Source organism: Prinia subflava, chromosome 10 (assembly GCF_021018805.1).
Source record: "Prinia subflava isolate CZ2003 ecotype Zambia chromosome 10, Cam_Psub_1.2, whole genome shotgun sequence".
Lineage (NCBI taxonomy): Eukaryota > Metazoa > Chordata > Aves > Passeriformes > Cisticolidae > Prinia > Prinia subflava.
This window is the reverse complement of record NC_086256.1, coordinates 9,266,764-9,748,968: the sequence shown is the minus strand read 5'-3', so window position 1 is coordinate 9,748,968 and position 482,205 is coordinate 9,266,764. Positions and strand designations below refer to the sequence as shown.

General features: G+C 47.7%; 20 protein-coding genes, 1 long non-coding RNA gene and 10 other non-coding genes across 53 annotated transcripts; 16 read left to right on the top strand and 15 right to left on the bottom strand.

The window, feature by feature from the left end:
• Nucleotides 1-4,535: 4,535 nt before the first annotated feature.
• Nucleotides 4,536-8,342, bottom strand: TMEM53 (transmembrane protein 53). The gene is made up of 3 exons (XM_063407236.1): nt 8,233-8,342; nt 7,652-7,764; nt 4,536-5,837 (listed from the first exon to the last, which is right to left on the bottom strand). The coding sequence occupies exons 1-3, from the start codon at nt 8,288-8,290 to the stop codon at nt 5,178-5,180; spliced, it is 831 nt and encodes a 276-aa protein (XP_063263306.1). The 5' UTR covers nt 8,291-8,342; the 3' UTR covers nt 4,536-5,177.
• A 5,797-nt stretch (nt 8,343-14,139) lies between these two features.
• Nucleotides 14,140-14,254, top strand: LOC134555821 (U5 spliceosomal RNA). The gene has a single exon (XR_010081513.1). It is a non-coding gene; the product is annotated as a U5 spliceosomal RNA (small nuclear RNA).
• An 878-nt stretch (nt 14,255-15,132) lies between these two features.
• LOC134555822 (U5 spliceosomal RNA) lies at nt 15,133-15,241 on the top strand. The gene has a single exon (XR_010081514.1). It is a non-coding gene; the product is annotated as a U5 spliceosomal RNA (small nuclear RNA).
• A 448-nt stretch (nt 15,242-15,689) lies between these two features.
• Nucleotides 15,690-15,804, top strand: LOC134555814 (U5 spliceosomal RNA). Its single transcript, XR_010081506.1, has one exon. It is a non-coding gene; the product is annotated as a U5 spliceosomal RNA (small nuclear RNA).
• Nucleotides 15,805-18,242: 2,438 nt separating this feature from the next.
• Nucleotides 18,243-38,146, bottom strand: KIF2C (kinesin family member 2C). Of its 7 annotated transcripts, none has more exons than XM_063407225.1 (22): nt 37,751-38,146; nt 35,172-35,266; nt 33,291-33,392; nt 33,029-33,077; nt 31,225-31,266; nt 30,258-30,377; nt 29,399-29,515; nt 28,895-28,995; nt 28,545-28,640; nt 27,569-27,623; nt 27,319-27,481; nt 26,946-27,036; nt 25,243-25,306; nt 24,229-24,320; nt 23,848-23,990; nt 22,248-22,452; nt 21,689-21,799; nt 21,112-21,179; nt 19,794-19,896; nt 19,600-19,716; nt 19,115-19,241; nt 18,243-18,942 (listed from the first exon to the last, which is right to left on the bottom strand). In XM_063407225.1, exons 1-22 carry the CDS (start codon nt 37,752-37,754, stop codon nt 18,866-18,868), a joined length of 2,142 nt encoding a protein of 713 aa, XP_063263295.1. In that variant the 5' UTR covers nt 37,755-38,146; the 3' UTR covers nt 18,243-18,865. The 7 variants fall into 7 exon arrangements, with proteins under 7 accessions (XP_063263295.1, XP_063263293.1, XP_063263294.1 ...); XM_063407223.1 differs by lacking the exon at nt 37,751-38,146 and adding an exon at nt 35,380-37,703; XM_063407224.1 differs by lacking the exons at nt 31,225-31,266; nt 37,751-38,146 and adding an exon at nt 35,380-37,702.
• LOC134555803 (U5 spliceosomal RNA) lies at nt 35,927-36,041 on the bottom strand. Its single transcript, XR_010081495.1, has one exon. It is a non-coding gene; the product is annotated as a U5 spliceosomal RNA (small nuclear RNA).
• LOC134555820 (U5 spliceosomal RNA) lies at nt 37,610-37,724 on the bottom strand. Its single transcript, XR_010081512.1, has one exon. It is a non-coding gene; the product is annotated as a U5 spliceosomal RNA (small nuclear RNA).
• On the top strand, nt 38,146-43,125 carry RPS8 (ribosomal protein S8). The gene is made up of 6 exons (XM_063407230.1): nt 38,146-38,395; nt 39,236-39,342; nt 39,716-39,815; nt 41,185-41,360; nt 42,316-42,445; nt 42,963-43,125. The coding sequence occupies exons 1-6, from the start codon at nt 38,392-38,394 to the stop codon at nt 43,070-43,072; spliced, it is 627 nt and encodes a 208-aa protein (XP_063263300.1). The 5' UTR covers nt 38,146-38,391; the 3' UTR covers nt 43,073-43,125.
• LOC134555807 (small nucleolar RNA SNORD55/SNORD39) lies at nt 39,083-39,167 on the top strand. Its single transcript, XR_010081499.1, has one exon. It is a non-coding gene; the product is annotated as a small nucleolar RNA SNORD55/SNORD39 (small nucleolar RNA).
• Nucleotides 39,524-39,627, top strand: LOC134555810 (small nucleolar RNA SNORD46). The gene has a single exon (XR_010081502.1). It is a non-coding gene; the product is annotated as a small nucleolar RNA SNORD46 (small nucleolar RNA).
• LOC134555808 (small nucleolar RNA SNORD38) lies at nt 41,613-41,685 on the top strand. The gene has a single exon (XR_010081500.1). It is a non-coding gene; the product is annotated as a small nucleolar RNA SNORD38 (small nucleolar RNA).
• Nucleotides 42,689-42,759, top strand: LOC134555809 (small nucleolar RNA SNORD38). Its single transcript, XR_010081501.1, has one exon. It is a non-coding gene; the product is annotated as a small nucleolar RNA SNORD38 (small nucleolar RNA).
• A 577-nt stretch (nt 43,126-43,702) lies between the features above and the next one.
• Nucleotides 43,703-43,832, top strand: LOC134555818 (small nucleolar RNA SNORA35). The gene has a single exon (XR_010081510.1). It is a non-coding gene; the product is annotated as a small nucleolar RNA SNORA35 (small nucleolar RNA).
• Nucleotides 43,833-46,743: 2,911 nt separating this feature from the next.
• On the bottom strand, nt 46,744-49,009 carry LOC134555553 (uncharacterized). Its single transcript, XM_063407222.1, has 2 exons — nt 48,917-49,009; nt 46,744-48,635 (listed from the first exon to the last, which is right to left on the bottom strand). The coding sequence occupies exons 1-2, from the start codon at nt 48,933-48,935 to the stop codon at nt 47,428-47,430; spliced, it is 1,227 nt and encodes a 408-aa protein (XP_063263292.1). The 5' UTR covers nt 48,936-49,009; the 3' UTR covers nt 46,744-47,427.
• A 3,274-nt stretch (nt 49,010-52,283) lies between these two features.
• On the top strand, nt 52,284-59,646 carry PLK3 (polo like kinase 3). Its single transcript, XM_063407221.1, has 15 exons — nt 52,284-52,585; nt 53,382-53,489; nt 53,565-53,681; nt 54,097-54,226; nt 54,314-54,401; nt 54,949-55,044; nt 55,732-55,927; nt 56,283-56,409; nt 56,794-56,903; nt 56,982-57,099; nt 57,204-57,287; nt 57,489-57,651; nt 57,760-57,889; nt 58,109-58,219; nt 58,604-59,646. The coding sequence occupies exons 1-15, from the start codon at nt 52,427-52,429 to the stop codon at nt 58,796-58,798; spliced, it is 1,932 nt and encodes a 643-aa protein (XP_063263291.1). The 5' UTR covers nt 52,284-52,426; the 3' UTR covers nt 58,799-59,646.
• Nucleotides 59,647-60,222: 576 nt separating this feature from the next.
• BTBD19 (BTB domain containing 19) lies at nt 60,223-70,576 on the top strand. 6 transcript variants are annotated; one of them, XM_063407215.1, is made up of 10 exons: nt 60,223-60,300; nt 61,226-61,331; nt 61,409-61,556; nt 65,206-65,443; nt 65,856-65,909; nt 67,376-67,435; nt 68,681-68,749; nt 69,068-69,199; nt 69,388-69,513; nt 69,640-70,576. In XM_063407215.1, exons 2-10 carry the CDS (start codon nt 61,280-61,282, stop codon nt 69,772-69,774), a joined length of 1,014 nt encoding a protein of 337 aa, XP_063263285.1. In that variant the 5' UTR covers nt 60,223-60,300; nt 61,226-61,279; the 3' UTR covers nt 69,775-70,576. The 6 variants fall into 6 exon arrangements, 5 of the variants coding, with proteins under 5 accessions (XP_063263285.1, XP_063263284.1, XP_063263289.1 ...); XR_010081448.1 differs by lacking the exon at nt 60,223-60,300 and having other exon boundaries at nt 61,076-61,331; nt 69,042-69,199; nt 69,640-69,778; XM_063407214.1 differs by lacking the exon at nt 60,223-60,300 and having other exon boundaries at nt 61,092-61,331.
• On the bottom strand, nt 60,315-61,518 carry DYNLT4 (dynein light chain Tctex-type 4). Its single transcript, XM_063407220.1, has 2 exons — nt 61,383-61,518; nt 60,315-61,043 (listed from the first exon to the last, which is right to left on the bottom strand). Exon 2 carries the CDS (start codon nt 61,032-61,034, stop codon nt 60,387-60,389), a length of 648 nt encoding a protein of 215 aa, XP_063263290.1. The 5' UTR covers nt 61,035-61,043; nt 61,383-61,518; the 3' UTR covers nt 60,315-60,386.
• A 144-nt stretch (nt 70,577-70,720) lies between the features above and the next one.
• PTCH2 (patched 2) lies at nt 70,721-91,836 on the bottom strand. Its single transcript, XM_063407213.1, is given in 26 exon segments — nt 70,721-71,865; nt 71,968-72,366; nt 72,516-72,761; nt 73,154-73,253; nt 73,525-73,667; nt 73,793-73,930; nt 74,458-74,741; nt 75,184-75,364; nt 75,453-75,595; nt 75,842-76,154; nt 76,239-76,644; nt 76,756-76,874; nt 76,954-77,079; nt 77,166-77,258; nt 77,375-77,530; nt 77,611-77,742; nt 77,973-78,120; nt 78,376-78,497; nt 78,590-78,785; nt 80,733-80,824; nt 81,057-81,126; nt 81,244-81,433; nt 91,076-91,268; nt 91,537-91,635; nt 91,637-91,764; nt 91,767-91,836. Coding segments are annotated over 25 exon segments (4,287 nt in total). The 3' UTR covers nt 70,721-71,865.
• Nucleotides 91,837-104,637: 12,801 nt separating this feature from the next.
• Nucleotides 104,638-203,644, bottom strand: EIF2B3 (eukaryotic translation initiation factor 2B subunit gamma). Its single transcript, XM_063407211.1, has 11 exons — nt 203,313-203,644; nt 199,738-199,877; nt 182,945-183,104; nt 177,391-177,502; nt 153,212-153,301; nt 134,738-134,868; nt 133,884-134,077; nt 129,868-129,945; nt 129,017-129,165; nt 115,232-115,335; nt 104,638-104,854 (listed from the first exon to the last, which is right to left on the bottom strand). Exons 1-11 carry the CDS (start codon nt 203,458-203,460, stop codon nt 104,802-104,804), a joined length of 1,359 nt encoding a protein of 452 aa, XP_063263281.1. The 5' UTR covers nt 203,461-203,644; the 3' UTR covers nt 104,638-104,801.
• A 414-nt stretch (nt 203,645-204,058) lies between these two features.
• On the bottom strand, nt 204,059-212,571 carry LOC134555545 (E3 ubiquitin-protein ligase HECTD3-like). Its single transcript, XM_063407207.1, has 21 exons — nt 212,005-212,571; nt 211,766-211,926; nt 211,109-211,201; nt 210,552-210,687; nt 210,085-210,200; nt 209,707-209,820; nt 208,534-208,616; nt 208,160-208,325; nt 207,730-207,811; nt 207,297-207,479; nt 207,156-207,205; nt 206,973-207,037; nt 206,633-206,736; nt 206,264-206,383; nt 206,046-206,135; nt 205,747-205,953; nt 205,369-205,498; nt 204,901-204,975; nt 204,559-204,640; nt 204,397-204,468; nt 204,059-204,228 (listed from the first exon to the last, which is right to left on the bottom strand). The coding sequence occupies exons 1-21, from the start codon at nt 212,554-212,556 to the stop codon at nt 204,144-204,146; spliced, it is 2,766 nt and encodes a 921-aa protein (XP_063263277.1). The 5' UTR covers nt 212,557-212,571; the 3' UTR covers nt 204,059-204,143.
• A 4,792-nt stretch (nt 212,572-217,363) lies between these two features.
• Nucleotides 217,364-227,191, bottom strand: HECTD3 (HECT domain E3 ubiquitin protein ligase 3). Its single transcript, XM_063407209.1, has 21 exons — nt 226,763-227,191; nt 226,534-226,694; nt 226,054-226,146; nt 225,664-225,799; nt 225,122-225,237; nt 224,787-224,900; nt 224,337-224,419; nt 223,806-223,971; nt 223,267-223,348; nt 222,186-222,368; nt 221,614-221,666; nt 221,232-221,296; nt 220,694-220,797; nt 220,245-220,364; nt 219,819-219,908; nt 219,273-219,479; nt 218,755-218,884; nt 218,289-218,363; nt 218,005-218,086; nt 217,807-217,878; nt 217,364-217,558 (listed from the first exon to the last, which is right to left on the bottom strand). The coding sequence occupies exons 1-21, from the start codon at nt 227,087-227,089 to the stop codon at nt 217,474-217,476; spliced, it is 2,544 nt and encodes an 847-aa protein (XP_063263279.1). The 5' UTR covers nt 227,090-227,191; the 3' UTR covers nt 217,364-217,473.
• UROD (uroporphyrinogen decarboxylase) lies at nt 227,173-230,836 on the top strand. The gene is given in 11 exon segments (XM_063407210.1): nt 227,173-227,302; nt 227,305-227,431; nt 228,199-228,311; nt 228,389-228,468; nt 228,667-228,729; nt 228,827-229,024; nt 229,266-229,427; nt 229,713-229,850; nt 229,989-230,089; nt 230,324-230,390; nt 230,580-230,836. Coding segments are annotated over 11 exon segments (1,329 nt in total). The 5' UTR covers nt 227,173-227,187; the 3' UTR covers nt 230,745-230,836.
• Nucleotides 230,837-231,864: 1,028 nt separating this feature from the next.
• On the bottom strand, nt 231,865-329,149 carry ZSWIM5 (zinc finger SWIM-type containing 5). Its single transcript, XM_063407206.1, has 14 exons — nt 328,456-329,149; nt 262,309-262,665; nt 254,386-254,534; nt 253,586-253,736; nt 248,073-248,252; nt 245,624-245,800; nt 243,433-243,579; nt 240,437-240,574; nt 239,733-239,993; nt 239,213-239,348; nt 237,323-237,480; nt 235,033-235,196; nt 234,645-234,726; nt 231,865-234,222 (listed from the first exon to the last, which is right to left on the bottom strand). The coding sequence occupies exons 1-14, from the start codon at nt 329,132-329,134 to the stop codon at nt 233,360-233,362; spliced, it is 3,642 nt and encodes a 1,213-aa protein (XP_063263276.1). The 5' UTR covers nt 329,135-329,149; the 3' UTR covers nt 231,865-233,359.
• An 8,237-nt stretch (nt 329,150-337,386) lies between these two features.
• LOC134555310 (selenoprotein Pb-like) lies at nt 337,387-340,678 on the bottom strand. Of its 2 annotated transcripts, none has more exons than XM_063406805.1 (5): nt 340,585-340,678; nt 339,656-339,872; nt 339,291-339,503; nt 339,021-339,153; nt 337,387-338,391 (listed from the first exon to the last, which is right to left on the bottom strand). In XM_063406805.1, exons 2-5 carry the CDS (start codon nt 339,856-339,858, stop codon nt 338,146-338,148), a joined length of 795 nt encoding a protein of 264 aa, XP_063262875.1. In that variant the 5' UTR covers nt 339,859-339,872; nt 340,585-340,678; the 3' UTR covers nt 337,387-338,145. The 2 variants fall into 2 exon arrangements, with proteins under 2 accessions (XP_063262875.1, XP_063262876.1); XM_063406806.1 differs by having other exon boundaries at nt 340,580-340,646.
• A 1,274-nt stretch (nt 340,679-341,952) lies between these two features.
• On the top strand, nt 341,953-344,342 carry HPDL (4-hydroxyphenylpyruvate dioxygenase like). Of its 3 annotated transcripts, none has more exons than XM_063407204.1 (2): nt 341,953-342,057; nt 343,075-344,342. In XM_063407204.1, exon 2 carries the CDS (start codon nt 343,164-343,166, stop codon nt 344,340-344,342), a length of 1,179 nt encoding a protein of 392 aa, XP_063263274.1. In that variant the 5' UTR covers nt 341,953-342,057; nt 343,075-343,163. The 3 variants fall into 3 exon arrangements, with proteins under 3 accessions (XP_063263274.1, XP_063263275.1, XP_063263273.1); XM_063407205.1 differs by having other exon boundaries at nt 341,993-342,057; nt 343,153-344,342; XM_063407203.1 differs by lacking the exon at nt 341,953-342,057 and adding an exon at nt 342,129-342,989.
• Nucleotides 344,343-344,374: 32 nt separating this feature from the next.
• MUTYH (mutY DNA glycosylase) lies at nt 344,375-350,441 on the bottom strand. Of its 5 annotated transcripts, none has more exons than XM_063407200.1 (15): nt 350,269-350,441; nt 349,975-350,108; nt 349,195-349,234; nt 348,833-348,906; nt 348,658-348,699; nt 348,511-348,582; nt 348,200-348,313; nt 347,827-347,924; nt 347,413-347,557; nt 347,238-347,313; nt 346,978-347,163; nt 346,649-346,794; nt 346,294-346,446; nt 346,103-346,153; nt 345,339-345,894 (listed from the first exon to the last, which is right to left on the bottom strand). In XM_063407200.1, the coding sequence occupies exons 1-15, from the start codon at nt 350,387-350,389 to the stop codon at nt 345,790-345,792; spliced, it is 1,557 nt and encodes a 518-aa protein (XP_063263270.1). In that variant the 5' UTR covers nt 350,390-350,441; the 3' UTR covers nt 345,339-345,789. The 5 variants fall into 5 exon arrangements, with proteins under 5 accessions (XP_063263271.1, XP_063263270.1, XP_063263272.1 ...); XM_063407202.1 differs by having other exon boundaries at nt 350,262-350,280; XM_063407201.1 differs by lacking the exons at nt 345,339-345,894; nt 350,269-350,441 and adding an exon at nt 344,375-344,903 and having other exon boundaries at nt 349,975-350,253.
• A 314-nt stretch (nt 350,442-350,755) lies between these two features.
• TOE1 (target of EGR1, exonuclease) lies at nt 350,756-355,498 on the top strand. The gene is made up of 7 exons (XM_063407196.1): nt 350,756-350,989; nt 351,063-351,103; nt 351,213-351,309; nt 351,468-351,626; nt 351,795-352,054; nt 353,354-353,525; nt 354,569-355,498. The coding sequence occupies exons 1-7, from the start codon at nt 350,876-350,878 to the stop codon at nt 355,346-355,348; spliced, it is 1,623 nt and encodes a 540-aa protein (XP_063263266.1). The 5' UTR covers nt 350,756-350,875; the 3' UTR covers nt 355,349-355,498.
• Nucleotides 355,499-356,119: 621 nt separating this feature from the next.
• On the bottom strand, nt 356,120-435,574 carry TESK2 (testis associated actin remodelling kinase 2). Of its 3 annotated transcripts, XM_063407194.1 has the most exons (12): nt 435,350-435,574; nt 433,781-433,839; nt 427,411-427,711; nt 409,171-409,292; nt 399,858-399,906; nt 381,328-381,474; nt 371,110-371,192; nt 369,193-369,268; nt 367,478-367,561; nt 366,297-366,383; nt 362,735-362,870; nt 356,120-360,930 (listed from the first exon to the last, which is right to left on the bottom strand). In XM_063407194.1, the coding sequence occupies exons 3-12, from the start codon at nt 427,627-427,629 to the stop codon at nt 359,918-359,920; spliced, it is 2,016 nt and encodes a 671-aa protein (XP_063263264.1). In that variant the 5' UTR covers nt 427,630-427,711; nt 433,781-433,839; nt 435,350-435,574; the 3' UTR covers nt 356,120-359,917. The 3 variants fall into 3 exon arrangements, with proteins under 3 accessions (XP_063263264.1, XP_063263263.1, XP_063263265.1); XM_063407193.1 differs by lacking the exon at nt 433,781-433,839; XM_063407195.1 differs by lacking the exons at nt 433,781-433,839; nt 435,350-435,574 and adding an exon at nt 435,230-435,249.
• Nucleotides 435,575-436,469: 895 nt separating this feature from the next.
• Nucleotides 436,470-443,745, bottom strand: LOC134555539 (uncharacterized). Its single transcript, XR_010081447.1, has 3 exons — nt 443,610-443,745; nt 441,014-441,139; nt 436,470-438,139 (listed from the first exon to the last, which is right to left on the bottom strand). It is a non-coding gene; the product is annotated as an uncharacterized LOC134555539 (long non-coding RNA).
• On the top strand, nt 443,649-458,828 carry LOC134555538 (mucin-2-like). 2 transcript variants are annotated; one of them, XM_063407192.1, is made up of 5 exons: nt 443,649-444,066; nt 453,532-454,002; nt 455,054-455,383; nt 455,716-455,876; nt 456,015-458,828. In XM_063407192.1, the coding sequence occupies exons 1-5, from the start codon at nt 443,760-443,762 to the stop codon at nt 456,039-456,041; spliced, it is 1,296 nt and encodes a 431-aa protein (XP_063263262.1). In that variant the 5' UTR covers nt 443,649-443,759; the 3' UTR covers nt 456,042-458,828. The 2 variants fall into 2 exon arrangements, with proteins under 2 accessions (XP_063263262.1, XP_063263261.1); XM_063407191.1 differs by having other exon boundaries at nt 443,651-444,066; nt 456,677-458,828.
• Nucleotides 458,829-469,559: 10,731 nt separating this feature from the next.
• Nucleotides 469,560-475,032, top strand: MMACHC (metabolism of cobalamin associated C). Of its 2 annotated transcripts, none has more exons than XM_063407188.1 (4): nt 469,560-469,712; nt 471,601-471,795; nt 472,164-472,316; nt 472,917-475,032. In XM_063407188.1, exons 1-4 carry the CDS (start codon nt 469,575-469,577, stop codon nt 473,226-473,228), a joined length of 798 nt encoding a protein of 265 aa, XP_063263258.1. In that variant the 5' UTR covers nt 469,560-469,574; the 3' UTR covers nt 473,229-475,032. The 2 variants fall into 2 exon arrangements, with proteins under 2 accessions (XP_063263258.1, XP_063263259.1); XM_063407189.1 differs by having other exon boundaries at nt 469,564-469,712; nt 472,920-475,032.
• The last annotated feature ends 7,173 nt before the right edge of the window (nt 475,033-482,205 follow it).

Below are 482,205 nucleotides of genomic sequence, written 5' to 3'. Positions count from 1 at the left end.
AGCATCTCAGCCACTCTTGCATCCAATTCCAGCCCAAAGGAGGCCTGAGGCTATGGTGAGGGGCACAAACTATCCCTCCCTACCTACCCCACAGCAGGCTGCTAATATTTTATTTAAAATATCTTTAGGAAGCGGAGGACCATGATGTATCGGATATATTGAGAAAATGCTAATGTGTAATAGCGTGTGTCAGGGGCCTCGTTCATCACCCCGCGCCGCCTTCTGGGGGATCCATATCTAATTAACAGTAATGAATGAGGGAGCCCACCTAATGACAGCCCGCCAGTTTGTTATGGAAATGAGGCAATCCCATTAGGCAAAACACTTAATTAAACAAACTGCTCGGAGTGTAGGCCAGTGCAGGATGGGCAGAGGCCCTTTAGGAAACAAGGGGGGCCCTGGTACCCAGCCCTCCACGTGCCAGGTTGGGGGCATAGAGGTTGCTGCAGTCTCTAGAGCTGGGTGCCCACGGTCAACTCCAGCAGCAGGGGGCTGGGGAAGCTGAGAGGGATCCCCTTGGGGGGGGTCCTTGCTGGGGAGGGGGCAGCAGGGCAGTTTGCATCCCCCTCTCATTTCTCCTTCGATGGGCTCACAAGCAGCAGAGGCCAAACACAGATTTCCAATCAAACGTGTGTACTTGGCTCCTGCTCTATTGACACTGAAGCAAGAAAGGGCTCAAGGTTAATTCCTTATCAATACCCTATTGTCAGCTCATCCATCACTCCACGGGGGCAGGGGCTGCCCGAGCTCTCCCTGTCCCAGCCCCCACAGCTTTGGGAGGGTAACCGAAGGATGCTGTGCCCAGCTCTGCCCATCCCAACCGTGCCCACATAGCCTGTCTCTGATGGTGCTGGGTACAGGTGCAGCCATGTGAGGATGCAGAAATGAGAGGATGGGGAGGTCAAGTCCAAAGGGAAAGGGATGGAAGGATGCCCATGCCCCAGGCTGGGGGAAGGAGCTGTGCGGGTGTGCTGGACAAGAGGGCATTAGAAGACAAGATCAGGTGGTGACTGTGGGCCCCCATTTCCTAATTGTGTCCTGTTTCCTAATTGTGTCCCAAGCACCCAGCCTTTTCAGAAGAGCAGCACTAACTCAGCTCCTTTCCCAGGGCTTGGGGACTACAGGGAACACAAGGGAGCTGCAGAGTCCTGATGCACGGAGCTCCCAGCAGTTGGGCCATGGTCTGCTTGATCACTCTATTACACCGATTCACTTTCAAAACAGATAGCCTTCCCTGGGTGATGGAGAGGGAAGTGCTGTGACCTGGTCTGCCGAGGTAAGAAGGGCAGGAAAGCTATTCTTGCTGTTAGACTTTTGGTTTTAACAATCAGTTAAAGCTGAGGAACGGGATCTAATACAAATTCCAGAGGCAGGCAGCCCTAGAGAGAGATGCTGTTCTGTATTAACTCACAGTCTCTAGTTCTTGTCATCGGAGTTAGCTCTTGCTGGTTTTTTCCTTGCCCCAAGAGGAGACCTTTTGCAGGAGATGCTCTCAAGCACTCAGAAGCGCTGGGCTGAGCCGTGCTGTTGGGGTCTTCGCCAGGATCTGCTCAGCTGTCTGCTAGACAAGAAATGTCTCCATGCGGGAAAGAGGGCTCCTGCTGCCACCTCGTGGAGCTGCTCCCGCCCTGCACGACGCTCAGTCTGCACAGCAGCCCACACACCTTTAAAACACCTTCATGAGGTGTGGGCACATGCCAGTCTCTACCCAGGAGCCTAATTTGAATTACTTGTTCTACAAGATGTTCCCCCAGCTCCAAAACCTGAACCCTGGCTGGCTGGATCCTGCCCCTGGCCTGCCCAGTTCCCCACCACAGCCTCCCCCAGTGCCACAGGGAGCTCTGGCTGCACAGAAACCCTCCCAGCCCTGCCAGGAGCAGCTGAGCACCCTCCAGCCCAGCCATACGGGCCATCCTGACCACTAAATGGCTTCTTTTGTTTTTCAAAACCATCCTGTAACATCACCACTGCCTGGGGAGAGAAGGCAGCACAGGAGAGCAAGCCAGGAATCAGTTTCCTCACAGGAAACACTCAAATGGATTTTATTACTGAGGGAAAGTTAATTTTGCTTTACCACAACTGTGGCAGCCAGCTTGTGAGCATCCTCCTCTCCCACCACTGTTGCTGTTCCGCTCACACTATCCCTACCCTCGAGGCAAGCCCAGGGATGCTGCATTTTTTGCTCCCAATGAACAGATCTGCAGTGCCCCTCCTCCCCATAGCTCATCTCAGAGATTTACCTGGATTTGCTAAGATATCACAACCTTTGGGCTTTCAGTGTTCAGGCTGAAGCTCTTTAGGAACACCGGCTGCACCAAACCGTGACAGTTTAGCAAGGATTAAGGGTCTGAGGCTGGGTTTTTGTAAATCCAGTAGTGCTTGGATCAGTTCTCAGCCATGTGCCTTCGGGCTCCAAGTTATTAACCTTCTGTTCCAAATAAGCCACAGGAATACAGAGGGCAGGAAGGTGGGGGGCACACGCAGTACAGGAAAGCAGAGGCCAGCATATCACACAGTGCTCACAATCAGAATTAAAACTTGCTGGGACTCAGAAAACAGAACCCACTCAGAAGACTGGTGCTGTAAATCACTGGCTTGCCTGAGATCATCCTGCTCTCTGAGAGCTGTGCACACAAATCACCTCCGAATTTCAAGTTACTTTTGCAGCAGTGGAAATGCTTGTGAGCACACTCCTGTTTGCCAAGCTCGGGACACCTTTGACACCTTTGACTGCAGAGCTCCAGCAGGCAGCACCTGCTGCCTGCCTGCTGCCCTGGAAAGCGGGGAAGTAGAGCTGAGCTGGAGAAGTGGCAACACCGTGGTGGAGGGGTGAAGGTGGGGAAGAGAGGTGCAGCTGACATGTAAGGTTCTTCCCAGAGGAAGCCTCACCATCCTGTCAGGCAGGAGCAGAGGGTTTAGCTCCAGCCCCTGCCAGCCATATTCTGCAACAGCCCGAGTCCTTAAACAGGAGAAGTTCAACACCCACAGCAATAAACAGGAACGGCAGATTCCCAGGAACAACTGGATTAATTCAGAGGCGTACATTATGGAGTGCTTAACTGATCTGTAAATACTGAACCTGTAGAAACCAGCATGAGGGCAAGTGCTGGTTAAATAGCCTTTATCACCTCTGTTCCCCAAGAGTGTTCACAGTGCCACAAACAGGCTGGATGCTGAGAAGGCCCAGCCCAGATCTCTGAAAAGGCAGAATGAACACATCACAGCTCAGGAGTTACTGCACTGACAGCACAAACCAGGGCCCTGTTTTAAAAAGCTGGAGATCTCTGATGGGCTTTCTGGAGACAGGGGACCATGCCTGGATTTTGCAGTTCCAAATCCTAGAAACAAGAATTTCTCCATGAGAAGGGGAAGGCTGAAAGTTCTTACCACAGGGTAGCCCTCAACACGCCATTCTACAGAAGACTGGATCCCGAGCAACAAGGGTTCCTGTGCCTGGAGACAGTTTTCACTTTTAAAAAATCAAATACAAACCGGGTAATCAGGCCCTTTTCAGTTAATTCTCACTTATCCCATATACAGCCCAACCCTGTCTCTAAAACCATGCCCAGCAGGGGGTTATTCTGCTGTAAATGAGCATTGTCACAATAGTCTGATACAAACAGCTGTGTGGTCACCACTGCCATTTTACTCTGTGCTTTCACCTCTGTGAGGTGTTAACACTTCTTGTTTAAAACTTACAGACTATTTTAGTGCTTCCCAAGGACCTCCCCCTCTGCGTTTCAATCCAGAACAGCAAGAGTTTTGTAATTGTGGATGACAACACTCCAAGGGTGGGTAAGACCAGCACAGCCACCCACTGGCAGAACCTCTTGCAAAACTCCTCCTGCTTTTTAAGTGCCTACCTCTCTAGGGCAGCTCCTTGTACAAGCAGGCCCATGTCACAGGAGCTCTCCAGAGCTCCTTCCTGGCAGTTCAAAGCTGGCTAAACCTGTTCACCATGTTATTGATTAGCTTGCTGTGCTGTGACATAGCATAAACATATCAGCAGGCTCTCCTCTGTCTTTATCCCCACTTCTCCCCCAAATAAACAATAGAACCTAAACCAAAACATGGATGAAGTACAGTGCAATGAGCTACTTCCTCACTAGGTGGAAGAAATTAATTTCCTGTACACGTTGCATAGACTGCAAAGACTGATTATCTGAAGAGAACATTATGGACAAAAACGTATCTCATGGTCATTTGTAGGCTGGAGGTGATTTAAGAAACACCCAGTATAAAGCATAGCTCCAAGAGACAGTTCCATTTCTTCTGCAATTCCACCTTTCTGTTTCTGGGGTCTGGCACAGCTCTAATCCAAAAGTTTCCCTGAATATCCAGATGCAAAATATAAGCTGCTCAAAGACATACAATAACAAATAAGTAGCTCTCCAAGAAAGCAAACTACTCAGTAGAACACACAAAAGACCAGAAGGAAGAGAAACAAAACACTAGACACATTCAAAAATGTTCGCTTAAACCTCTGGGTTGAAGAACACAAAAGTTATCACAAACATTGGAGCTCCCACCAAAGATCAGAGAGCTTTGACTGTTTTATCTCAGCTATTTAATGCAACCAAATACAGTCTGGCATATGGCCCTACACACACCTTTTCCCAGTCTTATACTTGGTTTCAGGGCCTGATCTCCAACAAGGAGAGTACAACAAGAGCTGGAATGCACTGAGAAAAGCAAAAAGCCCTGCAGACTTGGCTCTGTTTGTTCACTGCAAGATAAAAGAAATGGCAGAGAGGAAAAAAAACAAACAACAAAGACATGGAAGAGTTGTATTGTAAAATTAGTACAAGCAACAGCACATGCACACTGGACATTGGGGACACAGAGACAACACGGAAAGCAGAGAACAAGAAGAGACAGAAGAAACAAATAATACTCAGTGTGGGACTCTGGTCTGTGACACCTTGTTGAAGCACATCAACATGAACCACGACAGGATTTCACCTTCAGGACTTTAAATTAATCCATATCTACTTTCTGCTCTAACGTGGCTGGTCCAAAGGCCAGGCTGGAGGCTTTCACACTTGTAGATAGTAGGGGAAAAAACAAAACAAACAAGAAACCTCTACTTCCCTCACTTCAAAGACACAAAAGCAAAGGGGTGACATTTCCCATAGGAGCTGAGCAAGCAGAGGCAAACACTGAAGGTCGTTACAACACTAAGGAGCGGAGCCCTCGACACAGTCAGACAGGAAAGTTGTGCAGAGGCTGCAGTAGTAGGTGGGGTACACCCGCATGTGGCTGACGTGAGCCGAGTCGGAGAAGTCCACAGCTTTGACAGGAACGCCGAGCTGCTGCCGGGCGTTGGCCATGAGCTGAACCTCGCCGGCCTTGATGATGAGATCGGCCTGGGAATAGAGGTAGAGCTCGGGCCAGCGCGAGGGAGCTCTCAGCAGGACATCGTAATGGCTCTGGTGGATGTAGCGGGTCAGCGGGTACAGCAGGATCCGCAGCACGACGGCCGTGCTGGCAAAAGTGAACAGCAGCAAATACTTGAGCAGCACGTTCATGGAGGCCAGGACAGTTGCCAGGGCACGAAGGGCTCCTTGCAAGTTTCTTCTGCCAGGGGCGCTATCGAAAATGGTTCCAGCTACCCTGAGGTTCTTAAACTTGTGGGTGTGGAGCGCCTCGACGATGTAACGGTACAGCATGGCACCACCATTGCTGAACACATGGAACAGAACCGGCCTGTTTTCAACACGGTAGTCAAAGAGCAGCTCCAGGAGTTGTCTGGCTGGGGTCTGCAGGGATCTGATGCCAAAGGTCTCAGAGAAGAATACCATCCTCCATGGAGCCGTGTAACGGATGACCGTGCACCCCTAAGAACAACAGAAAGAGATCCCACACACATTTAAGCTGTGCTGCAAATTACAGAGTAGGCAAGCAGCAGTACAAAAAAACATGAAAATCTGGGAGAGGTTTTCAACAGAAACCACAGGGCCAGAAGAAAGCCTTTAGTGTCAGCAGCAAGGCACTGACACGAATACAGATTACATTAATCATAATAGCACACAGTACTATGAAAAGGCCTGGCTTTGTTCATGTCTAGATGCTTTCAAATCTTGTGCTAACTGACGTAACCCCTGAGGACACTGCCACCCATTTTTATGGGTGTTAATCCTCATCCAGGAGAAGAAAACCATCTCCTGATTCACAGACCTTCAGTATCAGCCGTTTTGGTCAGAGCAGCCTGCTCTGGTACACATCCAGCTCATCACACCAAAGCAAATTTAAGAAGAAAGAGGAACTTCCTCCTCTCCTTGGGTGAATTTGTTCACAGCTGTCTCTAAGACTCACCACTAATCAACACTGACTTGATTTTTGTAGACCTTCCTGAAACACTCCAGCTGCAGAAAGAGCGAGCTCTGGCTGAAGGACTCAGAACTCCTGAGCAATTGCCTTCACGCTTAAGTCTTTACATTTAGATATAGATTTGGAAACAGGATCTTGGAAGAGTTTCAAAATAGAGCAGATGGAACTACATTTATCAATGGTTTAGACCTGTCTTATCACCTGTGCTCACTGACATTACACACTGACAAACATAAAGCAAAGTCACCAAAACAACCCCCCAGAGCTCCCTAAACAGTGAACAAGAAAGAAGAGGATATCAAATTCTCAAATCAAAGCCTACTCCATCATCTTGCCATGGTTACAGCCACTTCATCTTAGTGAGCTAAGAAAACCCATCCTCTCCTTCCCCATTTCTATGATCTTTCTGAGAGAAAGGTATTTTCCAAGAAGCTGTCATGCTAGCCTGTAACGTGCTCCTCATCCGCTCAGCAGCATCCTAAAGCCACTTAACAACTAATTCTTCACTAGATGAAGCCAATTAATGACTCCTGCACTGGATTACACATTAACAATAGACGTGTTAATGTACAAACTTTACCACCTATAGTTGGAACAGATTTGGATAAATACAAGATTCCTCATATGCTGACCAAGAAAAAAAAATCTAATGTTTCACCCCATGCTACAAGCTGGGGTCATTCCAGTAAAATACAGTATCAGAAAGGAAAACATCATAACTTAGGGAACATAACTTAGGGCAGTAGGACAGATCTCTCTAGTTCAAACACAAGGAATTCCTACTGGGCAGCTATGACTATCACAGGATGTCTGTTTCACAGACAGGATAAAATTAATTTGGCTTACAAAATTTAGATGAATCATTTTCCCAGAAAGGAAGAGCCAAAGGCACGACAGATGCCGATGTGTTCTGTCAGTTCCCACCCCAGCCTCACCACGTCTGTGCTGTGGCCTAACAGAAAGCAGTAAACACAGAATCTTTCCCTGCATGTTTACCTTTTTGGAAAACTAACACTGTTCATGTCATTCCTGAATAATCTCACAACTTTAAAAGCGTTAAGATACTTCAGTGAGTCACAGAGCAGCTGAAAATTTCTCCAAGGAAGTATTTCTGTCTTAGCTGCACACACCAAGGTGACATCAGCAGCTGTTAGATAACACTGCCCACGCTGTGGGAGACAAGGAGCTTTCAATGACAGGAGAACTCTCACTCACGCCCCATGAGTGAGACTGAGAGGCTTCAGAGAGACTTTACCAACATGCAAAAATAAGGCAGTTTGACAGTATGACAGTGTCATGAAAATACAGTTGGGGTACTCACCTTCTGGCGGTAGATTGCGCTGTATTTGGCCAGGTATTTGTCCTGGCAGCCGGCCCAGCCTAGGAGGATCACCACAGGCTGGCCCTCGGCAGGCTCCCTCCCTGGACCGCCATCTGAAACGAATCACGAGGGTTACAGAACTGCCCTCCACAACTTACACCCGCTTGCCTGGTTAGTAAAGTTTAAAGGCAATGGTGAAGCAAGTATAGGCTTGACTTCTCGGTCAGTCAGGAGCATTGCCTCACGCCGGTTTCAGTACGAGGGCGTGCTCTGCAGCACAGCCCAGCTTCAGCCCCTGCAGTTCCCATCGCTCCAGTGACGCAGAGCCAGCACCGAACGGATCCCTGCGGGGGCCGAGGCCGCTCCTCCCGCCTCCCGGCGACACAGCAGCAGCTGCCGCCACTTCCAGGGGGAAAAGGGAGGCAGCCCGCCCTGTCCTCCAGGGACTGCCAGACACCTGCTGGAGCAGCAGTGCCCCACGGCTCTTGCTCCCATAGCCCAGCCCGCTCCCCCCTTCTCGGCCCGCAGAGGCGCCCCAGTCCCTGCTGTCACTCGTGTCCCGGTCCCGCTCGCCTCCGCACCGTGGGCCTGCCCCGGCTCCAGCTCCACCACGGCCGCGCTCAGCCCGCGGGTGCCCATGGCCGCGCACCGTCTGCCGCTTCCGTTCCTCCGGAAGCTCCGCCCAACTCCCTCCCCGCAGCCAATGGGAAGGGAAAGCGCCCAACCCTCCTCATCATCCGCCCCGCCTCCCACTTCCTTAGCAACGCGGCCTTAGCACCTGCCCAGCGCCCCGCCCACTGGCCACCCATTGGGCAGGGGGCGAAAGTCGGGCAGCGATTGGTTCAGCCACTTGTCAGTCACTGCGCGGGGTAACCGCCCCCTCGGGGAGCGGTGCGGGAGTGGGGGCTGAGGCGGGCGGGGCGCAGGGCCGGGATGAGGGAACTGCAGGGCCCGGAGTGGGGATCGCCGTCGGGGCACCGGGGGATACAGGGGGGTTGAGAGGGGTTGTTGGCCCTGATTTGGGTGTTTGGGTCAGGAGGGGCTCGGCACGCGGGTCACGGAGTGTAGACACTGGAGTGGGATTTGGATTGTGAGGGAGCATAGGGTCTGTGGGATGGTGCTCTGGGGCAGGGAATGCTGAGTGGATCAGAGGGTCAGGGCTGGAGGCAGGGCGCAGTGCAGGGCCTGGCGGGGGTGAGGCAGTGCAGGGGTGGGTTTGGGGCTGTGGCTGGCTTAGCAGTGGGGCTGGGAGTCGGGACATGCGGGTGAGAGAGGGCCCGGCGGGACTGTGGGTTGAGGGGCTGGGGATGTTGGGGTACGCTAAGGAAGGTGCACTGTGCATGGGAGGACTTGAAGTGTGCCAGGAAAGAGTGAAACCTGCCAGGGAAACAAGCCCTACCTTCTGCCTGAGGCTGGGCACAAGACTGATATTGCAAGATGCAAAGGTAACAGCAAATCACTGCCACTCGGTCCTTCCACGAGTCCAAGGCTATCACTCCCTGGCACCTCACACTCGGTCTGAGGCTGAAGCAGCACCAGTCTGCCTTTTGATCTCAATCTGATGATTTAGCATCACTCTGGATGTAAAGAACTGCTGGATTGCCAGACCCAGTTCCTAAATCACCAGGGTTTTTTTTTCTTGGCAGGAATAAAGCCCTGCCCTGACCCAGCCCGGTTTTGATTTTTAGGTCCAGTGGACTGGGTGGTAGCCCAGCACTGTTGACAGCAGAGTTTGAAGCCAACAGCCAGGGGTTACATGCTGATGTACAGTGCTGAGTACATGCTGATTACACTGACAAACGATTCAGGCAAGTCTTAACTTCCCTGTGTCTGTATGTTCCCATGTGTTAAATGGTCATAATAAAAACATTAATGTGCATTTTCAGGGTTCTTTGCAATCTTGGCTTAAAGACTCCTATGTCAGCAAATGCTGTTATTACAGCAGCAAAAGATAGACACCACTGTATCCTCTGAAGCCATGTCATCGTTTCAAAGTGTTTTTTCTTTTTTTTTTTTTTTCTTTTTTTTTTTTCCATTGATTTATAGGCAAGCCCTCTGTATCATTAAAATCCTCACGTGCAGAGGCTGGTGCTGGTATTTCTGAGTAGCAGGGGGTGGTTACTGCAGCTTTATAATAAAAAAGGGAGAGCATTACACCACCAGCATCTTAAACATAAATATGGAAACGTTAATTTAGAATCAATTTTGGGATGTTTCAGACTGTAAAGTTCTTTTAACTAGATCTCTGTTGAGGACAGAGGAGCACTTTATGGGACTGTAAATTTCATGCAAACAGTCTCTGTGAAATACAGATTCCCCCTACACACGAGCTGTTCTCTCAATATCAATCATATGCCTTGTAAGTAATGTTTCACAAATATTCTGTAAATCACAGGAAAATGCTTGCAATAATGTGAAATATGACTTTCACTTGACTGTTTCAGCAGAGGCCCCTAACAGGCCATTCTCCTGTCAGCACTAACATTTGTTATGGCTAATAACATTTTCAATCACAACTATTTTGGGAAAATGGATTTATTTTAAACCTGCTTCCCTGCAAAGGAGGTCCTGAAAACGCCCTGCCAAGGACACAGATGCCTTACAGAACACAGACCGTTAATTCCCAAATGAAATTTCATCTCATCTTAATTCTCAAGCACTGCTCCTTAGCTAGCTTTTTGAAGACTTTACTTGTTTGTTTCTAGGCACTGAGATACATATTCACATCTTAGTTGTTGTTTTCAGTCTGGTTCAGATAATAGGAGTAAAAAGTTACTTTGGAAGTTACTTTTGAACAGATTATCTTGGGGATTTGAAATTTTGCTCCAGATGCTAGGAGAAAGGGCTTAAGAACTTTGTAGACAGAAAATTGGTAATCTTGATGATTTGTATTACATTGAAAAAAACTTCTTACTGAAACACAAAGATTTTATGTCATTTTAGCTTTTTTTCTCAATAAACCACACTTATATAAAACCTAAAATGGTGCTTTTGTTAGGTAGGATGTCCAAGAAGTGTATTAAGCAAGGTGTGAATTCCTCTCTTATCCTTAGGCATGCTGATACAGCTTGGTGGAGGAAAAGGCACCTGTGTTAATGCCATTGTTTGTGACCTCATCCTTTTTTCTGCATCTGTGTGTGGGCACAGATCCTGGTGTTTAACAGCAAAGCTCCTTGAGACTGGTCAGTGTCCTCCAGCCAAAGGTGTGCACAGCTGTGGGACTGACACACAAATGGAGAGCTTGGTCCCTGACATTCCATCTCCCTTTCTAAGTGCACCTTCACATTTGTCAAACTGCAAGAAGGAATATCATACTGAGGCAAAAGTGTGAAAAAGACATTTAGAAAAATGTAGATTTCTCCATTTAACACCTGTGTGAAGAAAAAGAAAGAATTGCACACAAGAGCAATTCTGTCTTCTTGCTTACAGCTCTTATAATTTTAGTTTCCCTTAGATTGTTTAAAAACATGCCAGGAAAATTAGACAGTGAAAAGATGGAGCAAATGTCTGTCATGCTAAAGGGTGCCAAAGCACTTTCTCACTGCCAAGGCCAGACATGTTCCTGGTGTGGATGTGGGCCCAGGCCAAGTGCCTGTTGTTCCAGCATGTGAGTGAGGGCTGTGCTGCTGTGCTAACAGGCATTTATAGCCCCCTTGACCCTGTCACTCCCCATAAATCCATACCTATTTCTGCTCTCATTTCACTCTATTTATTCCCTGGCAGGTCAGATATGAGATGCAGTGTTCATATCATGAGGCTAGTGAGAAACCAGGCTGGGGTAATGGGTAACATCAAAATGACTTTATTAGCAGAGAAGAGAGCTCCTGACCAGGAAAATAATCTCAAGTCTGTCAGAGATTCATTGTGCAGCCTCAGATACATCAGGAGCTCTCTTTTTATCCATGAAATGAGTATAAGAAAGATTAGATTAAATGGTTACTAATGCTTTAATATTATTTGCCAGAGCTTTAAAATGTGATTCTAGTGGTAATTCATTAGCACAGTCCTTTTTCACAGATCTTTTTAAACTTCTTTCTCATTTTTCTCTAGGCAGAAGAGATCATGACATCTGCCAAAGAGCAGGAAGCCATTAGCCATCATGGTTTTCTTGAAGGAATGGGATAGTGCCCACAAAGTTGCTCAAAGTTGTGTCCTGAACAGCTTCATTAAAAAACAAGGCAGAACCAGAGATGGAGTTGGACTTCCAGGGAGCCAGCTTGTTTCTGGCTCACCTAAAAGTGCGGCTCAGGATGATGCATCTGTTTCCTTGGACAGCTGGAGGTGTTGTGTGGTACTAAGATGGAGAGGATGGACAAGTTCTCTACTGAAAATTTGTTTGAAGAATAAGCTTTTGTACAGAGACATCCACATCCAGCCACATTTCCAGGTTTAAAAAACAACTTGGCTATCGAAAGATGGAACTGAAGGAAAAGCCAGGTAACCCATCTCTCAAGAACCTAGAATTAGTGGCTTTTCTCACATTTGGATGAGTGTGCTACCTCTGCCTGCATGTAAGAGGACCGTCCATGCTCTTCTGCAGGGACAGTATCCAGGCAGTGAGATGTGAGGTGATGGCTCCCAGGACATGGCATGCTGGCAGAGGAAGAGGGGCTCCAAGGCAAGTGATATTTCAGGCCTTGTTCCCCTTATTCTTGCAGCCTTGCAGCCACAGATACCTTATTGAATTTCTGGAGATTGGAGGTATCTTGATTCTTCTGGAAATACTAGGGCTGAACCACCTGAAAGAAGAGGACAAAGGAGAGTCTGTACAGCTGCTGTTGGCTCACTGGAGATACTGGCAGGGAGTATAAGGAGCTCATTTGTGAAAGCTGTGGTACACAGCATGTCCATTTGTGCTTTGTCCTGATTCAGGCGAGGATGTTCTCTCTGACCTCTGGCCCCTGGGGCTGCTTGCTGCAGTGAGCCATTCCCTTCCCCTCTGCCTGCTTGATGGCAGATCCAGCAGTGCTGCTCTGGATGGAAGGAGTTCAGAGTCTCAGCTATTGTTGAGCAGTTGCATTTCATCCCCTCTCGTTTTTTAACAAGCTCACTTTCTTCACAGTCATTTTGGTGCGATATTGCTGCCTTGCTGGTTGCAATTTCTCTTGTTAAAAACACAAAACAGTTTCCATCCTTACCTGCAGCATTCACCTACTGCAAACTATCCCAGAGTTCCTCTCTCGGGTGGGAGAATTTTGCATCTTGTATATTTTAAAAGCATTACAACATTTTTTTCCTGTTTTCCCTCCTGGGTAGAAGAAGCCAAACACTGTTAGTTCTGTAGTTCAGAGGACATTCTTAGAGGCTGTGGGGTGATACATGCTGTCACAGCTTCCCCCAAAAGAGACAAAGCAGCAGGCTCAGTAGTGGGATCAGTAGCAGCTCTGCAGGCATGCCAGTGCCAGACTCTGTTTCTGTAAATGCTTGCAGAACAGCCTTCCTTGGCCACTTATTCCAGCTGACAATTTTGCTAACTAGTTTTCTAGTTGTGGCTCCTGACAAGTACAGACAAATGTTGTCCTAGCTGTTTGAGCCACACTTCAAGTGGAAGGCAGTACTGGGTTCTCTCAGAGTGACACTGAAACAGCTGAGACGGCTGATCCAGGCTCATCCAGGCACACAAGCTGGCAGCTCTTTCTCTGCACAAGGGTGCAAGCCCTGACCAAGTTCTTACTCCAGCTCAGCAGAAGGCCAAAAATATGCACAGATCCTGCTGGACTCTTCGGGCCACAGCAATCCCAAGTACTAGAGCCAAGATTTCCAAGACCTGGAAGCTGAGCTGTTGTGTACATCTGCCAGGCCCGGGATTCTGCAGACACTCGGGGTCATGCAGGTGAGCAGTGGGGCTTGCTGGGGACAGCGGGCAGTGTTATTGTGTCCTTCCCTACTCAGGCAGGAGCTGTGCCCGTCTCCTTGGCATTGTGGCTGTACTGGGTAGCCCTACTGCCTGGAAGAGAAGAGCCTGGAGAACTGTGTGGAGACTGTCCCTGTCACTCTGCCCTTTTTCCCCAGGATATGATGGGAGATGTCCCCTGTGTGCTCATGGAGCCCATGCCGGGTGTGCTGTGCTTAGTACACCTGAAGGTCCCGTACAAAGGTAGGATCTCTCTACCCACACTGCGCGGTGTGGGGCTGGCCTGGGCAAGCGTGCCGGGGGCGGAGGGCAGGCACAGGAGGTCTCGGCCGAGCTTCCCCGGGGCCCCGACCCTGCCTGGCTGCGGCCGGGGCGGGGCGGGGCGGGGACGGGCGCCCTGCTCGTATTGAGGGTAATTTGCATACCCAGGGTGCACCGCGCGGCGGTGCCACAGAACCGCTGCAGTTCGGGCCGGCACCGCCCGGGACCGCAGGTCCGGAGCACGGCCGGGCTCTGCGCGGGGCCGCGGCAGCAGGACGGGGCAGCGGAGGGCCGGAGCTGCGGGCACCCGGCCTCGCTGTGTCCTCGAGAGGGACAGCCATTGATGGGTACGTGCCGAGGGCGGCAGTGAAGCATACTCTGGTTTCTCTTCAGATCGTATAAATCTTTCGCCTTTTACTAAAGATTTCCGTGGAGAGGAACAGGCACGAGTGTCGAGAAATTTTTTGAGGCTCCACTTCGGTGGAGCTATCCCTCTTGTGGTCAAAAATAGATTAAAATTTTCTTTATTCTAAAGATAATTCAGCTGCAGTCTCATAGATAATTTAGATATATACGCGGTGGTCTATAAACGAAATTGCAGTCTGCTGCAGCCCGGCTCCCGGCAGGACTGCCGCGGTATTTACGAGTCCATCCCACCGCCCACAGCCCCGCCGGGGCGGACACTTCACTCCCCCTGTGTGATCACAAGTTACGCGATGACGGGCCGGGCTCGGACGAGCCCTCCTCCCGGCCGGGCGAGGCAGCGGAGGCGCTGCATGCCGGCGGTTCGGGCTCCGGGAGAAGCGGCAGCCGGGGCCCTGCCCGGCAGTCCCGGCAGTCCAGTCCCGCCCAGATAGGGGTGGTGTTGGCGGCCGCCCGGAGCTCAGCACCGTGCGTGGGCCCCTACCGCAAGCCCCCTTGCTGTCGAATTCCGGTCTGTGGCGGGGGCGTATGGTGCCCTTTCTCGGAGCCGACTTTTTGCCTCTGCGCGGTGCTGCCCGTGGCGACGATGCCACCAGACCCGAGCGCTGCGGGGACCTTGTCCACTCCCGCTCGCTTTATTCCCAGGTGCCGCGCTCCGCTCCCCCTGCCCCGGCAGGAGGGCAGGAAGCTCCGGGCTTGGCCGGGGCGGGCCGCCCCCTCGGCTTGGTGTCATCAGCATACCCGGGATGCAGGGCAGGCAGCGCCGAGACCGCCCCGCCGAGCGCCGCCGCTCCGAGCTGGGCTGTGGTACCGGCGGGGCTGGTGCCGAACCGGGTGAGGCGCCGGAAGGAGTGGGAAGTAAGGAAAAGAATTGAGTGAGGGTTGCCGTGTCCTGTGGGGCAGCAGCGGGGAGTGGGCATATGTGCGAGGCTAAGTACGGCCATAACTCTGGCTTCTCTTCAGATCGTATAAATATTTCGCCTTTTACTAAAGATTTCCGTGGAAAGGACCAAGTCATAAGAAATTTTTCGTGGCGTCATTACGGTGGAGCTAACCATTTATGGTTCAAGAAAGAGCGAATGCTGAGCGTCCTTCGGGATGGGTTGTTGGTAGTGAATTGCGGCAGTGGTGAACACAAGCGATCCCCCGCGGTTAAGGACCGTGGGGATAATGGATCCGCTGCGGCACCCAGGTCAGCAAACCAGCTTGCCCCGCCCGTGCGCGCCGCCGGCTCCGCCTGCTCATTCCGGGCGGCGCGTCACCCGGCTCATTTGCATGCCCGCATGCCCAGGATGCTCCGCGGTCCCGCCGGTGCCCGGCAGTGCTGCAGGTGCCCCTGCCCGGGGGGCTCGGGGGGCTCGGGGAGCTGCCCGGTGCGTGCATCCCGTGGGGCCGGGCCGGCCGGCGGTGCGGGGCCGGGAGCGCCGGGCGGGCCGACGTCGCCCTCACCTATGGGGGGTAGAGCAGAGGCTGCCTATGTCGGCGAGGAACATGGCCGGCATACTCTGGTTTCTCTTCAGATCGTATAAATCTTTCGCCTTTTACTAAAGATTTCCGTGGAGAGGAACAGGCACGAGTGTCGAGAAATTTTTTGAGGCTCCATATCAATGGAGCTACAATTTTCTGGGTTAAAAACAGAATTTTAAAAGCCATCACTTGGATTGAACTAGCCGTAAAGGTGCGAGTGCTTCCGTCATCACTTACAGGGCTCAGCCTCACCTTGACAGGTAAGGTAGGGGAGGTGCAGGATGCTGTTCCCTGATGCTAGGGGTGCAGCAGCAAGGGCTGCCCCGGTCCAGGCTGTGCTTGCCTACAGCACTAATGCCTCTCTGCAGGCCTCCAGAGGTGTGCTGAGGGCTGCTAGGTGAGGGTGGTGAACACTTCCAGCACTGAGTGTTTTCTATCGCAGCTCAGCAGTGCAGGCCACAGTAGCCCGGGCTGCCTGAGCTGTGGCGTGTACATAGATCATTAAATATCACCACAGTGTTTCCCGAAAAACTACATCCATCCTCCTTTCATGCTAGTAGCCTAACTCCAACTCTAACATCTTAGGAGTGTTCCAAAGTATCATTCTCTCCTTCCTAATGGTCCACATACACACAGAGCCACACTGGGTGAGAGAGTATGTTTAACAGGCAGCTGCCACAAAAGCCATTGGGTGAGAAACTGGAACAGAATCTACAGGACCATGAAAAGAACCTTAGACCAGCAGCATCTTTCAGTAGGAAATGACTGGGACATGCTCCTCCCAGGAAAGATTCACCCATTCACCTCTGGCACTCCTCTCTGCTGGGTATCCCAGCTCTCTCACATCCCCAGCCCTAAGCTGGTTGGAGATGGGTGTGTTTGGGAATGAGGCAGAGTCAGAGCCTGCAGGTCGAAGTGCTCAGACCCTCCCTCCTACTGCCACTGGAGCTGGCTTCAAGTTTTATTTATAGGAAGATGTGAAATTTGCACTGGTCTTGTGTATATCACCCTAGATGTCTGGGTCTGGAAACACCATATATCCTGCACAGGGCTGAAGGGTGCTGCATTGCTCATGGGCACTGTATTCTCCACACAGCTGAGAGCCACAGCCAGCAGTGAAACCCTCTTTTATAACATCAGCCACTCACTGGAAAACCTAGCATCTACGATCTACTTCAGAATCCTTAATGAAATTCAGCCATTTGCACTAAAATGGGTTTATTCAGTATGAATTTCCTGCAGTGTCCACAAGATAGTGCTGTCAGAACACCTTTTCTGCAAAGGCATGACAGAAAATGCTTGGTGGCTAGGGAGGCAAAGCTGAGGGGGTTTCAGTGACATCCTGCCAGATATAAGAGTGGTGATGTTTGAATCCTGGGGTTTTTATGGTCACAGAAGAAACTTGCCAGACTTTAATATACACCAGGAAGCTCCTGCTGATCATTAAACAGTTAGCTCTGAGCAAGCCCCAGTCTTAAATGATTGTTAATCCAGGCACAGCTGAAGATTTCTTGTTTATTTTGGGACTCTTGTGTCTGTTGGTGCTACTAGGGCAGGACAGGACCACAACACTTGCCCTCAGGATTGCACCAAGAGGCACAGCCTCACATCACTGTGTGGTTCTTCCCCCATCGAGGGTAGGAGCTGATGGCCTGCAGATCAGTCTCTAACTCCTACGGCAGATACAGGAAAATAGGCAATGTTAGATCCACAGAGGGAAAGTAGTGGGCAATACTTTGTTCCTTGCATGGGGAAAGGCTGGATTATCCAAGAACACTAACACCTGAAGTGGAACAGGATTATCTTGCTTTTGTCCAGACTCAGTAGAGCATAAAAGCCCTTTTACTCTGGCTGGCCATCTTAGTGTGATGCAGGCAGAGCCCAGGTCCAAGTCAGCCTTCACAGTTCAGAAACCCTCAGAGTGCTCAGCCCCACTCTGATCCCAGAACCTAAACTGTTGAGCACAAAGTGCCCCAGCTGGGGAGTAAGACCATGCTTGGGTTGAAGTATCCCTTCTTTAGGTGCTTGTGACTAATGTTTGCTCACATCCCTCAAAGATCCCTAACTCTTTTGCTGTCTTTTCCAGGCCAGCCCTGAAACATAGCACACAGTTGGTCCAGTCCAGGGTGAATAACTGGCCTCCAATATCGTTGGCATCTCCAGACACACAGCAAGGATGCAGCCCAAGTTGGCAGGTGCAGAGCTGGGAGGGCCTGGTCACCTAAATTACACCCTTGACTTTCAGAGGGACAAGGTAGGTGGGAGAAAAGAGGGAGTAAGGGTAGAAGGGTCCCTTTGTGATCTGATGTTTGCATAGCTGCATCCGATGTTGCTGAACCTAGAGCTCACACAACTATTTTGTGCTTTTGAAGACAAATGCTGAACTGAATAAATAAGAAAGAGCAGATACCAGCACATGCCTTACAGCTGTTCCTCCCCTAACCTCCTTTTTCCCAGAGAAAGGGTCTTGCAGGGCAGTCTGGACCCAGGCTGCACACAAGGGCGTGAGAGCAGATAGCTACACCCAAGCCAGCTTCCCCCCTGTTAAGGGATCCCAGCAGCATCTCAAAATTAAGAGACAAAATGTATTTTGAGTGATTTTTATGTAAACATTACAAGTATAAACATTTTGAAAAGAAACTTAATCCAAGAAATCAGCCTCCCTGCCAACAACAAGCCAGTCTTTAGGAGCTGTTAAACTTTACCAAAATCTGCAAGAAATATTTTTTTTGTAGGACAGATAAGATAATGAGATTCAAGAACATTTATTTATTCAACTTCTTAAAATACTAGTTTTTACAATCACATAGTCCATTTTCTTTCTAGAAAAGCAAAACTTGCAACAGTTTTGCAATGTTTCAAGCACATCTGGAAAAGGTTATGTGTATACATAAACCTATACATGTGTATTCAGTTATCTTAGGGGAGACCATTGTCACTAGCAAAGGGCTAAATGCCAGATATCTCAGGCAGAGACTGCAGGGTCTCAGGCCACCTACCCAAGCCTTGCAGTGGATGCATTTTAGCACTTTGCTGAGTACCCTGATACAGGTCATGAAAAAAAAGACTGCTGTGTTCACTGCCCTCGGGCATGTGACCTGCAGACACCCTACCACATTTAAAACAGGAGTCATACAAACCACTGACGAACATGCAAGACAAGACAAGTGCATGCAAGATTGCTTGTGAACCAGGCTTTGCTGTAATGACTAAGGCCTCTGCCAGCGTATCTGCTTGCTGGCTTGCTCCTCCAGTTGCATGGCAGTCCCCAGGGCATCCAGTGTTTCTGTAAAGAAAGGTAAGAGCAACAGGGTGACTGATCTGGAAGCTGAACCCTCCAGCCCAGCTGTCACTCTCAGCAGACCTCAGAGCTATGGAGGACAGGTATGCTGGTGTAACTTTCAGGTCTTTGGAAAAGCATTAGTGACAGTGCTGGTCAGATACAGGCTCTAACATACCTCTGACACTGAGGAAATTTCTTGAGCTGTCCTCTATGAAGTACTTAGCCCTGCTCACAAAGGTCTCAAGATCATAGTCTGGTTTCTCTGTGATTCCCAGGAGGTAGTCAAGTTCAGTAGCCATTCTCTGTATTTACAAGGATAACAATGAAGATAAATGGACTTTCTGAAAATTCAATTCCGTTCTTCAAATCTGGCAATCTAATCAACATAGCTGAGCTTCTACAGACCAGGAGAGGCAGTGCTCATCAGCAAGCAGAGGTTGCTATTTGGAGGGGAAAGGGAACTGGCAAAAGCACTGGAATGCCCCAATTTAACCAGCTGGGACAGAAAAAACAGGAAAAAGTTGGCAGTGAGGAAAAAGTAACACCACTGGTACAGCATCTTAGCAGTGCTTGCTGCCTCCCCAGTAGCACTTGGCTACAAAGCAGGCTGCTACCAACACATAGAAGGTGCCCTGGGCTGGGTTTGCTGCATCCCCATACCTGTCTCAGTTCTCTGAGCTGTTCTACAACCTTCTCCTCCCGTTCACTAATTTGAGTCATAACTTCTCGATAGCTGAACATGTGGGGAGAGAGTTCTTCCTCCTCATCCTTGGAGAGCTGCAAGAAACATTCCAGGTAAGAACAGGAAATTGTTCCCAGCTTTGAGTTCTGTTTAGCGCACTGCACACACATACATTGAGTTGAAGACCTGAGCCTTCTGTACTGGTCTCAGTCTCCTCAGTCTCCATCTGATTCTGAGTTTCACCACCTCCATCATGAGGGCTGAGCTCTTTCACTCTGCAAGAAGAAGATTTGTCACTCAAATTCACCTTCCATCAGTTTCTTGGCTACAGCATCACAAAGTAGATACTGCAATCAGTGCTCAGCAAGAATCCATCAGTTTAACTTTAAAATTTGCAGTTACCATCCCCAGAACAGGCTTATGTGGGCAGAAACCCCCGAAGACTGTGGTAAGGAAAGCCAGGAGATGCTTGTGTTAAGGAAGCTTTCCTGTCTGTGCATCCAGGAGCCACTCTGGCAGTTACACTCACATCAGTTGAGCTGGAACTGAAATCCCTTCACAGCAGGTAGTACATACACCTTGTGCATAGTCCCTTAGGTCTCTGTGTGTGTGTGCATTTGTGTGGCTGTGCTACAGCAAATATACTATGAAGGTTGCTGTCCTAAATTCTTAAGTATGTTAAGTATTTGTAACTAAGTTAGGCCTGTAAGTGAACTACTGTCGTGCTTATAGTAAATTCAATAGACTCTTATGTTAAATTATTCAAATTAGACTATGGATTAAGTGCAGTTAAAATCTTTAGGCCTAAACCGTTGGTCAAGTCTGGGCTATGTTTGACAAGGGGTTCACAAACCCTTTGGGGCTCAAGGGGAAGGTCTCCCTTAGTTCTTTCCATCCTTACCCCTTTTTCCATTCCCCAGGCTTCCAGGTAGATAATTTTAAGTTGAGTTTAGTTTTAGATTGATTTTGGTCAGTTTTCTTCTCTGTGTGCTTTAACACCTAGTAAGTAGTAGAGCAAACTTTGCCAACAAACTTTGTCTTTCATTTAATTTTAAACCTGTTTTTGCTGCCACCTTTGCCAATGGTTCTTTGAGTGAGCTAAAACACTCATTTGTGACACATATTCTTAGCACACCCTTACAGATGGGTCACAAAGTACTACAAAAGGTAAATGGCATAGAGGTAACCATTCAGGACAGGGTAAACTCCCTACAAGAACCAGGGCAGTCTAAAGTCTACCATGAGACGAGATTCCTTTGAGGAAAGGAGACATTACTCATGGTTTTACATCATCTCTCTTATGTCTCACACAGAACACCCAGGTGATTTTATATGACAGCTCTAAGATACTTTGCTCCTTCCTAACAACCATCCTCCAGGTTGCCAATACAAACAATACAAAAGAACCTGAGATTCCAAAGGTCAAAGTAAAAACAGCTAAAACACCTTTTACAATAAGATTAGAATCCCCAGGTCTGAAAGGCCATTACCTGTCAGCGTATCTCAGTGTGTTTAAGGTGTACTCACACGAACTCATGCCTGGAGAAATCATTGCTATCTGCAAACACAAAAGAAACCTTAGTGACTCCTATCTGACTTTTGCTCATTAATGCTCCACAGATCTCACCACACAGCTGGGACATTTGAGGACCAAGGGCTGGAGCTGACACAGCCAAGTCCCTTTTTTTTTTATGGATTCTGTGGGACATGCCAGCATCCCTGTATCCAACTTTGCACTGTCTTTGTGTGCACCTGCTGTGCTTCACCATCCACAGAAAGCAAAGCCCTTTGAGAGCACACCAAGCTCTCTTGCAGATTCACTGTATTAAAAAGACTTCCACAGCCCTGTTTCTACTGGAGCTGGGCATAACTCACCAGTTTGTTATCTCGCTCACCATGGGCAAATTTCCATGAGAAAATGTTGGGGTTTGGGGGGTTTGTTTGTTTGTTTTCTTTTAACAAGATCTAAAGCTTTCCTCCTTAGAAACCCCCCTTGCTCTAGAGGAACGTGCAGCTATTTGGCTCAGTTATAGAACCTAAGCATTGTGTTTCAATGTGCATACTCACCATGCAGGTCCTTGAGTTTGCTCCTATGAAAGAGTCTCTCAGCACCTGCGTCAGCTTGCTCTCCCGAAAAGGGGTATGAGACTTGTTCTGCCCTAAAGCTCGGATGCACTCCTACAAAAGACAAGTCCCATGAATGCAGTATTGGCATCTCTCTTCAAACAGCTCTGCAAGCTATCAACCACAACTGCTGGTAAACCTAGCAGGCTAAAGAATGGTCACATGTGTTGCTTTAAGTTCTTCATAGTCTTTAAAATATACCCCAGGTATCTGTCACAGGACAGCAGGTGTAGCCATCATATGTAACAAAACCCCCTCCAAAAAAAGGTCAACTTGAATGAAGCTTGAAATAGCTATACCAGTGTCTGGCCTGACAAGACTGCACTACTTTCCTGGAAACATTCTAAATGGAAGTATACTCCATTTTTAGGTTGCTCATACACTAAACTAGTACTTCTTTGGTTGTTTTCTCCTTATACTGGAAAGAAACAGAACAGAAAACCCCAGAGTTGAACAGAATCCACATGTGGATTATCACTCTGCTCCAGGAGCTGTAGCTCACCTTCAAAGCCAGCAAGCTCTTATTGATTTCAGCACCTTCCATCCGTGTCTGCCGATCAGCACTAGATGTGTCTGCACCTCTTTCATTTCCTGCCAGATCCACCAAGGAAAATTTGCCAATCATTTGTCCTCTTCGGCGCAGTATGATTTGGAAGCAGGCATGTGACCGTGAAGAGCTGGCATTTGCAAAAGTATGCCCAGATGTCCTACAGCAAAGATGCAAACAAGCCTTAGAAATGTGTCACAGAAGACAACAGGTCCTCACAGCACTAGATAACACCTGCAGCCATTCAATTAACCTCCTAGGGTTTATCCCACACATTAATACTTTACGTTTGTGTGAATTATGGAATTTCTTCTGATATAAAAGCACAAAACCACTTGCGAAAAATATGAACCTGCATCCTGGATATAGAAATTTAAGGCTATTTAAGCTGCCTGGCTCAACTCAGCCAGCCTACATTGGAATGCCTTTCTGAGTGCTAAAGCCTCATGTGCACTTGAGCTCCAGCTCACCTTCAGCACACCACATGTCATTTTCCTAATGCATCTGCCATTATACAGTAAGCTCAGTCAAGCTCCCCACTAAACAGCATTAGCTGTGCTAGCACATTACGATCATGGTAAATCCCCTTCTCCAGCCAAGCTGGCTTGGCACTTCACCTCTGCTGTGCAGCTGCACCTGCCCTATCACTACAAGGCATAGAGTCACATCTTTTAATTTAAATCTCCCTGTGACCTTCACTATCATTTATTCTCTGGAATGCTGGCAGATTCCACTCTTATCCCTACTACTGAGGAAAAAGGAGGGAGTAGCCTGAAATGTAAAAACAGTTTAAGATTAAATTGCCAGCCAAAAAAGGATGCACAGGATGCTGAATAAGCTTTTAGGATGTGCATATTTACCCACACAGAGCAGTACAGAAGCCAAGGAGCTCTCATTTGCCTACAAACATTTCCACAGCAGCCACAACTTGACAGAAGCAGATAACACGTGGTAATACAGATTTTGGCTCCCAGTTAAAGATACCAGTATGATGGCAGAGCTGCCCCTACCACAGCTTTTCCTGCCAGGATGATGTGCCAAGCCTACAGCTGTCCCTTGGCACCTGCTTTCAAGGATTCTTTAGACAAGATTCCATAACAACATGCAGTATTTTTGTTGCCATTGGAATAGCTCATCTGGCCTGCAGTTAAGCCAAACCATTTTTGCAACTATGGTGCATACCAGCTGCTGTTCCTTGATCTTAGCAAGCCCACAGGGATTACTTGTATTCCTGTAAACTAGCTGATACTTCTAGAAAGCACCAGGGCAACTATCTCCTCATGTGAATGTTTTCTCTTATTGGAATTCCATGAGGATATATGAATGAGGAGCTCTGGACATTTCCTATGGAAGGCAGGCTGACCCCATCCCTTCTAGTCCTTTGTTGTGTAACCACTTCCTGGTATTCATGCAGAGGTGCTGCTCAGTGCCATTACTGACAACAACAACCTTCTGTTTAAATCTCAAAGCACCAGCTACAGGCATTATATATGGTTTTCTAAACATAGATATACAAGAGAACACGACTCCTCTTACAGGTTTTAAGTCACCAAACCTGCAGGCACTGCCAGTTGTGATCATTTTGATGACATCCTCAGCACAGTTAACTGGTCTTTCTTGGAGACCAACAACCTGGACCTGTTGCTTGCCATCCTCCAGGACTCGAAGCTTGGCCTTCTTATTCAAGAGGTCAAACACCTATATTTAGGCAAAAAGATTGAGGCAAATCTGAACAAGGACTCCTTTTAAGTATTTTTCCTGCCTTTATACAAAGCTATATAGAAACAGCATCTTTAACATAGACTTCAAATTCAATTCCAAACACACCAATAAAACAGAATACATAGAATATAGAAAGTATTAAGTTCAACACAGCTACTTATGAAATATTCAACCAAAGAAATCAGGTCAAGATATAAAAATAAAAAGGTCTTACTTTTCCATTGTATATTTCAAAGAAAGTCACATAGACTTCCAGATTCTGATTCCTGTACCTGGGCTGGTTTAGGAGGAGGAAGACATCTTGTGCTAGTAAGGAAAGACAGAAGTTTAGTTAACTGGTTTAAAATGTATTCTAGTTGCTACTTGATCTGCTTTCAAACACTGCACAGCTGTAAGGCAGTGTCTAGCACTGAGTGACATTCATCCAAACAAATGCTAACAATCAGTGCTGTGCTACCATCTGGAGAAGAGATTCAGCAGCATCCTTACCCAGGGACTGAAAACAGGGAAATACAGAAGTTTCAACTGCTAATGCCACCCACAGACAACAATCCTTACTCCTCTGAGAGCACACTGGAATCCTCTATTGTTTTGGATAGGCCTGAAAATGTCATGTGTCTGTGCTTCAAGTGGATCTTGCAGAAAGTCTAGAAAACATACATCCCTGAACATCTGCACTGCTGAGGTTTGGAGACAATATACTAGATTAGTTGACCCTATGGCTGGATCCAGTGCAGCTTTTCATTAGGCTCCAGACTTTGAAGCTGAGCTGAAAAGCAAAGACTCCTTCAGAGCCAGTCATAACTATTTTTCAGAGATCAGCCAATAGTTGTTCCTGGATCAGCTGCCTTGCTGCTGACTAGGCTCACACTGTGTCTTTCTAAAGGGAAGTTAAAAGTCAGGTTTCATGGTACTTTCCAGGCATTAAGCAAGGAGGGGCTTCTAAGAATCCATTTTCTGAAATCATTTTGGACATGCTAGGTTTTTTTTTTTATTTAAGGCTTATAAGACAAAACAGAATACATGCATCCTTTTGCATAATAAGTTTTATATCACAAATGGGTAGAGCTGTGTTGTGCTCAGATATGTCTGAGACAAAACCAAAGCAGAAGACAAATACTTTATGTATCTCCTACTGGACATGTTTAAAATAACCATACAGAACCAGATCTAGTTAAGAAAAACAAGCATTAATTTAATTTTTGTATCTCTAGAAGAATCAACTTACAGGCAAAAGCATAGATGCCCTTTGAGGCATTCTGGGTTCTCCCGGAAAAGTCTCCGCCCATCGTCTGTGAAGAGAAAAGGCCAGAGGTGCGGCATGGCACCAACACGTCAGCCTATCTGCTCCTAGTCCCACAAACAGGCTAGGAAGTTACCATGGAAAATCCCCAATGCCAGCAAGACTACTGGAACACAGTGCCAAATTAGTTTGCAGCTGCCTTGTTAGTCCAGAAAGAAGATCTGCCCTACACAAAGCAGTGCACCTGTCAGGCTCTGGGGTGCAGCGTCAAAGCAGTTGCTCCTCCAAGGAAACTGCTTTGACAGTGCAACCAAACAGCCTCTAGTCAGAAGAGACAAAGCTTCGTTTGTTAGGATCTAGCTTGAATAACATTTTTGCAGCTACTTGTAAACATTAACATGATATGAAAATAAAAATTTAGAGCAGACAATACCTTTAACTCCTTTGACCAAAGTATCTTTGATCATAACAAAATTTTCAGTTAGTGCTATCCTAGTGACTTGCTCTACCACTGTTATTTAAAACACAGCTCAACCTCATGACACATTCTCAATCTACCAGAGTTTAATGTGCAGTACTCCAGCCCCAAGGTACAGCTGTTGTCCCTGCACTAGTTCTGCCCTAGGACTGGGAAGGGAAAGTAACTTCACCTGTGATTTTAGTGCATCACAGCTGTATTCCTGTAATGATGCTCAGGTAAGCAGGTTTCTGTGCCCTTTCCAGTGCAAGGAAGGCAGTCTGTGCTCAAACTTCTATAAATCTCCAGCTTCTTGTCTGGATTACCAGAAAAGATCTACAGCTCACTACATAACACTAAAGACAGGAGGTGCTTGCCTCTAACACTGAACGACAGTAATGAGTGTCTGATTACTCAAAGCAGTGGGTTAGCCCAGTCCAGTGCAGATCACTGTGGACTGAAGTAAACGCTTCTTGTGGAACAGGACAGCACATCTGACTCCACTATCGTGCTGTGAGGATTCTTCCCCATAGTTCCCAGAAGAAGAAAGTTAAAGGCAACACAGCTGTTGAAAATTTAGAGCAAGCTTTCTCTTTTGAGACAAAACAATTTGCACAACTCCTGAAGCTGCTACTGTTAGACTGGAAGGAGTGGTTAGAAAGCAAACACGCCAACTCACCCACTTCACAATACCAGATCACCTAAATATTTATGTGCATCAAGAGGCTTATTCTTATATAATTGCTGAATTCTTTGAAATGCCTCCAAGCTCAAAGCACAGGACAGACAGTAGGCTTTGTCTCAGATGTAGGCTAATAGCCCCACTTTACAGACAGGAGTTAAACAGCAACAGGCATTTGAGGCAAGAAATAGCCATGACTAAAACTGATATATCAGGACATCCTAAATCTTTGAAAAGTCAACTTTTCTTTTTTGTCAAAGACAAAAACCTTTTTCTATTTCTTATTTCTATTTCTTTCTCTTTTTTTCTAAAAAAGATTTTTCCTAAATCTTTTGAAAATCCAGTACTATTTTCCTCATAACTCCCAAGGAAACCCACTAGTACATAAAGCTACAGAAAATGAGTTAACATCTTACAAAGTATTAGCTTTAAGACAATAAAACCAAGACCCAAACTTCTTACATGATCCTACTCATGCTCAAACATCAGGGAGCTTTGAAATACTTTATATCAAAGCTAGAAAATTTGAGACCTTGGAGAAAAACTTACATGTGTCTTGCCACTGCCTGTCTGGCCATATGCAAAGCATGTTGCCTTCCCACCCTCAAAGATGGTCTCTACAAGAGGTCTAGCAGTGAATCTGAATATTCAAAAGATAAAAAATAGTTAAGGCAAATATTTCATACACTGCTTCACCATCATCAGTTTTAACAATAAAAGAAACTGAAAAAACCTAAATCCTTAGGCAATCAGCAAGTCTATGCTAAAAATAAGCCCTAGACTTTTCAGTCCTTCAGCTTCCTCCAAAAAGGATTCTAATACTTAATTCAAGTAACAGTTTCTTTAAGCTTAGATGCCATCTAGCCATAGCTCCATGCTTTTATCTGAAAGTAATTTCCAGTGAGCAGCAAGCATTCATTACCTGTATACCATTTCATTTGAAGAAGCTTCATCAAATGAAAAGTCAAATCTAAATGTTTGGGTTTCAAGGTATTTTGTTAGGTCCACTTTCTGCTTTGGCTCATGCACCATCAGGACACACTTGCTTGGAACAGTAACCACATCACATTCCTTTTTTAGAAGTTCTGTTGGCAGAGAAGAGACCCTCAGTTTTAATGAAAATGAACAAAGTCAAACTGTTCAAGACAGAGCTGTTTGGTCAATACACTCACCCTGCCTATTGAGAGGGCGCTTTCTCACACAGACACAAATCCTGTGCTCTTCTATCTAAAAGAAAAGTAAGAAAACAAGTAATTATTTCTCAGTTACACTCACTCTTTACTACAGAGAGATCCGATGCTCCCTCACATCCATTTTTCTCTACGCTGATCAGCTGCTTCTGAGCCGACCCATTCATGCAGGGATGTCAGTCTTAAAGTGCATTCAGTGCAAAACCAACACTACAACTAACTTACCTTTGTGCAGCATTCACCAGCATGTAAGGTGGAAATGCTGTCCAGCAAAATTTATGATATCAATACTGCAGCTATGGTCAAATAATTAATGAGAAATTAATATTTTCATTTACCCCAGAGGTTTTTGGTGACCTAGAGTTCTTTACTATTGTAGCAGGCTGAGCTATTTGTGCAGCACAGCTACACATCAGATGAGTTTGGCAGTGCATATGCCATTTTGTGAGACAGAATGCAAAGGTAACAAGCTCTGCTCCTGTCACACAGTGATATGCACACCAGGCTTTTTAATGGCTGAGGGTACTGACCAAGCCAGGGTTCTCTCATTTTTAACCTCTACTTTTGCTCCTCCACTTTTTGACCTATTGAAAACTGTTTAACATATTACTTACTTATACTAACATGTTCTGTAATAGGTCAACAGACCATTTTTAATTATACCCAGTCCTACAACAATGGCTGTGCCACTTAAAATCTGATGGTCACACATCATTACATGATAATTGTTGAACCACAGGCTCTTCATAGTGACACACACAAAGTAAAACAAGACAGCTTAGCCTTAAATAGGGAAGGCAAGTGACCTCACAGATAGCACCAACTGCCTCAAGTTCACAATATGCTCAGAGAATTTCCAAGGTGCAATGATGCACCAACAGCTTGACACCAACATTTTCAGTAAAAAATAGAGAAATCTGTCTACAGACTGCAGTTAGTAGCCTCGGTATTTACTTACTGGATCACTTATAGATATTGGCTGGCAGTTTAAAGTTGCTCTGAATTCCTTGATCATACGTGCAAACTCCCAGTTTGGACAGGTGCTGTCAAACTCCTGCATGGAGAAACCATGGATGTGAATGTAATTGATCTGGTACAGCAAAAAAGGCCCCAGAGCCTATTAAACAAGCAGCTGTATGCAATTCAAAGCATTTTACAAGATTCACAACTTTCTGAAACCAGAATCAATCCACCCTTATGTAAAGCTTTCTAAGAACAAGGCCTGTCTAAAATATGTTTTGATATCAACTACTGTACTGCAGTGTCCTATAGCATTTCCCCTTACAAGTGTATTGTAGAGTACTCCACCTGTGCTCGTTTTAGCCTGATTTCACTCATTTGAGCTTTCTTTTCTTCTCTCTTGTTTCTCATTTTCTCCATCTCTTTCACAATGTTAGATCTTCTTCGAACTAGATAAAATGAAAACAGTTCCTTGGATTAAAATTTCATACTAGATTAAGCATAGGACAAATACTTCCACTTTTCCAGGTTGCTGACAGACTAGCTCATAGAGGAAACAATCATCTTCAGAAGGATGGCCGTGAATTTTGCAGCACTTCCTTCCCAAACCAGATCTAACTATCACAGAAATTGCCTCAAAAGTCACACTATCACCCTAAAGCAAAGGCAGCATTTCTGAGGCAATACCACTATAACAGAATTATATATCTGTAATAAAAAATGATCAAGATATTGTATCTTGCTGCCAAAGTCACCTTTCCAAAGCTTTAGTCTGTGAGTACACAAAGCAGCAATCACATAGTGATTCCCTGCTGACTGATGAGTCAGTGTTTATCCACTGCTCCTTGGTACCTGGGCTCTCTGAAGAGCTCGTTCTAGCAGCAGGCAGATGATTTTCTGTATTTCCATTTACACTTGACAGTGAGGCTTCTGGAACACAACCCAGCCTGCTAGCCCTGGTTTGGCCAGCTGCAAAAAGAAGCCAGACCAAAACCAATAATTAGATTGCAAAGATCAAGAATAATTTTGTAATTTGTAAAGCCTCAGACTACAGGCATTTCTCAACTCTTACAGGAGGAGAGACAACCATCTAAAACCTGTGGTAAATATGCAAGTAAACTTTTAAATCCTTTGCCAATCACCAACTTTGATGCAATGCTGCAAATCAAGGCCATATCAGCTAGACAAGAATTTAGCATCAAGCCTCTTATTTCAGTGTTTTTGTAGAACTTAGTATGTGAGACATGCCCTCAGCTATTCATAGGGTAGCCTAGTAGAATAAATAACTACAATTTTGTAGTGCAAGGAGGCTCAAGTTCTTGTTTTACACAACCAGTATAGATAAAACTACTACCGGTATAGTTACAGGGTGTGTTGTCAGCAGTGTTAAGGCACTTCTCTTCCCACTCTAGGCCCATAAAAACCATTTTATGCCATTAAGCAGATACCACATCCACTCAACTTGTCCAGCCACAGCTCTCTGGCTAAGAAAGTACATCATTATGCACAACATTGTTTCCAAAGTCCTTTGGAAAATACTTCAGGTAGGAGCCCTGGATATTTGCATAGGGGCAGACCTCTAGGTCACTCATTTTATCTATGAAAGAGTTCAGGTTACTCTCCCACTGGGATTTGCAGTTTGAATAACTAAATGCACACAAAGTGAAAATTGTTGCACATTAAGAACTCACTGGGATGTTTCTCCACTCACCAGGAAGTGAGGAATATTTTGCGGTTTGCAAAGAAGCGCAGGGATCCACTGTCATCTCATCTTCCTGGAGGCTGCACTGGGATTCTGCGATAGCAGAGATCCTGGAACGGCCACGCACAGCTTCGGAAACAGGAACCCAGGGACACTTGTCATTAATCAATTGCTCATAAAGTACAGAGCAGTGGAGAACAAGGTGTGGTTAAAAGGATCTTTCCCATTAGCAGACTGCAGGACAAAGCAGTGCATGTGGGTGAAAAGTGATCAATAAACCCACCACTACAGAAAAGCAAACAGTTCATTCCAGATTTGCAATTCCAGTGAATTTCTTTCAGATTCCACTAAGGATTCACATAAGGATACGACAGTTTCAGCACCTTAACACTTAATACCTAGGAAGGAGGATGTTTCAAGTCAGAGAACCACTAAATCCTCTGAAGCTTCACACTTGCAGGGCTGTATGAATTAACTCTTTGATGGTGGCAAGGGTACCTACGGCAGCCTGGCAGCCAGCCACGGGCAGCACTGTGCCCACCCACACACAGGCTGTGTGTGGTGCACAGTAGGCTGGAAGCTCCATGGCACTACATTCAGCTAAAAGACCCTGTATAACCACAACAGCAAATCTTTGAAAAAGGTCCCTTTGTAGGCAGTCTCCATTTTCACATGCCAAGCTATTTCTTTCACTGAGATCAATTCCTTTACAAAGCTTCCTAGGGGAAGGATTGGAATGTTTACCTCAATAGATTTGTTTTAAAAAAAGCAAATCTGATATGAAAAAGAAAGTGTGACATACTTGCTAAAACTCCCTTCACCTCTCATCACCAGCAATTATTAGAATTTATCCAGAATGAATCACTATTATTTCAAAGGACACCAGATCTGTTGCAGACCAAGGATTCATTCCAATGCTGAATCAAATTCCTTAGAACCATACCCAAAAAATTCATTGCTCCTGTTAACTCTTTACCTTGAATCTTCTGCTCATGTGCAGAGACATTAGATGTGACTGCTGCAATTTTAGAAACAAAAAGCATCAGTTTCATGATACTCAGAAAGGGCATTTTATTCCACTTTCTCTTATCCCACATGCCCAGAACTGATCTCATCTCACACTCAGCAGCATTGTTTCTATAAATGCTGGTGCCTCTGGACAGGCAGATTAACTGGAGGATTCACTCCATGTAAATGGGTTTGATTCAAGTGATTCTCATATGAGAATATTCAGCATCCTCAAAAATTCCTATTGATTTGTGGGGCTGAGGCAATATCCATTTCTTCATAATCTATTTCTTAATTCTGAAAGCACTGCTTCTGCTTCACTCCTTTAGTGAATAAGATGGAGACAGACACCAGCTGATCTTCTTTAATTTGTTTAGTCTAAGAACAAGTCTGAAGCCAGTGTTAGCTTTCTAATTGGTGCAGTGCAGAGTTTGCAACAGGACAGATACTCTGACACTCTTGGGCTTTATAACAACAGAATTTATTTAATTAATATTGAAAACACTGCTGCTCTTAAGCTCTGAGCAGGTCTTTAGGGACAAGACTGTGCCAGTAGGACAGGCAACAGACATTTTAAATATGCAATTAGATTCCATACTTCAGGAGAGCTGTGACCTCTGCAAGGACATCTTTCCATCAACCAGTGACTGGATTAACCCACCTTGTGTTTTCCAGCTGGCTATCCAGTTCTATTAATGGAATATATATATTGTCTATATATAGACAGTCATGACTTTACCACATTATTTTGCTTGTCAGTTCACAAAATTTATGGAGTTCTCTGAATCTGAGAAAGATCAGGATACTCTAGTACAGAACAAATTCTTATACATTAGGATTCTTGGACAACTCCTGCCTCTCTAATGCCAGAGAATTTGTGCTGTTGCCTTCAGGGACCAGCCTCCCTGCCTTGCACTGCGTGCAACAGAAGAGGCCAGACAAGCCCAAGTGTTTTGTTTACAGCTCAGCTGAATGGAGAAGCACAAGTTTTGGCTAACTATGCACTTTAAAAGAATCATTAAATTAATAATCATTCAACCTCAGCATCATACAGTGTATTACAAATGGACCAGTAATGCTGCCACTTGCAATTCAAAAAAGCCTAAAGAGTCAGCTAAAAAAAGGCTAAGAGAAGATAGAAAATAGGCATTTTCTAACTCCTGACACCTCAGGAAGAACAATTTCTTAGCAATTCCACACTGACATCTCTATCTACTACTTCTGGCTTTACTCAACACATTGTACTGACATGCAATCAGGGAGCTGGGCACATCAGCTGGAACTCTGCCTGCCTGCTCTGAAACATCTCCAAATATAAAGCTCTACTTATTATCTAGGGAGGCTGCTTGATGAGGAGACACATTTGTCACCACTATTTCTTTCTTGTCCTTTCCACTTTCATTCTGACACTTTTAATCTTAATGATTGTCACTTAACATCTGTTGTTTGTGGCATTTGCAAAGCCCCATACAGAACTTTAAAAGTCACTACAACAGCAACTGCCTAGTGACATTTAAAGCAGGGAGTAACTACAGCAATACTGCAGAAGAGGAGAACACGTCAAGAAACCCCAGCTCACAGGAACAGGACAGCAGCCAGCTAGGAGAGTTCCTGCCCTCAGGAGTCCAAAACATTGGTATGAGACAGTATCCTCTTTGTTAGCACTGCCTGAATGAGCAGCCTTATCATGCACTAAAGTACAATATTAAACAATGGAAGACCAGCACAGTTCCACAGAAGTATAGCAGAAGAAAAAAAAAACGTTTTCTCACCTTCCCGTGGAGCAGGAATTTTTGAAAGGGTTGTTCTACGCTTCTGTTTCTGAGAAAGACAAGGAATGCTGTAAGCAATCAGAGTAAGCAGCAAACACCTAATCAAGATAACATTGATACAACAAGAATTTCTGACCAAAGCCTAACTATGAGACAGACTAGACAAGTTAGAGATCTCAAACTTTAAGACTGAGAGTATTATCTATAATAAGACCTATGCGTCAGTACCTTAGAAGAAAATAAACTACTTTAAGGCACTTACCTGTAAAGTTACATTGTCTTGCAAAGGAACATTCTCTTTCACATCAGCAGGAGGTAGTTCTAATAATTCAGGATTTATTGCAACCACATCATTAATATCAACCTGCAAGAACAAAGGCAGGACTTTACATAGTAGAATACACTGCTGCTACCACTTAGGGATTGGTTTTTTTTCTAATCTGGACTTTCAGGGAAGGCAAACAAACTTGACCCACTGCCTGCCAAATGTTATGTTAAAATTGCTTGGAAGAGCTAAACAGTAGTTCCTATTCCATTTGAACAATCTGGTACATCTAAATACATCAGACAAAATGTGCCAGTTAAGCCATTTACCCTCATCTGCCAAACACCACACAGCTCTGCAGGTGCCATAGAGCACTTCTGAAGAGAAGGGCAAAGCCCATTTGGCATTCCCTGCTCTAATCTCCCACTGCTAATCTTAGTAAATCTCAGCAGCTCAGTGACTTCTGTGCTAGGAGAGCATTAAGTGTTTACTGTGTGATTGTGCTTACCGAAGTACACGTCAAAGAGCTGCTTAGACTCTGGGAAATGAAGGATTCAGCATTTAATCCATAACGTGATTCACCTGCCTCTTCACTTGCTACTGCAAATGATTCCCCCCAGGGCTAGCTATCACTTCTGACTGATGCCCATGTGAAATCATAATCCTGCCTTCACCTCATCATGGGGTACCCTGGCAAAGGCAGGGGGAGGGCAGGCTTGAGAACAAATACCACAACTCAGTCTCTGTTCTCTTTTTCAAAACTATCCCTGCTAAAGAGATTAAAAGCACCTGTACACAAAATTCCAGCATCTTACAATTGGAATTCACCTACCAAGGCAACACAAGCACCACCAGGAAGTTCTTGAGTTCTCAATTAACTTTGGAATTACTTAAATCAGAGTCCATGAAAACAGAAGGCAAGTACATTAACCTCTCTAAAATGTGAAAATATTACTTTCTAGCGTAAGAGAAGTAATCTATGAAGTATAATTCATATGGAATTGGTTAGCAGCTAACTGGAAAGTGAATTAGCTCAGAAACAAGTATGTGGACAATACAAGTGTATGTAAGCACATGCATAGCATATATACAGAAGCACATAAGAAAACTGCTGGATTTTGAAGTACCTTTCTAAAGATTTAGCATCTTAACACATAGATTCACTTTAGCCAAGAATTATATTTGAGTCTGTCTAATTTTTATATTTGAATGCAGCAGGCACATGCACAGAGTAAGATTTGGTTTCAAACAACCAGCCAATGTCAATTTTTAGGATTTTCACTAAAATCCCGAGTCTGCACATTTCTAGACACCAGAAGGACAAGTACATTTGCTGAGTGTCAGCTTTAAGTGTCAGGATTTCAGCCACATCACCTTCAAAGGCCTTCAAATCTCCCATCTCAAACTCTATTTATTTCATATTGGTGCGGAGATTCAGGAAATCAACTCCAGTCCTGTTAACATGGCACCTTATTAGTAACAGATTTTAAGGAAAGCCTGAAGGCCATCGTATAAGATATGGAAAGCCAACAAACAGCCCACAGAGCTAGAAAACTGGAATCTTGGAACATTCAGCATCAGTCAACAGTGCGAGAGGCCCAACACCTCCTTGATCCCTCTGAAAGGCGAAGGGCACAGCTTTGGCGCTGCAACTCTCACACCTTACTTTAGAGCATCTAGAGCATCACTTTCGTTACGTATAAAGCTAGGAGAGCACAGAGCGAGCTCCAGCAGCGCAGACAAGCGCTGCCCACCCAGCGGGGCAGAAGAGCTGGGCCACTCCCGACGGGCCTCGGGCTTCCCAGGGCTCACCCCGCCGGGGCCCGAGGGCGGTGGAGCCCCCGGGGAAGGAAGGGGCCGCCAGCAGCCGCCACTCACCTCCTTGCCTTTGGTGGTACCACCCTCAGACCACTCCACGGTCACGCAGGAGTGCTCCAAGTTCACTACCTTCACCGTTGCCTTATGGATGAGGCCTGGAAAAAGCCGGCGTTGAGCCCAAACCTGGCCGCCGCACGCCGCCCGGACTCCCGCGGGCGGCGGCGGCGGCGGCCTGGACCCTGCAGACTCCCCATTCCCCACTCCTCACCATTGCTCCTCTGGATGTTAATAACGGCACCGGGATGGACGTTGCGGTAGAGGCGGGAGTCCATGGCGCGGACACAGGGACAGGAACCGCGTCCCGCCCCAGCAGCGAAACACCCCCCCGGCAACCGCCGCCGGTTTAAACCCCGCGCGCCGGCGTGCCGCGGGGGCTGCCGGGAGCCCCGCGGGACTACATCTCCCGGCAGGCCAGGCGGCGGGACCTGCGCAGTCTGTCGGGAGGTACGGTCCTAGGGGCGGGCAGGGCTGCGGCTCCCGGGGAGGAGAGGCCGGGGCAATCGGCCCTGCTGTGTGGGTGCGGCTTGGGGCGGGCGGAGGGCCTGCTCCTGGGTAGGGCCGCGGGATGCTCCAGCCGCGGTCAGGTGGGACACTTTTGGGGCCGATAGCATGCGGAGGTGTGACTGTACAGCCCGCAGGCGTTAGACCGAGGGAATTACCGTCGTCATTCTCGGACGATGTTAGGTATACTTAGACCTGACTTGGTTTCTAGTAAGATAATTAAGTTTTGTCTGTTTTTCAACCACTTTAGGGATAGCTCTACCGAAGTAGAGCCTCAAAAAATTTCTCGACACTCGTACTTGTTCCTCTCCACGGAAATCTTTAGTAAAAGGCGAAAGATTTATGCGATCTGAAGAGAAACCAGAGTATACCTTTACTGCTCCTACCCAACGTACCCGCTGTCTGCTGCCCCCCGCACAAGTCAGGGCGACACTCGCCCCGCCGCTCCCAGCCCCGTGTTCCCGGCCAGCCCCGGGAGCGCACACCGCGGACAGCCCCGCAGCCCGGGCGGGGCAGCAGCCGCGGCGCTGGACAGAGCGGGAACGGACACCGGCAGCGCCGGACACCGGCGGCGCCGCGGGGCACTGTGGGTATGCAAATCAGGCGGCGGGGCGGGGCGGACTCAGCCTGAGCAGGGCTCGCGGTGCGCGCCGTGCTTTAACCGCCCCCGCGGGATGGGGACAAGCGAGAAACTCGTGGCTTGAGATTAAGGAGTTCAACAATTAAAGCAAAACAGTGTTAAATTAAAAGTTGTAAGGAAAATAAAATAGCATCACAGAGTGGTCTGGGCTGGAAGGGACCTTAAAGATCATCTCGTTCTCATCCCTGTGCCCTGAATAGACACACCTCCTACTAGACCAGATTGCTCAAAGCCCTATCCAACCTGGTCTGAATCACTTGCAGGGTTAGGCCAGCCACAACTTCCCTGGGCAACCTGTTCTAGTGCCTCGCTACCTTCACAGTAAAGAATTCCTTTCTAAAGCTCTCCTCTTTTAATTTTAAAACGTTCTCTCTTGCCCTGTCACTATATGCTTTTGTAAGAAGTCACTCTCTGTTTTTTTCATAGGCTGCCTGGAAGTATTGGAAGGCCTCAATAAGATCTCTCCGAAGCCTGTTCTTTTCCTTTTCTCAACAACCCCAGCTGTCTTAGCCTGTCTTCACAGGAGAGAGGCTCCAGCCCTCTGATCATCTTCATAGCCTCCTCTGGACTTGCTCCAACATATCCACATTTTTCCCATATTAAGGACCAGAGAGCTGGATTCAGCAGAAAAAGGGCAGAACTGCCTCATCTGACCTGCTGCCCAGGATGCATTTGGCTTTCTGGGCTGCAACTGCTCACTTTTGGTTCATGTCCAGCTTTTCACCCATAAGAACCCCCACTGCCTTCTCAGCAGGGCTGCTCTAAGTGAGTTTTCCAGTCTGTGTTCTCCAGTTCTTCTCGTGTCTGGGACTGTCCACACCCAAAGGCATCATAGGGCACTTGGATTTGTTGAATTTCATGAGGTTCTTGTGGGCCCAAGTTTGTTCATGTCCCCCTACATGGTACCCTGTCCTTCAGGTGTGTCACACACACCACTCACCTTGCAAACTGGCTGCGGGTGCACTCCCTCCCACTGTCTGTGTCACTGATAAAGATTTTAAAAGCTCCAGCCCGTCTCAAGACACAGCCCTGAGGCACAGCGTGGCGTTTGTCACTTGTCTCTACTTCGACACACGTCAATATCCACAGCGCCCTGGCCGCACCCACCCAGCTAATTCCTATAACCCGCCCGTGAAATCTGGACACGAATGATCGTGAAGGACCCACTTACCACTTACACCACGGTCTACATGACCTCACCGATTACATTAGAGTCACTATTGTCACTATATGTGCACATGGCTGATTGTTTCCTAAAGTACTTATTATTGTTTCTGTTTTTGACCATAAGAGGGATAGCTCCACCGAAGTGGAGCCTCAAAAAATTTCTCGACACTCGTGCCTGTTCCTCTCCACGGAAATCTTTAGTAAAAGGCGAAAGATTTATACGATCTGAAGAGAAACCAGAGTATGCTTCACTGCCGCCCTCGGCACGTACCCATCAATGGCTGTCCCTCTCGAGGACACAGCGAGACCGGGTGCCCGCAGCTCCGGCCCTCCGGTGCCCCGTCCCGCTGCCGCGGCCCCGCGCAGAGCCCGGCCGTGCTCCGGACCTGCGGTCTCGGGCGGTGCCGGCCCGAACTGCAGCGGTTCTGCGGCACCGCCGCGCGGTGCACCCTGGGTATGCAAGTAATCTGAATACTAATGAGGGTATGCAAATTAACCCAGCGCTACACACCGGGCATGCAAATGACTCAGAATACTAATGTACATATGCTAATGACGCTATCACAAGCCGCGGCCTGTGAGCGCGAGGGTGTTGCGCTCGCTCAGCCCCGCCGCGGGACGCCGGGCCCTGGGCCCTGCCTGGAGGCGTTCGCGCGGTGACCCGCGGGACAGAACGGACGGGCCTACGGCAGACAGATCCCTGGCAATGCCCGCTCCGCGCCGGGCCCGCGGGCAGAGCCGGTCCCGCACGCCGCCGCCATTGTCCGCCGGCTCCCCCCGCCGCCGCCGCGTCTCCAGGCAACGGCGTGCGCCTGGCTCTGGCGGCGCGGTGACGTCACCGCATCGCGAGAGCTCACCCCGCCAAGCCGCCCCGCGAGCTTCCGCCCCGCCTCTTTGCGCCGGTGCCGCGCCATGGGTGAGTGGAGGAGCCCCGGGCCTGCCGACATCCGCCGCCATCCGCCCGCGGCGCCACCGCATCCCCCCCGGTGTCCCACCGGGTGGCAAGCGGGGGATGCCCCCGGCCTTCTGCGTCCGCCATCGGGGGCGGCTGCGGTATTGCCGAGCCGCTAGCGGAGGGAGGGTGAGCGGGCCCAACATGGCGGCTGCTGGATGATGGGGGTCGGCGGCCTCGTCTCGCCGTGCTTTGATTTCCTGCAGATCCCTAGCGCCGGGATCGCTCCCGGTGTCTGCTGCAGATGAGCAGATGAGGGTGAGGTGGAACAGCGTTCAGTGGACCCAGCAGGAGGGGTGCAGGGGGGCGTTGTGGAACACTGAGTTAATTGGCAGCTTGTGCCCGTGCGGGAGCTGGCGCGTTCTGCAGAGATGGTCCCCGCGGGGGGGCCAGCAGGCTGAGTTGATTTGGGGTGTCTCTCGTAGGGGCTCAGCGGACAGGTGGGATGGGGGTCCCTTCCTCTGCCACATCCTGCCAGTAGCGTAGGATGATTGCTGTAGCGTGCCTGTCAGACCGGCATCGGGCGCTTCCCAGAGAGTGCCCAGCACGCCAGGTACGTTGGGAGGCAGCTTCCCAAAGAGGACACGGAAGGCGGGGGAGGTCTGTCTGCTTTGTACAGCTCCGATGGAAGGGACGCGTTCGGGGCAGATCTGAGTATCAATGATGAAGCTTCTCTAACTGCTGCATTCGGCTGAGTGCACTGTGCGGATACCAACCTTGGAGAGCTGAGGACTCAGAACCGCGCCCTGCTGCTGCAGCCGGGTGGGCTCGTGGCACCCTCTGACCACACTGCTCTCCATTCAGGTATCTCCAGGGACAACTGGCACAAGCGTCGCAAGACTGGGGGCAAGAGGAAGCCCTACCATAAGAAGAGGAAGTATGAGTTGGGACGACCTCCCGCCAACACTAAGGTGAGTGATTGGTGAGGTTGGTCAGAATTGTGTTTGCAAACTCGAGTTGCTGCTCTTGTGCTATTAGAGATTAAAATACTTGCTGGTTTTGTGGGGTTGAGTAGCTAACGCTGCCTCTCTAAAAGGTGGTATTTGCCCCTCTGCCGATGGAAAGCAGCGATACACTTCTGCAGTAAAAGGCAATTGGAGTGATGAAGCTTTCACCTTAGGTAGATGCAACAGACCGTTCTGGTCATTCAGTGTATCTGCCGATGCTGGGGTTTGTCATAGTTACACTGACCACATTGCCTTCGAGGTGGGGACTGTGCTGGGCTCCTGTTAGGGCCATGCAGCATTCCAGCACCAACAGCCTGGTGTTTGTTTCTGACTGCAGATTGGCGCACGCCGGATTCATACTGTGAGGGTTCGGGGCGGAAATAAGAAGTACCGAGCCCTTCGGTTGGACGTTGGCAACTTCTCCTGGGGGTCAGAATGTGAGTATGTGGTGAGCCTTGGCATGGAAGGGAGAACTGCGCTGGTCTGTGGTACTGCTCCAGAGTAGAAGGATGCAAGCATGGATTTGTGGGCTTGGATTGAACTTCCTGGAGCTGACAGCTGAAGCAGCATGCATGGTGATGATGAACTTTGACCTTATGTGGCCTTAGGGGACTGGGATTTCCACTAAGTTCACAGTGATAGGAGTGTCATAGTTACACTGAGTGACATGCTTGCCTTAACTTTTTGTGAGGGAAGGGGGGCTAAAGAGAGGCTGAAATCTTACATATGGGTAGTTCTTCATAAATGCAAGTTTTGTTCATCAGTGAATATGGTTACTAAAAGTTAAGTGATGGTGTGCAGCAGAGAAAGGTACTGAGGATGCTTGTGAGAAAGCCTGACCCTAAGACAGTGTTACATTAGCATGTGCAATTTCATATTTCTGCTTTGCCAGGCAGACAGAAGTGGGCAGTCCAGAAGTAAGAGGGGGATTCTGTCATGTTTCCCCTGAGCAAAGTGGATTTTCTTTGCTTTACAAACTGACAGCAATATCACTTGAGCCTGGGCTCAGTGAGTGTTGCTGAGTAGGATGGTAAAGCAGCAGTAAGGAAGGTGGTGAGTTAGTGGCCTGCAGAGTGTGAGGGGACAAGACATGCCTTCAGTTATCTCAGAGCATTGTCTGTGCAGTGGAAACTGCCATTACAGTCGGTATTGCACACGTGAAGAGGCTGAGTGTACCTTGCAACAAGGACGAGGCACAAGAGTGAAGGGAGAAAACCCACCTTGTGCATGATCTTTGTGTATGTGGAGGGCTGTTTCAGGGCAGGTTGCTAAACAGTCAAATCTTGTAGCTAAGACTGCATGCTTCAGGTGGGTTTTGGAGGGGTGAAAGCACCAGCTTCCCTTCTCAATTTATTCATAAACCCTCATTCTACAGAAGTGGTTTCTGGAATGTGTTGCAGGGCAGTCCTGCTCACTATGGCTTAATTCAGTAATTCTACCAAGTGCATACAGTACTGAGCCCTGTGCACAGTCTTAGTTGGCATCTGCTGAGCATGCAGCCTGGAAATTCATTTTTTAGGATTAATTAGATACTTTGGAGATGAGTTCCTGCAAGGCCACTGATCTTGGTTTTTCATGTAGGAGGGATTTAATTTCCATGTGTAGATTTCTGTCCTAACAACAGAAAGTTTGACTGATGAACAATAGATGCATCTTTTAGTTAAATTTAATTCAGTTCCAAGCAGGCTGGAGGGTATGGATGGGGTGTTGAGTGCAGTTATTTAAAGAGTATGTGTGAGATGCTATGAGCTGTATACTCAGCTGTCTGATCCCTGTGGGTCTGAACTCCTGCTCTTCTTTTGAAAGGCTGCACTCGCAAGACCAGAATTATTGATGTTGTGTACAACGCTTCCAACAACGAGCTGGTGCGGACAAAGACCCTGGTGAAGAACTGCATCGTGCTCATCGACAGCACCCCGTACCGGCAGTGGTACGAGGCCCACTACGCCCTGCCCCTGGGACGCAAGAAGGGCGCCAAGCTGGTACGCCTGGGCCTGTCCCTTGGCTCCTGGAGAGCAGAGTCTGCCCTGCCAGAGGCAGTTCCCATCCTGAACACACAGCGCCTGCCAGAATAGGGTTGGGTACCCAGCAGTGCTGGCATTGCTTATCCGAGTTGTGTTCCCATAGGTTCCCAGGATAAGTCTGGCTCTCCTAATGGAGTGCTCAGTAGCAGGAGCTCTCCCGGAAGCATTACAGCCATTTATGCACAAGGACCTGCCTGTCAAGATCTTTGTCTTCTAATGATGATACCTTTGTCCAGTTCTGCTACTGAAGGGAGAGCGATGACAATTTAGGATGCTGAGGAAGACTCTGTAGGTCAGGTTCTTGTGCTGGGCAGTGATTGCTTTAGTGAGAAGCTTGGGGATTGCTAATTAAACTTCAGCGTGTTTTTAAGTGTCTTGAAACTACACTGAGCCATTAATCTAAGAATCAAACCCCAGAGTGCTAGAAGGTATTTAAAACCCCACATGTAGCATTCAGATTAATTCTTGCATTTAAAGCAAAGCAGTTCTCGTTCAGCTGCTGTGTAGTGTAGTGCAGAAGCAGGGGGAGAGCTAATCTGCTTGGACTTGCACCACACCCAAATGCTTTCATTATTTCTGCAGAGGGAGAGAGTATTCACTGCTTTTTGTAGGAGGATTGATTCACCAGGGAAACCTTTGCAGTTTCACTGGCTTGAGAACAGCCTTCCCTAGGGCACTGTGCTCAGTTGTCAGCAGTGACTCTGGTTAGCAGTGCTGCATTTCTTGGTCTCAAAAGTGAAATGCAGCACCTGGTTCTGTGAGATCAAAGTATTTGTACCTCGGCCAGGTATAACTTTGAAAACAGTACAGTGCTGAGAATACAAGGGTCTCCTTCATGGTAGTGGAAAACACTTGTGTTAGTGGAAGGTGGCCATTTGTTAAACAGTTTTTTTGCTTTTTGTCTTGGGTTTAGACTCCTGAGGAGGAGGAAATACTGAACAAGAAGCGTTCAAAGAAGATCCAGAAAAAATACGATGAGCGAAAGAAGAATGCCAAGATTGCAAGTATTCTTGAGGAGCAGTTCCAGCAAGGAAAGCTACTTGGTGAGTCCTTGGCACTGTTAATGTAACTTGCTCTTTTATGTTCTCCAGAGATACCCTACTTGTGGCAGGATGGGGAAATCTGGCTAGCCAGGCTCCTGCAGTTTATTATTCCTATTGGGGCTTTGAGAAAGAAGTGGGGCTCAAGACTTGCAAAGTGAGCATGTGTGTGTCAGAAAAATGTGCTGCAGGCATCTGAGAGCTTTGATGCTTCAAGCTCTGGCAAACAGTTGAGCCTTCTGAAGTCTTCTAGTGATGAGACCTTTGTCCAGTTCTGCTGCTGAACCCGAGCGATGACAGGTTTGACTCTGAGGAGGACTTCGTTAGGGGCTGCAGCAGTGCTGCCTCAGCAGAGCACCTCAGGCAGGGGTGCTGCTGCAGGCACATGAACTGGGAACTCGGTTACTGCAGAGCTGCTCCTCCGTGCTGCTGCAGAGAGCCTGCGTGCAGTGTTTGTTCTGCGGTGTGTGCACTGGGGTGGGGAATTGCCAAACTTTAACTTGATGATTTCTCCTTGCAGCCTGCATTGCCTCCAGACCTGGACAGTGTGGCCGAGCCGATGGCTACGTGTTGGAAGGCAAGGAGTTGGAGTTCTACTTGAGGAAGATCAAGGCCAGAAAAGGCAAATGAATAAAAACTATTGTGCTAAGAGAACTAATAAACCCAAGAGTCTACTACCGTAACAGGTGGTGTGCTCATTTGTGTGTGCAGAATGGAGGGGGCTTCTGTAGCTCCACCTGCCTTGTAAAATGTGAAGGAAGATTGAATTCTAGGAATCCCTGAGCCCTTTAATGTCTTCACATGCAGCAACTTGATCCTGTATGTGCTCAAGCAAAACATCTCTGTGGGTTATAAGTGACTTACAGGGCCAAGTGTGAAAAAGAGTTGTCAGATTTGGCAGAACTGGAGAATGTCCAATATTAGAAACCTGTGAGCAGGAGGAAGATGCAAGTGTCTACCTTTATTAAGAGTTCAGGGTTCCTGGGAGCTCCTGATGTCTGTATTCCCACCCTGTTCCTGTGCTGTGTTAGGTCTGCATGTGCTGCAGTTGGGGTGTTGGAGAGATCAGTGGGCAAATGGGCTAAGTCTGGCTGAAAACTTGGCTATTACACCTTCAGCCTATGCAGCTGGTAACTCATGCCTCTGCCTTCCACATTACATGAGCTCCCATCCCCTGGTTCAGGCCAGCAGCCCCTTCTGGTGTTTCCTGCCCAGTTGTACAATTCCCTGCAGGATCCAGTATCTTGTAAGCAAACTAGGTGGCACTGTTCAGTGACCAGCTGGTCTTACCCTGACCTCCTTGGTCCAATTCCAGTGCAAGATCAATTCCTTCTAGCAGAAGGGCCAGGCTCACGTCATGGTCTGTCCCTTTCGAAAGCTGGACACAAACTCCAGCTTTCTGCCCTGTCACGGTGGGATTGGAAAGCTGTGGTGATCAAAACCTTTCTGCATGTTTTGGTGATACCATTTCTAGAGGCTCCTGTCCTTAAGGAAAGTAAATCTCTACAAATTTCTCTTTGTGGAGGAATTGGGGGAAATCAGGAGCCCGTCTGAGGGCTGGTCCTGTGCCATGGGGCAGGCCGGGCTCGCACACCTTGTGCCTGTCAGGTGAACACACTACAGGCTTCATCCCGTTGTGTATTTTCACAGAGGCCTTGTTTATCCATTGAATCTGGTGCAGGTCAGGTTTCCTGCAGCCCCAGCATCACAATTAGCTCTGAACTGCAGGAGGTATCCTGTGATCATTTTGCCCCAAGCAGAGTTGTGGTGAGACACCAAAGTCTCATGCTTTAAAAATGCAACTCTGCACTCCCAAATAGCTTGGTTTTGGGAGGAGTGATTTAAGTTTTTTTCCTGTGATGCTGTGCCATGTTTGCCAGGTGTAACAGCAGGAGTGCCCTGGGGAGTGCGGGTTCATCCTGTGTTGCTGGTGAGCATGAGTCAGTGTCAGAGCTGCACATGAGAATGGTACCAGTTCCCCATGACCATGGCAGCAGGTTGTGGTGTGGGTGTGCACTGGCCCATGGCACAGATTGGGTCTGTGCTCACGGGCACTGAGCACAGCCCAGCCCAGCCCAGCCGGGTGCCTCTGCACTTCAGGAGCCCTGGCAGTGCAGCCCGGGCTGGGATGTTTGCACAAGCACATTCCTTCTCCATAGTGATCTGGTGTAAACTTTCCCTGCTTTCCAGAGAGGTGGGGTGGAGGCGATAAGGGCACTTGGCAGGGATGTGTCACGGCTGCTTCCTCTGAGTGTTTCTTCTCTCCCGTCATCCTCCATAGAGTGCAAACAGCATTCAGGGTGTTTCTGGGGAACTTTGTACAGATGGAGAAACTCGGGCTTTATGGAGCAAATGCCATCTTGGTGTCAGCAGAATTATAAACCTGTCCCCTGGTGAAGAGGATTATGGCTCATCAATGTGTGCTGTTTACAGTTACTGCTCTGGGAAACACGGCTGCCAAGGGAACTGCCCATGGGAATGAAAGTGGCACCGGGAGCTGCACTGGAGGTGTGACATGGGACAGTGGCAGCCGGCCAGGGGTGTGTGGTGTTTCACTCCCAAGGGAGTGCAGGCTGTGGGCTGCACAGGGATTTACCTGCCTGGGAGTGGGCAAACCTGCTATGCACTGAGCCGGGATGGGCAGGGGTTAAGCACAGCTTTAGCCTGGCTAGACTTGGGAAGTGCAAAAGTCTGGGCTAAGGACCTTACCCACTTCTGATTGGTGGTGTGAATTTAAAAAATTGCTTTCACATGATGATCAGCTCCACCATAACCCAGGTGAAGTCACTTGTTTTGTGTCCTGCTCCTTGCTGTTTGAGTGGCTCTCTCAGCTCAACACAGTGTTAACTTTGGGGTATTTTCACAGGACATGATCCAGCCCAGGAAATGACCTTGTGGACTTCTATAGGTCCAGCAGGGATCTGGAAGGCAGTGGAGGAGAAGCAGGGCTGGCATGTTGAGGGGATTGGGGAGCTTTAAAGGAAGGGGTACTTGCAGGAAAGGGGACTTTTAAACTAATATTGTTAGGGAAGACACATGTCTGAGTGTGCCAGGGCTGTCACAAAGAACAGGGAACACTCGGTCACACCTCCCACCTGTCAGAGGTGCCAGAGCAGGGGCTGGACAAGACCCCGTGGGTTGATTTGGGTCATTCCCCTTTGCATCAGCCTTGGCATCTGCATTTATACTTCATGAGAAGAAGGGAAAGGACAGGACATGACATTGTTCCCAGCAGCCCTGGGAATGGGACTCCAGGGTACACAAGCAGAGGGGGCACCCATGGAAGGGCTGTGGGCATTTCTGGAGCACAGGTGAAAAATGCAGTTATTGTTAGCCCTAGTTAAAGTCTGCAGGCTTGGGCTGGGCTGCAGCCCCTGGAGACGGCTGCTAACCCTGCCTGTTCTGCCTTTGCCCTGTGGCAGCTTCTGGTCCCTCTGTGTCCATGTGGGGATGTGGGGGTGGCATGAGCCAGGGTACACTAAGATGCCCTGGATTTAATACTTCCAGGGGGTATTAAAAGCTGGGATACTTTTCCAGGGCCTGGGAGGGAGCAGGGAAGGAAAAAGTCCAGCTGGATATAAAACAGTGGGAAATACCCACGAGTGACAGGAGACCTGAAGGGAGTCCGTCGTTGTCCCCAGGCCAGCTGGGGCTGGAACTGAGCAGTGCTAGGACTGAGCAGTCCCACCATGGGCTGCTGGAAGCCCCACTGCACTCTGCAGGAAACGCCACTTCCTCTGCCGGCCGGAGCACCGCGTCCTGCCCTGCCCAGCTCCCTCCCTTCCTGCCTGGGCACCAGGCCCAGCACGACTACAAGAGCAGACAGGGTGGCCGATGCAGCTTCCAGCCTGGAGACTGTCCCCCTGGGCAGGAGGAGCAGGACTCAATGGTGCCCCCCCATCCACAGAGAAGGGCTGGAGCACCATGGGTGAGACTTGCTGGGGGTGCCTGTATTGAGCAGTGATTTAAAGCACCCCCAGCCTTTGCCCTGCTCCCAGGAGCCCCACAAATTCTTCCTTTGTTCAGGATCTGTGGCATTTACAGCAGGCTGACACCTTCCCCACCCCTGTTGTAAATCCTGGTATAAAGCAAAGGCTCTGCTGGCCTTTAGCCAGTGCCCAGCTCTGCTCTGCCAGGGCGACAAAGAGGCTCCAGGGATGCTGGGCAAGACCCTCGCTGGGCCATCACCCAGGGCATGGGAGAGTAGATGGAGTGAAGTCCACCATCCCTGCACTCCCCACATCGCATTGGTTGGCTCCCCACTACCCCAAACCACAAAAGGATGGAGCCACACTGCCAGGAGTAAAATTATATATTTCTTACTGAGAGCTGGATTCTATAGGGCTGGCTGCAAGGGCCGCCCCCCCCCGATGCCACCCTCTGTGTGTGTGTGCACACACCATGAAGCAGCACATGTGTATTGACTGTTTCCAGTCCTTGTGCTACTGTGGGATCTGGAGCAGGCAGCAGGCAGAGCCACCACAGGCTTCCCCTGATAAGTCCAGGGTGCCCTGTCCAAATGTGACACTGTGCAGACCACTCGGGCAGGGCCAACCCTGTTTCATGTCTCCAGACCGTGTTCTCTGCAGGTTGGAGAGCAGGAGGTCTGTGCCAGACACCATCTGGCTCCAACAAGAGAAGAAGCTCTGGTTGGTGGGTCTGGCACACAAACACAGCATTGTCACCTGATCCCCAAAACCAGCCCCCACCTTCCCTCCATGCCCTTCCTCAGGCACCACCATCCTGTGGCAGGGTCCCCAGAGCCTGAAGCATCCTTGCACCCTTGCCCAGCTACAGCACATGGCAAGCAAGGGATTCACATGGTAGCACAGGGGAAGGGATGGGTATTTGGGGGTGCAGCTTTGCAAACAGCCACTGTAAGCCATGGCAGGACAATGCATGTCTCTCCTGCTCTGGTGGCTTTCACTCCTGCCTGGCCCCTGCCATCCTGCTGGTGTGTCCCAGACACAACCCAAGTCCTGGCATCAGTGTAGGTCAATGGTCTCATACTCTAGGTTGTCTGAGTCCTCCAGCTCGATACCAGGTACCAGGTTGTAATATCTGGTTGACTGACTCATGTAGATCTTCTCCCGGTCAGCAGAGTCCTTCAGGACTTCGCTCACACTGACAGTGTCCACCTCTGGCTCACTGCCCAGCTCCTCTGCCCTTGGTGCTGGGATGCCCAGCTGCCCTTCATGGGGTGGCGCCTGGGAACTGCTGGGGGATCCCACCTGTATCTCCACCTCTTCGTAGAGGTCTCTGCCACTCTCCAGTGGATCCACAAAGGGCTGGAGCACGACCTGTTTCCCCAGCAGCACTTTCTTCTCAGCCCTGGAGGGAGCAGCGGGCAGCTCATAGGGGACATAGTGGTGGGGCTCTGCAGACACTGGCACAGTGCTCCTCTCTGCCATGGCCCGGTGGCTCTGGGACCTGCTCTGAAGGCTGTAGTTGGTCTTTTTCTTCTGCCGGCAGAAGCACCAAGTGATGCCGGTGAGGATGAGGAGAGGGGGCACGCAGATGAAGAGGGCGGTGAGGCCGTGCGAGCGGCACAGCTCATCCCGGGGGATGCTCCAGAGGCCCACGCCATGGTAGTGCTCTGGTGTGTGGCAGATAACCTCGGCAGCCTGGCTGGACCAACCCTCCAGGTTGGTTAGCAAAGCACAGCTGCAGTCCCAGCTGTTATTGGAAAGCTGAAGTTGGAGCAGAGATGGCTTCAGGAGGCTGGCAGGAAGGAAGGTGAGGGCATTGAAGCCCAGGTAGACCTCCTGGACCTGGGAAGATGCTTTCAGGAAGGACCTGGGTAGCTCCTGAAGCTGGTTGCTGTCCAGATAAAGAACCCTCAAATTAGGGGCATTTTCTAGAAAGTTTCCAGGGAGACTTTCCAGCAGGTTGTGACTTAAGTGTAAGATTTCCAAGGCAGGAGGGACTCCCTGTGCGTTGCTGATGGCTGTGATGCTGCAGTGAGAGAGGTAGAGCTCCCGCAGCCCCTGCACCCCCACCAGTGCACCCCAGTCCAGGTGGGTGATGTTGGAGCTGGTGAAGTTGAGGCAGCAGCTCTCAGGGAGCGGAGCCTCCCGGAAAGCCTGGTAGTCCATGGGCTCCGAGCAGTTGCAGATTGGCGGTGCTGGGTCGAGGGCAAGGCCGGCAGCGAGCAGGAGGCTGCCCCAGAGGGACACAGTGCCCAGCCCGGCGCCTGCGGGGAGAGCAGAGGGGACGGTGACTCCCTGTGCTTCCTGCCCTCCCGCTCACTTTCTCCAGCCTTGCCGACGGGGGAAAGTGAACCCCGCTTCTCCTCCCCACCACGAAAGGACTCGCTCCCCGCAGGTCCTCCCGGAGCCGTCCTCCAGTGCCACCGTCCCCCGCCAGCCCGGGGCTGCCTCTCCCGCGACGTCCCGCTGCTCCGGCCGGGTGCCCGCGGGCAGCGAGCGACCCCCGGAGCTACGGCCGTACCCCCCGTGCCCCGCCCGGCCTCACCTGCCGCCGCTCGCCCCATCCTCCGGGGCTGCCCCGCGTCCCGCCGCGCTCCCGCCGGGCGCGGCCGCCGGCCCCGCCTCGCCGCGGGGCGGCCCCGCCACATCCCGCCCCAGCCCCGATCCCGGCCCCGCCGCCTCCCGCCCCGGCCCGGCCCATGGTCGCCCTTCAGCCCCCCGTGCCCTGTCCCCTCGCAGGGGTCCCGCCAGCCATGGACCCACCAGCCTCACTGTGCAGCGCTACCCCCAAATTACGCTTGACCCAGCTCCCCTGCAGTCAATAACCCGGGGTCCCCCCTTATTCTGCCCCTCCTCCATCAGCCATAGTACCCATCCCTTCATCATCCTCCCCTTCTCCATCCCCAGAAAGAATGTCCCTTCCCAGCTTCTCCCTCTCCACCCCCTCTGCCCTGCCAGAAGCCATGTGTCCCTCCAGTCCCCTCCGTACGCCATCACCAGTGCCCTCTGTACACCATCACCAGTCCCCCAAGCTCCTGCAGAAGGGCTGGGCTGGGCTCTGCTGAGTTCATCTCTGTGCTGGGAGGGAGAGGGCTCTGCCCAGCTGGGTGTAAGAGCCAGCTTCACTGGGGAAAGGATGCAGAGTGGACATTCTTGCCAGATGGGGACCAAAAGGGCCAGCATCACGCTCCATTACTGGACCCTTTATGAATTCCCTCCATCCCACATGAGTGCCAGGCCAGTAGGGAGGAGCAGAGTCAGACATGAGGACCACATCCCACAGAAAAGCAGTGCTGGAGAGGGGAGTTCTGTTTACACACCCTGAAAGGTGTGTGCTCACTACAGGGTGAATTCGGTAAATTCACCTCACCTCATGAGGCACATGGAGTGTACCAGCAGCTCTTTGCTTGGGTACTGGTGGAGACAGGTAAGATGGGACCTGGACCGAGCATGTGCATTTCTGTGGTGCCTTGTGGAACCTGCCAGTTCCTGGGTGGTTAGAGCTGCTGGTTCTTCCTTCCCCAGCTCACCCAAGGGACCAACCACCCTCTCCCTCCTCCTCCTTGGTGGCTGCAGCCCCATGCTTTGGTGAGCTGTGCTGAGGGATGGTAAAACCCCACTCCTGAGGGGGTCAAGGCTATCACCCCAGTCTTGGGGAGCTTGTCTGCACCCCGAGGCATGGCTGGTGTTGCTCTTGCAGCCCAGGCACTGCAGGCAGGGCAGACAGCAGGGCACACAGCAGTGTCCTGCAGCTGCCCTGGGAAGGCAGCCCTGGTGCAGTCGTGAGCTGGCAGCTGGGTTCAGCTCCACTGCTCCTGATGTTGCTGAGCACCACTGAATGCCACGAGGGTGGGGGGACCAGGCCAGGGCTGAGTATCTGACAGGATGTATGGAGGACAGAGATCTCACAGCCTCTCTGGGCTCCTGTGATATTTTACCACATGCACAAGGGGAAAAAGGTTTCCTAGTATCTAGATGGAATTTCCCTTGATGCAGCTTGCATTGGGTGCCTGTCATGGTTTTACTGTACACCTCCCCGAAGAGCCTGGCTCCCTTTTCCTGTAACTCCACCTAAATAGCTGCAGGCAGTCGGGAATTCACCCCAGAGCCTCCCCTTCCCCAGGCCTGACAGGCTGGTGATCTTAAACCACAGTTCCTCCCACTGCTCCAGATCAGTGATGGGAAAACCCGTGACTGAGATGCTCTGCATCACAGGGGATCCCAGCTGCAGGTGGCAGGGGGCTGCTCCCAGGCTCCGTCCCTCTTGGAGAGGAGGTGCCTCAGCCCTGGCAGCACATGGGCTGTAGGGTCCATCCATGCCCCTTGCCCAAGAATTCACCCAGAGGCAGAGGGAGCAGGATGGCAGCTCTCAGTGCTCAAAGGTCCCCACCGACCCTCTGTGGGGAATCCCGAGATGGGCCCTGTCTGTCACATCATCCCCAGACAGGTCCCCCGGGGCCTCCCTGCACCCCTGGTGCCTCCACCCACACAGTGCCTTTAGAGCTGACTCAGCTCCGGCAGCCCAGAGCTGGGGCCTCCGTCGGAAAACCTGTGATGCCACCAGTGCCCCGGAGAGCCCCGGGGCCGTGATGGAAACAGGCAGCTTCCCTCAAGAGCAGCAGCAGCCCAGCCTGCTCCTGGGCCGTGTTTGCTATGGGCAGTGGGTTTGTGTGTGCTTCCCCTACAAAAGCTGGAAACACAAGAAAAACACCAGACAGATCTCTGTTGTTTCCTCTTTTTTTCAGGCAGGTTTTCTTGGTTTTTCTGCAGAAAAGAATATGGAGTTAATTCACTCCCAGTACCCTAGGGTAAAAGGCGATATGCTGGGAAGAATGGGGCTGTTTGCCAGAGGTGCTCATGCAAAACCCTCAGCATATTCAGGAGAACAGTGAGCACCAGTGGCAAGAGCCCTGAGCAGCAGTGGGGAGAAACTGAGGCACAGAGCACAGGATGGTCACACAGTCACCCCATGCGTGGTGTGAGCAAGGGAAGGACAGCGAGAAGATTGAAGGGGTCTTGCAGTATTGCTGCTCCAGACTCGTGGGAGCTGTGGGTTTGCAGCCACCTCTGCCAGCTCGCACGCCCGTGGGGAGGGAGAGATGCCGAACATCCCTTCATGACCCTTTGCGGGGGCCAGAAACGCGTTCTCATCACGGCCATTAGAGAGCAGCACCGCTATGGCGCCTTGCCTGGGCACCACCGCACACCCGGGCCCCCCGCAGCACCAGAGATCCCCGAATGGGGTGCCTGGGCACTGAGGGCCAAGGATGCTGGATCCCATCATCCCTGCATATTCCGATGTTCCCTGTCTGCCCGTGCCCCACGGGCAGTGGGCTGTGACCCCCCCTTGCCAGGGGCACAGAGTCAAAGGCTCTCGGGGAGTGTCTGCATCCAAGTGTGTCACAAGGGAGGGCAGGTCAGGGTCAGGGTCCACAGGGGCCTGAAAACCCTCCCTGGGCCATGGGAAGGAGGTGTGAGGACCCCACAGTGACACGCACTGCTGACACCTCTGAGGGGAAACACCCTGTGAATAGGGGCTGCGTGTGTGTGAATTTACAGATGTGCATGGGAGGGGGCTCCTGGCAGACAGCGGCGGGAGCTGAGGAGGGAACTCTGCGTGTCTGTGGGGTCTCGCTGTGACTGAAGGAAAATCCTGAGTCAAAGGGATGTTGTCACCGTCTCTGTCTGTAGGAGGGGGGTGCAGCTGTTGTAGGACCCTGTGCTGGGGGGTGTCACTGTGTGTGCAGGGCTGGGCCCCTGTGCGGAGGAGGCTGCGAGAAGCTGGCGGGGTTTCACCCCCAGTGAGGGATGCCAGGGCACCCCTGGAACCCTGAAACCCCGCCCCTTCCCGGTGCTGCGGCCCCTTTAAGGGCGGCGCGGGGCCGCCCGGGGGCGGAGCTCCGCGGGTGACGTCATCGCGGCCCCCGATAAAGGCGGCGGGATTCCCGGGGCGGCAGCGGCGGCGCGCGCCGGCGGGGCCACGTGCGCGGGGCGCGGCGGAGCCCCGGCCCGGAGCTCCATCCTCCCCGCGGAGTTCCATCCTCCCGCACCCGCCATGGAGTCCGCCGGCCTCTTCCCCCCGTTCCCCGCCGCCTCCCTCCCCGCGCGGCCCGCGCCCGCCCCGGCGCCCCCGCCCCGCGCGGCCGAGACCACCCGCATCATCACCGACCCGATCTCCGGCCGCTCCTACTGCAAGGGCCGCCTGCTGGGAAAGGTACCGGCCATGGGGAGAGGGGGCTGGGCCGCCGCGGAGGGCACCGGCCGCGCCGGGGTGAGCCGGTGCTGGCGAGGGGAGGGGCGGGGGTGGTGCTGCGCCCTGCTCGACCCCCCCACCTCGGGCGGCCCGGGGGTGCCTGCAGCCCCTCGGCTGCCGCCCGCCGCCCCCACCCTCCCCGCGTCTCTCGGCGAGCCCGCAGCAGTGCTGGAAGCAGTGAATCACCCGGGCTGGCTGCGTGCCTCGGCGGCTATCGGAGCCGCATCGGTTTCGGGGCGCCCCGCGGGCTGTGCGTGGGCCGGTGGGTGCCCCGGTTCCCAGGAGTGCCGGCCCGCGCCGCTCCGCCGCACGCAACTTTTCCTCCGGCTGTCAGCAGCGTGTGTAGGAGGAGGATGCCGGTTCCCAGCCCGGCCCGAGCGGGCTCAGAGGCTGAGTGTGCAGGTTGGAGGGTGACATCACGGCAGGAAAAACCTGTCTCCATGGGGCTGCCTTTCGATGGCCTCCGGTCCTCGGGCTTCCTGCCCTGCGCAGGACTTTCCAGGTTGATCTATCATGTGGAAGGATGCCAAGTCCGGCCATAGTGGGAGGGAAAATGCCCGGAGGTTTTACAAGAAATGGGTGAAGAAAATGCCTGGTTGAGAGCATCACAGTTCAGATCTTAGTAGGCGACGCAGCAGGAGGGAGCGTGTGACGCTCGCTGGGCTGTGCTGCCAGGGAAGGGAGGAGGAGAGGCTTGTAAGCAGGCAGGGGTAAGGAGCTGTCTCTCACCCATCCGTAACCACCTCTTCCCTTGCAGGGCGGGTTTGCACGATGCTATGAAATGACAGACCTCTCCAGCAACAAAACCTATGCCGTGAAGGTCATTCCTCACAGCCGGGTGGCTAAACCTCACCAGCGGGAGAAGGTGGGTGCCGTGGGGCTGGGCTGGTGGGGGGCAGCAGGGGCCCTGTGCTTACCTGACACTGCTGCTCTCGTTCAGATCACCAATGAGATCGAGCTGCATCGGGACTTGCACCATAAGCACATTGTCAAGTTCTCCCACTACTTTGAGGACTCGGAGAGCATCTACATATTTCTGGAGCACTGCAGTAGGAAGGTCAGTGCTACTGTGGCCTCCTTGTCAAAGGGTCTCCTGAACAGCCATCGCTGGTTGGAACAGGCATTGCCAGGGTGTTTTGTTAGCACTCCCCTTCTCCTGAGCTGTCACACCCTCTGAGCTCACCGTGAGCCCAGTGGTTTTGCACGGTGCTGGGCACTCCATCAGCTGTCCTTCTTTCTCGGACTGCCTGCTCATGGTGTGGCCACCATAAACCCAGGAGTTCCCACGGCTCTGATGAGCAGCCTCAGCCTCGTGTGGGGAGTCTGCTGAGGTCATGGCTGTGAAACAAGGATTATTTGTGAATGTGCAACTTCTGGAAGAACTGGCTTTGACCCTGCCTACCCTATGCCTAGTCAGCAGGGCTGCCTGTTCTCCCTGCCTGCATCACAAGCTCTCTTCTCTCCCTTTGCAGTCCCTGGCCCACATCTGGAAGGCCCGCCATACCCTGCTGGAGCCCGAAGTGCGTTATTACCTCAAACAGATCATCTCAGGCTTGAAATACCTTCACCTCAAGGGCATCTTGCACAGAGACCTCAAGCTTGGTGAGTGCTGTGGTCGACACGTGGTATTGTGTGGGGAACAAGTTGTCCCCAAGGGACTTGCGGTGACACATCACTCTTGACTTGCAGGCAACTTCTTCATCAATGAAAACATGGAGCTGAAAGTGGGGGACTTTGGGCTGGCTGCTTGCCAGGATGTCTCTGACCAAAAGAAGAAGTAAGTTTGAGATTTTCCTTTTCCAGAATCCTCTAGGGTTTCACTCTTCCTCCTGTGGCTTCCCAGGAGAGTGGAGGGGCAAGGGGTCCCTCCTGGTCTTGGGAGAGGAAGCCTTAGGGCCCCTTCCTGGGGTGAGGGAGCAATTTCTGCTCCAGCTGCAGGCAAGGCGAGGGGGCTGGGGGCTTTGTGGCTCCTCCAGGAGTGAGCTTGCAGCCGTCAGGGAGAACAATGTGTTGACTATTGCTATTGTGCCTGCCCGGCTGCCGTGCCGGCTGCACAGGCTGGGACACAAAGGCTCTGTTCCTCCTCAGCTCTGGGACAGGCTCTTCCCAACAGCTCCCCAAGAGCAGCTGCTACTGACCCCCCTGAGCTGCAGAGGAGGGAGGCTGTGTGGGACTCCTTGTACATGGAGGGGGGCTTTGGGCCACAAAGAGCAAAATGGAGTGGGGAGGACAAGGCTGTAAGCTAAATCCCAGGGCTTGGAGCAGGGGAAGGCTGGCTGTGAGGGGATGCAGAGCATGCACTGATCTGGTGCTCTGCCCCACAGGACAATATGTGGGACCCCCAACTACCTGGCCCCAGAAGTGCTGCTGAGACAGGGCCACGGGCCGGAGTCGGACGTGTGGTCTCTGGGCTGTGTCATGTAAGTCTGCTGCTGGTTTGGGAGGGGTCCAGGCACTGTGCCTGGGGTGGGGGCAGCTGCTCTGTGGGTAACCTGATGAGGAAGTTTTGTTGTGCTGTACCTTGTGGCTCTGCAGTGGTTGCTGAAAGGCAGGGGGAGGGGAGCGACTGCCTGGATCCTGTCCAGCCTTACTTTGGGGCAGGTGCTGCCTGTAGCCATCCTGGGATGCCGTGTGGGGACTGTGCAAGCAGGACCTGCATGGGGCAGGTGTTCTCCTGCTGCACTCAGCTGTGGTTCAAAGCAGGCTTGACCGCACCGTGAACCTGATAAACAACGGAAAATCTCCGTGGCTGCCGCGCTGTTTGCTCAGGGAGCGATCGCTGTTTCGGCACATCCAGCCCCTTGCGCGGCCGCTGCCTGCAAGTTTCCAGCTCTATTTTCCACCCTGATGGCCACAGGGGTGGGAGCAGGGGTAGCAGTGGGTGGCCTTTGCCTGCCAGCTCTTTGTCCTTCCTCAAGGCTCCTTGCCTATTGCTCTAAACAGTTGCTAGGAGGAAGCATGGCCGGATGTGAAGGTGGCTGTCAGGGCTGGAAGTGGTGCTCTCAGCCAGGTGTGGCCGGCCAAATGCCAATAACTTCCTTGCTTTAAGTGCTGCTGAGTCACAAGCCTGGTGGGGATCTGACGGTGGCATGCATATTCCCTCCCAGGTACACCCTGCTGTGTGGGAACCCTCCCTTTGAGACCTCTGACCTCAAGGAGACCTACAGGTGTATCAAGCAGGTGGAATACACCCTCCCTGTCTTCCTCTCCCTGCCCGCCAAGCACCTCATCACTGGCATCCTCAGACGTAACCCCCAGGACCGCCTCACCCTTGAGGAGATTTTGGACCATGAGTTCTTCAAGGTGAGTGGGTGGGGGCCTTGGTCAAGGGCCTCCTTCTGCAAGTGGGATGAGGCTTTTTAGGCTGTGCAGGCTGCTGTCCTTGTCCTGTCCTAAGTGTTAGCCCTTCAAAGGAAGCAGCCGCTGTCCTGCCCAAATGCCAGCCAGAGGAACTGAGGGATCTGGTGTGCTTCTGCTGCCTTGTTGCTATAGCAAGGGGTTGTTTCCTGTGCTGATGCCAGTCATGGTTCTGAGGCTTGACGGAAACACAAGCTGGCTGTCAGGAGGGATGTGAATGACTGTGGTCAGCCTCGGGCAGCTGCTCTGCCTGGAGCATGTGGCCCATGGAAATCAAACCTCTCCCTTGACCTCTGTGCAGGGCTACACGCCTGAGAAGCTCCCTCCCAGCAGCTGTGTGATGGCTCCAGAGCTGAGTCCCCCAAATCCTGCAAAGACTCTGTTTGCTAAAGTCACCAAGACGCTCTTTGGGAAGAAGAAACCCAAGGGTAAGTTTGTGCCTTGCAAAGGAGCCTCTGGCTGACTTTTCCTTCAGGAAGAAGTGGATCTGTTTTCTGTAGAGACCTCCTGATGCATCTCTCTGGATCCCCTGCCTGGGGACAGCACAAGCTGGGTGTGCCCCTGCCCTTGAATTGGTGGCCTGGCATGGGTGTGTGCCTGGAGAGCGGATACTGTGCCACAATGCATGGGGCAGTTCCTCCTGGAAGCCCTGTGTTGCATGAGAACTAGGAAGTGAAAGTGGCAGGCAGCTGTCTGACACCCTCCATGGGTATGGGAATAGATAAGAGAGAACTGAGCTACTGGGAGGGGTGGCCTGGATGTCCCCAGCCTCTGTGCTCAAGCAGTGTGCTCATCTCTTGCTCTCTCCTCAGCCAAGAAGGGCTCTTCGGAGGACAGGGATGATATCTCCAAGCTGGTCACTGGGCTGATGAAGACCTCAATCTGTCGGCAGATGAGCCACAAAACTGTGGAAGGGAATGAGGTGAGAATATCTCCAAGGCCAAGCATGCCTTTCTTTGGGGGAGCAGGCAGACCGTGATAAAACCAGGTCTCTCCGCAGGCCACTCCTGTGTCGTGCCGCAGTGCCAGCTCCAGCCCTGTGGAGACAGTGGTGGAGGAGACATCTCACAAGTCTGCGTCCCCCTCCATCCGGGGAACGATGGCCAGCAGCTGTGAAGGTGAGCAATACCTGTCCCAGCCACCCCAGCCTGCCCCAAGCTTCCTGTCATGCCTGGGCTGATAGCAGGGCCGGCTGACTCAGCCTGTCATCTTCTCCCCGCAGCCTTTGAAGATTGTGTCACCGCCTCTGCCATCATCGAGTCAGCTGTCCGGCTCCTGCGAGCCTGCCTCTCCTCCATGCCTCCAGGTAAACTGGTTGGACTGCTCTGGGATGAGATAGGGTGCTGTGCATCCCCTTTCCCATGGGATGAAGGCACGGCTGCTGCTTGGGGTACAAATAGCACTCTGAACGGTGCCAGAGCCTGCTGCAGGGATCTGTTCCCCCTGGGGAGGTGAGATGGACAGAGACTGGCTTGCTGCACTGCTCACCTCCTCTCTTCTTCAACAGCGGAGAAAAACCCAGCTTCCCTGGCCCGCCATGAGCACTTTGTCTGGGTGAGCAAGTGGGTGGATTATTCCAACAAGTATGGCTTTGGCTACCAGCTCTCCAACCGCAGCATTGGGGTCCTCTTCAACAATGGCACGCACATGACACTTTCCCCTAACCACAGGTGAGCGGTGGCAATGGGGCTGATCCATCTCTGGGGAAGCCCCTTGGCTGGGAAGGGGAGTCCATACCGGGGTAGACAGTTCCAAAACTCATTCTTTGCTCCCTCCAGGACTGTACATTACAACCCGACCAACAGCAAACACCTGGTGTTCTCTGTGTCTGCCATCCCCGAGCAGCTGCAGGGACAGATGAGTGTCTTGCGTTACTTTGCATCCTACATGGAGCAGCATCTCATGAAGGTGAGTGCTGGGGCCCAGGGCTGGACATTGATCATGGCTTGACCACAGCACTTGGGCTGGTTGGACTCGCTGCTTGCAGCTGTGGCCAGGTGGACACACAGGGTTGTGCCCTGGGAGTGGGGACTCCACTGAGGGGATACCCAGCTTTGATGTTGTGTGTGCTGGTGGAAGTGCTCCCATGTGTGGGAGCAGTGGCTTATGCAGATTCTTCTCTCAAAGGGAGGTGACCTGCCCAGCATAGATGACCTCGGGCAGCCAGCGCTGCTCCTTCTGCAGTGGGTGAAGACTGACCAAGCCTTGCTCATGCTCTTCAGCAGTGGCACCCTCCAGGTATGTGTGGGGCACAGTGGAGATGCTCAGACCCCTGTGAAGAGGAGGCCAGATGGTGGTCTTCTGGTCTGTGTTGGATCTTGTCTGCTACAGCCCAGATGGAAAATCCAGCTGTGAAAACAGCTGTGGGTGCAGGATGCTGCTCCTGTACCTGGAGCTGCTGGTTGCACCTTCCCCAGCCCATGGGGAGACATAGCACAGGCTGGATGCTTCTGTCTGCCCCTGTGCCTGGGCTGGCTCATTCCTGCCACGGGGCATGGGCTGGGATATGCTCCCGGGCAGGTTGGGGAGGAGGAACGGGTTGAGGCAGGAAATGTGGTTCCATCCTAGCTCCTGACATGCTGTGGGAAGCACGGGTTAAACCAAGCCCAACCTGTCTCCTAGGTGAATTTCTACAACGACCACACCAAGGTGATCATTAGCAAACCTGACCACTCCTGCCTTGTCACCTACATCAACCGGGAGCGCAACTCTTACACTTACAAGCTGCGCAGCATCCAGGAGCTGGGCTGCTCTCCTGAGCTCCACCACCGCCTCAGATACATCCTCAAGCTTCTCCAAGAATGGGCCGAGGCCTAGCCTGGGACCTTGGGGGGCCCTGTCTGGACACAGAGGTTTCCCCCTGCCCTCCCATGGGATGGGAGGTATGATGTGGTGCTGGCTACCCCCCAGGGCACTGTGTATCCTGGTGCTCAGCTGGACTCTGGACTACGACATGTGGATGTGGTTACAGCAGCATGTCTGGATATCCTTGCTGCTCCCTGGCTCTGGGCAATCGCTGTCTTCCCACTGGCAGCTCCTGCTCTAGTGGTGCTGGTCTTGATGGAATGGACTGGGGTGTTACAGGGAGGTGGTGGTGGGTGAGTGTCCTGCAGCTGGGTTTGGGGCTGGCTGGGCTTTGTTTGGGGCTGGCAACTACCTGTGGTGGAGGCTCAGGCTCCCCTGCCCTAGTTGATGCATCAGTTGCACAGACCCTCTGCATGGCCTGGAGATGGCTGGCACCGCCTTGATCTAAAACTTTGGGTGCTGTGGGATAGGAAAACCCTTTCCCAGGAGTGGGCAGGGGGGAAGGGTGCTGCCTGCCCTGCCAGGGCCTCTGTGGGCTGGTGTGTGCTACTCCACAAGTGTTACACTAAAGAGGGAGCTGTGCTGGGCCCAGCTGTGCCCTGTCTCTTCCCAAATTGTGAATTGTCTGGTACAACCTGACCTTTGATAAAGGGTGGGGGATGGGATCTGAGGACTTGCCTGGAGAAGCCCTCATTTTGTTGGGACCCAGGGTTGTTTCTTATTTCAAGGCAGTCTCTGCCATGTGGGATTATTTATGTATCTTATTTATATGGAATTATTTATTTTCCTGTTGGTCTGTCCATGTGCAGTTCCCCTCTCCTTGACTTGCCTCAATAAAAACTTATTTGTGTAAGGGCAAACTGTCTGCCTTATTTGAAGCTGGAGTCACAAAAGGGCTTCAGCATCATTCTTACTCCAGAGCTGCTTCTGCTTGTTCGGGATGACCCTTCTTGCCAGTGCCTGGTGCTGGGGGATAAGGTCGGGGAGGCAGGATGGCTGTGAGGACTGCTTTTATGGGCCTGGCACAAAGGGCAGTTAGCTCTTGCTTATGCTGGTGGAGCCCTGGAACTGCCTCAGCTTCTTCTTGCTGCTGCCAAACTCATTCCCAGTCCTTTCTGTACTTGGACCCAACCCAGCTGATTCTCCTGATTCTGCAGAAGGCAGGAGCTGTGACCCAAGTGGTGGAGGGGTTGCCTGGGCCCTTGCACTGACATCTTGTGTGATGGGATATGAGCTGGGCATGAAGCCAGGAAAGAGCTCTGTGAGCTTGCTTTGAAGGTGATCTGTGTAATCAATCTGCCTGGGAGCAGCTTGTGCTGTGGGAAGCAGCCTGGGCTGCTCCAACAGCCTTGGGCAGTTGCATGTTCCAGGGAAATCCAGCCTTTTGTTGTGTTAGCTGTTGCTTGGGTCTTTTTGCAAACCGTAGTACTGGGAACTGCAGTGTGGGTGTGAGCTGAGGCTGGAGTCAGCACCCAGATCTTGCTCCCTGCACACACCCTGGCCCAAGACTCCAGGTATGACACACAGGTGGATAAAACCTCTTTATTTCAGCTGCTCTCTCCTTACAGCTCTGCAAGACTCATGGATGGAGGGGCATGTGCTACTCGAAGTAGACCCCATACACTGTAGCCACAGCAAAGAGGGAGGCGTTGGAGAAGGTGGCAGAGGCAAAGCTGTCAGTCTCAGGGTCCCAAAGTCCCCGGCTGGCCACCAACAGGCTCTGCTGGCCCTGCTGGCCCAGCACCACGTGGCAGACCAGCTTGTAGCGGGGTGGCACCACCTCCTTGGCCTTGTTGTGCACCAGCTCAGTCAGGCTCTGGGCTAGTGCGGCACTGCCCTGGCTACTGTATGCAGTGGTCCCCAAGGCACAGGTCAGGGTCCCCTCCAGCACCTGCTGCACCCGCTCTGCATCAAACTTGCAGCCTTTGTCTGGCCCCATCCTGTAAGTGTTTTCAAGGCGGGTCTTGAGGATGGGTTGGAAAATCGGGAGCCCAGAGAAGCTAACACGTCTGTGGAGCATCCAGGGGCCAATGGAGGGCCGCCTGCTCGCCGGGACCATCCCGAACGAGCTGCGGCGGCTGAGGATGGAGTTGCGGCGGGAGGGCAGGGGGTGGGGTTTGCCATCCTCCGTGCCCCGGGCGGGGGGCTGGGACCCACGGCGGGTAGTGCGGAGTGGAGGGGCTTCAGTGCTGTCTGCAGCCAGCACCTGGGCTAGCAGGGATGTCTCTGGGCCGGGCTGCTCAGCCATAGGTGTGGCCTGAAAGGAGATGGACCCGAGTGTTAGGTGAGGCAAACGTCCTGTAGCCTCTCCATTCATCTGCCTCTCTACCTTCCTTTTCCCTGCCCTCTGCAAATTCCACGCCTCCTGGTATGTGAGCTTCTGGGAGGGAAGATGCAGAGGGGCTGGGAGATCCATGGCAGCTGTCTTTGCTTCTTCAGCGCCTCCGTGCCCATCAGACTTGGCCAGCTGGGGCTGATCCAGTGCAGCAACGCATGGTCCACACAGGCCTCTGTTGTCCTCTCCTCAGCCTTTCCCCTGGCACAGGTGAGTGGCTCTTTCCCCAGTGTTCCTGTCTGCATCTGATCCCACACTTACCTTTAGTCCCACTCCTGTCCTTCCAGAGAAAACTCAGGGGACTTCTCTGTGGTGGATGTCACTGCCCAGGACCAATCTTTGCCTTGCAAGTTGCTGTGAGCAGGGCCAAACCTGTTGTGCTCCTGGAACAAACCTATTATTCTCCTGGAAGGTGAAGTGTTGCTATGTGACACTGTAAGTCGCCAGGGCTGTTCTGGGGCTCGGGTTCTGTAACTCCTTGTTTCCTGGTCCCTGGACAGCATTGTTTCCCCTTCACTCCTGCCCTCTCTGCATTTTCAGCTGTGCCAGCACAGGGATGTGGTTACTCCAGGCATGTGCCCTCCAACCTCAGCTCCTTGCCAGCCCTGAAAAATGTAGGCTGGTGTCAGATGTGCAAGAGAAGAGCAGGGGTGGAGAGCAGCCACTGTGATTGCTGCTTTGTGACTAAGGGATGCACTGGGGCTGGGCGCTCCAACAGCTTGATTTTGCTCAGACATTTGCATCCTTAGGGTACTTGTGCCTCACTGCACCAAGGGAGAGTGTGGGTGCGTGGGTGAGCACCCATTGAATCATATAAGCGTATATGGGGTTGTGTTGGAAAGGACCTTAGAGATCATTTAGTTCCAAATCACCTGCAATGAGCAGCAATGCCACCTTTAGACCAGATTGCTCAGAGCCCTGTCCAACCCGGCCTTGAACACTTCCAGGGACTGGATGGAGCACAGCCCTGGCACGTGCCAGGGGCCGTGCTGCTGTAATGCCTGGGGGTGAGCAGGTCCCTGGGGGCTCCCGACCCTGCCCGGGGTTCTCTCTGCCAGTGGAGCGCAGCCCAGCTGGTACGACGCGGCTGCTCCATCAATGTGCCTTTGTCTGGCCCGGCTGCCAAGCTATTTGAGGAAAGTGGAGACGGCTTTTGTGTTTCTATCTCCCGTCGGAGGTATTTATAGCCTGCCTCTGACTAGCGCTGCCAAGCGCACTGCCAGCTGGACCCCATTCCCTTGGGGTGCTGCCGCAGCTCCGAGCCCCATTCCTGCCTCTCCCTCACACCACCCACTGACAAGCAAGGGTGGATCCCTCCATGGGCAATCCCCTCCGTGGGCTGCTTGAGGCCAGCCAAGGGTTAGAGAATGGGGACGATGGCATTCCCTGGCACGGCACTTGGTTTGGGCTTAGGTGAGCAACCTGATCTAGTGTGTGGTATCCCTACCCATGGCAGGGGTTTGAACTTAATTGTCCCTTCCCACTCAAGCATTGCAGGAGAGAGAAGGCTTTCCCCCATTTCAGGGGACAAATCTCCCCGCTGGGTTTCAGTCTGCTGCGGTGCTGCTGCTTGGGGACTCAGCCGTGCCCAGCGGCTTTCCATGGGGCTGTGCAGGCGGAGCTGAGGGTGATCTCCGAGCATGTGCTGCCTTTTCCAAAGTCTCAGCTGCCTCCCTCTCTTCTCCCCTATCCCTTCGCTCTGCAGCAAAGCCACCAGCTTGGGCCGCACGTCCCCGTGCCAGGGGTGCCAGAGCCACGCCGTGAAACACGGCAAGGAATTCCACCCGCCGCGACACGCGGGCCCGCTTCCCGCTCCGCTGAGTGCGGCACGGAGCCGCCTCTCACGCCTCACTGTCCCATCGCTCCCGCCCCCTGCTCCCCCGGCAGCCCGGCCTCCAGCCCCGGCGCTGCCTGCCAGGTTTCCCTGGCAATGGGCCGTGCCGTACGGCGCAGCGGGCTGCCTTCCCCCCGCGGCCTCCCCGGGCCGGCCGCCCTCCCGACAGCCTCCGGATTCCCTGCCGCCATCCTCCAGCCCGCTGCCGCCGGCCTGCGCCTCCTCCCGCCGCCGCGCTCGCTGAGCAGCCCATGGCCGGACCCTGCTCGGCGCGGCTGCAGGGCGACGCGGCCGCCTTCAGCGCTGCCCTGCGCACCCTGGTCAACAACCCCCAGTTCAGGTGAGGGTCCGGGCCGTGCCGCCTCCCCCAGGCACGCCGAAGCTGCCGGCGGCTGCTCCGTGCTGTTTTCCGCAGCCCCGATCCCTCCCCGCTGAGGCGATTTGGGCCCGCAGGCAGTTCGGGGAGCCCCGGGCAGCTGGCGGGGCCGGCGTGGCTTGTGCAGCGCTCCCCACACACCGCATGAAAACAGGAGCCTGGGGCTGCCCACGTGTAGCCCACCCTGGACAGCCGTCATCTCTCAGGAGGAGGGAGAGTTCCTGGGTGTGCCCAGACCCTCTCTGTCCCCAGGCATTGTGCCAACAGGGTAAGGCAGTATCCCAGGATAAATCCTGTGCTGGGGCTCTTACCCTTGCCAGGAATGGGGGTACACTGAGCTCCCCAGGGGCAGCTTTCTCCCTGCTCAGTTCCTCTCCCACCTGGCTTTACTGGTGTTTTACTGCAGCCTCCCCGGAGGGCATGCAACAGCCTGGCATTCCTGCCACCTCTTGCCAGACGTGGGAGCAGAGGTGGAGATGCTGCCTTGGCTTCCCTCACCCAGCTGCTATGTCCTGCCTGGCTGTGGTCCTCCTCACTCACTTCCTGCTGAGGCCTGGCCCACCAATCTAAGGATCACCAGAGCTGTCTGAGGAAATCCCCATTCCTGCTGAAATTTTTGGCCACCTAGAAGAAAAATCCCAGTGAAAACTCCCCAGCCACAGCACCAGGGCCCGGTCATTCTCAGCCTACATCTTTCTGCTTACATCTTTCAACCCACACCCCTTATCCAGCATCCTGCAATCTGCATCCTGCAACTTGAAATCTGTGCTCTGCATCCATCTACTTCACCCCACATCCTGCATCCTTTCTCCTGTAGCCTTTACCTCAGCACCTGCATTCTGTAGCCTTTGTTCTGCATCCCACATCCTGCAGCCTTCATTTTGCACCCATCTTGCAGCCTGTGTCCTGTATCCCAGACCTTGCATGCTATAATCACAGCTGGAATCCCACATCTCACAGGCTGCATTCTGCTTGCCCCTCTTGGCCCGTGGATCTCAATCACAGAACAATTTATCATAATCCTCCTTGCAGGAGCAGTCATGGAGGACCTGTTGGGCTCTGCTCACACCATCCTGCCCCAGCTGTGTGTCTCCTGATAGACACTTGGAATGACCCAGGTGTCCTTCCTTCTGCTGGGCACATACAGCTCCCTGTGGGACACTCTGAGGACATGGATTTGTGCGTGTCCTCATGGCAGTCAGAGTTTGGGTGGCATGTCTTCTGCTCATTGGCCTGCTGGCATGGAGGGACAAGGGGACAGATGGGCCATAGCCATAGGTGTGCACAGGCTGGAGACTCTCTGTCCTTTGCCTGCTTCCTTTCCCCAGCTCTTGCCCCCCTTTTTTGGGGCCATAGAGCTGGGGAAACATTTTGGGGAGGGGGGGTTATAGGGGATCAGGGCAACAGGATGGTCCGTGTGCTCCAGTGCATGCAACAAGCTGCCCTGTTGGGCCAGTGCCAGCCCTGCTGGCAGCTATGCCAGAGGCTTCACATCGCTGAGACATGAGTCAGTTCCCATGAGTCAAGGAGGGTGATCCTGGTGACAGCAACCTTTTCCTTGGCTTTGCTATGCCGAAAGAGAAAGTCACTTTCTCCAGCTGTCCTTAGCCTTTCTCTGCCCTGCTCAGTGCCAGCACACAGGGCTCTCTGTGCTTTCCAGATGACCTGTCGTGCTCACCTCGCCTGGAGAGAGCCACCAACAAGGTCCTGTCTGTTCCCCTGTTGGACAAACTCCTGGGTTAAAATTAAAGGGTACTGCCCTGCTGTGCCAGGCACTCAGCAGGTCCCTTCCTGTGTGCCCTGTCCCAGCCCAGGGAAGGCTGTGCCCTTTCTTTCCAGGCACTGTGTCCCTCACGGTCCCCTCTCCCCCACAGCGATGTGATGTTTGTGGTAGGCCAGGAGCAGCAGAAGGTGTTTGCACATCGCTGTGTGCTGGCGTGCCGCTGTCAGGCGTTCCGTGGGATGCTCAGCCAGGCACCAGTGGGCAGCCAGGACTCCTCCAGCAGCGTCCCACCCCAGGGGCCCTTCATCCTGGGCAACGTGCAGCCTGAGGTCTTCTTGGCCGTCATTGAGTTCCTCTACACCAACAGCGTCACCCTGAACAGCCACATAGTGAGTGGGGATGGGACTGGTGGGGACCGTGGACATGGGAGGGACAAGAAGGGGATGCAGGGAAAGGGAATGCTTTGCAACTCTTGGTGTGACAAAGTTGGAGGCGATGGTCTGTGTGATGCTCTCTGGCTGGTTAACAGTGTAATGAATGTGTGGGGCCTCAACCCAGCACAGTGGGGTGTCCAGAGCACCTTGTCCTATCCTTGGCACCTCTGGCTGTGCACACCCAGGATGGTGATAATAGGGACACCACAGCAGGAGATGTAAATTTTTCTCCATGCTGCAGCCTTATCTCCCATGTCTCCCTCAGGAGCTCCCACAGAGGCAGGAGCATACCTGCCCTTTACCCTGGGCTGCTGTGCCCATCCGTGGCCCCACACTCTGATGATCACAAGGTCCCTCTTGCCTGCAGGCACTGGAGGTGCTGACCTCATCGGTGGAGTACGGCTTGCAGGACCTATGCAAGGTACGGCGCTGTTTAGCCTGGGGGCAGCAGTCCCTGAGTGTTCCTGGGCTGGGCAGCACCCCAAGGTGGTCCCTGCATGGCTGTAGCTGGAGGTGTCTCTGAGGAAAGCACCGTGGTGCATCACGCAGGCTTGGCCTCACTTCTCATTCCTGGAAGGTCTCTCCAGTGGGATCCCCCTTGAGGGGGTGCAGCAGCAGCTGGGAATCCCACAGGGGAATCCCTAGAAACCATGGGGAAAGACACGGAGTTTCACATCTCCTGCACAGCAAAGGTCAGAAGGAAAGCCCCTGTGCCTTCGCCCACACGTGCTCTCTGGTCATCTGACAGGATGATGCAGTTAAAGAGAGCTCTCATCCTTGGGAGCAGGCAGCACCCCAGCTGTGGTGCTGCCAAGGCAATGCTGCTTTGGCTGGGAAGGTTTTGGGAAGGCAGCAGGGAGCAAAGAGGAAGGGTGGGAGCTGAACGAGGAGGGGCCAGGGAGCTGAAGCAGCTCGGTGTTGGGGAGGGGAGCCAGGCCACGTCATCAGCCTGATTCCTGAATTACAGCCTGGCTGAACGCGTGACCTGACACCTCACACCCAGACTTCCCCTCCCTCCCCTTCATGCTGGGAAAGTACCTCAGGAACTGAGGAATTGTGGGCTCCTGTCTGCCAGGGTGGTGGGATGGGTCCTGTGGGAACAAGCTTAGCCAAAGCCCAGATGTGGCACAGAGCTGTCTGGGCAGAGAGGGGATTTAAGGGGTGTAGCAGAAAAGGGGGACCTGGTGCTCCTATCACGAGTCACACTCCACCACCCAGCAAATGCATCCTGAGGGGGATGACCTGAATAGAGGAAGGATGGGAGGGAAAGGGGCTGACCAAAGACAGCTGCTGAAACTGCAGGGTGACCTCATATCCCTTCTGCCCCAGCTGACAGCTCCTCCCTGCATGTCACATCCCCTTGGGTTTCCCAGGGACTCTGTTAGGCAGCTGAGATAGGCAGGAGAGAGGTCCCACTCACAGATAAACGTGCTGCTGTGGCTGCATCCCACCTGCATCATCCTCGTGTAGGATGCAGCTGGGGATGCTGGTCCACCAGCAGTCACAGCCAGAGCACAGCTGGCAGGCAGGGCTGGGGCAAAGCTGAGGTCACCCAGTGCACTGCACCTGGCACCAAGATTGTGCCCAGTGGCAGAACATGGATGGCATCTGTAGATAGGATTAGGGGACCCACCTTGGGCTATCAGATTGGTTGGGTTTGGTCACATCAGTCTTGGTCCCTGGCTCCATCAGTGGCCAAGCTGGCTGCCCATATCCACACTGCAAGACCTCATCCCACAGGCCATTGCTTATGAAATCCTGGAGGGCTGGAGGTGCCTCTGCCCCACATTCCATGTGCTGGGGGCTTAGGGGATGCTGAGAGTTGTGTGGGGGGATGGCAGGGTTGTGTCCCTCCCTCTGCCCACCCTCTCCCTGTCTATGTTCCAGCTCTGTGTCAAGTTCATCAAGGACACGCTGAGTGTGGAGCAAGTCTGCGAGGCTCTGCAGGTAAGCTACAAAGTGTTAAAAATAACCTGCACAATTTTGGGGCAGGACCAGACTTGGCCCTTCTGTTCTCTGCTGGACATGGGGCAGGATTTCCCACTCACCCCTGGCCCGGCATCTGCCCTGCCAGCTCCCAGACCACTGGGATTGTACCAGGGCTGCAAGGGACAATGGGGCCAGCACAGCCTGGCAGAGAAGTGTCTTCACACTCTCCTGAGCAGGGCTGGCCAGAGCTACACAGTGCCAGGGCTTTGTCATCATCTGCATGAAACTGGGAGGCACTGGGTTTTGGGGAGCCAGTCCCAAAATCCCTGCTGAGAGCCGAGGCATCTAAAAATAGCCTTGGGAAGGTCCTAATGGCCCTGGCCATGCTACTTGGTGGGACCAAGGCTGCTCCCCAGAGAAGGGGGATTTGTTTCATGTCCCACACGCTGAAACAAGCTAGGGGTGAGGTGCCTGCCCTAGAACACAGAGCCCCAGCCAGATGTGATGCCAGACCACTGCAGCATAAACAGAGCTAAAACTGGCCCAGAGGAAACAAAACAAGAAACCCCAAAACCCCAGAACAAAACAAACCTGAAGAAAAGAGCTCATCTGCCCTCCCCACTTACGTCAGCACTGATCCCCTGCTGTGGTGGAGGGGGAGGTGATGGTCACCCTGCCTGTGCTGGTCCTGAGTACCCCACCCACAGGGGCTGCTGGGGGGGAGTGGGGTTGTGCCCTCCTGGTAACCAGATGGGCAGTGCCAGCCCTGGGACAAGGGCTGGGAGAAAATGAGAGCAACCCCAAATTCCTGATGCAGTGGAGGATGGCAGCTATGGGTCAGGCTAGGGCTGGCACCAGGGGTATGGGGTGCTTGTGGAAGGCTTTAAGTTGATCCGGTGCCCACACAAGGAGCACTGGTGGTTTCATGTGGCTGCAGTGTGACCTTGTGAGAACAGCATCAGGGCCTCGCCCCCACTGTGGGCTCTGTGACCTGCCTGAGTAGAGGTGGAAAATCACATTTTGCTAAGGGTGGGGCTGGGTGACCACTGTGGGCATTAAAACCACCAAAACATTTGCTGTTGGGCAGGCCAGAAAAGGGGGGGACCATGGTGTCCCTTCCTCCCCACATTCTCATGGTGGTACCCAACCCAGAGGGATGTCTGCTTCACCTGTGTCCCTGAGAGCGCCCATGTTTCTGTAGGGCTTTGGTGGGGAGTCCCTCCTGCCCTGGACCCCCTTGCAGGTGTCTGTGTTGTCTCACAGGCTGCAGTGACCTATGGGCAGGTGGACCTCCAGCAGCACTGCCTGGCCTTCATCGAGGGCTGCACCGCGGTACGATGGCAGGTGATGGGGGAGCATGGTGTGGGGTACCCTGGGGTACGGGGGGCACCTGGCATGGAGAACATTGCATGAGGCAAGGGAGCAGGGGCCCTAGGGACAGGATGCTTGGAGGCTGGGAGAGGAGCAAATGGTATTTGGAGAGAAGATGCTGAATGACTGGCAGAGGCAGGCTGGGGGGTACTGGAGTGCCAGGGGATTGGAGTTTGGGTTGGGGGACTCTGGAGTGCCAGGCAGGGATGGCACCAGGATGTATCTGATGGATGGGGGTGGTGTCTGGCTCCAGCCCCCGGTGTTGTGGTGTGCTGGCAGGCAGTGGTGCGGACACAGGGCTTCCGTGAGCTCTCTGATGTGGTGCTGGCACGGGTGCTGCGCAGTGACCGCCTGGCCGTGGATGAGCTGGACCTGGTGCAGGCTGTGCGGGAGTGGGCACACGTCAGCTCGGTGAGTGTCACACAGCAACGACCACCCAGGGGTGCCTGGGCTCCCACCAACCCAGGCTGTAGGCATCCTATCCTTGAGCTCAGGGCTCTGTGATGCACCCAGAAGCTGTGTCACTCCCCACAGGCCCCCGCCTTCCCTGGTGCCCAGGAGATCACCAGCCTCATCTCACACATCCTGGTGTCTGACAGGCTGTCCTGGAGCGCCCAGTGCCAGAGGTGGCTGCGCTGCCCGTGAGGGAGCTGCGTCTGCCCTTGCTGGCACCCAGCGAACTGGTGACGCTGGAGAGCTACAACCAGCAGGACCTCCTCATCCCGGTGAGCTGCTGCCTGTTCTTAGTGTCTCCTGACTGAGCTCCAGGGCTGGAGGATGCTGCAGGATGGGCTGAGAAGGACCACAGTGTGGCAATGCTGATGCCCCCATCCCTCTCCCCGTGCCCACAGGTGGAGAACATCGCGGCAGCTTGGCGTGCCCACGCACTGAGGAAGGGCAGTGGGGTGCCCTCCCGCCTCTGCCGTCCCCGCCGGGGCACGCGGCCCCGCGACCATCACCGTCACCTCGAGCCACATGCCAAGTAGGGGTTGGGCAGTGAGTTTTGTCCAGCCCAGCCAGGGATTCTGCAGTGGGGCAGGGCGTGGGGCTTGGCACTGATGCTGCTGTGGCCAAGGGCATTGATAAGGCAAAGCATCGCTTCATCCCATGTCACAGCGTCGGGGCCAGAGCAGGATGCCTGGGTCAGCCCCAGAAGCGATGCAGGGGCTGGGGGTAGGGTAGAGCTGGGCTATGCGATGTGTGCAAGGACACTGCAGGTTGCCCAGGCAGTGACCCAAGGGTGGTGGGGCTGCAGAGATCCCTGCGGGATAGGGACCCAAGATGAGCTCTCCCTTCCCCGGGGCCGTGCTGCCCTCCCCCGGCAGCAGGGCCGTGCTGCAGCGGGAGAGCGCCAGCACCTGCCCAGGCAGGGGCACGGAACCCTCCACGGCAGCGGCACGGGGACTCCGGGGCTTGGAGCGGGTGCAGGTAGGAGGGGACACATGGGCATCTTTGCACGCACCGCTGCACCGACAGGCTCCCACCCCCCAACCCCCGCCAAGCCCTGCCAGCAGGCCACACACACGCAGGACAGGCTGCCAGCCCCCCGTGTGCCACACACACTGTGTGCAGCCCTCCTCGCACCCCCCCCCGCGTGTGTGCACACAGCTGGGTCTGTCTCAAGCACACATCCCCCCCTTCCAGCTGTGTTCCCCAGGAGAAAGGGCCGGACACAGCAGGTAATTTATATATAATATATATATTTACTCTTTAAAAATAAACCTTCGGTCCCCACTACCGCCTGTACAAACTACAAAAATAAACCTTTGCTCTCTTTGATATAAATAACTTAGATGGCGTGTTGATGGGGGGGGGGGCTGCCCACCGTGCCCACGCCTGGCACGGGAACAGGGTCCCCAAGGCCACCCCTGCGCAGTGGCAGTGTCGGGGGCCGGGGGCCGCAGGCACGGCAAACACCGCTGGAGTTAAAGTGCTGGGTAACGGCGCGGACGGTGCCCGGGATGGGGACAGGGACAGGGGCTGGCTGCAGGGACAGCCCCGTTGCACGGGGACATGGTAGGAAATACGGTTTCCCAGCAAGACGTGCCTGGTGGCACCATGGGAGCCCACATCAGCGTGCACTGTCCTGTGCGTGCTCAAACCTGTGCCATCCCCTGGGCAGAGCACAAGTGTGACACAGGGGGCTGTGATCGTGGGACAGCGCAGGAGCTTGGCACAGCAAGGACCACTCCAAGGCTCTCCCCCTTCCAAAACCCCACCTGTGCGCTGGGGAGCAACAGGCTCCCTTTCTCCACTGTGGCACATCCATGATCTCCAGCCTTCCCATCCTTGCCACTGGGGAAACTGAGGCACGGACTAGCATGTTGGAAGGGGTGAGCTGCCCATGGAGTTGGGGCATGAACCAGGTCTGTGCCCCAGGCTCCTGCTGCCTCCAGTGGGCAGCCCTGCGCTGGGCAAAGGGTCTGCCCGCTCCCTGCCTGTACCCTGGGCAGCCAGGCGAGGCTGTAGGCTGAGAAATAAATCTTTTAAAATAAGCTTAAAAATATATATCTCTCTATAGATAGTTTCCCTTTGCAATAAATAAAGGTGGGGGTGCCCACCCTAGGCCTTGCCCATGGCACACCAGGGCATAGCTGGCTCTGGGGCTGCCCCCTTATCAGGACAGGGGGCATCAGGGCACCCTGTTGGGGTACCCCAGCTCATGGCCTGGGATGGGTGGTCCCAGGAGGAGGTGATGGGGAGCAGGCAGTGACCCCACAGAGGGGGAGCTGGCATGGCACCGAGTCCACCTTGCCAGCAGCTCCAGAAACAGAGGGGGGAGTTAGTGCTTCCATTTCTGGGGGGCAACAAGCCCAGGGCAGGATAACCCCAAGCCCTGGATGATGGGACACGGCACCAACGGTACAGCCTCAGGTGAGGGACACGCAGGCATGGCGTGGCCTGCACACAGCTTGCATAGAAGTGCCAGCCTGCCCTACCAAGCCCCCGTGCAGGGGGGCTGGTCCTCCTCGGCCAAGACCGCTCCGGCGATTAGCAGCATGACACGGGTGACCCCGCTCTGCACCCTCCTGTGCCCACCGGGTGCTGGGGAGATGCTCTGCCCAGGAACCAGCAATCTGCAGGAAGAGATTCAGGGGAGTCAGTTGGGTCCCTCCACACCCACCTAGCACCCCCACGCTGCCATGCACCAGCCCTGGGTAGGGTGTCCCCAAGCTCACCTAGCGCCGGGCACCTGCCCCGTGGTGTCCCATGTTCTGCATCTCAAAGGTGTCGGGCACAGCGGTGCAGCTGGTGCTGGGCTCGTCCAGGCAGTCCCGCTCACTGCTGGTGAAGCCCTCAGGGCTGAAGCTGGGGTAGGAGCCAGGCAGTGTGGGGTGCAGGGCCACTGTCACTGACGCGGTGGCCGTGACGGTGGTGTAGCTGCCGGCAGGACCCTGCAGGTGGGTGCTGTAGGTGGGCAGGGCTGCGGGGGGAGCTGGCCGGGTGCCTGGTGGGCCGGGCTGCTCTCGGGGCAGTGTGGTGCATGGCTCCCCAAAGGGCAGGGGGGCTGCAGGCTGAGGGCCAGAAGCCTCTTTCTTCCCCTGAACCTCCAGGCTGTCCTTGTAGGGCTTCAGCACCTGGAGGAGGAACATGAAGTATGAGGGTCCCCAGCCATATTGAGCATTCCCAGGCAACAGCACCAGCCCCCATCCCCCAGCTCTATCCCTGACCCTCTCCTTGGGGATGCAGGGGAGTTGGCAATGCCACAATGGGCAGAGACACTTACAGTGATGCGGGGGAAGCTGGGGTCCTTGCCAGCCTCCAGTAGGATGTGTGCTGAGGCAGGGGGCACAATGAAGGGTCCCCGTGGGCTGCCTGGCCCCACGCTCTCCGTGTAGTGCTCCGTGTCAGAGGGCTCAGGGAAGGTGGCGGGCCAGGCTGGGGCACGTCGGATGTACAGTCCCCCAGGGCCCAGACATGGGGGTACCGACTCTGGTGGGGGTAGGCAGGGGCCGTTATCCACCAGGGATGCCTGGGGAGAGAAGACAGGTCAGAGGGGCAAGGGACAAAGGATATGGAGAAGTAGGGAGCACGGGTTGATGCGAGGATGGGGACACGGGTGAAGCAAGGATGGGATCAAATGGGTCAGGGAGGGATGGGGGAAGTTGAGTGTGGAATGAAACAGGAATGAGGTCAGGTAAGTATGGGGCAAGTAGGATATGGATCAGAGAAAGGATAAGGTAAAAGAGGGATGGTACAGAACAAGAGATGGACTGAGGTGGGTTCGAGATGAGGTTGGTATTGCACAAGGCAAAGATGGATAAAGGGTGAAAGGTGGGCAGGGAGAGGGGCAATGGGGGATGGAGAGATGTAGGTACAGGGTTGGGGAGGATGAGGGAGAGGTGGGATAGAGGGGTCTTGTACCTCAGGGGGTGGCCCGATGACAGAAAGCAGGACGGGCAGCAGAACCAGCCCATTGAGCAGCCCCAGCAGCGTCAGGATGGTCAGCACCGCAAAGAAATACCTGAGGGGGGCACAGGCACATGGGGTAAGCAGGCACAGCCATCATGAACCTGTCCCATCCCAAACATGGCTTCCCATGCCACACCCCCTGGCCCTGCCATGTCTCCCCAGCCTCCAAGATGGAATGGCAAGATGGAATGGTAGTCCATGGTAGTCCCCAGCAAGATGTCCTCACCAGCTGCCCCACATCCCCGCTGCCAATCCCACCAGTCTCCACTGCCAAAGCTCTTATAGGGTAGCAAGTTGCTGGTTTATTTTTCTTCAGTGCTCACCTCATGATGAAATCAAACTCAGAGCCAGCCAGCATGAGGACACCCAGGAGGGTGGAGACAGCACCATCCATCACAGGGGCGAAAGTGTGCTCCAGTGCTGCAGCTGAGCGCACATTCCTGCTCCCTGCAGCTGTCAGGAAGCCCTGAGTAGGATGGAAATGTCATGCGGGGCTGTCCCTGTGTGCCACCCATGACTGGCCACTCATCAGCACGTGGCCAAGGGGGTGAGGGTGCCAGAGTGTGGGAACTGGGATCAGCCTGTACTCACCAGGGCCACATGGACGGTAAACTCCACACCAATGCCCACCGAGGCAATGAGGATGACCACTGGGATGGCGCTCAGCTTGATGCCCATCAGCCCCATGATGCCAAACAATTCCACAGCCATCATGGCCAGGATGGAGACCTGGAAGGTGGTGAGGTCAGTGAGGGACGGCTTTGACTGGCTGTCCCCTCTCCCTGGCAAGCCTGATCCTAACTCCATACAGGGCAGCCTCACCTCACCAACCCTTTTCCCTCTATTTGGGGTGTCCCTCTGACCCATCTTCTGGAGGCAGCCCTCACCCTACTCTGCATGGATGTCATCAAACCCCTGCCCACTACACACATTCATAACAGGTTCCCTGATCCTTCCATGTAGGTCCCCCACCAACTGCCACATCCATATGGGTGTTTCCACTACAAACTTCTGCATGAGTGTATCCAGGGCCCCCTGTTCTCTTCACCAATGATATAACTGATCCCTCCATACAGGAATCCCCCATCCACTGCCACCTCATACGGGCATCCCTTCCCCCAGGGTGCCCCTGCCCACTCCATCACCCAATTCCTACGAAGCAGGCACCCAGGGCCAGCCAGCAAGACGGGAGAAAGGCTGGATGCCCCCGACCCCACCCATCAGGACCATCCCCATGCGTCAGGGTGCGTACTCACGATGATGCCGGCGGTCCAGGGGTTGAGCAGCAGCAAGGCGCAGACGAGGAAGGTGCAGGCCAGCAGGATGCTGATGGCCAGCAGGAACCAGTGCCGCAGGCCGATGTACTGCTCCCAGAAGAGGAAGGGGTAGCCACTGGGGTAGCTCAGCACGCCGTGGCGCTGGGCGGCCTCCTGGCAGATGGCCCGCACGCTCTCAATCGCCTCCACGAAGTCGGACGTACGACGCAGCCCGCTCAGGTAGAAAGGGAACTGGGCGAACTCCAGTGGCTGGGCTGCTGGGACTGGTGAGGAGATCACGGGCAGTATGAGGGTATGGGCAGTATGGGTGTACAGGCAGCACAAGAGCACCACATTCACACCAGCCTGAGGAGCCTGATGCCTGGCTGGGTACCACAGGTCTGGGGAGTGTGTAGGGAACAGACTGGGGTCAAGGAGGAGGGCAAGGCATTTCTCTGCATAAAGGACATTTTTGTGCACTAGTGAGATGCTCATGGGCTGGAGCAGGTGTGTGTTGCTAAGAGCACAGGGAATGCACAGTGGGATCCTCAGGGTGTGTGGTGCAGGAGGATGAGGGTTAAGCATAGGGAAGCAAGGCAGTTTACCAGATGGGGTAAGGCATGTGGGGGGTTTCCCTTCAGGGCAAAAAGGTGTGGGGAGTAGGGTACTGTGCAGGAGGATGCCGGGAGCGGAGGGCGCCCTGGCGGGCCCACCATGCTCACTCACTTCGCAAGTTTTCGCCCGTGGTGTCGTACTTGTCATGAATCCACTCGGGGGGTGGGGGGTAGAAGTTGGCCTGGGAGGCAGCAAAGCCCAGGGGGTCGTTGCTGGCCCACACTGTCAGGCAGATGTAGAAGGTGTCGGGGGGGATGATGCCATTCTCGTCCACCAATCGCCGCGTGGTCAGCTACAGGAGAGACCAGGAGTGGACATGAGCTGGGCAGCTGCAGCAGAGACATCCCTGGCCCAGTTAGCCCAGCCCTGTCACCACTCACCTGATTGAAGTTGAAGGGCTCCTTCTTGTTGCCAGTCTGGATGAGGAGCTTGTATGCCAGTGCCCCATCCTCGGAGCCATTGCGGTAGCTGTCATGGGTGATGCGCCCGGCCTGCCAGTCCCTGTCAAAGGTGGCCTGGAGCCCTGGGGATACAGAATGGGGAGTAAGAATCCCTGGGGACACACCACCCTGCACAGCAGCCCGTGTGACCAGGGAATGTGATGCCACAGGGCTGGGCACACAAAAACCCCAAGCAAGGCTCAGCTTGGGACCACACTCCACAGGGTATTGCACACAAGGGAAGGCATTCCCAGGCCAGTGGCAGGCATGCAGGCTGGGGAGAGGACTGTCAGGCAGGGGAGGTCATGGAGAAGAGGCATGTCCCTCACCTCGCAGCCAGTCCTGGAAGTAATGGAGCCACATTTTAGGCAGGTCGCGGTTCCCCTCCCGCACCACGTACTTGACGGTGCTGAAGGCCTGGTGCAGGCTCAGCAGGGCAGCCTGGGCACCCGGGTAGTGGAAGCCACCCTTCGTGACAATGAACATGTTGTAGAAGGAGAAGTACTTGAACTGGGCCGAGATGAAGGCGTGTGCCTTGGTGTCCCGTGGCACGATGTCCGTCAGGTAGAGGCCATCGTGTACCATGGTGGTGCCATAGAGGCTCAGCCCCAGCAGTGCCAGGAACAGCACCACCACTACCACCTGTGGGGACAACAGGGGGGTCAGGAAGAGTCCTGTGCCACCCACCCACCTTGATTGGCACCACCAGGGCTGTCCCCTCCTCACCTTGGTCCTGGTGCGCAGAAGGAGAGGGGCGTACTTCTCCCGGGCGAAATCCGCGAGGCTCCAGCGGCAGAAGGGCAGGGGGACACACTCCCGCCCACCCTTGGCCTCATCCAGCTGGGACAGCAGATCCCGGGTGGAGCTGGACGGGGCGAAGACCTGCGAGCCCAAGGGGTCAGTGTGGGGCAGGAGGACGGCAGGTGAGGTGCACACCTGGGAGGTGGGTGGCAGGACGGTGACAATGTGGTGGCCCGAGGGGTCACACCGGGTGAAGGCTTGCACAGTGGTGGTGATCTGGGTGCTGGTGGCCACACCAGGGTGCCCATAAGGAGATGGGTGGCAGGCATGGTTGTCATTGGCGTCAGCAAGCTCTTGGGGCTGGATTTGGATGACCCGTGAGGAGCAAGGGCTGTGTGGAGGGAATGAAGGACAACAGAGAGAAGGATGAGATATTTAGTCACCCCATCTTCTTTAGGGAACTGTGGGGTCAGACCCATCCCAGCCAGGCCAGTGCCAGCACCTGTAGAAGCAGCAGAGGATGTCGAGCCGGTGCTTCTCCCGGCGGTGCAGGTCCAGGCTCAGGATAGCAGGGAAAACCAAGAGCACCATGGCGAAGTTGAACACAACAACCACTGCAGCCTGTGTGTATAGGGGGATACACGTCAGAGCAGGGTCTGGCTATCCCTTCCCATCCCCTGGAAAGGGACCATGGCCCTACCTGGAGGGAGAAGGCACGCAGGGCAGGGATGGGCACCAGGGCTGCCATGAAGAAGGCGATCATGTTGCTGACAGAGGTGAGAGCCACGCTGGTCCCTGTGCGCTTCAGACACTCACCCGTCCGCTCCTGCAGGGACAGAGAAGGGGTGATGAGAGGGACCATGGGGAGGCAGGAGGAGACCGAGAAGCCCCTGGGAAGTGCTCAGTGCTCACCTTGAAGGGGATGTGCTGGCTCGTCTCGGTGAAGGCGTGAGCCAAGAGGAACATGTCATCCACCCCAATGCCAAGGGCCAGGAAGGGCAGGACCTGCCACAGAGCAGCTGGCATCAGCAGAGGGACTGGCCACCACTTAAGAGGGGCCACCCCTGGGCCCTTAGGGCCGTGCCCATCTCACATTACCCAGCTCCTCCCCCAGCACGTACCTGGGTGGTGGCCGCATTGAAGGAGATGCCCAGCAGTGAGCAAAGCCCCAGGCCAGAGGCGACGGAGAGAGCCACAAGCAGGACCCCAGCCAGGCCCACAGCCCCCTGGGATTTGGAGCAGTCCCACCTCAGCATGGTGACACAGGCGTAGGCCAGCTGGAAGAGCACAGTGGGTTAGCAGGGACCAGGGAAGAGACAGAGGGATGGCAGAGGACAGAGAGAAGGGGCACACGTACCATGAGGAGGTAGCCCCCAGCCACCCGGATGACGCTGACGTCAGAGAAGGACTTCATGATGTCGTTGAGCGTGGTGGTGGAGAAAGCATGGACACTCTGTGTGGCGTTGGGAGGGATGGAGTCCTGTGCCAGCTGCCAGAGGTGCATCCCATTAGAGGAGTCAGGACTCCCCTGCTCTACAGTACACCCACCCCAGAGCCATTCAGGGTGTCAGCATCAGCACTGACAGTCCCTAGGGACCCACTGGACCAAAAGAGAGTAGTGCCAGGACCCGTGGGCACATGAAAACCTGGGCACAGAGGGATGCCATGCACAGGCTCATCCCTACCCAGCACCATGTGGGGGCTGTTCCCGGTGCTCACCTCCACAAATTTCCTCTGCCAGGCTTCCAGGATGGCTCCTGCCTTCTCCTCGCTCCAGCTGATATCATGGATCTCGTAGTCATCCTTGAAGTGCTCATAGAGCTGCCGGGGGCTCATGAGGAGGAACATGGTCTGCAGGGCCTCGGCGCTGAGGGACAGGCACGCACCTCGCTGGGACCGGCTGCAGCGCCCCAGGATGCAGGAATGGGTCCATCCCCCACCCCACAGCACCCATCCCCACCACAGACACCCAGGAGAGGACCCAGGCATCCTGCCTCCTTGCTCTGCCTTGCTCACTGGCCCCACACACTCGGCAGTGTCAGACAGCCACAAAGCCCCTCCTGCAGCCGGGACAGGTATCCTGCCCTGTGCCGGGGGATGCCCACACCACAGTCACTCTTACCGTAGCAGCTTGCCCTGGGAGTCTTTGGTCGTGCCGCCTAAAATCAGCTCCTGCTGCCAGCGCATGAACTTCCTGGAGAAGCCGTGGCAGCCCCCCGAGAGCTCGGCCGGGATGTCGGGACTCTGTGGGTGGAGGGTGGTGTCAGGATTGTGGGGTGGGCAGGAGAGCAGTAAGCCCCAACACCCAATCCTGGTCCTCATGGGCTGTGACTCACCTGCTGGCTCTGCTTGTTGGGGGCACTGGGGGGACACTGGGGGTCCCGGGGGTCCAGGCAGGGCCGCTCCATGTAAGCCTGTCCCACCTCTGCCTTGTCTAGCAGCTCTTTGAAGCCTTCCAGGGATGTGAACTGCCCCAGCTCCTCCATCAGCTGCAGAGGGTCCAGGTTGCTCCACTGGATGTCCGGGCGGCCCCTGAGGAGAGAGCAGCACTGGGGTCATGGGGGATGCCAAAACCCACATGCAGTACCACCAGCAGCACTGCCAACCCATCCCAGGGGTGCTGCAGATGCCCTCAAAGGCAGGATGGGAGGATGCAGACAAGCAGCATCAGTCCCCAGCACAGCCCTTACCCCCTCCCGGGGCCGCCCGCGGAATCCCCCGTGCCCTGTGCGCCACAGCGGGCCATGCCCCGAGTCAAGTAGCGTGCCTGATCCTGTTAGTCCGGGACAAAGCGGGGGGAGCTGGCCCTGCTGCCTGGCCCCGCTTTGTGTGAGCAGTCAGGCCGATTACTGCCCGTGGGCTAACATCTTGATAGAGGGGAGCAGGCAGGCAATGGCTCCCTGCATCCCTTATAGCCCTTCCTGCCATTTTCCCCCAAGCTGGAGACTGTAGGGCTCAGCAGAGGTCCTGGGGGCTCAGCACAATACTGGGAGCTGGGCGCAGAGAAGGTTCTTGGAGGTCCAGCAGGACCGCATGGGACTTGGGTACCCAGGAAAAGGGTTTTTCCCACTGCCTGCAGATGCTCTGCTCCCTCCACCCCAGCCTGGGGAGCTGGGGGCCAGCTTCCAGCCTCACTCAGCTTCTTTTTTAAGACAGAAAGGACACACAAAAAAGCCAATAACCCAGCCCAGCACTCCAAAGAGGGGAAGAAAAAGCCCCGAGCAAGTGTGAGCTCTGGAGAGAAACACAGCCTAATAATTCATGAAGGCTGGCTGGGCCAGAGCCGGCCGCTCGAGATTCCCACATACCAACCGGAGCTGCTGCTGCTTCCAAAGAGAGCCCCTTTTATCTGCTTTCGCTTGCTTCACTGAGCCAGGGCAAATCCTTTTGTCTTTCCATAGATTGCTGCTCTTTGTTCTCCCAGCTCCCGCCCCGCTCACCCCTCGGCGTTAAAAAGGGGGACGAGTCCCCATGGGCTGGCCGGCGCTCAGCCGGGGTGCCCGCCCGTGCACCCGCTCGCTCGGCTGCGAGGAGAGATGAGACTGCTCCGGTGCCACCCTGCCTGCCACATACCTCAGTCCCAGAACGCTGCCCGACCCGGCAGGCAGTGCCACCAGCATCCCACTTGGCACATCCACCCCAGCCCCTCTTGCTCCTGCTCTCGGCAGCTCCCCAGCCTGGGATGGGGAGAACCTGAGGTCTTGAGGGGGCAAAACCAGCCCCCTAGTCCTGGCTGGGGATGCTGCGGCCCCTTCCCCCTCCTCTGTCCGCAGCAGCCTGAATAAGGCCACTATTTCATCTATTTGGCAAGGGGCAGCTTTCAGAGCAGCATTAGCATGAGAAAGCACGGGGCTGCGTTTGCTGACAATGCACAAGCCGCCCCAGCTCTCCCGGACAAACACACGCGTAAACAGAAGGAATGTGGGGGAGGCTCCCCCGGCCCAGCCCCGGGTCCCCAGCCCCACCACCGCGGGGCGAGGCACCCACCCAGCCCAGGGACTCTGTGCCCCCCGCACCCCTGGGCGCAGCTCAGGAATATGGGTGCCCCCTCACAATTGTGGCACCCATGAAGCGCTGCCGGGGGCAGGGGTAGCAGCCTCAAGGACCTGCCTGCAGCACAGCCACTGTCCCCAGTTCCCATCCCTGGCTGGTTGGAGAGCGTGGCATGGCAGGGATGGGATGGGCAGTTCCTGGCTGCGGGCTGCAGCCCCCCTGCAGCGGTGCAGCCCCACCTGTGCCACCGAGGCCAGGCAGGGGAGGACAGGCACCTGTCCCGAGGGTGTTGGCCCAGCGGGACAGCAATGGTGGTGGGACCAACCTAGGACTGAGCAGGACAAGCTGCAGCAGCACTGAGGAACCTTGGTGCAGGCAGAGCCAAGCTGCAAAGGGAGGTCAAGCACAGCCCCTCGGCAGCACCCCCAGCTCCTGCTCCCACCCATGGTCCCCCACAGCCCAGGACAGTTCCCCATACACACTCACGGGAGATAGGCTGAGCCTCCCTGCAGCTTGGAGCCTTCCCAGAAGCAGTCCAGCGGTGTCAGGATCACACAAGGGAACAGCTTCTCTATCATCTGTGGGAGGAGATGCGAGGGGTCAGCAGGGATGGATCAGACCTCCCTGGCCTCCCCCCGCCTTGCTGTGCTTCCCAAACCTGCACTTTCCCACATCCAGCCAGCAGTGCCTTCCCAGCACCGGGGGCTGAGGAGCCCTGTCCCCACCACTGCCGTTCCTTGATGGACTGATCCCGTGGGTCGACAGCCACCCCCCGGCGGCTCCGGAGGGCCACCCACAACCAGCACTTACCCTCTCGATCATGCCGTTCTCAATGATGGGGACACCCGACTTGTAGCAGATCTTGTTCAAATCCCACGATCTGGAAAGGCAGAGGGGAAGCTGAGGATAGGCATATCCCACAGGGGACTTGGCAAGGGGTGGAGGGATGTGCAGGGCACGGCGGGGGTCCCCGTCCCCCATCTGGAGCCGGACTCACTTTCCGTACAGTGAGACTTGAACCTTGCTGGCGGCCAAGGCCGCCTCGAGGTGGAGCTGCAGGGCCTCCTGCGTCAGGATGTTATCACCATCCTTCTTCGGGGTCTGGATCAACATCTGGGACGTGTAGACGGACTCCTCGCCCAACTTCTCCTTGGTGTAGCGCAGCTCCTGGCTCACCCGGCTGCCCGCTGAGGAGAGGACCGTGATGTGCCCTGTCAGTGCCCGGGCAGGCAGAGCCCCCATCCCACCAACCTGCCCTGCCCATCAGGATGCCCAGGGAATGGGATGGCAGAACCAAGGCCGCACAGCATCAGATGGTGCCATATTAACTCACAGGGGCTTCTTGGTGTGGGGTTCCCCAACTGCTGCATCCTCTGGGTGCTCATACCCAAGGGATACAAACAAGGGACCACCTCAGGACACACTGGACCATCCCCCCTCCCACCAACACTCTACCCAGCCCCAAAGCTTGTTGGCATTGCTTTACCCAGAAAAACCCCACAGACAGATGGTTGGTGAAGCAGTGTAGACCCAACCTGTCCACTTCCACCCATGACTGTGGTGGGTGCAGTAGATGCCCAAAACCAGCCCACAAAATAGGAAGTGAAACTGAGGGCACCCCAGCCCAGCTCCTCCAAGGCACCGCAAGGCAGGCAGGGAATGAGTGTAGGGACCCCAAAGTCCCTGCAGGTGTAGGCTGCCCCAGGAGAGGTTTGGGGACAGGGGAGGGAAGTGGAGCTGGGGACATCACTCTTCCCCACCAAGGCTTGGGCTCTGTCCCCCTTTGGCAGCAGGAGAGCTCCAAGCACAGCAGGGCCAAGGTTTCCGGCTGAAGCCACCGACTTCATTTGCAGCTGCCTCAGCATGGAAGAGGAATCCCCTCCCAGCCAACGTGGCTGGGGCTGGGACCAAAGCCTGCATGGTCTTTTGCATGGCTGAGCACCATCCCAGGGACAGTTGTCCCCATTCCCTTCGAATGTGGGGGTCCCATCCCTCCTGGCACAGTAAAGGGGAGGCAACACAGCCCGGGGGGGAGGGTGGGAAGTGGATCCTGAGATCCCTCCCAAGTGCACCACTGGGCTGCCCTGCTCCCAGCCCCCTGCCCAGAGTGGGAGGGATGCTGCCCTGGCACATCTGGGGTGTAGCCCCCATCCAAGTGCCACCCATTGGGGTACCCCAGGATGCCCAGCGTGGGATGCTTCCAAAGGCAGTGCTGCTGGCAGGGGTGAGGCCAGCTCCTGCCCAGCCCAAGGAAAGCGAGGGGGAGGTCACGATTCATCTGCACCAGGACGCTCCCTCAGCAAGGGGCGGGGGCCCCGGCGGGCCTGGCCCTCCGCCAGCACCGAGGAGGCCGGAGCGAGACCACAAATAAGGAGCAGAATCTTCCCTTTTAATGACTTATTATATGGGTTGGTGTTTTGTTGGTTTGGTTTTGGTTTTTTTTTTTTCCCCCCTGCTTTTTGGGAACGGGGAGGGCAAAGCATCTTTATTGTTCCTGGCTGGGCCAGGGAGCAGCTGGTGTCCATCAGATGCCAGTTGGGATAGAGGTTGTGCCAGGGACAGGGAGGGGGGGACACGGCCGCGGCTTTTGTGTGTGTGTCAGAGGGGATAGCAGCACCCAGGGCGAGGGGACGAGGACACAGAGAGGGTGGGTGTCGGGGCTAGGGAAGAGGGACGCCCATCCCGTTCCCAGCAGGCTGGGAGGTCGGGCAGGAGGTGCGCCAAGCTGCTCTGATCTCAGCCATGCCACCCACGCCGAGCCCGGGCGGGAGGTGGGACACAGCGACGAGGGGGTGCCCGACAGCGCTGCTGCTCCCGGGGGATGCATCCTGCTACGCCCTGCCCTGCCGGCATCCCCGCCCAGCACGGCTGCGGGAGGAGCCACACATCTGCAAGCACGGGGTGGGGGCAAGCCCCCCGAAATATTAAGGAGAGGGAAAGAAAAAAAAAAAAGAGAGAGAGAGAAAATAAAAAGCCGTCCCTTGTAATTAGTGTTAATTTGGAACAGGGCACTGCGAGCCGTCAGCAAGCTTCAAAGGCCGTGAGGAAGCCTCAAATTCCAACACCCTAATTAACCAAAGAGCAACATGAAAAGACAAGGCAGCGCACACAGGGCTGCCAAGGACACTTCAAACGGGAGCGCGCCCGCCGGCCCGGGAGCGCGGCGGGACGGCCCAGGCAGCCCTCGGGCCGGAGGGGGCTGGGGGGGCACCCCGATACCAACAATGAGCACGTTAATGAGGAACTGTATGTAAATTCTTCCTTTTTGTTGTTGTTGTTGTTGTTGTGTTGGGTTTTTTTTAATTCCAATTAACAAAGGGAGCCCTTGGCTTTTTCATGCAAAGGGCTCTCTGGTTCCAATCAGGCGTCCGGTCCTGCTTACTAACAGCCTGCTCTGCTCCCTGGCAGGGTTTGGCTTCACTGCCCCCCCAGCTCCCTTCAAAATCCCACAGCAGGGCTTGGGGGCAGGACAGTCCCCCAAAGCAGGAGCATCCCCTCTGGGACTGGGCATTGCTCCTTGGTACCGCTGCCTGCGGGGTTGTGGGGTGCAGGCTCAGAGCAGTTTGGGCTGCATGGTGGATTGGGACCCCATGCACTCCAAACACCTGGGGTGCAGAGCAGGCTCCTGCAGTGCCCAAGCAGGGAGGGTGGATGCCAAGGACGGGACAGGGTCCCTGGCACTGAGGGTGGCTGCGTGTGCGGCTGCCTCCCATCCACGGGCCATGCTGCGGGAGCCCTCCCAGTAATTACAGCATCCACCACAAAATTACAGAGCAGGGCCGGAGCCTCCCTGCCCCCTTCCCGGCCACCCTGCCTGAGCCATTCCCCTGCCACTGCTCCCCAAACCCTCCTGGCACATCCACAGCCGCGGCACTGCAGCCACTTCGCCTTCACATAGCGGGAACAACTTGTGCCCTCAGCTGCTCCTGCCAAGACAGAGCCTCAGCCCTTGTGTTGTCCTCCTGCCCTGGAAGGGGTCTAACCCCAGCTCATTCCACATCTCCCCAGGGCTAGCCAGAACCCCCAAGCTCATCTCAGAGAGTTTGGGGTCCGATGAGCCCATGGCAGGCCCTGCTGCCCACAGAGCAAAGCCCCCCAACCCGGGGCTGCCCCCCAGCAGCCACCCCCCCGGTTATGACAGCACAGGGACCTCCCACCATGCTGCCCCAGGGCAGGAGGTGAACAAACCCCGGGGTGCCCCAAGCACCCAAGGGTGGGGGGCAGCAGGCTGGGTGTGCCAGGGCAGCGCGTCTGGGTGGCACGGGGAGGGCAGTGGGTCGGGGCAGGCTGCCAGCCCCACACTGAGCCCTCCCTGCTGGCAAGGGCGAAGGCAAGGGAGGGATGTGGGAGGTACTGGGGACCTCAGAGAGGTACCGGTGTCTCCCCAGGAAACACGTGCTGCAAAAACCACTCTGTCCCGTCAGGGTGGGTACAGGCCATGGTCAACAGCCTTGCCAGCACAGTACAGATTGGGACCAGGCACCGCCGGTGTTGTCACCGCTTGGGTGACTTGGGTGGGACAGGATGGCGGGGAGGGAGCACCCCCAGGTACACATTCTCACTTGGCCCCCATTTTAAAATCAGCCCTTGTCCTCTGGGTGTAATGGGGCTACTGGATGTGGCAACAAATGTTGCTGAGTCCCAGATTCGGCTGGTGCACAGGGGATGCTGCAGCCCTGACCCCAGCTCCAGCTGGGCCCACTAGCAGGGGACTTGATGAGCAGCCCCCTTTCTACAGCAAAACATCCCAGTGCTAGGGTTGGAAACCACCACAAAGGCACAGTTGGGAGTGGAGCAAGGTCAGAGTGAGATCTCCTGGGAAAAGCCATCCCCACGGGGAACCCCCTTTGCAGCACCCCCTGCTACAGGAGGCACCCACGGGGGCAAACACAGACCGAGTGCATCCCCCTGGCAGAGATGCCTGCCCTGGGTGATTCGAGCCCCAGGGGCTCTAGAGAAGAACCAGAACCGTCCTGCAACTCAAGCACTATCCCGCATCCCGGTGGGAGGGGGTCCCGAGGCACCGCCCCAAGCATCCCCCGGCTGCAGCTTCCCCGTGCTGAGCGGCGTGCAAGCCGGAGGCCACCTTCAAAGTGTTGTGGGGCGGATTAGCTGGATTAGGGAGGCAGTGAAAGGACCCATGCTGCTCCGGAGGAAGTCTCGCCCAGGGCACACTGAAAGAGCCATTTTTACCTGTCCCGGCCGCTACCGCCAGCCTCGCCAAAAGCCCGGCGGCCCCATCCTGTCAAAACACGTCCTCCCGGCCCCATTCACCCCGCGGCTGCTCCGGCAAGGGGGGCAGCTGCCTGGCAGATGGGTGCCCCCAGCAGCACCACGGCACGGACGCTGTCCCAGCACCTCCAGCTAAACCCGGCCCCACCGAAGGGGCTCCCAACTAAGTCAAGAGGGGCGGCAGAAGACGGGGATGCCTTCAAAAAGCCAGCGGCGGAGGGGCTGAAAGGGCCCGTTTGGGGCCAGCTCCCCAGCCGCCGGCCCCGGCCGAACTCTTTTGTTTAACAGCAAAGCTAAATTAATGTCTTTATTACCCCAAATCGGGGGGCGGCGGTTCCCAGCACGGGGAGGGGGCGGCCGGGAGCTCGCACCGCCCCGGCCAGCGCCGAGGGGACAGCGCGACCCCCGAAAAAGAGAGAGGGGGAAAAAAAAGGGAGGGGGGGGGAGAGAGGGGATTCAGTTGGGAACTATTCACCGCTAAGACTCCTGTCAGCATTGACATAAATTTCCACTGGTGTTGGCATTTAGGCATTTGCCATTTCCATATGTATAGGGCTGCCTGTACTAATTATGCTAATCACCCCCTCTGTTGGCTGCTGTGAAAAATGGCCACATTAGGCACTCCACTGCTTGCTAATGTCACTTAATGTGTGGTTGAAACATACATTCATCCCCCTCTGAATGGTGAAATTTTTCCACATTGCTGGCTTCATTCAGGCAAGAAATGAATTTTTTGAACTCAGACCACTTTTCCAGGCCCGAGGGAGAGGCAGATAATAAAACCCTCTTCTTGGGCCCTGGCGCTGCCCCCTCCCAGCCGCCAAATAACATTTAAAACACACACAAAAAAAAGAGCCCCTTCCCTAAGTCCGTAGATATGTCCAAGTTGAAAAAAAAATTTAAAAACCCAACAACAACAAAACCCCACCACTTTCTAGGAAATAAAATATATATATATAAGTTGAAAAGCAAAGCAAAATGGATAGGGGCAGATAAGCCACAGCCATCTGTAAAGTCTTCCAGTCTCTTTGGGTTAATTAGCAAAATTTTCCAGCCCAAAAAAGCTGACCAAGCTGTCAAGGAAGGGAGAAGGAAGAGCAAGAGGTTTTGCGCTCACCTCCCAAAGATAAATAAATAAAGGTGAACTGCCCGGACCCCATCTTCTGGTGGGTGGGGGGCTACTGGGTGAGCCTCCTTCCCCTCCCTCCCTTCTCAAGAAGAAAGGTTCTTTCAGAGCCAGAGAGGACTTTGGAGCAGAGGGGAGAGCCAGGCAGGTTTTTGGGATAACAGGGACCTCAGCACTTCATGGCAGCAACACCCCAGCTACTCCTCACTCCTCCAAGCCCTCGAGGATGGGGGCACAGTGTCCCCACAGATACCCAGACCATGCAAACAGAGAGGACAGCAGGGTCCCAAAGGAAAAAATCTCACCAGACCAGGCAAGACAGTCCCCAGGCACCTTGGGCTGTCCTTTTCCTTCCTGCAGAGTAATACCTGTGCCACCACAGCCCAAGAGAAATATGGACCCTCTTCCCCAGGACACCCATCTGAGACAGAGCAGGGACATGGCAGTCCAGGAGCCACCCCATAGGAGCGAAGCCAGCTCTGGCCAGATCCCAGCAGGCATCTTGCCCCAGACATGGGGACAAACTGCCATTAGAACCCCCTAACCTGTCAGCACCAGCCACACACAGCCCCCCTAGATTCAGCCAGCCTTTCTCAGCCCCTGCACAAACATCCTACTCCACAAACCCACCCACCCAGCAATGAGACCACCCACCTCTCTGTGTGCCCACCCAGGAACGGCTGTGGGCTGTGGTATCCCACTCTCCCCCACTGCTGCTGCCCCACGCCCCTCCATGGGACCCACCCAGCACAGTGGGGACAGGGATGGGGAAGAGGGCCCACACAGACAGTGGTGAGGGCGTTCAGCCCCGTCCTTGGCTTCCTGTTGGGGCTTTCCCATTCCCTATGCCCCTCTCTCTGCAAACACAGTCAGCCAGCACCTCCCCTCCGTCTTGCCCTGCTGTGGGGGGAGCTCCAGGCTGCATCCCAGCCCTGTCCTGGGTGCCGAGGAAGTGCTGCCCTGTGCCAAGAACTGTTGCAGAGGTCAACGAAGGACAGAAGCCACTGCCAAGAGGGTTGGGGGTGTCTCAACTTTGTGCCCCAAGATGAGAACAAGGCAGCAAATTCCCCCCACCCCCATAAGACGCATCCTATTTCATCCCACCAGCACATTGGGGGTGTCCATGACCCCTCCAGGAAAGGGACAGGGTCTTCTCCAGGGAGACTCAGCAGCTCTTTGAGAGCGCGACGGCTGCGCGGGGCGCTTGGCTGTTCCGGTTAGGAATTAACCCGGCCTTCCTTTGAACCAGCCCTCGGCACTATAAATCAGGCAGACCCATTCACCACCCAGGGCTCTGCCTGCCCAGAGCTCGCCTCCCCGGCCCCTTGGCCCTAAAGACGCCCTGGGAGAGCCAGGAACAGCTGCCAGGTGTCTAGAGGTAACTCAACACTCGCCGCTAGCCGGGATTTCAAAGCCTCCGAGTGGCTAATTGCTTCGGAGGAGCCTAATTGAACATTTCCACAGTCCAGTCCAATTTATGGGGTGACACAGCCTCCTTCCATCTCCCAAAGAGGGATACAGGTCAGGCATAACCCCAGAACACCACAAGAACCCCTCAGCCAGCCCCCTGGTGTAAGGACATTCCCAGAATTGGGACAGGGGACCTTCTGCTTTCCCACAGTGGCTGGGGTCACAGCCGAGGCTGAGGAGGACATACCATCAGCATGGCCTGAATGCTGACCCCAGTGATGGGGCCAAAGCAGGGCTGCCCACCCTATTCCTCTGTTTGGGGAGGAGGGGGATGGGACATCAGCACCACGCTCCCTTCCCTCCCCTGCTCATCAGGATCCCAGCTCCCAGAGAGCTGAGCTCAGCCTGCAGTGGGGACTGCCTGGCACAGGGTCACACTCTGCTCCTGCAGCACTGGGACCTCACCTGGATGGGGGGGTTTGTGGGTCTGAGCATCACCACCCACATCCCTCACCCTGCCTAGGCAGAGGCAGGTGATTGGGTGCAGCCACCAGAGGCTTCCTGGAACTTTAAACCACCCTGCGCCTGAGCTGGGACCCACTGGGGTAGGACGATGGCCTTGGGATTCCCTGCACACATACCGTGCCCCTCAGACATCCTACAGCACTGCCTCAGGGCTGGGATGAACCACACTCCCACAAACATCTCCTCTCACACCCAGAGCAGGCAGGAGTTCAGGTCCCTAGCACCCTGGGGATCCCAAACTCTTGGAACCAAGCTGATGGGATACCAACTTTGCCAGCCAAGGAACAAGAACTACGCTGCTTCAGCCTGGCACAGTGGTACCAGGCTCACTGCAGAGAACACACACTCCAACCCTGCCACACACCTGGGAATGTGAGAAAGTAGAGGCTGAGAAAAATTCCAAAGCAGATCCAAGTGCTCTGGATCCAACCACAGAGCCTGGGAAATTGTGTCCCACTGTCTAGCGGCATCCCAGGCCCTCCTGTGCCCTGCTAAAGCCCATCCCCAGCAGGATGGGGTGCAGGGATCAGGACTAGGCATACATGGGAGATGCTTCGATCTGGCCAGAAAATGCAGAAGCTGAGCCTGGCGGTGAGGCAAGGACCTACAGATGGTTATGGGGAAGGCAAGCAGCCCCACAGCTGATACATGAGACTGAAAGTGTCACCGCAAACCTTCCTTCCACATCCTGACCCCTGCCTGCTTGCCAGGGACCCCATGGGACTAAAGCCATCTCAGACACATCGCCATTGGTGGTCGCAGGTTGTGCCAGCGCCTGAGGACGCTGGGGCTGTGCCACCCAGGAGGAGGGCACGGAGGGGTCTGCCCCAAGTGCACACTCCCGGGGAAGAGCCCTCCCAGGAAGGACAAGGAGGGGCTCTGAGCAGCACCCTTGGCATCACACCCCATCCTGAGCCAGGCACACAGACGCAGAGCAGGGGCTGTGCGCAGACCCCAGGGCACCCACTGCCCAGGAAGGGGCAGGACGCCCCCGGTGAGCGGTGTGCCACCACGGAGTAAAAAAAAAACCAAATTAAATCCAACTCCTGACACTGGGGAAGATGGGAAGCCATGAGAAAGAGAAGGTTCCTGAGAGAGGCCCCCGGCACCCACACTACAGCCAGACCGCAGTGTGGGGGAAATCCCCCAAGAGCAGCCGCAGTTGCTGCTGGCCATGCCCGTGTGAGCAGGGAAGCACAGCGGGGCACAGGAAAAGCTGGGTTTCTGGGCTCTTCCAGCCGTCCCCAGGCTTGGCCCCTTCCCCATCCCACTCTCCACCCTGATGTGCCACAAGTCCCATTCCCCTTAACAGGAACAACCACAGCCGCTTTCCTGGCCACAGTTCTACAAAACGCTGACTCCTTGCTACCCCAAAAGCACAATAAAAATTCAATGGAGCCGGAGCCACGACCCAGAGTGAGGGAACCACGGAGGGAGCACGTCCCTCCTTCAGCAGCCACAGCTCAGGCGCTGGCTGGACCGGGAGGTATCACTGGATTTCTCTGCTACGTGTTGCAGTGGAAGGGGGTGATGGAGACGAGATCTGGGGAAAGGGGACAAACATCCCTGGGGAGTGGGAGCAGGTGGGAGAGCAGGGCATTCCTGGGCAGGGGTCCGTGTGTGCATCTGTGTGCAAGCAGCCAGCGAGCGCAGAGCTCTTTTTTTTTAAATTAGAAAAAAAAAAAAAAAAGGGGGTGGGAGAGCAAAGTTGCTTCTATTGTTGAACCAAATCCAAGAGTAGCTGAGGACCACACAGGGAGCGGGGCGTGGGGGAGGAGGCAGCGCTCCCGCACAAAGATGGCTGACACCCCTCCGCTGAGCAACATCTGCCCCTGCACAGCACCCCGCGGGGACCCCCGCCCGGGGGATCCCCCCGCCGCGCCCGGCCGCACGGACCGGGCTGCGATTCGGGGTGCTGCCCCCCCGGGGGGCCCCCAAAGCAGAAGGAAGGCGCAGAAAAAGCAAATCCCAGACCCGTGAAGCCGGGCTGCAGGGATCGGGGAGAGAAAATCCACGCTGGAGTTATTAATAACAAAGGAGGGGGATCAGCCGCTTCCACTCGGAAACGGGGATTTGCTCCCGCCTGACCCTGCCCGCGCTCCCGTTCCCCGCGGGCCGGGGTCCCGGGCCGGGACTGGCGGCTCCGGCTCTGCCCCGGTGCGAGCCTACGGCCGCCCCCGGGGCTTCTTCCCACCGGGAAGGGGGTGTCGAGCACCAGCCCTGTCGCACGTGTCCGCACCTTCGCGCGGGGATCCCGTCGGGACACGCGTGGGGGTCCCTCCGCAGCCCAGCACCGCGACCCGCGCAAGGCGCAGCCCGAGCGGCCGCGCACTCGGGACCCCGGCTCGTGGGCACCCGCGGCCCCGGTGCCGGGACGCCCGTCAGCGGCATCCTCCTCCTCCCGCCCCGCTCCCGCGCTGTCACCTGCCTCCCGGCCGGCCCCGTACTCCGCGCCGCGCGTGGGGGACAAAGCCGCGGCCGGGAGCGGGAGCGGGACCGTTCCCACGGGCGGCAGAGCCCGCAGGGCCGCGCTTACCTTCCACCCAGAGGTGCTCGATGTCGGTCTCGATGGAGGCCACTCGTAGTCCCACGGCCAGCGCCCCGAACACCAGCAGCCCCACGAAGAGCACCTTCCCGCAGTGCCGCTGGATCCGGCAACCCAGGGCGAAGAGCAGCGCCTGAAAGCGGGCCCGCAGCCACAGCGGGGTCCTCTGGCCCACGGCCCTGCCCTGCGGAGGGGGCGAGGATCGGGTCAGCCCGGGAGAGGAGAGAGACGAGCCCCTGCCCGGGGGAGGGGACCCGCAGCAGGGCGGGATGCCCGCGGCCGCCGCACTCGGCAGCGGAGCGGGACCGCGAGTGCCGGAGGTTCCCCGAGCCGGGGGACGCGGGGGTTCCCGCACCCGCCCGGCCCTCCCCGGGCTCCTCCGCGCTCTCCCAACTCCCCTCCCCGGCCCGCAGCCCCCGCGAGAGAGCGGGCGATGCTCGCCCCTCACTCACCTCGGGCAGCGGCTTGCGGCGGGCGGCGCGGAGCGGCGGCGGCGCGGCGCGGGGGGGCTCGGCCGGCATGGCGGGGCGGCTGGCGGGGCTGCGCACCCCCCGTTATGTGGGGCCGAGCGCGGCGGCGGCCCCCATGCGCGCGGCGGGGCCGTGCCGGTGCCGGTGCCGGTGCGGATGGAGGGCTGTGTGTGCGCCGCCGGCCGCCCGCCGCGCCTCTAAAGGGGAGGCGGGGGCGGGGGGCGCCGGGGCCGCGCCGCCGCCGCCGCTCCCATTGGCCGCCGCCGCCGCGGCAGCGCCCATCGCCGCTGCTAAGCAACGGCGCGCCCGCCGCCGGCGGCCACACACCGCGCTCCCCCCCGCGCCGCCCCGCACGGCACCGCACCGGCCCCGCCGCGGGGGGGAGCGCGGCCGCGGCGGCACCGGGCACCGGCACGGACCGCGCCCCGGGCCGCCCCACACCGCCGGCCCCGGCAGCCCCCCGCAGACAGCCCCGGGGATGGGCATCCGCCCCGTAAGAGTCCCCAAGGGTGGGTACGCAGCCCCTTCACCCCTTCCGGCGTAGCTGTTCCCTCTGGGATGGGCACACGACAAAGTAAAGCATTTCCTACTTCCTTCTTCCACAGCTACCCCGCAAAGGGTAGGCAGCCCCCTGGAGATGCCCCAAGGAATCGGCATCGCCCCTAAGGGTGTCCCAAGGGCAGGGTGTTGTGCACATAGTCTCTTCTCGAGGACGCCCTCCCCTCCCCAAAGCCACCCCTCTTGTCCCAGACATTTCCCCATATGCTCCCTCTCCCCAGTGCTGGGCAGACACCACCCCATCCACCCCACCCTGAGCCACCCCAAGGGCCAGGTATCCCTCCAGGGCCAGGCATCTTCCCACAGCTACTCCCAAGAGATAGGCAGCCCTCCTAAAGGCTGATATCCCACTGTGGCCACCCCTCAAGGGATTGGCAGCCTGCTTATAGCCATATCAAGGGGTAGACAGTGCTCTTTCAGAGTCTGTGCATCTCTCTAACAGCCATCCCAAAGGATGGGCATCTCTTCTTCATGGGCCAGGTGTCCTCCCCCAAAGGACTGGGCATCCCAATTAATACCTTTTCCCAAGAAAACTGACTAACCCCCTCACCCCAAAAGCAGAGTGTCCACCCACCCCCAGTATCAGCTGCTCTCCCCAAAGACCAGATATTCCTCCAGGCCATAGTGGGGGACAGGAAGATCCTCCACTCCTTGGGTGTTCCCACAAGTGCTGCCCCATCCCCTGCCATGGGGAGCCAAGCCCAGCATCCCAGAGCTGGAGTCAGGGGGCACAAAAACCCCATCTGTGGGGCACAGGAAGTGCAAAAGGGCCAGAGATAAATGGCACCCATAATTTGTGGGGTGGTCAGGATTGTTTCTCTGCTCATTCCACTTCCTGACCTGTTCTTTAATGGATAGACCTGGTGCTGCTCCCTCTGTGAAAGTGGCCCCAAGGAGATGCTGAGGGGACCCAGGGAGGTTGGTTTACCAACCAACAGAGCAGCACCCAACCCACTTGCAATCCTCCCATCGCTCCTTGGAGCAATGCCGGAGATGCTCAACCTGGTGTTTTCCTGGCCAAAACTGGGGGACACTCCAGTAAATAAACTGAGTTCCTGGGGCAGTTTCTCTGTGCCTCCCCAGTCACGGCCCCCACCAGCCCAGTCCGCTGCTGCCGAGCTCTCCTGGGCCTCAGCAGCACGTAAAGGGTTTCTCCCTCGTCCAGCGATAGGCCTGTAGCATCTGGCGTGTCCCCAAATACAGAAGGGAAACGGCTATTCAGCACTTCTGCTGCCTGATTGCTATTAACAGCTCCACCATTCCCTTTCCCGGTGGACCCACACTACTGCTGGGCAGCTGCAGCTTTTTATCAACTTAATATTTAAAAAGTAACTTGTCGCCCTCCTTTGCAGCACTGCTGGATGCCCCGCCCCGTGTTCTCCATCGGCTCCCTATCTGTCATCGTTGGTTTCCACCTGGGGCTGTCCCACCCCTGCCCTGCACCCTGGGAAATGCCATCAGTGTCCCCTGGAAAGTTATGGAAAGGCCCACGGAGACCCACTCAGTGTGTGCCAGGACCTGGGGATGAGCTGGCCCTGCCCATCCCGGGGTATCCAGGGTTTCCCTAGGACATGGGCACCCAGTGCTACAGGACCAGCCTCCATGACCCCATCCTGGCTTACACACACAGGCACCAGGGTGCTGTGCCACAGGAGCACCACACAGGACAGCACCACCCCTGGCACCCCTGCCTGCTCCATGCACCCCTTGGTGTTCCACTGCCCACCCACTGCCACTGTGGTCCCCAGGGACTGGCTGTCCCCCAGGATCTGTGTGCCCAGCACGGTGACTTGCACCTCAAGCAAGATGCCACAGGGCTTGGCAGAAGGGCGGCGTGTTGGGGATCCTAAAATTTGCAGCGGGAGTGACAATACCAGTGCCAGGGCCAGATCCTGCCACGCCGATGAGGATTGAAAATCCAACTGGAAATCGCCTGTGGGCAGAAGGGGGCTCAGTCTGCCATGCCCTGACGCCACAGAGATGAGCTTTGAGTCTCTCTGCAGGGCACTTATTTCTCCCGGAGCCACCCGAAAGGGGACTGGGAGCCCTGCAGGCCACCGGCCTTGGGGGAACGGGATGGGGAGCAGGGGCTCGGCTCGCACGCAGGGAGACTTCTCCTGCCGCTTCTTGCTGACCGGCTGTTTTATATCAAGGCGGGAGGGGGGATTTGCTGTTCTAGATGGTATTTTAATGGGCAGGCAGGCAGCTGGAGCCTGGGAGAAGCCTGCTTTACATTGTTTGGGGTTGTAACAAATAAATTCAATTAAAGGCAAATGGCTCCGCGCAGCCCCCACCCTGCGCAGTGTCTCTGTGGCACTGGTGGCTGCGGGAGCCCCGCACGGGGACCACCCGGGGCTCTGCCCGCCCTCGCCCCCGGCCCCGCCGCAGGGAGATGCCGGGGTGAGCTGGCAGGATGCGGTGGGAACTGGAAAGGGCACCGCACCCACAGAGCACCCACAGAGAGGATGGAGTGCCCCGGGAGTCCACCCTGTCCCCACACTGTGTGTCCCACCCCGTTGAGCAAAGGAGATGTGAAAATCCCCGTGGCAGGAGCCCCGCCACAGCGAGCGCTCCTCAGGAAGGGCAGCCCAGGACAACAGCCTCGGCGGGCAGCAGCATCCTCCGGGCAGGCAGAGACTGGGCAGAGGCTGGGGCGTGGAACCAAGCTTTGCACGGCCACCATGCAGCCTCAGAGCCCCATGGCCGGGGGGAGAAGCAGAGGGGACTTGGCAGGGACATGCCAGAGCCTCAGCACGCTGTAAACAGCCGCCGCCGCAGCAGCAACTCCTCTGCCGGGAGCCAGCGCCGGGCGTTAGCTGGAAACCAGATGGTGCTCTCCCAACCACCGACACAGCCCGCTGGCCACGGCCCGAGCCAGGCGCAGGCTCCCAGGGACCCCAGGGCTGCACAGCACCCAGCACTGGGACCCCTTCGAGGTGGATGGAGAGCTGGGGGTGCAGGGAAGGCCCCACAGATGGACAGGGGCTGTCAGTGTGTCCCCGGCCCCATTGCCTCCTCAGCCAGTACCGTGTGTGTCCCAAGGGATGATGTGTCACAAGGGATGGAGAGGGGAGGCAGAATCCACCAGAGGGGATTGGACATAGGGTGTTAACATCCCTTAAAACCCCCATGCATCTCTGTGTGCCACACTGTTCCTCAGTTTCCCTGTGCCTCCCAAACAGTAGGGAACAACCAACAGCTGGTTCACAGGTCAGAGTCCACCTCATCCCCCCAGACGGGGATAAGATAGCAGGGAAGGGATAAAGCCCCATCTCCTAAGCCAGGGAAAACCGGAGCAGTCCCTGGCACACCACACCTGGAGTAACCTTCCACGGGAAATACAACACAGGATGCAGACAGCAAGTCCCCATCCCAGCACCACCAGCAGGACCTGGGGCTCTGAGCTCTTCCCCACTCCCCAGCGGTCTTGGGAGCAGGTGCACCAAGGGGGCATAGTGGACCCATCCCAGCCCTGGGATTTTGGGGAGGTCTGCAGCAAGAAGACAAACAGCCGGGGCTGGGGAGGGGCCGGGGGGAAGGACGGCATCCCTGGTAGCCGTGGCGGGGGTCCTGTGGTGTTTACAGAGCTTAAAACCCGCCTAAGCCCCGCAAGGCCACGGCGCACAATAGTGTGTGGACGTGGTGACACCGGCCGTCCCCACACCACCTTGGAAGACAGAGAGCCCTGCCACCCACCGCCAGCACCGGGATTAATTATGATAATGTAGTTCTTTCCCCCTTTGTCACCCTAATGAATGGGCCCCTTTAGGATTTTAAGGCCTTTGTTTGGTGCCTCTTTACTGCGGTATTGTAGGATGGGGACTAGCAGGTGGCAGGTCCCCAAACAGCCCCTTTTGTCTCCTTTGGGGGCTGTTTTGTGGTGGGGTTGGGGAGGGGGATGCGAGGATGCGGGAGTGGGGGTGTGCTGCAAGGGAGCTCCTGGATGGAACCGTGGCACCCAAGCCATTGCTGTGGGGCCGTGGCACCCCACATTGTGCCTGGTGGCACTGGGGACCGTGCCCCGAGCCACTCGTGTCCCGGCCTGCTCAGTGGGCAGATGCCGGGAGCCACCGTCTGAGCCCCTGCCTTGATCTTTTACTGCCTGGGCAAATCAATTACCCAGCAGAAAAGTCCCTAAATCCCACCATAAAACCCGTTTAGCAGCCGCGGTGGTGCTCGCCAGGCCCTGGGCAAAGCTCGCCCTATGCCGGCACGGAGCTGGAGCGATTTTCCGCGGGGACAGTGGGTAACTCCTGCCGGGGAAGGTCGGGCTGCAGGCACAGCTGCACAGCATCTCCCCACTCCCAGGAGGCAGATGAGGGCTCCCCAGCAGTTCTGGCTGTGCTCAGACCATTCTGAGACCCCCACAACTCCGTGCCCTTCTGCACCAGTCTGTCCCCCTCCACATCCCCTGAGCGCGGGAGCAGCTGGGGATGTGACAGCACCGAGCATGGCTCTGGGGACCAGGGACAGACAGATGGGGTGGCACAGAGGCACAGGGAGCAGGGACAAGGCAGGGCACAGAGACACCCGAGTGGCAATGCCCTGTGCCAGCATGGATCCATGGGCTTCGTGTCAGGGACATTGGCTGGGCTCAGCACAGAGCAAGGTGCCACCACAGCTGAGATGATGGAGCCTTGCTTCCTCTTATGCAGACATACAGAAGCATCTTTAATACCAGTGCCAGCACAGGGATGACACCAGCACAGGGTTGAGGGGCCTGGGGATGGTTGACGTCCCCCTGATTGCAGGCTGGGCTGGGTGATCCCTTCAGGATGCCCAGGAGCACTGGAGACACTGCATGGTTCTGCCCGGGGGCACTGTCAGGTGCCGGGCATTGGGGATGCCTCTGCCGTGCTGTACCTTCGAGCACAGGGGACCCCGGCTGCCGTGTCCCCCTGGGCAGAGGGGCTCCATGAGGAGGGGGGAGATCTTGGCCAGGCACTGCCGGGGGCTGCAAACTGGTTAGCAGCGGGGTGGTAAAACGGTGACAAGTAATTGGTGTCCCGGCCAGTCCTTTCATGCCGACGCCGTTTTATGGGTGAGGAAATTGCTTGTGAGTCAGGAACACAGGAGACAAATTTAGGAAGTGCTCTCTGAATGTGCCGGGGTCAGGCGCCGAGGCCGAGTGCTTGAAACCTGGGTGGCCTCGCCGCTCGCCCCGCGTTCCCCCCCTCCCGGCTCCTCGGCATGGGAAAGCAGACCTTTTATCTTATCACTGCTCTTCCGCCGCCCCGGCCTCCCCCGCACGGCCCCCTCCCGGCACAGCCGCTGGCGCAGCAGACACAATGCGCGGTGGCGGCCAAACGCGCACCCGTGACCCTCCGGGAGTGCCCGGCACAGGGGGCTGCTCCCACCCGCCTGCCAAAGGGCTCGGCATCCTTTGCATCCCCCCGTGTTCCCTTGGCCAGCGGCACCTTGCTGGCCACAGGGCTGACACACGGCGCCGTGGGACGAGGGGATGTGACATCCTAGCCCATCTCGAGAGCCAGCCCTGGCCCCAGGCATGGAGTGATGGGGAAACGCTGGTGCAAAGGTGTCCGTGGGGTGGCTGGTCCTCATCCCGCTGGCAAAGGTGCTGGAGCAGGCAGACTCCCCGTGCTGCAGTGCTGCACCCCATGCCAGTCTTCCCCACGTTCCCCCACATGCTGGGAAGCTGGTAGTCACTTTTTCTCCCTTTTAACCGGGAGGAAAGGCCTCAGCTCCTTTAAGGTGCACCCGAATACAGCTGCCGGCTACCTTGAGCGCGTAGCCCCCATCCCCGGCCGTGGCCGAGCCGCCGCATCGGGCGGTTTGGATGTATTTTTCTTGATCGCTGGCCAAGCACTCTCTCCTGCAAAGCAGCATGTTTCTCATTTTCTGTAGGTTTAACTCCAAATTAATTTGTAAGTGATCTAGGTTTCTTGTTCCCCGAAAGATACCTAATAGCGGGGGGAGAGCTCCTGCCAACCGAAACGTCTCAGCGGGGTAAAGGAAAAGCAGGAAAAAGAATCCCAGGAACTGTGACCCCTGGTGGGTATTTAACAAGGTGTCAGGGCAAGGGATTTTCGGAGCCAACTAAGTGGATGTGACACCGGCCCCGTGGGTCGGGATGGGGTGTGGGGATGCTTCCGCCGCGGCAGAGCTCGCTGCTGCCGGGTCTCATCCTGATCCAACCCTTGGGGGCAGCAGGAGCAGGGAGGGATGCTCAGTACTCCACTGCTCGCGCTGGCGGGTGCTGCCAGCCCCGAGGTGCGAGAAAAGCTGGGAGAACGGGAGGTGTTTGGGGTTGGGACCAGCCATCCCCAGCACGAGCCGGTGGAGGTGCCCTCGCTGGGGGACCAAGGGAACGTATTCGTGCCGGACGAGGGCTGCGGAAGCACTGGCGCCTGCAGGGAGGCAGGGGAGGCCCCACAGGGTGGTGGTCCCCTGGGGCCGGTGGGTGGTGGGAGGGGGCCAGCGAGCCCGCCGGGCGCCCCTGCCGCATGGGAAGCGGGCACGGTTTAATTGGGCGGGCGGCCGCTCGGCGGGGCCGGCTGCTGGCAGGCGGACACAAGCTCTTTTGTCTCCGCTCTCGCTCCCGGCACCGGCTGGGGCTGGCAGGGCCCGGAGCGGTGCAGCCACTGAGAGCGGAGCTCGCCACCGGGGCAAGCGGCCAAACCCACCCCGGCTCCTCGGGCTGTCACAGGCCCTCGCTGCACGCGAGGAAGCGTCCAGGTGGCCAGCGAAGCTTCCTGGCTGATGAGGGGTTAGGAAATGCGCGGCAATCCCCGGCAAAGCGCCCCACAGTTCTCCCCGTGCCTCCTTCTTGCCAGGACACCAGGAACAGGCAAGACCCCTTCCCTTCCCACTTGACTGCACTCCTGAGCTTCATGGCCAGGGAGCAACAGGCAACAGGCGTGTGAAAGCACCCTGGCTTGTGCTCTCCAAGGTGGGATCTACAAGAGGATGCCAAGGAGAGACCTATAGGGAGAGCAGCCGCTGCTTTTGAATCCTGGTTCCTCTTGCATCCCTCCCGCTCCTCAGCTCCACTCAGATCCTTTCTGTGGAGTGGGGTCACCAGCTAGGGGCTGTGCCTCTCCTCCCTTCCCCAGCACCCTGCAGGCAGGGTGGGTCTCCAACCCCACAGGCGACATCCATGAGGGTGGATGATGACAGGGCTGAGCAATAAGGGGCAGACCCTCACCATGTGCATCCTTCACCAGCCCAGTCTCCCAGGGACATTCCCAGGAGCCTCCTCTCCCAGAAGTCTCTTGCTACAGGAAAAATAGGGGCTATGAAGACTGGAACGGTCATCATGGTGAGAGCACTGAGGAGTGATCTCCAGGTGATGGGGTGGATGGTCTGGCCAGCATCCAGAGCAGACTGGACTCCTCACAGAGCAGTTCCAGCCCCTTGCACGGAGGGAGCATGGCTGGGGCGGCGGGGTGCATCAAAGCCAGCTGTGGATCAGCAGTGGCTGCAGCCAAATCCCTTCTTCCCGGCATCCGGCACCAACCACCCCCTTTGCAGAAAGGCCCAAGCAGGGGAAGATGTTGCTGTTGCTCAATGACCCTGTGAAGGCCTGAGTCCTTCCTGGCGCCGCTGGAAATGGCTGGGTGACACGGCTGAGTTGCCAACCCAAAGAGCAGGCACCATCATCCCCATGGTGAGCAACCTCTCATGGGTAGCACACGCTGGCCAGGTTTGCCTCCTCAAGTCTCTCAACCCATCACCAGGGGATTCATGCCTTCCTTAACTGGGAACACAGCCGGATGCTTTGGGGAACCCTGGTGCTGGGGTGGAGATCAGAGGGAAGGGGCTGCGAGGCCATTACCCACTGACCATCACTCCCATCACTGCTGCCAGTGTTGCCAGCTGGTTGCTCCTCACCATCCCCTCCGACTCTCCCAGCGCCAGCAGGCGGCTGCACCCTGGCCCCAGGCGCAGGTGTTGCACCGGAGACCGCAGTCCTGGGGAACAGTGCTGCCTTCCCTGCCTGGGGCAACCTGCATCCTGCCACAGGGTTAAACTCCCTAAGGAAGGGAGGGAGGAAGATAGGAAAAACAATCACAAGAATTTGTTTCATGCTGCCTGGATCCCTCCCCGCACGCAGCAGTGTTTTTGGACGGCCGATTTATAATCAGCAGTGTGGAATGTTGTAAATTAAATATTTTTAAACAACTTTGCTCTCTCTCTGGTTAAACATTTCAGAGATCGCTCTTTCTTGTCTGTCTCTTGCTGGGTGGTCCCTCCATTCGCCCGTACATCTTCCTCAAACACAATTAACCATTTAGATGTTGCACAAAGGAATAGCTTATGCATACAACACCAGTCGCTCGCTGCTCCGGCGCTGGGGGAGGGAGGCAAATAAGAAGGCAGCTTCTTTTATTTTCAACTAAAAACAAAAACAAGAAAATCCCTTTTCCCTTCCCAAACTATCCCATTTTTCCTTGAATTGTAAAGGCACTGATCCAAGCTCATCAGCTGTCTTGGTCCTCAGTTCCAACAATCCCCTTGCTGTCCCCCATCCCCTGAAATTCAACATTAGCATTTTAAAAGCCTAAAACATACAAGTTTATTTAGACTCAAGCTCTCCCAAGCTCTTGCTTTCCATATTTATATACACACGTATTTTAACGTATATAAAATGTCTGTCTATAGGACCTGGAAGGAAGTTCCCGTCTGCCGGCCCGTCTGGGAGGCACAGGCGCGGCTGTGGACCTTGGCTCCTGGGAGATGGAGTGAAAACCGACAGGATCCAGAATCAGCCTCCTGGCTGAGAGGGAGCGAGCCTCGGTGGGCAGGCTGCTGCAGGGGTGCTGGGGCCGGGGGGAGGTGCTGGGTGCTGGTGAGGGCATCCCCACACCCCCAAATTAACTCTGCAGGTGGCCAGTGAGAAGGGCCTGTGCTCTGTGCTCCCCCAGGGCACTGGGACGCGCTGGGTTGCGGCACAGTGGGCAGCCTGCAATGGCAAAGGCCGCAGCCCCAACTGCCCACTGCAAGAATCAATCCTTTAGAACAGATATCCAAGGGCCACAGGAGCGTCTGTGTGTGATGGGAGGGCGGCACTGCGGTGTCCTGGGGCTGGATTACACCACACACTGTGCAACGTGCGTCTGTCACACCACTGCTGCCGGCACAGGCGGCTCCTCTGCGGGCCCCACGTGGGGCTTGATCTCACTCTGCCCCTCGCAAGACATTGGGCAGGGATCACAGCAGCCACCACTGGCCCTCAGCGGGGACTTGGGCCAGTGTGAAGGCAGTAAGGCACCTCTGGAAAACAGTGGTGTTCCCCAGACCTGTGAGGTTTTATTAGGAAAATTCTCATCTCTGGACCAGCAAAGTCCAAAGGGTGGGCAGGGGCATGGTGAAAAGCACTCTTCCCAGGCAGCCAGAGGAAGGACAGTGGGGTGCAGAAACCAGCAAGGAAGACAGCACGAGCATGGCTCTGTGCAATCAGCCTTGGAGACTGAAGGCAGTAGAAGATTGTCAAGTCCTTCTGAGAGGTTCAGGAGAGTCCTATTGCTAGGGCTGCACACACAGTGTCAGCTGGACACATGACTGGGGGAGCCAGACCTGTGTACTTAAGACCATATGACTGCTCAGGCTCTGCTCTCCCCTTTGTGCCCAGAAACAAAAAAGATGTCCTAAAAGCAAGATCAGAGCTGGGTGCAAAGTTTCTGTGTCCATTTGAACACCATGGGGGTGGGAAGCCCACCATCCCTAGGAATGGCTGGCTGTTTGTCTTTACCTCACGTGGCTCTCTTCCACGGCTGCCAGGAAGATGGGAGCCATTGGCTTTGGTTTGACTGCAGAAGGGATCAGATGAGCTGCTGCTTCCTGAGAGATCCCAACAGCCACCTACAAAGGCAAACATGAACTGCTGAGGGAGGTGAGCCATGGCTCTGGGTGTCTGCAACTGCCCAACAAATGCTCTTCCCAAATCTGTGTCTTACAAATGGGCTTGGCTGCAGAAATCCTGGCAAGGACCTGGCTGCAGAGCTGCTGCTGGTCGCACTCAGCTCTCATGGGAGCCAGAGTGAGGGGCAGAGCTTCAGGTGCTCCTGACACAGTCTGCCAGGGGGGCAGGAAGAAGTGTGGCCAGGTGTGCACACACACTGCTCTGCACCCACACCAACCCTGCTGCCCTGGTCACAGGAAAAGCCTTTTGGGAGCAGCTGGCAAGACACCACTCAGGGAAAACCACAAGCCAGTGGTCCTGCTGGCCATCATGGCAAACCTCTGCTTCACCCCATGCAGATCCAGCATGTGACAAGCCACTGCAAGGACCTTTTCACAGCAACCCTGGCATTACATCTGCCAAGGAGTGTTCAGGACAAGTCTGTCCAGAAAGAGCCAGCACCTACAGAGCTGGAGAACTTTTACTTCCTTCAGAGAAATGTTGCCTATATAGCACCACTTTTTGGCAGTAACACCATGATGGGCATGGGCTATAATGCTCACTGCCTGGGTGTGACAGAGCATCTTATCTGTGTCTGAGAGGTGCCCCATTCCTCAAAGTCACTGAGCAGCCTGTACCAGTAACACCTTCCAGAATGTCTCTGTGACCTGGGACCAAACAGTCACATCCAAAACGACCTGGGAACAGAACCTCACGTCCTCAGTCGCCTCCCCAGTTTTCTCAATGACTGTAACATCACTTGGTTTGTGAAGCTGCCTGACCCAACCCATCACATGCTCACCTGACGATGACAGCAGCATGAAGGCCAGGTTAGATGAGGAAGGGTTAACCTCGCAGTGCCTGCCTTGGGATTCCTGAAGGCCCTATTATCCTGAACTATTTTTCATAATTACTGCCACACACGTAGACTACATCAAGAGTGAATCTTCACTTTGATAATTTGTGCTGTGAAATCTCACTTTGGGATCTACTTTTATCTCACACCAAACACCTGCAGGTCGTAAAAGGCGAAAAGGAAAAGAAAATGCCTCAAATCCCAGCCAGGTTTTCAAGTGTCAGAGAACACTAAATTAATGCTAAATTCTAACTGACACAGTAAAGAGCCCCCCACCCTCTTCTTAAATTAGCTAAACAAAAGGACTGAGACTTTAACATATAATTAAGGCACAAGGAGCTAAAGCTGTAGCTGCTAAACAAGGCAATGCAGACTTTTCAGAAGTTAAGATGTATCCTAAAAACAGAGGTGGAGAAGGTTTTGTGTTTCAGCAAATGCACTGTGAGTCAAAGTCCCTGCAAACCTCATGGCTTTGCCAGCCTTCTGGTAAAATGCAAAGCCAGGTAATTACACCCCACTCTGCTTCTGTTTCTACACACCCAAAATGGAGCCTCTCTCCCTTGCCGCACACAGAGACAAGAACTCTCTTTAATTAACCTTTGTAAAGCCTCTGCGATCCTTGGATGGAAAAGGCTTCGTACCTTAGGAACATGTTTGCGCACATACGTGAGACAAAACCTCCAGCACAAAGCTGGAGCTGAGCTGCAGTGCTTTTCTTCTCTGCAGCTTGTCACAGGCCTTGAAGCTCATCCTTACCCATAGTTTCCATTCCAATCCGGTCCTTTAGAGGAAGGATTTTGTTTATGAAACTCAGGGAATGTCTGGATTATAATCTGTCTCCTGTCAAATTAACTAGGAAATGGTAACGCTCCTCAGGGGTCACAGATGCCCAGGAAGCACACATATAACATGTATCACTTCAGTTAATGAAATACCATCCCTGCCAGTTGCTGTAAGCACCTCTGGATGTCAAACTGCCAGGGGCAGATAAATGTCCCGTTCAGTCCTGCTACATTCTAATAAACAGCTTTTAGGTAGGAACTTGTGTCCAATTTATAAACATTAAAGAACAGCTTGTGTTTCAATCCCATCCAGGTGCTTTACAATCCTGGCAAAGGCCCTGACCACAAGGCTGCGCGTTTCACATTAACACGAGCGACTCATCTCAGAGACACAGGTACAGTCATCCACAGATCATCCAAGTGTGGGGAGAGACCTCTTGTCTGGGAATAGGAACAGTGGACTGACAGGAGGAACCATCACAATAAGGCAGGGACTACCCACTGTTTACACCTCATGCCTCCTTCATGCTCCACCAGCCCTCACATACTTGCTCTTGGGCAGGATTTCAAAGTATCAGACCAAACTCAGCCCTGATGGAAATTGGTGCCAAACTCTTCGACTGCATTACAGAGGAGAAGAGGCACAGATTAAACACTTCTGTGCTGTGGGGCACCATCATGAGAGACAGTGAGGAGGAGGAGGCTGGCGAAGCTGCCGGGCTGCAAAGAGCGGCCGGCGCTGCCGCTGTTCTCACTGTCCTCCTGCTGTGCTGATGAGATGCACAAGCAGCATCCCGAGCAGTTCCTCCCAGGCTCAGGGACGGTGGTGCAGGACTGCAGGGACGTGGTTTACACGGCAGGGAGGGTGGCTAAGTCATTCTTTGGAGTGGGCACAGTCTGTGTGGTCCCCGCTCTCCCTTCTGCTGGAAAAGTACAGTGCATTGGCCGGGCGTGCAGGAACCGACATCACCCGGCACAAACCCCGCGCATCCCAATGAGGGGGGAGGGGCTGACGGACACTCCGCTCTGCAAATACTCCTTTATTAAGACATAAATATAAAGCTGAACAGGAAAGGAGCAATGACAGCGTAAACCATGCCAGTACTGATCTGTACAGATGATCTTCCAATGCTTGAACATCTGGTTCTGCTGCTGGCTTCCATAAAATCATCTTTAAAAGCTACTCGGGTTATATCTCCATCAGCTGTTCGGTGCCCACAATGACTTCATTAACATGTTTGGCTGAAAAGAGAGAGGGAGGAAAAGAAGAGCAATTGAGTTTTGCAGCAGAGCTTCAGACCTTGCATTTTTCAAACTTGCAACTTTAAAACAAATGAGAAAAGCAGATTCTGGGGAACTCAAACAGGGATTTGCTGGACTCCAGTGTCTCTCCAACAGTATCCCACACACATGGTGAAAGCCTAAACAACTGACTAAACATCAGGAGATTTCTCTAATGAGAGTTTTCACATGTATGTGTCACTAATAAACAAGAGAGGCCCTACGGAAGTCACAGCTGCTACTGACAGGTGTACACCTAGGTCAAGGCAAGGAACCATCAACACCCAACATGGAGATTAGACATAAAATTAAAGATCAGTAATCCACCCTGGCCCTAAAGAGTCTGTACTAAACTGCTTGGAGGCTGGGGAAGAAAGGGGCTGCTCAGCACCAGGGGACCATCACCGAGGCAGTGTGAGATCCTCTCAGCAATCTCAACTCAGCCCTGGCAGCTTAAAAACAAGATTTTTTTTTTTTTTCTAAATTTAAACCTGACTCTCCTGGGGAGCAAATTTGTTAGAGGGGCAATTTCTGCAAGGTCACTCCTTTGCCTGTTCCCAGGAGCTTTGCATAGCCCCAGTGGACACATTAATGTGCCAGTCCCTGCCCCAGCACTGTTAATGCACTTTACTGAAAGAGCCTTCCCTTTAAAATGCAAAAGCAGCTTGTCAGGGAAGGACTGCAAATAAAGGAACTAAAGCCAAAATAATAAAAACATGCAACTGAAAGCCCAGTGCCTAAAAAACCCAAGCATGTGGCCTCAGAGCATGACACAAAGCTGGTGTGCTCGAAGTGGGTGTCCTCAGGGTACTATGGGGGAGGTGGTGAATCTAAACTGCTCTCCAGTAGCTGGACACCTATTCAGGTAGACCTCAGGTGGTGTGCCCCATGCCCCTAGGCTCTTCATCTTACCTCCTGCAATTAGGAATAACAATTGTCTCAGGAGTCTGGGATAAAGTGTCAAGGCCTGTGAGGGGCTGGGATACACCAGTGGAGGCTCTGGTGTCTCCCACACCTTACACAGTAGTGCGGGTAGATAGCCAAGGATGATGGAAATGATGAGCTGTGTTTTATTTACCCACCTAAAACTCCTCCCCTCAGGGGAGTGGATCTTGCAAGACTGCTGCAAAACAACAAATATGCCACCTTTGGCTAAAGGAAGAAATTCCTGGCAATCCCCAAAGTGGCTGGGCCAAAATGGTGCTTCTCTTGGTTTAAAACTCAAGACCTTTGTACCATGCAAACCATTGCTTCAGTAAAGGTTTGATCAAATTCTGCTCTATAAACCTCAAGGTGTTTTGCACCGTGGCAAGATAATTTCTCACTACAACCTCAACTCCACAATCATATGGATCATATGGAATCTTCTCAGCCTGAGGGACAGAATGGGTGAGCCACACAACTTCCTTTCAGAGACTCTTTGTGAAGGCTAAAATTAGGAGACCAAGGGGTTGCTTCTCACCTGCAGCATCAGATTGAGACATTTGGCTCTTTGCTCAGGGTGTTTATCGTCAACCGACAATTAGTCCTGGAGCCTCACAGTAACATCCTAGAGCTCAGTCTCCAGCACTCTGGGCAGGATGATCAGAGGTGGATGCAATGCTCAGGAAAATGAGGGGCTGACTGTACAAGTGCCAGGTGCAAGCATGATGTAGGTAGCACCACACAACTTCTCCAGCACAGCTCTTGCCAATAGCCCCAAGTCCAGCCTTCAGCGCCTCTCTCATCCCGTCCTGGACCCCACACAGCCTTGCCAAGGTACCTCAAATCCAACCTGCAGCATTTCTTGCTATAACATTCCTCACCCCCAACAACTTTCCCAATATATCTCAACAGGCCCTGTAGCAACTCCTGTGACTCCATTCCTGAACCTCCTCCAAGCAGACTACCTATCATGTTGATTTCTATGATGTGAATAAGACCCTGGCTACCATCCAGTGAGAGTAATTACATTATGCCTCTGCAGATTAAACATGCCTTCATCTAGGCTTATAGAGAGCCATGTCAATTTATGGTTCTATATATAGGTTATCTGTAGGAATACTTTTTAATAAGAAACTTCTTGCTTCATTTCAGACAGCATCCTCCACGGTCCTAAATGTGCAGAGCTGGGATGGGTCCTGTCACATAGCTTGCTGCAGAGGTGGTACCAACTATTTGTATTTTGCACTGACATGCTTGCAGTAGCCTTATCGTGTCTTATATTTCACACCTGATGAGTTCAAAATGCTTTTTGAGAATGTGTGAGTAAGAGAATTCCTGTTTTACAGATGAGGAAACTGAGGGAGCAGTGAGTTTAGGGAGCTTAAGCAGCCAAAGCCACATGGGAAATTGGAGCCTGCATTCCCTCATCTCTCATCCCTCTGCCTGTTTCATCTCCTCCTTGATCCCTGTGGCCCAGATTCCCCAAAGTGGGCACACATGGTATGTCACTGCTACCTCAGACTCATATGAAATCACCAAACTGATTTCTTCTTGTAAGGCTTAAAGAAAACACATGAATCTGCCTGTCTAAAATCCACGAGAAAGTTTTTAAGCGATAAAGGGAATGGGTTTGCTAGAAACAAAGCCCCATTCCGCAGCCCAAGGGGATGCAATAGGCAGATAAGGATTCACCCTGCTTCCCTCTTCCATTCCCAAAGCCCTTCTTGTGGAGCGAAGGGAATTCAGACTCAGTGTGTGTGCCAGAGAGCTGAGCTGTGGATAGCGTTTCATTATCAGACGTGGCTGCCAGTTGCCAGTGGCTCTGGCTGGTACCAGCAAGCTCAGTTCCCGCAGAAACTCTGCCTGAAACTCTGGGGGAGGAGGGAGAAGTACCTCACATGCTTTGCTGTTCAGCTCCCTTTCTACTTCCCCAGCTCCCCATTAGGGATTTCTTACCAGGCTGCCTTTTATCTGACACTGGCAGGGTTACAGATGCATTCAGCCCACAGAGAAAGAAGACGGATTAGAGAAAGGACTTTGAGAAAGCCTTAAGAGTTGGACTCTTCAACCTTAAATCATGTTCAACTAGATCTTCTCAGATTGGGAGCATCTGGTGCTAAGCAAATCCAGAGCTGATCAACACATTCAACCTCCTGATTAGCACTTTGCTTCAACTTGCTGACGCAGCCCAGCCTGAAGTCAGCCTGGGTGCTTGAACCGAGTGTCCACGGAGACTTTACTGAGCATAAATCAAAAACCTGTCACTCGTTATATATGCGTTCCTGCTTGGGAAGACATTTGTTTACATATACTGTACACTAGCCCCTTAAAAACATACGCACGAGGCGAGCTAGAGAGCAGAGCAGCTTTTGGTGCTTGGCTAAAAACAAATTGTAATGCAAATAAACAGAGGGGCGGAAATGACTGCGCAGCCCAGCACAAACCCCACCAGCAGGCTGGGGGCCGCGGACCCAGCGCTCCCCAGCCTTCCTGGCAGGTTCCTGCCAAGCCACTCACAGAAAGGGGATGCCGGAGCATTCCTTTAAAAGCCATGTGAAAGCATCTCCTTGTTGTTTGCTCAATTAGCCCCAGACAGATTGCTGCTGCTGCTGCTGGTGGCAACGCTGGGTTGTAAAGGAGGAGGGGAAGGAGGGGAAAGGGAGGAAAAAAAAGAGAGGAAAAAAAAGGGTTAGGGCCTAGGCCCAGGACCACCACGAAGTTTCAGCCCTCAGGGGCTCCAGAAAACGTTCAGTTTACTCACTCAATTACATACACTGTTTTATAAACCCTTTAAAATAAAATAGAAAACAGTCCCTGGCACAGAATTACTGCTCTATTATACAGCAGTGATGAAAGCCACTGCTGTGTATTTGCTCTCTTTAAAGCAAGAGATAGTTTAACTTAAAAAACTAGGCAGGGGGGAGGGGTGGCTGCAGAAACGCATGCACGAAAACACGCTGTGGGTGGTTCCCACCACATTCACCCAGGACAGAAAGGATCAGAGAGTGGGAGAGAAGAGCAACTTGTCTCTGCAGTGATGGTTGGCTCTGGAAAGGCAGCCAGGTTAGCGGGGGGAGAGGAACTAAAGGGGCTTAAGGGGATGGGAAGCAGCTGAAGCTTGACTTTGGGAGGCTGGAGGGTGTTTTAAATTACATATACAGATAAAGAAGGGAAGCAGGTGATGGGAGCTGATTTGTTTGTGTTTACAGAGCAGTGGGACTTTCCAGTCATGGCCTGTTCTCTCCTCAGCCAAACTTTACTTACATGATCACTGGAGACCAGGGTGACCGCACTGTGGCCCCAAAGGCCAGGTGTGTCTCACAATTTCTCCCAAGTGCCAGGTCAGCCACACTACTGTGCAGGCATCAGCTGAGCCCATGAGTCCCCAGCAATGATGATCCCCATGAGCTGAGTGTTCCAGCTGCTCCCAGGGTGGGATGTGCAGCTCACCTCTGGGGTTGGTGGTAGCTTCAGGCAGATCAGTTCTGGCCCATAGCTGGGGCCTCCAGCCCACAGAACAGGCAGGCAGTAAAGATCTTACTTCTGCCTTACACCCAACAACCACCAGTTCTCAGTACTGGTGGCTCCATGGTTCAGCTGAGGATTTTTTCATAGTTCAACCAGAATTAAACCCTTTGCTCTCAAATCCTTCTGGGGAATAGATGTGTCTTGAGAGTGTAAAGGTAACAGTGATTCAGTGCCCAATGAGAGATGACTTTACTGTGGCTAGGAGCAGATAGATTGAGGGAGTGAAGGAACAGGAGAGAGATGTATGGGAAAGTGATCAGTCAGGGTCTTAGAAGAAAAGTTAGTAAAAGGAAAAGAAGACCCAGAGCTTGAGATGTGCCTAAGATAGCAAGCTCCTTGGGGAGGGGGACATGCTTGAAGTCCTCGTACTGGGACAGAGTCCTAGCAAAGTGTGTGAGAAGGGATTGGATTATATCCCTCAGTGTGCTCCCATGGGCTATCACCTCCTCACAGCAAATGCAAGCAGAGATATCAAAACAGTAGTCTGACTGCCCATATTTTAACTTCCTGATATGATGGCAGAGATGCCATATTTGCCTACAGCACTGGACACAAGTCCTCTTCCTTTCTCAGCATCCATTGGGGTGCCCTTCCTGCCTCTTTCATGTGGCTGAGCTCTAGCAGAGCAGAAGTGGTTATTTTCTCTGTGTGGAGCATGTAAAAATATTTCCACAAGGTTATGAACTGCTGCCTTATGGGTGGACTTCATATCAGCATGCTGTGAATGTGGCAGCACATTTAACTGCTCACTCAGGAAGCCCGAACTTCCCTGGCTGGGAATGCCAGCATGCACAAGTGCGACAGTCCCCAGCAGCAGAAGGGAGGACAAAGCATCACTGGATGGATATGCTAGGGAAGTTTTACGCCACTGCTAAGGCCAGAACTCATAAACCATTTTTATACAACTTGGAAAGGAGGCTTATTAGGATTAGTTAGCAATATAGTCACTGCATAGTCGCTGAAACAAAAATGTCAACTATTTAAGAGATGCCTGTTTTAACTGCCAAGAACATCTTTGTCATGGACATTCAGTAGTTAAACTACTTCAGGGAGAAATCTTACCAATCTCTCAGTTTTGCTATAAATTCACACCATTCCTACATCACCTCCAGCTCATTTTGCACCCCTGTGCACAATATACATGTGTGCACTGTTTAGTCTGTGTCTGTTCTTCATGAGCTTTCATAACTCCCATCTGCACAGCAGCATGCTTTCTGATCCCAACCCTGTGTTGTGCTAAGTGTTTTCAGTTCCTGAAGACTGCACCAGGAGGTACTCAGCATCTTGCAAGAGCAGATGCTCGCCCTTACTTGAATGCAGTGAGAGCATCAGAAAGTCTCTCAGTTCCCTTCTGTCCCTGTCCTGTTAAATCTTGGCTCATGTGAAGCCGCCTCACAAGCAGGGACCCATTCACATGTGGAGGTTTCATAAAACGTACCTGCCCTTCAGAGGATGACATTAGAGAAAAATTTGCTCTTTGGCCCTCATTAAAATAAAACAAATTTATTCTGTTTCATTGAGAAGTCCTGGGACTCCAAGCTTGGAACAGGACTTGGAAAATGATTGGAAATGGGAGCCAGTCCTTACTGGATATGTGCCTTTTTCTCTTCTTGAGAGCAACCACACAGTTTTGGCTATGTGATAAGTCTTTGAAAAAACTAAGTTTGCACATGTTCTCAGGAGGGCAGCTAAAAGCTCCAGAGACTGCAGTGAGCATTGCTGACCATGGAAGTGCAGGAGGAAGGCTGGGATTCCTCCAAGCTGAATGGACCAGTGGAGCACTCAGTAGAGAACCATTCCCCTCCTGCGCCAGCATGAGCCTGCCTGGGCATGAGAGAAAGGGATGCAATCCAACTGAAAGTAGTCAGGGAATGAGTGCCAGATGAAAAAAGGAGCATGGGACTGTTAGGCAAGGGGACTGGAAATAGCAGCTATGATCAGACCAGAGGAGGTGTCAGATGGATGTCTGGAAATAACCAAGTAAGAGAGAAAAAACAAGAGTCTCTATGAGAGAAAGACTAGGAGAAAAATCAAAGAGAAGGCCAGGATGGGGATGAGCCTGGTGCTGGGACAGAGCCATAGTGGAGAGCTGTGAAGCAGGAGTCAGGACCAGGTAGGACACAGATCTATTTGGAGCCCCATGTCTGATGCTGGCAATAAATATGCAAATAAAACATCCCTGCCCCAATGACAACAGAGATGAAAGCAAGGGATAAGGTGGTGAATTTTATACCAATTTTGCTAGTTTTATACTTTGTGTGAGTGTTTACTGTCTATGTTCCTGGTGTTGCTTTGAAGAAAGGTTAGGCCACTTTACCTTGAAGAAGGGTTAGGCTGCTTTACCATATAGGCTTGCTCCTGGCTAACCACTACCAGATGTTCATCGTTCTCCCAGCTGAATCCTGCCAAGAGACTCCTTTGGGAGCTGTACTTAGGGACTCCTCGACTGCCCCATCACCAGCACTCCCTCTCTCTAGTCCTACTTCACGGAACACATGCTGCTTTTGAGCTCCCCTTTAAAACCAGGTTTATCAAAAAAGCTGAAGTTTAAACTTAATAACTGTCTTCAAAACAGTGACCGAATGCTCTGTGCAATGATATTCTTTCAGAATGCTGCCATTTCCTATTCCGCTAAAAATTTAAAAATTACTGCCATTTTCTGAGGTACCAACATGTTTTTCAAACTGCTACCTGGTGAGGTAGCTTTCACAATGCCTATCTGTTAATTCTCTGCTAGCAAATTCCTTTAAGTATCAAAGAGGAAGGAAAGTGGATGCTTCCAAGGCATGGTAATAAAAGCAGTAGGAGAATAGTAGGGCTCTCAGGAGGCATGGCTTGCAAATCCAGAAGTTAAATAAAACACCATACCTTAACTTCAACAGAGACATTTAAAAATACTGTCTTTGGCCAGTTCTGTGACTGGGCTGAGGTCAATGCAGGACTGGGACAACGCTACTGACAGTTACCTGCACTTCTGTGTCTCCAATTTTCTTTTTAGTTTGAAAGTGCCAGGTTGCCTCTGATCTACCCCTGTAACCAGTGTTGGAGTATTCCCTCTGTTTAGGTGTCCAGAGATTTGCCAAGCCCATTATTAAGTGATGAGGTCTCCCACCATGTCCCCAGGGAGATTATCCCACAGCCTACCAGACCACATAGTTAGGAAAATGCTCCAGATAGCCAACCTAAATTGTGTTTTAATTCAATCCCATTACTCCCAGCTGTACCATTTGGACCACCCTAAATATACCCATATTATTCTGCAGAAGGAGAAGGACGAGAGCTGGTTTAAGTTACGTTTGCCTATCATTTGTGGTAGCTGTTCTCCTGCCATCCTCCTAGCATGGGACTGGAATTCATTTTATGAAAGGAGGTCAGTGCACCACTGGCTCAAAGAGCTCTTGTACCCCAAGCTGCCTGGGCAGTGTGGCCAGGACTCATATGGTAGAGCAGGGAGTACACAGCCAGTTCTGCAGCAAAGTCAACTGTGGGACCTGCTTGGGGCTGTGTAGGATGATTCAGGGATATTTCTACCTTGGATGAATCCTGGCTGATGTTCTGGAATAAGGGACTGCTATATTTTTATTTTTTTAATGTTTCTGGGAAGGTGTATGGAGTTTTGCTGAGGAGGTTTCTACTCCCAGAAACTGGAATGTGTAATTCCCAGACTAGAATCAGCAGCCAGCAGCTACTGCTTATGTCTGCTGAAGGGTGATCAGCTTGCAAGAAAAGGTGGCTCCTACCCAAGAGAACTAGTTTTTTTCTTAAACCCCACTATGGAGGCTCAAGTTTGAAAAAGGAAAAGTTACCAAACAGAAAAACACAGCCAAAGTCTTGATGAAGAGGGCAATATAGAAACAGACTTACAGGGCCACACCAAAAGCTTGGCACAAGATAGAGGAAGTCTTGGGCAGGGGAAAGGAAGTCATGACATGCTTTCACAGTGAAAAAGAGAAGACCCAGTTTACTATGGGACCAGTCAAGGTCAGAAGAGACATGCTGGGCTGAAAAGACTCCATGGTGCAGGAAATAAGTCATGAACTTCGCAGACAGATCCCAGACCACCAAGGCAAACCTGACCCCCAGCCCAAAGAAATTCTAGAATGGTTAGGAAACTGAGGCAGGAAAATGAACGGAGGCTTTATTATTTTTTCTTGCTCAGCACAACAGTGTGTTTATAATCTACCTGAATATGTCTCTGCTCATCTCAATCATACATTTCTAAACAGTTTAACTAGAGGGCCCCAGCCTCTAGTTAACCCAAGAAGTGGGTTTAAGCTTTGGAGAGGGGAGCAGTAGACTCTCAAGAATAGGCAAATGACACATCGGTACAGCTCTGCTACTCTCCCTGCAAATACATCTACAGACCCTGAAAAATATTGAGACAAGGATGACAAGGACAATCAAGAAGAAAGACCAGTTTTCATACTACCATCAACCAGATTAGGATCTGCACCCTGGAAGACACTTCTGAAGTAGTTATGATCAAGGTCAAAGGGTGGTATTTCTGTTTGTATCATCTACTAAACAAATCAAATATATTCCTATTTCCTAAAATACTAGCTAAATCTACACCTTGTGTCCTCATAGTTCACACTGCAGGTTACCAACCAAATGTGACCCAATTCATCTCTCCTGGTGATTCATGCAGATGTGCAGATGCAGCACTTAGGGACATAGTTTATTGGTAGACTTGGCAGTGTTAGATTTATGGTTGGACTTGATGATATGAAAAGGACTTTTCCAACCTAAATGAGTCTACGACAGGGGGCAATGAACCCCACAAAGGACACCAATTCAGACTGGTGTGATGGGCAAAGCTATGAGTAAACACAGCCACACAGAGACCGAGACCACAGTGCACTCACTGTGTTACCTACAGTATAAGACTTGCAACTGCAAGATCAATACTTTGCTGTCACAAGTCCTTTTTACTTTTAGTTTCAATTTAAGGAATAGTTGTCATATGCAAAGCTGACAATAGGTTACGCTATACTACATTACTGCTCTGTATCAAGACACTTAGAATTGGGAATCCACCCACAAAGACAAAGCAAGCAAATAAATCCTGATCTGACTAAATAACTTCACATGGAGCCTGCAAAGGAACTCACTTTTGTCCTCAGTCCACACACTGGAGCAGGGATCTGCCAAACCCCAACCATAAATATTCATTAAAAAGCCTCTGCTTGGGATGCAGTCACTGAAACAGCCATTTCCTGCCCATTATCTCTTAGGACAGGAAATCAACAGTTCCACTCATGCGGTTACCACCGAGCCCTCACCACGCGCACTCCCACTGGATTGGCTCAACTTTGTATAAATGAAGGCCACGTAGCTGTATCCTTTCTGAAGCCCCAAAGTAGTACTTTCATGGCAGTAAAGCAGATCTGAAGGTAGCTGCCCTTGCATTTCATATTGAGCACAGCAGCTCCTAATATGATGTTCCATCTTGAGCTTTTGCTTGGAGCAAAGGGAATGGGAGCATACTGGCACTGTGGGTTGGGAGCATCTACAGAGAAGGATGTTTGTGTGATCAATAATTTGCCTGCTTTGCCTGTCACTGACAGAGATTACTAGTCAAAATAATGGCTCCTTCTGCTGAGGACAACCTCAGGCTGATCTAATTGTGGTCTCTGGGAAAAGACTGTCTCAGCACCCAAGCTTGTTCTTTATAAGAACAACAGAGCTTTGCTGCCAACTTCAGAGGAGCAAGCCCCTGAACTTATGCCAAGAAGCTGTACTTTCCATGAAAAAAAAATCCTGATAATATAGGGCATCCCACTGTAGAACTGCCACAGTTTACTAGCACTTCATGAAGAAGCAGGAGTTCTGAAAAAGTTCTGAAATTTATTACAAATGCACAGTAAATACAGCTTTTGTACTTACCTTTGGTTTCCAGCCTCTGATCACTTCCAATCAAACAGTCCTTGATATCTGCACCCTTCTCTACCACAGCATTATGACAAATAACACTGCCCTGAAGACAGCACCTACAACATAAACACAAGCAAAGCAAGAAAATAATTTAAATGACAGGTAAAAAACAAAGGTATCCACTGGAATATCTAATGATTCTGTGACATGATCCTGCAAGTAGGTTCAATTCAGCTCTTTTCTCAAAAACTCCATTCTCCTCTTGATCCTCACATCCAGTTGCTGGAAAAACTTAAATGCCTGGTGTCAGATTTGGTTTGCAAAAAAGTTTGCAGTTTTACCTCCTGTTAGAACAGCTTCCCTCTACATTTCCTCAACAGAATAAATACTTAACTGAATAAATAAAGACTTGGGACCTGGATCAAGTCTTGTATTTTCCACAGTCAGTCTGGATAACTGTGGGGGTGGCTTCTCTGCTCAGCTCCCCAGCTAAAAACAGGAGCAGCAGCCCAGTCTTTCTCTGCAAATTTTGCTGAGCAGTTTTATACATTCCAGCTTGCCAGGCACTACGAAAAGGTTGAGAGAAGGGGCAGATCAATAGCTCAGCTGGTTAGCTTTGTTCATGTTACATTCAAGCACCCAAACATGATTATTCTGCAGTACTAAACCAATGAAACCCACACTAGACCTACACTACCTGCTTTGGGTATCTTCACGCTTATGTTGCCTTTGACACCACTAAGTCTGAAATGCTACACAGGATGGAACTTTAGCAAAAGCCACCTTATTCCAAAATGTATTTGAATCTGTAATAATCAGCTTTCATGTCTGCCAATCCCACTGTCCAGAGAGGAAAGGAGTTCAGAGTCTAATTTATTTTTTATTTATTCTAATTTATTACAAATGGGTTTGTAACTGCTCTGCTGAGAGATTCTGAGTTACTACATTGCTCTGAGCCCCTCCTTCCAGTAAGGTGGAACTTGTCAGTCTTTACTGTGATGTGATCTGTGTATCTGTGATGTGATCTCTCCTGAAATGCTGGTCCCTAAGTATGATGAATTGTGCTAAATAGCATTAAATGTAATTTCTTTCAAGGCTACAGAAAAGAAAATAGCTGTGAATCAAATTATTTCTTTCCTTATTTTCATATGTGCAAAGGTAGATAGGAGTCATTGAAGGACAGAAAACACAGCTGAGATGTATCTAAAAATACTAATATTCATCAAAACCACCTGATTGTGAAGAAGGTATAAGCGAGGTCTATAACCCTGGAGAGATGCAGGTAATCTGCTCCCCCTAGATAACCCAATATTAATCCTAGTCTGAACCACAGCATCTCATATCTGCTTCTCAGTATTTCTGTCAATATTACAATATTACAATATTACAATAACTGTGAATATTGCCACTCCAATAACTGATCTCTGTCAAAACCAGAAGTTTATGGCTTAAATTACCTTCTGCACAGTGAGTTGCATTCCCCAACTTGGTTACAGGCACCACCACTACTCTCTGCACTAGTGAAGCATGGCTGCAGTGCACTGTCAAGCTGGCTTGTGGACAGAATTGTTAGCCTGAAGTCTGAACTAACAGAGGGGTTTTGGTACCAGGTCAAAGCCCTGAGCCTCAATTCTGTATTGAATGGAGCACTGGTCAGCTGAGGTCCTCAGAAGTGTGAAACATCGATCCTCACTCCAGACTGCTGATCCCAAAATTAATTCTTAGTATTTTCCTGCTCACACAACACTATTATCTAGAACAAAGGATTTATCATTAAACATATTACAATTCTGTTGCTTGTGTGAGTCAGAGCAGAAACCATCTGCCCCACAAAACCACCATTAATTCTGCAGGAGTAAAAGCAATAAAACTGGACCTCAGTTGCAGTGGTTCACAGTTACAACCCCCCATGAACAGACTGTCCCCTCTGAACAATTATTCTTTTAATCACTTAAACTCCCCCTCTGCTGACCTATAAGGACGCAATATGAGCAATTATTCTACAAGCAACCAGCTCAGGTTGCTTTGGCAAGGTTTTTACTAACATGTTAATAAGATAAAAAGCGGCAAAGATACACAGCAGACCCCTGCCTGTCTTTGCTCTCACACTGTCATGATCTGTTTCCTTTCCAATAGCCTCGTGTGCCTGCACAGCAGCTCAGGCCATCATCCTGTGCAATGGCAGTTGCTGAGAGCAAGAGCAACTTGGCATTTATGCCGGGCTAGGGAAGAGATCAGTGGAAGCAGGACTGTCCACTGCTGCCACCCTGACTTAGCTTTCAGCAAGACTAGCAAAGGGAATGGGAGAAGTTGCTCATTTCCCACTGAAATGGCTTCTATCCAAAACGTGCACTCCAGCATACCTCCTCCTCTGTTGCTTTGAGCCAGTCAGATGAAAGCTTTCCCCTGCAAACTTTCAGGTTCCCACCATCTATCACTACTCCTGAGCAAGAGAGCAGCTGTGAGTGCACTACACCTCTCAGCATTACCCTCATGCAGGAGGATATTCCCCAAAAGAGAGGGGATTTAAGCTGTCAGTCTGGAGTTCAGGCTGGAGAATACTGCATGTGTGTTCAGAGCCTACTTGAGCATAGGCTTTCAACTCCCTGAGAAAGAATAGCATTGTAACCAAGAAACTGCTGATGACATTAACATCAAAGATAATGGGGGTTCCTGCCAAACCATTTTTTGGGAGGGACAGACCAGGGAACCAAGATGAACTTGTCTGTGCCAGGTGCTTGCAAATCAACCCTTCCCTGGTGCCAGGGTAAAACAAAACCTAAGAACTCCACTACCCCAGGAGTTTCTTAAAGCTTATAAACCCAACCAACTGCAGAAGTTTTAAAGCTATACAACGCTCAGATTACCCCAATCACACAAACCAGCAGCAAATCCGGCTTTTATTGCTCAAGTGGAACAAAACTTCAAGAGATAAAACCACAATTTGTGGGTGTTCCCTTCACCCGCTGACAGATGTAACACAGCCATTTTGAAACCACTTGTAAATGCCTTTTTTCTTAAAAAAAAAGTTATAAAGCCTGCCAAGAGAAGTATTTTGTGTGTTTATTTAATTTTTACTATTTTTTTCAAGTTGAAGAGTAAGGAATAAACTTTTATTCTCTTACAGGGTAAATATCAGATCTCAGGGTACTGCTGTAGTCCCCTTGGCTAAACTGCCACCACAGTGCCTGCCTTCCATAACAATTAGGTGCTATTAGCCCTCAAAGGTGCTCTGACAGCATCCAGCTTCATCAGCTCTGCTGTGTGTGTGCATATGCACACATTGATGTACTGCTTTATAATGCAAACCATATTTATTTTTTCCCCTGAAAATGTAGTATATTTTTAAACTTTTCAGCACGGTGAAAACGGATATCTCCTGACCTTAAAATCCAAAGAGCATGTTCAAACCCACAAGAGGAACTAATTTGGGGCATTTGATTTACGGCTGAAATTTCAATTTGAATTTGTTTTAAGTGTAATCACAAACTGAAAGTCTGGCAGCTGGGTGTTTTTCAGAAAATAAATAAAAATATTCAGTGTGTGTCTGCATTCTAGAGAGAGCATTTTACAAGCCCAGTCCTGTAGTGGGAACAGATGTAGCTAAAGCATTAATTTGTTCTACAGGTACAACGTGCAAATGGGAGCATATGAGAGAGTGTGTGCCTCTGTCTGTGTCTCTGTGTCCGCTACGTGCCTGCATCTGAGAGACAGAGCCTGACTTTGGGGTGGGTTTTTTTGAAAGTGAGAGAACAAGAGCAAAAGGAGTAGTGGCCAAGGAGGCATGGGGGGATTACAAGGATTTAGGTCTTTAAACTGCAGACCACCTAACAAGATCACTCTGAAATGCCACTAATTTCAGTTAAGGCCACAGACCTCCCTTCCTCTGCCCTCCCTCTCTCCCCCATTGTAAACAACTAATCCCAGCAGAAAACAACAGAGAGCAAAATGTACACACATTCTGCAACATTCCAGGTCCTTCTTTATCTTTTATTTATTTTTCTAAAAGGTCAGCGTATGTATGGAGGCAGGGGGGAGGGGAAGAAAGCCAAAAAAACCTCAAGTCCATCTCTTGTGTGGGCTTGAAGGAAGCTGGGAGAAAGCAAAGTCCAAGAGCACACAATATGGAGCTTTTATAGCACAGCAATTCCTGGACTCAGCTTACTTTCCCCTCCCTCTATTTGTGGCAAAGTCACATAGCTTTAAACCAAAGGACAGGGTGGTCGATTACATCTGAAAGAAATGTAAAGAATTGGGAAAGAATTCCATCTCCTGTCGAAATTATAAATAAGGAAGTATTAATCCCAGAGACAGGCTGATTTATGCAGCCCTGGAACTGCTGACTTTCAGCCCGAGTATCGGTCTATAAATCAAACTCTTAAATCAAGTGTGTCAATCGCTGCAGCACTGTGATACTCAGGCAAAGCAAGGCACCTACCACTGAAAGCAGGAAGATTGCCAGGGGACTGAGGTGCCGTACCCTTCTTAATTTTCCAAAGTGTAAATCTGAGATCAAACATCCTTTGGGGGAATGGGAAATCAAAATACGCAGTGCTCAGCACACCGGGAGCAGGCAGCAGGAGTCCAAGACACAACCCCCTAATTACAGGCTACCCACTGATTATTTAGGACTCTGTGATTAAAGTGATGAACGCTCCTGGGAGAAAGGGGCTTAAGTAACTGAGGTCAAGACCTCAACTGCAGCTCTCGCCCTGGTTGTGCAAGCTTAGGAAGGTATGAATGTCACAGGTTTGCCTTACAGCAAATCTCCTGAAATGCCAATGGAAGTTATCCAGGCCTGGTACTTTAATCCAATTGTGCCAAAACCCCGACATAATCTCTGTTGGGCAGCAAAGCAAATGAGGTGTCTATAATGCAATGCTTAAAACTGTAGACTCACAAGAAAGCAAGCCTGGAGCACAAAGCCTAGGACAGCCTGTTGGTACTGCTCTGCCGTGCCAAGAAGTCGGGTCTCTTGTGCCTCCAGATGAGCTACAAAACAGAGAGCCTGACGCGGGAGTTAAAAGCAAAGGGTGACATGCCTCAGCAGCTACTTTGCTGACAGAGGGGTAACAGATGTGAATTCCCCTGGAAGCAACATCCCCTTCTGCCCTGACCAAGAAGATAACAGCCACCACAGGCACCTTAACAACACTAAGAGGTGGCAAGGAGTCAGGGAGAGTTCTAAAAACTACCAGCAACCCCTGAGGGAATCCCCTGCTAGCTAGTGACCTGGTGGCTGGGACTCATGATCACAGGGGTGAGGCACAAAGACCATGGAAAAACAGGGGAGAGGCAAAAACACTATTAGGGAACTTGGGAACCTAAAATGTTGCCTTTACCAACATGCTTTACACACCAATACATTTTTACACCAACACACTTTTACACATGAACACAAGAACTCTGGGCACTATGAGTCTCACGTTAAACACTCAAGTAAATACCAAAGCTTACAATAGATGCCAGCAGTACATGCTATAATTTATAGATACATTTCAAAGCAAGCATTCGTAAGTGAATTTGGGCTTTGATCTCCTGTTTTTCCCCTTGGGGGTAACAAAATCATTCTACCAACCCCTCTAAATTCTTTGCCCGTCTCTGAGGGTGTTTTCACTACGGAACTTGTTTCATGTCTCTTTTCTAGCCAAGCTCATCACTGTGGTATGGCTCCTTTACACTTCTTCCCCACACCCTAAACATTTTGCATTACATATTGCATATACTTGCCAGCACTCGTATTTTCCAGTGAAAGTTCAACTGACCTTAAAGGATTGCCTCAAACCTACCTTAATGTGTTTTATTAAGTGAAACTTAGGGTGTGGGGGGAGGTCGCCAGGAAGGTCATGCCTCACCTCTGAAACTTCAGTTACATCCAGCTGATCTTGGAACACAAACAAATTGGTGGCCTTTTATGTAGCCGCAAGCTTGGGGTTGCACATTCAGCAAAAGTACACTGCGAGGAGTTTACACCAGGAAAGCCCACACATAGGAAAACTGACCACCCCCTGGATTCTCTTTTGCAGACTGGGAGGGCCAGGTACTACACGATTTTACAGACACTTCACTGATGGCCAGGAAAAGCTACTCATGTCTATGTGAAGGAAACAAAGCAGGAAAATTGTATGTTCACTACCACCTCTGGATTTGCTTCACTTTCCCAGCAGCTCGTACAGTCAGACTGAGTGAGGTAACAGGAACAGTAAAAGGACACCTTCTCTGGGGTTTCTGAAGCACAGTTCTGGGCTGAGAGCTGTGGTTCTTGATAAGACATTATTGGTTAAGTCAGTTTCCATATCATGTGAACTAGGTTGACATGCAAAAGGTTTTGGTAAATGTCACTCTTACAACTGAATCTGACTTCTTAGATCCAAGCTGAACTTGTTCAACCCTTGTCTCCCCAGGAACTTAAGAAGCACAAGGTGATAATTTCTTCCTCTTCCATACCCAGGTGGGGATAGATTTTAAAGAGCATTAGAGACATTCACACCCAGATTCCCACCAACAGCAATCAGCTACTTGTGAAAAATCTCCATACTCTTTGATTAGACCCATGCGGTTAGCAGGAGACAGCAGCTTATTTATAGCTCTGAAGTCAGACATAACCCTGTCCACCTGAAGAAGCAGATCAGCAAAATGAGAGGAGATATTTTAAAATGCCACTTTTCAGGGCTCATCTGTGCTTTAAGTTCAACATTTGATGTACAAGATGTTTGGAAAACTGGGATGAGCTCCCTGCACTATCAGGGAAACATCTGCATCTGAGATTAAAGAACAGGTGATTTATTTAAGACAGACTGATGTACCAGGAAGCTAGCCAGAAGAAAAATTTTTTGGAGGAGCTGCTAGTAATAATGTTTCAGACACTCACAAGATAACAGGTATTATATGAGAAATTTCCTCAGTGTATTAGATACAGTAGAATTTGACTTCAGCTGAAAGTAATTGAAAACCAGTTCCATGAGTAGCTCCACCACTTCCTACTTACTAGCTTCCTACTTTGCACTTTCTTCCTCAATTCATCTTCCTGAAAGCAAACTCTGCTGGTCAGACATTATCTCTATTCAGTATCTTACATAGCATGTGCAGTGAATTAAATAGTAGAATGAAAATTATAATTCCTGGCCAAAAATGTTCACAGTTTAAAACCAAGAGGTGTGACAGAAAAGCCAGAACTGCTACATAATCAAGAGAAATAAGACCCCTTTTTACAGGCAGGGACTACAATACAGATAGTTTGCCTCATGAATTTAATTTTTACCCATATCCATTATATACTTTATCCATATATTTAAGATGACTATGCATTTTTTCTGAATGAAGTTCTCACTTTTCATGTGCTTTCTGCGATATCTATTCTGAACTCGTTCTTCTTTCTAGGGAGGCAGGGAGCCCAGTTGGCAGTGCGAGACAAAGTGTCCAGGAGACAACAGCCATCTTAAAAGATGGTTCAAGATGCAAAATGCTTGTGAATTTCAGCATAAGCAGATCTTTATTAGCTTTGCAAGCTATAGTGCTGGAAAAAACTTCACCTCCTCATTCCTTTTCATGAGGTTACCTACGGTAAAATATGTTGCCTTGGCAATAGGATCATTCCTTTGTACTGCCATTGTCCAAGGGGAAAAAGACTACTTATGCACTGAACCCCTATAAAGACTCACTTCCACCCTGGTTTTAATTAGAACTTTCTTCAAACCGCTGACTGTTTCTACATCAGGTGCTGATTTGGCACTATTGAGGAAACAACCAATAAACTTCACAATCAATCTGCAGTTAGTAGTCAATCCAGCTCGCCTTGCTTGTTGTTTTCTTCCTTTGTACATTTTCTCATAGAAAGTAGCAATAAATTGAAGACATGTGGTAAACTACAGCCTTAACCAGTCACATGTGGTCGCTCTCCAGTCCCCTCACTGCACAGAACTACAGTGTCTGCCCACCTAGTTTCACACAGGTAACCAGTACACCTTTAGCAAAATCCAGTGCATAACTTAATGTCTTCACATGACTGAAGAAGGGCGATGTTAGTTTTGGCTGACAAAACATTTTTGGTGCCAGTCCTTTCTTCACATATCTGGGTACTTTAGTCCTTCATACTAATTTTTAGTCCAGCCTATTCTTTCTCCCCAGGGAGTCAGAACCCCCCAAGGTTTATCACATCTTCCCATGGGACTCCTCTAATTCTCCCTCTGTCCTCAACATTCACATCACCTCCCTGCAGTTTGTAACTTGAAGCCTTTGGTGTCACCTCCCTTGCATTCCAAGTTTCCTGATGCTGCAACACTTTGCAATTTGCTGGCATCACAGTGCAGCCTGACCCAAAACATATCTCCCTGACTTTTTAACCCCTTCCCTTTCCAAAAGGTGACCTTAGCTGTGTGCCACATGGAGAACTTTAGCTGTTCAGTTCAGTTCTCCTGGGTAGTGTGTTTGCACGTGGTTCTTTACAAAGAAAGACATGCAGCTATTACTGTTCAACGATTCCTGCCCCTGCACAAACTCAGTAACCTCAGTCACACCTGCAACTCAGCTCTTGCAGCTCCTGAACCAACTGCCCGCTGCATCAGGCTATGTGGCACCTGTCTGCTGCAAACTTCTTTCTGGAGGGAACTCTCTCCTTTTTCCACTGCTAATGCCAGTTTGGGATACAGTTTTTCTGTTAAAATTACAGGTGAGACCGGTTTAGCTAACCTGGTTGCTCTGTGAAGATCTGGTTCTTTCTTGCTGTGGAGGTGAAATCTAGAAGCAAATCTTGGGCCATTTGCTCTCTCTGATAATCAGAGCAGCCTATTTATGACTTCCATAAAAACATAATTTGAAGCAGAATGCTATCCTGTATTTCCATGTAAAAAGAAAAGTAGCAATATACTTCAGTTCAGACTGTATCTACCACAGAGTCCTTATGGTACCGACTACTACCATGTCAACAAGAGCTTTTCAAAGCATGGCTTACAGTAAATTCAGTATTTATCTGAGCTTTTCACGCTTGCTTTCTCAACAAAACTCTGAGTAGTCCAAAGACCAGATTTTTTTTCCCTACTAAACAGTCCCTTCCCCTGAATCTTTACCAGGGAAACATTCATTTTCCATGACCAAGAAAAAAGGATATAATGTGCACATAAAATGGCCAAGCTCCTTCCTCCAAGTGTATACACTGGGATCGTTTTACTAACAAACAAGAGATTTCGAAATACTTATCTGCAGGGATGGAATAAAGGATTCGACATGTTTTTCCTGTTATTATTTGTAATGCTCAGAGCACTTCATCACAAGGTTCTGTATGACCAGAGCAATTAGATGTTCCTGCTGTCAGAAGGTAGCAAACTAAGTAAAACAACAAGACTGGTAAAAATAAAGCCGATGTTTGATAAACCCCAACAAATCAACTGCTGACTGCTAAAATGAAAGCCACAACAGGAACCTGAAACTAAATGAATCCATCCATATCTAGGTCTCTTTTCAAAACAGCTAAGTGTGCATAAGTCTACCAAATGAAACAACATTATAGAACCATTAAGGAATTTGGGTTGGAAGGGACCTTTAAAGGCTATTCAGTCTACATCCCCTTAAATGAGCAGGGACATCTTAGCTAGACCAGGTTGATCAGGGCCCCAGCCTGGCCTTGAACATTTTCAGAGATGGGGCAGTCCCAACTTCTCTGGGCAATTCGTGCCAATGCCTCAAAACCCTCACAGTAAACAATTTCTTCCTTAGATCTAGTCTAACCCTATCTTCCTTTAGTTTAAAGCCACTAGGCCTTGTCCTATGGCAGCAGACTGGGCTGAAAAGTTTGTAATCGTCAGTAAGTCCCCTTAAAGTTCTGAGAGGCCACAATGAGGTATCCCTGGAGCCTTCTCTTCTGGCCAACCTAAATTCTTTCAGTCGTCACAGGAGAAGTGTTCCAGCCCTCTGATCAGTATTATGTCTGATCATATGTATTATATAGTCCATAAAGTTGAGATGTGTGGGAAGAGAGACTGACAGTGAAGAATGAGGCCAAAAGAATGCTTGAGTACCTCAGCCTTCTCCTCATCTGCTGTGACCAGCTTGCCAGCTCTGCTTATCAGGGGTTAAATCTACCAGGCATTACTTTCATTTGCAAATGGCAACCAGCTTCAGTCAGTCTGTGGGTGTTACAGATCTGTCCCTTTGCAGGAGAGCTACAGTGAGGGACTCCTGCACCAAAGATGTGGCAATCCAGGGACCCTGTTGTGCTGCTCCATCCCCGAGGCAAATAAAGCAAAGAGAAGGGGCAGTCCCGAGCCACCATGGAGACTAAGGACACACACATCTACTGCAGGAACATCTACACAGACAAAAGTTTTCAAGTGACCTATGATTTTAGCTCGATTAGTAGATTTTCTCCAACTATGTAACTCAGTGCAGTCATTTGTCACTGAGCTCTAGGGAGCCATCCAGAGGGAAAAAAGAACCATTTTGCCACTGCAGCCTGTCACCTGGGCAGTCAGCATCTCTCAGCACTTGTGCTGTTGTATAAATTACATCCCTCCCAGCTTGGTCAAGTATGTCCATCAGTCAGCACATATGTAATCTTTGCTATTTTATTGTCTCATTGATGGAAGAATTAGCTGCACAGTGGGAAACACATTAAGAAAGGACTACCAATTATTTTGCCCTGTTACTAACTTCTTTAATCCCCTGTAATCTCTTCTAAGGGGGGATTCATATCTACTCAAATCACTTCACAGGAGACATATATAATGTAACAGAAGCCCTACACACCAAAGCAAACAAAAAACCCAGCTTCTAGTACTCCAGAGTATCAAATGCACTAGCCATTGCTGGAGGACAGATCATAATTTGTGAACAGTATGCAATGGACTGTCCAAACTAACCCCAGTTACTCGATCCATTTTGTTGGGAAAGTTATCATCACCTAGGCCATGACTGCTGTTCCTCCAATAATGAGGCAACCACTGCCTAATAAGAGATACCTGGTTTTGTCCTAAGCACCTTGTGGTGCACCCACTTGCACAGCGAGAATTTATCCATTTCAAAAGCTGGTATTAAGTGTGGTGAGGCTATTCAAAAGCTTTTTTCTGGTTTGGAGATAGAATTGGTGAATCTTGACATACAGGAATTACAGCACAGGATCCTCAATCATGTTATAGGAAAACTACCAAAAGATAAACATTTTTAATTCTGTTTTTACTGGGTTTGTTTGTTCATTTTTGTTTTGCTTTTTCTATATTGACATAGTGAACTGAAGCTGCTGATCACTTTTGCAGCTGAGATGGGAAAAAAAAGAAAGATTCAACTCCAAGAAGCTAGAGGTGATGGAGGAGGCAAGCAAAATACCAAGGCAGTGCAATGTAGCTCTTGATAAATCAACATAGAATGCAGAGCAATTTTTGCATTTGGCAATTCCCAGTATCCCAACTTTAAAAGAGAAGATTTGTCTGATCTTTCTTTCTTCTGAGTTATCTATACACCTTTGTCTTTTCCATAATAAGTGTCCTACTGCAGTCTTCTAAGACTACTGCTTCAAGGTGGTGTTACTGCAATGAACACTCCTAGGAATGGTCTTCAGTTACCTCTCCCAATTTACTTGGGCATTATTATAGTCGACCATTAGGCTGGTTGAGCTGCTCATGTCAATGTAAATTACACAGTTTTTATCCACTTCTCAATGCAATTTCTTAAGTTTCTAATATACAATAACTTATTTGGTAAACCTGGCTTACTTGTAGGACATCTGCTGTGCAATAAAAAAATTAATTAGATCTGTCAAGGCACTTTATTATGCTCATTTTGACCCACATCAGCCAACACATACTGACTTTCCAATTAAAGATGAAGATATTCTCTGAAGTTGTTAAATAAAGCCTGAGCTGTTTTAGACACTTGGGAGAAGAAGTATTTATAAGGAGTTGTCCACTGTGGACAGTTTAAAGCAAAACCAAATCCACCTGTTGCAGATAGATCCATCAACATGAGTAAGAATGATTAGCATTTTAACAAAAATCCATCAGATTTAACTAAATAATGAAAGAGAGTCAAAATACATTAAAAAATACATAGAAATCCTTCACTGCAAGCAAGGCTTCTTTCAACAGAACTCATCTAGAGTATTTCTGTTTCTCACTACCTGTGTATGCATGACTTCATGCCCCTCTAATCTTAAGACTTACCATGATGCAATAAGAAATAATTTATCAGCTCAATATCTGTGCAGATCTACATAATACTAATTACACTATGCTATGCAATAAAGATCCAGGATCTGTAATCTTAATTCTGGCTGGAGAGGAATAATTACAAATTTGACTCCAGTGCATCAGCATGCAGAAACCATAAAGCAGCTAAAGGTGGTAAACCCTTGGGACTGTGAGTTTTCTTACTCTTTGGTGGCTACAGTGTTTGCACCAAGAGTGAGTAGGGATCATATTGTTTTTTAGAATTCACAAAAATGTTACCCCAAAAGTCAGTTTATCTCTCTTAAAAATAATATATCACCAACTTCATGATGCTTGTGGAATTTTGTGAAATGCTTAACATAACAGCTCTGGGATTGATTTAGGATTTAGAACTCTACTAAATGCCAATGCAGACAAACACATGATGATTTGGGACTCTTCATAAAAATAGTGCTATTTATACACTTAGCTGCCTCTGCGACTTAATGGCAGAGCTGCTGACCTCGTATGCAAAACCGTACCATTATGATTGTGGCATCAATTCATTAATCAAAATGATAGAGGGTCTCATGATCAAATGAGAAAGGTTCCTCTACTTTTTATGACAGTAGTGCTTGTGATACAGCCATACTGGATCCATCTGTGATTAAACTGGAAACTAGCTATTTTCTATACTCAATGGAATTCTGATTTATGATGTGCTTGAAATTACTGTGGATTTCTATTAAAGACAAACACTTTGTGGTAAGGTACCATACTTACCTGTAATTTAGTTATGTAACAGTAGTATCCTCCACAGACCCCACATCCTTTGGGGTTTTATGTTTTTCAGATATGCAACTTTCAGAGCCAACTTGGCATTTTTTAAGAGTTTGGCCTTTTTCCTGAAGCCCTAAGCAAACCTCAAGCCATGAAGGAGCAGAGAATTTATACAGGTCTGCACAGACTCAATCAGCAGTTTCCTTTCCACTGACATCCACAGGAAGCCAGCATGTATGGAAAGATGGGGGCATTCAGACAACAATTACAGACAGGCCACTTTTCCCACATTTGGAAATATACAGCTCAAGGCTAACTATTTCGTCCTTTAGTGCATGAGAAACCTCTACTAGCTGGCAGATTTTCTCTTTAAAAAGTTTATTCATTTATTCTATTACTCAGCACAGGCAATGGTAAAGTAAAGGCTGCAGGATAACAAAAAAGGGCCAAAGAAAATGACATCTTAGGTGAAGCTGTAATGTTCAAATGTGAGAAGAATATTTCTACCTGACAAGTGTACCACTTTAAAATATGCTTTGCACCTCAAATATTTCAGGTATACTCACTGATCCAGCCACTAAAATAAAGCTTGGAAGAATGACACATGAGTTCATACATCCTTACACATTCTAAAGATGACAGGATTTACTGTAAAAAGAAGAAATTTGTTTTCCAAGACTGCAGCCCTCTTGTTAATTCATTTCACTTGTGCACTTCTGGACTGCTATAGAGACTTTTTTGTGACTTGGTCTTTGGAAACACACACCCTGGTATCATCTCTTCTGTCTGAGGATTCTTTACAGGACAAAAATTCCTGACTCAGGATCTATTTAGAAAAAGAAACTGCAAATTTAAGGAACTGAGGCACAAAAAGGTAACCTACCCTTCCTCAATTGTAACAGAATTCATGATGATACAGTTTGTTATCTTAACTTTGTCTTTTATGGTACACATGCTGCCGATGATGGAGTGTTTGATGGATGTCTTCTCCCCAATTTGTGTGGATGACCCAATGATACTGTCTGATCCAACCTGGGGAAAAAAAAGAACAGAAATTAGCAAAAGTACATAGAGTTCTTTGATGTGTTTTCTCCATACACCTCTCCCAAAGCATGTCTCAAGCACTCATCAATAAAGTTTACCCTGCTCTACTCTGAAGGATCTTTGGCAGAGGAAATACCTGAAAATTTAGGGTCCACCCCATAGGCAGACAGTTAGACAGTCTTCCCAAGGTCTGTTAAAACCCCATCAGTGGATCTTCCTCTGTAGGCTTCATGCAGAAAGGTAAGCATGGTAGGCACAGTTCTGCTGGTACTCACTGGTTTCACTCAGGTTTGCCCAGTGACACCTGTCAGGCAGGCTTGAAGCTGATATTCAACCAAAATGCATTAGCAAGAAGTAAAGCTAAAATACTGATCCTTTCTGGGTTTGCTGTCCTTAGGGAGGCAAACTGCTCAACTACCAGGAACTGCCATTAGGGAACAACAGGCTGCAATGTCTGACTTGAGAGTAAGGTAAACTTTTAACCAAACTTTTAAAAAGAGAGACTGAAAGGCAGGAACCCATGGGTGAGCCTACAGAGGAGTCTGGGCTGTATCACCTACGTTCCACCATTCCACATCTCAGAACTTGGCTTCAACTTTCAACAATGGGACTGAATTTTAGCAAGTAGCTCTTGAAACAAAGTGGTTGCAGACTACTGAAAGAGCAGAGATGGGACAAGGGAACACTTACCATGCCTCTATCAGTGATCTGTGCAGACGCATGAACCAATGGCTCTTCCAGACCCAGATTAAGCAATAATTTGGGAACCTGCATGAAAAAACCCACATCACAAATTAACATGATAGTGCTGTACCCACAAGTTACATAAACAGCTCAAAGACTGCTTTGGTTTCCATTGCACTACTGTATTTGCCATGAACTTTTTAACTTATGGGAAAAGGTAGGTCACTGCATTTTGAATGTCCATCAGCTGTGTGATTTATCAATCCCCACTTCTGTAAAGAGATAGGTACACTGCTACCACAGTGCACTACATGTCTCCTTTCAACTCAGTTTCCCACCTGTGGAGAAGCAGTGGATCAACAGCAGCAAGCAGGCTGGCTCCAGCTGAACACAGTGCCATCCTTTATGTTACCACAATGTCCAGTATCTGCTATTTCAAATGCAGCTCAGACTGTTTCACACTGTCCAGTAAATCAAGGGAGGGAAGCAAGTAATAACAAATATAAACCAGTAAACTGGCATAAAAAGATTATCATGTCCAGTCCACTCCATAAGAGGGTATTCTGAGGCTTGGCCAACAAAATTGTACTTCAGATGTTTAAGCAGAAAGAAACTAAAGTTGACCAAGTTCCAGGTGATAGAAAGCTGCACAACAAAAGGCTCTTGACAGGGAGAAGGCAGGCATTAGATAAGCAGACAGAGTAGCAGTGGTAATAAAGAGAGACACAGCCCATAAGGTGGCCAAGAACAAATCCATGGAGAGTAATTCTGAACTAGTTCCTGAAAGGAAGGGGAGCCAGCATTGTAGAAGGATGCGATATCACTCCATCATTCCTCCTTTTGTGGGTGAAAGAGCAGCCTGAGGCATTCTGCATCTCCTGGAGTCAGGCTGAGGCCAAGGTCACACACCACAGAAGTGATGCCAGCACGGATGAGGATGTCAGGGGAGGTGGGAGCCTTGCAGCAATGCACAGACACAGTGCTACACAGCTACTGGCAGGGGTGATGCAAAGTGTGATGTCTCTTTGTAGGACAGAGATGGCAGTCAAAGGAACACAGGAGACACGGATGTATGAGGGCTAAGAGGCCTGTGTCACAGCAAGCTGTCTGGCTGAATGAGAGGCAGCATGTGCTGTGGCTGGTGCGGAGCTCTGCACATGCTGCTTGGGCAGCCAGGATGTGCCCACTGACTGTCCATCTGGGAGGTCATCTGGAGCCTCAGCACAGTGATGGTGCAACTGAGTTTGCCTCAGGGGAGGAGGCAGCACTCATTGTCTCCCTTTTCTCTACCCAAGCACCTATTTTACAAAACTCTTAGAAAAGTTTATCTCCGAGATCTCTATTACTGTTAAATTTGGCTGAATGTTGCCAGCAATTTCCAAAGCTGCTATTAAGGAACTGCTATACAGTACAATTGTGTAAAATGACTTCCTTAGAAAGCCGGGATAACAAGAGCTGATGGCTAAGGAGTGAACCTCAAAAAGCAAGTCCCACAGATCTGAAGATGGGATCAGATGAGCTCACACTTCTGAGCTATCATTTCAATTTGCCTGTTGCTCCGAGTAGACATTTTCACATCTCTAGCTCTTTTATCTTGAAGTTGGCCCTCCCCACTAGACTTGTATTTTGTTTATTTTTTAAAAAACAAGAGTAGATTAGATCCTTCAGTCCAAGGTGCAGGCACTACAGAAAACCACCAGGTAATCAAACACCACAAACTAGGCAAATCCGCTGGATGATGCTGGCTGGGTGAAGGGATGTTGTCCTGACATGTCACCTGCCACAAAGATCCAAGAGAGGAACACACACTAAAGCACATCTCCAAGCATAGGCTGGAAAGGTTCCCACTATCCAGTGTTTATCTGCAGGAAGGGAAAAAAATTAAGAAAGGCTCTTGCCCTCCTCAAGAAAGGTGGTGTGGTGAAATAAATAGAGGATTTTACTGGCCAGAGCAAAGCCCTTATTAGAATCAGTCAGTGGCAGTGCAGCCTGAGGGGTAACCCACAAAAGCTACAAGCTCAAGCATTTTGCTCTGAAAAGAAAGGTTAGACTGGGGGCAGGAGTCAGAGGGAGTGCCTGGGTCAAGGGAAGGTTTAAGATGTGTTTGGATTTAATTCATCTTACAAAGAAACTATTTCCTGCTATTGAAGATAACTCCCTCCTGAACCCACCTGCCCACACACAGGCTGCAGGCATCCAGAAACCCAGCTGGAAGTGAAATGATGTGAGCAAAGTGTTTCCTCACCAGAAGGGCAATGGGTTAGGATGCCATTCCTTCCCACAGCTACTGGACTGGACTGCTACTGCTGCGTGAGTCTGGCCTTTGGGACCTCAAAGTTACAGGTCCCAACTTTGCAGCAAGGGGATCAGAATCTGCTCTGTGAAGGCCAAGATAAGAGCAAACTAAACACCCAAAATCGTCCTTAGAGACCAACAAAACAGGTAACCCCGGCCCCTCCCCCCCCAATTAAATGTGCATCTTTTATGAGGATTAGCAAGAGTAACAAAATGCAATGGCACTGAAAAAAGGAACTACTTTCTTACAACTCCTCATTAAGCTCAATTTTATGTTTTACCTCCACATAGTTTCCTTAGAAATTTTACCATCCTGAAAAAGTTCAAAATTCAAAGAAAATCCTTTCCAACGTTGAAGGCCCCAATGAGACTTCAAAACACTAATTCTTTGTACCACCCAGAAGCAAACATATTTCCTGAACTAACCAAAATGTAGAATATTTAGGTTAAAAAAAACCCAACCAAAACCAAAAAACCAACACAAAAAAACCCACATGGAGTCTGACTGGCTTAACTCAATAACATTTTTACTGAAGTGGCTGCTGCCAAATGTACACGCACACTTCCCTTAGCAAGTGGTATTCTCCCTTAACCCTTTGGGCACACTTATTCCTGCTATTTTTGGGGAAGTTTTCTCTTGCTGACAGTAGTGCTGCCTCTCTTCCTCATCTCCCTAAGCACAAAGCAAATGACTTTATTTCTGTGATCCTCTACAAACATTAAGGAGAAAGTTCCAGTGTCTAAACTCACGCTGCCATTCTGCAATTCTGGTTTGCATGAATCAATCCATTAATGTTGTCAAAATGAAATCGATTCAGTCTGAGAGCAAAGGCAAGGCAGTGACCACTTCCAGAATTCCCAGTACAACTTTATCACCTTTCCAGCCCCACTCTGGAAAACTTGAGTCTTTCTTTACTGTACTCCTTACTGGTCTTTCAAAACTAGAGGAAACTGTCCATTCCTGATAGTAATGAAGTTCATCACTAGCAGAGCAAAATACAGAGAAATTGTACATTGCATCAGCCAGTGCAGTAAAAAAAAAACCCAAAGCACAAATCTCTGCACCACAATGATATTAAGAGCTTTTAATCATCAGTTTGTTAGGTAGTACAGGATTTCCCTAACTCTTATCTGCAACTGAGAATTCTCAGTAGTGTGAAAGTGAAAGCTGCAACAGATGCTGCATCAGATCAAGAGTTCACCTCTGTGTGTACCTGGAGTACCACAGCAGGAAAACCTGCTCATGAAAGAATTCTTTTATAATGGAAATCATTAGGTCATTTAAATGAAAGGGCAGTTTAAGTTTTTATTCAAATTGTTGCTAATCTCTGTTATTATCACAAACATCTGCTAGGAAGAGTCTAGTCAGAACTTAACTTACTTTGAGGACATGGAGGACATTGATTAAATGAGCTATTAAAGCTACTTCCATTCTTATTTTCCACACTTTGTGGCTCTTTGGCTGCAGGTCTTGCCGCTCCCAAAAAACCACAGGAGTGTGTAGGGTGAGGGTTTTCTCAGCTAAATCAAATCTCGAGTAAATCAGTGACTGTTTCCTGGCCTCACGTCCCGATCCAGCAAGCTGTAGGGTGATGTGCCTGGATAACGTGGCACTGGTTCAATTCCCACATACTCCTCAGCTGCATCACAGGGAGTCATTCCTGCAGGGTGAAATGTTCTGTAAGCTACTGCTGCATTCCCAGGTGGCACTTGTGTGTTTTCCTCACCTGTCTGTTGGCTTCAATGTACAGCCCCAGAGTGTTCACTCGGAAGCACAGCCCCTCCTTCATGATATGGACGTAGCAGCGCACTTTTCCTTCATGGAGAGTTTCATTCATATCTCCTCTGTGATCATTCCAACAAGAGTTATCTGGAGCAGGTTTCAGCAAGCTATTATCTTCCTTTATGAAACTATAAATGTCTGGAGAACACACACATGCATGAAGTTAGACAGGATTTAATGAAATACTTTCTGAAGAGGAATACTATTAAAATACTGTTGGTGAAGGGAAATCTTCGCCTCACCTCATCTCCATGGCTAGATACTCAGCAATCATCAACAGATTTTATCACATGCAGTGAGTAAGTGCTTATTTTTATTCTGCAGGTGTGAATTAAGGAATCAGGACAGATGCAATGTTTAGCCCAAGGTCACACAAGGAGACAGCAGAAATGCTAAAAATAAATTTCAGGATCTGAGATACTGTCCAGTTCCCAGTACAGGGTGGTTAAGGCTTAGTCTGTTGTCCTACTCAATTTTAGGAACTCCCTCCTAAAATTATATTTTCAAAAAGGAATCTGACTTTTTTCCAGAAAAAAAAATACAGAGCACCTAGCTGATTTGCTTATGGTTTACATCGAAATAAGGGAGCACAAAAAAATTTATATAGTACATGATACTGTTGAGAAAGAAATCTACTAGAATCTTTGCTAGGGAAAAAAAAGCTTCCTGTGCTGAGGAAAAAAAAGCTGAATCTCTAAAATAGTGTTTCAGACTAGTTCTGTACTCTACTCCATAACTCAGCTGTAGCATATGGGCTTTAAAACTTCCATAAGCACAAATATTTGATATTGTTCTGACCTAGGGATGCTTGCTCTTTTTTCTTTTGATCCTCTTCTTTGTTGTCTAGTCCTTGCTGCAATGATGCAGGAGAAGAAAACTGTTTCCTAACCAGATGTGGAATCAGTTCACTCCGGAGAGATGTGATTGTCCTGGAGAAAGAGACACATGAAGTCTGTGAATGCTACAACTTATGTCTTCATTTTCTTTCCATAACATCATCACACATTTTGCACACTTCATGAGGATGAATCAAAATGGCAAGACATTAAGACAATGTCCACTAGTCACCTGCTTCCATAATGCATTAAAATATAAAGAAATATTCAAAATGAGGAAAAAGCTTCATTTTCAGAACTATATCTCCTATATTTTAACAGAGATGACTATAATTTAATATGTCATCATCCTACAGTTCATACTTGCACGCAGATGGAATGCAGAAAGCACCAACATTGTAGTGACAAAAACTGAAGGCCCTTTATGTGGCTTCAAAAATAGCATCAATTGACAGGAAAAGAGAGAATAAAGTGCCCACAGTGGAAAACCCAAAGCAGCTCCTTTTCTTTGTGAAAAAAGTATGGAAATGCTCAAGGATAAATGAAATATCAGATCTTTAAATTAAATTTTTTATGACGCATACATTAATGATATTCCTACTCAAATGACACATCCAGAACATTTTAAAGACTCAGTCCTTTAACCAAGAGAAATTAGGACATTTCAGTTTAGGTCCCAAGACTTTCATGCTCTTCAGATGTTCCAATACCAAATGGTGAACAAATAAGTGAACAGAAAGCTTCCAGAGGGTTCAGCTGGCATTACTCCCATCTTCCCCTTGTACAGATTTCAACTTGTATTATATCCATTCTGATACTCCAATACTAGGAGGTGGGGAAATCATTAGCGGTTTTATCCCAAGCCACCTATGCCTTAAACAAGGATCCCAATTACTAGATTATCTCTACTCTTCCATTGATTTATACATTGCAATGAAGCAATAAAAAACTCTCCCTAAAGAGAAATATCAATGTAGAAAGTCTACTGTACAATGGGATTATAACCCTGCTAATTTAATTTTGACTATGGGAAGAAAATTTTATTTTTCAATAAAGTATTTGGAAAAAAACCCCAAATCAACAGTTTTTACAGTTGGAGTGCAGTCTTAAAAGAGCTTTATTGTTGTTGTTTCATTATTTTAACAATCTCCATTTAGTTACTGAATTGTGGATTATTTAAAGTAGTACTTGGGAAAATCATGCGGAAAATGAACTTGAACTTGGCACGTATAAGAGGAAGTGCTAAACTTCAGAGGAAGGACTGGGAGAACTAACACAGTGAGTTTGGCTAGAGGAATTCAACAAATAATAACCCACAAAGAAAGAGGAGTTGCTTAGAATGGAAGACAGCAAAACTAGGAACTAACTAACAGATTAAATTACAAAAGGAAAGTACTAGAATAAGTACAGTGAAAATTATTTTAGTTGGCAAAATCTCTAGTAAAGGGGGATCTTACACAGTTCAAACTTTAAGACCAGCTCAAACCCACCCAGGCCCCTTTTCAGGTCAATGACAGTGAAGCAGACCTAAGATCAAAACAGTCTTTCCTGTCTCTAGCTTTGAAGGGAAGATTCAGTTGTGATTGTCAGTTCAGCCCTACGAAGAAATACAGTGTGTTTCTTTTTCTAGACAAACTTTTTCTTCAGTCCTCACTGCAGGTTGTGTTACATCCTCTGTCCTGAAGCCCACCTCTGAAACTTTGCTTTTATGTTTTATTACAGACAAGGAAAAGCTCCAGTCTTTAGTCTCTCCTCCTGCTTGAAAATAAGATTATAATCACCTTCAAATAGCTGTGTTTCAGGAACTAACGAAGCAGAACACTTCACTCTTTAATCACTGAATTTCTGCCTGCTAACCGCTCACAGGCGCGCTGTGCCGCGGCCGCGCCGGCCCCGCGCTCCCACACACGTGTGGCTGTGCAGATGGGCAGTTTACTAGCTCACAGTGTTTGCCTGCAGCTGTGCCATTCAGCAATGATTTCCTGCTTGGGTTTTATACTTCATCCAAAACCGACAATCCTCTGTTTCCCTCAGAGGCTGGCTATGGCATTTATAAGATATATTACCTATAAAATACCCAAGTATTTGGCAGTCTTAAATAGTCTGATGCAGAGGACAACGCAACACGGTAGGAAATGAAAGCAGTGGAAAGGGGAAAAGACAAAGTTTTGCAGTTTTGCCTGGTTTTTGATGGTTTAATCTTTCTTGGCCAAACTCCTGAAGCTTTCCTGCAATTCTCTGAAGTGCTAGCCACATTCCTTTGCCAAAGGTGGAGCAAATCTCTGGGTCATCCATAAGATGTGGCTCAGAAACACATCCTTCTTACTGGAAAAGGAAAACCAGGAAGGTTTGCCTCTGCTTGCTGTTGAAGCAATTTATATGCAACATTAAAGGAATTTGTGTTTGCAAAGTAGTAAAAATACACAGTAAGGCCCTCTGTGAGAAAGATTTGGGAATTTTTTTGCAACAGACCTTGCAAATTAAGATATACCAAATGAGAGTGTGAGACTATCATCGACTGTCAACAGCGGGAGAAACCAAACATCTAGGTGGAACTAGGAAAGGAATTTAAATCAAAGGAGATGCAGAGGGACTGAAGACCCTTCATCAAGAAAGAAAAAAAAGTAGCACGAGTTTGGAAGAACCAGTTGGCCTGTAACCTAACTACAGAAGAAGACAAACCAAAAAGGTTTCTCCTCCAGTGTATTTAAAATTCTTACAATCAAATCCCAACTTCACATGCCTACATTAAGAACAAATAAATGTAAGACTATATAAGCTGAAGAAAGCATTTTTTTAATTCTCTTCAGGTTTTAAAAGCTGGAGCCTCTTGGTTTCTAAAGCTCGTTGTTTTCATTAGCACCAAGAAGTGAAAATGAAATATGCACTGAGATCCACAGAAGGAAAAATCTGCTACAACCAGGAGAAAGAAAGGAAAGGGGTGAGCGGAAGGAGAGGAGGGCACACTGAATTTTGGCAGAAATCCAATTCTAAGCCAATGTGGAGTAAGCATGCTCTTGACACCTCAGAGCAAACCCCAGACGGTAGAGAGCATAAACATGAACCTGCCTTTGAGAAACATTTGCCAAAATAAATATGTTTTCACAAAATCTAGCCCAAGTGACAGGCCCTTTTTCATGAATTCTCATTCCCTAAACTTTGATATTTGAAGTTCTATCTGTCTGTTTTCACCTCAACAGAAAGCAGCAGGTTTTCAATGAAATCACCAAAGATGGAGAGTGCTGTTAGATGTCTGCTTGTAAATCAAGAGAGGAGGACATGCTAATTCCTGAAGCACCTTATGGGGCTCCAGTATCCTGAGAACAAGAGTTGGCAGCAATTTTGAAAGGGGTTGATACTGATTACATTTTAAGCATGCAAAAAGAAGAAGTATCTCTGGCATGGAATCTGCCATTCACGCAGAAGGTCACAACTACAGGGGATGTTGGCAAGAGATGGTGCATAAGTGGGGGAAATGAAGACAATTGGGCATTTGTTGAAATTCATGGTGAAAGTGCAAGAGAAAACCTGGGAGTTCAAGTGAAGATGAATTATTTAAAAATCAGAAGAACCTCCTGGAAAATTCAATATTAAATGCACCTAAGAGCTTAGAGCACACATCAGTTACTTGCAGTCAGCTATGCAGATTGGAGACTCAGGCAATATAAACCTAGAATATTCAAGGTTCATTTTATTTAAAACCTAAAACATTAAGGTGCAAATATGGCTAATTGGTCAGACAATCCTTATTTTACCAAGTACCGTTATTACCAGCAAGACATAATTACACCTTTAAAATTCTTTTATCCCTGGTCCCTGTGCACTCTATGTATTCTCAGTGTTTCTGGGATTTTTGCATCTCAGTAAAGGCACAGATAAGGTTCATGCTAAATTAAAAAGTTTTACTTGTGAAAGAATATTGGGTGAAAACACCCAGGTCAATAGGCTTAATACACAGCTATGCAGAGGTTCTCAGAGACTTTTAACTATAAATAAACTTAAAACAGTCTACAACGTGGCAGAATTAAGTTTGTATCTATGTATGTTATATTATATTATGTTACATTATGGCCCACAGAGGGCCAACTTTTACATGTTGCTGAAATGCAACTGCCTCTGGGATGAAGCTAATTGAAACTTCAGCAAGAAATGAAGAACAATGTAGCCAACTGAAACACAAGAAGAGTTCAGGGGGAAAAAAAATTAATACTGTCCCCTTAAAAAAGGACAAAAAAGGATTTCACAATTATGCTTTAACAGGCTGTGATTTCTGCTCTTAGATTTATGTATTGCTGGAGATTCCGTCATGGGACATGGAAAAATCATGTTTCTGACCAATGATGTTAGGGAGAGGAAGCTCATAAAATATTTTACAATAATATAAGAGTCTAAGTTTAGGAGACCTTGCACAAGTCTAGATAACTGTAGGTGCTGTTTGGCTTGATCCACAGCAGGAATAGGAGCATCTACAGCTTCTGTTTCCTGCAGCTAATTCTCACCAGCTTCAGACACCCTAAACACAACTGTCAGTTCCATTTACCGGCTGTCATTCATTTTCATTTTCCATGTTTAATGTTAAACACCATAAAATAGTATTAATGAGTATTAGCATTCTAATATCCTCCCTGTTTTATTAATCTGTGATGAAGCATGAAAGCTACTGCTGCTGTCAGCACCCACCTGTGAAATCTGCTGTTACCCTCCATGGGTACTTGCAGGGGGCTTCCTTTGCTACCACTGTCAGCACAATCAGCTACATCTACAGTTGCAGATAGTGTTTGTGATTCCTCACTACAAACAAGCAGATCATCAGCCCTTTTATACCTATTTCTATCTTTTTTCTTTTCTTTTTTTTTTTTTTTTTTAACAGGCAATTGTTAGCTCTTGTACTGCTGTGCAAGCACACACTGGGTTTGGTTCTGATCTTAGCTCCACGGCCTTCAACAGAGATTCTTCAGATCACATCAAAAGAACATGAGGCTGTACTTCAGACTGCTACTCATAATTAATGTTAGAAATGTATACATAAATACAACTAAACAAATCCTAAGGCAACTTACAGCTTTGGCCAGAAAGGAGTTGCATGTTTATACAGAACAATAAAGATATAAGAAAAAAGGAGGGAAAAAGAAGAAAAAAAAAAAGTGGGTGTGTTGGAAGAAAGAGAAAAGTTAATTCTGAACCCTGTAGGTACATAGTTCATGGTTCTCATAGTTTAAAGGATAAAGCCAAATAACATTTAAAAATTCCATGTAAGCTGGGAGCTCTCTTGTTGAATCTCAACGTTATTTTCTCCTGATCCTTTGATGGAGATTAAAAATTTCCATGTGAATACAAAGAAAGAAACAACAGTTACTCTGAGATTTTTTCCCTGAGCATTTAATGCTCCAAACTAGAGCAGCCAGCCACCATTCCCATCTCCTCCCCCCTCCTTCAAGAAAAAAAAGTCAACTCACTTTGAAGAAAAGACAAAACAGACAAAACAGGGTCAGGGCAAGGGGGATTAGGGAAATGATATTTATATCATGGACCAAATTAAAATGTCAATGCAAGAGGCAGGCAAACAGCCCATGCCACATATATACACCAGGCATGTTTCCTCAAGGAAACAGGAAAGAGATTTGCAAAGAGTTAATGCAGTCCTGAGTTAATACCACCTGCCTCAGACTCAACACCACTTAAAAGACAGTGTTTGGGTCCATTTCCCACAACGCTGTTTTAACAAGCACAATGGAAAAAGGAATTACAGGACTTTTCTCCTCCTTCTCACTGATTCATTACTAAAAATGCTGGAATTTCTGAGACATGCTAAGAATGTGGAGAAAGCAAAGAAGGAATACATACAAAAGGAAAGAAAAATCAAGTAATATATCTAGGGTGTGCCACATCTCTGCAGAAGGCTAATTCTGCCCTTACATCTTGCAATAATCCTTTGCCTTTGTTTGGTGTACCCCAGACAAATTACAATAAAAGAAAACTCCAAAGTAACTAGGCAAGCCAATAAACTACCAGGCAATTAATTGGGCCTAATTCAATAACCTGCAGCACTCATCACAGCATTAAACATCTGTTATATCTTGCTATGTTCTATTTCTCCTGTTCTACTCTCAAAATTTGGACCAAAAAAAGAGTAAATACATTTCTCATGCCCTGCCACAATTTCATATTAATTAATTGTCAGTGTCTCTTATTTTTGAAGTTAATATCCTAGGGAGAAGACAAGGAAACTTCGAGAAATGTTCTACTTAAAGGTAATTCCACATGACTGCATTTGTGCTTCATTTGTCTTTCCATACTATTTTCTAACTAAAACCTTCAAGCCTGACAGCAATATACTCCCAATGCTCACAAGAACGTGCATGACTCATTCAAAAGCCATTACACAGCAAGCCAGTAAAACTGCACAGCTTTGCTTTGCAGGCTCAAGTTTATGAATGACTTCCCAAAACTGCAGAATCACCACCAAAACCCCACATTCCGGCTGATGGAGGGGAGGCAGAAGACATGCAAGTGACAGTCACAGACACCATAACATGGAGAGGAACCAGATCAAAGTATGAAAGGGATGGTATGGATGCAAACCACATAAAAGCTGTTCTCAAGTTCCACCAAGTCTGGATGCAGTTAAAGGAGCAGGGATCTAACTTCCACTTCTGCCAAAAAGCCCTTTGGGAAACAAGGCAGCTTTCTGAAAAATTGACCACAGAAATTAAAACTCCTCAATTACATACTCAAATCCTTTGAAAGCGTGTGCACACTCAGCTCAGGTCATCTAAGTAACCTTAACTCTGCCCACTTGCCAAACAGCCAGCAACACCCCACAGCTCCCAACTAACACAGCTTTTGCACAGGAATGCCAGCAAGTTTAGACATTTTTAGAACTTCTCTCTGACCAAAAGTCTCTGAGGCCGTCGGAGGCCACCCAGGGTGTTTGGCAGGTTGTACACGCTGCTGAGGAATGGATCTCATTCATTCCCAGACAGCATCCCATTCTTCTGAAACAAGCGCACCTGCAACAAATGTGATTCTTTGCCAGAACTCATCTTTCCCGTTTCTCTCCCACCTCCGCCTTTGCAGCCATCTGTGTCTGAGTTACCAACTTTTTTCTAAGTGCCTTTGAAATAAGGCTCCTTTTCTGAAAAAGAAACAGAGGCATTCTGACAATCTGCCTAAACAAACACACATATATAATGTATTTGATAAGGCTGACGTATCCATAAACCAGTGAGTATGTAAACTTTAGGTGCATAATTATATGTTCAGATAAATAGATTTAAACACTTCAGACTTGTACAAAATGTGTCAGAAAATACAGACACGGCTGTAGCTTCACACGGGCAACCTCTTCCACCCCACTCCACTGGTATGGCACTACAGGCGCTGGAGATGCCCACATGATTCTGCTGTTTCCCCATGCAGATACTGTGTTTGGTGGTCTCCAATCAAATGGACCTATCCTCAGTTTGACTAATTTCTCTCAGCAGTATGGGAAATAAACTGGAAGCTCTGGTGTGTAATTCAATCCTGCTTTCACCTATACAACTACCATTTCTACACCCTTCTTCCCAGCAATCACTCTACCTTAACTCTAATCCTCTGTACTGACTGCTAATCCTTGCTCCACCCCTCCCTGTAGGACAACTCTTCTCTTCTTTTTACCACAGTGTTTGCAAGATGATCTTCTGTCTGTGATAAGACTAAACTTTTTTTTTGTCTTTACTTTATCCTTTCTTGAAGAACTTTGAAAGTTTTTTGGCCAATGAATACCATCTCTTCTTTTTCACTAGATATCTTTCATTCATAATGTTCTTCCCAGGTGGTATTAATCCATGAAAGTTTGGTGTAAAATGCTGTATGAGCTACAGTTCATCTCTGCATCTTTGATTTAGGGGAAATATCACTCCTTCTCTCCATTCAGCTCTTGGACTTCTTCAAAACCAGTAGCTTAACTAGATAGCATTCAGCATTTCCCACAGACTATTTAAAATGTTATACTCCTTTTTTTAGTTTTTCCACTTTAAGTAAAGAAATTCACAGTTGCTCCTCTTTGATTCAAGACTGTTCTAAGATTAACCTTTACCTCACGCTCTAGGCTCCTTATCACATTCAAAATGAAACTCAGAGTGCCATTATTGATTGAATGATGGTTCACTAACTTAAGGAAGACACTTCTTAGCTACTCTATTCATGTATGTGTGCCCTATCATCGCTGGTAGCATTTAGTGTCTCATCTATAGGCAGGAAGTCAAAAGTCTCCCACCACAATAACTCAATGCAATAATAAAGTCAGCAACAGTGTTACAGACATATTTATGATTGTTCATGTTTCCATTGCCTTGCTAAGGCACAATGAAATTTAATATTGAACCAGCACCTAGAATAAAAAAAACTATAAGAAAAAGTGAAATACTAGGAAGATAATAATTGTTTTCTCTCTTTACCTAAAATTCAACCTGTCAGTAAAAGGGGACTCAGCATTTCAGAAGGATGTGTCAGTGACTAAGGTGTTGTAGAAAAAGAGAGATTTAGAAGCAAAAGAGAGAGGGGCAGAAAGGAAAACATTATCTTGAAAATTGTACATTCAGATCATCTGAATGGAGAATACAAGGGAAATACAAGTTTTCCACTGCAAGAGACATATATAGGATATCATACTACAAGGATTGTATCCTCACAGGGAAATGTCCAGCAAGGTGAGATAATAACTTTACCCAAAGTATTATCTTACATGCAAGTAGTGCTGGGTACAGAAAATGTACTGCATTACTAAAAGAATACTTAGGGTGATACTGCCCAAGTGGCAATGATTTAAGAAGTAAAAAATAAAGAGAAAAAAAAGCACACAAAGATGGGTAAACTAATTACTTCTTAGCTCCAAATTCACATCTTGTGTGAAGACAAAAGTCAGCTTGACTGAAGGTTACCCAAGGAAACTGAAACTGCATCAAACAGTGGAAAAAATAGTTAACCATGTTTAATGTTTATTATCAGATCAGAGCGAGCCCAGCTGAGGCCACCAAGAGGGCCAAGAGCACATGACACAGGAGGAGAAGCTGGGGGAGCTGGGTTTGTTCAGCCTCGAGAAGAGAGGGCTGTGGGGGAATCTGATTACGGTTTTCCACTACCACAAGTGAAGTGATACAGGAGACAGAGTTTTTCAAGAGATGCACAGTGAGAGAACAAGAGGCAACAGATGCAAGCTGCAACAAGGGAAATTCCAGTTGGGACATAAAGAAAACAACTTTTCACTGAGTGGTACAGTCCTTGGACAAGGCCCAGTTTCCATCCTTACAGATTTTCAAAATTCAACTGCAAAAAAAACCCTGAGCAACACAAAAGTTAGACTTGAGCAGGAGGTTGGACTAAATCCTACTAGACATCCCTTCCCAATCTAAATATTTCTATGATTCTATAATTGAATGACGTCTTTCATGGCCTCCCTAAATTCACGTTTTTTACAGAATCCAAAGGGTCTTAATATGATGCTGTAAGTCACATTAAGAGAACAAAATTAACACATTTTAACATTTACCTTAGAAAAGGGCAGCTTGGGTGCACAGAATACTGTGCTGTGAGCAAGCACACTTTGGTATGTCAGGCACGTGGCCACTATGGAGTATCATGATCTCACAAAAAGGTTTGCAGTTATTGATGAAGTTGGTCAACTCCAATTCAACATATCCAAAGCTATGTCTACTCTCAAGTAGTCTGCCAATACGAAAAGGAATTGTACTTCTTACAGAAGGCATTTGCTGAAAATCATAATGTGCTAAATCTAGTTTGGATCATTAGGGCTTTTCCCCCTGAGGATTCAGGGGTAAGCTTGATTGGTACCATGGAAAGATGGTAATAGTAATGACACCCTGGAGGAGGAGAATATCAGCAAATTTTCACTTCTGGCATTTCTAGTAAGGAACAGAGAAAGCTCCAACAGCTGGATATGTTTGACAAGGAGAGGAAATGGGAAAGATAAATTGCCATTTCAAATTGTAATAGATGAAATGCACTAAGGAGAAGGAGGACCCTGGGTTGGGTTGATTGTGGGGTGTTTTTCTCCTTCTTGTTTGAAAAGCTACAATCTATTTGCCCTGACTTCACACAGTATACTTCCTGTAGGAGCTATTTGTTTATTTATCTATTTTAATCACAAGGAAAGTATTCATTATAAAATCTCTCTTTACAGCAAAGGAGAAACCTTCCAGCCACACGGCTGACACATGTTAACTTGCAGGTATTCACAGAGTAGGTTCTGTTTTAAGCCATCTTTCAGGCAGCCACACAAAGACCACCAAAGCTGGGTGTTCAGCTCTGCCAGACCTCCCCCAGCCAGCAGCCCTTGCCAGGAAACACAGGTGACAGCCTGAATGATAAAAAGGCATTTAGAGGGGAAAAAGAAAAAATGCACTGGTTTAGTCTGGGCAGCACCTTAATATAAACCTGCAGGGGCCTTTGTGTACAGCATAGCACACAGCCATCCAAGCAGGAGCTCCAGAAACAGCCACTCGCACCTCCAGTTTCCACAGATCTCACACTGCCCTGCCCTTTATTGAGGGAGGAGAAGGGTGGCTCTGCTGCAGCTCTTTCCATGGCCACAGATCTCCCAATACTGAGACAGCAAACTTTCCTCTCCCCTCTTGGTGCTGGCCCAGCAGAGGCTCTCTGGACACAGCAGAGGGGAGCTGAGCAAAGAAGTGTGCTCTGGGAGTGCAGCTGATGCAGTTTGGAAAGGCAGAGCACTATGACCTCACACAATTTGCTCTTATTTATTTCAGCAGTTAAAAAAAAATACCAACCCAAATTCCAGTGTTTAACTTTGTAAACAAATCATACTGACTTTGGCTATAAAGTTTACTGCAAATTTGCTCAGTTCAGAAAAGAGTTTCTCTACTGGCAAATTCTGGCAGGCAGCTCTCCAGCTCTGGAAGAACTGCAGAAAGCTGATTTGTTTTCTTAGCTACAGCTCAGACTCTCACACGGTGCACCCTGAGCAGGGCTCCCTAGGGAAAGTGGACTTCCCTGGCGGCAGGCAAGATGTTAGCACTCAGCATTCCCAGGATAAGGCACTGTGAATTGCTAACTCAGACCTTTTGAAGTGAGCACAGTACTGCTGTTTATCATTCGTGCCTTTCCAGTACCACACATGATCCTTCTGGCCACAGGAAGAGCTGCCCACTTCCCAGGTGACTGTACCAGGGAAACTGTGGCTTTTTCTACATCCAAAACTTCAGAAGGACTAGATTCTGGACAAAATGGTGATTTGCAAAACACATTACCGAACACAGTAAAATTTTACCTGGTTTTAGGACGAAGAGGGGTGGGAGGAAAAGGGGGAAGGACACCACAAAAGTGAAGCAAAATGCATGTGAAATGTCCCAATATATAAGATTGTCCTATATATAAGATATAATACATTGTCAATTTTGTTTTACATATACATGTACAGTCTTTAGAAATGAAGTCTGAAGATCTTATGTCACAAAGTGCATGTGACACTCAGGTGGAGAACAGAGAACCCACAACATCTGAGCAAACACACGGTGGCATCTGCCTTCACCAAATCTGAAATGACCAATGTTCAGAGGTGGTGCAACTAGGGTGCCTAAAGAAAAATTGCCCAGAATTTTCTGGTTTAAGTTCCTGTCTTCATCTGTTTGTAAATTTGCCAAAGTGTAACTGTTTTGGCTGAAATTACCCATGCCAGGTGTTTCCCTCAAGTTGATTATTTTTTTGGACAGCGTCATCAAAAATGTCTCAGCTATTTCCAAGAACGAAATTACGGAAAAACCCCTTTGTTTTGACCATGCTAAAAATATTTCATCTGTTCTGCTGAAAAGTTCTTGCACTTCCATGCTTAGAATTTGGCACAGTGGAGGGTTGTCTTTTCATCTGGGCATTCCATTTGTAAACAGGAAAAGTGCCCATATTACATCAGGCTAAGTCTGAAAAAACACTCTTTGCACATGCTGGGAAGAGACCTGCTTGTTTTAGGGTTTTTTACTTCTAAAAGGTAGAAGTACCTCTACCTTGGGCATGCTCCATTGTCTCTTCTCTGCAAGGTAATTGAAATACTCATGCACTGTTCCACAGAGAAACAGAGTATGCTCCAGGCCAAGGTTATAAATGCTGAGATGGATATTCTTTGAAGTTCAGAGCATCCCATCTCCTTCTGGTGGCTGACCTGAAGAGTGATAAATCTATGCTGATAACAGCTACTCCATTAGCATGTGTCACAGTAGACTCACTGATTAATTCTAGAAGTGTCATGTACATAAATATATATACACACCTTAAGAATATCATGGTAACAGTTTGAGCAATCAAGAAAAGCTAGAAGCATGTTGCTTATACCTCAATTACAACCTTGTGTGTTCACATTATGATATAACTCTTAAAAACACACCTACTTTTCTTCTCTCCCCAGTCTTAATCTCCTCTTCACCCAATGCAAAGATGGACTATGCCTGGGGGATCAATCACCTTTGTGTAATGAGGCAGAAGAATGACTGCCTCATTTGTTAGAACATGTGTGTTAAATGTACAAGGCAGAAGGCTGCAAGAGGAGGAAAGAACTGCTAAGATGTAAGGAAAATGAATGATGCCTGAAGAATTGATTTTTTAATTTTCTTTTTTTTTTTGTAATTCCCTTCAGTCAGATGATTTTATGGATGGTACTGAATGCAGAACATAAATCTAATTTCTGCAGGTTGGCATTGCTTATCATCCTGCAACAACAATCATCAATGGAAAAGATGTTTTCAACATTATGAGCTCCCTGTATAACATTACGAATTGAAAAATGGCATACTTAAGACAAAGATGCTTCAAACCTCAGCTCTTGTGTACCCTGGTTTCCCACTTTCAAAAGGGAGAAAACCACTGCTTCACTAACAGAGGTGCTGAAAAGATAGTTAATGGGCATTACAGAATCAGTGATGAGCACCAAGTGGAACATATTTACTTTTACCTTTCCAAAACAAAGTATTTAACTTATCTTCAGAACATGAAATAGGGACTAAGGCTGGTAGCCTTCACCTGAATTACAGAAATTTTGTACAACACTGAACAGTATCTCCTTCAGTAAACATCTCAGACAATTAATGATGCAATGGTCACAGATGGGGGAAAAAAACCCCAAACAAGGTATAAAGTCAAGTAACTGAGGCTGCACCATACTATGTGGGAAAAACAAAAGCAAAATGTTGCACAGGGAGCCTCAGCTGTGGCACTTATTAATTGGCAAGTGCTATAATTTACAAAGTTAGTATTTTTAAATGTGGCTTTTTGTATGCTCAACCTGTAACTAAGGTTTGATTAGGATATTCCTGACAAGCTCTGCACTGGTGAAATTTGAGAAAAATTATTTTGGAGACCTTATTGATTAGGACCACATACTGCTTTACTTTAGGCAGCCTTGATCTGGCTCTGGACTTTCTTGTCTACCTCAATGAGGGGTGAAAACAGCAGTCTCCATATGCCCACAGGTTTCAGCTGCGAGCATAGTAAGAATCTAACAAATATAACAAATGCTGCCATTTGTACCTGCACAACTGACTTTGGGCAAAATGCTATTCATGTACACATATATTATAAATGCATATTATGCATGTTCTTAAGCATATTCACAGGATATACAGAGACATATCTTCAAGAATTAAATTTCCAAAGCAAGTTTGAATTTTCCAATGAAAGGGGTTGCTCTATTATCTATCTCCCTTCTGCCTTCGTCTAAATTATGTATCTTACTTCACCAAGCCAAAGCTTTAGAAATTTTCAGGAAAAGCAGAACACAAGCTACCATGCAATTTCCCTTTGATCACATTTCTCCTGGTAGCAGCTTTGCTGGGATTGTTAGCAAGCCAACTGTCAGCACACAGCAAAGAAATACCAGCGCGTGTCTGTGCAACACGCGGGGCTCACACGGCACAGGCCCACATCCTGCCCCCTGCTACAACTGAACTTCATGGGGGAAAAAGGGAATAAGGACTCTCTTCTTCCATCTGCTCCGAATGCAGCAGCGAGGCAGGATTCCAACCTAGCACTCAGGAGAGTGCCAAAAAAGGGACTGGCTACTGTGCTGGCTGCCACTCCAGGGCCCCAGGGGTGTGAGGCCCGCCAGCTGTGGGGTGGAGCCGTGCCCCCAGCCAGCTACAGCCTCTGCTTCTGCCTCGCTGCTGGCTCAGCGTGTGAACGATCGCTTTAAGAAAAGCAATATTGTGCAGTTCATCATGTGGTGCAGGTGTTCACCTTCAAGTATCCCTGCCCTGTGCTGGCAGAGCAGCTCCAGCAGCACGCACAGCCTGTGCTTGCCTGTCTTCCCATGCCACAAAGCACGGCACCTACGGGATCCCCGGGCTGGCTTTGCTCTGAAGGAGGAAATGCTGAGGAGAGGAAAGCTCTCACCTAAATACAAAGGGCTCATCTTTTTAACTGATTTCCCTCTCATACGGAGGTGTGATACAACTCCACACGCTCTACCAAGATCAACCTCAGCAACTCTAATTTCACTGAGGAAGAAAGGAACCTGCTGAAGAATTAAAAGCCTCTGCTAAAAATAAACTCCAAGGTCAGGTACCACCAGAAGAAAATTCAGCCCATACAAGAGCTGTTTCACATTGAGGTCACAGCTCCTGCTCAGACAGGATAAATCCAGATGGCAGCAGGGTATGGTTTGGGACCTCTTGTGAATCTCACATGGGCAGACCCAGAAGTCATCAGTGTTGGGTATCTGCTGCAGATGCAGGGATGGAGACATTCATCTGAGGGCAGCGCTCCCAAATCTTGTACTGGCACCCCTGTGCAGAGGCCGCCAGTGTACTGCAGCTAATTAATGAGCACTTTTTAATGAACCTACCCTGCTGAAGCAGAAGAACGGAAAGAGGAGAAGGAACAAATCCCAGCTGCAGGAAATAAACTGCTATGGGCAAGAATTTCTTCAGTTGTTGCCCAAGCCAGCATGGAACCACAACCATTTGAGCTTGGTAGATCTGGACATGGTAGGACCCTTGCACACTTGATTTCACTAGGATCCAGTGCAGAACTAGTGGATGAGTGATAGATGGAGATTTAACTGCCAAAATGCATTTTTTCCCTCTAGGAGAGGAAAGAAAAAGCAGTTTCATTCCCGAAAAATAAATTCCCCAGGTTTAAATTACATTAGAGGCATGGTATTTTTTATTTTTGTCTGGACATACATATTTGAGGGTGTTCTAATAAGCAGAATATTTCCTCTAACTTTTATTCAAAGGCACTAGCAAGTTCTGCCTTTTAAATCTCAAGAATTTGATTTGCTATAGTGCAATAAAACTTCAGGCAGGATAATCCTAAATTCAGGCCTTTTAAAATAGTTCATAAAAATGTATTAAAGGACTACAAACTGAGTTACAGTCTACCAAACAGTATTTTGACCTCTCCTAACATCCCTCATCATAGAATCTTACTGCTGCCAAACAAATACTGACTATTTTCCAAACAATCCCACCCAGAAGAGGAAACAAGTGCATAGAAAAATCAAAGGATGTGTCTAGCACCACCAAGCAAGACAGTGATAAAGCTGATGAAAAAACCATTGGTATCACGACTTAGTCTTGGAGCTGAATACTCAGCCTTTTTCTAAAGCTGCCACACAACATAGTTGTTCCAAATCCTAAAGAAAGATATTATGTTATATATATGTATGTATATATAAATAATATATATATATATAAAAAATAGACAGAACAAAGGTCATTTCATGTTCTTTTTCCCCTGTTTTCATATTAGTTGCTTGTGAATTTGTACTTTACTTACAACACATATATTAATCTGAATGCCAATTACTCTTACAGGTATAGCTATAAACAAACTAGATTCACTCAGGCACAGTTTGTTCTTGCCATATCTTTGCAGATAAGCTGGGATTCGCTGAAGAAGAAACAGATCCCATACAGATAATCACATTGGTTTTCATGTAATACTTCAACCCGGAAATAATCATAATTTTCCTCTACAAAAGCCACTTGTAGCATCTAAATTTTTTACTGCCGGGCAACATCTTTTCAACTTTTGTATGTCAAAAAAACATTTGAAAAAATGTAAATGCTTCACTGAGCTACAAACAATGAAAAAAGGTGTTCTGCCTGCCATCAAACCCCGCTGTTAAAATATTAACACAATGTAAATATTGTAATATTGAGGAAGTACACTGTGTCAGTACTTCCTGGCACCACACAAGAGCTTCACTGTTCCCTTCAGTCCCTGCTGTTAGTTTTAAACACGCACAACTTAAACAAGGCATCTGAGCTTCTCCAGTCCTGGTGCAAAATTGCAGAGAGGCAAAATCTTACTGTAAGTTCTCTGTAGACTAAAAACCAAAGTATTAAAAAGAACCCTTAAACCCAAACAATTATGTAGATGTCAGTACTTTTGAGGCAAAAAAAAATCCCCAGTCTTTCAAAAGTCTTGGCATATTGCTGCCAAACATGGAAAGATCTTTGGGTAGGCACTGTCCTCCCCTTCCTCATAGAAGAAAAACAAGCTGCAAATGCCCACCAGTGCCAGAAGTTTGAAAGCTGAAGTTATTCCTCATGGCAAAAGTCCCATTTCCCAGATTTGCCCGTTAAGCACATTACTTGCAATTGACTCTCTCAATTGACTGAATAAGTAGCATTTGTGTAATCAAGAGAATGAAGCAGTCATTTACCATTAGTAAGCCAGATGTTGCTATCAGGTCTTAGGAAACGCTGCCTAGCTGCTGTAATGATCTATTTGTCATGGAAGTGTCACAGAAAAGTAGCACAGCTCTAAAAAACAGCAAAGACCTCTAAAAAATAGAGAATGACCTTGTTATAGAAAACAACAAAAAAAAACCCCAGTCGGTCATACTTGCAAAACATCAGTGGACTTGTTCTATGGGGATCTGGGGGAAACTAGAAGAATTTTACTCTACTGACTTCGGTTAATACAAAGTAAAATCCTGACTGACAAAGCCAAAGATCTCACCAGTTTCCACTGAAATATCATAAAGCCTTGAAATCTGAAGTTACCGCTATTTACACTCCGAGGCCTCTCTGAGTGACGTATCTGACAAAGACCATCCTTGTCCCACAGATCTAAATTCAAAACCAAATGAAATACCAGGGAAAAATAACTGAATGTGTGAAATGTCTAATATTCCAGAAATGTCTAATCCCTGCAAAACTAGGTGCTAGGATTTCAAGAAATGAGTCCTACATGCTGTATTATGACAAAAGAAAGGTGTAAACACCGCTTCATGCTACCACAGGAAGCATGAGAATTTCAAACCCTCACCAACTTTCCAAAATACACTAAATAAATGGTTTATTCCAGGTTTAAAGCATCTGCTGCTCCTGAAACTTTCACACATTTCTGTACACAAGAAGGGAACTAAAATAACCTGTACAATGCCCCCGTGTACCAGTCAAAGTGTCGGATAAGCCGTATTCTTATGCATGGTATGAAATTGCCCTTGGGGTTAACACAGATTTTCCACTTAATTTTAATTCGCTCACAGACCCTTATTCTGGAAGAGCTCCTTCAAGCATGTATCCAGCTGTATCACCAGATTTGTATATGGTCAAGACTAACATAAATCTCCCACCCTCAATGTTTTTTCACATGTCAGTTTATCTGCTAAGAAAATGTACTATGAACACAACACTTAGCCTCTGTATCTTTTATCTTACTTAAAAGGGAAGAAAAACTCTTGAGAACTCAGTGAGCATTCAGTGTATGTAATGGGCATGAGAGGGCTATAAAAAGTCTAGGAACAGGACATCATTCCAAAACTGAACTACTTACTGTGAGGGGGAGTGTTCATTTGTTTGTTTTTAAAAGACAAACAGGGTTTGGTTGTTTTTTTTTTTGTCTGTTTCATGAAATATTATAGCTAAGATCCTTCTCCACTTCCATAAATGGATGTTTTTCTTACTCTCAGTGGGTGGTCTCAGAGTTTTGACAGAGGAATATCACAAGCTAAAAACATAGGATGCTACAGAGATAGCCCACCTGCAGTGGTGGTGGATGTGAAGGGGCAGAGGGAAGGTGATTGCAAACACCAAAACAGACTGTGGTGGGGGAAATCAAAGGTCAGAAATGTATTCACAAGCCTAACAATGGGAAAGCCCTGGTAAAATGAGCAGCCAAAAAGAAGAGATACATAAGAAAAAGAACAGATGCATAAAAGAGACAAAAATGTTAGTGTTCACTTATGCTGGGGTTTTTGTTTTGTTTTTTCAAAAAGATCCTAATAAGACACTCAAACATAATGCCTGACATTCCTTTTAGTATAGTTAGAATATTTTGAAAACTGGTTTCTTTAACATTTTTATTTTATGCTAGCTAATTTAATGAAAAAAAAATCCTTTGAAAGCTCTTTAAAAGTAAACCACATGCCAATGCAAACGCCTGCTAATATCTTGTGTGTTGCTTGGTTTCTTACCTGTTTTCTACCAGGAAGTCTACCACATATTTCTTCAGACAGTAGAGATGGGCATCCATCAGCCCTGTTCTGATATGCATTCTGGGGTGCCTGGAAAAGAATAAAAAAGGGAAATCATGGAGCTTTTGCATGGCTGTTTACAAGAACTTCACTTTGCAATGAGGTCAGGGATAGTGACAAGTGTGCAAAGGTCTGCTCCTTTCCATCTACTGTTGGATTGCTGGAACAGAAGAGCTCAGGCTGCCATTAGTGGGCTGTGTCTATAAACTTACACCTGCTGGCCCTGGGCTGATTTGCTGCAAAAGAAAACACCTCCTCCAAGGAGTCATTACTCCTGCTACATCTTCTCATGTAAGTGGAAATTGCACATTACTGGGCAGGAAGCCAAAGTAATGGGCCCAGAGTGCTAAAAGTTACAGTGGGTAATGTCAGGGTACAATAATTCAAAGCTTCTGGCTAAGTGCCTGCCTTAATACACATGCAAGGTTGGGCATGTTCTGCTAGCAAACACAACAACATTTCTGTATTTTCTCCAACACTTCCTGGGGGGGAAGGGGGAAGGAGATGGGGTCTGCTCACCTTTCCTACACTACACATTACAAAGGATTGGCATAGCACAATTACAAAGCATTTGCTATCCAGCCCAGTAAGGTGGGAAATATGAGTAAAACTCCCACTCATCATAAGCCAAACAGGAAAGTCTTTGCTTTCGGAGCAGTGTCAGGTTAATATTTTGGAACCTCAGGAATCCCCTGGTAGCTTCAAAATTTTAAGAACAAAGTTTAAATCATACAGACTCATTGACTGCTTCTATTGCTTCTCTTTATGCTTTCTCTATTCTTGGATAATGGAAACCATTTTCGGAACCTGTCTGAAACCAGCTAAATATTTTAGGCCAATACTACTTTCCCTTCCACAAATCTCTGGCCTCATTTGAGAGCATTGTGGCTGTCTGAACATTTGCCACTAGTTCTTGGAACAGAAAAGCAAAGAGAATATTTAGCCTGCAGATTAAAAAAGACAAAACACAACAACAGTCAGGGACTACGCTGAGCTGTTCAAGACATCCATAACTGCACTCACAGTCAGAGGCTATTAAGGAGAGAAATTTCAATCCACACCTGAAATTGTCCCTGTTTTCATTTTTCTTCCTTTGATGTCTGGATTTCATAATTAAGTTTGAATGAACATATTTTATCAGTGTACTCTAACCAACTTGGTTTACTTATTCCAGAACATGCTAAAGTCAGATGTTTGTGATCATGACCACCCTTAGTATGTAGCTAGCTCAGCAGAACGATCCCTCATAAACTGGGCATGCACATAAATAGTAAACCAATACTATCACTCCAAATATTTAGTAACACCAAAGCTACCAAGAACATCAGGTGTTCTAGTAAGCCATTTTTCAGTGCATTTCTCAATTAATGCCTTGAACTACCAAAGTATTCAAGTCTTAACATTTCATGACTTATGTGGCATTTCTCAAGCATGCCATTCAAGCTACGCATATTTTTGACTATAACAAAATTCTTTAAGTCCTATTTGCAAAGGAAAACTCCTATAATAGTAGTACAACACTTTGCAGCGAAGTATGAGGTACTAGAAAATGATATATGCACTTTCAGTAGATTACTTCATTAACAAAACATGAGCTCACCTAGCAATGCTCCAGTACTGATGTTATCAGTGGCCCAGATGTTGCTGTGGAAGGCAGCCCAAATAGCAATGTTCCTTATGCAAAGAGGATAGGGAATCCACTAATTTTAATGAGATCTTGCAGTTGGAAGTCATTAGATTCCCTCTTGCTCTGCATCCTGAGAATGGTTTCCACATTTGGTGTATGTATGAGAGGGAGAAATTTCCTATCTTCTCTGAGAAGGGTTCCTTTGTATTTATGTAATGAATATAATAGTTTACTGGGGAAATTAACAAATAAATGGAACAAGGCAATAAACATGTAAAAATATAGAAACAGATAGAACACAGGAAGGAAAGGCAAAAATGGGAGGAAAAACTCCTATTCTTAACCTGAAGGTGACAAGACAAAATTTCTTTAGTGCCAGAATGCCAGATTTTTCTCTTCCTACTCAAGATCTTTTATACACTCCCTTTAAACACCAGGCAGAGGAAGGCTGTAGGGGCTAGGCATCAAGCAATGGTGTAAAACAGGAATTCCCCAGTAAATGCTGGTTCTGTCGCCAGTGTCTGTGTGGCTCTGACACATGCAGTCGCCCTACCTGCAAACTGGATAAATGCTACGTAGCTACACCACAGGACACTGAGGATTTGCGGGCTGAAGTTTGCATCTGCATGCAAGCATTGTTTTTCTGTAGCTAAGCAACTTTGTTTTAAAGTTATACAAAATCAGTGCAAGTGGACAAACAGTAGCACACTGCTACCCCAGCTCCTCCATCACACCCCAAAAAAACTCCACAAAAAGCAGCCAGACAACAAGATGTACTGAAATACCAGTCTGAGTTAGCTTTCAGGGTAGAATATACTAACAATAATGGAACATCATGCTGGACAAGAGGGAGGTCCCACAATGAAATCCTCTGAAATACAGACCACCTAAGTGATTTGCAACAGAATAGTGCCATAGATTAATATTATAATCACAGCTTCAAAGGTCAAACAGGCAAGTTTGGGCACATGCATAAACAAAGCCGTGATTTCTGTAAACCAGGCTCAAGGAGAGAATAGCCACAGTAAACCACACTGATAAGAGCACTCTATCATAACAAGCCACTAAAGATGATGCTCATTTTCATTGACTAATGCTTAAACCAGTTTATCTTCAGGTAAAAGCAAAGGAGCCAAATAATCTAACAGATAACGGCAAACCCCATCACCATTTCAAATGAGCATCTGGTTACTAATATTGAGAGCCACACTCCCGTCTCATGCCTCTGATCTCCCACTCCATCAGCTAATCTTTACAACATATGAAAAATGAGCCCGTTGCAAGAACAGCTGATACAGAGAGAATCAAATAACAAACAATGCAGGAGCTGACACACCTAGACTTATTGCTTCGAGGGAGATAATACAGAAGGCTTTTAATTATATCATCAAAGCAAGAGACAAGGTACTAGGAGGGGCTGGCTGCAGATGGTTAAGTGTTAATGAATGCCGGGTTGGGTGGTTTATCAAAAGAAAAGGACTGGATATGTATCTGAGAGGGTCACCCTTGAGATGAAAGTTGCAACAGCCATTGTTGGAGCTCTTTAATGAGGGAGGAATGTCAAATGTGTGCCCTGTAAGAATCATACCAATTACTAAATGAACTTCGGTTCAATCTAGCAAATGTAATCAAGCACAAGTCATTAAAATACACAGTAAAACTCCCTTTGGTGCTGCCACTATAGTGTCTATTACTGTCTGTGCTCCCATGCAAAGGAGGGGGCTGGTCCCAGTTATAGGCTCTGTGTGTTAACTGATGGCAGATCTTAGTCCTAATGATGAGGCTCTCTGGCAGAAAGCTGACAATTAGAAGGCTAAAAGAGATCTGTAGAGAAGTCAGGGAAAGATCAGCAATTAAAAGAGCAATTTCAAAGTATACAATTTAATGTGTAAAATTAGCTTTTATTAGCACATAATTCCACAAAATCCTGACTCAGGATGAGAGTGTATAAAGGTCTGCAAGAGTCCTTAGAAAAGTCTGTGCCTGTAATTCCTGACACGCCATTGTGAAATAATAAGCAGTACTAACAGGATTGATGCATGCTTCATACATGGCATTGCTTTGAAAGTGGAGCCCAGAGCTTTTCTTTCCCTGATAACCCCCCTCAGGATTTCCTCCCTCAGGGAAATCAACCACTGATAGAGCAAACTTCCCTTGTTTAAAGGGAAGAAGTCGGACAATTGTTTCAACTGTAAACTAATTAAGAGAGATTACCACCAAGAGCTGGAGGTTCTAACCAGCTCCATACTCCCACTGACAGTGTGATAATGCCACGCTGGGGTCAAAATCATAAATCTGAAGGGAGCACATACAATGGTTAAAGCCAAAAAGCTTCTCTACTAAGAATGGGATATTGCCACATTAACCTCACCACTGCACAAATAAACTAGCTGAGAAAGAGAAATCCCATGGCCTCCCTTTCCCTAACTTCATACAGCTGTTGACGGAAAATATGAAGGTCTTTAAATAAGCTCAAGGACCTGAGGCTGTCTGTACTCTAACGCTAATCCAAGCAATGACACAATAAAAATCTAATCATACCTGCTATTAACCTGGCTCCTAAACCTATACCTGAATTACATCCACCGTGGGCTCATGGGTATTAGTTAATCTTCCTCCCCGTCCTTCCAAAGTAAATAAATAACAGCAAGCTAAGTGCAAACTATGCATTCCACACTTGCATCTTTTCTAACTAATGGCATGTAGCTCACATAGTCCATAAAGCCAAACACTCTATCACATTCTTCCTATCCCCCACACCATGAACGGTGCTCTTGCATGAAGCAGCGTGCGGTTCAGTTCAAACACAGTGCTGACCCCTGCCTGTCTGCAAGGACGTGGTGCTCTCATGTTGATACAAAGCCAGTGTACAGATCAACATGAAGAGAAGTCTCACAGCAAAAGCTGCCAGACCACCTTTAATGTCTCAAGCATTCCTGCTTTTAAAGGAAAAAAAAATAATCCCTAAATCGCATTGCTCATTTACGGGACAGCTCTTGGCTGTAAACTCGCTAATAATAAAAGACCACTGTTACATTGGCTCTTCAAAAATCCCAGACACCTTATGACCCTATTTTTTTTTTTTTTATTTTTCACTCAGTGCTTTTGGCCAAAAAGATCCCAAAGCACTTAGCCACATGAATGTCCCCACTGTATGCCGGGGCTCCCTTGCCCACCGGTGAAATGCTGCCACCTCTGGGCTGCAGAGCTGCGGTGGCGGGGCAGGCCCCCCCAGCACCCCTCGAGCGCTGCGGCAGAGGAGGGTGGGCACAGGGGAATCAAGGAGCAGAGGAGGGTGGGCACAGGGGAATCGAGGAACAGAGGAGGGTGGGCAGAGGGGAATCGAGGAGCAGAGGAGGGTGGGCAGAGGGGAATCGAGGAGCAGAGGAGGGTGGGCAGAGGGGAATCGAGGAGCAGAGGAGGGTGGGCACAGGGGAATCGAGGTGCAGAGGAGGGTGGGCACAGGGGAATCGAGGAGCAGAGGAGGGTGGGCACAGGGGAATCGAGGAGCAGAGGAGGGTGGGCACAGGGGAATCAGAGGATGCTGCTTCTTGGGTAGGGCTGCTTCACTTATGGCTGAGGAACACCTCAGCAACAGGAACCCAAGAGTTCAAGATGGCAGAGGCTACTATGAGGTGTCTCCCAACAAATGCCATGAGCCCCCAGGACTCTGACCTCCATTTCCCTGCTCAGGGAAATTCCTTCACTGTTCCCCTTCCTCCAGTTTTGTAACAACCTTATTTAAAGACAGGAGGGCAAGATTTGCTTTGGTCCATTGAGGATCTGGAAGGGAGGACAGGACACTGCAGTTCTGATAACAACTACCCACCATCCATCCCCACAGCTGCTGCTGCTGCTAAAGAGACACTGCACCAGAAATGGGAAGTACTTTCCAAATGAAAATGTTTTATTGATCTAGTGACCTAAGTTTCTTGAAAGCCTTCTGAATAATAAATATTTTTCACTCAAAACCTTCACCACATGCCATTTTTCTTTGTTGTATGATGTTATTAATATACCCATGAGACTATAATACAAACTCTGAACCTACTTCTGACAAAAACATGCTGAAAACTTTTTGGTAAAGGAACTAACTTTCATTGAAAGCCAAAGATTAAATCATTTTCTCTAGTATTAAGAGTATAGGTTAGCAGTCAGAACTGAGGATTAATATTTGCTCAAGGTCAGTAATGGTTTACAATAAGCCAGCGTGACCTCCCTGTAGAAAGAGTCATTTTCTTGGCAACAATGCCGTGTTTTAAGGTTAACATCTCTTTTGACTTCGATGCTGAAGAGCAAGGGTGCTAATGGCTGCACAGCCACCCCATCACATGCACCTTCAAAAAATGGTTTTCTTCATCCTGCTTGAGCCTCCCCATATGAAAAGGAGAACAGTAATTCCTCATCCACCCCAAGTCAGAGGAGTGCTCCCTGGGGACTGTGTGGCCACGTTGCTGGATGCACGAGCATCCCCCGGGAGCACACCAGACACAGCTGCCTGTGAAAGCTCTTCCCTGAACTTGGTTCTAAGGCTCGTCTCTACCACACTGAGTGTGAACAGCTGTAGGAAATAACACAGGGGCCAGGCTGCCCACAACACTACCACCCCTTTTCTCTTTCCCTGCCACGGGAAAAACAGAGTTCATGCAAATATTTTATACTAGACACTTTTATACTAGATACTATTCTGCCAGAATACCCTGATTGCTATGTATAAACTGGGAAAGCAAAAGAGAGAGACCAAAATGATAATAAGCCTGGAGTTTGGTGTGAACAGAAGAGAATACACTGTGAAGGAGGGCGGGGACTGCCAGAGACATTATTAATAGGTTTTACCCTTGAGCTCTGGCAGCTACTTGTTCTATACACAGAGGAAAAGGATTAATCAAGCCTTGCACGTAAAGGTTCTTTCTATGGTCTGCCAAAATATTTAAAGGGCTATATACAAAGTGTAAGCCTTATTATTATACACATTCAATGTAATCATCTTATGCTACAGTTAAGGCCAGGATGACAATAAAGTAGATTATTGTGTGCTATAACCAATTCAATTCCAACACAACAGGACATGGCTTAGTCACTTAGTTCAGATCTGGTGTTTGAGCTTATTTTTCTTATGCTGGGCTAAACTGTGATTTAAGAGATTTAATTGAGCTTTGGGAAATGCTTTCATTGCTGAAGAAGGAGAAAGAACTAAAAGTCTGCACCTGGCAACCTTAATCATTTCCAATTTTCAGCTCATTTTGCTTCCCACTTCATGGAAGTTCACCTTAGTAAATAATTGTTCCCTAAAATCACCAGGGCTGAAAGGATGACAACACTTTAGAGGAACAAGTTTTAAAAAAACAACTGAAGCTGGAGGATTGTATAGAGGCTACTGAAGAACAGCAGCTCCTGCTGATCCCTCCTACATCAGTTCCCGAAGGGCTAAGCAGTAGATATATGATATATTTTTTTAATCAAATAATTACAGTAAATGCATGGGAAACAGTGAAACTGAGTACTAGGTCAAAGCTGCAGGTCAGTAGCAATACATAGCTTAAACACAGCAAGGCTGACACAATTTCTTCATGCCACTGGCCTGGACTCAAAGGCAAATAAAACTGTACTTGCAGTGTGGGCCTTGCATGAAAGGCTCTGAAGACCTTCTGCACCTTTCAGGTGAGGTGGTCCTACTTAAAATATATGATCTGCAAAATTTGGGAATTTAAGGTAAAGGCACACCTCTAAGTACTAAAATACACAGGCAAAAAGAAATTCTTCCTCCTCCAACCTTAAATTGCAAGTAAAAGCATAAGCAAAAAAACCCCTCCAAAGCTGAAATAAGCATAAATGTTTCACTTGCATTTCACAGGGCCCAGGAGCAGAACAAACTGAAGCTGTCACACATATTCTTGTGTTTCCCATTGTGAGTTGCTGTCCATGAGAATCATCTATTTTTACACCACCAGTTTATTAAAATTAAAAATCTCTGTTTAAACATGTTGCTATGCACGGGCCATAGGCTGATCACTTACTTCCCTTTGCTGGGATCTTTGCCTGACAAGCAAAAGGGCTCTTCAGGACAGAAGGTGTACCTTTGTGAGTCCTTCTGTAGAACATATTTGCATTCAAAAAAGTTAAATTTCACCAGACTGAAGAACAACCTGACAAGAGCCTGATAGCAGGTCATTAAGGTTAGAAGGGAGAAGTGGAGAAGAAAGAAAAAAACCTACATGTTAGACAAAGCAGCATCTGGCTCCCACCAAAACAGTCTAGAAAGGAAGAAGACACGAGCTTTGAATCCAAAGATGGGAAAAATTTTGGTGTTATGGTTTATATTACCAAAATCTACTCAAATCCAGCCCACATAAATCCAACCTTTCTGCCATAAACCTGGCAGTGCTAATTTCCTTCATTTAACTGTAAGCGAATTATACTCTGTTCCTGTTCCTTGATGGTCTGTAGCTTCCTTAGCCAATGCTTTGACCTGTGGGGTTTTTTTGATTTTTGGCAGCTACTGCTTCTGCCTCAGTTTTGATTCACAATAAGCTTTTACTACCATATCTACTCACACCTCAACTCCACTGGAACCTTGACACTTTAGCACTTGACACAGTAACCACTCTTCCTAGTGACAAGATCCCAACAAATGCAAGTGTCAAATATTTAATTAGGTAATGAGAACAACTTTATCTCAGGCAGAAATTAAAGTGGGCATAGATCTTGGCTCTGCCACCACTGTGGAGGAAGCCTGGCTGTAAATGCCAGAGCACAGGCTGCTCCACACCTCAGCAGTGCTGGAAGGGTACATAAAAGAAAAATACATGTTAGAGGAAATTCTTCTAAGGAATCAGCACTCAGACTTCATGAATCCTGCTTCCCTGCAGGAAAGCAGAGGGGTTTCCTGACTTAGTTATACTGAGTATGACTCAGCCTGTGTATTCAGACACATCTTCAGTGAGATGGTAGCTCAGATTTAAGGCAGCATCAACCTTATGATTACTTCTTTTAATAGCTGACAGGCATTTTACAAAACACCATTAGAAATACTGTGGAATGATGAATATAAGTATCAGAGGAAAGAAAAAGGAAAAAATATTAGACACAAAAAGTATCATCACCACAAGACGACCTTAACATCCTCCCAAAGTCCAAATTTGCATTTTTTTAAACAAGTAATTACAGTGGTTACAACCACACTGGATTCGTTTCTGGTTAGACCAGATTACTCATGATTTAAAATTTCCAGACTTGCTAATAGCTATAACAGAGGTTGCTGCTTCTTATTACTACAAGAAACTAAACTTACAACTAAAATGCTTTCAGGAAGATGCTAAAGTTGGAGCTCTACAGCATTAAACCCAGATGAACAAAAACATATCGCACTAAAGAATTCCCAAGCATCTCTCTCACCTTTCACCCATTAGCAGCACCTGAACAAAAGCTCAAGGTTGAGCCGGAAGAATTTTATTCCTTTGGAACAGAGATCACGCAGCAATTAGAATAGTGCAGAAGAAAATCCAGGTGAATTCAATGCAGTGAAGGTACTTTGAGCAGGTTTCCCTCCTTCTCTGGAACAGTTATTGCTGATTGAGAAACTTCACACACACTAGAGAGAAGTTTCTCACTTCAGCATGTGCTAAGGTGGGAGCTGCCTTTATAAATGAGTAGGCAAAAAACCCCAAAACACATTCTTGAAGGAAAGGCTGTCAGGACAGCTAATAAAACACTGCTCATCTGTGTGTTTTCACAATTTCAGTATTAATTTTTAAAGTTTTAGTTGCAGTTATGAAGTCCAGTTTTTGGCCAAAATTACCATATTTTATTGCTATGACACCCAGTACATTGCTTGTCTGGAGACAGAGGGGCTTCAGCAATGAAACAGATACGAGAAATGTCATTAATCTAGACTTCAGTGGTCCCTCATAGTGCAAGTAGCAGTAGAGAACCATTTTCAGCACAGATCACAAGCTGATATTGAAAAGCATGTGAGAAGACAGCAACTGAATCCTCAGTTGTTTATACTACCTGGGGCAGTGAGTTTAAACCTCACAGCTTAGAAGCAATAAACTGGCCATGGCAAATAGCAGACCTCAGATGTTCCATCATTTTCTCTTAGAAAAGCTCTCTGTACAAAAACCAGAACAGCAACAAATCCAGTCCCTGTCCTTTGCAAGGCTAAACTCACGGTAGGACAATTGCTTCATCTTGAAACATTTAGCCTAACAGAAAGAAAAAGAAAATGGCTAGTGGATGACCTGAAGATTATCATTTACAATTTTAGGTCAATCTCAGATACTATTAACGCAAAACAACTTCTATTCCCTTCTTGCATGGAAAAGACTGGGACCATTCTGTCTGTGGCTGTAGACTGTTTCAGTATTATCCAACTGCATAAACGAAACTAGTGTCAAAATTAAGTTTTAAATGGCTTGAGGTTTATAGGAATTAAAGAAGGAAAAATTAAATTTGAAACTCTGCTTGTTTACTAGCACTAATTAAATATGCCAGATTTCTGGGCAAGCTTCCTAGCCTGTGGCTACTACGTTACTGGCTTGTAAAACAGTCAACAAGTGCATGGGTACAAAGCACAAATACAATAACAGAAATTTCGTGTACAATCCTGCCTTTAGTTTATAAAGGAAAAAAATGTATTAGAATCAATCTATAACTATAAAGACCTGTGCTAACCCTCTAGACTATGCCAGTAACATAAAAAAGGCCCAAGTCTACAATGGCTGCTTTTGCAGAGACAGTTAAAAAAGTAAACACAGAGAGAGGTAAGAAGCAATAAGCACAACAGAAATGAACAGGAAACCTTAAAAGACCAGTTTACTTCTAAAAATTCCATGCTTCTGGGCTCTGCTCTCAAAATAATTTGCTATTAAAAATAAAAGGGAGTTTTAGCACTGCAACAGAAGAGGTGGGTCTGATTCTTCACACCACAGAAGCTGCACTCTTCATAAACAGATTTTATTATTATACTGGACTTCACTAGAAAATAGCATTATTCTGAGAAGCTGGAATTGCACATTTAATGGGAGCATGGACCATATCTTTAAGTGTACACTCCTTTACACTCTATACTTTTAAGATAGGTAATATCTTTGTGTTCTGCATTTTAAAGGAACCAGCACAATGAGCTCACAGTCTGTGAGGAAACTACAACAACCAAGAAACAACAAACTGAAGCCAATCTCAGAAAAAGAGGGAGACTCTGGGGACTGAACGAAATGCAATGGTACCTGTATCTTCCCCAGGTAGATAGAGAAGGAAGAAGGAGGGACAGTAAGAGGTCATGACCTAAACACTGTTGTTTGCACACACTTCTTTCAGGAAAAGCTCCCCATTTGCCTTCTGTGGCAGAAGCAGCTGTTTTTACAAAAGCAGCAAACAACTCTGTATGAAAAAACACTTGAGGACAATTTGCTGCCTTGACAGCTTTAACGTGAACAGGCTTTCATAGCAAACTCAAATTAATGTGTGCTCCCACTGTACAGTAGTCTTGCTCAGCTTTAGGGAAACCAGGAATTATGCTTCAATAAAAATTCAGCCACGCAAATATTCTGCTGTAAAAAGAAGCATAAACATATAACTCTTCAACTTTCAGAATCACGTACATGAGGCAAAGGGAAATGATATAAAAATAACTAGGTTTTTGTTTACATCTCTGATTTAGAAGAGCAATTCCAGAAACTACACTGTTTCCACACAGACATTGATTTAATTAGTCTGCAAAGCATTCTTTATTTGTGTTCAGACCTCTGACATACATTGATAAAAAAAGAAAAAAAAATACACAGTGGACACATACAAAATAATTGCCTAATTTTTTCTATGCCAGATGCAAGTAGGAGTTCTCAAATACACTTTCATGGGCTCTTCCCTACATGCAAATGATCCTTTTTTTAATATACACAAACTATGCATGTTTTCAATTAAAAACATGACTGGATCAATTGGATCATATATTTTTACAAACCAGCCAAAAATCAAACCCAAACTGAAGCCATGAAGGAATTTCTGGAAGTACAAAAATACTACAGTTCTACTTCTGGCAACAAGAAACACCTCCCATTTCGAAACAATGCTAGAACAGATAGCAGTGCACAAAAACACGCTGTCATTCAGCAATGAAATAACTACATTAATGAACAGTACTCAGAAGCTGAAAAACCCCTAAATGGTCAAAATCTGAGCTAAGCAAATAAGCCCACCATGACCAAGTAACAGCAGAACACTGGCTTCTTGCTTTTGAGAACTCAATCTCAATTTTGGGTCTTATTATTCAACAGGATGACAACATGAGTTCCTCAGAGACATGAACAATGGATTTTCTTCAGGACACAAACAGTGGCAGGGAGGGTGACAATTTTGCTTGAAGTAACAAACAGGACTACTAAGAATGGGCTCTCAAACAATTTTTTCCCCATAGCATTTTGATCCCCGTGAGTACAGACATTGCTTGTCCTTCCTCCTGCTAGATTTAAAAGCCAAAACATCCTATAATTTTGGGAATGAATATTCAACTGTGAGTGTAAATAAGATATTATTCACTCTTAGAGACAACATACAAGTTCAAATCAGTGTCTACCTTGAACGAATACTCCTGCAGCTCATCAATTTTTCTGCTCTTTATAACTTCATCTAATTCTCCCTACGCTTGCATCAGCAAGCAGGGATTAACAATTCTGACAAGCAAACTCACAGAGGAGTCAGATCAGCCTTTGCAAAGACACAGCCACAACATCTTTCCCTTGTACACTGCAGTTCTCCTGAACTCTCCTGTGGGCACAGCACACAGCTGGTGGTGGCCTCACATCACCTTCCCACAACCCCTGCTCATTTGGATGCTGAACAATTTGGTTCAGCTTTTTCCTCTTCACCATACAATAACTTTTCAGGCACTGCCCAATGATAAAAACATTCACAGATCAGTGTATCTAGAACATAGGAAACAGCCATATCCTAAGATACCCAAGACTCTGGATGTTTCCACTGAGACATGAATTAACACTCGTGGCCAATTTTTTTACTGCCATTGGAAGAGCAGTGAAATCAGCAGTAGATATGCAGGCATATGGCAGGCAGCAGACTGAAGCCTTCCAGAAGTCTTGACTGGAACTTGTGAGTCACTTCCATTGTGAACACGTTTTCATGTACAAAAATTAAGAAGTCAAAGCAAAATGAACTTTTAAATTACTGTGCTGCAGTTTGCAATGATCTTTCTATCACTCGTACTCAGTACTGCACACCTTTCTCACATTGACAAGTTCGTATCCATTCATTCACTGCCTCCACAGTGGTGAATCAATCAGCAAGAACTTCAAAACACAGAAATGAAGGAGCAGGTAATGTGACAGGTTTCTCTGCAGCAGGCTACTGAACTGCAAGGTTATTTCAGCTCTGGAGTCTGAGATTTCTGCTGTTCATGGCATTCTTGATTTACAGGTTCATTATAACTTTGTTTAGGCACACAACCTTTATGAGGCCATCATTTAGTAGGGCAGTATCACTTTGTTTTATTACCATAACCTGTCATTAGAAAACATTTACTATTTCTGTTTATGGATAAAACTGTCATTAAAAAAGTGAAGAAGTAGATCATACACAGCTGCCCAAATCAACTCTGAAGATGTTTTACAACAGATTGCTTGCAAAAATATCTGTCATGTTTTTAAAATGTTTAGGATAAATAAAAGCAGTTAGTCTTTGAAGTGATCATTAATTCAAAAGGGAATTACTTTTCTACCTGTGAAAATAAATTATTTGAAGAATTACAAAAGATTATACTCTTGTTTGATATTTGTATTCTGCTGGATCCTGAAAGTGCTGACCAAAGCTATAAATATGGGTAACAAAACCACAGTTCACATCACAGAATTTTAAAGCTGCCATCAGGTGGCCAAACTGGAAGCGGAGAGCAGCAAACAAGTGCAAGAATTAAGGAAACATAAACATCACTTTTTCTCCTTTGTGCAGAACAATATGGACCTGACAAAGCTCAGATGACACAACAGTTTCTTCAGCAGGACTGGTTCCTCCCAAGGAGTCCTCCTGGTATTTCCTCAATCGCTTGGCCCTGCCAGACTCAAGCCCAAATTTGTAAAATCAGTTTGTATGCATGCACCTATATACAAATTCCTGCACACCCAGGAAGAGCAGCTTGTTAAAGAAAAAAAATAGATTTAATTTTTCACTGCATGTCCAATGCCTTTGCAGAAAAAAAAAATAAAAGGAGAATTAGTACATTGAAAGGGAATTAGAGACAGTGGAGTGGTAAGAACAGCAGTGCATAACAAAAAACTGTAAAACAATACATGACACTAATAAATACTACAGAAGTCAGACATACAAAAATCCAGGTGCTGAAACTGGAAATGTGGGCTCAAACATGACCTGTAGCTCAGGCTGGATGCACTGTTAGATCAGCTGTTTCCTGAAGGTCATTTTAACAAGTACTATTCTGACTCAAAGTGTGGGAAAGCCAACATTTCATATCCTGTACTCAGAGCAGCATTTTACATTTACACTAATGACATAAATGTTCATGACTTATGTCCCTATGAGACAGTAAAGTAATACTGCATTCATTTTAAAAAGCAAAGAAAGTATGAGAGGCTAACATTAAGTGGATTTCTCAAGGTCACAAAGCCAAGCAGAGAGGTGAGACCTCTTTGTGTATTAATTACAAGGCAATCTTAATGCAAACAGGCGATAACACACCAATTTATATGAAGCTCATCCCTTCCAGCACCAGATCTCTCAGAGAACTCCTCCATAAACACAAAGGTTGCTTATTTTAATGGTTCTCTACAACAAAAATATTAACACTTCTATTTTTTTGAACAGAAGAACAGATTAGGAAGAAGAAATGTCAGACAACTTTTCTCCAAATCCCTTAATTCAACAGTTGTCTAGGACAGGAAAAGTAATTTTTTTAACCCCAGGCATACTGTCACGGTTACGCCTATCACATATGAAGGCCTGGAATCTACATAATATCCCTAGTATTGTAACATTTTTTTCAAACAAATATCAAGGACATACAAAAAATGCCAAAGTCTGTTTTTTCCAGTATGCTTCCTTCATATAACAAAATCAATCAGAGAACACAGAGTCCAGTGTTCTAAAGCTACACTACAATGGGGTACATCTAAAACAAACACATGCAAAGGACATAGTCCTTAAATCTGAAATATATCCTATTTTCTCAAAGGGTAAGATATAGAAAAACATACCAGCAAGCACCAATTTGTCTCACTGATCTATTCCCTCAATAGCCAGAGGCTACTTCTAAGTATGCTGACTTAACACAGGAATCTGAATTGTATAAATCAATGCCTCAATTAACATTTTGTTTAGGAAGAGTTACAGAAGAAAAACAGAATGTAATCATTTGCTAGCACAGTGGCTCCAGAGGTCTGGGAGTGTGTGCAAGAAGAATGGAGTTGAATGTGGGAAGGGTCCATTATTCTTTCAATAGCGTCTGGTGCTGCTAAGTATGTACTTGCATACTTTCCTACTGGAAAAGCTTAAGTCTTCAGTAGCTCCTTGGTCTGGGAAAATGGCAGGCACCCAAATGCTAACCCAGGGATCTAGGAACAAGATCTACCTGAAGAACAATATTTTTCAAGTGGCCTTAGAAGTGAAAAATAGCCATAAAAAGAAGTCTCTTTCCCAAGGGATTTTATTCCTTCTGTCTGGCTGCTGTTTGTCAGGTGCCGTTCCCCACACACATCCTCAGCACATTCTAAAGCAAGAATGGAGAGAGGGCCTCTCTGAAAATAATCACACTTGCTGAAAGACCAGCCCTGCATAAATATCTCTAACAACAGTACAAACAGAAATCAGACTTCTTGCCCGATACTTTAGTTGAAATTTATGGCACCACTGGCCATGATTCTGTTATTACTATTCTACCTGGCTAAGGCTTAAAGTTACAGAAGTGGGAATTTCAGAGGTATTTTCAGAAATGATGTAGCACATCTGGGGGAAAAAAAAACCAACCAAAAAAAATTACTTAGTTCTACAAATGCTGTACCAATCCATCAGTGAACAAAGCTATATATTACACATATATGTATACATATATGAACACATGCACCATAGAAATGGGACAGAGAAGTTAAGGACACACACGGCCTCTGAAATTATATTTAATGCTACACCTTGGGAATAATAAAGCAAAGGGAGGGGGGAATAAAATCAAAGGGAATACTAGAAGACAGTCTCTGGTGCTCTTGCAAATATCACCAGCTGCTAGATGATTTATACGCAAAAAAAACTAGAAGTTGAGCTTTAACTTAAATTTCCCTGCTTTCTTACTGGTTTGCTTCCAACCCTAGGAGTTTAATTAAAGTCCATCAGCCAAATTTTTCTGAAGGACGTAAGTTATTCCTTTTTTAAATCTTCCTGAACTAACTGACCCAGATTTTTTAAACTCTTGAGCTTTCACCGACCTGATTATGAATACACATACACACATATTTTTAAGAAGGTTAAAGAATTTCAAGATGATCAACCCAAGAAATACCAATAGCTGCTGCTGGTCAATATGAAGGTATGCAAGTACCTGCAACTTATACTAAAATGAGTAATGGGGCAAGATACAGCATTCTGTATTGCCAGTTCACATGTCAAGATTTGATAGGTACCTCCTCCTCGTTCTTAACAGAGTACATAGTATTTAGTGACTGGGAAGAAGAGTTCTACAAGAAATCTCCAAGAAAAGTGGATAAGCAGTTTTACTGCTTGTAAAGGGAATCTATCTCTCTCTCATCTTCTCTAGCTGGGGAAATGGTGCAATAAATTTGATTAAGAAAGGAAGGATTTAAAGCCAGAGAAAATTAGGATTTCTCAAAGCAGAAACACAGAGAAACATGCTGCCCTTAGGAATAGATCTCTGCTATTTACTTGATCTACTGGAAGAACTCCTGGGGAGCATGTCTTAGCAAGAGAAAGGAAAGTTTGCTATGCTCTTCATTTCCTGTGTAATTCCAGAAACTGCCAGCACAATGCTGTTTGGGGAGAACCACACTACAGCTATTCAACAGGGAATTCGGCATTGTGTTCTGAATGAATGGAAACTTTCTCAAAGATATATATTTGCTGCAACTACAGTAGAATGCAAACCCAGTAAGGATGTGAGCCCACATACACCTTCAATCAGCTAATTGCAAATTGTGACTCCTTCCATTATGACTTTCGCAATATTCTTCGCAGTGCGAAACATCACAGTAAATCACCCGGGTCAGAGTTCACAGGAGCCACGAACTAAGTGCAATAAATCAGCACAAAAATATTATGCAACTGCAGTTCAACTGATACCAAGTGTAGTTAATTTTAACGGTGAGGCTGCCACTTCTATGTGTCCTTGCAAGTTAGTGATTTGGGATCTCGGTGACCAGGATAAAGGAAAGGCTCTCTGAAATCTGGATTTCTTAGAATAAACTAGATGAATGGTTCCCTGAAAATATCCCAGGGGTATTTCCCTCCTGCCACTGCAAAAACCTCCTGCTAAGTATGACAATTTAAAAGACTAAAAATGCATCAGTAACACAGAACAGTAAGGGAACCACAAACTTTGGCTGGGTTTGTGAGCCAGGACCTCATCCTCAAGCAGAATCAGACCTTTTAACTGCAGAGGAACAGTCACATGCCTCATTTCACCCTTACTTTGCTTTAAACTAGGCTGTTTCCTTCCCCCCACCATATTCCACATTGGCTGATAAATTCCCCAACGGCGGGTGTTAACTAACTCTGCATTCCAGTCTGCTCTGCGTCATGGAGTTCCACATCCCGCTGATGAGGAACACATGGCGGACATGTGGTAGGGGAGAGCCTGACAGCGCTCGCACAAGCAGGGATAACTCCTCTGACCTTTGGCTTTTTTTCTCTCTGTACCATCCCAACTGCACAATGAGGAGTCTGTGCCCCTCTGTCGCCTCCTGGTCACTCTGGGATCATTGGACACAAGCTGAAACCCTAACATTTCAACAGGCAGCTACACTGAGTACACATTATGGCTGAAAATGTATGTTGAAAGGAAGCGATTGATCGTTCTGTGTCTCTGCCCTAAGCAAGGCATCCAGAGAACTTCTGACCATATAGGTTACATCAGGATCAACTGGGGTAAGTATGTCACAAAAAGAACTATGGCTATGCTTCCTCATCAACTCTGTGAAATAAGGTAATTCATAGCCTTGCTAAAAAGTACACAGTGGCAGCTGTATTAAAGAATTAAGATGTCTTTCTAAAATGAACAGACCATTTATCAACTTTTGAAGACCTGAACCTGGCTTAGAGTAACAATGAGCTTCAACTTCACTGTTGTCCAGACTGAATGACTCATGCAGAGTACTGCATTTACCAAGTCACATGGACTCGAGGGTGTCCAAGCAATACAGTCATCCCTTCCTCCTTCGAAACCTCTGAAAAGTAAAACCAAATCACAGGCTAAGTGCTGGTCTGAGACCACAGCAGACAGACAGACAGACAAATGACTAATGGCAATCCATGCAACATACATTTACTGCCCATCAGAAACCAAATGCTGAGCCTCAAGCTCTCTCTGCTTTTAGCCTGACGTGTACTAGAACACTGGCCAGAATATTGCAGTAAAATGAAAGCCATTGACAATAAGCCTTTCTACAACTACATTCAATAGAAGCTCCTGCTAATATTCCAGATTCTGAGATTCATGAGATTCATGACTTCTTACCTGTACAAGCTGTCAAGACACAGCACGACCTTTGTTTTATAAACAGGACCTGGAAATGCTGTACCTTCCTTTCAACCCCCTGCCAATGTATGAATAAAATAACATGGCAGCAGCAAAACAATAAAATCCTGTGGAAGCAACAGTATTAGAATCAGTAATAGCACTATGCCCTTCAAAATGTCTCACTAACTGCTTCTACACTATGTTCACGTTTATTGTACAAGTGTAACATATAAAAACACCAAATTAAAGAGTTTTCATTATACTTGGCTACATTGATTTTAGAAATAGTAAATAATTTTAAAAATGGTCTGTTTCTGAAGTTAAAGGCTACCCTCATTTCCAACAAATTTACAGAAAAAGCAGAAAAAATTGAGCAAAGTTTAAATGCATAATAAAAAGGGCAAGCTTTCTGAGAAAATGAATCCCTTTTAGCTACAGTAGCTACTCTTAGTGAGCTGAGAAGCTAAACAGGCACGCAGTAGGCATGCACCTACTCAGGGCATCCTGAGAACATCAACTCCAAACTCATGTCTCAAACAAGAACTCTTGGGTCGATATCTTTTTCTGAAACGTTCAGCAAACTCCTCTTTTCTAAAGAAATATGATTAAAGCTATGTCAACATTTTTAAAGTGTGGTTATAGTTTGAAAAGTTAGTGTGTAAAAGTCACACCCTTTTATTCAATAGACTTAGTTCCCCTGTTTTGAATCAGTCAGATCCGCTTGCTTTACTGGCTAAAATAACTTTTTACAGCTTTCTAAATTCCTATTAGTACTGTGAAACCAATTCAATTCTGGGAAGGGGAACCAGATTCTTTTCTGGCTTGTGCATCTGTAAAAGGATTATTACCTAAATCAACACATACAATTTCTATTTTTTGATAGAGGAGCCAGAAAGAATCTCATTTATTTCCTGGATGCTAGTCAGAAAATTTTATTTTTATTTGTGAGAAGAGCAGACCTGGACTAATTGAAAGAGCAGACTTGGATCAACAGAAAAGACATCTCTCTATAGAGGTCGTATTTTAGAGAAAAGAAATTATATCCAACAACTTTCTATGGTATTTCTCAAAATACCACTTGAATGCAAAGGAAACTTAGTCAGAAAATTTGGTAATAGTGAAAACTCCTGATTTTTCAAAAAAAAGACCACCACCAAAGCTAGGACGTGTATTCATTCTGTACACAGCTGAGAGCAGCAAAGAGTTTTTGCTCCCTGGTCTGTCCCGAACTGCTCCTTAGGATTTTCCTATTGAGTTGCATTAGTGCAACCCCCACTTCCCTGCCAGTGGCACAGCTTGTGGGGACATCTTCCAAATGCACAAAGGAAACAGAATCAAGTTATCAAATTCCTGTTGTTTAATCTATCAGTAGTCATGAAGCTATTTTTGATACATATGGCTTATGGAGTACTCAGTTTTATGTCTAGCTGGGCATAAGCTCAAAGTTGTAGATCCCTTCACCAGCACAGCTGGATCTGGTACAGGACATCTGCCCAGGATCTAAGATTAGGATGCTTCACACTGTAGAGCATCTGCCTATACCAGTGTTATTCCCAGCTTTTCTAAAGGAAATAGATTTTAAAAGAAAAAAAGAACCACCATAGGAGCAGCAAGGTATTTCAGAGATGCCAATTCCCCAAGAACAGAGTTATAGAGCAGAAATATTAAGGAAGTTACAGTGTGTTTATATATGATCCACTTACTTAAAATAAAGTATCAGAAGGAAAAAAAAATAAAAGAAAGGACAATATCCCAAGGCAACAGAAAGGAAACCAAGTGTATCAGAGCTGTTTCTGAGCTCCCATTACCTACCCACTTGGCAATGCTGACTTTTGAAATGATACTAAAACATTCATTTTTACTCTCATGATACAAGGAGAAAAGGAAGAAAAAACTCCCCAATCTTACCCCGTTCTTTTATGAAATTAACTTAAAAACAGATTTGCATTGTTACTTCAAGATTACTAACGTTAGTACTATATATATATTTATAGATGAGGTATTCTTTCTGTCTTAAGCACATGAGGTAATAAGTAGCTGGAATTGTCATGGTGATTTATTAACACATTCTCTAGGAGAAGCCCTGCACCTGCATCTGTGCAGACAGAACACCCACGAAGGCTGAACTCACCCCTACACAGCCCACAAGATCTTAAAAGGAAATGCTCCAAATTTAGACCTGCTCCAACAGGTGTCTTTTACTGTTTCACTTTGCATGACCATAAATATCAGAGGTGGAGCAAAAAGCTCCCTGTTCATTGTAATCATGCTTTGAAAACAAATACTTTTGCCCCCTCCCAAAGCAGAGGCAGCAGCTATGGAATTCTCATCATTTCCTCACTCCTTCATCCTGTCAAGACTCAAGTCAGAGAGATGTCACTGGCCAAACCAGGCTCCAGGGATGAGCACCTAACTTTATTTTTTTTCTCTTCAAAGGGCTCTGAAACGTCCCCAAACTGTATTTTTTTCATTCTAGTATCTCATCTTGCAGCTATTTGCCAAAGTGAATGACATGCACAGGCTGTTCATGGCTTTTTATAAGCTCTCATTACCCAAACAGGGAACCATTTCCTTGAAAATGCTTTCCCCAGCAGCATTAGTCTCTCTAGGCACCACAAATAAATTTGTCTTTTGGCTCAGCCTGTTGCACTCCAAAACGTGCCTGAATAGATGTATTTGATACTGTTTTCCACTTGTTTACTGAGGGAGGATGCTACCTGTGGGACTTGTCATCAGGGTGATTAACAGCACAGGCAATATAAAAGATAATTTTACCCGCCGAATTAAAAGCTTTGCCAGACTTGCTCTGGCAAGAAAAGGAGCAAAATCCAGACTCCTTTCCATGGTGTAACAAGCAGATGCAATCCCAAACCCAAAATGGCTATCCACGACTTACAAAACCACAACACAAATCAAAACAACATATCTGGAAAAGAAATCCTAACCAAACTGAGAAAAGGAATAACAGGTTACACCATGAGCTTAGAAATTCCACTAAAATGTTTCATTCTGTTACACTTCGATAACTACAAAACACCGAGTCAAGAGCAAATAAATATTTAATACTCAAAAGGTACTCAGGAGAATGTGTGTTTTCCCCTGTCCCTCCTCACCAGCTGCTCTTTTATGGCAGGAAAGTGAATAGCATGAAATCCAATGATAGGAAGAAGGCAAAGGTCAGGAAAAAGGTTTTTCTTCAAGGATTTAAATTAGCGTTCTACAGTTTTGCATGTTTTGTCAACACAACTTCCCTCCTGTGAGCAGGGGAAGCCAAAGGGCCTTTGAACCATTTCTGTATGGGGTCTAGATTTTTACCAGTAACAAGATTCCTAGCTTTAAAGGAAAGCTCATCTTCCCTCTTCCCATTCCTTTCACCACTCTCTCCCTGTCCCTCCTTCCACTCCCCTCCTTAAAAAAAGAGAGGAAAAAGAAAATAGAAAAAGGATCTGAAGAACAAAACAAGCACTGGAGGAGTTCTACAGTTCATGTAACGAGACCACTATAGCCCTTCAAAGGGACCATTAAAAGCAAAACAAACAAAAGCAACACCCTCAAGATGTCTATTGTATTTTACAATATGAGGAACAAATGAGTGTGCTGGAAATTCTCCCACCATCTTGCCACAAAGTCTGTTATTTCATCAAAACAAAGTCCAGAGATCAAGAAACAGCCAACATGGCAGCTGAAAGTCAGTCATGTCAAGTGATCCTGAAATGAGATTGGGCTTGCTTTTTTTTTTTTCTCTTTCTTTACTATGATGTATTAAAAAAAAACTTCAAAGGTTGCTTCAAGCGTCGCTTTTGTTTCTCACATGAGAAAATCAAGGGTTGAGCAGGTCTAGACAACTCAGTGGTTAAAACACATTAGCTGCCAACACTGTCTTCCTACAGCTCCCACAGTTTTTGCTACCCTGGATTTGCCTGAAATGAAATTACTTGATGATTTCCATATATATTTTGCTTCCCTCAGAGCTTCCCAAAGATGGCAGCTGTAGGACAGAGAGAGAGCACACCAACACCAACAGTTGGCAGTTTCAGATGTCAGAGGCTCACCCAGGTGGGTACTGCTCCAATACTTCTGTTTGATGCTTCAAAGCACCTTTTTTACTTTTTATTCTTTTGAACACTTAGTAGATCTCTTTTTGTTCTTCTACATTATCCTAGCATCTTTGGGCTTTACTTGGAGGGTGGCTAACACTTTACATTCGCTTTCATAGCTGTGCGTGTAAGAAAGACAGGGAGACAGATTTTTATCCCATCTGTATATCATCAACAGTCCATTTACCAAATCCCAAACAGTTATGCTCAAGATCTGCTGAAGACAATGTAATTGAACAGGTGCTACTGAGGGCAAAGTTTAGCCTGCAGGATAAAGCCTGATTAATTTAGCTATAGGAATGAGAATCCTCTGGTTAGATGAACCTGTAAAATCAGAGGTCAACTGAGATCACATATGTTACAGCAATTTCTAAGTCATTATACCACAGCCACCCTCTAGTGCCAGGAGGAAGCCATAAAGACAAGCTTGTCATTAACAGCAGATAAAACATTCCTCCCCTAGCCCAAAATAGATCTATTAGTCTTCATGTGCACAAACCCACAGAATACATCAGTGGTGAATTTCCTACTCTATGCAAATCAGCTGCTGTGTATGTACAGAAGGCTTGCCTGCAGCTTGGTCCCTGCCATGCCCAAGATAAGCCCAGGAGAGACCCAGCAGAAACACGCTGGGACAGGCTCCTTCCATTGTAACAGTTAACAGGGCCCACTCTTGATCACCTTCCTTCTAGAATAATCCTTAAACTCGGGCAGAGGAGGTGTCATCTTTCCATGGGCACAGAGTATCTCTCTCACATCTGGTAGTGGGATGTTCAAGGAAACATTACACTGAGCTGTGGCCTACAGCACACACCAGAGGCATTTTCACAGCAGAGATTTATCTGAGAGCAGACCCCAGATGTCCACATCCTTGACTTAAAAGGTCCACATGGATGAATTCCCAGCTCTCAAATGGCTGTTCCACAGGTGTCTCATCTCACAGAGGTGAAAGTCGGATTGTCAGCCTGGGACAGACTACAAAGGTTGGCCTCTCAAGGAGCCAACACAGCTTTGCAAAGAACACGTCAGACAACGTGTGCCTGAGAAAACTAAAATCACTGTACTGGAGAGCATAAAGACAAAGTCATCTTTGCTTCTCCTACTAATGGATATGAATTACATTGTGCAGGAAGCTCAGCTTGTCTGGAGTATTTGATAAATTCACCCAAGTCCTCAGTGAAGTTTAATGGTGGATATAGCATGGTTTCTCTAATGAATCTTTTGGGGCCTGGAAAGACAGTTGATATTTTGTGCCTTAAATGCGTAAGAAGGTCATGAAATCCTGAGAGCCTTTCATATCCTCTCATGGATACTCTGCAAATCCATGCAAGATGGACTCAACCAATGAGACTAGCATTTAATTTATGGACATAGGCCTAATGCTTCACAATCTCTGAATCTAAACTGTATCTGACCTATTGCAATATGGGTTTCATTTCAAGAAGTGTTACCTTTTTATGCATTCCTTTTCTTTCCCTGGATTTTTTCCTAATAATGGTGTAAGACAAGCCTATCAATTGGTTCCAATGATGTAACAAATAATAAAATACTGCTCCCTGAATATTGCAAAAGTAGCTTTTCCTCTTCCCTTCTCATCCTACTTTGTCTCTAGCCATCTCTCCTACTACACAACTATTTTATCTCATCCCAAGTTCAGTTTCTTCTTCTCAAGGACCCATGAGCTTACTTCTGAAGGATGGATCTTTTAATGACAAGTTCTTCATCCAAGTCAGCTTCATTAGCCATGAAGAGCAATCTTTTTCCTGTGTCATCCACTCCAATGAAGTCGCGTTGCTCCACTGAAGTAGAAAATCAAACACAATAATTATATAACCCCATTTTAATGCAGGTTGGAAAGACAAATGGGACCACCAACCACCCCCAAAATATGAAATCTGACTATCCCAGCAAATCCATGAATTTAATAAATATTGTTGATCACTTTTTCAACTTCTTTTCAGTTGGGGTAGCTGAAATATATCACGGCATTCAAAACAGCAAAACACTGATCCTGAAAGGTTTTTGCACCCTTTTTATGAAGATGCCAACTACAGGTGCTGACATGCAACACTCGATTTTGAGCTGTGCTTTTTTTTTTTTTTTTTTTTTTTTTTTTAAAATCAAAATCCCTGCTACCTGAATTAAAACAACAAACTCAAGGTAAGCAGTGAGTTCTTCAAATCCAACTGTTTCTTCTTATAATGTCACTCCATTTAGAATTAAGGGGTCTGGAGAGGATTATGATTTCAGTCAAGACAAATATTTTGCAACTCCTCTATTTTATACAAATATCAATATGTAAATCACAAACACATAAAAGTATAGATACTAAGATTTCTACCTTGGATGTTTCTGGGTGGGTTAACTTGGTTTAAATATTTTTTTTATAAAACTGTCCACCAAGAGACCTACCTAACACTCACATGTATTATTGAGGCAGTCCATATCTCCTGCAATCAGTGACTCAGCATCAGCAAGGATTTTGGACTACTGAAATGTAAAGCATTTATTTTTTAACAGTTTTCCACAACATCTGAATACAGTGGTGGCAGCTCATTTTAATTTTCACTCTGTAGTTAAACCACCACTCTGGTGGCAGCCATATACTGACCTTTACAGACACAGGCTGTGAAAGTAAGCCACAGTACAATTTTAACAAAAATCTTCCTTTCTCCCAGTAAAGACTACTATTTTGGGCCAAACTGGAACATATTTGATCTCCTAAGTTCTGTGCCTTTAACCACACTGGTGTAACAACATACCCTAGAAGTAGCTAATTTTCTAACATCTTTTTCAGACAAACTATTTTTAACTTTATTTTTCCCGGTTCAGGCCCATCCCGTGTTTTACTCATACCTCTTCTTTCAGAGTTACCACAGTAGTAACTACAGTTAAAACTATGGTCAAATCTATGCAGCTGTTGATTGTTCTCCTGTGCAATCTTTGATCCAAGTGATCAAGCATACCCTCTTCAGAAAACCCCCCAATCCTTCTCAGAAATTCATTACACAGCAAAGAAATACCAAATCAGGCCTGAACATCTAACATCATGACCAATTAACTACAATTACAATAAAGCTTACTTGCTGTAAAAACTCAGAGTAAGTAAAGCAGTGCCTATTTTCATTCTGTGGGGGGCAGTGAAGTTTGAGATCAGGGGCAAATGAAACCTCACTTCTGCCACCTAACTGGGGTCTCCTGACAGGCTGAAAATACAACAGTGACTGACGTTCCTCCATCGAGGCACCAACACTTCTCTAGAAGTTCAGGTGCTGCCTGCCCTCCTGGCTGTTCTTACAGTAACATATTACACTGCTACAGCAGAACTCTATGCAACAGGAAAAAGGGAAAAAACCAGCTTGATGAGAGCAGGATCAAGTATATGACTGACACCAATCCAGCTGCTCTTGCTTGTGTGGATAGGTAAGAAACAAACAGTGAAATGATGAGAGTGCACTGTGGGATTTTTTTGTAGCAGATACCAGGTCAGGTTTCTCCTTGTACACTGGCAATAAATAACATTACTTCAGTAATTTAAAAAAGACAAAACAAATATACTAAAATCAATTATCCAGAGGTACAAGAGTGTTGTTTCAAATCCCACTGGCATCACTTAGCAAGGAAAAAAGAAAGGGAAGAACAGACACATAACTAGCTCACAAAATTCCTGCAAGGAAGTATAAGAAAAGTGTTAAAGTGACAGTAACTTAACAAAATCATTTAAAGTATAAAAATGAAAGGCAGGATGTGTTTTGTCTCCTCACAATAGATAAGGACTTGATATTGCTATTGTGATTTATTAATTATCTTACAAATTAGATCCCCATCAATTTTAAGGGCTTTAATTATCTAAAGAAATCATGACATCACAAGAGAATGTTAAGAACTTTAGTGACAAAAGGAAATAATTTTCAGTCATATTTTTAAAGATGCTTTTTAATCAATCATAATTAATTGACACTTGAGAAAAAGACACTTTTGTTAAAGATTCAGTCTCCTCACCCTTTCAATTAAATGTAGAGAATTTCACACGATGCAGCCTTCAAGACCACCAAGAGGTCTTCTGGCAAACACAGAGAATACCAGTGATGACATGCTTGCTGCTTTCAAGACAAGAAAAATAAGCAGGAAAGAGTCACCATCCCCATCTTTTCTGCCTTTCATTATACACAGAAAGGTTCAGACACTGTTTTCCACTCAATCCCTTGCAGGTCATCTTTAAGCACACAGCTCCATTCTGGGTATCTGAATTCCTGACACTCTGTGTTTATTTGGGTTACTACAATTGACTAGAATTTTCATGTTGTGTTTTTTTTTATTGCCATTGCTCTTGCTCAATTTAAAAAGCCAGTGAGATTATTATCATCAATATATGATCTCCTAAATAAAAACCCAAATGAATTTGACCCTGTAATTTGCAGCTGAGTCAAACATTGCAGGAAACCATCAGAATGAATTTATAGCACTTAACACACTGCAATTCATGCTAATTTAAGAACCATTCTTTATATCACAGTTCTTGAATGCTCAATAATACCCCAAAAGCAACAAGTTTGTATCAGATTCCATGACACATGAAATAAAATCTTGTTGATCCTTCTCAAAAAATGAATTGCTTTGTAGAAACAGTGAAAAAATAAATCTAGTGGCTTGTCATGGGATTCACTTTCTAATACAAATCCTTGAACAGTAGAGTTCAAGTACATAAAAACCTGTATGTGTCACAATTTAAAGAAGGAGCTAATAGTGCCACCTACTATGAAAAACTGCCTAACATACTCCATGCTTAATATCTTGTCTTCAGGTGCTTATAAGCTTCACCAAGTTTTAACTGTCTAGGATGAAATTTCCAATGCCAGGTGCCTGTCTTGAGAGGAACATTTGAAAAACTTCAGCAAAAACCATTCAGTTGATTCTAAGACTAAGGAAAAGAAGTGTTTAGCACAAGTGGAAATGGTCTGGTATCCCCTCCCTTGAAAAGCTCTAATCAATCTTTGAAAAACTGCAGGTTCATATGCTATATTCTTCTCTAGCCTTCTATTTTTGCTGCAAAAGTTTCTGCATATTTTATTCTCAAGGACAGATTGTTCCAATTCCTCAGGTCCTAGGACTGATCAAATAGCAGGTGCCATGTAAGGTTTTCTGTACCATCAGGTGGTACAAGCAAAGCACACAAGCCCGAGGCTCCACAGCCATGCTGCAATGACTGTTTCAGGGGAGAGTTTATTCTGTTGTCTTTTTGCAGTCTGTTTTTTACAAGGAAATAAAAGTCATAAACTCACAGGGGTGAGGGGAAAGAAAAAGCATACAAACAAGGATTCTGCAAGACAGGCTGGAAAGGAGAGAAAGCAGCCCCTGAAAACTACTGGAAACTGTGACTCTCTATATAAGGACAATAGATAGGATAGGAATCAGAAGAGAACAGATGACTATAGGCAGATAAATGAACCAGAAGAAGACAAGAAGTCAGAAACGGAACAGAAGACGGAACTGGCAGTGAAAGAAAAGAGCAACATATGACAAAGAAAAGCCAGGCTCTCAACAAGGGTTCTTGAGGAAGGAAATTAAGGAAAGAGAACAAGCATGGAGGCTGGTGGCAGCAGGAAGCCAGCATAGGAAAAGAAATATGGATGAGCCAAGGTAATGTTGACAGCAATAGGGTGCAATCATTCAAGTAGAAATGAAAGCCAAGAGGGTCTGGTGCTTCCTAAAATGTACTTCCCTCCTCCAGAACCTGGAGAACCTAAAATTCCTGTCTTGGCACTCCCCTGCTTTTAACAAATGACTGACACAGGTCAGGTAGGGTTCATGTCCTATCTGAGGCAGTTCACAGGAAACATGTCACTAGTGCTGTCCATGGCAGCCCAAGTGGTGCTTTGAGTGGGAGATCTTAGCACTGAGTCCCACAGAAAAAGGTTGACAAAACACTTCTACCTAAAGGAATTTTAGTCTTTTCAAGTTTGGTCTTTTACAGATCTGAAAAAACACACAATTTTTAACAACTTATGTAGGAAGAGTTATGCTACACAGTCAAGCACACAGACATAAAAAACAAGCAAAATAAGAATGCATGTACAATCTGTTTATATTTGCAAAGCATCTTCAGATAATCTTGTTTATCCTCACAGACCTCCTCACCCCCACCCTGTGTGCTCAGAGCTCACATGCTGGGCAGCTCTATGATGTTTAACCACAGAGCCATTAGTTTAGAACTCCTGAAATGTTCAACTCTGCACTGTAGCGGTGCTCTTGACAATGTTTTATGTGCCATTTAAATTGCCTTTTCAAAAACAGGGGAGTTAGAGATGTTTGAGAGTCCAAGTACTAAATGTTTTCAGCCCTACTAACCTTACATGTTGCTCCAGAAAAATCTTTATGCAGAGCCTAAGAAGTTTTCTTTTAAAAACATTTCCTCCACTTTCAGACAACTTGCATTTCACTCCTCTCTCAGACAGTTTGAAGCCACATTTTCTTACTTGTATTCCAGTAATGCCTCTGAGTTTTAATCAAGGACCAGGACCCACTAAGATGACGATAATCAAGGCTCAACATTTTAACAGATATCATTAAAAAAAATGAGAGGTATGGTGTGGGAACAACTGTGTGGTATTTAGTACTTTTAGCACATAAGTAAAATGGGTATAATAGCCCTGATCTGCCTTACAGCAGTGTTGTGAGAACAGATACATTAAAGATTACGAGGCACTAGGATATTATGGTAAGAGGGGCAAGATAAGCATCTAATCAGCTCCTTGAAATCAGTGGGAAGTTTTGCCTAGCAAAAGGCTCCTGGATGTGATTTCAGAAGAGTAATTCACTACATACCATGAGAGGGAAGAATTTCTACAAGTGTTTGTTACCCACCTAGTGCTGGTCCCTACAGTCAGTGTAAAATTCCCAGCTCTAATCTGGCTGATGCTTAGTGCTCTTGAAATACTTAATGGTTTTAATGTTCATATGTAACAAAAATTCAAGGTTTCATCCAAAACTCACTGAAGTCACCTGGAGCTTTTCCCTTAACTCTTGTGAGCTTTGGATCACAGCCTGCAAGATTACACGAGGCTAATACTTAATTCTGAGCTGGAAAAAACCAAGTCACACCCTCACCAGGGAATCTGAGGAAAAATAGGCTATCTGTGCCTTTTTTATTTCTTTTGCTCTGGGATTGATAACTAAACATATCATACATACCAGTGGTTTCTCTACAATTTATTAATAAATATGTATTCCTACCCACATACCTGGCTTTTTTTTTCCTTTCTGTCCTGGTACCACTTCTGTTGGTTCATGAGTTTTCTTCATCAACATGGAGAGAGTAGCATCATGTGTCCGAAAGAGGTCCACAACTTTATATAAATCAACATCTGTGATCAGATCGCAGCTCAACACCAAGACATCAGTCTGTCAAAGAAGGAAAAAAAACAGCAAACCTTTCAGAGATACAAATCATCACATATGGACCAGCATTTGAGGATCCAAAAACAAATACACACTTTCACTCTTTTCTTTTTTCTTTTTTTTAATTTACCACTGCCAAAAATAGCTCTTCGTTTTTACCAGTGCTCTTTTCTCGAGTCCTGCTGTTACTGTTATTTGGGTAATGCTTATCCAGCTCTGGACCATAAAGAATATGTGACCATCTAAATTGTCTTCCTCTGCTCCAACGGACAAAGAAGCCATGGCTTTCAAGAGCAGCAAGAAATTCTGCAGTATTTTCAACAGCTACTTTTAATTATATAATGATGTAGAAAAGAAATCTTTCTGAAGAACTCTTTTTCAGCTGACTTTGCATCTGGCTACAAACCACTGGAAAAGATATTTAAACTATGTTATTTTATTGGGGGACAAAAAAAACAAAGACTATCTAGGATGTGATTTACTTAGTAATTGCACTGTGATGGTGGGCTCAGTTTAGAAATACATTTCCTAAAATCAGCAATACTACATATTACAAGAAAAAAAAAAAAGAGGATGTTAGGTTCTCATTAATAGGAGGCCTGTACTTAATTTTGATCTCAAAGGATTCAAAAGTCCCTTATACTTTTAAGTCCCTTATAAGTTTTAGAAGAAATGCTGCACAAATCACAGGAACATTGTCACATATTTAGCAAGGCACAGTAGCTTCATTAATGGTGCACACTACCAATATAATCCAGCTAAAAACGCTTATTTAGAAAAAAAATTCTGTATTTCATATGAGTTGTGGAATATGCTGCCAAAAACCTACGAGTTCAGCAATTAACTTCATTTAACCTAATCCTAACATAATATTTGTGCAGCATGGCCTACAGAAAAGTACCAAATTTCCACTTTTTGTTAATGATCAACCTTCCAAAGGCCTCTCCAGAAGACAGTGTTTCTTTCCTGACAGTTACCATTTTCACTTTCTCTGCTACCATTTCCCATGCTAAGCCTCCCTGCAGTGTGACATGGCTGCCTATTTTTGTCTTTTTAAAAAACAATAGTTAATGAGAAGAGCATTAGACAATACTTAGAAAATCCTGAGTTAATCCATGGAGGATCGATCAATAATTCTACTCTTACTTTTGAAAACTATCTTGATTTAAAGGAAACTATTTCAGGATTGACCTCTCATTCCAGAAGGGTTTATTACAGAAAAGCTTGCCTTGCAGAGTTTATTTAACACTAGGAGATTCCACATTGTAGTTGAGATTAGCTGAGGTCTGGTATTTACATTATTTGACAGGTTCTTCTATAACTGCTAGACAGTTTCATGTGTTTACCAATAGGGCGTTGGAATTCATCAAGTCACAAACTGTTGGAGCTGCTGATTTGGCATGCTGTGCAAAAGGTCAAGCTCTTCCATTTTCATGTGATTTCTCCCCAGTTTACTCAGAAACACCTGGCTGCTTTACAGGAAGGAACAATCTTCAGGTTGAGAATTGTACACATTCAAAACCTGACTTGCATCACTCCTTTTAACATATTTCAAAATGTGTATTTTATATTACAGTTTTGCCCAAGAAAGTATTTTAATTAGCACTTCTCTAAAAAAACCCAACATGCACACATTGGGAAAAAACCCAACAACCCAAACCACTAAAGCAAGTTGCCCAGCACTCTGGAGCAGCCCTGCTCCAACATTCCAGAGTGTACAAAGAAAATAAGAAAAAAAATTCAGCTTGGTGTGGAAGCAAATCTCCCGCTTCACAACTGTAAACTGTGAAGAAACACATATTAAATATCCTGGAAAATCCTGCAAAATTTTCAGATATTCTGTTTTTACAAGAGCACGAATGAATTACAACGTTTACAGAAAAGGCCAAAAGGTATTCAAGACCCACATAAATAAACCTGTACTTTTCAAACTCACTTTATAGAAGGAAGAGATTGCCAGCTTCAAATCTAGATGCATTCACTCCAGTGGTGAAAATAAGAAATACTAAAATGAGAGAGACTGACACCCCAATAGTCTTATACTAAGGAATGACTATCTGGACTTGTAAAATGAACCTTGTAATTATTTCACATTTTACTAAATGCTTTAATCTGTCACTAATGCAAAAACCCAACAAGCATTTCATAGTTCTGACCAGGTCCTGGGTTTTTTCTTCTCACTATAGGACAAGCTTTTTGCAAAAACTGAATGCAAGACCCCTGAGGAGCATATGGGAACAGAACCACCAAATGTCTGGTTGCCATCTGTTCTACCCATTTACTCTCCCAATATGTAAATAAACGTCAGTGAGCGCAGGGACCAGTGAAACACACAGTTGCTCTGTAAAGCCCACATTTCTGCCTCTCCTCCTGATGAGCAGAGCAGTGGCCTCAGAAGCACGCTGAGAATACACCATGAAAGGCTCTTTTGGGACTTGACAGCCTCCCCTTTGAAACACCACCCCCCTCATAAATAAAGCCCTCACTGTCTAATGGATGCACTTTTTTTTCCAGTGTACAACTCCTGAACGAATAAACTAATGGCTGAATGAAAAAATAAACTATCCTAGAACCTTAGCAGAAGTGTGTGTTTTTCTTTACGTTTTTGGGGTGGGTGTAGGAGAAAGAAAATAAATGGTAGAACTTTGGGGTTTTTTACATATATACATGCCAAATAAATTCAGTGCACCTTTCCCAATGAGCCACTGATACAAAGACGAGTAGTACGCACTTACTACATGCACTCACGTGCTAACAAGGGGTATGTGAACATACTTGACTTCATGAATTATGCAAACACCTAAGTACACACACATCTCTTAATGAAATACATGTAACAATGATTACATCAACCCCAAACTATTATACAAACGGATGATAAGAATCAACACGAACTGATTAAAAAAACCCCAGCAAACACACACCTCAAGCAGAACGACTGGAAAGGAAAAAAATTCACACACAAATGCACTCTCAGCATGCATTACAACCACAGGCAGGGCAAGGCAGGGGTCTTAAATCAAGAAGGACCATCTAATGGATGGTGCATGAAACAAATACTTGAGATATCTGGTATTTTTCTGCTCTGCCAAACTTGACACATGCCATTTTGTCTCTACTACTTTTATGACAAAGAGAAGTCCTCATCACAGACCAGGGCTCTACCACAGAGGTTGCTCTACAGAGCAGGTGAAAAGGCCATCAAGTATAAAAGAACAGCAAATGATTTTGGGTTGAGGAACACAAGAAAACACTGTATTGCTATTCACAGGGACAGCAGGCCCGCTGCTGGTAGTACAGCTCACGTTTTTGTGAGCATCACAAGAGCCACAGAAAAGACAGGGAGAATATAACACTCCTTGGAAGTGTTAACTTGGGCCTCAGCAACCCCTTTAAACTCAGATTTGCAATTCACTCACTCAAACGAAAAACTGAGAATAGGCTAGTTCTCCACTGACCAGTGGGATTGTGCAGAGATAACCCCACTTCTCATCTGAGTTTCAAGAAGATCCTTCTGCATCCCTACTGACTTCACATATTATTGGAGCGCTGGGCTTTCAGTCCAGCCATGGCGGAATACAGAGTACTCAGTTAAGTCAAGTATGAAAACATGGCACTAAGGTTCCCAAATCTCCACTCTGCCTTTCTAACACTGGCTAACAGCACTTCACCATCAAATGTTATGAACTGTGAAATGGTCAGATATGAAATAAGTTAAATACTTGATCTGGATAAATAGAACAGTGTAACATAAAACATGAAGAGATTTATACAAAATAGAGAAAACAGTAAGAAAAAAACACTGAAAACCAATATGTCAACAATTATATTAAATCCAGCACAATATGGAAAATATACAAAAAAACAAGACCAAAACCCAGATTGTTTCAAGAACTCAGATCAAGACAGCCGATTTAAAAATAGAAAACATGTTTTCAATGGAACTAATTCATACCACAGATCAAAAGATGGATGCAATTATATGGTGTAATATACCAGCATAAATAAAAAGCCTTGGACTTTCTCACACCCCACATACAAAGGCAATGCTAAAAACCCTTTTATATTCAGCAATTATTGCTGGAGCCCTTATGATCAAACAGGAGATGTCAAGGTTACCACAGATAGCTGGCAGCAAATTATGAACTTTTAGTGGTATTCACTATGCTTTTTTTATCAAGTATAGACAAGGGCAAGACCTCACAGCCTAAACTGCTGATGGCCTCAAAAACAGCAGACTAGAAAATGAGAAAACATGTGTTGCAAGGAAACTGTAATATGAACAAAATCAGCCTCAAGAGAAAGAGGAAAACAAATGTCAGATTGCATTATAAACAGAAAAGAAGCAAAACATCCACAAGCAGTAGAATCAGCTTCTAACAGAACTGAAAACAGACAAAACATTGACGTTAAAGGTTAAAAGTTTCCAATTGCTAAGTATTACAGCTGAGACTTTGACAGGAAAAGAAAGAAAATCAAGAGATTAGATATAGTCAACTTGAGTTAATACATGCACAAATGAAGAACTTTGCATCACTTCCTGTGGTGTCACCAAACTACAGGGGAGAGAGGGGAACAAGTTATAATTATTGCTGGAATTAGGACTGAGTTTTATACACAATAGCCTGGAACTTCACCCACATGTTGCATTAACAGTGGGGTTTGTGTGTAATGCTTTTTATTATTCTAAAGAGTGGAAAGGGAAAAAACAGTTTGGCTGTGGGCAAGCATTTTGATTGCTTGTTAGCATTCTCCAGGCAAAGTCAAAGATACCTCCCAGCAATTGCATTACTCACCACTCTTCAGATCAGAAACTTACATCCAAGCCTTCAGAGAATCCCTTTTTATCTCAGTCTCCCTTAAGAGACCTCCAATTTCCACACCTGTGACCTCTTTGAAGCTCTATTCTGTTGCTGCAACTGGAGCAGGGAACCTCATTTATTTTTTGATGCCTGTAAGATCTTGTGAGCTACCAACCAAAATGACTGCCTTTGGCTGGGAATTCCCACTCTCCTTTTGTAATGTCCTTAATGGCAAGATTTAGAAGGAAGTCATGATTTAGTACTTTGCTAGCAGACATGAAGCATTTACCTATTCTGATCTCATCTTGCAGCAAGCAGTTTGCTTTAGACCAGCACCTTCATAACTATTCTGAGGACAGAGGACAGTGGAGGGACACAATGTCCCTCAACCTGAAATCCAGAAGCAACCTCTCCTGATTAAAGGTTGGAAGAATCATTTTTAAGATGTGTGCAACATGAAAAGAGCTTCTTAGAGGCTTCTTTTTTCCTTTTTTTTTTAAAAAAAAGAAAACAGAGAAGTCTAATGTGGGAGCCAAGGGAGTCTCTTCTAATTTCTTGGATGGCCCTGAATTCATCAGGTGAGGATATCTTAAGGCAATGTGAATGCCTTCACATACGTAACCTGTCAGCATCACTGTTTATCTTCTCAAAGAAAGCTGCAAGAAAGATGCCAGAAGCTGAGGAGGAGACTTAACCCCAGTCCCATCATATGGCTCATCCTATGTTTTGCATCAGATGGGATCATATGATGAAAACACCATTTTAGGTTATCTTTGTATCTTACGAGCTACCGTCCAAAATCAATATTTTTTAATTTACATACATATAAGCTAGGAACAGGAAAGATATTCAAGCCTAGAAGGCATCCTGTCTCCTCCCATAAGGAAGTCTTGTTACCTATGCTCAAACTGACATGTGGTGTGGAAAAGGGTAATTTACAGTTCTCAGCAACCAAACCCAGAAGTTTAGAGATGAACAGAAGTTCATAAACTTATTAAGGATGTTTTTAAAGCAGCACATTGATATTATGACACTTACTGAATTGTAAAACTTCTGGTCTGGAACACAGGCTTTGCAATTCACCTTTTCCTCTGGTTTAAGCTAAATCACTCTTGTTCTACTTATACAGTACTCCAAAAGTAATTTTTTCAGCTTATTCCTCTACCCAGATCACCCTTCTTCACTGGTTCTGTTTTCTATCACACGAAGCACAAGCTGTTTACTATCCTTTTAACAGCCTATCCCATCCACTTGTCATGCACCGCTACCCTTACACTTGCAGAACACCGACAATTGTCATGCTGTCAGTATGCTGGGGCACTGGACTGACACAGTTGATCCTATCTTGGTAGGCTCTCTCATTAGTCTGAGATCAGGGTCATCTCCTGGGTTTATGTCCCAGTCCTGAGTATGCCACTGTTCTTCCCATCTAAAGGCATCCAGAAGCATGCACTGTGCCTGCTAAGGCTCAGGGAGCACCCCAGAACCCAGACCCCACATTTGCCAGTTCATGGAGGGTAAGCCTGGCAAGGTGAATTCTCTCCTGGCTCAAGGCAGTGCACAGACAGATCCCTTCTCCACAGACAGAACTCCAGAAACAAATGGCACTCTCCTCGTCACTCCTATTCCTGGAAGGCAGGTTTCCAGGACTGCCTGGACGGCAGCACTACCAGACCTGCTGTGCAGCTGATCTTGGACTCTGCCTCACATGAACAGAAAGGAGAACACAGCAGTTGGGCTCCAACCTCAACAGCAGCAGCACAGCAGGAATTGCTGCCAAAGCCCAGAGCTCAAGTCCAGGCTTAACACTTAATGTAAGCAGAGCCTTAGGCAGTCAGGTGCTGCAGTCATACACACAATAATAATAAAAAGTAGTCCTAATGGAGCTCAACCGGCTCAACTTATTGAAGGGAAAGAAGGCCTTTGCCCACAGCCAGCAATCAGCTGAACTGCAGAGCTCTCAGCACAACAAAAAGCAGGAACAACCGGATTCAGGGGCTAGAAACCAGCGATCAGCATAGGAATAAAATGCAAAGTGGTTTAAGAGGGAGAGTAAGTATAACCTGGAATAAAATATTGAAGTATGTAATAGACAATTCATACATTCTAGTAGATGAAGGAAGTCTTGCTGTATTTTAGAAACACTTTCACTAAGTCATCCCTAAGTTTTGGGGCTAACAGCCCCAACTAGTGGGTGCAAACTCCCATACAAACTAGAGGATCATAATAGTTCCTTGCAGTCTCAAACTAGACAGTAAATAAAAACCAAAACATACAAGCATGTGTCCTCAGGAATCATTCTGCCATCCCGCAGCTAGCAGCACGATCTTCAATTAAAAAAACTCTTTCCAAGGTCAAAACAAGTCACTACACAACACCCAGTTTTAACACTGCTTTAAAAGAAAACCCGAATTCTGATGTATTCTGCAAAGCAGAGGCTCAGTGAGACAGCTCAGTGGAACTGCCACTGTGCACAGGAGGGGTAACTACCTGCCTGAAACCCCATCAGCCTTGTTCAAATGTTGGGGCTCTTCTCCTCTAAGTGCTTTTCATGCCATGGTAAACAAAACATTGTTATAAACTGTAGATTCCTAAACTATCTTCCACAGTATCATTTTCTCCTCTAGCACCTTTACAATTTTCCAATGGTGTTTGGTCTGCAGCAACTGCTGTTGTAAGAAAAATGTTATGAAAACTTCAAGACTTCCAATGCTTTTTCCAGCCCGATTAGTCTACATTCAGAATTTTCACCATCTTCCCAAAGAAGGTGATTGAATTTATACTACAGAATATCTAAATTTGCTTCAAGAAAATCTGAACACACATTTGCTTTTCCATTTTCAGCACAGAACTGAGGAAAAATGACATAACTTGTTTGGGTTTCCCAGTTAACAGAGCATGACAAACATGCAAAATTAAATTCCAGACATCCTCAAGTCCACTGATCTTCACCATGGTTTTCACCAAATTAAACAGTGACAGAAAACCAGTGCTGAGAAGAGTGACAGCCTCTAGGATAGCCTGTGCTGCTCACAGCACCACACTCCTATTATCAGTGTTATACAACTGTACCAAGCTGCAAAATCAAACAGAGGGGAAAACCCTCTCCAGCACAGTAAGTCCATGGGCTGATGTTTGGCATCTCCTTCCTCCCACATTCCCCAAAAACTGGAACTAGGTACTTAGGCTCCAACACACAGATCAGTTGTGTCTGATCTGAACAATTTCATTTGCTCTTTCGGGGGAAGAATATCACCTACAATGATACCTTTTTTGGACATATATCTGGGAGAACATTCCTTCCTTGCCGCCTGCAGCATTTTTAACTTTATTTCTAGCCTGTGGGATTTCTACTTGTGTATTTTCCCCATGTCTGGATCTTAACAGCTCTTCTCTCACAGAATGTCTGGGCTTTTCATGGCAATTGTGGGTACTACAGCTGTCGCAGTGTCATGGTTAAAGCACAGTAAATTATTTACATAGGGCAACTGTATATATTTGAAATAGGGAAAATGAAAGAGGATTTACCAAAATGAACACTACTATTTATTCCCCAAAAATGAAAACTAGTAGTGGCTGACAAAACCAGGGAAATATTTTTACCGGGATGCTTTTAAATAAATTACTTCAGCTATATGCATGTGCAAAGAGCTTGCTGTGTCTGCAAGTAGAACAGGCTGAATTTGTGTAATTCATCAGAAACCACAAAGGGCCTAAATGAAAACACACACTGTAATACAGGAAAAGCACTGACCATTAACTTCTACATGGGAACAAGAGGTATTGGTTAACATAATGAGCACAGGCCTGGAGTTCCCAGGAGCATGAAAAGGATAAGGACATGCAGTGGGAGATGCAACAATTGAACTGACAGGCATCTCAGGTCTGTCAATGACTCTTCTTGCAGAACACCTAAGGCTTTGCCAGCCTGTATAATGGAAGGCATCCTCTTCAGCTGACAATAGCCAGAATAGCAAATGCCCTAACAATCACTCTTGATCCAACCTTCACAGCTAACTGCCTTATTCAAACTTCTGGTATTTTAGCCACTATCCACAGTAAACCTAGGCAGCAAAATAATTTAATTAGCTAGAGTCTTCTAAAGCTGAGTAACGTTTTAAAAAACCAACAAACAAACAAAACCCCCCAAGAATTGCTGAATTCTCTCTTACCCTGCCAGAAAAAATAATGATCAGCTGAAAGTCCTGAACACATTCTTTAAGCACAGAGTCAGGCAGTGGTGTATTGTTCCCCACAGCCACACAGCCTGAGCACCTGCCCATGTAGCTGCTTTCTACAAACACAATGAGCTGTGCTTTGGGAATGGGACTTGGGCATGCAAGCTGTAATAAATATTAGCTAGTGCCTTCAGTGGTGGCAGCTTTCAGTAAGAGGCAGAGAGAGAAAAAAGATGCTACCTACCCTGGGAGCTGCCATCTGATACATTTGCTTCCCCTAACAACATTGTGAGAGGCAGAATCAGAAAAAACACCAAGACAGCATTTTTATTTACATTTTAAACACTTAAGTAAACAATGTTTGCTGTCAGCTGTGCTGGAAGAAAATGATGAAATTCTTTTCATTACTTCAAAAGAGATTAATAGAATATTTAGTTCAGTCTTGCTATTATATAGAGACCTTGTCTCTTACAAATGAATTTAATTTGGGTTTTTTATTTCCACTGACACTACAAAAAAATACACAACTCTATATTATGGGGTCTTACGTTTTTCTTTCCATGCTCACCAAATCCTGCTCAGTTGTACCAAAAGGATTCAGATTCCATCTTCCAGCCGTTCCAGCAAGCTTACTTACATCATGTGTTTGGAAAGGAGATTTTTCAGCAGAGGAAGCGGAGCGCCTCGCCACGCTGGCCAAGACTCCACGGATCAGTGACCCTCAGCAGCACACAGACCACCACCGTGACATCACACTTTCCACAACACGGATCCCAAGGATGCACATACCAAGAGAATCTGCAGTTTCAATCTTTGTTTATTTGTTCAAAGAAAGTTGGTTTTTCTTCTTTTTGGTAGCTTTTTAGGGTTTGTTTTGCTTTGCTTTTAAAGAGCTGCATTACTTTGTAATCTTACTTTCTGAAACTGAGAAAACCAGGTGGACCACCTGAGAAGAAACATTTCTCTCACAAGTACTCACCAGTGATAGCAGCAGAAGACAATCTGATTAATTCGCACCATATTATTCAGGGCTTCTATTAACACAGCTAAGGGCTCATCAAGAGAGGAAAATAAGAAATTGTTCCATTGCTGTTATTCCGCTGGAAAGCCACATTTTAATCACTGTCTGGAGTATAGTTGAGTGACACAAGGGAGAGAAATGCTTAATAGAAGATGAAAATAATATAGACTCAATGAAAACAAATGTTTGATCCAGGCACACTCAATCCACCCGAAACACAGATTCATGAGTTAACCAGGTTTTTCAACCTGCTGCCCGGAGAGCCCCAGCCTGGGAGGTGGTGCCAGACAGCAGCTGTGTGGGTCTGGTAAAATTTGGCACAGGAAACAAAATGGTCAAATATTAGAGATGTCTAAATTGCAGAGGAACTCATTTGTAAACTATAGCGACACCCCTTGCCATTTATTTTTTTTCATCAACAGTAATCTACAATCTGCAAAAAGGGCTTTAGCAACCTGATGAATGGTAGAAGCAGAAGGTCAGAGAAACACAGCTCTCAAAGGGGTTTCCTGAGTCAAGAGTTTTGCCTTCTGTCACTCCAGCTATTGATTTACTTAGTTTATTTAAAAGCAAACAAAATACAATGAGAAAACAGAGTCTCACTCTGTGAGGAAATTAGGGGATTCTTATCTTGTTTACTCCTGGAAAACAGTCTCACAATCCTATTTTGCTCTGATTAAAACATTTCTGTAATTTTCAACCTATGTTTTCTCACAGCAAATTTAAACCGGTTTACACTCCACTCTAAATATCTTATCTCCTTTTCTATTGTTTGTCCCATATTTGATACATTTGAGTTCCACTCCTGCTCAGTATTCCTGGCAAACAACCCCTTCTCATTGCCTTAAGCAATAGAATTAATTTCTCTTCTCTACCATACAAAATACTTTACCTGATACATTCTAGTTTTGCATTAAGCTTTCCTTCCTCCATCAGAGTGGCTGCTTATCATCACACTATTTCAACTAGTACATTCTGAGACGTTGCAGTTTACTCTAGGGCTTCTAGTTCCTACCACAAATTTCTTGTTACTATTCCCCAAAATCACAAGTTTGTGTTACCAGCTAAACTCTATGTGCTATAACTGTGCTATAACATGGCAGGTCATGACACACATTTTGCACACTGGTCCTGTGAATCAAAGGAGGCCCACTGAACTGCAAGAAAAGGCCTTTAAGAAGGGCAGCACAAGTCAAATAAATGAAGAACTATATCTGGACTGCTAAAAAAGCGCACTGGATGTACCAGAAGACTTTGCAATATGACTTGAAAAAAGCATGTCCACTAATACTAGCTACAGAGGAAAGGCCTCCCTAGGTGAGGGAAGGGGGTTTCATTACGTAAAATTACAAGGAACATCAAAGTAAGTTTGCTTTTAAAAAGGCTACTCCCCATACTAACAACAAAAAAAAATACCACTGAAAAACAAGCTGCCTACAAAACAAAACTGCATCATCTGCTACCACAGCCTGTATCACGTATCACCACTGAAACAGTCAAGACTTTAACTGATTTCCCTTTTACTGAGATTCAACTCATCTGAATGCTCCAGCCAGTGCTGCTTACCAATGAAAACCAGAAATAAGGACTAGGAATAGTTACTGAGGAGAAAGCAATTATATATGATCTTAAAGAAAAGCTCTATCTCTTACACAGAACCACTTCCACACTGCTCCAAGAAAGTAGCAAGTTTAGGATGCTAAATAAAAACAAATATAAACAAGGTCATGAAAGTTATTAAATTACACCTTAACACCTGCTGTGTCCACCTGCAAAATCAGCCTTATTGTTTTACTAAAAATGCCACACACTCATCACATTTAAAACTCCCTTAATCTTGAAGCAGTATATATGAGGAAATTTGAGTACACATCCAGAGCAAGATGAATGTTTTCTTATCATCTATGGATGACGTATTTAGTTGTTCATGCCCAGGGCTAGATTAAGCCTTCCTTACATTCAAATTATTTGCTATTTCATCCCTCATGAAAGTTTAGTTTCTAGAGGACCCAATTCTTATGAAAGCAAATTATTTCTTCCCCCACACAGATTCTCCAGGCAGACAGAAAAGCGTGCAAAGGCAACACACCTCCCATGACTGTAACGGGTGAAACAGCAACAAGTAACATCCTGACTGATTGATGAAAAATATTTAAAGAGAGTAGAATCAGAAAGCAACAGGAAAAAAAATCTGGATGTGGAAAATGAGATTTCATAATGGAAAGTTTGATTTATTTTTTGTACAAAAAGAATTTTTTATACCTCTCCTAATTTTTTTTCAAATACTTCCTGACAGGTCAAGAATACCCTTTAGTGCAAATAAGAGATTAAGACAAAAACAGATTGGCTCCATTAAAGCAGGAGCTTTTTAGGAGACTAAAACACCACTACTTGAAACAGTTTTTCAAACACTGATAGTCATGAAGTAAAACAGCCAAAAGGCAGTGGCTCTTTTTGTGTCCTATAAGTCTTGCCGGACTCACCTCCCTTTCGTGCTGCAAGGAAGGTAATAATAAAAGGTAATGAAGTTTTTACTAAGTAAAACACTTCAGAATTACTCTAGTGTAACTGCATATGTGAACAATTGAAAGAAAATTGAAGTCAGAAGGCATAATAAACAAACAAACAAATAAATAGATGAACCCCGTGTTCCTGTAATGATTTTACTCAGCTACAGAAGCAGACTGCCATCTTGCAGAATAGATTAAATTTCTCTATATACTATGCTCTAGCCAAAGCCCCACCTGAAGCACGGGAGCTTTCCTCACTCCTCAAGACCAGGAAGGTCAATCCAAACCTAAAGGCATGAAGACTGACTTATTGCTGTCGAGGCTAGAATGTGAGCTAACAGAGACCACTAAACACCCCCATGATGGTAAAGCTGCAGTTCAACACCAGCATTGCTATACCACCAACCGTGAATCTGTGCAGCCTCTGTCTTACCACTTCTAATCCTACACATAAACAAGAAAATAATTAAACTTTGGAGCTCCTTTCATTTTCATGTTTTGAAAAGCTATTCACTAGCAGCCTTTCAAAGGATGAGTAGAAAACCAGGAACTTAAAAGGCCAAAAGAATAAAACTGGCAATGACATTAAAATGCCATCAAAACCCTAAGACTGATATTAAAATGATACCCATGAAAGCTGTCATAAGGCTCACAGACTATAGCAGGATCCTGAAATAAATTTCATTCCAGGGAAATGCTGGGATGGTCCATAGGAGGGTAATTAAGGGGTCTAATTAACAGTTGTCCCAATGTTCTTTAACGAACTGTTTTCACATCCCTGTATAAAACAACATTTAAGAAATAAATAGGTCCTGTACCCACATTTTTGTTTTTTCACTATGTAATTTTAAGTGCTGCACTTAGCATAAAACATTTGTGTCATTTTTTTTCTTTGGTAATATAAACACCGGCAAAAAAATCCCTTAGTTCCTACTTCATATACTGAAAAATTATTTTTCAGTTACTTATATTCAGACTGACACATTCCAGATTGAGGACCTTTTTAAAATCATAATCTAGCACACACTGAATAAACCGCAACACTGGAGATTCATAAACTGCTCTACTGCTCTAATGAAGTTTCTTCAACTGTTTTCACTTAAAGCAGCTTCAGCTGGTATTCAATGTCTTGTCCTGCTGGCTTTCTGAAGATGGGGAAACAAGAGTATGTAAAATTACACAGAATTTGTAGTATCATAAGGTGATCTTCTGCATGAAACTGTAAGAGATTTGAGACAGAAGTGCACTTTCCAGTACTGGAACAAATCTCTTTAATGATCCCAGGTAAATCACCTCATTATGCCTCAGTTTTCATTTGTAAAGTTGTGAGAACAAACTGATTAATGGTGTTTGCTATTCAGAACCCAGAACTGAATATTTAATAAAACCAAACAAAACAGTACACTACACAAGTCAGTTAGAGAACTACTGGTAAAGAAGAGACCAGACTGACACCCAAGCCTAGGAATCCACAAAGTGAAACGTACAGGACTGAGTTTTCTGGTGTTCACTACTTTTCAAGCAGGTGCCTTTAGGAATCAAGTTTAGCATAATATTTTTATTGCATGAAGGATCCAAGAAAAGGATACATTCAGACTTGTAATGAACATAAAAACCCTAATGAAGCTGCTACCTTGTCAATCAAGTGTAGGCTGAGACAGCCAAAAATAACAGGAAGACTTCCAATAGAGTGAAGAACCTGCATCTAGTATATCAACTTCTGAAACAAAGTTGTCAAAAACATTATTGTGGGTACACAGTGGGCAAACAGCAAACAAAAACTTTAATGGCTTTCCTCTGCTCTCATGAACTTCTGAACAATGTGCAGAAAGTAAGACTGGCAGAGTCACATGCTTGTTACTGTAAATGAACAGCCAGTCTTACCTGCAGCCAAAAACACCAGCAGCATAAAGACCAAAAAACAATGGAAACTATGTTTCCTTAGCCCTTACAGGTTTTGCATGTACCTGCTCTCATGCTACTACTGAATGCAATTCTGTAAGTCTAATCTTGACATCTCATCTTTAAAGCATCAAGCTTCATTACCAAATATGTAACACAACAAAAAGGCCCAAAACCACAGGCACAGCAGGCAGCAGTGAGACTCCTTCAGTCAAAGCTAGACAAGGCAGCAAGTCATGAAATGTTATGCTTTAGAGTGCCTTATGCACATCTCAGAATTTGTGATCAGCAGTTCTTCTACCCTTAGACATATTTCTTACTGTGCATTTATAATCTTGGCTTTACTCCCTGTCACTTGCACTGCACACAGGCAAGTTGTCTATACTGTGCCATGTTACCTCGCTTTCACTGAGCATACTTGCTCTTCTGTCTGTGGGCAATTAACTCAATTTGTGACAACTAAGTTTCAGCAACCAGTTTAAACTTCTCATCAGACTTTTGGCATGGGTTGCAAAAAGCCTGCCAGCAAACCATGGCCACAAGAAGCAGTTGTTTTCACCAGGGAAACTCATTCTTCAACGAGATCACTCTCCCGCTGCACTGCAAACACAGCCAACATACAGCAGCTTTTCAGCTACCTCTACTGTGGAGTTCTCTCACCTATATCACACAGGAGAGGGCATAGCCTGTAAGAGGTGCACCAGTGGTATGCATTTACTAGAGGAATGACTCCAAAATACACAGTGCAGCAATCTGCTCAAGAACTTAGTACATGCTTCTTTCAAATAAGAGACCACTTTGTCCTCTGTGCCTAGACAAGCAGACATGGAATAAAAAGGCAGAAGCAGCTGCTGCCATTCATATGCAGCATCTGACGTTTGAAAACTTGTGTGGTTTTAAGGACTACCTCACATCTTCTGTAAGCCTTTTTCTGAAAATTAAACAGAAGATCAACACTGCCGCCTGTGAAGACACTATTTTCTAACTCACAGACACTCTGCTTGTTGACTCCCAGGACCCCTAAGGTCCTCCCAGGACCTGCCTAGATTACCAAAAAGAGGCACACCCCAACACATGGACTCATCAGGCAATAAAACTGCAAGGTCAGGGTCCCAATTTGCAGATACTTCCTTATTGCATGCATGTATTTAACAAATACTGCCAAACTGAGTTATGACAAAATGTGATTGTCCACATGACAAAACATTCAGTTCAGTTAAACTGATTTTGTTAATTTTTATTTTCTTTGTTGTGTATTCTCTTCACCCTCTAAATAGTCTACTTTGCATCAATTCCTTTGCCAGATCTGTCTCCTTGTGCCATCCCTATTTGCCTTGAAATTCCACCTTGTCTCAACTGAAGTCTTTCTCTTGGGAGTATATAGCCTGTAATACTGCACTTTATTAGCTTCAAAAAGAGCTTCAAAAAGAAACCTCAGGACTTAAGCCCTCATTGATGTTCTGTTGCAACATTTATTTAAACAGGCAATTTGGCTAAGATGGCCTAAACAGACAGAGAACAAATCCTATGATTAAGTCTATGACAACAATAAGAACAAATTTCTGTCCCAGATCACAGTAAGAGCTCCGAGCAGCATTTCTGCCTTACATGGGAGTGTTTTAATTATGCAGCTGGAAATGAAAATTCTATAAACTTGGTTTTATTTGAACAGCAGCCCTTTATCACAACTGGGCACTGTTTACTGAAAAGCTTACTGTAAGACCAAGTGAGCAAAAGCAGAGAAAAATCAGAAAAGGGAAGCCCAGCACAAGTCACTGACCCAACAGTGCAGGCCCGCCTGTGTCAGGGCCAACAGTGAACACAAACTCTCTTGAGCACCACTGCATTGCCTAAGATAGCAAAGAACGTTTGTGCAGAGCCACTTCTCCCAGCACTAGGTAGACACCAACTATCACACATTGTATCAAAAAATTGTAGAAACAAGTACAACGTTTTAATTACCTGCAGAGAAAGCTAACACTAACCAAGAAGCAGCCAGAGCCCGGCCTGAACAGGCTCCAGCCTTCCTAGCTCTCAATTCCAGTCATTCTGAGTCTTTATGTGAGTTTGCCCGTGAGGTGACACAAAATTCAGCTCTTTGGAAGATCAAGAAATTCAGTTGTGCACAGTATCATTACACAGTATCATTACACAGTACACTCCTCACAACACAACAAAAAATTATAAACAACTTCCAGTCAAGTCAGTAAAACACAATAATACCTTAATTTTCTGGTGAATATGCCTCAGTGAATCTGCTGTACCCATGTCCATGTTGTCACTGATGCACACAAAATCGAGCTTCATTTTTGTGTCCAGGTTTAGCATCTTTTGGATTTCTTTCCTTGTAATCACAATGACCTCTAGGACAAGGGAGAGTGAGATAAGATGAAGCAGGAAAAAAATCTAAATAATATTCATCACAAAGAGGATACACCCACTTTTTTATTTAGAAAGGCTGATGGAACTGTCAAAAGGCTTGAGTAACATAACTGGGTTCTCCACCCAGCCAAGCTCTTTTGGCAACGGTAGCTTTTCAAGAAAAGAATTAAACTGCTAATGAACACGAAAACAATCTCCCCTGCTTTGCTGGGTGGAGGTTGTTACTGAAAGGGACACATGCATGTATGGCATGAGTTAGCAAGACAGAACAGACACTTTTTCTATCATTAACCAGCAACCTCAAACCATATGTCCTCAAACAGACCAATGAGACCCCGTGTTCACGTCACCAACACTTCAGAGCTTTGTCTTTTGCTGCCCCAATCCTGTGTAATCCTCTGTGGACAACACCACCAACCACACTATTACAATACAATGGTTAAACTATTTCTTAGCATCAGCTTGGCAAGAAAGCAGAGTAATGTATGAGCAACAAACTCATTCCATCTACAAAAGAAAAAGGATAAATGCATATTTAAAGGAAATCAAAACTGGCATGAAAGCATATTTTCCAAAATGAAGAATGTGAGAACAGAAGCTTTGCAAAAAAAAAGACCGAGGAAACAAAATGACAAAAAACCTTTTTCCCCAGTCTCAAGAACAGGAAGGAAAAACAACAATAAAATTTTCCAGTTAAAATGTCCCCTCAAAACACCCCAACACTATAACATTGTATTCCACATGGAATTTTAACAGAGAAGCATGGGAAATAATAAATAATAATGATAATAATAATATAGGCAAGATGAAAACACATCAAGTATAAATCTGTATCAATCAAAGTTTAACTCATCTTGAACCTATTAAAAGAGGAAAGAACTGTAAACATAGGAATTGTGTGGCATTTTGATGCCAGAGACGTGGCTGCTCCTCCACTCCCATACTGGATGCCAACATGGATTTAAAAGAGGCTGAAGAACCCAGGGAAAGGGACTGAAAGCACACCTTGAGTTAGGCAAAGAATTAACTGATCAAGACAACTGTTGTCAGGTGCAAGTTGTAAGCTCAAGCAGTTGAGCATAAACCTGGTGAGCTGGGCAAAGGTCTCCTAAATATTAGGAGAGATGAAGCACTTGCAATTAGGGCAAAAGAGACACAGTGAGTCAGCCCATGGAACACCTACTTACTTACATAAACAAGTATGAGGAACTATCCAGGGAGAGAATTCATGCCACTGGATCATTTAATGCAGGAATGTGCAGCTTGGTCACAGGCGTGAAGCGAGGAAGGAGGAGGGAGGTGGCAGTTTGCTTACTGAAGCTGAATGCATTTACTGAATACAACCCTGCACATTTTCACTGCAGACAGATAAGCTGAAGAGCTACGTGTGAGAAAGGAGACAGATCTGAGTGCAGCAGTATCACAGAGTCACAGCGTGGTTCAGGTTGGAAGGGACCACAGTGGGTCATCTGATCCAACCTCCCTGCTCCTGCAGGGCCATCTCAAATCACATTGCACAGGATTGCATCCAGATGGTTCTGGGACATCCCCAATGAGGGAGGTCCCACACCTCTCTGGACAGCCTGGCCCAGTGCTTGGTTACCTGCATATTAAAGAAGTTTTTGCTCATTTTCAGTGAAACCACCTACGCATCACTTTCTGCCTGTTTCCTCTTGTACCATTGCTTGGCACCACTGAGCAGAGCCCAGTCCATCCTCCTGACAGCCTCCCTTCAGAGACTGATGGACATTGATGAGTTCCCTCTCAGCTGTCTCTTCTCAAGGCTGAACAGGCCCAGCTCCCTCAGTATTTCCTCATAAGGGAGCTGCTCCAGTCCCTTCATCACCTTTGTTGCCCTCCACTGGTCTCAGTCCAGAAACTCCAGGTCTCCCCTGTCCTGAGGAGCCCTGAACTGGACACAGAACTCCAGATGCAGCCTCGCTAGGGCTGAGTAGAGGGGAAGCTACTAGGGGTCAAGAACATCAAGAACAAGTGGAAATGGTTATATCTGAACAAAGAGCCACACAAAGCACAATACTGATTACACAGAAGATTTCAGCTATCTAAATTTCAATTGCAAGATCAAAGTATTGAAAAAAAAAAGATAGGGGAACAGGCAAAGAAGGCAGACATTCAGAATGCAGATTTCAACAAACAAAAACAAATTCAAAGAACAGAAGTTCTTTAGGATTTTCTAATGAAACAGAATAAAGGCAAAGTCTGCTCTTAGTTTTGTTCCTTCACACTGAAATAGTAAGAGGCTAACACAGATAATCATGAGCTGATCTTTACATCTTCACAAAAGAAAGAAGTAGTCAGGAAAAAGGCCACAAACTCAGCACAGAGTACAAAATAATCACAGAGACAAAAGAGAGAAGCAGAAACACAAAAGACAAACACAAACATAAAAATCCCAGACACTTGAAAGGTGTCAGGAAGAAGTTTTATAAGAAGCTGTGGGGATGCCACAGAAAGATTTGGTCTAGCACTCGAAAGGTGAACAAAGGCTAAAATCCAGAAGATACTGAAGAAGCTCACCAGGCCTAAATTCCACCTTAATCCCACTGTGAAGAAAAGCCCACAGGTGAGCAACATGAGTCTGCCACTCCCCCTGCCCTGGCCAAACCTCCGTTCCTGGCTCTGTGCTACCACAGGGACTGAACCCCTCAGAGCCAGCAACCCTGAACGTCGGCCCAGGCTGAAACAACAAACCACGAGGCATCCCCAGAGAGCTGACAATCCTCACGCTGCTGCCATTAATGACTCTGAGAAGGAAACATGAGAGACTCGAGGTTAGCAACCCAGGAAAAGACAGCAAAGTTGGGAAAAGCCTCGAATTGGAGAATCGCTAACCTTGGAAAAGACCTTTAAGATCATCAAGTCCAACCAACCACCATGTTCACTAAACCACGTCCTCTAGTGTCACATACTCATGGTTTTTGAACGTTTCCAGGGATGGTGACTCCACCACTTCTCTGGGCAATCTGTTCCAATGCTTTAAAACCCCTTCAGTAAAAATAATGTTTCATAATATCCAATCTAAACCTCCCTTGGTGCAACTTGAGACCATTTCCTCTCGTTCTGTCACTCGTTACCTGGGAGAAAAGACCGACACACACCTCTCTACAACCTCCTTTCAAGACATCCCGGTCCTTGGTGAGAAGGGTAGAGGATGCAAGCACAGAGAGCGCAGCCGAAAGGGCAGGAAAGGATGTGACATGGGCCAACAGCAGAGCTCTAGCGCAGAGGAGAGATGTGCTACAGAACCTGCCCCGTGCAACAGGGCACCTGCGACACGGCATTAGAGCGGCGGGAGAACGGACGGGAGCGGCGGCGGTGACCGGGGACAGCCCGTAGTGACCAGGGGCACTCCGCAGTCACCAGGATCAGCACGCCCAGACCCCGCCGTGCCTCACCTTCGAAGCCGGCGCGCTCCAGGAGGTTCAGCGGGTACCAGAGCAGGGGCCGGTTTCCCACCGGGAGCAGCGGCTTCGGGATGCTGGAGGTCAGGTCCGTCATGCGGGAGCCGCCTCCGGCCGCCATCACCACGGCCTGGAACTCCATCGTGTGGCGGAGTGGCACAGAGACAGGGCCACACCGGGACAGGTGAGACAAGGCCGGTTCACTCCCCCGGTACCTGCGACCGCTCCCGGCACTGACAGCGCAGCAATGGCGGCGCGACCGCGCTGCGCCTGCGCGCGGACAGCCGAGAGCGTCGATCGCGGGCGAACGTCGATGGAATCGATCCGCCTCCCCGGTGGGCTGCGGGCGGCCTCCACCCAGCCAGGACGGCGAGAGGAACACCGAGCGAAGGAGCCCGCGCTGCCGAGCGCCGAGTCATAGATCCCTCCCCAGCGGCGAGGGGCGCTCGGCGGAACAGCGCCCCCATGCGGCCGCAGGAAGGACTGAGGGGGTAAGGGGGGGACAGTGGGGGCTCTGTGTGGGGTGTACTGGGGGCACTGGGGGGTCAGTTTGCAGCTGTGCTCCCACACCATGTCCAGAGAAGGGACAGGACTCACAGCCCCCCCGCATGCCACGCTCTCCACCCCACACGACCCAGTGCAAAGCACCCAGCAGCCGGTGCCATGCTGACCCTTCAAGTCGCAGCAGTGGCCTCACGCTGCAGTCCCAGCCCTAGAGAAGCACAGACACAAGTAGGACCTGGAGAAGGACAGCAGGATCTGGACCTGCAGTTTTATTGAATCCAGTATCCCTGAGGCTTCCATGGCATGGGGGACATAGGGGTCTCATTCATCCCAGGGGTTCTTGTCAGTGTCGATGGACATGCAATTGTACACGGCGTAGCGCAGCAGCTCCTCGCAGACCTTGGCCCTGGCAGGGGGAACGCTAGGTCACAGCCATGATGGACACAGAAAACCTCAGGCTTCCCTCCCCACACCTGCCCGGACATTCCCCAGGGGAAGGCTTGGGGAGCCTTGATGGGAACCCCCATAGCAGCCCAAAGGAGTAGGGAGCATCCCTATCCCCAGCTCAACTCACGAGGAATAGTTGGGCAAGAAGAAGGTGCAGGAGCAAGTGCAGGCCTGTGGCATCAAGTCGAACGCATCCAAGCTTGGGAGAAAGGAGAGTCAGCAGGGACCTCACATCATGTGGGGACCCCAGCATGGCACAGGGACCTCAACACAGGCAGGCTGGACTCACTTCGACCTTTCTGGGTAGACATGGATCTCAACCGGGAGGCGGCTCCGGCCGGTGACAAACTTGAGGAAACGGCTGAGATCCTCTGAGGGGAAGGACAGAGCTCAGTTCTCAGGGACAGGACTGTCCCAGTCACTGCTGTCACAGGAAGCTCTGCCTTGCAGAATCACCCCAGGAACATGGGACAAAGCTAAGGGATGCTCTCAGAATCCCAGGAAGGGCCAGGAGGGATGACCCCAGCCAGTTCCCAGGGAAGCACCTGGTGAGCACCCCTGGGGCACAGGGCAATGGGTACCCCAAACCCTACTGCATGTGAAGAGCAGGGAAAGGCTTGGGGTCACTCACCGCTGGTGAAGTTGTTGAGTGCCTCCAAGAAATACTTGATACGAGTATCACCAGAGGGGAAGTCATCAAACTTGACTGCGACAAAGAATGTGCAATGGCTTAATTAGAAACTCCTAGCAAAGCAAGAGAAAGGAGGAGACCCGCTGCTCCTCAGTGAGCCCGTGAGAGCTCCTGGCACCCCTGAGTGGGACCAGCACCTTGTGTCATGGAGGGTGGAGAAATAGAGGTCCCAGTTTGCAGAGTGGCCACTTGCCTCTGCCCATAGCAGCTAAGGACTAGATGGACCAGAGTGGGGTCCAGTGGGGTTTGCTGCTAAACCTGAAGCACCCAGGGATCATCTAGCTTATCCTCCCCCAGGCTCTCAGGCACCCCATGGACCAGGATTCATGGGCAGGACAGGCATTATCAAGGGGATCCCCTGCCTTTGTGGAGGGCAAGGAGCAGCTCTGGGCTGGCCCTGTGACTTACTGAACTTCTGTAGTTCAGTCACTGTGATCTCCGGGTCCCCGCAGACCCTCTTCTCTATCTGCTGCCAGGTGAGCAGGTCCAGCACAGGCTGAGGCACCACACGGAGCAGCCCGGCACGTATGGCTGCAATCTGTGGGGACACAGGACAGGCTCCATGTAACCAAAGGGGGTCTAAGCCCTGGGTGGCTACCTAGGGCTCTGGGGACAGCGACCACAGGACCCCAAAAGAGATCCCCAGGACATCCTGGGCATGGGATGCACAAAGGAACCACCCAGCTGGAGCTGGGGGACACATTTTGGCAACCACCAATCCCACAAGTACCAGGATGTCTTGCCACAGGAGCAGGGTCCCCTTGCAACCCTGGGGGACAGTGTCACCTGCTCCTTGCTCTCCTCCAGCCGAGCCTTTTGCACCAGGCGGATGAACTCCTTGCGGTCCTCGTAGCGCACAGCCGTGTTGCTGCCGTTGGGGATCAGCTCCACCACACGCTGGTCACTCAGCACTGTCGTGTAGGTCAACTCTCTGCCAAACATGAACTCAAAGCCTTCTTTGTCCACCCTCTCCAGCACCTCCAGCAGCTTCACCTGCAATCCAAATGAGCAATAACCACCACAGTGGTGCCAGAACAGCCATGGGAGAGCACAGCACTGCCCTGCCAGCATCCAGCCCTGCTCACCAGCTCTGAGTCCACAGTGGCAAAGTCCTTGCTCCAGCTGATCTCCTCCCCTGCCAGCTGCTTCCACACCAGCGCTGGCAAAGACAGGATCTGCCAAAAGGAGTGGACACGAGCATTCTTGACCTGCCTCTTCTTCACCCGTGGGCAGCCTCTCTGCCCAAGACAGGGTGGCCCCTGCCAAGTCCCCTCACTGGCAAGGAAGGCTCTGCTGTGCTCACCAGAAACTCCTTGCTCCTCAAGGCTGCTCCCATCAGCTGCCCGATCCACTCATACTTGGGGAAGTCCTTGCAGGAGGGGTTGGGGACATACATGTCCCTGGTGTCACTGCTGCTGTTAGCCTGTGGGAGAGATGCTTAGGACACACAGATATTTGACAAGCCCAGCATGGTCTGTCCTGCAGCCTCCCCCACAATCACCCCTCCACCTGCCTCTCCAGCCCTTTACACTCCTCCAGGAGATCTCTATCACCCAGGTGCAAGCACGGCTCCCCCAGCCAACAGCCCTGCAAACATTAGGATAGGGCTAACACCCCAGGCTCTGCTGACTGACTCCCCTGGCCTGGACAGGCAGACAGTGGGATGCCAAACCTGATTGGATGTGCGCACAAAGAATGGCAGGGGCACCGGGACATCACTGGAGCTGGGACACAGTTCCTCTGACACATCTGACAGGCTGTCCCGAAAGCCACCACCTGCCGGGGGGGCAGAGGATGGTTAGTACCTGACACACCAGGGCCAGATACTGAGCCACAGGATCTGGCCAAGCTGCTCCCCTCTCTGGGGCAGCAGCAGCACTGGTGGGGTCAGGGAGATACAGGGACGATCTCGTGTTTGTAGAGCAGAGCTGCCTCTCCCAGAGCAGCTAGTACAGCACGGACACCCACTGAGCTGCATCCCAACACAGGAGATACCAGGGGAGAGCTCTCACCATTGTCTATGATGCCCTCAGTGATGAAATCGCACTCCCACCATTGGCTGTAGGTCAAGGGCCACCTGTGGGGAAGCAACAGTCCCATGCACATCCCTCCTCCGAGCATACCAGCAGCACCTGGAATCCCCTGCACCCTGCTCTGGGGAAGTGACACCCCATAATATGACACTGAAGACCTACCTGTAGTCCAGGGGCTGATTGTTCTTGGAAGATCTGAGGCCTTCATACAGCTGGAGAGTAGTAGTGCAGAAAGGGGATGAGATGGGTGCAAGACACCTACTGAAGTGACAGGTACCTGGCACAGGCATGGTGTTGCCATACCTGGGTGAAAACAGCGTTCCTACAGGTGGGGTCCAGGGCAGGGTTGACTCTGTGCTCCCGGGCCAGGAGCCGGTTGATGTAGAGCTTTGGCAGGGTGTGAGGAGCAGAGCTCTCTGAGGACTGCAGACAGTGGGCAATGAGGGCTTCACTTTGCTTGGACAGCAGCAGGAATGGCTTCATGCTCTAACAAGGGACAAGCAGGGATGGTTAGAGGTCAGATCCTGCTACCACCTGCTGTCTTCCTCTTCCCAGCCCTGGTGTTGAAGGAGATGCTCCTCCATCCCTCAGGCAATGCCAAACATGGCAGCTCTCAGCCCTGGGCTGGTCTGTCCCCACTGGATCAAGAAGGAAACACTACAGCCCCTAAAAAACCTGAACTCATGAGGAGATGCCCCTACTGGCACCATCCCAGGAAAGCCTGGCACACACTCACTCTGAGTGCATTGAAGGTGCCGATGCTGTCCTCGGAGAGAGGGATCAGGTAACACAGGACACTCTCCAGGAGCTGGACAAACCTGGAGACAGAAGAGAAGCAGTGTGAGGCTGCAGGAGAGCAGCATTTCACCACAACCCCTGGGCACTGTGCTCCGCGCACATGGGTCCCCTCCAGGCCATGGAGGGACACCAGACACAAGGGGAGCACCCACCCAGCACCCTCTGGCCAAGCACTTCATTTCTTTTCCCCCAAGAAAATGCTGCAAACAAGGGCAGCCCAGCCCACGCTGCTGCACTGCAGCTGAATCACTGCAGAGGGTCTCTGTGGGGTCAGCGCTGACCCCAGCCTGCGGCTGGCCTGCAGGTCAGGGCATGATGCTTTTTGGGACTGAGATCACTGTAGGAATTGTAGCATCCCTCTGCCGTACCTCTGAATGAGCACACCTCGCCGGTACAGCACATCAGCATTCACCCCTTCCAGGAGAGGGTAGCGAACCAGCCGGGCTGGCTGGAACATGTCAGCATTCAGGATCAGGTCCCACTCCCAGAAGGACATGATCTTAATCCCCTGCAGACGGACATTGTACCCTTGGTCTGCCAAGAAAGAACAGTGATTCTGCGTGTGCTGCGGCCAGCACAGTTTGGATGCTGCAGCATCTCATATGAAGTTCATTCCTCAACCTTCCCACCAGTGGATCCCAAAAAGCAGGCTGCATGGCAGGAAGAGCCACAAGTCCCAGGACTAGCTGCAGGTTTAGGGCCAGGCTGGGCTGGCAGCTGCAGTCTGGGTGCACAGGCTCACCCCGGCACTCCAGGAAGCGAATCTCCAGCACCGGCATGTGGGTTTTCATGTCACGGAGGATGCAGACATTCTGGTAGCTGTTCCTGCACACAGCACAGAGGGAGATGGCAGAGCAATGAGGCACAGACAACAGTGAGGTGGCCAGTGAGGCACAGGCCACTCTGGCTCCCCAGCCAAGGATGTGCTTCTACCCATGCAAAAGCTCCCCAACCTCACCAGGGCTGTGGCAGGAGGTGCCCAAGCAGAGAGAAGAGGCTGTCAGAGGCACAGAGACATTCTGGAGAAGGTGGAAGCTGCATCCAAAAAGCCAGAAAAGAGCACAAATTCAAAGCAGCACAGAAAGACAAGATGGCTGAGAGCATGTCACTGTTCTTGGGGGGGTCCCAGGACATCTCACAAGGACAGAACCATCCTTCAAGTGGAGTTGGTCATGCAAGGGTGGTGTGGTTTTGAAAGAAACAGGGATTTGTGTAAATGAGCAATTATACTAAGTGTATTCTCAACATCTTTGTCAAGGTCCCATCCAATTCCTGTGAGCCCATGGGGAAAAAGCTCTGCAAGTATTCAGATGCAGTGAGGAGCTGGCTCCTGCTACTGCAAAGGACACCTCTGCAGTCTCATGGGTGCTTCTTCAGAGACAGATTTCACTGCTCAGCCAGAAAACCTCAAACAGGCACATCTTGGGGGAAGGTGAAGGAGACCTTTGCACTCCTGTGTAAGCCCTAGCTGCCTTGAGAAGGGTGCTCAGGGCCGGAGTGGAGATGGAGAGGTGAAGCACCCCAGGACTTCTCGGCTACGGTATGGCAGAGATGCTCAGCAATGTGACAGCAGTGGTGTGTGTTCCCAGAAGAAAGGAGGAAGAGGCAGAAAGACCACCAAAGTCACCAAGCAGCAGGAAGCATGCTGCAGACCAGCTGCTGCAGCATGGGTGAGGAGCAGGAGAGGCGATTTAGGCACTTGACTGGCACATGGAAGCAAGGGACCACCACATTGTGGGAGCAGATGTAGCCTGCACCCAGGGAGTTCCAACCCTTGGAGAGTCACTCACTTCCCAACCCTTGGCAAGTCACTCAGAACTAACCCCAGCCCCATCCTTAACATCTGCTCAGGATGCAAAGACAGCTCAGGAGTTTGCACAAGCTGGGCACAGACTGCTCCTCACTCATTACTTACTCGTTAATTAGGACTGTTCTCAGGTGCTGCAGCCTGCTTGGTGTTCCCCCATACACAGCCACTCGCCTGGGTACATAGGAGTTGGATTGCCCATCCAGTATCAGCCACAATCTCCTGAGGGTGAGAAGAGCAAGAAACAGCATTGTCCTCCTCTCATGAACTGCCTGGGCCCAGAGATGCCCCCACACTTCTCCTAGGCCTGGGGCAAAGCTGTGTCTTCCTGGGGTGCCTTTGGTAGCAGCTAACCCTCACCTTAACCCCACACCCCCAGCTGCAGCTGGGGGAAATCTGGGTTGAAGAGGAACATGGTGCTCTGCCCCACACCCTGCCCTTCCCTGGCACAGCTGTTGGCATGGAGGGGACACCCCGAGGTCTCACTTGACAATGGCGCCTTTCTTCATGTTGAGCCGCACCCAGTGCTGCCCCGGGGGCCCGCTGCTCTCCCAGAAGGTGTACGTCAGGTTGTCCGTCAGATGGGCTGCAACACAATCCTCCTGCAAGAGCGCAGCAAGCACAGAAGGGAGATAAGCATCCTTGGAAATGCCATGGCCTCCTCTGAGATGGGTCTTGTGGGTTCAAAGGAACAGGCCAGCCCCTTGGTTTGTTAGGCTGTGAGTGGATGGTGGCTCCCTGACGTAGCAAACTGGGCATGGCTGTGGAACCCTAGTGCCCCAGAAACACAACGGGGTTCCCAATACCCAACAGCTTTGCTAGAGCAGCGAAACCTCCCCACCACCCCCTGCCCCTTGCCAAGGGGACAGCCACAGCTGGTGGTGGCTCACATCTCTGGTGATGCGCATGTGTCTTATGCTGATTTTAGGCTGCAGAGTAGCCCCACTACGCACCATGTGTGAGGAGACCTCGATGCTGTTGATGTGTTCTTTGGTGCAGTCCACACTCTGCAGCTTTTTCTCACTATGATCGTACAGGAAGCGCCCCAGCTCCATGTCGTGCTCATATGTCCAGCCTGGGGGCACAGACCTGCAGGGAGTCTCTGTGTTAACAGGATGAGAAGACCAGGCTGCGCCCCAAACCTGCCCACCAGCAGTGTGCAGGAGACCCAGCTGTGACTGGCTGCAGTGTCTCATGACCACCAAATTGGCACGGTGCCAATGTCCCTGCAGCAGACAGATGGCACAGCTGTATCTCATCACCAGCACACCAGGTATTTATGGCCACTCCAGCCCAGTGGGAATAGCACTACACTGTCACTCCAATGATCTGTGGAGCAAAGGCCATCTTCACTTGAGCAGTGCCGAGGTACCAATGTAAAAGGCATCTCATGGCACACATCCTCCCCTCTGCAGACCCTGAAGCCAGCCCTGGCCCTGCAGGCATGTCCTGGCCCTGGCCAGCAGCCCCTCAGGATGCTGCAGCCCTGTTTTAGGAGATGCATTCATACCTAAACTTCTGCACCGCGGCCTCATCCTGCTCTATGAGCCTGGGCATCTCTCCAAGGCGCATGGAGTACGTCAAGTCCACCACTTGTTCCCAGCTGGAGCAGCAGGGGCAGAGGAGTCACACAATGGAAAAGATGTGTCAGTGTTCAGTGCGTCCATTACTGCCTTGGCCTAAAGTGTAGTCAGCAGTGGTGGAGCACTGGGGGCGACAGCAGTGGTGGAGCACTGGGGGCGACACGCAGGAACAGCTGTGGGAAGGATGAGTGTCCCTGCATGCGGGTACAGGCTGGGACAGAGCAGGGGAATCCCGCCCTGCACGTGACCTTCCATCATGAAAACAAAATTTGAGCTCTCTGATCACTGCACTACCTCTGTGACATCGCTCAGCCCAAATCCAAATGACTCAGAACACCCCTGGCATCATCTTTATTCTGTGCAGGCAAGCAAACAGGATTAGTCTACGAGGGAGCACCCACCTGCCCACCGGTGCTCTGCGGGGACGTGTCCCACCTGCGCTGCAGGGAGTGGGTGGGCTGTGCTGGGCGTGCCCAGGGGATTTGGGATGGTTGGGTCGCATGTCCTCTGTGGGGACCGCTCACTCGCGTCTCCAGCGCCCAGAGCCCAGTTCCTGCCGGGGGCGCAGCGGGTCGGGGCCATACCTGACAGCAGGTCTGTAATCAACCCCCAGCGTTTGGTGCTGACACTGGATCCTCTGCACGGAGTCAACCGGGACTAATTTATCTCCTCCCTCTCCGAACCTCTGCGCCAGCACCCAGCCTTCCGCCAGGCCATGGGTGCCCGTGTACTCCTCCAGCTGTTCCTGAAGGCACATCCCGTCCTGTCACCGCCGTCGGGACGCGGCATGCCCGGGTGGTTCCCGGTGCCGGTCCCGCGTTACCTTGCTGAGCTTGACCCAGAGCCCGGCGCCGTTGCAGTACTCCTCGCCGGTGGCGCGCAGGCAGCCGCCCTTCCGCACCTCGATCGTGGCCCGCGCCGCCCGCTTGCCGCCCCGCGCCGGCCCCGGGCTGTCCCACACGCTGAGCAGGCTGCGGGCGGCGCCGGCCGCGGCGGCCGAGGGGTCCTTGCAGATCTTGTACTGCACCTCCCGCGGCACGTAGCAGAGCGCGGCGGGCAGCGCCTGGGCGCGGCGGAAGCACTCGCTGCACTGCAGCAGGAACCGCAGCCGGCCCAGCACCTGGTGCGGAGCCTCCCCGCCCGCCCGCATCGCGCTCCGGGCACCGGCTCCGCGCCGCTGCGCTGCGCCCCGGGCTGTCCCGACCGTGCCCGACCCGGAGTGCCCGCCGGTCCGCGACGCCTCCGGCGGGGCCGCCGTGCCCGCCTCCCTCCGGGGCCGCCCCGCCTCGGGCAGCACTCGCTTCCCGGCTGCCGCCTCCTCGCCCGGCAGGCGCCGCTCCGCCCGTGCCCCGGGCACGCCCCAGCGCTTCTTCATCACTTTCGGGAAGCGGGCGCTCCGCTCTCCAGCTCCGGGCCCCCTTTGCCGAGATGTGACTGTTACGCCCAATTCACTATCCGGCAGGAGCTGACCCCGGTCACAGGCATCCCCATGCCATGTGCCTTAGGAGTCTGCTCCCTCCCGGCCTCCAACATCTGTCACTGCCTGCATCCCTACAAGCAGAGAGGGAGTCCTGTGGCGTTAGAGCACAGGGCTACATCTCCAGTACGGATAAGGAGAAGAGGTGAGTGGAAATTCTGGTATGGGAGAGCCAGCTTCTGGCTGTTATATCCCTGCTCTGGGCAGGACTGCATAAGGTGGAGCTGCTCCAAGCACTTGCTACGGCGGAGGACAGGCGTCCCTGCCCAGAACACCTTTAACCCAGGCAGCAGAAGCATCATGGCAGTAGGAGTGAGGCCGTGACACTCAGCAGCACCCAACCCTCCGCTTCCTCCCCCCCACCCCAAACACTGGCAGTGTGTCACCCCGTGCCATGTCTGCTTGTTGCATACCACAGCAAGGCGGTGGCAGAGAGCAACTCAGCTCCACCCCATGCTACCTTAATTTCTTCAGGTTGGGCACAAAGGGTTGAGTTGAGGTATCATGAAACAAGTAGGCTGGCAGAGCTCAAAGGTCCCCCCACCCCTCAGGTCAGAGTCCAGCTCCATCCGTGCCTGCAAAGGCACAGCACAGAGAGATCCAACAGCTGTTCATCCCTGCTTGGTTATCTGTTGAACAGGCATGACTGTGCCTCACCGCAGCAATGGGCACCTGCCTTGCCATGAACCCATGGTGCAGAAGAAATGCAGACTTTGGCCTTGCTCTTACCTACAGTAACCACAGCCAGGAAGGTCCTGGGCCCTCCCTCTGCAGCCATGTTACCCTGTACCACTGGTTTTCAGAGCTGCTGCAAAGGGTTGAGCCAGTTAATACTCTGAGTCACCTCTGTGACACTACTTTGTGTGCAAGACGTGGCAGGGCCAATGTCTGCTTCACCTCCAGCTGCCGCTCATGACACCAGTCGTCATTGCTGTTTAGAATCACAGAATCATTTAGGCTGGAAAAGACCTCTAAGTTCATAGACTCCAAGTGTTAACCCAGCAGTGCCATGTTTATCACTAAACCATGTCCCCAAGTGTCACGTCCACTATTTAACCCAACAGAAGGATGCAGGAGCCCCAGCCAGACCAGAGAAATCATCAGGAAGGCCAGGAACAGTTAGTTAATTAATTTTGTTTTAGATCCTACATGAGATAGGGACAGACAAAATCTGTCAAACTACTAAGAGTTTGTCATACTCCAGGGTATTAGTAGCATAACAAGAACAGCTAGAGTACATGTGTGTTATTAATCACCTGGAACTATTCTATGACAATCTAGCAAATTGAAGGCAGGAGAGAAGTGGTTATGTGGGGCCATGACAACATCAGTCCCTCCCCCAGCTCATCCCTACCCACCCTGTAGAGCTGCAGCTCTGGCACACAGAGATGCTCCTCAGCAGCACAAAGACACCAGCACCTTCCTTAGGATGGCACTGACTTGAAAATCAATCTCTACTGATTTAAGACTGGTTGTTGGGGCAAGGACACACAGCCACTGGTTCCTGATGCTCAGGGGGACTCTTGCCCCAGGCCACATGCAGCTGGACTCCAGGGCAGGGGCACTTGATTTGTGCCTTGTCAAACATGATAGGAGACAGTTCCTGCCCACAGCTTCAGAGATCAGAGAAGAAACGTGACCCAGCACTGACGTAACACCTATTTTAGGCCCCTGAGACTGGCCAGAGTTGAGCCAGGCTGACCTTTTCCACAATTCACTGGGCTGTCACAGCAGAAATTCAGTTTGTGATTGACCACTTGAAAACACTGCAGATGAGAGGACCACACCAAAGACATCCAGGCCAGCTCCCCCTTCCCAGCTTACCTTGCACAGCAAACTGAAGAGCACAAGCACGGGGTTATCTTGGTATCGTTCCACAGCAACCATGTTTTTCCAGACCCTCTGACCATGTGCCAATCTCACTGCTGCAATGGGCTCCCTTCTCCTACTAGGAGGGCTTTCACAGGTCTCTCCACCCCAGTACCACCACCCCAGTACCACCACAGCAGCCGCTGCTGCAATTCTCCAACATGTATACAGTGATAACACAAAACAAACAGTAAAACAATGGTTTATATGGTAAAAAAATGTTTTTCTCTGTATGCTTGTAGGAGTTAAATCTAGACTATCCTGGGTGATCCCCTTTCTGCTAGGGCCATGGTCCTGTTACTACAAGTACCTTTTAAACAGAAATCCCTGTCACCACCTAGACCCTTTCCCCAGAGTTCCAGCAAGCCCTTGGCCAGCACTCGGTGGCAGGAAATAAGAGGTCAGATGCTAAAAGACCTTGCTGGAAATTAGAGAAATGCAGGAAATGTGGGAAAAACTAGTTGAAAACTCTATAGTAATCAAGTGCTTAAGGTTAGGGAGGGCCTAGATCTAAAGCTGGCAGGATGGGACTGGAAGGTTGATCACAGTGCCCAGGGCTGTACAAGAGGTCTTGAGCATCTCCAAAGGCAGAGGTGCCACAATGCTTGTAGGGAAGGATCCCACCACTTCAGCCAGGTTCTGCTCTCAGCATTGCCTTGCACAGCAGCTCTCTCCTCATCGTGGAAAGCTGGGGCTGTGTATATGGATAATGAGAGGGAATAGAGCTGTCTAAACACATCTCAGTGAGAAACCTGAAGTGTTCTGGGTATCTCTGTAATTACCTCAGTTACTCTCCTTCAGCTGCAGTTGCTTCCAAGAGCAGGAGAGCCAGAGGTGCCTCCACAACTGATCACCCCAAGCAGCCCCAGCTAGCTCCTAACCTACCCATTCCCACAGGTGACATCAGCTCACCCTCCACCAAAGACTAGGGCCATCTTATCCATCCCACCCTGAACTGCCTACCAACCAACCCCTGCCCAGCAATAAAGAGAGAAGTCTATTTTATTGCTGCTTCTAATTCTGCTCAGTAAATAATGTGGCCTCCTGCTGATCTCCGGTAGAGGCAAGAGGGCAAGGTTGGAAAAAAGCAGTATCAATTCCATCCCAATATCAGTCCCTTTTCAGATGGTTCATTTCAAATCCCAGCTTGCTGCTGCAGGCTTCTTCCTCAACACTCCTAACTGAGGGTAAGCCAGCAAATCAAAGTCCTTTCACCAGCTTACTCATGCCCATTTAAAACACACACCCTACAAAGTGACTCAGCCACCAGCATGGAAAAGTATTGCACTGTCTCTACTGCTGTTCCCATCCACAGTGTTGGTTGAAATCAGCCACAAAGATCAGTTCTGAAACAACTCTGGGATTTACAAAAGACCTCCTCCAGCAGACAGGACTTCACACCCACCCAGCTGAGCATGGAAGGCCCTGCTGCAGGCAAGGGCTGCCATAAACAGTTTCCCCATTCACCCTGTGATCTCGCTACTCACCACGATGAAGGAGATGGCAGCACATGCTCCTTCCTGGTCCTACATCCCTTTTAGCAACAACCCTCCTCAGCAGATCTGGGAATATGTTTCAAAAGAAACTAGTGAAGGACTTTGTTTACAACTGGAAATGATTTCTGGATAACATACTCCTTCAATAGAAGAGAAAGCCATAAAACATTAAGACAGGATAAATCTTAACTCACAGCATCAGCCCCACTCCAGTGTAGCCCCAATGACTGTGACTCACAGTAGAGGAGGTCCAACAGACCACACAGGCTGAACATGGAGCTGAAAGTATAAATGTATAAATGTAGACTAACATCTAGCAGCTCCCAGTGACAGGCAATTACTAGCCCTGCCTAGACCTGGGAAGATCCACAAGTATTTCCAAGAAGTTGTAAAGATTTCATTACCCACCCCTCACTCACAGTGTCCATCTGCTCAAGGAGCTCCAGCTCTTGGTACCCAGTTTCTACACTGCCCCAGGGCAAATGCTTTTCCTATTCACCTGAAACCTGCATGTCCTTTCCCATGGACAAGAGCGAGGAGCAGAGCCTGGCACTGCCATGCCTGCTACTGCTTTAACCTCTGCAGTCTGGAAGATGAACTCGGCCCTGACGGCAGATATGCATGAGAACTAGAATAGATTAGTTGTAATACTGGCATTCAGGGGTAAAATGAGGCTCAAAGAGCCTGGGAGAACAGCTGCCAGGCCACCAGCATGCTGGATGCAGAACTAAAAGAACAAAAGGGAAGCAGACAGTTCCCACCCACTGTGAGGGAGCAGCTTCCCCAGCAGTCACTGCTGTACAAGAGGTGCCAGGGACAGGAACTCAGATTTTGTGTGATGTAAAAGCATGGGAGTCCCTTTGGAAGCACCCACAGTCCTGCTGTGCAGGTCTGTTGTGACACCTGGTGGCCAAGGGCACCCCTGCAGCACCTGCCACCAGCCTGCCCCATTCTTCTTAATCCTAGATAAATGGTCTGATTTCCACTGACCTCATGTGACAGCAGGAACAAGGCAACAGAGTGTGGTCAGGACACACTGAGCATCTTGGCTACTCCACTGTCTCTACAGCAGCTCACAGCTCTCTGTCCTGTGCTGTAAGCTGCTGTGCAGCTTTTTCTCCTTACCCCATTTTTGTCTGAGAAAGCACAGCCTGGAAGGAGCAAGCATTGTGGAGCTACAAGAAGATGTGGAGAAGAAACTCATTACAAAAAGTCTCCCAGACCTTTCTGATGCATGAGGGCTCAGCCAGGGTTCCACCATAGAAATCACATTTACAATCCAAGCTAGCTCCCACCCTGCTGAAGACCCAACCCTTCATGTGCACTGCTGAGAGCCAGGCTTCACACCTATATATTTATTATATATACACATCCCGTGGGGACAAGGGAATGCTTCCCACTGCATGGTTTTCTTGAACAATTGTCCATGCTGCTTGGTCAGGCTGCAACATCACTCTTCCCATGGGCTCATATCTGTGTCAATGGCCACACAGTTATAGGCAGCATAGCGCAACTTCTCTTCACATACCTTGGCTCTAGGGATGGCAGGAAGGAAAAAAAAAATAAAGATAAAGAGGAGCTGCCATTGCTGCATTTGCCAGTTGAGAGGACAAGATGTTTTCTGAAATGGAGATATGCTTCACCAGGGCTCACAGAGAGAAACTCAGCCCATGTGGGACAGGCAGGGGATATGTGGCAAGGTGATGGGGCCCAATGGCAGCACCAAGGTTAAGAACAGAGCCCACACACAGTCCCCCAGCCACAGGGAAGCATCAAAACTTACGTGGCATAGTTGGGCAGGAAGAGAGTGCTGGAGCAGGTGGATGACTCTGGCAAAGCATCTGTTGTCTCTGAGCTGGGGAGAAGGTGACAAACTGGTTAGAACCAGCAGGCCAGTGAGGCAGGGAGCACAGACAACCCATTCCTTTCGTGTGGGATCTGTCAGCCTTGCAGGCTACAAAAGAATGGACAATGGACTTACCCCATCTTGTCTGGATAGATGTAGATCCGTGCTGGAAGGCGACTTCTGCCAGTGACAAATCTGAGGAACCGGCTGCGATCCTCTGTGAAGGAAAAGCAAAGACATCAGCAAACCCTAGAAAGACCTGAGAGGCAGTACAGCTGCTTCCAGGAATTCCCAGCACTAGCAAGCAGTCCCTTCAGCCCAGCTGCTTACTTTCCTTGAGTGGTTTCCCTCCCAGCTCCAAGCCAGCAGGCAGGAGCTGTCATAGCACAAGATACGCACAGACAGAGCAAATTGCTCACCATTGGTGAAGTTATTGAGTGCCTCCCAGAAGTACTGAATACGGGTATCCTGTGGCTCAAAGTCCTCAAACCGGGCTGTCAGAAAGGATACAGAAAAAGAGTTTAATAAAGATCTGTGCTTCTCCCTCTTTGGCAGTGGGGCCAAATATATATACAGACACAAGGTGCAAGGAATATATATAGTCAGCCCCCTCCCAGGAAGCACAGCCAGATCCACATCTCAGCTCCACAGGGGCTCAGATACTGGCAGCCTAGGGATGCCCCAGCCTCTACTATGAGGCCCAGGATGGAGTCAAAGGACACTCCTGTCCCCAAGGGCACCCAGCTAAAGGCAAGAAGTATATAGGACCATATTCTCACTGTAAGGAAGGCTAATAATAGCCTCTCACATTTCTCCTTGTGCCAGGACAGACAGAAGACAGTCTTGTTTTCAGGAAGAGAGTTTTCAGCAAAGCCCTTCACTTACTGAGCCTCTTCAGGGCATCAACTGTGACTTCAGGGTCTCCACAGACCTTTTTTTCCAGCTCCTGCCACGTAAGGAGGTCAAGAACAGCTTGGGGCACCACCTTCAGCAGCCCAGCCTGCATGGCCATGATCTGAAAAGGAGACAAGGCAGGTAAGCAGCATGTCTCGTCGATTTCCCTGACTCATGGTTGCGCCTAGGGACTCTACTGGATTCAAGCCATGTGACTGCTTTGCATATGCTCCAAGGAACCTGAAGAAACAGGAGACACGATCCAGAGAGATGCATCCCTGTTCATTCAGAAAGCCTGTGCCAGAGCTGTGAATAAAACCCCCATCACCTATGCCACTAGAAGCCACTTCACTTCTCAGCGTCTCCATAGGCTCCAGGACCCCACAGAAAGGGTTGGATGCCATTGCCTTAATGAGCACAAGACACCAACCATGGTGCATTTTACCAGAAACAGGCTGGGGGCAGGTCTCTGGGAGCCAATGGACACCCAAAGAGTGGGACAGTGTCACCTGCTCCTTGCTCTCCTCCAGCCGAGCCTTTTGCACCAGGCGGATGAACTCCTTGCGGTCCTCGTAGCGCACAGCCGTGTTGCTGCCATTGGGGATCAGCTCCACCATACGCTGGTCACTCAGCACTGTCGTGTAGGTCAGCTCATTTCCAAATTTGAACTCAAAGGCGTCTTTATCCATTACTTCCATCACCTCCAGGAGCTTCACCTGTCCAGGCACCAAGTAAGTGCATGTTAGAGAGACAGCCAGAGAGCAGTGATGTGCCCAAGTCCTCATCTTCTCCCTTCCCAGACAAGTGACAGTGACACAACATGGAATATGCTGCCCTAAAGCTGTTTAGCAGACCTTGGGCCATTGCATGCTTGAAGCAGCAGTCAGCATGGCTGCATCTCCGTAGCAGCATTTGGTGTGTCATTGTAGCTAAAAGTTGCCCTTTGTTGTGTTTATTTGACATATCATAAGAGGAAGCAAGTACATGAGGACAGGGACACAAATCAGTGAGTACCACAAGGAATAAGATAGGCACAGCCTCCCAGACCCTCTCACCAACACAGAGTCCACAGCAGGGAAGTCTTTGCTCCAGCTGACCTCTTCCCCTGTTAATTGTTTCCATACAAAGCCAGGAAGAGCCAGGACCTGAAGAAGAAAAGAGATTTTATTGAGTCTGTATCAGAAAGAAATCTCCCCAAAGGTGGAGATAGGACTCAATGCAGACACAAAGAGGCTTCCCTACTTCCCCCCTCCACATGCAGAGCTCATGGTAGCTGAGTAGAGACCAAACACTATCTCCCAAGCTCTCAGCAGCATCCTCCAAAACTCAGGCTGTGAGTTCTCCAAACTGCTTTGGCCCCAAACACCTCTTGTCCCAGTGACCACAGAGCCTTCCCATGCTTCTGTCAGACAGGCTGCAGGAGAGGGCTATCAACTCTCTTTGCAGCAAATCTTCTCAGAGGGATGGGGTTGAGAACTTACCAGAAAATCCTTGCCCCTCAGAGCTGCTCCCATGATCTGCCCAATCCATTCATACTTTGGGAAGTCTTTACAGGAGGGGTTGGGGACATACATGTCCCTGGCTTCTCCAGTGCCATTACCCTGTAGGAGCGAGAGGCAAAACTCCAAGTCATAATTTCAGCACAGCATGCTGAAACACCACAGGCTACTCCTGCCATGCCTTGGGGCACTTCTCACAGCAGAAGTGGGCTAAAGCCCCATCCCCCTTGGCAATATTCCCAGTGAGAGACCAGTACCCAGGCACTTGGCAGCATATTCTAAAATGAAATGCCGCAGAGCAGCCTACCCAACCCCTCACAAAGAAAAGCTTTGGACCCAGAAAAATAGGTATATGTCCCTGGCATGCAAGGGGACAGTGCTGCATTGCCAGGCATGGAAGGGTTTGCCCCAAACATTCCAACACACAGCACCTGGTTGGATGTGCGCACGAAGAAGGGCAGAGGCACAGGGGTGTCTGCTGAGCTGGGGCACAGCTCCTCTGACATGTCTGCTAGGCTGTCCCGAAAACCACCACCTGCAACCCCAAAAGAAGGGCAGTTTTAGTGATGTAAATTCCCCATGTGCTGATCCTCAGAGTTATGGAACAAAGATGAGGACTTCTGGTCCAACCTGGGCCTGGGTTGAGCAGAAGGCTCCTGTTAGAGCCTTATGGCATTGGAGAAACTAAGACAAGAGAAATAACATCCTTGCCTGGCCTGTGGAGAACAGCCAGAAGGATCACTGGCACTAGTAAAGCTCCTGTTAGTGACTAATGGAAGTTTGGTCCCCCTCCCAGCAAACAGCACCCTTTATCTGGAACACAGCCAGGGGTGGCAGGACAAGGCAACCTGCCCTCCCTCTCTCCTCCATGGAAATTAACACTGGGACCAACCAAAAGCACCTACAGCAACAGTCACCTCATCAACCCCAGAGAGCTCCAGAGGAGCTCTGGCTTCCTGCAGTCCCTACCTTGGTCGATGATGCCCTCTGCGATAAACTTGCATTCCCACCACTGGTCATAACGCAACGGCCACCTGTGGAGAACCAGGCATCACCTGAGGTGCTGCTCAAAGCCAGGGACACGCTGGGACAGGCACAGCAGGGACATCAAGGGACTAGGGTGGAGCAGTATGAGTTTAGGACAGGATAAGATCTCAATCTCCAGAGATGGCTGCATCCTCAGTAGGGAGATGACACCTTGGGGAACACGCCATGATCCCATGGCTGAGCTAGCTCCTGTCCTAGCAAACCCCCTCCAGAGTACAGGACATGGGCTTCCCAAACACCCTGCTGTGACAGGACACAGCTGCCAGCACTGCACGGTTCCTTACCTCCCCGAGACACTGCTTACCTATAATCTAGAGGCTTTTCAAGCTTGTCTGAGGGTTTCAGGCCTTCATATACCTGAACAAGCAGAGACAATCAAAGTAAGTATCCCCTCTCCAGGGGGAACTGGTGCCATATAAAGGCAGGTACATCAAACACATAAGTCTCACAGCAGTTTGGGGTATTTGTGCACACACAGAGCCCCAGATCTATTGGAGATGGGGAGAGAATGCGCACAGGAAGATCAGCATTGCTGTAAAACAACACAGAACTGTATGCAGCTACTTGACTGTTGTCACACAAGAACTTTGCTGCCTTTTTAATTCAACAGGATTGTAACACTCTCCTTTAACAACATGCCACAGAGAGCATCCAGGACAGAGTATAGATTTCAACTCAGAGATCCCAAATCCCTTCTAGATATTATTCCTGGATATGGGACCATCAGCAAATGTAATTATAGAGCCTGTGAGCCATGTGAAGAGGCCTTGAAGGCTTGGTCTATCTCCAGCTCCAAGCTGTCCCTTCCACCCATCTTAATGCAGATAATTTTGATTTTGGGATGCCCCACTCTCCCCAGAGCAGCAGGGACAGTACCTGGGTGAAGACAGCGTTCTTGCAGCTGGGGTCCAGGGCAGGGTTGTCCCGGTGCTCCATGGCCAGGCGTCGGTTAATGTAGAGCTTTGGCATGAAGTTGGGCTTGCTGGTCTCCGAGTCCTTCAGGCACTGGGTAATGAGAGCTGTGCGCTTCTTGGACAGCAGCAAGAACTGCTTGATGTGCTGCCAACAGGGATGCACAAAACCTGTCACCTACTTTCTGCTGAAGCCACTGCACCATCACGTTTCTCCCTTTCCCAGGGCCTTCCCACACAGACATATTCTCATTGACAGTATTTGCTCCCCCTCTGCCTCTGAAAGATTCTACATTCTGGCTTAAGGGAGATAACAAGCTCAGTCCACCAGCTGTCATCTGATGCTCACACTCCAGTGTTGCTTAGACTCTCCTTCACCCTCACTCTCACCAGAACTCTGGTCTTACTATCCCTTTTAATTGCAATCAAAGCCAGTTCCTCTAAACAAACAAGAACCCTCAAATGCTTTAGGTCCCATATTGACCTGGCACAGGAATTACAGTGCTTTCTGACACTAGGCCTGGAAACACACAGAATGGGGCTATCCTGGTAATGTCCAGCATGTGTATTCTTGGAGAGGATATAAGGAAAACAGACAACTGGAGGAATGAACTCAGCACTATGCAAAGCATGAAAAGCAAAAGCTTATTAAAGCCATGAAAAATGTTACTGGTAAAAGCCTTGATGTTTGGAAAAGCCAGCTCAAAGCTGCTGGCAGGGAGCACAGGAACAGAGCGTCCTGGGCTGAGATCTTGGAGGGGATGTGCATCCAGATTGCATGGCCAGGGCTGCTATGATCCAAGCCCCTTTGAGGATGAAATGTTCTGGTCTGAGTCCACTTGTTAGCCCACAGCTATATGCTTCTACATCAGCAGTTTAGCAGGAAAATAAACAGTATTGCCTCTCACAGTGTTAGTGACCTGAGCTCAGAAAGGTATTTCCCTCCAGCTGCTTTAAAGGCAACAAGCCCTGGCTGCCTCCCTTCCCACGAGTACCATCACCCTGCCAGACTGAGGCCCCAACACGACACAGAACCAACTGCTCACCTTGAGTTTGCTGAATGTGCCAACAGTGTGGTCCCAGGCTGGCACCAAGTGATGCAGAACACTGTCCAGGAGCTTGATGAACCTAAATCCCAAAGAAGGTATTGCAACAAGGAGTGATGGGGATCTGCACAAGTCTGTTGCAGACCACATATCCCTGAACACAAGCAGAAAAATAATTGATCCAAACCAAACGCAGCATAGTTTTTTACATCATGGAGCCTTTGGTACTAAATTCCCACTCCCTGGGCACTGCATGGATTTTGCATCCCTTACAAGCGACTCTGCATATACCTGCCCCCAACACTGCACAGGTACGTTGTGCTTGTGACACACAAGGCACTGTAAACTTGAGCTACAGAATTCCTTTGAAAGCATCAGAGAGCCCACTTTGTTCCCAAAAGACTCCTATTTTCTCCAGTGTCCAGGACGTCTGTCTCAAGAGGAGTATCATAGTTTTACAGCTTCCAGCCATGCACATGCTGGAGATGGCATCAATCCCTGCAGGCAATGGCACCTGCCTGCTCCCCTCCACACGGTACCTTTGAATGAGCACAGCCCGGCGGTACAGCAGGTCAGGGTCAGTCCCTTCCAGGCGGGGGTAACGCACCAAATTGGGCAGCTGGAACATGTCAGCACTGAGCCCCAGGTCCCTCTGTCGGGAGGATTTGATTTTGATGCCTCGGATACGAACGTCAATCCCATCATCTGCCAAGGAAGACCATGGATGATATGTGAAGATCACAAGAAAGCAAGCCTTAAATTAAGCATAGGAGGTCTATAAGCAAAAACAGTAGGAATGTACCGGCTCCACCAGCTCTGGGGCTGGGCACTGAGAGCCTCAAATGTGAAGAGGAAGCAGGGCATTTACAGGAAAAAAATAATTGAAGGCAGAGAAAGATAGGATGAAAGCTGAGAACTTGCAAAACTTGAGATCTCCCAGGAGTTTCCCATAGTTCTTTTGAATACCATCTAAAACAGCCCACAGGGAGAAGTGCAAGTCATAGAACAAACTCTTAATGTAAAGTATTTTACAGGTGCATTATGGATGTGGCCACAACAGCCAGCCCTACCTCTGCACTCCACAATCCGGATCTCGATGACAGGCAGGTGTGTCGTCATGTCCTCAAGGATGCACACATCCCCGATATAGCTCCTGCAAACACAGCACAGATGAGTTACTGAAGGCTGTTTCCTCACCCATCCTGCCAAAATCCACTCGGACACTTGTAAGGGAAGATGGTTTGCATCTTTTGAAATGGGAGCCAATACCAAGAACTCAGTTCTTGGTAACAATACAGCTGAATGCCTGAACCTGCTGGTGACTCACGTCCCAGTACCATGATTCTGATGTGTCCCACAGGCAGATGAGGAGAGCCCAATGACCATACTATGCTACTGTAGGCCGAGTGAACCTGCATCCCAGGGAGCCCAGCTGGTACTGCATGATTGCTTAAGGCCAGTGTTCAGCACCTTGGGCCCCTGCAAGAGCCAGGACACCCTGTGCACCTCCACCCACTCACTCATCAATGCCGACGTCGTTCAGTTTCTTCAGATTGTCCCCCTCGCCCCCATACACAGCAACACGCTTGGGCATGAAGTTCTCATCAGTGGTATCCACTGTCAGCAGCAGTTTCCTGCAAAGGGAAGCAGGACGTTAAGGAGAAGGCAACTGCATCTGAACCAAACTGGGATTCCCAGGGCCCTGTGACAATGTTAAAACCCCTTCCAGCCCAGCGCCAGAGTTACAGCTGAGAGGCAGGGAGTGCAAGGCAAATTTGGGCCGCTCAGGCAGAGAGGGAGTGGCAAAGTTTGCCCAGTCACTAGCCACCACGCAGAGCAGACAGAGATGACTCACTTGACAATGGTGCCTTTCTTCATGTTGAGCCGAACCCAGTGCTGGCCCTGGGACCCATCACTCTCCCAGTATGTGTCAGCATGGCTGTCAGTCAGGCATGACACATTAAAGTCCTCCTGGAAGAGGGCAAGTGAATGAAAGGAAAATCAGATGGGTGCAGGATTAACTTCTCTTTAGTGGTTACTTTCATCATGAATCTTAGTGTCAGAGGGCATCACATTGGCCTGCTCCCTTTACTGGGCTGCGCGTAGACACCAGGAGTACAGAGCACACAGGACACTGGGGTTGACCCTCCGAAGTGCTCTGGGGTCACACACACAGCACAGAGTATCAAACCCTTCCTAAAATCAGCTTTGCAGCTGGCTTCTTAAAACACTGTCCCTGCAAGGGCTATATTACACAACATGCAGCATGATAGTCGCCAGGCTTTTCTCCCACATCCCCAGAGTTCAGTTCAGGCCAGAGCAGCATAGCAAGCACTATGCATGCTCCCCAGCCCCATGGCACAGCGGGGCTGATATAGCCTTGTCCCTTTAACCCACCGTGTAGGACGAGACATCGATGCTGTCCACGTACTGCTTAACACTGCCCAAGTTCTCATCCTCCTTCCCAATGTGATCATACAGAAAATGCACCAGGTCTTCATCACATTCATAAGTCCATGTTGGGGGCACAAACCTAGCATGGAGAAGGGATTACTGGATTTGGAGAGCCAGAGGCAGCCAGGCTAATGGGTCAAAAAAGGACAGTCTGTATCCTGCTTGTCTTGCTCGGTTTCCTGCTTTTTGCAGGCATAGCTGGGACAAGACTGCTGTGCAGAGCTGCCCGCCTTTCCCCCCTCTCCCCAGGTCTGCAGCAGACAGCTGTCTGGACAGTCACAAGAGTCAGGAGCTTGTCCCCCACCATAGCAAAAGCCAGGAAGCAATTCATACCGAAGCTTCTCTACTGCAGCTTCATCCTGCTCCATGGGCCTAGGCTTTGCTCCAAGGCGCAGGGAGTATGTCAGATCCACCACCTGCTCCCATCTGAAACAACACAGAGAAGTGGAGTAAGAACATCCCAGGAGGAACAAGAAGTTGGTGATCGAGGAGTAGTTCTAAGGTGAAGATTTGGGTTTAAAGCCCCACCGTGCTCCATCCTCCATCACTTCCAACATCATCTGCTGCCTTTTACTTTCCAACCGTGTCTACTTCCACACCCCGCTGGGCATGTGAAAAGCACAGTGCCTGAACCAAACCCAGTTCACTCCGCATCGGGCATCCCTCTTGCCTCACTTCCATGCAAACCGTCCAAGCAGGCCGGGGGTTCCCCAGCCCAAGGAAGGAGGGACCGTGGGGCAGCATCCCGAGCCCGCACAGAAGCGAGCACCTCCGCGCTCCCGGGGACCCAGCGGGACCGCGGCGGCCCCACACCTGATGACGGGTTTGTAATCCACCCCGAAGAGCTGCTGCTGCCGCTGGATCCGCTCCGTGGACTCCACGGGCACCAGCCGGTCCCCGCCGTCGGCATGCTTGCACACCAGCACCCATCCCTCCTCGAGATCGCAGCCGCTCCGGTACTCCTCCAGCTGCTCCTGTGGGGACAGCCGGCGGTCAGGCGAGGCCGGGCTGGGCCCTTCGCGGGCGGCCGCACCCGCGTTACCTTGCTGAGCTTGACCCAGAGCCCGGCGCCGTTGCAGTACTCCTCGCCGGTGGCGCGCAGGCAGCCGCCCTTCCGCACCTCGATCGTGGCCCGCGCCGCCCGCTTGCCGCCCCGCGCCGGCCCCGGGCTGTCCCACACGCTGAGCAGGCTGCGGGCGGCGCCGGCCGCGGCGGCCGAGGGGTCCTTGCAGATCTTGTACTGCACCTCCCGCGGCACGTAGCAGAGCGCGGCGGGCAGCGCCTGGGCGCGGCGGAAGCACTCGCTGCACTGCAGCAGGAACCGCAGCCGGCCCAGCACCTGGTGCGGAGCCTCCCCGCCCGCCCGCATCGCGCTCCGGGCACCGGCTCCGCGCCCCTCCGGTTTACGGCGAACCCCGCCCGCCGACAGGCAAGATGGCGGCGCCCGGCGGACGGACGTAGAGCAAGATGGCGGCGCCCGTGCCACGTACAGAGGAGCGAGGAGCGGGCCAAGATGGCAGCGTACGGAGGGCCGGGCAGGGGGCGGGCCAAGATGGCGGCGAGAGGAGAGGCGGGACTACGTCGGGATGGCGGCGCCGGCGGGGCGGGATGGGGGCGGGACAGGGCGGACGGCGGCGGACCTCGCCCCGTCGGCAGGCAACGGAGAGGCCAGGGAGCGGCGCAGGAGGATGGAGGGTGACGAGCGGCTCCTGTGAGTAACCGGGACGGGGCAGGCCTGCGTCCCTTCCTGGTGTGGTAACGGGGCCATGTTCTGGCACCTGCACGGGGCATACTGGTGTGGCTCTGGGAACGGCCATCTGGCACTGTGGGAGCACTGGGGGTAGTGCTTTCGTGCTGAGATCCTGTACTGGGGACACCGGTGTGGCTCTGGGGACACCCCCGAGGCACTGGAGTGGCCCTGGGATTATGGTGCTGGCACAAGGATCCAGTACTGGGTCAGTGGAGAGGCTGTGGGCGGGGAGGGAGGGGATGATCCTGCCCTGGGAGGGATCAGCAGGGCCACTGGTGTGGTAGTTAAATCACTGGTCCCAAGTGAAGTTTTGGGGGACTTTGTTCCCGTAGGCCCCGCGGTTGCGGGGGTCTCCCTCCCCGGCGCAGGCCGGACTCCAGCAGCCCCAGATCGGGGAGGGTGGGGACGCATGGCCTGGCACAGACCGGGGGAAGTGCAGGACTGCCCGCCCCGCGCCCCGCTCGTCTCAAATCTCTCCAGGCGGGAGCAACTGGTGGCCCCGATTACTTAATCTCACGGTCCCTGGGCAGCACATCGCCTGTCTCCTGGGGTGGGGCCCGCGGACCTCAGCAGGAGGAAGTCCTGGGCTGTGGTGGGGAGAATTTATCACATTTGTCACAGCTGGGCACAAACCTCTTCTGCGGTTAAGGGGTGGGGACGAGCCGCTTACCCTGGCTCCCTCTGCCCCAGTCGTGGGTGACGGCCTGTTCCCGCTCTTCGCTCCGCAGCCCCAAAGGCTTCCCCAAGCTGAAGAACGACACGTTCCTGCGGGCGGCGCGCGGGGAGGAGACCGAGCACACCCCGGTGTGGTGCATGCGGCAGGCGGGGCGGTACCTGCCAGGTGAGCGGGGCAGCCCGCAGGGGGTAGCGAGGGGGCCACAGCAAGCACCCGGTAACATCTGTGGTGGTCCCTTGTAGAATTTCGGGAGACACGGGCATCACAGGATTTCTTTGCCACTTGCCGGAGCCCCAAATTGTGCTGTGAGCTGACCCTGCAGGTGAGCATCACTCAGAGGTCTGTGTGTCACCTCTCCCTGCCCACATGGGCATGGGGAGAAACCTTGGTTCTGGCCATCCTGGGTGGCCTCAGTAAACTGTGCAGCCCTTGGGGACTCCACTGCCTCATGTGCTTGACCAGGTCCTCCATGGGAGGGAAGTCGCAACCCCTCACTAACATTGCCTCTTCCTCTGTGCAGCCACTAAGACGATTCCCCCTGGATGCTGCCATCATCTTCTCTGACATCCTGGTGGTGCCCCAGGTGAGAGCCATGCCCAATGCCATGGGAACAGCAGCTGGTGACAGGACAAAGTTCAGGGCTGCCCCATTCCTGCTTGTCCATTCTCCCCTGTCCCCAGGCACTGGGCATGGAGGTTGTCATGGTCCCTGGCAAAGGACCCACGTTCACAGAGCCCCTGAAGGAGGTGGAGGATCTGCTGAAACTGCGACAGAAGGTGGATGTCACTGCAGAGTTAGGTTACGTCTTCCAGGCCATCACACTGACACGACACAGCCTGGAGGGCAAGGTGCCCCTCATCGGCTTCTCGGGGGCACCAGTAAGTGATGTAGCTCCTCTGTGTGGGTTTCCCTGATGGGCTTCTCTGCCCTCTTGGGGTGAGACCAGCCATGGCACCCCCAGCTGTGGGTGCTACATGGGTGCGTAAGGCGGGCATTCAGTGCAGGAGCAGCTGTGCCCCAGGCTCTGGCGTGCTCACAGGTCCTGCCTTCAGCACTGTGACAGGGACTTTGTGTCTTCTTTCATCTCCATCACTCTCCTCACTTCACTCCTCCCCACAGTGGACGCTCATGTCCTACATGATTGAAGGTGGTGGCTCCACTACAATGGCCAAGGCCAAGAGCTGGCTCTACCGTCACCCCGAGGCAAGCCACCAACTGCTACGGCTGCTGGCTGATGTCATCATTGACTACCTGGTGGGGCAGGTGGCTGCTGGAGCGCAGGTGTGTCCTGGGACAGTGGGGACAGGGCCAAGAAGGAAGGCAGGGACTGGGGACAGGGAGCAGAGAGGGTCCAGCATCTGTTAGGAGGAGGAGGGACTGAGGTGCTTCTCTCCCAGTGCCATGGGAAAGTGGTTGAGTTGCCATCCCTGGAGGTATTTGATAGATAATTAGATGGGGCACTTGGGGACATGCTTTACTGGTGGATTTGGCAGTGCTGGGTTAGTGGCCATGACTCAGTAATCTTAAAGGTCTTTTCCAGCCTAAAGCATTCTGTGTCCCTGGCAGGCGCTTCAGCTGTTTGAGTCCCATGCAGGGCACCTGGGCCCAGAGCTGTTTCAGGACTTCGCCCTGCCTTACATCCGAGACATTGCCCAGGCTGTCAAGAGCAAGCTGAAGGAGGAGGCACTGCCCCTGGTGCCCATGGTGAGTCAGGGCTGCCCGGATTGAGTCTGATATCTGGGGGCTTCTGGAGAGGGGTGCATCCCTTCCTGCTTCCCTCCGCCCAGCCCATGGAGAGAGGTCTGACTCGGGGCAGTTGCTGCTCATCTCCTCCCTCCCCAGATCATCTTTGCCAAGGACGCGCACTACGCCCTGCGCGACCTGGCCCACGCCGGTTACGAGGTCGTTGGTCTCGACTGGACCATCCGGCCCCAGGAAGCTCGGTAAGAGTCTGACACAGGGCTCAGGAGTCTGGGCAGGATCCTAGGCCAGGTACTCTGCCCTGAGCCATCCAAGGCCTGGACATTGCTGCTCCAAAGGAGGGGATTGTTGGGCCACAGCCTTCTAAAGGCTGTGCTGAGGGGTCCTGGGTGTCCTGTGGCGGGGACTGCAGGCACCTGGCTGCCCTCAGCCTCTGTACCACATGCAGCAACTCACCTGCTTCCTCCCTGCTGCAGTGCACAGACAGGAAAAAATATCACCCTGCAAGGGAACCTGGATCCATGTGCACTCTATGCACCCAAGGTGAGCCATGGCCATTGCTGGCAACTGGGGCTAGTTCTCGCTTGTGTTAAGGGCTTTCTGCCTCAGCTTTCCCACCTGCAGCACTGGCTCATGTCCCAGCAGTCCCCCAGGCTAGCTGCGGGGGACTGGTGGGGGTGAAATACCCCAGGCTGGATCGGTCTGACACGTGGTTTCCTACCATACCTACAGGAGAAGATTGGCGAGCTGGTGAAGAAGATGCTGGAGAGTTTTGGGACCCAACGCTATATTGCTAACCTGGGCCATGGCCTCTACCCTGACATGAACCCTGAACATGTGGGTGCCTTTGTGGAAGCTGTGCACGCTCATTCCCGTCATATCAACAAGCACAGCTGAGCTTGGGGCCTCGGGGACAGGACTCTGGTTTGGGCAGTCACCGATGTTGTCACTGGGTTGGACTGCAGCATTAAACCAGGACCTTCTCTGCAGCAGCCGTGTGGCTCTGGCTGGGGATGGGGAACTGGAGGGCCCTGAAGGAGATGGGAAATCATGGCAGGCTGCTTGAGGAGCTTGCGTGGTGAGGGGGAGCCCCTGAGCCCCATCCTGCAGGTCAAAATGGGGGAACTGGGATGGCAGCATATTGTAGAGAGTACCTCTCCCTGCGAGGCCACAGTGTCCATGCTTGCAGCTGAGGATGTGAGCCCAGGGCACAACAGCCATCTCCCGAGGATGGATGCGCTCAGCCCTGCTAGGGAAGGTGGGCTGCCTGAGGCTGGCAGGGTTACAGCCTGGGAGCTTGGGGCAGAGGCTCAGCATCAGTTGTCCCACAGCACTGCTCAGGTTGGAATGGGCAATGTGTACTCAACCCAGGGTAGTCTCAAGGGGCTGGGGGACTCCCAGCAGGACTCACCTGAGAGACAGCGGGCAAAGTGGCAGGAGGACCTCTGACAGCACTGCCAGCACCCTGCCACATTGGCTGGGATGGCAGCAGAGGGCACCATGGCCCTCCTCCAGCTCCCAAAGCCTCTTTAGGACCATACCCCTGGTCCTAGAGTGTTCCCCCATGCACACCTCCCTACCTCCTCTGATCCTCAGGGCCAAGCTTGCCTGGGGCTTAGCAAGCCCTGCAAAAAGCAGCCCAGGAACCCTGAGTTACAGCTCCTTGCCCCCTCATTCCACACTGCAGCACACTCACTGTGGTCCAGGTTGGCAGCAGGATGGATCAAGCCATGGGCAGAAATGCTGCTCTGGCTGCCATGGATAGGGCAGTGTCTCCAGCATGGGCAAGGACCTGCTAACACTGTACAGAAGCTGCTGGAATGCCTTGTCCCCCTCTGTCCCCCTCCTTAGGGCACAGGAGCTGGCTGCCACTGGGGGCTGCAACACTGCTCTGCACAAGTCTGGTGACCCCCTGACTCAGAGAAAGGCAGGAGAGACACAGGCAGTAACGTTCATCCCTTTTATTATTAAACATCAGATGAAGAGGTCGCACACACACATACACGCACGCACGCAAAAAAAAAAAAGAAAAAAAAAAAAAGAAGAAAAAAAAGAGAAACAGACTGGTTGAAGACTGCTATTTTGGTGGCGACACAGACTGAGTACAATTGGGTTCCTGGCCAGAGCACGGACACAAGTCACTTGCCAAAAAATTAAAACCAGACAGCAGATAACTAGCGCACGTTCTCTAACTACAAGTCACCGTCCAGACCGGCCCTGGCCCCCCCAGCCCTCCCAACCTGATGGCAAAGAAACAAACCAAAACTGAAGAGCCACTGGCCTGGGGCTGGAGCGTGCCCCCAGCACGGAGCCAGCTGAGAAGGGCCGAGCTTTGGCTGCACCACAGAGCTGGGAACCGTGCAGGAAGGCGGCGCGGCTGCCCCTCCCTCCCCCGGAGCCGGCAGCCCTAGTGCCCGCCCAGGCACTCACACCCTGCTCCTGCGATGGGCCGAGTCCTCCATCACCAGCATCTGCGTGTGTCCCAACGAGCATCGCCCCGACTTCCTTCTTTTGCTGTCCTCCAGTGCTGGGCTGCTGCTCCTCTGTCCGTCTGTCCTTCCGTCCCAGGGCTGTGAGTTGAGTAGATGTTTGCCTCCCCCCCACACCCTTCTTGCTGCTGACAATGCCATGGGAACCTGAGAAATGTTCGTGTGCCTCCTCCTCTTTTTGTCTGTGGTTTTGTGTGGGTTTTTTAAATAATAGTTATAATAATAATAACAATAATAATAATAATAGCAATAATAAAAATAATCGCCCCAGCCCACAACAATTTCAAGTATTCCCCAAATAAAAGACAGAATTATAAATAATTATAACTTTACAATTTAATAATTGACACATATACTATAGTATTTACAGTATCATAAATGCTTTTTTTTTTTTGTGTTACTTTTAGTAAGCAATCCCTGAGAACAGTTACTTTTACTTGTTTTTATTGAAGTATCTTCACAAATAGAGGAGTTTGCATGTCTCGGGCGGGCGGGAGAAGCGCTCTGCAAAGCCATCGCTTTTGGTGACGCATGAGGTTCTAGTGTCGCAGGTTTCTTTGCTCGCTTTTTTTTTTTTCCTTTTTTTTTGGGTTTTTCGGTTTTTTTGTTAAATTCCCCACATCATTTTAAAGATTTCTCACTTTGCAACCTTCGTATCCCTCCAGCAACCACGTCCTTCAGGAAAGAGGTATTAGATTTCCAGGTTAGCTTTTGGTATTGGCAAGGGAGGGCAGGGGGCTGAGTAAACCATCCTTTTTCCCCGTGGTTGCCTTTTGGTTTGTGCCCAAGGAATCTCTGGATCCTCTCAGTGTGTGAAATGGTTAAATCCAAGAAAGAGTAACACTTAAAGGAAAAAAAAAAAAAAGAAAAAAAAAAGAAAACAAACAATAAAGAAACAGAAGACCAGAACAGAGCAGCCTCTGCCAATGGGGGGGAAGCTGATCTCCACTTTCCTTCCTTCTTCTCTCCCGAGTCCCCGTGCTGCGGCCAGACCCTGCCAGTGAGCATGGCAGGAGCCAGGGCTCACCCAAACCGTTCTCGCACCAACAGCATCAGTTTTTTCTTGCCTTTGTAGATTTGTTTAAGATTGTCAATGAACTGGGCGAACTGTATGTGCCCGTCCTGTGCCAGGAGGAAGGTCTCCCTGGCCTTGCTGAGGAACTCGATGAACTCCCCATAGTGCCGTGGGCTGATGTGGGTGAGCCGGGAGTGGGTGGTGTTGATGTAGGCGCTTATCGTCGCGTCCAGCAGCTGCCGCAGGGGGGCTTTGTCAGTGGACATCAGCTTCCCCGAGTTCCTGCGCCCAGGGATGCCGGCCAGCCCTGGTGCTGTCATGGTGCAGCGGCGAAGGATGTCCGAGAGCACTGTGGCACAGTGCACGCTCTTCACCACCAGTGGGATGATGGCTGCCAGCTCGTTTTTGCCCAGAGAGTGGCTCAAGGCGCAGGCCCAGAGCACATCATTGATGGCCGGGTGCGTGTCCTGGTTGTAGGCCAGGTTGAGATGGGTCATGGCCAACGAGGCCAGTTTGAAGGCTCGGAGTGGGTAGCCCCGGTGCTCCATGTAGCGGGCAATGGTGAAGAGCTGGGTGTAGGTCATGCCGGTGGAGGCGGCGTCGATGACGATCTGGTAGGCGGTCTCGAAGGCGATGTGGTCCTTCTCGCAGAGGGTCAAGGCAGACAGGGCGCAGTTCTGGGGGTCCTTCATGGCGCACTGCAGGGCCAGGGTGCGGGCACAGCTGGCCAGCTCTTCCCGCTGCGGGTAGTCCAGGCTCAGGCGCAGGATGGTGTTGTGCGACATCACGGTGGCCGCCACAATGCTGGTGGCTTCCGTGGGAGTGAACAGCGAGTACCAGCTCTGCAGGATGCTCACCAGGGCTCTCACTCCTGCAAGAAAACACCAGGGTCACAGCACAGCCCTGGAACCTGACTCAGTTCATGGGGCTCCTCTGAGACCCAGAGACAGGGTAAAACCAGGCCATAGCAGTGCTGAGCCGCTGCCTCTGCACCAAGAGGGACAGGGCAGGGGGGAGGACAGGCAGAGGCCAACCCACACTGCCATACTGCAGGGCACAGAGACCACCACTGGCCTGGGCCAAGTACAGGGCACCCATCCCAGTCCCAAAACCAGCCACTGCTGCAGTCCCAACCCTGTCAGCTGGTGCTCTGAGATGAGTTCAGTTACCCAGGAAGAAATGAGAGACTCAGGAGAACTCAGATTCTCAGGGCTAAGCATGAGTAGGATCTCTGTGCCCAACCCTGCTCCCACTGCATGCAGGCCAGATGCCCCCAGCGCACATGGAACTCACCCACTTCGGTAGCACAGGTCACCAGCCACCTCACCATCTCCCGCCGACGCCAGTTGAGGGTCGACAGGGTCATGCGCATCACCTGCGAGGCAAACTTGGGGTGACTGGCTGCCCTGCAGGGCTCTAGTCAGGCCACCCAACAGAGCAGTGCTCCCCAAAAATCCCTCTGGTTCCACTGGCTACCAACTACCTGGCACTGCCTCACCTCCACCCAAACCACAGTGAGCACACAGGCTTCCCAGGGCTGAGGTCCCCTGCTCAGGACCATGCAGAGATCACTTTACTCCATCCACAGGGGACACCCTGCTTGGTGGAAGACCATAACCAGGACAGCTACCACAGCATGGGGGGCAGAAGGGCCACCAGCATCCCCAGCATCATCCCGTACCTGGAGCCCCAGTTCCAGTGCCACATTGAGCAGTGTCGTGTCAGAGTTGCTGTCAGCTGGCGTGGCAATCTTGAATGCATCCTGAGCCAGCTTGAAGATCAAGGAGGAGGAGTGGATGTTTTTCTGGATGGCCTCCAGCACCGTGCGTAGGCGCAGCATGTCCCCTGGGAGCAAGCAAGAACGGTCAGATGGCTCAGCCATTTCCCCATCTCGCCCTGGAGCCCCATCTCTTGCCTGCATCATGTGGAGAACAGTCCCTCCACTACAGCCAGCCCCTCTGGACACACACACAGAGGGACACACAGAGATGCTGGATCAGGCCCTACAGTCCAACAGTCTAAAATGGGGCACCCTCCCCAGGAAGTGACACATCCTACAGCAAGCGTCCTCACTCAAGTTCATCCTCTCACAGAGAGGACAAACAAACCTGAGCGATCCCAGACACGTCCTGTCTCTAGGAGACGTCTCCAGGCACCTGTATGTTCCACCCTGGCCTCAAGTTTGACAGCTGTACAGCAGCTTCTTCCCAGAAAAGGAGGGGCTTGGGGAGATGCCTAGTATTGAATGGCTGCAGAAACATCAGTCCTCATCCAGGAACATTAGGAAGAAGAGGAAAAGCTGTTTGCTGCCCAGACTGTCTTGCCCAGCAAGTCCCCTCTGCAAGGCTGGGCTGGGGTCACCCAGACTTGCTGCACCTTGGTCCTCCATATCCCAGGTTAGGCACACAGCACTCACAACAGAGACAGGCTGAACTATCCCCAAAGAAGGGGGTTCATGGCACAATACCCAGTGGTGCTGTGGGTCTCCTGCTACAGGAGGCTGTGGGTGCTAGGATATATGATGGCACCAGGAGATGGGGTAGGATCTTGGAAGAGGGACACATCAAGGCATATGAATATCATGATCCTGCACCTAGCTTGAGAAATCCTCTTATCAGTCCCTGTGGGACACAGTGTGGGGAGTGGGACCTTTGGGGTATGCACAGAGCAGAGGTGGCAACATGCCACAGGTTCCAGCTTTATTTCTACTCCTAGTCATAGACTGAGCAGATGAACCTCATGCAAAGACAACCAAATTATGCACAAAAGTGTGAAAACCCCAGTGCTGCACCTGGACACACAGAGACATCTCGAGTGACTCATAGCTAAAGATATCACCTGCCACCCACTACAGCTGCTTGCACTGCTACCAAAATCCAAGCCTCCCTAAAATGGCTCGTGGGGGCGTGGGCAAGAGGCTGCAGGATCACACTGGGACATGCTGCAGCCAAGGAACACCTGAGGAAGGGGTCAGTGTGAAAAACAAATGCAATCCAACAGCCCTACACCCCTGGCATAAAATCCTCATCCCATTAGGCACTGGAAGAGAGAAAAAGACCTAAAGGATAAGCCAAGTACTACCTCTTCATCCAGGTGCTGCAAATTGGGCAGAACACCATCAGCCCTGGTAAAGCAGCCTAGAGGAAGAGGCTGGAAGGAAAGAAGAGGCTGCCAAGGCAGCAAGGCTGGAGCTTTCTGACAGCTCATTTCCCTTCCCTCTCACTGGGAAAGAAAAACCTTCCCTGTCAGGCTGGCAGCACCAGGACATCAGAGGGCAGTGGTAACTGCTTGGTTCTCACTGACCCTCAGGGGACACAAGACTCTTGCCATCCTGCTGGGGTTGGTTTCTGGTCAGGGGGATGTTCAGTGTTGTCATGCCTGTGCTTGCATTCATAACAGTGTCTGGGCAGGAACCAATGAGGCCCAAGAGATCAGTGAGGTGTCACCACTGATCCCATCTCCCACAAAAGCCACTTGTGGTTTGGTGCACAGGGAAGTCTTCTCCCTCCCACAGCCCATGCAGGATCATTACCAAAAGGCAGCAGAGACAAAGCAGAGGTGAAAGGATAAACAGCTTCAAACCAAACCACGGCATGACCCCACAACATGCCTGGCAGGGATTGCTGGCCTGGCAGCTGGCTGTGCTGCCAGGCAGGCATGGTCCTGCATCACCTGGAGCACTACCCAGGACCTGCAGCACCGTGGCTGCAAGGCCTGCCTGCACCTCAGTGGAAATTCCCATCCTGTCCTGCTGGACCACAAGCCCTTTGGGACAAGAATCCCAGGAACCCCAGATTCTCAAGGCCAGCTCATTGTGCCCTGCCCCAGTAGTTTGCCAGTGGGGCACCCAGCCAGTCTCTGCTAGCACCAGCAGAAGCAAGAGCTCGCTCCTTTCTCCAGCAAAAAACTCTTCAACGCCCTTGTGCACCATCATCCCATCAACCCTGACCCAGAACTGCCCTGCCACTGACCTTTGGCTGCCGTGAGCATGGTGGAGGCCAGCTCACACTGCTGTGACTCCAGGTGCCCCAGGGTGAACCAGCGCGGGTACCTGCTGGGGACCACCGAGACCAGGTGGTGAGGGTGAGTCACATCGCCGGACGGGGCCGTGGTCTCCAGCACAGGCAACCTGAAGGGAAAGCACGAGGAGGCAACGTCAGAGCCCAGCCCAGCCCCAGCTTCACCTCCTCTCCCTGAGGTGCTGCCAAGGCGAGGCAGGGGCTGCCTGCAGGCAGCTGCCTGCAGCAATGCCTTTGAACACATCCTGCTGCTGTGCACGTGTGGGGCTCCCGAGGCTGCGTGCTCAACACATGGGCACAGGGATCAATCTGAGACTGACTTGAAAGGGGGGAGAAAGATCCGTTGAGTGATTTATAAACTTGTAAGGAAAAGCACAGACCTCAGGAAAAAAAAAAAAAAGGAAGAAAAAAAAGTAAAATCCCTCCTCCCCTCACACTCCTTTTATGTCAAAGCACCCGGCAGAACTCCTGACTGTATCATCTGGTTCTTCTTAAAATGTTTGCTTATGATCAGAAGCAGCAGCACATTTCCCCAGGGCCTCTGCAGCCAGGTTAGGCTGCCTGGTTTTGTGGGTACATCCAAAAGCCTGGAAAAGCTGGGGGAGAAGCAAGCCTAAAGAAGGAGAGCAGGAGTCTCAAATCAACAGCTGTGGTGACAAGTCCTAAACCCCTGAGTTGGTGCTAGTGTTGCTAACTTGATGGCTAGTTATGCAGGAGGGAAACTGCACCCTGGATATGAAGAGCATCCAAGTGTCTCTGCTATCCTCACTTGCAGGCTTGAGGTAACCACAGGGCAGCAGAAGCCTTTCCAGCCCTGGACATAGATACCCCAACACAGGAAGTCCTAGCTGGGAGCAGGGGATGGGCACTAACCGGTGGCATCCCTGGGGCTCTCGGTCCTGCTCAATGGCCAGAGGTCCCAGGTCTAGCAGGACATGGTGCCTCCACACACCACAGAGGCAATTGGCTGCTTACTAGGGCTGGTTGTCCTCATGAGCAGCTCTTCCCAGTATAGGGGATTTCAAACTTTGCCCCAGTGCTGGAGAGATGGCCCATTTAACTGCGGAAATGCTGCAAAAAAGGTGATGCTCTGGGCCAGGACTTTTAGTGCTGGAGTGGTAGAGGGAGCGAGCACTGGGATGCTCTGGAGTTAACAGTCCGCCAAGCATTGAGTTTTTTAGGAAATTCCAGTCTTTCCAAGACCCATCCAGTTCCTGTCAAAACAGTGCAATGGCTGATGTCTGAAGTGTGTCATGGATTGGGGAAGGAGATAGGACAGCTCCCAGCATCAGCTGTTTCCCCAGTCCCAGAGACAGATATGGGTTTTAATGGAGAACAGAGTGGAAACTGTGTTCTCCACCTGGCTCTGTGACACCCTGGAGCCTGGGGCAAACCATCCACTCATCTGTGCCAGGATAACAGCCCTTTTTGCAGGCAGGGAGGGCTGCAGGGTGCCTGAGGCCTGGCAGACAGAAGGCAGATGACAGCTCTGTGTGTGCCTGGGACCTGCTCTGGCAGAAGGTGCCTGTGACAGGGACAGGCAGATCCAGCCTGGAGCGAGGGGTTGGGTGGAAGGCTGGGCCAGCAGACATTACTGGACCCATGAAAATCTGTATGGATGGAGTTTATACATCAGGAATCACGCAAATGGACAGCAGGAACCTCTCTGCACTGCTGCTGTGCCCAGTGACCCTACACACTGCAAAAGATCCCATGGATGGCAAGCTCCAAACCTGTCTCCACTTCCATACCTGCTCTAAAGTTGCAAAGCATCCCAGCTTTCCAAGAAGCATAGGAGAGAGGCAAAAAGGGGAGCAGAGAGATAATTAAACATGCACCAACCTCATGGCCCGCAAAGCCAGCTTGTATGCCAGGTCAGCATCGTGGGGCAGCAGGGCAGAGAACAGGTATTTGGCAAAGGTGTGCATGGGGACGCTCTCCCGGTGGATGACTTCTCCCAAGCCGCTGAAGGGACCACCTAGGCAGAAGCAGAGCCCATCAGCCATAATTAGCACAGCAGGATCTGTGGCTGGGGTTTGCACCACCCCAAAGCTCTGAGGATCCCCTGTTCAGCTCCCTGGCATGTTACTCATGTTAGATCCAGGGATGCTCTTTCCTTTTCTAAAAGAAAATTAGAAACTGAAGCCATGTGCTTAGCACCCTACTCCCTATTGCCTCTAGGGATTTTTCTAGGGATGCAAACAAACCCTTGATTTGCCAGGTGATGGAGCAGAGCAGCCATCCCACAGGCTCTGCACCACATCCAGAGAGGAACAAGCAGGATGGGCATAAATTTTGAAAAGGGCACCTCAGAGACACTTGGCTAAGACACAAAAGTCAGCTAGATGAGCCAAGTCCCCACCTTCCAGCAGCAAGATGCACTGCTTGCGCAAGGTCTGCACCAGCACCGGGTCCAGCTCCAGGTCCTGCAGGCGGGCAATGATCTGCTCCTCATTGCGGCACACCTTGTCCTGGGCATAGAGACCCTCAGGCATCACCCTCTGCTGGCCCATTCCCATCAGGGCCACCTCTAAGGCCAGGGACAGGTAGGACTCGTCACCGTCCTGGCTGCCGGTCACAACGGGCACATGTTGATACACTGGTGGTTTGGAGTCCCCAGCGTCTGAAAGGAGGGAGAGGAGATGGGGTTAAAAGAGTCTTTCCAGACAGCAGAAGCATTGCAAAGAAAAATCTCTCACTTCTGATGCAAGACCCACACTTTCCTTCCTGCCTGTTTTTGGTTACCCAGAAATGACAGAAGAAAGCTTCCTGAGGGAGATGTGAGATTCACCCTCCCTTCCTGCCCCTCACTAGGAGATGCAGGAGACCCAAGACGTGCAACAGGGCGCACAGCTGACGCCAGAGCCCTCCCATGGACCTACTCTGCTCTGGCTGCAAACCCTGGGGCTGAGAAAACTCTTTCTTTCTGCTCACTACCTTCCTTGTCTGCAGTGCAGCTCTGCCCTGGTGCTGCTGCCAAGGCAGAGTCCATGTGTCCAGAGCTCCACATCTGCACCCACCTCAGCCACAGCCACCAGGAAGGGATCCAGGAGAAGCACTTGGTACCTGAAATTTCAAGGCAATTTTCCTCTTCTAATCTACAAGCTTCAGTCAGGGTGAGAAAGAGGCAGCCAATGGGGTTCAGAGGGTGGCCTACCCAGCCCTCCAGGTTGGTGATGGTTGTTGCTCCTCGCTGCAGCAGCTCTGGATAAAATAAAACAGGATAGTGGTAAAAGTAAGGAATTTAAAGACAGGTTCTGCACCCAGAGAGACTTCTGAGACCAGAGGACTTTTCTTATCCCACAGCTTGGATCACAGGGACTTCTAGGGCCAACTCTGGCATGGCAGTTCACAAGGGCAAGGAGCAGCCACTTTGCACAGATAACTGAGGGAGCAGGCACATATACAGAAAAGGTGTCCCTAAGGCCACAAAAGATGCAGTGACTCATTCTCTGTTCCAAGAGGACAGGAGGGTCTGCAGAGTCCCAAAGATAAGGTCTATAATGCCAGACCTGCAGCTCATGGACTGATTTGCAGTGGTAGCCTGAATGTTTTCGAAACACAAGTAGAAATCTCTCCTGAGATGACAAAGACTTCCAGTGATTCTTAGAAACTCCATCTTTTGGTGATCTCAAGCTGGCTGAGCTGGCAAGGACCAGGAGTTGCTGCCCTTCAGCAGCACTGCAGTAACTGACCCCGGCTCCCTGCCAATTGCAACTGCAAAATGAGGAACCAGTACTGGGCTGGTCTCCTGGTACATTTACTCAGGAAATGCAAAGTGGAAGTAGCACACACAGCCAGTTACTGCAGCTCTGCAGTCAGGCAGTTCCTCTTCAATATGGGCAGCACTTGCTTGGGCAACCCTTGCTGGAAACCAGACACAGCAACAGCAGGAACAAAAACATCCCTACTGCAGCAGCCTGAAGAGAGCATGTGGGCAGCTCTGTCCTTAGCATCTGGGTATCAACTGAGCTTGGCTCAAGCAACTCAGCTTGTCTTCCCTAGGACATGAGCAGTCCCCTGCAGTGCTTCCCACCCTCCACCTCTGCCACTCTGAATGGGGCAGCACAACTCTTACAGAATCACAGAATCACAAGGTTGGAAGAGACCTTCAAGATCATCAAGTCCAACCCATGCCCTAACACCTCAACTAAACCACGGCACCGAGTGCCACATCCAATCTTTTGTTAAATACATCCAGGGATGACTCCACCACCTCCCCAGGCAGACCATTCCAGTACTTTATCATCTTTCCATAAAAAACTTTTTCCCAATATCCAACCTATATTTCCCTTGGTGCAGCTTAAGACTGTGTCCTCTTGTTCTGTCAGTTGCTGCCTGGAAAAAGAAACCAACCTGATTACAACCACCTTTCAGGAAGTTGTAGAGAGTGATAAGGGCACTCCTGAGTCTCCTTTTTTCCAGGCTAAAAAACCCCAGCTCCCTCAGTCATTCCTCACAGGGTTTGTGTTTCAAGCCCCTCATCAGCTTTGTTGCCTCCTCTGGATGTGCTCAAGCGGCTCAAGGTCCTTCCTAAACTGAGGGGCCCAGAACAACACTCAAGGTTCAGCCTCACCACTGTGAGTGCAGGGGAACAGTGACCTCCCTGCTCCTGCTGTCCACACTATTCCTACACAGGCCAGGTGCCCTTGGCCTTCTTGGCCACCAGGGCACACTGCTGGCTCATATTCAGCTGCTGTCACCAGTAACCCCAGGTCCCTTTTCTGCCTGGGCACTGTCCAGCCACACCGTCCCCAGCCCATGGCATTGCAGTGGGTTATTGCAGCCAAAATGCAGGACTCAGCACTTGGACTTATTAAACTTCATCCTACAGGACTCTGCCCATCCATCCAACCGTTTCAGGTCTCTCTGCAGAGCCCTCCTACCTTCCAATAAAAATATTAATCAATAAAAATATTGAACAGAACTGGCCCCAGCACAGACCCCTGAGGGACACCACTGGTGCCTGGCCCCCAGCTGGATGCAGCACCATCACCACCACTCTCTGGGCCTGGCCATCCAGCCAGTTCCTAACCCAGCACAGAGTGCTCCTGTCCAAGCCGTGGGCTGCCAGCTTTTCCAGGAGTGTGCTGTGGGAGGCAGTGTCCAAGGCCTTGCTGAGGTCCAAACAGACAACATCCACAGCCTTCCCTGCATCCACCAGGTGGGAGACCAGGAGACCGGGTCATAAAAGGAGACCAGGTTGGTCAAACACGACCTACCCCTCCTAAACCCATGCTAGCTGGGTCTGATACCCTGGCCATCCTGTAGGTGCTGCATAATGATACTGAATATAAACTGCTCCAGTACCTTACCAGGTACTAAGGTCAGGCTGACTGGCCTATAATTACCAGGATCCTTCCACCCCTTTTGTGAATGGTGTCAAACTGGCCAGCCTCCAGTCATCTGGAACCTCACCAGTGAGCCAGGATTGGTAAATGATGGAGAGTGGCTTTGCAAGCTCCTTGCCAGCTCCCTCATCACCCTGGGATGGATCCATCTGGGCCCAGAGATTTATGAATATCCAAGCAGTTCAGCAGTTCTCTGACTGCCTCCTCCTGGATAACAGGGGCACCATTCTGCTCCCTGACACCATCCACCAGCCCAGGAAGACAGCTGTCCTGAGGAAAAGCCATCTCCCCACTAAAGACCGACGCAAAGAAGGTGTTAAGCACTTCCACCTTCTCCTCATCTTGCAGCTAAATTCCCTCCTGCATCCAGTAGAGAACAAAGATTGGTCTTACTCTTCCTTTTGCTGTTAATATATTTGTAAAAACATTTTTTATTATCCTTTATAAAAGTTGCCAAATTAAGTTCAAAATGAGCTTTGGCCTTTCTAATTTTTTTTCTACATGCCCCAGCAACCCCCTTAAATACTTCCTGAGAGACTCGACCCTCCTTCCAAAGATGATACATCCCCTTTTTATTCCTAAGTTCCTTCAAAACCTCGTTGCCCATCCAGGCTGGACATTTGCCTCGTCAAGGTGGAGAAGACTTTTCCAACCAACTGAGACACCTCAGCCAGGCATCACAAGACACTTCTCACGTAGCTCTACTCATACCTTTCTTCTGATGCTTATATATTTCCAGCTGCCTCTGCTGCTGCAGTCGCAGGGTGTTGATTATGGCAACAGTTAGTCGGAGAGCCTCTCTGGGGTAGCCGTGGGAGCGCAGCGCATCCACGCGAGCGCAGGCTGTCGGGACGTGTTCTGCAAGGCAGGGAACAGAGGGCACGGCTGAACCACAGGGCACAGGCACTGCAGGATGCTACTCACAGGGGCATCTTCTTCTCATGTTCCCCACAACTGAGTAAACTCCTGCTCCCTGTCTTGAATTCACCCTTCTCCCTGCTCCTGGAATGGATGCCTACCAGGAATACTATCGGGACTCCTGCCACATTCAACCCACAGCAGCCACGTCAATACCTAAATCCCCACCTCCGCAAAGCTTATCTAATGGAAGGCTTTCCAACACACCATTGCTGCAATACCACAGCTCCAACACAGGCTCTTACAACCTTGCCACACTCGTTTCTCCTAAAATCTGCATGGCTTAACTCGATTTCTCTCACTGCTCTCATGGCACAGGTGAGGCTGGGCATCCAGCACTGTGTGGGGGGCACTGGCAGACTTGGGGTGATGCTTCAAACTGACTCCTTGACATCTCCACGGAGCAAGCTCTGCAGACATCCTGTCTCTTCTGCAGTTCTCCTACCTGGTGTTTTATTATTAGGAACAGTTGCACAAAACCCCCTCCTCCCAAGACTCACAGTTGCTTAGGAATTCATCTGCTCCTGCTGCTTATTGCTCACCTGAAATCACAAGCAACTGTGGAGAGGATTATGACTGAGTGAGAAATTAGCAGGAGCAGATGACATGACATGCTGCATAACAAGCAGCAAAAATCCCATTTTCTTTCAAAATGTCCTACCAAGGGGAGAAAAAAAAACCAGGCAAACACAGCCGATCTGAAGTTATTGTAGAGGGATAATTTCTATTCCTGGAAGAGTTCAGAAAGCTCTGGAAATGCAGACAATCACCTCCACAAATGGGGTATCCACATCCCAAAGGTCACCCACAAGGAATACATGAGGAAGAGATTACAGAACAAACACATCTGTAAAAGAGATTCTTGTTGCTCCCTCTATTCATTTGCTAAATGGATGAAATATTCATCTTCTCACTGAATTCATCACTGGAAGTTGCTGACAAATCACCCTCCTCTCCCAGCACTGAGTCCCTGAAGAGGTGCCAAGAAAGCAAAAGCGCAAAATCCAAAAATTGTGGAAAATATATCAGAAAAATAACATGCACCAACCAGCTGGGGAAAAGGGCTCACCAGCACCCAGATTAGGCTCAGGACAGGGGAGCTGTGGCCACCATGTCCCTTCTAGGTGGAGTCCATGGATGCACTAACCTACCACTGCTGCCTGTGGCTGTGTGGGAAGGAGAGCTCCTGCCTGCAGCTGTCCAGAACTCTTCCCAGAGCAGAAATACCCTCTCCTCCTCCAGCTAAGGTGTACCAACAGCCTACATATGAGCCCTTCCTATCTCCTTGGATTAACAGCAACTTATGGCCTGCTACTCCAGAAAATACATCTTTATAACTTTAAATACTCTCTTTCCTGGTGGCAGATCCCAGCTTCTGGAGTGGACAACAGTGCAATGGTGGGCTTTAACCTGTTGTGTGTTCATATATTCAACTTTTGCACTGGAGGGGATAAGTAATGCCCCTTCCTGGAGGTGGGTGGGAACTTGTGTCTCCCATTTTGGGGTCTGCCTTAAGGCTGACAGCCACACCAGGTTCCCCCTCAAGCCCCTCTTATTGCTCGTTCTCATCCCAGACAAGGAGCTGTCGAGGGTCAACAGATCTGCCTGGGGTCATGACCTTGCAGGAGAGAATTTGTGTGGCTTGAGGTACTTGGGCTAAAAGTCTACAACACAGGAAGCCTCTGGCCCAGTATACCTTAAACTCCCACGAGGCTTAATTGTACTGACTGCTAATTGCCTTTAAGGGAAGACTAACAAGAAGGTGAGAGCAGGAAAGAGAAACTCCAGAGGATACAGCTGTGCTTTGCAGTCAATTTTCAAGAGACTTTTAAGTGTCCAGACCCCGTGTACTGGAAACAGTGAGAGGTTGCCCTGGGGACAGCTAAACACTGGCAGGATAAAAAGGGACATGATGAGCTTGGTCCAAACTGCCCAAGAGAAGCCCAGACTGTAAATATGTGGCGATTGCTCTAAGGATGCTCACCCAGCCACAGTGGCTGTCCCTGGGAGTTGAAGAGGAGGCTCTCGCCCTCCCGCTGGTAGGAGGGGGACACGTAGAAGTCGCTGCTGATGATGCGCTGCAGGTGGCTGTCCTGCCAGTGGAGGTCACAGCCCTCGATGGCCCGGGTGAACACAGTCCGTCTGGGCCTGGCCAGGGAGTCTGCAAAGAGAACAAACATCAGTGCCCTGCGGGGGCAGGGGCAGCCTGCTCCTCCTCCCAGACATCACCTCCCTGGGAAGAGCTCTGCCTCTACAATGAGAGCAAAACCTGGTCTCATCCCAGTAATTTCCAAGACATGGGCTCTGGCTTTGCATACCTCTACTGCCAACCCCATCCCTGAGGGAGACTGATGTCTCCTCAGACAGCATTGCTAAGTCACTTGCTAGAATAACTGACTTCAGAGAGGTGAGAAGAGAGGCAGGGACCACTCACTCTTCGCTTGTAACCACAATCCACTGTCACATACAGGGCTGATGCCTTGAAACCTGGCAGTACACTCCCTCCCCTGTGACACTGAGCAGGCAGGCAGCTGGCCCAGGGTCAGGATTGGGCTTCCTCAGCATTACTGCCCTGCAAGCACCATGAGCTCTCCTCCTCCGCTCCAACACAAAGTCTCAGCTTCACTGAACTGCAGCCTCTTAGGTCAGCAGCACATGAAGCCACGAAGGGAACCACACGAGTGTGTCTCATCTCCCTCTGGGTGATGGGGGGGGAACCATCACCCTCCAGCAACCTCTGTGGGCCCTGTGAGAGGGCTGGAAGGGAGGAGACAGCATTGTCTGAAACCCCACTGCTGCCCTGCACTGGATGACTGCACTCCTCTTCAGAACTGCTCTGTAAGTTCATGGGCATTTCTGAAACCACCAAATGCTGGATTAGCACTTCACCCCATCCAGACCAATCAAGACAGGTGGTTTGTTATGAGGAAAAAACCTGTCCACAGCAATCCCACTGTCACTCCAGCCACACTGGATCATGAAGGCCAAACACAGCCGGCAGGCTGCAAAATGGGAAGCCCCAAAGGGGGGTGCAATGCTCCATGTTAGGTCCTGCAACCCACAAGAGGGGCTGAGTTAAACGCATTCAAGGGTGGAAAACAAAAGGCACTGTTCAAAGCTGATCCAGGGAGGCTGGGTAAACACGCTCCGGAAACGATGGCAACAAGCAATTAGCCAGAATGCTGCAGGCACCCTGAGGTGGAGAGAAATTAAACAGGTGTTTGTATGTTGAGAACCAAGCCTGCTCACTTTACCAGGAAGGATTTCAAGAATCAGCTGTTCTTCAGTAATAAAAGGGGCTGTCAACAATCTGGAGCAGTATTTGCATATGCACAAACATGAACCCCAGGATACCTCCAGGATCCGTGCTGCTTTCAGTCCCCTTCTTGGAGAGGCAGGAGCACAGGGAGAAGGGGGACACCCTTGGCATGTGCTTTGGGAACTCCCTGCAGGTCTAAAAAAAGTGACCCATTCAGCCTTAGCAACCTTCCCCAAGTGCCAGAGCAAATCCTTGGGAGAGCTGGGAACACCAAGGGGGTAGTCCAGGGGCTGGCACAGGACACGGAGCAAGGCCAGGTTTAAATTAAGCTGCTCCTTGAGGAAGAGCACAGGGAGGCCGGGCATGCGGTCCTGGCCACGGCTGGGCTGGCTGCAGGACAGCCACGCTCCCAAACTGCTGCTGAGGGATTAATCCCCCCCAGGAGAATGAGGCTGCCCCTGCGGCAGGGCTGCTGTCCCCCTCTCCTCCACCCACTCTGGCCACACATAATACACCAAAGAGCAATTCCAGTGCAGCAGAGGCATGTGAAGAGCAATAACTTTCAATTAATGTCTACTTCAGGCAAAAGGAAGGAGAAAGAATGCTTAAATTCAAAGGGATCGAATGCTTTGTCAGTGGTTGAGAAACTGTTTTAGCACTAAGGAACAACCCCTCAACTACACTGCTCTGTCTGTGCTCTGCACTTGAACTGCGTTTACATTCCTGGCTAATGACTTCCCTACCACCTGAATCACAGCCCTTAAGTGAGGCTCAAGGGCTGGGAAAGGGCTCTGCACCATCTCCAGCTCCTCACTCTCACATTACTCAGGACTTCTGAGCTCAGCTCTGCTCTGTTGCAAGCAGAGTTGCAAGCTGTGTTCCTGTATTACCCCATGCACAAACCTGCAGAGATGTAGGGGGTCTAAACTCCCCCAAAGTCAAATTGCTTTAAAACAGTCTCTAAACTCAAAACATGGACAACTTCACCCCATAGCAAAGAAGCAAACATTTATATATAAAACCAGAGGCTGTGAAGACAAATATTTTGTATCCCAATGACTCGCAGAAATGTCACCAGCAGCTGAAGCGAGTTCTCTGGGCTTTGGGGTGAGTTTTGACCTGGACCCAACCCCTGTGGCTGTCAGCTGGATTTCCACTCCCTGCCCGGACTCACCTTGGCTGTGAGCGGAGCTCTGCGTGAGCGCGTTGGTGATGTTGGGAAGCTCGTTACCGTAATTGCCGTCTTCCAGGGGACACACGTCCATCTCGCCCCACTTGCGAAGCTGCCGGAGCCAGCAGGATTTCTCTTCCAGCTTGCAGTGCGGGTTTAACACCACGCACACCCACAGCGCCCCTAAACAAAGCCAAGAAATCACGGAGGTGCCACCGCCGTGCGTGCAGGGCAAAGCTCTCCGGCCGCCGCGCTCGCCCCGAGAGCCTGCGAGGTTCCATTGAGGTTTGTAAACTCATTTCAGCACAATGCACGGACCCAGGAGGGGGATTTACACAGCTTTTAAATAAGAAGGAAATTAACTCTATCCCAGCTGAAACCAGGACAAAGTAAAACTCCTCCATAATGAAGCTAAATTATAATCTCATGAGAGGGGGGACAGTGGGGAGGGGGGAAGGAGAGAGCGGCTGTGTATGAATTTGTGAGTGCTTCTGTCTGCCAGGACAAATCTTGTGTTTGAACTACACATCAAAGCATGCTTAAAAACACCCTGGCAAGCTGCAGAGTCTGTATCTCCAAAGACTAACCTGATTTTGATCCTACCCACGTTCCAAGCGCTTTAAAACCCGCTCTGAATGCTATTTCATCTGCCATTGTTCTTCAGGCCATTTGCATTCAACTATTTAAGAAGGAGATTTGGTGTATTTTCTTTCTTTTTTTTTTTTTTCTTTTTCAATCCCTAGTAGGCCCCAGCCTGCAGAGGAACCAGCAGAGGAACCTGGAACCTGGCTTGATGTTTTGCAGCCAAGAGCTCTCTCTGATGCGAGTCCTTCAGATCTCACAATCCAAGTTGCTCACCAGCAGGACACCCACACTGACACCCTCTGGGTCAGCCATGGGACCTCACATGATGCTGACAATGCTGTCTGCTGTGTGAGAGGCAAAACCAGGACCAAGGATATCTGTCATCATTAAGATCCAGCTCATCCTTTCAAAAAACAGGGCTGATGCTGGTGCTGCTAACTGAGCCTTGCAGACTATTCCAGGTCACTCACTGCTCCAATAAGGGCTACAGCAACCTAAGTAAGTGCAAACTTGTGAATTCTTCTTTAGCTAATTCCATTTCTACCCATATTTCCCTGCAAGGCTGCCAGGATGCAGCATGTTCCCCCTCCCCTGTGCTTCCCTGAGGGGCTGCCACAGCTGCAATGTGAGGTATCCCCAGGGATCCCCTTGGGCTGAACAGTTCCTGCTGCTCCTCTCTCTGCCCATGTCAAATCCTGTCACACACAGGGGACAGCTCAGCTTCCTGCAGAAACACCCTCCCTGCCTCTCCTCCACAGGCTCAGCAGAGACCTGGAGCACCTTCCTTCTCCCTGCCCAGCCTACTGCTGTCTCTCACCTCTCCATCACTCCCAGAGCCAAAGTTCCCATCCCAAAGTGACAGCCAGTGGCACAACAACATTCCCCAACACCTCCACTGCACAACAAGGAGATTCCTCCACAAGCACAAACCACCTCCCTCACTGGCAGTGTTTTGAGCAGCAGCTCCCCAGCTGCACAGCCCTGCCATTGAGCCAAACAGCCCCAAGCAAGGCTGCAGACTCTGAGGGAGCCAGAGCAGCTGGTCCCTCTGCCAGACAACGAGAGGCAAACCCAGGCTGAGCAGCGATGTCCTGGCCCTGGCTCCACTCTGGTGCCTCTCCCGCTCCTCTGCATTACAGCTGAGCTTTGGTCTGCATTACAGCTCAGCCTTGGTGGTGCTTTTGGGGTGCATGTCCCCAGACCAGTTCTTTGCCAGTTGGAACTTGTGGACATTTCTGGTTCAAAACATTAGTAAGGCATGCAGGCTGTGCATGTCTGGCTCCCTGGAGCTGCCTGGCTCGGCAGGAGAGACGTCACCATGGCACAACGCAGATGGTGGCAGCAGCATCACATCCAGGAATGGGCATGGGAAAAGCAACTGCAGGCACGAGCATCAGCAACTGTCCAAAGCAGCCCTTGCCCAGTTCAGCTCAATCTCTGCTCCCAGGAAACCCCACCAACACCTCACTTCTTTCTGATGAACAGAGGGGCTTAAGATTTTTGAGCTGCAACATCAGCAATTAATTAACGTGTAAAAGAGGTACCTCCTTAGGGGTCCATCCTTACCAGAGGAGGTCTATGTCACTCCCAGGCTCCTGCAGACTCCACAGGGGATACTTACACATGGCATCTTTGTAAAAATCAGGTCTCAGCTCCAGAAAATGAGTCTTCTTTAAGGAAGGGGCTAGAACTTCCCACCTCCTCGGGTGGCCATGAGGTAAAACCTGCACTCGACTCTGGGTGTTGGGCACTCCCTTCCCATCAGTGCTCATGCCTGTTGTCATTGCTCTCCTTCGCCCACTTTGGGGCTGCTTGTGTGAAAAGCAGCCTCAGGCAGTTTCAACTCCTGCCTCTGAGGGTGCACAGAGCTTGGCTGACAGGCAGTAACAAGGCTTGGTGCTCCAGCTTCACCGCCCCCAGGAATGGGATGCACTCGCTGGATTTTTGGCTCCCACAGCTCTGCTAATATGCGTTCCTCGGAAGCCTCATGACTTTGCTGCCTATTTTTGAGAGCCCTCTGAGGCATCCTTTGCATGTCAAAACATTATGCCCCTGGGCTCTCCTGCAGAAAGAACGATATGGTGTGGAGGTGGGAACCAGAAGGGAAGTGAGATTTGCATCTGTCTCGGTCATGATAATTATCTGGAAGATATAATAGAGTGGTTTTCTGAGCCCTGTGGTCAAGTGACATCAGCTGACAGCACAAGTGACTCCTGTCCTGAGCCAAAATGCCACACCAGGTCAGACTCCATGTCTCTTCACATGCTGCAGAAACCTTCATCTGAACTTTCTGATAGCAGGAGGTTAAGTGGGGAACAAAGCGGCAGATCACGATTAAGCTAAGCCTCTAAACAAAAATGCTTTTTGATGACGGGGCTGGGTGCAGGGACAGGGGGGTCAGAGCCTTCCCAGCCCAGTGGTCCTGGCTGCTGGCCCCAGAGAAGACAGGCACTCCGATCCCGCGCACAAGTTTCCCAACCATCAAAGAAATTCTCCCCTTTCCCACAGGGTCGCTCCCCAGCCTAATCTGCTGAAATTCCCCACTGTAAACAAGTGGCCGAGATAAATAAACCCGTCTCCAGGCAGATTAAGGTCAGGCTGCACTTCAGCTGGTTTTTCGTCTATTTTTTGTAATTAGGCTTTAATCGTAAGTACTAATGCGCCAGGGCAAATACTCCCACGCTGCTGAGCTCTCCATCCAGCAGGTCCTTCCTCTGCTCCCCACCAGACGGGGCAATAGAGGTTCAGCTGGCAGCACATGCACAAGCCAACATTCCCATTTTTATTTTCATTTTCTTTTTTTTTTTATAACTCTGAAATCCTGCAAAATCCTTTACATTTTCCCCAGCATAAATCCACAATCTTCTTTAGGGCTGATCTTCTTCCAATCCCATGCAATTCTGTGATGTAGTCTTTGCTAAAATCAATGATTAATTATTAAACACATGCCCAAAATAATTTCCAAAAGGCCCATTCTTTGCTTCTAAGTGGTGGAGGATTGTGCCAAGGCTTCCCATGGCAGCTGGCAACAGGACCCTCATGCCCACCTTCAGCAGTAATGGTAACACTGGCAGCTTTGGCATCCACAGCCCAAAGGCAGTGCTTCCACTGCCCCATGTGCTCTGGGTACTGTTACCTGTCCAGGCATGGTTTAGGACACCTCTCTGCATTCCTGGTGTTTGTTATGGTGAACACCCCCAGCTCAGAGCAGCTCTGGTCTCTCTGTGCCTCCACACCTCCTTCAGAGATATGCTCTGCTCCTACAGTCAACTCTGCCCGAGGCCAAACACAAAGGCTTCTGTAAACTGAGGGAATAATCCCTGCTTTGAGTACAGTCCATGCCCATCCTGGAGCTGCTTCTTGGAACATCACCATATCCTCTACAGGAGCTTCTCTTCGGCACGGAGATGCCCAGACCCTCACGTGTGACATGCCTACGCCAGGCGAGCTGCTCTGACGTGTGTTGGCTGGCACCACACTTCCCCTGCTGTCGTGTTGATCCAGCACTGGTGGGGCCCTGACATTCCCCAGCCACTCTGCCATCTGCCAACAGGGACGTGCTGCCACCTCCTCCCACTCTGCCAACCAAACCTGTGTGCACCAACCTGGTCCTTGGACAGTTCAGCCAGGACTGAAACCCAACAACTCTCCCCATGCCTGTGCAGGAAGAGAGAGAGGGCTCTCGGCTTGGATAGCAGCTTAGAAATCTGGCCAAATAATCTGTAATTTTAAGCAAATTGCTTCCTGCGTCCAGGCCTGCCCACACCCCCATCCATTCATATATCACCAATGTGTTTGCTTTCTTCCATGTGGAAATTCTGGCTTGGTGGACTTGGCCACCTCTCCAGGATCCTTGCATATCCAATTGTCTAGCTGCAGCATCCCAAAATCCTGGAAATAATCTTCTTGGCAAGCAAGAACAGATGAGCTCTCCAGAGCTGGTGTGGTTATTTCCATCCAGGAAATTTCATACAGAAACAAGACATCCCACCCCTGCCCAGATCTTGTCTGTATAGTTTGGCCAGGGTTCCCAGCCTCATTTCTGTTTGTATTTGTTGGGCACTTGGTAGGTGGGTATGTGATTCCCAGCTGCAGTCTCAGATGTTCCAGATCCCAGACCATCCTAATCCTTCTTCCAGCTCTACCATATCCCCTTGGTGCCAGCCCATCAGCCATTGCCCTTGCACAGTATCTCCTACCAGCAGGCTGCAGAGGAGCTGAAACTCACTCATCAAACTATGGCTCAAGTCAAACTATTCACGCAAGATCCCATATGTCCAGAAGAGCCCAGAACTGCAGGGTTAACCTCACCACATAACCCTACTCCCCAAGCCCACGTCATCTAAATGTTTTATTCTAATGATATTACAGTGTCAGCCAGCTGAGCTGGTGTCTAAGGTGCTTAGCTAGAATTACCCAGAACTGCATTTCCCTCACAGCCAGGCTCTGTGCTGCCCATCCTGCCCTGTCACCCTGGAAACAAGCACCACAGCAGGCAGAATCTGTTAGATGTGATGAGACTGGAGAACCTGCCTTTCCCTCTCTGGATCAGGGCTCCTCCAGGAACAGCACTTCCACATCCAGGCTACATCCAGTCCCTGGGGCTCACCAGCTCTGTGTCCTCCCTTGCAAAGGCTGTGGGGCAGCTCACCAAACACCATCCTGTTGGAAGCATGGCACCAGCAACACACAATGCACACCCATCCTTGATCCCTTTGCAGGACAGGGGCAGGTTTAAGGTTTTGAACTGTGTGGTTTGGGCCTGATCCAGCTGCCTCACAGTGACTCCCCCAACAGGGAATACAATAAGGTCCTGGCATGTCTCAGGGTCTCTGTTCCCAAAAAAGAGCCCCATAGGGCCTCTTTAACGATGCCCATTAGCCCAGCAGCCCAGGTAACTCTGCTCCTCTCTGCAAGGCAATGACCCTTACCCAGCTCATCCCAGAGCTGCCGGCACTTCTCAGTGATGCCCGTCCCCTGCTGCCGCCAGAGGGAGAGCCGAGGATCGGCCATGAACTGCTCTGTTATCAACGTCAGCATCCTGGCCCCGTTGGAGTCCCTCATGCGCAGCATCTCCCGGACCTGGAGAGGACAAAGAGAAGGTCTTGGGTGAGACAAACCATGGTCCCCAGGCGTTTAAGACATGTTCACCTGGCTGGCAACCCACAGCTCCCTCAGCCTGAGGGTCCAGACTGTAAATACACACATACATATAGGGGTGGGGGTCTATGTGTGTGTGCATAATGTATAGTCACACATTATAACCCCCGTGCAATGGCTGTGATGAGGCTGATTGGAGCCCAGTTGAGTAGCAGTCACAGCCAGGCTGTGAAGGAGACTGAGAATAGGAACATGAACGCAAATCCCTTCTGCAAAGAAAGAGAAAAGCCCACAGGTTGGTGAGATATGTGGGTTATGGTCCCACCTTCCCTTGGTCTTGATAGGCTCTGCAGGGTTGGCTTTTTCCCCACTGTGCTGAAGGGGAGATGGGGGAATGCCTTTCCTTGCACAGGGATCACAGCACTCATGGGAGGAAGGGACCTGCTGGGACAGCAGGTGAGACAATCCAGGCCTGACCCAGAGCCTGGATCAAACCGCCTGCTCCGTGACAGGGCGAGAAGGCACTGGAGCAGAGATTCCCAGCTGTGATGGGCACCCTGCCAGGGCAGCCAGCGAGTGCCAGCTACGTGACACACTGAGCAGAGATGAGAGAGAGCAGCCAGCTCCTCACCTTGGCAAACATGGAGTTGAGCTGCTTCCCCGAGCCGTAGTACCCTCCCTGAGATAGGAACAGCTTCACCTGCTCTCGGACCTGCTCCTCGTCCAAGTGCCAGCAGTTCTCGTCATCGATGCTGGCCCCAGCAGTGGGGTCAGGAGCGCCTGAGAGGATGGGGGAGAAGAGAGACAACCATGTTTATGGCAGCAGGGTCAGCAGTCCTACTAGCAAGGAGTGGACCCATATCTATGTTATTAGAGACCCACCTTTACTTTATCAGCTCAGGTGACAGAAAACCAACCTGATTCCTCGGCAGTGAGCCCAACTGGCAGTGCTATGCTGCCCTGACACAGTGGTGGCAGCAGCCATCAGGAGGGATCCTGACCGCAGGGCTAATGCTGGCATGGCTCCTCACCCTCTACACCCCATGTGGAATGAGGCTGAGGAAGACCAGGGACCTGCCTTCCTCCAAAGCCCCAGGAGTGCAGGCAGCACAGCTGCAGAGCCCGGAGCACTCTGCGGCTCCAGGGATTGCGCAGCATGCTCCTGCTCCTGCTCCACATCACTGCTTTGTTACAGCATCGGTAAAGCTCCAATTCCTGCAAGCCCTTCCCCGTGTCTGGAACAGTCTAACAAAGGTACTATTGCACTTGGGCTCCAGAGCCCTGGGTTAAACATCTGGTCCTGCCCCTCACTTGCTTTAGGACAGGGGACACGTCCCTGGGCATCACTGTACCTGCCTGAGAGAGACCCTCTGCAGGAAAGAACAAAAGATCAATAATCCTTCAAAGAGCAAACTGTGACCAGAGCAGGGCCTTTGGCAAGAACATATATGTGTTCACAGGCTGCATTTCATCTTCCAGAGAACAAAAGAAAGAAAGAAAATCCACAACTGATTTAAACAAGTTGGACCAAATTTCCCTTGCCTTGCCCTTTTTGATTACCATTTTCCCACCCAAGCTATAGGCTGTCCCAGCCATAGGTTCCAGGGCTCCCAGCACAGGCAGCAGCACAACTCCAGTAAGCAGCCAAGAGCACAAAATGGAACAGAAACTTGGATTTTCAGCTGTCTGCTTTTGGGTCCTGCTCTACAGAAACTCCTTAGGGAAAACCAGTACCAAAGAGGGATTGCTGCACTCCACTTTGGTCTGCTTCTCCTATCTCACTCTCAAGAGATGGAGAGGGCCAGCACAGGAAGAGCAAGGTGCTGTATGAGGAGCTACGGGATGCTGTAGCTGACACATTCCCTATTAAATATTCATGATGTCTTTTCCGAAACTGGAATCTGGTTGAGGAGCAGACACCACTTTCCTTCAGAAACAGCCTGGGATGCTGTGCACACCCCAGCCTTGTGGGTTGCTGAACCAGGTGCTCAAATACAATTCGTGAAAATTGTGCTCCAGGATGTCTATTCAGCAGGACAAGTGTCTTTTCCTGCCTTGTAAGCAAGACAACACCAACCTCAGGGGTTCTGCTCCTCCAGCAAAGGCTGAGAACACTCCTGACCTGCTAAGATACAGTTATTTGTATTTAATGTCCTTTACAAAATTACTTTAATTTCTGCTAACATTCACTGCCTAAAAGAAATTGCAGCAAGCTCTAGGCATGCTGAAGGGACAGGATGCTGCTGCTCCCTCTGCAGAATAATTTATAGTCGACACAACCACATAATTGGGATGAGAGCTGAAACAGCAGAAAGGAAATCACAGTTCCTGAATGAGCACGAGGACTTTTGGCACACATGCCCTGATCCTGATCCCACTCCCCTGCACAGCCCTGGAGAAGCAGTTAAACCCTGAACCCCCAGCAAGGGGCGAGTCCTGCTCAGTGCACCTTCAGAGCAAGCTCAGAGTCCTGCCATGAGCCACGAGGGACAATCACAGCCAGGGACAGGGACAGTCCACGCCGGCCCTCTGAGCTTTTCTGTGCCTTTTTCTTCCCTCCCCCAGCTTCATCCTTATCTCGCAGATAAAGAGCAGACAAGCCAGTGATTATCCCCTATCAGGAACCGATGACTAATCTGTCTACCACGAGCGCTTATCCGGCCCCATCGCTAGGTATCCCAGACGCTTGCACTCTTAATATCCTCCTCCCACCGTCCTGCCCGCCACTCCCAGCTGCAGCTCTCCAGAGCAGCCTTGGCTGCCTCTCTGGAGTCACCTGTCTACAGGGACCAGGAGACCTGGGGTGACTCATCCCACCAAAGCTCAGATCATCCCTCACCCCTCACCCTGACCGTGGCCACTGTGACAGATTAAGGAGGAGGAGGTTGCAAAATGCAGAAAGTAGGTGTGTTTTTTGGGGGTTCCCAGGGCTACCCCTTGGTGCCTGCTGCTCACACGTAGCGTTAGCGACGGAAAGCCCGAGCAGCAAGGAAGGGAGCGTGCAGCTAAATAAAACCTCCTCCTCCCACGCAACACATTGAGTGCTTCGCACGTTGGGGTTCGGGCCGCAGCCAAATTAGCAACGCGCCTCCCGCGCCTCCAAATAAAGCCCAAATTTGCCTGTAAGTGTATTTTTCTCTCCTATGAAAGATTCAGAGAGAGGGCTGTAATAGCAAATTCCCACACGTGCAGCGCAACCCGGCAGATAACGGGCTGCCCAATTACACTGGGGAGCTGGATAAACATTTAAGAGCAAACAACGGGATTTGTGCTGGGTTTAAATATTAATGGCAGGATTTGTCCACTTCCCCTTGCCAACGTTCACACCGTGGGGGCTTCGGCAGCGGCATGCCGTGACGCAGCTGATGAGTGATTCCATGTCTCAGCTCCAAAGGAGCTGGGAACGGCATGTAAAACAGCCCAGTGCCTGCATAACACATTTCTCATATAGCAGCATTCGTGCTCCAAAGAGCCCTGTTTCAGATGTGCTGGATCTTGGTCCTGCCGGATTCAGATTTAAGGAAACACCATTGCACATCTTGAGTGGAAAGAGTGTTTCACCAGCCCGTTTACACTGGCTGTAGAAACTGAGATAAAAATGCAATCCATCACACCCCCGAGCTGGGCTCCCCCCAAGCTGGGAGCTTGGGGGTTTAACTGTTTGACAGCCAAGTGAGACTTGGCAAACACAACGAGTGAGAAAAAAGGTCTGGAAAAATCTACAAATTAGAAAACAAAGTGAAGTCAGGCATGGAAAATTCAACTCCGTGCTCAGAAATTAGCTGCCCAACATGAAGAAAACAAAAAGGGCTCCTGGACTGAGAGGCTGCAGGTTTGCAGGGCTGAGGAGGCAGTAGGACCTTGTGAGTCATGCCAAAGCATTGGCACATCCCAAACCCAAGCTCCTGAATGCAAGAAGGGGAGATACACCAGCTGAGTAGTGGGGAAAGCACTCCCAGAACATCTGACCTGAAGCAGGATTGGTGATACAAAGAAAAAGGCATGATTATTATTTTTAACCAGTACCTGGAGCTGATAAAAGTGATGCTAAAAGCCACCCAGTGATAAAGTTGGCTGCTCCAGCATCTCCTTTATGGTCATTTCACCTGACTGGACACAGCATCCACCAGTGGGTTGGGGCCTGGCAGTGCCAGCCCCAGTGTCAGTGGTGCCTGGAGCAGGGCTGGCCGTCGTGGTGGCCACTCACAAGGGCCATCTCATGGCTGCACATGGTGGTGTTGCTGAATGCCTCGGGGCTCCTCTCCGGCATCCAGAGAGAAAACAGATGTGAAGGATCAGCTCAGGGCAGGGGGTGGGGAGGACATGGACAAATAAGCAAATGGCAGAAAACCTTGAAGAGAAAATAACCAGGCACCAGAAAGGAAATGAACTCTAACAAGGGATTAAAAATAGCAGCAAAGCAAGGAATCCAGCTCCGCCAAGACTCCCAGTTTGTTTTCAAGTGAAGGGAAGTCAGAAGGAGCTGCCAGGCCAGCCTGAAGATTCACATACACCTGACAGCAACGAGGCAAGGGAATCCAGACTGGCTCCCAGCATGGTGGACAGGAGCAACGTGGTCCAGATGGTACCAGTATCTGGTGCAGCCAAATTTGGAAGCTGCTTGTCAAGCACCACTCCTGCTCTGGAGTCATTTGGCAACCCCAGTTGCTCTGCAAGACAAGAGGAAGAGCTGCCCTGCTCTCCAGCACTCAGGTGTGTTTTTCCCCTTCAATCCACAACGGCTCAGCAAACAGGAACACGAATGCCCTGGAGATCCGACCTTCTCCTCCTTCCCTGCGGGAAGGCAGAATTTCAAATAGATTTACTGGCGCTGCCCTCCAGACGCTGTCTCAGGATGACCTGAAAGTCAAAGAGCGCCCGAGGACTACTCAAACATCAGCCTCGGCTGGGTGCGACAGGACAGGCAGGGCCTTCCTGCACACTGACCTGGCAGCCAACCTGCTGTGCACAAGGAGCAAGACGGGACAGTATTAGCCCAGGAGTTGAAACAAAGCTCAAGGTGGTCAAGAATGCATGTGGGACAAAAGGGAATGGATGAGGCAGCAGCCTTCTTATGGCTTTTGCATAAGGAGATCTGCTTTTCCCGTGCCAAAGCCTGAGGCACCATTTCTTTTAGGGGTTTTCCAAAAGTCCTCTCCTCCAAGGAAGCTCCCAAGACCCTGCAGAACCACAGAGGCCCCTTGGTGATTCACATGGCTTGTCCTCAGAGGGAGTTGCACCTATGCCTTGCAACAGCAGAGGTTTTGTGGCTTTTCTCACTTCTGGTTGAGAAGAGCATCCCAAGCCCTTTGATGGCACCAGCTGAACACCACAGATACAGTGTGATCCACTGGCATTTCCATGGGCCAGACAGATCACCCCAGGCACAACTCCTGGACTGAGGGCAGCAGCGCTCTTTGCCATGTCCACATGCTGCTCAAGCTGGGTGAGTTACAGAGCTGCAAACATGGGGTCTGCCAAAAGGGGGAGGGAGAATTCATCAGTGATGCATGAAGGATACCTCTAAGCCCCAAATCTTCTGGGCCCACAGGCACTGTCCCATCTTTAAGCTCTCAGAAGAGCAGAGGAAACAGGGTGCCAAGGTGGTCACTGCCAGATGATCCTCACTCCCTTTGAGCCCCAGTTGTTGGATCCAAGCTTTCCAGCTGCAGCTTCTGGCTGCCCCCAGCATTCTACCCACTAGGAGAGACCAAGCAGCCACGAGTCACTTTTGCTGGCGCAGTGACACGCTTGCAGCCTTGCTATGTGCCAGGCAGCCACACTGCTGGCTTTGTCCCCTTGGGGAGGAGCGTTGAAACCCACCCTGGTCTCCTCCCTTCAGCTGCCACTCCAGACGCCAAGCGTGGAAGTGCCAGACACGCGGGATGCTCCCGCTGGCACACGCTGCCCTTTGCAGCCAAGCCACAGGAGCAGAAACGTGACCCACTTCAGCAGGCGGAGGTCAAGTGGGGAGCAGAGAGGCAGGCACACCTAGGCTCTGCTTGGACTGAATCCTCTGGGAACACACAAGTGCCTTGGCTGCGCTCCAGGACTCCATCATTACTGGATAGTTTGCATTTCCTTCTAGGAAGACAGCCGGGAAGATCGGCACACGGCGCACAGCCCGCGGCTACAGACTCCTGCAAGGAACAAAGCTCCGATGCCTGGAGCTGAGCATGCCAGACAATGGCCAGTAATTTTCTCTGCCACTCAGGCTCTGCAGCAGGAGAAGGAGCATCCCTGAAAGCCTTATTTTACAAAATCACACAACCCCCTTGCACAAGGGGCACTCCCTACCCATCCTGGTGCAAAATCAGTTCCTCAGTCCTACATGCTCACCATATAAACAAGGAAAGAGGAATCCTTTGGGTGACCAGAGGCAGGTGAGGGAGACCTGATGCTGATATGAAGCTCAACAGACCTCTCCTCTAAAGAAGGAGGGACAGGGAAAAAAGAAGGATTTCTAGAGAGAACATTCTTGCTCTAGGGTGTAATAACTTCAAGTTTCCAATACACACAGTGGGTTACTGTTTGGGTTGCAGAGCTGGCCTGCCAAAAGCCACCTGGGCCCTAACCCTAAGGTTGGGGTATGACCCCAAAGGTCTGAAATGCACCTGGTCTAGAAATGCAAATAAAGGTCTATGCAGAGCACAGCTTGAAGAATTACAAATCCCTGGATCAGTGACCCATGATGAATGCATGATCCACAGCTGGGAAGGGCAAGATGGGGGACAAATTTGGATCCATTTCACCTAGGGACTCCAGAATTCCTCTCCCACAAACAGACCCTCATGGCTGCAGCCATTCCTCACCCTGGGGTCAAGCAGGTCTGCAGAGTAGTTGGTGGCACTGTGGCTGTGCTTGTGGCAGGACCAGGAGGGCAAAACTTGCAACACTGTCCAGGAACAAGAACTGAAGTCCTGGACAGCATCACTATGAACTCGAATGTGAGGGGTTTGGAGCCTTCCTTTTCACAGGATGCAACATTTATGAGTTATAGATCACCTTAAGATCATGTCGTCATATGAAGGCTGATCTGCATCTTCCCCCAGGGTGAGACAAGGCTGCTCTCCTGCTTGCAGAGTAGTTTACTCACTTGTGACCAGCCAGGCAGCCACAGGGGTGTCAAAGAAGTGCCACCCTCTGTGGCATGACCATGTCTCTGTTAGCTCAAAACTGCACACTGGAGTGTGTGAATTTGCACAAGTCTGAAGGAAGTGAGAATTTTTTTTTTAAACCACTTGTAAAAACAAGAAGCAGATATTGAACTGGAGCCAACATCTGTATCTTTGTAAGACTCTCAATCACCAGCCTTTTGCTGACTCTAGAGCAATAAATATTCAGAGCTTTAAAAGCTTTACTTCAATCTGCTTAGAAGAAAGCAGCCTCAAACAATGGCCAAGAAGGGATCTTGCCCAGCCTCAGCTTCAATAGATCAGTTCAGAGAGGGAATGGCCCTCACCAGATTCTTGCAGCATCACAGATCCTCATTATTTTACTATGCCAAAAATTGAAGCCCCCCTGCAAAAGCCAGTTACTTAGAGCACAACCACCCATGTGGCAGATGTGGCCCAGCAGAGGAGGCAAAGGCCTCTCCCAAGGTAGGAACAGGAACTACCAGATAGAGAGAGATGAACATGTCTAAGATCAGAGCTGCCATCACCCACATGGTGACGGTGAACCTATGGCCTTACTTCTCTACATGTGGATTCAACTAGTTCAGATGGTATTTTAGGCTGCATATGGGGCTTTTCATCTTCAGAACACTTAACAGGCATGCATTAATCCCTGCAACGCCCTTCCGTGGCAGATAAGTGTTTATTATCTCTGCTCCACAGCTGGTGGGACTGGCACGGTGGGAAGCAGCTCATTGTTGCAGACTCTGGGCAATCTCAGCTCCTGGGCTCCCTGAAAACACACAGTGGGAGATCCTCAGGAGCCTGGGCCACATCCTGGGCTAGTGAAGCAGGGCTGGGCGGGGCACTGTCCCCCAGATTTCCAGGGGAGGAAGTCAAATGCATCTTCCAAACACAAAGCCCCAGGACACATCTCCACTGCCTTTGTGCAGTAGGTAAGAAGAGTGGCTCTCATTTATTATGGGCAAATTAATGCCCATGGAGATTAAAGCTTTATCTCCCACCAGCTCAGCTGCATCTGACTTTGTGCAGGGCTCAGGCTAACACTGTATCCTCGTGTGCTGGAGGAACCACATCGCCACTGCACCTCCCGCTCCCCAGGGTCCCAGCACCACATCCTTGGCTTCTTCATTCTACTCTGAGCTGTGTCTTGTGTGCCACCAGCCTGTCAGCTCTGCCTCCTCCTGCCTGCTGAAGCCCATGTTTGACAGATAAACACATAAAACAGAGCAGAGGGCAGGATAGGGACACCCAGTCATGTGGTCCCAACACCCATGCACCAGCATTGGTGTGACACTGCCAGCTCCCTCTGTGCAGCAAAAGACAAGTGTAAAATGAAGGACATCACTATGGGCACCAAAACCACCACCCCAGCCCCAAACAAAGAGTCAGTCACACAGCGAGGAGGGAGGAATTACCGTGCACTTGGTTGATCTCGGAGTTGGATGACAGGATCTCATCAGCCAACTTTTGGGCAGTGGGCAGCACCTCGGTGTGGTGTGCTGTGATCAAATACTGAACAAACTTCTGGAGCTGGTCCCTGTTCATCTGGAAAAGGGTCTCTGAGATGGGAAGACGAAGTTTGACCTGGTCTGGCTTGCGGATCCTGTACAGCGAAAGCGCCACGACGTGAGCGCAGTAGAAAATGTCCTTGTTCCCACAGCCGCACGTCACTGAGGTGATTTTGCAGCGGTCGAAGCTGATGGCCACCTTGTAGGTCATCTCTGGTTCTGTCGCAGTCGCTGGCTCCGTTACTGTTCCGCTGAGGTGGAACCCTGAAGAGGGAAAGAAGAGGGAAAGGTCGGGTTAGCTTCCCTCTCACCACAACCATCCATGTCAGCTCTGGAAGAAAGGAAAGCCAAGGCTGCTTGTGTGTCTCTCTCATACACCAAGGAGTGCAGCACCCAGCACAGCCCATCCCTGTGGCTTACACCCAGCAACACCCAGCCCGTGTATACAAACACACTTCTGCACCAACACACACACACAGCCAGACTCATCGGCGAGTTTATTTAACAGCCAAACCCTCAGGGGAAGAGCAAAGCTGCTCAGTTCCCATTTGTTTAAGTATCTCAGACTGTTTCTCTCCTGGGAGTCATTTCCATCCACGCCTCCCTCTCGCTGAATTTGCAACTCACATGAGTGAGGGCTGGTAGAAAAAGACCACGTTTGCTTTTCTTTGATGAGGCAGACAAAAAAACCCACAAACTAAAAGCAAAGCAATTCCAGCTTTGGTCTCTCAACCAGGTAGAGTGCTCCAGGGCATGGTCACAGCTCTGAGCTCTTCCACACAGTGTAAATAAAGAGCAGGGACAGGAACTATGTGCAATCCAAACCACAGCTGGGGGAAAAAACCGTTTCCTGAGTTCCACAAATCGTTCACACCAATGTTATGGTGCTCCTGGCAGTTCCCACCATGCAGAAAGGGGGTGCAGGTATAAAATGTCAAAAAAAGCCCCAGAAGTCCCAAACACAGGTGAGGAACATGAAATGGGGCTCAGAAAGTCCTATGGGTCCAAAGAAAGGTGGATATACCAAGCAAGTGAGGGACTAAGTCAGTGAGATAAGACTGACTGATGGATGCCTATAAACCTCATTTTGAGCGGGAGCCTCAGGGAGTTCTTCTCACAATCCAGCTGCTGAGTGGGTCCAGCATCAACACTCTGCACTTGCTCAGGGAAAAGGGATATCTTTGTTTCTCACACTCATCTGCCTCGTTCCTCCAAGAGAGTGAGGCTGCACCAGGAGGTTAATTAACACGGCCAGGGCAATCCGGTGTCCCCGTGTCAGAACATGGTGTTGGACCTGGCACCTCACACCGCCCATCTCAGCAGTCCTCCCTGAGGAGGATGCTCACTTTTCTCCATGCTACTGCAACCTTATTAAGCCTGTGTATGTACAGGTCCCTGCAGAGCCTGACATCCCCTCGGAGAAGGCAGCAGACAGCTGAGAGCCCTACAATTAGCGACAGAAAAGGAGAAGGGTGGGGGGGTGAAGATTAAAATACATTAACTGCATCAAACCCTTGTGCGTTTGCCAGCTCCTACAAAGGCTTTCGGAGACAAATTCTACCAGAGGTTTTTAATAAATGGCATCAAAACCAGCTATTCACTGCCAGTCTCTTTAAAGCCACGCCAAAAACCACATTCAAATCTGATTAAGCGTCAAGGAGGTCTGCTTTTACTTTAGTGCTGGGGCGGGGAAAAAGCAGACCTGCTCTGCTGCCATCACCCAAAAGCCACCCCATGTGGCCAGCAGAGCAGGAGGGGGGGCACGGAGAGCCCTGCACTTCCCTCCCCACCCTGCTCCTGCCGGGAGCAGGAGCGTGGCTGTGGAGGTGCTGGGCTCGGCGCCGCGGCAGCAGCACAGCCAGGGGCTGACAAGCCTCCCCCTCCACACAAGCCCGTCCTCCAGCAGCCAAACTATATAAATCCAGAGGATAAACTCCAAAGTGTTTATGTTTTACCACTTCTCTGGTTTGCAATGCTTGGCAGACGGCTCCAACTCACTGCCAGTTTCTCCCTAGTTTACTTTTTGAACAAGTTAAAGGGACTGGAAACCGCGTTCCTGAGCGAGTATGTATGTATATCCTCGTATGAATGCCTGCACACACATATATAAAACACTCTAGGACAAATTACTGGCCATAAACACTGCCTTGAAATGCTTACTTTAACAGGACCATGGGCCAGATCCCACTTGGGGCTAACTGGTGTAAGGCTGGAGGAATTCATTTAACCAAATAATCTGTTTCAGACAGGTGTAAGTCTGAAAATATATCAACTGTGATCTGATCCAGTCTCTCAAGACAGAATATTTGTCCAGATACTTCTCAGGCATTCCATAAGCTGTGCTCTCCCATCTGCTACAAGATCTGGTCTTCACAAGTCAGATCTGGTCTGCACATCGAACAGGACCATTCAGTATGTCAGCAACAGCCAAGTTCATCTGGCACTCCAGCCCCAACTCAAGTGTTGGTTTAGATTTTAGCTGTGGTGACAGCAGGTCTATTTAAGATAAAGCAGGAACTCTACGAAACATTTATCAAAAGTTTAGTCAGAAATTAAACATGGCAGGGTGGAAGGGAGATGAGCTGGCAGGAACAGAGGTATTATTTGTGAATATTTACATTAATGTGAGGTCAGACTGCAGCTACCACATTGCAGCCAGGTCTGCACCCCAGCATCCATGTGATGGGTATCCAGTGGTACCCATCCAGCTCAGCAGTGATGGGTATCACTGTCCCAGAGAAGAGTGGTGGCTAAAAAGGTAGGTTTCAGTGTGGTTACTTCATTATCCATGAAGCACACACTCCTGCTCCACACAAAACACTGATGCTATCACCAAAAAGCTATAGCTAACCCTGGAAAAGTACAGCTGTCACTGTACCCTCCTCTCTGTTCATCTTGCATCCTAGAAGAAAGAAGCATCCTAGGAGCTGTGATATCAGCACTTCAGTAGAGAAACACAGCCCTGATCACTGACACAGGGTCTGGATAGCACTGAGAGCAAAGACATCCTCTCCTCTGTGTCCTCCCCGTACATTTCAATTTAAGACATTCCTACAGCCCAGTGCTTATCTAGGACTTCATCTTCTGTTCTTAACATAAGCTAACTTGGTGTTTGATTTGCTGCCAGTGAATTGACAGTGCCAAGGCTTGAAAACCATGGAAAAGTAATAATTAAATACCATCTTTGTAACTACAGACTCATTATGCCCCTCCAGAGCCTAGCTTTGTCCCAAGAACAACATTGCATTTTCCCTGCCCCAGAACACCCTCTCCTACTTTTACCACAGAAGCTTCCCAGTGGATGTCTCTTTGATGGAGGTTGTAAAAGGAGCTGAGTGTTCATAACTGCCCCAGAAAAAGCACAGAAAGGTGCCATGAATGTTCACGGGCACACAGGGCATGATGAGCTCATCTCTTTCTAATCCCAGCCATCCGACCCATCAAATGGGGACAAAACACTGGAGCAAGAACCTTCCTTGTTTTACCGCTGGAGGACATTGCACCTCTGATTTAAATTAAAACAGACCCCTGAATTGTTTTCCAGGAGTTTGTGAGCTCCACACTGGTGGGACTTACAAACTTGTCAGCTGGGCAGCACTCTCCTCTTAGGAGTTGATAAACCCTGCAAGCTGGGAGGAGGGCGGATTTAAAGAAAAAAAAAATCCTGGGCTCTCAAATAGCTACAAAGGATCAAGCCTTTAACAGGGACCCCAGTGCAGGAGACTTTGCTATTAGGACAACAGCATTAACACCTCAACAGAAGCATCTTTAACCAAGATGGTGAATTCTTTGATTTCTAAACCTACTTGACCAAAAGGAGTTGTGCAAACTCTTCCAGTTCTGTAAGAGGAGAGAGCCTTTCCATGGGACATCTTTAACCCAGATATCCACATGCCAACCATCAGGAGAAACCACTAGCCTGTCCTGCAGCTCCAACCTACCATGAGACCAGCTGCAAAGACCCCTTGCTTTGTGTCCTCCAGCAAATCACTGAAGATAAGGCAAACATTTAGACTGGTTACATTGAAATACCTGGAGTGTGGAGATAGGCACTCCCCCAGATGGAAATTTAAACCCCAAAACCAAGCAAAACTGAGGCATAGCCCCTTCCCTTTTTCTAACTGTGGCACCAACACCTGCAGGAGAGAGGAGGACTCCTCCACACCTACCACACTAGTGGGAACCCAAGCCCTCAGCTCTGCTCCCTCTGGCAGTTGCTGGTCACAGCCATCCCTCAGATTTCACACTGCAGCCCAGACAGAAGTCACAGTTGTAATTTGCTAAGTTGTGCCATTTGGAAAAAATTAGCTCTTTCTTCCCAGGCGTGGCAGTGGCCTGCCCTTCCTGGCACAGTGCTGCAAGGGTGGAAAGCACCAGAGCTGCAGCCATCTGCACGACCTAACCCTGAGGATGCTGCACTGGCATTGCTGTGCAAGAGGATGGGGGCCAGTAACACAGGGGTAACATGAGGAGAATTTCTTCATGCCACTGTGGTTCTTTTGTCTCCTCCAGAGGCTTTTCTCTGTCTTTGTGGAAATCTTGAAGCGGGGCAAGGAATGGCTCAGCGGAGGGAAACGTGCACCACATCCATGCCCTGAGTATGGACCACTGGCATGTGGCTGGACAGTGTACACAAAGAGCTCACAGCCACATCAGGCTGTCAAAACCTCAAGTAACCTCCCAGTACCTGAGGCTGATATTTTGGGCAGCCTCTTTTAGGAGCAATGTGATGGAAAGTCCATCCACACAGCTTCCTGAAGGCACCAGCCACATCCCCTCCTATCGTAGCCAGAGAGGGGTGGCTGTGGCAGACAGCAGCTTGGCTGCTCACTGCTCTTGTACTCCATGCTCAGCTCCTACGATTCTCTGCCTCTAGCCAAACTGACTCCACTCCAAATCTAAGTTTGGGGAGCTCTATCTTCAGGCAGGCAGGGGCTTTGCAAAACCAAACGGGAATGAATAGACAGATATTTATGGGGCTCAGCAGATGCAGACGAGGTAAACTGAAATTCTCGGTGCAAGTTGTATATACTAGGTTAATGTGACCCAAATATATTTTTTTAAAATTTCCAAACCACAGCGGAAAGTTATTTTAAACTAAAGTGATTCCAAGCTCTTTAGTGATTAAACGGACTGCAGCTCCAGCTCCTAGTGGAAAAACCATTTGTTTTTCCAGTGTGTGAAAGCCATAACTAGCAATGAATAATAATTGCCGCACCAAGCGTTATTTATAAGCCATTCTCAGTCACATTTCCATGCCTCGAAACAGCAGCTTTCTAAACATGAACTTAAAATCGGTCAATATTTGTAATGTAGACAACACCCACAGGAGGAAGGTGTCGGTGTACTCAGGGGGTGGGAAGCGGAGGTTAGTGAAATCTCCCAAAGCTTTCCGGCTTCTAGATCAATTCCTCCAGCCGGCTGATGCTGACAATTGCTCAGTCCCTGACCTTGCACTTGGAAAGGAGATGGGCTCATGAACTCATTTGCACATGACAATGCTCCAGCAAAGTGAATCATCTGCCTCCGATAGTAACGAGAGTACGGCGTGCCCCAGCCCTCCTGGGCTCCATTCAACCAGCACAGGGCTGGCCTTTTGTGCTGCCAGTGCAAGAAAGACTCTGCTGAAGATGTGTGCAATTAAACCCACTTTTCTTGTTGCTCTTTTGATTCAGCGGCTCAATGAGAGGCACCCTAGGCAGGTGTTGTCACACACAGATAAAATGTGCCTTTTCAGAGCACTGGCAGACAGAAAGAAAGAGGGTAAGGCTGAATCAATTGCCATTTCTCCCTTGCAAAATAGGGAATCCAGGCTTCCAGCGAGTCAATGAGCAGAGCTGCTATGAGTTTCCATCCTCCCTCCTCTCCAAAATTATTCTGTTTTGTGACCACAGGCAAAGGTGCTGCTGCTGAGACAGACTTTGGCAGGGACGAAGGAGGCAGGCGATGGCTGGCCAGGAGGATGCTGGCCCAGAGGAACGCAGCTCCTGCTGCTAAAGGTTTTCCCTCTGCAGCCCTCCTCCCTGTCCCCACCATGCTCCTGTCCCTGCCCAGTCATTATCATCCTGGAAAAGCACCTCTACTTTCACAGAGCTAACAAAGACCATTAATATCACCCCAGGAAGGAGCCGTGCCCGCAGCTGAGCTGCCGCAGGAGGAGCCGAAACAAAGGGATATGGATGAGTTGAGAGTATGCACCACGTCTGCAAGGGTCCCCACACATACCTATGGCCTCGGGCACCAACTACCACAGGTTTAGGAGAAATACTCTTCTATCACCTCTCCGGGTAGGCCAGGGAAGAAGCAAGAGCTGCAGCTGTAAACAGGAGATGCAATGGGGCTGTTTGTGCTGGAGGGAGCCGTAAGCTCCTCTGAGCAGCTGAGTAAGCTGGAGGGACGCTCTCTCTGCCATCTGCTCTGATCCCACAACACCTCCTGCAAATGAAGAGTCAATCCGCTGGTTTCTATCCCTGTTAACCTCTAATCAGCCAAGAGGACCGGCCTCTGCCTTGCTCTTTATCCGAGCCAGCTAATGCGTGAAGCACACCGCGCTTCCCATCTGCTCCAGCACCACTAGAGTTAAAGGACAAAGCCGTTTCCCTGTCCCGAGCATTCACTTACACAGATGCCCTTGTATTAACTCAATTTCTCAGTGATTTCCATTATTACCCTTACGAGATTTCTGGTGTTTGTTTATCTAGGAGCCTGAAATGGAGGTTTTCCCCCTCCCCCTCCCCAGCTCAGGGGCTTGGCTGGCCCAAGGCCATGCTCCAGACAACCAGTCCCAATCTGTGACTTTACCCAAAAATATTACAAAACATTCTCCATTTTCTAACCAGCCTGCAGTGCCCTTTGTTGCACATACAGTTCTTAAGAACCAGGTTTTTGGGGTCTTTGTTGCCAGCCCCAAAGCCAAGACCACCCTTTCCAGCATCACCTTCCACAATTTTCCAACACCTGCCCGCAAATGGGTTTTTAATCTACCCAGATGTGCAACCCTTGCTCTGAAGACATACGGTTTGGGCAAAAAAGAAAAAATACAACCAGTATTGTTGTAAAAAATACAACAGTTTTAAAGCTTGGACTGATTTCCTCTGCTAAGGTGTACCCTTGCAAGCTGTGACCACCCCCAAAGCATCCAGCCCTCTTCTCTCTGTGCTCACAAGTGGCTATATCTAAACAAGGAGCAACATGGTTCCTTGTTACAGCTCAGGTGTTTGCTTAACAGATGCAGGTTTGTTTCCAAGCATGAAAGAAAACAACCACAGGGAGGAAATTCACTTTTGCCACAGCTTCCGGGCCCATGCGTGCCATCAGTTGGAGCTGCCACAAAGCAAACCCAGCCCTGTGCTGTCACCACCTCGGCTGCCTCAAGGCAACTGATGGGAGATGCCAAAACTCACACACGAGACTCAGATGGGGTCACCTCCTGACTTCAATGAAGCCACCCAGATTTCCAACAGCTGAGAAGCTGGCTTCTAGCACATAAAAGGAATTTTAATTAGGAAGTGCCTCTTATCCCTTCATGCAAGTGTCACCATGATGGGATCACTGAACTTCATCACAGTCAAAAGCAAGCAGAGCAGTGCTCTTCCCTTCACTGCCTTTTTCATGTGGTGATTCACAGAGCTCTTAGCTCCACAAAAACATAATCCCAGCCCTTAAAGCAAAGTGCCTCCTACGCCACAGCCCTTAACCTGTTGCTCCTGCCTTAAGGGCTCCTTCCCAAGTGCCCTCTGCTTGTGGAAGAAGTTGATCCAGAGCCACGGACATCCTTTTCTCTCGAGGTGTCTGCTCACCTTGTTGACCCACTTTTCTGAGGCATAACCTCCCTCCAGAATTGGCTGCTTCTCCAGAACTTAGACTGAGGCTGGGGAGCAGCTTTGGATATCGTCTCCAAACATGCAAAGATAAATAGCATTCAGTGCATATTTTACCATTTAAAGCTGCCTCTTCAGTGGGCCATCTTCAAATCAAAACAGAAACTCAGTTTACCAATATTGAAAAACAAAAGCAAAACCAAGCCTGAGAACCTCCTGACTTGTTTTCTTCCCACATTTTGGTTTAGCATGGGGCAGGACTAGCTTAACGAGGACCAGAATCAAACCAGGGCATCACACAGCAATGGAGGGAAGCAGGACACCACCCTGATCCTCCCTGAGACACCAGACCTTAAAATAGCAACTCTACAATTTATAGGGAAGTTATTAGTTATGATTTTCCTGGCCCTCAGACGCCTTCTAAGGGAATGAGGCAGCCTAGATTCAATACGAAAATCTGCTCCAAATTCTTCCCCAAAAAGGCACTTTTTCCACTAAGAATAGCTCTTTCATTTTTAAGAGAGCATAAAGTCTGACTTTCTAAGTCACTGTCAGTATTGTTAAATGAACACTGTATTTACAAAGCATTTCAACAGCATTTGTGGTAATGGTCTCAGTAACAAATTTGCTGAAAAGGTCAATTAACTTCCTTCCGAGAACCTCACTTCTAAGCACAGAAAACGGCTTTGCATTAAAACTGCCTCCTCAAAGTGGAAAAAACTCTAAGGTGACACCATTTTGCCATTTCTCCTCTCCACTCTCTATTCAGGAGCTGAGCACAGACCCCAGGAGAAGGTACCAGAATGACTCCCCTCTCCTGCCGACTTTTACAGCCCTTATCTAGAACAAACCCATCATTTTTTTTCTTTTACATATATATATATTGAATTTCACTAAGGAGACCACAGACACACACTTTATATTGCAGAAATATTATTATACTTAAACAGCTTAGCTCACTTTAGTAACTCCACAAAAACTTAGCGGTTTCCTCTCCTCTCTGGCCCCCAAACCAATAAAGCTTAAATTTTGGAGCTTATTTGTGCTGCTCCACATAGGGAAATTATCTACTCATTGCAGAATAAATTATTCAGCAATTGCTATTCCAGATCAGCCTCCTCTGTTGACATTTTATTCCAGAATAATTTTTGGAAACTCTGTGAGTATATTTCTGAAGAAAGGGACCTCAATTCCAGGACAGGGAGTTATCCAAATACCTGCTGGCACACCAGTGGCTGGGCTGGTCACCAGCCCATGGTGAGAGCCTTGACCAGAGCCACCCCAGAAGAGGAGATGCAAAGTGCAGTCAAGTTTGGGAAAATTGACTGCTGTATTTCAACATCCAGCAAAAACTGAGGTGAAGGAAAGGCACGGACTTGATTTCATGTGGAAAAAAGCATTTTTTTCCAGTTTTCTTTCAATCTGTAAGTTGCAAAGCAAGAGGAACCATCCAGCAAGAAGCTGTAAGACTTTGCATCACAAGGTGTAACATCTGGAGGGTGGCACAACTTTTATCTATAATGCAAGTAAAATGTGTTGAGGGTAGCTGAGAAGTACCAACCCTGACAGTGGAGAGCCCTTGCAGAGCATCAACATGTGCTGTGGTGGTTTCCAAACCCAGCTCAACCTGCTGGTGGATGTTTCATGCTTCTTCTACATGGACCAGATTTTTTGGGGTATCCTCTAGTTCCACCAAATTGTGCATCACATCCAACACTACTCAGAGTCAGCTCCATGGAGCACAGAGGCCATGCCTGAGCAGCCAGACTCACTGCCATTTCCTGGGCACAACCATTTCCCCAAGGCCCACAAACGGTTCCCTGGTACAAACACCACCATGCACAAACCTCAACACACTTCAGAGGGCAACAGCAATGCAGTGTGTTCACGCACTGTAAGGAAAATCAAAGAGGGATAAGACCAACCCAAGCGAGGCAACCACATAAAAGCCCTCAGTTGCCAGTGTGTCCTCTCTGGTGAGACCCTGCAGCGAAGTTCTGGGTCATGGCTGACGAGCAGTCAAATTTCCCGATTGTGCACGACCAAAACCCTCTGCAGAACAGTCAACACGCTTTAAATAACACTTTAAAAACCCTTTTGATCACATTAGTCTTCACATGACCTTTCTGAGAAGTTAGGAAGGCAGCAGGAGGTCTGCAGAGCAGAGACTTCCCCAGCAGCCCTCCTTGCTTGAAAGGAATGTGGTTGGGAGACAGATGCCTGACAAAGATGCTCTGCTCTCCTGCATCAGCAATTTTCACCATCTTTAGCATGCAGGCATTTCAGGAAAAGCAGATTCCCATGCAGTGATTTTAAGCCCCCCAGTACAACCCTTTCTCCTTCCGGACACACATTGTCCCCAGCATCTCCTAGCCACACATCACCAACCTGTGCTTTAGCAAGGAGCATGCAACTGGAAAGCTGCCCCAAAGATCCACCACGCATAGGAAAACACAAACCCTCCTGCTTTTCAGGTCCAAGATGACTCCACAGCTTCACAGCCTTCAGAAACACAAAGGGCCACAAAAGCTGATACCAGGGAAATGGGAGCCATCGCTCTTGCTGGATCAGGAGAAGCATACAGGCTGCCTCTGTGAAACTCATGTTTCTCATTAAAAACTTCACAGATTTTTTTTTTCCCCCTGGAAAAACATTGTTATTCAACCCACAGCCTAGACTGCAGGCTCCTCCGTTTGCTTTTGATGCAGTGCAAACATCTAAAATGACACCATGTAATGACTAGATCTGTCATCAGGATGGCTGGGGCTACAGTAGAAAGAAAAACAAAGGAATGATCCTTTCCTTCTCCCTACAATTCAACACAATTAAAACAAAAGGAAACCTATATTGTGAAGTTAATGCTAAATACAAAGGATTGAAGGGAAAAGGGAAAAGCGTGATGTGAAACATTTAGTGGTGGTTTTCTTCCATTGTGGGCCATGAGGCCCTTTTGGTGGTGGATGGAGAGTCTCTAGCTCCTCTAAACACAGATCTATTTCAGTAATTTTCTTACAAAGAGGGAAAGGGAAAGGGAAAGGGAAAGGGAAAGGGAAAGGGAAAGGGAAAGGGAAAGGGAAAGGGAAAGGGAAAGGGAAAGGGAAAGGGAAAGGGAAAGGGAAAGGGAAAGGGAAAGGGAAAGGGAAAGGGAAAGGGAAAGGGAAAGGGAAAGGGAAAGGGAAAGGGAAAGGGAAAGGGAAAGGGAAAGGGAAAGGGAAAGGGAAAGGGAAAGGGAAAGGGCTTCAATCTCCCAGATAACTATCTGTGGACAAAATTCACCTCTGCAGCCTCCTGAAGCTCCCGGTTAGCCCTCATCCTCTGTGGGACAAGCCAGGCACAGCTCCCTGGCAGCAGACACAGCATGTACCAAAATGTTATCAGCACATTCATCACAATTTGGAACTGGAAGCAACCAAAAATGCAGTCAGCTCAGCATAATGGGATAGAAATCAAGTAAAAAGCAAAACCAGATGAGTAACTAGGAGCTGACTCCTCCCTTCCCTTTGAAACGGGAAGCCAGTAATTTGAGAGAAGGTGGTTTTACCCACAATCTCAGCCAAGGGGTCTAGGAGTCGCCCTGATAATCACATAACCCAAGTATTACACAGTACTGCCACTTAGGAGATGGGAAAACATTGTGGGGAAATCTTCCCCTGAATCTTGAAAGCAGGTCCATAGGCATGCCTGGCAAAGGAGGAGCAGTCACACACTGTGGGTGACATGTCCTGGCTTGGAGGGGTCTCTCCTCTGGTCAGACAGCAGAGTGCACCTGAGGAGCTGCATCCTGCTATTTTTCCTGCTCCATGCTGAGCAGGGAGAAGAGTTCCCTTCCCCTGTCTGGGAAACCAAGGCAGAGGGGTCTGGCAGCAAATCAAGGGCCAGGGAACAGTGGCTGGGAAGTGAACAATTATGCAAGGAGCCCATGCTCCACTGCTGTCTCACCAGGAAGGAAACCTACAGCCCTCCCTCACCCCCAGACATCCTCCTAAGGCTCAACCTGTAATATTTGCAAGGTTTTGTGTAAACGCTCATGTTTGGGCTTTCCAGGAACGACAGCCATTGAGTAAATATGGTGCTTCACTACAAAAGAAGAGAAGTTTGCTCAGAGAAGTTAACACCAGTCTGATGCACAGCCAAACTCCACCATCATCTCCACATTCCCACAGAACAGGCATGCATGACACTCAGGCCAAGGTCACCTCCAAACCAAACAGAGCATCACCTCAGGTGGGTGTCTGAAGGAAGAAGCTGTGGGTTTCTGGCACCTACAGGGGGCTGAGACCTGACAGCACCACACACTGAATGACAGTGCTCACCTGGAGGAACAACACTAGGATTGCCCAGTGATACACAGGGAAGATGTCTGTCCAGTTGTGCTGGGTTTCAATTTTACCCAGAGCTAAAGGAGATGAGAGCCTCAAAGTTCCCAGCAAGACCAATTGAATTCTCCCTGAGCCCTTGCTCAGAGACCTGCTTGCAAAACTTTACACCCACCACTTGCGTGCACAGGGAATGGTCAACCCTTATGGGCTCTGACACCAATGCACCCATCTCAACAGCAAACAGTCCTTCAACAACACACACACCAAATTAAAAAGATTCCAACCCTCAGCAGCCTCTCTCTCTGAAGAGCAACTGCCATTACTTATTAATTTGCTTCCTCAAGATAAACAAGAAATTTATTAAAGTCTGAAACAGACCAGGAGCGCACAAGGCAGCAGAGGGGCAGAGGGTTGCCACTTGTCTTCAAAAATAAATACTTCTGTACTAGATTACACTTTCCACTTGCTGTTTCCCCCTGGAACCAGTTTCCACTCTGTGCAGGATGGAAACCCCACAGACATTTATGTTATGTTGAGGGCTCAGTCATTTTTAAGGGGAGGAAACACACTGAATTTTGGACCTAGCAGGTGAAATGCAAATAAAAATAGACATTTTAAATTAAAAGCTAAATGCATCTGAGTGATGAATGCATCTGTCTACAGGCTGCTCTCACAGATCATGACCTTGACATCTTGCAGAGGTGCAATCTTTTACAATCAATTCAGTTCCTTTGTTTAGAGAAACTGCTCCGTTAAACGTGGAGATGAACTCAGCATGGATGAAGAGACCAAGACTTCCCAGGAGAGCTGAGAGCAGAGTCTCACTCCATTCAGTCAACAAGCAGGTGATGCTCGTGGGTGGAACTGAAAGAACAAAACTCTTCAGTACAGTTTCCTACGTCATCTACAGTGAGGAGAAATGGTTGGAAGGATGATGAGGAGCAGAGTTCCCTTCATGCTCACAATGTACATTTGCAAAGGCAAAACATCATCTGCGGATTTTCCACCCATGCAACAGCCGCTCCAACAGCCTTGCTTTCATACAGCCCCCCTTGTTTCTCCAGTCACAAGGAAAGAATTAAAAATGGCTGTTTCCAGGCCAGTATGAGTTATCAACTGCATCAGTACACCAGACCAAAGGAAATTATGTCCACAGTATATCCAGCATTTGTGCAGACAGGAGTACGTGGGAGATAAGAGGCAAAGAAAACCCACAGCAGATAATCAGGACACCTAAAATACAAGTGGCAGGTCTGCAGTCATGGTTGCCTTCAGTCCTGGTGGTTTGTTAAAAATCAACTTGATTTTTAAGTGATCATTGCAGAGCAACAGCACTGAGCATGCCTCTGGGGCAGTCACAAGGATCTCTAGGAGGCCATAAAGCCCTTATTCCTAAGCCTCTCCCTTAATGAAGGTATGAAACCTCACATCACCATCCTCATCATCTCCAACCACACTGCTGTAAGAACCACAGCTTTGGGAGCTCTGTGCCACCAAGAGACATTGCTGCATTCAGGCAATGGGTATGAAGTGTGTTGGGGTAAGACAGCCCCAGACCCGTAAGTCTGAATGAACTAAACAAAAAAGAAATGAAAACCAAATCTCCTGTGACCATCGCAGATTGAGTGAAGCTCAGCCAATCCCAACCATTGTTCTCATTTCCTGCTGACTCCTGGACCACAGCAGTCATGGCCTGCCCTGGTCACACCTTTGCAATCCTCGAGACAAATGCTTGGAAAATGCTATTCCAGTTCAACACCCCTGGGAGATGCAATGGCTGAAGGCTCACCAGTTGAAATCTCCAAGCTGTCCTGCAGCAAGTACAGATGAAACAGCGTGGTGGAGGCTGGCACAAGTGACAAAAACAGTGTGGCTTTGTCCAACCTCCTTCTACTCTCCACCTACCATTGTTCACCCAGCTCCTCCACACCCAGGGTGGGCTACAGAAATCACCCAGCACCCAAGGCAGATGCTGGATCCAGCTACCACCACTGAATATACCAATTAAACTCACCTTGAAATTTTTTATTGGCTTCCTGTATCTGTGTCAACTGGATAGTTAAGCCGACACCTTTGCACGTTCTCTTTGTCTGGAGCCAACAGATCAATCTGCCTCAAATACAGGAGATCTCTTTTTAACACTCCAAAGTTAATGAAAAAAATCCCCTCCGGTGAAAGGAAAACACTGGATCAGAGAAGTTTTATTAGCCCTTAACCATGCAAAGTTGGAAGCTCGTCCCCTGTTTAATTCTAATACTTCAACTCTGTTAAACATTAACTGTATAAATAATCAAATACTTCACATGATAGAGTCATACTTCCAATATGGGGCAAATAACCCAGAGGGTAATGAAGGGTGTAGTCTTCTGGTCTGAAGGATTTCCAGTGCTCTCCAAAAAGCAGAACAAAGACAGTCCTTTCCCCCTCCTCTGCCTTCAAAGCAAAAGTTTGGGTTCACTTGGGAAGACCACATCAAGCCAGAGCAGAGGCATGCAAGTGGTTTGTATCTCATCCTTCCCCTCTGCTCCAGAGACACACGTGAAACCACCAGCCACCGTGTGGTCTCAGCCTTGTCAAACAACCTGCATCCACTCCTAAAACACCCAACTCTCCCTGGCCCCGCTGGCTGCAAAGCTCTGAGAATCCTTCTCACCCTTGCTCTGCACTGCTTGGGGAGGTGGTGTGGCACCAACCACTCAGCCCACATCAGTCCCAGACACAGACCCTCCCACCAAACCCCACTGCTGCTTCTCCAAGATGAGTGTTCTCCTGGCAAGCAGGTCTTGAAGCAGACAGGAGCTCAAGCTCTTCAAAAAGTCTTCCACCTGGCTCAGACGGGCCACAGACTCAACCCCACTGAAAATATACCTGGTCTCCATTGCTTGTAACATGGATCACAACTGCCTGTTGTTTTTGAAATGAAGCTCTCACACACTTTGGGCTTTGGTTTTCCTGACAGCAAAGCTGGGATAATGTCCCTTCTGGGACTCACAGGGTTATTTTAAAGAGCAGGCTGAAGTTCGGCTCCTTAGGAAATGACTGGTGCATTTGCTGTGGAAGAAAATATCTATGAAAGAAGAAAGACTCTTTGAAAGAAGTTAAAAATTAAAAGCTGCATTAAAAGTATATAAATGTGATGCTGACCATTCCCCTTGTCGAAGGTCAAGCTAAGGTAATTTTGTGAATTATGTAATCATCTGATGTCCAGGACTGCCTCAGTTTAGACTGATGCTCACTTTAATGCTGACTGAAAAGCTTCAAGCAATGCTTGACAACCAAAGCAGCGAGAGCCAAATGGAGAAATGTCTGACCCACAGCCCTGCCTAAAACTGCATTTTCAGTACTTCTGAGCTGACTTTGGAAAGCCAGTATTGGCTTTGGCAGAACCCAGGAGAGCCACTGTGCATTAATTATCGCTCCTGCTCTGCAGACAGACATACAAAAGATAAAGACAACTGTGAGGTTTGTTCAGAACAAGGCATCCAGCACTACCTCAGCACAAGTACTTTCTCCTTCAAGTGTTATTCAACCATCCAGATCTTGAAGACAGCCCTTGACTGAAGGCCCCTTACCTACACTTTAAAGTAAAGCACGGACTCACCACAACCCATGTGATTTTTACCCACATTGGTAAGTTTAGGTTCAGCACACCCTGAGCTGTACAAAAAGATCATCTCTCCCAAGCACAGCCATTACACCAAAATCTGCATTGTTGAAGGAGCCAGCAGGACTCCTCTCTCTCTGTCAGCTGCATGGACAAGAAAAGACTCACTTCCACCACTACACACCCAGCCATACAGTTGAGCAGAACTGTATGGTCCATCATGACATCTTTGTAATATTCCCATCAAAATTCTAGTGTTCTGGGCTTCCCCCAGCAAGACCCTGATTTATCTCCTCCTCCTGCTGACAGCTGAGAGTGCAGCTGGGATCTGCACAGAGAAAGGCTCTTGGTTTCTAGAATGTCAGCTGTGGATGTGGGGGAAACCAGGTGTTGCATTCCTGGGGAAATGCTTTTCCTGGTCAGCCCATCATTTTCCATTTGCTCCCCTCAGCACACGCAAGAAGCACACACAGCATGTACAAGAGCATAAGACACCTCCCAGGGGCCCCCAACCCACCAGCACTGACTGGAATAACTCAGGCTTAAGCCCAGCTCTTTGCAGACACAGCCCAGCCCACATGCACAGAGTCTGAGAACGCAGAGAGTGAACACGAAGGTGAGAAGGATCCCAGATCCTTGCAACTTGGTCCCTTCAGGAAGGGAAGGGCTTGGTCCCACATTGGGAAGGGCTTAGCATGACTTTACAACATCTGTAAGCAGGTTTCAGCAAGTAACTCAGATGTCATTCAAATTACTGGTGCAGCACCAAAGGAAGGACCCTCTGTGAGCATTGGACACGAGCATCTCAGTCCCTCCTGGCTCCCTCACCCACGCTGACACACTTCACAGGCAAGCTGCCCACGCCTGGAACAAGCAGTCTGCTCCAGGGCCGATTCCCACTGCAGCTCCCATCCTTATTTAAAATGAGTGCTGGCTGGTTCTCCTGTTGTACATGGTGCAATGCCAGCCACACTGAACAGGCTTCATGTAAAACACAGCCCACTGCCTTTCCAAGCCAAGGGGGAGACATTCTCCCAGGCTGCAGACAGCAGCTTCAGATACCCTCAAAGCCAAGCTCTTGGTCTTGCTTTCCTTCATGAAGCAAAGGCAGAAAAAGCACCACAACTGCCTGACTCCTGCTTTTTCTACCAGCTCCTTCAGCAAGATAGACATACAGACCTCCTCCATCTCTGCAGCAAAATCTTCTAAACAAGTCACACCAGACAGGGAGATGGAGATGCCAGGGACCTTTCTGAAGGACAGCAGCCATGATGAAAGCCAGCGTTGTGCAGATTTCCTATCAGAAGGGTTAAACCTTGAAGATCACTCCCTGAAACACTCATCCCAAAGGGAAAGATAGGTTTTAATGTCAAACAAAAGAAGGAAATTCAGCCAAATGACCATGTCCCAGCCTGTGCTGCCATGACTGACATGGTATCCAACAGAGCTGCACAGCCCTCCAGCTGCTGCCTCTCCCATCCCTCTCCATTCCCACCATAAAAGCACAGAGAACTCAGGAAAAGCAGATAAGGCTGCTTCTGAGGAAAAGCAACCCCATTCCTCGTGAATCTGATGGAAAAGCCCTGCCAGGATTATGTCCAGTGGCAAGAGAGCTCACACTGAGGGCTCCAGGGCAGCAACTACATAAGCTTTTCTTGCACGTATGCTCTCCCCCAGACACCTACCATCACTCCTTGGAGACACTCGGGTCACAGAGCAGGTGGAAGGCACAAAAAGTCCCAAAACAAAGCAGAGTCACCAGCATCACGCTGCACATCTCTGAGATGCAGAACCTTGGAGGCACCAAGGCAGCCAGGATGCTGTGGCAGAGCTGCTGCTGCCAACATCCTCCTACACCAGCCACCCACCATCAACAGGCAGTCCAGACCTGGAGGTAAAGCCAAGAACCACAGCAGGAGAAGGGCAGACACGGAGACAGGAGAACCAAGGGCTCTTCACCTCCCACGCAGCCATGTAACTGCAGCCAGAAAGCCTTTTGGACTTACGGTTCCTTATGCTGATGGAAAATTCAAAGCTGAGTTTTACTCCTGACTTGCAAATCCTGAGGAGGAGGAGGAAAAGGGATAAAAAAAAAAGCCAGGCCATCTGCTCAAGGGCCTTGCAGCAGAGAAGAGGGCTGTACATGGCGATTCTCCAGGTAGAGCCCTGGTAGGACTTTCAGGTTGACTTGGCCATTTGATTTCTTTAGTGCAATTCCAGACCCAGATGTTTCATAACACACGCTATCGAGTGCATACATGTGAGGAAACTACCTCTGATTTGAATATCCCTGAGAGCACATTGCTCTTATTAAACACACTCTACAGAGCTATTGCTCCATGTAGCATTAACAGTACAAGACGTTCTAGTAGACTACAAAAATTGGCCCATAAAAAATAAACACTTCTGTCTTAGTAAGGGCATCTGGAAATGACCCAGAGAGCTTGTCTATTTTCATTGGTAGCATTTTTGTACAACAGAAGAAAGAAACTGGTTTTGAGTTTTGAGCGAATGTTCCTCAAATGCTTACAAGGAATCCCTGAAAACACCAGCAAACGCCATCCACCCATCTCCCCACAGGCAGAGCCTGGAAGACCACAATGTGGTCCCATTTCATTCAGGCTTTACCCCACTAACTATCCTTCCTGTTGTCTCTCAGTAAATCACATCCTTGAGAAAAGAAATTTGTCTCGGACACAGGACCCACCCACTCCCACAAGCATCCAACTGCACCACAGCACACACGTGGCAGGGAAAGACAGGCCAAAGGAATGGGCAGGCTGCCCTTTACTGGGATGCTCATTTGAGAGCAAACTGCAGCTCTGAAAGAAACCCAGCAACACCATTTGAAGTTAATACATTGCTACCTTTGCACTCCTCAGGGCTGCAAACGTCCACCCTGGCAGCTGGACACACAGCAGCTCAAAGCAGGTCAATTCTTGGCATTTAGGGGTGCAAAGCTGAAACCTCCCTTTGTGTGCCAGGGGCCTGTGGTCATTTTTGGAGCTTCAGCACATCAGCAGACAGCAGCATGACTTGCCATGCTGCCATCACAGCACACCAGCAAGTCGGGAAGCAGGAGGTCCAAGAGCTCTGCTAACCCTGCACTGCTGCAGAAACCAACCAGAAACACATGCCACCAGGCATGGGTTCCCGAAAAAGCTGACAGGAATAAACTATAAAGAGATAGCATCTTCCTCAGCAGCCTCTTGTTTGGAGACATATTGCTGGTGACTGGTTTCTCAGGGCTCTTCAAATTCCTGCTCCAAGCTCAGGGGACTGGAAACAGGAATGGTGGAGTCACCCATTCCACATCCTACCCAGAGACTGTTCTGATGACTGCCTGGCTCCTTCCATCTCAGCAGAACATTCCAAAAATGAACCAAAACAAACTCTAGAGTCGTGACACTTCTCAAAAGGCAGACTCCAGGCTCTCCAGCCAGGCCCAACTGCAGACGCCACAGAAGTGTATTTATTTTAAAGACTATTTGAGCTGGAGTTTTTGAGAGAAATTATCCTTTTTTTTAAAGAACTTGCGGTTTTTGTAAAAACCGATTTTAGCAACAGTCACATTTTGGGCTCTCTTCAGAGAAACCATCTGCTGGTCTCCCAAACGTGGTGCAAGCATTTCTGCAGCCCTCTGCAAGGACCACGCACAGGAGACACGGCACTGGTGAAGGGCTGCGGCTCCAGCCGCACAATTGGGAAATATCAGAGACAAACTGACCTGGCGTGTCCTTCTTGCACAACGCCATGCCACGCTTCTCCCTGACCCTGGGAATTCTCTCTCCTCCAGACACTGCCATTTCCTACCTTTGCCTAGAACACCTCTGTATTCCAATGTCCCCTGCCAGGCCCAGCGCCACCTGCCTGCCCTGCTGTGAGTAGGGACACACTCCCCACTCCGTGTCTGCTCCCCAAAGCAGCTATTAGAGGACAAGACACTCTAGTGACAGGAGCCACTGGCTGGGGATGGCCAGCATCCAGCCCTGCCTCCCTGGGGAGCCATGAGGGAAGGAGTTTTGTCCATTGTGAAGGCACTTTGGTAATTACCAGCTGCTGGAATCAGAAAAATCTTGGCTGAGAATATGCAGATTCCAACTTTTCTTCGATTTGACCACGTTTGCAGAGGGACAGCAAAGACGTCTTGCAAAATGGGCACCTCCTCCCCATTCCCCTTGCACTAAGCCTCACAGCAAGCTCTAAGAAATGCTCTCTGGACTTCTTCAACAGGGTGAACACAATATTCTTCTCCAAGCTTACTCTCCAAAATGGCAAGACCACTTGATAATCTCTTTTTTTCCTCCCCTTCTCCCAAAAATCAAACCATTTGAGTTCAACATCCAGCATGAAAATTCAAAGCATGGATGTTTAAAACCCTGACAAAATTACAAGCAAATTGGAAAACAGATCTTATCTCATGAACTGCTGGACAAAGCTTCATAATAGCTGGTACCACCAACCCCAGCTCCAGTAATCCCCATCCTGAGGCAGACTGCTCCCAGACACCTGCTTGGCAGCACAACAGTGCCCATCTCCACTCCCGCCTCGCCTCTGCCGACGCTGAAATTGAAGCAGACTGACAGCAGGATAATTCAGGGGAAAATTACATTTTCTATATAACTTTCATACGTGACTATATTTAGCAGATGGAGAAACAAAGTACATGTATTCAGTAAATATATATTTTTATAGCTGTAAAATTATAAACACATATGTATGTTCCAAGGAGATCTGTAGTCTATTTTAAGACGCTCTTCACACGCAGATCATTAAAGCCTACAATACAGTTCCTTTGCCATATTATAATAAATATGGAAAGTGAATACACACTTCTCAACTCTTGCAGGTCACGAGAGACCTAAAGATGATCTCGTTTCTCTTCTGGTCGCCCTCTTTAGTGCTGCTTCAAAGGGAAATTGGTTTCATATGTGGGTTGACTGTACCTCACAGCATCATTTTGCCTGCAAACCTAATTTAGTGAGCTGCTGAAACACTGTTACATAGGCAAGCATTGATTCCAGACCTCCGAAACCCATAGGGTCAACACTGGAAATTCCTTGCCTGACAGGCTGCTGGCCTTGCAAGAGCAGCAAAATTAGCATCTCGCCACCTCTCACATTCAGGAGGCATTAATCACACTTGCATCATTCCAGCTATTGGAATTTCTGATCCAGGGTGATTAATTTCCTCCCCATGCCCATTTCAAGCAGGCTCAGGGCTCTGCCTTTGGGGAGGGCTGCTGAATTTCTCTTCCTGCTCCCTGCACGGCCAAAGCCAGGAAAGAGGATAACTTTCTCCACCTTATTTCCTCAAGACTTCTGCCCCTTGGGAGTCAACAAGGTTTTAATCAGCACCTGGCACTGTATCTATCAGATATGCTAATAAGGTTCCTTACCTTAACAAACACCCTCAAGAGCAGACTCATCTATCTTAATTGGTAAACGCTTCATTAATAATGCAGCTGAGGAGTCTCAGAGCTAGAAATATAAATAGCAAGTTCTGATGCAAGTGCTTTTTTTTGTTCTCCAAGTACAGATTCAGAAGGAAGGTCTCTGTCATGCCCTGCTGCAGACACAAGAGCCCTTTGCAGCGTGCACAAAAAGCCTCTTTTCTGTCTCTGAGGGGTCCAAGTTCAGAGCATCCCTTTCCAAAGGAGAAAGGCAGGCACACTGGAAGGCATTCCTGGCTGGGAGGCACCCAGAAGGACGGGAACCCATCAAGCACCAACACAGAGGTCAGTGTGGACACGCTACCGAGACAGTGGCTTCCAGCCACTGATCGATGACAGGAAAAGCATTAAAACGCCTCTTTGGTTAAGTCACAAATTCCAGTCCCATGATTAACGCTGCTCTTAGCCAGGGAGCAAAGCAAAGGCTCCAACATCACAACCAGAGGGGACGTCTGAAGAAAAAGATCTTGTGTGTCTGAGACTACACATTCTGCAAAGAGATGACCCCAGGCCCACCATGCTAATCTCCAGATCTCCATTTTAAGGATTTAGCCAAAACAGGGCAGGAGTCTCTCAAACCCAGCTCTACTCATGAATTCCAGGCGTGTTGAAATAGTAGGCTTGCGTTCTCCTTTTTCTTATCAATTCATTCCGCAGACAAAAAGTCAGACAATTAGGGATTTAAAGTCTACTCAGTCCAGCCAGAGACCTGCTGATCCTAATCAAGTTTCTCAAAGTAATGGCCATAATTTCTACACAAAACCATTTTTATTGTACTTTTTTTTTTTTTTTTTTTAAAGTTCTGCTTATCAGTCCCCACAAAGTCTCAATGGATCAGACTGGGGGTTTAAATCTAAATGTAGAAGAAGAAATTACTGGGGTTTATGGATGTTGGTTCTAGTAATTGTTGATAAATATCTTCCCCTGATGACATCTGAAGGATTTAAATAACAATGAAGTGTTAGATCAAACCCCAGATAAACAGATTTTAGCAAAAATTTAAATATTTCAGGCCAGGAGGCTTCAGACACTTTTCTTGGGAAAAAACTACCAAAAAATTTTGCTCCACATTCTACGACCACTTCCACATCTTGATTTTTTTTTAAGCAATCCTTCTCAGACCACATGTCTGGTCTCCTTCTGCATTATTTATGGCATCCTTCTACAGCAATTGACTCTTCCAAATAGTAAGAGGCTTCTCTCTGAGGTTTTTAAAGCACCAGGCTTGGAGAGCAAGGCTGCTATGCAAGTCCAACTCAAACTCCCAATGTTACTTTGAGTCCTGTGCTTAAAGCTCCTTTGGAAATGGCTCCTGGGCACATGTTCCCAATTGGAACAAAAAGGCAGGCCAGAGATTATATTTCCAAAGGATCACAAACAGTCACACCTGGAAACACTGGGTTTTTTCCCAAATCACATTTAGCAAATTTAACTGGATGCTTGCCAAAGGTATGTAACTCAGTTTTTGTACTTCTTTAGAGCAGCTCAGCAATAGTCCCTGGGACAGTGGCATCAAGATGGGAATTTGCAATGGGGTCTGCATGGACACAACAGCCACATATCCCTGCACTGATCCCAGGCAGAGGGGCCCAGTGTTCCCCATCCTGCAGGGTGTCTCTGGCTGGAAGTGCCTCATCCCAGACAAACCCACCATTGTGCAGGACGCTCTGCAGCGCCAGCCCGGCAGGACATCAAGGACATTGAAAACTGATTTCTGCAGCCAGCCTGAGCTCCTGCCCCACTGATTAATGGTTCTCCGACACAAGCTAATAGGATCCTCTTTGAAATCCAAATAACCAGCATTAGTGACCTCAGAGCCCTGTCTGCTAACTGGACGTACAGCCTACTTTTAATTCTCTTTATTTTCCACTGCATCTTCCCTACCAAAGCTTCCTTTCCCAAAATGTTCTTTCTGAGCTGCTACACCCCTGCTCTGCTGAGCGCTCCCCACCTGCCACCCCAGTTACACCTCTGTGTGTGGCTGCACAGCAGCATCAGCCCAACCCAACACATCCTCCCCCTGACCCCCTACCCCAGGGAAAGGTCCAGGATAGCTGCTGCAGCCCCACAGCACGTCTGCACCCACACAGAGCCCAGACAGCAGCAAATGCTCCCCTGGCACAGCAAACAGCTATCGAGTGTATCCCAGGGCTGGTTCTCAGCAGCCAACAATTTAAAGCTAAAATTCACCTGGCTTTCTTGTCATTCCCACACCTAGCTCAGGAAAAGCCTGTCTGTAAGGGACTAACATTTAGGCAACCAGCTCTGACTACAGTAAATCTCCTTCTTTCCTCTCTCTCTCTTTTTTTTTTTTTTTAATCCATAACCACCAGCTTTAAAGCTTTAAATCAATATCCCCTCTTGCGATCTGCATTCAGCAAGGAATTATTCACATTGAGAGCTTTAAAAATTAAGCTAAACCCTGCAGGGCCCAGGCCAAACTTATATCACAGCAAAGCTTTAAACACTGGATCAGGGACACAGCATGAGCCATGTCCTGGTCTTAGATGCAAACTAAATGTAGAAAACAAAGCCGCCGTCACTGTGTTAAAAGGAAAAACCATAAACGGTCCATGCTGTGGCTTCTCCCAGGGACACAAGGGACAAAGGCCCTCCTTCCATGAAGAAGGGTCAGCCCATTCCAACCAAACACCTCTCAAAGGAAAGGAACTAATTGTCCCTGCAAAGGAAAGAGACTTATTGTCACAGTCTGAAAGAGAAAATGGCAGCTGATCTATCCACCCTTCTGTAATGCTTGCTAGAGGGAGGTCTTTGAGGGATGATGTGAGGACAAAGAGGGCAGTGCCATGTGCTCCCTCCACACAAGTACCCACATCCATGGGAACAGGAGGTCCTCAGCACTGCTCACCCACTGCTGCTCACAGGCAGACACAGCCGGCCCCAGGCTGGGCAGAAGTGCCAGATGCCAAGCTGGGACTCCACAGCCCTCCTGGAGGTGCCAATTTTAAGGTGCAACTGAAGAAGATGTGGGAGAAGAAAAACTCAAACCTAAAACAGCTTCTGTTTGTGACCCAGAGGCCCTCAAAGGCAGGAAAAGATGGATGAAAGAGCAAAGATTCTCAGCCTCACTGGTAGGAGATGCTCCCATCTTTAATTTGAGGAGGGGTCTGATCTGGTCAATGACAGGACAAGATATTACAGGGAAGACACCCCATACCCCATCTCTCCTCCTACCACTGGGACAAGGGGCTGCAAGCTCTTCCCTCCACAGATGCCTCAATCCCACCCAATGCTGTGATGGTGGCAGAGCCAGAGGGTTGGGTATAGCCAGTTCAGGAAACAGTTGAATTTCCACCACCCCCACAGCAGTGTCTAAGTGAGCACTGAAATCTTTCCATCTTCCCTGCTTGAGGGATGGTGTGAAGAAGTCCATCTGGACTGTACAGAGAGTATCCTTGATCCCACAGTCACCAGACTAATGTAAGACCCAACAAGGACTTGCAAGGGTCAAGGAGCTGGAACAAGGCTTAGAAATTGGTACAGAACAATGCAAACCAGGAGGCTCTCCTGGCCCCAAACATCCTCACAGTCCCACACATTGACCTCTCATAGGTATGAACTGCACACGGAACTTGAGGCTTGAATCCACCCTGGGGCAGAGATTATACCTCACGTTCAGCTCTTCAGATGCCCACACACAGCCACCTCTCCAGCTCTCAGTCACGGGGGTGACTGCCCAGGCCTTAATATTTGTAAAGTCCTTCGGAAATCCTTGGAAGGAAAGAGCAGAGTATTATTATGAAATAATAGCTTTTTATTCTGCTCCATCTGAAAGCTGCAGCTCTTTGTTCGGCCCCACGCTGTCTAAGCCAAGGGTTAAGGCTTGAGTGGCTGGGCTGTGAGAAGCCATCCTCCACGGTGGGGGAGAGGCAGACTTCTGAGGGTCTCAGGAACAAGGTGTCTTTCTAACCTATTCGGACTCCAATAAGCAGCTTTAGATGTAACAATAGGGGGCTGAAAACCCAAATGCCCCAAAGCCTGCAGACAATCAGGACTGTTAAAGCATCCACAACTGACATTTCTAACACCACCTGAAATGTGTATTTTCCTTTCTGTTTCAAAGCCTTATTTTCCAATCAGATTATGTGCAGGATAAATACCCTTATACGGTGACAGCAGGCACTGCACAAGAAAATTGGGGATAATGGTAAATGCAAAGATTTACAGATACTTATCTCAGCATCTGCAAGAAATTTTAGCTTTGAACGTGGTGTTCAAACACAACGTCAATCACTGGAACCTAGAAAAGTGCAAACTTGCTTAGCTGAACTCAGCTCTAAAATAAATTAAATAAATAAAATATTACTAGGGTTTTACAGCCATCTCTCAAATGGGAAGCAGCAGCCACATGCATGAAATGCCAGGCTGGTGCAAGTTGACAAAGCACAGTAGCAGATGAGAGACTGAGAATAATGGCCCTGGACACACTGGGAGAGCTCTTCTCTGAGGTCAGGGACACCCAACCATGAGGGACACAACAATCAGGGAGGAGACCTGGCCATCACCTGCAGACAGAGCAGGCACAGATGCACTGTGGCTGCCATGGGGCACATCAGTGCCACTCAGCCAGGCTGTAGGAATGGCCCCACAAGCACCTCAAGCTCACTGCAGTCACAAAACAGCGCCCACAGGCTCAAGATACCATGCTGCAACCCCCCGCCTCGGGGACAAGGAAGGTTCAGTGGTTTCTGCTGTCACCATTCCTTCCATACCCCCCACCCAGGAAGGGGACCCCAAGCTGAGGCTGCTGCCAACACTCCCTGACCAGCACCACCCAGAATAACTCTCCTACACACAGATTTGCCAACCAGGAGCTGTTAAATGCCCACACAGGTCCTACACATTCCCACATAAATAATCCATGGAGCAAGGAGATCTCTGCAACACACTTGCCCTGACACTGACCTACGAGGAAAGGATGTCCAATAAGGTCCTGAAACTTTAATGAATCACTGTGAAAAAGAATGTTACAGTCAACAGCTTAAAAATACACCAAAATCACAAGCAGTTTCAATGGAGATGAAAGATGAAGGAGGAAGATGCCTCTTCAACAGCCCAGATCTACTCACCTCTAAAGGTCCAACACATACTGGTGTTTGTGAAGATGTGGCTGGACCTCCCCCGGCTGGCCAGCCATGCTCTCAAAGCACAGGATCCACTCTCTGCTCCTCAGCTCCTTCCCCTGCGCTCGCTTTCAGCACTGAACATCGTTCACACCCCCAAAGTTAGCCAGACACGCAACTGATCCTCCAGATAAACAGCCTGACATCTAACAGCGCTTCTTGGGCTACAGCCACAGACCATCAACAGAAAAAGCGAAGCTGTGATCTGAAATCTTATCTGGTCGCTGCAGAAACGCGGCGGAGAAGGTCAGCTTTCCATCATTCAGCAAAGACATTCAGCGCCAGCACACAAACACTAAAAAATATCACTGTTGAGTTAAGACAACTTTGGGGTTTCTGCTTTGCAGCCAAGTATCACTCAGCGGCCATTAAACAGATTTTTTAGCCATCAGTGGAACACTAGAAATTCCATGAATTTGAAGTTTATTAATTCCACAATACAGTTTATACTTTTTTCAGGATTTATACTCTTTGGCTTCACTCTTTCAGCTATAAATAAAACCATTTGCTAAGTTGGCTGATACATTGCAGCCCATGACTGGCACATTTATGCAAGTTGGCTGAAAAACAAGATGGTTCAAGGAATCGCCAGAAACACTAAATCCAGTTATTTCAAATCTATTTTGAAACATCTAATAAATCTGCAGGGATCACTTGAGATACAGAACTGGCTAAACTCGAGTAGCCATGCTTCTGAACAGCATCCCTGACGTTTATGGAGTGGCTGATGTGCATTTTACAGCTTTCTCTCTCAAGTCCTTCACAGTCCATCGCATAATATTCATGTCTTTGGACAGTCTTCAGAAGGGAAAGAAATGGAAACAGGAGAAAGAAATGGTAAAAGAGATCCAGCAGAACAGACTTATAGGATCCCCTGTGCCTTTCCACAAGAAGCTTGAAATAGAAAAGAGACCTACATCCATGGGTTCCCATCTTGGTGGGATGCACCTGGCAGGGACAGGTTCAGGGGTCTTTGTACCACAGATATCCCGAGCCAAGGTGTCCATGAAGACAAATTCTGTATATACAGGCTCAGCACCGGGAAAAGGAAGATCTGGTCTATCAAAAAGCTCCGGTAATAAAGTGAGCCTGCACAGCTACTTGCCGAGTCGAAGGCACTGGAGAAATCAGAACCTTGTGAGGCTGGGCCAGTGGTGACTAAATCTGCAGTTTTTGGGGTAGTTGGAAATCCTGACATCTATCCAAGTCTCAGAGCTTCCCTGGTTAGCAAGAGACGAAGTGATGAAAGACCTGATCAGAGAGAAGAAAATAAAGATATCCAACTTGAAATTTTTATCATAGCACTTGTAATCTGTTTCCTGGAAACTACTTGTAAACAGAAAGAAACTCTGGCCTCAGGATACTTCAACAGATCTTACCCCAGAGCACCAAGGGACTGACAGCAGTTCTGCTCCTCCAGTGAGATGAGCAAGCCAAAGGAGAAGGCATGAAAGTAATCTCATAGGGAGAGGGCTGTGTAGGAAACCCTGAGCAGGAGGTGGGGCCTCAATACTCACTGGCAGCTTTTGCATGCTTGCTTCCTGAGCAAAACCAAAACACCCGGCAAAGCTGCTCAGACAGGTGATGATTCGCACTGAAAAACCAAGGCAGGCTCTCCAGGGACTGAGTCAAAGGTGTGTGTGTGGTGCCCCCAGCCATGAGAGAGCAAGTTCAGCCCTGGGGAAACTGCAAAAACTTTTAGGCAAATAGAGATGTGATAAAATAAATTAGAGTATTAATAGATGAGAGTCAATGTCAAGGGCTTCCCTCCTTGCCCCCCCTGCTCCAGGGAGGAGTTGATTTTCTCTCAGGCACCAAAGCCAGTGTTGGTTTGGGGCACTCCAACCTCCAAAACTGACAGCTTAAGTATGCTCTCTGATAGCTACATGTTGGGTTTTCCTTACCTGAAAGCATCTTTACTGCTTGAAAGTCCCTCCTCCCACTTTGTATCTCCCAAACAGCAGCAAGAGATAGTTGCCAGCATCTGTGTTTCATCCATGGAAATACCAACCATTCTGGAGCATGTAACACTTGATAAACATGAATCCAGTGGGATGTTTTTATCCCTGTGCCCTGTCTGGCTGACAGGTGACGAGACTACAGCCCCTAACAGATACTGCAGAGTAATTCACCTCCCTGCCACCCCCAGCCCTGCCCAGAGAACAATGCTGACCAGCACCCAAGGCACAAACCCACCCCAGAGGTTTCCTCGCCTCTGATTCGCTTGCTGGGAGCCAAAAAGCAAATCATTCCTCATTCCCTGCTCCTCCCTGGTGCAACTGCTCAGAAATTGCTGAGTCCGACCTTACTTATCACTGGATGTAGTGCAGTTCTGTTTTCTAATCCCCTACATCTGCATTTTGTACAGCCCTTTTCTAAGGCTCTTCACATTTGCTTCACAGTTTATCGCCCTGCTCAAGCAAGATGACGCATCTTTAAACTTTCCACTCAAAAGAAGCGCTGAGGAATGAAACCATTCAAAACCGAAGAAGCTGCCTCAGAAAATAGTCCCCACAGAAAACGGCCAGCAGGAGTTTTTTTTTGAAGTCATAAACTTAATGAGACAAGGGATTATCTTTTCTGTTGGAAAGACTCCTTGTTCCTGGTATCATAACAAAATAGTGAACCATTTGAGGGCTTTTCTTCTTAGTTTTGCTCAAAAACTAGGACAATAACAACTGAACTCAGAGAGAAAAGAAAAAAAATTGTTTCCCTGTGTGGAGACAGAAGAAGGCTTCCCAGCACAGACTTGAGGAACAGCCCCTTTTCTATGCCAATTCAAGAAGTCCTTGAAACTTAGATGACCCTAAAGCAATATAGATCCTATAGGTCTACCCTGAAGTTCCCTCAGTGATACATCTTACCAGTCAGAAAAGGTTTACCATGGTCTCTACAAGCTCAAATACGCTTCAGAAATTTTAGGTCCCTGTATGCAAATGAGAAGATCAGTCCACTCTGGCATTGTTTGTGCTGGAAAAGCTGAAGAGGAGCCAGGCAGCACACAATCCAGGGAGAACGAGACCTAAATGCAGAGATGCTGCTGCTGCTGCCTGACAGCCCAAGGGGTTGACCTTCACATCCTTCCCCCTTAAACAAAGCTCAGCTTCACACCCACCCACGGCCTCTGGGGACCCCCATCTCACAGGAGAGAGCACTGGCTCAGTTCATCTGGGTTTTGGGGTCTGCAGGGTCTGGCCAGAACATGTACACCAATCCAAGCAACAAGGACACCATCAGCAGACAGGGAATCATTTCATCCCATGTCTTCAAACCACCCGCCCACTCCTCCTCTTTGCCCTCAGCGCTGCAGGGAGCTTCTGATCCCAACCAGCCCCCTGAGCACAGCCCCCAGTTCAATACGGGGGCTCTCTGTGGGGGTCTGGGCTGCCTTTCAAAGACAGAACATTGCCAGAACAGGAAAACCCTGGATGAAAACCAAATGGGCAGCTCTACATCAGGCCTGCAGGAAGCCATGGATGCCGATGAACACCCAATGGACACAGTTCCCCGGCAGGGGTGCTAAGCCAGGAACCACATGGCCTGGCCCCCAAAGAGCACACACTGCCTCCCACGTTGAAGCCTTGAAGGGTTATTTGTACTCGAGGCGACGTTGAATCAGGGCAGCCACAGACACTGCTGTGACTCCAATGAGAAGCGTACACACGGCCTACCCTCATGGTGGAGGTGACTTGACCAGCTCAGTCAAGAGCAGCATCAGGCTGAGCAACAGCCACAGCACTGGTGGGGCTGTACCTTCCACAGGAGGGTTTGGACAGGACACAAAGTAGAGGGGAAAGACAAGTTTGACTTGGCCCAGCAGCAGGCTGGGACTGCAGATGATGCTGTGGCCCAACACACAACCTGCTGGGAGCAGAACCCAATGCCTTGCTCTGCCATGGTCTTATAGAATTGGTGCCATCAGATCAAACCCTTGTGGCCTTGGCTGAGCCCTGGGAAAATATGGGGAATATCTGTTGTCCCTTTGGCTTGGTTTATCATCTGGAGAAGGCAGGACCCTCCACAGTGCAGGCAGATGCTACAGTCACTGCAATTTCAGGAGAAATCTTCTCACGCTACATGTGCAAGCATTGTTCTGCAGTCTGCCCCAGTGATGTTCCCACATTGAGCAAAAACCAACCCAAACGCTCCCCTTAATTACGTTAAGTTAGCTGTTTTTACTGTAAGGTTCAAGCTATACTAATTATCCATGCACCCACTGCATTAGCAGGGCTGGCTGCCTCAGATCTGAGTTCATCTTTTTTAGATCCAAAGAAAGGAAAGAAAAAAAGATGAGCTCTAAAAAAAAGGAAATGCATTTGGTTTCCCATCAGGTGATTTCTTACTCTCACCTGGGTTTGGCACAGCACCTGGGCTGATGGGAGAACCTACTCACTCACACCAGCAGCAAAAACAGTCCCGAGCCCTACAATCCAGCACATCTCCTTCCCTGGGCAGTCCCCACACAGCACTGCAAGTTACTACAGATGGCTTCACCAACAATAACCAAACACAACACCCGGTCACCTCGGGATCGCTTGCATCCCAGCTGTCCTGGAGAAGGCACAACCCATCCCATCACTGTGCTAAGGCACAATCAAATATTTAAATGAACATTTCTGCTTTAGGTCAGCTTCGCCTTCCTCCTGCCGCCGGCTCGCGAGCGGCAGAGCGATCTCCTTGCATTGCCGTGACAACCCGAGGATGGGTTACAGCCTGGCTGGGCTGCTGAATGGCAGTGCCGGGTACTTGACATGCGACAATGGGATACGTTTGCCTTTTTTCAGAAACGAGAGGCTGACATTGTGCGGCGGTTAAAGCCAGACATCCAAGCGAGGCCATCACCATACACGGGCTCAAAAGGCTTTGTCTGCCCTTCTAAGAGAAATTTCATAATATGCGAGGGTGAGCAGTCAGCAAAAGGCTTGGATAGCTCGACTTATAATCATCCCCGGCTTCCTCACAACGGCCCTGAATACATCTTTGATTGGTTATGTATGAGAGGAGCTGTCCCCAGCATGGTGCCAGACATGTGCAACACAGACCTGGGTCGGACTCCTGAGCAGGAAGAAGAATTCTGTTCAGCAGCAACACTTAAAGGGGGAAGAAATTAAAAAAAAAAAAATTAATAATAATAATATTATTAATATTAATTTGGAATGATTACTGGAAAATGTGGCAATTATTTAATCCCAAACGGTTTCAAGACATTATTGGTTCAATTATGGTTCCCCTCTCTGCAGGCAAGGTGAAGAGCCAATTCCCAGGCTACGGTTGTTTATTGCAGAGATGGGCAATTGCACACAGTCCTCTGCTTCTCATTCCAAAGGGAAGGGCCACCCACCCCTAAGAGTGCCCTGCCACCCCCAGCACCCCCCGGACCCCAATGCCAGCCCCTGAGAGGGGAGGGGCGTGGATCCCGTGCTCATCCATCGCACAAGTGACTTCCCTGTTGTTCCAGGCAAACAAAAGCCGAGCGGCGCAGTGGGCCCTGAGAAGGGTGCCTTCCCTTTAATAAACGTGATTTCAATCCCAGTGAATATTCATACAATTACCCTAGCTCTAATTTGTATAAAATGACAGCCTGCAAACCAGGGATGATTGAAGAGGACCAAAATCATTTTGTTTGATTACAATCTCTCCTCCCTCCTCCCCCCCTCCCCACCTTCATTATCTTTTATGTCTATTTAAACTCTGGACACTGCATATTCATCTCAATTCTCCCTCCATCTCTCCTTCTGTTTGTGGGTTGCTGCTGCTTTTATTTTTTCTTCCCCCTCCCATCGCTTTCTCTCCCTTCATTGTAATTTTCTTCTTGCTTCTGTTGTGCATTCAGGGATTTGAGGAGGTTTTCAGGGGGAGTGGGGGTGGACTTCATTTCATAAAAAAAAAAAAATACTGTGTTGTCTGGATAGAAAATTACATTTGCATGCTCGAGGGGCCTGAGGGCTTCTCTGTGGGCTTGGCAGAGATCCTACCTCAGGGAGGGGGAGGGAGGTGGAAGATGCTGATTTGATTTCCTCCTCTTCCCACCCCTTCCCCCTTTCCTTTCCATATTATGTATGTCTGCCTGATTTTTCTTTTCTTTTTCTGCATGTGCAAACCACTTGAAGAACAATGGCACAGATTAGAGGCCTTCCTTAGGGCTGTTTATGAATGCAGTTGTGGAGTTCAGCAAAGCAGAAACATTACATACAGTAATTGGACATTTAATTACTAATGAAGCTAGCAACTGAATTTTTTTTCCAAGGGTCTGAAGCAATGTGACAGACCCTCCAACTGCAGGTTTAATTATGGCTGGAGATGGGCTTAATACTCCCCATCTTGCACTCTATTACCCTCTCAAAAGCCCTCCTGCCTTTTATTTGTAATTTTTATGCCCCTGCCCCATCCACAGGGAGAAACATCCTGATGTTCCATCAGACAGGATGATGCTTCTGCTGCTGCTGCTCTCAATTGGAGTGAAGCCAGAGAAGCCAGCCTTGGACAGGCCTCCTATGGAGTCAGGTCTCTTAAGAGCATGGAGGGATGAGACCTGTTTCCATGGCCAAGAACATCCAGAACCAATCTCTCCTTGATTACCTCTCAGTTTTGGCCCAACATAATTTTTGACATCTCAAGTTTCACTCCCTCTTTTTAAGAAATCAAATACTCAGGTTGTTTATCCCCACATGGGGACATCCAGTTTCATCCTAGAACTTAAAAGCTTAAGTTTTCTCTTCCTTCCTCCCCCTCACCCAGCCATTGCCTCCTTCAAACACCATGGGACAACTGGACATGAAGTCCCTACATGGCAGAGAACCAGAGCAGGCTCCAAGAAGTGTGAAAGCAAAGGTTTGTCCCCAGAAAGTTTGCTCCTGTAGGGCTATAACCAGGCATCAATACAACATTGGGCTGGTTTCCAGAGGGAGAGGTGAGCAGGTCACACGTCAGGGGAGTGGGGAATTAGGTACCTGAGGTCTCAGTCCTACCACTGGCAGCACATTACAGAGGACTTCAAAATAACAAGCCAATGTGCACTGGATCACAGCTTTCAACCCTGTCTCTGACAGGGGTTGACAACCCCCCGAGAGAGCTTCTCCCTTGCTTCTAGCAAGAAGTAGTTTCAGAACTTCCTGAGCTGGAAGCTTCATCTGGACCATCTGGTTTAACACCACTGAAATGGGGCTGGAATAGGGTTAACAAGCATCTCTGGAGCTTTTTCATCTCATTCTGCCTCACTGAGTTTCATTCATTGCAGCTCCAATTTCCTTCTTCAGGTGAAAGGAGACAAAGTGCCAAGGCAATCCCACCTCCTCGTGCAGAGTGCTAAGCTCCAGGGAACTGAACCTCCAGCTTCTGTTGATCAAAAAAACCTTCTAATTGATTACAGATGAATGCTGTACAGCAAAACTGTTGGATTTTAAGAGCACAGAGAGCACTTTTGTAAAATGTCATATGCATATTGGGATTTTTCCTTCCTGGTTTTAATGACAAAGTGCAAATTTGGGGGCTGGCAGGGAGAAAAGACAGGAGAAAGAGTAACAGATGTGAAGAGATAAAAAATGTTCCTAAAGAACCAATCACCCATTTCTTCCTCCAGATTTCCCAGCACATCATACGAAAGACTGTACGCTCTCAAGATTTGTTCACTCTAATCTTCACGTGTGTTACAGGATGAACGACCAGCATTCAGTCAGGATCTGTGGATTCAACCAGCCTGCACGTTCTTACACCTCCTCTGGTCTCAGGAAGGACTCATATCTATGAGAATGTTTGCCAATTGAGCTAAATCCACTACAAAATGGAGCAATTGGTATCCCATTTGTACAGGTTATGGTGGAAGTCATGCGCTATCACTGAGGGCCTAAGCCAGCAGACAAGGCTCCTCTAACATCAACTGCAAGAAAATCATCTACATACCCCAAAGGACTGGGATAGCATCATCTCCAGGCAGCACTGGTGTCTCCTGTGACTACTAGAGATCTTGGAGGACTACACTGAAAAAGACACACAACTTCTAGACAGCGGACAGCAGGCAGGAGTCCTGCTCAAACAGCATGTGCCTGGGTAACAGATGCAATTTCCCCCCTGGATTTACCTTCCAAATGTGGGATTCAGCCAGTAAGCACATCAAAAGTTCACTGGCACCAGTGAGAGGCCCTGTTGCTCTGCCGCCAACTTGGATCCTAGACAACTTGCCCCTGGCTGTTTTAGAAGCAATACCATATTCCCTGCATTAGGAACAAAAGTCTGCACCAAATCTCTTCCAAAACTCTGTCCAGTTCCTCAGCTTTGACTGAATTCAGGACTTTTTCTGCTGCATGAACAGCTGGGCAGAAAGTCTCTGGGGTTACAGAAACCTGGCCCTTGCACAGGGAAGCAGTCTAGAGGAAGACTATTTCCAGGAGCTATTTCCATGTCCCTTGACATGGTTTTCAGCCTGCTCTCCACAGGGAGATGCAGCTGAAGGACTCAGTCAGTGCTTTAATACGTCTTTTCAGGTCCTTTTTCAAATCAGGCTAAACAATAGGGGTCCACCACAAAGCTGGGCAGTATGGGACATGGAGGATCCCATCTATGGGGTCATGGGAGGATCCCCCATCCCTGGCAGTGTTCAAGGCCACGCTGGATGGGACTTGGAGCAGCCTGGTCTAATGGAAGCTGTCCCTGCCCATGACAGGGAGGTTGGAACAAGATGATCTTTAAGGTCCCTTCCAACCCAAACCATTCAATGATTCTGTGATTCAGAAAGGACAAACAGCCCATACAACCTGACATCTCCAGCCATAACCTGCTACTGAAAACTGGATGCAGTCAAGAAGAAAGATCTAGTGACCTGGACTCTGCCCTCACCTCCTGTCAGCTACTTCAGCATGTGGTGGCCACCTCATGTTTCAAAGGAATGCCAAATTTCACCCAGGGGCATCTCCAGGAACACTTCCAGCTGCCTAGCAGCAGCTCTGCCCTTTGGGAGCTCACAGTTGCCAATTCAGAGCTACAGAAATGCTGTGGCCAGACTCATCTACTTTCCTGCGTGTCAGAATTACACAACCCATTGACTCATCTCACTGCTTCCACCTTCTCAGAGACCTTGTGGCACCATGAACACCTGCTCAGGGTCACCAGGACCCAAACTTCCAATCACACTCATCAACTTCTATCAAAATCAGCTGTATTTTAAACTATTTTGAAGCAATAGTGGTGAACGTAAAACACAACCTAAATATAGACTATATGACAGAATGTAGCCCTGGTGTGAGCTGCCTTTGACCAGCACAGCTCCAGGCACCCCCCACCAAAGGGGATCACACTTTACCCAAGTGATTTGCAACTGCTGCTGTCCATCTGACAGCCCTTAAATGAGATCTGCTTTACAGAAAAGGACGAACACCCTCCTGCTGAAGTCTGGGCCTCTTCAAGATGTCTCTAGTCAGACATTCAACACTTAATTGCTTTCGAACACCAAAGAGCCCCTCTTCATTCTCCTCCCATGTGTTTATCTTCTGCAGAAGTCAGCTGCTGAGTTTGCAGGAGAAAGATCAAATAACGACTAAAAGAAGTTTTAAGATGCACATCCACTGCCATTAATCATATTTGTAATATCTTCCTTCCCTCACTGTCTTAAAAAATGCTTATTTCCAGACCCCTGGCCAGCCTGCTCCAAACAAACACAAGTGTGGTGCCCATCAGAGAAACAGCTTCTGTGGCAAAAAAATGCCACCAGGTGTAGAAAGTATTCCCTTACTCAACATATTCACTGATGCTGGGCAAAGGTACCAGCAGGAAACCAGCAGGACATGGAGGATCAGTCCTGTCCAAAATAGCTCCAAGGTTGGAAGGGAAAGGAGTGCCAGAGCCTTCTCCAGCCCTCGGGCCATGGGAAGCATCTGTGGGAGGGAGATGGCTTCTCTGGCAATGCTGGTGCTCCTTTGGAGACCTGGCCCTGGAGACCTGAGATCACACTGCAAGAACTAGCTGAGATTTTGGGACTATTCACATTCAGAGGCAGCTGCATTTAGATAGAGCTTCCTCGCTTTAAGGGACAACAGACCCTTCAAGCCACTTCAAAAAGCACACATCTGCCCAACAGTTGCCTTTTTACCAGCTGTCCCATGGTCCAACATATCCACCACCTTCCCACACACTGCCATACGCCACACATAGACTGAGATGTCCCCAACACCCTCCAGATCCTGCCATAAAACTAGTCTATCAAAACCTGCTCACATCAGAGTCGAGATCAGAGGGGAACCTGATCTCCTCCAGCTCTCCCACCATGTCCAAACTGGTCTCCCAGTACCCACTCACTCCCAGGGATTTTCAAGCTTTAATTCATCTTTGCTTCCAGTTCAGTGGCTTCAGAGGGTGCAGGGCAAGGCTGAGGGGGCAGTCCAAGGCTCACACACAATGAAGTAGAGTAGAAAAGCAGAGCTCAGAAACCCATGCCAAGGACATTTGCTCTCCAGCAAGACCAGAAACATCAAGCCAGCACCACAGCGTTGCTCAACACAATCTGGATGGAGACAGGGAGGCCCTGCCTGTTATTCACCATTGGGAGGGGAGTAAACAGAACAGCAAGCCCCTGGGATCCTGGCTCCTCCTGGGGAACGTGGCACTCAGACCCCCATTCCAAACCACTCCTGCTTTGAAACCCAGCAAAACCCAGTTAAAAACAACTGCCCTTCCCCAAGAACCCGCTGTCATGCTGGACAAGGACACTGCTCTAAAGCTGGACTCCCTTTCAGCATCTCTAACTTGATACAGCTGTTCACTTCAACTGCTAAAAGCCAGTGTAAGCTGATTTTGCAAAGAGCTCGTCTGTGTAAACTGCGCCATTCCTCCAACATAAATAGTATGACACTGGCTTATAATTTCAGCAACTTGATGTTTTCTTGGCCAAGAGTGAACCCAAGCAACTGGAGATGGAAACAGCTTCAGAAAGTGTGGCCAACCACACAACACAGACTGAAAAAGTCCCAAAGAGGACCTTGCTCACAAGCCACGTGGCTGAACTAACACCCCATCCCTGCAGGTCACACCCACATGGCCCCACAGGCAGGTGGGTGCTTCCCACTGAGACAATGCACCCTGCAATGTGCTCCTATCAGCCATGGGCTATCCGGGGAGATACACAGCACAGCTGGCACAGAATCAAACCAAGTGCAAAAACCACTCAGGAGTCAAAAATATCCCAAATCTAATCCTGCTCCTTGTAAAAGCACATCCTGAAGTCTGGATTTTTAGGACAAAATGTTCTTCTTGCTATAACACCTGGGAAAGAGATATGAGTAGTGTGTGTTGGTGTGGAGGGTCTACAGCCTCCACTACCACCATCCCAGTTCCTCATCCTTCTGTCTCAGTCCCAAGCAACCAGGACAGCTTGGTGAAAGCCAGCAGTGGTCCTGGCCTCACCTGGACGAAGCTCAAGATGCTGCATTCTCTGTTTACACAGAACCCATGTCACACACAGCAGGGTCCTGAGGGATACAGGGATCTGCACACCCTCAAAACCACAAAAAGGCTCTGACCATGCTGTGTGTATGGAGTCTTCTACATGTCTACACAGTCACACACTATATGCAAAGTAGTCTTTACATCCATGTTGTGTACTACTGAAGTGATGCTTCTTCTTTGTTCTCTGGTGCAGAAGGCATTCTTTGAGCTAAGAAGATTTCAAAGCTCTCTACTCCTCACTGCAGCCAGAGATAAATACATTAGGATGCAAGGAATTAATAACTTAAGACAACAATTCTGAGTTTAATAAAAAATGTTCCACCCACCCCTCTCTCTGAAGAGGAGGACGGCTGTTAAACCTGTGCAAAACTTGCATTAATTCACCAACTGTTTCCATGGCAGAAACGGGTGATGCAGTGAAGTCAGTGACTTCATTTCCTGAGGACATCAGATCTTGCTCTATGCTAAAAATAGAGATTTGTATTTTAGGTTTCTGAAGGGATGTTGATTTTCAAGCTTCCTTGGAAATCTCTGTGAAGGCACATACCTGAAAAGGAATCAGAACCTAACGTGATTTGCCGCTTGGAGACAGCAAGACTGAAGTAGTTTGTGAGGAAAACCATCTCCTTCTTACTGCCCATCAGAAAAATATGATGCCCACACTGGCTGCCCATGGTTTGATACCAAAAGCAAGGAGATGCTAATGCAGCTGAGAGAGGAGATGGACCGAAGTCTCAGGAGATTAATCTGCCACACATGGAAAGTACCTGTCAGCACGAAGCTGAGGAGACGACAGACGCTGAACACGAGCGAGAAATCCACAGCGCTGTTTCCTGGGCAGTCGGTGGTGAGACACTGGAGCCATTTCACACACCTGAGCGATTTTCAGCAGCCTGCTGACACTCACTTCCCTCCCTCCCAACTGCGCAATTTGTTTTCATAGGTAATTACAAAGAGAGATCAACATCGACCTGCAGAAATCAGGCAGCACCTCAGATATTTTTGGAACAAAAAGCACGGGACAGAAGGTGATCTCCTTTGATGAGTAGAGAAGATACCCAAAATAAATCTTTTATGCTTCTCTATAATTTTTCCCTTTTGTTTTCATTTAACATCTTTGATCAGTTTAAAACAAGACCCACTCTCATAAATTCTTTCCTAATTAAATGTTCTAATTAAAATGCACCACACTCCATAAATTCACTCTCATTTCCAAAGCTGGGTTTTAATCTGGAGGGCAAATAACTCTGATCTCAAAGTTGAAAGGCAAAAAAAAAATTAAACCACCCCACACTCAACTGATTCAACAACGTTTAAAAAAGAAATCTACCCCAAGACCTTGAGGGTAAATAGGAACATTTGCACCCACTTAACGTTGCCAAGATGACACTGGCAGGCAACATGTCTCTCTTCCTGAGTCTGTACATCAGCTGGCATAATGGTAGGGTCTATCCTAACACAAATATTTGCTCTGATTTCTATTTATGTAAATACCTGGAAGGCAAGGTGATATTTACAGATCACTATGATCAATTTAACCACTGTCCTACCTAGCATGTCTCTAATCTCTGTGCTGAAAACCCTCATAGACACAGAGAATACAGGCATCTACTTAAGGAACAAATGGAAAGTATAATCAAATAAAATTCTTCTTAAAAGTAAAGGCTCCAACAGAAAGAAAGCCCCTGAAGCCTCCAAACATGAGTTTGTCTGTTATTGGGATAAGTATCTCATGTCCTCCCCAAGAGACAGGAAGGATGAATCTTAGCACTGTGTATTTTCCCCTGATTATTAAGCAGGATACCTTACACAACCATAATGTAGGCTGGACAGATGCTAAGTGTCAAATGTGCAAACTTAAGATGCAGTCCATTGTACATAAGCTCTTCTCCAGCTTGGAACAAGAACTCTGCAAAAAGCCACTTCCACCACTCCCAGCTGGGATACACGCTTCTGTTTAGTTTTCTGGAAAGAAAAAGGATCAAACAGGCCAATTTATGACATGAGCAGATTTGTGCATTTGTGATGACATCCTAACAGTGCAAAATGGCATGGATCCACTCTTCAGCCCTCGACTGGCATTCTTCCCTCTTTGCCAATATACCTCTCTGTATTTTAGAGCAGTTTCACATCACACACAGGCAAAGGTTCTCCGCCAAGCATTTTCCATTCCAGCATTTAATTGGTTTGTCTTCTTTCCCAGTGATTTGGTCCTTGTGAGGACATCAGCTGAGTATTTTAACACTCAATCTACATCTCTGCAGCATAAGAGCATACTTTCTCACAGCCTGAAATAGCTTAAAAATTGGTTTTGTTTGGATGGGCTTCAAACAAAAAAATATTTGTATGCAACCAAGCCTTTTTTCAACCCAAAGAATCTTTCTTCCCCCTACCCCCAGAACATTACAGTCATGAAACATAAACATTACCAAGGGCACTGATGGTGAGGTAGGTATGTGGTAGCAAACAAACACAACTAATTTCTGCTTCCTGATACAAGGGTTGCTATGAATCTTGCACCCATTCAACGCTTCACCACAGCTTCAGCAGCAGATAAAAATGGGGTTTTAGGGAAAAAAGCTTTACTTTAATCACTGATCTTCAAGATGACAGCTACGCTGCAAAAATGAAACACATTCATGAAGCCCTACAGGAAAGATCAATGGTTTTAGGTTTCAGGGAGATTAGGCTGTATATTTTTAAAGTTCTGCAATATGAATTTGGTTTAGACAAAAAGAAGAAAGTGGAAGAGAAGTGTAATCTATAACACTTGTTCACTCCAAGTTTCAAAGTCGTTTATTATTTTGGAGACACTACTGCATCACAATTCCCAAGCGACCAAGAATGTGATTTTTACAGCAGCATTAACCATCACAAGCAGAAAGCCAAGTTTCTGGCACACTGAGGAGAACTGGAACCACTGGTACTGGTACGCTTGGAAAGGAGGAGCTGGTAACTTCCACTTTGTTCCTGTTACGGGGTTTGCCACCAGCTTTGTCAAAGTAGCCAGTATGAGCCTTCATCTGACCCACCACACACTGTCCTGGAGTATTTGTCATCCTATGAACTTCATCTTAAAGAACATATTGGTCCAGTACTTAGTTAAAGCACAAAGATCTTGGGGGAAAAGAAATCCTTGCTGTGTTCCTGATGTGCTGGGTACTCTCCAGCCTTGGTGCTCCTTCAGGCTGCCCATGTCCTTTCCATTTTTCAACAGGGCTATTCCCTGCACTGCCCATCTGCATTGGTCATCATGGGAAGCTGAAGAGACAGAAGCACAGCATTTTCAACCATTTTATGTTTGCACATCTCTGTACATTCTCCCTGTGGAGATGCACTCCCACAGCATGAACATCAGCCACCCGAAAGCAGGCGGGCATTACTTAGCTTGAGTACTTCTGCAGATCTTTAGGGGAGTCCTCTCATCTTCAGGCACTCAGTCCACAGCCACTGGGACAGACAGGCAACACAAAGATGGCAAAGGTGGAAGATGAAGGAGGTGGGGAGCAAGAAATACAAATTTGAAAAGAGAAGCTAAACTACAAAAATAGAAATGAATGAAGGATGGGTACTAAACCCCTGCCACAACAGCATCAGCAAAACATGTTTGTGTTCCTCTGACACCTCCTGCCAATCAACAGCTGACAGGCCAAGCTAAAAGGTACTACAGAAAGTTGATGCTGGAGACATTTGCAACTTCTTGTCTTCTAATATTCCTGCCAGGTGTAGGTTTTATTTAAGCTAATGTGCCACAGCAGGGATGCACAATTACAGGCAAGTTCTCAAAAATAGCAGGAGACAAGGTTTTCACTCTGCATTTGTACAGGCTCCCTTTCTTTGTCCAATGGCACAGAATGGAAGTCCAGAGCAAAATTCACTAGCTAAAGATTGTGGGGAATGAACTGTCTCCTCCAACCTGTTTAGTCACCTGATGGGAAAGAAAACAGCTGGGATGCAAACTAGTCCCACAAACATCCCTGCTTTAAAGGGCAAAGTCCACCCCCCTCAACTCTTGTGTGGCTGCAATTAATAACACACATCAGAACATCACGTGAGCTTTAAATCAGAAAGGAGCACAGTTTCTGCAGCACCCCAAGCTGCAGTATCCCCCATGACTTTAAGTGGGGCACCCTCACAGAGCAGCACAGAGCTTCACTGATGCCACCAATCTATCCCTCATCATGCTGCTTGCAGGAGATTCTCAGCTAACAGGTAAGAGCTAAGCAATTGGCCAGGATCTCCCGTTCCCTGAATCTCCAGAGATGCCAGGCAAGCAGAGCCATCAAAATACATCCTCCTGCAACATGGGGTCATGATTGCAAGAGGGAAGCTGTGCTGGGAACCCAATACCTACAGGCAGAGAGACACAAGGACAAATATTAAGAGTCCATTCCCAAAAAGAATGAGTTTCTCATAGAAATCCAGGAGGAGATCTAAAGGGTGAGAAAGAGAAGCCTTAGGAAAGGCAGAGAAGGGCAGTTCTCTGAAGACTGAGTGTTCCTCTTCTTCTCAAGCCTTTAGTGAGGCAGAGAACCTTCCCTCTGTCCACAGGCTAGAGCAGCAAGAAAAGGAGCTGGGATCTGCATCAGCCCCTAACAGCAGCTCAGAGCCAGGGAAGCAAGCTGCAGGACGCTTCCCCCAGCACAGCAAAGACATCTCCCAATGGTCACAACGGAGAAGAGCTTATCTATTTTAGCTGCTGTGAAATGTCTGGATGCCAAGGCTGTTTAGAGAAGAGATGTTTCAGCTAGCAGGTCTGCTGTTCTGCTGGCAAGGGTGAAACACCAGTTCTGCTTGACCTCTTATTAGGTTTGCTGCCCAGGCATCATCTAATTGTCACTCCAGTTTACAAGCTAAAGATCTGTGTTAAGATAAGACTGGATGAAATTTTTGGGAGCATGTCCAAAGCAGACAGGAGGCCCAGAATGAAGGAAAACTAATTCCATCACCTTCCCAGTCTGAAGTGCCCTTCTGCCCACTGGCAACAGCAGATCTAGAGAAACGGGATAGAGCAGCAAGGATTGTTATGGGTTCAAACAGGCAATTCAACCCCAAATATCAAAAAAGCCTGCTCACTTTGAAATAAACATGTTTAAAGTGCCAGATGGACCTCACACGCTGATCTCCTTTCAAAGCAGTAAAAGCTGCTTCAGCATAATGTTTATGTGAGTCTGGGGCCAACACCAGGGTGAATGGTGCTCCCTTCCCACAGCAAGTGGACTTCCTCCCCTACTAGAAACATCCCTACCACACTCCAAATCACTCCTGTTGAGGGATCACAGGATGGAGCAGAGATGGGTCTTTGAACCCTTGTGGGTCATACAAACAGAAGTGATCTTGAAAGATCAACCACCCTGAGCCACCTCAGTCAGGATTCATTTTGTCCTACTGTGGACTAAAGCAACAAAACCCTCTGTCCTAACTGCTCCTGGACCCTCCCTCTCCAGTTAGATCACCCTTAAAGTGCCTGTCTTCATCCTCAGCAAAGGGAACCCAGCCACAGACAGATTCCAACCAGGCCTCACCTGGAGCACAGCATGAGCCCACCACAGGCATCCCCACGCACCTTGCACCATTCCCAGCACACTGAGGGGACTCCAGCTCATCACCACCCCACAAACCAGCAAGAGGACATGACCTCCTTCCCCTAAGGAAACACACTGAACTGTTGCACCAGGTAAGGCCACAATTTAGAGAAATGACCACTTTCACTGAATTTGGAAACAGCAAAGTTATTGGAGTTCAAATGTAGAAATCAAGCCAATCAGACTACTGCATATCTGGTTCTGCTCAAATTAGACTTCTTTCCTTTTAAAAAAACAAACCTGTGACTGTACAGTGCCCTAGCACCCCCACTCCATCCCAAACTTAGCAGGCATTTTTCTATGTTACAAATTCCAAAGGCAGCTAATTAGTCAAGACTCAGCAAACTCAGGTTAAAAAAAGAAGCTGCTCCAACTCCATCAGGGAGGCAGATGGCAACGGCGTGTTTCAGACACTGCGGGCTGCATCAGCACTTTCTCCAGCCGATGGTGTCTGAGCAGGGAGGGCTGCAGACTGGAGGTAGCACAGCAGTCCCTCTGCCAGAGGGCCACAAACAGGTGACTCATTGCCGTGAAGAATTCTTCCCTGGCCCGCACCATGCAGCCTGGAAAGGCACACCATCGATTTATTAACTTGCAAGAAGTGTTCACCTGCCATGGCTTGACCCTCAAGCAACAGTCCTAGCCTCACAAAGACACAAGCAGTATTTATTTGGGTTCCCAAAGCCAAGCATTTCACCCTGCCTTTTCCCAGACCTGCTTCCCACCTCGTTCACTGGGATGCAGGAAAAGATAGGGCAACTGCCAATGGTGGGGGGAAGTGAAAATGTACCGAGGAAAAACCTGTGCTGGATACAAGGAGAAGTGAGACCAGAGCCTATGCAGCACAGATGACTCTTCAAAATAATCCCTTATGCCAGCAGGATCCAAGCCAGGTAGGCACAATTTAATTAAAATGACGTCAGCTCACACACAGAAGTCAGAGGTCCCAATGGACATGGCACCCACTGGTTCAGGTATTGAGCAGAGACAAGCAGAGGTCAAACTTGCTTGGACTCCATCCATTCATACTCCTTGCTTTTCTTTTCTCTTCGTTTTAAGCAGACACCCTTCACTTCAGACACCCTTCCTTGTACTCTTCCCAATGCCTTGAGCTCTCACCAACACCATAAGCCATCAGGCCACATCATGAGCAGCATATTCTGTTTGCAGCATCTCCTGCTCCTCTCAGTCCTGCCCCACTCTTTCAGGACCTTGAGGCATGTCTCAGCTGAGAAGGAATGGAGAGGGCACAGCAGTAGGGGATAATTTACACCGACCAGGGATGTCAACAAAGTCTCCCTTGGACCAGCCACAGGAAAAAAAAACCCAAAAAACTACACAGTGGAGGTGGGATGCTGCATTTGCAAGATCACTCAGCCTCTGAGCCTGAGCAGACCACAGACAACAGGACACTGTTTTTTCAGATGGCTAGTTGAGACTTTGCAGGTTCTCCTGCTGCCTACAGACACTGCTATGAAAACCTGTACCATCTGTAGGCTCACTGCTGCCTTAGCTCAGTTATGGACTTGTGGTTGCACAAAAACATCTGTCAGGAGAAAACACATCACATTCCCAAATAATCTATGCAGAACAATGAAGGGCAGGTGACCAGTTTCAGCTAGAGCATGACCACAAAAGACCAAGTTCTCCAGAAACACCATGGCCCAGATCCACAGCAGCAAATATTCTCCCTGCAGCTCTCCAGTTCACTTTGCACTAGGGATGCAAAGAATTGCAACTCGGGGAATTCAGTGGCTAAGGAAGGTCCCACTCACTTCAGCAGGATGCATCTGCTGACACATTAACACCCGTGTGTGAGGTGAGGAGACCCTGACAGTGGGCTTAAGGCACCTTTTGTGCTTCACAGAGCAGGCATGGAGGGCAACTTCCAGCAGAGAGGGCAAGGGCACCCATGCCCAGCACATCTGACCGGGTCCTGACTCGGCAGGGACACGGTCTGGGTTCCTTATCTGTAAGCTTCAAAAGAGTTCAAAAGATAAGGAGGGACCAGCTGCCCTGTAAGCACTACTAAATCCTCTCCAAAACATCCGGCCGGTGCTCCCAGACTGATGGATCAATAGCAGCCAATTTCTGCTCACCAGCGGGATTTTGCAAGTGCCTGCTGCTCTCTAGAATGGGGCCATTAGCACCTACAGTCTCAAACTAATAGCCAGTAATGAACATTTTACCTATGCTAATGGCTGGGGGAATGATAAACAGTGATTTCTCTAGCATTGTTCATCGGGGTGAGCAAACCTTCTTGCCACAGCAAAGGAGAAAAGATACAGGAAGAGATGGTGCTGGCACTCTTGGAATTTGGTTATTTAGAAGAACACGGAAGAAATAGGTACCCAAAGAGACCAAGAAGAGCCAGGAAAAAAGCATTTTTATTACATATAAGTAAATTACTAATATAGGAGTCTCCAAGACAAAAGGGACTGAACACAATACAGCAACCAAACCCAAGAAGAAAGAGATTTACCCTATATTTTAATTTAAAAACCTGATTTCCACTGTCACCACAGAAGCAGTTCCTGGGGAGCCATACCCTCACATGTCTACAAATTTTGAGTAACAACAGGAGTTTACCCCCATTGCACCATTTTCCTCCCAAGTGAATACTCTGATGTGTGGTAGAAGGTTTGGGTTCACACTGATGTTGCTTTCCCTTGGGAGACCTACCAGGGACAGGCTTCTGTCTCCTCCTGCACCTGGTAAGAGTTAAACTCCGTGGCTGGTTCCAGCTCCTGCTTTGTGGGTTTAATAAGCCCAGAGCTGTCGCAAGGGTGTTAAACTCCCACTCTTCCAGTTCAAAGGCAGCTTTGCAGAGCTGAGCAGTCTTAAAATGCGCAGCTTTTCAGAAGTGTGACCTTTTCACAAGGTTTCCAATCCAGTAAAGGTTTGTTTCCTCCCTCTTCAAGCTCGTAACTAATGGTAGTCATGAAACACCTCCTCCAACAGCAGCAGGCAGGCGGGCCAGGCTCCCCACCGGCCTCGAAATGTCATGACTGGTTGCCTTTGGTTATTGCGATGGCGCTTCTGCCAAGGCTCAAGGGCACAGAAAGTCACTGCACCACCATCAGGCATCAAGCCCTTGCACACTGGGTCTTGCACACATCTGCAGACCACCTCCACCCTGCTGCTGTCATGGCAGGGAGATGCCAGTGCAGACAGGGAGGGCAGCAGGGTGATGGACCTGGATTTATCACATTTCCCTGCACGATGCAGGGTCGGTGCTGCCCCATGCACACAACTCCATCCGCAGCAGGAGGGGTCTCTCAGAAAGCTGTTCAAATCCCTAACTGCTCTCCTCAGTAAAGTCCACACATCTCTTTCCTGCAAATATCAACCTGAGAGACCTTTCTAGCTGTCCTTAGTGCCAGATTGAGGTCACATCCACATGTTTCACTGGCCATCTTTCTTCATTCTTGCTTGCCCTAGGGCTTCTCCAGCCAGAAGGGTAAGAGTAGAATTTTTAGGCAATTGCACCAATAAATCCTACAGCACACCAGAGAGGACACCTTCCAGTGCACACCAGCCCTCACCCTATGCCCACTGCCCAGCTCATGGGCTCCTGCTCTTGCCCCTCTCCGCCAAAACACTTGCAGCTCCAATGTTTTCCACATGGCAATCCAAGAATAAAAACAGCTGCTGGGCAAACAAAGCAACACTTCATGCTTACAGGATGGACTCCATTGCCACCCAAAGGGACTTCTCCACCCTAAATGCCTACAAACCTGCAATCCCCCATGGAGCCTTGGCACAAGGCACTGCTCCTGGCTCCACCTGCATTGCCATTCCTCTCCTTCAACCCTACAGAAAAAGGTAAATCCCTGTACACAACCTGCCTGTCCTCTTCCTCCTTCACTGTTCATGCTGGCTGGAAACTTCTTCCTGTTCCCACACAGAGAGGGAGTTCTTGGGGGTAGCAGACAGTTTTCCCACATCTGGGAAGTGCCTCACACATACCTAGCTATGCATGAAGCATTGTACTGCTCTGTCAGACTCCCTTTCACATGTCATTTATTTCCCTGCATATGAACACAACAATTCACATTTTACCCCTTTTTTTCCCCTGTTTACACTACATGAATGGGGAATGTGCTGTTGTCCCCTCCAAAGGCAGCAATCCAGCTCTCAAAGGCTACCAATCCCATTGAAAATGGCACTACATATCCCCACCAAACCAAATCTTTCCCACAGCTTTGTTGCTATGTTACAACCAAGGACCTCATCTCCAGTCACACCCTTATTCCAGAGTATCCAAATCCTCACCACATCAGCAAATGACCAGACACGGGTTTCTTTGGAGAGAGTCTGTAGAAATATCCACACGGGATAAGCTCAGGAGGCTTATGTTATCCTAAAATACCTGTGATTAGTAATCTAAAGGCAGGTCACACACTCAAGGAGGGGCAGTGCTACACAAACTGGCCTGAAATCCAGGCCCAGTGAAGTCCAGTGCCATTAAACTGCTGAGAGTCACCAGCACTGATGTGCCAGGTATTCCTGAGCTAACTGACTGGACACACTGCTGGTCCCAAAGTCTACAAATTCCTAATCCAAGGCATCATCAATACAACTGATGTTTGGAAGGAACACATTGTTTTTATGCTGACAAAGTTTCTCCAAATACAGGGAACAACATCACACAGACCAAGTTCAGAGCTTGGGTTATGTGATTCCCAGAAAAACTTTGGGCCAACCAAGGGGGAACTCCAGCCTTACACCAGATTCCATAAACCTGTCACACAGCTCCAAGACAAGCTGTGGCTAACCTGCATTTTGGCATTTTCCCTATACAATGCAAATTTACCACATGGGTTTGTTTGGATGTTTTGCTCACGACTTGCTCTTTGGACCCACTCCAAATCTGCCTCCCTCCTAAGCTGTGCTACAGTGTAGTCATTCAAATTGGTTGCAAACATCAGAAGCAAGGGTTGATTTCTTCATGTGCACTAATTCTAGACTAGGTCACCAAAGTATTTTCATAGTTATGTCAGCACTGTCTAGACAAACCATTAAAAACAGGATGCAATGATCATCAGAAATGCAATGTCAAGTTTGTGCCCAGAGATACTGTGGGAGCCACAAGGAGAGAAGAAAGGCCAAACCTGTCCCATTCCCATAGATTTGCCAGAGTTGGCTCCGTTGTCACTTTTTGGTTTAGGCAAAGCTTTACCAGAGATCACCAGGAAAACACATATTTAACCACAATTTAAAATCAACAAGCTGACATCAACAAGCCTGGAGAGCAGCAGGATCTTTTGAAGGACTTCCAGTGCAGTCACAAACCCATTTAAAACTGGCTCCTCTGTACTGCTGGATGCCCACACCTTGCTAGCAGCACCAAACCCTCACCAAACCACAGCAGCATCCTCAGGGCATGAGGCAGAGCAGCCTGTGCCACAAATCCCAGCACACATGGCAGGATTTGGCTGTGGGCACTCACCCTCACCAACCTCCACCAGGCTCCCATGCTCACCACCAAACCCACAGCACCTCCACACCCACCGAGAGCTTCTTGCTAACATCGTGCGTGGGAACAGCTGCTTCCCGTTCCTTGCCACTTCTTGGCAAGGAATTTTTCCAAACTCCGAGAGCATGAGCTGTAATCTCGGCAGAAAGGGACGTACGTATAAAAATCGCCACTCTGTCAAAACAGAAAAATAATGCAGGAGCTGATCTGTGCACATTAATCCACTGCAGTCATGAGGAGACAATTTCCCTGGAGAAATTCATACATTAAAAGAAAAAAGGAAAAAAAAAGGGAAGAAAAAAAGATTAATGTGACTTTGAAATATCACAAGCACCGTTTATCTTCCTCCTACCACCACAGGTTTCTTGTCTATTTTTCTCTCTTTTTTTAATACAAAGAGCCTTAAAATTCCCCACGAATACAGCCTTTCTGCCTCCTATGTGCAAACATAGGTGCATTACAGTATAGCAAAAATATAAATATAGTGCCACCAGTTCTCTCAGTATACAACATTAATGTTTTTAATTAATTGAATTTTTAAAAACCACTATTGCTTTTCAGTGGCATAACCTTCTAATTACACTCAGAGTAGATTCATGCTCCTCAGAGCTCCTACTTATGCTTGCAACTCAGTCATACAGCAAGTTCAGCCCCTGGTACTTCTGTGTCAGCATGGAAGCTGAATGCAAAACACTGCTCCCCAATATACATTTAGGCACAGATAGAAAGCTCAGGCTGTGTCATGGGCATGACCAAAAATTCAAGAACACATTCATTTTCTAGGGCAGGACTAAAACATTTTTCCAGCTAAAAAAATAAAAATAAGTAAGGTTCAATCCATGTAACACAAAGATGACAGACACGCTTAAAACCGAGGTGAATTGCATGAACTCAGCCTTTGGCAATTCTGAAGCAAATGAGCTCACCATACCGTTAGATTCTCATTTTCCCTTTACACATATCCCATAGATCATAAATACACATTAATAACTGTAACAGTCAAAGTTTACATTCGGCTGTAACATTTAGGATCAATACTCTTCAAATGACCTTTAGTAGTAATGAGCTGCCATAACACTGTCTTGAGGACATTAAATTTTTATTAGAAATACTTTACTACAAAGGTTCATATCTCTCTCTATGCACTTGTGCACCCATACAAATATTCTCCTATTATATTTTTCCTTGACAAAAATAAAAAGCAGGTCTTCCAAGGTTTTTGAAAAAACGTGCAGTGTGGAGGCTTTAAATATTTCACATTGTCAGATGTGGGGGGTTTCTTTCCTTGTTGTTTTTTAATCAGAACCCATAAGCCAAGGGCTGGAAAATCAACCACTTTTCAAAGTGATAAATAGGAATTGTTCCCACGTGGCACAAACAGGACAGGACTGAGCTCTTGATTACCATAAGCCCTCAATTCGATGGGGGTGGAGGAGGTGAGAGAAGCTGATGCTCCACCCGTGGAGGGGTGACCCAGAGCAGACCTGGGTCTGGCCCTACAGATCACCCCCAGCTCCCCAGGGAAGCCTTCCTGGGGCTCCTCTCTGCTCCTGCCCCTGGCTTGTGGGGGTCCCGATGGGGACCTGCCATCAGAACAGATCCATCTCATCCAGCTCTGGCCAGCTGAAACACAAAAACTGAAAGGTGAGGGAAAGCAGCCAGGCAAGATCCAGCCTCTCCTGTATCATTTCTTTTTAAAGACAAGTCAAGTTCAAAGTCAGACCATGTCCACGTTTTGCTGCCTATTTTAAAAATTACAAATAATTCACGGACTGGGGGGCTTGTAGCAATTTATTTCTTCACCTGCAGGTCCTGGACTCAAACTAGAGAGACGTCTGATTTTAGCAGAACAATGAAACCGAGCGGATGGAGGTGAAGTCAAACAAAGGAGACACAGGGGAAAAAAAGAAAAATATTTCCCTGCATTGTTATTAGATGTCACCTCTAAGAGTTGCAAATTAAACACATTCAAGGCAGCACCATATACTGCAGTTAATGTCCTTTGAAGAACCTGCCTTGGCTCAGCACATCAGCAGGATGCTACAAAGAGCCCAGACCTGGCAGGGAGGGCAGCAAGAGCACGTTCCCACATTTCATTGTAAATTCCTCAGGTGTCTCGACTTTTAAGAAATATTTCAATCTTGCCTCTCTTGTTCACGCTGATCTTAGTCTCTAAAAAACAATTCTGAGATTTCCATACTGCTTTCTAGACAGCAGTGATCACACTGGAGGGGGGCACCGCTGTAAAGCCACCAGAAAAAGGCAGAAAAGCTGACCCAACAATATTTGCACTCCCCAGCCCCATGATTTTTTAAGAAGACACTCTGAAACCACAGTATGTATCCTTCCATGCCTTTGGAGAGGATCCTCCTTTCCGGGGAAGGTACAGGAGATGCAGCACCAAGCCTGCAGCACACACCCTGCCCACAGCACCCTCCTCTCCCCTGCCTCAGCAGAAGGCAAACCACATCCCCCACCCTCCCAAACCCCTTATCTGGGTCATGGCAGTGGCAGCCCCTCACCACAACCCCCCAGTTCTCCCTCAGCTCCTGCAGCGGCTCATTAGGGTGGAGAAAGGCTCCAGCACATCATCTCTGCCGGCTTGTGCAGGGCTGATCCGAGACGGGTAATTCCCACTGCTTAATGACCTGAGACCGGCCGAGGCAGAGGCAAATGGGAAAGGGAATCTTCTCATTTGTTACCCATCCCCACATCCCGATAAAAAGAATGATTACACTTTTAAGTTCGAACAATTCCCTGCAGTTGTAGCCATGTCATATCTAGATTGTCTAATTTACATGCATATTCATAATCCCTGTGTATTTAATTAAATTCTTCAATCCCTGGAGTGTCTTTCCTAAACAATAGTAATTTATCTTGCACAGATAAGGGTGCCCTCGATTTATTCCACTCTGTAGCTAACAGCATTTCCTTCTGATCAAGGCTAGGAAGCAAACTTAAACAGAAGGAATCTTTAAATATATTTAAATTGCAAGATTAGGCTGCCTCTCTTTTTTTCTCTTTCACCCCAAGTTATCCTTTTAAAGAATAAACACTTTCTCCTGAGCTCCAAGGAATACCTTTCACCCAACCTCCTGACAGCAGCTGCATGTTCCAAATACAGTCATGCTGCCCAAAACCCATGAGGCAAAGAGATCTCACAGACTTGGTGTCAGGAGCTACTGAGCAGCAGCTCCTCCATCCAAAGTGGTCCATGGGACATCCATCCTCTGGATGCATCTTCCATAGCAGCCTACCAATTCTACTGCAGCACAGAGCAAACAAGCCCTACGCTAAAAAGTCACAACCAGGAGGCTGAAGAGCTCTGCTTCCTTCCAGCAAATATCCTCAGCCTAGGGGCTATTCCTCAATGGATAACCTTGGGCATCTCAGAGAGGGCCAGACTCACAGCAGACACCCTGAGATGAGGCAGCCCTTCAGAGAGCTGCAGCTGCCTCCAGACCGCTAACCCTGTTCAAATATTAGCACAGGGAATTTAACTTGTCCTACAATTAGAGAAGCGCTAAAATATTTAGCAAAGTCAAACCGGCAAGAAGATTGTGATGAGAAAGGAAAAGAATAGAGACTGGTGCTACTGCACGTTTTTTTACTACACATTCTTCACACCCTGTTAAATCTGCAGCTCTTAATAGCTTTGCTTCCTCTCCCAAGCCTCAGCCTGCAGATCCAGGATGGCATCCAAGTGGGGTGAAGGAGTGCTTGTCTCTCCAAAAGCCTCTTTAGCCCCACCAGTGCTGCATCACTGCTGCCTCCCAGAGCAGTGCCAGCAGTCCCTGCCAGGGAGGGCCATCCTGACACCCACAGCAGGGATGCTACACCCTGAGGAGACTCAGGGATAATCCCAGTGCTGCAGGAGATGTGGGGCCAGGGCTGCTGTCAGAAACCATCTCCTACTGCATCCACATTGCAGCCGAGGGCCAGGGCAGCCCTTTGGCTGGAGAGACTGCTCACACCAGGGAAGTATCCCTCTGCTCCAGCCCTGCTTCTTAATCTCCTCCCCAAGCATCTGCTGCTGACCACTGCCAGACACAGGGGAACCCAGCCGTTCTGTTCCCAACCAAGCCCTCGAAGCCTTTAGAGATGTTGTTACTATTTATGAAAATAGGGTCAGGATCCTGCTGTCACAGCTCCTTCCTGAGCTGCAGCGTCACCCGTGCCATTGAGGCAGCTCTAGGAAAGCCCTCAGGAATGTGACCACTGGGACTCAATGACAGACAGGCTCCAAGTCGCAGCCACTAACACAGCTCTGGAGTAAAATCAACCTCCCCCCACCTGGGTGTCCCTGTGCCCACCTCCCTGGGCAGCCCCATCTTCCAGTTTCACACACCACAGCCACCAGGTGATCCTGTGGGCCGCCCCCAGAGCCACCACAGCACCACTGTGCCACGGCTAAACACTGCAGCCCCGCACAGCCATGTCTGGCTGACACCACAGCCCCCACCTTTACAGTGAGGTGCTTCTCCCCTCACTCAAGAACAGAAGAAGCAATGGACAAGGAGGGCAGTGGTCTCCTTCAGCACTGGAACTGGACCCAGCACTGTCCTGAGGAGGAATGGGCTTGTGCAGCCAAGCTCTCCTTGGCTCCCAGCAGAGCCCACGGGACAGTGACGTCCGTCCCCCATCCACAACGCAGAGCCTGCCCACAAGACATCCTGCCATTGCCAAATCCTCTTCCCCAGGAATTCATAACTGGATTCAGACATTCCCAGCCTGTTACTTATTTCAATACTTTCAGCTCTCTGGAGTATAGGGACATCCTGTCTTAAACCTGCTGAGCCTCACGCCAGAAGGACATCTGCTTGGAAGGCAGCCCCTCTGGCTGACCCAGCCCTGGAGGGCTGCCTTCCCATCTCAGCAAGATCCCAAACATACCCTTGCACCCACAAAGCACAGCCAGCTCACAGCAGAGCCAGGAGCACAAGAAGTTGCTTAGGCAAACCACAGCTCCCATTCCCACTTCAGAAGTGCTGCAAGATTTTTAGGCCTTGGAAACATTTTCTTCCTACTCAGGGCATTTTTAGGCTAATGGTTCATCAAACCTCACAGTCCAGGAAACCTTGGTGTGGCCTACCTCTCTGTGGGTGGGGAAAAAAACCCTTATAGACATCAGGCCTTCCCACAGTGTTTGCACCACAGGCTCTGGGCTGAGCTGGAAGCCACCAGAAACAAACCAAAAACCAGACAGGCAGGGGAAAACATCACCAGTGCCCTGTGCCTCCTTCAGATACCAGGGGATGCATCATTCATGGAAAGCATCAATCCCCATTAAGTCATCCTTCCACATCCCTCTTTTCTATAGGGAAAGTTGAGAAGCTGAGCCATGACTAGAAACAACTAACCATTCATCTTTATCCTGTCTAGTTTTACAAAGTTTTTATGGTTTTTCAGAGCTTGAGTCACAGCAAATTTTTATCACAACACAGACAGAAAGGTAACAGAGCAAAATTCCACTCTGCACCCTTTCCCAGCGAGCACAGCATCAGTTGTATAACACCTCCAGTTCCCCTTTGCCTCTGAGGTACCCCACAAGGAAGGCAGCCCACTGTGAGCCACTGGCAAATAACTTCCAGCTTAAGCAAAGCACAGCACATGGGACCCTTTCAAACCATGTCACTGCAATGAATTTTAGACATAACGGATGCTTGAGCTATATGAGGACCGTGACTAAGTGGACAGTGATGCAGCTGAAGATGTTCGCTCTTTCCATATGCCCCAACAACATGGTCAGGCCAAAACCAGCAGCCCCATAAACCACTGAACATACTCCCCAGTCTCAAAAAAGCTGGCTGCTATCAAGCACTCCTGAGGAGGGTTAGGCTAAGAACTTGAATGTTATGTAGTGGGATGGGTCCCTTGAAGCTAAAGCAAATGGAATCAAACACAAAAGAAGCAGGAGATGAAGAGAGCCCTACAAAGGGGAGGCAATGTACCTTTCCATGCCATCCAGGGGTTCGGTGGAAGAACAGGGCTAAGCTTCACTCTACCCCATTTCAGAGGGCATAGCTTAAAAGTACTCTAAACCCCACTGCTCATTCTTGGCCATCTTCAAACACTTGCTTTGTGCCTGTTGGTGCTGAGTAGTATTTTCCACAGAGGCAGCAAGTGAGCAGAAGCAGCGCACCAGAAGCCGCCCGAGTTCACCATCGTGCTTTGTCACACACTGGTTGCAGTTCCTCTGCACCAAAACCTGCCAGAGCTTTTGAGGTCTGACCACATCATGAGCCAAAGGGACAGAAGAACACACTCCATTGTCCCACTCATCACGTTTCCCAGAAGATACCTGCTTAAAACAGGCACTTCTTCCCTCACCCATTTTCCAGTCTCCAGAAGTCATCTCCTAATGCAACAGGGGGCCAGTCAAGGTGAAGCAACGTGGCAGAAGCCACAAAAGGAGGTGGCTGGGGATGACACAGGGACTGGAGCCTTCTGAGTGCACTAAAAGCATCTGTCAGTGATGCCAGTTAACCTCAAAGACAGATAACCTAGTGAGACCTTCAGTTTTCTCAATCCAAGTCTTTAGAGAGCTCAGCTGACCTCAACAACTTCCCAACACACCATGACAACATTTCCAAGTGGAATTTACAGCCTGATATTTTTTTTACTTTCAGGCCAGATGCCCCTTGTTTTAGCAAGTACCTCAAAGTCCACATCTTACAGATCAAATAAGGCAGGCTTGAAAGAGGGGAGACTCAATACAGAAAAGATACTCCCCAACAGGAAAAAAAAAAAAGTAACTTTTGCCTCAAACATACCAGACACAAGGGACAAATTAAAAAGGGAAACCATAAAATGCTTGCCCAGCTCCTTTTTTTAATCCTTACATCTGCTGCTTTACAGTAAAGTTCCATCTACTGTGTATAATTAGATATATGTTCCATGATTCTATTCTATACAGATTTGAGACTCATCTGTAAATTTTTTAACCCCAGAGAAGTTTTAACTGGACCAAAAGCTGCAGTTAGAGCATTGCATCACTCAAAGTTCTCTGAGGTGCTGTCAACAGATGGAAAGTGTCAGCCCATGGTCTGCCAGCTTGTGCAAGGCAAGAGGAACACACCAGCTCATTGCTGCCCACCTTAAGCTCCAGGAACGTTTAAAGGCTACACAGCATTCCCTGACTACTCTCCAGAGCCCACATTCAGGACCATGTTACAGCACACTGAGCTCAGGGCAAAGCCCAGTAGGTTTCCCAGAACAGCCCTGTGCTCATCCTGGCCCAACTGCAAAACACAAACCAGACTTTTTGTTGATTGCTAGGAAAAGATGAAGCTTGGTTTTCTTCATTAGTTAAAGGATTACTTCCTTGAAGCTGGGAAACCAGACAGAGAAAGAAGGCCACCAATTCCAGTGTCAAAAATCCAGCAGGCCAAATAGACAGTGGTACTGACCTTAAGAAATTCCAAGAGCAGCAGGTCCAGGAGATGAACATGACCCAGATAGCCAAGAGTCAGACAACACCATAAGCAGGAGAAAGGGATAGAGAGACCAGGCAATGGGGATTCTCTCAATTTGCAATCACTGCCCCATGCTAATCGCTTTGGCATAAAGGAAATCTCAATCTCATGCCCCTCATTTTATAATTAAGCACATAAAATGTGCACAACAACGATGGAAGGAAACTGTCTCCACTTATAAGGGAAGAACCAACCACCCCATGCTTTACTGGGGCAGGGAAAAGAGCATTCCTACTGCAAAACACCCAAATGTCCATCCCATTCTGCTTAGGACCAATGCTGTGGGCACTCCTGGGAGAAGCTGATCTGCCAGCATCTCCATCAACCATGAAGAAAATCAAGGAGATAAGCAATGCTAGACATCCACCAGCCCAGCTAAGAGGATGAAGCATTTCTCTGGAAACAATCAGGTTCTCTAATAACAGGGCTGCAGCAGCGGCGTGAAAGGGAGGGAGGAGGAGCAGGCGGGGAGAAAGGGACTAGCTGGATATTTATCCCATCCTCATCTTTGTGTTATCAGTACCCTGGTATCAGCATTGTTCAAAATGGCTGCTTAGATGGTTGCCAGCAGCAACAACAGAATCGGTCCATCTGCTGGCATTCTCCTTAATCTATCTCAAACACTCGTCTTCTTTTTAAATGCACACAGGGGAAAGAAGGGGAAAAAAAGTCTGCCTTGTACAAAGAAACAGAATCCTCCTATAACAGAGCCTTTTAACTAGATTTTATGCCACCCCTGTTTCCAGGACACACAGACAAAAGTTAATTTTCCGATAAAAGAACCAGTGTAAGGTGCTTTTTTGTTATGAGATCAGAAAGCAAATGGAATTTGAATTGTCTGCAGTGGCATGTATCTGACAAAGATTAATTTAAACAGATATTGTCTCTGAAACCAAAGTCCATTGAGCGGCTTCACAGCCTATCAACCATGCGAAAGCAGCTCCTTAGCAGCACTGCTGACTCCACCACTTTCTTTAAAAATGGCTTAACCTATTTCTTGTAAGATAAAAGGTCATATATAGTTCTATTTTACAAACCCATAATAGCCAAAGCCACACCAAGCGAGGACAATCGGGAGAAAATAATAACAGGGGGGGATTTCCTCCCCCTTCACAGACAGATGCTTGACACTTGCTGGGTATTTTTCAAAGCACGCCGGTAGTGAGCGGCTGCAGCACCGCCGAAATGTTTTGACACCCTCAGAATAGAATAAAAACCACGGGGCCTCTGCAGGTCGCCGGTGCAGGACGCAGGAGCCCACCCCGGGGTGGAGATGCTGCAGCAGGACAGCAGGACAGCCCACCACCAACAGCACGGGACGCTTCCTTCGCTGGGACACAAAGCCACAAGGCTGCAGGGACAAGCACAGGGGTTCCAGCTCCCTTGGTCCCTGGGCCAAGCAGGCAGGGGCAGGCAGGAGGAGAGACCCGCTGCTCCCTGGGTGCTCACTCAGCCCCCAGCCCCTCTCTGAACACTGGGGTCTTATTGCTCCTTGTAATCACAAGAAACAGATCTGTGCATGCCAGCAGCGGGCTGTGCGGATGGAGACAGCTGCTCAGACTTCAATGGGACACACACACACACAGAGGGGGAAAAAAAAGCTGCAGAAATCCAAATCCTGCAATTTCTTCCCTTTTTATTTCCAGTTTATACGGAGCACCGCAGGGAAAACGCTACCAGACAGTTTCAGAGCATTTGATATAGCAACGACCCAGCTTTGGGAAAAGAACGAAGGAGAAGCAAAATAAAAGATGACAGCCAAAAGCACTTTTAATATAGTTTCAGTACTTTCAAGAGAAAGCTTCTGTACACAGAGCAGCCAATGAACTGTTACCAAAATAAACACAACTGGCTTTAAAAAAAATTAAAAATGTCTTTCTGATGATAAGGAAAATCAAAAGAGATGAGAATTAGTGAGTAAGACAGAAAATGCATTTATTTTTCATCCTCCAGACACACTTCTTTTAATTTGGCATCCAAAGCCATTGTAGTTCATTAATGGAAATTTTATTTATCTCAGGAACCATTTGTTGCTTTGCCACTCTTTTGACAGGGCACTCATCTTCATCAAGGCAACCACACAAGGCACAGCACAAAGTACCTCCTGCCACCCCAGCCTTTAAACACCACACAGCACCAGTAACAAGGAACGCCTGTGACTGGTGTCCCAAAGCAGTCACCCACATGCTGGTATCAGTCAAAGGACTGGGGCCAGGGCTACTGGTCAGCATCCAGAACAGGGGCACAGCCTGCCCTGACCTCGCCAAGGCCCCAGACACCAATCCTCCGGCGTTCCCACGGGGAATCCCCCGGCTCCAGCAGCTGCAGGACACGGGCACCGTGTCCAGGTGCAAGGACAGCAGCCAGGCAGATACCACGCTGCATCCTGCTGAGCACAGCTCAATAGTGATTAGCAGCCCGCTCAAACGAGCTGGGTGGTGAAGGTGCAGGCAGCTCATTATGGGCATCAGCGACAAGCAGGGCACGGCAAGGGGGACACAGACCCCCCTGCCCCATTTAACCTGGGGCGGCAGCAGCAGGACATTTGCAGGCAACAAGCTGGACCAATATATCCACATGCAACCCTTCCAAGCTGGCATCCCAGCAGATCTGCTTCCTAAGCACATTCATGTCTTTGTTTTTAATGAGAAAAAAAAGAAAGAAAAATCCCTGGCAACACGTACCTACAATGCGACAAGTAAAAGCCCAGGGTTTTATTAATTTGTGCATTACTTTAAATGCACCATTTTACAAGGACTAACCCCAATCCTGCACAAAATCCTAAGCCGTAAGCTTGAGACAAAAAAGCAAATGCTCTTAAAATGCAGCACTGGAAAATCCATTTTGAGAGAAATGTGGTAGTGTCGTGCACAGGTGAATCCTCAGCATTTAATAAAACACCCACCACACCAATCAAGTGGAATCTATTCACATTTAAACATCAGGATTAAAAGAAAAGAAAAAAGCCTTTGAAAAATTGCATTTTATTTCTAGGGTATTTTATTGTAAAACCATGAAGATGCTTTCCTCCCCACATCCCCCAAGAAGGGGTTTTGAAGAACCTGTGTCACTTCTGTGAGATGTTATTAGGACCTTTCCCAACTCCTGTTGCAAAGGCACAAAAAGAACTTGGTGGTCAAGCCCATCTATCAAATCCTTGTGAATACAGGTGAAAAATGAAATGGGCTCAGCATTTCTCTCCTGAGCATGCAGGACAGCATCTGCAGGGCCTTGGCAGCTCTGTGGGCAGACAGGGAGAACACCCCAGCTCCATTCCACATCCTGGCTCCAGATGCTAGATTTATCCTATTGCACTTAGTAGCACAGCCAAGGTTTGGTGTCTTTGAGTTTTTGTTTTCATCGGAAAACAGATCAATTTCTATTGATGCTGATGCCAGAGAAAGTGAAGGCTCAGCAGAGGCAGGAACCAGTTACCCAGAGGAGTTGCTTTCCTCCCCTACTCTCATCCCCAGAAGACCAGGACCATGACAATTCCCTATCACAACCTGCTCAAGACAGCATCAAACATACAGTAGGACATACCACAAGTTCATTTTTAACGCCCTCAAGATATTCCACACATCCACTTCCTTGCAAAATAAAGTCACCAGCACCAGCCACAGCTGGAGAGATTGATGGAGAAGCACAGGTTCAACCATCACCTGACTCCTGCTGAGCAAAGCCAGGAGGCCATCCCAGTACCCACCTGTCCAGAAGCAGAAACAAGCCCTGAAAAGCAAAGGCTCCTTCCCCATCACCTCACCCAGGATGCCACCCGAGTTTGCCTCCTCAGAGAGCAACCAGAGGAACAAAGTCAAAGCCTCACACCCCTGGGAAAAACAGCACAACCCCCCCAGCCCCCAGTGAAGAAAATTCACTCATTTCAAACACAAAGTAGCACCATGCAGCAACAAGCCTTGGCCACACACTGAAAATCCCCGGGCCTGGCCACCTTGAGAGGGTGAAGAGATGCTGCTCCCCCAAAAAAGCATGCCCAGCTCCTCACCCACAGGAGCTACTCCAGCCTCAAGAGCAGCAGGGGAAAACCAACCTCACTACTAAACACAAAGCTGTCCATGTCACCTAAACACAAAACTCCTGGCAAATAAATACAAGCACAAGGTTGGCCGTGCCATTCATCTGAGCTAATCCCAGAGGAGAGCAAGTCTCCCACCGGGAATGGGGAGGAGGACATAACCCCAGAACCAGCAAGGACCCCATCTCCCCCATGGACCAGTCCTCTTCCAGGGTGAGGTTCCAATATATGCTAAGGAAACACATAAGCCCACAAACTCTTCTATTCTAATACTACCAAGATTATTTTTTTAAAACTTTTCTCTTTTCAAAGAAAATTAAAAGCTGACACACCACAAGACAATTCACAGCTGAATGTGGCTTTACAGAGCTATCAGATAGACAAGCTCATTTAAGTTTTCCAAAAGTCCTATCTGAGGTTTGAGGGACTAATCATAAAACATCTAACATCAAAGAGAGCGTCAAATAACAGCAAAGCACATTCCCTCACACAAAGCTTCAAAAACAAAGCAAGCAGGCACATGTGGTTTATGTTATTGCAGTTTTAGCACAGTTAAATATTTCCTAAAATATTCTCTCTAGATGTGAGCAAAATTAAAATCTGCTGTCAATGACACGCAACTTGGAAGTTGAAGACTAAGCTTGATAAAGCACAGGTGAGCTGAGAACAAACTCCTGTTGCCAGCTCACGACAGAAACTAGGACTCATACTCTGAAAAATGGTTCAAACCTATTTATTCTTAAAGCCAACACTAAATATTTTATTTCTCATGCTTTATTTTTCAGGTCTCTGCCCTCTAAGTTAGTATCATTTAATTAACCACCTCACTCAAAAGACATCCCAGCCTCAGAGGATCTGTTTATACTCTTTGAAAAAGACTCAAAAGCCAATAAATAAATCTGTTTAAAATAAAAGGTTAAAATTCCAGCTGTCATCCCAGCTCTCCCTGCACTACCAGCAAGAAACTCTGGTGGTTTTCATCATCTTCTTTTCCAGTTTCTATAATACAGTCCAGAACAGGCTCAAGAAATATCTGACCTATGAGGGAGCAGCAATAAACAGATCATAAGTTCTAACGCCCAGTAATGCTTTGTTTTAATTATATATGTTCAGAAAAAGATAATTAGAAACCTAAAGAGCTTAATGTATATTTAAAATGTACAAGAGTTTCCCTCATGATAGGGCTAATGAACCTCTGCCAGCTCCTTTTATGTGGTTTAAAGTATTTTAATACATAGGCTAGGATCGAGTAATCTACCCATAAAGAAAAACAAAGTAAAAATTAATTAGCAAATTGGATACATGTTGTACAACAAGCATCCCACACAAAAACTAAAAGGATACAGAAAAATTAAACTCCCTCAGCAGCACTCAAACACCGGACACTGGGATTTAACCTGAAAAAACCTCTCACATCCCATGGCATTCCTTCCAAACCTGCTCCTGCCGGATACAGCTTTAAACCCAGACCCAGGAGGAGACCAATCTTTACACAAAACAAAAGCAACCACAATTCGCCCTAGAGAGCCCCATCAAAGTGTTTTCCCCAAAATAAACAGCTCTATAAAGCAACACACCACTGGATATATATTTAGACTCTGCTCTGTACCACGTCACAGGAGCAGGAAACCAAACGCTTGCCTAAAAGTGAGCATTTTTAGGGGAGAAGAAAAAAAGAAACTTAAAACTTAAAAATAGTTTGGAAAAAAAAGCTAGAAGTGGTTTCAACCACACTGGAACTCATGGGTACTTTTTACCTCTGAAGCTACCTTTCAACAGCCATCATTACAAACACAGACCAACACAAGGTGAAAACTGAAGTGTAATAAAATGCTTCCAAATCTGACCTCCTCTAATTAAAATGCATTTACAGGTATCAGGTCTTACTTAATCTCTGCCTAGTCAGAAGGTTGTTAAAGCAAGGTTAGAAAATCGCCAGCACCTACACGTCCAGCATAGATACCAGATCAGAAAACACGGGAAGGTACTCATGACTGACCTGCAAAGCATCAGATAAAATATCCAGAATTAATTGCAGGTTTGAAAGAAACAGGCTCTCTCCAAGTGTTTACAAAGCCAGGGCATTTTAAAGCCTTGCTTCATTGTTATTCTAACAGCAAAAGTAAATTCTGCCTATGTACTTATGGCTGGACCGCATACCTTCCCATCGGGGCACAAAGGCTTATCTGTGGGGAAGGAGCACATACCGTGTAGGTTCCTAAGCGGCTGGTTACAATCCAAAGAACAACACAAAGCTCGATGCTTCCTCTCGTAAGTCATTGTAAAGCCAATGAAAAAGGAGAATTCCCCCCTAAAATTACCCAGGACATTTGCCCACCCATCAGCATCCGAGATGACTCGAGGGCAAACCATATTATACCATACTGGGGAGCGCAGGCGAGAAGCATGAATTTGTTCTGCCAGATCACAGCTTACTGTCAAAATCCACCAAAGGTCTTTTCTCTCTCCGAAAACCCAAGAGATAATAGTGTAAAAACTTTTGTTCATAAATATTTATGCAAGTGAACTTGTTAAAAATTAACCGCTGTCGTTAAAGGTTTTGTATCCTTTAGGATTCCCGGCATGCAGTGCAGTTGCATGCTTTATATTAAGCCTGGCATTTCTGCATTCCTTTCCTGCATGCTTTTGTCATTTGTCTAAAAATTAAAAGAAAAAAAACCCACACACCACACACACACAAAGACGGGATCTGTACACATAATAATAAAGCAGTTTTTAAGAAGACAAAGATGCCTGTGTTCAACATCCAAGATCTTTCTTTGAGCAGGGGAAAAAAAAAATCAATTTAATGACTCCAGTGAGATCAGGGTTTAAGCCTCGTTTAAGTTTTACTAAGCATGAAGGAATTATTGGTTGATAATGTGGCATATATGTTTTTTTCAGACCTGCCAGCTTTGTAAGCATGAAGGAGCCAGAGCCTGAAGCACTGTGTGCCCATGAGCACAACCCTCACCCCTCCACACCATCCTCCATCGCCAGAAGGTCATTCCTCCTGGATTTGGTCTTTCAATTTTTCAAAAGGATTTTTCCAACCACACAGAGAAGGAATTTCACATCTGTACTATCCCTATTTTTTCACAGGTCTGAGTCAGAAACACAACTGTATAAACATCTGATCTTTATTAACGGCAAATCTCAACTGTGCAAACCTCAGGTCGTGGCGCCGGGAGCCGGTGGTGTCCGTTAAAGGGATCCTTAGAGGGAAACAGTAGTTTTGATTTAATGCTGGAGAGCATCAAGGAAGCCAGGGCTGGAGTTTCATTTTTTTCCAAGACATAATGGTTCCCAAGTTCCTATCTTAATTGCAAACACACACACGCAGCCACTAAGTGTTTGTGTCTCTGGTGGCTGGAGCTCTTCCACCTCACCTTCCAGAGACATCCACAGGATGGATGTGGAAAGTTGGCAGAGGACATCTCAGCTCTGCCTCCTGTCTATAAACACACAGCCCTTCACAGCCTTTTGTTTGATGTAAATTTTCCTCCTCCAACGCAGGGCTGCAAGGCACTGCTGTGACGTGGCTGCTCCTGGGACAAAAACAGAGGTGTCTGACCCCACGTCACCCACCCACTGCCGTGTGAAGAGGAGCCACACTACAGCCAAGACCCAAACCTTCCCCCCACCCCCAGCTCCAGAGGCAAATTCCCATGGCGAGCATCCCGCGCGCCCCTTTTGGGCTGTGAAAACAGGAGATAAATCACCCACCGACTTTGCGGCGAGCGCTTCCAGAACGTGCTGCTTCATCTAAAAAGCTGACGGCTCGGAGGACAATGAGCGTGAGCTCTGGTTTCAAAGCTGGGGAGATGGTTTAGACTTGTCAGGGGAGACAAGAAACACCAGAGCCAGGACCATCCTCTCTGTTCTCTGGCTCACCCAGAGCAGCAGCAGGAAGCGCAGGGAAACGGGGCAGATGGAACGCTGGATACCAGCACTGGACACCACTTTGGATGGGATTGCTCTGCTTTGTGCCCTGCATGCACCTGACCCCAGCGCTCACCCAGATCCTTCACAGCATTGGATAAAGGCTCATCAAAGCTATGTTTCAAAGACAAATAAATTTAAAAACTCATTTCAAAAGAAAATTCCTTTGTACTGAACCAGTCCTGGGTTTAGGCAATCATCACCTCTGTCTCCCACTCCCACACCAGCTCACTGCATTCACACCTTGGTGGTCAGGTCATTAAAACATCACCTTCACCAAGCTATTATCTTCCCTCCCCAATAATTTTAAAGTTCCTGAAGAGCTACTCCTCTCCTTATAAAAAAATAATTTGGTTTTCAGTTTCACAGTATTTTAAACAGAATAATTAATCATCTTAACGCAGCCCTTACAAAATATTAATTCATGCCAAAAAAAAGGCTATAATCATATCCTCAGAGAAAAACCTTTTGTGCTTCAGGAATTTTCACTGCATGTCCTCAGAGGTGGGAGGAGAATTCTTCTGCTGCCTCCTATTCTCACATCTCAAATGGAAAATGTTTTGATAATGCTCTTCTGAATGTAAACTGTACCAAATGGGATTTTTATTATTTTTAAGCAGCCTTTTTTTTTTCCCCAAAAGGAAGAACGGCTCTTTAAATAAACAGAGCGAACTACCCATTCCCTACAACAAAAACCACCCTCCCTTCACTCATTCACGCCATACCCTGGCACAAAATGAATTTACATTTCGCATTTGCAAAACAAATTCTCGCCTAATGTCATTTTAATGGGAACGCGCATTTCAATCCCTTCCAATAACAACGAGGAGCGGCTTATTCTATGTAAAACACCCCAATTTGTTTCTCTTTAAATATATGCGGATTTCAGATGGGGACAGGGACTAGAAGGACAGGAGAAGAGGAACATTTCCTCTCCGGCAATCCCCCTCCACCAGCGCACACAAAAGCCACCTGCCCATGGAGAGAAAACACGATGCCATTATTCCCATCATCATTCCCACGGCCCCTTCGACACCGCGCGAGCGTGAGAAGGCCGTGCACATCGGTCCCCGACACGCGCATCGCGCCGGGTCACCGGTGGCACCCGCGGGTCCACCCAACTTGTCACCCCCCAGCTCTCCCCTCGCTCCCCCCGAGCCGGCCCCGCCGGACGTGCCCGTGCTGGGGCTGGGAAGAGGAAAGTGGGGGCTGGTGCCACCCCTGAAGATGCTCCAAGCAGGGAAAGCCCCTGATGGAGAGGACAAAGAGGAACGCTCGGAGCTGTTGGAGAGATGCATTATGTTTATAAGCCCATCTCCGGTGGAAAGGACAGGACCCCCGTGGGAGCGCTGGGGGGGTGCTCAGGGGTGAGAGGGACCGCGGCCGAGGGGTCGGGGAGGGCGGCAGGGCTGTGTGCCCTCCATACAACCCCCGACGGGCACTTTGCGGGGGGGGCGGGGGGGGAAAGAGGGGTGGTCTTTATTTTCCCCCTCGGACTGGACGGACGGCATCCAAGCTGCGGGCAACAGCCAATGACCCCCGGGCAGACGCACCCCCGAGGCGGGGGGAGGTGACCCTCGCCCTCCCACCTCCTCAAACCCCAAGCCAGCATCTTCCCGGAGGAGCGCACGGCAGTCCCTGCCCCCGGGGCAGGATTTTCCTGTCAAACCACAACCGCGCCAGACAAAAGGCTTAAGTGCAGGAGGGGACTGAGGGGGGGGAGCGGACACAGACGAGTCCCCGGGGGCCCCGTCCCGGCACTCACCGACTTGCAGCACGTTGTCCACCGCGCCGGTCTCCAGCAGGCGGATGCCGCGGCGGAAGGGCAGCCCCTCGCCCTGCGGCGCGGCGGGGGCGGCGGGCGGCGGCGGGCCGGCGGCGGGGCTCTCCTCGCCGGCCGGGGCGGGGGCGGCGGCGGCCGAGGGTCCCCCCGCGGCGGCGCTGGCGGGGGAGGCGGCGGCAGCGGCGCGGCCGGGCTGGAAGCTGGAGTACATGCAGATCTGCCGCTCGCTGCGGGGGAAGCTCCAGTAGACGATGCGGCGCTGGACGGGCTCGGGGATGCGCTGGAAGCGGCCCTCCACCCGCTCGAAGGCCCAGCTCCCCGCCACCCGCTTGGCCGCCGCGTCCAGCAGCGACTCGGGCTGCAGCAGACTGCCGGTCCCGCCGCCCCCGCCGCCGCCCCCCGGTCCCGCCGCCGCCGCCACCGGCCCCGCCGCCCCCGCCGCCGCCGCCGCCGCCGCGGGGCAGCAGCCGGGCAGCGCCGGAGGGGCCCCGCTGGCCCCCGCGCCCGGCCCCGCCGAGCCGGCCCCCGCGGCCCCGGGACGGGGGTGCACGGCCCCGGTGCCCCCCGCCGGGCAGGCCCGCGAGCACAAGCGCTTGGGGCCCGGGGCGCCGGCGGGCAGCGGCGGGCGGAGCAGCTCCTCTCCCTCTCCTCCCTCCGCCATGGCTGCGACCGACTGAGCCGGGCGAGGGGAGGAGAGACGCCGAGGAGGAGGAGGAGAGGGCGGGGACCGGGGGGTGGTCCCGCCGGCCGGGAGCCGGCCCCGCCGGGGCGGGACGCTCCGCAGCCCCCCGCCCGCCCCCGCCGCCCGTCGGGGCACCGCTGCCTGCGGCACCTGCTCGGCTGCCGCCGTGGCGAGGGCATGGCCTTGGGCACCGCTGTCCTGCTGGCCGTGCGTCCCCAGCAGGGAGGGGGACACGCAAGGGACGCTGTTGTCCCAAGCCCCGGGGTGCGGATCCCCGCGGCGCTGGTGGGTGAGGGGCTGGCGAGGCCATCCGAGCGTCCGGAGCTTGCCCTGAGCCAGCGGGACAAAGGGGCACGGCGGCGCTGGAGGTGGCACCGCTCCCCCGGGGGTGTCGGCGGGATCGGCACTGCTCCTGCGGTGTCCGGCTCAGGCGCCCAGTGTGACCCACAAATAACACCCAGCCTCACCCATAATTCACCTACGGCTTTACTTTACATCGAGTAGCAGAGCAGACAGCAGTGCCCTGCCCTCCCATGGGCGTCAGGGTTTGCTTTATCTTTTAAAGCCCTGTAGTGAAGATGCTCGTCCCACGCATCATAGCAGGGTACTTGGGTACAGGAACCGCGAGGTCTTCAAGTACACACGGCCTTTGAGGGAGGAGATGAAAAACATAGGTACTGCTGGCTTCCAGGAGCTCTCTTGTGCTCTCAGGTGGGATTACATTAAAGGGACATTTGAATATATTCAGTACATACTGCCTGAGTTGGCACCCCAAAAGCCTGAGCTGACTCCTCACCAGCCTCTGCTTTCAGCTGAGGGTGATGGCAGCACCCCTGAGACCAGCACAGCGTGGGGCTGATGGGGTGAGGGCTGTGGCAACTGAAGTCTTCTTCTCTGGGCCTCTACGCCCTGCCATCGCTTTGCTGCTGTGTCCAGCAGGACACTATTGCGAGATTTTCCCCAGAAATACATTCCTGGTTTTGTGTCCTGTCTAAATTTAAGTGACAAACCTCTGAGGAAGGAGCAGAGCTCATAGGTCTCCGAGTTCAGTTTTTTTGCTATTATTCTCAGTGCTTTGAGAATCCAAGACCGATTCCTTCCTATCTGCAGTTCAGTCACATCTCAACCATTACCGGTTACTCCCTTGTTGCAGAGATCTCCTATTTATTCTTACTGACAGAGCAAGAGTACATTTCCTGGAATAACAGGGCGATGCAATTAGGGAACAGGAAATAATTATGCGCCTTTGCTCTGCCATGAGATACCTCCAAGCCCAAGGTCTCTTCCGCAGGACATGGAGGGAAGGAATCAGGTCTCAGGCAGGTGGTGAGAGCAGGCAGAGCTGCTGCAGAGAGAGATCTCCATTTTAGAGAGTAAGCCACAAGCTAATCGATGAAGGTCAGGAAGAGGTTTTCCTTGAAAGCTGAGGTGTTCCTTGCTGCCGCTGGTCTTGTTCAAAGTAATGAGTGCTAGCAGTGGCAGGGACTAGCCTGGGGCAGCAGCTGCACGCAGATTTGTTCATGCACAGATTTTCCCCAGGAACCATGTCCCCATTTCTTTAACCCTGAAGGCCATTTTGCTCTATGTAAGAGTTTGTTGCAACAGGAAGTACAGGAGCACAGCATTTTGCCCATCACCTCTGCTTGCTGTTGTGGTGACAGGTCCTGGGGCGACAAAGAATAGCTTTGACCACCTCTGCCCCTCCCTGGCTGCACAGAGGGTGCTCACAGGGCCATCCCAAAGCACCCTCCTGGCCCAAGGTGGAGCACACCTTCTTGGCAGAGAGCAGTCCAGCAATCTCAAGCTTTTCCAATGATGGAAGCTGTGGGCTCTGGTGTCACAGAATTTCTGTGGCACCCGTGTCTCCCTGCAGCTGCCAGGGCTGCTCAGGCAGAGGGTGAGACTGCATGAGAGCTGGGACACAGCACCCCAGCTTGTCTGGTCCCTCTGTCACCAGCCACTGCAGGGCTCACCTAGTGACAACCTTGAGTGTCCTTACTTACGTTGTCCCCAGACAGTGCCAATAAAGAGGATTTTAGACTTCAGACCAAGCAGGGATGTTATTCATTGCCAATGAGCTGACTTTGCGTTGCATAAAACATATAATCCAGACTCAAATCAAAGCAATGTTGGTGTAGTGGCTGGCCAGCCTGTCTCTAGGGGGTTAGCATGTTATTTCAAACACAAACCAATCTATTTTTCTTCTCTCTCTTCATTCTGAACATTCGTTGCTCCCCATTCCTCCCCATCTTTCCCTGTGCCTTTTATCACTGCCTTGAATTTTGCAAGGGGGAGAGCTTTCCTCCTCCCAGGGAACATGGACAGACCTCTTCTCCCTGGGGAAGGATGCAAAATGTCAGCCTCCTGCCCAGCCCCTGACGCTGCTCATTCAGAGCCTGGAACCAGGTACATCAATAATTCACGGCACGTTTTCCTGAGCCCAGCCATTTGCTGAGCCTCTACCACTGGCAATGCTGGTTCCCCTCCTGTTTTCAAGACTATTTTTTCAGGGTCTGCAATCCACCAACTCCAGCCCTTCTGGCCTGATCACTGGTGTTATCCACCAAGTGCTGATTTCTCCTGCTGGCTCCAGGAAGTATTTGATTTTGAGTTCCTGACTAGAAAATTGATTGATCAAAGGGGCTGGAGCCCCAGGGGCTCTAGACTACAGTTAGGCAGCAATGCAGTGCAATAACCTCCGAAATTCTTTGGGTGCCAGCTTAATCAGAAGTCCAGCTTTAAGGTGCAGTTGCTGTGGAGTAAGAAAACTGCTTTCATCTTCCTAGAACCTAAATTCGAGGACTATAAGAAGGAGAAAGGACAAGGGTCCTGATGACATGCCTCTGTGGGCTTCCTGGAACCTGTGCTTTGTTTTATGGCAGTCAAGGTAAGTGATTGCTGGTGCCACATCTCAACCCAAAGGGATGTCACCTCCTTGGCTGCTCCCACCTGCACACCTTCATGTAGCTGCTCTCCTCTCTCTCCACCGTGCCCAAACCCATCCTCAGCAGAAAGACTGCCTTTCTCTGGGCATCTTTCCCTCTCTTGGATGCTCCCATGCTGCTTTGACATTGCTTTGACTCCCAACAGCCAATGCTGTGCCCTCAGTCACACAAGTGACACTGCCTGAGCCTTCAGAGATGACAGCAGAGCGAGGCCCAGGGAGCACCAGGGAAGTCCTGTGGTGACAGATGAAGATATACAAGGGCAGAAGAAGCTTTATGCCCAATTAATGATGGGAAAGGAACAGGACAGTAGAATGCAGGCATACACCAAGCTCCTGCTCCAGCCATCCGGAGGATTTGCTGCTGCAAAGCAGCCAAAGACAGGCTTACCAGCAGCCAAGCTCCCTGCTACAGCCTCCATTGTACAGTACCCATTGGAAATGTGGCTGTTTCTGCCTTTCCTACACTGCTGATGCTGTTCAGAGCAGAGGCAGAAGGGAAAGGACACAGGGAGTAACTGTAGCTCCCCTGCCTTAATGATGTAGGAGCAGAGGAATCTATTGGCCAGGATAGTTATTCCTTAGCACCCCCATAGATCCAATGTCCAGGAAGAGACAGAGAGTATTGTGTTATGAAATATTTGGCCTTGCAAGCAAGGGAAGGGACACCTTGATTTGGTTGCCCATGGAGTTTAGCACCATTTTTAGATTTTCCAGTGCCTAGTAAGGTCTCCAACAAAGCATAGACTGGAGTTGGAGCTTTTTGCTGTCAAACTGTTCAAATCCCCTGTGGACTCTCCACTGATTCATTAGCACTGAGTTATTGCTGTGCTCCTCTTCCAGCAGGGACTCTAATAAAGTGGCTTTTTGCTAGCCAGCCAGTTATTTTATGAAACTTTCCAGAACTGACAAGCTCAAAGACCTCCTTCAGGTGTGACTGCAATTGTCTGTGTGCTCAAAAGTGAAATGCAAGGACTGAAAGTACCATCTCCCCTCTCCAAGCACAGGCTGAATTCCAAGATCAGGAGTGGGACGCCTGTTCTCACCCTCATGGCAATCCAGGAACAGCTCTACTTGCCTGTGTGTCCCTGTGGTTGCTCAGGTTGGGATGATGCAGACCCAGACACCCCCTTGTACCCAGACAGAGACTTCTGGCTGTCAGAAGCTGTTGTTCCCTCTTTTCCCCACACATGATACTACACCTCTGGCTTGCCAGAGCTGCCTTCCCCCAGCCCCTGTAAGATTAGGAAAGTGCTGAGCCTCTGTCTTGCCACAGAGATTTCAGCACCCTTCCAGCAAACACATTTGCTGTACAGACAGCAATTAAGCACAAGAGGAGCTGCTGGGTGAAGACCCTTGGCTTCCAGAAGGAACAGCCACCTCTCCAACACAGAGTCTGAAAGTGCAGAGTGCTCCAGAAAGTTACTCAGTCCTGCACTGGAGAGATGTCCATCCCAGCCAGGCTGGCTGTCTCGGGGCTGAGCTCAGCAGAAAACAACCCTCTTGGGCCACAGCCTCCCCCTTTCAGCCACTGAAGTTCCTTCCCCTTAATTAGGGATGCTAAAATAAACAGGGAATCTTTTTTTCAGGCTACAAGAGTATGAATAAATGATGGCAAAGCAAAGAGTAAACAATGCTTCTATTAGCCTTTAGTATGGGGTCTGCCCCAGCTTTGGAACATGAGTGGATCACAGGGTCCAGCTGGATGGGAAGTTGGAGTCAGGCATTTTGGCAGCTCTTCCAAGCTGTGGTTCCTCAGGTGCCATGAGGCCATCACTGTCCCATCTGCCATCATGCCAGGCTGCTCTCAGCAGCAGGATTTGGGAACCCAGCATGACATCCAACCTGTTTCCAGGACAGGTGTGTGGACAGACACACGGCAAATCACCCCTCACATGGCAGAAAAGGATTATCTTTCCTGGCAGGAGGGCAGCAGGGGAGCCTGAACCTTAGCAAAGCTCCTACAACACAAGGACCAGGGCACGATCCAGTCTCAGCCCTGGGCACCTGCCCTGTGCTACAAATCCACACATGAGTTGGGCTGCTGACATGTGCATCTCCCAGAGTGTGGGTTGAGCTTTTTCTGCTCACACTGGCCTCTTTCAGCCCCCTGATCTAAAGCTGTAAATAACAGAACCAGACTGTGCTAGGCAGACAAAGAGAGGAGGTGAAGCCACAGAAAGCTATGCAGGGGTGAGAGCCTTGGGGCTGGGGCTCCAGCTCTGCCTTCCCCAAATCACTTTGGACCCACCAGGAGGTAGAAGGAGATGGGATGTGTCTCTCAAAGGTCACCAAATGGCCATGGAGTGTCTCAAAGGCCTTTGGAGGAAGGAGAGAGGTTATAGGAGGAAACAATGGGAGAGGCAAACCTGTTGTATGCAGCTTTGCTCAGAAGTCAGAGAGGCACCTCCACCCTCTGTCCCTGGGGACTGCTTTGGGATGACTCTGCTCTCCCTCTGCCAGCAGACAGAAGATGGAGCATGCCAAGCAACTGGCTTTGAAAACCCAGGGATTGGACTCTGTCCTGCTGGGGGCCTCCTGCCCAGCCTGGTCCCACAGTTGATGATGAAGAGGGAGATGGGAGTGAACGTGGCCAAAATCTGACTCACTCCTGCAGCCCCTGCATCACTTCCATCAACCCCCCTGCACTGGTGGCCATGCAGGGACCACGAGTCACTGCTGCTGGCTCATCCCTGCTGCTGTTTCTTGCTCTGTCCCATCTTCTTGGGCAATGCTACACCAAGATGAATCTGGGCCTCTTCACAGGGTCATCAGCAAGCTGGCCAAAGCCACAGATGATCTCTTGAGGCTTCATTCCCCAGCTCCTAACCCACAGTGGAGATAGAGAGGCTGCCATCCCCAGGCAGCAGCAGCCACCCTGACCCCATAGAAGCCAGAGGGGCCCGGCTGGGCTGGACTTGGGGGACAGAAATGCAGCCGCCTGCATTTATTTTGCCTAACAACAGTGATCCCTCTGTATATTTTCATTCTGTTTTCCTAGGCTCAGCTGCCTCCTCAATGAAATGTTTCCAAAGCAGCCTGGCTTGGCAGCACGCCAACCCCGGCTGCCAGATGAATGGGCGGAGGAGGAGGGACCCATTCCTCTTCTTGACACAGCATCACTGCACAAGAGGCCTCTGTTGACATTAGGACTGGCTGTTCCTCCTTTTTCGAGAGGATCTGCCTGGCCCTCGGCAGGAGCAGCACACAGGGCCAAGCCTTCATGTGATGTGAAACTGGCATCTGTCCTCCTCCAGGGTGGTGGCACAGACATGGGTACCAGGGTACCATGGGACACCCTCCTCCAGGGTGGTGGCACGGCCACAGATAACAGGGCACCAAGGAATAAACAGCACTGCTAGAACCTGAACTCAGCCCTTGTTTCTGGCCCTTGACCCAGTGCTGAGCCAGCCCCCCAGCAGATGAGGATTCCTTGGAGCTCTCCTACTCTGCTTACACCATCACTCTCCAAGACATTGGTGATGTAGAGAGCCTGTTTCCCCACCCAAAACACCTCTCCACCCCACCGAGAGCAAAGCTCTCCCTCAGCATCACAGGAGTACACAGTGACACAAGATTTGTAGAGCTCCAGGTTTCTGGCATCTTTCAGGGGTGAATCCTGTCATAGTGGCCCCAAGCGTGGCACCCAAACCCTTCAGGTCTTTGGACAACAATATATGGAATAGGATCAGTTTCATTCTAAAGCCTTGCCCCTATTCAGTCATGTAGGACTTCACACAAACAATGTCACAGCACTTTCCCACACCTCAGTGTCTCTACCCAAAGCAAAATGTCCACCCAAGCTTTCAGGGCCAGAAATTCGTCTGCTGGGAGGTACCCAAATGGTAGCTGTTGCACTGGACTATACAATAAGCACCAGATGGGATCCCTCTCTCTGCCATAGCATCAGTGAGGGAATGCAAACCCAAGTATGCCCCACTCATCACCTGTCACCTCCTTGGCAGGGGCATTAGGAGCTGCACAAGGGAAGGATGTGGAATTTAATACAAGTGATGATAATGCATCAGAAGGCAAAAGAAAGACACAAAAGTCATCACCATCCTTCCAATCTGCACCTCTTCCCCTGACTGGCTCCTCTGGCATCTTCTGCTGGTAGCCAGCACCCAGCTGAGGTAAGCCAAGGATCAGAGGATGGATAAGAGCAGCCCCCAGCAGCACACCACAGGAACACAGTCTGCTCCTACCAGCTGTGGCAGAGAGACCACTCTGCCTGGATCTGCTGGAAAAGAGGCCAACCATGCATCGATAAGATGAATTAGTTGTCTCAACAGCACCAGCAAAATGAGCGAGAGGAGCCGAGCCCGTGAGGCCCGGCCTGCTTTGTTTCAATTACAGCAGCTGCCAGAAGAAAAAGATAACCTCAATATTGATGGCAGGAGCTGCAGACAGAGGTGCCCTTGCAGGCTACTGGGAGCAGGTAGAGGAGGAAGGGGGAGGAGAGATGGAGGAGGGGGAACAGGGTCTCAGCCAGCTCTCCTGTGGGAGAGCCTGGCTGGTGAGAAAGACACATCTGATCCCATTGCTCTCATCCCTGTGAGGAACAGCTCCTTTTCATCCTGGTTCTTGTCCCAGTCACTGTGCAGGGCATCCTCCAGCAGAGACAGGGTGCATAAATCCAGCATCAGGACACAGCACCATGAAAACACTGAGCAGAAAAACATCTCTTTACTCCCCACTCAGGCTGCGGGGCCTGGAGAGGCGTTGAGTAGGGCTGTCTGGGATGATGGATGGAGCTGGAGTAAAGGGCAGAGACAGGCCTGGGGCACCCCATGGTGCAGGCAGGCATCACTGCCTGCCAGGGGCACAGCACCCACCTGCCTGAGGGCTGGGGAGCCCCACGATGGGCCTGCAATGGGGACTAGTCTGGGCACTGGGGACAAGATGTCCACAGTGACCTTGGACTGCGTGTGGGAACCAGCAGCAGCTTGGAGCAGGCACCACAACATCACACCTACAAGCCAGGTATGGAGGTGCTGAGCCAAACATCCTCCAAGCAGCACAGGGTTAATGTCCTGGGCTCCCATCCTGGGAGACAGCCAGAAGATAGGAAGAGACGGGCTCTTCTCTTGAAGAAGACTTCTCTTCAGTCTTCAACCCCTTTACCTCCAGCTCCCGCTCAGGGGATGTAAAGCATCCCCAGCTGCTGCATTGTGGGGTCTACATCCAGCCCTGTGTCCCTCCCTGTGCCCAGAGCACCGACCGGCGCTGGGCAAGACCCCCCTCCCGGGCCCACCAGAGGCCAGACTGAGCAGTGGTCACTTCACAGAGGTTTTATTTGTACTCCGGATATCCACGCTGCCCTCCCAGCTCGCTCACCCCCAGGAAAGACCTCAGGATCCTCACCCTGTCCTCCTCGGGCTGTGCCCATTGGATACAGCCCCTGGGTCTCCAAGAGGGGACAAGGCCACCATCTTGCGGCCACCCACCACCACTGCACATACCCGTGTGCAAGGTCTGCGGGGTGCCCAGGATGTGACAGCTGTGGGGGTCCAGGCTTTGGACCACGGGGAGCTGCGACATCCCACCGCTCCTCGTGCCCTCGGTTCCCTGGAACCATGTCCTGCAGGGCACACGCTGTCCCTCCCCTCGCTCCCTGGCTGGGAAACCCAGGGATTCCAGCACACCCACGAGTGTTTGGATGGGCAGAGGATGCCAGCAGTGCTGCTCCCATCCCAGCTCTGGCCCTTCCACCCCCGCCCTCCTGCTCTGTGCAGTGTCAGCCAGCAGCGACCAGGGACCTCCTGGTTTGCACAGCGGGCTTCATTGAGCACAGAAAGGCAGGCAGTGGCAGATGAAGGCTCAGAACTGAGCCCTGGGGCTGAAAATGCAGCACTGAGCAGGATCCAAGGGGAATTTCCATCCCTATCACAGCGCAGGAGTGCAACCCACATGGGGTATGCTGGAGGGAGTTGTTAAACCAGCGCTGCTGGTGACCTGCAGCCCAAAGCAAGCCCTTCCATGCCTCTGTGAAGTGAGTTTGGGTGGTCTGCACACTACTGGGTTCTGCAAGGCTGCCCAGCCTGGTTTAATGCTCATCCCCCTCCTTCTGCTTTTCCCCCTTGTGATGGAGCTGGCCATGGTCTCCATGGTGGTGGTGAGCATGGGTAGCAGGTTTGTGGTCTTCACTTGGATTTGTGTCTCTCTCGCTGCTGACCTCATGATGGTGGTGAGGATGGAGGGGCTTGTGCTGGTGGATGGGGATCTCTGACTCCATCCCCTCGTGTTCAGGAAGTGAGCTCGGGGTTGCAAAGCCCTCCATGGTACTGTTAGCCTGAGGAAAGTAACACAAGGGCTGTGTGGTATGTGAATGCCCACAGAGCCCTGCAGAAAGTCTGGGAGCACAGCTGAGGACTGGGAAGAAGGCAGACCAGCATTCATCATACAGAAAACTGTGGGTCAGAGCAAATGCTCTCCAGCCCTGACCCAGGGCACAGGGAGGACAGGAGAGGCTGCAGCACACAGGACAGAAGCTCTACACTTGCATCCTTTGGCTCAAGCTGTCTGTGGTCCAGAAACAGGAATTTGCATTTAGTATTTCTGGATGTATTTTTCTCCTGGGAAGTGACTAATCGCCTGCCAAGCTCAGAGCTACACTCTTTTCTTTGCTCTGAGCTTGCCACCTCTGTATCCACTGCCTGCCCTTTCTTATATTGGAACAGTCCTGGTTAGCATTCCCAGACATGGGACATGACCCCTTTAGTCAATTCCTTTTCAACCGGAAAGCTCTGACCTATTTAAGTGCCCTTATTCCACACCTTTCATCATCTTCCCTCTCAAACACATCTGAGGGCAGCTGCCAGCCTAGAGCCATCCCCAACACGGAGATAAGATTGTTTTTGCTGATGTGCAGTGCCGGAGGACAGAAGGGATCCCGGCTCCAGCGAGCATTCCAGCTCTTACCTCCTGGGTAGTGTTGTAGAGGGAGCAGTTGCCACAGAAGTCCTTGGTGTGGCTGGAGCGGATGGCCGCCTCCACATAGGGGAAGTGGAGGAAGCTGAAGGGCAACTGGATGTGGAAAGCCAGGCGGCCACACCTGAGGGGAGAAGTCATGGCCGGGCTCCAGACGGGGGTCTGGAATCCCCCCGGCCCAGCCACGAGGGGAGATTTTGGAAGCCCATCAGACGCTCTGTAACTCCCAGAAAAGCCTCTGGCGAGTCGGGGGACACTCACCGGTCATAAACGAGGAAGTCGTCCTTGTCACCCCCCAGGACCTGCCAGACGTCAGGGTCCTCCTGCTCCGGCTGGAAGACGGGGACGCCGGGCGGGGCATGGCGCTGCAGCTCGGGGAGCATGGCCCGGGACAGCGGCGCCTTCTCGTTGACGATCATGAAGCGGACATCGGCCGTGCCCTGCCGGGCCAGCCGCTCCCGCAGGCCCCCGAGGCTGCGGGAGGAGGCGCTGGGAGAGGCTGCCGGGGCAGGGGGGCTGCCGGGGCAGGGGGGCAGCCGGGGCAGGGGGGCTGCCGGGGCAGGGGGGCTGCCGTACGGCCCTGAAGTGGCGGGGATTGTTCTGGGGAGGGGCAGCGGGGCTCTCACCTGTGGGCCTGCCTCAGGCAGAATTGTCAGCTGGCCTTCAGCAGGGCCACCACCGTCACCTGCCCTGCTGCCCCCTCCATGGGGCTCGAGCCGTTGATGGTCCATGCCGGAGCCTCCTGGCAGATGCGGCTGCTGTTGGCCGCCTCCTCAGAGGCCGAGGCCAGCCCCAGCCAGGTGGCCAGGGCCAGCACCAGCAGCCCCATCCTGGACCCTGGCCCTGGCAGGGGGACATGGGGTGTTACTCTCCTCACAGATCCACTGCAAACCCAAAACACCTCCTTGCACCCTGCACTGTGGGCAGTATTGGCCTGATCCTGGCACTGAGAGCCAGGACCCCCACCCCAGGGAGCAAGGAAAGGGGGACAAGGTGAGGAATTGGAGCACCCAGCTCCTTGATACTGTCTTTTGTGGGCACCTGGTGCCACAGCATCCTGTTCTTCCCTGGCAGCAAACACCCACTCCACAATTCAAGAGAGGAAGGTGCTGCTCCTCCCATGGGCCTTCTCCACTTCTCTGATCCCACAAAACAAACCCAGCCCGAGACAGGTCTGTCTTTGTCCCAGAAGGGAGCAGGGATACAGCCCTCATCATCTCAGCTGCCAGTGAACAGTCACTGGGACAGAGATGGTTTCACCTTCAGGTCACCTTGAGAGTCCTTAACGCCTCGCAAAGTACTTTGGGGGATACAGAGAGCCTTTAAAGCCCTTGAGTCCCAACATCTGCCTGAAGCCCCATCCTCCAAGAGCCCCCTAACCCTGCCCACCCCAGGATATTCCCCATCCCTCTAATACCCAGCACACTTAAAGGGCAAGTGGAAGGATGTGGGTCGGGGAGGATGATCTGGAGAGGGAGATGCAGGATCTGTTCAGGGTGGATGTGCCCCCACTCCCCAGCCCTTTCCCCGCGAGAACGAGCCCTCAATACCGCACTTCTTGCTGCCGTCCTCCCTCGCTCCGGGCCCCAGCAGCTTTCAGCAGCTTCCAGCTGGCCCTGGTCCCCCTTTTATCTCCTGTCCACTCTCCCCGCCCAGGAGGGAGGAGAAGAGCCTGGCTGGAGCCGGGACTGCGCTCCGGCCACCACCGCGTGCCTCGAGGGGACAGCGACAAGGCAGGCACTGTCCATGTCGGTGCCATGTGGCCTCGGGGTGCTGCTGCCACAGCCAGCACAAGCCGTGCTGGAGCAAAGCCGTGCCTGGTGCCGGGCTGACGCCAGAGGGTGACAGGCGGTGCCGCGGGGAAGAGATGGACACAGCCGCTCCAAACTTCCCAGGGACGGGAGGGCTGGGACATTGCCAAGGACACCGCTTGACCAAAGGGTTGCAGGACTATGGGGTGACCTCGAACAGCACCGTCCCTGCACAAGGTCCCACAGGAGCCACCAGTGCAGTCTCTGCTACGCTGCAGCCAAAAAGATGGTGCCTCCCTCGCACACTGGGGTGCTGGAGCTGCCTGCCCTGTGGGCTGTCACCCCAAAAGCCAGGCTGTTCTGATGTACCCATGGCTGTTCTCAGGCCAAGATTGGCCCCACAGCAACTCCCCAATATCCAGCTCCATGCCTCCTGTGGTAGTGTCAGTGTTTCCTTGGGAAATCACAGCAACACTGGATTCCACCCCCCAACCAAACAAGAGGAGCTCACCACTCTGGCAGCACAAGGACATCTCTGCAAATATTTGAGCAGTTTATTGTACCTGGGATCTGTACAAAAACATGATAAGGCAGGGAAGGGCAGCAGCCACAGTCACAGCGGGGGCAGAACATGATCCCAGAGACACATAGAGGGGGAATTCGTCTGAAAACAGACGAGAAAGGGGATCGCTGCTATGGGGCTGGAAGGGCCCAGAGGTGTCTACAAGGATGTGGGGCCGTGGGGTGGATTGATGAGCAGTCCATGACTGACACCGGACTTTCCGCAGAGCTGTCACCCCCCACCCACACGCTGTCCCCACTGGGTACCCCGGACACCATGAAGCGCCCAGCACTGAGCAGGGGCACGTTTCCCCAGTTCACGTCCCGGGACTCGGGCTGGCAGGGAATGACCCTGCACAGACATGAGCTGTGTCCCAGGGAGCCCCAGCCACCGCCTGGCAGGCGCTTCCCTCTTCCCTTGGCTCAGCCCGAGCCGCGGTGCCTGCGCTTCTCAGCTTGGGCAGCTTTCCGTCCCGCAAAGGCGGCCCGGCCGCGCCGGGCTCGGTACGAAGGCAGCGGGCGCCGCGTTCTCCGTGTGCCGGCGCGGTCCCTGCCCGGACCATGGCCCCGATTCCCCGCCGGGCGCGCTCCCGCAGCGCCCGGGCAGAGCCGGCGCCGCGCCCGGCCCGCCGTGCCTGGTGCATGCCGGGGAGGAGCGATCTGAACCGCCCCCCCGGCCCTGCCCGGCGTCCCCTTCGCCCGCAGCCTTGACCCCGGTGAGCCGCAGCCCGAGGGCGAGCGGGGCCCCCGCGGGCGCGGGGTGGCGGGGCGGGCGCGGGGCGGCGGGCGCGGGGAGCGGGGATGGTGCTGGTGCCGCCGAGGGCAGCGGGAAGCCGGGCCGGAGGACAGGAGCGCCGGCTCCCGCTCATGTGCTCCGCGGGGCCCCACGCGGTGCCGCCGCCCTGGGCTGGTGGGAAGGAGCAGGGAGAGCTCGGTGGACACGGCCCCTTCGAGCGGGCAGGTGAAAGGGAATATTTCAGCGGGTGTGTGGCCCCCAGCGCACTGCACCCCTGTGGGGTCTACCCAGGGCGGATCGTGCATGTCGTGGGGGCAGGACCCCGCAGTGGGTGCTCTGGAGGGGTGATGCCGATCGGGGTTTTGGGCAGATCTTTTTTCCTCCTTGAGCATCACAGATATTTGGATGGGTGGGGAGGAAGGTCACTTCCCCGAAGTGTCCCTCCTCTGTGCCCCTAGGGCAAGGTCATCGTTCCCAGATGGTTGCAGGGAGCATGGTGGCTCCACGCTGTCCTTGTTGGGGAGGGGAAGGGCACATCAGCCTGTCATGACCCCACTGCTCCCTTCCATTCGTGGGACACACCTGCCAGGTGCTGGGGCAGCATGGGAGCGTTTCAGCTGTAACCAGTGTGTTGCTCCATGTTTACCAGTCCAACCTCCATGTTCCTGGTACAGGACATTCCCACCACAACCCTTGTCCCCATAATCTTGCTTACACGTGCAGCACACCTCCTCCACTGGGAATCCACTGACTTCCCTGCAGGACTCCCAAAGGACACGTGGCTCCAGAGGGGACCCGCAGGGCTGCATCCAGGGCTCGGGGCTTTCCTGCTCTGGGACCTCAAGCATGGGGCAGGGCAGCAGAGTGGAGGGCTTGGCATCCTTGGGCAGCTCTTTGTAGCTGGTCCCGAAGGTGGGTGTCCTTTCACAGTGCAAACTGGCTCCTCAGACCCACTTATTTAAAATACACTCATTTGCATCTGTGCTTGCAAACACAGGTGAGCTCTGTGCAAGGTGGTGGAATGGCTTTTCCCCAGGGCCAGCAGCCCCTCTGACCCCCTGCGTCCTCCCTGCAGCCTGCCCAGCCATGGCAGCCTCGCTGAGCCGGCCCTGCTTCATCTCCCTCCACCTGCCCTACAGGCAGGGCTGGGCCCAGCACCTGGCCAACACCTTTCGCTTCCAGCCAGTGGCCGTGCGGGAGACGCCGCGTGTCCGGCAGCTGGCCTTGCGACAGGAATCTGCCATCTTCCTCGTCAACGAGCGCCTGGCACCTGCCAGCACCTCATCCTATGATTTCCTCTATGACATAGATCCCCAGCCCACCTTGGGCACAGCCTCCAATGTCTGCTTCGAGGTGGACGATGTACCAGGGCTCTGCAGGCGGCTGCAGAGCCAGGGATGCTCCTTGCTGGTGCCCCCCACTGAGCTGAGCGATGACGGTGGTTCTGTCACCTACGGCGTGGTGAGCTCTGTCGTGGGCAACATCAGCCACACACTTTTGGACCGCTCCTGTTATCGGGGACCCTTCCTGCCTGGCTTCCAGCCCGTCCAAGGAGCCCCCTCAGCCACAGGGGATGGGATCAAGATCACTCACTTTGACCACATCACGTACGTCTGCCCCCGGGGCGGGGCCAGGGCGGCTCTGGACTGGTACCAGCGCTGCTTCGGCTTCCACCGCTTCCTGCTGAACCCCCAGGAGAGGCCAGCTGAGGGGTATGTGCTGGGGGGGCAGGGGGTGGGCATGCTGCTCCTCGCCCTGCAGAGCGCCCAGGGCACCCCAGCACACGGCTGCAAGCTGGTCTTTGCTGAGTCCCTCTCGCAGAATAGCACCAACCAGGTCGACACGTTCCTGGAGCAGCACGGCGGGGCTGGGATCCAGCACGTCGGCCTCTGCACCACTGACATCGTCAGCACGACCAGGGCTCTGCAGCAGCAGGGGGCACGGTTCTTCACACCCCCCACCACGTATTACAGCCAGGGGGGCAAAGCAGAGGAGATCCGAGGAGCTGGGCAGGACCCCCACATGCTGGCAGAGCTTGGCATCCTCCTGGACACTGCAGTGCCTGGGGACAAGGGCCAGTCGGGCACTGATGCCACAGAGAGCCCCTCTCAGGAGTATTTGATGCAGATCTTCACCCATCCCATCTTCTCTGAGGAGACCTTCTTCCTGGAGCTCATTGACCGTCGGGGAGCACCGGGCTTCGGGGAGGGCAATATCCGGGCACTGTGGAAAGCTGTGCAGGTCTACATGGACCAGCAGCAGTAATGCAGCACTGCAGTCCTCCTCCCTCAGCTCCCCATCTTCTCCAGTCCAACCCTGGGGCAAGGACCAGAGATCCCATCCCTGGCATGGCCCAGGTGGGCAGGGACCAAGGGATGGCTCCAGGTCAATCCAGAGCCAACTCAGCATGGGAGCAAGAGGCTCAGGGCTGAGTCCAGTGAGCATGCCCCAGGATGGGTGGGATTTCTCCCCTGCCCTGGGTTTCCAGTGAATTATTGACCACATGTAAAGAACTTTCTGCCTTAATCTTAATTTATTGAGACCTGAACCTGCAGCATGGCCAAGAGCGTGCTGGCACAGGAACACTCCAGACATAGAGAGATGAGGGGCTGCCTGAGGGGAGTGGATAATCTGAGGCCATGGATATGGCCCTTTACTGGCAGTTACCACCCACAGCATGAACCAGCCCTGGGGGCGAGTGGTGGCCTCTTGCTCCTCTCAATTAAATTAACTTACAAGCACTGCTTTGGGTCTTTAATCTTCCTGTTTAAGATGTGCTGAGTGCCAGGTGAGGATGAAATGGCCATTTCCATCACTCACTTTGACCTAAAATTGAGATCATTGCTCCTTGCACCCTGCCAGGACTGTCCCATCCCGGCCAGCCCCCAGCATTCTGCTTTTGCAAGGGTGCTCCACAGTCAGAATGAACAATGCTGAGCAGCTCAACAGAAAAAATATAAAAAGAGGGTGAAACCCTACAAAAATCCCTGGGGGCAGTTGTTCAGTCCCAGGGAGGAGCAGCCCTTGGGCAGGAGCTGCACAGCCCTTGGGGGCTGATGTCTGCCCTTGCAGGAGGGGTGCTTTGGGTGCCTTATTTGGGGTCACCAGGAGCTAATGCTCAGCCAAGGGGCTCTTGGATGCATTCATAAAGAAATCCCTGCTCTGCCCAGCCCAGATCTAAGGATCCTGTTGGCCATCTTCACGTTCCACCACAGGCTGCCCAACACCCCCAGCTTAGCACAGTGCTTAAGAGACAGTCACTTAGAAAACCCCCCACACTTGAGATTTATTTTCAGGTCCAGTAAAAACAAGGGTACAGCAGCATCACCAGTTACTGGCTGGAGGATGAGATGCAGGCAGGGGACAGGGCTGCAGGAGCAATGTGACCACAGCCTTCCCACTGCTGGAGAGAAACCCCTGCTGCCCTGAGTCCACAGTGCGAAAGCGGTGCCACTATGGGGCTGAATAGCCCCAGGAGGGCTCCAGCCAAGGAGGGAGGGCAAGTCTGGCTCCAGGATTAATCCAGGACCAGTGGCCACATCCAGGCACAATGCCCATGGGCGAGGCAGAGGAAAGGAAGAGTGGGAGACCACGATAGTGCTGTGTTCTGGGCTTGCTACAGCACAGGGACACCACTGGCACACCCCAGGCAGGACTCCCCCAGCGAGGGGCTCTGGTGTGTCACACGAGGAAGGGAGGAAGGCTGAAGCCCTCACGGGGCAGTCGGTGCCCGGAGAAAGGCACGGAGGGAGAGCTGTGCCCCAGGGCAGGCACTGCCTGCTCCCTGTGCTTTGGTCCCTCGCTTCCGCTTGGAGCCCTGCAGGAGACACAGCAGGGCTCAAGCAGACCCCAAGGGCCCCCCACAGGTACTGGGGACACCTCGGGGTAGTGCCAGGCAGGCAAATTCCCTGTCACAGGCTGGGGATGCTCCTTGGCTTGACCCCAAAGCCCAGGGAGCCTTCAGCACAGCACACCAGAGGCTGTCCCTCAGCACGGGAGCCCCAGGCACCTGGAGCACTGCTCACCTTGACAGGGCTGCTCTCCTTCCTGCGCTGCTTCTCGTGAGCTTTCAGCACCTGAAGGAAGAACAAGAGAGCCCAGAGATGAACACCCGCAGAGTCCTGGAGCTGGGAGAGCCCAGAGAAGTCAAGGGGATGCCAAGGTTTTTCCCAAGATTACTGAGGGAAGGGAGGAAAGGCCCAAGTGCCCCTCATACCTTCTTCATGGCTGTGGACACAGCTGAGGCATGGAACTCATCCTCTGTCACCCAGCGGGATGGGGACAGGGCAGGGTCCAGGGTCACATCCCTATCTAGGTGCAGGGAGTAGACCACATACGTCTGGTGGATGTGGGAGAAGATGTGAATGACCTGTGAGGGGATGGAAAGACACATGAGACAGGCAGCTGGCAGGAAATGCAAAGTACACTGAGCCTGCCAGGGCCCTGAGGAGTGGGGCAGAGCTTGGGAGGGGTGATGGTGGGGAAGGGAGACCCTTCTCCTGTGCGCTACATCCCCATGGCTGAGCACAGGGGACTCAACTCACACTGCATCCCTCCAGCTCCAGGCTCACCTCTCCAATAAACTGCAGGCCTTTTGCTGCCACAGGCCGCCCTATCCAGGCCTGGAGGTGATCAGCCAGCTCCTCCCTCTCCTTCTTCTCCTGCAGATCTTGAGCCAGTGGGAGACTTGGGAACTCCCAGAGTCCAGCCAGGAGACCTGGGAAGGAGGCATGGCAGAAATGTGAGACAGCAAGAGACACATCCAGGGACACTGAGCCTCATCACAGCCCCAAAGGGCTCCTTTCCCCACCCCAGCAACCAGTGCCTCTCCCTCTATCCCTCATGCAGGTGGGAAGGGGCTGTGTGGTGCCTTCACCCTGCTCCTTCCCAGCCCCATTACCCGAGCTGGGTCTCTGCACAATGAGGTATTCTGGGGCCCCGTGGCAGCCCCTCCTCTCCAGCACACACGTGGCCGTTCGCATCGCCCGCGGCGGCTTCTTCGCTGCTTTCCGGGGAAAGTTGGTCACCCCCAGGCTGCTGTCCCACGGCTCCGTGGCTGGGAGGCACAGGGGACAGTCCCCAACACCTGCAAACACCAATGTAACAGTTGCTGCAGGGCTCAGACCTGGAGCTACAACAGGGATCTCCCCACATGCCTACCACAGTCCTCAACATCAGGCACTGGGGGCGGTTTTCCAAACAGCTTCTGGGAGGCAAAGGCCAGCTCCTTCTCCACCTGGGAGTGGGGACAGAAGTGAGGACAGGCTCATCCACCAGCCCACCTTGTCCCCACACGTGGCAAACCCTTAGGGCCACATCCTGGGGCCACACTTACTCTGCGCCACGCTTGGCAGTGCTGCTTCACCGGGCACTCCCCACACAGTGGGGCCTTGGGCACGCACACAGTCGCTCCCAGCTCCATCAAGGCTTGGTTAAAATCCCCTGGACGACTGCTGTCCACCAGGACATTGGCCATGTCCCTGGAGAAATGGCAATGAGAGGCACACGGATCTCTGGGGAGAGCATCCTGGGATCTTTACCTGCCTCCTGCCTGTCAGAGGAGATGCTCCTAAGCAGGCACAGGCAACACAGCTCCTTTCACCACTGCTCCCAGCAGCACCAACTTCCCAAGAGTTCCCACACCCCATGCCTGTCTCCCTTCACAGGCTCAGCTCCCCAAGGCTCCTGAGTGATCCTGCCTTTAGCCATGATCAGCACAGCTCCCAACAGAGACAGAGCATTCCCTTACCAGAGCCGGTCGATGACAGCCGGGCTGCTGGAGTCGGCACCGATGCATCGCAGGCGGCACAGGACCCGGATCACATTCCCATCCACCACCCCGGTAGCCTGGGACCAAGAACTGGGATTACCATGCTGGGATTACCATGCTGGGAGGTGCTCTGGACAAAGAAGGGAGCTGGGACGCTCCCAGGATGGAGAGGGACACACAAGAGGCCAACCCACAGGCCAAGCTGGGTGGGGGCTGAGATACATCCCAAAGTGAGGGGAGAGCCAGGCGCAACCCTGGGGAGCCCTTGGCTTGTGAGACCCAGCAGCAGGACCCTGTCAGGAGCGGGGCTGGGCAGCAGAGGGGACACGAGTCCCCTGCCACCAGCTCTCACCTGCCCGTACGAGATGGAGGCAATGGCTCCCGCCGTGTATCGGCCCACGCCCGGCAGCAGCTTCTGCAGGTCCTCAGCTGTCCTGGGCATGCGGCCAGCCAGCTCCGACACCACCTGGCAGGGAAGGGGCCGAGCTCAGGGAAGCAGCTGGGGTGGGTGTGCACAGCATTTTGCCAGGGGAAGGTGGGATCCCAGCCTCTGCAGCCTCATGCCAGCGGCACAGCCCCAGCGAGGCAGGGCAGATGTGAGCCAGCACCGGCCCAGCAGCCACAGAGGGGATTAGAAATGCCCCTTCCCCCCCACTCCAGCACCTTCCTTGCTGCTTCCTGCAGACGCTTCCCTCTGGAGTAGTAGCCAAGCCCAGCCCAGAGCTCGTTCACCTCCTGCTCAGAGAGACACAGTGCAGTGTTAATGGAGAGCTACAGGGCAGGGAGAGCACCGGGCCCAGCAGTGCTCACCTCCAGCGACGCCTGTGCCAGAGCCTGCAGCGTCGGCCACTTCTGCAGGACAGAGAAGGAGACAAGTCAGGCACAAGCAGAGTTGTGCTTTGCCACTGGGGATCTGCCACAGGCAGCGGACAAAGTCTCCAAAAGGGGCAGCCTGTGGGCACAGGACTCTGTAAGCAGCAATCACCTGCATCCAGCGCTTGTAGTAGTCGATCACTGTAGCCACCTGTGTCTGCTGGAGCATGATCTCGGACACCCACACTGCAGGGAGCAGGGCAGGGCTCAGAGCAGAGGCACCAATGCCACCCACACCACGGGCTGTGGCCACGTTAGCACTGGCTACAAACCCTGCACAGCATCCAGCTCATGGGGTACCCTCCCACCCCTCACCTTCCCCACCTGCTGCCCCACAGGAGCTCCCCCAAGGCGGGTTCTCCAACCCCCCAGCGCCTTGCAAGGGGAATCAATGGGTCCTGTGGCCACTTCAGGCAGCTTATTCCAAGAATGGCACCCAAAGCCACACCTCACAATGCCCATTCTGCTCCTTACCTGCATATCCCCGTCTGTCGGCATCTGGCTCTGTCGCTGCCTGGAAGGAGAAGAAGATGAAGTGTGAGAAACAAGGTGACACAGGAGCCCACCGCAGAGGGGACGTGCATGTAAAATAAAACAATCCATGGTGTGTTTCAAACACTGCAATGGAATCTAAAACTTAAGAAAAAATATTTCCCCCAAGTCCTCAGAATTTCTGAATTTGGATTAATCAAGTGGCAGCCAAAGCATTTCTTGCTGATGAAATCTCACATGGAGGGTTACTTATGAGGTTCAAAATCCCACAGAGAACTGTCCCATACCTGAGCCTGCCTACCCAGGAAGCAATTGGAGGCAGATGTAAATCCCACAGAGGGGCTGTGCAGTTCCCACTATTCAGACGTTGCTGTAACATTGATGCCCACCCTCAGCACCAGAATGACTCTTGAGGCACTGCTGCCAAGCTGAGCACTGAACAGGCAGGAGCTCTAAAAAAATGCCCAGCAGGCTTAAAACAAATACATGGGAAACCATAGAGGCAGGAACAAAACAGGATTAAAACATAGCTAGACTAACCTTGCCAGAGATAAAAGTACTCTTCCTTATATTTGAGAAGGGTGCCCTGCTTTTACTCTTCACACCTTGGGACTGGCTCCAGACCCACCACATAACAGCCACGACAAGCTGGGAGCACTTGCATACAGGTAGGGATGTGTGACATAGGGGAAAACCATGGTCACTTCAGCCAGGCTCCCTTAAGGCAGAGTTCCCACCCCGCTTGCCGCTGTCTCCCCTTACCAGTGCCCTCCAGGGAAGGTCCCGCTTGCATCGGTCGTACCAGGAGAGCAGATTCCCGCGCAGGGCCTCGACCTCAGCCGGGTCGCTGAAGAGATGCCGGGCGGGCGGCGGAGCGCGCGCTGCAGCCGGGGCCCCTGCAGGAGAGGCGCGAGCCCGACTGAGCGGCTCCGGATGGAAGCGCACCGAGTACCGGGCTCTACAAGGACCCAGCAAGCACCGGAGCCTGCCCGGGCTGGCTGTCCGTGCCGCGGAGAGAACACCCCACATTCCCCCAGCCCTCCCGCTACCGGGCACCTCCGCGGGGCGACGCGCGCTTCCTGTCCCGCCCCCGGGGCGGGGCCGCGCTGCCGCCGCTCCCGCTGCTCCGCCGGAGCGCCCCGGCGGCCGCCGCCACCCGGGCCCGCGCGGGGCTCATGGCGCAGCCGCTCCCGCCGCCGCGCGCGCCTTCCCGGGAAAACCTTTCCCGCTCCACCCCCGCGCGAGGGCCAATCAGAGCGGGGCGCCCCGCCCACCGCCCGCCCGCCAGCCAATCGGAGAGAGGCGGGCGGAGAGGGCCCGTATCGGCCCCCCCCGGATAGCAGGGGTGAGGGGCGGGGCCTCCCGGCGCGCTGCAGCCAATCAGCAAAGCGGGGGCAAAAGGGGCCGCCCCTTCTCCCGCCGGTGCGAGCGGCGGTTCGGGAAGGACCCGAAGGAGCTGCCGGCGCCGAAAGCCTGTTGGCTTAGTTCCAAATGTCGGTTGAAAACGGATTTTGAGAACGGTAAAAATCCCCACGGGGCCGCAGAAAGCCGGGCGAGCCGCGAGAGCGGGAAGCGCTGGGCGCGGAGCGGGCAAGGCGTGCGGGGCCCGCGGCGGGCAGGCGGAGGGCAGGCGCGGCGGCAGAGGCCCTGTGCGGGCGCGGCCATGGCGGGCCCGGCGCGGGTGCCGGTGGTGGACGTGCAGAGCGACAACCTGGCGGAGCTGTGGCCGTCCATGGTGCTGGCGCTGCGCTCCGCCACCTTCGTGGCCGTAGACACGGTGAGCCGGGGCGGCGGCGGGGCGGGGCGCTGCCGGTCCCGAGGAGCCACTGACGGTGTCTGTCTCCCCGCAGGAGCTGAGCGGCCTCGGCGCTAGGAAGTTGCTGCTGAGCCCGTGAGTGCCCGGGGGGGCGGGGGTTGCGTCTGTCGGTACCGGCTGCGCGGTGCCCTCTCCCGGGGTACGGGCAGGCCGGAGCCGTCATGGCCCGTTCTCCCGCCGCCAGGTGCATCGAGGAGCGGTACAAGGCTGTCTGCAGCGCCGCCAGGACACGCTCTGTCCTGTCCCTCGGCGTCGCCTGTTTCAAGCAGCTCCCGAAGAAGGTGAGTGCTCGAACCGTGGTGCGGCCGTTTTCCCTTGGTCCGTCCCGGGGAACCGGAACGCTCTGGGAGATGGAATTCCCCCGTGGAATTGTCCCGGCTGTTTCGGCAGCTCCCTCTGACACGTGTTCCTGGGCTCTTTGCACGCTCTCCTTGTGCAGTCCGAGAACACGTACCTGTGCCAGGTCTACAACCTCACGCTGCTCTGCACCGAGGATTATGTGGTCGAGCCCCAGTCAGTGCAGTTCCTAGTGCAGCACGGCTTCGACTTCAACAAGCAGTATTCCCAGGGGATCCCTTACCACAAGGGCAACGACAAGGTACAAACCCACTCCCTTTCACACACCTCAGCCTGCTCTGCTCCAGGTTTTTGGGAGTGTACTGGCTTTCCCTGCTCCTGTGTAAAGGTGGGTGCACGCTGGGGTCTTGGCATGCAGTATTATCTCTTTCAGCTACTTCAAATCACTGACTGATCCTTCCTCATGCAGGGCAACGAGAGCCAGAGCCTGAGCGTTCGGACGCTTTTCCTGGAGCTCATCCGGGCGAAGAAGCCGCTTGTTCTCCATAATGGCCTGATTGACCTGGTCTTCCTGTACCAGTGCTTCTACGCTCACCTCCCTGAGAGCCTCGGCACCTTCACCGCCGACCTGTCCGAGATGTTCCCAGCGGGAATATACGACACCAAATACGCCTCGGAGTTTGAGACTCGCTTTGTGGCGTCCTACTTGGAGTATGCCTATAAGAAGTGGTGAGCAGCACACTGGTGCTCGGAGCTTGCAGGAGGAAAGGCAAAGGGAAAGTCAGTGCGTGTTTGTTTTTCCAGGCGAGGGGGCTGTGTCCTTTCACTGTCCCACTCATGAAGGTGCTTTCCAGGTGGCTCTGCCCTGTGCTTTTTCTGTTTCTAGAATGGGTTTGTTTTTTAATAGGCCTTACCTGTTCGGTGGGCAGCAGCTGAAATAGAACTTCAGAACTGGTGCCAGTAGAAGACTGACCACAGCAGCCCGATATGAGGTCTAATTGGGTCACTGGTTCTGGTCCAGCAGTGCCACAGGGTCATGTCAGGAACTCACACAGAAAAGAAACCAGGGCTGTCCTGCAGGGTCTGCTAGTTTGAATTCTGTTTTGTGAGGGACACTGCAGTTAAAGGGGGGGTGCTCCCTGCACTCATTGACACTGACCAGCTCTGTCACATGTCCTGCACATGAGATGCCCGTGGCCCACTCTTGACTCCCATCACTTCCTTCCAAGCAAGGGTTGTGCTCACAGGACACACATCTGTGCTTTGCAATCTGGCCCCACATTCTGCCAGCCTCACACAATCTAAACAAGCCCCTGGCAGGGATAAGGCCCCTGGGATCTCCATAAAGCTCAAGTCATGCTCTGTTTTGAGGAGAAATGGTATTTTTAGTGACTATTTTATCTCAGGAAATGCCACTTTGATAGGTCTGAAAACATTCAAGATGGCTGCTCTCAAAACATGAGAGTGCTTTGTTTTGACAAGATTAAAAAAAACCTTTTTAAGCTGACGTCTTAAATGTTTTAACCCAAATTCTCATTAGGTAGAGCTTTCCAAAAGTTTTGGGCCTTTTAACCAGCTCTTGGGACAAAACAGAGATCAGGGTTTTTTTTTGTGAAATGGAAACCTTTTTCCTTATTGCCTCCATTGCCCAGGTTCAACCTGCCTGGATGGTCTGCACAGTACCTCATTTTGGGGTGTCTTCTCCTTGTCCTTTAACATTATGAAAACAAACACACATCTTAGTGCCCTTTATAGTTTTGAAAAAACAACCTATGCATCCCCTTCTCCTGCAGATTTATCAGAGATTCTGCTTTCCTTTCCTCTATGTCAGCATAAGAATAAACAACCTTTAAATCAGCATGGAAAAACTACTTACTAAAGCTGCTCTCCTGGGATTGAATTCCTTTCCAGCATCTGGGGCTGGAGCTCAAGAGCAGGAAACTCATGGAGTTGGGAGCTGGTGAAGAGCAGCGTTTGCTCCGTGCCCTGGTCCTGTCCCACAGTAACTGTGTGCTCCTCTTGTTCCAGCAAGCGAGAGAACTGCAAGCTGAGGGACTCCAGCGGGCAGCACCTCACGGTGGAGTTCTGCAATTACCCTGCCCACATGTCCCGCTACATCGACTACCGCTACTGCTCTCTGGAAGAGGAAAGCCCCAGTGCTGCAGGGGGGAACAAGGTGCCTGTCTGTGAGAGATTTTCGGTAAGTAAAGCTAATCCCTGCTCCCTTCCTGGCTGCATGGGAAGGGGTACGTGTCACCTGAGCTAGAACTTGTAGGAAAGGGAACTTCCTGCTTCATAGCACAAGGAACCTTTTCAAGCTTTAGGTGGCTTCATGACAGGGCAATAGAGTGCTCTGCTTGGAGGTGAGCAATCCTATAGGCTTTGTTAGAAGATTCCAACAGAGTCTATGGCCCTAAACAGTGGGACAGCAGGAGTTACAGTATCCCTTGCTGTCTTGGGCGGGGCTGCAAGTTCTGCCTTAGCTGGGCTTGTCCTACAAGAAGTACCACATCTATTCTTGCCTTTATCTTCATGAGATACAAAAAGTTATTACCTGTCTGCAGCTTCTGGCACTGCTGCACAGGGTAATCCTCAACAGCTCGTCCTGGTGCAGCTACAGCAGCAAGGAGCCCATCTGATCAGATCAGAACTGGCTTCACGTGCTTCATGCAGAAAAGGAACTCTTCCAGATGTTGCACATTCTGTCACAGAACATAGATTGGGGAAATCTCTGGAAGTTTCTATCCAAAAACCACCTCAGTGTTGCTCAGAGCCTTGTTTGGTAAATTTTGAAATTGCGTAAGGACAGACATCAAAAAAACAACTCCATGTCTATTCCAGTGCTTGACCACTATGTGAAAAATGTTTTCCTGCATCTCTAGTCATAATTTCCCCTGTTATCAGGTCCCCTCTCCCCATGCTTCCACAAGAGTTTAGCTTCATCTTGTCCATAAGCTTTGCTGCAGACACCAACTAGATGTCCCCCTCCCCTTAGCCTTGTCTTTTCCTGGTGGAACAAACCCACCTTCCTTGGCCTCTCCTCACATGCTGTGTGCTGCACCCAGTACAGTGTGTCAGCACCCTTCCTGTGTGCTGGGGGGCTGTGAGTGGACACTGCTCCTGCTCCAGCCTCACAAGCCCTCAGTGGAAGGGAATAGTCAGCTCCACTCCGCTTTATGGGGATTGCAGCTGTAACCAGCAAGATGGAGGTGGCTGCAGACCTCTCTCTCTCTCTCTCTCTAGGCCTATGGGTGGTGCCCACAAGGGGTGAAGTGTCCACAGTCTCATAACATTGACCTCATCATCGATGAGGACGACAAGCTCTGGGAGAAGCGAAAGAAACGGAAGCACAGATGGAAGCATCGGAAGAACATGAAAGTGCTTGCAACAGCATTCCCACAGGAAACCTCAGGGGAAAACATGGAGCAAGCTCAGAATGGGGAAGAAGGACCACCACGGAAGCAGAGCTGCTATGAGCCTGCAGCAGAGATCACACCCAACGGGGAGGGCAAGCCACTGGAGGAGATCTCCATGGACATGGAAACAGAGGTCAGCTCAGACACCAGCACACAATGGGAGGAGAATCAGGGGAGCTCTGAAAGAACTGACCAGGGAGCAGCTACTCAGAGCCCTTCTGCCAAGGGAAATGCCTCTGACAGTGACCAAATGGAGAGCAAGTCAAAAGTTCCTGCTGAGTTGGGCTCAGCCAGTCACCCAGCCACCCCTGAGACTGAAGCGGCAGGTGCTGCAGGAAAGGAAAAGGAAACCCACGGCCCTCCTTCACAGGGGGGCACACACCGAGCTGGCTTTGATGCATTCATGACCGGCTATATCATGGCTTATGTCTGGATGCTCAAGCAAGGGAAAAACACAGACTCTGGTGCAGGGCCCTGGTTGCCAGAGTGCCATAATAAACTGTATCTTAGTGGGAAATCAGTGCCACTTCAAATAGTGAAGAGCTTGTTTTCTAAATCCTCCAAAGCTCACAGCGAGAAGATAAAGTTGGCCTGGGACAGTGCATAGAGCTAAAGAACTCCTCACTAAACTATGCTTTTTTTTTCTCCTCCAAGTTTTGGAGTTCTTTCTTCCACCAAGAACTCACCGAAAAGGGAACAGGTTTCGTACTCTTGTTTCTGTTTTAACATCTGACTGATTAAATTGCTCTCCATTGGAGTTGCCCGTGTTCCTTAGTGGCATGCTGGGATGTGAAGGCAGGGATGAGGCTGAAGGGGGGGAAATGCACCTTTGGTTAGAGCATGCACAGATGTGACCTTTGCCCCTACAGCAGAGAAGGGAAAGTTCCTCCCAAATGGGCCAGCTGATTCTAGTGCCAGCTGACTGCATGCACAACCAAGCCATAGCAGGTCTTCAGACTTGTTCCAAGGGGAGAGGCAGAGGGGCTGAAAGCCAGATATGTGATCCTGAGAAACTGCACAGCTTCCTGTGCTACTGAAGCTATTTAGGGCAAGAACAGAGTAGCCACCATGGCAAGCATCCTGCAGGCTGCTACCAAAAGCCATCTTATCTGGTAGGTCACAGGATACGGCCTACTCCTCAGAGCACTGTAACACAGAGCAGAAAAAAAAAATCTTGAGTCTCATGGATTAATAGTGGAACGCTTCACTGAGATGCAGGAGAGAAATAACACTGAGGATGACAGTTTTCCTTGGGTATAACTCAGCACTGAGTAATAGCAAATCAATCTCAAGCCAGGTATTGATGGCATTTGTATTTTAAGTAAGCATTCAAGCCAGCTTTTTCAACTTAAAGCAGTTGTCCTCTTAATCACAAGACTCAGGCCTTGATTTCATTTTTATTTTGAAAGCAAGTTGGGAAAGTTTACAAAACCTGACCAAGAAAAAAATTATGAAAATATTTAAGTGGATTCATCTTTGGTTACTTCTTATTGCAGTTCCAATAAAACATACACCATTTCTATAGTTCAAAAAAGTCAGAAGGTCAATCAACATAAAAACAAGACGTGCTTTCTTTACATATTCATAAATATCCGCAATATTAGAAAAGTTGTCTTGCAAAGAATTTTTTTTCTGGCAGTGTTAACTTACTATTGTACACAGGCTACAAACTTCTTCCTAAGCCTTTAATTACAAGTTCAGCTATTTACAGACTGCAAAATATTAAGACGTAAAACTCCTTCATAAATACGAAAATAGATCATCTCGCAAAGATCTTTATACTTAATCAAATATCTGGCTGCCCATTCTCCCAAAAAAAAAGGTTATTTGTTTTGCATAGAAATGTAGTGACATGCAATATAAACAATAGCATTAAGTGCAAACAGGAATTATTCAAGTGTCTTTAGTTGTACTGGCAAAAAATACCAATGTTCTGTTACACAAAATACATCAATGCCTCTCCAACAAGTACAAGTCTGCTACAGCCCCTTGGCTGTGCTGCTTTTGAGGGGCAGCAATTCACATGCATTCTCTTGGCTGCATTTTATCAACCTGCAACCACAACAAAAATAGCTTATAACAGACATTTAAATGAACTCAACATAGATTTAAAGTAATTAAAAACATCTTTGATCTCTTCAGGGAGATGTGTAGCAATGTGTAGAAAGTACTTTAAAAGAGCAAGAACTGCTCCTGTAAAGTCAAAATCACGGTAAAATCCAATCACGATAAAACTTTGTCACATCACTATAAAACAAAGAGTTTGCTGACCACATGTTCAAATTCATGTTTAGCAGTAGCTGTCAGAAAATGGCCCTCTGTAGAAAAGCAACCTCAGGAAGCACAAAACCTAGGAGTTACTAGGTGCAGCCTAGATTCAGCTTTATGCAGCCAAATATATGAGATGTAGTGACTTCCAGCTGCATCCTTGGAAACTGGGTTTCAAGCAACCACTTTGCAATTTTTAAAATGACCTTTTACTCCAGTTTCATATGCGTACCTCTTCCCATGCAGACTAATCCAGGAAAGGCCTGAGCTGCAGTCCTTGGCATTTCTGTTTCTGACATCTCCACCTCAGTACAAAGAGCCAGAAAAGTTGATAGTTGTGCCCAATGCACATCAGTTGGTTGTGCTTAGAGCGGATATTTAAGAAAATAAGATTTTAGCTGTGCTGCTTTGTAAGAGCTGTTCAGGACAGAGAAACATAAAGACAGCAGTGTAAGGGAACAGTGAGGTCACTGCAGTGGGTGTCCTGGGGGTACCCCATGCCTGACTGCTCAAGCTTTGCAGTCAGTGTCAGAGAGGGCAACAGGCTTCATGATGAGGTGTCAGCACTGACAGCCGGGGCTGGCTCAGGGGAGCCCCCGGGCAGCCAGAGGTGTGCGTGTGCTCTGCTCAGGCTGCTGAGCAGCTTCCCTCAGCCTGGGCATCCACAAGGGAACTGCTCATTATTGCTTGTTTGTCTGAAGTCACACACCTAAATGCATCTTGTGACAACAGAGGATGGTGCTGATGGTTTCCCTCCTGGAAGATACAACTGTAGCAAAAATTAAAAAAAAAAAAAAAAAAGGTAGGCACCAGGCAGGTAACTGAGCTCTGGTGTTTCTCTGTCCTCAAAGGAAGTTAGACACACACTGGCAGCCAGACAAGCTGCTCTGCAGTCTGCAGACACAATACAGAAGACAGAGACTACTCTACAGATCAGCACCTTCAAGAGGCAGAGAGGTGTGGGCCAAAAGGGATGATCTTAGTGAGCACAGGCATTTTCTCTTTCAAACTGCCAACAGCTGCCTAATCTGGCATGGACTGTATTAAATAACTCAGCAACACTGGGTTTCTCATTTCATTCATGGCAGCCACTGCAAAGGGAGAACTGCTCAGGTTAACACACACTTCACCAGAGGAAATCATTGCTGTAACTCAGAATAGCTACCTACACCTCAGCAAAGATACACATCCCAGCCAAGAAAGGACTAAGGTTTTATCCATCCTTTTTTTTGAGATGGGAGAAGAGTAAAATTAGTCTGGCTTTCATCAGAGACTAGTTTACAGTATCCAGCCTTACAAGAGAGCAGGAAGAGTGTAACAAGCTACCTGGATGAAATTCTGGACTCCTCTGTATCACCATCTGCTCAGCAGGTGTGCAATGTTTACCTCACTTAGGAATGATAATATAGGTTAAAACCTCCCCATAAAATAAAATTTTAAAAACCCCACGTTTTTTGGGATGATGATAGTTGAAAAGGGCAGGATGTTGCACAAATGCCACAGAACAAGCTTTCCCATACATTGCATCCCAAAGCAGGGATCCTTGATGCTGGTTCCAGCAAGCAGCATTAAAGCTCTTGTTGCTGCTTCTTTCACAGCTGGTGAAGGGAAGTAAAAAAAATAAATAAATAAAAATATCATCCTATTCAATGACAGGAGAAACCGATAAAGACAGCAGCTTCTTTCTGTAGAAGTCAAGAAATCAATTTGGGACAAGCTAATTTCTTCAGTTTGACAATTCAAAGCCCTCCTGTGAGTTGTCCTCTCCAGGAGCACTTGTGGGGCTACAACACTGCTGGCAACTTCCCCTGAGCAGGAGATCCCTGTCCTCTGTCAAGCAGGCTAGTGAGGAGCCATCATTACTGCAGTGAAATCAGCGAGATGGGATGTTGTACCAGAGAGGGAGATGAATGTGACCCTTCTAGCTTAGTGATAATAATCAATTGTGATGTAGCTACTGTATTTAGCTGTGCTGCAGAAATGGATCGTGATGTCCACTCTGCTCTTCAGAGATAAGAGCCCACCCCCTGCCAAAAGCTCAGTACAGCTGGTACTTTCAGGAGCAGTTTCTTCAGAACCCAGAAATGGCATGCCTGGAATATGCTTCTCTGTGCCCTGGGCAAATCTTCCTCCACATTTGGGCTGAGGTACATAAAGAGCTGTACAAGGAAGCGAGCTTCCCTGCACAAATGTATTAAACATCATTGCTAAATCCCAAGGGAAAATGAAACACCAGGGAACAGATTCTTCTTGTTAATTGCAAAGTACTTGTCATGTGACTGAGTCTGCAGATTGTGACCAGCATGAGGGGTTTTGTTTTTGCTGCTTTTGAAAGAAGAGCTTGTTTAATGCTGCAACAGCATTCAAAGCAGCTCTGGGACTAGAGAGCATTCCTATCTGCTCAACATAGCTCAGAAAGACATTTGTGCCTGTTTCTGAAACAGAGGCTCCAACTCACGTGCACTGATGCAGAATATTAATGAAAAATCTGCAGTGGCTTAGAGCAGCTGTTCAGTTAGAGGAAGAGGGAAAAATCTAAGGGTCATTCTTTCTTCTCTACCTGGAGCTTAAGACCTTAAAATGCCCCATGCTGGAAATCCAGGTCAAACTGTTTACATGGTGCCTGTTCTGACTGCTGCCTCTTGGAAGGACTGTGGGACCCACACGGCCATTCTGGCTGGAGTAGTTCCCCCTCCTAATGCAAATCAGGAAAGGGAATAAGCACATTTTGCAATAAAGTTTTATAAAATAATCGGTTTCTTCAGACACTGTCCGCAGCTGTCCGACAGCCAACTTCCACCATCCCTTGGGTCTCTTTCAAATGTGAAGCCCAGCACTGCAGACAAAGAGAGTTTAAGCAACTGGAACAACTGTTCCTTCAAGGACACATTCAGTTTGAGCCCTCTCTTCATATGTCACAAGTTGACTTTGTGCTGCCACTTGCTGAGATGTTGGAGGGGGTCTGAGAGAACACGGCAGGACTGTCCCCATCCTGCTCCCTGAAGGGCCATGCTTCTCTCTTCAGTTCAGTGGGAGGACTTACACTGAACAGAGGCTTTGTAGACTCTAAGAGAGTAATTTTCAGTAGATCATCTTCTACCTCCATCTCTTCAGAAGGGAGACAACCTGCAAACACTTGTGGGGAGCCATGACCCTCAGAGTTCATTGACTTCTCAACAGGGAGCTTTTTGTAAGACAGTGGCCCAGGCTGGGCCAGTACTAATGGTTGATCACATGCTGGATCTCCACATGTGTTCTCAACAGGGCAAAACCCATTTTCCTCCTGAGCCACTGGCCCATCTGAACAGTCCATGTCCTCTTCTTGTCCTGGTGCAAGAAGAAACTCTGGTCTGTGAGGCTTGGCATGAAAGGGGGGAATCTCTGACACACCGTATTTAGTACTACTCAAGAGTTTTTGCCGAACCTCTGCACCTAACTGGGCTGGGTCACACCTGCCAACAGTTGAAGACAGTCCCCCAAACAGGCCATATTCCTTGTGTGGTAGTTCAGGAGAGAGTGGAAGTGATCTGCATCTCCTCCCAGGAAGAAGGGAAAGGTCTTGCCAGTCTGTGCTATATGCCTGCCGGAACTGGGACTGGCTGGCTTTCAGGCCTCCACCTGCCTCAGGAGAGTGCAAGTCAAACACCAGGGAAATCACAGACTTGCTTGGCATGTCAAAGAATTTGATCTTTCCCCCCTTGAGGTCCTCCCGGGCGCTGAAGGGATTAACTTTCCGGCCTAACCCTTTGCTTGGTGTGTAGTAGGGGTCCTGCACGTTGATCTTCCTGGAAGGTTTGCGGGAGAAGATATCCGACTGGCTGCGTGACAGCCAGATATTGCGGCGCGGGCGGGGTGACTTGGGTGGGATCTTATCATCCAAGGAACTCAGACGTTTTACTCCTGGTCCTTTGTCAATCGATCCTGAGTAGACAAAGAGAAATACTCTTAGCTTAAAGAAGCTCTATATAGCTGTGCACCTGCTCCCTCACAGAGCCTTCATGACAACTGTAAAGAAAAAAGCTGTGTTTCTGATATTCCAAACTATGTTACATAAGCACATGCCTGCTCCTTCCTTTTAAGTTCCTGCACAAACACAAGTCCACCATTCTCTTCTCAGTGTATTTTAGAGCCCCTGAAAACCTCCTTGCTGCCAGTACACTGCCACAGCAGAGATGGCACACATGTTGGAGAAGAACAATTTGCATGTTTCTAGATTTATTGTCCTGGCTTCCAGCAGAAGCCCAAGGTCTGTTGGTGCTACTGACCACAAAAGAGAACCAGTACAAAACATAGTTGCCAGAGAAATTTGGACTTTTTCACCCTGATGAGAAATGTCTAAGACAAAAAAAAAAAAAAAGTCTCTCCTTGTACCATGCAGATTTTAAATCATTCCATCCCAGCCTTCTTTCAGTACATTATCCAATACAAAACTGGAGTTATTTGAGAGTCTGGCCCTAATGAATAGGAGTTTAGAAGTTGTACATATGCCTGTGTATTTGCACCTATTGCACACACACATTTATAAATAAAGCTGTATCACTAGGTTAGGATGAGAAACTGGTACATGTTAACTCCCCAAGTGTTTGGGGACATGCATCTGTCACAGGCTCTCAAGGTGCCTCTGAAGAGCCGTGTTAGAGCAATAACAAATGGGTATAAAGAAGTGATAGCTCCTTTTTGGTTACCATTTCCTGAATAAGCACATATGGATTTTCACTTTTCCTTTTAAATATTGCCACAGTTTAGACTACAGCCATTCCACAAAGGAAAGACTAATCAAGTCAAAGAACAGCATGTAACACTTCTTTGAGAAATACTTGTTTTGTACATGTACTCCAAAGGGAAAATGCCAGAAAAAAAACCCACCAAACACCAAAAGAAAAAAACAACCCAAACAAAAACCCTAAACAAACAAACAGATTTCCTTTTTAACTCACACCTCTTTTAGATGCTTTCCAGGTGTGGGAGAACTACCACATGCATTAACTCTATGTGGTTTGACATAGAGAAAAATTATTTCAATCTACAACTACATTACAGATTGATAGGTATGTCCATATGTTGCATATTTGTATATCCACATAATATAAGAAACTATTTTTAATGTACTCTTAAGTTTCTAATGCCAAAAGTGCACTAACATAAAACACCCAAGTCAGAATACAGTACAAGAGTTTGCTCCCCACACCAGGTGGCACCAGACAGCTTTAGAGAAAACCTTTCAAGGCCAACATTCCCAAGCTGACCTGGGACTCATCTTTTCTCATCTTTTCTCTTTTCAGAGTATTTCTAGGTACTTTATAATACTCTTGCATCTTCTGTGCTCTTCCTCCTGAAGGAATTTAAGAAGTCTCTAAATGTTACATGTAACATACACCAAATAAATTGTCTATGTATGAAGTATGGCTGTGATAAATCAAAAGTTGACGGATTTTCATATACTATTAGTAACTCACAAACCCATTCCCAAATGAACTATAAGTTTCTTCTCAAGATCTTGGGGACAGAATATTATCAGGTGCTTTAAGAAACAGCTAGTTTTTTCACCAAAGGGCATTCTATAATGCAAAGTATAAAGCATTGCTCCAGAATCATTATCAGGGTTTGTGTAAAATTAGTCTTAAACCTCAAATAAAACCATATATAAACAAATTTTGCAAAATATGAAGCTTTTTCTCCTCTTGCTGTGAGCACACAGTAATGATTGTACAATACAGACACTTACCTTTTGGTTTTCTTTCATTGTTGTCAAGGTTCAAGAACTTTCTGTCTCTCTCTGAGTCCTCATTTCTCAGGCGGTTTAACATTTCCTCCAGTGTTTTGACAATATCAGCAAATGAAGGACGCAACTTTGGATCCATCTGTGAATGCACACAAAACAAATAAGTCCATGTGGGTTTGTCCATGCTATTCTGCTTACACAGTGGACAGAGAGAGGGCCAATCTGAGGAAACTGAGGAAATTCCAAATAGTTTTGTGTTGTCATTAGAAAAAAAAACTACAGAAAGAAGGGGAAAAGCAGTATTCTATTACACCTCTCACATTTAATGACCAATCTGTAAATATTCTATGAAGAGGAAAAAATCTAAATTGAAAAGGTGGGGAACTGTCAGATTCATGGCTTGTGATGGGGGTTGGTTGGTTTGCTTGAAACAGCTTGCATAGCTCAGGATTTCTTTCTGTACTCTGGTTATCAAACACAGATTGTGTACCAATGTTATTTCAAAAAGATTACACAAAACAACATGGCTATGTCAGTCTTTAAAAGATTGTAATTCTTCCATCATCTCCTCGTGGCTTTAATTAAAACATATCTAAATGGCATGCTGATGTTAAAGCTGAAAATGTTGTATTTTTCCACCTGTTAATTAGCCGTACTACTCAGTGTACTGGTATATCTTGTAAGGAAGCAAGGGTGGTTATATAATTTAACAAAGTTATAAGTCAGGAAAAAGAAAAATCCATCTTTCCTGGGTAAAATATTCCCCTGCTCATCAATATGTATTAGTCTGTATTTCTCAGTATGTATTTATTTATTTATTTGTTCACTCTAGCAGATATAGATCTCTAAACAAAGTCCAACACTAAAACTGTACCACTGGGCAAGCAGTTTCCTTTAAGCAGTAAATTTGAATGCATCTCATCATTTTGAGCATTGACTGTATAGATGTCACAGGCTTCACTACTATAGGTAGCAACATCTAATTCAGCAGCTGAAACTTAATGTCATTTCAGTAATAAAAGCAATTCTGCTTGACCTGATTGCTGTTTCCAGCCTTCTAAGGGCGTTTTCAGAGTGGACAAGCCCAGGCAGGTCTCACCTCTACAATGGGAACAGTAGTGCTTTGTACACAACAAACCCCAGAGACCTCCCTGATGACTGCCCTGCGGGTTGGTTGAGATGGATCTTTCTGAAGAGAACTGGTGTGATCAGCCATGCCAGAACACCTTCTAGCAACGAGGGAGAAAGTGCTAAAAATTCCTGTGTACAGTAATAAATACCAAACAAAGAAACCACACTTCGAGAGCTCAAGAGCAGCAAGAAAATTGTTCTGAAGCAGCAGCTGGAATTTCCTGGCGTTGGAAAATATTTTTCTGCTTTCCCTGTTTCACTGAAAGAGTAGGGCAGGGGCAACACTGAAGCACACAGTGTACTCTGACAAACTTACTAATTTGGGAATCTTAGGGAGCTGCTGCAAGCTACAGGAAGTTAGAGGAAGTAAAAAGAGCTCTCTGGCTATTTTAATTCATGCTAGGTAAGATCCAAGACAAGAGCAGCAATGGAAAAATTACTCAGAGCAGTATGTGCCTCTTCCATCCCTGAGCAGTCCAGATTCTGCTCAAATAGAAGAGAAGGTTCCTTCTCAAAGCAGCAGTTGCCAACAGCTTAGCTCATCCTGGTAAGCTTTTTGTATGATTATTTATGATTACGTTTATTAAATATTCCCACAAGGCTTGTAATTGTTGGGTGCTTGTACTTACAACCCCCCACACTTTATAACAGTAAATTAAATTTTAATCCTCTACTCATACATGTCAGTTTTTACTGGTTTTCTTAGGGTGCCTTAAAACACATTTCCTGGCTGTAGAAAATTCCAGGGCTTTGCACATTAGTTCAGCTGGGCTATACAGTTCACACCTTGTTGACCTATTAAATAATAAAAAGCTACATAACTGTCTATGTCTCAGAAAATTACCACACTGATCACCTCTTACTGAATCACAGAATGCCTAGGAAGATATAAGAAAGCCTTATCTGTTTACTCCATTTTCCTTCTCCTAGGTGAGGGGTATGTGAATTCCAGCATGCTCCACACTGAAATCAGCATATTAATGGCTGGATCACAAGACAGTAATTACCATTTCAATTCAGCAAAGGGACATTTATTATACAGGAAGCTGCATTTGACAATAATGAGAAGGAGAAAATCCTTTTTCTCTGAGCATACCAAATTCTTACGTGAGAATATAAGGTCACTGCCCCTTCCTTCATGAGCAGCTTTACTCTCAATTTCTGAGCTAAAAAAATTTGCTTTGAATCATGCACCACGTGTTTGGTAGTATCATTTCTGGAGTCTGCAGGTGGGAGCTGCGCTTTCCAAAGTCAAATCCTGCCTCTGACCAAATCCTTTAGTGCTCATGTAATCAAAGCACTTCATAAACACGAGTGAGATGTACCACTGTCCAGGCAAAGCAGGCTCTGCTGTACTAAGGTGAAATAAAAGGGCTTAAGTAGCTCATCCCTAGTAAGTTCAAACACTTCTAGAATTGAATTATGCTATGTGGTGCCAAGAGCAGCAGTCATTGCCCCTTTTCTCACCTTTACACCACTCTCTCCTTGAGCACGGGCTTTTGTACTAATACAAAATAAAGAGAGAGGTCAGGTCAAAAATAACCACCAAAAGCACAAAAAGATGAGACTTCCTAAAGCCACTCACGTGGACACAATGCTAGTATCAGTTCCAGCACAGCCTGGATGTGAATCTGGGGCCAAGTTTTGTGCAGTGAAAGTTTTTAAACTTTCCTCTACTTAAGTTCAGCAAACTGGACATTCCCAACTTCAGCTGAATGTGGTGGAAGCTCAGGTTCTCTTATTTTATATAAGCTGGTTTACTATACATTGGTACTAATAACTCTGTTACAGGAAAACCAGCAGAAGAGATCTACTGACCTTCACAATAAGGAGCCAGGAAGGTATCCAGCACTATCACAATTTCACTTGAATAATTGCCAGAACATTTTCTCCATACAGCACATGGCCTATAGCCTTACAGATATTAAATCATTTCAGTCTGAGTTTGGATTTTATGACACAGGCTAAGGATTTGGATGTCAAACCTCTTTTCCAAAAGGCATCATGCAGACACTTTAGAATTGTTTAATGCCTGCTCTTGATTTGTTTGTCCCCTCTGTAAGAGCAACTCAGTGCTTCCTTCATAGCTCAGTAGGTCTGCACACAACAACAGCTGGATTTTGTCAGCCCAAGGGTTAGCCAGTGCCAATGGCATCCAACTGGTTATGATCAGCCTGAGCAGCCTGCAAGAAGCTGTTCAGTGTGCCAGACCTGTTTGTTTGGCATGAGAGAACACAGAATTGCAAAAACACAAGACAGACTCTTTTAGCAAGGGGAAGGGAAGGATTATAAACACTCAAAGGGACTTCTTGGGTTGTCAGAAGGTCCATTGCTTCAACAGGTAGGCTCATCAAGTCTCTTCTTTTATGTTCAAATGCCAGAGGGATTTAGAGAACTCCAATTTAGGCCTCTCCCCTTCAAGTAAGATACTCACGTTACAGCAGTTGAAGGCCAGCTGAAGGAAGTCAGGAGGACAGTCTCCCACCATGTGCTGGAAGGAATCATAATCTAATCCAAAATTCTGTACAAACAACAACAAAGCACAGAGAAATAAATGAGGTCTTTATCTAGCTCAAAGCATCTTTTTAGGGGGTCCCTATATGAAGTTATCAGGAATAACCATGAACAACTTTCTCAGCAACCCCTTAACAGAGGAGTTTGAGCAAACTTCATGCACGCTCCAAAGTGCAGCGTTCCCAGTGGGGATTACAGGACAGCTGTAAGAGAACAGGCTGACATAAAAGCCCATCCTTCTTCCTGGATTAAATGCAATCCATTGCACTTGAAGTGTTGCCGTGTGGATTTGGAAACAATACTGTATACCACAATGTTTCACTGTAGTGGCTTTCATAGTGCAAATTAACAGCCTACTGTAAAACCAGAGGCTTTGCTATGATGGAAATGTATCAGTTAAAATGGCAAACTTTTCAGTGGAAGGTAGGCTGGTAATACAAATTATCCAGTTCCTTAAGGGCACATCTATAAAATCTGAGGAGCAGACTAAAATAGAATCTTTTATTTATTGCAGTTCAAGACCTAAGCAATTTTCCATTTTAAGAAATAGAAGGAGATAGGCAATTTAGAATAAATTGACCAGAGAGGGTCAAAAGCTGCCCTGTAGATGGGACAATTTTTTTTAAAAGTATCTTTAATTAGTCAATTTTAGCTCAGATCCACAATACTGAGCAAAGTCCACACAAAAATAAGGGTGAACCTTATTTTAGCTGCTGTTAACACAGCTCCTGCCCCTTTCACAAGGGGGGAGCTACTTAGTGCATGCAGAGTGCCACAAGTGCCTTGTTGTGAACCTGGCAAGAAGTCTACATGAGCTATCAGTCCACAAAAGGAAGAGTTTGCATTGCAATGCTCTTGATGTCCTGCCAGTTAGGGGCAGAAAGGATTCCCATGAGGATTGCAGCTGACAAAGTCTGAGAAAGTGTCTTCAATGGAGCTTCCTACAATAACAGCATAAAGAGCAAAAGCTTTTTACAGGCTATTTTTAATGTCACACCTATTCATCCTATCTTTGACAGCAGTGGCCGAAGCTCTAAAGGCTGAGCCGTTATCACAGCAGACTCTTCACCTCCCACCAATGTTATAAACACAACCAGTTACCTCTGTGCGAGGGAGATAGTCTGGGTCTGCCTGTATTCTTGCTATAATCTCACACAGAATTATGCCATAGGAGAACACATCTGCCTGAGAGAGAGAAAAAAATAATAGACACATGGTTCAGCTAGGAATACCCAGCATTCTTATCTGCTACTGAGTTTCTCCTTACCCCAAATGGCTATCATGAAACAACTAAACAACACCACAGCCTTACAACACTGAGCAACTGCATTACAGCTAATATTTTCCATGTGAAGAAACCCATGGTCACAGAAAGCATTCTTGTTGCATAAATAGCAATAATAAATTTAAAGTTGTTTCAAGAAAAAAAAAATAAAAACCCACCAAGCCACTCTTAATTCAGCAATGCAAAAATTTTAAAAATAAAGAAATCCTTCCTTGCACGAAGAATTAGTGAAGTTCCATTTGATGTCCTACACATGGGAATAATTAAAAACACAGTCAAAACATGACATGCCCATATATCACTGTGGTTAGAAAAAGAGGTTTAGAATACACGATTCACAGCCTAGCCAGAACATTAATGCTATTTTTAAGAAATATTGCATTTTCCTCTTCTTGGTTCAGTACCTCTGGAGGAAACTGTCTTCCCAAAGCTTGAGATACCTAGCAGCACTATATATCAGGTTTAATTTCCATGACGTTCAGTAACCACTTATCTGACTACCTCTGGAGCTGCACAGTTCCTCAGATTTCCACCCACCTGAATTTTTCAGGTAATAAAATTTAGGAAAACATGGAATACAAGTCTACAGGGCAGAAGCATGAATCCCTCATGTATCAGGCTTGTTTATATGCCATCTTTCATGAGGTATAACATCTGCTTCCTTAGTCCTCCCCCTGGTAGGGTTAATGAAAAATGTGGCACCATAGATGTGGGTACTTTATTGTTAATTTAGGTCACTATTAATTATTATTATCATTTATTAATTAAACTCTTTGAAATAGTAATTATTACATTCATTACTGAGGTAGTTACTGCTTTCCTGCAAATTAAAAGCACCACCAATTAAGCAGATTATTAACTACTAGATACAGAGAGGTAGAGGATGTGGGCTTTATCAAGAAAAGCTGCACTGGCAGAGCTGAAGTAATGGAGACAAAATCCTGTGTAAAGAAGAGATTGATTGAAAACACCATTTCTAAAACCCAGTGTGACCTGATCCTCCTCTGAAAGAAACATTTCTCAATGACACAAACAGGAAAACTTAAAAATACCTTTGGAGAACATTTTGCCTTACCAAGGTATCTTACCTTAAGGCATGCTGGGTTATTTTTTATATATATACACACATACACAGAATTGTACAAGTTTACATATAGATCTTTTACTTCTACCTGAATTTCACTAGTGTACAGTCAGGGAAGCAACTTCACTACATTACTTAGACTTGGTTAAATTGTGTTAGGTCAACAAAACATTTCTATATTTCAGCACGTGGAGTGTTTCAGAATGCAAATAGCACAGCAGAGAACAATCCTAAAGCCAATTCTATTTCCATCTAAGATTAAACATCATGATTTTAAAATATTAGCTATTTAATTCTCATTCTCCCTTAGGCTGAATCATCTACTGAGTACAGAAATATCACAAGTGCAAATAACAATAGTTTTAATATGATGGAAATTCTAAATCTTGCATACCACTGCAGAAGAAAAACATTTGACAACTAATTGCATTTATATAATGTACCTACCTTTTCATTGTAGGGCTCATCTCTGAGAACTTCTGGTGCCATCCAGAAGGGTGAACCCACAACTGGTAACTTCTCACTATATAGATGTGGGATAAATACAGATGAGAGATGGTGGGAGAGAAGGAAGAACCATTAATTAAATGCTCAAGCATTGCTACTAACTTTCCCAATCAATTACTTCAATCAATTAGTCATATTTTATTTCCAGTTTTTAAGTGCTCAGCCACTTTAAAAGAATGTTTTATTTTAAGGTCACAGCTGTTCAATAGTTTTTATTGCCTAACTCCTGGCAGAGTTGGCTTCATCTATACAAAAAAGGGTTTGTGGACATCAGTTTTGGGCTAGATGCCAAGTTCTCCATTCATCCAGCAAGATATGCAGGTATCCACCCCTACATGTATATGCAGCTCTGAATGAAATCTAACTTATTTATTATTATTAAAATATTAAAGATTTGAACTGTATTAAAAAATAAAAAAATCAAGATAGACCTGATGAATATGGAAATATTAAATATGGAATATGGAAAAATTAAAACTAATCAGAACAGACCAATTTGAAAAACTTGCAGTTTCCATACAGTTGGAATACTGGGGCCTTAGGAAAGTCTCCAGCCTGTACCCCTGATGATTTTGAGGGAATACCTATTTAAAAAAGAAAAGTCCTCTGAAGGCCTCAAAGTAGCATGGCATGTTACTAGCAAACTGGAAAGACCAATGCTGCATTTGAAAATGGAGGTAAACCTAGATAAAACCAAAATAGAGGCTAATATAGCAATTCTATTGTTATTCTATTGCTGGTTTTAGCCTCAAGCTACCTTAATATAATCTCAGTTTTCTGGGCATCTCAAAGCTGGGTATTGAGGACACCTTAAGGCACGTGTAATGTCTTCCTGATTTTGTGATAGTTTCATCTGAATACAGCTGAAGCTTTCAGCACCTCGTGGGGTGTTCCACAGCAGCTACAAGACAGACATTGGCTGTACCTATCTGTAGTTTGTAAATTAAGATGTTTGCTCTGTTCAGATTTTAGATACAGTATTTCACCAATATTAATGCAAGCCTTCAGATCTCTCAAGATAGGGGTTTAGGATATATGCAGTTTAAAACTCTGCATAGCTGAGATCAACTTCTATTGTTTTCTTTGCAGTCAGAAGTGCTGGAAGGCTTTTATTTTACGCAGAAGCACACACTGGAGAAAATCTGACAGCACATTTCACAGTCAGAATACTCTGCAATACACAAGTCAATATACAGAGAGAACAATGAAATCCTTGTCCCTGATCTCGCTAATGGAGGGATGACAAAAGAACTATTTTCAATTGTGACAATAGCTTGTGACAATCCCCTGTGCATTCCTCAAATGAGTTAAGATTATAATTTCATTCTAGAGAAAAGAAAATGGTGAGCTGTTATACAGTAATTTTATAATTAATTTTATTTTACTCTGTTATAATCCTGGATCTTAAAAACTAACACAGAGGTTAAATAAGAATAATGCTGGAATGCCACTGAATATTGTTTATGAAAGTACAAAGAAGCTAAAGTTGCTTGAAATCAATCAATGACATTTATTACAAAATCATCCCAATCCTGGACAGTATTTCTGTGTTTTGGGTTTTTTTTAAAGCTACAATTCCCAAGTACCAGCTTAAAAGATGCACCAAAAAGCTTGAGCAAATCCTTTAGTGATTGGAACATTTTTGAAGAGTAAATGTCAGCACTAAATATCAAAATGGACAGTAATTAAGGCTGCAACATTATGGTTATCCAGCTTACAGTTCCAGACTGAACACTGAGGGTATATTTTGAAAATTCTGCACCACAGTGCAACAACATCCTCAGGGATCTGGCTCACTAGAGCTTCTGACCTACACTTGTACCAGAACTCTCACTGCATTTAGATTAGCTCACATACCTGTGATCAGGAATTTTCTCTGCTAAACCAAAGTCTCCAACTATTGCTGAGTAGCCATTCTCATCATGTTTGATTAAGCAGTTCTGGAAAAAAACAAAACAAAGCAAAAACTAAACAGAAGAGTTATTGTCTGGGCATGAAACCTCGATAAAATTCCAGATTAAAAATAGATAAAACAAGACTACAAACATAGTTTGGTAGATATTAATCTATGAGAAGCTTTTGTCTGAGAGCAACAACCCTATTCCCCCATCCTCCCCCTGCACAATCACATGTCTGTCAAACTTAAGATGCTGCAAACAGCCTTCCACTTAGCTAATAATCCACTTAAAAACTTGCTGAGAAGGCAGGCAGCCATAGGCAGCACATACCCTGCTAGGTTTTAACAAGAATTAAGACGATTTAGCTCCCTTATGCTCAAATATGCAATACATGCTGTTCACTATGACACTTTACATTTTCTCTTTACAATTTGCCTGTACCTGACCAGAATACAAGATCAGAGCAGACTCTAAATGCCTTTATTTATTTTGCTACATTAACTACTGACAAGGAACTCACTGCTCTGCAGTAAGCTTCCATCAGAAAATATAAGATGTGACCAAGTTATATGTGCTTTTAGAGTCTCAAAATTCTTTATTTTACAGTACATCATAAGATATGATTTAAGAGAAAAGTCTAATAGGGACATGCTGTCAGTCTTTTCCTTTCTGATGTGCCCTCCAGTGTCAGGATGGAGGGCAACTTTAGGACACACACAGATAATTGTGCTCTAACAGCATCACATCATACACAGGGTATTATTGATTTCTTTTTTTGTTATTTATTTACAACTCTGAGAAATATGCTTCGACCATTCCAGTATCCCATCTTTTCCCATTTCACCAAATGAATCAATAGCTGATTCCCTGCATTTTGCTCTGTCCTGAAATAGGTGGAACAAGACAGAATTCATTCCTTTCCCCCTTGCTTGTTCTGTATCCTTCTGCAGGCAGTACAATAGCAGTGACAGGCAGCAAACCCACTGCTGACTCCTACCGAGTGGTACCCTGCATTAATTAGCTAAACAGCAGGAAACACTTTCTGGCTGTATTGTGCCTGGATATACAAAAGGCCCTCGCTGACCCCAGAGCATTAGCTTGTCTGTATAATGCATCTACCAAGAAAAGTGAGTCCCTTGTCTAAAAGATCAAGTTCAGGTCATCACTGTTTACATTATTCAGAGACGGTTGTGGCTCAGGCCATGAAGTGAGTTTTCCTCCTGCTAATTAAAAGGTTAAGTGAGCCACTCCTGCAATCATGTAAAGAAAATGCATGCCAGCCTCTTGAAACACACACCAGGCTCCTGAGATGCAAAGCCTTATTTGTTTAGCATGACTCAAGTATAATAACTACAGTTAGTTTGGAGATTCATAAACATGTACCAAGTTAAATCAACTGTGCTTGCCCAAAGAGCAGCAAAGCTGCTCAGTTGCAGCCTTTGTTATCTGTTATCAAAGAGTGCATTCATTCAGTTCGCCTCTCTTTAAACATTTGGTCACTGTAAGTGGACTTAAAACTGAGAAGGATAAAACTACTGAAAAATCTTACTCAAATGATTCAGACAAGTGGAATTTCATTGCGTACCACACAGAAACAAGTCCATGAGGACACCACAGATTTTGCAGTGATCACAAAGGCTGATACTATTTTATGCAGAAAAAAAATCAGGTTACTTTTCTGCCATAGATTTCTCAGCCACTAAAAATGATTCTTAATTCAACATTTTTTTTAAAAAAACCTCTATAATTCATAAACTAGTTTGGAAATGTAGATTTCCTTCTTGCATTATACCTTTGATTATTTATATTTTATTCATTTTGAGAAGCAAGACTGCTTAATTTTACTTAATTTTACCTTCTGTATTTTATAGATTCTTGTTATTCTCCAATAACCTCTGACCTCCAAAATTTTGAGGAAACATTTACATCCCGACATAACTAAAAATCTGTCTACTGATCTTAAGTAATAATTAATCCATAATTTACAAGGCTGCTTTGATACCAAAAGGAAGCTTAAATGAAACATCATTGTGACAGCAAATATTCCTTCAGCTTCTTCCCAGTACCTAATCGCATCCCGTTAGTGATACATTGACTGAAGCTGAACAATCCTACCCCCCCACCAAGCCCCAGGCAGTCTCAGCTTTCAGGTGGAGCACTGAACTATTATACAAGTAGGTTATTCCTAGATAAATCATACATTAAATCAATGCTGCCTGACAGCTCTGAGCCCCTTCCCCGATGAGCAGGATTTGCCTGCAGCAGAGCCAGGCTCCTCTCAGTGCAGGTGTTTGGAGAGACCCAACAGCACAAACACCTCACTGCTGCAGGGTCCACAGGTCCTGCAGGAGAGGCCACTGCACCAGGAGAAGGCACCAGGGGAAAACCTTGGACAACATTCCTGCTGTAGAGTACTGATGAGCTGTTCTGCTGTGGTGGGCTGCACAAACTGTTCCCTCTCATTAGTGGACACTTGTCTTTTGTTTACACATGAAGAAGTGCTGAGTGTGAATTTAAATTCATTAGGATACGTATTCCAATACAAGAGTGACTTTTTTATTCATACTTAAATCAGCCATAAGCAGGTGACGTGTACCATACAATAAAATTCCAGTGTCACTACAAAAGCTCACTGTAGCGAAACTAAACTGATTTAATTCATCTGGGCAAATTTTTACATAGCTAAGCACTGATTTCCTACAACCCAGAAAGAATGAAAGCCCATTCCTAGCAAAATCAGTAGTAAACCATTTCTACATACACCAGGACGGTCAGATGTCACTTCTGCAGCCTGTACTGCTCTTTCAAGGCAAGGTTGTGTAGATGGTAAAGCTGCACTCTGTGCTGAGACTCTCCAAGCAGTCAAGGGGAATCCCCAGAATCACCATACTTTTCCTCCACACTTCCCACTCCAAGAATGCCCTTACACAATGCTGTGCCAAACCCACAGCACAGATAATGGAGTTACAGATTTAAGATGCCATTCATAAATAGGTGACATAACACAGCCCACATGTGGTTCATGTGCACTCAATGAAAGATAGAAAAAATTCACATTCTACCAAGAAGACAAATCAAGATCAAAAAGGGACAAAGCTTTGGTAGAGACTAAAAGGTTGAAAAGAGCTTTTGAATTTCCTCTAGAGGTGGTAACTTAGTAGGAAATGTACAATAGTACAAACTGCACTGTTTCTTCTAACAAAGTGATACTTCTCAGTTTCTGTAAAAAAATAGTATATCAGTTTGCCATGAAGAAGTTCCATTAATGGATTTTAGCTCAGAGATGCAAGAGTTCAAACCTCTCACTAGTGCAAAGAGCCTCTCAACAACTGCCTATGAAATGAAATGCCAAGCAGTATTACAACACGTACTTTGAGAAAGCACTTTTGACTTACTATTGCACTATTTGTATAAGCTGGAAGGCAATAAAACTTGGTGACCTTTTCAGGCTCTCTTTCTGGACCTCCACAGACAGGGATGTTCTTTCCTTTGGCAGTTCACATAGTCAAAGAGGGCAGTATTTGACTTCAGCTGAGTTTTTGAGGGTTTTTTTCCTCCCAAAATAGGGACCTCATCAGTCCTCCCTGAGGCAGTCTCTTAATAGAAGCAAGGAGCTCTGTATGTGAGTCTGAAAGAGTTAATAGAGCTGTTTATGCAGACAGATGTGAAAGAACATAAAGCCCCCTTTGTGTGTTACAGGAGCTTAACATCTGCTTTGCACAGCATAATCCAAAGATGAATGCAATATTCTACTCTCCCTTCTACATAAACAAAAATGAAAATAGACTCGAGAGTTTCAGAGTTAAAAATAAATTGCTTAGATAAAGAAACACTATAGTTTGATTTTATGATATTACATACAAGCTAAACTCTTAGAGATTTTACTGCACCCCAGAAAACACAGAAATGCCACTGCAGTGTCAATTGCAACCTTCTGATGACTATTAGCAAATTAAAATACTTCAAGGCCAATTGAGATGTATCAGCTGTTTAAAAAGTGCTATCCATCCCCTAGGAGAAACCCCACTGAGAATTAAATGTGTAACAGGAAGTTTACATTACTAGATACAGTTCTGAAACTATTACGCTTAAGGGAACCATTTGGTTCCCCAAGTATCAGTAGAAGTTTAGTATTGAGACTATCATTAGAAACAGCCATCTGTAACAGCTAATTTTTTCAGAGCAAGCCCTCCCCTGCAGTGCAAAATATCCAGACACGCTTATTCCAGCACAAAGGGGACCTTGGAGCTGCAGCATCAACTACGAGCCTCATCAGACAAAGGTGCTGTTCATGGCCTGGGGTTTATTTTGTTTTAAAGAAGCAAACAGCATACAAGGTAGGAAGTCAGGGCATGTCACTCTCAAACCTAAAGGCAGTGAATTTATGTTACATCAGATAATCCACAGTAATTGCTTACATGCATGATTCTGTCCCATGTTAACTGAGACTGCTCCTCTCTCAATGAGAGAAGGCTGAGCCATTAGACACTGTGAAGTGAAAGCAGATGTTGGCAGGAATACACAGGAATACACACATGTGTTTATATATATGTGCCTAGGGATTACAATTTCTCCATAGATTTTATCATCAATGGAGCTCACAATGTTCCCTCAAACTGCTCATAACCTACTATTGATTATGAAACCTTGTTTTCAATTATACATAATTCTACAAAACTAAGAGGCATTTGTTTGGAGGTTTACCTGTTTGTTTTTAATCAAGAGTTTTGGTAGTGGATTTTTAGGGAGGAGGTGTAAACCATCAAAATATCAGCCTTGGTATATCGAATTTGGCATGTTCTCAACTTGAAACATGGTGAGACCTCTATATAAGATGCTCCTGTTGCCATCTCTGCGAATAGTAGACTGGGATAGAACAGTATATGCTGCGTGAGGAATTTGAGAGCACGACTAGGGTGACAAGACAGAGGATAAGCCCAAGCCAGCAACTGGCAGGGACCAAGACCAGGGTCCTGAGGCAGGGAAAAAAAGTCAACACAATTACAAGGACAGAAGAACTGCAGGTACAGTAAATGGGTGGTGGTGGCAGGAATCAGAGCTAACCTGGAGCAGCAGCATGTGGGGAGAGCTAGAAATGGCTAAACTTACTAAAGACCAAAACACAAAGATAAACTGAATAAAGCATCGAGCGGGAGCAATAGGAAGAGATTAGATGAAGTCAGCCAGACTAGGATTTTGATCAATAAGGTTGGGGGGCAGGAATTGGGAACAAAAAGAAGAGGAAAAAACCTCAGAACAAGGATGAAATGCCTGACCAGAGATGGGCATTGTACACTAGCAGAAAGGATTGGATAGTAGAGCAGGTATGATCTGTCCTGGAAAAAGGGGCAGACTCCTGGATGTTCACGTCTCACTGCCAAAGAGCCTCTCTTGTTCCACCCCTCTCCATTCCTCCTCCATAGCAAAAACATGCAATGTGTTTTAGCTATACTAATTAACAGCAGCAACAAATAATTTTAACAAATTCAAATACTTCATGTATTAGTTACTGTAGTAACTAAAGCAACAGACACCCTTACTATGACTCTCAAGCTTCCAACTCTAAAATGAAGTGCAGAATGCCATTTTTTCCAAAACTGGTAGGAAGTTGTACACAACACTACATCAAAAAAAAAAAAAAATTGCACTAAAGATGGGATGTAAAACCTCTGCAATAGCTTTCCCTTTTCCCCTTATGCATACATATTAAGGTATCACACAGACAGTTTTCCAGTTGGCATCCAAATGTTTTAGTACACACAAAGGATTCATGCTGATGGTGAATTGGGGCTGTACATAAAACACTTGGACCACTATTTTCAGGACTCTGACCACTCTTCCCACAGAAACAGTAGGGTGACAAAAAGGCTGGGTAGAGATGAAAGGAAAATCCAGATTGCAAATTAAGCTCTTCTGTGTTGTGGTTAAGACTATGGCAGTGTTGCCCTGGGATCTGGATTCTGGCCTTCCCCACCATCACAGAAGGACTCTGTAACAAAGGAGCTACTTTAGCAAAATCCTTCACAGACTGTTACTTATCTTGTACTTTCTCTGCCTCCAGGAGTCAAACCTGACTATTTTATAAGTGTTGTAATGCTTACAACTGCCTCTGAGGTCAGCATGCATATTGCTTTGAACTTAAACATGTAAAATGCAAATACTCCAAACGAAGTCTTAAAGCACATACCCAATATCCACCAGTATTCTTGCTTTTAATCTGTTATAATAAGGTATGATCTTACTTACCTCCCTCATCTCAGAAGTACTGTAAGAATAATTTCACTGGTATTAGGGCAGTCATGGGCATAAGCTGACAAGGAAATCAACAGTGCTTCCAGAGCAGGATTTGAATGCAGTGCAAATACAGTGTAAACAAGGTGTTGAAGAAAGTCTATGTAGCTGTAAGACACTTATTTTGAGGGATGAGCTACAACGGGATTTTGCTATATTCTTTTTGCAGGCTGGATACTTCTTCCCCATGCTTTCCCAAACATGGCTATTTGAATTGTAAGTTACAACAGCTAGAATGCTGTAAAACCAAGTCAGATCAAGAAAAAACTATCACAATTCAGTTGCTTCTATTGAAACACTTCCACAATATGATTTCTATTTTAATGATTGCATCTTCTATGACTAAGATTTTGAGAGTTAAAATTAATAACCAGAGCTCCTTGACAATCACTGAAAGATGAAGAAAATACCTATGGTTCTAGGAATCAAATCCTCCTGCACACTCAGCGAGGCCCCAGTGAAAAACAATTCATGCAGCTTGTGGTGATATGGATAGGGGACTGGGGAGAAGCCAAGGAGGCTGGCTGTCAGAACCCATCCATGGCTTCATTTCCATGTAAATCTTTTCACAACAAATCAAAAGTGAAGACACCACATTTCTTGGCCTATGAAAAGTCCAAGTTACTCTGCCCACACCCCTAATCTGCGCAGGCTGCAAATGGCCAGTCTGACCACTCGCACCTTCTGACAGATTCAAGCCAGGCTGTTGCCATCAACTCAGGCAGCTCAGCCTGACCAGCTACAGCAGCCCAGGCACTGAGCTGCTCCTGACATGGGGAAGCAGCGCCTGTCAGGGCAGCACACCCCCTCTAACAAGTGCTGCCTCTCTTTTTGACAGCAGGACATCAGGAAGGGCACCAGTGGATATGAGGGCTGACATCCCCGTGGGCTGTCACATCGACTACAATGACCTACATCTACTCCTCTCTACCATTCTTCCCTCTGGCCTCCTGCACTATCAATGCTGTTCTGTTCCCCTCCACATGGTGCAATTAGGAAGAGAGATCATCCTGCTGTATACTAATGGCCCAACCCACTTATTTTCCAATCTTAGACTGGCAGGGGACAGGAACTTTTCTTTCTTTAAATTGTTAGGCACCTAATATACATATAATGCTAAGAGCAAGACAACTCTGCTGCCATAACTGACACAGTAAAATTTGTGTATCACACCATCCACTCCAGGAAGCTGCAGGAATTAGAGGGTTGCCAGAGGTATAGGTCTAAATTAATTAAAATTAGTAAAATTCATAATAAAGGGACAGTCAGTGGGCTATCGTCCTAAGTGTAGCATGTAAACCATGGAGACATTCCTGCAGAGAAAGTCTCACTTTCATTCTGTTCACACTTCAGTCAAGGCCAGCAAGTTTCATAGAAAAATGCTCCACTCTCCCACCTTGCAAACTCAGTCTGTTCTAACTTTTGCAGATGTCTAAACTCTTGTCTTAGCCTTCATTTGAATAAAAAAGCCATCCCATCTATTAGTGAAGTTTACTGAAGAAAGAAGGACAATATGGAAGAGTACTGAATTTGCCCTTGTTCAATCCAAGTTCTCCCAAGGAAAGAGTCCATCACATCTTCCTTCAGCTTGCTCACACACCGACTATTTACTAGTAAGAATGAGCACAACTCATCCTATCACCAGTACAAACCTGGTAAAAGCCAAGGCATCTTCTCAAGCAGTAGCCAAAAGCTGTACTCTAAGAACTGAAAATTTTGGTGACAGGTTTTTCCTATGGTTATCTTCAATGTATTGTTTTGGAACAAAGATTTTTTTTTTTAACTTAGCCAACCAGCAGGGCAAACATTTACCCAAAAGAGGAGTAGTTTGCCCAACAGATTTAAAGTTTATTTCATCAATACCTTAATAAGATAATAAAATTCATTGTTTAAGGTGAGTGTTTAAGGCCAGGTGTTTCATCTACTTCCTTTCCAAACAGCACAAGGGAAGTGTATACATCACGTAAAAAATAATTAAACTTAAAAAATAAACAAAACAGCACAAAAACAACCCAAAAATCTGCAAGAAATTGAAAAACTGAGACCATAGCTGTCATCACTTAAATTCTGTATTATTCTTAAAGCTGACAGCTTCCAATATGACCCACACAACATACTATAACTTTAGTGCTAGGAACCATCCAAATATAGCATAACTGCTAGTAAATTCTTAGGGTTTGATTTGTTGTTCATTTGTTTTTGAATAACCTTAACTACTTCCCGTGGCCTCTGATGAGTTTGGTCTTGCAGGGACATCACACACCCCTCCCAGCTTTCTAAACAATTGGCATCCAACAATAGATGACATTGAAGCCTTGGCAGGGCAGCTCCAGAGCATGACATACATCTATGTAAAGCTTGGAACAAAGGCATTCACAGGGATCCCAGGAACTGGATTTTCATATGACTGACCATCACAGAATGTGTTACAATAAACGCTAAAGGCACCGAGTTCTCCTTAGTTACTTTGGTTCCTTGCAGTAACTCTACTCTTAAATGCATGAAAATACATCCTGAACTGAAAAAGAAAGGGGAATACCAAGTTGTCTTCTCAGATATTTTTATGCATATCTTATCTGCACACTCCAAGGTGACTGAAATGGAGCTTTCTGAGTCTATCATGTCAAAGTGACATGACTCCCAGTCTGGGTCTTTTTCATAAATTTGATATTCTTCCTTACAGAATTCAGTGCCTTTCACTTGAAAGAACAGCCAAGAAAGTATTTTATGACCTTACTGGAATACTTCTTTCCTCTACCAGTTAAACTATTTTTTTTTTAATCTTGACTAAATGCACACTCTACATCTGTTTAACACTGCACTAAGGAAGCTTTAAGAAAAATGCCTAAAAGTGGATGAAGGACTAGCAGCCTCACTGGCAAACATACTCTGTTGTGGTTTTATTTTTAAAAACTGTTTCTAACCCTAAAAATAATTCCTTTTAGACTAAACTAACATTCTTCTGGATGCTTCTGATTGAAGTGACATGATGAAGCCCTCTCAAGAACAGTTTTGAAGGACTTTCATGTTGCAGGCCTGCAGTGAGTTTAAACCAGCTCATTAGCACCAGACAACAGGACAGACAGGACAGCAAAGCCTCAGCACAGGCTGCAATGGGTGGTAGGAGCAAGTGTGAACACTGGGACAATCTGCTCACACAGCTTAGTGCTCCTATGTCAATATTTCTAGCTTGAATTATCCAGCTACTAAATTATCAGCCAACTAAATTCATGCAAGTTGTCACCAAAGCAACTAGAAAATACAAATCTAAGTCCATTGAAAACTCTGCCACTGATATATTATTCCAGAAGAAACTTCAAAATTTGAAAATTTTAGGCAAACTATTTTGATCTTACTGACTTTAAAAATGAAAGAAAACATAAACCAGCATTGTACACAGCACTTAATGCAGAATTAGTAACGAAAGGTCACTCTTCCTACAGAAGATTTGTGAAATACACAGAGAAACAAAAACAACAAGGAGATTTTGAAGTGCGTTGGTAATAATCCCTGCAATTTGGGCTCTTTATATGATTAACCTGTTCCAAATGTTAGATTGTTGTGTTTAATTATCCTGGGATTTAAATACTTTACTGAAGCACAATTCAGAACTAAAAGAACTCTGGAGCTGCTTTATGAGAAATCCTAATCTGAACTCATTTAAGGGATGACCTTCCTTCACAATAATAATTTCTCTAGTTTCCATACAAACTAAGAACATATTTTGAGGTAAGTTTTAATTCTATAAACTGCACTTCAATTTGTTCCTCAAAATATCTTAAATTATATAATAGCAATTCTCTGCATGGAATGGAGGAAGGGAAAAAACTCAACAATCAGCTACAGTACCTTCAATAGGAAGTTCCCCTAATTTTATAAACAGTACCTTGGACGTAAGGTCTCGGTGGAAAATGCCTTTATAGTGAAGATAACTGATTCCCATAGCAATGTCATATGCCAGTTTCACCCTCACTGTCCAGGGCAGATGCTGGTTGCCATCCAATAGCTGTTCCAGGTTACCACAATTGATGTACTGAAAAGACAAAGCGACATTTGTAATTAATTATTTAACTTAATATTTTGTCAGGAATGTAAAATTCATCATTACAACAAGTGACCTCAGCTCAGTTACACATTCAAACCTTTTTTTCATATGGGCTTGAGAGGCACAAAGTTTGCAGGTCAAGAGAAGCTGAAAATGTCTCCCCTGACCACCTGTGCCAATGCCCTTATAGATGCAACAGTTACCACTGTATTAACTCCATGTATTTAAATACACCCTTCAGAAAAACCTACAATATCATATCACCCTCTCATTTCAGCATGAGGAAAATTAGGGCAAAAACAATGCAGAGCTGACTTCCATATAGAATTAATTAACAAAGGCAGAGCTAAGTATCCAAGCACAGGTCATGGAGCCTGATCAAGTTCCCAGTTTCCTTAAACTGAAACAGCATCAAAGAAAAATGTTACAATGTGCTGCTGTAAGTTCTATTTTTTCACTGCTGTATCTACGAGTTCTAATCAGCAATATGATTCCCATTGTGTTCACTTCTACATCAAGCCCATCAAATGGAAACCCTCATGAAAAGGAAAGTACATTAATAAAAAAGAAAAATGCTACAAGACACTGTGAAACAAAGCAGCACCTAAACGATACTAGGTAATATAGCCCAGATCAAGACATGGCAACTCCAGTGCTTGAATAATCATTACAGCAGCAGAGCTTATGCTTTATGTATAGACCTTTATACCACACTAGCAGCTATGCAGTGTTTAAGCAGCTTCTTGTTACACTCCCAGCCCAGTCCCCACCAGGGACCAGGCAAAGAGAGTAGTTGCTCCAGAAGAAAACCTGGCAGCAACACAGTGACTTCAAGGAAACCCAAGTGAAGCAGACAGGACAATTTGCCCCCCCAAGCCTGGCCCACACACGTATGCCTGTGCCAGACTGCACCAACTTCACTTCTCTGTGCCACACAGGTCTCCAACTCTCTCTCAAATGACTTTCCTATGTCATTCACTCAGACAAAACATGCAGCACCATTCTCATGTTAAAAGAAAAAATCTTAATTGCAGCTCTTGTTGGTTCAGCAACTTGGAACCTGCTTGTATTTTGTTGCTCCTCTTTGTGTCTTGGAGCCTGGGACATGAGGCAAACAGGAGCCATACACCCTGCAGTGTGGATGGATGCAGCTGATCTCCCAAGGCTGTGCTACAGCAAGGAAAGAACACAAGTTGGATTCTGCTGGAAGTCTGGGGGTCACAGGTCACCTCCTGAACACCTCCTGTTTCTGCAAGAAACAGCTTCTTCCTTACAGCTCAGGTCCACCTACTGCTGATCTCACCAGTGAATTTTGTAAACCCTTTCAGCAGATACACAGGTTCCACATGTAACTATTTGAGGAGACAAAATTGTCAGGGCAGAGGAGGCAATAAAGTAATTTTACCTCGCACAGAGCCCATTGGGAGGGAATACCACAAAGCAGGTGGGGGGCTTCTGTGTGCATCCCTCGGGAACGGGGCTCATCCCAGCCCATGCACAGCAGCACATTTCACCAGCAGTCCAGGGCATGACCCCCCTTCTCTCCAAAACAACCTGTTCCTTGTGCTAGGAGTTTGTGTGCCAGGAGAGCAGAGCAGCTCTGCAACAGGTCACTCTGAGGGTATGCAATCTCCATCCTTAGAGATTTTCAAGACCAACTAGAGCTGCAGCCAACCTGGTTCAATGTTGGAAACAATGCTGCTTTGAACTTGTCCAGCTTTGATCTTTCTCATTTCTTTTATCTGAACCCCTAAGGGAGCTAGATGACCTTATAGAGCACACAAGAAAAGGAAAAAAAACCCCATGAACCACAAAAAAACCCCAACCATGCTCAATAAAATTATATTTTCTTTAACCTAAGTTGCTATCATGCTTAAGGAAAAAATGGCAACTAAGACTTCTACAGTAACATCTTTTATATTCCCATCCACCCTGAAACAGTGTGAACAGCTCTTCTCATCCAGTCATGTTCAAATCAGAACAATACTGACCAACCTGGAACAGAAAGCACCAAAGCATCAAAGCACCTGGCTGAATAATCCAATTACAAAATGACACTCAGCAATTATCCCAAACCATTTCACCTTTCTGACAGGCCAGTAACAGACCATCCATAAAGCACCACCATACTTGAATTCATCGGAAAGACAGTGCATGGGGGAGGGAATCATTGACCTAGCTTCCATTTTCTGTCCTCTGAACTGTGCCTTTCTATGACACAAATTGCTCCAGAAATGCTGATAAACAAGCAGCCCCTAAGAGTATTGACACACACAATGAAATAGGACAATAGTCGGCTACTATATCGAGCATGCTTTCCTTTTCAATACGGCAGCCTACTGATTTGATCCATTGTTGCTGTATTAGTTAAGTGTGTCCAATATATCCATTCCTGCAGCACTCTTCAGTCACACTGGCTTACAGTTTCACCCATTTTAACTGCAAGGCCTAGATTCTAGCATGGGCTGGGCAACAGGTGACACACACACTGGACACAGCATCCACGAGCCACAGAAGTGACAGTCAGACCTGTTTCCTGCACATCTACAGAACACACCAGGCCTCATTCCTGCCATCCAGCACATGCACAGCCTCCGGTTATCAGAGAGGTGAGGTCTGGCTTTGGCTCTCATTTCTATGCCTATGAAGCACATGAGGCTAATCATCAAGTGAACAACTGAACTAAGAGTTTCCTAGACATCTTTAAGGCTTTAGTTGATCTCAGGTTTTAGCTGGCCAGCAGGTAATATTTGCATGAGAGACATGAATTGTTCCTAAGGCAAGCACTGCACAGTGCTGCCTCAGTGTCATGTAAGTAATCCAATTCTTCCAGTCATTCAGGCTGATAATGCAAACAGCCAGCCTGATGGCCTATTTTTTTCAGAGGACTTCAACAATGCCTTTTCAGGACAGACACAAAACTATGTACATTACTTCCTAATTGCCAGTGCAACTGAAAAAGAAAAGTGCTTGTTCTCAATCTCTTACTGGCACAAATCAGCTCTGTGTGGTCAGAATATCCTGAAGGATAGAAAACGCACCTCTCCCAAAGAGAACACTGGATTTTATTTTGTCCCTGACACAGTATTGATACAGGCTACAGCACACACATTATCTCAAAGCTTTATTCTACTACAACAACAACAACAGCCATCACATAAGCCTACAAGCAATTGGAACAGAGATCTGACTAGGCTATGACAATGAAAGCAAAGGGCACTACATTTCGTAGAGCCATCACAGCTAAGTGGGGCAGTGTTCAGACCTTTTCAAACCCTGTATCATCAGGTTGCAGTGAAACAGCAACCCATTATTCCTCATGCTACTTTTCTGTCATGTAACTGGACACCAACAGCCAGCTTATCTAGTTGCCAGTCTGAAAGAAACAGCTATAGTTTGTTGATTTTTGCATTTATTACAATTTAACAAAACAAGTTGAACACTGGTTTAAAAGACCTTGGCATCTTAGTCCACAAAAATATTATTTTTTTAAAAAATCTGAGGTAAGAGCTCATACCTTTGATGTGAAAACAAATGTCCAGCTAAACTGCATTTCTGGTACGTCTCTCAAATGTTATAAAGAAAGAGGGCAGTAGCTTCTTTGAAGGACAAGCTACTCAGAAGCTCAGCCAAGCACAGATGATTTCTGGATGAAAGAACCTTAAAGAGGTTTCTGATGTTCTCATTTACTGCTATGAAATGCAGTAGCAGCAGTGTATAACTTATCCCCGTACAAAGTCATGCTACTTTAACCAAAAATCAGCATAATAGGGCTGCTGCTCCAACACAATTGGAGTCACATTATCAGACTCAAGCATACGAAATGAAGGATGGATAGAAATTCAGCATATAACGGTGCTTAAGCACAGCATTACATGCTTAATTTCAAGAGACTAATAATGAACTTCAGCTATCAGATAATACCCAACTTCAGCTGTCAGATTTTAGCTTCAAAATTCCAGATAGAAGTTTAAACACTAATACAAGAACTAGAAGCTTTTAAAGTAAAGGCACATCAGATTCACACAATTCTAGCAGTTATTTCTCAAAAACAAAGACTCCAATATTGCCAGGTCTGAGCAGGAAGACTGATGGGAATTGCAAAGAGTTTTCAATGCTATTCCAAAAACCAATTCTGTTTCAGTATGCAAGTCTGATATAAAAAAGCCAACAGATACTGCACAGGAAAGCCAGGAAAAAAAGTTGGCCTGCTATTTAGATGACTTTAAATGTCACTGCTTGTCATTTAAAAACCAACAAATAACCACAAGACACCCCTGTACTGTTGGCCAAATGTTGCTGAAGACAAGGCATTAAGTGGTTAAGAAAAGTAGGTGTGGAGAGCACATTTAAGGTGACAAACCAAATGAGGCAAGTAAAGAGTAAGAGCTCCAGGGATCCAGAACACTACAAAACGACAAATATTGAGATAGCAACAAATTAATATACTGCAAAAACACTTTGAAGAAACAGATAAAGATGCAAAAGAAAAGAAACTAGAATTGTGGCAGTAGCACCTTCTGCACTATGGAGAAGCAAGAGGAACATCAGAGAAACCCCAGAATAAGTAGTTGTACACTGAAGGGAGACCTGGAAAGCAAAATAAAGTATTGCAGACACTACTGACAAACACATTGAAGAGTGTCAAAATAGACAGAGCTTGCATATTTTTATCAATTCTAATGCTGGAAGTAAGAAGGTAACTCTCATGCCTAATAAAAGGAAGTTGAGAGCTTTTCACTAAGCTTTCTGCAGAAGTTTAAAACCAGTCTTAAACCACCTGTCCCAAGGAAGACACAACCTCATCTTCAGTTGTCATGTTTAAAGTCATTTGTCACACTGCAGTCTCTAAGTGACTACTCTGAAGGCTTCTGTACAAGCCAATGTACCCTTCTGTCACAACTGGCATAATTAGCTACAGTGCAAGGACTGGAAGTTTTCTCCTTTCCCCAAACCGTTTTCATTAGCTTCAGCTCTGCAGAACTGCAAAAGACAGTATCACTATGTTCAAAACTACAATATGAGGTATCACAAGTTGATACACCGAGATTCACTATGAGATTAAATTGACATTTTTTTAAAATTTGAAGTTGGTTCATAGACCTCCAGTTGTTAAAAATCCCACTATTTAAAAAACCTACAAAACCACCTGACCCAAGTACCTCTGAGCAGTAACCTTCCATTTCTATTGACTGTATCAAACAAATTAAATTAATCATTGAAACAGAACAAGTTGGATTTTGAATTTGGACTGAGTGATACTTTTGATCAGCAGGTCAACTAATGTTGCCAGGGAGAAACACACTAATACTGAAAGAGAACAGGTGAAGCAAAGACATTTCAGAACAAAGCTTAAAATATTCATGAAGGATCAGAAGTTGCTTGGAAAAACAGCTTGATAGAAAGAACAGAAGCAAAGCTGGAAGTCTTCATCTGAAGACCCCTTTACTTTCCTGCTCCTTAGTTCCTGAAAACCAAAAGAAAAGAATCTGTAACCTAAAATCAAATTCTCTTCTACTCTTCTACTAATACAAACAATCCTGTTCTTTAATAAAAAATTATGTATTTTCTTTAAAAGTGTTAACCATTACAGGATTGAAATAAACTTTAAAAGTGACAGCTATTCTGAAAGGGTCAGCTTTGTCAACTGCCATAGCCTGGCCACTCATCAGAACTCAGAACCAAAAGCTAAGAAATGCAACAGATCTACCTCTGTTTCTTCTTCTGTCAGTTGTGGCATTGATTAATTCATTGGCTCCTCCTTCTGAAAAGGCATGTACAGGCATGGCTTCTTTTATAAGGGCAAACAAGAATTAACATGCACTAACTCAGGAAGGAGCTGTAATGAAAACCATTTGTTACACTCCAAACATTAAAGCGTTGGCATGGAAAAGAATTCAGCAAGATTTGTCTTCCTTTAATTCTCTAATTCCAACAGCTCTTATGGTCAGTATGCTGAATTTAGCCCTTTTCTGTCATTTCATTCAATCAAAATGTAATGTTCACTTGGCTGCCTGCTGCTACAAACAGATTCTTGTTGGTAAGGCTTCAGCTGAGGCACATTGCAACAATGCACTGCTGCAACCCATATGGATGAAGGAAGTTTTATGGACGCTCACTCATACTCAGGTCTGTAATACTGCAGGAAATAAGCTTATTTTGTTGGAACCGGAAAACACTCCCAGTGTATCTATACAAACTGACCTTGATAACCATTTTTCCTGTAATTATATTAGTAGAAAAAAACAGAAAGCAGAAAAGGCCTAACAAAAACCCCTGCATTTATAATCTGGAGTCACAACCATTTGGATTCTAAGTGGAGCCCAGTCTCAGTGCAGATAAGAATCTGGGATATGGCATAAATTAGCACACAGGCATAGAAGAGAAAGTACCTTGTTGCTGACATAGGCAAGAGAAACAGCATCTCTCCAGTAACACTTCTGTTAAGAGCAGAAGGCTCTATCCACACTGACAGCATTTCAAACATACTAGACTCAGTTCTGCCGAGAAGCTGCAATCCCTGACAAGGAGCCTCTCACTTAAATAAGGTCTTTCTCACCTTCCCCACATAAATACCAGCAGCAGCAACCCACAGATTATATGCCTGCAAGATGGCAGAAAAATAACCCCTTTGCTTCACTTTTTGAAGTCTGTGAAACAGCTACAAGGATCTACTGAGAGCAAAACTTACAGCAAATGAACATCTCTCATAGTACAAACTGTTTAAATTCTGCACAAGGAATACTCTCTTTGAGCTGTCTCAGAGTACTTTTCCAAGCCTCAACATTCCCACGTCCACTCAACACATCCACTTATATTTGAGGGTGCTCAAACACTTTATTGGCAATTATAGAAGGCACCAAGATCCTCTATTAATAGTGGTGTGCAAAAGCAAACATTAAAGGCATTTTCTTTTACAGCTTAGTTTCTGAATGTTTTGGATGGCTGATAAGTAAAGCAAAATGAGGAAGTGAAACTACAGAACACTTGTTAAATCAAGAGTATGTTTCTAGGATTCAGGCTGAAAACCGAGGAAAGAAGAAAAAGCACTACATATAAATGGAATGTACTGAAAAAATGTAAGAAAAAATTCCAAGGCAAGAAGTTAAGCAGCCAGCATCACAGTACCTGTCTGGACTGCCTCTCTTCATATACCCAAGTAACAGGAGAATCTAGTGCTCAAGACAGTATTCAGTTCTCCTCCTCTCTCTCCCCTCCACACCATGATAGCTGAGACGTTTACATCTTCTCACTCCTGTTAACCTAGCCACCAGTAAAAGAATTCAGAGGTTGAAATTCAAAAATGTTTTTGTTTTTTGCTTGAGGCAATGGCAAATGGTCCAGTTGGTTTACAGTGAGTGTCAAAACGGAGATACTACCCCCCCAAAAAAAACCCAAAACAACACCACACAACCCACACACAGAGCACCCACCCGCATGTGTGTGGGGGGAAGGGAGACAAGGAATGAGACAATGGAACTTGCTGTTTGCAGTTGAACACTTATCTGCCTCTTATCTTTCTTCTATCCTTGAGACATTCTAAAAAGGAGGAAGAGGTTAGCACCAGCAAGATATTTAGCAAGCCTTCCTCAGAACACAACATATTTAGATGCATCTATCTCAAATAAAAGAATGAATAAAGTTGCTTGTGCACTATTACCAGTGATAAAACAAGTGAATCATCCTCCTGTGAGAGAAGAAGAGAAAATAATTAAAGCCAAGGTATAGCCTGCAGAGCCAAGATTTAATTTTTAAAAATAGAGGGGAGGAAGGGAGAAAAGGAGGTTTAACTCAAAAGTTCTCACTGATATAGCTGGTTGCTCATCACTTCTCATCTAGCATCCGCATGCATAATACAGACTGTGCACCTCAAGTTAACATTTAGTTTTCAAGTTTTGGCTTCTGCCTTTACATGAGAACTTTTTTAGTGTCTCATTATAGCTCTTTTTACAAGTGATCTTTCTTTTTGTGAGAACCCACCCTTCTCACCTAACCACACAGTGCAGATGTATCTAAGCAGCTTCCCACTGCCTCTAACACAATGCAGGGCTCACGGAGCTTTCACTGCTTATCTGCTTTTGCTAAAAGCACAAACTTTGTCTGGAGAGTTGTCCCCGTGTATTTTATTTACCTGGTCACCACCAGCCCACAGCAGGTTTTTCCTTTAACTGACCTGCCAGTTTCCCTCCTCAGACCGTGTCTATAATGCCAGTCAGTGTCCTCCAGAAGCCAACATTTTTGTCATCTTTTTGCTTTCTGTAACTGAGCTTTCTACTGCAACTTTCTGAGAATCAATTCCACCTTTCTGTCTTCAGAATAAGTGTCATGACCAGTAGAGCAGCATGAATTTCCTTCCAAAATGAAGGCCCCTGCATTCTGCGTGGCCAGGTACAACCTGCCCAAACAGATTTTAAAAATGCTCTGTTATGTGTTTTTCTGGAAAATGAGGCCTTTGATCACTGTAATCAGACAAGATGGTTGAACTTTCATTCCTTAAAAAAAAAAAGTAAGTAAGAATCAGATGTAGGGGAAAAAATTTGAAATATCATCTAACTTAAATAAGGTCCTTTACATGCTTTCAAAAACCCTGACTTTTGATATTTAAGCATTCAAAACTGCAAAGCTACAAATCAGAGAGACTTAGCTGAAACTCCTGTGGAGCCCTGTATCATTTTTGCTGGAGAAAGAACCAAAGGGTCAAGCACACCACATATGCCACAACATGAAGCTGCAAGAGTATGAACCAGAGATGGAATTTCAGTCAGAACACTAAATTTCCTGCCTCCTGTCATTGAAAGCCAGGCCCCCTTGTGTGATTTTAAATGGACTTTTTTGGAATGTGCAGCACATCAAGCTGTGTTTGGGACTGAAGTCTTTTTTCTTTTTAAAAAAAATTCACAAAAATATCGGGTTCCCAAGGAAAATCATATAAAAGTAAAGAATATGTACTTTGTCTAAACCTCTGTGAAATAACTTCACTGTCTTAGACACATTGGGGTTTTTTTTGTTAGAAAATAATACATGAAGCCTTAAAGTTACAACATAATGTTTAAACAGTGTGACATTTTCTAAAAACCACCACCACCCGTCTCCTTTTTCTGCAAGCTTTTTAAACTCTACTTACTTTGAACAGTCTAATTTACTTATTACATATACTGTGTTTAGATTTGATTTTGCATCCACTGGTGCATACAGATGTCAGATTAACACCTATCATTAATCAGCCTGACTCAGATCTCACACTCAAGGTACACATGGGTACCAGAGTCTGCAACTCTTCAGCTGCTGGAACAAGCTCAGTGAAAGTGTCTACAGAATCATTTCAACGAAAATGAGACATCTGTAGCTGAGAAAATAGATGAGGGTGCTCACATTCTTTTGACCCTCACTCAGCTTTCTCAGAGTTGATAACCTGTATTGAACCATCACTGAAAACAGCATTTTAATTTTTGTTGCTTTCTCATGCACCCTTTCAAACATACAGTTAGGGCAGACACCCCTCCCATGAAGCCAGAACAGCTGGTTTGGTCTGGCACTCTCCAGTTTATCAGGGCATGGAGCTTCTGGAGGCACCTGTGCTTCCTGACAGGATCAAGGGCACAGGAATGGGTCTCTTCAGTTTTGCAAACTTGTATTGTGTCTTTCATATGAGGATCTCTCAGGTTGGACAGAGATGCTGTACTCCTCTGAAGAGAATAAAGCCAGAGCAAAAAGGACACTGTTTGACAATGCCTTGCACAGCACAGAGAAAGGATGAGGTAGAGCTGGCTGTCAAGCCACAAACTACATTTGCTGAGAGCGCATTCAGCCACTTTTTATAAATTAAACTGAGAACCTAAGTGAACTGTTCCAGTAAAACTGAAACTGACAGTCCATATGCTGTGAGGAATGCAAAAATAAGACCAAATATGGCTCAAGTGCTGACAAGTATTTTTAAAATTCTAATATCAACAATCAAGAGATGAAGGGAAGTGTCAGCACCAAACCAAGTTTATAAAAAGAATTATAACTGCATTTCAAAATGATCAAAGATGTAGTAGAAATCATTTTGGAAGTGACACAGAAACAAGTAAACCGAAGGTCTACATGTAGTACCAAATAAATAACTTGTCAGATACATATCCATGTACTTAATACTTACATTTATAGATATCTCTTTTTTTTGTCACAATAATTTAAGCAAAAGCTAAAAATCATACTTTGATATAAGAAATCCAAAGCACATCCCTAAGTTTTTCACTTTAAAGAGTCAGGATTTTTATAATTTCAAAAAGATATTGCTAGAGATTTTGCTAGCATCTATTGCTAGATCATTTGTCATCTTATAAACACATTCATCTTGAAATATAAACAGAAGCTCCTCAATTTTTCACCTGTAAGAAAAGTCCCCTACTGCCTATGCCTTTCTCCTTTCAGCAGGCAACTGCTGCATGCAACAAAGGTGATAAAACTTTGAGTTTTTCCTAACTGAGTCCTGTTGTTTGTGTGCAATGAAGTAGAAAGCAAGCACAGGCAATAGGTTTGTCTTTCTGTACAGGTTGAGTTGGTTGGGTTTTTTAACCCTGAAAGATTAAGTCAATATTCAGACGTGACAGTAAGCAGGCACACAGTAACAGCTTTTTGCTTCTTGTAGGTTTACCTTATCTCTATTCAGCATAATTTTTAATATTTTAATAAAGGATTATAAAATTAACAAGATATTTCAAAGCACCTACTAACTTGCAACAATTTTTCTGTGGTGAGATAAGTGATTTTTCTCAAGCAGAAACAAAGGGCCATCAAGATTATTAGAAGGATGAAGCACCTCTCCTATGAGGAAAGGCTGAGAGCATTAGGATTGTTCAGGCTGGAGAAGACAAGACTTCAGGGTGATCTAATTGCACCCTTCCTGTACCTGAAGGGAGCCTACAAGAAAGATGGAGAGAGACCTTTTAAAAGGCCAAGGAGGAATGTTTTTAAACTGAGAGTAGGTTTAGATTTAAATCTTAGGAAGAAATTCTTTGCTGTGGTGAGACACTGGCACAGGTTGCTCAGAGAAGCTGTGGATGTCCCATCCCTGGAAGCATTAAAGACCAGGTTGGATGGGGTTTGAGCAACCTGATTTATTGGAAGCTGCCTATGTCCATGGCAGGAGAGTTTGAACAAGATCATCTTTAAAGGTGCCTTTCAACCCAAACCATTCTGTGATTCTTAGGTCCTTGGCAACCAGCCCCAGCCAGCCCTAGGTGGCCCTGCTTGAGCAGGGAGGTTGGATCAGGTGACCTCCAGAGGTCCCTTCCAGCCTCAACCATTCTGTGATTCTGTGAAAAAAGCACTATACAGACATCAAACAGCCCTAAAAGACGTTTCATGATCCGTTCATTCTAATTTAGTGCTGGAAAAAAAAAGGTGCCAACAAAATGGAATGATTTCTCACCTTTTACATTACAGACTAGTTTAGTCTTCCTGACACCTGAGCTATTTCCCCACTCTGTTTTAAACAGTGCTTCTGCTGCCATGACCTTGCTCTTCTCGGGTCCTACAATGAATCCTCAAACAGCCATTAATGGGGAGTGCAACTACTGCTGCATCAGACAAGGTTACCATCACTCTTCTCCAGAGGTCAAATCCCTGGGCTCTGAATGAATGGTTTTCTGTTGACCCTGAGGCAAGTACATGCAAGGTCTAACTCTTAATGACTCCTGTAAGGGAAAAGCTAAACAACCCAAACAACCAAATTACAGAGGAAATAACATGGATATGTGCTGGCTGGACTTCTAGTCTTACAACAGAAACAGCAAAAAAGGCAAGCAAATAATAGCAACAGATACTTCCAGTTTTATACCACATAACCATTCTTGTCATCAGAGCATATAGACCTGGAACCAAATAGATGCAGGTCTAAAACTCAAGTCCATTCCTGGAAAAATACAAAGTAACCATAGCCTAGCAGAGGACTCAATACCTCTGACATACTTTCAATAGGGATGAACTTACTCTTCTGATGCTTGGGTTTTATATCTGTGGAGGCCCAGATTGCCTCTGTGTGATTTTCCAGCACCAGTACAGCACCACTGAAAGAACTCTTCATTCATAAAGTGAAGCTGTAGCTTCAATTAATGCTACAAAAAGTATCTGAACCACAGACAAAAAACATAGAGCCTGCAAGCAGAGGTTTATTACAGCATTAATCCACAGGTCATGTTATTCATTGGCTGAGAGATCACAAGGATGAATTTAATCTGCAGAATTTTACACATACTTAGAGTTCTTATAAAGTTCAAAGCACAATCCTTCTGCTGCATCCTACAGCCAGGAGGCATTCAGAAATTCTGGCTGTCAGATCTGCAAGATCATTTGTCATCATTGTATGATTATCTTTTTTTAAAGTTACTCCAAAGTAAATGCTCTCTTTATTCTGTATCAAGACTCATTCCCCTAAAACAAAGACATTTAGAATTAACAGGTATATTCTGTATCTTTTGAGCTGTCAACAGAAACATCCAAGAAAAAGCTTACACCATTGCTCATGTTGTTCCTCCAGAAAGTCAAAGCAGTGACTAGTGCCACAAAACCATAAAACAAGTAACTTTACATACTGCCCAAGGCCTTACTACGTTCAAGGAAGATGCTTTATGTATGCAAATGAGACCAAATTGAAGCAGAATTAAGTCCCAAATCTGAGCAGAGATAAAGGACAAAATTACCTTCAGAGTTTTCCCACCTCTCTGCTTTTTTCCTCTTTCTTTTGAGTTTTCTTTTTTCAATAATTCAGTCAGAAGGACTATAAAAAGTGTCTAAGAAAGATTTCAATGAGCAAGGGGAGGTAGTGCACAAGCATTAGATACATACAAGATATTAAGGAATATAAACTGTTCTGGGAGGCTCTACTCAGTATGGCTTCACTGAACACATTAGGTAGTACCTATCTTACATGAATTCCAGGACTTCCCTAATAAATCTCTGAATTGTTGGGGTTTTTTCTAGAAATTGGATAGCGGTATCCAGGAAAAAAGTCATATTTTATAACAGGATGAAAATGAGAATCCTTTAATTTCTTTTAATTTTCTACTTGATGCCACCTTAAGCACAATTGTAATTTTCTCTTCAGTTGTCTCCAAGGTCAGGCTTATCAACTTCATACCACAGCTATTCTCTTTTTTTGAGAAACAACCACTAGAGCCAACTCATCCAGGAACTAAATGTCAGCTGGTAAACAGGTAATACCTAAAGCAGGAACAATTCCTTTGCTGCATGAAATATTTGCAGAATGACTGCTCATAGGAACTACAGTTCCAAAGACACCAGGTTCTCCAGAACTGACTGCCAGCACCAAAGCTGAGTTAAATATTTGCTGTGCTACATGAGTAAAACTAAAGTTATTTAAACAATATGAATCACACTGGTGGAACAAAAGTAGGGATTAGAGAGTCTTTCTTACAGGAGATGAGGAAAGGAGGGAGTAGGGAAGGAATAGTATTTCAGGCCTTTTTAGAACTCTCACAAGTGTGCAATTGCCATCTGGAAGACAATGTATGACTACAATTTTAGCTGTAGCATAAAGCTTCAGAAGAGGAGACCTAAGTGATGTCTGTCTGGTTTTCTTCATTCTAGGGTCAAAGGCTCTCCACAGAAAGATAACCAAGAACTGAAGGGAGGAAAAACCAAAGAAGATTGAAATAATTTGAGGGATTTATTCTGCTTGTGAAAGCTGTATATCAGAAGAACCTTCTCACTTTAGTAATTTACTTTCTATTCCTCGTAAAAGAGCAATGCAGCACAACTGAAACAATTCTGAGATTTTTAAGCTTTTCATATTTTTTCTTTCTAATAAGTGTTATCTCCAAAAGTAAAGAAGAAAAAAATACTAAAAAAGGAAGATCTCCAAAATCCTGAAACTCCATTAACTGCATTTATTGTTTATTTAAATTATTGCTGTTGGGAGGGAAAGCAGAGAAGGGAAGTTTCCAGTTATCATGAAAGCACTTACTGAGAAAAACCCTCTCTCTTCAAAGGTCATTGGCATTTTCACTACAAGGAGCTTTAGCACTTGTCCCACTGCAACATGCACCTGAAAACCACGGCTGCCCAACTACACTCAGTGCTTCTGATTCCATTCCAAGTATCTGGTGTGGGATCAGGAGTTCCACGAGTCTGACTGCGCAGTTCACCAGCAAGGACCAAATGTGAACGACTTCAGGAGAGCGTGGCAGGCAGCTCTCAGCTCGCACAGCTGCTGGCTGGAATGATCCTGTGCTACCCCTCCATCACCTACCATGTGGTCCTATCACACTGCAACAGCCCTGCACTCTGCCTGAGAAAGGTCCAGTGCATTTGCAGTGCATTTGCACACATTTTTACTATCCAGTGTGAATTAACAGCCATAAATCTTCTGTTGCAACAATTAACTATTGTCCCCAAAGAGCTGCAATTTCAAGATATCCCAATCAACGCATAATAACTTTCCATTCCTCATCTTCTATACGCACAACTGCCAAGGCTTTCATTTCCTTCAAAAAGAATTATCAAATTGTATGACTCATTCTGTACATATATAAATATACATCTAATTATACCTTGATTTTAGCCCGACCTGTCTCTTAGAAATTCAGATAAACTTGTTTAACTGAGTTCAACAAACAATTCAAGATCTGCAAGAAGGTATTAAATGCTTTTATACGCTAGACTTTATGCTGCTACGTTATCTGCTTCAGTATAATAGCACAGGCCTATAAAACCTACGACACACAAATAAATTTGTTTGCCTCCCATCTAAAATGGATGTTTGCTCATGCAGCCATTCCATGGTACATGTGCATGTGATAAAATCATCCACAATTGCTGCTGAGCCACGGCTGCTCCCCCCTGGCTCAGGCTCCGTGTCCCCTGAGCACACGCTGTCTGTGTGCTCAGCAGTGTCCCATGCTGACACCAGAGACTGCACTACTATCCAAATTTCCCAAGACTTACAATACTGATGTAGCCAGAAAATGGAAGTGAAGAGAGTTGTCAGATTAGGAAAGTGGCTGGAAAACACAGAGAGGCCTGAGGGAAAGGCTGAAGTTAGTTTGGAGAGGCATGTGAGTACAGCAGGAAGCACTGCAGATTCCTGTAGCTAAAGAAACAAATCAGCAGCTTCAGATTAGAGCGGAATGCTGAGAAAGGAATACCCAGTTTCTGGTTTTAGAGAAAACAAGCATGGCAAATCTGTGCTCATGAGCTCAACATCACTGAGGCAGTCTAATGCCTACCAGCTCATCTGGGTGATACACCTATTAAAGCATTTACTTTGCTTTTCCTTAAATTTCCTTGCAAGCACTAAGTTTCTTAACTTAGTGCTTGCAAGGAATAGAGGTCCTTGGCAGCCTTAGCTGTTCTGTCAATCTAAGGATATTGAATTACTTCAGAAGATGCACATGCCATAACTTCTGGCTTGAGAACTTAAAAAAAATATATTGGATTATCAAAACTGATAAGACTGTGGATTCAGAACAAGGACAAAGTCCTAGTGCAGTCTATAATTAAACAATTCCATTCTTATTTTGAAAAAAAAACCAAACCAAAACAAACAGAAACTGCTCTTGCTCAAGAGTTTTAAAAACAAATGCCACTTGAGAGAGGAAAATTAAATCAACACAAAATGCTGCCAAAAGGGAAAATCCCAAGGCATACATAGGATCAACACCTTCCTCAAGCAAAAAACCTGCTCTGCATGATCCACTCCTGTGTCTGTAAGCATGGAAGAAAAGAAATCTGCAATGCTTCAAACTCTGCCTTCCAATACCAAAGTTCTGCATGTTCCTGATACAGCCCCTTAACAGGCTTACAAAATCTTCAAGGCCCTTCTAACACCATTTGAGGTTGCCCTGCCTGCTAATAGCACAAGTTGTCTAAATCCAGTCACCAAATATTTGGCACAAGTTCTCAACTTCTTCTGGTATGGAAACCTATACATATATAAACTAAATATGATTTCCCATCATGCTGCCCTCAAACATAAGCTCCAAGTGATGCTGTATCCCTCTTACATATATCATCATCAACTGTATTCTCAAAACACAAGAGGGGATAATTAAACTCATTACAGAACAGGTCCAGCACAGGCTATTGCAAGAGGATTCTCCCTGCAGTGACTCAGACACCTACTGACCAATGGGCCTCTGAAGCAACAGTTTCATCTCCCAAGAAGTGAAACCCTGGCAGAAGTTCTGAGCACTTGCAGTGCCAGGCTGGTGTCAATTATGCTGAGCACTGGAAGCAAGGAGACCACCTTTGTGGACCACAAGCTGAAAAAAGCCACGAGACAGTGGCTAATTTGTTTATCGTCCTGGGCTATATTTGAACTGATGATTCACCCTGTCTGTTTAACTAATAACTCCTTCAGCTTGTCATTTCAGCCACCTTCTCCAGCCTCCAGAAGTCTTCAGAATTCAACTATTACTCTACACACACTTGAAGATGAAAAATGCTACTACTGTTGCTAGAAAAGACAATTCCACCACCTGGAACATATACAGTTTTTAATTTTTAAAAGCTCTCTAAAATCAAAGCATAGCTACATTATTGGGCAAAATTGTGTGTGGATTCCCTACAACATCAATTTCTGTCATGGATTTTTGTACTGAAGGCATTAAATGCTCACCTTTGTCCACAGAAGAAAAGCAGTAATGATAATTATACTTTTATAATACGTCACTAAAGCTATTCTGTTACTCAAAATGTTGCAGCAACCTCCTTCAGTGTAAAACTTTTCCTTTTTGGTCTCAAGATGCTTCAGGAATCTCTTCTGTTATGCTGAATTATAACTATAAAAAGTTATCCTTTGAAGTCTTTCTTAGATTTATTTGCTTGCCAAGAACTCAAAAATAGCTGAACAAAGCAGCAGCTACAAAGTTAGCTCACTATGAGGAAGCATCTGTGCTGTTTTCATTTTCTTGGCTTTTTGGGTGGGGAGGGTTATTTAAACAGTAAGCAACTGCTGTGAAGGAAGGGAAAAAAAACGAAACAAAAAACCCACATTGAGAAAAATCTTCCAAGTTTTAGTACAATAAAGCTCCACCTCTTCTATGATAATGTTTAGTGAGTGGAATGGCCCAAAACTTTTCTGCTTTAATTGACCAGATATCCAAAAGAAATCAGCAATAATGTCTGCAAAGCCTGCTTGAATAACTTGATCAGCCATCTTAGAAATGTTTCCTCTGCTGAGCACAGGGACAGGAAAAAAACAAAAACACCAGAAAGAATAAATCAAAAAAGTTATCCCTCTCATGGCAAAGTGCTCACACACATACTGTATCTCGAAATTTCTGGAAGTGCCTTTACCTTTGCTCCACTAGAAATACAGACACTGAACCAGAGTGCATCACTCCAACAGCAGCTAGAATGAGAACTGCAAAATTGTCACCCCAGAAGGTGAAGAAATTCACTGCCCACATATATGCATCTTTGCCTGAGAGTTGCATCTTTAAGTTACAGAAAGTGATGGTGACACGTATCCTGCTAATTGGCATACAGCTCCCCAGTCTCCTCATTTTACAGCAGTTCTTGGCAAGCACAACATACAAGGAGCCTGCTTAAACTGCTAATTAATAACAGAACTTGTCTTTGGGAGGGTGGGAAAGGGTTAATATTTTAATTGAGCAGTTCCTACAAAACAGAAATAAACAAGAAACATTAACTTTACAAACCATGACTTTCCTTTCAGTCCGTACTCAAACTAATACAACAGGCAAAGCATTTTATTGATTTTTGACTCAAAACAGGCAACACTACTTCTAACAAGAGAATACTCTATTCTTGTTTTTCCTGAGCAGTTTACAGGGGGATTAAACAAACTACCCAATAAAGCTGGGTGGGAACTCATATGAATGGAAACTTCAGCTTCATATTTGATACCTAGATCTTGGCCAGGGTACCTGGGCAATGGAATAATTCCTTTTATGGGACCCAGATTAAGCTGCAATATGAAAGTGGTAGGGATTAAATACAATAACATGACCCAGCTGAAATGTTATTGATTCGCTTGCGAAACACACAACTGGAGTATAAATAAGACTTAAAAACATTGCAATGTCACTGAAACAAACAATATTTAGGGGCAGCTCAATGGTAATGCACATCTCTCATTTACAACATCATCAGTGAAGTTTTATGTTTTTTACTGTGATTTTTTTTCACCCCAATAAGTGCTTCTGAGGACAAAAGACATACAAGGGCCACAGCCCAGAATCACTTCTGAGGACTGATTCTGCAGTCTTCCCTTAACATAGCAAATAGTGAGTGATTAACTCACCAGTCACCATAAAAGAAGCTTCACTCAAGGTGAATGGCAATTGCAGAATCTGTCCAGAGAATATTTCATATTCAGTATGTATATTCTGAAATAGTCTTACCTCAGTAAGAGCGTGCAGCTGTCCTTTATGCACACAGACACCCATAAACCTACAAGAAACAAGAAAAGAAAAGTGGTTTGGGCTTTTTTCCCCCCCTTTTTTTTGTTCTTTAAAGAAACTAATATAGAATACATAAAAAAGGAGGAAAGAGAAAAAAAATCAGCCTCACAGACACTGCATACCTCACCATTGATTATTTAAACATCTTAGCATAAAAAAAATCATGTATCTACACTACAACATAATTTGAATTAGCAGTTCCAAGAGAGCACAGGAGACAGCTCAACCTCAAAATGGAAAGTTACCAATTTGACTATTAGCAAAGGCCAGCATATAATGATTTATGCAGAAAGGAATGGTCTCAGAGTCTTATTTTAAGGAAGTTTAAGCCAAGTAATCCACCGTTGGTCTGCATAAACAGAAAATTACTTCCCTTTGCATTTTGCTGTTTAAGCATAAGTATGTTTCTTCCTATCCCATTCTTAACCAATCAGGAATATGAGGGCACATATGCAATGTATACTTCCCCTCCCCAAATTCCTCTTTCCAACACTTGGATAGAAGCAAGTTTCAACAGTATCCAGTATACACACATTCCACAAGTGTTACCTACACTGCACAATTTTCAGACTTCTGCTGTTAATAGTAATGATTGCCACCCTTGGTTTGTCTGGAAAGCAACAGAATGTGCCATAAACAACTGAAGGCTCATTTTTAAAACCTTGCAAGTTGAACTTAAAAGTGACAAAATGCAAATTAATACTACTAGTAAACATCTCCCACGAGAAAGTTCAGTAAAGCTGAAATTTTCAACACTTTAGAGCCTTCCCTGCATAGTTCAACTGTTCGTTCTTTATAGATTAACTAATCCTCAGGTTTAGCATTTAGATTTTGGTCTCAGCAAGCAGAAACAAATTGTCTGACATTTCCATAAGGTTCAGAATTTTCCATTTTGCAAGTAAGAGGTAGACATGTATGATCACATTAAATGTGACAGGAATCTTGTGGACAACTCAAATTAAAAGGACCTTTTATATCCTGAAACACTTCCGAATTTAAAAACAAAATGATGCAAGATACGTAGTGCCAGTTCAGCTAAGCTGCTTTTGGAGAAATGAATGATCCTCACTGTTCTCTTGTCTAACAGCTGATTGGTATATTACAAGCAGCCAAAGAAAAAGAATATAGGTAAGGTCCTTTGCATAAGCTGAGCTGTGGAAATCTGTTTTTATAACCAAAGAAGCAGCAAGGCTTGTGTTAGAACTTCTACTGCCTGCTCTCACCTCAAACACTCAAACAATACTCCCTGAATATGGGAATTCTAACTTGAGAGACACTGAAAATCCAATTCCTCTTCTTTAATGTAGAATCCTATGGCATGATCATGTCCCTCAAGGGAAGAAGCTTTTTTAGATATACCACCTACTCAAAACATTGCTCGTTCTGAGTTTCACTTCATACAGCAATGAACACAGGAACGATTTTGTAAAGAAACTGACAAATGAACCTTGCTGAGATGAAGAAACCAAAACTTCTATAGAGAAGAAAACTATTTCTTAGTGAATTCTGAAAGTGTGGAGAGCAATCAGGTATGGTGCTAATGGCTTCATTGACAAGCAAAAATGGAAAGCACACCAATCCAATATATTAATTTCTCTATAAGACAACTTTTCAAAGTATTGTTTTCTCTATTAATTACTCTAAGTTAACCTGCTATGATAATATTTTCATTCAAAAACTGAGATTAAGTAATTAAAAATACTAATGTTTTCATCTATAGATCAACTCTTCCTTTGTAAAGGTATATCATGCTACTTACAAATTAAGAATTCATCATATTTGACTTAATTCCAAAATACAAACACATTTAAGAATTTATCAAAATTTGGGAAAATTTATTTTCCTGTCTCATTTTTACCAAACCAGAAAAACATCGCTGTCACTTAAAGACTGGTAGAACCAAATCTTCATTGAATCAAGTTACCAAGAGTAAGAGTTTAAAAATTCTCAATTTCTTAGGATTCCTACTAAGAATCAAAAATCAAAAAACAAAGCTCCATATCATGATCTCATGGAAAAAAAGCTGGACATAAAGATACATTTGTAAACCCCACATATTTAGAAACTGTTACCCAGAAAAAGAAAAACCAAATATACTGATAAAGACAGAATAAATGAGTTTACATGCAACATACTGAAGCCATTTAAACTTTGTGTGAATGAATCTCAGGTTTTAGGCTCTGGAAAACAGATTGATAGAACAGACCTCTAGCAATTCCAATTCCTGGAAAACTTCTGCTTAGCTGTTTTATCAAGCAATAATGAGGCACTAGGTTAAGCCAAGAACTGCTACAAAACATTGTTGGAAAGGATTTTCACTAAGAGATAATACACCCAGCTGCTACCGGGAAATACAATTACCAAGCAAGATTGAACATGGTTTCAATTTCTGAGCTTGCCCCAGCTGCAGTTCCAAGTTGTGTGGATAGGAAGCTGACATGCAGCTCCAGCACAGCTGGGATTATTCCTGTTGGCCAGACACACTGTCTCCTGAGCCAAAATGTGCTCCTAGGTGCATTTCAGCACAATGTCTTGTCAGCCAAAGGTTACACTTCCTATAAGCATTTCTAGCTGGAAGGAGCTCCAATAAGCCAATCATCCACAAAACAGGAGACCATTTGCAGATTTAAGGAAGTTTATTTTCAAGACAGTGTATCTGGCATTATCAGCAAGCTGAAACACTTCCAAAATCTGGTTGGAAAAGTTTTCCTAGAAGCTGCAAATAGGATGATACTTGAGTCTACCCAACTAAATAGAGTGCAGTACACTTCCACTACCAAATGCTTTCTAACAAATGTCAGCAATCTATACACATGTTGGAAATCTCATTTTACAAACAATCAATCTGGGGAATCTGTCCTCCTAAACAAAACCAAGAGAAGTCTGGATATTCCTTAGTCCTTCATAGCAGTTACAAAAACTGCTTGCAGTTCAGTCAGATGGCAAGGGAGAAAATCCTGGACAGAAAAGGGGAGACTAAATACTGTAGCCTCAGTCTGCAATCTTTGCCTTAATTTATCATGCATAACTAATATCCAGATCATACAGCCTCTGTGGTATCCAGACACTGAACACATGCTTCCAGTTAAAAGAACTTCACTGGGACACATTCCTGTTCTGTGGATAAACCTGGGGCAGCTACAGTTCAAAAAAAGAAATTGATGCTTTCCAAAATTTACTGCTTGTAATGAGAAAATTTAGCACTTTGATAACATTAAACAAAAGAAACAAACCAAACACACCAATGCAAAAGCCTCTGGTACAAGCTCAGTAACAGACAAAAGCTCAGAAGACACATGCTTATTTCACTGCACTGACTGTTGGAGAAGGAAGAGAGCAAATAAAAATAGTAAGCTTGCATTAAGACCCTCCATAATGATTTAGGCATCGTGCTAGATTAAAAATGTATTTTAAGTTTTCTACATGTGCATCTTCATTCTAAACAGAGGTGAGGCATTTAATCTATCATTTCTGTAACCTATTATATACACCACACACAGCCTCTCTTCTCTGCCTTGTACACTGTATTTCTAAAATACTCTTTTTTGATAACCATGTTACCCAAAGAGAAGCAAAAACAATTTTCTTTCCTGTTAAAGCACCGTTCAGTACAGGACAAAGGATGTTAAAAGACAAAATCTATCCTTTTGACTATTGTAAGAGTCCATCACAAGCAATTTTATAAAAAGGAAGGTTTGAAAGGATAAAACTACACACACACACAAAAACCTGGTATTGTGTTCCCAGGGTGATAGATTTGTCTCAAAGGGGATGAAATAAAATTCTCCTTGAAAGGAGTTCATGGAATATGCACACAGTGTGCTTATTTGTGTGCCTGCACACACAAGAAGGTGGATTTAATCAATGAGTCAATCTGCCTGCATGCTCACAGCCAAACACGCAGCAATACCTCCAAGTGCTCCCATGAGAACACTTAAGACATGAGCTAAGACTTTCTGTGTACAGATTGTTTTAAATTAAGTCCCCAAGGTACAGATCAAATAAAGAAATACTTTTTCATGCAAACAATAGTGATATTAAGGACTGAAATTCTACCTCAAAATTGAAGATACATTAATTTAAGAGACAGTACAAGAGATGGAGAATCATTGGTAGCACACCACTTCATTTGTATGAGAAAAAACACATCTGCGAGATATTACCAAATTAAAAAAAAAATTTATCAGATCTCTCAGGCCATAGTCTGAAGGCTCCTAAGCTCAGGATGCAAGGATGGAGATTTATTGAGTCCTTCCTAGACCTATTTTCTTTACTTTGATTTGGGTAAAAACTCACGACTGCAACAGCACATCAGCATTCAGAAAAGTAACAAAATAGTAAAACACATCTACAATCACACACCAGACCTTTCATAACCATGGTACTTTATCTAACCCAATCCTTGAACAGCACTGCACCTTAAATAGGACACAAGCTGGTAAGTGGAGAAATGCTCCAAACCCATTTTCCCTAACCCCAGTAATTACAGCCTTGCCATGTATCAGCTAACCTGTACTAAAATGGCCACAGTAAACATCACATGGTACAAACCCCAACCTCAGCTCACTTTTCCACACCTCCTGTCTGAGGGAAGATGTGATAAAACCAGCCCATCCCACATCCAAGGCAGGAAGAAATGTAGATCAGAGGGAGAAAAGCATTTTAATTCTCCATGTTTAACTTGTATGCAGGAGTGAGATGGAGACAGATGAGGTTGATGGTAGAAACAGAAGCAAACACTCCTTGAACACCACTCATCTGCTTCTGCCCTGTCCACTCCCTAAAATGTCCCTAAAATGTCCCCAACCTGGGACCCTGGGGAAAACCAGCAAACCAGAAAGATAAGCAGCTCTCATATATAGTTTGTTATAAACACCAGACAGTGACTGAGCAAAAAGTTACTACATTGTAGTTAACACATACTCTTGCCTCTAGAATCACATCTGCTAGCTGAAATAGGAAACAAGAGGAAACGAGACAAAAAAATCCTCCCAAATCCCCTATTTTTTACCATCGTGCCTATGTAGCTGCAAGAGCTGGAGTCTTCTATTCTAAAATATCCTTAACAGACTGAAAAAGAAGTTCAATTTTTTGCCAAAATAAATCCTCTAATAGAGGGTAGACTCATTTTCTTCATGGAAAATACATTAGAAACTTACATATACACATATATTTGACCACTGGAATCTTTATGATCCTACCATGGGGACGGTAGACTTACTGGGGACTTGGTAAGTGAAAACTAAGCTGTTCACTTGCATCTCTCTTCTAATCAAGATGGATCTATATAGCTGGCCAAGAGCAGAATTTGAGTGCAGAAATACTGAAACGAGTGTGGAGATTTAAAGTCAGCCTTTCACTCCATGCTGAATAAAGCCTGTCGCTTTTAAAGCCTAAATACCCAGACCAGTACTTCATCAAGTACAAATGAAACTCACCAAGAGAAACTGAAACACCTTGACCCAATTCCATCTCCTCAAGATGTACAAAAGTGTCAGTAAGGTAAAAACACAGATGTGCCTTTAGATAATCTCCACTGAGGTAAGGAATGGAAAGAAGTCAGCAACTACTGACACTCACTCTCCAGAAGAGTGACCAGAGTCTGGATAAAAACCTCAAAAGGCAGCTGTAACTCTGAAAATGAGTTGATATGGACAGCACAGAAGCAAAAGCAGTTTCAAATAGTCAGCAATATTTATTAGTCACATCAGTGCAATCAACAGCAAAAATACCAAAATTTTTGCAGTAACATCTTGAAGTTAACGGTGGGCATATTGGAATTGACAGCTTGTAAAAAGTTCCTGTATATTTTAGAGCATTAGCAAAGGAATGGGTTTTTTAATTACCCAAAGGATAATGATGATTCTGGGCTACCAAATGCACTACGAGTCTTCTGTCTTCTGTAACACTGATATATGAACTGCAGAAGAGCTCTCAGACAAAACACTGATTCAATAACAAGTTTAAGGCATTACCCATCAGGATGTTCAAAAACACAACCACACTCCCAGTTTAAGTTTTAGTATACCAAAATTAATGCCTCATTGCTGAATGACATTTGCTTTCTAAAACATTAACTTTCTACCCTACACATGCTTAAATGGTTTGAGAGCAGATTTTGGAGGCTGAAAAGCCAACATTTATCCAATTTCATAATTTTACAAGTCATTTGATAGCAGAGCAACTCAGAGCCCTCACCTGCTTCAATTAAGCACTGCACAGTATGATCTCAACATTTCAGCCTAAGAAACCATTACCATCCATACAGGCTAGCAACAGGGAGCAAAGAAACTTGTTTACAGTGGGAGTTAACAGCAGGTGGTCCCAGAGCTCAGAGGAGATGAAGAAGCTCAGAGATGTATTATGTAAAAATCAGAGGACACCTTCAAGGCATGTGGAGGAGATCCAGTGGCTGATCAATAGAGAAGTGAACTTGATGCTAGTGACAAAACACCTTACTCAGTAACGCAGAAGAACTTCAAAGGAAAGAAATTAAGTGAAGAAAATATTTAACAGCAAACTGAGATAGCTCATAGCCCCTGGAAAAGTTATATATTAGAACTTCTTTGAAGAGGATGTTCCCTTCAAATACTAATACAAGCTTAAAATTAAAAAAAAAAAAATCCCAGAAAATGTTTCAGTGGGAACACATTGCTGTAGAACTTTTTCCTAAAACCCTCTCAGCAGTGCAGCTCCAGTTGCTCTTATCTGACAGCACAATGTTGTCAAACAAGCAACACAACCTCCCACCACTTTAAGCATAGATTACTATTAATTATTATTTTTATGTGTTTCTAAAGTGGGAAACAGGTTATTTCACAAGACTAGTAGAAGCAGCAATGATTTATACATTTATTAAACCTAAATAGAGAGGCTTGCATGTGTGTGTTTATACACAGATATATACAGACACATTAGGCAGGTAACATTTAAGAGGGACAAAATCTTCTCCCAGACATACAGAAATTGGAAACACTGCAGTAAAATTTAAACAAAAACTTAAATAACACACCATTAACACACAAAAACATCAAGTTATCTCCTACACAGAAAAGTAGTAGTTTTTACTGTGTATTATAATTCAATAAAAAAACAACTAAAACTAAAAACTGTGTTCTTGTTTGCATTTCCTGTGGGAATAACTCTGCTCCCTCTAGCAAAGGGACTTACCTAGCAGATAAGAAAAAGGCAGTATTTTTTACCAGAGAGCCTACATTTTTTAAGAAACCTCAAATCAAGCAACTCATAAATCAAATGCAGTCTATTTTTCTAAATAAATTGTGCAAAGATAGGTCATTTGCATTAAAGTTATTATTTATTTCTGATGTATTCACTCATAACTGCTTACTTGAGCACAAAAAGAAAAAGATTTCCCTGTCAATCCTGAGTAATAACTGGAAGAATAAATTAAATTCCTTTTCTGCTTCATACATAAATCAACATATTATTGTTCTTCCTTCAGGACCATCTGTGTAACACTGCTGACTTCAAATTATTCATAGGCTCTAGGGCCAGAGGGGACCAGTACATCACAAATATGATCTCTTTTACTTCACAAGACACCTAAATTTCAGCAATTACTCAAGACTGAGCACAATAATTTTTGTTCTCAGCAACATCTCTAATTCCACTCAAGAGGGGGCAGGGTTACATTTAGGTACAACTAAAAGCTTTTGGCCTGTCAATAGATCCCTTTCCTACTTTCCCCCATCCTAATCCAAATTAAATTCTTGATTTTGAACAGAGCTGTAGAGCTAGATTTTTTTTTTAGTAAGATTTACCAACCACACAAAGCTAATAAAGAAACTGATCAAGTGTATTGAGTTGATGATTTTGACAATGCCAATCTTACTTTGGAAAGTTACTCTTTCCACAAGTCTTACTGAAAAAGCAGCTTTATCAGTCCCCAGGGTCATATGCTGCTTATCAAGGGATTTAGAAAAAAGGAAATGAAGGAAAAGATGTGGGGGGGATATATAAGACACAATTAATGATCCTGAAATCTAAATCACCAGATAGATAATATAATTTAAATTAAAAAATAAACAACAGCCACAAACAAACAGAAGGAGGAGTTGCTTGGAATGCACCTCACCTTGGAGAAGACAAAACAGACTAGGAATTGTATTTAAGGATAGATTACTATAACCCTTGAATAAATATATTATGATAAAACCAATGCAGTTTGCTATGAGTAAGATTTCTTTAAGTTCACAGGTTTTTGAGGTTTTAAGAAAAAGAAGAATAGAAAACAGACATGAATTAATGGAATGCTCCTTACATCTACCTCAAATGCCACTCACACATGTCCTCATAAATAGTGAAGGAAACACATAGGATAATATCATTACAAATCAGCTGAAGAAGACTGAGACAGGAGTTCAAGGATCAGAAAAATTCATTCTAAAGGATTTTAAGAATCAGTATTATGTCTGTACTATGTAAAAGAATGGCGAAGAAAAGGAAATTGAGTAACAGAGCTCACTGTGTCTCCAAAACTTTTCCAAAAGAGCTGAGATCAGAAATGGATCCCAGGTGCAGCTTAGAACTGATCACTGTCATCACATCTTTAAATTTCATAATGTTATGGCTTGAGCCAATTATGTTAATTGCTTGTCACATCACCATAGAAGAGAATCCAAGACTAAAGTGGTTCAAGAAATAACAAGATACACATTGGAACATTTTGGATTTGCATGCAGTAATCTAATGCAAAGCAAGAACTACCCTTTTCCTTCCAGGAGCATATAAATTAGATTAGTTCAACTCTAGCTTCTTCAGTCCTTCTCATCCCACCTTGCAATAGTGCAACAAGAAAATCGTAAAACCTAGGAAGCAGACCTGAGGTTGAGAAACAGCTATGGCACTTTACATTGTTTAATTTTATGATTAGTAACTGTAATTTAGCTGAAGAGTGTTAAGTTTGCATTAACTTAAATTCACAAAAAGAAGCTAAATTTTACTCTTTATATCACTTTATAGATTCATCAGAAATTTAAAATGTGAGCACTTGTTTTTCTCTGACATCAGTTACTTGTTACTGGCAAGCTACAGATACCAAAATCACGTCCATGATTGGTTTTTTTTCCTCTTTTTCTTCTTCCCATTCATCTATTAAATTAGCAATTGATCCTAAACATGCACAACATATAAACCTACAACAACAACAACAAAAGCTAAATAAAAGTAGAAAAGAGGAGAGCCCTACTATAGAAAACCTATCTCTATATGATTCAGAAAAACGCCAGTGTACCTTAAGATGTTCGGATGTGAGAGTCTATTCATAAGTTGAACCTCTTTCAGCATGTTTGCTCTGTTGCTGTTCAGTGTGTTCATCTTCAAAGCCATTACCTGGTCTGAAGTTCTGTGCCTTACCTATTGGATAGAAGCAAAAAATGGTAAGGATATGAAATGAAAGACTGAAGAACCAGTGTTGTTGTAGTGCAATGTAGAGTCGCTTCATGACAAAAGTGATCCATACACCAATTTCTGCAGTCTTTATCACAGAGATGACTTTCTATAAGAATACTATGCAAATGTGAAACAGCATTTTGCTTTTTTCTTCCACCTTTCGATGACAGAAAGCTTGAGAAGTTGAAAAAAACCCAACTATTAGCTTCTAAATACAAATGAAGAAACCATCTGTTTGGACACAGACAAATAAGTCTCCTACTCCAAGACCTATGAAACTCATCTTTATTCCACCCATATCCTTTTTTCCCCCTGCAGTGGTTGCTGTCATTGTTCACGGAATGTGTTATACGAGGACCTGTTGCTTACAGCTACGGGGCAGATTTTGGAGGTACTCAGTGTTTACTTCAGAAAACGGGCTATGATCCAGCTTCCATATCCAGGGGACTGAAAATGTTTCTGCCAACACCTGCTGCAAAGCAGAGAGGTTCCTGCACAGGGGATCCTCTCCCAGGATGTCAGTGGTGGCTGTAGAGTGTCAGCAGGAAACAGAGGATTTCTCTGGCAACTGCACAGCACCAGCACCTCGTTCAGCATGACCTCCCCACTGAACGGGAAATGCAGGACTGTGGCCATTTTTAACTTGGTACTCAAACTAGCCCATCTGTCAAGTGTGATGTAGATGTGTGCTACTATTAGAAAGGAGCTGTCACAATAGTGCAAGGCTTGCCAATCCTTTGAATTTCCTTGCAGTTGGGCATTCCCACACACGTACTGGTAGTATTCACAGAAATTATGTTCCCATTTTCTTCCTACATCAGTACCTGCAGCTCATAAATAGAAAACATGTATTTCTCAAAACACTGAATTACCCCCATGGCGAATTTATTCATGTTTATGGAGATTACCTTAGGAAGGCCTATGTTGCAGCAATTTAAGACTCATCAGCTTTCTAACTTAAAACTGAAATCAACATTATGACTTAGGTACGATATAAACTACCTACATTTTAAACAACAGCAACCTGTCTGCTTTTATTCCAGAAGACTGTTCATCTTTTCCAGTAAGAGGCTCCTTTAGCTGTGATATGAATTACAGAAAGAACAACTGAACCCATGAGAGGCAGATGCAAGAAGAAAATAGAGTATGAGCTTTGAAGGCTCCCTGGTAGCTGCGAGGCAGCAAATGACACCTATTTTGAAGTTTTATTTGCACACAAAGAACGAAGACCATCCTTCAGCTAAACATTCTCACCTAGACACAAAGCCCATCAATTCAGCACAGGGATGTACAGGGGGAAAAGGGTGTCGTGTTTCAGGTGTGTTTAACACTTCTAAGTTGCCTCTTCCCCTCCTAGTTTCAAGTATAGGGTAGCACTGGAAACATCACGGGTGAGTGTGGTAAACAACATCGAGGCACCGAGTAGAAAAAGTCCTCAGATGCTTTTCCTCCTGCTTCCCCCACTTATGTACGAGCTCCTCAAATGCCTCACTTACAGTCACCCAGTAATCCCAGTGCAAAAAGGATCAGGGAAAGGGGGTGGAGAAGGATACAGAAACCAGCACTGAGTAGAAACCAACATCAAGTTCACAAGCATGGGACTCCTCCTTTCTGTGGTAATAATGGTTTTAAAATAAAAACTGGTCAAACTACAGCTTTAGTGCATTACAACAAGGTAATCTACAATCATTCTCAACACAACCTGTCTTGCCTGTTTGGCATGCTTATTGGTTTTAAGCAAGATGATTGCATGTTAAGTTGAGGAGGTTTATTGTTACTTCCCAGGTTTCTTGTGTCAGTTGTGTACTTTCATTAATTTTTAATTTTACCCAGCCAATTTGAATGAACAAACTAAGTTGGACAGGTCAATGTCTACACAGAGACTTTAAAAACATATTTTAATTATGTCTTAGTTTTATTAGGAATAATGCCTTGGGTGAGGGAAAAAAATAAAATGTTTTCATAAGACTTAGAAAACTTCAACAATGTAAATTTAAATAAAGAAAAAAGAACTATGCTTTGAACCTATACACAGCAGCAGCTAAACTTCCTCTGAGATGAAGGTTACGAGTCTTGTAATTTAGGTTTTCAGGGAACAGAAAAGGATTTGAAGTCACTTAATTCCTACAGTCAGAGATGCTCTCAACAGAGCTTCCTCAGAAATGAGCTTTCTACCAACACAGAAGCTTCAAGGTCTGCCAAAAGGGAATGAATACAGGTAGAAAATGATCAAGAACTCAGATGGAATGTGGTCTTAAACAGTATTTGCCTTCTCATTAACTCTGCCAGCTACCTCTTAATTCCTTGTCCATTTCTGTAATTCACTCAGTTTCACACCAAAATTTCCTGCTCTTTTGCCCCAGCTCTGAGGTAAAAGTAGAATTTATCATAGGATCTTTTTCCTTGTTCAGACTGCTTTTCTTAAGCTAAGGAAACCTCAGAAAAGAATGTGGGTAATTTCTTGGGTCACTGTGTCCTGCATGATTCAGGTCTGATACGCAACAAGAAGTGGTCAACAACTGCTTCTCAAAGGTCTGACTGTCCACAGCACTAACTGCACACCCAGAGAAAACTGAGCTGCTTTTGCAAAGACAAAAGTTTTCATCCTCTGTTTTAGCCTATCCTGCAGACTTTCCAGTCTTGACAGATTGAACAAGGTTCAGTGGCAAGCTCTGTAGGCTTTTCTTTTGTTTGTTTTATAAAATCATTTTTCCCATGCTTGGAAATTTCTCAAGTTTCTTACACATAGAGCAGCATATTCTGTTCAATTACCCGATCTCTAAGTAGTACCCAACACTGCACCATGCTTTGTTTCACTTAAAGGGACACAGTAAGGTAGCATGAGTAATTTTATTTGAAGTTCTGTACATTGTTCTGATGTTGGAGGATGCATTCCTGCAAGATCTGACAGAACAGCAGAATTCCCAATCAAACCAAAGGAGAGATGGGGAAAAAAGGGACTCTTCCTCTCTTGCTAGTTATCCTTTAAGCAAGGAGGGGGAAGCAGAACTGGAGGTGAGAGGGCATCTTTCTCAAGAGGACAATGCACAATATTATGAATAATATCAAGTATCAGTTTATAAGTTATCAGTTTATAAATGCTAATCGCTTGGAATATACCTAAGACTAATTATGTTCTCTCCTCTGAAGCACAACTGGCAAATAACATTTCTATGGCAAGAACAAACTGATAGAGGAACTGACAGGTTCTGTCCTTAAGGTCTCAGTCAAACTCTAAATAATCAGCATGGAAGGAACCATCAGCTCTGCCCTCCATGCCTACTTATCCATCAGTCATAGCCTAGACAAAATTTGTGTCTATCCTGGCATGCCTTACCAAAGCCTACAAAACTATTTAGTTTTAATCCTTCTCCCTTCAGGCCACCTCTGTGCCATAAAAACATGGAAATGATGTTTCAACCACCTGATTCCAGAAGGAAAACGAGTAAATATTTTGGCAATACTGCTGATCCAATTTAACATTTGTTTACAAGGCAGTTTGCCTCAGGCATACGCCTGCATACTCAACATAAACAGGGATTCGCTCATGCAATTCAAACCTCTCACTGATGCAACTTGCAGATTGCTGTCAAGCTTTTAAAGCTGTTGACATTATTATTAATTAGGGTCCTTGCATATCAGACCAAATAACCTTTCAGCAATGTCTGGATCACAGCCGTCTCTGCTTAGAAACATTCTGACAGTCCTACAGCTGCTTGCACACCCTTCCAGCTTTTCAGTCTGCTTACCTATGAGTGTGACTCCTTCTCCAAGGTCACAGTAACCAGATATTGCCTCCCTGTTTTATTGCTGGCAGGCAGTTAAACTGTCCCTTTGCACTCTGATTCTCCTAGGGCCAAAGTACCTTGGACTTTGACCTGGCTCTGGTTACCGGCGTGGTTCTGCTCACATCAGACCATGTTCTGATCCTTACCCCTTTCTTCAGAAAAAAGTGGGATGTAGAGGAAGTCATGGATACAGGTAAAGAAATAGTGATGCAATTAAAGGTAAGCTCATAATAGTGATTGAGCAGGGTCACATTACAGAGAAGTAGTTACTATATAAAGTTCATGAGGATTGTCATGCAAAAATTGGTGGATTTAATGTTCAGCTCACTGCTTAGCTGTAAAGTTCTTTATTATTAAAAAATTAATTATATTATCATTTATCTATTACATCATACATGTCTGTCATGGTTCTCTGAAAATCCAAACATTTATATTACTTCCACTTTCTGTTGGACTGAAGGGGAAGTATTTTAAAGAATAGCTGAAATCTAGCCTGATTTCATCTTTCTCGATCTGTATTGACTGTACCTTTCCAGGTGGCCCTGGAATAAACATCTGAAGAACATTTCCTAATACTGATATTGTAAATCTGCCAACACAGCTTTCAGCTGTGCTCCTAGTTTTGCACTGCATTTTCATTATTTTCCAAATCATATAGCTGGAAGTATTTTGTCACAGTTCTCTTCCAAAACTTCATTTAACTGCTTTCCAGTTTTTCCTTACCTTCCCCTCTTCTAGCATCCAGCCTCACTGCTTAAATACATTTACAGATCTTTACTTATACAGCCTACTCCATAAGATCATGTTGCTGCTCTAGCACATGCACCAATCTTTTGTTCATTCTTTTACACACCTTGGTCTTCATCTGGCCATTTCACCTTCACCTTTTCTGCCATGTATCCAAAGCACCATTTTAAAAGTAGTCCCCTCTGGTCCAAATATTTGACCTTCCCTGAGTTTGCTCCTCTGTCTTCATTTGATTTACAAGTATTTTCTCTTTGATGAAAAGAGATGAAGATGTTCCCCCTCAGCTACTATTCTAGGCCATTTACACTAAATGTGTTACACAGTTTAATTTTAAATGACTGAGTTAACAATAAAGCTTGTGAGGCACATGAGATGATAGAAGCAATCACTGTTAAAAAGAAAAGGCTTCATCATACGAGTGACTACTAAATGATAGGAAAAAAGTCTTTCACAAGGAAGCTGACCAGCAATTTGGCTCTGATATAAAACTTCTCTCAAAAACAGACTACTTCCTTGCTGTAACAGCAGAAGAAATCTTAAAAAAAAAATAGGCTCAGCTGTATTTTATCCAAGTCTCACAGTCAAACTACCAAGTCATCACACTTACAGGGACATATATTCATGCCTCAAGGACAAATATGTTAGGAGAATGCCTTAACTCTATGATTGATTGAAAAAAGCTCCCTTCAGCAGAGAAGATAAACCTGTTCTTCAGCTCAGTCCACAGTGCTTGTAAGTCTGTAATCTAAAACGTTTTTCTTAACATTAAAAGGTACCCACTGTGAGACACACATATTCATAGTAGTGATGCCTATATCAAGTCAAGAATTTTGTATCACTAGGAAATTTTGCAATGACAAACAGAAGCTGAAAGAAATACACCAGTCCAGATAATACTAAGCTGCTATTTTGATGCCAGAGAGTCAGATGGGTTGTGGCTGTTTTCAGAGTAGCAATACAGAATGTCACTATACTACAACTTGCAGCAAGAGAGAGACCTGCCAAACGTAACAAAACTTTGCCAAACAAAACTAGTCAGCATGTGTTACAAGAGCTTTAGCCCAGGTTCAGAAGATGTACACAAACTAGGCACAAAATAAAGCCCAAAACCTTTCAAAAGCCTGGCAGTAATTGTGATTCTCCAAATTGGTAATACTAAAAAGAATTGAGAAAAATACACAGAAAAGGTTGGAGACTATCATTTTCCCTTTAGTACAAAAGCTCAGTATTAGTTAAACAAAGATCCTAATTTTCTAACTTCAGTAACTTCTAGCACCACCAATTCAGCAAAGAAATAAGTTCAATTATTAGAGAATATTCCACACCTGTGGTCAAACAAATTCTCTAATTTTTTTCCAAACTAATGTGAATTTCTAATTAGTAAGACAGCAGTACCATTGATACTTTGTAAATCCACTTGTATGCCAAAAAACCCTCAATTTTTCTTTTGTATTTTGTTTTTCTTCATCGCCCTCTGTAATGTAGAACCAGGGCCCAAAATAGAGCACTCTTTTATTTTAAACAAACCATTTATTGATAGGAATCTGTGCACATATCTCTGCCATTAACTTGATCTCAATCAAGCCATAAAGGCAAAAAGAGACTACAGTCTTATTTTGAGAGAAAGCACAAATTCATCAGAGGACTATTGTTCCTCAGTTTGAGATGAGAAACAAACAGGCACAGCCCAGGGTGGGGAAGTTGACTGATTTTGTAGCCAGTTCAGCAGAATGTAACCATACAAACCTTCCTCTGCAACCCGGGACATGGAACACAGACATGGGCAAGTGCTGTTTTACCACAACCCCAGTAAACAGCTCAGCCATGTACTTTATACCTGAGTAATATCATAGTCAGGAAAGAAAATGAAATAATGAGTTTGAAGTTCATAACTGAGAGCTTATTCCTAATTTTCAATGTTAGCTATCCTCAGCTCACTGAGTAGGCTATTTCCTTTCTTTTGTTACCTCTCTAATTGCTCTATAAAATTGAGGTGATATTATCTACCTGCTGAAAAGCTGGAAGATTGACATCTGCAAATGACTGCTGTAACATCCAAAGATAATACATAATCAGATAGTATATCTGTGTTCCTATTTTCCCATTTAATTTTTAATACTTATGGTTAAATATTTCCCATGTTACCATGGGTTTATCCTGTATGAAAGATAATTATACTTACATAATCTGGAGATGTTTTTGAAGAAAAACAATACTTTGGACTGAGTTTTCCTGACACAAAAATTTTATCTTCTAACTTTTAGGTATATGAACAGTTTGGCACTGAGCACACAGTCCCCCCACTACACCAATAATCTCATCATTTGGATTCAAACACATTTCTGGGGTTTCTCTTCAAAACTGTATGGGAGCCCTGACAAAAAGTTCTGTTTGGAGAAGATATACTTTCCTTAGATTGCCTTTATAAATCTTTCAAATATACATTGCCATGCATGAGTAAGGAAGTCTGTCTCACCTTTCAGAAGAGAGTCCACTGATATAAAACTATTGCTATTATAATCACGGCACTTAGAAACTGATCACAACCACATATAAAAAGAAAGTAGGGAGCAGAAAGAAGCCACATTTTGCTTACTTGAAAATATTTCAGCTTTTATAAATTGATACAGTTAATAACTTTCAGGTTACAGCCAAAACAAAAAATTCTAAGTAATTTCTTTTTATTTAAGCCTTCATGAAACTGCTCTTCTTGAGAACTACATTCTTACACAAGTAGCTAATTAAATATGCCATGCAATTTGTTGTATCTCATCATGGCCTGAAAACGCTGGGAAGCGCCAGAATTGGATTTGCAGGACTTAACTGCAGGCAGCTCACGAGAACGGTACAAAGCAACACCAGTGAGTCAGTGTTAGACACACTGTCAGCTCCGGATTAGTTAACAAAGCAATGCTGTCTCGGTATCGATCACTCCAGTGGATGTTTCAGAGCTCTGTCCTCTCCTCATCCCCCAATGGCACCAGACCATCAAACTGAGGGCCCCTTCCTTGCAGAGCTGCTGCCAGCGCAAAGGGCCCTTCCCACCGCAGAGCACTCCCAGGCTGTGCCAAGCACAGTGAGGTCAACAGCTGTGGCTGACTCGCACACACAGGAAGCATCTGCATGGGCAAGAGGTTCCTCAGTTTGGCTACAGCCTCAGCATCTCTTGGGAAAAGGTTCTGGAGCACTTGCATACAAAATACCAACTGCAGCAGGAAAGATTAAAAGAAGCCCTGTCATACAGACTTTGGAGTTCCTTTCCCTAATCACTTCCAATGGCTGTTAAGGAGCTATGGAGAAGCATTCCCTATGGATCTGAGACTGTAAGCATCTCTTCTTTGTTAGTGGTATCGATAGTAATTTGCAGTTCTCATTTTTACATTTCATATTAGGCAGTAACACATATGCATTTGTGTGTATTAACATCACAGACACTCCCCAGGCACAGGCAATGAAATCCATCACTGCAATATATTTAACTTTCCCCTGCTGCCAATACCAGTAAATAGGAGTCCAGAGAGGTGCCTCAGAGGCGTCTCACAAAGATTTTAAGTGATGCACTCTTTTCTCTAGGCGCACTCATGTTAAATCTGGACATATGCCAGTATGCCAGCACAGTTATTTGAAGAACAGTAAATCAGCACCTGTCTCTCAGTATCAGCTATGAATGAGCTTACACAAACGTGCATGTTTGCCAGCTGGCAAAACACAGAAAATCCCAGAGCTGCCAACCCAGCACATCTCCATCCAGAAGAGAAAACTAAACAGATCTCATTTAACCATGCTTGAGAAATTATTATGGAAAACAAGACAAAAAGCACACAAACATTTCAGAGCCAAGGGAATCTTGCCACCTGTTTTGCCCTGGGAAAACTGCACAACGATACTCAGATTGGCACTTTTCCTACAGAAGAAAATCAAAGGCCCAAAGGACTCTGAACTACAGCAGCCACTGTACTAAACTCAACATCCAAACAGGGGTTATCTCCTACTGCAAGGTACTCATTACAGTATCAGTGTCTTTCTTACTGTTGACAGAATTTGTGAGCATTCTCTCTGTTTGTGAGGACAACAAAGACTTACCTCAGATATTCCATGTATCAGCTCTTCAGCAAGGCTGAGGAGAGGCCAAGTTTTCAAACAGGTGAAAAATACATTTCAAAATGGGACAATTTTACAGTAAACTATGTTGTCGGGTTGGGTTGTTTTGTTTCAGTTTTTTTTTTGACTGAGTATTCTTTAACATCAAGTTTGTTTCAGTGATTTTTACTCTGGCTTTTTAGTCATCAAATAAACTGTTCATTTTCTGGGTAGTTCTATCATATTTTCTAAATATTTCTGTCTTCAACAGAAAAGCTGTCTGACCCAATCAGAGAAAGTGAAACATAGTGTAAGAATTGTAGCACCCTGTTGTAATTTGTATTACTCAGCAGAGTTCTAGACTTTAATGTAGTGATGCCAAGCAAGACTGTAGGAAGAAGCACTATGGAAGTACAGTTTTGAAAATTTTCTTAAAATATTTGAACACCACTACAAAAGACAAGGCTTTCATTAAATCTGCTGCCTGGTTCACTTTTAATCCCAGTGTTTCCTCAGCTGATGTTTTAAGATGATTATAACATGCATATGTTAAGACTTCTGCCTGAAAAAAATCATAAAAAACAGAACTTGTTTCAGATAGCAAATACGAATTTGCCCTCCATTCTACCTTGTATTTCAAAGCATTTTCAATTCTGCTAAAAGTAAGAGTGTTCTACACTTCATATATATGCAAATGTCATTAAAATTCAGAATTGCTAAGTGGGGAGGAAGTGAGTGTTTTACCCCGATGGTGCAATCCATAAAGACTAGCAACACAGATGAGGTTTTTAATTCCTACATTAATGATCCGTTGGAGTACAGCCTATTTATTACTACTTCTCCCTGTAGCCTATGCCCTATAAAAGCATTTGCTAATTAAGTGACAAGGACTAGGATGACAGCAGCTTGGCACCTCAATAGCAAAAAAAAAAAAAAAAAAAAAAAAAAAAAAAAAAAAAAAATTAGCAAGAGAAAGACAACTGTCTGGTTAAGTGGTTACCATACAAATCATCTTAGCAGTTGGAAAAAGGGCTCCAAAGGACTGACACTTCACATATCAGTGCAAGAAAAATCAAACTCACAAGAGTTCTACTTTGACTAAGGAAGCACCAGCATCCTCAGCATTTATGCCTCAATTCCACAACGGTGCTTCTTCTTACTCTTGACAAGAACCAGAATTGAAACAGATTAGAACCACCTCTCTGATACAACTCTAGAGTTTGAAGTGAAGTTTCAGTTTTTATTCTAGCCTCCTTGGCTAGATTACATAATACAGTGACATATTCCCAAACAATGAGTAGCTTGTTTTAACATTGTAACTTCACAGCAGGGACCTTCAGCCTCCCCTACCTTACTTCTGTCACCTTGAGCAAGGTGAGCTTCCTCCACTAGTCAAAAGATTTGCAGCTTAAAATTCAATCCTATAAAAAAATAGGCCAAAAGGCATACATGGACAAGAAGAGTTGCTGTCTGTTTTTCTAACTGGCATCATATCCCACAGTAGGGCAGGGACAAGAACAATGGCTCTACACCTGAATGAGGGAAGATAAGCCCTGGTCAAATGGGTGTCACTTTTCAGTCACAAACTATATTCTCCATGCCTAAAAGATCAAATATTATATCTGCAAAACCAAAACATAGGATAATCCACTTACTCATCCTTTTCCACCCTAAAAAGATGGCTTCTGCCACCATTTGTCATAAGCAGACCTTGAAGTATCTCATTTCACCTGATGTAGCTACAGCAGACTCAAGAGGTAAAAAACCCACACATCAGTTAAAAAAAAAATCCTATTGTCTACACCATTACTTTGCGAAATTGATGGTATTATACTGCTGGAAGCTGTCACCTCCTCAACACCTTACCAAACATTATCAAGAACATTCTGAAAAAATATAAAGATGGCCACAAATATCACTAATAAAGCAACAGGTGAGAAAAAAAATTTGGTTGGTAAGGCGCATCCCACAGATGCTTAATTTTTGAAAATAAGCACAATTCTTATTACAGCTTTCAGCCTCTGGGCTTTATCATGACTCTGTCATTACACTGAAGAACACCTTCAAATAACTATTTCCTTATTGTAAGTCTGTCTATACACTGTGGTGACAATTTTTATACAGCAAACACATTAAGACTGAAGTCATCCACTGAATCACTTCTCTAGTTATTAAACCAATTTTTATTGTTTCTTTGTCCTCATGTTTTAACACCAAGTTAACAACTTGTGTTCTCCAACTTTAGAAAAGTCAAATCTCCAATGTTGAAAAAGTATTTAAAGCCTATAACTTGAAAGTTTCCTACAAATACGTAATAGAAATAACTAAAATAAAGTACCTTTTAAGCCTATCCAATAGTACCACAAATATCATGGTAAGTGGACACTGTGTAATCTCACCTCTAATGTTTTACAACTCTTTTGAAAATTACATGTTCAGACACTTACATTTAGGCCTCTGATTAGGCTGCTAATTCCAGAGGCAAGTAAGATCCTTTTCCAGTACAAACCTTTCACTAAATATTCAAAACAACACATGACAAAGTGAGAGAACTTTGAAACTGAAGCCACAGGGACAAAGAAAAACATGAGAAAGCTTTGAGATTTCCAGTGAAATTTTACTTTATCAATGCTGCTCTCAGAATATTTTTCATCTGAATACCAGAAAATCTATGTTATGCAGAACGATGGTTTTGTTGTGTTTCAAATTTCTAAATGGACAGTGTTACTATTTTGTTCCTCAAGACAAAGTGACAATTGTTCTAGATAGAGAAGATATGAGGAAAGTGTTGATGACAGAAAGCAATTCTTCCAGATGCTTTCTCAATTCCTCAATAAATTTGAACCATCCCTTTTCCAGGAGCTTCTGCCCTTTCAGCTCAGCTGGGTAAAGGGACTAACCATGGCCATCATCTCCACAGGAAGTCAAAGCAGCCTGATCTACTGCTGGAGGCTTTTCAGTCCAGTGTGGTTATGATGCAACCACTCCTCTCCTGCTCAGTAAAATTAATTCTTCAGAGATACTAATTCCTGGGCACCTCCCACTGCAGTCATCTCTACAATCAGCTTTTAAAAACAGGTTAAGGAGTTGTTCACACACAATGACATAAAATTGCTCTTGCCTCACAACAAAAGGATTAAAACAAGACAAGAAGCCTTCTATGCTTTTTGACTTCACTAATCTACAAAGCAAAGAGAAATAAAGATTTAAAGTGAGGTAGGAAGGCCTAGACAGCAACAAAATGCCAAATCTTGATGTTCAGCAGAATTTGCAGAAAGCAGTTATGCCTACTGGGGAGGAATTAGTTTCCAGGAAAAAACAAACAGTGTGATTATCTGCAGTACAGTACTAATGCCAAGAGGAGAATTCTTGTTACTGCCTCATAAGGCTGAGGACATGATACACACACAGCATCAACCAAGCTATGGTTCCAGACTCTACATCTCATCTACAACAGTTACATAAATACCTACACACCATTAGCCTTCCTACCTTTCTCTATACAAGCATTCTGCCCAATTAAGTGACTTTATGGTGATATTAACATCACCTTGAAGAATGCAATGTTGGCCTAAAGTCTGGTGGCAAAGCAGTTTAACAAAAAAATAAACTTTTTCCTGTTGTCAGTGTTTATGTTGGGAGTTTTAAAATAATAATCAAAAGGGTATGATAGAATAAAGAAAAGCTTGCCTCCAGTTGAAATACCCAGACTCTCCTTGATTTATGCTGACAATTAACCACTTCCTCCTCAAAAGAATTCAGCAAGGAAGGTACTGGCTTGACAGCCTTGAAGACTGACATCCCATTTATGCAGCAAACAGGCACACACAGAGGAGGGTAAGAACTCGCTTGTAGAGCCCTGGGAGAATGCTGAGGCCCTGTCCTGCAGGTGGGAGCTCCAAACCAATTCTGTTCTGGGCACCCCTGCAAAGACCAGCAATAATGCACAGAGTCACATTTATATTTAAAACACTTTGACAGTTCAAATATCACAGTGCAGTTTATCTGATAAAACCCAAGTTAATAAAGATTCCATTCCAGGAAAGTGTTGTCTGCAAACACTGAGACACTGTTTCCAACACCTTCTGCAGTGGGATTTTGCTGAGCGTGGGCTGAAAACCAAGCAGCAGGTCCCTTGCCTTTTTTCCTGTACCTTTTCCATGTCCTTTTTGTAGCCATATTCTCCTTTTAATATGAACTGGCATTCCCTTCCTTGCATGCTCATTTTTATAACTACTCAAGTATCTGCTTCCCTCCTTCCACACACTCACAGACATCTTGCTCTTCTGACTAAATGTCAGAAGAAAATGGAACCCTCTGTCAGTAATGAGTTGCTAGTAGAGTCAATAAGCAAATAGGAAGGACCAGCTGTAGCAACAACTCAAACTGGGAGGTTCTATCTATAAAAGGATCATTTAAAAATAATAAATTATAGTCTGGATACACCAAAGGAGGCTGTAGAATCTTTTATAATGGAAGTTTAAAGGACAAGCCAAAAGCAGCTGCCAAGAACAGAGCAGAAATACTTATGCCTGGCTTAGCTAAGGATACTGTAGCAATTCTCAAAACATCCCTGCCTAGATTTGCATTGATTTTCAATTTATGTAATAAGGTTGATGAAGTAAAATGTATACATGTTTTGCAATAGCAATATACATAGACTTGTGTAAGACATCTGACTCCGTGCCACAACTGACTAAAACCAGGTTACAGACTGGCCAGGGACAGCTGAGAGACACCTACATGTGACAAAGCAGGGTAGGACAGGGGAGCCTCCTCAGGAGCTTCCTGAGGAACCAAGCAAGGTCTCCCCTAACTCCATGCTCTGCTTTGCCTTCCTCCTGATGGAAGCTGCCACTCAAAACAACCTGAAACTCTTCAGTTTGGACCATTACACTGTTCATGTTATTTTACTAAGTAGTGAAGGCCACTTCATATCTTAACTCTACCAGAGCAAAAATCAACATGCCCAAATGAAAACCTTCACTGCAAACAAGGATTGAAGGCTACAGAACAGGAGGTGCACACCCATTAAACATAAGGTACTAATGTGCCATGATAGCAACAAGTGATGTGCATTAGAAGAGTGTGTCACAAAGCTGAAGGATGGTTTCCACATGCTATTGTTGAGAAAACTAGGGCATGGTATTGTCTTTGAGACCTTTAATTCAGAACTGAATTTAAAAAACAGCAAGGGAGGTATACCTGTGCTGTATGTGGTACCAATATATGCACTAGACAAAGTTCCAGTTACTGGTAAAATTGAACGACCTTAGGTGATGTGGCAGTGTGTTTAGATGACCCAGTAACTCTTCCAAGCCCTAACTGTTTGAGAAGTTCATAATGCCTTTATTTTTAGACAGAGTTCAACTGTGAGACATAACAGGCAAAGTATAACATGATACAGATATCCATACCCATTGAGACAAACCCCCTTTTTTTTGGTCAAAGAGACCTCTCATAACTTTTGGGCCTGAAATCTCATGAGTTAATCCCTCACTTACTCTACTGTTCTGTTCCTACTCTGCACTGTTATTCTAGTTAGCAAGTCCTGTCAAACCTAGGTCAGGGGCAACAGAAGAAAGTGACATTAAACATTCCTGCATGAGACTCCTCAAGGCCTGCAAAATTACAGACAAACACAGAGAGAAATGTCAATCTGAATGGTAATGAAGTCATAAAAGTACAAAAACCCCCAAACTTGCCATTGAGTCACTTTGGGAAAGCCAGATCAGTAATATCTCTTAAACCTCCCACAGTCTAGAACAAGATGTTCCAGAGATCACAAGCCCACCACCATGACAAAGTGCCCATGAGACAAAATATCACAAATTATACACTAACCAGTATCATTTGTGATTTGTATGTTTAGAGGTAACAGAACTACCAGTTTTATCCTAAGAACATTACAAATACTTGATAAAAAGAATTATCTATGTGTTCTTCACAGCACCCTTGAGCAGAACTCAGGCCTCGTTTCTCCTTTCACATTAGACAGCTGGATGCTGCTTATCTTTAAACACCCTGAAGACATTAAATAAATACTAGAAACAGGATCCTAACCTCAGGTACAAGGTACGTATTTGGCCAGGCACACCTTTCCTGATCAGTCAGCACTTTCGAAAGTCAGAGAACATTAATTTGGCCACACAAAGATTAACAACTAATTAATGAATTGAGGACCATCACTCCAGGGTATTCAAATAGGAGGCCTCACAGTATAAGCACACACAGCACAAATACCCTAAGGATACTGAGCCTTTTGCATCCACCACCATCATGTTAAGACATTCAAAAGTATGATGCTCTCTCTTTGTATTTATACTTGGCCTTGTACAATTCTATATTGGATTAATGACTTCTGTTTTCACGTATACACAAATAATAAATTCCAAAAAGCCCATTTTTAGCACTAGAATGTCACAAGTATCTCCAGTCTCTCTCAAAAGTTCAGCTACAGAATGCAGAGACAAAAAGAACACCTGAAGGAAATTCACAGCAACTTGAATACTTAGCACTGGCCTTGAACCTGAAGGTAAATGTGAATAGATCATCCTGGATTTTAGTCTGACTGCTGTCACACATTTTATAATTAACAGTAACTATTTCCTAATACAATGCATTATTTCAGTATAATGCTTGGATTCCCTCCCAATTCCTTCAGCTTCATCAGCTGGTTTTCCCTACTAGCAGTTTAAGGGTTTGGGATCATGGCTGTTCATTTATACAAACAGTTTCTGCCCAGCTCCATCTTAAAAGCAAACCTCAGGGCACTGCACTTGCCATGGAAATTTAGAACAGGCACTAGTCAGTCAGCTGCTTCAAACAAGACTGCTGATATTTTGACAAAGTTCAGTTTTTCTAAACAAGTTTCTGTAACGTCTAGTATTCAGGTGAACACGAATTTGAAATGTTATAGTGATGGCTACCAAAATCAAAACACTAGTTTAATACTTTGTTCTGAATAAATCACAGATTTTAATATATTTATGAATAAAAGTGCACTAGAAATTCATAACATATGAGACCGTTAACACATCTGAGTTGTAACATACTCTTATTCACAAGTTAAGAGAAGTTAATTTCTATCCATCACAACAGACTATATTTTAGAAGAAGTTTCCACAGAAAAGGATGGAGGAGAAGAAATCACTGGAAAAAATAGTCAGCCACATAGCAAACCAAAAATTCCAAACCCTTAAAACAGTCTAAGCATTCTTTGCTAAATCACTTGAGTGAACCCAATGTATGATACAAAACAACAGACAAATACATTATTGAAAAAGCTCGGGAAACATGGTCAGTTTTGAGACACCTTTGATGATTTAAAGGGAAGGCTTCATTGTTCTAGTAAAGTTACTTACACAGTAAGTTTAGAACTACCCTGGATTTTTCTCAACTGCAATCATTTAGCTGTGAGCCTGCAGATCAGACTGAAGTTTAACTATGTCAGGCCACGAGGCTCTCCTTACTGGAAGCACATCAAGGTTCTCACATGAAATCTGATCATCAGCACAGTTGGATTAATGACAGAGGTGGTCAGGCTGATAAAGCAGCAGAACAGAAGCCTGCTTAAATGAGTTTGGAACTGCATCTGTGATAAAGCTGTAATGCATTCTCACCCCTTCTCGCCAGAACTGCAGAGCTCTGGTCGAAACTGATGCAAAAGAAAAGAGTTTATCACTCAGTGTGTGCCTGCAGGGGGACTGTGGTTGCTCTGTGAAAACAAGACACCAGATACTCAGACTACCACCACCGCTCCCACAGTAATGCCTCCAACTCTATCCAACACCTTGGATGTCTGCTTTAGCTCACTGCAAAGGTGAATAGCAGGGGAAGGTTTTTAAAGGATTTGTTTATGCACATAAAAATAAACTGGGTATCAAGGATTTCTCTCAATCAACAAATTCGCAAATTAATCAATTACTGTGAAAGCTGGAAATTCATCTTTACTTTTAGCTACCTTTTTCCCTCCACCTGAATTCTGACATTCTCACAAGTCAAACAAGGTCTGTTATTTCCTAGTTATTCAGACACAACCAAGTCTATTGGTACCTTTATACATAGCACAGCAGCTTATAGCAGCTGAAAAGATGAATTACAGTAACATACAGGACTTTAAAACATTTGACATTAGAAAATGTCTCCACACAAAACCAGTTGCTACAAAATGCATTACAGAAAGTTTTCCAAACAGGCAAATAAGACAAAAACCAAACAAACAAAAACACCAAACAAACCTTTGTTTTCAACAGTTACAAGAGCTGGCTTCATAAAGAAATGTCCTGCACTGAGTCTCCTACACACCCCAAATAAAGTTCTTCATGTCTACCCATTAGAAAGAATTAAAAACTTGCGTTAGTGAAAACTAAAATAACATATATCTAGCTAAACAGAAAAACTTCTGTCGAGTGACTTGCCTTTACATAAGAGAAAATAGATACATGGAGATCTCAATGCCTTTGGGTATTAAAGCAATATAAAAATAATTTCCGTTTTCTCATGCAGGTATCTATTTACAGCAATAAAACTGGATAAAAGGTTTTTTGGTTTAACTTCAAGGAAAAAAACACATGAACTGTCATGGAATGGACATAATATACTGTAAGATAATTTTCTGGCATTTCACTGAAATGGAAACAACATGAAGAGTAACTTCATGTAAAGCCAGGAAGTAGAACAAAGAAACAAAATATTTTTTCAATGCCTGAAAGACAACTCAATGTCCTGTTCCTCTACAATAAACCTTACCAGAGCAGTCAGAGCAGCAGAAATACTTCCAGAACTGTAAAACTGCATTTGACAAGTTACTTATAAAGGTCTTTTCCATGTCCCACATTCACAGCACCAAGCCACTGACAACATCAGATTTTCTCACTCATATTATTTACTTCAAACCAATCTCTGATTATTGGAGTTAGAGTGGCATAAGCAGCAAAGGAAAAGAGAAGAGCAGTTAATTGTATCGTAATTTCAGTGGAATAAAATCTGTGGTTCTAAATTCAGCAACCATGTATGGAACTCCTTAACACATGGATCTAAGTGTTGTGAGGCAAAGACTACCAAAGGAATGTGTACCATCCCACAAAACCAAGAAAGCAGCTAAATTAAAGACGTTTACACTTACATATGGGAGAATCAACAGCCATCAGTGTTTAACACCACATGAATGCAAAAATACATGGCAGAGGTCAAAAAATAAACCAATTATTTTTAGCTTTTCTCTTTTTTCCAAAAAAGCTCTGCAGCTCCTCAAATAAATTATAAGCGACAAAAGAAAATTTGGAAGAGTGATAGAAGAAGTATTGGAGCCTGAAAGTTCCTCATCACTCACTCATTTTGAGTGAAGCAAATACAAGGACCATCACTTGACTTCAGTGGAAAAGTACTTTGGCCAACAGTCTTGTACATTCTCATCATCAAACATGAAGCAATCAACACCGAGAGGAAAAAAACTAAACACACACCTTGAACACCTCAGAGAAGAAACCAGAGCCAATTTTCTCACATGTGAAGTCATCAAGACGAGTAAGTCTGGAAAAGGCACTTATCAGGGCTCTGTATGAAGAGGTACAAACTCTTCCTATCTGGGATGCAGTCCCTTCTCCAGTGCCACCATCAAAGTCTTCAGCGCGCTCCAAGCGTGGTGGAAACCCTGCTATTGAATTCCGCTTACTTCGGTCCATTGTGAAAACGGGATTTTATTTCACTACAGGAGGACTTCTCACATCTTAGGTAATTTGCTGTCTTCTGTATTTTTGTTGGATCCTAAAATACAAGAAATTGAGATTACCATTACTGTGAAGATATCTAGTAAGTTTGATAGGACTCCAACAAAGCTTACACCCGTTTAAGAGAGAAAGAAAAGAACAAAGATATGCAAGCAGGGACACAAAAAACACAGAGATAAAACAAACCATCATGCAACCTCAACAGTAAAGACAGCAATCTAATGCAGTTCTCCTTTAGATTCATGGAAACACCATATCCTCTGGCCCTTCTGAGACAAATAGGTTTGGAACTCAAAATCTAGCTGGTAACAACTTTCATTCCCTTCCCCCCAACCCGTTCTTTTTTTAACTTAAATTCTGGTTGCTACAGCAAGCAACCGAGCAGGAGGAAACCCACAAAATGTAACATTTTATTCTACTTCAGTTGCAATTGGTGACTAATCTACTGCTACAGAAATAAACTATTTCACTTTCGGGAATGAACAAGGGATCTCCAACTATAAAAAGATAGAGTCAGCTTTTCAATTGACAGAAGGAAAGTCATTCACTTGAAGTGTCAAACCTTGTTTTTAAAGCTTTCATTTATGAGTGCTCCAAGACTAATTCCTCACCTGGTAGGAACACAAGGTTATATCCACTGAACACCTAGCCCCCAAATTCATAAAAACACCAACAACCCTGCTACAAAAATAAAGTATTCTTATAACAACCTGCCAGACAAATTTCCCCCACAAAGACATTTTTTAAAGCTATTTTAATTTCAGTTCAACTGCAAACACAGGAAACAAGCTACATTTGCCAAGCAGGAGAAAAGGGGGGAAAAAAGAGAGTGGGACCAAGATTTTTTTCTCTTTTTAAGAGGATGGTGAAGTAATCAGGATGACTCTGGAGCCCATTAAATTCAGCTTGGACTGGCAAACTTGACAGGTGGCCTAATTTTTTTTTTCTTTAAACTTGAGACTGAGGAGGTTATTCACCTATTCCAAACTTCACTGTTCATTTACAGCAATTTGGTGAGCACCTACAAAACCTGAATAAAGTGAACAAAGAGAATACTTTTTTTCCCGAGGGTGAATGAAAAATTAGAGGGAGGAAAAGGAAACAAAATTATTTTTTAAAAAGGTGAGAAAAATAACCACAGAGCAGGCAATTACACTTCTATTTACAAAGACGTACAGAACCTAAACAATACACTACATTTGAAAAGCATCTTATAACCAGAGGCACACCAGCTGTCCTCTGAAAATACAGCAGTGCTGCTCTACTTACGCCATGCATGCAATGTAACTTTTGGAGATGCTCTGTGCCAGCACATCAGGCAGACACACACTCCTTCCCCACTTGCAGAAATAAGCTCTGCTCAACTGTCTGGAATTAATTTGAGGTTGTCCGCTCCAAAAAAGAACGGTGTTTATTTCAAACATCTTAACACCTCTCTAAATGAATGTCAGTGGGATAAGGGACTCTCACCAAGGCATGATTATGAAAATTTAATCTCTGTCAAATCCCACATCATGTTTTTCCTACAGAATTTTGCATGCAGACTCCCACATGCCTGATCTTACTGCACTTTTCAGATGATAGCGGCCAACTGGCACACAGGAGATCAGGATCCAGTTTCTGATCTCATATTCTTGAGTCAGGAGCCTTGAGGGTCTGGAAAAGGCACAGAAGCACCACAGGAAGATAAAGCCTGTTACATATCCTCGATGGAGAAAAATAGCCCAGAGAAACTCCTCAGCTACAGACCAGATAGATGCCTGGGAGTTTCCAAGGCCTGCTTAAATAATTCCTTTTGATCTGAAAAGGACAAACTATACTTTGGTTACTTTTCAAGGAGATAAAGAAAGAACTGTCTATGGAAGGAGAACAGACAGAGGAAACCATGGTATGAACAATTAATTTTTTGGATCAGAAGATGCAATCTTTGAAGACTGATCAGGAAACCTACTGTAACTGAAGGAAGAGTTTTTAAATTTTTTAGAACTTATTTCCATCAGAGTAGCACCCACATGCACCAGACACTTTCCATGGAAGGAGGCAAGCATCTGCCCCCAGAAATGCACAACCTGACAACCCAGAATCACAGGGTACCCGAGGATCACCACTCCACAAAGTGCAGAACCCCCCAACAAATCCAGTGAAAAAACACATCTATACTGCAACCCAGTAAAGTAAAGACTACAAGTTCTCAGGCAAAGAAAGATTAAAAAATAAACAAAATAGGCAAGGCTGCTGTTGTTTTAACTAAAGGAAGATAGATCAAGTTAGATAAGTAGTATTAAACAGAAAGAAAAGTCCAAATCTCTTAAATATCCAGATACCATTAACAAAAGATGGCCTCTACACAGTTTCTACAGCTATTTAACAAAGCAAAACGTCTCCCTCACACATATACACATCCTTTTATTGAAATCACATGGTGAACTTAGCAAAACTCTGTACAAATTCCACAATGAGAGAAGAGATTCAATGTACTTCACACAAAATAAACCCCAAAAGGTTTTGCCACCTGGAGTCCCAAGTAACCCATTCCTTCATTTTTTCTGCTAGAGTTCAACTTTCCAGACAGCTACACAAAATCCTTGGAAATTATTAGGATACAGCTCCATTTTCTTGCCCAGGATTCCATACACAAAATTAGAGGAAAATTTCAAGTGGGCACAATTCCAAGTGGGCCTCCTGTCATTTTGGCCAATTACACTAATGATCACATTTTCAATGAAATCAACCAAGGTTTAATTGACTGTCAAGTCAGTCTGAGGTACTTTAATTTACTACCTTGTATGATTAATTAAAGTGCACTGAACAGAAGCCAAGACTATCCTGTAAATCCTGTAACCAACTAAAAGGTTGTTGGGTGGTTTTTTTCATATTAAGGTTCAGCTTAAAAACTCTTAAGCTGTGCTCAATAGACAGTTAAAAGACACTACACACTAGAAAAAAACATTTTCTAATAAATTCTCAGCTTTCAGAACAATTTTTCTGACACCCCTATACAAGAAAAACAGAGTGGCATCCCACTCTACCAACACCAAAGTAATTCTGAAACTCATCTCTCAAAATGCCTATCTGCCCTATTCAGCCATTTCTTACATTTCAAAAAATCATAATTTCAGAACATTTCATGCCCTACCACATTTTAATTTCTTGGCTTACTAAAACTTACTAATACTTTGAAGGAAAGAAAAAAATCCATATTAATATTATATTAAGATCAGTTTCTTCACTGAATGAATGCATTGATTTTTAAGCACAGAAATTACTACAAATACAACTACTATTAGCATTAATTTGATTCATTAGAGTTTTACCTTTCAAAACCAGTGCCTGAGCCTGCAATTATTTAAAGATGGAAACCCCACAACAGCACATCAAGTTATACCCTAAACATCAGTGTCAAACTAACAGGTAGCAATTAAGTAATTAACATTTTATACTTCATAGATATAAAAATGGGTAAGGCTCCTCAACTTCAGCAGCATCCTTTTTATGCCTCAGAGTATAAAAAGATCCTTCCAAAAACATTTCAGCTCATTGCTAAGAGGTTTTCTGTCCTCAGTATCTTTATAAATATGTGCATATTTGCACTCAAATGTCAAACTCACTGTTTCCTGAAAGATGGCCCTAATAACAACAACCATTTTTAGACACAGAGACCGTCGCTAGGCACTCAGCCTGGAAAGCAATAAATCTGGCAGGCGCATGTTATTAATTTGAAAAGGTTTTCTGAAGAACAAGATGCCAAAGCTTTGACAAAAGTCATTTGCCAAGAGTTAACTATTTAAACTTGTAGCCTGATGAAGTTTCAACAGCCAGCACTACAAAAACAAAAGAATTAAAGAAATTATTCTGGCAAGTGTCACTCAACAAAATATTAACTCAAGGGGGAAGAAGACTTCACTGTATACTGTGCAAATTCAGAAGGACTTCAAATAAATGTAAAGAACAAAATTTTCCAAAGACTGAATGGACTGAAGTTCTAAGCCTGGACAAAAAAAAAAACAACCAAAAAAAACCCCCACCAACCACAAACACCCACCAAGGAAAAATGTTTAAAAATTAAATCCAATAATTTAAACTGAACAGTAAAGAGAACCAGACATCAATTTTTTTCTCAGCTGCTGTGCTGTCACTTGCTCCCCTAACAGGAAAGTTCCTTGGTTTGTCCATAACTTAGCTTCTTGTCCTTGAGAGGAAGACAATATCAAATATTTACAGATGAGGTAGCTACAAATACCAGAGCTTGGGCTATGTTTGGCCCAGCTCATCCTGAACCTGAAGTCTTTTTTGACTACTTTATGGGACATGTCTTTAGGTTCAGTTTATAGTCTTAGTTAAAATGCTGTATTTGAACATGAAAATCCCAATATTTTCTATTTTCACTTACATGACATTTTGCTTTAATTTCATCTCCTCTGCACAGGATAATTCCCAGCTCTAGCCAGTACTGTCATAGCTTAAGCTTCCTGCAGACTAGGGCTGACATTCCTCAGAAGAGACCTGCATTAGCCCTACTACACCACTCCAGAAACTGCAAGTCTGCTGAACTGCATCATGGTTTTATAATGCAAACAAACCTCCACGAGAGGCTAAGCTGAAACAAACAGTTCATTTATTTTGTGATTGTAGCCAAGTTTGAAATGAGTAAGAGAGACCAGCTATTACTGCAGAGCTCAGGATTCAGGGCCAAGGTTGTAGGTTTAAAAATATTTTCATCAGGCATAGGCAAAAATTCTAGCACATATTTAGAAGGCAAATATAACTGAGGGAGAATATTAAAAACTCACAAACAAACACAAAGCTACTTGATCTTTTTGCCCACAGTGTAATTACCAGCATTTTCTAGGGTCCAATTACAATACCAAACTAAAGCTCTACCTGCAACAATCCATTCCTGTCCTAGCCTGGTTTCAGTCACTCCAATCCACAGGGCAGACAGGCTGTAGCCGGGTTACAGAGCATCGGTAAAGAACCACTCAAGTAGATCATGTACAAGACACAGCTGCTGCTTCAAATGGATAATTTTAATACATTATGTTTGCTTAACAAAACCCAGCCCAACAGAGACAGCGAGAAGCTGCTTGTGCCTTCCAGGTGTTAGTAGGCTGACATTTGCTGAGCTCCTAACAAACAGAAAGGGAATCAAAGCCTTCTAATACCAACAGGTATTGTAACATCTCAATCTGAGAATTTCCCCCCAGCCTCTCCACGGGGCTTGCAATGAGGGCTGACAGCTCTATTAGCACTGAGGGTTTCACATGAGACTGGAAGCAACTTTTGTTGTCTCAATGCAGCCAGTGAGACAATCCAGAACAGCAAAGCAAAGCAAAGAGAACACGAATGCCTGAAAGAGGGATGAAGACAAAGTAAACAGGCTGAATTTCATACCTGACTGACAACTCTTGGACACTACCTTATATTTATGCATCACCACACAAGGCTGTCAATATTTGTATTTTCCAGCTAAAAGTATCATCTCCACAAATATTAAAGACACATTCTGTAGCCTACCCTTATTAAGCAAAAATCCTGAGTTACTGGTTTCACCTTACAGTGAAACACCAAGTACCTCGTTTACTGCAGTAGGACTGCACAAACGAAACAGTTACACAGTCTTCACTAATTGATGACTTTTTGAAGAGAGGACAGGGCTTCCAAACCCATTGTTCTTTAGGTACTGTGGACACTGATGTCTGCTGGTATTTACAAACCAATCTGAAGCTCCCTGTACAGTGGAAAACACGTAACTCATAGCCTGAGAGCCACGGAGCTGCAGTGTACAAGGTCAGCCTTCAAAAGCAAAGTTACCTCAGCCAGCTCCAGCCCTGGCTGCAAAACCTGTTACATTTCTCCAGTGCAACCAGAAAGTGGCTTAGGCACTACCAGCAATGCGTTCAACTTAACAAAAAGTGACAGGATCATATGAAAAGAAGCTTACAATCTAAGTCAGAAAGAAGACTTGGCAACAGACAACAGATGGAGCTGGTGTGATACAGTTGCTGATTATTAGATGGACTTACTGATGAACACACAGCTCCAAATGAATATGTTAGGGAACTAATAAGCAGGAAGAGGGCTTTAAGGAAAAATTGTGACCATTCACCTTTTTTTGATCTTGCCTAGCAGAGCTCTTATTTTTGTGCCAGCTTGCAAGATGCCACACTGCAAGGAAATAATAAAGAGCTTTGCCATTGTGCAAATGCATGGTTGTTGCTACAGGAAAAATACAGAAAGGGAACCTATGATGCAAGTGAACCACAGGTTCATTCTTTTCTGCAGCAGACACAGAAGCAACAGTCCCCTCCTTTAGCCCTGCATTTCTTTCATGAGTCTGTGAAACCATTTGCATAAAGGATTACAATGGCAAAAGCAAATATCTGGAATTAGAGGGTATAACTAGGTTACAGGAGGCCTGTGCCACCAGAGCAGCTCTTTTGAACTAACTCTGTCCCTGCTTGCACAGTCACAAAAATGTGAAGAACCGAAGCAAGGATTGCTCTGTAGGCCCTAATTTGTGCTTGGTCCAATTGCCAGCTGTTCATCCCAATGAAAAGCCACAAAACTAAAGCAAAAAAACACAGGAGAGCACACACTTGCCACCTATAGGAAATACAGTTTGCCTATACTGAACTTGGCCTTCAGTTTAAACTACTCGTTTTGCATGAAAGTTTTACACAAACCACAAAGGGACAATGGAATTACTCAGCCATGTCTACAGCTGAACACTGCAAGAATCAGAAAATGACATATTTATTGGCATGCAACAATAATTTCCCAGGATGATGACTAAATGGAAAGGTTTATGACCAATCCACAGGGCATGTCAGAGTTTCTCATAAAAATCTTATCTTAGGTTGCAAATTCCAGTGCCTAATTATGTCCATGGTACTGTAAGTCTGTTGATTTTGCAGACAATAAAATATGCTAGAACTATGATCCCTTAAAAAAAAAAAAAAAACCAACCAAAAAACAGTCGAAGCACAAAGGCTTCTCATAAACCAGTCTAAAAGTTAGCTATTGCTTTTTTTAGAAGGGCAAACAGAAAGGTTTAAATAAAAGTCAGCTCAGTACTCTCCAAATTCAATTCATTACTCTTGAAATTGCAGCTTTCAACTATTACAGCAGCACTTACAGCAACTCCCAAGTGGAAAGTTCCCCGGACTTCAAGCAAAAACCCTTCTGACCCTCCAAGGAATACAACATTAAGAGTGACCATCTACATTTATACAGCACGTCTCACCTGAAGGCCATAAAGCAAACATATATGCACATACATTTAAACACTCGAGCCTGTCATTAACGCGTGATTCACGTACTCTTTCTTCCAGGGTAGCATTTAAACAGCAAAGCCCGAGCCAAGCCCTCACACCTCTTGGCAAAGCGAACATTTCCAAGGCAATCCTGGCCGGGCAAAGATCCGCGCCGGGCGCTGCCAGACCCTTGTCCCCGGATCCGAGCGCGGCTTTCCCGCAGCGCCCGCCGCCCCTCACCTGCCGCCGCCGGGGCGGACGCGGCCCCTCCGCGCACCTGCACCCCGGAACGCCCCGCTCACCTCACCGCACTGAGACCCCTTCGCCGGCAGGGAGCCCCTTCCCCGGAGCGGCCCCGCTCCCCGCTCCCCGCCGCCGACCCGCCCGGACCTGCCCCGCGCCGCCCCCGCGCCGGCCGTTACCTGAGCGGCGGCGCCTGCAGGGCCCGCGGGCGGCGCGGGCTTTCATGGCCGCATCCCCCACCCGCGGCCCCTCAGCACCCCGGCGCGGGTCCGCCCCGCCGCTGCGGCCGGCGCGGGGCCCCCATGTGAGGCGGGAGCCCGGCTGCGGGACCCGGGGCCGCGACCGCCGGCTCCGCCTCCTCCTCACGAGCCCCACCGCCCACAGCGCCGGGGCGGGAACCGGCCGGGAGCCGCCCCTCCCCACCGACCAATCGGCGTCAGGGGGAGTGTGATGGACAGTGTCTCTAGACCAATGGAAAAAGGAAACAGGGCGGAGAGATTAGCAGGTAGTCCACGTGAGTGCCACTTTCCAATTGGTCATGAGCATTTGAGCGACACGCATATCGACCAATCACAGGAGCACAACAACTCCCGAGAGACGCGAGGGAGGCAGCGGCAGGAAGGAGAGGGGGCGTTGCTATGGGCGCCTCGCCCTCATTGGTCATCTCCTGAGGGCGGGTTATAAATAAGAGAATCAGCCAGTAGGAGACCGGGGCGAGCAGTGATGGACGGGCTAGACAGCCAATCACCGTGTGTTCATAGCGAGCGCGGCTGAAGCTGTCAGCGGGGCGGGCACTCGGCCGTCCCGAACCTGCGGCTGGTCCCGGTCCCGGTCCCGGTCCCGGTCCCGGTCCCGGTCCCGGTCCCGGTCCCGGTCCCGGTCCCGGTCCCGGTCCCGGTCCCGGTCCCTGCCCCTGCCCCTGCCCCTGCCCCTGCCCCTGCCGCATCCCTGAGCCCTTCGCACGTGGCCCTCGGTGACCGCAGCTGGGCTCCCTGATGGTAACCTTGCTGTTATTCCTCTAATTACCCGTGCCCTGCTGCGTTTCCCACAGGACTCATGCCTTTCTCTGGTCTCCTCCTCTCTCCAGCACTTGAAACTTCAGCGTTTTCTCTTCCCGTCCTTCCCATCTTCTGCCCCCGCTCCCGGTGTCGGTCACACGGCTCGGCACCCCCGGTCCCCGCCAGGAACCTGCTTAATCCAGCTCAGATATTCTGGGGATTCGGCTGCCAAGATGGAATAAACCTGGGATTTTTCACATACAAACTGTTATTGTTCAAATTATCACTTATCCTTATGTAGGCAGCCTGTAACAGGTATGGGAAAAGATACCTTTCTTCCTGCTGCGACGCACTGCCAGATTCCAAGTACCCCTTCCAAAGCACGGCAGGACGAGAACGTCTCATTAAACACTTGTGAGGGGATTTGGTTTTGCTTTACATTGGCGAGAGGCTGATTTTTTCCCCCTGACCTCATCTTTGGCAGCGGCAGAGCTATTTTTACTGAAACTCTTCAACAAACAAAATTCATTTACTATACAGTTTTGGATAGAATAACCAAATCCCAAGCAGTTAAAAACCAGAGGAGTTGTAACTAAAAAAGTCCTGGACAAGAATGTGTCGCTCAGCTTTGCCATATCATATTAGTCATAAGTTTTCTCATTGTCGTTCATCATTAATTTTACATCTAGTCTTTTCAACATGATCTCACTCAGCTTGAGGCAGTTTGATATTGGACAAATTAGCACCAGCTCTAAATACTGAACAAAGACTTATTCTTACAGTTGGATTAAAATCTCTCTATTTGCAAAATCTTGATTAAATTTAGTCTCAGAATTTCAATCAATAGTGAAACTTTCCCCATAGGTTTAACTACAAAAAATATAATCATCTTTGCACAGGTAACAAAGTACTTTTTGTGTGGGCAAAAACATCTTGTTTTCTTAATTTCCTCCTGGATTTTCTTCACACAAAATTTTCCCGCACTCACAAATGTTAGATATCAACCACCTGCAAACATCTGTTCTAATGACAGCTCAAACACAGGGTGCAGCAAAGCTTTGGTAATTAAGTCATTAAAAAATTATTATTGTATTCATCACATTTTAATGAGTGACAAAGCAGATGGAACTACCCAGAACCATCAGTCTCTTCTCTCTATATTCAAGCAGAATTGAGTATCAGAATAGGGGGGTTTAGCACGATTTTTCTTTAGGATTTTTTTTTTTTTTTTAAGTTAAATTGCAGTGCTTTTTATTTTGCTGGGATTTATCTCAGCAAGATTTTGCAAAGTCAGCTCTGGAACATCTCCGGGGTCCTTCACCATGTTAGATTCCAATGATCCCTGAGACTTTGTATCCCATTAAAAACCCCAGTAACTCGCTATTCTCAGTATCCCCGTCCCTGCTGTTTCGGGATCTATTAGCTGGCTTTAAGATGACATCTGGTGGTAGCCTTTTATTACTGCACTTTTTAGGAACTGATCTCAGAACTATGCAAATTAATTCTTTCCCTTGCTCCCCATCAAAAAATTTACCTCCTTTTTTTCCCCAAGCAAGATACGTGTAATTCCTTGCTTTTAAGACTGCAAATGTCTCACTGGTAATATCCAGGAATAAGCACTAATCCCACAGCCTGGTGCAAAGTAACATCATTAAAACACACCACAGCGACCCAGTGAAGTTGAATCTCAGTTGGAAACACTCACATTGTGTTTCACGGAACGCTGCATGAGATCCTGCGACTCCTGACATTATTGAGCCCTGTTTTGAGAGGGAAATAAAACCATCTTATGAGCCCTCCTATGGCTTCATCTCAACTACAAGCCCTACGTTTTGAAAGCAGAAAAAAGCTGTACATGCAGCAGAACTTTGTCTCACAGAGTCCCCGTCCCCTCTCGCAGCTGGCAGAAGCACCGGGGCGAATCTGGAGCCTTAAAATCTGCAGAGGACGAGTGACTTTTGTAGTCTCCTCCTGTTTCCCGGAGAGAGGAAAATGAACACCGCGTTAGCAGACTCATCAAAGAGACTCATCAAAGGCAAAGCCTCGCAGATGTTGCTCTGGTTCTGCCGATCTCCTCTCGCATGCCACAAGGGTCCCGCAACCTGTGGATGCCTGTGCTCACCGTGGGTGTTCCCCTCTCCCCGGATGCTCCCAGGCTGCTCTGTGCAAAGACAGGCCACTCCAAAAAGCAGCTCTGTGGCTCTGCGGTTTGCTCCTCTCTGCTCTCACACTGACTCTCTCCTCCAGACAGATCATTTTGGCTTTTTAAATGTAACCAGTCTGGCAAAGCAGCAGTGGAGGGTTTGCTCGCGGTTGGACATAAAAATAGACTTTGGAAGATGGGTGAGAGCAGGCAGAAGGGGGAATTCCCTTCCTACAGGTTTTGGAAATGCCCCGGGGGAGAGAAGTTAGGGAGATTTCTCCTTCCCAAGAAGTAAAGCTGATGCAATAAACCCACGTAAACTTGCCCCCACTGCAGGAGAGCAGGTGTTTTCCCCAGCAAAGGTTCTGTGGGCTCCAAAATTAAATGTCACACAACAGGGACTGTCTCTCTTCCCTCCCAAGGGGCCAAGACAGTGGTTTGACCTCACAGTACTGTGATGAGATCGGGCATTTTAGTGATTTAACTCGTTAAATACTTTATGAATGAAACCTGTCAAGAAAAAACATCTTTGGATAGGACTGGTAAAATTCTGCTCTGATTTTCTCCTGTGGTGATCTGAAGTCATGTCACAGGAGCTGGAAGAGAGGGTCCCCATGGGAATGCCAGGATTTTGCTCTTGATTCATGTCAACATAGGCCCTTTTCTAGCCCTTGTCCTAGGTGGATGTTTAACATAACAGCCATGAAAAAAATGATGCCTTTAGGCTTTCAGTCACACACCAAACCCCTAGATTCTGAAAACCATCTTAATGGATTCCCTGGGAGGAACATGTTCCCACTCAGCCAGCCCTGCAGGTGGCCTTTGCAGAACAGGGACAAGTTTGCTTGTGGGTGAGAGGGTATTTCCTGCTACTCGGTGCAGGGGAAGGGAGAAGGCACAGCTGGGGCTGTGCTCTGACCTGCTGCCCCTTGTTTTGTCATGCCTATGCTCCTGGCAGCAAGGAGGGCCCCATGGGGGCAGCCTGCTGTCTCTGGACAAGGATGTTCGTGCCTGCTGACCAATTGAGTACCAATCCTGTCTCATCACCAGTGCAGACAAGGCAGTGTGTCCTTGTGCTCAAAGCCCTGCTGCCGTGTCAGCCCAAACCCAACACCACACGTCTCTGCACACGACCTGGCAACAACAGGAATGTCACAGCATCTTCTGTGTTCCTCTTCCAGGAGGCTGGGCAGAGCCCAAGCAGGAGGCTGGCACAGCACCAGACATCCTGCCTCGAAAACTGGAAAGGGATTGTTCTAGGGCAGACGGATACGCCAAAATTGACAGCTCCTGTACTGGTCTTGTGCTCCCCTGCCTGCTCATCATGGCCATCTGCTGCCTTGGCTACAGTTCGGGGCCTGTCCACCCTGCCACAGTGCTGTGGCATGGCTAGCACCAAGCTCCTGGTGGTCCCGTGGTCATGGAGTGGCACCGAGCTAACCGGCTGGCTCTGAGTGCTCCCAGCCATGAGGCTGTGCAAACACTGGGACAAGTGCCTGTGTCACTGTGCCTTGCTTCAGCCCTGGGCAGAGCCCATCACACCATGCTCCAGCCCTCGGGAGCTGAAGAGCAAAGGGTGAGACCCCTTTGCTCAGGGCAGACCTGGGGCATGGCTTCTCTCAGCAGTGCAGAAATACAGATTTGCACTATCTTGGACCATGGTAGATGCTGAAAGAGGCCACACAGTCCTATGAAGATTGAGGGCAGCAGCCCAGTGCCCATCAGTCCCACCTCTCCTGCCCCATGTCGAGGCACAAAAGGGTTTCTGCATTGCCTGGTGCACTGTCCTCACTCCCCAGCTAAGCCAGGTTATCTCTGAGATGAAAACACAGCTTTCTGTGTCCTCAGGCTGCATAGCAGCCTCTCCTCCTCTGGTTATGCTCCTCACACTTCCACTCACTCCTTATCTCTGCAGTTACAACAGCTAAGAGCCTTGTCCCTTTTGTGACACTGACATTGAAGACCTCTGCCACCACAGGGCTCTTCAGCTTGTGCCCATGCCAGCCCAGGCTTGGGCACCTTCAGCTCTGCCCCTGCTTTCTCTAGCCCTTTTTACAGAGCTGGAAAACTTGCGAGTATCCAGATGCTACCAGATCCCTGCTCAGCTCTGTGAGAGATCCCACTCTCTGATCAGCCTGCCCCCAGATACATTCAGTTTTCCCATACCCTGGCTTCCTGAGCCAGTGAAGTCACAGTGTTTATTGTTCCTTGTCCAGTATGATTCTCTAACTCTTATGCTTTGGTTTTTTTGGTTTTGGTGGTGGTTTTTTTTTTTGGTTTTTTTTGTTTGTTTGTTTTGGTGGGGTTTTTTTTGGTTTTTTTTTTTTTTTTTCCAGTTTTTTCTTCCCTTCTTCCTTTGCTGGGCTACCAAGCTGTGGAGAGCTCTTGGAACAGAAGATGAGTCAGGACAGATATGCAGAGAGAAGAAGATGATATTCCAGCCTTGAAGTCAGGTTCACTGCCTGCGTCATTGTTATTAAAAATAGATGAATGGCAGTGCTGTTCGCATTGGAGGAGAGACAAAGGAGATGTAATATCCCGGGCTGCTGAGCAAATGCTCCCTCTGTCTGCCTGCAAGTCCCCTAGTGGCATCTTCTGCTCTGATAAATTCTCTTTTCTTGGCTCTGACTTGTGGGACTTAATTTGCCTTTCATAAAAAAAACTGGTTTAATATTTCAGCTTTGGGAGGGGGGATGACTCACTCAGTGATTAGCTCTTCTGCTCCAGTCAGTTGACTTCCAGTTTCCTTGAGAATTGAAAATCCCTACAAGTGCCAAGTTGTCTTCCTTTGAGAGCAGGCCCACTCCTCATTCTGCAGTGAAGAGCTTCTGGAGGATGAAAACATCGCTTTAGGGGTGATACCTCGGCCTCTCTACCCCAAGACCATCCTAATCATGTCCCCTCAAAAATCAAGGGGACAGGGGGCAGGCTGGGATCTGCTGGGCTCTGCAAGGCCAGGCTGAAATGTGCACCAGCCATGCTCCCAGTGCACCTGGCAAAGGGCAGAGGGGAGAGAGGCCACAGTACAAGAAATAGGATGATTTTCATGAGCCCAGAGCCCAGGTGAACCACCACATGCCCAGAGCCATCCCTCTGCTCAGGATTCCCACTGCTGCAGTCACTCACCCCTGGGCTGGTGAAACAGGTGATCACTCTTTAGATTGTGTGGGGCTGCAGATTATGGGGGCAGGAAGGCCAAAGCTCTGCTCACTCTGGGGACACTCAGCCTGTGTCATACCCCGGGCTGGGGGGCACAGCCCAAGGTTTGAGTTTACCTGTCTTTCCCAGGGCCAGCACCTCCCTCCCTCCTGCCTGTGCTCTTACTTCTCCTCAGCTCTTTTGCTGCCACTATTTTCTATTCACTTATTTTTCTATAATCTGCTTCTTCCTATTAAATTACTATAGCAAACATTATCATATCTGGTCTGCTCCTTGATTTGGCCAGCAGCCAGGAGAAAAAAAGGATGGGAGCTGAATAGAGCCACTGCAAGAGGGAGGTGTGACAGTGGCAGAAATTGATGTTGTGATGATTTTTTAGCACAAAACTTTTTTTCAAAAGTTATTGTAAGTCCTCAACTCTCAGTGCTACCCAGACCTGTCTGATCTAGATGCTGCTGGGGCTTGCAAGGCTGTTTTCAGTTGTACTCAAGAACAAGCCACGAGGCTACACAGATGTGGGGGGCTGCTGCCTGCTGTCTGAGGGGAATGGTTTTGCTTATTCCATGAGAAAGTGGCTGTGTACCAGTGGGATGTTAAAGCTCCCCTCGGTTTTGCTCCCTTCTCCAGGGTGGGACATGGGCAGTATCATCTCAAAGACATTGTCACACAGATGCAGTCCCTTTTCTTGCTTCCAATTGCTCCTTCCTTGCTATGGTGAGCCAAAGGTACCTCATTAGTGTGTTAATAATAATCCTAACGAGTGCAGAGATCAGCTAAGTAATAGCAGTGACCTGCAGGGGGGCTCATCTGCCCAGATTTATGGTGCTGCTCACCAACCCCTCCGGGGACTCCCAGCCCCCCTTCCTCCTTGTCCCCCAGCTCTTGAAAATACCCCGTGCAGTGTCTGTGTGCTTAATTAAAGCAGAGGGACTGGTAACCTTGACGACTGCGAGCCACCCTCTCTAAGCCAGCTGAGATGGAAGTGGTTTTGGCGTCTCCAGGGAGAGGCCAGCAGAGAAGTGAGTCAAGCACGCAGGCCTTGGATGTGCCCATGAGCTGCGGGCACAGCAGCAGTGCCGATGTCTCTGGAGCTCATGCCCTCCTCAGGGGTGGGTGCCCGGGGAGATGCCCTGGTCCCTCGCTGGTGAGATGTGGCTCCTGGCCTGGGTGATGCACAGTGCAGCACTGAGAGACCAAGTCTGTCTGGAGTAAAGGAGGCTTTGGGTAGCTCTGCAACCTCTGTTGGTAGTAGGAGACTTCTATAACAAAGTAAGTAGTTGTAAATGTTCTTAAAAGAATTCCCCTTAGAACTGGGACATTTGTACAAGCACAATTACCTCTGCCAGAACATGGTACAGCTAGTTTCCTTGCCAGTAAGTAGAAAGCAGCTAGAAACACACTTCCCATAAGGGGCTAAAATTGAATTTTACTTTTTCTTATAAAGCCAGTAAAAAGCGTGATCAGTTCTGTATCAGATCAACTCTCTTCTGCCTCAGAACTGAGAGCAGGAGCTACCAAGCAGCCTCGTATTGAAAAAGGGAGGTAAAACCTCTTGGGTTAATACCCATTTCTACTTTTCTCCTCTGTCCCCTTGGTGCTGCAGGCACGAGTATCTGATGGAGAAGGGGATCCACACCCCACCTCTGCCAAAGCGGCCTGATCTGAGCCTGGATCAGTACAGACCACACCATGACATGGAGCCCTCTTCAGAAGTGCTGGCCAGAAGAGAGCAGTCAGACTTCCTGAAGGGTAGCTCAGCCTGCACAGTGCCTGGATGAGGCTGGCCAGCCCCCAGGAAGGCTGGAAGGGATGTGAAGCCAGGGGATGTCCAGGGGCGCAGGATGCCCCGAGAAAACAGTGGCACATTGAGCGCCCGGCTGAACGCTGGCCAGGGCAGTTATCCAGGGGTGCTTGGAGCACCTCTGCATGCAGCTCTGCTGACAGACCCAGGTACCCCGAAACTGTCTGGAGGCCCCAGGATGATGCCCCAGGTTGGGCTCACCTGCTCTTTCCATCCCTGCATGGGGCAGAAATGGAGGTGTCAGGCTCAGGGAGGGTCCTAAGAGCAGATTAGGAGGTGGTGAGATCCTGGTCTGGGGTCACTTGAACCTGTCCATGGAGTGATGAGGTGGTACAAACCTGGGCTAAGGATTTGCAGAACAGAGAAAGATGGTACTGGGGGTGTCCTGTCCGAACCAGGAGTGCCCGCTCTGAAGACGCCAAGGCCGGTGTCGGATCCTGTACCAAGGGTGTCCTGACCGAACCCGGAGTGCCGGGGGCCAACTGGTGATGCTGGCGGCGGTGCGAACCGAACCGAGAGTTGCGAACCGAACCGAGAATGCCGGGGCCCGAATCAGGACTGGACCAGGGGTGCGCTGTCCGACACGGAGATGTGGGGCAGCGGGCCGGCAGCTGCCCCCTCCCCGCTCCTCCGGGGCCGGCCCACGCTCCTCCCGCCCCGCCCCGGCCGCCGGCCCGCCCCGGCGCCGCCCCGGTGCCGCCGGCGGAGCCAGCGCGGATCGGCCCAGCATGGAGGGGACGCGGCGCGCCCTGCTCCACCTCGCCGCCGCCTGCTGCCTGCTCTGCGCCCTGCCAGGTACCGGGGCGGCCTCCGAGGGGTGCCGGGGTGGGGGGACCGATTGAGGGATGCCGCCGGTCTCGCCGCGGCGGGGAGCGCAGCGCCGGGACAGCCGTCGGGGCAGTGCCGGGACACGGGCTGCTCTGCCCGCTGGTGGGGCTGCGGGAGAAGGGTCTGGAGGGCTCCCCACAGGGCTCCTCCTCTAGGGAGCAGGGCCCCGGGCCTGGCCCCGAACTCGGGCGAAATTCCCTCTGTCCCGGACGCCGTCGCCCCGGCGGACGCGCAGGTGAGGCGGCCCAAGGATGCTCGGGGGGGTCCCGGGTGAGCCCCGCGCTCCGGGCAGCAGCGCGGCCGCCGGTCCCGGCCTTGCCCATACAAGGCAGCTGCCGGCAGCGCTGCTCCCGCCGGCGGAGCCACCCGGGCTCACCTCCCGCCCGGCGCCCGGCGGGATCCCGAGGGGATGTGCGGAAAGGGGAGCACATCCCTGGAGGGGCTCGCCCTCCGGCATCCAGCCCTGCGAGCCTCCTGCCTCCCGCCCGGCGGGTCGCGGCTGCCTACGAGCCGCTGCTGAGCTTCCCCCCGAGGGAGCTCCGGACAAAGCCCGAGCTCCGCCGGCTCCCGCAGCACGGCGGGACGGGGCCCCGTGCCTGCGGGGAGAGGGGCAGGACGGACGGAGCTACTCGGGACGGAGCAGGAGCCGGTCCCCGGGCCCAGGCAGACTCTCCTGGGCCGTATTTCGGCTCTGCTCTAGCATCAACACGTCCCCACGTGGGCGCACGCAGTGTGCAGCGTGGCGCTGACAGCCCCGTTCACCGACACCGCCGAGCTCTGCCGCGTGGCTGGAGTGTGCCCCGAGTCGGGGGGCTGTCACCTCCCCCGTGACTCTGGCAGTGACAAAGGCTCTGTGGCATTTAGGGACTTGCCCGGCGTACAAGGGAGGAAGCAAAACGTATTTCTTCTTTGTGGTTGAGAAAAACCCTTGGCCAGACCCTGATCAGATCCCAGGTTCGTGACAGCAGCAACACAGACCAGGGCTGACACACAGAAACTCAGTTTCTTATGACTAATTAGGGCTCGGAAAACCCTAAAATAGATGCTTGTGGAGCTGAACCCCAGCAGCGAGAGTAGCACTCAGGATGAGGTTTTGGGTGTCGGATGCGGTTTAGCTGGGTTTGAGGCTGAGCACTGGGAGCAGTCCCAAACCAGCGCCCTTTATGTGGGCAAAGCTGCACTCCCCACACGAGAGTGGCTGTGCAGTGATGGGGTGTGGGGAGGTGACCAGCCACCGGCAGAGGAAGGGCTCAGGATTTCCACCGCTGAAAGGAGGAGGAGGAGGAGCTCTGAGCTGCCGGGGGCTGTTTTCTGGCCCTGTGTCTCACAATCTGGGCACACTGGGAAACCCCAGGGAGCCCCTTGGCCCAGCTGGCTCATAGGAACCTTCTTGCTGCAAAGTCCAAGACTCAAGCTGCCAGAATGTACCAGAAATTAAGATTGCACTGAGTTTTTTCCTGGGATCTTTGTTGCTTAGTGTCCCAATCCAAAATTCTTCACAGTCTCAGGAAATGGTACCTATGCAGCTGATCTGGCCCTTGCCCTCAATAGCTTTTGAATTTGTTACCTAACGCCAGCTGTGGTTGAAAGAGCAAATGTTTTGTGAAAATAGAAAATAGAGGAAGAGATGCCGCCAATAATAAAATGCCCCACAGCACATACAACCCATAAGGAGACACCAGAAAATCTGAGCAGGTCAGCAGTGGGGGAGAGAAACAGTTCACCCAGAGTTGGCCCTGAAGTCAGCAGTCCCTAGACAAATTTGTCCGAAACTGGGCTTGTCCTAGCTCCGTGAGCTGCTCCCAGCAGGGATTCCCTTTGCTCCTGCTGCAGCATGCACTCCCTGTCTAAGTTTGCAGCAGGGCCTCGGAGGAGCTCAGGCTGTGCCTCCTGTGCTCTGCCCACCCCAGCCTCTCAATGCAGCCTTTCTTCACTGCCTGCGGAAATCCACTTCCTCCAGCACCATCAGCCTTACAAATAAAACCCCGAGTAATTTTGGTCTGGGCATTTTTCTGCCTTTCCCTCCCGTGCCGAGCTGCCTTGCAAGCAGTGAGAGCAGTGCAGGGCTGGGAGCAGCACGAGCACATAAAGCCCTGTCTGTCGGCACCACCGGGGCCATGCACACAGGCAGGCAGTGTGTCTGCTTCAGGCTCCCACTGCTGATTTTCCGTGATATTTTTCCTTTAGTTTGCCCAGGGCAAGGACACGTGGATGGACTTGGCCCCACCCTGACAGGACAGCTCCAGCTCTGCTGCACCCACAACTGAGCCACAGCTGGGTCCTCTCCTCTGGGTGTTTCCTTCAGCTGTGTGACCCTGCACTCCCAGCCCAACCTTTCATGTCATGCCATCAGTCTTTGCTGCCATTTCTACACATGCTTTTCCCTCAACCCCAGGGGCAGAGTGGGCCTTGTCTCCCTGCTACCCTTGCAAGAAGGGTTGACCTGCTGGGCAAGGGCAAAGCACTCATCTCCTTCAGCTCGCTTGGCCCCATCCCTCCAGACAAAGGGGAGCAGGGACAACCTAAAGCACAGAACCCTCTGTCCATCATTCCTTCCCACCAAGACCCTCTGGGTGGGCAGTCACAGTTCTTGCTGCAGGGTTTTCCATAGGTCTGTAGTCATCTCCACCAGGTCTTCTGGGGCAGCTTTCATAGGGCTCAGTGCCCCTGAGGTCTGGGATCACATCCTGAGCCCTGTAGGGCTGCCCAGGGCAAGACAGGATGCATCCTCCAAGCCTCACAGCCCATGGAACCAGCAGTTACACAGCTGCAAGGACCTGGGGGCTGCTCAGGCCTGGGCAGTCTTCCTGATGTCCAAACTTTCCCCAGTTCATGTCACACTGCACTGAAGAGTAGGCTCCCTGCTAACATGGGGCTGCTATTAAGACAAGTGGCTAATTATTTTCTCCTAATGATGGTAATGCTTCCTCCACAGCAGCTGTGACTCCTGAGGTAAGCAGGGCCAGGCTGTCTGATGCCAGAGCTCCCTGCTGTTGCTGTATTACTGGGGTTACACAACCCGAGAGAGGGGCAGGCTTCCCATGCTGTGCATGCCATGGGTGTGCCCGGCTGCTTCTGGGCAAAGGGGTCTTCACCACTGTCTAGTCCCCTACTGAGGAACAAAACCAGACATCATGGGAGTCTCCCAGGCACCTTCCTGCCAAGCTGTATGTGGCCTGTGGAAAATAACTGGCTGCTCTGACAGCAATAGCTGAGCAAGGCAGCCTGCTCTCCCTTTTCCCTGCCACAGAAATTTGGAATTAGCCCCTTACCTCCAAATGGGGGATCAGTGATGGAGCTTCCTGCAAACCTGTAGGGAAGAAGTTTTTGCATTTCTCTCCCCTGGCTGGGTGAGGAAGATCTCATATGGCAGGGCCAGGTGAAGTGTGACAGCCTGGGATGCAGTTCTTGCAGGTAGTGACTGGGCTGGTGCTGCCCTACTACTGTGTGCTCTGGGCTGTGCTGTTTCTGTGCTGTTTTATGGGTTTTCCTAGTACTGAAGTACCTGTGCTTGGCATTTATAGTGCTGTTTCCAGGGCTGCTCATCCCTGTTCCTGCAACTCTTGCTCTGCCCTGCTCTGCCATGCCACATTGGCTGGTTGTCTTGGTTCCCAACGCAGTGCCATCTGTCAAGGTGGTAGCACCGCCTCCCCTTTTTGTTTCCCCGTGGTTCAAGCCCGGTATCCACAGATGCCCTGAGCAGGCACCTTCCTGCCTGCCTGGGCAGGTCGGGTGCTGGGCTGTCCCTCCCCAGTGCCACACTCGCTCAGCACCCCATATCTAATCTGCCCCTGTCTCGTGCTCTGCTCGTGGCCACCTGCCTCCTCAGTCAGGAGAGCTGCTTTCTATTCCTGTCCCTTACCTCAGCCCTTGCTTTGCAGCGTGCCTGCCCTGGCAGCCCTGCAGGGCTGATCTGGGTGCTCAGCACCCCCAGTTCAGCACCCCCAGTTTTGATGCCTGCAGAGCAGCTCACAGAGGCCACGAGGGGTGCAATGGATTAAACTGCTGCCATGAAGAGCTTCACTGTGGGCCCCAAGCAGGCTCCAAGGTCGGATCTGTGCCTACATCTCCCACCTGGACTCCTTGCAGCAGGGAGAGTCTGTTGAGCCTCTCTCAGCCAGGATGGGGACAGTCTGGGCATCAGCCCTGGCAGGGAGAGCACTGGAGCCTGTGCATCCTGCCTCCATCGAGGTCCTGCAAGGTATCCAGCTGGAGCTGAGTTTACAAAGCAGTTGCCCCTTGTGCCGAAACCTGTATCTGAGCTTGCTTCATCACAATGAGGGTGTTTGCTCTACAGCATCCCTGGGTGCATCTGGAACCTTCCTGAAGGGCTCCAGAAATCTCTTCTGCCACTTGTTTGGTTTTTTTAATTATTATTCCAGGAAAAGAGATCAGGCTCAGCTAGTATCTTATCAAGAGCTATTCTAGTTCTGCTTTTAAATGAAATTAAGAGCTTGGTTTTAAGTCTCACTATATGGTTTTATTTGCATTTATATTCAAGCTTTTTTTCCTTTAAGAGATTGTCTAATTACCATTGGTTGGTAACCATAAAATGTAATAACTGGCAACAAAAGATAATTTCTACACTTAATGAAGTAGTTTGCTAAGCAATAAGATATAACTGCTTTGATACATACAGGTTACAGTTTTTGCTGTTATTTTTTAAACATTGTATTTTTCCATTTTACTAGGCTGTTTGCAAATGGAGCTTTTACACTTAAATGGTAATTGAATTCATTTAGTGCACCAAAATAGCACTGTAGAAGGGTTTGGGTGCCTTTTCAATGAATCAGAGCAGTGGTTTGACATGCATTCTGTAGGAAGCTGATTTAAGTGAGGTGCTATCAGACAGTGACAGCCTGTGCAGGAGCATACATCCACACCAGGGAGTCCTGCTCCCATGGGCACTTTCTCTGAAATCCTGGTGAATCCTTCTCATCTTTGTGCTTAGCTCTCACCTGGGACTCTAAAAAGTGTTCACGCATATGGATTGGAGCTGGGTCGGTGGTGACCTTTGGGGAGGTCAGGCTGCTGTTTCTGTCAGACAGGAAGGAGGGTGCAGAGGATGCTGCTGAAAGCAGCTGGAGGGTTGTGGCAGAAGCTTTGTTGAGGGGTTTGTCTAGCTGAGGCCCTGTTCTGTCATTGTTTTATTCTGAGAAGCAAATACATGGTGAAGTGGCTGCTGTGGCAGAGGATGGACACCACAGTCCCCACTCTGTGACTATCCTGGCACAGCAGTGTCTCTCTGCTGCTTGTGCAAACCTTCCTCAGCCCCTTGCTTGGCCCCAGCCCTGCATCTTGGGCAGGGAGCACAAGGCAGGACAGGCCCCGTTTCCTGCAGAGCTGGCTTCCTTCACTCCTCTCTGTTATAGCATCATTTTACCATGTCTGATCTGGAGTTGGGAGCTTGGGTTGATGTGTGGATGTCCCTCAGTGTTGTCAGACAGTGCTGGGGAGGGGTCGAAGCTGTGGGCTGATGTTCAGAGCCCTCCCTTCCCCCAAGGAACTGGGAGTGTTTCCCACCCTTGTCCAAGGCAGGGGCTGCTTCTTGGTTGACTGCATCTCTCCTCCCCTGGGACCACTCTCTTCCTTTGCCCCTCTTGTTTCCCAGACAGAGGTCACTGCAGTCAGCACGGTCTGATGGGAGCTGCTGCTCCAAATCCCCCAGCCCTGCCCTAATGTGGTCTGGGATCTCTGGTTCTCACCACGCACAGGCTGAGCCTGGAGGTTAGCACAGACACAGGGCAGGAGTGGGGCTGTAGCCAGGGGAGCAGCTCTGCTTAGCAGGCACCTCAGTGTAACCAAAGCAAGCTCACCCTTGGTCTCCTATCAGGGAAACAGATATTTTTATGGTCAGAGGTCTTGCTTACAGATCCTGGGACAGTCGTAGCTGCTTTGCTATGGATCCACCTTTACCAGCTGTCCTGGGGTGCTGCAACTACCATGTCTTGGAGAATCACAGAAAAGGTGAAGCATTCACTCTAACCCTTTCTATTTGCATCTGAAACAAGAAGGTTCCCTCTTGTCTCCTGAAGCTGGTGAGGGCGATGCCTTAGGCAGTGCAGCCATGGCTTTCCTGGCATGTGGTGCAGGAAGCAGAGCTGCTCCAGGAAGACGCCAGAGGAACGAGCTCTGACCTGCATTTTCTCTAGGTAACCGATAAACAGCTAAAACCATCAGCACCCAGAGACTGGGGCAGCAACAACTGCACTGGACCTGGATATTTTCCAACCTGTTGGGTACCAAGCTCCAGGGCAGACCAGGAGCTGGACCGCCGGGGATCCCAGCCCGTGAGGGGTTTGCTGGGTCTCCCCCAGCAGCAGTGCTCTGCTCTCCCCTCTGAAATGGGGATTGCCCTTTTGGATGGATGATAAAACTGGCAAACAAAGCATTGCAGCAAGGCCCTTTGTAGGAGTGTTTTTATTTTAAACTAAAACTGAAGTAAAACTCAGCGCTTGTGCCTTTTGACGCCTACAGCTCACAAGGAACAATTTGCACCTCTGGGGGATTTCCCCAGGTGCTTTGCTTGGTGACTGCTGACTTTGGATGTGCCCTTACCCCTTAGGAGCTGACAGATGGGTGATGGGAATCTTTTGTCTGCCTGTCCCCAGGTGATCAGGATTTGCTCAGTCCTTTGTTTCCTGGGCCATTTTAAGGCTCTTGCTTTCTCTGTCTTCCGACCATCATCTCTTAATGTCTTGAATTTTTGTGTTAGTCTGGATTAGGCTCTCCTTTTTTCAGGCTCTCCTTTGTTTCCTGAGCTGGGTGTGCTGTGATGTGCTGGGCTGGATGATTTGCTAATTGAGGTGCCATCAACACTTGCCATACTCAAATCGAGTCCCTTGTTCCTCACCTGCCAATTTAAAATCTCAGCAATTCTCTACAAACCAGGTTTCACACACCATAGTGCTGTGTTACACCAGAGCCAGAGCGGCCCATCCATCCGGGAATCACGTCGTTTTGCAGTGATGGACACCAGATAATTTTGTGGGAAGAAGCCAAGTGGCTTCTTGGAGAGAAGAGCTTAGGGAAACGCCAATCCCACCAGCTTTCCCTCTTGCAGACAGCAGGAAGCTGTGCATGCAGCGGGGTGGGGAGAGCTGCTTGTCCCCGCAAGCCCTCTTGTCCCACAGCACCTCGTGGCAGGGATACCAGTTCTTGACATGTGGAGAGGGATCATCTGCCTTCCCTCTGACTTTTGTGCGTAAAATCACCCATTTCCCCCCAAAGTTCAGAAGTTCAGGCTATCTGGGTTCTGCAAACCCACCAGAAGTTCAGACTGTCTGGGCTCTGCAATAGACTTTGCACGGACCCATTTGTCTAACACCTCTAAATTCAGGAGTTTAAACTGTAATCAAACCGTCTGGGTTCTGCAATGAACTCTGCATCTGGAGCTTGGTAGAGACATTAAGACCCATTTTCTCCTAAAGAGCCTCACCCATCCAGGTGCTTGTAAAGACATTAGCACCCATCTTGCCTATTACTTTCCTATTCAGAAACTGCATAATGGTTTCACAGTTGCTCAGGCCTTTGTGCAAGACAGCTCTCCACAAATCTTTCCTCTGCATGACTCAAGTCATGACTTGCCACCCTGTGGGAGGCTGTCCCAGGCACAGGCCAGCTATTCAGAGCGGCACATAGCCAGCCTTGCCACTGGCCAGGCACCTGGCCACCACCTTTCCTGTTTACCCCGCAGTGACAGCACGGCTCTGTGTCTCTGTGGAGGGGCAGGTAGCTGGGTGTTTACTGTGCAAGCGTCCGCCAGCGCCCAGCCGGCACCCGGAGCTGCTGGGATCCCACCCCGTGCTGAAGAGCAGCGCTGCGTTTAGGGCTGGAAATTGTCACATTCACACCGGTGCCTTTTGGTGCTGGTCCCAGGAAAGCCAGCGCTCAGCTCTTTTCCTTGCGGGTGTCATTGGAGTATCCTACACCTGAGCTCCATGGCAGAGTGGCTCGCTCTATTTGGAGGCATTTTCTGGCCGTGCACATCTGGATCCAGGCGAGGCCAAAGAGAGCATGGCTTAGGCCTTTGGTCTTGTTTAAGTTTAAGCTGGGGTTCCCTGGGAGAGCCTGTTCTCTGAATGTGCTGAGCAGGGTTGTGCATCCCTGCAGGAGCCCTCCTGGGACTGGGGCCCCGGGCCGGGGAAGCACAGCTCCATCAGGCTGCTCCAGGGTTTTGAATTCTCCAGCTGGTCAGGGTACTGCAAAGGTCTTGAGAGAGCCATGTATTGTGTCTTTTTTTAGGGCCTCTTAAGTGCTGTAGCTGGAGAAGAGCTCTGATAACTCTGTCTGTTGTGAAGAGCTTTTTAAAACTGCTGAAATTTTCCCAAAACAGTTTGAGAATGGGCTGTTTTGCTGGTAGATGAATGTTTCTTGCTGATAGCATCTGCTTTGGATGTTTCTTCACTTTGGAGAGAAGGGGCATGATGATAGATTTGCTTCAGTACCTTTATTTTTTTCTGCAGTTAGCTCATCAGTCCTCTGTGGCTTGGATAGAATCTTTAACGGAAATTGTCCAAATATTGACTATGAGATGTTTTTAAATTGGAGAGTCCACCCTAATGTGGCTACATTTCTCTGTTTTCTTCCTGTTTATACCCTGAAAAACCATCACAGGATCTGTGTTAATGAACAGGCAGTGTAAGAGCCTTGTGGTTTTCCTCCTCCTGTATGTGTCACACTGTCTAGCAGCTGTGGATCTGGGGGATCCTTGGTTGCTGCAGGTTCCCTTCAGGGAAGCTGCCCCTTTTCGCTGCAGTGGGAGCCTGAATAGCTCCTCATTTCTATGACAACAGCTGTACATCACGGTGGTGATGTGTTCATAAACAGCTCATGAAGCTCCTAAAGCACACCCCAGCCCTGTTAGCTGGAGTACTCTGTCTACCCATTTCACCTTCCCCTCCAGCAGAATCCCACACTACTACTAAGGTATATATATATATATATGCTTTACCCTTGCCATGTGCAGTCTTATTAATTATCACTTTTCTCCACTTCTTTGGGCCAGAGGAGCTAGAGAGTCTTGTTGCACATTTTCCTCATTTGTGTTTTTTGAGCACTACTTTTGACTGTTTCTCAATGAACCAAAAAAGACTTTATCTAAATTTCTTACAGAATCAGGTCTCAGGTGATATTTCCAACAAACCCAAATCCTCTAAAAAAGTTTAAAAGTTGGCTGAGGATAGAGGGATTGGTGATGCTGACCCTAGAGAACAACAGCACAGGACTTGAGGGAGAGGAGGGTAAGGGAAAAGTCCCCTAGAACAGGTCCCTGCCTCAAAGATCAGGAAGACAGAGGAGCTGTTTGAGTCCTTTTCCCAAGTGTGAACCTGTGCTGGAGTTGGAATTAAAGGGATAAAGGAGTTCTGTTTCTGTCCTTCCCCTGTTTCTTCTCTCACTGTGGGATCTCTAACAAACTTCTCTGTCCCACAGGAGAGGGTCAGAAGACAGCAGGGTCAGAAGAGGCCTCGGTGTCACCATCACCTTTTCCTAGCACAGTGCTAACCTTGCATCAGCCAAGGGAAGCCTCTGAGTTCAGTCCAGTGACTAGTGCCATTCCTCAGACAAGCCTGGAGAAAAACTTGACTGCTGCAACACTCAGCAGCACTGGGCCCCACGCTACAGAGGAGGACGATGCCTTCATCCCCACCACCCCCATGGCAGGCTCCAAGGAAGAGAGACAGCAGGCTTCTACCACTGCCAGTCCTGGGAATATCACAGTTACACATCCTGAGCATGACAACATGAGCTTGTCAGCCAACAGCAGCACTGAAATCCCCTCCCCTGCCTTGACTGCCAGCACTCTGGAAGAAAACCAGCCCAGCCATGAAGCCACAGAGCCTTTCAGCACAACTGAAGAAAGGGATGATGCAACCCCCACACCTCCTCTGAACACTGTGCCAGGTGAGGTTTTGCCTTTACTGCCCGTGCACAAAGTTCTGCCTCAAGGATGCACAACCTGGAAATGTCTGAGCACTTTCCTGGGAACTGGAGAGAGGGAGAAGAAGGGAATGAGACATTAAGCAGAGCCAGTTCAGTGCAACTGATTTGCAGAGATGTTAGTTCAGCATCCTCTTTGCAAACGTCATTAGTTTTGGTATTAATTGTGCTAGCTGCTTTCTGATGAGGACATTGATGGTGTGCAGGGACATCCCCCATATATCTAATCTGAAACAACATTCCTTAGCAGCACTGCCCTGCAGGACCTTTCTAGCTTCAGGGCTGGGGGCTCAATGGGAGCCTCCCTGGAGGAGCACACCCTCTCTTTACACAAAACATGGGGATGGGCAAGGACAAGTGACAGCTCCTCCATCCCTGGGCAACCACAGGAAACCCTACCCCTCTGGGAAGCATGGGGACTGGCTATAGGGTCTGCAATCCCAATTTTGTCCATCTTGGGGCCTGCCAGGCTGTCACACACCCTAATGCAAGGCAGATACTGATTGATCACTGATTTGCATCGTGTTCATGCACAACTGCATTGTTTTCCCTGGCTTGTGTCACACGGTCCTGCTGTTCTGTGCCCACTGACACAGCCTCAGGGGATGCTGCTACCCAGTCCCTGGGCAGCTCCCTTTGTGCTCCTTGTAAGGAGGGATGAGAGGCCTTTCCCAGTGTCTTGCTCTGGGGTGATCCCCAGCTGTGTAGAGTTGTTTAAGCTTGTCTACTTGTCCTTTGTCCCCAAGGACAGCCTTGTGGGCTCAGCTGAGGTTGGCTGACATTGCAGATTGGCACATATGAAAACTGAGAGGACTTTCTAAGCACTGTGGGTTATAGTGTGGCTCAGCTGTGGCTGTGCTAAAGGTCCTGCTTGTTTTCCAAAGGACTGACAATAAGCTGCTATTCCTATAGTCCCAGCAGTCTTCCTTACAGTCTTGTTCTATCTTGTCCAGTCCCACAGAACAGTATGCTTGCACTGGATCCTTTGAAATAACTGCTTGTTCCTATTTTGCAGCAACAGCTAACAGCTCTCAGTCAGGGCTTTTTGATGGGCACACCCTGGAGCCCACAGCAGCGAGGTCTGAAACCAAGCCAGGAACGAGCCCTGTGGGTGCCACAGAGGAGAGCACTGTGGAGCCCAGACCTTCCTCTGCTCCCATCTCCACTGTAGGGAGCACGTCCTTAGCTACTGCCTCTGGTACTGTGACAGTGACACCCCTCATGACCAGCTCCACGTCTGCCAGCACAGCTGCCATCCCCACCAGCACACCCACACTGGCACAGACATTGGAGTCCAGGCATGAGAAGGCTTCTGTGGTGGATGTTGGTGATGATGAGAATTCAGGTAAATGTTCTGCTTTTAATGGGCTGCCCAGGGAGGTGGTGGGGTCACCATCCCTGGAGGTGTTTAAGGAAAGACTGGATGTGGCACTCAGTGCCGTGGTCTAGTTGACAAGATGGTGTTAGGTCATAGGTTGGACTGATAATCACAGAGGTCTTTACCAGCCTAATAGATTCTGTAATTGTTTTGTACCTGTTCTCTCAAAACATGGCAAAGGGCTGGAGCTACCTCAAATTGCCTCTTGGTTCTACTGAGCAGAACCAGAGAAGACAAAGCTTTGCTGTTCCAGCCCTCAAAGACTCTCCTTTGACCTCATTCCCTTGGTCTCCTTGCAGAGCTACCCAATCTGGCTGGTAAAACGAGGGCTGATCCCTTGGTGATCACCGTGATCTCCGTCTTCATTGTCATGGTGGGCATCCTGGGCCTGGTGGGCTTCTTGCGCTACCGCCAGCACCACAACCGCATGGAGTTCCGGCGCCTGCAGGACCTGCCCATGGTGAGTGGAGCCTCAGCCCAGCCTGGCGTGGGCTGGCCTGCCACTGACTGCTTTGCAGTTCTCCTCCTACTGCATTAGCAATGCTTGGGGTGTTTGCAGCAGCACCAATGCTGATCACACACTCCTGTTCCTCCTTAGGTCCCTCTACTTCCATCCAAGGTTTGAATCAAGACAGCAAGTCTCAAGGCTGGGTACTAAAGAAGCTCTCTGCCTTCCCCTCACTCTGCAGGGGAATGCTGAGAGGTTAGAGAGAGGAAGGAGAGCTCCATCCAGGCTTGTCCTGAAATGACACCTTCCTAACCTCTCCTCCTGTTTTCTGATATATTTGCTTTGTAACTATGACAAAGCAGATTTTATGCTCTGTTCCAGGGAGGTTGTCTATCTGTCTGTAATTGACCCTTTGTGAATATAAAAATATATGAGGGTTCCAGAGGCTGGACTACCTCTGGGGAAGCTGCAAATAATTCCCTGGACTTTCTGGCATAGAAGAGTACTGCAGCTAGCAAGCAAGCTGATGCTGTTTCAAGCTGAGTGGAGTTTTCAACAGCCAGAGTTTTCCACATCCCTGCAGCAGGCAGGCAGTTCCTGCACACACCTCTTCTCTCCAAATGCTGCAGCAGGAGGGAGACTGACAGTTCAAAGATCCAGGAACTGCACAGTGACAGCATTTAGGTGGATGGCTGGGCAGAGGCCACACTGTGGCTGAGAAAGCTGTGCTGCCTGCACAGCAGTCTCCCAGGCTGCGACCATGATGCCATTGTGCAGACATCTCATTAAAGCACCCTCTTCTCTGCTTCTAGGATGACATGATGGAGGACACCCCTCTCTCCCTCTACAGCTACTAGGCAACCAAGCTATCCACTGCCCAGAGGAAAAGACCTTGAGGACTTGGTCCCAGACGATCTGCTGAGGAATGAGGGGCTGTGATTTGCACACAACTGAAAGATCTTTTTCAGATGGTTTTTGATTTTAGACAGTTTAAATAGTTCAGTGTTGAAGTTTCTATGCTGCAAATCAGAGCCCAAGTCTGACCCTTTTCTCCAGGCTCTCCTCAAAGCAACACCTGAAGAGGTGTCTCCTCCTTTTAGTGTGGCAACCAATTAGCCAGGATGGCCTTTGCCTTGGTGTTCTGCATGGATCTCTTGTGTTCATCTTGGTGGCTGCTGCCTTCAAAGGAGGTGGGCAAGTGATCCAGACTAGGGCTCTTAACACTGGTGGTGTAGCACAGTGCCAGCAAAGGAACTGCTGTTTTCTGAGGAAGCCAAGGATGTGGAAATCAGTTCTCTTGGGCTCCCTCTTGTTCTGTATTTTTAAGGTTGTTTGTTTGGGGGGTTTTCTTGCACTTTTTTTTGTTCTTGTTTCAGCTTTAGTCCCAGGATTGGCATTACCCATCCTGCAACACCTACCAGAAGGATAAAAGACTACTCTTCTTCCTTCCTAGATGCATACCCTTTCTCTTTAACCAGAGAAAACAATTTTGTGGCCACTGGAGAAGTGCCCCTGCTACTTGATGTTGCTTTGAAGTTGCTGGGAGGAAAATGAACACAATGTTAGCTTAACTGAGCTTGGTAGGACTCACTCTATTGCCAACTAGACACACTAATTTGGTCTCACCAAAATTAGGAAACCGTGTCTCCTACACTTGAAGCTCTTGGCATATGTGTAAACTCCTTTCCCAGGCCCAGTAAATGCTCTAGTCCATTTCCCTGCCTGGGCTAACACAAGCCTTTCCTCAGGTACCTCCCATTTTGCTTCTAGCATCTGATTGCTGGAAGTTATTGTACAAAACTGGTATTTTGCTCTCTCTCCTGTGCTATGCAAGGTCAAAGCTCCTCTACTTTGTGATGTTGGTCTTTTGAGCCAGTTGGTGTCTTGTCATAAGGACAGATCTTGGATGTAGGTGCCTTCCTCCCCCTCCGTTTCTTGGTGTTATGCTGATTAGATTCTGCACTTTTGCCTCAGAATATCACTGCTGTAGACTGTCCAAGGCTCTTAGGGCCTCTCAAGGAAACCCATAGACCAGAGCCTCTGAGTGTAAAACAGAGAATCTTTTGGTGCCCTTGCCTCAAAATTGTCTTCATGTAATTACACCTGCTCCTGTTTTCTCACATTTGGCTGCTGGTAAATGGAAACACATGCCTTCTCTAGAGTGTTTGGTTTTTGGCTAAGCCAGTTGCTCCCTCAGGATACAGCAAGGGCTAGGATTTATCTGCCACATTGCTCTTACAAGCCTCAGTTTCTCCTCTCCTCTCAGTAGCAACATCACTGAACCCCACAAAGGACAGATACCAGGCCTCACTTGCAAAAATACCTTTTTTCTTCCCAGTGCTGATGTTGGTTGTTGTAGCAGGGAAAGGGGAATTTCCCCATCAGCTGAGCTCAAGTTACTGGAAAGCCCAAAGGTGGAGCAGAACCTGGGTCTGGGTCAAATAGATGAACTGGGGAAGGCAGCATCTCCTCCTGCCTGCGGTGCTGCTTCCAGAGTGGCTGACAAATGGCTGCAGTGCAGTTGGGGTTCAGCTCTTGGCTTTGGCCTTCCATCTGTCAAGAGGGTTGGTTCTCTCCTGTGATTGCATGAGAACTAAAGAGCAATTGTCACAACTCCAAAGCTTTTGTATCAAGCATTGTCTGCACAGAGCGATCTCCCTAGCTACAGACTTGTTTCCCCTGCCGGAGGGCAGGGTGCTACTGGTTTTCAGCACAAAGTTGGCAAGTTAGTGGTGGAAAATAGAACCCCATCCTGCCTGGAACTGGTGCAGGCTGGCATATCTGGGAAGTGTGTCTGCACACAATCAAAAGGGCAGGGGCTGGTTCTTCTGGTTTCCCATGCATCGCTGTCCAGGGGAAAGGGGTGAGGAGGAAAACTCACCCAACACCAAAGTGCAACTTTGTTTGTAAAATATGTTGATAGTGGATTTTTTTTTCTGCAATAAAGTTACAAATGCCAGAAGTGTCTCAGTTCTCGTATGTTCATTGCAAACATCTAACTGAAAAGCTTTCATAGATCACAATGAATTCTGTGATAGATAAACAGCAGCAGTTTGGGGCACAAAGACTCACAGAGCTGATAACTAGAAATGCCAGACAGCTATGAACCATAGCTCTGACAGTTCAGAAGGACACCACCCCCTGTCTGTGTTCCTTCTTGTCAGGGTCAGTCCTGGTCTGGGTCGACTGAGATTAATTTGTGTACAGTTGAATCAGATGAAATCTGTCTTAGAGAAACACACTAGGCTAAAAAAATCTAATCTACACCTTTAGGCTCCCTTCCTTTGACTGATTGAAGATATTCTCATGTCGTCAGCTATAACCTCAAACCTTATTTACAGAAATATCCTGAAAGCCAGCCTAATCCAAACCTAAGTACCTTCATCTATGTTTCTTTCTATAGCACAGCAGACAAAGCAAATTGAAAGGCACATCTTTTTGTTTAGCTTTATAGCTGTTTTGAACTTTTCCCTTCAGAGCTCAGACCTGCAGGGAGGTAAATGTTCAAAAACCCAGCTTCTGCTACAGACCTGGTAAGAATCTCTCCTGAGCTGAGTCTCTCCTAGCTGTTAAAATACTTTGGCAAAATCAGCCAGCTCATGTCATAGATTGCTTGTATCAAAGATTTTCTTTTGCAAAAGCAAAATGTGAGTGAAACTACTTGGTAATTTGGCTTATACTATTTTCTAAAGAGTTCCCACAATGAATCTAGGAAAGCACATCCTTGGAAGATCTGGAGCAAGGAGAGAGCAAACAAAGACTTTGTAGCTTAGCAAAGTGCTTGCTGAGTAATCTGAAGACATGAGGGTGAACTCTAAACCCTGCAGAGATTTCAGTCCGGTCCCAATACACAACCACACAAAACATGCCACAACTAAGCCAGTCTTCTCAGGTCTAAAGTCAGCATTATTCTGGTGGTTTATACTGGAGTGTTCTCTGTTCTGCCTTTAGCCCACTGATTAATTCTCTGTGGAACAAACTGCTCAGCTGCTGTGCTGGAGAGGCAGCTCAGAGCAGGGCTGTGTTAGCTGGAAAGGCAGCAGCAGGACAGGCTTCTGCAGGCAGCCACCCCTGGGACACACAAAGCTTTGTGCCTTTGCCCAGCTGAGTTCTGACCTTCCAGCCAGATGATGCAGCCTCTGAGGTGGCCAGGTTTGGAGATGGACCATGGGCCAGTTGAGTGGGCTTCACCTTTCCTGTGCAGAAAAGAGAACTGACAGAAGCAGAAACCAGCTGTTGCCAACTTCTGCATTTCTCCTTGAGTGTGGCTGTTGCCTCTGATGGGGTTTAGTTTTAATGCCTCTTAGGCTAAAGCACGATTATATTACTAATTAGCAAGGGACCAAGAATCAACCAAATCACTTGGGCTTCAATAGAAAGGAAAGGAACACAGGTAAAGAAACACCAAAATTTAAGACCCATCTGCATCCTCTGCCCTTCCCTCCTCCTCTCTCCAGATCCATGTTTTGAAGGGAAGGAGATTTGAGAAGCTGAAAAGTGCAGCAGCTAGAGCTGCTGGGCCATGGGCAGGGCTACCTGTGCTTTGTGCCATTTCTCTGCCCACTCAGTTGTCCTTCATGTCTCAGTGTCTGTATTTTAGCTTTAGGGACTGTCTTCACCATCATGTCACACTGTAAGTCTGTAAATAAGGCTACAGAGGATGGTCAGAGACAGGGAAACTGCTATGAGGAGCACTGGAGTGGACAAGGCAGTGTGTGGGTCTTGTAAGACCAATCATCCCATAAGGATTTCCCATGGATAATTGTCTCCTGTGCTTGCTACCACTTAAAGCAGAATAAAAAAAGCATTCCACTGATCCAGGGGGCAGAAATACAGAAGCAAGCCAGGGAGAAAGAGCAGTAAATTTTCAATAATGAAATGATGCAGAACCTGGAAGATTTTACTAGCCAATGTTCTTACACCCAAGTGAGAACAGAAATGCCTACTGCCATTTCCCATCACCTGTGAAGGAAACAGGAGGCTGCACACCTCCACATTATTTATACTTACTTTTCTATAACTACATCAAATCAGTATAAATGTGGATTTGTCATGGGGGATGTGGGACAGTTTTTCTAAGTGTAACTCCTGAGCCTCTGCCCATGATGTTCACGTACTTGCTACCTCTGCTTCACTGCATAGCAGAATTGAGACAGGAATCTTATTTCCTATAATACTTTCCATCTCCCACGAAGAAATCATGCACTTACTGTCCATAAAACAGCCAAATTTTCAGTTCTACTGACACATACTGAACTGATAAGCAAAGCTGGAAGACCATGACTGCAAATAAAAATGTCTCCTAGCAGTTTCCCCAAATCATTCATGGTTTGGTTTGTTTTAATCTCCCAGAACTTTGTAACATAACAACAGGATTCAAACTTACCCACCCAAACACATTTGAATGAAGAATGTTCCTCATTTTAATACTACAGGGGTCATGTTTCCTCACAGATGTGAAAAAAATCAACCTTCACCCAGAGCACAGCTTCAAAACAATGGCAGAAATAAAGCACTTAGAAGCTCCCAGAAGAGGACTTTCTAATTGTGCCTGGTGATAGAGAACTTGTGAGCCAGATCCCCCACCATAGTTAATTCTGCAACATTGGTAAGACTTTATAAGAAACCATTAACTGCTACATGAAGGAAGCATGGATAGGTTGATAATCTTGTGCATTTTGAATACAAAGGGATCAAATTATTCATCTGTTTGACAGCCTGCACGGTCTTCCTTGTGCTTGTTCCCACTTCCTGACCAATAAGTACTTGAAAGACATACTTAACACAGGTCTGCTTCACATGGCCCAGCAGTTTAACAATGGTTAGCCTCAGTTCCTCTGTAATATTTTTTCTATTCAATGACCCATCAGCCAAATAACCCCCTGAACCACAGAACCAGCTTGATCTTGATCAGACTGACAGTGGGCACAGCTGCAAGAAAACAAGCACATGTTTGTTCCTACTGTTGAGCTCCCTCTCTGTTTACAGGTAGACCAGATTCCCCACCCACAGTTCAAATAAAGAGCTAAGTAAGCTACCAGAGGTATCCTCCCAGTCATAAAACAGGTCTCCCTGTGATGAACTGCCCAGAATTAATATATCCCTGCAGCAGAAGCCTTTTGCTAGCTCTCTTTGAACTACAATGGAACATCTGTTGACAATGTCCCGCAGGGTAACTTCTCTCCTCCCCTGTTTTAATCCTCTCTCTCTTTCAGAAGCACACATCACTTGCCACAAGACGACTCTCACAAGCATTTGAGTGTTTCCTTTCACTGATCTTTCTTGGGACAGTAGGAAGAGGGATGATCAGTCAGCCCTGTTCAGTATTTTCTTAAAAATTTGCTGTTATGTCCAGACTCCTGAAGCTTTTAGTGCTGAATTACAGGTTCTGTTTGGAACAAGACAAGACTCATAGGTTCTTAAACATGACTTTCAGCCAGGTTTAGACACTCATTTGATTCTGACTGAGAAGGGTTTTACTAGGGACAAGTGCAAAATTAGCAGTGTTCCTTTGCACTAGTCCTGGCTATGCCTTCTGATCACACAGGCAAATAAACACAGCTAACATGATCATTGCTTCACTTTCCCTTAAGATAATGTTAGGGGCAGGATGAGAAATTTTGCCCACTTTTTCAAAAGGATCTCAATATTTTTAAGTGAAAGGCAGCTGTGTACAAAACTTTGTGGCTGTCTAGCAGAAAGGGAACCTGTTTCCACAAAGGGCTTAGAGAAGTACTGGGAAAAGACTTCCCTTTATTTTACAGAGTCTAAGCTAGTGTCATTCATTCACCTCTCCCCTTCTCCTTCAACAGGCAGCAATTATAAAATTAAGTTATCTCAGAGGGAAATGGAATAAAAAAATTCAAACCACATAAGGAAATTTCACAGGGCCCTTTTCTGCCACTGTGGCACTCTATTCTCATAAAACAAACCAGCAACCTCCCCTTTATGAGCGTCATGGAATTTTCTGTTTAAATAACAAGATTTCTCCACCTGTTTTGTGCCACACAAGAGGAAGCAATTTACCAGCACTTGTCAAGTCAGCTGCTCCTTATTGGGTCTCGACAGGGTAAATCTATGGTCATTCTATATCTGTTCTGTTCTTGTGCATAGTTTCCCTTAAAGGAACAATCCAAGCTCAGATATGCATCTCAGAGCTTTACATAGCAAACACTGTAAGCACAATCCAACATAACTCAAAATTTACAGTATAACTGGGAGAAAAAAACCAGAATATTTGAAAGCATTATAGAGAAAACACACTAAATGCTCTCAATTTGTTCTGGTCCACCAAGTGAGAGCTCAGAGGACAGGATCATACATCCCATCCCATGGGAGAGGGCTGAAGCAGAGGACTGCATCTAGGAATCCTCTGACCTTGAAGGAACACCCCCTGCAGCCAAGCACCCCAGCATCTCCCCCTGCAAGCCATCTGGCAGCTGCCAAAGCTGATTGACACATCACAAATCAGGCCCTGCACCCGTGTCTGTGTCCTGCAGTGAAAGAGCAGAACACGCAGTGTGGTGATGAAAGGGTGGAAGGGGGAGGTCTGAGCAAGGGGCCATGAGATGGCAACAACAGCTCAGGTCTCTGGCAGGATGTGGGGCTGGGCAGGTCTGACAATGATTTCTCAAAACAGCCATTTCTCAAAACAGTCCCACACCTCACAGCTTCCACTTGTGGAAAAGGCAGGGAACAAAAAGCTCAAGAAGAGCTTGCCTACCCAAATATCCTTTGCACTTTTTCGTTGTTCGAGACAGTAAAAAGTGCATCTTTCAGTTAACATTAGAGGTCACGCAGCTCTAGCCCAGGCAGGTCATTGCTGAGATCATCACTCCAGCTATTTCTAGCCAGTTCCCCAGCACTGCTTTCTGCCAGCTCAAAACACAGCCTGGAGATACATGCACAATCTATACCAAAAGACCAAAGAATTATCCTTCCCCAGCGTTCTCACCCCATATGTCAGACCTGAGAACAACAGCAGTTTATGTCTATTCCCTCCAGCACTGCTGGTTCAGTGTGGTCTGCAATCATCTCAAACCCTATTAAAAAATCCTCATTTATCTCCCACTGAAACAGAAATACCAACAAGCACCCTCACAAGCTATGTGAGCTCAAATGAAAACAGGTGCCCATGGATGCAAGTGTCCTACACTAGCAAGCTCTCAACACAGCTACTGGGTGCCCCTGCCAAAATAACCCCTGCAGGGTTTCTGATGCTGCTGTGTACAAATATTTACCACAATGGTACAGGTAACTAGCTGCTTATTATTAAATGAGGGGGTTTGCTTGAACATTGGATCAGTAAAGCTCTATATAAGAGTCCCCACCTGGCATGTGCCTCAGAACAAATGGTAAGAGAAAAGATTAACCCTTTGATGGATCATGCAGGCTCTTCAGGCATTGCCCTAACAGCAACCTGACGTGTTACAACTGCATCTACAAAGCAGTTAATTGTAGCAGGTTTGCTAGTAAAGTCTGAATCAGCAGGATTAGTAAATTGGAAAAACAGCACACAGGGCAGTTTAATATGCCTTAAAGCCTCCATTCACAAGAATCTTAAGCATCTTACTAAAGTAGGGCATGAATTTTTTTTCTTTTAAAGGAACATTAGCCCTTTGTTCCTAATTTCTTCTAATGCTAAGTGTTAATGCAAACACAAGGGGGTTTTATATCCTAAAAGCAAGGCATAAATCCAAAAGGATGAAGAGGCAAACCTTCTTGAAGAGAGCAATTTTCACCTTCTCGCTGGCTGTGTATCAGCACCAAAACAAAAATGGAGCCACATTAAAAAATGGTATCTTGGCACTGTCAGAGGAAGTGATAAGTATCATAATTGCCCCTCACATGCAGCTTTTCATTACCCTGACACTACACGGGGAGGGAGGATGAAAGAACAGACAGGCACACACATGTTACCTCTGTCCTGGCATAGCAATACTGCTCTCAGAACTAAGTTTTAAATCTGGCCCAAGTGCTAGGCCACTACTCCAAACTGTGCTGTCTTCCTGCCCTTAGGTGCCTAATACTCAGCCCTACCAGTAAAACTGGGCCCAGCAAGAGCCTCTCATCTGCATGACCTCTGGAATGCCCTGAACAGTAGAGCTTTGTCTTCTTCATCACAGCAGAAAACCCTTCCAGATCCTTAAGATCCTGAGGGTGCAGGATCCAGCCACACTTACCCTCAGGAACCTTGATCTCCATGCCACTGGAAAGATCGCTAGGGCTGAAGTGTCTGGGGTGGGTACCTCAGCCAAAGGTGGAGAAAAACACTCCACCCCTCTCAGCAAGTTCTTGCTTCTCTCTAAAAGAAATGAAAAAAACAGCAGATTAGGCTAAAAGTTCAAAGATAGGCTTGCTGAGTCTAAGTATCCTCTGTCTGCCTTTTCTGACACCTGTTACACATGGAGAAATTGCTGTTATTCCGATTTAATAGCATTTTCTTATTCTTACATGGGTACAAGTAGTGGCACAAGGCAGCAGGAAACAGCTTCCATGACATGCAGGAAAACATTGGCAATAATGTTCAGGCATTGGACTTCACCTGTCTGTGGCACCAACAGCTCCAGCCAGCTCCACATCATTCAGGTTTAAACCATGAAGAATCAGGCACCTCATTTCTGCTCCAAGCCATGGTCACAACGCCAAACCCTTCCCATGCAGGGGTCAGTTTGTGTTGGAGAGGGACAGCAGGACAGCTGACCTGACAAGGAGATCTCTGAACCAGAGGCTGGAAAACCATATCCCAGTCTGTTAGTAACACTGGAGTAAGTGTGAAATCATTCCTATGATCTCTTCTTTCCCTGCAGGTGCCATGGATGCTACCTCCTTCCAGAAGAGTTTTTCACTTGATCTTTCAGATCAGAGACTGTAGATCTGACTGAAGGATAACACTGACAGTCCCTTACACTTAGCAATGCCTGCTGGAACAGTTACTGCCGGTGAGGATGGGGTGGGCACCACTTTGTTGGGGTTTCCATCAGTCATGCCTCATGCAGCAGAAGGCAGCTCTGCTGAGCAGTTCAGTTGTGTTTTCAGAGATAAATGGTCTGGCAGCAGAACCTCTGCCTCCCCACCTAGCCCCGATCACATTGTTCTCTCAGTTGTGCCAGCACAATTTTTTCCTGCAGCAGCACTGTGAACCACACCACTTCAGGGGGAAAAAAACCCAACCCAACAACAAAAAAGCCCAAACAATGACGCACTTGTTAGAACCAGCTCGGCTCCCTGATCGGATTTACAGCACACCAACAACTGCAGCGGCAGAAATTTAGGAGGCAACGTGCTGTGAGGCCAGGGCAGGAAAACGCACAGAGATTGGGACATTTTAAGCTGATGTTGACAGCACAGACAACATCTCATGAAATCAGAGCTTAACAGGTGGGACAGTGACATAATAAGGGAAGGCATTAGGGTTTTTTCAGAAAGAAATAAGGAATCAATATTTAATTACGGGAGGACTGCAACAAAGTTCCATTATTGAAAATATCTCACCAAGTTGATACAATACTTTTTATCAAAGAAAACCTAATAATGAATCTACATTACCCTCCAGACTCCGTATTCACCAATACTTGCCCACTTATTAAAAGAGACATTTATATGCTTGTGGTCAAGAGCTAGAAAGATCAGAAAAACAGACAAGGAATTAAGATGTCTTTTAACTCCATTTCAGTTACCAAATTGCCCTGACTGTTCAAACAATTTGTGTGAGTCTCTCTCTCTCATATAAGGTTCCTACCTAATGCAGAGCAATTGTTCTTTACCAGGGTTAGAAAAAGGTTTCAAGAGCTGTGGATGGAAAGCACAAGGAAAATCCCTTCTGTTACAATCAGTACAATATTCTGTCTTTGTCATTTACTGTTGTGGAGAACAATGAGAACTAATGACACTTTTGGAATAAATACTTCATGATGACAGCAAATCACACTGTATCCCACGTGATATCAGCATTAGCCTGAGGGGGGTGAATGAGAGTGCTGTGTTTTTCCTAATAATAGAAAAAACCACAAAGCCATACCTGGGACACAGACACCTCACAGATATATTGCTGCCTTCCCCCAGGGAAGTGAACCATATTCTCTGGTTGCTGTTTTACTGTAGCACAAAGCTGTTGGGGGAGAGAATGCTGGAAACAGTGACATGAGTTCTCAGCCAGACCTGTGACAGTTCGGACATCTGGCAGCTGTCCGAGGGCAGCTGGGGTTGGACAGAGGGTACAATGAAACAGAGCCAAAAAGATCTAAGGATCTTCAGCAAGGAAGCTGAGATGTCACTCATCTCTCTCCAGGGAGCAGGTCAGAGCCCTTGGTAGGGGTGGGGGAGAGCAAGGGCCAAGACAGCAGAGGTTTGAGGCACAAACAAAGGCAGTTCCCACCAGCTGAGCTTGGGGAGAAAGAAATGTGAGGGATGGGGAAACTGGGAAGGAATTAGAGCTCAGGCATTTCAAATGAGCACCTCTTCTTAAACACACCAATTATTGCAGTAAAATGCAAGGAAAGTGTTGTCCAAATAGCAACAATGAGACAGCCCTGACAGAGGGCCTGGGTAGGAGACAGCAACACTCCTGATTAAACAAGGCAGATGAGGTGGCTCAGGGAACAGCTCCAAGGACAGCTGTGAAGGGAACAGCAGGTACCCATTCTCCACGCCCACGTGGAATGAGCAGATGATGCCAACCCTCAGGATACAAACGTCTCAGTAACACAGGCTGCCATTTAGAATCACAGAATATCTTCTGTTGGAAGGGACCCACAAGGATCGTCGAGTCCAGCTCCTGGCTCTGCATAGGACAACCCCCAAAATCACCTGTAGATCTGAGAGCATTGTCCAAATGAACTCTGGCAGATCCAGTGCTGTCACCCCTTCCCTGGGGGTCATCCCCTTCATGAGCTGCCTCAGAAGGACTGAACACCCTGCTTGCACTTAGCCAGAGATCAGCTCCAGGAGAGGGCAGACAGCTAAGTCATACCTGCCTCCAGCTTTGCCTGTTCAGGATTTAAACAGAAGGCTCCACCTCACAAAGCTGATAATCTGTTACCTCCTGCATCAGTAAAGCTGGAGCCACACATGGAAATGAGCTGTGCTCCACAGGCAGGTACAAAGGACAGCTGGCAAAAGAGAACAGCAGGGTGAGAGATCAATCCCCAGCATCTCTGAGTTTGCCAATCCAGCGCCTGTGGAAGCAATTTCCACAGCAAGAGCCGTCCTGCAGAGCTCTGAGCAGCCGCCAGCCAGCAGCACCCTCCTGTGACACATTCCTGCAGCTCCCAGGCAGCTGCTCAGCTTGAAACCCTGGAGCTGCACTTGCTCCTGCAGCACACTGGCATACGTGGACCTGGGCATCCCCAAATTCCCTGAAGGGGTATCCCCTCCACCTGATGCAGCCCAGCCTCTGTCGAGAGCTCCACACTTCCATCCCGAGATTGTACAAACTGTAAGACTGAGCTCTGTTAGACTGAGCTTTGTGGCTGCCCAGCAGATCTGGCATCTGAGAGAGAGGGGATGACCACTTGCAAGCATTTTCCAGAGGCAACCTCTGATCCAGCACGATTAGCATCCAGCATGATGATCCAACATCACTGAATCCTTCAGAAAAACCTCAGAACAACTGAGAAAAAGGAGCTGGATATATAATATGCCAACATAGGCAAAACCCTGTTATTTCCAGCAGCAAAGATGCAAAGCCCTTTCTGCCTTGTATCCAAACCTTTCTGCTCGCTTGTTGAGCAGGCGGATGGAGCAACCTTGTGCCAGGCTACACTCAGCCTGTTGTTTCTTCAACAGGACTTCAGAAAGCTAGACAAGAAGTGATCTGTGTAAGAGGGTCCTGTAGCTATCAGAGCTTTGGTTCCACTGCCTTTACTTTCACTGCATTCTAGCTTATGGATCTGCTCCTACTGGAGCTCTTTCTCCTGTTTTAGTCAATTCACAGACTGAGATATTCAATTATTTGAGCGGATGAGCAGAAACAGATTTTGTACAAGGATTACTTACAATTCCAAGAAAGAACATAGTTAATAGTCTGGTTCAACTTCACAAGCTGGAAATCTGGAAAGAACAAACTGTAATTCTAAACATGACCGACGGGATCCATCTGCCCCCCCAATACATAAGGCATGGATACAATGAGGAGGAACTCTTGAGGTACTGGAAGATATAAGGAACCTCCACAAAGAAATATTTGTGTATCTGAGGTAGTTCTGTCCCCAAGAACTTGCACATTTCGTGTCCTGAACTTCATAAAACCCAGGACTACAGGCTGGAGAGCATTGCACAAGTACTATAAAGATTATGATAAGCAGCTATAAAGATTAGGGTAAGGAGATCCAAATCTGAGGCTCGGTCTCCAGTATGGCAAGCGCACTCGTAGGGAATACGGAATCCGCAAAGAACGTGTACTTTCAAAAGGGGAAGGAGGAAGGATTGCCAGCACAGAGGCTTCCCTGTTTCAGTGAGCAGCACCCATCCACAGGGACAGGTGGCGCTTTCTCAGAGTGTGAGGACAGGAAAATACGCCTAATCCCTGGCGGTGCGACAGGCACGAGCAGAGGGCCGGGAGCAGCGAGGATACCCCCGGCTGGACAGGGCTGGCTGAGCATGCTGGGACATGGAGTCCCCTCGGGGGGAGCCGGCGCAGAGGGGAGAGCCCCCTGCACTACCACTCCCGGGGTGCTTTGCGCGCCGCGCCGTCTCCTAGGAGACGCTGGGATGCGCGCGGGGGTCCCGTCGGGCCGGAACTACCGCTCCCGTGGTGCCCCGCGCGCCGCCGCCGCCATGGAGCGGCGCGTGGCGGAGCGGCTCGGCAGCGCGCTGGGCCCGCTCGGCCTCGAGGCGCACGCCTTCAAGGTAATGACGTCACCGTGGCGTCATCGGAACGACGTCACTGCCCGCGGCGCTGAGGGAGCGCGGGGCGGGAGGGGCTCCCGGGCCGCGCAGGGGACGGGGGATGCCCGGGATCGCCGGGGGGGATGCCCGGGGTCGCCGGGGGTCGGTGCCCCGGGGCGCTCCTCGGCGCGGCGGGGCCGGGAACGCCCCCGCGGAGCCGCAGCGGCCGGCGCGGGTCGATGCGGAGCGCGGGGTCCGGCCGGCCCGCCCGGGAGCGCGGGGCAAGGTGACCGCAGCGGCAGCAGCTGCTCCGGCCCTTGGTGCGGGCCCCTGACCGGCGGGGTCGGGGGGTAACGCCACATCTGCCCCAGCAGGCGGCAAAGTCCTCTAGGCGAGCTTAAATTTTAATCTAAGTGTGGGAGCACCCGTCTGTGTAAGCGCTGACCACCTCACACACTCCTGAACGGCCTCTGACCTCTGTTCTGCCCTCTGCCACTGTCCCCTGTTCGGCTGTACAGGCAGGGCCTCCTTCCTTGCCCGCCCTACGGCAATCTGCAATAAACCAATCTGCAACGTCAAATACAATTCAATCTGCAATAAACGTGCCTTTCCCTCGGGGAGTGTTGTATCTGTCACCTGAAATATTTTAATTTCCTGCTATGATCTTGTTTGCATAAAAAGTACAAGGCAATGAGGTGGTGAGAGAAGTAATGAGAGAAGTGCCTCCAGAGTTTGGAAAATTTAATGCTGCTTGCCTAAAACACACCAGCAGAATGTGGGGTAGAATCCAGAAGGAAGACTGTAGCTAGCAGAGGGGAAACCTTTTAGCCCTGTAGCTCTCTCCAGATTTCATTCTGACACAGCCAGCCCGGGTGCACTGACTGATGTTCACTGGGAAACCAGCTAAGCTTAGATTCACATCTCTGATTCCTTGTAACATCTCAATTCAGCACCTTAAGAGCCACAAAACTGATTAAACTTAGAGGTTCATATAAGAATGTAAACTTTATGGTGACTCTAGTTTTGTTCTGTTTTTCCCAGATGGGCAGTCTGGCTGCCAGTGCCAGCTGCAGAGTCATTGTCAGAGTCATTTCACTGATTATTTAACATAACCAGTATATTTCATTTTCAAACTAATGTTCCATTACTCAGCATCTCTCTGTTAGACTTGGCCTTTGTGGCACCCTGGGAGAGAGGGAGTTGTCATAACCTAGGAAAAGACTGATGTTACTGTGCAGGGCAGTAGGAGTGGGGTGCAGGGGGTTTGGGCCATTTCCTCCTGTACTGTTGCAGGTCTGAGCTCTGTCCTCCTGGTCGTGCTTCCTGCTGCCCTGGCTTGATCTCTCATTTCTGGACTGTGTTATAACATGTCCAGCCCTGGAATCAAATATCCAAACGTGGCTGTGTCATAATCCATGCACTACTGGTAATGTTTGGGGGTGGTTTTAGCACTGCCAAGAGCTTCACATCCTTCATTCTACACAAGCATTTCCTGCAGAAGTCAAACATGCAACTTGTCTCACAAAACAGAAGCACTAGTTTCTTTCTGGCCCAAGATAAGAAAAAAAAAAAAAAACCAAACCACCAAACCTGTAAAAGCTTTATCTGAACCAAACCACCTGATTTGCATTGGCAAGACTGATTGCTCATACTTCCCTCTAGGTTTCTGAGCAGAGCTGGGTAAAGGGCAGACTGCAGCTGAATGCTGTTAGATTCTTATCAGCACAGCTTCCCCAGACTGTGAATCGTGGTGTGCAAAACAACTTGGTTTGAAAGGGAAGCCCTGGGCAGGCTGCCCACCTGGGTTGCAGATGAGGGGGGATACAGTTATTTGCACTTTTTTACATTCCTGCATGTCCACTAGAGTGATGTCTGTGTTCTAATGGAAATCTGTGTTTCTTTGCCGAAGGTTGGGTGGTACAATGCTGTTCTCCAGCCAGGCTTCCACCTCCCCTACCCAGATGACACACTGGCCTTCGTGGTCCTCAGCACGCCTTCCATGTTCGACAAAGCCCTTAAGCCTTTTGTGAACAAGGAACGATTAAAAATAATCAGAGATCCTGTGGATCAGTGTGTTTCCCATCATCTGTCACGTGTGAAGGAGGTAAGAAGCTGAAATAGCAATTCCATGTAGCGTTTTGGCAATAACCAGGTGGGCTGAGCAGCAGACAAAGCCCTGCAGGCGCCTGCCCTGCTCTTTGGAAGGGTGAAGCATTATTCACGGGGGTGGGAGCATCAGCAGGCTTTGGCTGCTTTACTTGCATGTTCTGCCTCTGGATTCCATCGTGCAGCTGTGAGGGAGCTCTGCTGGCACAGGCTGAATGCCCACAGCCTCAAACCTACTGATAGAATTCAGCAGCAGGATGTGGGCGTATGCAGGCTTCACGTGTGCCTGATTTGCTGCCATCCAGCAGCTCTGGAGTGGCAAAGCTTTTTCCATGAGCCTGGGCTGATGTTTTCCAATTTTTGCAGAAATTCCCTGACCAGAGGGTGGATGTCATGTTTGATTACGAGATGCTGCCGAGCAGAAAGCCCAAGTTCCTGGCACAGACAGCTGCCCACGTTGCTGGAGCTGCTTATTACTACCAAAGGAAGGATGTGAAGCTTGATCCTTGGGGGAAAAAGGTGAGGCAGAAGCAGTTCGGGAAGAATCACTGAACTGCAGCCAGTAAATTGTACAATGATTGTTTGCTCACTAGTCACTAGTTCATCTTGCAGGAAACTACAAAGTCCAGAGGTTCGTAAAGTGTTTCAGGTGGGAATTGGAACTTTCCAAGATCCTTCAAGATAGTAAGGAGATGTGCATAGAGAGAAGTGTCTTGATCTATTAAACCTACTTAGAATAAATAGCAGTGTAAAGGAAAACCTGTTGCTTAAAGTATTACAAACTGGGGGGAAAATGCTCTGTGGTTAATTTCTGTAGTAGATTTTCAGAAAGGAACCTTTCCCCACATTCCAGGGAAAAATGCTCTGTGGTTAATTTCTGTAATAGATTTTCAGAAAGGAACCTTTCCCCACATTCCAGGGAGGTGTGTGTGGGCACAGGAAAATGAGAGTGAAATGCAGTGCTTTGAGGCACAAATTCAGGAAAGTTTTCCTTTCTGTGTGGAGTGCTCTGTACAGCACTCCAAGAGAAGGTTTGGAGAGTTAGAAGCATCTAATGCTTTGAACTCTAACCTTGTTTAGACACAAAATGAGGCAGCTAGATATTTTTTTTTCTTCCAGAAGATCTTTGGCGTTTGTATCCATCCCAAGTACGGTGGCTGGTTTGCTATCCGGGGTCTGCTGCTCTTCCCAGACATTCAGGTGCCGTTCCTGGAACAGCCCGCCCCTGTGGACTGTGTGAGCACGGAGGAGAAAAGGATCGAGCTGCTGGAGCAGTTCAATTTTCACTGGCAGGACGGCCGCTACAGGGACATCATTGACGTGAAGGAAAGGTACTCGGAGGAGCAGAAAGCCTATTTTGCCACTCCTCCAGCCGAGAGATTCCGGCTGCTGGGGCTCTCACAGGAAGCGCCGAGAATCTCATTTCACTGAGAAGGCGGCTCCGCGGAGGGCAGAGGGCAGCAAAGGGTAACTCATGAGCACCGGTGTTCCCCGTGCCGAGGAGGAGGAGGAGGAGGGGGAGGATGGTTATGCTGGTACAGAGATGGCAAATCCGAGCAGCCTCAATGCAAACATCAGCTCCCAGAGAGAAGAGGGGCACTGCTCTGCGATCTGGGGAGAGGTGGGAGCGTCTGTTCTGTGCTGCTGCTGGTCTGGGGTGCCCTTTGGGGAGTCCAGTAAGATGCCGATTACCCTTTGGTTGGGAGTAGTTTAGACATCCTGGCAACTTTAAAATCCCTGCTGGTCATTACAGAAATCACTTTTGTTCTCAGTTTTCTTTCCAGATGTTCTGGTTTTATTCTTTTTAAGTGTAAAAAAAAATTCAGTCATTATACTACTTAGTTTGTTGATTTTGTCTAAACTTGGGGCAGGTACTTTTTAGCCAGCATTTTAATATCCTATGTCATGACTCTCCCTAGGGAACAGATGTCCAGTCTTTGCAGTCTTGCCTAGGTCCCATCTAAGCATTTATCCATTTATAGAGCAGCTGACTGGAATATTTGGAAAGATGCTGAATAATGTCCATATGAGTGGAATTTTACTCATAAAATAACTGACAGAAAAAGACAATTCTCGTGGCCTTTTCTAAGGTAGACCACATTGGTGTTAAAAGTATTTTTCAGTGCCTGCACACAGCACACCCCACACAGTTCCTGCCACAGTTTCCTGGTGTGCCTTCTGTGTGGGGAAGATTGTAAACCTGCACACATGTAAAAGCCATGGCACGAAGCCTTGTTACATGCACAGGAAGAAAGGAAAATATTAATGACATTCATGTTACTTATATTGCTGGATAAAACATGTTCAGTCAGAAACATAACATTTTTTACATGACTTTGTCCTGTTATATTTGTTCAGAGGCCACAATGCATCTGGAAATCAGGAATTAATTTATCTTTGAGCAATTTGAGGCTCAGATCTTGTTAAAATAATACAATACATTAAAATAATATTTGGGGGAGTTGTTTTACTAGACTGCAGTGCAATGCTGCTAATGGACAGGCACTTTTTTCCTTTTGATGGTATCAACACAATGATGAAGAAATACTCACTTTGCAGAACTGAGCCCTTTCTTTTTATGCTGGGATTCTTCAAACCTTTTGGAGACTCCACCAGGAAGGTTTTCCTCACCATTGTTCACTGCTTGATACAGTTGCTCACAGTCTGTACTCTAACTCATTGTAATCCAAATTCAGGATAACAAGTTGGCTTCCCTGTAAACGGAGTAGTGATCACTGGGTTTGGTCACTGCATTTGCTGTTACAAAAAAAGTCTTTGTTGCTTTCTATGTTTTGTTCATCTCTGACTAAGGCAGACACCTGACTTAGAATGTGATAAGGTATTGTGATGTTTAATTCAAGCTGAAGAATGAAATTTGTTTAAAATCTGTTCTTTTGTTACAGAATTACTTCTGGTTCAAATTTGTTTGATGTTTCAGAACTTTCCAACTGAACTGTAATTTAACAGGGGCTTGAGCTAGTGGCTCATATTAGCAGCAAAGACAAAATACTGATTCTCTTAGAAGGATAAATATAGACCTGAATCAAATCTATCTTTTTACATTACAATTTAAAGTAAAATATTTTGATTTTTTGGTATTGATTTCTTACAAATATTTAATATTTTGTGTTAATTTATTAAACGGATTACCATGGCCATTGCATTTCAATTTCTGTAATTTATTTCTCTTCAAATGTTATTTTGGTTAATAAAATATATAAAGTTAGTAAGTAAACCTCAGTACTGAGTATTTTTATTTAAACAATGCAGTTATTAACTTGTGGAGAACTCGAGATGTTCAAAAGGGAATCAATCATGGTGGTTTTAATATCCTGAAAAGAGTGAGCTAACTAAGACACACACAGTCCAGTATCTGAAAACTAAGGAAAAAATTGGTTATCTTAGCAGAAGTTGTTAAACTATTATCACAGACCCACTGGGATATAAAAAATAAAACCTACAGCACATTATGAGCAGGTCCAATAAAGGTTTATCTTTCCCAGGTCATATCAGCAAGATCATTAACAGCAAGCACCATGACAGTGCACTTTTCATTCCTTCCTCTGTTCTTAACAGTAACAGAAGTTCCAGACATCCAGTGAGACATAACTGAGGGACTTCCCCTCAGCAGCAATAAAGTAAGGCCTGGAATTTTTACTGGTTTAAACCTATTAGTGAACACTGAGTCACAGACATGTGTTCCTGTGCTTCTGGGAATACAGCTGTGCCAGGCAGAGCAGAGTACAAATATTTAGCAATATCCATTCCTAGTACAGTGATTTTACACTTGGATTGGGCATTACTTTCTTTCTGTTAGGCAGGTCACTGAGATCCACAGCTGCAGTGAGGAGTTTTCTCCCCTTGCTGGTTGCAGTGTGATGGCCTTTGTCTTATAAAACTGAAGTTTGAAAACCTGTTTGACTTATCTCATCTCTTGGGACAAGACCAGACACGGTGAGGAATGGATCATCCTTGGATCCTGAGGCATTGTGAAGGCAATCTTAGTTTCAGCCCTTGCAAATCTTAAACAAGTAATTTCAAATACCTGGATAGATTTACTTGTTCAGGTATCACATTTTACATTTTTAGATAAGTTTTTCTCTAAATCCTAATTTTTAAACATTTATTAAAGATTTTTTTTCCTCAGTATAACCAGTAGGGTGAGTATTCAAGAGATGAACAGGAAAAATAAAAGAAATTAAAAGCTACTTGAATTTAAATTCAGTTTTAGCAACAAGGTATTGAAGATATTTCAAGCTAATAAAATAGTTTATGGAGAATTAACAATTTTGTAATAGTTTTATGCCTTTACCATTCTTACTATCCTTATGTTTTCCCTATTTTTACTTCATTAACCTAAAAATAACTGGGACTTTTATAACAATTAAAGATTTGACAGACAATATCAATTAAATACAAAGCAGTCTCATCTAGTGACCAGCAGCCATCAGGGTTGTTGCTCAGAAAGAGAAGAACACCTCAGGAAACACCGTAGGGGGTTTTTGGTATGTTTGAATCAGTTACATCTCAGTGGTGCAACAGGCACTAAAGTTTCTTTGTGGTATGAAGAAGAGTGTGGCAAACTTAATTCCTGACACTGACTTATTTCCTTCCCCCGTAAAAAGAGTGGCTTGTAACAACGCTGTTTTCCCCTAAACTATGGAAAATTAAAGATGTTTTACTGTATAAATCAGTGCTAGTGTGTCAGACAAAAACAAACCCAACCTTAGGAGAGCAGGGAACTCTTCTGGTTTCGTGTTTTGATGGGGGTTTTAAAGTCTGGGTTGGGTTGGGATTTTTGCTATGTTTTTGTTTTGGGTTTTTTAGGGCTAGATTGCCCTCCTCTGGATCAGAGGCATAATTTTAACTCATTCAGTATAATATTCATGGTCTTTTATTAATTTGTGACCAAAATTATTGTTGGTGTAGCTACTATTTGACATGGGTTATATGTCTGAAAATGCACATTGACTTGAATTTAAATTGAATCAAAACCCCCCTGAGTTAAGACTAATGTATTTCAAAAACAAGATAGTGGCACCTACTGATCAGTGCCAGTGTGGCTATCAGCACTTTGCTAAGCCTCATGCAAAAAGTGTAGTTCATAAATTAGCTTTGAATACTGACTTCAGCAGCAGCAGTTCAGAACTCTTCCTCTGAGGGAAGTGGTTTTGCTGCTCAGTGCAGCAGAGAAACAGCTGCACCTCTGCAACCTGAACTTCCACAGATTCATCTACCAAAAAAGACAAATGTACTCATGAGAGGGTTTTTGCTGTTACCTTGGCTTCCTGTGCTATCATATATCCTGTGACAGATCATCCATCATGTTTCCTTCAGAAAACAACAGAGCATTTCCCTTCTAGGTTTCCAAGGAGGAAACAACACCAAGGAACACAAATGAGCTTTTCTTTTCCCTCTGTGACTGAAAAAGATGTTGACATTCCTTAGGAAATATGGTGGGGAACTTGAAAATATTAAATATTTTGTCATAAAATGAGCAGTAAGATATGTTAGTGGAATGTTTAAAATCTCTCCAGTAATATACCAAAATCTGCAAAATGTGATTATATTTGCATACAAATATTTGAAATGGCTACTATCATTCATTAATATTACATCTATAATTCTCATGTTATCTTTGTTGATGTTCGTACATAATTCAGTGAGAAAGCAATTTTACTTTTAATAACTGCATATGTTTTCTTTTTCCCCAAACACCTTGAAAAATTTCTGAAAATCAAACACTTACACTAAGATGCTTGCAGGTTTTTTCCTCATGTAGAACAAACCATTGGACCAGGAAAATTCCTTTAAGGGGTTTACAGAAGGAGTGGCAGGAGTGGAGTTTTTCTGTGTTTCTTAAATTTATGCAGAATCATTGCTTTTTCTGTGAATGTATAAAGCCTCTTATTCCTTTTAAAGGAATTAGTTTTAGGTTTTAATTTCATGTCATAACCTTTTTTCCAGTATTGTTTAGACTAGTCTTCCTGAATCATTCACTGTTGCTTCAGTCTTCCAAAATGTAAAAAACTGCCTTATTATTGTGAAAAGTGAATTTGATGAAATACATCAATTTTAGGCTACGATGTTTTATTAAGTGTAGATTGAAGACTGTTTTCCTTTCTAGATAAAGGATATTGGTTTCATTCATCAGTGCAGATACTTCAAAAATCTGTTGCTGTGGAATATGGAACATAAACCTATTGGATTTGGTGTCAGAGGACAGTGCAACCTTAATGACTTCACATGTATTTAGTCACATATCTGTGTTCAAATGGTTTCTTGCAGAGAAACATTCTAAATTCAGACATGTGTCCCCGTAACATGTACAGTGATTTAAGTTTCAGGTGAAAGAGCCAAATTTCACATTGAAGCCCAAACCTTTCATCACTAGGTGTGGTGAGAATTGCTTCCCACAGGCTCAGCTCTTGTTCAGGAGCACTGCAAACACCTCACAGCCTGTTCTCCTGCAGCCACCCGGGGTGTGCAGCACGGAGCCATTGCTAGTGCAGAGTCATCTGATTGTACAGTAAAGGCAAACTCCTGTTTTTTCTTTCCAAGGATTAAAAATAGAGCTACTATATCCACAGTGTTCTTTTTGTATGTACCATTAAATTGTATTTTTTAAAAAAGGAGACAGTAACAGCTCTAACACTTTCTGAATTATTTGTCCAAGCATGCTGCATCCCACTACTCTGCATTTCCCTCATTTCACCTTTTGCAAATTAGAACCAAGACATTTCTGGTTTAAATCCTGTACCTGTCTAGCAATATGCATCAGAATATACATTTGCATTTATTGTCATGTAATATAATACCAAACACCAGATCCACTGAAAATTTCAGACTAATAATGCATTTTTCAGACTATGAATACAATAAACCTGAGTATTTTAACATAATCTTTACATAACTTATTTTGATGTGTAACATTACTAAAAGCTTCTTTCATGGGGCTTTTGCAAACATACTTTCCTAACCAGAGGGCATAATTTTGCAATACCTGTGAAATATAAAATGCTTGCTTTTGTTCTCTGAACTGTATTGATTTGTTGAATAATCCAATAACATATTCAACAAAGCCCTGATAAAAAGGCTGGAGTACTTGTTAAGAAAATAGTACTTTTAAACATTAGTACCTTTTTATTCTTTTTTTCAAAACTACCGAGAAACTCACTTTGTTCTTTAAATATTGAGGCAAAGTTTTTCTTTTAAGAGTCTAAATATAAATATGCACTTGTTAACTTTGAAATAACAAACTCATAGGAGTACAAAATCCAGTAAAGGTTAAGTTCTGTATGTTGAATATTGAACATCCTATGTGTGCCAAGATATAATATATAGAATTTGTCTGATGCACAGCTTTGTATTATACATATCAAAAAAATCCCTGTTGCTCCTGCACAAATGCTATTATCTGAAAACTTAATGACAAATATCTGTCATAAACATAAGGAAATATTTTTTTAACTCTAGATAATATGAGAGAACACAATGTGAGTATATTGGGTTCTTGTAGCTACGTTTGGTGGCAGGAGGGTGACAGTGATGCCTTAAGTTTTAGCTTTCATATTTTTCAGATTCTGTGCTGCCTACGTGTGTAGCTCTGGGCATTATATTAAGTGTTACTCAGTCCCTTCACAGGGTAAATAGAAAAAAAATCCTTTTCCAGCTTGAGAACCAAGGACAACTGTTACAAGCTTCAGGCCCAAAAAGGATAAACAACGGTGAATTGAGGAGAGTAGTCTGGGAAGAAGGAACTTCATCACCTCAAGCTGTAATTGGACAATTAACCCCAATATGCAAATGCACCAAAACTCATAAATGTGTGAACCCTTGTGACCAGCTGCCCATTTTGTGACCATTTTGGGTCCATCTTGTGTGTAGCCCTGGCCAGGCTCTTGTACAGCCCATGGTGTATCCTTTAAGGCCTTTTATTAAATCCCTGCTTTATTCTCTTAGCCCCGTCTCATCGCTGTTCCAGGTCAGCCTTCTCAAGGCATCAACAGGGATGGCTTCTGTGAGCAGCTCCTGGAAGCTTCCACGGTTTCCAAGGGAGCCAATGCCACCCATCCGTGGGATAACAGAGCTAAGAGGGAGGGGGACAATTGTGCAACAACCTGGAGAGAGGAGTGGGAGAATGTGAGAGAAAAGCCGTGCAGGCACCAAGGCCAGTGAGGGAGGGGGAGGAGGGGCTCCAGAGCACAGATTCCCCTGCAGCCTCATTATTTCTCATTATCCTACTCTGATTTGATTGGTAATAAATTAAGCCAATTTCCCAAGCCTGTTTTGCCTGACACAGTAACTGCTGAGTGATCTCTCCCTGTCCTTACCTTGACCCATGAACCTTGGACTATTTTCTTTCCCTGTCCAGCTGAGGAATGGTTACATAAATCCCCAGGAATCACAGCAATCAGCTACAAATTGAGAGATCTAGGATAGAGACACAGTAAGATGCATTTCAGTTTCCCTTCACCTGACTATTGTAGAGAAATAAATGAATAAAGATTATATTTATAATAAGCACGCAAACTAGGAAAATAGATGTGCAGTCATTCACACATTAAAAAAAAATTGCAAGTATCACTATATATCACAATATCTATATCTATCTATCTATATATCTATGTATCTATATATATCACAATATCTACCCTTTCTGATTTACATCTTCAGGGAAAATCCCACTAGGCAGCTACCCCTCCTGTCAAACTCAAGCACTGCCTGAGTGAGATTTTTACCTCATGGGGAAATATGGCACCTGTTGATTGTGAAAGAAAAAGCAGTTCATAAATGTAATGAAAGTACAATCTGCATCTCGATACATGGAAAAAACCCACCTCAGAAAATGATTAAAATAATAAAAAAATATAGTTATTTGAATATCATAAAAGTTACACCAGTCTAAGATGTCATGATGCAGCACGTGGGGTATAAGCCCCAGAACACTTACTGCAGATTCCAAGCTGTATCTGAATCAACAGAGTTTAAACAGAGAAATAAACTTAGACTCTTCTTGGTTTGAAGAAGTTTTGTTGCCCATTTTTAGTGTGTTTTGCTTTTGGAATTGTAAGTAATGTAAACTTTAAAATGACAGCATAGCAAACCTTCCCAGGAATGACTCATGGCTGAAGAATAAAAAAAAGAATTGTTTAATTGCACTGATTCCCACAGTCAATCATTTGATGCATGCATGTAATACAGTTGCTAATCCTCAGGGATTCTGTTTCTTGGCTGTTTCCAGTTTCCACAGTATCACCACTCACCTGCAATGCCTAGCCAGGTACAGTTTGTAGCCCCTCAGTGTGGGGGAGCTCAAGGTGAGCAGGACACACAGGAAATAACAGCACATGAAGGAAACTCCTCACACCAGAGGAGTGGGATGAAGAAATGGACACAAGGGGTGTCTCTACAGGACACTCCTATGCCCAGATGTGCTGCAGGGCAGCTCTGACCTCTGCTCCTGACAGCAGCCACAGCAGGACACAGCAGCTGCTGGGGGGGTGGAACCACCCTTAAACCCTCATCTTCCTCCCAGGGCCTGGGATGGGCACATACAGATCCCCTTTTTGGAGAGAGGTTCAGGAGCAGAACTTCAGAGAACCCCTTCATCTTCTGTGTCCCAGGGTAGGTGACCAAGTAGCCACAAATCACTGTACAACTACCTGCAAGGGGATGTAGTGAGGTGAGTTTGATCTCTTCTCCCAATTAACCAGCAATAAGACAAGAGGAAACAGCCTCAATTTGCACCAGGGAAGGTTTGGATTAGATACTGGCAAAAATTTCTTCACTGAGAGGGTGGTTGGGCATTGAAACAAGGTGCCCAGGGAAGTGGTGCGATTCTTATCCAGGAAATATTAAACAACCCATGTAGATGTTGCACTTGGGGACACTTGGAGCCCTCCAAGTAACTGCTATAATTAATCTTATATTTCAAGGCTAATATAACAACTAAGGTAAGTCTTACATTAGCTTAGCCCTAACTTTACTCCTTTTCACTTGCTAGAACAGAAAGTTTGGTAACTTCTTACTCAGCTATGCTCATTTCTATTCATTTTACTTTGAACCATATAAATGCTCCTGTTACTTATCAATGCCTTCCTGGGAAACTGGCCTCATTTGTTATCTTGAGACTTTGGAATTTTTAAACATTAAGCAGAAGAGATCCAGCTAAATATTACTTTCACATATCTTCATGGAGATTAGCTACTTCAGTAGATATTAAAAGTATTTGGTACGAAGGCTTCTGCCACATACTTTTTGCAGCTGTACAAAACAAGTTTACTACTCAAGGCAAACAACTCTCCCCTTTGAGTAAAAGCCCTGGGCCTCACTTTTGGTGTTGTTGACTTTAAGCAGGGCACAACTTGTTTATGACTTGAGCTGAAGATGGTTACAAGGTCTGGCA

What these genes read in the sequence shown, in the direction of transcription:
- TMEM53 (XM_063407236.1), bottom strand. Translation starts at nt 8,290, where the DNA reads ATGGGCACCCGCGGGCTGAGCGCGGCCGTGGTGGAGCTGGAGCCGGGG. An exon ending in GGAGCCGGGGCAGGCCCACG is followed by an intron (nt 7,765 to 8,232) that starts GTGCGGAGGCGA and finishes GATTCGTTTCAG; the next exon opens with ATGGCGGTCCAGGGAGGGAG. An exon ending in GCGCAATCTACCGCCAGAAG is followed by an intron (nt 5,838 to 7,651) that starts GTGAGTACCCCA and finishes TGTTGTTCTTAG; the next exon opens with GGGTGCACGGTCATCCGTTA.
- KIF2C (XM_063407223.1), bottom strand. Translation starts at nt 35,443, where the DNA reads ATGGACTCCCGCCTCTACCGCAACGTCCATCCCGGTGCCGTTATTAAC. An exon ending in AAGACAATGTAACTTTACAG is followed by an intron (nt 33,078 to 33,290) that starts GTAAGTGCCTTA and finishes TGTCTTTCTCAG; the next exon opens with AAACAGAAGCGTAGAACAAC. An exon ending in AGAGCTTGCTGGCTTTGAAG is followed by an intron (nt 21,800 to 22,247) that starts GTGAGCTACAGC and finishes TGTCTTTTGTAG; the next exon opens with GAGTGCATCCGAGCTTTAGG.
- RPS8 (XM_063407230.1), top strand. An exon ending in GACCTCCCGCCAACACTAAG is followed by an intron (nt 39,343 to 39,715) that starts GTGAGTGATTGG and finishes TTCTGACTGCAG; the next exon opens with ATTGGCGCACGCCGGATTCA. An exon ending in GCAAGAAGGGCGCCAAGCTG is followed by an intron (nt 41,361 to 42,315) that starts GTACGCCTGGGC and finishes TCTTGGGTTTAG; the next exon opens with ACTCCTGAGGAGGAGGAAAT.
- PLK3 (XM_063407221.1), top strand. Translation starts at nt 52,427, where the DNA reads ATGGAGTCCGCCGGCCTCTTCCCCCCGTTCCCCGCCGCCTCCCTCCCC. An exon ending in TGGAGCAGCATCTCATGAAG is followed by an intron (nt 57,890 to 58,108) that starts GTGAGTGCTGGG and finishes CTTCTCTCAAAG; the next exon opens with GGAGGTGACCTGCCCAGCAT. An exon ending in TCAGCAGTGGCACCCTCCAG is followed by an intron (nt 58,220 to 58,603) that starts GTATGTGTGGGG and finishes CCTGTCTCCTAG; the next exon opens with GTGAATTTCTACAACGACCA.
- DYNLT4 (XM_063407220.1), bottom strand. Translation starts at nt 61,034, where the DNA reads ATGGCTGAGCAGCCCGGCCCAGAGACATCCCTGCTAGCCCAGGTGCTG.
- BTBD19 (XM_063407215.1), top strand. Translation starts at nt 61,280, where the DNA reads ATGGTCCACACAGGCCTCTGTTGTCCTCTCCTCAGCCTTTCCCCTGGC. An exon ending in CAGCCTTTCCCCTGGCACAG is followed by an intron (nt 61,332 to 61,408) that starts GTGAGTGGCTCT and finishes CTGTCCTTCCAG; the next exon opens with AGAAAACTCAGGGGACTTCT. An exon ending in AGCAGGACCTCCTCATCCCG is followed by an intron (nt 69,514 to 69,639) that starts GTGAGCTGCTGC and finishes CCGTGCCCACAG; the next exon opens with GTGGAGAACATCGCGGCAGC.
- EIF2B3 (XM_063407211.1), bottom strand. Translation starts at nt 203,460, where the DNA reads ATGGAGTTCCAGGCCGTGGTGATGGCGGCCGGAGGCGGCTCCCGCATG. An exon ending in GGAGCGCGCCGGCTTCGAAG is followed by an intron (nt 199,878 to 203,312) that starts GTGAGGCACGGC and finishes CCCTTGTCCTAG; the next exon opens with AGGTCATTGTGATTACAAGG. An exon ending in GAAAGGAAAAAAAAAGCCAG is followed by an intron (nt 177,503 to 182,944) that starts GTATGTGGGTAG and finishes TTTCTACTTCAG; the next exon opens with TGGAGCAACGCGACTTCATT.
- LOC134555545 (XM_063407207.1), bottom strand. Translation starts at nt 212,556, where the DNA reads ATGAAGAAGCGCTGGGGCGTGCCCGGGGCACGGGCGGAGCGGCGCCTG. An exon ending in AATCAGCCCCTGGACTACAG is followed by an intron (nt 207,038 to 207,155) that starts GTAGGTCTTCAG and finishes GCTTCCCCACAG; the next exon opens with GTGGCCCTTGACCTACAGCC. An exon ending in GTCTACCCAGAAAGGTCGAA is followed by an intron (nt 204,469 to 204,558) that starts GTGAGTCCAGCC and finishes CTTTCTCCCAAG; the next exon opens with CTTGGATGCGTTCGACTTGA.
- HECTD3 (XM_063407209.1), bottom strand. Translation starts at nt 227,089, where the DNA reads ATGCGGGCGGGCGGGGAGGCTCCGCACCAGGTGCTGGGCCGGCTGCGG. An exon ending in GATTACAAACCCGTCATCAG is followed by an intron (nt 226,147 to 226,533) that starts GTGTGGGGCCGC and finishes GTGTTGTTTCAG; the next exon opens with ATGGGAGCAGGTGGTGGATC. An exon ending in TGATGCCCTGAAGAGGCTCA is followed by an intron (nt 218,364 to 218,754) that starts GTAAGTGAAGGG and finishes CCTTTCTGACAG; the next exon opens with CCCGGTTTGAGGACTTTGAG.
- ZSWIM5 (XM_063407206.1), bottom strand. Translation starts at nt 329,134, where the DNA reads ATGGCGGAGGGAGGAGAGGGAGAGGAGCTGCTCCGCCCGCCGCTGCCC. An exon ending in TCAACTCCATGTTTGCCAAG is followed by an intron (nt 253,737 to 254,385) that starts GTGAGGAGCTGG and finishes TGTCCTCTCCAG; the next exon opens with GTCCGGGAGATGCTGCGCAT. An exon ending in ATATAAGCATCAGAAGAAAG is followed by an intron (nt 240,575 to 243,432) that starts GTATGAGTAGAG and finishes TATTTTATCCAG; the next exon opens with AGCTGCTGCAGCGAGGAGCA.
- HPDL (XM_063407203.1), top strand. Translation starts at nt 342,716, where the DNA reads ATGTTTACCAGTCCAACCTCCATGTTCCTGGTACAGGACATTCCCACC. An exon ending in CTTTGTAGCTGGTCCCGAAG is followed by an intron (nt 342,990 to 343,074) that starts GTGGGTGTCCTT and finishes TTGCAAACACAG; the next exon opens with GTGAGCTCTGTGCAAGGTGG.
- MUTYH (XM_063407197.1), bottom strand. Translation starts at nt 350,241, where the DNA reads ATGTGGGGTGTTCTCTCCGCGGCACGGACAGCCAGCCCGGGCAGGCTC. An exon ending in GCTGTCATCGACCGGCTCTG is followed by an intron (nt 347,558 to 347,826) that starts GTAAGGGAATGC and finishes CCATTTCTCCAG; the next exon opens with GGACATGGCCAATGTCCTGG. An exon ending in TGTCCACAGCCATGAAGAAG is followed by an intron (nt 346,154 to 346,293) that starts GTATGAGGGGCA and finishes TTCTTCCTTCAG; the next exon opens with GTGCTGAAAGCTCACGAGAA.
- TOE1 (XM_063407196.1), top strand. Translation starts at nt 350,876, where the DNA reads ATGGCGGGCCCGGCGCGGGTGCCGGTGGTGGACGTGCAGAGCGACAAC. An exon ending in AGGAAGTTGCTGCTGAGCCC is followed by an intron (nt 351,104 to 351,212) that starts GTGAGTGCCCGG and finishes TCCCGCCGCCAG; the next exon opens with GTGCATCGAGGAGCGGTACA. An exon ending in ACCACAAGGGCAACGACAAG is followed by an intron (nt 351,627 to 351,794) that starts GTACAAACCCAC and finishes TTCCTCATGCAG; the next exon opens with GGCAACGAGAGCCAGAGCCT.
- TESK2 (XM_063407194.1), bottom strand. Translation starts at nt 427,629, where the DNA reads ATGGACCGAAGTAAGCGGAATTCAATAGCAGGGTTTCCACCACGCTTG. An exon ending in ATGAGCCCTACAATGAAAAG is followed by an intron (nt 367,562 to 369,192) that starts GTAGGTACATTA and finishes TCTCTCTCTCAG; the next exon opens with GCAGATGTGTTCTCCTATGG. An exon ending in TGGCCTTCAACTGCTGTAAC is followed by an intron (nt 362,871 to 366,296) that starts GTGAGTATCTTA and finishes GTGCATTCACAG; the next exon opens with ATGGATCCAAAGTTGCGTCC.
- LOC134555538 (XM_063407191.1), top strand. Translation starts at nt 443,760, where the DNA reads ATGCTGGCGGCGGTGCGAACCGAACCGAGAGTTGCGAACCGAACCGAG. An exon ending in TCCTCTGAACACTGTGCCAG is followed by an intron (nt 454,003 to 455,053) that starts GTGAGGTTTTGC and finishes CCTATTTTGCAG; the next exon opens with CAACAGCTAACAGCTCTCAG. An exon ending in TGGTGATGATGAGAATTCAG is followed by an intron (nt 455,384 to 455,715) that starts GTAAATGTTCTG and finishes GTCTCCTTGCAG; the next exon opens with AGCTACCCAATCTGGCTGGT.
- MMACHC (XM_063407188.1), top strand. Translation starts at nt 469,575, where the DNA reads ATGCGCGCGGGGGTCCCGTCGGGCCGGAACTACCGCTCCCGTGGTGCC. An exon ending in TCGAGGCGCACGCCTTCAAG is followed by an intron (nt 469,713 to 471,600) that starts GTAATGACGTCA and finishes TCTTTGCCGAAG; the next exon opens with GTTGGGTGGTACAATGCTGT. An exon ending in ATCTGTCACGTGTGAAGGAG is followed by an intron (nt 471,796 to 472,163) that starts GTAAGAAGCTGA and finishes CAATTTTTGCAG; the next exon opens with AAATTCCCTGACCAGAGGGT.